The sequence below is a fragment of the Nomascus leucogenys genome, chromosome 21 (assembly GCF_006542625.1).
Source record: "Nomascus leucogenys isolate Asia chromosome 21, Asia_NLE_v1, whole genome shotgun sequence".
Taxonomy (NCBI): Eukaryota; Metazoa; Chordata; class Mammalia; order Primates; family Hylobatidae; genus Nomascus; species Nomascus leucogenys.
In genome coordinates this window covers 19,678,966-20,255,681 of record NC_044401.1, presented here as the reverse complement: position 1 = coordinate 20,255,681, position 576,716 = coordinate 19,678,966, and the positions used below count along the sequence as shown (strand labels likewise).

The 576,716-nt window shown below is 38.4% G+C and overlaps 3 protein-coding genes, 2 non-coding genes and 3 pseudogenes across 15 annotated transcripts; 5 read left to right on the top strand and 3 right to left on the bottom strand.

Moving 5' to 3' along the window:
• Positions 1-185,581: 185,581 nt before the first annotated feature.
• On the top strand, positions 185,582-186,122 carry LOC100586030 (annotated as a pseudogene).
• Positions 186,123-222,893: 36,771 nt separating this feature from the next.
• Positions 222,894-222,997, top strand: LOC115832209. Its single transcript, XR_004027644.1, has one exon. It is a non-coding gene; the product is annotated as a small nucleolar RNA U13 (small nucleolar RNA).
• Positions 222,998-243,596: 20,599 nt separating this feature from the next.
• On the bottom strand, positions 243,597-347,654 carry IMPG2 (interphotoreceptor matrix proteoglycan 2). Its single transcript, XM_030801988.1, has 19 exons — positions 347,359-347,654; positions 346,655-346,903; positions 330,935-331,101; positions 317,793-317,824; positions 302,944-302,993; positions 301,943-302,025; positions 299,849-300,010; positions 295,779-295,837; positions 293,752-293,772; positions 283,473-283,717; positions 279,745-279,830; positions 271,811-272,114; positions 269,531-270,795; positions 268,681-268,900; positions 258,749-258,959; positions 251,961-252,149; positions 250,394-250,604; positions 249,798-249,877; positions 243,597-247,987 (listed from the first exon to the last, which is right to left on the bottom strand). Exons 1-19 carry the CDS (start codon positions 347,441-347,443, stop codon positions 247,975-247,977), a joined length of 3,732 nt encoding a protein of 1,243 aa, XP_030657848.1. The 5' UTR covers positions 347,444-347,654; the 3' UTR covers positions 243,597-247,974.
• Positions 347,655-351,306: 3,652 nt separating this feature from the next.
• On the bottom strand, positions 351,307-533,752 carry SENP7 (SUMO specific peptidase 7). 10 transcript variants are annotated; one of them, XM_012501064.2, is made up of 24 exons: positions 533,567-533,679; positions 521,353-521,402; positions 514,160-514,258; positions 477,515-477,612; positions 447,849-448,046; positions 428,653-428,847; positions 400,550-400,668; positions 396,369-396,550; positions 394,982-395,321; positions 393,401-393,558; positions 389,999-390,145; positions 379,904-379,937; positions 376,167-376,346; positions 372,013-372,281; positions 369,968-370,101; positions 368,415-368,531; positions 365,830-365,952; positions 360,758-360,850; positions 359,967-360,091; positions 358,294-358,346; positions 356,590-356,633; positions 356,422-356,490; positions 355,622-355,772; positions 351,307-353,182 (listed from the first exon to the last, which is right to left on the bottom strand). In XM_012501064.2, exons 1-24 carry the CDS (start codon positions 533,604-533,606, stop codon positions 353,045-353,047), a joined length of 3,156 nt encoding a protein of 1,051 aa, XP_012356518.2. In that variant the 5' UTR covers positions 533,607-533,679; the 3' UTR covers positions 351,307-353,044. The 10 variants fall into 10 exon arrangements, with proteins under 10 accessions (XP_012356518.2, XP_030657413.1, XP_030657412.1 ...); XM_003261745.4 differs by having other exon boundaries at positions 351,375-353,182; positions 514,163-514,258; positions 533,567-533,752; XM_030801553.1 differs by lacking the exon at positions 428,653-428,847.
• Positions 444,250-445,114, top strand: LOC100593877 (annotated as a pseudogene).
• LOC100594220 lies at positions 475,558-476,704 on the bottom strand (annotated as a pseudogene). Its single transcript, XR_001114374.2, has one exon. The product of XR_001114374.2 is annotated as a transcription factor BTF3 pseudogene (transcript).
• On the top strand, positions 522,432-522,534 carry LOC115832213. Its single transcript, XR_004027647.1, has one exon. It is a non-coding gene; the product is annotated as a small nucleolar RNA U13 (small nucleolar RNA).
• Positions 533,753-542,412: 8,660 nt separating the features above from the next.
• LOC100586367 (putative protein FAM172B) lies at positions 542,413-543,498 on the top strand. Its single transcript, XM_003261883.2, has one exon. It carries the CDS (start codon positions 542,413-542,415, stop codon positions 543,496-543,498), a length of 1,086 nt encoding a protein of 361 aa, XP_003261931.1.
• Positions 543,499-576,716: the final 33,218 nt, after the last annotated feature.

Sequence of the window (576,716 nt, the reverse complement as noted above, 5' to 3'; positions counted from 1 at the left end):
GAATGATGGTTTCCAGCTTCATCCATGTTCCTGCAAAGGACATGAATTCATCATTTTTTATGGCTGCATAGTATTCCATGGTATATATGTGCCACATTTTCTTACTCCAGTCTATTGTTGATGGACATTTGGGGTGGTTCCAAGTCTTTGCTATTGTGAATGGTGCCACAATAAACATACGTGTGCATGTGTCTTTATAGTAGCATAATTTATAATCCTTGGGGTATATACCCAGTAATGGGATTGCTGGGTCAAATGGTAATTCTAGTTCTAGATCCTTGAGGAATCACCACACTGTCTTCCACAATGGTTGAAATAATTTACACTCCCACTAGCAGTGTAAAAGCATTCCTATTTCTCCACATCCTCTCCAGTATCTGTTGTTTCCTAACTTTTAATGATTGCCATTGTAACTGGCATGAGATGGTATCTCATTGTGGTTTTGATTTGCATTTCTCTGATGACCAGTGATGATGAGCATTTTTTCATGTGTCTGTTGGCTGCATAGAAGTCTTCTTTTGAGAAGTGGCTGTTCATATCGTTTGCCCACTTTTTGATGGGGTTGTTTTTTTCTTATAAATTTGTTTGAGTTCTTTGTAGATTCTGGATATTAGTCCTTTGTCAGATGGGTAGATTGCAAAAATTTTCTCCCATTCCGTAGGTGGCCTGTTCACTCTGATGGCAGTTTCTTTTGCTGTGCAGAAGCTCTTTAATTTAATTAGATCACATTTGTCTATTTGGCTTTTGTTGCCATTGCTTTTGGTGTTTTAGTCATGAAGTCCTTGCCAATGCCTATGTCCTGAATGGTATTGCCTAGGTTTTCTTCTAGGGTTTTTATGGTTTTAGATCTAACATTTAAGTCTTTAACCTATCTTGAATTAATTTCTGTATAAGGTGTAAGGAAGGGAGCCAGTTTCAGCTTTCTACATATGCCTAGCCAGTTTTCCCAGCACCATTTATTAAACAGGGAATCCTTTCCCTGTTGCTTGTTTTTGTCAGGTTTGTCAAAGATCAGATGGTCGTAGATGTGTGGTGTTATTTCTGAGCCCTCTGTTCTGTTCCATTGGTCTATATATCTGTTTTGGTACCAGTACCATGCTGTTTTGGTTACTGTAGCCTTGTAGTATAGTTTGAAGTTAGGCAGTGTGATGCCTCCAGCTTTGTTCTTTTTGCTTAGGATTGTCTTGGCAAAGCAGGCTCTTTTTTGTTTCCATACGAACTTTAAAGTAGTTTTTTCCAGTTCTGTGAAGAAAGTCATTGGTGGCTTGATGGCGGTGGCACTGAATCTATAAATTACTTTGGGCAGTATGGCCATTTTCACGATATTGATTCTTCCTATCCATGAGCATAGAATATTCTTCCATTTGTTTGTGTCTTCTTTTATTTTGTTGAGCAGTGGTTTGTAGTTCTCCTTGAAGAGGTCCTTCACATCCCTTGTAAGTTGGATTCCTAAGTATTTTATCCTCTTTGTAGTAATTGTGAATGGGAGTTCACTCATGATTTGACTCTCTGTTTGTCTGTTAATGGTGTATAGGAATGCTTGTGATTTTTGCACATTGATTTTGTATCCTGAGACTGCTGAAGTTGCTTCTCAGCTTAAGGAGATTTTGGGCTGAGACGATGGGGTTTTCTAAATATACAATCATGCGATCTGCAAACAGGGACAATTTGACTTCTTTATTTCCTAATTGAATACCATTTATTTCTTTCTCTTGCCTGATTGCCCTGGCCAGAACTTCCAACACTGTGTTGAATAGGAGTGGTGAGAGAGGGCATCCTTGTCTTGTGCCAGTTTTCAAAGGGAATCCTTCCAGTTTTTGCCCATTCAGTATGATATTGGCTGTGGGTTTGTCATAAATGCCTCTTATTATTTTGAGATATGTTCCATCAATCCCTAATTTATTGAGAGTTTTTAGCATAAAGGGTTTTGAATTTTTTCAAAGGCTGTTTCTGCATCTATTGAGATAATCATGTGGTTTTTGTCTTTGGTTCTGTTTATGTTAAGGATTATGTTTATTGATTTGCATATCAGCCTTGCATCCCAGGAATGAAGCCGACTTGATCATAGTGGATAAGCTTTTTGATGTGCTGCAGGATTTGATTTGCTAGTATTTTACTGAGGACTTTCGCATTGATGTTCATCAGAGATATTGGTCTAAAATTCTCTTTTTTTGGTGGTGTCTCTGCCAGGCTTTGGTAGCAGGATGATGCTGGCCTCATAAAATGAGTTAGGGAGGATTCCCTCTTTTTCTATTGATTGGAATATTTACAGAAGGAATGGTACCAGCTCCTCTTTGTACCTCTGGTAGAATTTGGCTGTGAATCCTTCTGGTCCTGGACTTTTTTTTGGTTGGTAAGCTATTAATTATTGCCTCAATTTCAGAGCCTGTTATTGGTCTATTCAGAGATTCAACTTCTTCCTGGTTTAGTCTTGGGAGGCTGGATGTGTCCAGGAATTTATCCATTTCTTCTAGATTTTCTAGTTTATTTGTGTAGAGGTGTTTATAGTATTCCCTGATGGTAGTTTGTATTTCTGTGGGATCAGTGGTGATATCCCCTTTATCATTTTTTATTGTGTCTATTTCATTCTTCTCTCTTTTCTTCATCAGTCTTGCTAGCAGTCTATCAGTTTTGTTGATGTTTACAAAAAACCAGCTCCTGGATTCATTGATTTTTTGAAGGGTTTTTCGTGTCTCTATCTCTTTCAGTTCTGCTCTGATCTTAGTTATTTCTTGCCTTCTGCTAGCTTTTGAATGTGTTTCCTCTTGCTTCTCTAGTTCTTTTAATTGTGATGTTAGAGTGTCGATTTTAGATCTTTCCTGCTTTCTCTTGTGGGCATTTAGTGCTATAAATGTCCCTCTACACACTGCTTTAAATGTGTCCCAGAGATTCTGGTACATTGTGTCTTTGTTCTCATTGGTTTCAAAGAATATCTTTATTTCTGCCTTCATTTCGTTATTTACCCAGTAGTCATTCAGGAGCATGTTATTCAGTTTACATGTAGTTATGCAGTTTTGAGTGAGTTTCTCAATCCTGAATTCTAATTTGATTGCACTGTGGTCTGAGAGACAGTTTGTTGTGATTTCTGTTCTTTTACATTTGCTGAGGAGTGCTTTACTACCAATTATGTGGTCAATTTTAGAATAAGTGTGATGCGGTGCTGATTAGAATGTATATTCTATTGATTTGGAGTGGAGAGTTCTGTAGATTTCTATTAGGTCTGCTTGGTGCAGAGCTGAGTTCAAGTCCTGGATATCCTTGTTAACCTTCTGTCTCGTTGATCTGTCTAATATTGACAGTGGGGTATTAAAGTCTCCCATTATTATTGTGTGGAAGTCTAAGTCTCTTTGTAGGTCTCTAAGGACTTGCCTTATGAATCTGGGTGCTCCTGTATTGGGTGCATATGTATTTAGGATAGTTAGCTCTTCTTGTTGAATTGATCCCTTTGCCATTATGTAATGGCCTTCTTTGTCTCTTCTGATCCTCGTTGGTTTACGGTCTGTTTTATCAGAGACTAGGATTGCAACCCCTGCTTTTCTTTTTTTTTTTTTTTTTTTGCTTTCCATTTGCTTGGTAGATCTTTCTCCATTCCTTTATTTTGAGCCTATGTGCATCTTTGCACATGAGATGGGTCTCCTGAATACAGCACACTGATGGGTCTTGACTCTTTATCCAATTTGCCAGTCTGTATCTTTTAATTGGAGTACTTAGCCCATTTACATTTAAGGTTAATAATGTTATGTGTGAATTTGATTCTGTAATTATGAATTTCGCGGTTATTTTGCCCATTAATTAATGTAGTTTCTTCATAGCATTGATGGTCTTTACCATTTGGCATGTTTTTTGCAGGGGCTGATACTGGTTGTTCCTTTCCACATTTAGTGCTTCCTTCAGGAGCTCTTGTAAGGCAGGCCTGGTGGTGACGAAATCTCTCAGCATTTGCTTGTCTGTAAATGATTTTATTTCTCCTTCACTTATGAAGCTTAGTTTGGCTGGATATGAAATTCTGGGTTGAAAATTCTTTTCTTTAAGAATGTTGAACATTGCCCCCCACTCTCTTCTGGCCTGTAGGGTTTCTGCCGAGAGATCCACTGTTAGTCTGATGGGCTTCCCTTTGTGTGTAATTTGACCTTTCTCTCTGGCTGCGCTTAACATTTTTCCCTTCATTTCAACCTTGGTGAATCTGACAATTATGTGTCTAGGGGTTGCTCTTCTCAAAGAGTATCTTTGTGGTGTTCTCTGTATTTCCTGAATTTGAATGTTGGCCTGCCTTGCTAGGTTGGGGCAGTTCTCCTGGATAATATCCTGAAGAGTGTTTTCCAACTTGGTTCCATTCTCCCCATCACTTTCAGGTACACCAATCAAACGTAGGTTTGGTCTTTGCACATAGTCCCATATTTCTTGGAGGCTTTGTTCATTTCTTTTTACTCTTGTTTTCTCTAACCTTGTTTTCTCGCTTTATTTCATTAATTTGATCTTCAATCACTGATACCCTTTCTTCCACTTGATCAAATCAGCTATTGAAGCTTGTGCATGTGTCATGAAGTTCTCATGCCATAGTTTTCAGATCCAACAGGTCATTTAAGGTTATCCCTACACTGTTTATTCTAGTTAGTCATTCGTCTAATCTTTTTTCAAGGTTTTTAGCTATAGGGGTACAGGTATTAGGTAAATACAGCCATTTCAAATGGGAGAAATTAGCCAAAACAAAGGGGCTACAGGGCCCATACAAGTCCAAAATCCAGCAGGGCAGTCAAATCTTAAAGCTCCAAAATGATCTCCTTTGACTCCATGTCTCACATCTGGGTCACACTGAAGCAAGAGATGGGTTCCCATGGTCATGGGCAGCTCTACCTCTGTGACTTTGCAGGGTATAACCTTCCCAGCTGCTTTTATGGGCTGGTGTTGAGGGTCTGCAGCTTTTCCAGATGCAAAGTGCCAGCTGTCAGTGTACCTACAATTCTGGGGTCTGGAGGACAGTGGCCTTCTTCTCACAGCTCCACTAGGCAGTGCCCCAGTAGGGACTCTGTGTGGTCTCTTCCTCACTGCCCTAGTGGAGTTTCTCCATGAGGGCCTGTCCCTGCAGCAAACTTATTTCTGGACATACAGGCATTTCCATACATCCTCTGAAATTTAGGTAAGGGTTCCCAAACCCCATTTCTTGATTTCTGTGTACTCGCAAGATCAACACCATATGGAAGCTGCCAAGACTTGGGGATTGCACTCTCTGAAGCCATGGCCCCAGCTCTACATTGGCCCATTTCTGCCATGGCAGGAGTGGCTGGGATGCAAGGCACTGAGTCCCTAGGCTGCTCACAGCATGGAGACCCTGGGCCCAGTCACATTTTTTACTCCTAGGCCTCTGGGCCAGTGACAGGAGGGGCTGCCATGAAGACCTCTGACATGGCCCGGAGATATTTTCCCCATTGTCCTGGGTAATAACATTGGACTCCTCATTATTTATGCAAATTTCTGCAGCTAACTTGAATTTCTCCTGAGAAAATTGGTTTTTCTTTTCTATTGCATGGTCAGTATGCAAATTTTCCAAACTTTTATGCTCTGCTTTCCTTATAAAAGTGAATTATTTTAATAGCACCTAAGTCACCTCTTGAATGCTTTGCTGCTTAGAAATTTCTTCCACCAGATACCCTAAATCATCTCTCTCAAGTTCAAAGTTCCACAAATCTCTAGGGCTGGGGCAAAATGCCACTAGTCTTTTTGCTAAAACATAACAAGAGCCACCTTTGCTCCAGTTCCAAACAATTTCCTCATTTTCATCTGAGACCATCTCAGCCTGGACTTTATGGTCCATATCACTATCGGCATTTTTGTCAAAGCCATTCAACAAGTCTCTAGAAAGTTCCAAACTTTCCCACATTTTCCTGTCTTCTTCTGAGCCCTCCAAACTGTTCCAACCTCTGCCTGTTACCCAGTTACAAAGTCACTTCCACGTTTTTGGACATTTTTTCAGCAATGCCCCACTTACTGGTACCAATTTACTGTATTAGTCCATTTTCACACTGCTGATAAAGACATACCAAGACTGGGCAACGAGAGAGAGTGCTTGTGCAGGGAAATTCCCATTTTTAAAACCATCAGATCTTGCAGGACTTACTCACTATCACAAGAACAGCACAGGAAAGACTTACCCCCATGATTCAACTAGCTCTCACCAGGTCCCTCCCACAACACGTGGGAATTCAAGATAGTATTTGGGTGGGGTACAAAGCCAAACCGTATCAGAGGTCAAATATGTTGACATAAAGTTTTCATTTTTTAAAATTATTCCTTTAATATCTACAGATTGCAGTGATGTCACCTCTCTCATTCCTGATACTGATTAGTGTCTCTTTTCTCCTGTATAATGTCCAACACTATATAAACACCATATATTCATTATCTCACTTAATCCTCAAAGAATCTAATGAGAGAGTGACTACTATATTTTTAACAGATAAAACACTGATGTTCAATAAACATAAGTAACTTCACTCAAGGTCAAACAGCTAAATCTGAATGTGATTTCAGGGTCCTGGCTCCTAATGGTTTATTACATACAAGTTGACTTGTTGCTATATAAGTAACCAAAATGTAACTGAGCCTCCTTGGCTAGCCGTGCCCTCACCTAGTGTCTTCTATTGAATTCTCCCCTCCCTGCCCTCAATTCTAAGCACAAAAGCATTGATGACATGGTCTGTATTGAAGGTTTCATATTGAGACAAGGGAGGAGCTAGTCACACAGCAACACATCCAAAATATCCACTTTTGAAAGAAGATCTAAACTCCATTTCCTCACAACAGCTTTCAAGTATGTCTTTTCTCTCTTTCTTTCTAAAGCTTTTCCTCATTGTTTTTCCCAGAAGAGCTGGTTGTTCTCTCTTCAACATTTGCAAAACCCACTCCAAGAAAAAAAAATTAGAAATGATTCATTATTCTTCTAGCATTCCCTTGGTAGTGCTCAATTTTTAAATTGTTTCCCAAAGCATACATTTCACATTCCCTGATCCTCATTAACAATCCTGTGAAAGTTTTCAGATGGAAATGGGGAAGGCATGACTCAGACAATTTAAGAGACTTGCCCAAGGACAGAGTTAGTCAATGGTACAGCTCAAAACTTTAGTGTGTATCATCTCCTAAAAACTTAAAGCACAAAATTTCTTCCCTCATTCACTATCTTAGATGTGAAATTAAATTTTAGAGAATTCTTTTGGCTTACATATAAAATGCAAAGATTTCTTAGAAGGGTAACATTGTGAGCTAGCATATGACCAGTTATTATACCTTAAAGTTCATGAAGATATTCAGGACAGACTGGAGGACGGAGCAAGAGAGGAATGGGAAGATGATGAAATGGTATATAGGACGTTGAAACCTGGATTATCCTCAGGACATGAGTGAAATCCAGGCCTGGGCTTATCCTGTAGTATATTAGAATCCACAGACAGCCTTACTTTCCCATGTTCTTCTCTTTTAGAATCCATCCATTCATCTAACGATTTATTCCTTATGACTTATTTTGAGTTTCTTATTCTTTCTCTACCCTCAACCCTGAGAACCACAAGAACTTATTGGAAAAAAGAAATCACCTAAACATCCCTGAATTATCTCTAATTCAAGACCACCTGTAGATCAGAACTAACCTTCTGAGGTCCATCAGCTTGTTATGGTCCTATTCTTCATGGTGAAATTAGTTTCCCTGAGACCTCATTACCAAGCAGGATCTTATGACTAGTAGAAGAAGGGATTAGAATCCTCCAGAGAATTTTTTCTCAAGTGTTGCCTCAGGCAAATGATGAGAAAATCTTTTTCCCCATTTCTCCATGCTAAAGTGAAAGAAAACAGCCTTCCTTGAAATTATGTGATTCACCAGAAACATCTGACATTAATTCCAGGAACAAGGCTTGAGATATGAAAATGTGTAGAAAGCAACAGGGAGGGTCTCACAGAGAATCCATGGCATAAGATGTGGAAACTCCTTGTTAAATGTATCATCAGCTCTCACTTCCTGAACTGAAAACTGGTGGTCTTTGACTTATGAAATGTCTTGTTCTCAGCACCAGTGTACAGAGAGGGCATTAAATCAGGTCAAAGAATGCCAACCACATAATATGATGCTGACAGGGCTCTGAATTCTCTTCAGAAGACTGGCATTTTGCATTTCAAATGGCCTAGCCCGTCTTCCAAAACAGGATGCACTGCATCACCCAAACCCCTTAAGCCAGTCTGGTCACCAGCCTGACGCTTGAGGCACCATAAGCTAGACTCTCATCATCTAGAGTCATCCAGTCCTGCCACCCAGCTTGTCATTCCTAGGCAGCTAAAAAGCATAATTCTCACTAGCAATTAATTGTGTAGACTTGTCTAGTTCATTAATTTGACCAACATCTATGGAAAGCCCAAAGCTTGCTAGAGACTCTAAAGCATTGAGGCTCAAGAGAAAAGACCATTCCTTGCCCTAGATGAAGGCCTTTAGGACATGAAGAAGAGCAATCCAATGGTTGCTAAATAGTGTGCTTAGTATTATGTATTGGGGGAATCCACCTCCAATATTTCAATGTAGGTTCTATTTTCCCTAAGTGTTGGCCAGTCTGAGAAATAAAGAGAAAGAGTACAAAGAGAGGAATTTTACAGCTGGGCCGCTGGGGGTGACATCACTTATCGGTAGGTCCGTGATGCCCACCTGAGCTGCAAAAGCAGCAGGTTTTTATTAAGGGTTTCAAAAGGGGAGGGAGTGTATGAACAGGGAGTAGGTCACAAAGATCACATGCTAAGGGCAAAAAGGAAAACAAAGATCATATGCTTCTGAGGCCAATAAAGATCACAAGGCAAAGGGCAAAGCAAAGATCACAAGGCAAAGGGCAAAATCAGAAACTCTTGATAAGGGTCTATGTTCAGCTGTGCACATATTGTCTTGATAAACATCTTAAACAACAGTAAACAGAGTTTGAGAGCAGAGAACTGGTCTGACCTCAAATTTACCAGGGAGCAGTTTTTTCCCCACCCTAATAAGCCTGAGGGTACTGCAGGAGACCAGGGCATATTTCAGTCTTTATCTCAACCGCAAAAGACAGACACTCCCAGAGCAGCCCTTTATAGACCTCTCCCCAGGAAAGCAGTTCCTTTCCCAGGGTTTTGATTATTAATATTCCTTGCTAGGAAAAGAATTTAGTGATATCTTCCCTACTTGCACGTCCGTTTATAGGCTCCCTGCAAGAAGAAAAATATGGCTGTATTCTGCCCGACCCCATAGGCAGTCAGACCTTATGGTTCTCTTCCCTTGTTCCCTGAAAATCACTGTTATTCTGTTTTTTTTTTCAAGGTGCGCTGATTTCATATTGTTCAAACACACATGTTTTACAATGAATTTGTACAGTTAATGCAATGCTCACAGTGGACCTGAGGTGACGTACATCCTCAGCTTACAAAGTTAACAGGATTAAGAGATTAAAGTAAGACAGGCATAAGAAATTATAAGAGTATTATTAGGGAAGTGATAAATGTCCATGAAATCTTCACAATTTATGTTCCTCTGCCACGGCTCCAGCCGGTCCCTCCGTTCGGGGTCCCTGACTTGCCACAACAATTATCGATAGTGGTGAACAGGAGAACATATGAAAACCCTAGAAGGTCTCTAGCCCTACTTAATCCAGTGGGGAGGAGGAGAGGGTGTAAGAAAATCTTCCTGAAGATACCAGTTTTTGGTAACTCTTTAAATGGCAAGGAGAGTTACATAATGAAAGGGCAAGGAAGGTATTGGCCTCTAACAAAATAAGAACGATGTCCATTTGATTAATCAATAAATGGAAAGTAAAATGAATTGATGTAAAATGAAAAACACAATGATGAAAGAATATAGTTTAACTCTATTTAGAAGTGAAAATTGAGTGTGATAATTTCCTATGGTTGCCATAAAAATTATCACAAACTTAATGGCTTAATACAATACAAATTTAATATCTTACAGTTCTGTAGTTCAGAAGTTTGACATGAATCTCACAGGAATAAAATCAAGGTATTGGCTGGGCTGCATCCCTTCCTAGAGGCTCTAAAAGATAAGCTGTTTCCTTACCTTTTTTCAACTTCTAGAGCCCATATTCTGGCCTTGACTCCTTCCCTCCACCTCCAAAGTCAACAACATAGTCTCTCTCTGAAACTGCTTCCATCTTCACATCTCTGTCTCTGACTTTTCTGTAGCTCTGTCTTCCATTTTTGAGAAACATTGTGATTACATTGGGCCCACCTGGATAACCAAGATTATCTCTCAATTTTATGGTCAGTTGATTTGCAAGCTGAATTCCAACAGCAGCCCTAATTCTTTTTTGCCATGTTACCTAACATTCAAGTTTGGGAAAATTAGGATGTGAAAATTTTTGTAAATTTCCCTGAAGAAGCAATGTGTCTCCACAATCACAATGACAAGATTGTTCAGAGAACCTAAGGAGTATGTGAATGTTAAATAGAAATATTTGGCTGGGGCCGGGCGTGGTGGCTCATGCCTGTAATCTCAGCACTTTGGGAGGCTGAGGCAGGCAGATTACGAGGTCAGGAGATTGAGACCATCCTGGCTAACATGGTGAAACCCTGTCTCTACTAAAAATACAAAAAAAAAAAAAAAATAGCCAAGTGTGGTGGCAGGCGCCTGTAGTTCCAGCTACTTGGGAGGCTGAGGCAGGAGGATGGCGTGAACCTGGGAGGCAGAGCTTGCCGTGAGCCGAGATTGTGCCACTGCACTCTAGCCTGGGCGACAGAGCGAGACTCCATCTCAAAAAAAAAAAAAAAAAAAAAAAAAAAAAGAAATATTTGGCTGGGAAGAGTGGCTCACGCCTGTAATCCTAGCACTTTGAGAGGACAAAGTGGATGGATCATTTGAGGTCAGGAGTTAGAGACCAGCCTGGCCAACATGGTGAAACCCCGTCTCTACTAAAAATACAAAAATTACCTGGGCATAGTGGCAGTCTCCTGTAGTCCCAGCTACTGAGGTTGAGGCAGGAGAATAGCTTGAACCTGGGAGGTGGAGGTTGCAGTGAGCCGAGATTGTGCCTTTGCACCCCAGCCCGGTGACAGAGCGAGACTCTTCTGTCTCAAAAAAAAAAAAAAAAGAAAGAAGAAAGAAAGAAAAAGAAATATTTTAGTCAGGGGGTTAAAGAGGTTAAAAAGACACCGCAGTAAAGATAAATGCGGAGTTTTTGTTGGAGCATTTTCAGACGTACTGCTTGTTGATTCTACCTGAGAAAATAGCACATGGGCATTATGAATGGATGGAATGTGTTAATACATCACTACTGGATTAGGCTTTTTACAATTTAAAAAAATGTGGGTACATGGTAGATGTATATATTTATGGGATTACATCAAGTTAAAAAGCTTCTGTACACCAAAGGATACATTCTTATCATTTGAATGTATGATTTCTCCCATGTCCTTGTCACTGGATTTCACCTACACCAATGAAACCAATTCATCCATACTAAGAAATAGTTCTTAATGTTTCTCTACCAATAACTGCCAGAGCCTTTAAAATATTCATACCCTTTGGCTCAATAACTCACATTAAAAAATATATGCCAAGGTCATGATTCAAAATTTAAAGATCATCTAAACATCTTTTAGGAAAAGTGAAAAAGTTTGTGACAGCATACAGCAGCATAAAACATTTAAAAAGGAGGCTGATGATATAAATTGGAGCACAATCTAATAACTAAATATAACCTGGTCACTAAAAACCACATAAAATTGGCTACCTGAGAAATCCTAAAATGCTAACAGAAAAAAGACACAATTTATGAAACATTAAACACTGTATGAACATAGTCATATTGAAAATGTGTATAAATTTTAAAGGCTGGAAGATATAAACCAAAACCCATTGTCTCTGTGTGGTAGAACTATGGAGATCATATTTCTTCTTTCTAGTTTTCCATAGAAATATTTATAAGCAAGTCCTTCTTGTGCAATGGAAAATTGTTCTAGAAATAATATTTTTCTTATTCATAACTGTCTCAATATATAGCTGGTAGCAATAAGTGGATCCAGGAGGGTTTAGATATGAACCCAGTAGGTAATCAGGTCCCCAACTCTTCTCACCCAAGTGAGTTATTCACAACATCTTAAGCAAGCCATATGACAACAGACAGTGGAAGCTCACACAACACAAAATAAAAGCAAAGCACCAACAAGTAATTGTGTCCACATCAATCACACAGGCTGAGGCATAATTGATATGTTGTCCCAGGTTTAGGTGAGACAGACCTGCTTCAGACACGACACTGAGGGGCAGTGTCTAAGTAGGCTGCATTCAGAACAGACAGGTTGATGGCGGCACTTCTAGGAACGCCCAGCATCCGGTCCATTGCAGACACTCAATAATTATCCACTGAACGGGAAGCTACCATCCTTTCCCCCTTTCTTATGTTGCAGCACCCACAATACGTCTGCAGGGAAATAGGACTAAGTGGTCACCAACTTGTAGCTATCATGTAGAAAAGCAGCAGAGAGAGGGAGGAAACACTATCATCTGTATAGGCACTTAATGGAGTGAGTGTGTGTGTGCGTGTGTGTGTGTGTGTGTGTAGCCCCCCTCACTCTTGGACCTTGTTTCCAATTGTCTGAACTCTACCACCTCCGATCAATAAAAATATCCTAAACCCCATAACCCTAGTCCGCTGTTTCCTTCCCCTAATCAAGCCCTTCTTTCTGTTCCACTTATTAGCACTTACACTTGTTATTTTTTTCCAGTTTATCTCTTCACTGTAGGTCTCTGTTATCCAATTTTGCATATTTGCTTTGCATAATAGAAATGTGTGTATTTAATAATAACTAATTCTAAGTAAAGTTATTATTAGTTTTTAATATTAACTAATTCTGTAAGTAACTAATTCTGAATTTTGGAGTAATAAAGATGAATTTTCCTTAGATTGTTTTTGTTCTCTCCCACTTCATGCACTGAAGGAAGGATGAGATATAAAAGTGTATTATGTTTAGTGTGGAATCAGCCTGGTAATGACCATAAAAGGTATAATTAGGATCAGAGCAGAACACCTCACAGTGAAAAGCTCTGGCCTCCATCGCCTCAATCTACTGAAAAACACTGGCATTTAGTTTAAGGCCTTGTTTAAATATGAATTTACTTGGAAAGGAGTTTTTAGCTATTTTTAGTCAGTGTGAGTGGATTACAAATACTTTCTTCATAATCATTTTCAGAGGAGGGAAACAAAGATAAAGACATCTTGCAAGCCTGCGGGAGGACAGAAAATGGCACAGGAAACAGGAGCAAGAGGCAGCAAAGGGACACATAATTGACTGCACCATTGTGCTTGTAACTGGTCTTAGACATATTCATGCCACAGACATCTGCCAATTCAAGACGTGCATTTTAACGTGGCCTCTCAGCTTGGCGCACAGGAAATTACAATCCGGCTGAAAAAAAAAAAGAGCATTCCAGAATATATAGCACATGAACTAAAGTGTCTAGAGAAAATGTATTTTCCTTTTCTGTCCCCAAAGTGTGAAACCTGAGGCATCTTTAACTAAGAATGATTGTGGAGCACATGATTCTTTGCTCATAAAAAATCTTGGAAGAAACTACTGCTATACTTTTGGCTCCGAGTTGCAGATGAAGCAGGAAATGTTAAAATATTAAAATATTCTGGACTCCTACACAAAGGCTCTCAGTCTAAAATGGAATAAGAAACTCTTTTGGAAAAGATAGGGGATTAACAGGTGTGGGTTTTAAGTGTGTGCATTCTCCTTAGCTGACTCCTGAAAGTGTCCCCAAGGCTCTGTCTTTGGGAGATGGAAAGAGACGAAGCCTTAGGCAGGCTGATGCACAGATACAAAGATACTTAGGTTTGTCAGGAGCAAAAAAGAAACCATGAGTCACACAGAAAAGAAGGATTAAATACATACAAGAGTTTTTTGCTTTTCCTGGAATTCTTACTAGGAAAAAAAGCAACTTATTTTTTCCTTAGTGCAACAAATACCATTTTTCAGTATAGAGATGAACAGCATGTTTACATGTGCAAAATTAAGTAATTTTCCAATTTATACCCCTCCTTCTCTTTCATTAAGGTCAAACAAAATGCCTTCTAACAGATGAATTGCTACTCTTTAAAACAAAAAAAAATCTAGAGAATGAAAGTGTATAAACCTGAATGTTATAATGTTTCTGTGCCTTTAGAGGCAAGAGTACACTTCTATTAAGTTATAGCAGTTCTATACTACTAAAAAAATATGGCAGCTTAAAAGAGAAAGCTCTTACCTTGGTTTTCCTTAAATTTACCAAATTTATTGAATTGTATCCAAAGCATTACACTATCAGAAAAATAGGTGACAGATGGTGGGGAAAAGAAATTTTTAAGAAGTATCACAATTCTTATCTGTCTTCTAGTTTACAGTACTTATTGTTTTTAGTGAAAGATAACAGCAGTGTGCTTTAGTGCTTTAGCAAAATGTGCAATGCATACCTAAAGGAGGCTATTTCTGTTGCTTTATCGGATTATCAAAATATGGGCAATGAGGTTGGTGGGCATGATGTGAAGAGCCTGCCATAAAGAATTGAACTACAGTATCCTTTATCCAAAATGATTGGGACCAGAGGTGTTTCAGATTTTTTGAGTTCTACAATATTTGTGTTATACCAACTGAGCATTTCAAATTCAAAAATCCTAAATTCAAAATGCTCCAATAAGGATTTCTTTTCAGCATCTTGCTGGCACTCAAAATGTTGCAGATTTTGGAGCATTTTTAACTCTAGATTTGGGGATTTGGGATGTTCAATCTGTATTACACTTGAAAGTAAGGCCAGTGTTAAATCCTCAAGCTCATCTCCCACTTTGCTAAAGTGGGAACCACACATTCCAGAATCCTTCAGTTTTGAGTTTCCCCCACTTAGGGTTTTCATGGATTTAAGTGATCAACAAAATAATGTTTCTGGTGGTGGATGATGGCTGGAGTGACCACCTCTCCTGTATAAACACCTTAAGCACCACTGTGTTCAGATTTGGACTCTGGCCAATAAGAGAGAAATTTACCTAGACTAGCTAGCAAAGAAGTACAGTTGGAATCAATAAGGAGTTGATTAAGGAAGTAGAGTTTGAATCAATTGTCAGCCTAAAGGAGGAGAAAAAGATGCTTACTAAAAATCATCATTAGATAATTTGCCACAAGGAAAAGTTCTATTTGACACAATGACTAGGTGAGTGATTTTCACATTCCTTCCTCAGTACTGACAAGAAATATATCACACACAAATTATATCAATTGTACTTGGTATTTTCATGTCTGAATTCCTTCCCCCATTTTCCCCTTGTGGGCAGAAACACTCTCATCTCATCTTTGTATCCCCGCTGCATACCATGGTCCCTAGAGAGCAGAAGAGACCTTTGACAAATATTACTGGATATCATAATCATGAGAATTACTGAAATTAAGGGTAAAATGTAACAAAGGAAGATTTGATGATGAGAATTTGCACACATTCCCAAGACTGTCCAAGGAAGAGAACACTTGTTCAATGCAACTATTCCAGGTCTTTGAAAGGAACTCTCAAATACATAATATATTGTAGAGGTAAAAAAGAAAGAAAAGCACTGTATAATAATTACAGCCTGGAAAATGTCATGAACTTTCTTGGGAGCCAAGTTAGTCAGAGTTGTCTAAGCAGAGGTGACATAACAAGTTGTGTGTGATATTGCAAATGTATTACATGAACATTGGACCATTAGTTTCTTCCCAATTCAAAAGTCAATAGTTGGCCTATTCATTTGGCTATGTACAATTACTTGTTGATCATATCCCATAATGACAGTTAGCATCCTTGCTCACATCTATATTCGCTGTTAAGAAGGGTCCTTGGTAGTTTTATTTTCTAAGGCGATTCTCCCAGCAAGAAGGAAACAAGGGCTCTAAGATAAGTGAGTTTGATTTTAACGTCAGGTACATCTTCTATAATTTGTAAATTGACTATATGGCACTAATCAATCTTCTGTAGATTTGGTCAGCATTATATAAATTTTACAAGGATTTAATAATAACCAGCAACCAGAACAGCATTATTCAAAATGTGCTAGTCAAAATGCTGGTAGCTGGGTCCTCTTACTGGTACCCTTGCCTCTAGTCTTGTTCTATCTAACGCATTTTTTTTCTCTGATACAAGAGTGATCATCCTAAACATAAACCTAAAACTACCACCACCCTCCGCTCCATAAGACCCTTTAATGTCATCTAATTGCCTTCAAAAGAAAGTCTAAATGGCCCTAAGTTGTCTCTCCCTTAACTACCTCTTCATCTCAACCCCAGATACTCCCTTCCCTTGCCCTATATTCAGACATTGACAGATTTACAGTCCCCAATTGTGACATGTGCTCTTCTTCCCTATCTCTGGAGATCAGCAATTCTCCACAGGAAGCAATTTTGCCCCCCAAAGGACATTTGGTAATGTCTAGAGGCATTTTTTGGTGATCACAATTCAGAAGATGCTACTAGCATCTAGTAGTAAAGCCCAAGATGCTGCTAAACATCTACAATGCATAGGATTGTACACCTGTCACATCAAAGAATTAACCAGCCCAAATATCAATAGTGCTGTGGTTGACAAGTTCTGTTTTAAATAAATGAATGATAGCAAACTATGTGCAGCAACTCTTAAGGGAAATCCCTTTAAACAGTTCCCCTAAGACAGAGTTGGCAAACTGTGACCTAGGGGCTAAATCGGGCTCACTGCCTGTTTTTGTAAATAAAATGGTGCTGGAACATGGCTATGCCCATTTGCTTATGTATTGCCATTTTATCTATGGCTGCTTTTGCAGCAGAGATAAGCAGTTGCGAAAGAGACCGTCTGTCCCACAAAACCTAAAATATTTTCTATCTGGCTGTTTACAGAAAAAAGTTACCAACCCTGCTGTAAAATACCCCTACTATTGCCCTGATCCTAAGATTTCAGAAAATGTATACAGTTATGACTTGTATATGAGAATGAAAATAATTTTTCCCAACTGCCACACTATTTCTGTTTTGGAACAGTAAACATAGATATAGAATAACTTAAAAGTTGTTTTCTGGGTGTCCACATAGTCTTCTGGGAAAAGCATTTCGTGGAAACAAATACTGAGCTTTGCTGGCAAGATGTCATCAAACAGAGTTCAGGGCTTGGCAGTAGCAGATGTGGGGAGGGGTAAGAAAAACTTGGCAATCAGATCTTACTCTTTTCCTCTCTAGAAGTCTCTCCACTCAACATGTTCTGAACACAGCCTGGCATACCCTTTGAAGCAAGTAGACTGTGTCATGTCTCACCTTCAAGCACTTGCTAAAATTTGCGTCAAGAGATGGTAAGAGACAGTGAGGCAAATGGCTGTTAGGAGGAAAATAGCTAATGTCTCAAGAACTTGCTTTGTTGTTGAATCATTCATCTAACATTAGTAGATTGCTAATAAAATGAGAGGCATACAGAGGTTGCAATAGATAGGTGACCCTGGAAATATCAGCTAGGGTTTCCCCACATGGTTATTGTTGGCAAATGCAGACATATTTCAGATGCATGAAATATCAATTCAGTATATAAGTTCTTTTTTATATAATAACCCTCAATTTATTGTGTTTATGGTGAAGGAAATGGGTTCCTTATTACCACATGTGTATGCACTCCTATGCACATACATACCACACTGTGCTTCTTACCTACTGACATATTCATAGTTTGGGTGGCATCCCAGGAACTACAGGAGAGGGAGAGGAATTTCTGTGACTGCCCACATAGGACATATTTTCCCTGGGGATGGAACAGAGGAGAGTACTGCTCCTATAATTGGGACATCTACCTATCAGGCAAATCAAAATAGGGATCTTCTCAGATACTTGAAAAAAATCATGTGCTCAAGCAGCCAGAGAACTAAGGATTGTAAAATAAAACAGAGGTTGTCCTGAGAGCAAACGCCAATATCAGAAATGTGATCTGCAAGGGTACTGCAAAGACTGCAAAACCACCAAACAATGCCTTTGTGCAATTTATTTATTTATTTATTGAGACGGAGTCCTGCTCTGTCACCCTGGCTGGAGAGCAGTGGCACGATCTCGACTCACTGAAACCTCCGCCTCCCAGGTTCAAGCGATTCTTCTGCCTCAGCCTCCCGAGTAGCTGGGACTACAGGTGCAAACCACCACACCCGGCTAATTTTTGCATTTTTAGTAGAGAGGGTGTTTCACCATACTGGCCAGGCTGGTCTCGAACTGCTGACCTTGTGATCCGCCCACTTTGGCCTCCCAAAGTGCTGGGATTGCAGCAGATTATTTTTAAAAAGTGTTTTCTTTGACAGGAGTAGCTCTGAAAACAGGACATGAAGCCTTGGACCAGCAACAAGGCTGGGAAATCAAACCTGAGAGTCCTGCAGTAGGCCAGGGATTCCAAAGGGAGCTTTTCCTAGGAAAACAAATACAACTTAAATAAAACCATATCAAATAATAATAGAAAGCCTAAATATGGAAATTCGATCAGTAGTTTAAAATCTTCTCCAGAAAAAAAAATCTTAAAGATGAATTTTTTAAAGGCTAACATATGTAATTATTTAATTATATATGTTTAAAATCCTGTACAATAAAATACCAGTAACCAAGTCAGAAAAGATCTGTATAAAAAATTACAAAATATGTGAAGTCTTTAATAGTCAAATTAATGTGCAGAATCTATAGACAACTCCTAAAATCAATTGAGTGAAAAAAGAAAGTTATGAACAAGAAATTTATATGAGATGAAATATAAATGGCCATTTTGTATAAAAAGATGTATATTTACCTTCTCTAATAGAAAAATGTAAATTAATATTAAATATTATTTTGGGTCTATCTGTACTAGTTTTCTTTTTTAAAAAATTTCAATAGATTTAGGGGCACATGTGGTTTTGGGTTATATGGATGAATTGTATGGTGGTGAAGTCTAGGATTTTAGTTCACCCATCACCCAAATAGTGTACATTGTACCCAAGAGATAGTTTTGCATCCCTCACTCCCTCCATTCACTCCCTTTCTGGGTCTCCAATGTCCATTTTACCACTCTGAATGCCTTTATATACCCATAGCTTAGGTACTACTTACAAGTGAGAACATGCAGTATTTGGGTTTTGATTCCTGAGTTAATTCACTTAGAATAATGGCTTCCAGTTCCATCCGAATTGCTGCAAAAGACATTGTTTCATTCTTTTTCATCGCTAAGTAGTATTCCATGATATGTACGTGTATATATACCACATTTTCTTTATCCACTCATTGATTGTTAAACACTTAGTTTGATTCCATATCTTTTGCAATTGTGAGTTGTGTCATGATAAACATATGCATGCAGGTGTCTTTTTGATATAATGACTTATTTTCCTTTGGGTAGATACCCAGTAGGATTGCTGGATGAAATAGTGGATTGGCTTTTAGTTCTTTAAGAAATCTCCATACTGCTTTCCTACTAATTTACATTCTCACCAGCAGTGTATAAGCATTCCCTTTTCATCCACAAAAACATCTATTGTTTTTTGACTTTTTAGTAATGGCCATTCTGGCTGGGTTAAGGTGGTTATCTCATTGTGGTTTTAATTTGCATTTCCCTGATTATTAACACTGAGCATTTTTTCTTATGTTTGTTGGCCATCTGTATATCTTCTTTTGAGAAATGTCTACTCATGTCCTTTGTCCACTTTTTAATAGGATTATTTGTTTTTTTCTTGATTTGTTTGAGTTCTGTGTAGATTTTGGATATTAGTCCTTTGCTGGATGCATAGTTTGCAAATATTTCCTACCTATTCTTTGAGTTTTCTATTTCCTTTGATGATTATTTCTTTTGCTGCACAAAGCTTTTTAGTTTAATTAGGTCCCATTTATTTATTTTTGGTTTTGTTGCATTTGCTTTTGAGGTCTTAGCCATAAATTATTTGCCTCCCTCTTGTCCAGAAAAGATTTTCCTAGGTCTTCTTCTAGAGTTTTTATGTTGTCAAGTTTTAGATTTAAGTCCACCTTTAGTTAATTTTTGTATATGGTGAGAGATAGGGATCTAGTTTCATTCTTCTGCATGTGGCTATCCAATTTTCCTGGCACCATTTATTGAACAGCATGTCTTTTCCCTAGTTTATGTTTTTGTATGCTTTGTCAAAGATTAGCTGGATATAAGTATTTGGCTTTATTTCTAGGTTCTCTATTCTGTTCATGTATTCTATGTATCTACTTTTATGCCAGTATCATGCTGTTTTTATTACTATAGTCTTGTAGTATAATTTGAAGTCATGTGATGCCTTAGATTTACTCATTTTGCTTAGAATTGTTTTGGCTATTCAGGCTTTTCTTTAGTTCCATATCAAATTTAGAATTAATTTTTCTAATTCTGTGAAAAATGATGTTAGTATTTTGATAAAAATTGCATCGAATCTGTAGATTGCTTTGGCCAGTATGGTTATCATGATATCAATTCTTTCAGTCAGCGAGCATAGGATGTATTTCCATTTGTCTGTGTCATCTGTAATTTCTTTCAGCACCGTTTTATAGTTCTCCTTGTAGAGATCTTTCACCTCCTTGGTTCAGCATATTACTATGGTTTTTTGTTTGTGTGTGTGTGTGTGCGTATGTGTGTGTGTGTGTAGCTATTATAAAAGGGATTGAGCTCGATTTGATTCTCAGCTTGGTCATTGTTGGTGTATCACAGATCCACTGATTTGTGTACATTGTTTTTGTAACCTGAAACTTTATTGGATTTATTTATCATATCTAGAAATCACTTGAAGGAGTCTTTAGGGTTTTCCAGGTATAAGATTATACTATCAGCAAAGAGATAGTTTGACTTCCTCTTTCCCAACTTGGGTGCTGTTTCGTCTGATGCTCTGGCTAGAACTTCCAGTAGTATCTTGAGTAAAAGTGGTGAAAGTAGGCATTTTTGTCTTGTTCCAGTTCTATGGGGGAATGCTTTCAACTTTTCCGTATTCAATATGACCTTAGCTGTGGGTTTGTCATACATGACTTTTATTATTTTGAGGAATGTTTCTTCTATGCCTACTTTGTTCAGGGTTTTATCATACAGGAATGCTGGATTTTACTGAATGCTTTTTCTGTGTCTATTGAGGTGATCCTATGGCTTTTGTTTTAAATTCTGTTTATGGGATGAATCACATTTATTGACTTGCATTCAACCATCTCTGCATCCCTGGGATGCAACCTACTGATCATGGTAAAATTTTTTGGTTGAGCATTTGGATTCAGTTTGCTGGTATCCTGTCAAAGATTTTTCATCTATATTCATCAGGGGTATTGGTTCGTAGTTTTCTTTTTGTGTTATGTTATTTCCTGGCTTTGGTATCAGGGTGATACTGGCTTTGTAGAATGAGTAAAGGAGGATTACCTCCTTCTTTACCTCCTTCTTTTGGAATAGTTACTGAAAACTTGGTACAAATTCTTTGTCTGGTAGAATTTGGCTGTGAATGTAGCTGGCCCTGAGTTTTTTGTTGTTGTTGTTGTTGGCAGTTTTTAAATTACTGATTTAGTCTCACTGCTTGTCATTATTCTGTTCAGGATTTCTATTTTTCCCTGAATCAAGCTAGGATGTTGTATGTTTCTAGGATTTAGACATTTCCTCTAGGTTTTCTAGCATGTGTGCAAAAAGGTGTTCATAGTAGTCTCAAATAATCTTGTATATTTCTGTGGCATCAGTTGTAATGTTTCCATTTTTATTTTTAATTGAGTTTAAATATTCTCTTTTTTTACTCTTTAGCATTTTTTTAATTTTCATTTTTATTATACTTTAAGTTTTAGGGAACATGTGCACAACGTATAGGTTTGTTACATATGTATACATGTGCCATGGTTAATCTAGCTAGTGGTCTATCAACTTTGTTTTTTTTTATTATTATTATTATTATTGATAGGGTCTTGCTCTGTTGCCCAGGCTGAACTGCAGTGGCTTAATCATAGTTTGCTGCAGCCTCAACCTCCTGGGCTTAAGCGATTCTCCCACCTCAGCCTCCCAAGTAGCTGGGACTATAGATGCACACCACCATGCCAGGCTAATTTTTGTATTTTTTTGTAGAGATGAGGTTTCACCATGTTTCTCAGGCTGGTTTTGAAGTCCTGAGCTCAAGCAATCCTCTGACTCTCAGTGAAATGCACTGAGGACTTCTCAGGGAGAAGGGAGAGAGCCACCACAGCTCTCCTTTTAGGCCAGCAGGAAAGCAATCTACCTCCCAGTTACACCCCTTACCCAGTCTTCCAGCTATTCAGACCAGACAGGCACCTCCTTTCATCTACATGGATTCTGATGTTCCATGTACAGAGGGATTGTGACTCTACCTCTCATTCCAGCCTGAACTTGGAGGGCATGTCTATGGGGATGCAGTCACCCTGAAGTGTTCCACAAATGCTGCCTACGGAGGCACCCACACCAAGCTCCTATGGGAGAAGCTGCAGCTGTGTCTGCAGTGGTTGACAAGAGAGAAAAGAAGTCACCTTCTCTAACACCCTTCACAAGCACCAGGGGTTCCTGACTGTTGAGGTAGAACTGCAGACTTTCCCCATTTAGCCTAGCACTGCACCTGTGCCTCTGCTGAAAGAAACTTCTCACAAGTCGAAATTTCAGGGACTCAGTGCCTGCATTCTGGTTTCTTTTGTCCCATGGGGTGGTTCTTTAATGTGTTGCACCTCCTCTTCTTCTAGGAATAGCAGTCCCTGAGAACCAGACTCCTGTGAATCCTGCTGCTCCTCTGGGTCTAGGCACCCAGTGGGGCTACTATACTTCAAGCTGGTGCCAACGAATGTCTGCAAGGGATCCAGTGATGTGACCTGTCCTATTGTTTCCCAGAAGCAGGCACCAGCACCAGCTCTGATGGAAATGGGAGGAGAGTAATATAGACTGAGATTTCCTTTGTTATAAATAGCCTTAGTGTGTTGGCTTTCTCAAATGCCAGCTGTGGTAGTAATGTACTGGGTACATGGACAGACCCAAGATTTCCTAGTTCCTATGTCTCAGGGTGATAGAGGCAATGGTAATAGCTGAAGTTATGCAAAAGTTTTCTCCTTTCTGAGTGCTGTGTTTTTGTGCCTGCAGGTGTTATAATGGGCTGTGCTGATTGGCCTCCAGCCAGGAGGTGGCACTTGCAAAAGGGCACAATCTGCGGTGGTAGCAGTGGAATTTGTGCTTGCCTTATATTACCCAGGGGAAGGTGCTCTGGTGTCTCAGGCAATGGACAGGGCCATGGAGCTTCAAAATGTCCCTGTCCATTGTGTTAAGATACCAGGGCAGGTGGAGGGACAAAGCCAGGTGGGTGCTGGATCATGCAAGCCTGCATTCTGATTCCCCACATGTAGGTTCAAGCAGCAGCCTCAATGGGATCAGAGGGCAGTTCCCTGGCCTCTGGGGTAATGTTTCAGGGAGAAGCACAATTGCCTCTGCTGCACAAGAGAATCCACACAGGGAGCAACCAGTAGTAACACCCCATTCAGCTCCCATAAACTTGGTAAGGCAGGTCTCACACCCACAGTGTTCTGCTAGCAGCAGCTAGCTGCATTCTAGGCACCCTGCACTTAGAACTCAAAACTGCCCCAGGCCATAAGCCTTCCTGAGACAAAAAAGCCTAGGCTTCAGGTCACACCCCTCCTGGTGGTCCACTCATGAAGCAGGGTATCCACCTCTTGTGCTCATGGTTATAGCACACTTCTTGTGGTTCTAGCCAAGAGGGTTTGTCCCCACTCGAGATTATATTGCAGATCTTCGTTGGGAGCTTCTTTCTACCTGTGACCACCACCTGAGTTAACTGACAGACTTCCATGAGGTCCCGTGTGAGGTAGGATCAGGAATGGCTTTCCTTCATGCCTGCTGGAGCCTGGGAGTGCATGCAAAGCATGCTCCAATGCCACTCCTTCTCATATACTCCCCACTGCTCACTAAATTAGCTCCAGCACTGGGTAGGATTAAGGGCCTCCTGTGTGGCCTGGATTGCCTGGCTCCCCTGTAGGAGAGCGTGTCATAGCAGCTGTCTGTCCTCCTTTCATGGTGTGCAAACTCACAATTTTCCATCTGGTTCACAGTATAGGCTGCTGCCTTCCACTTCTTTCAAAGGGTTGGTGGTTTCTTTCAGTTTTTCTGTTAAGTTCTTGTGTTGCTTATTGGAAAAAAGTTCACAATGTGACTGTCTATACACTATTTTGTCTTTCCAAGTAGGAGAGGTATGCTAACATTGCCTCCAACATGCCATCTTGGAAAAAGAATTAAAGATGAATTCTATGAAATATCCAAAGAATAGATAATCCCAAACTCTTCTAGAGAAGGGAAACAAGGAACATTTCCCAGTGCCTTCTATGAGACAAACATAGCATTGATGCCCAAACCAGAAAAAAAGAGTTGAAAAAAGAAAACCATAGGCAAATTTCACTCAAAAACACAGATACAAAAATCCTAAAAATAATATTAGCAAGCCAAACCCAGCAGTTAAAAACCATATGTAACATTATAACTGAATTGAGTTTATCCCAGGAATTCAAGGGGGGTTTGATAGTCTATAAATATATTTTATAATATTAACAAATTAATAGAGAAAAACCATATGATCTCAACTTCACAGAAAAAAATACTTGAAAATATTCAATACCAATTCAAAATGTGAGATTTTGTTTGTTTTTAAGCATTTCTTACAATGGAGCAGAATCCTGAGGCAGACAGACCAAAACAAAATTTGAAATGTTACAATGTTAGGGAACGCAAGGAGCTATTCAATAAATGGTGCTGAGAAAACGGATTCTCTCTATGAAAAATAAATGACACTGGATCTCTTACTTCATACTGTATTAGTCTGTTCTCATGCTGCTAATAAAGACATATCCGAGACTGGGTAATTTATAAAGGAAAGAGGTTTAATGAACTCACAGTTCCACATGGCTGGCGAGGCCTCACAATCGTGGCAGAAGGCAAAGAAAGAACAAAGGCATGTCTTACATGGCGGTAGGCAAGAGGACTTGTGCAGGGAACTCCCCTTTATAAAACCATCAGATCTCAAGAGACTTGTTCATTATCACGAGAACAGCATGGGAAAAAACTCCACCCCCATGTTTCAGTTACCTCCTACTGCTTTGGGTACTTCCCATGACACCTAGGGATTATTACCATTCAGGGTGAGATTTGGGTAAGGACACAGAGCCAAACCATATCATATACCATACATAAATGTCAATCCCAGATGGATTAAGGACATTATTGTAGATGGCAAAACTTTAAGACTTTTGAAAGAAAACGTGGAAGACTACCTTTATAACCTCAGTATAGAAGAGGTTCTATGTAATAATAATGTTGAATATTATCATACAACGTAACCTAGAAATTCCACATCCCCCCACAAAGGCATACATAAGAATGTTCATGGTAGTTAATCTCATAATTTATTTTATTATTTTAACTTTTATTTTAAGTTCAAGGGTACATGTGCAGGTTTGTTACATAGGTAAATTTGTATCATGGGTTTGTTGTACAGATTATTTCATCACCCAGGTAACTAATAGGTATTAGTAATGAATAGGTAACTAACATAACTAATGGACATTAGTAACTAATAAGTAACTAAAATAACTAATGGGTACTAGTTACTTTTCCTGATCCTCTCCCTCTTCCCACCCTCCACACTCCAGTAGGCCCCAGTTTCTGTTGTTCCCCAGTATGTGTCCATGTGTTCTCATCATTTAACTCCCACTTATAAGTGAGAACATGTGGAACATAAGTGAGAACATTTGATTTTCTGTTCCTGCATTAGTTTGCTAAGCATAATGGCCCCCAGTTCCATCCATGTCCCTGCAAAGGACATGAGATCTCATTCTTTTTTTATGGCTGCATAGTATTCCATGGTGTATATGTACCACATTTTCTTTATCCAGTCTATTATTGATGGCCATTTAGGTTGATTCCATGCCTTTGCTATTGTAAATAGTGCTGCAATGAGTATACACATGCAAAGTCTTTATAATAGAACTATTTATATTCCTTTGGGTATGTACCCAGTAATGGGATTGCTGGGTCAAATTGTATTTCTGTCTTTAGTCTTTGAGGAATCACCTCACTGTCTTCCACAATGGTTGAACTAATTTACACTCCCACCAGCAGCATATCAGTATTTTTTGCTCCACAACCTCACCAACATCTGTTATTTTTTGACTTTTAGTAATAGCCATACTGACTGATGTGAGATGGTATCTCATTGTGGGTTTGATTTGCATTTCTCTAATTGTCAATAATATTAAGCTTTTTTCATATGATTATTGGTCACATGTATGCCTTCTTTTAAAAAGTGTCTGTTCATGTCCTTTGCCCACTTTTTAATGGGATTGTTTGGTTTTTTTCTTATAAATTTGTTTAAGTTCTTTATAGATGCTGGATATGAGATCTTTGTCGAAAGCATAGTTTGCAAAATGTTTTTCCCATTCTGTAGGTTGTCTGTTTATTCTGTCTATATTTATTTTGCTGTGCAGAAGCTCTTTAGCTCAATTAGATCCCATTTGTCAATTTTTGCTTTTATTGCAATTGCTTTTGGCATCTTCATCATAAAATATGTGCCCATGCCTATGTCCTGAATGATATTGCCTAGGTTGTCTTCCAGGGTTTTTACAGTTTGGGGTTTTCTTGTGTTTTTTTTTTTAATTTTTTATTTTACTTTAAATTCTGTGATACAAGTGCAGAATGTGTAGGTTTGTTATGTAGGTATATGTGTCCATGGTGCTTTGCTGTACCTATCAACCCATCATCTAGGTTTTAAGCTCTGCATGCATTAGCTATTCATCCTAATGCTCTCCCTCCCCTCACTCCCACCCCCTGACTGGCCCTGGTGTGTGTTGTTCCCCTCCCTGTGTCCACGTGTTCTCATTGTTCAACTCCCACTTGTGACTGAGAACATGTGGTGTTTTGTTTTCTGTTCCTGTGTTAGTTTGCTGAGGATGATGGCTTCCAGCTTCATCCATGTCCCTGCAAAGGACATGATCTCATTCCTTTTCATAGCTGCATATCATTCCATGGTGTATATGTACCACATTTTCTTTATGCAGTCTATCATTGATGGGCAATTGTGTTGGTCCCATGTATTTGCTATTGTAAATAGAGCTGCAGTAAACATATGTGTGCATGTGACTTTATAGTAGAATGATTTATATTCCTCTAGGTACATACCCAGTAGTGGGATTGCTGGGTCAAATGGTGTTTCTAGTTCTAGATCCTTGAGGAATCACCACACTGTCTTCCACAATGGTTGAACTAATTTATATTCCCACTAACAGTGTAAAAGCGTTCCTAGTTCTCCACAGCCTCGCCAGCATCTATTATTTCTTGACTTTTTAATAATCACCATTCTGACTGGCATGAGATGGTGTCTCATTGTGGTTTTATTTACATTTTTCTAATGATATTGAGCTTTTTTTCATATGTTTTTGGCCACATAAATATCTACAACCATCTGATCTTTGACCAACCTGGCGAAAACAAGCAATAGGGAAAGGATTCCCTATTTAATAAATGGTACTGGGAAAACTGGCTAGCCATATGCAGAAAGCTGAAACTGAACCCCTTCCTTACACCTTGTATAAAAATTAACTCAAGATGTAAAACCATAAAATCCCTAAAAGAAAACCTAGGCAACACCATTCAGGACATAGGCATGGGCAAAGACTTCATAATGAAAATGCCAAAAGCAATTGCAACAAAAGCCAAAATTGACAAATGGGATCTAATTAAACTAAAGAGCTTCTGCACAGGAAAAGAAACTATCATCAGAGTGAACAGGCAACCTACAGAATGAGAGAAAAGTTTTGCAATCTACCTATCTAACAAAGGTCTAATATCCAGAATCTACAAGGAACTTAAACAAATTTTCAAGAAAAAAAACAAATGGCCCCATTGACAAGTAGGCAAAGGATATGAACAGACACTTCGCAATAGTTTTGGGTTTTACATTTAAGTCTTTAATCCATCTTGAGTTAATTTTTGTATATAGTGTAAGAAAGAGGTTCAGTTTTAATCTTCTGCATATGGCTTGAGCTCATAATTTTACAAAATGGGAACAACCCAAATATTCAACAGGAAATAGAAACATTTTTCTATAGTCTCACAAAGCAATATTATACTACAGTGAATACAAGTGAACTATAACTAAATGTAATAACACAGAAGAATTGCTAAATTGACAACAGCAGATTGATAAAGTCTATAGCATATCAGAAAAGTTCAAACAATAAAGTTCAACAAAATATTTTTTTAGGACTACATACATATGAAAACTGCCCAGAAAGAAAAAGAAAAATAGGATCTAAGACCTGAAACTATGAAACTACTAGAAGAAAACATTGGAGAAATACTCTAGGACATTAACCTGGGCAAAACAATTTTTGAGTAAGACCTCAAAAGCACAGGCAACAAAAGAAAAAATAGATAAATGAGATTACATCAAGCTAAAAACTTTCTGCACAGCAAAGGAAACAATCATCAAATTGAATAGATAACTCACAGAATAAGAAAAAATATATGCAAACTGTCCACCTGACAAGAGATTAATAGCCAGAATACATAAGGAACTCAAACAACTCAATAGCAAAAAAAAAAAAAAATCTGATTTTAAAATGGGCAAAAGATCTGAATAGACATTTTTCAAAAAAAGACATTCAGGCCAGGTGCAGTGGCTTATACCTGTAATCCCAGCACTTTGGGTAGCCGAGGTGGGTGGCTTGCTTGAGCTCAGGAGTTCGAGATCAGTCTGGGCAACACAGCAAAAACCTGTCTCTGCAAAAAAAAATAAAACTTAGCTGGGTATGCTGGTGCATGTCTGCTATAGTCCCAGCCACTTGGGAGGCTGGGGTGGGAAGATCTCTTGAAGCTAGGAGATTGAGGCTACAGTGAGCCATGATTGTGCCACTGCACTCCAGCCTGAGTGACAGAGCCAGACGCTTTTTCAAAAAAAAAAAAAAAAGAAAGAAAGAAAAAGAATACACACAAATGGCCAACAGGTATATGAAAAAATGCTCAACATCTCTAAACATAAGCAAAATGCAAATCAAAGCCACAATGAAATATCATCTCACTGCAGTTAAGATGGCTTCCATAAAAAGGACAGGGAATAATGGATGCTGGCAAGGATGTGGAGAAAGGGGAAGCCTCATTCACTGCTGGTGGGAATGTAAATTAGTGCAGCCACTATGGAAAACTGGAAGTTCCTCAAAAAACTAAATAGAACTACCACATCAACAAACAATCTCACTACTGGGTATACAACCAAAAGAAAGGAAATCAATATGTGGAAGAAGTATCTGTACTCCCTTGTTTACTGCAGCACTTATTCATAATAGAAAAAAATATATAGAATCAAACTTAGTGCCCATCAGTGGACGAATGGATAAAGAAAATATGCTATACACACACAGTGGATTATCCACCCATAAAACAGGATGAAACCCTGTAATTCTTAGCAACTTAGACGGGACTAGAGGTCATTATGTTAAGCAAAATAAGCCAGTCACAGAAAGACAAAAATCACATGTTCTCACTCAACAGTGGGAGTTAAAAAAAATGAATCTCATGAAGATAGAGAGTAGATTGGTAGTTGTCAAGGTCTGGGAAGGGAAAGGAAGGGAAGGGAGGGGGGATGAAGAGAGATTGAATAATGGGTACAAATACATTTAGATAGAGGAAATAAGACCTAGTGTTCGGTGGGGTGACTATAGTTAACAACAATCTATTGTATATTTCAAAATAGCTAGAATAAAATAATGTGAATGTCCCCAGCATAAAGAAAAAATAACTATTTAAGGTGGTAGATATCCCAATTACTCTGATTTTATCATTACACTTTATATGAAATATGAATGTATGAAAATATCACAGGTACCTGCTAAATAGGTACATCTATTATATATCTATAAATAATTCAAAAATAACTTAAAAAAAAGAAGGACGGGATCCATAAACAAACTTCAAGATAATAATTACCACTTATGGCCGGGCGCGGTGGCTCAAGCCTGTAATCCCAGCACTTTGGGAGGCTGAGGCGGGTGGATCACGAGGTCAGGAGATTGAGACCATCCTGGCTAACACGGTGAAACCCCGTCTCTACTAAAAAATACAAAAAAATTAGCCAGGCGTGTTGGTGGGCGCCTGTGGTCCCAGCTACTCGGGAGGCTGAGGCAGGAGAATGGTGTGAACCCAGGAGGTGGAGGTTGCGGTGAGCCGAGATCGTGCCACCGCACTCCAGCCTGGGGGACAGAGAAAGACTCCGTCTCAAAAAAAAAAAAAAAAAAAAAAAAAAAAATTACCACTTCTTGCAGATGAGGGGGTGAACAGAGACAAAACACACATGCAGATGCAACAATATTGCTAATATTCTAGCCTTAAATTTGACATCAGATTCACGAATGTTCATTATTCTTTTGCTTCAGAATTTATATGAGGGGTCTTCAAAATTAGGAAAATGCATATTATGAAAAAAGTGTGCATGGATTTCAATTTTTTTTGCACCAAATTAAACTCATAACTAACTCGTTATAACATGTCTGAACAGGATCTACTTTGAGGCAATAAGAAGGATAAGACAAGAGTTTGAAAAGAGAAACATGAATTCTGCTTGTTCTTGAAGCAAGAACAAATACCAAATTTACAGTGAAATGGGGTGAAAGAATAGTCAAATCACTGAACCTTTATGAAAAGTTTATGAAGACAATGCCCCAAAGAAATCAGCAGCTTACAAATAGGCAATTGATTCTTAAGAGGGACAAGATAATGTTAAAGATGAAGCTTAGACTTGGGAGCCAAGATGGCCGAATAGGAACAGCTCCGGTCTATACCTCCCACCGTGAGCGACACAGAAGTCGGGTGATTTCTGCGTTTCCATTTGAGGTACCTGGTTTATCTCACTAGGGAGTGCCAAACAGTGGGTGCAGGACAGTCGGTGAGGCGCACTGTGCACGAGCCGAAGCAGGGCGAGGCATTGCCTCACTCGGGAAGTGCAAGGGATCAGGGAGTTCCCTTTCCTAGTCAAAGAAAGGGGTAACAGACGGCACCTGGAATATCGGGTTAGTCCCACCCTAATACTGCACTTTTCCAACGGGCCTGGAAAACGGCACACCAGGAGATTGTGTCCCGCACCTGGCTCGGAGGGTCCTATGCCCACGGAGTCTCACTGATTGCTAGCACAGCAGTCTGAGATCAAGCTGCAAGGCAGCAGCGAGGCTGGGGGAGGGGCGCCCGCCATTGCCCAGGCTTGCTTAGATAAACAGAGCAGCCAGGAAGCTCGAACTGGGTGGAGCCCACCACAGCTCAAGGAGGCCTGTCTGCCTCTGTAGGCTCCACCTCTGGGGGCAGGGCACAGACAAACAAAAAGTCAGCAGGAACCTCTGCAGACTTAAATGTCCCTGTCTGACAGCTTTGAAGAGAGTAGTGGTTCTCCCAGCACGCAGCTGGAGATCTGAGAACAGGCAGACTGCCTCGTGAAGTGGGTCCCTCACCCCCGAGCAGCCTAACTGGGAGGCACCCCCCAGTAGGGACAGACTGACACCTCATTCGGCCAGGTACTCCTCTGAGACAAAACTTCCAGAGGAACTATCAGACAGCTGAATTTGTGGTCTCACGAAAATTCCGCTGTTCTGCAGCCACCGCTGCTGACACCCAGCCAAACACAGTCTGGAGTGGACCTCTAGCAAACTCCAACAGACCTGCAGCTGAGGGTCCTGTCTGGTAGAAGGAAAACTAACAAACAGAAAGGACATCCACACCAAAACTCATCTGTACATCACCATCATCAAAGACCAAAAGTAGATAAAACCACAAAGATGGGGAAAAAACAGAGCAGAAAAACTGGAAACTCTAAACAGCAGAGCACCTCTCCTCCTCCAAAGGAACGCAGTTCCTCACCAGCAATGGAACAAAGCTGGACGGAGAATAACTTTGACGAGTTGAGAAAAGAAGGCTTCAGATGATCAAACTACTCTGAGCTACGGGAGGAAATTCAAAACAATAGCAAAGAAGTTAAAAACTTTGAAAAAAAATCAGATGAATGGATAACTAGAATAACCAATGAAGACAAGGGCTTAAAGGAGCTGATGGAGCTGAAAGCCAAGTTTTGAGAACCACGCGAAGATTGCAGAAGCCTCGGTAGCCAATGCGATCAACTGGAAGAAAGGGTATCAGTGATGGAAGATGAAATGAATGAAATGAAGCAAGAAGGGAAGTTTAGAGAAAAAGGAATAAAAAGAAACGAACAAAGCCTCCAGGAAATATGGGACTATGTGAAAAGACCAAACCTATGTCTGATTGGTGTACCTGAAAGTGACGGGGAGAATGAAACCAAGTTGGAAAACACTCTGCAAGATAATATCCAGGAGAACTTCCCCAATCTAGCAAGGCAGGCCAACATTCAGATTCAGGAAATACAGAGAACGCCACAAAGATACTCCTCGAGAAGAGCAACTCCAAGACACATAATTGTCAGATTCACCAAAGTTGAAATGAAGGAAAAAATGTTAAGGGCAGCCAGAGAGAAAGGTCGGGTTACCCACAAAGGGAAGCCCATCAGACTAACAGCTGATCTCTCGGCAGAAACTCTACAAGCCAGAAGAGAGTGGGGGCCAAGATTCAACATTCTTAAAGAAAAGAATTTTCAACCCAGAATTTCATATCCAGCCAAACTAAGCTTCACAAGTGAAGGAGAAATAAAATACTTTACAGACAAGCAAATGCTGAGTGATTTTGTCACCACCAGGCCTGCCCTAAAAGAGCTCCTGAAGGAAGCACTAAACATGGAAAGGAACAACCGGTACCAACCCCTGCAAAAACATGCCAAATTGTAAAGACCTTCCAGGCTTGGAAGAAACTGCATCAACTAACGAGCAAAATAACCAACTAACATCATAATGACAGGATCATATTCACGCATAACAATACTAACTTTAAATGTAAATGGGCTAAATGCTCCAATTAAAAGACACAGACTGGCAAATTGGATAAGGATTCAAGACCCATCAGTGTGCTATATTCAGGAAACCCATCTCACTTGCAGAGACACACATAGGCTCAAAATAAAGGGATGGAGGAAGATCTATCAAGCAAATGGAAAACAAAAAAAGGCAGGGGTTGCAAACCTAGTCTCTGATAAAATAGACTTTAAACCAACAAAGATCAAAAGAGACAAAGAAGGCCATTACATAATGGTAAAGGGATCAATTCAACAAGAAGAGCTAACTATCCTAAATATATATGCACCCAACACAGGAGCACCCAGATTCATAAAGCAAGTCCTGAGTGACCTACAAAGGGACTTAAACTCCCACACAATAATAATGGGAGATTTTAACACCCCACTGTCAACATTAGACAGATCAACGAGACAGAAAGTTAACAAGGATATCCAGGAATTGAACTCAGCTCTACATAAAGTGGACCTAATAGACATCTACAGAACTCTCCACCCCAAATCAACAGAATATACATTTTTTTCAGCACCACACCCCACCTATTCCAAAATTGACCACATAGTTGGAAGTAAAGCTCTCCTCAGCAAATGTAAAAGAACAGAAACTATAACAAACTGTCTCTCAGACCACAGTGCAATCAAACTAGAACTCAGGATTAAGAAACTTACTCAAAACCGCTCAACTACATGGAAACTGAACAACCTGCTCCTGAATGACTACTGAGTACATAACAAAATGAAGGCAGAAATAAAGATGTTCTTTGAAACCAACAAGAACAAAGACACAACATACCAGAATCTCTGGGACACATTCAAAGCAGTGTGTAGAGGGAAATTTATAGCACTAAATGCCCACAAGAGAAAGCAGGAAGGATCCAAAATTGACATCCTAGCATCACAATTAAAAGAACTAGAAAAGCAAGAGCAAACACATTCAAAAGCTAGCAGAAGGCTAGAAATAACTAAAATCAGAGCAGAACTGAAGGAAATAGAGACACAAAAAACCCTTCAAAAAATTAATGAATCCAGGAGCTGGTTTTTTGAATAGATCAACAAAATTGATAGACCACTAGCAAGACTAATAAAGAAGAAAAGAGAGAAGAATCAAATAGATGCAATAAAAAATGAAAAAGGGGATATCACCACCGATCCCACAGAAACACAATCTACCATCAGAGAATACTACAAACACCTCTACACAAAAAAACTAGAAAATCTAGAAGAAATGGATAAATTCCTCGACAAATACACCCTCCCAAGACTAAACCAGGAAGAAGTTGAATCTCTGAATAGACCAATAACAGGCTCTGAAATTGTGCCAATAATCAATAGCTTACCAACCAAGAAGAGTCCAGGACCTGATGGATTCACAGCCAAATTCTACTGGAGGTACAAGGAGGAACTGGTACCATTCCTTCTGAAACTATTCCAAGTGATAGAAAAAGAGGGAATCCTCCCTAACTCATTTTATGAGGCCAGCATCGTCCTGATACCAAAGCCTGGAAGAGACACAACAAAAAAAGGGAATTTTAGACCAATATCCTTGATGAACATTGATGCAAAAATCCTCAATAAAATACTGGCAAACCGAATCCAGAAGCACATCAAAAAGCTTATCCACCATGATCAAGTGAGCTTCATCCCTGGGATGCAAGCCTTGTTCAACATATGCAAATCAATAAATGTAATCCAGCATATAAACAGAACCAAAGAGAAAAACCACATGATTATCTCAATAGATGCAGAAAAGGCCTTTGACAAAATTCAACAACCCTTCATGCTAAAAACTCTCAATAAATTAGATATTGATGGGACATACCTCAAAATAATAAGAGCTATCTATGACAAACCCACAACCAATATCATACTGAATGGGCAAAAACTGGAAGCATTCCCTCTGAAAACTGGCACAAGACAGGGATGCCCTCTCTCACCACTCCTATTCAACATAGTGCTGGAAGTTCTGGCCAGGGCAATCAGACAGGAGAAGGAAATAAAGGGTATTCAATTAGGAAAAGAGGAAGTCAAATTGTCCCTGTTTGCAGAAGACATGATTGTATATCTAAAAAACCCCATTGTCTCAGCCCAAAATCTCCTTAAGCTGATTAGAAACTTCAGCAAAGTCTCAGGATACAAAATCAATGTACAAAAATCACAAGCATTCTTGTACACCAATCACAGACAAAGAGAGAGCCAAATCATGAGTGAACTCCCATTCACTTCAAAGAGAATAAAATACCTAGGAATCCAACTTACAAGGGATGTGAAGGACCTCTTCAAGGAGAACTACAAACCACTGCTCAATGAAATAAAAGAGGATACAAACAAATGGAAGAACATCCATGCTCATGTGTTGGAAGAATCCATATCGTGAAAATGGCCATACTGCCCAAGGTAATTTATAGATTCAATGCCATCCCCATCAAGCTACCAATGACTTTCTTCACAGAATTGGAAAAAACTACTTTAACGTTCATATGGAACCAAAAAAGAGCCTGCATCGCCAAGTCAATCCTAAGCCAAAAGAACAAAGCTGGAGGCATCATGCTACCTGACTTTGAACTATACTACAAGGCTACAGTAACCAAAACAGCATGGTACTGGTACCACAACAGAGACATAGATCAATGGAACAGAACAGAGCCCTGAGAAATAATGCCACATATCTACAACTATCTGATCTTTGAAAAACCTGACAAAAACAAGAAATGGGGAAAGGATTCCCTATTTAATAAATGGTGCTGGGAAAACTGGCTAGCCATATGTAGAAAGCCGAAACTGGATCCCTTCCTTACACCTTATACAAAAACTAATTCAAGATGGATTAAAGACTTAAATGTTAGACCTAAAACCATAAAAACCCTAGAAGAAAACCTAGGCAATACCATTCAGGACATAGGCATGGGCAAGGACTTCATGTCGAAAACACCAAAAGCAATGGCAACAAAAGGCAAAATTGACAAATGGGATCTAATTAAACTAAAGAGCTTCTGCACAGCAAGAGAAACTACCATCAGAGTGAACAGGCAACCTACAAAATGGGAGAAAATTTTCGCAACCTACTCATCTGACAAAGGGCTAATATCCAGAATCTACAATGAACTCAAACAAATTTACAAGAAAAAAACAAACAACCCCATCAAAAAGTGGGCAAAGGACATGAACAGACACTTCTCAAAAGAAGACATTTATGCAGCCAAAAAACACATGAAGAAATGCTCATCATCACTGGCCATCAGAGAAATGCAAATCAAAACCACAGTGAGATACCATCTCACACCAGTTAGAATGGCCATCATTAAAAAGTCAGGAAACAACAGGTGCTGGAGAGGATGTGGAGAAATAGGAACACTTTTACACTGTTGGTGGGACTGTAAACTAGTTCAACCATTGTGGAAGTCAGTGGCGATTCCTCAGGGATCTAGAACTAGAAATACCATTTGACCCAGCCATCCCATTACTGGGTATATACCCAAAGGACTATAAATCATGCTGCTATAAAGACACATGCACACGTATGTTTATTGCGGCACTATTCACAATAGCAAAGACTTGGAACCAACCCAAATGTCCAACAACGATAGGCTGAATTAAGAAAATGTGGCACATATACACCATGGAATACTATGCAGCCATAAAAAATGATGAGTTCATGTCCTTTGTAGGGACATGGATGAAACTGGAAAACATCATTCTCAGTAAACTATCACAAGGACAAAAAACCAAACACCGCATGTTCTCACTCATAGGTGGGAATTGAACAGTGAGAACTTATGGACAGAGGAAGGGGAACATCACACTCTGGGGACTGTTGTGGGGTGGGGGGAGGGGGGAGGGACAGCATTAGGAGATATACCTAATGCTAAATGACGAGTTAATGGGTGCAGCACACCAACATGGCACATGGATACATACGTAACAAACCTCCACATTGTGCACATGTACCCTAAAACCTAAAGTATAATAATAAAAAAAAAGAAAAAAAATAAAGATGAAGCTTACACTAGAAGACCATCCACATCCATTTTGAAGGACAAAAGTTAATCTTGTTTGTGCCCTAATTGAAGACTATTGACAATTAACAGCAGACACAATAGTTAATAATGTAAACATATCCATTTGTTCAGCTTACACAATTCCAGCTAAAAAATTAAAGTTGAGCCAACATTACACTTGATGGGTACCAAAAGCTCATCTGTGCACCCAGATGAGCTACAGACAAGAGGAGAGCTTTCCACAGAAATTTTGAGTAAGATCAAGGTCCTGAATCGTTTCTTTGAAGAATTGTAATAGCAGATGAAACATGGCTTTACTAGTATGATCCTGAAGACAATACACAATCAAAGTGATGGCTACCAAGATGTGGACATGGTCCAGGTCAAACCAACAGTAGACTGGTCAAGAACAAAGTCATGGCAAAAGTGTTTGGGGATGATCAAGGCATACTGCTTGTTGACTTTCTGAAGGACAAGAAGAATTGTAATAGGAGATGAAACATTTCTTTCATTATGAGAGCATTTTGAGAAAGTTAGCCAAAGCTTTAGCGGAAAATTTCCCAGAAAAGTTTTACCAAAGAGTTCTTCTCTACCATGCCAATGCTCCTGCTCATTCTTCTCATCCAATAAGGATAATTTTGTGGAAGTTTTGATGGGAAATTATTAGGCATCCACTTTATAGCTCTGATTTGGTTCCTTCTGACTTCTTTCTGTTTCCTAATCTTAAAAAATCTTTAAAAGGCACCCATTTTTCTTCCATTAATAATGTAAAAAAAGACTGCATTGTCTTGGTTTAATTCCCAGGAACTTAAACTCTTTAGGGATGGACTAAGTGGCTAGTATGATTGTTTACAAAATTGTCTTGACCTTGATGGAGCTTATGTGAGAAATAAAGCTTATATTTTTTATTTTTACCTTTTCATTTCATTTTCCACAAACTTTTTCAATATCTCCTCCTATATATGTTAAATATTTTTCTATGTAAAAAATGTTATATAATAAACATCTTAATGTAAAAATTATTGAGGTAGAGAAAGCTCAGAAAAAGAAGTCAGAAAAGCTAAGCCTAACAGAAAAAACCTGTGTTGACTCAAGGTTAATCAATTAAAGATGAGATTCATTCCTCCAATAATAGCAAGCAGCCTTACCTAAAGTAATTAGCAAATACTTTCTCTGAAGACTGAGGGCTGATGAGGTCAGATTGCTTCCTTGGACATTTACGAAAATCACTAATGTGACAGAAACAAATTGAGACCTTGTTATTAAACTGAATGAAAATGAGAAAAAGATGAGCTATGAAGAGCTAACATTTTAAAAAATCTCCCACAGTCAAAATAGGAGTTAATGTGAATTTAGAGTGCTACCTTGAGCCAATATGCCTGCCCTGACAGAAATGCAGATTCAATTCCTTGTAAGGAGGGTCTCCAGGTTGGGGAAAGGTGTGTCACCAAGTCACCTCAGCACGAGTGTCTTAAATCTCTTCTTCACTCAGATTCCCTGTTCATCAATAATTATTCTGATTGTAATTTGATTTTCCTTTTCCAAGTCATTTTTCCTACCCTGTTTCGTCCAGGGAGTAACAGAACTCTGAGACAAGTATGATCTTTTCATTTATAAATATGTATCTATGTGTGTGTGTGTGTTTAAATCATACACACAGTAGCAAAAGACAGTTCTGTGTGAGTCTGGCAGCATGAGGCAGCTGTCTCTAGACACCAACGCTTCCAGCCCAGCACACTATACAAAGACCATTGCTGAAACGCATTCCACATAATGATAAAACGATCTGTAGACAATTCCTGGCAATGCCTTTCAGAACTTGCCTGCAACTGAGTACAGATAAAGAAGTAAATCTGGACATAAAAATACATATTTGATCAAAAGGAAAAGATCCCAAGCAACTACCATCTGCACATGCATCTCTCTCTCATTGATATTGAGGATGATTTAGAATTAATATGCAGTCTAGGGAATCTCTCCTCTCTGCTTTCCCATGGAAATAGATACTTCCCATGGAAACAGAGCTACTCCCTCTTTGGGGGAGAGGGAGTGGCTTCAGCTATTAGCTTCTCTCTAAATCTCATCAAGTTCTACACCTTGCCATTGCTACCTTTCTCTCAACAATCATTCTGCTTGCACAGGATCAATTTCACCTTAGGACAGAATCACCAAATCTGAGTAATTATTGAACATTGTGGTCACTAATAGTTGATCCTAGAACACAGAGAGTTTTAAAAGTACATCAGAGGAAGCTATTTTATAATGCAACAGAAGCGCCACTTACTTACTTGGATAATTGAGGAGATAACTTTCATAATGCCCTAAAGATTGATATCCATGTTTTGTTTCACCCCCAATTAAATGTATGTAACTATTTGTAAAGGGAGGAGAGAAAGTGAGAACAAAAGCAAGATCAAATGGGCAAACAGACGTCAAAGAAAATATGTACTTCAGCCAAAATTTGGGATTATAGTATCCCTCATCTAGGTGAGAGGTTTTGTTACTACTGAGAGAACATGGTAAAGCTCTCCTTTTCCACTGAAGGATCCCAAAGGCCTAGTATGATGAGCTGGGAGACTGGCTTTAGCTGGTAGCACCTGCTCATACTCAGAATTTTCTAGTCTTTTTTTTTTTAATTTTGCATCTGACAAAGGTCCAATATCTATCATCTATAAAGAACTAAATCAACAAACAAAAAACAAATAACCCCATTAAAAAGTTGGAAAGGGACATGAACAGATAGTTTTCAAAAGAAGACATACAAGGGACCAACAAGCATAGAAAAATGCTCAGCATCACTAATCATTAGAGAAATGTACACGGAAACCACAGTGAGACACCATCTCACACCAGTCAGTATGGCTATGTTACAAAGTCACAAAATAACAGATGCTGGTGAGGTTGCAGAGAAAAGGGAATGTTTATACACTGCTGGTAGGAATGCAAATTAGTTTGGCCATTGTGATAAGCAGTTTGGTGATTTCTCAAAGAACTCAAAGCAAAATTAACATTCAACCCAGCAATCTCATTATTGAGTATATGACCAAAGAAATAAAAATCATTCTACCAAAAGGACACATGTACATGTATGTGCATCACAACACTATTCACAATAGCAAAGACATGGAATCAATCTAAATGCTCATCAATGGTGGACTGGAAAAAAAATGTGTTGCATACACACCATGGAATACTACACAGCCATAAAAAATAATGATATTGGCCAGGCGTGGTGGCTCACACCTATAATCCCGGAACTTTGGGAAGCTGAGGCAGGTGGATCACCTGAGGTCAGGAGATCGAGACCAGCCTGACAAACATGGAGAAACCCTGTCTCTACTAAAAATACAAAATTAGCCGGGTGTGGTGGTGCATGCCTGTAATCCCAGCTACTCAGGAGGCTGAGAGAGGAGAATCACTTGAACCTGGGAGATGGAGGCTGCAGTGAGCTGAGATCATGCCATTGCACTCCAGCCTGGGCAACAAGAGTGAAACTCTGTCTCAAAAAAAAAAAAAAAAAAAAAAAAGACATCAAGTCCTTTGAAGCAACATGGATGAAGCTGGAGGCCAGTATCCTAAGTGAATTAATGCAGGAACAGAGCCCTCACTTATAACTAGGAGCTCAACACTGAGTACACACAGACACAAAAAAAGGAACAACAGACACTGGGACCTACTTGAGGGTGGAGGGAGAAAGGAGGGTGAGGATCAAAAATCTACCTATCAGGTACTATGCTTACTACCTGGGTGGCAAAATAATCTGTCCACCACACCCCTGTGACATGCAATTTACCTATATAACAAACCTGCACATGTACCCCTGAACATAAAAGTTAAAAATCTAAGTGATTTTTTTTCTATTTGGCCTATAATACATCCATCAGAAAACAGAATTACACTGATTTTTCCCTCTACATGTGTGTAACAAAATCTTTTAGGAATGTAAAAATCCAATGTCTCCCCACCGCCAATATTTTAGGATAAAATAGAAGCATTGAGATAATGTGTCATACTTAACTGTAGTTTTGTGAATTTCAGAGCAGAAAGTAGGAGCTAAGTCAATTAGCACAATAGACAAATGTGAAGAAGAGAAAGAATAAAGTATAGCTAGATGTAACAGAGAAGAAAATCACTGAAATTTAATGTTAGGTTTTTTTTGCAACACATTGTGCTCTTCCCACAGATACTGTCAGATCAAGGAGAAAAATAACAGAGTCACATCACTTCCTAAAAAAATAGTCCAATGTCTTTAATAATCAGAGATTCAGCATTCAGCTTCTAAGGAAGGATTGACTCTTCCTGATTCCTTGGGGATTAGTCTTCATAACCACAGACAGAAGAACTCATAGCAATGAACCAGGAAGAAATTTTTAAAATATTTTATTCTAGAACACACAAAAAGTGCAGCAGTGATCTCATACTCATGGAATTCACTGGTCTTGCCACATTCCACACCATCCTGAAGCCGCTGGCTTGATAGGATGGTGGAATGGCCTTTTGAACACTCAGTTATAATGCCAGTTAGATGGCAATACCTTGCAAGGCTTGTACAAGGCCCTCCAGAAGGCTGTATATGCTCTGAATCAGCATCCAATATATGGTACTCTTTCTCTCAGAGCCAGAAGTCACAAGTCCAGGTATCAAGGGGTGGAGATGGGAGAGGCACCGTTTCCTATTTACTCATAGTAACTCACAAACAAAATGTATGCTTCCTGTTCATTAGACTTTATGCTCTGTTGGCTTAGACGTCTTAGTCCCAGAGGTAAGAATACTTCCACCAGGAGATACAACAATACTTCCATTAAACTAGAAGTTAAGATTGCCACTTTGGGCTCCTCATGCCTCTGAGTCAACAGCCAAGAAGGGAGCTATCATGTTGGCTGGGGTGACTGATCCTGACTACCAAGGGTAAATAGGACTACTACTCCGCAATAGAGGTAAGGAAGAGAAGTCTGAAATACAGAAGATCCCTTAGGGCATCTTTTAGTATTACCATGCCCTGTGATTAAGGTCAAGGAGAAACTACAACTACCCAATCCAGGCAGGATTACAAATGACCCAGACTGGTCAGGAATTAAGGTTTGGGTCACCCCACAGGTAAAGAGCCACAATGAGCTGAGGTCCTTGCTGAAGGCAAAGAAAATACAGAATGGGTAGTAGCAGAAGGTAGTTATAAATATCAGTTACAACTACATGACCAGTTACAGAAACGAGAATTGTAATTTCATGAGTATTTCCTCCTCATCTTGTTATGAATATATTTGGGTGTACATAGACATATATTAAGCAAATATATTTCATTTCTGATCTTATTTCCTTATCATATAACATGATATGTATTAACTTTATATCAGTATTTAACTATTGTTAATTTTATATCATAGTATTCAAGTGTAACTTGTAGGATATATGTGTATATATATATGTAATTTTATATATACATACATATACATATATAATTTTACATCATAGTATTCAAGCGTAACTTGTAGGATATAAGTGTGTGTGTGTGTGTGTGTGTGTGTCTGTGTATGTAACTTGTACATAGTATTCAAGTGTAACCTGTAGGATATCAGAAGAGAAAATGTCACTGAAAGACTTTACCTTCTCTTCTGAGGAAAGGATTAGTATTCCTTGTGTACGCAGGATCCTCCTATCATGGTAGGTGGAATTACGGCCTGGTTTTTGTCTTTATTTGAAGGTTAGGAATGGTTTAAGGGGATTCATATGGGTGCCAAGCTTACAAGGAGTAAATTGTGATGTTAATTTTATGTGTCAACTTGACTGAGCTAAGGAATATGCAGATTGCTGGCAAAACATTATTTCCCAGTGTGTCTGTGAGGCTGTTTCTGGGAGAGATCAGCATTTGAATAGACAAACTGAGTAAAGAAGATTGCACTCACTAAGGTGGGTGGAGGTAATCCAATATGTAAATGGAACATAAATATGGAAGAAGGGTGAATTTGCTTTTTTTCTTTGTCGGAACTGAGACATCCAAGTTCCTCTGCCTTTGGACATATATAATCCTGGTTCTCAGGCCTTCAGACTCAGACTGGGACTTATACCACCAGCTCCCTTTTTTCTCAGGCCTTTGGACTTGGAAGGAATTATACTACCAGCTTTCCTGGTTCTGCGCCTTGCATATGACAGACTGTGGGGCTTCTCAGCCTCTATAATCACATAGGCCAATTCCTATAATGAATTTCCCCATATATATCTATATTATTGTGGGGATTCTCGGCCCCCATAATCACATAAGGCAATTCCTATAACAAATTTCCTCTTCCATATATCTGTCTGTCTGTCTATCTATCTATCTATCTATCTATCTATCTGTCTATCCTATTGGTTTTATTTCTCTGAGGAACCCTGACTAATATCCCAGGGTAAGAAATCTACAGAGATGTGAAAAACTATTCCCTATTAAAAAAAAAAGCATCAGCTACTAACCAGCTGGTACAGAATTGAGTGGATCCCTAAATCTTAGTAAGGTCTAAGTGCAATGAACTTGCCGAGAGAGAGAGTGAAGCTAAAAGCATGACTACAGTTTGTGTGAGCAGTAACTATTTTTGGCTTGTGGTGTGATGATGCTGTAGTAATCAGAGAAAATCTTGTTCACAAGCTTCCACCTGGATTTTTAAAACATTTCAGCGGAAACAACCAAGTGTCAGTCTTTCAGCAGCTGACTGCTTGCATCACCTTTCTTTCTTTCTCCAGCAGTCTACTTTGGATCTTTCACTACCCCTTAGCAGCTCCTCCAGCATTGTGAAAAACATAGATGAAATTCAAATTAAGCCATTTTGCCTTCAACTGCCAGTTTGATAAGGCAAGAAAATGGACATATTGCAAACTTATTTTTATGGTAGTTATCCGTAGAAGAATTGTAATTATCCCCACATTCATGGTAGTAACATCTGCTCATTACACCACTGTCCTTTTCCAACCATTATACTTGCAATTCATCACTTCCTGAATGTGAAAGTAATAATCTCTCCCCAGAGGAAACCAAGGATTATTATTGCCATTCTTTGTTGAGACCAAGAAACGCAGCCAAACTCTAGTTTTTGCCTAAGGGTAAATCTTATGGGATTCATGAATATGAATTAAAAGTAGTGTGTGGTAAAGACTACAGTGATCTCTAGTCTGAGAGTAAAAGATGATTTGTTCCAAGTCAGTGACTACCTGTGACTCATATTCCCTTTAGCATTGCACAGCAAAAAAAACCACACTGGATTGGGAGTTAGAGGCCCAGGTTCTAACCCTGTCTCTACTACTCCTCTTGCCTCTTGCAGAAGTCATATAATCTCTCCAGACCTTATGTCTCTTTCTAAATTTTAATTTATACTCTAGCTAAGGTCTCTCCTAGCTGTGACCTTCTTTGAGTCCTTCCCTCTAGCAGCTCTATGCTTTCACTAACCAAATCTTGGAAAAGTGCAAGATGCAACTTTGAAGGCTTAATTAAAGGCGATTGCAACCTCTGCCAAGTTGGGAATCACCTACAGCTGTTAGTCTAGCCTTGCGCCTCTAGGGAGACAGTCAGTCAGAAAAATTTCTTAATAAATAGGGCTAGCCCTTGGCTAAGCAGTCAGATAGGTGGAATTTGTGTCTTACACTCCTCCCAATTTCTATTTCAGAGTACCCTTCATGCCAGCCAATTTTCTTATATCCCACAGAACCAGCCTTTAGCAGTCAACTAAACCATAGGATGTAGGTGGCTAATAAGCCTAAGGTAGGATTTCTTCTTAAAACTATGTTGGAACAGAAGATTCTTAGAGAATGAAAAAGACCCAACAGTGTTCCCAGCATGTGCCTCTCTTTTAGTCTTCCCTTCCACCCTTCCAGTTGCTGAGGCCCAATTCTTAAGTGCTATCCTGGGTTCCTCTTTCTATCATGCCCATCACGTAGTCCACCAGTAAATCCGATCAGCTCCATTATTGAAGTAGATCCAAAATCCAACTATTCTTCATCATACCCATTATTATTATTCTAATCAAAGCCTTTGCATTTGAGGGGTAGTATATACAGGGAAAAAAGGATAAGCAAAGAGAATCAGGCTTGGTTTAATGCAGAAGTCAGCAGACACTAGAAAGAATTCATTTTCTGAGAAAGAATGCCATATATATCTATATATATTTTAACAACTTAGCAGCCAGTACTGAGGGGAACATGCTTCTCATCCAGCTTTGGCAACAGCCTCCTAATCAGTCTGCTTCTGCCGGTGCCCCTGGGAAGGCTATTTTCATCCCAGCAGGCTGTTCTACAATGGCTGCCAAAGTAAGCCAGTTAACAGGCAAATAAGATTATGGTCGAAACTCCCCCATAGCTTCCCATCTCTCTTGGATTCAAGCCAGAATCTCATCCATTGTATACTTATCCCTGTGTACTGGCCCCCCTGACATCTCTGACCTCACCTCCTCCACTCACCTTACTGCTCCTACTCCCCTGCACCAGCTCCCTCCTCATTCCTCAGATACACCAGGCATGCAGCTTAGGACCTTCATGCTTGCTGTCCTTGCTGCCTTCTCTGCTTGGAAACTCAGCCCTCAGGGACCTGCAAGGCTTGCTTTCTTGTGACATTCAGTCCACTATCTCTTCCAGAGACTTTTGCAAACCACATTATATAAGAGTGTACCACACACACACACACACACACTTGCACACAAACACACCTCCCCCATCCCCTTATTGTTTTTTGTCGTTTCACTTTTCACCACCTGATGTCATATATATTTGCTTATTACAGGTTGAATGTCCCTTATCTGAAAATCCAAAATGCTGCAAAATGTCAAACTTTTCGAGTACCAGTATGATGCTCAAATAAAATACTCATTGGAGCATTTCAGATTTTGGATTTTCAGATTAGGGATGCTGAATCAGTAAGTATGATGCAAATATCCCCAAATCACAAAAATCTGAAACTTGAAACACTTCTGGTCCCATGCATTTGAGATAAGCGATAATCAACCTACATCTCTTATTCTCCTGTCCTCCTTCCCTCCACCAGAGCAGAGCTGCCTCTTGTTTGTTGTTGGACTTTTGCTGCTGGGACAGTGCCTGATATGCCATAAACACTCAGATACTTATGACAATGAATAGACTGAGGGATGGATGAACCATTCTCTAATCCAAGGAAATACACGTTGGTCCTTCTTCCAGCTTCTCCTCAGAACACATCTACTGTTATATTCTAGAAAGATCATAACCAAATGGCATCCAGCCCTGGCAGGACAGGCTTTGCTTCAATCCCTCCTTGCAATGAGGTAGTATATTGCTAGCAATTACCTACATATGACATTTCCTCTTTTTTTCTTGCTCTACTATTGGTTTTGTCTAGATGCATCAAGGTATACTTAACTGACATGTACTATGGTCATACAATCTTACATTCAATCTAAGTCTATTAAAATAATTTCTAAGAAAACGCTCTAAGAAGAGGAGTTTTTAGTGTGTCAAAACTCTAATTTCAATTGTCTGGGGCCCTGAGCCCCAGTTCAAAACAACAGACTAGTTTATATTTACTGATAGAAAAGTGAAAAGAACGAGAATTCATTAAGTCTCCACCAGCAACAAGCACTGTGCTCAGAGCTTGTTAAATGCTATCTCAGCAAATCTATGGTATCTCTATAAATCATCCCATGATTTCAATCATATAAATGAAGAAAATGATGCCTGGGGTGACTTTAAAAACTTAGCCAAAATTATAGAATCGAGAATCTGACACCTATCTGAATCCAAAATTCATTCTCCTTCTACACCAAAGACATAACATTCACACCATTCAGGGGAAAAATCAGTCCTTTTTCCTTCTCATGCACAAGCCCATGACTAATATTATTTGGCTAAGGATTTTCTTAGGGGTCAGAAGAGTTCTAAAGAGGTATTCTCAAGCATGAAATCCACAGCCTCTGAAACTGAACTTACCTAGCACGCACAGGGATTTGATCGGTTTTCATGGGAAATTACTTCCAGCTTAGGAAAACTCAAGCACAGAATGAAGACGTATCTACATATTAATGTCCACATAAGTTTAAAAACCACTGAAAACAATTATCCCAGACTCGTTTTCTGAAATGCTAATAAGAACTGGTTTCCAAATATTAAGTAGTACCTGGTAGCTTCTGGGAGTACAAACTGAACCTTCCTCCTTCTCTGCAGCCATTTCAGAAGCCCAGCCTTTTATTCAGGTGCCACTTGAGGTGCACTGGGCAGGTGCTGGGGACACAGCAGGGAGCAGCAAGCACTGTGCTACTCCTTTCCTACTTATGGTCTGATGTAGCAAGCAGACAATTATGTGAATCTTTAATTACTTTTTTGTTAAATGCTATCAACAAGTGCAGAGTTGTGCTATTACAGAACCTATAATCCCTGCTAAAGTGGTCACGATAGCCCTTCTTGAGAAAGTAATGTTTGAGCTGAGAGCTAATGCATGAAGAGACATGTCTTAGGTGGAGGGATTGGGAAGTGGTGGCTGAGAGTCAGTTTTTTCAGGCAGAGAGAGCAGCTTGTAGCAAAGCCCTGAAGTGGGAAGGAGACGGATACATCTGAAGAGCTAAAGGGAGGCCATGTGGCTGGAAGCTGAATTTGAGAAGAGTGAGAAGAGGAGAAGACTGCAGTGAGATGAAGCTTCCCAGATGGAAAGAGCTTGAGAGGGATTCTGGGATGGACTCCAAGAGCTGTAAGAAGTAAGGAAATGTTTTAGGCAAGGGTGCCTCATTCAGATTTGCATTTTGAAGGGTTCACCATAGACGTAGTATGGACAGTGGCTTCATGCAATGGAAGTTAATTAAACATAGGTGGAGGAGGTGGAGCTGATAAATACAAAGAAGACAGCGAGAATGCGAAGGCCAGAAAAAAATAAGAGTAGCAATGAATTTGTATAAAAGTCAACGCATTTGGGATATGTCTACAGGATAGAATCAACAGAACCTAGTGATACATTGGATATAAAAGATAAGGGAGGGGGGTGTCAAAAATGACTCCTAGATTTCCAGCAGGTTGGCTGGATGGTCACACTGTGTCCTGGGGAGGGAAACACAGCAGGAGTACATTTGAGGAAGGGGCATGGAAAGCATGAATTCATATTATACTTTGACTCTGAGTTGCCCATGAGACATCCAGTGGGATGTTGAGTGAGCAGTTGGGTATTTGAGATCACTCCGAGGAGCTATCATCTGGACTTGGGACTTAAATGTGGAAATGGATGCAATCACTTGGGAAAGGAACATAAAGTATTAAGAGGATGGAGTCATGACAAACTAAAATACTTAAAGGTCAGGTAGAAAAGGAATGAATTAACAAAGAGACATGGTGGAATTTCATCACATGCTGCCTTGGTATTATAGCTCCCCTTGAAAATGCCAGTGAACTTGTTTAGGTGAACCCATTAAAGTAAGGCATACCCAGGAAATCAGAATAAACAGTGTTTTCAACACTTTTTCTAATAGCAGAGAGAGCCAAGACAGGTCTTTGTGAATCAGCCAAAACAAAAATTGTTTATGTACCCAGCCATAATTACATAAGGCATTGAGTTTGCCCTGATCCTTATCCCTTCCAAAAACACATTTTTATTTTTTACTATTTCCATTCCAATTTTGACAATTTATTCCTATTCTTTTTCTGTACTACTTCTGTTCTACTAGAAGTGTGGTTAATTGGTATCATTTGTTTGGCAAAGTAATTCTCTATTGTACAGTCATCCGTTGTTATCCAAGGGGGATTGGTTCCAGGACCCCACACAGATACCAAGATCTGCAAATGCACAAGTCCTTTATATAAAATGGTTTAATATTTGCATATAAACTACACACATTCCCCCGATACTTTAAGTAATCTCTAGATTACTTATAATACCAAACATACTGCTTACACATCACTTCATGTGTGGATTTGACATAGTATTCAGTGCATGGGAAGTTCAAGCTTTGCTTTTTGGAACTTTGTGAACTTTCTTTCCCCAGTATTTCAATCCATAGTTGGTTGAATCCGTAGATGCAGAACCCACAGATATGGAGGGAAGATTCCAGTTTATTTTAAATAAAACATTATTCTTTCTTCTTCCTTTCCTAGAAAGAACTCTTATTCTGAATTTAGTGTTTATACACCTGCATTTCTTAATACATTTACCAAATATTTTCAAACCTATAAAGTTTTGCATGATTTTAATTTTATAAATGGCATCAAATTGTATTATTCTGCAACTTGTTTTTCTGGCTGAACACTATGTTTTTTATGTATACCCATGTTGATACTGGCAACTCTAGTTGATTCATTTTAACTGCTGTATAGTATTCCAGGGGATGACTTTGCCACCATTTTTTCTCTTTTCTTGTTGAGCATTCAGGTTGTTTCATTCTTTTTGCTATTGCACACAGCTATAATTATTTTCATACATTTCTTCTATGTACATTTGCTATGGTTTCTTTGAAGTATGAACCAGAATTGTCAATTTGCTGGCCAAAGAGTATACACATATTTGACTTTACTAGTTATTATCAAGCTACCCTCCAAAGAGTCACCAGAAATGTTTGAATTCTCACAGAGTAGATGTACTGGGATGAGATGAGCACAGGATACCAAGGGCACCACAGAGGATACCAAACAGACTGAGGAGGGAGAAGGACCATAGAAGGAGAGTACATCTGAGCTAGGATTTGAAAAATGAGTGGGAACACACCAGAGAGAAAAAGCATCCATGGTTTTAAACAAAAGCAAAAGAGAACATGGCAAGTTCAACGAATGGAGGGTATTTTGAAATGTTAAGAAACAGATATAAGGGGAGAGTGGAAAAAATTCTACAATACTCAAAGAAATGGAAAGACTAGCTGTAGATTATAAAAGACCTTGGCTGGGCACAGTGGCTCATGCCTGTAATCCCAGCACTTTGGGAGGCCGAGGTGGATGGATCACCTGAAGTCAGGAGTTCAAGACTAGCCTGGCCAACATGGTGAAACCCTGTCTCTACTAAAAATAAAAAAAAATAGCCGGGCGTGATGTCACGTGCCTGTAATCCCAGCTACTTGGAAGGCTGAGGCAGGAGAATCACTTGAACCCAGGAGGCAGAGGTTACAGTGAGCCAAGATTGTGCCATTGCACTCCAGCCTGGGCAACAAGAGCGAATTTCCATTTCAAAAAAAAAAAAAAAAAAAAAAAAAAGGCCTTGTGCCATGTGCAGGAGCTTGGACTTGATCCTTCAGGTGATGGGAAGTGCTCGGACAACATTTATTTTGCAGGAAAGTGGTAGTATTAGGATTTTTCCCTCAGTAAGATTCCCCCTGGGTCTTATATGGATAGTGATTAGGAGTAGGCAAGAACAAAAGCAAGACTGTCAATTAGATTTTTGCAGGTTGATGATCCAGGCTGCAAAGAATGGTCCTTTAACCTAACAGTAGTGGGGATAGTGAGGGGGAAATGAAGGACATTAAAAAAGTGTTCAACAGAATGTGAGGGATAAATCAAAGGTGAATCTCGTGGTGCCAAGCAAATAGGGAATTAAGGAGGAAGAGATTTGGGGAGTGTAATTTGAGGACGGGGAGAAAAGATGACAATTTCAGTTTTATGTTTATTGAGTTTAAGGCTCACATGGAACAGCCAAGCAGAGAATGAGGGCTTGGAATTCAGGTGAGAGATCTGGGCTTGAGATACACATTTAAGAATTATCAACTTACAGATAGAAAGTAAAGTCATGGCAATGGATTGGAGTGTTTAGAAAGAGTGTATGGAGGATTGTAAGATCAGAAAGGATGGGCAGAACCTTAGGAAGCACCAAAACAGAAAATAAATAAGGTGATAGAGGCTTAAAAAGAGACAGAGAGACTGGCGGGAAAAATATGGAAAAAGTCCAGGAGAATGTGGTGCTACCCAAGGAGCCAAAAGTTTTAAATGAAAAAGAGTCTCCAGTGACAAACGGTCCAGAGATCACTAACAAAATATCACCAAAAAGCGTTCGTTGGACTTAGACACAATGTGATCACTGGTGATCTTGGAAAGGGCAAGTACTTCTGAAGTCACCAGCATATGAACTATCTCTAATTCAACAAGATATGGATATTTATAGAGTATTTGTACCACCACCACACACAAAAAATGGTTGTTTCCTTTAACTAAAGCAAGTCAATTTATCTTCTTAGGCTCCAATTTGTTCAGCTGAATGAGGAGTAGGTCACATTAAGTGAGAAATAGGGCAGTCCCAGAGCTCAGAAGTGATCATGTTATCTCCCCAGATATATTTTTATTTTCTTCATTTAATTTTCATTTCTAGGATTTCTGTTTGTTTTTTAGGGTATCTGTCTCTCTCAGATCATGAATTGATTTCTTGATTTATTCACACTGTTCATCTGTGTTCTCTTGTATCTCACTGAGTTTCTTTAATATTATTATTTTGATTTTTTCAGTCGTTTCATATATTTTCTTTCTGGTGGAATCTGTTGCTAGGGAATTATTGTGTTCCTTTGGAGATGTCATGTTTTCTTGCCTTTTCATTATTCTCTTTTGTACTTCTGTTGCTATCTGTGCAGCTGGTGTAACAGTTGCTTTTTCTAATTTTATGGATTGACTTTATAAGAAAACACTTTTTCCTATAGATGTATCTATAGTGTTGGTTGGGTGAGGTGCTTTGGCTTTCATTCTGGGTGAGTGTAATAGTGTAGTCTCCATATAATTTCTTTGTAATCAGCACAGTGGAGTTCCTCATTGGCTTAGGTTGTTAGTGAAGGCTGTGGTGAGGCTTTGCTGGGAAAACGACACCAAGTGGGCCAGTCCTTGGATACCAGTGGTAATAGTGGCGGGCCAGGCATGCCAGTCCTTGGGCCCCCGGGTGGCATAAATGGGCACTGGTGGTAATGAAAGCCAATCTTTGGCCTCCAGGTGGCTTGCTCAGGTACCAGCAGTGGCAATAATTGGCTAGGCAGGTGGGCAGGTCTCCAGGTTTCTGAGTGGCATGCATAATGTCAGTGGTGGCTGTAGCCATGGCATGCCAGCCCTCAGGCCCCTGTGTGGCACATATGGGTGTTGGAGGTGGTCGTAGCAAGCTGGATGGGCCTTTCCCCAAGCCAAAGGGAGATTTTTAAGAACAAGAATCATTTGTACTTATCCATTCAATATTTATGTCATCTCTACCAAAATTTTTTGATTGTACATTATTTTTCTTAAAGTTCAAGCTATTCTCTTAATTTTTTTATCTCAAGACAAAATAATTATTAAACAATTTTTTGAGCTGAGCAAATCTAGCCCCTTTTTTCTTTATAGTGTTTTGGCAAGATCTAAAATTAAAAATTCTTTCGGTAGTCTTTTCAATATTTTAAAAATATTTTTGTTGATTTTTAAATATTTAAACAACTAAATTGAGTTTAAGTAAGCAGATCATTACTGGGTACAGCCGCTATACTATATATTCCTTAGGATGTACCACAAAAAGGCATTTATCTCAATGACACCATCCCCACAAGGGAAATGAAATAAAATGCTTGCTGCCAATATGAACATGTAAAGGTCAGGTTTCCTTTACTATGATAAAGGTCAAACAAGTGGGCCCAATTGAGTTAGGCATTAAAGAGCACATGTGGATCAAATCTGAACTCCCTCAAAGTTTGTGCTTAATTGAATTCAAATACCTGAAACTGCTTTTGAAAAAAAAAAAATACACTTGTTGTCTTTCAAGAAAGACACCTTTAAGATAGGACATGAGACTTCTTGAATATGTCAGTGCTCTTTCAAAAGAGCCCTAAAATTCTAAGTAAAATTTGTTGAGTTAAGCAAGGTTGGACCAACTCTACTCTTATGCTCTATTGGGAGGAAATTTATTTTTTTAGTGTTGACAGTGCAAGCCAACTTCAGACCTCATGGATATGTTTGTGGCTTTCCTTGTAATAAAGTGAAAGTAAAGGAAGGAGCTATGCATAACTGATCAGAGAGGAAAAGATGGTACATTTGAGAAGAAAAGAGAGACATAAATTTACTGAATTTTTACTGTGGATCAAACATGGTTCAACGGCTTCACATGAAGTCTCTTTTAACTCCTAAAAAACTCTATTTAAGTATCACTATTACACAATGAAACTAGCTCAGAGAAGTAACTTGCCCAAGATTGCATAACCTGTAAGAGGTGAAACCAGGGTTGTAATCCAGGTCTACCTGGTTCAGAGCCCAACTTATTCTTCTGTTCTGGGAGTAAGGGGGCAAGGAGGCCACGTCACAGAAGAATGTCATAAGGACACCTGACTGTTGCATACCCATGTTCATAGCAGCATATTCACAAGAATGAAAAGAAGGAAGCAACTCAAGAATCCATTGACGGATGAACGGATAACAAAATGGGGTATATACATAAAATGGAATATTATTTAGCCTTTAAAAGGGAGAAAATCCTGACACTTGCTACAATATGAATGAAGCTTGAGGACATTATGCAAGGTGAAATAAGTCAGTCACAAAAACACAAATATTGTATAAGTCCACTTATATGAGATACCTTAAGTAGTCAAAATCATAAAAAGAAAGTAAAATGGTCCTTACCAGGGACTAGGGGGAGGGGCAAATGGGGAGCTGTTTAATGAATATAAAGTTTCAGGGTCTGGCGTGGTGGTGGCTCACGCCTGTAATCCCAGCACTTCAGGAAGCTGAGGCAGGTGGATCACCCGAGGTCAGGAGTTCAAGAGCAGCCTGGGCAACATGGTGAAACTCCGTCTCTACTAAATATGCAAAAATAGCTGGGCATGGTGGTGGGCACCTGTAATCCCAGCTACTCAGCAGGCTGAGGCAAGAGAATCGCTAGAACCCAGGAGGTGGAGGTTGCAGTGAGCCAAGATTGCACCATTGCACTCCAGCCTGGGTGACACAGCAAGACACTGTCTCAAAAAAAAAAAAAAAAAGAATGTAGAGTTTCAGTTTTGCAAGATGAAAAGACTTCTGGAGATCGGTTATACACAGGAATGTGAATATACTTAACACTACTGAATTGTACATTTAAAAATCATTAAGACAGTAATTTTATATTATGTATATTTTACAACAATAAAAAAAAAAAAAAACCTGTATGAGTTGAATTGTTTCCTTCACCTTTACCAATTACTTCACTTTCTTTTCTACTCAGTGTTATCCGCCAAGGTGGGTGGATCACCTGAAGTCAAAAGTTTGAGACCAGCCTGGCCAATATGGTGAAACCCTGTCTCTACTAAAAATATAAAAATTAGCCGGTCATGGTGGCACGTGCCTGTAATCCCAGCTACTCAGGAGGCTGAGGCAGGAGAATTGCTTGAACCTGGGAGGTGGCAGAGATTGCAGTGAGCCGAGATCATGCCACTGCAGTCCAGCCTGGGAGTTCCTTTGCAAGGCAGGAATTGAGATCAATGAAATGAAGCTTCCACACAGACATACAACCTGTTCAAAGGAAAAAAAAATCCTAAAAACAAGAATATCCCTCCACTACACTAAACAGCCATTTATTTAAAGGACACAAATTCTTTAATAGAATTTACGTAGTCCATTGGAGATGGGTTCCTACATGATTTGTTTGTAGCTGATTTTTTAGCCAGGCATCTCAGGTTGAAAGAGAGGTCACTATATTTAACAAACTTCAAAGCACTCAATGTGTATCAGGAACAATTCTAAGCACTTCACAGATGTAAACTTAATTAGTCCTCACAACTCTATGAAGTGGTATGATTATTATCTTCATTTCATAAGTGAGTGAATTAGGGCATTGAGAGGTTAAGTAACTTGCCCAAGGTCAAACAACTAATAAATGGCAGAATCAAGATATTAACAAAAGCAGTCTGGCTCCAGAGTTTATGCTATGTAACTGGTCACTTGGATTTTTTTGTGGGCCTTCAAATACTATATACAAATATATTAAAAAGTAGGGATACAAGAAATTTTTTTGAAGTTTAAATTTCATTGTTTTCTTTCAAACTTGCTGGCGTTGCTAAGTAACTTTGTATTTAGGCTCATATGGAGATAAGATTAAAGTCTAAATGTGATGCTCAAGCCAGCTAGCTCTGCTGCCCTCCCCACAACCCTCCTGCCAATAGATTCTGCTTCTATCTACCCCAGGTCTACCCTAAGTTCTACTTCAAACCTAAGCTCCTTATTGCCCTTTGACTCCTGACTGGGCTTCCCTGGAAAGTGTCCATACCATTTTCCTGACCTAATTTCTCCCACTCGGAACACAGCTGTTGAATTTAGTTTCCACCGATTGCCCTGATCCATCTGCGGGTCTCTCCATTCACAGTTTCAGTTGTCTGCTCATCCCCCTTTGTTTTGAAGCTCACCCACATCATGCCTCCCTTCCAGAGCCTCTTGTCTCCTATTTTGTTCTCCGAGGTTTTGTTCAGAGCCCAACTTATTCTCCTATTCTGGGAGCAAGGCACGTGTTTCCTGACCCATTGTCTTTTTTCTGGCCAACCTTCCATTTCTCTGGCACCAACACCTTAAGGTTCTCAACCCACATGGCATCATGGCAAGGGGCATTTTCCTTCACGCTCTGCTGTCAATGTCTTTATCTCCTTGTCCTGAAACTCACCCAGCTGCTTCAAAAAGATAGGCCAGCTCTGTAATTTTCTTTATGATTTTGAATTTTAAAAATCTATCTGGGGTGGGGCGTGGTGGCTCACGCCTGTAATCCCAGCACTTTGGGAGGCCAAGGTGGGCAGATCACCTGAGGTCAAGCGTTTGAGACCAGCCTGGCCAATATGGCGAAACCCCGTCTCTACTAAAAATACAAAAATTAGCCAGGCATGGCGGCATGTGCCTGTAATCCCAGCTACTCAGGAGGCTGAGGCAGGAGAATTGCTTGAACCTGGAGGCAGCAGAGATTGCAGTGAGCCGAGATCATGCCACTGCATCCCAGCCTGGGCAACAGAGTGAGACTCTGTCCAAAAAAAAAAAAAAAAAAAAATCTATTTGGGGCAGAAGGTAAGAGAGTGTATGATCAAGAAAACAACTGATCATAGTGACCATTTTGTCAGCTGTGCCCATTAACCATGCATTGTTTGAGCTAAACAATGCAAGTCACATTTGATCCTGTAGGATTTAAAGCAGGGGTGGGTGAACTTTTCTGTAAAAGGCCAGGTAGTAAGTATTTTAGGCTTTGTGGGCTATACAGTCTCTGTGCCAGCTACTAAACTCTGCCTTTGCTGGGTGAAAGCAGCCATAGATGGGAAAAAAAAAAAAAATGGGTGTGGCTTTTTCCAATAAAATTTTATTTACAGAAACAGACACTGGGCTAAACTTAGCCCATAGACCATAATTTGCCAGCCCCTCAGTCAAAGCATTAAAACCCTTTGTGGTGTTTTTGAGCTTTAACATGGGTTTCCATGAAATTAGAGCCCCTCTTAATTGTTTCTTAGACCATACTTCATTAACTCTTCACTTCAGTAAAAATAAAATTAAAGTAAAATAAGAAACAGGATCCCTCACATAATTTGGCATATTCTCTTAAGCATAAGAATACATCTAAGACATGACAACCACTCGCTTCCAAAAACTGATAAACATTTGCTAGCACATACAGTGCTTCAATCAGGTACTTTTTTACTTCCACAAAGCACACCCTTTTACAAAGTGTTCATGAAGGATCTCCAGTCCATGTCTTGCCAAATACAGTTTTGAGACAGCAAAACAAACGTTGTGCAGGCATGCCAATAATTGAGTATGCGAGAAGCACATAGGGCTGAGGCCTCGAGGAACAGTGGTTTGCCAATACCTGCCGTAGTGAAAATTTTCACAATTTGGAGCATTCTTGGCTATTCTACATTGTCCCCACAAGGCTCTGAGGTGCTCATTCATTAACTCATTTTTTTCATTTGTTTAACAAATGTTTTGGAGGACTGTCTTTGGGCCAGCTATGTGGGTAGGCACTTGGAATCCAATGGCAAGGCAAAGACAGAAAGACAAAATAACTAACTAAATGAATGAATAAATAAATAAAACACAAAAATCAGAAAGGCATACAGAGAGAAGGGAGAGAAAAGAAAAGGACCAGTTTCTGACTTTGAAGAGCTGATAGTCTAGTGTATGGTAGCCAACAGAGCTTCCCATAATGGTGGAAATGTTCTTTATTCTCTGCTGCCCAATATGATAGCCACTAGTCACATGTGGCTCTTGAATACTTGAAATGTGTCTGGTGTGACTAGGCAACAGAACTTTCTATTCTATTTAATTTTAATTAACTTAAAGTTAAATAGCTACATATAGCTAGTAGCTACTATATTAGACAGTACAGGTCTAGAGGGAGAAATACTTGAATCAAATAAATGTAACATTTTACCTGTGTTATGTGCTAAGAAGGATATTAAGTACCAAGTGCTCTGAGAACTAATAAGAAGATTTGACCAATTAAGTAAGTTCAAGAAACACTTCCCTAAGGAAGTGGCAAAGGAGAAGAAATCAGAAAGAAGAGTAAGGTTCAGTCAGATGGAGTGAGGTGTCACATAAGGCAATCCAGGTGTTAACTAAGGGAAAATAATATTATGTAATATTAGTGTGGCTGAAGCAGAGGGCATTAGGGGAGTAAGAGCCAGATCTTACATGGCATCACAGGCCATGTAAGGGATTTTGGTATTTAGCCTAAGGACACGGTTTAAAGCTAGTAAGAATGGAAAGTTTGGGTGTCTGAGGTTACTGCATTTGCATTTTGAAGTGCTCTCCTTGGTTGTAGTGTATGGAACACACTGAAGGATGGCCACCAGAGAAAGCAGGCAGAGACCGGTAAATTATCTATTGCAGTGGTCCAAACGGCCAGTGATTGCATATGGCTTGAATTCAGACAGATGTATGGGATATGTAGAAAACAAAATTGACAAACCCTGGAAGAAAACTGGATGTGAGAAATAAGGAAAGAAAATCCAGCTTCAAGGATAAAAGTCCAGCTTGCACATCCTCATGGATAGAGGTGTTGTTAACTAATCAGAAAATACAGGGGGAAGAGCAGGTTTGGGGGTGATTATGTTAGTTGTGTCTTCAACATGTTGAGTTTGAGGTTCTCAGAGACATCCAAATGGTCTGTTGAATAGGCAGAAGAGTAAAAAAGAAGTATGAGTTGAATAGACATTGGAGAAATTTCTAGAATAGAAATTTGTTGAAAATTCATTAGTGAATATTTTATTAGTACTTCTTTCACTATGATAATGTAAGGTATTCTTGGGAGCTGCTATAAATGTTTGTTAAAGCACTCAGGGTAGTATGTACAAATAGAATACATCTAAGGCAATGCAGTAATTACAATAGTATTTTAAATGGGAGGAGATCAGAAACTATTCAGAGATGGAAAATACTGTTGAGGTTAATTTGTAAAATTTTCATAAGACTAAAATTTCCTAAAGAGATGGGAAACAAAGCATGATAAATTTACATACAGCGATGCTCAATGCAATTAGAAAGGAACAGGAGAGATGGAAAGGATTCAATTCAAGATGAGGTCTCAGAGAACTCAACTGAGTTGTTCCCTAGAAGAGAACAATGTAGCTCACGTATAACAGAAAGCAACAAATGTACAGGGAATTGGGACAAGAGTAAGTGACGTAGATCATTAACAGTGGTAGATGCTAATTTTAAAATTAATTTGTTTGGTTTCTGCTTATGAATGATGTTATAGATGCCACAATACAATTGAAAATACAAACTAGAAAGTCACTCATGTTTTTCATTCTATTCCCGTACACTGCTTTCATCTTAGAAACATGTAACTTCAAACTAGTGAAAAGAAAAGCCTCATTAGTTTTAAATAATCTGTTATCAGCTAGCCATATGCATGACTTGTTTATTTGTCTTCCCATCACTCCATTAACTGGGGGTCAAATTCTTCCATTTAAAAGTCCACCTACATCACTTCCCGGTCTTTTGGCTAAGATCAGGTGTAAATGTCCTCCCACTGAACTATAGATTAATGGAGCAGTAAAAATATAGAACATGGGTATGATTACACCAGTCAATAATTTTATAACTTGCTCTGAAAAATTACAAAACTAAAAACACAAATCTCCATTTGTCCCCCAAATAGTAAGCAACTATGTTGTCTGTAGTTGAAATTCTTGGAAATGTGTTCAGACATAAAAGGACCTGAGTCTAAATCAAATCAGAATTTAAACAAACAAGCATTCAAGTACTTCAAACCAAGACATTGTGCTTGTTCCTGCTACTTCCACTCATCCATTCCAATTCCCATCCCTTCCTACCTGGGGGCAGCCACTAAGAGGAATTTGGCATGTCCCTTCTGGTCCAAGCTTTTATACTTTTGCTATATTTGTGAATATAAAAACAACATATAGAATTGCTTTAGGCTTAGTTTATGTAATTGCTATTCTATAATATGAATCATTTTGAAGCTTGCTTTTCTTCTTCCACCTTTGATTTGAAGATTTCTCTATACTGATGTGTACTGCTTTGGTCTGTTTTAACTGCTGTTATGTTCCAACGTAGGAATAAACCACATCTTATCAATTTCACTATTGATTAACATCATATTATTTCCAGGTTTCACTATTTCAAACATATAGCAATGAAGATATTTTACATATCTTCCTGTGTATAGGAGCAAGAGGTTCCAGATCTACATCAACTTAGATCTGGATCAAGTGGGTCTTAAACCATGACTTTATTAGACTTTAGCAAATGTCTCAACAAGTGATGAGAACCCTTGATACTCTTAGCAATGGTGGTAAGATCTTTTTTATACACATACTTGAAAATACTTTCCAACTTTTTGACGTTTGTCAACCAAATGGGGGTGAAATGGTATCTCATTTTAATTTTTTCCCGGTTACTAGGTAAATATCCTTTTATTGTTTATTGTTTATTTTGTTTACCTCTTCTTTGAACTGCTGGCTTATATCTTTTATTTAATTTTCTAGTCATCTGTCATTTTCCCAGAGTTCTTTTTTTTTTTTTTTTTTTGCTTTACATGAGTTATCTCATTTAATCTTCACAACAATATTGGGTTCTACAGATGAAAAAAGCTAAGGCTTAGAATACTTATCAAACAGTAGTAAATATTGGAGCCTGGATTGAACCCAGGCAGTCTGGCTACCCCACTATGCTGTATTTTAATATCTTATCATGTGGGGTATTACTTCTTTTTTTTTATTATTATACTTTAGGTTTTAGGGTACATGTGCACAATGTGCAGGTTTGTTACATATGTATCCATGTGCCATGTTGATTTCCTGCACCCATTAACTTGTCATTTAGCATTAGGTATATCTCCTAATGCTGTCCCTCCCCCATCCCCGACCCCACAACAGTCCCCGGAGTGTGATGTTCCCCTTCCTGTGTCCATGAGTTCTCATTGTTCAATTCTCACCTATGAGTGAGAACAAGCGGTGTTTGGTTTTTTGTCCTTGCGATAGTTTACTGAGAATGATGTTTTCCAGTTTCATCCATGTCCCTACAAAGGACATGAACTCATCATTTTTTATGGCTGCATAGTATTCCATGGTGTATATGTGCCACATTTTCTTAATCCAGTCTATCATTGTTGGACATTTGGGTTGGTTCCAAGTCTTTGCTATAGATGCAATAAACATACGTGTGCATGTGTCTTTATAGCAGCATGATTTATAGTCCTTTGGGTATATACCCAGTAATAGGATGGCTGGGTCAAATGGTATTTCTAGTTCTAGAACCCTGAGGAATCGCCACACTGACTTCCACAATGGTTGAACTAGTTTACAGTCCCACCAACAGTGTAAAACTGTTCCTATTTCTCCACATCCTCTCCAGCACCTGTTGTTTCCTGACTTTTTAATGATGGCCATTCTAACTGGTGTGAGATGGTATCTCACTGTGGTTTTGATTTGCATTTCTCTGATGGCCAGTGATGATGAGCATTTTTTCATGTGTTTTTTGGCTGCATAAATGTCTTCTTTTGAGAAGTGTCTGTTCATGTCCTTTGCCCACTTTCTCATGGGGTTGTTTGTTTTTTTCTTGTAAATTTGTTTGAGTTCATTGTAGATTCTGGATATTAGCCCTTTGTCAGATGAGTAGGTTGCAAAAACTTTCTCCCATTCTGTAGGTTGCCTGTTCACTCTGATGGTAGTTTCTTTTGCTGTGCAGAAGCTCTTTAGTTTAATTAGATCCCATTTGTCAATTTTGGCTTTTGTTGCCATTGCTTTTGGTGTTTTAGACACGAAGTCCTTGCCCATGCCTATGTCCTGAATGGTATTGCCTAGGTTTTCTTGTAGGATTTTAATGGCTTTAGGTCTAACATTTAAGTCTTTAATCCATCTTGAATTAATTTTTGTATAAGGTGTAAAGAAGGGATCCAGTTTCAGCTTTCTACATATGGCTAGCCAGTTTTCCCAGCATCATTTATTAAATAGGGAATCCTTTCCCCATTTCTTGTTTTTGTCAGGTTTGTCAAAGATCCGATAGTTATAGATATACGGCATCATTTCTGAGGGCTCTGTTCTGTTCCATTGATCTATGTCTCTGTTGTGGTACCAGTACCATGCTGTTTTGGTTACTGTAGCCTTGTTGTATAGTTCAAAGTCAGGTAGCGTGATGCCTCCAGCTTTGTTCTTTTGGCTTAGGATTGACTTGGTGATGCGGGCTCTTTTTTGGTTCCATATGAACTTTAAAGTAGTTTTTTCCGATTCTGTGAAGAAAGTCATTGGTAGCTTGATGGGGATGGCATTGAATCTATAAATTACCTTGGGCAGTATGGCCATTTTCACAATATTGATTCTTCCAACCCATGAGCATGGAATGTTCTTCCATTTGTTTGTATCCTCTTTTATTTCATTGAGCAGTGGTTTGTAGTTCTCCTTGAAGAGGTCCTTCACATCCCTTGTAAGTTGGATTCCTAGGTATTTTATTCTCTTTGAAGCAATTGTGAATGGGAGTTCACTCATGATTTGCCTCTCTGTCTGTGATTGGTGTACAAAAATGCTTGTGATTTTTGTACATTGATTTTGTATCCTGAGACTTTTTTGAAGTTGCTAATCAGCTTAAGGAGATTTTGGGCTGAGACAATGGGGTTTTCTAGATATACAATCATGTCATCTGCAAACAGGGACAATTTGACTTCCTCTTTTCCTAATTGAATACCCTTTATTTCTTTCTCCTGTCTGATTGCCCTGGCCAGAACTTCCAGCACTATGTTGAATAGGAGTGGTGAGAGAGGGCATCCCTGTCTTGTGCCAGTTTTCAAAGGGAATGCTTCCAGTTTTTGCCCATTCAGTATGATATTGGCTGTGGGTTTGTCATAGATAGCTGTTATTATTTCGAGATACATCCCATCAATACTTAATTTATTGAGAGTTTTTAGCATGAAGGGTTGTTGAATTTTGTCAAAGGCCTTTTCTGCATCTATTGAGATAATCATGTGGTTTTTGTCTTTGGTTCTGTTTATATGCTGGATTACATTTATTGATTTGTGTATGTTGAACCAGCCTTGCATCCCAGGGATGAAGCCCACTTGATCATGGTGGATAAGCTTTTTGATGTGCTGCTAGATTTGGTTTGCCAGTATTTTATTGAGGATTTTTGCATCAATGTTCATCAAGGATATTGGTCTGAAATTCTCCTTTTTGGTTATGTCTCTGCCAGGCTTTGGTATCAGGACGATGCTGGCTTCATAAAATGTGTTAGGGAGGATTCCCTCTTTTTCTATTGATTGGAATAGTTTCAGAAGGAATGGTACCAGTTCCTCCTTGTACCTCTGGTAGAATTCGGCTGTGAATCCATCAGGTCCTAGACTCTTCTTGGTTGGTAAGCTATTGATTATTGCCACAATTTCAGAGCCTGTTATTGGTCTATTCAGAGATTCAACTTCTTCCTGGTTTAGTCTTGGGAGGGTGTATTTGTTGAGGAATTTATCCATTTCTTCTAGATTTTCTAGTTTATTTGCATAGAGGTGTTTGTAGTATTCTCTGATGGTAGATTGTATTTCTGTGGGATCAGTGGTGATATCCCCTTTTTCATTTTTTATTGCATCTATTTGATTCTTCTCTCTTTTCTTCTTTATTAGTCTTGCTAGCGGTCTATCAATTTTGTTGATCTTTTCAAAAAACCAGCTCCTGGATTCATTAATTTTTTGAAGGGTTTTTTGTGTCTCTATTTCCTTCAGTTCTGCTCTGATTTTAGTTATTTCTTGCCTTCTGCTAGCTTTTGAATGTGTTTGCTCTTGCTTTTCTAGTTCTTTTAATTGTGATGTTAGGGTGTCAATTTTGGATCTTTCCTGCTTTCTCTTGTGGGCATTTAGTGCTATAAATTTCCCTCTACACACTGCTTTGAATGTGTCCCAGAGATTCTGGTATGTTGTGTCTTTGTTCTCACTGGTTTCAAAGAACATCTTTATTTCTGCCTTCATTTCATTATGTACCCAGTAGTCATTCAGGAGCAGGTTGTTCAGTTTCCATGTAGTTGAGGGGTTTTGAGTGAGTTTGTTAATCCTGAGTTCTAGTTTGATTGCACTGTGGTCTGAGAGACAGTTTGTTATAATTTCTGTTCTTTTACATTTGCTGAGGAGAGCCTTACTTCCAACTATGTGGTCAACTTTGGAATAGGTGTGGTGTGGTGCTGAAAAAAATGTATATTCTGTTGATTTGGGGTGGAGAGTTCTGTAGATGTCTATTAGGTCCACTTTGTGCAGAGCTGAGTTCAATTCCTGGATATCCTTGTTAACTTTCTGTCTCGTTGATCTGTCTAATGTTGACAGTGGGGTGTTAAAATCTCCCATTATTATTGTGTGGGAGTTTAAGTCCCTTTGTAGGTCACTCAGGACTTGCTTTATGAATCTGGGTGCTCCTGTGTTGGGTGCATATATATTTAGGATAGTTAGCTCTTCTTGTTGAATTGATCCCTTTACCATTATGTAATGGCCTTCTTTGTCTCTTTTGATCTTTGTTGCTTTAAAGTCTATTTTATCAGAGACTAGGTTTGCAACCCCTGCCTTTTTTGTTTTCCATTTGCTTGATAGATCTTCCTCCATCCCTTTATTTTGAGTCTATGTGTGTCTCTGCACGTGAGATGGGTTTCCTGAATACAGGACACTGATGGGTCTTGACTCCTTATCCAGTTTGCCAGTCTGTGTCTTTTAATTGGAGCATTTAGCCCATTTACATTTAAAGTCAGTATTGTTATGCATGAATCTGATCCTGTCATTATGATGTTAGTTGGTTATTTTGCTCGTTAGTTGATGCAGTTTCTTCCTCGCCTGGATGGTCTTTACAATTTGGCATGTTTTTGCAGGGGTTGGTACCGGTTGTTCCTTTCCATGTTTAGTGCTTCCTTCAGGAGTTCTTGTAGGGCAGGCCTGGTGGTGACAAAATCACTCAGCATTTGCTTGTCTGTAAAGTATTTTATTTCTCCTTCACTTATGAAGCTTAGTTTGGCTGGATATGAAATTCTGGGTTGAAAATTCTTTTCTTTAAGAATGTTGAATATCGGCCCCCACTCTCTTCTGGCTTGTAGAGTTTCTCCTGAGAGATCAGCTGTTAGTCTGATGGGCTTCCCTGTGTGGGTAATCCGACCTTTCTCTCTGGCTGCCCTTAACATTTTTTCCTTCATTTCAACTTTGCTGAATCTGACAATTATGTGTCTTGGAGTTGCTCTTCTCGAGCAGTATCTTTGTGGCGTTCTCTGTATTTCCTGAATCTGAATGTTGGCCTGCCTTGCTAGATTGGGGAAGTTCTCCTGGATAATATCTTGCAGAGTGTTTTCCAACTTGGTTCCATTATCCCTGTCATTTTCAGGTACACCAATCAGACGTAGGTTTGGTCTTTTCACATAGTCCCAAATTTCTTGGAGGCTTTGTTCGTTTCTTTTTATTCTTTTTTCTCTAAACTTCCCTTCTCTCTTCATTTCATTCATTTCATCTTCCATCAGCGATACCCTTTCTTCCAGTTGATCACATCTGCTACCGAGGCTTCTGCAATCTTCACGTAGTTCTCGATACTTGGCTTTAAGCTCCATCAGCTCCTTTAAGCCCTTCTCTCCATTGGTTGTTCTAGTTATCCATTCGTCTAATTTTTTTTCAAAGTTTTTAACTTCTTTGCTATTGTTTTGAATTTCCTCCCGTAGCTCGGAGTAGTTTGATCATCTGAAGCCTTCTTCTCTCAACTCGTCAAAGTCATTCTCCGTCCAGCTTTGTTCCGTTGCTGGTGAGGAACTGCATTCCTTTGGAGGAGGAGAGGTGCTCTACTTTTTAGAGTTTCCAGTTTTTCTGCTCTGTTTTTTCCCCATCTTTGTGGTTTTATCTACTTTTGGTCTTTGATGATGGTGATGTACAGATGGGTTTTTGGTGTGGATGTCCTTTCTGTTTGTTAGTTTTTCTTCTACCAGACAGGACCCTCAGCTGCAGGTCTGTTGGATTTTGCTAGAGGTCCACTCCAGACCCTGTTTGGCTAGGTGTCAGCAGCGGTGGCTGCAGAAGAGTGGATTTTCATGAGACCACAAATTCAGCTGTCTGATAGTTCCTTTGGAAGTTTTGTCTCAGAGGAGTACCCGGCCGAGTGAGGTGTGAGTCTGTCCCTACTGGGGGGTGCCTCCCAGTTAGGCTGCTCGGGGTTCAGGGACCCACTTTAGGAGGCAGTCTGTCCGTTCTCAGATCTCCAGCTGCGTGCTGGGAGAACCACTACTCTCTTCAAAGCTATCAGTCAGACAGGGACATTGAAGTCTGCAGGGGTTCCTGCTGAGTTTTTGTTTGTCTGTGCTCTGCCCCCAGAGGTGGAACCTACTTAGGCAGGCAGGCCTCCTTGAGCTGTGGTGGGCTCCACCCAGTTCGAGCTTTCTGGCTGCTTTATTTACCTAAGCAAGCCTGGGCAATGGCGGGCGCCTCTCCCCCAGCCTCGCTGCTGCCTTGCAGTTTGATCTCAGACTGCTGTGCCAGCAATCAGCGAGACTCCGTGGGCATAGGACCCTCTGAGCCAGGTGCGGGACACAATCTCCTGGTGTGCCGTTTTCCAGGCCCATTGGAAAAGCACAGTATTAGGGTGGGACTGACCCGATTTTCCAGGTGCCTTCTGTTACCCCTTTCTTTGACTAGGAAAGGGAACTCCCTGACCCCTTGCGCTTCCCCAGTGAGGCAATGCCTCGCCCTGCTTCAGCTGGCACACGTGCGCTGCACTGACTGTCCTGCACCCACTGTTTGGCACTCCCTAGAGAGATGAACCCGGTACCTCAAACAGAAATGCAGAAATCACCCGTCTTCTGTGTTGCTCAGGCTGGGAGCTGTAGACCAGAGCTGTTCCTATTCGGCCATCTTGGCTCCACCCTCCATATTATCTTTTTTGTCTTCTTTCCCCTCTTCCTCGTTTTTTATTTTTCCATTTTTCCAATATCTATATTCCAAATATTTGTTCTAGTCTTCTTCACAGATCATATCAATTCTAGGATGGTCCTGGGAGTCACGTAGGCTTGGGCAAGGCAAAGTTAGTTTACTGAAATTTGTACTTCTGAACTACTAACACTGGAAGACTACAAATCAGTCCTATTAGCTTACCTAAAAGCACATCACTCCAGAGTTCTTTATATACTTACTATGTATGTCTGAACATAAGGTGGCCTCAAATGTAAGGCTTTCTCCCAGTGTTCTGAATGAGGAGATACAAAATGTTTTGTATAACTCGAATATAAAAATAAACAAAATAATCAAATATCTGTGATTACACTTGATATTACTGTCATTTTCAGATGCACTTTTAAAATCATGTATTACATAATAAATTATTTTATGACTATTGCTTTCCCCTTCACTCATATTTCCTTAAATACTTTTATTCAAACTTTTAACGGGCATATCCAACATCACAGTATCATCATTGAGCCACTTTTTGCATCATTTCCTTTTTTTTTTTAGAGCAGACCACCTTCATTTCTGTTCAGATAAATGTTGAATCTGGGCTTGATACAGTCACAAACATTGTTCCAAGCTGCCAAATACCATTTGCAATTCATGAGCGTCACAGTAGGATCATGTAATATATTGCTTTTTCTGCGTTATCTTTCATTTGCCCCCTGAGATCCACTTTCCTTCCCTCTTCCCCCTGCTTTCTTCCATGGAAAGCTGACCTCTAGGGACCTTATCACCAGATCCCTTAGGTCTAGCTTCCTTCTAGGGTCAGTCAGTGGGAGGCCCTAGCAGGAGATGAGGGGAGGTAGGAGAGTGAAGTTGGCATATTTATTTCTCTCATTCCCACTCTCAGAGGTCACCTCCAACTGGTTGCATCCCTAGGCAGAAGGTCATTGCATCTCACGACTCTCTCTCTCCTAATTCAAGTGTGCCATCAATTTGCCATTGGGGAATGATTGGGTTCAAGCAATTCTCCTGCCTCAGCCTCCCAAGTAGCTGGGACTACAGGCATGTGCCACCACGCCTGGCTAATATTTTGTATGTTTAGTAGAGACGGGGTTTCACCATGTTAGCCAGGATGGTCTTGTTCTTCTGACCTCATGATCCGCCTGCTTCAGCCTCCCGAAGTGCTGGGATTATAGGTGTGAGCCACCACATCCAACCATCACATTGTCTTTATCCACTCATTGATGGGCATTTGGGCTTCTTTCATGTTTTTGCAGTTGCAAATCATGCTGCCATAAACATGTGTGTGCAAGTATCTTTTTGTTTAATGACTTGCAAGTATCTCTTTTGTATAATGACTTGTTTTGCTCAGGGCAGATACCTAGTAGTGGGATTGCTGAATCAAACTGTAGATCTACTTTTAGTTCTTCAAGAAATCTCCACATCATTTTCCATAGTGGATGTACTAGTTTATATTCCCACCAACAGTGTAAAAGTGTTCCCTTTTCATCACATCCCCATCAACATCTATTATTTTTTTATTTTTTTTATTATGGTCATTCTTGCAGGAGTTAGGTGCTATCGTATTGTGGTTTTGATTTTCATTTCCCAGATCATTAATGATATTCAGCATTTTCTCATATGCTTGTTGGCCATTTGTATATCTTCTTTTTAGAATTAACTATTCATGTCCTTAGCCCACTTTTTGATGGGATTTTATTTTATTTTATTTTTTACTGATTTGTTTGAGTTTCTTATCGATCCTGGATATTAGTCCTTTGTTGGATGTATAGATTGTAAAGATTTTCTCCTACTCTGTAGGTTTTCTGTTTACTGTGCTGATTGTTTCTTTTGCTGTGCAGAAGCTTTTTAGTTTAATTAAGTTCCATCTATTTACCTTTGTTTTTGTTGCATTTGCTTTTAGATTCTTGTTCATAAATGCTTTGCCTAAGCCAATGTCTAGAGGGTTTTTCTGATGTTATCTTCTAGAATTTTTATTGTTTCAGGTCTTAGATTTAAGTCTTTGATCCATCTTGAGTTGATTTTTGTATAAGGTGAGAGATGAAGATCCAGTTATATTCTTCTACATGTGGCTAGCTAATTATCCCAGCACCATTTGTTGAATAGGATGTGCTTTCCCCACTTTGTTTACTTTGTTGAAGATCAATTGGCTATAAGTATTTTGCTTTATTTCTGGGTTCTCCATTCTGTTCCATTGGTCTATGTGCCATTTTTATATCAGTACCATGCTGTTCTGGTGACTATGGCCTTATAGTATAGTTTGAAGTTAGGTAATGTGATGCCTCCAGATTTGTCCTTTTCACTTAGTCTTGCTTTGGCTATGTGGGCTCTTTTTTGGTTCCATATGAATCTTTGGATTGTTTTTTCTAGTTCTGTGAAGAATGATCGTGGTATTTTGATGGTAATTGCATTGAATTTGTAGATTGCTTTTGGCAGTATGGCCATTTTCACAGTATTGATTCTACCCATCCATAAGCATAGGATGTGTTTCCATTTGTTTGTGTTGTCTATGATTTCTTTAAGCAGTGTTTTGTAGTTTTCCTTGTAGAGGTCTTTCACTTCCTTGGTTAGGTATATACATAAGTTATTTTGTTTTATTTGCAGCTATTGTACAAGGGGGTGAATCTTGATTTGATTCTCAGCTTGGTTGCTGTTGGTGTGTAGCAGAGCTACTGATTTCTGTACATTAATTTTGTATCTTGAAACTTGGAATTCATTTACCAGTTCTAGGAGCTTTTGGATGAGTCTTTGGGTTTTTTAGGTATATGATTATATTATTGGCAAACAGCGACAGTTTGACTTCCTTTTTACCAATTTGGATGTCCTTTATTTCTTTCTCTTGTCTCATTTTTCTAGCTAGGACTTCTAATACTCTGTTAAATAGAAGTGGTAAAAGTAGGGATCCTTGTCTTGTTCCAGTTCTCAAGGGGAATTCTTTCAACATTTCCCCATTCAGTATTATGTTGGCTGTGGGTTTGTCATAGGTGGCTTTTATTACGTCAGGGTATGTTCCTTCTATGCCAATTTTGCTGAGGGTTTTAATCACAAAACCATGCTGAATTTTGTCAAATGCTTTTTCTGCATCTATTGAGTGGATCATGTGATTTTTGTTTTTAATTGTTTATGTGGTGTATCACATTTATTGACTTGCATATGTTAAACCATCCCTGTGTCTCTGGTATGAAACCCACTTGATCATGGTGGATTATCTTTTTGGTATGCTGTTGGATTTGGTTAGTTAGTAGTTTGTTGAGGATATTTGCATCTATGTTCATCAGGGATATTCATCTGTAGTGTTTTTTTTGTTGTTGTTATGTCCTTTCCTGGTTTTGGTATTAGGGTGATACTGGCTTCATAGAATGATTTAGGGAGAATTCCCTCTCTCTCTGTCTTGTGGAATAGTGTCAATAGGATTGGTACTAGTTCTTCTTTGAATGTCTGATAGAATTCAGCCATGAATCCATCTGGTCCTGGACATTTTTTTGTGGGAAATTTTTTTGTTAGCATTTCAATCATGCTGTTGTTATTGGTCCATTCAGAGTTTCTATTTCTTCCTAGTTAAATCTAGGAGGGTTGTATGTTTCCAGGAATTTATCCATCTTCTCTAGGTTTTCTAGTTTATGTGTGTAAAGGTGTTCATAGCAGACTTGAATAATCTTTTGTATTTCTATGGTATCAGTTGTAGTATCTCCTGTTTTGTTTTTAATTGAGCTTATTTGGATCTTGTCCCTTTTCTTGGTTTATCTCACTAATGGTCTACCAATTTTATTTGCCTTTTCAAAGAACTGGCTTTTTGTTTCATTTACCTTTTGTATTGCTTTTGTTTCAATTTCATTTAACTCTGCTCTGGTCTTTGTTATTTCTTTTCTTCTGCTGGGTTTGAGTTTGGTTTGTTCTTGTTTTTCTAGCTCCTTGATGTGTGACCTTAGATTGTCTATTTGTGCTCTTTCAAACTTTTTAATGTAGGCCTTTAAAGGCTATGAACTTTCCTCTTAGCACCACTTTTGCTGTATCCCAGAGGTTTTGATAGGTTGTGTCGCTATTATCATTCAGTTCAAAGAATTTTTTAATTCCCATCCTGATTTCATTGGTGACCTAATGCTCATTCAGGAGCAGATTATTTAATTTCCATGTATTTGCATGGTTTTGAGGGTTCCTTTTGGAGTTGATTTCCAATTTCACTCCACTGTGGTCTGAGAGAGTACTTGATATAATTTTGATTTTTTTTAAATTTTTTGAGACTTGTTTTTTGGCCCATTATATGGTCTATCTTGGAGAATGTTCCATGGGCTGATGAATACAATGTATATTCTGCAGTTGTTGGGTAGAATATTCTGTAAATATCTGTTAAGTCCATTTGTTTTAGGGTATAGTTTAAGTCCATTGTTTCTTTGTTGACTTTGTCTTGATGACCTGTCTAGTCCTGCCAGTAGAGTATTAAAGTCCCCCATTATTATTATGTTATCATCTATCTCATTTCTTAGGCCTAATAGTAATTGTTTCATAAATTTGAGAGCTCCAGTGCATATATTAGGTGCATATATTTTCAGAATTGTGATATTTTCCTGCTGGACTAGTCCTTTTATCATTATATAATGTCCCTCTTTGTCTTTTTTAACTGCTATTGCTTTAAAGTTTGTTTCGTCTAGTATAAGAATAGCTACTCCTTCTCACGTTTGATAACCATTTGCATGGAATATAATTTCCACTCCTTTACTTTAAGTTTATGTGAGTCCTTATGTGTTAGCTGAGTCTCCTGAAGACAGTACACACTTGGTTGGTGATTTCTTATCCATTCTGCCATTCTGCTTCTTTTCAGTGGTGCATTTAGGCGATTTACATTTAACGTTAATATTGAGATGTGAGGTACTATTCTGTTCATCGTGCTATTTGTTTCCTGAATATCTTTAGTGTGTGTGTGTTTGTTTTATAGGTCCTGTGTGATTTATGCTTTAAGGAGTTTCTATTTTGGTGTATTTTAAACATTCCTTTGAAAATTTAGAACTCCTTTTAGCAATTCTTGTAGGATTGGCTTTGTAGTAGTGAATTTTCTCAGCATTTGTTTGTCTGAAAAAGACTATATCTTTCCTTCATTTATGAAGCTTGGTTTTGCTGGATACAAAATTCTTGGCTGATAATTGTTTTGCTTAAGGAGGCTAAAGATAGGACCATAATCCCTTCTAGTTTGCAGGGTTTCTGCAGAGAAATCTGCTGGTAATTTGATAGGTTTTCCTTTATAGGTTACCTGATGCTTTTTCTCACTGCTCTTAAGATTCTTTCCTTTGTCTTGACTTTAGATAACCTGATGACTTATGCCTACGTGATGATCTTTTCGCGATTAATTTCCCAGGTGCTCTTTCAGCTTCTTGTATCTGGATGTCTAGATCACTAGCAAGGCCGGGAAAGTTTCCTTGGTTATTCCCTGAGACATGTTTTCCAGACTTTTACATTTCTATTTCTTCTCGGAAACAACTTTTCTTAGGTTTGGTTGTTCAATACAAGGCCAAACTTCTTAGAGACTTTGTTCATTTTGTTTTGATTCTTTTTTCTTTGTCTTTGTTGGATTGGGTTAATTTGAAAGCCTTGCCTTTGAGCTCTGAGGTTTCTTCTTCTACTTGTTTGATTTTATTGCTGAGATTTTCCAGTGTATTTTGCTTTTCTATAAGTGTGTTCTTCATTTCCAGAAGTTGTAATTGTTTTTTATTTATGGTATCTATTTCTCTGCAGATTTTTCTGTCCATATTGTGTGACATTTTAAAAATTTCTTTAAGTTGGTATTCACCTTTCTCTGGTGCCTCCTTGAGTAACTTAATTAACAACCTCCTAAATATTTTTTCTGGCAATTCAGGGATTTCTTCTTGTTTTGGATCCATTGCTGGTGTGACCTTTTGGGGGTGTTAAAGAACCTTGTTTTGTCATATTACCAGAGTTGCTTTTCTGGTTTCTTCTCATTTAGGTAGACTATGTCAGAGGGAAGATCTGGGACTCAAGGGCTGCTGTTCAGATTCTTTTGGTCCATGGGGTGCTTCCTTGATGTGGTTCTCTCCCCCTTCCCTTAGGGATGGGGCTTCGTGAGAGCCAAACTCTAGTGATTGTTATTTCTCTTCTGGATCTAGCCACCCAGTGGAGCTACCTGGCTCTGGGCTGGTACTGGGGAGTGTCTACAAAGAGTCCTATGATGTGATCCATGTTCAGGTCTCTCAGCCATGGATATCAGCACCTGCCCCAGGGGAGGTAGCAGGGGAGTGAAGTGGACTCTGTGATGGTCCTTGGTTGTATTTTTGTTTAGTGCACTGTTTTTGTGTTGGTTGGCCTCCAGGCAGGAGGTGGCGCTTTTAAGAGCGCATCTGCTGTGGTAGTATAGGGAGGCTACAAGCTTGCCCTCGGTCACCTGGGTAAGTATTTGGGTTTCTCAGGTGGTGAGTGGGGCCATAGAGCTCTCAAAAGATTATGTCCTTTGTCTTTGTCTACCAGGGTAGGTAGAGAAAGACCATCAGTTTGGGGCAGGATTAAGCATGTCTGAGCTCAGACTCTTCTTAAGTGCAGCTTCCTGTGGCTGCTGTTGGGGATGGGGCTGTGGTTTCCAGGCCAATGGAGTTACGTTCCCAGGAGGATTATGGCTGCCTCTGCTGTGTCATGCAGGTCACCAGGAAAGTGGGGGAAAGCCAGCAATTACAGGCCTTACCCAGCTCCCACATAGCCAAAAGACCAGTTACAGCCTGACCATGTCCCCCATAACATCTCTATTTCCAGGCAACAGGTGAGCAGGGCTGAGAACTTGCTCCAGACTACAAGCCTTCAGACTGAGAAAGCAAGCAGTGCTTTTAGGTTTCATTCCACCCTTCATGGCACAGTTTCTGTGCTCATATCTGCACTCCTGATTCACCCCCTTTCCTGGGTTCTGTCCAGGAAACTTTGCATTCAGTTGAATTTGAATTTGTTACAAAGTTCACCTGGAAGTTTCCTTCTCTCTGTGGTCTTTCCTCAATTCCACTGACAGCCCTCCCCAAGGACCCTTGAGAGACAAAGTCAGAAATGGCTTCCTTGGAGACTGAGAGGGCCCACAGGGCTCTTCCCTCTGCTTCCTCTGCCCCTCTATTTCACTTGGCTCTTTAAATTTGTCTCAGCTCCAGGTAAGGTCAAATCTTTATCCCATGATCTGGACCTTCAAATTCTCCAGTGAGGATGTATTTTGGGGGTTAGATGATCTCACTTCTACATTTTTACACTTTGGGTACCCACAGTTTTTCGGCTGTCTCACAGAACCTGCAGCAGCAATCTACTTCCTTCAAAGGGTCTATGGATTCTCTTTGCTTTTATGGTATATTCCTGGTTCTTAGAGGAAAACATTACTATATGAGTCTCCACACACTGCTCTGTCCATCCGAGTGGGAGCTGCAAGTTAGTCCTGCCTCCTATCTGCCATTTTTTTCAAGACCATCTTTTGCCCCATTTTTAATCAGGTATTTTGTTTTTTGCTATTGGACTGTTTGACTTCCTTATGTATTTTAGATAATGGAATACCTATTGAATATATGGTTTGAAAATATTTGCCATCATTCTTTTAAAATTGTTTTAAATTATTTATTTTTATTTAATTATTTACTTACTTATTTTGTTTTAGAGACGGGGTCTCACTCTGTTGTTTAAGCTGGAGTGCAGTAGCTGAAGCTCCTGGGCCCAAGCAATCCTCCTCCTCAGCTTCCCCAGTAGCTAGAACTACAGACATGTGCCATCACCCTCAGCTAATCAAAAAAATTTTTTTTGAGATGGGGTCTCATTATATTGCCCAGGCTGGTTTCAAACTTGTCCTCAAGCAATTATCCCACCTTGGCCTCCCGAAGTGCTGGGATTACAGGCATGAGCCACTGCACTTAGCTTATTTGCTGCCATTCTGTAGGTTGCCTTTTCATTTTCTTGACTGTTTCAATTGCTGTGCAAAAACTTTTTAAAAATTCACCCTTTTGTGTAATTCTTTTTTGCAGAGATGTTGATACCTGAGTTAATGAATGATTCTCCCCTTCCCATTAGTTTTCTAATGGCTATTACTAGATCAGATCCAAACATTTCACTAGAGCCATGAAACCTCCCTCAACACATTGGGTGATCTATCTACTGATTTTTTTTTTCTTTTTCTTTAGAAACATCCCACCGGGGTCCTTGTGTTCCTTTACTCCAAAACTAGACTGTTTGCTCTTTAGGTAGAGCTGTCACTCTGAAGTTCTCCTTTGTTATCATCCTGTGAATTGTTAACTGCAGAGTAAATTCTCCTTCTAGCTCTCATGTCAAGCCCCAGTCTTCTAGACCATTTAGATTAGGTGCACCCTTTGGCCATTTAGCTTAGCTTTGTTCATCTCTTTCACTTTAGGGTGTTTTTCTTCAATTTTGTTAACTGAGAATTTCCTTCTAATGTTTAAACTTTTTATTTAAGACTTCCTTTGGTTTTAATTTTTACCAAATATTCTATGGTTAGGAGCTGGGGGAGGCACTTTTCCTTATCACCTCAGTTTGTCAGATGTCAACCATCTCTAAAAGATGGCATTTGGAAAGATATCATTGATTCATTTATTGATTCACTCAGCAAATTATGTGAGTGCCAGGTGTGTTAATATTTTTTGTTCCCAGAAATGCAAAGATTTTTCTCTTGGTTTAAAATAACCAGTAGGCACATATATAAACATATTAAAAATAAATTATGTCACATTTCCTTCAGATTTACAACAGAAAGAAAAAAAAAAGAAGAACAAAATTATTTCAATAGTCAAACTCTGATCCTGATCCTTCCTATAAACTGTTTTTGGAAAGAACACTCTAATTCCCTTGGAATTGTTCACATTTCCCATAATTTGATGCAACAGCTTTTCTCTTCAGGGTGATTCTCTCCAGCTGTAATGAATGCAGACTCTAAATTTGACTGCTTAGTGGAAATTGCAGTAAACAGATTGTATTTCATTTTATTATTTTTAATCTGATTACATGAAAAAAATATTATTACTACTTTTTATATATCTATATCCTAAAAATTCCACACTTTAAAAGTGTCCAGAGATTCCACTTAATCGGAGTTCAAAGTATTTTAGGAATATTATTTCCTTTTAAGCTTGGTAATTTTTTTAACTGTGTATAATAAATTAAAATTTTTTATTAGCTGCCTTGAATGAAAACACATTAAAAAGGTTAAACACAGTCGTAAAACTATCTTCTTAGGACTTATATAAATCTATAGTAGGATCTCAAGTTATATTGGATAGCAACAAAGTAGAAATTTAAATCAAGGAGTAAAACCAGGCTTAGTACCCCAGTCCTTCGCAATCTCCAGACATCAACAACTACATATTTCATTAACATATCTATAAGAATTTGGTCAGTTTATTGTATCACGTATTAATACCAAAAGTCATGGAGGGTCCACCCCAACATCAACTCTGTTGTCATATAGAAAAGGTAATAGACTAGCTAATAACGTAAAATCTATTCTGTGTTGCAGTGTGTCTCTGTTAAATGAAAAGATGACATATTGAAGTTAGATTGATTAAGATACCTTCAACTGAGTTCTCCCCACTTATAGTCTGGGGCAGCCTCTGCTATTTAAATGATTGAAGAAAATTGATATCAGTGACTATATTAAGTGTCCAAAAGTTTGTGTGGAAAAATTCTGATCACGTTAAGCTCCATGGGTTGGACTTATTTGTCATAATATATGGCATGTTCTAGGCTTATAATAGAAGCATTAAAGTTAAGAATAATGAAGTCAAGGGGGATAAAAGCAACCAGCAATTGAGGCTTTAACAAGATTTGAAATCTAAAATCCTGTTTCAAAATTTAGGGCTATTAATCTATTAACTCTACTTAGTTCATCCAACTTTAATATCAGCTTCTTATAATTTTTCTCACATTTAGTGTACATTTAAGAAATTTGTTCTGAAGAACAGATGGAAGTAATCATGGCTAAAACTCCCACCCCTTCTTCTCTTCTGCTGGCCCAATTTTTCCAAGGGCACATCTGGGCCTGGGATGGGTCCTTTTTATAGTTTTCTCAAGAGCATGTGATTAAAACATTTCATGTGTTTAATTAAAGACTTTTGTGTGCACTATGTGCAGTGAGGACCTCACGTCTTTCCAAGATCGCATATCTGAACTGTGACACTGTGAGCCATTAATATCTCAATCTGAAATCAAGTTCACTAAATCTGAATGAATGGGTGGTTAGAGAAAAGGAGGAAGAGGACGAAATGAATCGCTATAAATTAAGAATGTATTATAGAACATGAGCATTGGCAGATCTATTCATGTCTATATACAAGCCTCTCCCCCTACAACGGTCATCTTTTAGAATTGAATGAGCCTGAGAAAGCATCTAGTCCAAACTCCTCACCTGACAGATGAAACCAGAACACAAAAAGATGATGTGATACACCCTGGATTATACAGCTTGACATCAACTGACCCAGGACTAGAACACAAGGCTCCTAATTTGCTTCTAGGGTTCTTCTCATTGGAGCCTTAAAACACAGGACTGAAATTTTAAAGCCTAGTTCTAGGAAAGCAAATAAAACAGGGAACTAAAATAGGGATCTGATGTGGAAGCCCTCACACCCTGAATGACTGGGATGGATGATTTGTATTGCAAAAATTAGCCTTAGGAATCTCCTATAAGACTTTTCCTGTTTTTCATTGCTATACCCTAGTTTCCACTTGGCCCTATCACCCACAACTCATCAAATTGGAAATATTATAAAACCTTGATTAACGCATGAAATGCATGGATTTTCCAAAGGAATCTGATCCCTGAAATGGAATGAAAGTTACTCATATTTAAATCCAATAAAATAAGAGTAAAAATAAAAGTAATAATAACAGCTAATATTTAGGAACATTTTCTTTGTACCAAGAATACACTGATTGTATTATGTTTCATAGTTTGTTCTTACAATAGCTATGTGAGCAGAGTGCTACTATCATACCAACTTTACCACCAAGAAAGATTGAAATGATCTTTCCGTTATTGGGTAGCTTGAAAGTGGGGTAACCAGTATTGAAGCCCAGGACTGCCTGATATAAAAAAATCTGCTCTTCCCTCATCCCACACTTGGCAGTCATTCCTCTACAATACAAGAACAACTTTTAAGACATTCTCCTTCCAAAACTCTCATTGAATATAACCCTTCATAATCCAAGGTAGCTGGGGCTTATAAAAACACACATACGGAGGCATGTTCTTCTGATGTGAAGCCTTTAAAAGAGGTGAAATAACGGAATAGGCAAGGAAATCGGTGCCTTTGGTTTTGTTACTGTCCAAGTACTACCCTTGTCAAAGAACTGCAGTTGTTCTCAAATGATTCAGGGAAAAAAACACCCTTCTGAGTCAGTAAATTCGGCTGAAAGACAAGAGAAAATCAAGCAGAGTCATTCTAAACCAATGATTCATTGACCTTGGAAATCTGGCTAGTAGATGTCTAATAAAAACAATCCCTTTCAGTTTAAGAGATGAGATATTTACTCCATAACCTAATGAAAAGTACAGAGAACTTAGAGAAATTAAATGTTTTTTTCTAACACAAAACCTGGACAGATTTATTCTTTTTCAAGGACAAGTAAAACAATATTAAGTAACATAAAGAAAGGAAGTACTGCCTTAGGGATACAGGGTATGCACAAAAAATGATTAACCATAGGAAACTGAAGATATTTTTAGAAATTATCTACTTTGCATTTTTAATAAATTAAAACAGCCTTTTCTGAAACATAAGAAATGAGTTTAAGATAAACTAGAATAAAGGGTAAGATTAGAATTAAAAAGGAATTGATCAGTACAAGGAAAGAATGCATTAAGTTAAGGGACAAATTTTGTTCTCTCGTCATTACCAATTTTCTTGCCACAAACAATTACAAAAGCTAAATAAAAGATAAAGAAAAATGTTTGAATGCAACAGTGAAGGGATCAAAGAGAAACCGAGGCTATCAGAAGTTGAAGGGCAATTATCCCATAAAGAAGAGAGACAGACTAATATGAACACATTTTTATAACTGTCTTTCCTCAGAGGTGTTGGTGATGTAGACCACCATTTCTAAGCAGAAAGTGGTAAGCTGGCACTGAGAGCAGCCTCCCCAGGCTGGGCAGACACAGACCAAAGAAGCCAGAATGTAACAGGGAAAAGGGAATGCAGAAAGGATAGCTCAAAATACTACAGCAATTTGCCCTTCAGGCATTTGCCAACTGCTAAGTTTTACTCATACAGATTGAGACTTGAAAAAGCAAGGAAAAAGCCCCAGCTCAGATGCCAAAGAGTGAAGCCAAGATTTCAGCAGTTTATAAGTCCATCAGAGAGACAGAAGTTTGAATTCACAACCCAATAAGGTGGAGGGACCTTAGTAAAAAACTCCAGGCTCTCAGTTGAGACATAAAAGAGAAAATACGTATGTACCTGAAAGCATCAGGTCATGCCAAAGTTTCTCCAATATGCATAAATTGCCTATATATATATATAATATATATATATATTTCTATGTAGTTAAAATATCAATGGTTAAAATCAAATATACAAAAGATTAAGCAAAATAAAATTCAGATTCCTATATGCCAAAACTTATGAGTTATAGCTTTATAAAGCTGCTATTAGTAAAAATATTGACTTTTAAGAATAAGAATGAATAAATTAAGCATTAAATTATAAAATTACAACTAGATTAAAAGCAGAAATTTATAGAGACAAAGAGAAAGAGAGAGAAAGCAGTGAAATACAAAAAAAAAGTAGAATGGATGTGTAATTGATAAACAACTAAAGAATTAGTTCTTCTGAAAAATCCTATAAAAAGTTGTCTAGAATATAAACAACAGGATTTTTAAATTGAATTACTGATTCTAAAGTTCATTTGGGAAAGAAAGCCAGTTATAAAAATAAAAAAATATTGAACAACAGAGTAAAAAATGATACTGACCCAGCCAAATATGATAAATCATAAATGTATTTCTCATAATCTCTATGTTCTGTTCAGTGTCTTTGTTCTTAGGTGGCATAATAATACTACATCATATTATGAGGTTTTGCCATGTTGCCCAGGCTGGTCTGGAACTCCTGGCCTCAAGTGATCCACATGCCTTGGCCTCTCAAAATGCTGAGATTACAAGCGTGAGCCACCATATCCAGCCAGCTCATTTTCTTAAGAGGAAGTTTAGTTGATAGAGAATTAGGGATTTGATCTGAAAAGAAGTAAAGGTAATTTATACATATTGGAGAAATTTTGGCATGACCTGATGCTTTCAGGTATTTATAACCCAGATCTCTTTATAAGTATTTCTTTATTCATTCCACTCTATTTGAGGGCCTATCATATGCCCAACACTTTATACAGCCTTGGGAATACACAGTTGAGAATAGCACAGGGATACTCCCTGCATTCAGAGAGCTTACAGTTTGAGGGTAGGACAGACATTAAATAAAGGACACAATCTGTAGGTGAATTTAAGGAAAGAACCAAGGTGGGATTAAACACTATGCTGCTTCTTACTGACTTGTGACTATCTTTCATCATGATATTAACAGCATTAAAAAACACCTAGGAAAAGTCAACAAATTATAATACATTTCAGTCTGTCAAGCAGTTTTATTTAAGGCAGCTTTAAAAAATCCCGATGTCTAGGACACAACCAAGACCAGATAAGTCAGACTTTGGGGTGGGACCCAGGCATCAATATTATTAAAGCTTTCCAGGTGATTCCAATGTGCAGCCAAGGTTGAGAATCACTGATTTCAGGGGAAGTTTACATGTTTTTAATTTCTTTTGTATAAACATATAAACTTATTTTTCATTATATCTAATAACTAAAGGCCTTCTAATTCATATGCCCACTTAGTCACAGAAAATATTTATGCCTCATCACCAAGCATAAAATTTCTGGGTGGGGACATAACCTGAGCTAAGTAGCTGGAATATAGAACTGGCTATTTATAATAGTAATCTCAAAAAAAAAGAGGCAAGTTGTTTATTTAATACTTATTTTGGCTATTACTTTATGCTTAAAAGTCCAATATAATTACATGTGATGCTAAACAAGAGTCATGTGTATCTGAGTATTGCATCTTTGAGGGTAACTGCCACGCTTCCCTATAGTTACAGGCTAATGTTCCTACCTAAAGCAAAATATTAAACTGATCCTCTACAATTCTTCTCATGTTGCAGGGTTTATCTAACATGTCTATGGACAGAGACAAGCATTGGGATTCAAAGAACGACTCCAAACACCATAAACAGAATATTAAAAATCTTATTGTTACCAAATAGGCAAAAGAAAAATAACATAAGCAAAGACTAGAGGTTTTCCAAAGTTTTCCTCAGTTATTTTATTCTTTGATTATAAGGCCATCTCAGGCTGTAATGTTTGGAATTTGGCCTGTTGGCCTCCAAAACCAAGGGCAAGCCATCTGGCTCCAAGCACAATGAGCTCCAATTATGGCACCATAGAATTTTTTTCTCTTTCTTTTTCCTTTGTGGATAAAACTAAGTTTTGCCATTTTGTTCTCAAGTTTCTAAGTTTTATTTTTGCTTTAGGACTCTCCCCACAGCAGCAATTCTTGCAATTACACGTTTATGTTCTGAACTCACAAGTAAATCCTATAAAAATACTCCCTTATCCCATGTTAATTACTCAAAAATCAAACCAAAGGAACAAGTCCATAGTAACAAAGGGTTTTCTGCAAAGCGGAAGATACATGAAGGAATTCCTTACAGCTCCATCCTACTTTATAATCAGGGTGTGATTTTACAGCATTTAGAAAGAAATAAACAAAGGATACATTATTCTTTGAAACTTTATTTTGTCTCCTTATTTCCAAGAGTCAAATAACTACAGAACCACAAAAATTGACTCAACAAATCCTACAGCAACTCCTCTTTGTCAGGTCCCATGTTAGAACCAGAGTTTACAACACAGTATGAGAGAAGCGAGAACCTGCCATCATGGACTGTAAAGCCATAAAGTAAATAACAGAAATATAAATGACTTCATGTGTAAAGAGAAGTCATTAAGCAACCTTATTGCTCCAAATTCCATTGCTTTTTACCCTGCTCCCCAGCTCCTAAATTATCACACAAGACCACGTTCTCCATCTCTCCCTCCTCCCCCCCTTCTGCTCTGTAGTTTAAAGCTCAACTTAATTTCTAATTCTTTAAACTCCATCCTGTTATCTTCTTTAGGGGCTGAATGGGCTGAATGGGAGTAGGGTGTGTGATTTCCTTGTGTATTGGTGAGGTGCAAAGAATGGAAAGAAACTCTATCTGATTTAAGCAGGAAAAAAATGACATGAAAGGATATTGGAATTTCACATTCCTTGGGAAGTTAAACAAGCAGGAACAAAGGAAAGCTCTGCAGCCATGACCACAGCCAGAGATGCAGCACAGAGCCTCCAGGTGAGGACACGCTGCCCGTACCCTGACACCTGCACCCCCATCGGACCCACCACCAGAGGGCACTCCTGCTGCTGCCCTCCAGGAACTCCTCCCTATTTATGCCTCGGCAGCTTCTCTAACTCCAGATTAAAAAATTCAGGCACTACATTAGATAGACCTCATTCCATAGGAGCTACAAAAGCAATTTCTGAGAATTTTCTATTTCTATGGTGGTAAGGAATCTTCTGTGTCTACAGGGGGTGGACTCTGCTTCCCACCAAGACTTACGGCAGGGAATTTCCAAAATAGAGAAAAGGAGGTAAAATGCTGGAGAGTTTTGCTTTTGCTTTTTTTTTTTAATGACAAGCAGTCACTCTTCCACAAATTTCTCAGGTAATTGTTCAGAAAATGTCTTGTGGGCATATTCTCCTTTCCTGATTCCCCTCTAAGGGAATTGGATTTTTATGGTTATCCCTAAGTAAATAGCCCGTCTAATTTCACAGAGAAGTCTAAACTTCCTGTTATCCAAATGCCACTCTCTGGGAGTGCTCTACCTCACCCAAGGCTGAAAGGACAGAATATTTTTCTGGGTGATTTTCCCCACACAACCCTATCCACTACAAAATGGCCTCCACTTCACACTCAACTTCCTGCATTATTTTAAAATCTAGCTCAGGGTAAAAGTACACTGGGTTTCATTACTGCATGAGATACCATCATCTTCCTCTTTCCTTCCTTTGTTGACCTAGAGCCATGTCTAGTGTACTTTGAATTTTCTTTCTTTCATCAGGCCTCTGACCATTTTCCCTTCCATAAGTACGATTTCTAAGTAGTCATGATGTTACGTGCACATAGATTCCTCAAATAAGGAGAAGCCATCTAACACAAAGTCTAACTTTATAAAGTAAGCAGCAATGACCTTGGTTAATTCTAGAAAATAGTTGATGTCTGAGTTCTTCCAAGGTCTCCCAAGCCACCTGCTTTCCTCCCACATCTGATACTCCTCACCCCCAATCCCTTTTGCTTAATATCCTCCAGAAATAATCTGGAACTCAATAATACTAACATGTGAGTGATTGACACTAAAAGAAATCTGTCCTTGACAACTCAAGTGCTTTAGGGCTTTTCTGAAAAATATTTTCCCTCCAACAGTGAAGATTCAAAACTAACCAAAGATGTCTGCATTTCCTTTTTCTATGTGTCCACAAATTGCTTTATTTCTAATAAAAGGTCCAAGATAAGAATCAAACACCAACGACAGATATTTTGGATAAAATCTGTAATTCTATTATTGGTTGCTGAAATTTTGATTGGCTTTTTCCTTCAGCCATGATTTTATTACAAATTTTCCCCAAAGAGTTACCAGCCCCTACAATTAAGAGTTACATACCAAGTTTACTTTAACAAAAAATCCTGGAACAAAAGTCACTGTGATTTCTGGATAATTTTATCAGTTAGGTGTATGATGCCCAATAACCTGATCCCCTCACTCGATACAATAGCCTAATTAACAGTACAAGCTCATCCGGGCACGGTAACTCATGCGTGTAATCCCGGCACTTTGGGAGGCCAGAGTAGGAGGATCGCTTGATCTCAGGAGTTTGAGAACAGCCTGAGTAAAATGGTGAGACCCCATCTCTACAAAAAAACTAATAATAATTAGCTGGGTGTGGTGGTGCACACTTGTAGCCCCAGCTACATGGGAGGCTGAGACAGGAGGATTGCTTGAGCCCAGGCGATTGTAGCTGCAGTGAGCTATGATCATATATCACCGCACTCTAGTCTGAGCAACAGAGCAAGACTTGGCCTCAAAAAATAAAATAAAATAAAAATGAAAAAGTACAAGTTCATATTCATGTTAGGACTTATTCTGATAACGAAATGCACTATCCTATCAAGAGGAACCCCACTGGTCTCATTAACATTATTTAGACAAAAATCTAAAGCCATTTATAAGCCTCATCTACTAATCTATCAAAGTGAGGCCACTATGTTAGAAAAACACAACCGAATTATTTATCTAACATTTCCTGGTATTTTACTTAATGAGTAAACTGTATGTTGATCTAATAAGAACAGGGAATGGAATGGGGTGTATCATTTCTTGACTCAGACATTTTTTACAGCTAGTAGGAAACTAGATGTCATTTACTCCGGAGGTCTCAACCTGGCAGCCTGTTCTGCAATTGTGTTTTCTTTGTTTGGCAGTGTTTTGATTTAATCCCTTGCTAATATTAAACAGTATACTTCATGCAAAAATGTCCAGACTTTCACTTCTTTTTAAAAATTAGAATATCTGGCCCCATTTCTCATATTTATATAAGGTAAGCATCTTCTTATATGTAAAAGTCATCAGCTAATCCACTTTACTCATTTAAATTATCTGCATGACTTTTAATTTTGAGGAGTGTTGACAGAATCTCCACCATTACTCCTCTATCCTGCATTCTAAACAAATAAACATTCTAAACAAGGTGTTAAAAAACCAACCAAACAACCAACCACTATGAAAAGGAATCATTGTTCTTGTTTTAATTAGGACTCAACACCAATTTGATTAAAAAAAAAAACTTCCACTCAGTATTGCTTCTCAATGTCACTAGGACATAACTACTTTCATCCTAAAGCTCAGGACAATCATCCCATTTAATTTAATATTGTGAGATTAGAGAAAAAGAACAGGGCAGGGTAGGAGACAGAATTAATGATAAAATTGGATAAAACTCAGATTTTTATTTGAAAGGCAAAAAAATAATCTTTACAGTGGCATATGCTTATTTTCATGGTGTATCAAACAAAAGCAATAATTAGTTTTCTGAAAAGAACAACACAGATTGCTGGAAATTAACTCTGTGTGTTTACCCTAATTAAGTTGGTGGTTAAAATTGCATATGTTAGTTGCTTTATTGTTAGAAAGCTCAAACTAGAGAAAATGTAATTAAGTTGTTTGGCATTTTAAATAGGAAATGTATTAATTTTTCCACTTAGACTGATAAAGTAATTTTGATTCTTAATAACCTGGTCTGATATGTCAAATTCAAATGACCAAGGGATTGCCAGAAAGCAGCCTGTTAGAGCTCAAATAATCTAAGGAAAATAATCCCTTAGAATGTTTATCTAATAGCAAGTAACTTGTATGAAAGTTTATAAAACCTTAAATAACCTTCTTTTTAGAAATTTCTAAATTCTTCTCCCAAATTATTATTTGTTTTAGCTTCACAGCTAAAACAAATAATATATATACTATAATATAAATTCACATATATACATACTTAAGAGTACCACTCCAAAAATAAAGAATTAAGGAGCAATATTTTTCTCTCAAAATAAAAAAGTCTGCAATAAAGTTGGGTTGTTAGGCTTAAACTGAACATTGCATCGTAAACCTCTATGACAGCAGACCCTGGTACATAATTTGTTGTACTTAATAACCAAAAAATATATGCACATGTGAATAAATGAATCTCCATGAAGAAAGTAAAAGCACATTAAGAGCTCATTGATGGATCTTACTGGAGCTGTGATGTAATGTCTATATTATACCTTATAACTACATTGTCAAGAGGTCTTAAAACTATTAATCATAAAAGACAAAATTATCAATTATTGATATGTTAATAACAGCATCAACTTTTGTTTTGCATTCCTGGTTAATTATGAGCATTATTATTATTACTGTAGCATCTCTTTGTATCTACTATGGATCTTGTAATGTGCTATTATGAAAAGCAGAATAATGTCCAGCCCCCAAGATGTACACATTCTAATGTGAAACCTGTGAATATATCACCTTACATGGCAAAAGGGACTTTGCAATATGCCTAAGTCAAGGATCTTTAGATGGTAGGATTACCTGGATTATCCGGGTATCTTAGTCCATTTGTGCTGCTATATACCTGACACTAGGTAATATATAAGAACAGAAGTTTATACCTTACAGTTCTGCAGGCTCGCAAGTTCAGTATCAGTTCACTGTCTGGTGAGGGCTGCTCTCTGCTTCCAAGATGACACTTTGCTGCTGTGTCCAGAGGGGATAAATGCTGTGTGTTCATGTGGTGGAAGGGATGGAAGGGCCAAAAGAGTCTGGCTGATTCCATCCACCCCTTTTATAAGAAATGAATGTCATCTGTGAGGGCAGAACCTTCATGTCCTAATCCTAATGGCCCCCATCTCTTACTATGATTGCATTGGAGAGTAAGTTTCAACATGCATTTTGGAGGAGGCAAACATTCAAACCATAGCACTGGATGAGCCCAATATAATCACAAATGTTCTTATAAGTAAAAGGCAGAGGGTCAGAGTCAGAAAAGACAACGTGACAACAGAAGCAGAGTTCAGAGTGATATGGCCCTGAGCCAAGGAATGCAGGCAACCACAAGAAACTGGAAAGGGCAAGGAAATGAAGTCTCCCCTAGAGCCTCCAGAAGGAACACAGCCCTGAAGACCTATTTTGGACTCTGATTTCCAGAAATAAAAAATAATACATTTGTGTTGTTTTAAGCTAACCAATTTTGTGATAACTTGTTATAGCAGCAATAGGAAACTAATACAGTTATGTACTGAGATATATTTAAAAATTGATTGGACATGAAAAATGTTAAGAGATAAATGGGGCATACCTAGCAAAGCTAAAATGAAGATGCTAGTCAAAGACATGAACAGACACAATATAAGCAACATGCTATGGGAAAATATACAAGGTCTTCTGGAGAATCCATGAGCAACTGGGAAGAAAGGTCTTCTTGCTTCCTGCCAGCTCATCCTCATCTTACTCAAGGAAAGTAAAACAATTTGTTGTTTATGAAAGATCCACAGTTTTCTTTTTGTCTTTTCATCTTTCTCTTACATAAATCCCTCTTTTTAAATAGGTTAAATCAATCTACTATTGGTTCCCTTATAAATAGAGTGCTAATAATAATTATATGTTATTGAGTTATATTTCAAAAGTCTTTGATAAGTTCCAAGCAGATTTAAAATAAAAACTACCTTTTGAAATGTTGTGAAGAAAAGCCTACAAAAGGCTTGGTTAAAATGACATTCATCTGAGAAAAATTAGAATAAGCAATAAGCAAAATAAGTCAATGTATCGCTGTCTCAGTTCTTGGTTCAAAACTGAAAGCAATCTTGGTGAAATGGAACAGAAAAGCAATCATATTAATGATATAAAATGCTAACCATTGAATAGATTAATGGATATTTGATAAGCACTAAATATACATACACAATAGTTAAAAGATTCCTCAAAGAATTATTAATGAATTATGTTCTATCAACGAAATGTATAATTCTTTATTCTCTAAGGGCATTCAGTTTATGGATCTAACAATTTTTGAAGATCAATCTAAGGATATTTGTGTTGTCATGGAAATTCATAATAGCATCATCACCCAAGCCAGCCTCTTCAATGTTGGTATCTTAATTCTACTCCAGTTTTTATAGAAGTATATGACTTAAAGCTATAAAAATGAATGAAATCATGTCTTTTGCAGCCACATGGATGAAACTAGAAGCCATTAAGTGAAATAACTCAGAAACAGAAAGTCAAATACCACATGTTCTCACTTATAAGTGGAAGCTAAAAAATATGTATGCATGGACATAGAGAGTTGGAAGGGTGGGAGGGTGGGAGCTGGGTGAAGGATGAGAAATTACTTAATGGATAAAATGTACACTACTCAGGTGATGGCTATATTAAAAGCCCAGACTACACAATATATCTATGTAACAAAATTGTACTTGTACCATCTAAATCTATAAAAATTTTACAAAGAAAAAGAAAAAATCCCCCACAATTTTCTCACATCCCGTTTTTGTCCCAGCAAATTCAGTTTTCCTTCTTTTCTACTTTCCAACAGAAACTGAGGAAAAGACTAAGTTGCCCAAATCACACAACTAGTTAATAGCAAAAGCAAGTCTTCTGACTTTAATCTAGAACTCTTTGTGTATTATCACCATAGCCCAAAACTGTGCAAGACAGAACACTGTGAAAAACACCACACATTATCAAACTATATCCCCAGTAAGAATTCAGGTCCTTGGGGGTCCAGGATAAAGAGCTTCTCAGATCAGTCCTGTCCAGCTAGTCTGTATTTACCACCATGACTGACTCATTATACATTGGAGAAGGAGGTGAGACATATCTCTATTTCCATAAATAAGAAATATGGATTTTCCTTGTAAAGTTATACATATGTAAAATATAGACATTTGTCAATACCTTTTTGGTTTCATACATGCATATAAGTAATCCATTGCCGAAATCAGTACAGATGAGGATCTGATCTCTATATAAGAAAGCCAAGGGACAATTTTTAAATGAAAATCACCCACAATTCAAACCAGCAATCTGTGCAGTTGGTGTATTTACAGGGCCACTCTCCTCACTTCCTACAAAAAAAAGTTCAAGAACTTATTTCCAGATTGCTTATTTTAAGTTAGCTGAATTTAAACAAAGGTTAATCAGTCTCAATTGTTTAAAACCGGGCTGCAGAGTTTGTTTTCCCTTCAATGAAAATGCCTGATGGCTGTTGATGCGAGAATACAGAAATGTCACCAGGTTTTCCCTTTGCTTCTGAGAAGAAACAAGACACTTGAGAAAATTTTTGGCTAATTAATTTATAGAAAATTATTTAAGCCTAAGATTGTAAATATGAAGAATCCTTCCAATATGCCATTGGTTTTCTCAAATTATTTTATAGCCATGGAACGCCACGTAAAAAGCTGCTAAGCTAGAACACTGTGAAACGCTGCCAAGAAGAGGTATAACAGCTTCAAGCACTCAACCTCTGTGTTGTGACCCACGGGAAGTAGATAAGGCCATTCAGAGTCAATAGTGTGAGCCTGCTTGGAGGTTAATAGTCTACAGGTTAAGTAGAGGGTTCATGAGAGGTTTTACTTTAATGTTTAATATCAACCCAGTACATTGTCTTCAATTCAGTTATAGCATACCTATATCACCCTGAAACTTAGAACACTCTGCTATACTATTGGAGTGTTTTCCTGTTTCTATAATGTAAATATAGACACTAGATTTGAATTAACTTGCTGCTTCAACTTCCTAGTTTAAGTCTACTAATTTGAGATTTTTTTTTTTTTTGAGACAGAGTCTCGCTCCGCCCCCGGGTTCACGCCATTCTCCTGCCTCAGCCTCCGGAGTAGCTGGGACTACAGGCGCCCGCCACCACGCTCGGCCAATTTTTTTTGTAGTTTTTTTACTAGAGATGGGGTTTCACCATGTTAGCCAGGATGGTCTCGATCTCCTGACCTCGTGATCCGCCCGCCTCGGCCTCCCAAAGTGCTGGGATTACAGGTGTGAGCCACCGCGCCTGGCCTAATATGAGATTCTATAGTGCAGTCCACACACACATTTTTTTATATCTCACAAGAACAAACATAACAAACCTTTGAGATATGAATGTATAGATTTTGATTAGCTGTGATGTTTAATATATTGCAAATAATTAAGAAGAAATTTAACATTTTTTCTTATGGTCACAGAAGGCTATAAGAAGGACCATGTGTCTACATTTATATTAGCATACTCTCAGAACGTGCACAGATGCTTCAAGATAGCCATGTCTCTCTTCTCACAGGAAACATTCTCCACTCTAACATTTTGGCCACTGCCCTGTGTCTGGGCAAGGCACCATGCTAAGGAGTAAAGATGGAATAAGGAAGATAGGAGGTCTATTCTTCTGGCGCCCATTTAGGCTAGACAGTGAAATCAACAGTATGATATAATGTAACTAATGGAATATGTAGTATACAAAGGAATTGATCCCAGAAGGAAGGTGTGAAAAGGGGTAAAGGAGACACCAGTGGTAGTTGGGTGGGGGTTGTTTACAAACTTTTGTATGAGGCTGTAGATCAAGATGTGTAACTTCCCTTACAAGACTATCTATTTAAAGAACATAAGCCAAAGTAACTAAGAGTGTAACCATAGTTGGGGGAAGGCACAAAGGAAGATAAAGATGCTGTCATTTCAGCATACACAAATACACACCATATTTTCTCATTTTTCTAGAAAAAAATCTTAAGTCATAGAAACATAATTGTGTCTTCAGAATCATCTACTTATATTGTGAATCAGTAGCCACATTCTTTCTATTTCAATGGCATGAAAAATAAGTTATTGGGAAAATAAGTTATATAAGTTATACTACCATTTGCCCAAGAAATATGGGTCTCTTCTACCCCAACCCCACCAACAACTTTAGACACACTACCCATGTGCCTTAACTGTACTCATGGCCAGGCTAAGAATGTAAGTCCCTGGACTTTGCTAGCCTAACAACCAAGCAACTTTTGGATCGAGGGGAGAAAAGGACACAGGATGGTAAGAACTTCTTTCCAAGGATGTAAATCAAGGAGCTGAGGTTAGAAACGAGATGAGCTTCAGGCGGTACTTCCTGTCTCCTAACTAGTACTTAATCTAGTGGGGAATTCACGTGTTTTAGGATACCTTGTTCTTTGAGAATAATGGATACTAGCACTAAAGCTCCCTTTCTCACTCATTCTTCCAATAGAAAATTAATCTTTTATATTTAAAGATTCTTTAATATGTCATGACAATGAGCAAGTTTTCTTTTCGTATTTTACTAGAAGTTATTTTTAAGTGATGCTTACCATCATCATTATTGAAGTTCTTTTCCACAATTTATTCATAATCCTGTGCTGATAAAATGCTGTGTGGTAGAAATGTTCTGGCTTGGAGGGCAGACAGCAAAGTACAGAAATTGAAAGAGACTGGTGTAGGATTTTTTTAGAGGTTCAGTAACGCAAAGGATCAATCAAGGTAGGATACATTTTATGGGGGAAAATGATGCTGTATTTAGTTGAGGATATGAAGCGTGAACTTGAATAGGAAACTACTGAGGCAAAGTCCAGTAGTGAGAAGAGAAATATCCACGGAATTAACTAGTAGTTAGGGAACAGAAGTGAGGCCATGTTATTTTCCTGTGTGTTTAACGTTCATTCTGTAAGGTTACAGTAAGGGCTAAGATACACCACATTTCATACGCACACACATAGAGCCTGGCACAAAGTAGATGCTCAATAAATATTAGTTGAACCTGAGTCTGATGAGCAGAAAGCAGTAGAAAAGTCATAATGGGAAGATGAGAGTACAGTTGTTATTTAAGTACTAGCTGCATTGAAGAGTTCCAGATAAATGGAAAAATCTAAGGGGCAACTAGAATAAATTAACTTTGTTTTTATGGCACACACACACTAAAAACCTTTTTGTATGTATTCTCATTTTAAAACACTCTGGTTTTCCAAGGTATTTATGTCTGAATTTCCCTGTTAATAGTATTGACCAAATAGAGCAAAACTTTTTTAAAAACAAAAGGCAAATTGAACAAAATATTTTAAAAGTAAAAGCCAATATAATGTAGCAACATAATCCCATAACCAACATATGGAAATCAGTCTTACCAGTGCTAAAATCTGAATCAAGAGACCTTTAGACAAAATTGTCTCTATCATTAATTAGCTGTGTTACCTTAAATATACTACTTAAGCAAGACCCCAGGTTTAACATATATAGAGCTAGTGCATGCTATTTCTAGTTATATTTTGAGATTACTTTTAAAAAATGGTTCAGTATAATAGGCTTACAAATGTTTATTTGTTCCGTCATGGTTTATATTTACGGGAAGCAACATGGCTCAGAAGAAATAGTGCAAAATTCTGAACTGGAATAGACTTTAGCCCTCTTAGCCTCAGAATAAACAGTCTCCTTGAGTCTAATCACTTTTGCATATGAACTTGCATATTAACTTTGTCAGTACCTATTTTACAAGATTGTCATAAAATTTAAAATAAGTGTACTTAAAAATACATCACACCAGGAACTCATTCATTGCTGGCACGAATATAAACTGGTACAGCCACTTTGGAAGACAGTTTGGCGCTTTCTTTACAAAACTCGACCAACTCTTACCATACAATCCAGCAATCACACTCCTTGGTATTTACCCAAATAAACTGAAAACGTATGCCCATACAAAAACCTGCATATCAATGTTTATAGCAACTTCATTCACAATTTCCAAAATTTACAAGCAACCAAGATGGCCTTCAGTAGGTAAGTGGATAAACAAACTGTGGTATATCTAAACAACGCAATATTATTCAGCACTAGAAAGAAATAGCTATCATGCCACTAAAAAAAAATACAGCAACCTTAAATGCCTATTACTAAGTAAAAGAAATCAAGTTGAAAAGGCTGCATACTATATGACTTCAACTCCATGACATTCTGAAAAAGGCAAATCTATGGAGACAGTAAAAAGATCAGTGGTTGCCAGAAGTCGTGGGGAGGAAGAGAGGAATAGCTTAAGGAGATTTTGGGCTGAGACAATGGGGTTTTCAAGATAATAAGGCAACAGAACATTCTGTATGATACTACAATGGCAGACATATGTCATTATACATTTGTCAAAGCCTGTAGTATATACAACACCAAGAATGAACCCTAATATAAACTATGGACTTCGGATGATAATGATGTGTCCATGTAGGTTCATCGACTGTCACAAATGTGCCACTCTGGTGCAAGATGTTGATAGTGGACAGGCTGTGTGGGGGTGGGGGCAGGGGGGGAATCTCTGTACTCTGTACCTTCTGCTCAATTTTGCTGTGAAGCTAAAACTTCTCTTTAAAAAATAAATCTATTTTTTTTAGGAAAATCACACAAAAGAGTCTTTAAGCATTCTAGCTCAAGCTCTTTTCAGAGGTGAACATAAAAACTTACAAAAATTGCATCCAACAAAATAATTATGTGATTGCAAAAGGATATGTTTCTAGCTGCTTCAATTCACTTACAATCAGTGAGAGATGGAGAGGAAAAGAAAAACTGGATTCGTACAACTAAGAACTAAAATGTTTTTATTTTAACATTAACCAAGTCTTTGTAATTATCAGATGAGTCATCTAATAAAAAAAATTACATGGCATTTAGAGAAGGAAGAGACAGAATAAGAAGCTTTATCCTTGATTAAGCTCTTTATTTTGTCAAATAACCACAAACATCCTTTAAATAATCATGACAAGATCCACCCCACTCTAGCAGCTGCTCTTGGAACTGTGCAGCTGTGCTACAATCTGGGTTATTGGAAATTCTCAAAACTGTGATCTTATAGCCTATGAAAAGTAAACCAAAGAGTTGGAGAAATTCCACTGATTTCCAGCATGAGCAAAAAGTACCTTGTATTTGCACATGGTGAATCATGTATATATTTTTCAGAAAAAAAAATATCTCCAGTATTGTTTTGAAATTATAAAAGGTCTCAGCTATGAGTCTGCAGAACTTTCCGGTGTCATTAAGGAAGGAGGTTACAGGCCAGCATATTTTCAAATAGCTACACAGGTGTAGCTGCATGGTCTTATAAAGAAGACAAGTGTGAATATGGAATCCTACACACCACACAGTCATATCTTTCTTTTTTTATTATTATTATACTTTAGGTTTTAGGGTACATGTGCACAATGTGCAGGTTTGTTACATATGTATCCATGTGCCATGTTGTTTTGCTGCACCCATTAACTCGTCATTTAGCATTAGGTATATCTCCTAATGCTGTCCCTCCCCCCTTCCCCCACCCCACAACAGTCCCTGGAGTGTGATGTTCCCCTTCCTGTGTCCATGAGTTCTCGTTGTTCAATTCCCACCTATGAGTGATAACATGCAGTGTTTGGTTTTTTGCCCTTGTGATAGTTTACTGAGAATGATATTTTCCAGTATCATCCATGTCCCTACAAAGGACATGAACTCATCATTTTTTATGGCTGCATAGTATTCCATGGTGTATATGTACCATATTTTCTTAATCTAGTCTATCATTGTTGGACATTTGGGTTGGTTCCAAGTCTTTGCTATTGTGAATAGTGCCTCAATAAACATATGTGTGCATGTGTCTTTATAGCAGCATGATTTATAGTCCTTTGGGTATATACCCAGTAATGGGATGGCTGGGTCAAATGGTATTTCTAGTTCTAGATCCCTGAGGAATTGCCACACTGACTTCCACAATGGTTGAACTAGTTTACAGTCCCACCAACAGTGTAAAATTGTTCCTATTTCTCCACATCCTCTCCAGCACCTGTTGTTTCCTGACGTTTTAATGATGGCCATTCTAACTGGTGTGAGATGGTATCTCATTGTGGTTTTGATTTGCATTTCTCTGATGGCCAGTGATGATGAGCATTTTTTCATGTGTCTTTTTCCTGCATAAATGTCTTCTTTTGAGAAGTGTCTGTTCATGTCCTTCGCCCACTTTTTGATGGGGTTGTTTGTTTTTTTCTTGTAAATTTGTTTGAGTTCATTGTAGATTCTGGATATTAGCCCTTTGTCAGATGAGTAGGTTGCAAAAATTTTCTCCCATTTTGTAGGTTGCCTGTTCACTCTGATGGTAATTTCTTTTGCTGTGCAGAAGCTCTTTAGTTTAATTAGATCCCATTTGTCAATTTTGGCTTTTGTTGCCATTGCTTTTGGTGTTTTAGACATGAAGTCCTTGCCCATGCCTATGTCCTGAATGGTATTGCCTAGGTTTTCTTGTAGGCTTTTAATGGTTTTAGGTCTAACATTTAAGTCCTTAATCCATCTTGAATTAATTTTTGTATAAGGTGTAAGGAAGGGATCCAGTTTCAGCTTTCTACATATGGCTAGCCAGTTTTCCCAGTACCATTTATTAAATAGGGAATCCTTTCCCCATTTCTTGTTTTTGTCAGGTTTGTCAAAGATCAGATAGTTGTAGATATGTGGCATCATTTCTGAGGACTCTGTTCTGTTCCATTGATCTATGTCTCTGTTGTGGTACCAGTACCATGCTGTTTTGGTTACTGTAGCCTTGTAGTATAGTTCAAAGTCAGGTAGCATGATGCCTCCAGCTTTGTTTTTTTGGCTTAGGATTGACTTGGTGATGCGGGCTCTTTTTTGGTTCCATATGAACTTTAAAGTAGTTTTTTCCAATTCTGTGAAGAAAGTCATTGGTAGCTTGATGGGGATGGCATTGAATCTATAAATTACCTTGGGCAGTATGGCCATTTTCACAATATTGATTCTTCCAACCCATGAGCATGGAATGTTCTTCCATTTGTTTGTATCCTCTTTTATTTCATTGAGCAGTGGTTTGTAGTTCTCCTTGAAGAGGTCCTTCACATCCCTTGTAAGTTGGATTCCTAGGTATTTTATTCTCTTTGAAGCAATTGTGAATGGGAGTTCACTCATGATTTGGCTGTTTGTCTGTGATTGGTGTACAAGAATGCTTGTGATTTTTGTACATTGATTTTGTATCCTGAGACTTTGCTGAAGTTGCTAATCAGCTTAAGGAGATTTTGGGCTGAGACAATGGGGTTTTCAAGATATACAATCATGTCATCTGCAAACAGGGACAATTTGACTTCCTCTTTTCCTAATTGAATACCCTTTATTTCCTTCTCCTGCCTGATTGCTCTGGCCAGAACTTCCAGCACTGTGTTGAATAGGAGTGGTGAGAGAGGGCATCCGTGTCTTGTGCCAGTTTTCAAAGGGAATGCTTCCAGTTTTTGCCCATTCAGTATGATATTGGCTGTGGGTTTGTCATAGATAGCTCTTATTATTTTGAGATATGTCCCATCGATACCTAATTTATTGAGAGTTTTTAGCATGAAGGTTGTTGAATTTTGTCAAAGGCCTTTTCTGCATCTATTGAGATAATCATGTGGTTTTTGTCTTTGGTTCTGTTTATATGCTGGATTACATTTATTGATTTGTGTATGTTGACCTAGCCTTGCATCCCAGGGATGAAGCCCACTTGATCATGGTGTATCAGCTTTTTCATGTGCTGCTGGATCTGGTTTGCCAGTATTTTATTGAGGATTTTTGCATCAATGTTCATCAAGGATATTGGTCTGAAATTCTCTTTTTTGGTTATATCTCTGCCAGGCTTTGGTATCAGGACGATGCTGGCTTCATAAAATGTGTTAGGGAGGCTTCCCTCTTTTTCTATCACTTGGAATAGTTTCAGAGGGAATGGTACCAGTTCCTCCTTGTACCTCTGGTAGAGTTCGGCTGTGAATCCATCAGGTCCTGGACTCTTTTTGGTTGGTAAGCTACTGATTATTGCCACTGGTCTATTCAGAGATTCAACTTCTTCCTGGTTTAGTCTTGGGAGAGTGTATTTGTCAAGGAATTTATCCATTTCTTCTAGATTTTCTAGTTTATTTGCACAGAGGTGTTTGTAGTATTCTCTGATGGTAGATTGTATTTCTGTGGGATAGGTGGTGATATCCCCTTTTTCATTTTTTATTGCATCTATTTGATTCTTCTCTCTTTTCTTCTTTATTAGTCTTGCTAGCGGTCTATCAATTTTGTTGATCTTTTCAAAAAACCAGCTCCTGGATTCATTAATTTTTTGAAGTGTTTTTTGTGTCTCTATTTCCTTCAGTTCTTCTCTGATGTTAGTTATTTCTAGCCTTCTGCTAGCTTTTGAATGTGTTTGCTCTTGCTTTTCTAGTTCTTTTAATTGTGATGTTAGGGTGTCAATTTTGGATCTTTCCTGCTTTCTCTTGTGGGCATTTAGTGCTATAAATTTCCCTCTACACACTGCTTTGAATGTGTCCCAGAGATTCTGGTATGTTGTGTCTTTGTTCTCGTTGGTTTCAAAAAACATCTTTATTTCTGCCCTCATTTCATTATGTACCCAATAGTCATTCAGGAGCAGGTTTTTCAGTTTCCATGTAGTTGAGCGGTTTTGAGTGAGTTTCTTAATCCTGAGTTCTAGTTTGATTGCACTGTGGTCTGAGAGACAGTTTGTTGTAATTTCTCTTCTTTTACATTTGCTGAGGAGATCTTTACTTCCAACTATGTGGTCAACTTTGGAATAGGTGTGGTGTAGTGCTGAAAAGAATGTATATTCTGTTGATTTGGGGTGGAGAGTTCTGTAGATGTCTATTAGGTCCGCTTGGTGCAGAGCTGAGTTCAATTCCTGGATATCCTTGTTAACTTTCTGTCTCGTTGATCTGTCTAATGTTGACAGTGGGGTGTTAAAATCTCCCATGATTATTGTGTGGGAGTTTAAGTCCCTTTGTAGGTCACTCAGGACTTGCTTTATGAATCTGGGTGCTCCTGTGTTGGGTGCATATATATTTAGGATAGTTAACTCTTCTTGTTGAATTGATCCCTTTACCATTATGTAATGGCCTTTTTTGTCTCTTTTGATCTTTGTTGGTTTAAAGTCTATTTTATCAGAGACTAGGATTGCAACCCCTGCCTTTTTTTGTTTTCCATTTGCTTGATAGATCTTCCTCCATCCCTTTATTTTGAGTCTATGTGTGCCTCTGCATGTGAGATGGGTTTCCTGAATACAGCACACTGATGGGTCTTGCCTCCTTATCCAGTTTGCCAGTCTGTGTCTTTTAATTGGAGCATTTAGCCCATTTACATTTAAAGTTAATATTGTTATGTGTGAATTTGATCCTGTCATTATGATGTTAGCTGGTTATTTTGCTCGTTAGTTGATGCAGTTCCTTCCTAGCTTCGATGGTCTTTACAATTTGGCAGGTTTTTGCAGGGGCTGGTACCGGTTGTTCCTGACACCCCACTGTCAACATTAGACAGATCAACGAGACAGAAAGTTAACAAGGATATCCAGGAATTGAACTCAGCTCCGCACCAAGCAGACCTAATAGACATCTACAGAACTCTCCACCCCAAATCAACAGAATATACATTTTTTTCAGCACCACACCACACCTATTCCAAAATTGACCACATAGTTGGAAGTAAAGGTTTCCTCAGCAAATGTAAAAGAAGAGAAATTACAACAAACTGTCTCTCAGACCACAGTGCAATCAAACTAGAACTCAGGATTAAGAAACTCACTCAAAACCGCTCAACTACATGGCAACTGAACAACCTGCTCCTGAATGACTATTGGGTACATAATGAAATGAAGGCAGAAATAAAGATGTTCTTTGAAACCAACAAGAACAAAGACACAACATACCAGAATCTCTGGGACACATTCAGGAGCTTCCTTCAGGAGCTCTTTTAGGGCAGGCCTGGTGGTGACAAAATGACTCAGCGTTTGCTTGTCTGTAAAGTATTTTATTTCTCCTTCACTTATGAAGCTTAGTTTGGCTGGATATGAAATTCTGGGTTGAAAATTCTTTTCTTTAAGAATGTTGAGTATCGGCCTCCACTCTCTTCTGGCTTGTAGATTTTCTGCTGAGAGATCAGCTGTTAGTCTGATGGGCTTCCCTTTGTGGGTAACCCAACCTTTCTCTCTGGCTGCCCTTAACATTTTTTCCTTCATTTCAACTTTGCTGAATCTGACAATTATGTGTCTTGGAGTTGCTCTTCTCGAGGAGTATCTTTGTGGCATTCTCTGTATTTCCTGAATCTGAATGTTGGCCTGCCTTGCTAGATTGGGGAAGTTCTCCTGGATAATATCTTGCAGAGTGTTTTCCAACTTGGTTCCATTCTCCCCGTCATTTTCAGGTACACCAATCAGACGTAGGTTTGGTCTTTTCACATAGTCCCAAATTTCTTGGAGGCTTTGTTTATTTCTTTTTATTCTTTTTTCTCTAAACTTCCCTTCTCACTTCATTTCATTCATTTCATCTTCCATCAGCAATACCCTTTCTTCCAGTTGATCGCATCTGCTACCGAGGCTTCTGCAATCTTCGCGTAGTTCTCGATACTTGGCTTTCAGCTCCATCAGCTCCTTTAAGCCCTTCTCTCCATTGGTTATTCTAGTTATTCATTCGTCTAATTTTTTTTCAAAGTTTTTAACTTCTTTGCTATTGTTTTGAGTTTCCTCCCGTAGCTCAGAGTAGTTTGATCGTCTGAAGCCTTCTTCTCTCAACTCATCAAAGTCATCCTCCATCCAGCTTTGTTCCATTGCTGGTGAGGAACTGCGTTCCTTTGGAGGAGGAGAGGTGCTCTGCTTTTTAGAGTTTCCAGTTTTTCTGCTCTGTTTTTTCCCCATCTTTGTGGTTTTATCTAGTTTTGGTCTTTGATGATGGTGATGTACAGATGGGTTTTTGGTGTGGATGTCCTTTCTGTTTGTTAGTTTTCCTTCTACCAGACAGGACCCTCAGCTGCAGGTCTGTTGGAGTTTACTAGACATCCACTCCCGACTCTGTTTGGCTGGGTGTCAGCAGCGGTGGCTGCAGAACAGTGGATTTTTGTGAGACCACAAATTCAGCTGTCTGATAGTTCCTCTGGAAGTTTTGTCTCAGAGGAGTACCTGGCTGAGTGAGGTGTCAGTCTGTCCCTACTGGGGGTGCCTCCCAGTTAGGCTGCTCGGGGATGAGGGACCCACTTTAGGAGGCAGTCTGTCCGTTCTCAGATCTCCAGCTGCGTGCTGGGAGAACCACTACTCTCTTCAATGCTGTCAGTCAGACAGGGACTTTTAAGTCTGCAGAGATTCCTGCTGAATTTTTGTTTGTCTGTGCCCTGCCCCCAGAGGTGGAGCCTACAGAGGCAGGCAGGCCTCCTTGAGCTGTGGTGGGCTCCACCCAGTTCGAGCTTCCTGGCTGCTTTGTTTACCTAAGCAAGCCTGGGCAATAGTGGGCACCCCTCCCCCAGCCTCGCTGCTGCCTTGCAGTTTGATCTCAGACTGCTGTGCTAGCAATCAGGGAGGCTCCGTGGGCATAGGACCCTCCGAGCCAGGTGCGGGGCACAATCTCCTAGTGTGCCGTTTTCCAGGCCCGTTGGAAAAGCGCAGTATTAGGGTGGGACTGACCGGATTTTCCAGGTGCCAACTGTTACCCCTTTCTTTGACTAGGAAAGGGAACTCCCTGACCCCTTGCGCTTCCCGAGTGAGGCAATGCCTCACCCTGCTTCTGCTCATGCACAGTGCGCTTCACCAACTGTCCTGAACCCACTGTTTGGCACTCCCTAGTGAGATGAAACCAGTACCTCAAACGGAAATGCAGAAATCACCCGTCTTCTGTGTCACTCAGGCTGGGAGCTGTAGACCGGAGCTGTTCCTATTCGCCATCTTTGCTCCACCCCCCCACATAGTCATATCTTTCAAGTCCCAGACCTTAGCCAAGAGCAGGTACAACCACTCTGTGGCCATTAGCATGTAACCAGATTACCCTCCAATCAGACAAGTCACTCCAGCACAGGTCAGAAAATATGAAGGGGCAGAAATACAAATGTTCAAAACTCAGCCTCAAAAGGAGATGTGAAAAATTGCTAAACACTTACATTTTAAAAAACAGATGTCTTGTCTCTAATCGTTTGAAGCCAATCAAGTCTCTACGGTGCATCTACTCAAGTAAAGAACAATGAGGCACCGATGACATTTTTGGATAACCGTCATATGAGTCCCCTCTAATTTCCTTTCCCTCCTCAAGAACCAAAATAGGTATATATTATCTTTTTTAAAAAACAAAAAGCAATCACTAGGACCTGTTTTATGAAAGCTTGTCCAAGAAAATTGAGTAACTTTCTTAGTATCACTGTTTATTTCCCAGCTAGGACTAGAGAGGTAATGGGACTAGTTGAAGGTACAGTTCCCTGTTGTATGATAGATATACTCAGGACCAGGGGATGGCTGTTTAAAGTAAAAGTTGGTCAATATGGACTATTATAAATTGGTTAGTACTTTAGACATTTTAAGGAAAACATATAAATATACATCTATTCACCAATCTTCAGATATAGGGCAAATTATCACAATATCACATTCAAATTTCCAATTAGTTTCAGAGCAGGAACAAACAAAAGTCCCTTGTCAAGCATGTCAAGTGCACTTTCTAGACTGGTACTATCCCTCCTTCTAATCTCAATTGTCTCATTCACATCTACTTAGACAGCAAGCCCAGTGCCCTGTCCTTACCAACACTCCCCAAGCCTTCACCTTAGTTTTCATAGAAATAACTCATTCAAACATTTGATTGACTTATATAGTGTCTAATTATATTATATAATTATAATAAACATATATTAGATTTACAATAAAAAATAGCTGAAGTAAGCAGATTTTTGAAATAAATAATTTAACTAGTGGTAGCAGAAGCACGTGGATGTGCTAGAAAGTAGCCTACAGTTGTATGAACTACAGGTTTAGTGTGCTGTATTAGAAACAGGCTTTAAGAGGGAAAGGAAAACTTCAGTAAATCCAGAAAGTTGATAATTGAAGATCAGCTAGGAGTGTTTCTTTCAAACTAGTTGAGGGACTGGATTGTGCCCATGAGAGAAATAGGCCTAATGAATTCCTTTCCCAAACATAGTTGCAAAACTACATCACCTGGGTATTTCCAAAATCATCCTATTTCAGTGAGTGTGTCTGTGTGTGTGTGTGTGTGTGTGTGTGTGTGTGTGTGGTGGAAGTGCTCAGAGATGTTTTTAAGCCTTTTAAATTTTTTATAATTTAAAAAATGTATGTGAATATATTTTATGTCATCTAGAAAGCCACCTCAAAACTGAATCCTGCCTCCCCGAGTATTACTATTATATCACACAATTTAACTTTGTACGTGTTGGTAAGCATGACTGCTATTAGGTCAGTACCATCTAATACCAAACTAATTGTTCTGCACTGTATTTGTATGAATTTATGTTTATCAGTAATAATGACAATTTCCCTTTGTCAATATAATCTGTAGTTGAAAGGCCTGTCTTTCATTTTAAAAAAAATATACTTCAGTTTAAGATATTAACATTGAACCCAATTTGATATAACAGCAACACGGTATAGTGGAGAAATGTACTGTTACAAACAAATAATAAATGGTATTAATGTATACTTAATGCATAAATGTACTCACACCAAATGAAGGAGAAATCACAACAGTTTATAAGAGTTTAATAGTTCAAATTGTCTACCTAGAGATGAAGAGAATAAAGAAATCTGAGCTTCAATCATGTAATTTTCAAATGGGATGCTCAAATCACATCCATTATTTAGATTGACAGTTTGAGAGCAGAATCAGTGTTTAAAGTATTACTATTTTTCAACACCTGCAAAAATAAAAAACTTCAGATATTTATCCTCTATCATAATTATATTAGATACTACTTTAATTTAGAATTCAACAACAATACAATGACAATCTTATCCTGAATAGACATGGAACTTTTGAAGTTAAAGTGATAGCCCATTGAGAAGGCATTCTAGGATTGTTTATCGACAGAGTTTCAGTTAAGGATGAAGTCTAATTATGGCAAGCTGGCAAACAAAGCCTCAAAATTATTAATGATATGCACAGCATACTTATATAAGCAGGCATTCTCTACATTTGTAGAATTGAAGTTCAAATACAGGACCAAATCAAATATGTTACATATAACAAAATATAATTTAATTTCAACAAAATGTGCATGTTAAATTAGTTCATTTGAATTGTATTGGATTTGAAAATATTATTTGATTACTTGTAAATTTGCTTTTCTTTTATAGTTGTTTAACGGCTACATCAGATGTGGTAGTGCATGCCTGTAGTCCCTATGTGGGAGGCTGAGGCAGGAGGATTGCTCAAGGTCAGGAGTTTGAGGATGCAGTGAGCTATAACCACTCCACTGAACTCCAGCATGGGTGACAGAGCCAGACCCTGTCTCTAACAACAACAACAAAAAGGTTACTTTTAAAATATTTAAACTGTTGCTAATTAAAATAAGAAGTAAGAAGGAAAATGATTAAGAAGAGAAGCTGGACACAGTGGCTCATGCCTAGAATCCCAGCACACTTTGGGAGGCCAAAGCAGGAGGATTGCTTGAGGGCAGGAGTTCAAGGCCAGCCTGGGCTACATAGCAGGACCCCCATTCATATGGTTTGGCTATGTCCTGACCCAAATCTCAACCTGAATCGTATCTCCCAGAATTCCCACGTGTTATAGGAGGGACCCAGGGGGGCGTAATTGAATCATGGGGGCAGGTCTTTCCCATGCTATCTCGTGATAGTGAATAAGTCTCACGAGATCTGATGGGTTTATCAGGGGTTTCTGCTTTTGCTTCTTCCTCATTTTTCTCTTGCCGCTGCCATATAAGAAGTGCCTTTTGCCTCCGTCATGATTCTGAGACCTCCTCAGCCATATGGAACTGTAAGTCCAATTAAACCTCTTTTCCTTTCCAGTTTCAGGTATGTCTTTATCAGCAGCATGAAAACAGACTAATACACCCATCTTTACACACACACACACGCACATGCACACACACACACACGCAAAATTAGCTGTGTGGTGGCACATGCCTGTAGTCACAGCTACTTGGGAGGCTGGGGCAGGAGGATCTTCTGAGCCCAGTAGTTTGAGGCTGCCATGTGTTATCAACACTCTACTGCACTTAAGCCTGGATGACAGTGAGACCTCCATCTCAAAAATATTAAAAATTTAACAAATTTAAAAAGAGCTACAGATGCAAGAAGTTGATAAATATACATGAATATAAAATATCTAAGTAACAGTAAAATAAAATAGTTTTGCAGCTCCCATGTCTTTGGGTGGCTCCACCAGTCACTGAGCAGGTTTTTATTGGCACCACACAGTGTTCCAGTCTCACTTGTGCCTTCTTCTCCCAGGACTCTAATCAGGCACTTCTCCAAAGAAGGAACTGGGAAAGTAAGATCTGTTCACCAAGTATATCATTGCTGCTGTGGTGCCACTGCTTATATGCTCTTCCAAGAGATAGAACTGATAAATATATTTTTAATAGATCATAAATTCATATTGATCAGTTCATACTGATATCTCCAATTCAAGTTCATTAACACAAGATTCTCCCTCACTTTCCTCATTCCATCTTCATTTTTCCTTTTTCCTGTAGCAAGGACCCTCATTCCTAAAGTCAGTATTTGTACACATATACTCTATCATACCATACATACAAAACAGTTTCAGAATTAACTGAATTAACAGTTAGTTCAATACTACAACTAACCTCAATACATAAAAGTAAAGTTCAAGATTTCTGTCCTGCCTGTATCTGCACCCGTATCTTCCTAGACAATTCAGGCCCAAAGCCATTCAAGGAGGCAGAGGCATCCGTATGTGATAGGGGGAGCCAGAGTGGCCCAGTGTGGGGAATGGAAGCTCACCCAGGGTCCCTGAAACCCCTTCAGGTAATCTACAAGGTTAAACTATTTTCAGAATAACACTAAGTGCCTTTTGCGCTTACATCATCTCATGAGTATACTGTGGAGTTTACCAAAAACTTCAGGACATCATAACTGTATGAGGCTGGGTTTTCTCCCACCAAAGTAGTATAATGGGATACTTGAATATAATCTAGCTGCCTTCTAATAAGCTAGACATCTGAGGTTTATAGAAACATAAAACAATGCCACACTTCTCACTAAATTATTTGTTTTGGGAAATAATTACTTTCCATAAAGATATTTCATTTATGTTAACATGTAATGGGTTTATTACTACTTTTGATGAGTTAGTTACTTTCTTCACAGAACTGGAAAAAACTACTTTAAAGTTCATATGGAACCAAAAAAGAGCCCATATTGCCAAGTCAATCCTAAGCCAAAAGAACAAAGCCAGAGGCATCATGCTACTTGACTTCCAACTATACTACAAGGCTACAGTAACCAAAACAGCATGGTACTGGTTCCAAAACAGAAATATAGATCAATGGAACAGAACAGAGCCCTCAGAAATAATGCCGCATATCTACAACCATCTGATTTTTGACAAACCTGACAAAAACAAGAAATGGGATAAGGATTCCCTATTTAATAAATGGTGCTAGGAAAACTGGCTAGCCATATGTAGAAAGCTGAAACTGGATCCCTTCCTTACACCTTATACAAAAATTAATTCAAGATGGATTAAAGACTTACATGTTAGACCTAAAACCATAAAACCCTAGAAGAAAACCTAGGCAATACCATTCAGGACATAAGCATGGGCAAGGACTTCATGTCGAAAACACCAAAAGCAATGGCAACAAAAGCCAAAATTGACAAATGGGATCTAATTAAACTAAAGAGCTTCCACACAGCAAAAGAAACTACCATCAGAGTGAACAGGCAACCTACAGAATGGGAGAAAATTTTTGCAACCTACTCATCTGACAAAGGGCTAATATCCAGAATCTACAACGAACTCAAACAAATTTACAAGAAAAAAACAAACAATCCCATCAAAAACTGGGTGAAGGATATGAACAGACACTTCTCAAAAAAAGACATTTATGCAGGAAAAAGACACATGAAAAAATGCTCTTCATCACTGGCCATCAGAGAAATGCAAATCAAAACCACAATGAGATACCATCTCACACCAGTTAGAATGGCAATCATTAAAAAGTCAGGAAACAACAGGTGCTGGAGAGGATGTGGAGAAATAGGAACACTTTGACACTGTTGGTGGGACTGTAAACTAGTTCAACCATTGTAGAAGTCAGTGTAGTGATTCCTCAGGGATCTAGAACTAGAAATACCATTTGACCCAGCCATCCCATTACTGGGTATATACCCAAAGGATTACAAAACATGCTGCTATAAAGACACATGCACATGTATGTTTATTGAGGCACTCTTCACAATAGCAAAGACCTGGAACCAACCCAAATGTCCAACAATGATAGACTGGATTAAGAAAATGTGGCACATATACACCATGAAATACTATGCAGCCATAAAAAATGATGAGTTCATGTCCTTTGTAGGGACACAGATGAAGCTGGAAACCATCATTCTCAGCAAACTATCGCAAGGACAAAAAACCAAACATCGCATGTTCTCACTCATAGGTTGGAACTTAACAATGAGAACACATGGACACAGGAAGGGGAACATCACACACCGGGGCCTGTTGTGGGGTGGGGGGAGGGGGGAGGGATAGCATTAGGAGATATACCTAATGTAAATGACGAGTTAATGGGTGCAGCAAACCAACATGGCACATGTATACATATGTAACTAACCTGCACGTTGTGCACATGTACCCTAAAACTTAAAGTATAATAAAAAACACACGTACTCACACAAAAATAAGAATGAATGTTTTGTCTACTGACCCAACCAATGAGTACAGAAATATTGAATAAGAAATAAAACTTTAAAAAATGAAAAAAATTTAATATTTTTAAAATTTACAAGATTTTTTCTTGTTTAAATATGATTATAATGATTATTTTACACATTTAATGGGTATAAGTGCCATTTTGTTACATGGATATATTGCATAGTGGTGAACACTGGGCTTTCAGCACAACCATCACCCAAATAATTTACATTGTATCCATTAAGTAATTTCTCATCTTCTAGACATCTCCAATGTCTATGATTCCACTATGTCCCTGTGCACACATTGGATAACTATATGCAGGAGAAGGAAACTGGACCCCCATCTCTCACCATATACAAAAATTAACTCAACATGGATGAAAGACTTAAAGGTAAGACCTGAAACTACACAAATACCAGAAGAAAATCTAGGAAAAAAACTCTTCTGGACATTGGCCTGGGCAAATAATTCATGACTAAAACCTCAAAAGCAAATGCAACAAAAACAAAAATAGGCAAAAGAAATTTAATCAAACTAAAAAGCTTCTGCACAACAAAAGAAGTAAACAACAGAATGGACAGCCAACCAGCAGAATGAGAGTTTTATTTTCTAATATGGTAAATATCAATAGATCTAACCCACGTAAATTAAATTTAAATAAAATTAGTAATCAACTCACATAAATTAAAGTTATTTGGAGTCCTCCATAATTTTTTTTTTTCTTTGAGATGGAGTCTTCCTTTGCCGCCCAGACTGGAGGGCAGTGGTGCAATCTCTGCTCACTGCAACCTCCACCTCCCAGGGCCAAGCGATTCTCCTGCCTCAGCCTCCTGAGTAGCTGAGATTACAGGGGCCCACCAACACACCTGCCTAGTTTTTGTATTTTTAGTAGAGACAGGGTTTCACCATGTTAGCCAGGCTGGTCTCAAACTCCAGACCTCAAGTGATCTACCTGCCTTGGCCTCCCAAAGTGCTGGGATTACAGGCGTGAGCCAATGAGCCTGGCCAGGAGTCCTCCATAATTTTTAAGAGTGTAAACAGTCTTGGAAGCTGGGGAAGTGAATTGAGAACTACTTCTTTAATGCAATGACAAAGAAATAAGGGTGAGGGAGAACTGTAACAGATAAGAGACTTACATAATAACCAAACATAATGAACGTGTGTCTTTTGGATCCTAATTTTAAGAAATCAACTATAAAAAGTCATTTTTGAGATATCAGGAAAATGTAATTATGTACCAAGTACTATTAGATAACATTAAGGGATTTTAATCTTGCTAGATATGATAAAGTCACAGTGATTATAGGAGAAAACACCTGTCCTTATCTATTGTATATGACTTCTGAAATAGTTACAGGTGAAATGAAATGACAAAATTTTCTTTAAAACACTTCAGAAGCAGAAAAGTATATGAAACAAAGTTGGCAACTTCTGACAACATAAAATCTGAGTGATGGATATATGAATTAATGATAATATCTCTACATTTGTGTATCATTGAAATTTTCCAAAATAAACTTTACAAAGAGAAACAACAAAAACTTAAATGATGCTCAGATTTCCAAGGGAACATATTATATAGAGCTTCAAATTTAATTTTTAATTGATAAATGTCAATTTCTACTTTCTCCTAACTGCCATGTTTAATTAAAAGGACATCAATAGGCTAAGCACAGCTAGAAAATAATGAGAATTTCAATAGATGGTCATGTATTGCTTCCTCTACTTGACTTCAAAAATTTCCCCAGATTACAAATACCCATGACTGTATGGAAAATCCCAGGAAATTCTGAAGTTACAAAATAAATTTAGTACTGGAATGGAGAGTGTGTAAACCAATTAGGGAGATCCTCTGTAATGAAAATAATTTAGAGCAAACTGGAAGTAAGCCCTTTTATTCTTAACCAAGTAAGATCAGTAACATGTTTTCTTGACAAAAAACAGAAGCTTGCTCATATATTAGAGTCTCCTGACAACAAGTGAATTAATTATCTTATCTTCTGGAAAGCAGGACTCTGTGAGGGAGGGAGGGAGGGAGGGAGGGAGAGAGAGAATGAGAGAATAGGGTTCCTGCCCTGTATTCTAGTTACAGATCTAAGAGACAAGAAGACTTGACTGTACAAAGTGCCTAAATGTGTGAGACAGGATAAAAGTTTCACCATGTGCCTGCACAATCTTCTTGAAAAACTGGAATTCAACTTTGAAGTATGGGTTCAATTCAAAAGAGCAGAAATGAAGAGCATTCCAGGTGAGGCACTGTTGGGAAAAGGGCTTGTGGGAAAAGGGCTGTGGGATGCCTACATAAACTGGCCACAAAAATATGGGACAATAAGTTATAAAAAGCCACAAAAGGCCTCTGATGAGGAAAGCCTCCTAATTGCCATCATGTTCCCATCCTCAGAGTGAAACCCACTTTCTTATCTGTAAACACTGTGTTCAAAAAAAAAACAACACTCCTTTAAAACATTAAAATGTGAACAAACATGCAGACTCCTAGTTAAGCCTGCTCCCACTAAGTTAAAAATATACTGTTTAAGCACAAAAAAATTCATTTAAACCGCTATTGCTACAAATTATGCCTATAACACATTGCCTCCTTTTCACTGTTTCACCCTGAACATCTGCTTCTTAAATCTAAGTAATTACGTGTCCAGAATTGGTGGGTTCTTGGTCTCACTGACTTCAAGAATGAAGCCGTGGACCCTCACAGTGAGTGTTACAGCTCTTAAGGTGGCGCATCTGGAGTTTGTTCCTTCTGATGTTCGGATGTGTTCGGAGTTTCTTCCTTCCGGTGGGTTCGTGGTCTGGCTGGCTCAGGAGTGAAGCTGCAGACCTTCACAGTGAGTGTTACAGCTCTTAAGGCAGCGCCTCTGGAGTTGTTCGTTTCTCCCTGTGGGCTCGTGGTCTCGCTGGCTCAGGAGTGAAGCTGCAGTAGCAAGATTTATTGCAAAGAGCAAAAGAACAAAGCTTCCACAGTGTGGAAGGGGACCCGAGCGGGTTTCCACTGCTGGCTGGGGCAGCCTGCTTTTATTCTCTTATCAGGCCCCACCCACGTCCTGCAGATTGGTAGAGCCCAGTGGTCTGTTTTGACAGGGCGCTGATTGGTGCGTTTACTATCCCTGAGCTAGACATAAAGGTTCTCCACGTCCCCATCAGATTAGTTAGATACAGAGTATGGACACAAAGGTTCTCCAAGGCCCCACCAGAGCAGCTAGATACAGAGTGTTGATTGGTGCATTCACAGACCCTGAGCTAGACACAGGGTGCTGATTGGTGGATTTACAGTCCATGAGCTAGACATAAAGGTTCTCCAAGGCCCCACCAGAGCAGCTAGATACAGAGTGTCAATTGGTGCATTCACAAACCTGGAGCTAGACACTGGGTGCTGATTGGTGTTTTTACAATCCCTGAGCTAGATACAGAATGCCGATTGGTGTATTTACAATCCCTGAGCTAGACATAAAGGTTCTCCAAGGCCCCACCAGAGCAGCTAGATACAGAGTGTCAATTGGTGCATTCACATACTCTGAGCTAGACACAGGGTGCTGATTGGTGCATTTACAATCCCTGAGCTAGACATAAAGTTTCTCCACATCTCCACCAGACTCAGGAGCCCAGCTGGCTTCACCCAGTGGATCCTGCACCGGGGCTGCAGGTGGAGCTGCCTGCCAGTCCCGCGCCATGTGCTCGCACTCCTCAGCCCTTGGGCGGTCAATGAGACTGGGCGCCGTGGAGCAGGGGGTGGCGCTCCTCAGGGAGGCTCCGGCCACACAGGAGCCCATGGCGGTGGAGGAAGGCTCAGGCATGGCAGGCTGCAGTCCCGAGGCCTGCCCCGCGGGAAGGCAGCTAAGGTCCGGTGAGAAATCGAGCGCAGTGCCGGTGGGCTGGCACTGCTGGGGGACCCAATACACCCTCCGCAGCCGCTGGCCTGGGTGCTAAGTCCCTCATTGCCCAGGACCAGCAGGGCCAGCCGGCTGCTCCGAGTGCGGGCCCGCCAAGCCCGGGCCCGCCAAGCCCACGCCCACCCGGATCTCCAGCTGGCCCGCAACCGCCACACGCAGCCCTGGTTTTCGCTCGCGCCTCTCCCTCCACACCTCCCTGCAAGCTGAGGGAGCCAGCTCCCGCCTTGGCCAGCCCAGAAAGGGGCTCCCACAGTGCAGCAGTGGGCTGAAGGGCTCCTCAAGTACTGCCAAAGTGGGAGCCCAGGCAAAGGAGGCGCCGAGAGCGAGCGAGGGCTGTGAGGACTGCCAGTGCGCTGTCACCTCTCAATTATACTCAATAAATAGTATAAAAACCAAAGCTCTAGGCCTTTTACAGCTTCCATATTTTACACTGGCCCCCTGGCTCCCCACCTTTACTCCTAACCTGTCTCTTCTCAATCCTTTGTTGCCACCAAACCTTAAATATCCTACAGGGAGTATTAAGGCTGGTCCCCAACAAGGTACATAACAAGAATAAAATCAGAATAAAAGTAGAAAATTCAAGGTATGTTTAAGAAAAATGAGTAGGTCAGCGTTGCTAAAGCAGAGAGATTGGTGAAGGAATACTAAGGAATAAGTGGGAAAAGGGGTCAAGTCCAATTGTGGAAAATCTTGAATGCTAACGTGAGTACCAAGAGAACCATCCTGAGCACAGGAGAGGCAGTAGCACTGCAGGAGATTTATTTGATAGTGCACACAAATTTATTCAGATATGACAGGAAGATATTACAGGCAGGATCTAATGGTGTATGGTAAAAAAAAAAAATGTGGCTGGCATAGTGGAAGGCAGACAAGAAAGGAAGAAACACAAACAAGACACACAGAGCGGAAAACAATCAAAATGACTTGATAAGCTCCTGAAAGGTCTTAGATTTAAGACCTTTATTAAAAATCTTAAATGTAGTGAGCTGCTGCATGCATTTGCGTCCATTTTCTCCTATATACATGGAAGCAAAGGTCTGAAGTATAAAAAGAATAAACCCATAATAATAAAAAAGTGGGAGAAAATTAAGTTTCATCAATGAATAAGGTATTTCAAAAAACTTGCTAACCATATGATGAGCTGGCAGATAAAACAGGTGGAGAGAGGCCCCATAGCTGTCACTGAGTTGTGGAGGACATGGTCATTAATTTGTCCAATAAAATTAAAGAGAGACTCTGAGCTGAGGTCAACAGATAAAGTGGAGGGCATGAGTGTGCAATGGGGCTAAAAACTGGGAGATCTATATAAGTCTTCATATGAGACTTCTGCACCAGTCAGCGCTCTCCACCCACAACTCACAGCATAGGCATTTACCACCCAGCCAAAATAATGGATGCATCTTTTCCAGATAAGTTGAAATAAATATTTGCTGAAAGCCGAGGATATTTTCATAGACATTTATATTTATTTCTAGTACAATTTAGGGGTTGGGGTCTATTCTGTCCTTTAGCAGTCTTTTCACCTCCTCTCGTAATGTAAAGCAAGCCAGTCGATGAAAACTACTCATCCACATAAACTCGTGGTTAATAATTTCCATTTAGGGAAGACATTGAACTGAAAAATAAAGCTATTTATAAAATAATAAATATATGAGCAATAAATAGGATAATTGGTATGTGCCAATTATCCTATTCTTTAATCATGAATGTAAATAAGCAACCAAGGACTGCCAGACATGCAAAGAGAGTCAACATTATTGAAGTAAAAGACAAACCCTCTGACACAAAAAGCAAAACCAAAACCAAAAAATAACAAAAGTCCTTGGTAGAAACAAATAGTCCAAGATATAGAACAGAACTTTTAAAAGACAAAAGAAAAATTTGAAGTTTACTTAGAAGTTGAATCTATAACACTGGAACACAAGATAAAAAAAAAAGAAAAGAAAATTAAAGAGAGCTTTTAATATTTTTAAATAGTCAAAATAAAATAAAAATTTAGTAGAACGACTAGAAAATAAAGTTTTAGTAACATCTCAGAATAAGAAGACAGAGACATGGATTACATTAAAAATAAAAGACATGGGGAACCAATCCAAGGGATTCAATTAACAGGAACTTCAGAAAAGGTAAAAAAAAAAATGGTAAAGAAAAAATTATCAAAGGGGATAATTTCAGAGATTAAGGACAAATCTTCAGAGTTAAAGGGTCTGCTAAGTATACATTAAAAATATGTCTTGAAAATATAAAAATTATACTTAGATGCACCATTGTAAGATTTTTAGATTAAGAATGAAGAGAAAATCCTAAATAAAAACAAAATAAAAATCAAACAGGCACGAGACTTCTCATCAGCAATGGTACATACTAAAACACCATGGTAAATTAAGCACATTAATGGCCCAAACAAAATAATGATCTCCGTGTACCTACCCTTGCCTTGTAACTGTAGTTTTCTCTTATCTGACTCTGAGTTCAGCCATGTGACTTGCTTAGGCCAATGGGATGTTAGCAATAGACATTAGAGAAGGTGCTTATGTACTTCCACTCTTTCTCTTTTATCCTTTCCACTATCATGGGAACATACCCAGGCTAGCCTGCTGGGAGAATAAGAGAATTACATGAGAGACAGCTGAGTCATTTCAGGTGATCTCATCCTACACCATCCTATAACTAGCCAATTCCCAAACATATCATAATCTCATAAATGATCAGCAGAGTTGTATAGCTACTCTCAGTTGACCAAAGATTCATGAGTAGTCCAACTGAAACCAAAGGAACCATACAGACTTGGGAGCAATGGTTGGGTTTTTTGAAGCTACCACATTTAAGGTACTTTGTTGTACATCATTTTGTGGAAACAGGTAACAGAAATACAAACGATCAGTGCTGTCAAAATTTTGAGGGAGTTTTAAATCTAAAACTCAATACCCAGGCCAACTATCAATTAAGAGTGAGGCAAGAACAAGATATTTTACAAATGTAAGAACATGTATCCATTCTCTTCTCATGTACCATTTTTTTTTCAAAAAAATTACTTGAGAATGTTTTCCAGAAAAATAAGGGACAAAGCAACATAGAATGAGGCACTGCATCTAGAAAACAGTGAATCCAATCCAGAGTGTTCCAGGATAAAATCTGTGCAATAGGCCCAAGGAGAATGTCAAATGATTAAGGGGCACAGGCTCTGAGAAGGAGATGTCTGGGGAAAAAAAAAGACTCACTAAAAGAGTAATATGACTGAGGGATTAGAAAATAGTGAAAATGTGTCACAAAAATAGGATAGGAGGGCCATCAGTGAAAATGGCAAGTGAGGACATCTAAAATGACTAATCTCCCTAAAAGCAGTGAGAGTACTGGCAAAACTTATTAGAATCAAGTTTTTCAGAACTCTGGAAATTAATAAAAGGCTTGCTGCAATGTAGGAAACATGTATTCAAGAAAAGCAGTTATATCTCAGTAATAGTAAGTTTTATGGCGTCTTAAGTTGCCCTATTTCTATCTCCCACTCTTTAGCTCTGTAATAGCTTTGAAAACAACCCCACAATCATAGTACAAAACAGCAGCCTGGAAGCCACTGGATGGGATCATGCATTCCCAGAGGATTGTCACTATTTGACCCATCTGGGATTCCCTGGAAGACCTTTCTCACAAAGATGCCTTTGTTTAACCTGACTTGGAAGTTATCCAATGTAACAATTGGATATCCACATGCAAATAAATAAAGCTGGACATCTATCTCATATAATATTCAAAAATTCACTTAAAATGAATTAAAGACCTAAAAGTAATAGTTAAAACTATAAAACTCTTAAGAATGTAAATATAATTTCTGTGACCTTGCATTAGACAATAGTTTCACCGATATTATACCAAAAATGCAAGCAACAAAAGAAAAAGTAGAAAAATTGGACTTCATCAACATCTAAAATTTTGTGCTTCAAAAGACATTATGAAGATGGTGAAGAGATAATCCACGGATCAGCAAATAAATCATATCTGATAAAGTTCTAGTATATGGAATATATAAAGAACTCTTAACAACTAATCGATAAGAAGACAACCCATTTTTTAAAAATGGGCAAAAAATCTGAATAGACATTTCTCCAAAGAAGATATACAAATAGCCAACAAGCACATGAAAAGATGTTCACTGTCATTAATCATTGGAGAAATACAAATTAAAACCACAAGGACACACATGAACACAGACTGTGGAATAACAGACATTAGGAAGGTGGGAGGGAGGTGAGGGATGAGAAATTACTTAATAGTTACAATGTACACTATTCAGTTGATGGTTACACAAAAAACTCATACTTCAGCACTACACAATATATCCATGTAACAAAACTGCACTTGTACCCCTTAAATATATACAAATTTTTAAAAATAAATAAGAAAACAATGAGGTACAAATTCACACTCACTAACATGGCTATAAATTTAAAAAGAGATAATAAGTGTTGGCAAGGATACAGAGAATGGAACCCTCATTGCCCTTGGGAATGTAAAGTGATACAGCCACTTTAGCAAATAGTCTGACAGTTTCTCAAAAGGTTAAGCATCAAATTACTGTATGATCCAGCAATTCCATTTTTAGGTATATACTCAAAGGAAATGAAAAGGTATGTTCACACCAAAACTTGTGCATGAATGTTCATAGTGGCAAAATTGTTAATAGCCATCAACAGAAGTAATCTAAATTTCTATCAACTGATGATAAACAAAATGTGGTATATCTACATAATTGAATATTATTTAGTCACAAAAAGAAATGAGGGCAGGCGCGGTGTCTCATACCTGTAATCCCAGCACTTTGGGAGGCCGAGGCAGGTGGACCACCTGAGGTCAGAAGTTAGAGACCAGCCTGGCTCCTGGCTAACATGGCGAAACCCCATCTCTACTAAAAATACAAAAATTAGCCGGGTGCGGTGGTGGGTGCCTGTAATCTCAGCTACTTGAGAGGCTGAGGCATGAGAATTGCTTGAACCCAGGAGGTGGAGGTTGCAATGAGCCAAGATCACACCACTACCCTTGAGCCTGGATGACAGAGCGAGACACTGTCCCAAAAAAAAAAAAAAAAAGAAATACTGATTTGTGCTACAATATCGATGAACATGCTGCAGCATAGATGAGAAAATTAGGCTAAGTCAAAGAATTTAGATGCAAAAGGGCATATAGTTTATGATTCCATTTATATTAAGTGTCAAAAAATAGTCAAATCCAAAGTAGACTGATAGTTGCCAGGGCCTGGGTCCAGGGAGGAATGGGACATGACTGCTAAAGGGGTTTCTTTTTTAGGTGATGAAAATATTCTGGAATTAGTGGTAATGGTTGCACAACTTTGTGAAAATACTAAAAGCCTCTGAGTTGGACACTTTAAAGGTTTAAATTGTGTGATATGTAAATTATATCTCAATATTTTTTGGAGACAGGGTCTCTCTCACTCTTTTGCTCAGGCTGGAATGCAGTGGTGCCATCACAGCTCACTGCAGCCTCAACCTCCTCGGCTCAGGCAATCCTCTCATCTCAGCCTTCCAAGGGGCATGCCACCACACCTGGCTAATTAATTTTTTTTGTAGCGATGAGGTCTCACTATTTTGCCCAGACTGGTCTTGAACTCAATCAATCTTCCTGCCTTGGCCTCCCAAAGTGCTGGGGTTACAGGCATGAGCAACCACACCTGGCCCATAGCTCAATTTTAAAAAGTAATAATGAAGGATAAGAATCACAAAGTTTCCTCCCCACAAAACGTCACATTCTAAATATTGACTGAAGTAGAAAGTGATGTTAGGCAATTGGTACAATATAAGAAAAGACACCTGGAAACAGAGAACAAGTTCCTTCAGCACCTGGGGACGTCAACATTGAATCTGGGGGGAAAGAAATGTAATAGGAACACACATGATACATATAATAATGTTATAGTAATGTGGGCAAATTTTTTTGGTTTTCAACCTATAGAGATGATCGAATGCAGCAAACTTGTAAAGTGGTTGCAGACAGAAGGTAACTGTGGCCTATAATAAGGGTAGAGGAGAGAGCGGAGGCACTGATGTTCTTATTTTACAAAGAGAGATCAAGAAATAATATCAGGAGCTGAAGAACAAGAAATAGATGCTCACAGAGATTAAAGTAAGGAAAGAAAAAAATAAAATAATTAAAATCACAAATACAATATCAAAACTTCAGAAGAAGACCTGAGTAAAGAATCTAAAGGCTCATCTTTTATATTGGGGCATAAATAGAGATGGTCTGAAGTTGATAGTTCAATAATTAAATAAAGGTATAAGCACGTTGCCTACAGTTTTTGAAGTAACCACTAGGACAATAAAAACTAAACATATTTCCTGTGAGAGCGGAAGTACAGATGGGCAAGGGGGAAGAAGAAAACTGTTGCTTTTTAGAAGCTCTTCTCTACTCATTTGATGCCATGTATCTGTATTTGTCTATTCAAAAGTAGTTCATTAGGAGTTTTACGACTTATTCGATGGGTGACAAATGATAAAGAAATGAAGGCTGACCTTATCTGACCCCAGGTAACTAGAAAAGTGATCTCAAAAAACAGAAAAATTGAAAAGAGGAGAAACCGGCAACTTGTTTGGGGGAAGAAGATAAAGACACTGAAAGATGTAATCAGAAGAATATAACAGGTGAGAAAATAAGTGTCCAGAAAAATTCTAGGGTAAAATAGAAACTCTTACATTTACATGAATGTAAGAATTGGACTGACACCAACAAAAGTTGAATAGGAAAACAAAAAAGGAAGAAAGAATTTTAGAGGAATTCCAGACAGTGAAGCTTAGAGCACCCCTGGTGAAGGCACAGAAGGAAGAAAGAGAAAGAAACAGCGTAGTGTATATGGTCAAGGAATGAGAAAGTTGACCAAAATATGTCCAAAATTATAAACTCTGACCCTATCAATTATAATTAAAGAGGTAGAAAATACAAAAAGAGGAAAGTAGCATCGAATGCCCTACACTCCAGGGTGGCTAAATTCCCTGTGGCATTCACAGACAATCCTTAAAATAGACTCATGGAAGTTTAAAGTTGATCCACAATTTTCTCATTTATAACTGGCTGTCTCATAACACAATTGAAAAAAATTACTGCTTGTTATACTTTTAACTGTGTAATGCATGTAAAAAAATGTTCTGCCAACTCTAGTCTAAATCCTTCTCATCTATTGTGACCTGTTCCAAAAACATATCATTCGGGGAAGAAAAATACACGCAATCACAAAGAGCTTGAAGTCATTATTTCCTCAAACTCAGTGATGTAATCTTTGAGAATTATATCAAACAATATTACCAGATGAGGACAATATAGAAACATATATGTTTTGCTTATTTTTATAAGAAACTTCATGCAGCATTCACCTTGGGTCTCCAGGAAAAAGGCATATGCAATCATGAGTGTCATGGAGCTGATATTAAAAGAGTGCTTATTATAAGAAAGATCTAAAGTTACAATCTAAAGTTTGAAGGAAATGTGCATTTGCAAATGAAACCAATGGGCCTTCTGCATAAATTACAAACATGCATCATTGCTTCTCACTGACAATATCAGAACTTCTATGGCTGCCTCATCAATCTAAGCTACACCAGTTTAAAACTCTGCCATGCACATCCCGTTCTGCTGTTGTCTCCTCTTTTCTCTCTATAACAGCCACATGTATTTAGAGATTCCTCCAGCAGTCACCATTTTCTTATTTCCAACTCGCTCCCCAACCCTCCCAATTTGCTTCTGTTTCATCACTTCATTAAGGTGGTTCTGGCTAATATGAATGAGGACCGTGATGTTTCTAAAATGGATGTATATTTTTCAATGCTCTTCCTATCTCTTGTCATAGGCTGCATTCAATACCTTGAACCAGTCCCTTGTTTTTGAAACACTTTCCCCCTGCTTTTCAAGATACAGCACTCTTAATGTCTCACTCGTAAGAACATTCTCATTTCAACGATCCATCTATAAGCCCAACACTGTAAAGCCTTATACGCACCCAAATGTACAAGTATCTTTTAACACTTATCCTTCGATGACTGAGGCATCTCAAAATTGATCTCATGATATCTTCTTCTGAATCTGATTTTCTTCATGTTTCCTATTTCTATGAATAGAACTACAATCTATCAAGGTATGCAAGCAAAAAAAAACTTGAAATTATATTTGATTCCTCTTCCATCATCAATTTCATCATTGAAATTTTGCTATCTAAATGTCTCTTGAATCCATACAACACTTGGTCCCCACAATTACCCATTGGTCAGGCTGCCATAAACTCTTTTTTTTTTTTTGAAACGGAGTCTCACTCTGTCACCCATGCTGGAGTGCAATGGTGTGGTCTCGGCTCACTGCAACCTCCACCTCCTGGGTTCAAGCGATTCTCCTGCCTCAGCCTCCCGAGTAGAGGAGACTACTGGTGCCCGCCACCACACCTGGCTAATTTTTATATTTTTTAGTAGAGATGGGGTTTCACCATGTTGGCCAGGCTGGTTTTGATCTCCTGACCTCAGGTGATCCACCCGCCTCAGTCTCCCAAACTGCTGGGATTACAGGCATGAGCCACCATGCTGGCAAAGTCAGGCTGCCATGATCTCTTACCTGAACTACTGCACTAGCTTCCCAACAGATCTTTCTACATTCACCTTGGACTCTTCAATCTAGTCTCCCCATTGCAGCTAGAGTTGTCTTTTACAAAGCATACATTTCTTCTTGCACACAAGCCTAGTTCTTTTGAGCCCCTGCTTAAACTCCTTCAGTGTCTTCCCATTGTTCTTAGACTACAGATCAAAATTCTTAACATGGTCTAACAGGCCCTGCACAGTCTGGTCCCTGTCTACTTCTCAGGCTCATTTCACAGAACCCTCCTCTCATTCTCCGAACTCTGACACACTGACATTCTAGTTCTTCAAATGGGCAAGCTCTCCACCACCAGAGTGGCTTTGCACAGGCTTTTTCCTCCTCAGTCCTGTTCACCTAGTTGCCCACTGATTCTTCAGCTTTTGCTCAGCCACTATCCTTAGAGGGAAGTCTTTCCTGGTTTCCTAGGCTAAATTAGGTTTCTTTGTTATCTGCCTCTATAGACTGTTTCTTTCTTTCAGAGGACTTATACTCAGTTGGTTCACATTCTATCACAGTCAATGATGTGGTTATTTTATAAACGCCCTTCTTGCACGTTAGTCTGAAGCTTCATGAGTCAGTAGCCACATCTTTTATTTTGCTTGCTGTCCTATCTCCAGCTCCTAGAAAAGTTCCTAGCATATAGGGTAATCAATACATATTTGATGAATAAATGCATGCATGAATAAAGGGCAAATTTGGTTTAAAAATAGTATATGGCTTATAGACCATCCCTCATGCCAATTCAGACCTGATTTTCTCCAATTTTTAGCTTAAAGTGTGTTGTTTATTCTTATTCTTATACATGTACAACCATAAAGATTGCTCAAAGTACTGAAATGCTATAGTGCCTATGAAGATATCAATTTCAGACCCACAGAATTTTTCATACCAAATAAGTATTTTAGATAATGCCAAATAGACTCTATAGCTAGATTCTATAGCTAGACTAAAGGTCTGTTCAGATAACACTCAATAACATCTGAATCAACTGATCTTTATTCTGGCTCTGCCTCATAGAATTCAGGAAAGTTCTTGTGTCAGGTGGAGGAGGGGAAGGGAATGGAGAAAGCTACAAATAAAGAGGAGTCTGTTGAGACTTGACTATACGTTAGTCTAGCAATCAAATCTTGTATAATTCCAAAAGAGATGACCTATCTGTGGCCCAAATGCAGAGCCAGCAACATAATCTATGGGGCGCCTAGAACTTAAAGTATAATAAACATATATATCTATAAAATAAAAAATAAATAAATAAAATTTGCCAGAAAACGAAAAAAAAAAAAAAAAGAAAATCCAAGGCCCTTCATTAAAAAGCAGAAGACTACCTTCTGCAGTCTCTTGATTGATCTGTCATGGTGGTTTTATTTTTATCGTTGTTATCTTGCTATTTAATGTTACATTCCCTTGGACACTAAACACTCATGCAATGAGTGCAGACAACAAGTACCTTGGTCCCTGCCCCTGTGACTTGTGATATACAAGTATCCAAAACTGACCTTCCCCATGCCTGGTCCCATACAGGGTATGGAGGGCCACAGCAATCAATGAATGGGGCAGAGGAGCAGGTGGCTGAGAACCCAATCTGAGGAGTCAGGAGGGAGCGGGAGGCAGGACTACTTGCAGCCAAGGCTGTAGGTTCCCAGTGCATGTTCTACTGTCCCATCAGACATTAGTTATAAAGTGCAAATTCAATAACCTAGCATTAAGAATTTCAAAATGATGCCAGCAGAGCATTAAACCCTAAGTGCAGGGTCCCTTTCTGAATGTAGACCCTATGCAACTGCACATGTCACACACTCGTGAAGCTGGCCTTGTGCAGATAAAATGGTTTCTAGTGAACCACAGTGAAGAAGGTATAACATATTCTTACACACTCAGACATCTCTATCTGAAACTATGTACTCAGAGGTGCTTCCTGTCATGGGAAAGGTAGATTTGTGCACTCTTTGGAAACTGTTGATTTCTACTGAGTAGCCGAACTGTACTAAGTTCATTATGTATCACTCAGATAAGTGCATCTTGTGTAATATTTCCAAGTGTTGTCAGTGCCTGGTGTTTTCTTAAATCCAGTAGACAAGGCCCATTTATTTAAGTATTAATCTAGAGCATATGCTCTCTTAGGACAGGAATAATCATCTTCCTCTCTCTACTATAATCAACAGTACCTTGCATCAGTTGATGCTCAATAAATGCTTCTTGAGTTGAAATAATAAACTCCATACTCCTCTTCTAATTATGCTATTCCTAATATAAAAGTCAATTTAAAAAATGCATGGTGGAATCTTTAAAATATCAGCCTATTTGGTGTATATATGTATGTGTACACACACACAGACACACACACATACAGAGTCTTAATTCCACACATTTCTTCTCAAGAGGTCAAGGTGGCTATCAGGACCAAGCCTACAAATAACGAGATTGAAATTTCCACAGAGTTATCACTTTAACCAAAAGGAAGTCCTAGTTAAAATGCAAAAACAAAAACAATATTTACAAAGAATATTTTAAAACTTGGAGAAGAGCTTATGGTATAATTAAATAAAAAACCAAGAGGAAATAATATAATATTGCCAGTCTTCAAACTAAGAACATGTACTTATATCCACGAAGTAAAAAGATTGGAAGGAAACATTATCTGACATTATTAGTATTTATCTCTTGGTGTATAAGATTATGAAAGCTTGTAGTTTTTATTTTTTATTTTTTTATTATTATTATACTTTAAGTTTTAGGGTACTTGTGCACAATGTGCAGGTTTGTTACATATGTATCCATGTGCCACGTTGGTGTGCTGCACCCATTAACTCATCATTTAGCATTAGGTATATCTCCTAATGCTGCCCCTCCCCCCTTCCCCTCACCCCACAACAGTCCCCAGAGTGTGATGTTCCCCTTCCTGTGTCCATGTGTTCTCATTGTTCAATTCCCACCTATGAGTGAGAACATGCAGTGTTTGGTTTTCTGTCCTTGTGATAGTTTACTGAAAATGATGGTTTCCAGTTTCATCCATGTCCCTACAAAGGACACGAACTCATCATTTTTTATGGCTGCATAGTATTCCATGGTGTATATGTGCCACATTTTCTTAATCCAGTCTATCGTTGTTGGACATTTGGGTTGGTTCCAAGTCTTTGCTATTGTGAATAGTGCCGCAATAAACATACGTGTGCATGTGTCTTTATAGCAGCATGATTTATAGTCCTTTGGGTATATACCCAGTAATGGGATGGCTGGGTCAAATGGTATTTCTAGTTCTAGATCCCTGAGGAATCGCCACACTGACTTCCACAATGGTTGAACTAGTTTACAGTCCCACCAACAGCGTAAAAGTGTTCCTGTTTCTCCACATCCTCTCCGGCACCTGTTGTTTCCTGACTTTTTAATAATCACCATTCTAACTGGTGTGAGATGGTATCTCATTGTGGTTTTGATTTGCATTTCTCTGATGGCCAGTGATGATGAGCATTTTTTCATGTGTTTTTTGGCTGCATAAATGTCTTCTTTTGAGAAGTGTCTGTTCATGTCCTTCGCCCACCTTTTGATGGGGTTGTTTGTTTTTTTCTTGTAAATTTGTTTGAGTTCATTGTAGATTCTGGATATTAGCCCTTTGTCAGATGAGTAGGTTTCAAAAATTTTCTCCCATTTTGTAGTTTTTAAATTTATTTTGTGTACATATTAAAATTTTTCTTCTATACTGAGCATATGCTGCTTTTATATTCATAAGTTTTTTTTAAAAGCAAACATTTGAAAAGAATAACTTTTAGTCATTTAAAATGGCAGTTAAAATTATTTTTTATTAATAAAGTCTTTTGGCATGAATATTATGGCATCCCAATATATATTTTTTAAGTGAGGAACAGCTTCCTTAGGCCATTTAAATCTTCATCACTAGGCAGAGAATATTTCATTGCTTAAAGGAGCTTTTGAAATGCCACTCAGAAAGTCAATGAGTTAAATCCAAACCCCATCCGATTGTTGTGAAAGAGGCATATAAATGGCCTTTCATCTCACTTCTCTGATTCATATATTATTCAAGATATTGGTGTGTTAGTTAAGTAATTCTTGATTATGCTGCAGTAACAAATAAATCTTGAAGTCTTGGTGGCTTAACTACAAGGGTTTATTTTTCACTCAGGTCAACCTAACCCAAACCAGGTGGCCAAGTACTGACTCAGGATCCAGGCTTCCCAACTTTGCAACTCCATCATCTTATACTTCTTCACTTCCAGTTACACAGATAGAAGAGAGAAAGATATGGTAGAGGCACATACACAAATGTGCATGTGTGTATACATGTGTGTGTATGTATATAGTGATGGCGTGTGTGTGTGTACATATATATATATATATATTTAGCCAGACCCAGTCATTGGCCCCAACCTAACCTCAGTACTGCAGTGGTGACTGAAAAATGTAGAGAAGCACAAAAGAATATTTGGTTTTTACTGCTTCTGACTGTCACAAGATTTTAAATTTTCAAATAAAATTAAAGAAGGACATGGGAATTATAATGCGGCAAAAGTTAAACTAGGACATAAGATCCTATATTAGCAGAAACTATTTTTTTCTTCAAAAGATTGATGAAAACATATGAGAGGATATGACAAGATAGATCATTGATATTAAGAGGTGTTGAAGATGAGATTAAATAGAGCTGAAAGCATGAAACGATACCCTGAGATGTCAGACAACTCTGCTCACCACACTCAGATTTCCTGAGGTTCTATATTGAGACAGGCAAGCAGGGCTTTTAAAATGTCCCAGCAGAAGTAGAAAGCTGCCACAACTTATTCATTTCTCAAAGTGTGATTTATGTTGCTTACAATAAACTTCAAAGAGGTACGTGCTGATGGTTTCTAACTGCCATATAAACACCACTTCATATAAACATCAGCCTGGAACTCCACCAACTCGTATAGACCTGATGGATGTTCACCAGGGCAAACTAGCAAAGGACTATTTTTAAGCCTCCACAACTGAGGATAACTTTGTTAATTTTTCTACTTATTTAGTAGAGTGCCCATTTAACGTTTGTCCTTCAGGCAGGAATGTATGCTCTTCATGGTTTTACATGTCAGTTTAGATTTCTCAAAAAAGAGGTCTATAAATTTAGGGGAAAGAATGTTTACCAGTCACGTACACTATGCCTAGGATTATACTCTTGTATTCATTGGTCCCTTAAGTAAATGTTGGTGATTTACAAATATAGTAACTGAAGTCAATGGAAGATACATTTGAAATATAATTCTAATTACATATGTACATGAGATAATTTAACAAATGTGACCTCATTCCTGTCATATGGATTAAGTTCATTAATGCCAAAATGAGAGATAAATTATTTCTATACCACGTTTTCCTATAAATGGCCAAGAAAGGTTTAAGGTAAACTAGTGCTTAGGCAAGCTATATTTTTCAGAAATTTATAAAGGATAATTCTTGCTCCTTCAATTTAACAATAAGAAAGGAGAAGAAAAGAAAGAAAAGGAGAAAGGAAAAGAAAGGAGAAGAAAGGAAAGGAGAACATCTATTTGAATTATTTAGAGAACATCCTGTACTCTCTTTAGATCATATGTATTCAGTTTTGTTTCATTGGTGTTCTTGTTTTGTTTCTTATTATTTCTGATTTTGTAATAAATGGAGGGTAAAATACAAAATTTCTACTGGTTGCTAAATAGACAGCTGTGAGATCTATAGTTTTATACATTAAAGGATGGAATCTCTGAGTAAACAATTTTGACTGGCTCTTACTATCTTGCAAGCTCCTTCTTCATTAAACCGAATAAATCATCAGTTTAATTCATCGGGAAATCTCCAGGAGAGGTTCACAAGTATAAAAAGTTTTGGGGCCGGGCGCGGTGGCTCACTCCTGTTATCTAAGCACCTTGGGAGGCTGAGGCGCGTGGGTCATTTGAGGCCAGGAGTATAAGACCAGCCTGGCCAAAATGGTGAAACCTCATCTCTACTAAAAATACTAAAATTAGCTGGGCATGGTGATGCACGCCTATAATCCCAGCTACTTGGGAGGCTGAGGCAGGAGAATTGCTTGAACCTAGTAGGCGAAGGTTGCAGTAAGCTGAGATTGCGCCACTGCAGTCCAGCCTGGGTGACAGAGCAAGACTTTGTCTCAAAAAACAAAATAAAATAAAAATAAAAAGCTTTTTGACCCAAGTACGGTCAAAGAAATAAGCCACCTGAACATATCCTTCAGTAACTTTATCTTAGTTCAGAGTGAGTCTTAAATTATCATACAAATGAAAGAGTTGATTCATCATTTCAATTTCCTTATCTTGGATGCATTACTGAAACAACAATTAAATTTAACTTTCAGTCATAAGGAATTAAACAGGCATGACTTGGTATGAGCCTGTTCCATTTTCCCCCTAGAATAAGTCAATATGGTTTATAACTGAAAACAATCTCAAGGGACTTTTGACTCTGTCATTTTCCCAAAACAAATGGTTCTGCTGCTATTGCTTCCAGAACAACATAACATGCCACTCAGAGTCTTTATGCTGCTAAGCCACTCATATGCGTGTGTCAGAATTAATCTGACATCCTAAAAGCAGAGGGGGCTTGGGCCAGTTGCATTGATGTGGGCTATATTTTAAGCATCTGTTTACTAGTCTGTCTCCTACATTAAACTATGAGCAACATCAGAGCGTCTCTCATAATCATCATTGCATTTTTTTCAGCATAAATCTCAACTGTGACAAATTTTCAATTCATTTTTTAAAAATGTGTTCATAGAATACCAAATTTTAGTGAAATCAATATAGTCAGTAGCAGTGGAATAGATACTAAGTGTGTAATTAAGTTATGTGTAGACTCTCTTCTTTCCAAATGCCAGTAACCCAGTAAAAGGACCTACCTTTTGTATTCTTGGCCTTAACTAATGTTGAAATTAGAAAAAGAAAAAAAAAAGGAGAGATTATCTCAAATAAACCACTGCCATGAATTCTTGTTACCTGAAGAAAGCTAAATGGAGATATTACTTCTTTTCTAAGGTCTATGAAAATGTATTTAAATTATTTTCCTTAAAAAGAAGTAGAACGGCTAATATATACTCCAAGAATGCATTCAAAACTAAAATTCCAATTCACATTTTCAATCTCAATCTAAATTTATATTTTTGCAAGTCCGTCCTCTTCCTCTATTCTCTCTTATTCTCTTTCCTCTCACCAATTTTCCTAGATAGAAGAGGATTTCTGTTTTGAAGTTTACTATTGAAGAAACTAAGTTCAGTAAGTGAGGGTATTTAAAAAAAGAAATGAAAGGAAGAAAAAATCCTGACACAATACAGGTGAGTTTTTAAAATTTTTGCATAGCAATGGAAATAATCAAAAAATGAAAAGGCAGCCTACACAATGGGAGCAAATATTTACAAAGCACATATTCAATAGGGTGCTAGTATTCAAAATACATAAGGAATGCAAACAACTCTAAAGCAAAAAAGCAAATAACCTGATTTTAAAATAGGAAAAGTATCTGTATAGACATTTTTCCAAACAAGACATACCAACTGACAACAGGTATGTGAAAAAGGTGCCCAACGTCACTAATCATCAGGAAAATGCAAATCAAAACTGCAATGAGCTATCTCACACCTGTTAGGATGGCTATTACCAAAATGTTAAGTGATAACAAATGTTGGCAAGAGTGTGAAGAAAAGGAAACCCTGATATACTGTTGGTGGGATTGTAAATTAGTACAGCTATTATGGAAAACAGTATTGAGTTTCTCAAACACTAAAAATAGAACTACTATGTGATGAAGTAATCCCACTTCTGAGTATATATGTAATCGAAATTTCAAAGAGGTATATGCACTCCCATGTTAATTGCAGCATTACTCACAATAGCTAAGATGTGGGAGCAACCTAGGTGTCTATCACTGAATAAATGAATAAAGCAAATGTGTTGTATATATATAATGGAATATTATTCAGTCTTAAAAAAGAATGAAATCCTGCCATTTGTGACCACATGGATGAACCTAGAGGACACTATGTTAAGTGAAATATGCCAGACATAGAAAGACAAATACTGTATGATCTCACTTACATGTGTAATTGAAAAAAGTTAAACTCATAGTAGAAGCAGAGAGTAGAATGGTGCTTGCCAGGGTCTGGAGGGGGAAGGCAGAATGGGGAGGTGTTGGCCAAAGGGTGCAAAGTTTTTGTTAGGATAAATAAATTCTAGAGATCTAATGAACAGCATGTTGACTATAGTTAATAATACTGTATTTTATACTTGAAATTCACTGAGTAAATCTTGAATGTTCTCACCAAACCACCAAAAAAAAGATAACTATGTGAGGCAATGAATATGTTAATTAGCTTGATTGTGGTAATCATTTTACAATGTACATGTATATCAAAACAACACGCTGTACATCTTAAATATATTCAATTTATATTTGTCAATCATACCTCACTAAAGCTAGGGGAAGATAATACACCTTTAAACAATTTTTATAAAAGGAAAATAATTGTCCATAAGATATTTTACTGAAAATAGGGAAACTATTAAGAAGCTGTTGAAGTAATCTAAGAATGGAGTAAGGCTAGTCTAGACTTGACTCTGGACCAGTGGTTATTAAACTCCATTACCCATAAGAATCACCTGGATAACTTACTAAAACACAGATAAGAAAAGATTTTAATCCGGAAGGTCTGCAATAAGACCAAGCACTTGCATTTCTAACAGGCTCCTAAGTAGCACTGATGCTGTTGATCCACCGACCATGCTCTGAGTAGCACTGCTGTAGACTACTGAGGTAAAAGCAACAAAACCAAAACGCATTTTTACTAAGAATCAAAATGACCTAACAAACCTAGGTATAAGGAAAAAGATACTAAAATTTCTAGCATGATGTTTGTGGTGTTGACCTGCATGGAAATTGGAGGAAAAAAATAAACTAGTTAAGAGAGTAAGAGAGGTTTGTTTTTATAAATGCTGGATTTGAGATGACATCCGGATATTGATGTGTACATGACTTGCAGGGAGCAGGAAATGAATGGCTGTCATGGACATATAGTTAGACTTCAGATTTCAAGGTAAAGATTTACAAGTTTCATGAACACAGTAGTCAAACTTCGAGAGGGGACTCTGAGTTATGAGAAGAAATAAAAAAGCCACTCACAGAACCTCAAAGAACTGTCATGTCATGGGGTAGGAGAATGAAAGATATCAAAAGAAATTATTATGATAGAAGAGAAGCTAGTAGGTGAGTGAGTGTTGCAGTTAAAGAAGAGAACATTTCATGTATTATTAATAAGTTGTCTGTGCTGAATACTTTAAACAGATTAAGGAGAATGAAAACCAAAGAAAGATCCAGGGTCAGTAACTCACTGTAGTCACTAACAAACTTTCTGACAACCTCAGTAGTCACTGGCAAACTTTGGAGAGCATTGTACCAGTAGCATGGAGCAGAAGCCAAACTGGAAATGGTTAAGAACAAAATGGGAAAAGAAAAAGTGAGGCAGTTCATGTGAATAAAATAGGAGAATCACATTAAACTTAAATTTTGTTTACAGAACTAAGACTCAAGAACATCTATGATATTTACGCCTTCCATTTTCATTTTCTTTTTATATTTCCAAAGAGTCCTGCATGGGTTACAAGAGGCTGAAAAATGGTTCCCCCCAAAATGTCCATAGTCCAGCCCCTGGAACCTCTCAATATTACCTTTCCAAATGTGATGAAGTATCTTGAGATGGGGAGTGAATTCTGAAATATGCAGATATGTCCTAAATGCAACCATAGGTATTTTTATGAGGGAGGCAGAGGGAGATTTCACACACTCAGAATGAAAAATAAATGTGAACTGAAGCGAGATGCTATACTGCTTCCTTTGAAGATGAAGGAAGGGGCCACACACCAAGGAATGGTGCTCTAGAAGCTGTAAAAGACAAGAAAACAGATTCCCTTCTAGGTCCTCTAGAGGGAGCATGACCCTGCCAATCCTGGCAGTTTCAAGTGAAACAATATCAGAAGTCTCAGCCTCAAGAACGACAGGAGAATAAATTTGTGTTGCTTTCAGCTACCAGGGTTGTGGTAACTTGTCATAGCACCACAAGAAACTAACACATAGGTCAATATTCAATTGTACCTTCATAATAAATTAAATTTAATGTATTGAGTCATCTACTGTTAGACAAAATAACACTCTAAGTGATTATGAGATACTTCTTACTTCTCAGTTGAGGATCACAATATATTGTTACTTTCCTCATATCCAACTTGGTAAGAAATATTTCTGCTGTGTTATAAGACTTTGTAGGGCATCCCTATTTAAAGAATATGAAAAATGGTGGAGCCAAGATGGCCAAATAGGAACAGCTCCAGTCTACAGCTTCCAGCATGAGCAACGCAGAAGACGGGTGATTTCTGCATTTCCAACTGAGGTACCAGGTTCATCTCACTGGGGAGTGCCGGACAATTGGTGCAGGACAGTGGGTACAGCACACCGTGCGTGAGCCAAAGCAGGGCGAGGCATAGCCTCACCCAGGAAGCTCAAGGGGTCAGGGAATTCCCTTTCCTAGTTAAAGAGAGGGGTGACAGACGGCACCTGGAAAATCGGGTCACTCCCAGCCTAATACTGCACTTTTCCAACAGGCTTAACAAACGGCACACCAGGAGATTATATCCCGCACCTGGCTTAGAGGGTCCTACGCCCACAGAGCCTCACTCATTGCTAGCACAGCAGTCTGAGATCAAGCTGCAAGGTGGCAGTGAGGCTGGGGGAGGGGCGCCCGCCATTGCCCAGGCTTGAGTAGGTAAACAAAGCAGCTGGGAAGCTCGAACTGGGTGGAGCCCACCACAGCTCAAGGAGGCCTGCCTGCCTCTGTAGACTCCACCTCTGGGGGGCAGGGCACAGACAAACAAAAGACAGCAATAACCTCTGCAGACTTAAATGTCCCCGTCTGACAGCTTTGAAGAGAGTAGTGGTTCTCCCAGCACACAGCTTGAGATCTGAGAATGGACAGATTGCCTCCTCAAGTGGGTTCCTGACCCTCAAGTAGCCTAACCGGGAGGCACCCCCCAGTAGGGGCAGGCTGACACCTCACACGGCTGGGTACTACTCTGAGACAAAACTTCCAGAGGAACAATCAGGCAGCAGCATTTGCGGTTCACTGATATCCACTGTTCTGCAGCCACCGCTGCTGATACCCAGGCAAACAGGGTCTGGAGTAGACCTCCAGTAAACTCCAACAGACCTGAAGCTGAGGGTCCTGACTGTTAGAAGGAAAACTAACAAACAGAAAGGACATCCACACCAAAAACCCATCTGTACGTCACCATCATCAAAGACCAAAGGTAGATAAAACCACAAAGATGGGGAAAAAACAGAGCAGAAAAACCAGAAACTCTAAAAATCAGAGCACCTCTCCTCCTCCAAAGGAACGCAGCTCCTCACCAGCAATGGAACAAAGCTGGATGGAGAATGACTTTGATGAGTTGAGAGAAGATTTCAGAAGATCAAACTACTCTGAGCTAAAGGAGGAAGTTCGAACCAATGGCAAAGAAGTTAAAAACTTTGAAATTAGATGAATGGATAACTGGAATAACCAATGCAGAGGACTCCTTAAAGGACCTGATAGAGCTGAAAATCATACCACGAGAACTACGTGACAAATGCACAAGCCTCAGTAACCAATGCGATCAACTGGAAGAAAGGGTATCAGTGATGGAAGATGAAATGAATAAAATGAAGCATGAAGAGAAGTTTAGAGAAAAGAGAATAAAAAGAAATGAACAAAGCCTCCAAGAAATATGGGACTGTGTGAAAAGACCAAATCTAGATCTGATTGGTGTACCTGAAAGTGACGGGGAGAATGGAACCAAGTTGGAAAACACTCTGCAGGATATTATCCAGGAGAACTTCCCCAATCTAGCAAGGCAGGCCAACATTCAGATTCAGGAAATACAGAGAATGCCACAAAAATACTCCTCGAGAAGAGCAACTCCAAGACACATAATTGTCAGATTCACCAAAGTTGAAATGAAGGAAAAAATGTTAAGGGCAGCCAGAGAGAAAGGTCGGGTTACCCACAAAGGGAAGCTCATCAGACTAACAGCTGATCTCTAGGCAGAAACTCAACAAGCCAGAAGAGAGTGGGGGCCGATATTCAACATTCTTAAAGAAAAGAATTTTCAACCCAGAATTTCATATCCAGCCAAACTAAGCTTCATAAGTGAAGGAGAAATAAAATACTTTACAGACAAGCAAGTGCTGAGAGATTTTGTCACCATCAGGCCTGCCCTAAAAGAGCTCCTGAAGGAAGCACTAAACATGGAAAGGAATAACCAGTACCAACCACTGCAAAAACATGCCAAATTGTAAAGACCATCAAGGCTAGGAAGAAACTGCATCAACTAATGGACAAAATAACCAGCTAACATCATAATGACAGGATCAAATTCACACATAACAATACTAACCTTAAATATAAATGGGCTAAATGCTCCAATTAAAAGGCACAGACTGGCAAATTGGATAAAGAGACAAGACCCATCAGTGTGCTGTATTCAGGAAACCCATCTCACGTGCAGAGACACACATAGACTCAAAATAACAGGATGGAGGAAGATCTACCAAGCAAATGGAAAACAAAAAAAAGGCAGGGGTTGCAATCCTAGTCTCTAAACCAACAAAGATCAAAAGAGACAAAGAGGGCCATTACATAATGGTAAAGGGATCAATTCAACAAGAAGAACTAACTATCCTAAATATATATGCACCCAATACAGGGGCACCCAGATTCATAAAGCAAGTCCTGAGTGACCTACAAAGAGACTTAGACTCCCACACAATAATAATGGGAGACTTTAACACCCCACTGTCAACATTAGACAGATAAACCAGATAGAAAGTTAACAAGGATATCCAGGAATTGAACACAGCTGTGCACCAAGTGGACCTAATAGACATCTACAGAACTCTCCACCCCAAATCAACAGAATATACATTCTTTTCAGCACCACACCACACCTATTCCAAAATCGACCACATAGTTGGAAGTAAAGCACTCCTCAGCAAGTGTAAAAGAACAGAAATTATAACAAACTGTCTCTCAGACCACAGTGCAATCAAACTAGAACTCAGGATTAACAAACTCACTCAAAACCGCTCAACTACATGGAAACTGAACAACCTGCTCCTGAATGACTATTGGGTACATAATGAAATGAAGGCAGAAATAAACATGTTCTTTGAAACCAACGAGAACAAAGACACAACATACCAGAATCTCTGGCACACATTCAAAGCAGTGTGTAGAGGGAAATTTATAGCACTCAATGCCCACAAGAGAAAGCAGGAAAGATCTAAAATTGACACCCTAACATCACAATTAAAAGAACTAGAGAAGCAAGAACAAACACATTCAAAAGCTAGCAGAAGGCAGGAAATAAGATCAGAGCAGAACTGAAGGAAATAGAGACTCAAAAAACCCTTCAAAAAAGTAAGGAATCCAGGAGCTGGTTTTTTGAAAAGATCAACAAAATTGACAGACCGCTAGCAAGACTAATAAAGAAGAAAAGAGAGAAGAATCAAATAGACGCAATCAAAAATGGTAAAGGGGATATCACCATCAATCCCACAGAAATACAAATTACCATTAGAGAATACTGCAAACACCTCTACGCAAATAAACTAGAAAATCTAGAAGAAATGGATAAATTCCTCGACAAATACACCCTCCCAAGACTAAACCAGGAAGGAGTTGAATCTCTGAATAGACCAATAACAGGCTCTGAACTTGAGGCAATAATTAATAGCTTACCAACCAAAAAAAGTCCAGGACCAGATGGATTCACAGCCGAATTCTACCAGAGGTACAAGGAGGAGCTGGTACCATTCCTTCTGAAATTATTCCAATCAATAGAAAAAGAGGGAATCCTCCCTAATTCATTTTATGAGGCCAGCATCATCCTGATACCAAAGCCTGGCAGAGACACAACAAAAAAAAGAGAATTTTAGACCAATATCCTTGATGAACATTGATGCAAAAATCCTCAATAAAATACTGGCAAACCAAATTCAGCAACACATCAAAAAGCTTACCCACCATGATCAAGTGGGCTTCGTCCCTGGGATGCAAAGCTGGTTCAACATATGCAAATCAATAAATGTAATCCAGCATATAAACAGAACCAAAGACAAAAACCACATGATTATCTCAATAGATGCAGAAAAGGCCTTTGACAAAATTCAACAACCTTCATGCTAAAAACTCTCAATAAATTAGGTATTGATGGGACATATCTCAAAATAATAAGAGCTATCTGTGACAAACCCACAGCCAATATCATACTGAATGGACAAAAACTGGAAGCATTCCCTCTGAAAACTGGCATAAGACAGGGATGCCCTCTCTCACCACTCCTATTCAACATAGTGCTGGAAGTTCTGGCCAGGGCAACCAGGCAGGAGAAGGAAATAAAGTGCATTCAATTAGGAAAAGAGGAAGTCAAATTGTCCTGTTTGCAGATGACATGATTGTATATCTAGAAAACCCCATTGTCTCAGCCCAAAATCTCCTTAAGCTGATAAGCAACTTCAACAAAGTCTCAGGATACAAAATCAATGTACAAAAATCACAAGCATTCTTATACACCAAGAACAGACAGACAGAGAGCCAAGTCATGAGTGAACTCCCATTTACAATTGCTTCAAAGAGAATAAAATACCTAGGAATCCAATTACAAATCCCTTACAAGGGATGCGAAGGACCTCTTCAAGGAGAACTACATACCTCTGCTCAATGAAATAAAAGAGGATACAAACAAATGGAAGAACATTCCATGCTCATCTGTAGGAAGAATCAATATCGTGAAAATGGCCATACTGCCCAAGGTAATTTATAGATTCAATGCCATCCCCATCAAGCTACCAATGACTTTCTTCACAGAATTGGAAAAAACTACTTTAAGGTTCATATGGAACCAGAAAAAGAGCCCGCATCACCAAGTCAATCCTAAGCCAAAAGAACAAAGCTGGAGGCATCACGCTACCTAACTTCAAACTATACTACAAGGCTACAGTAACCAAAACAGCATGGTACTGGTACCACAACAGAGATATAGACCAATGGAACAGAACAGAGCCCTCAGAAATAATGCCGCATATCTACAACCATCTGATCTTTGACAAACCTGACAGAAACAAGCAATGGGGAAAGGATTCCCTATTTAATAAATGATGCTGGGAAAACTGGCTAGCCATATGTAGAAAGCTGAAACTGGATCCCTTCCTTACACTTTATACAAAAATCAATTCAAGATGGATTAAAGACTTACATGTTAGACCTGAAACCATAAAAACCCTAGAAGAAAACCTAGGCAATACCATTCAGGACATAGGCATGGGCAAGGACTTCATGTCTAAAACACCAAAAGCAATGGCAACAAAAGCCAAAATTGACAAATGGGATCTAATTAAACTAAAGAGCTTCTGCACAGCAAAAGAAACCACCATCAGAGTGAACAGGCAACCTACAGAATGGGAGAAAATTTTTGCAACCTACTCATCTGACAAAGGGCTAATATCCAGAATCTACAATGAACTCAAACAAATTTACAAGAAAAAACAAAGGACACCATCAGAAAGTGGGCAAAGGATATGAACAGACACTTCTCAAAAGAAGACATTTATGTAGCCAAAAGGCACATGAAAAAATGTTCATCATCACTGGCCATCAGAGAAATGCAAATCAAAACCACAATGAGATACCATCTCACACCAGTTAGAATGGCCATCATTAAAAAGTCAGGAAACAACAGGTGCTGGAGAGGATGTGGAGAAATAGGAACACTTTTACACTGTTGGTGGGACTGTAAACTGGTTCAACCATTGTGGAAGTCAGTGTGGCAATTCCTCAAGGATCCAGAACTAGAAACACCATTTGACCCAGCCATCCCATTACTGGGTATATACCCAAAGGACTATAAATCATGCTGCTATAAAGACACATGCACATGTATGTTTATTGTGGCACTATTCACAATAGCAAAGACTTGGAACCAAGCCAAATGTCCAACAATGATAGATTGGATTAAGAAACTGTGGCACATATACACCATGGAATACTATGCAGCCATAAAAAATGATGAGTTCATGTCCTTTGTAGGGACATGGATGAAGCTGGAAACCATCATTCTCAGCAAACTATTGCAAGGACAGAAAACCAAACACCACATGTTCTCACTCATAGGTGGGAATTGAACAATGAGAACACATGGACACAGGAAGGGGAACGTCACACACTGGGGACTGTTGTGGGGTGAGGGGAAGGGGGGGAGGGATAGCATTAGGAGATATACCTAATGCTAAATGACGAGTTAATGGGTGCAGCACACCAACATGGCACATGGATACATATGTAACAAACCTGCACATTGTGCACAAGTACCCTAAAACTTAAAGTATAATAATAAAATATATATATAATTTATAAGCTATAAAAAAATAATATGAAAAATTAGGTAGAAGGTAGAAGGTACAGATTTTATCCCCTAAAATTTTACCGTTTTAAAATATAGTTTGGCCAAGTCGGTTGTCCAGCTGACAACTAAGTGACAAATGTGCCAGAAAGTATAGTCATCAGCATTTTGTAAGACAGATACAAAGATTAAAATCCCAATGTTTTAGTAATTATAAAAGTCCAATAACAAATCCTAACAGGAAAAAAATGGAATAGCATGGAAATTCCAGAAAAATCAATATTATGTGGGAAGTGACAGCCTTGTCAACAAAGATAATTTGTATTCAATTGTATTACTTTTTAAAAAATGATTTACATCAAGTCAACAATGAAAAAAACTCAATTTAAAAATGGGCAACAGAATTGAATAGACATTTCTCTAAAGGTATACTAATGGCTAATAAGTGCATGAACAGATGCTCAACCTACTAATCATTAGACAAATGCAAATCAAACCACAATGAAGTAATACCACTTCAGGCCCTTTAGGATAGCTAATATAAAAAAAAAATCTGCCAAATGGAAAGTAAGTGTTTGTGAAAATGTGGAGAAATTGGAACTCTCATGTATTGTTGATGAGGATGTAAAATGGTGTAGCAACTATAGAAAACAGTTTGATGGTTACCCAAAAAATTAAACATAGAATTAATATATAATCCAGCAATTGCCTTCAGGATACAGAAATACATCATTTTATTGCATTTTGCAGATACTGAATTTTTTACAAATTGGAAGTTTGTGACAGCTGTGTATTGAGCAGGTCTGTTGGTGCCATTTTCCAACAGCATGTGTTCACTTTGTGTCTTTGTGTCATAATTTGGTAATTCCTGCAATATTTCAAACTTTTATTATTATTATTACATCTGTTATGGTAATCTGCAACCATCTTTGATGTTACCACTGTAATTGTCTTGAGTCTCCACAAAGTGCACCCATATAAGATGGCAAATTTAATCAATAAATGTTGTGTGTGTTTGTGTGTGTGTGTCCTGATAATTCCATTGATGACCATTCCCCCATGTCTCTCCTACTCTCTGGCCTTCCAGTTCCCTGAGATGCAAAACTATTGAAATTAGGCCAATTAATAACCCTACAATGGTCTCTAAGTGTTCAAGTGAAAGGAAGAGTCACATGTCTCTCATTTGAAATAAAAAATTAGAAATGATTAAGCTTAGTGAGGAAGGCATGTCAAAAGTCACAACAGGCCAAAAGCTAGGCCTCTTGTGCCAAAGAGTTGGCCAACTTGCGAATGCAAAGGAAAAGTTCCTGAAGGAAATTCAAAGTGCTATTCCATCCCGTTGTGCACATGTACCCTAAAACTTAAAAGTATAAAAAAAAGAAATAAGTACTCTTAAAGCTAGCACTGTTTTGATCCCCATCACTGAAGTTTGCAACATTTACCTTATTTGTTCAATATAGTGCATTGTAACAGAACATGTTAGAAAAGCTAGATTACTGCCACAGATGAAAACTGGGTGGTTTTCTTTTGTTTGTTAAAAACCTTATTACCTTGACAGTTTGAGATTCTGGAGACATCACCTTTCTATGTACTTATTATTATTATTTTAAACAATCAACAGTTGTTAAAATAAACAGTTAAAATAAGTTATTATTTTAAACAATCAAAATGCTTTAATCAGAACTTGTATGAAGAGTGGATTTGATGCACAATGTAAGAGGAAGCTTTGGAGCCTGATGTGAGGGACTCGAGGGGACTTTTTTGAGTCTTTGAGATGATGTCTCTGCCCATGCCCAGCCTGAAGAAGGGAACTTGTAAGAATCACCATTAATATGCATTCCTACCCTACTTACATATGGCTCTGTCAATACCAGTGGTTGAGTCTGATTGTCTTAACCAACTGTTTTAAGCTTGTCTTAGAGCTCACCCCAATTAAAATTTGTACTCTTCAAGAGCATTGACACAGATCTGGACCTTCTATTTCCATTTTGTCTCTGTTGTTTTGTTACAAAGTAACAATTTCTACATACTGTGGCTCCTACAGGTAGGCTTTATTTGTATCTATGTACACACACACACACACAAAGTATTTTTATAAATAATACCAATTTATAATCATCTGGAGATTAATTTGATAATACTTTATGACTGAAATTCTCTTACCTATTACCCAGCAATTCTGCTCCTAAGGGAATCATGCATGTATACAAGAAAACATAAAAGGATATTTAATGCAACATTGTTTGTAATAGCAAAAAATTATAAACAATGTAACATAAAAGGATATTTAATGCAACATTGTAATAGCAAAAAATTGTAAACAATGTAATTGTTCATCAGCAGGTAAATAAATGTAGTATAGATTATATATGCGATATAAATAGGATTCTATACAACAGTTAATATGAATAAATTGGATTTGAAAAATAAATACGATAAATCCAAAAATATAGTATTGACTACAAAAAAACAGAAAAAAAAAAAAATAAAAGTGCTACTCCAGAGAACACATATATGATTAAAAAAATAAAACAATCTTACTGATGATACAGAGAAAGTTTTTGTGGTCTAGATAGAAGATAAAAGAAGCCACAACATTTCCTTAAGCCAAAGCTGAATCCAGAGCAAGACCCTAACTCTTCAATTCTATGAAGGCAGAGAGGTAAGGAAGCTGCAACAGAAAAGATGGAACATAGCAGAGGTTGGTTCATGAGGTTTGAGGAAAGAAGCTTTCTCCATAACATAAAAGTGCAAGGTGAAGCAGCAAGTGCTGATATAGAAGTTGCTTTTTATATTTGAGCAAAGAAAGTGCTTTCTTGAGATAGAATCTACTCCTGATGAAGATGCTATGAACATTGTTGAAATGACAACAAAGGATTTAAAATATTACATAAACTTAGTGGGTAAAGCAGCAATTTTGAGAGGATTGACTCCAATTTTGAAAGAAGCTCTACTGTGGGTAAAATGCTATCAAAGGGATGGTGAAAACGTTCTGTTGATGGATAATGGTAATAGTTGCACAACAATATTAATGTATTCAATGCCACTAAACTATACACTTAAGTTATAATGGTAAGTTTTATGCCATGTTTTACCACAGTAAAAAATTGACTTGTGGTAATGTTAGATTTTGATCTGAACCACTAAACATCCCTAATGTTGTCCTGTCAAGGGGAATCTCAGACACCATGAAGCATATGACAAGAAGGCTCCACAAATATGAGCACTTCCCCATTTTACTGGCAAACAAGTGATGGGTCTTACTTGACCAGAATTCTCCCTTCTTCCAGATAGTCTTACAGCTGTTTTAGGGGCAATGTCTAGACCTCATCTATAAGGATACCAGGGAAGAGCCAAGGTTCCCTAGTGCCTGTTAACATGATGTTTCTCTTCCTGGTCAGGCCATATATTCCTTCTCTGGTAGGAAGGCACAGTATCTGTGAAGGTTATTCTGTATAATACTTTAGGATGCCTTAATTACTAGTTATAAATATGTTCTCTTGTATATTATGACTTGTTTGTCAGTCTGTACTTGCTCATGCCTTATTGCATGTCATGTAAAGAAATTTTCATCTATCATCTACTTACTTGCTGTAAGGGGCACTCCTATTTGTTCATTCATTGATTTATTCTGCAGATTCCTTCCATTTTCATGCTCACTCTGTGACTGAGGGCCTAAGTGAGCCGCATGGTACATCAGCTTGGAAACAGATAAGAGGCAACCAGAATTCAGCTGTCAGCACTGTTGTTATTTACCCCAGTGACTATGCCTGTATTTCTCATACTAGAGTTCTTCCTAGTGAGCGTCATTTTGCCTATCTCCAACAGTGAAAGCACTTGGCAAGTGCCTGTCTTCTCTGAGTAAAATGGAGACAATTATTCTTCCTGGGGTTTTGACAATTAAATGAGAGAAAACATGGCATACAGTTAAAATACAAAGACATTCAATAAATGTTCTATGAATATATATGAGAGATATGTATCAGACACTTTTTGTGTGCAAATTTTAATCCCTTAGTAACCCTATATGAAACATTTATCCTAGTTTTACTGATAAAGAATCTGAGGCTTAGAGAGGTTAAATGAAATATCCCAAGTTACACAGACTAATTTTACTCCAAGTCTGTGTAATTCCATGTTCCCAGTATCACATCAGCCTTTAACAAAGAGCTAATGAACTGAGAAAGATAACACTGTTGGAAATATCTGAGGTGTATTAAGACCAACAGTCTTTTAATACTATTCAAATAGGATAGCAAATTGATTTGCCTTCTACAAAGGTTATCTCAGTAATACCTAGCAAGAGATTTGGAATTTTGTGCATTCTCTTGACCTAAAATTCCATGAACTGATTCCAATTAATAGAAACTAACTTTCAATTAATAGAAACTACTTCATAAGTAAGTAATGAAAGGACTTAGGCACAAAAATCTTCACTATAGTTGTCAGTAATTGTGAAAAATTACAAAGCATCTAAGCATACTTAAGTAGGAAATCAGTTAAATTACAAAATCTAATAGAATGTTATGCCATTGTAAGTCTTATAGATGTATTTTTGACACACACACATACATAAAAACATCATGTACAGGGTAGGTTATGCACATACAGAAAATCACCTAGAAACATATATTCCGAAAGGTGAACAACTATCTCTAAGTCACATGAGATTATGGGTCATCATTCTCTCTTATCTGTATTTCTGATTTTTCTAAAATAAATATATACTACTTATCTACTAAAAGCATGATTTAAGATATTTTTACTAAAAGAATGAATAATAAGATATTGATTAAAGAAAAAATTGGGGAAATTGTCATTATAAAGAAATAACTGATACATCAGAAATATTTAAGGGATGTTTCTATGATTAATAAAACTCTAAAGAGAAATTATGAAAGGAAATTAACAGGGAAATACCACATTCTTTTGATTCAAGAGAAAGTACAGAGCTCCAAATGGGATAAATGGCAAGGAGCTTCCCTGATTTCTATTTGACCTCATGTATAATGCAAGAGTACATCATAACAAAGCCCTAAGCAGCAGACTAGTATAATGTAAATGAGCATTTCCAAATATATCCTATGGATAATACAAGTCCCACCAGATGAATATTAGTAATATCAGTCTATGGTCAAATAAGCTTGTAAAGTGCTTGGTTTTAAAAAAGCTAAACCAATTTCTTTACTGCAGGATTTCTCAAACCCTTTGATATGCTTCATGCACTATGAGTCACCAAAAACAGATATAAGATGCATGCAACATTCACTAAATAAATGGAATTACATCATTATTGTGGCTTGTCTTTCAGAAATAATATTCCAGAAGACACTTTGAAAACCTGGATTTAAGGAATACAGGGAGGGAGCCAACATAACGGAGTAGAATACTCACTAAAGGCAAGTGAAATTGAATATATGAAGTTTACATAGAGGGATTTTGAAAAATATCGGCAAAAACTAATAGAAGAAATGAGGAGGCTGGGGCTGGTAAATATAAAGAGAAGACAGATTCAGGGTAGGCTAAAACTGTCAGATTTTGATAAATAAGATTACACTGAGTCAATTCAGATCTTCAAAGCCTGAGCCCTTAATTATCACTGACTGACTACTTTCTTCTCTCTAGGCTATCCTTACTTAAATATCTAATACAAACTAATATCCTTCTGTATAACAAAATATTAAAATAGGAACCCTCTCCCTGTTTTGGCTGAGACCTCAGAGAGATAGGTACCTACTATTGCCACATTCTCAAGCAGCATGCTAGACTGTGCAGGGCTTCTAAAAAAGCAGCAAAGAGCCAAGTTTGTAACACTTTCCAGCCTTTTAGAAAAGATAAGGAAGCTGTATTAGACTGTTCTCGCATTGCTACTACCTGAGACTGAGTAATTTATAAAAATTTTTTTTAAAAAAGGTTTAATCGGCTCACAGTTCTGCAGGCTGTACAGGCTTCTACCTCTTAGGAGGCCTCAGGAAACTTACAATCATGGTGGAAGGCAAAGGGGAAGCCATCTTCACATGGCAGACAGGAGAGAGAGAGAAGCGGGAGGTGCTACACACTTTTAAACAACCAGATCTTGTAAGAGCTCCATCACGAGACAGCCTTAGGTGCTAAACCATTAGAAACTACCCCCATGATCCAATTCCCTCCAACCAGGACTCACCTCTAATACTGGGGATCACAATTCAACATGAGATTTGAGTGGGGACATAGCTAAGCCATATCAGAAGTCAAATGGTGAGAAAACTCCTTTAGAGAGAATTGTTGGTGGGTTATGAGCCTTGGGAAGCAGGTCCTTCTACTTTCCTCAAACCTTGTGAGACAGTCTTTAGAAAGACCACTTGGAGGGCTTAATATGTATCCTTGGGTTTGCAGATACAGAGTGTAATTTCCCAATAAGTTTCAGACACCAGGCTGAAAGTAAGAGGCATTGTGTGGAGCCCCTACTTTGAAGACAGAGCAAGCATGATAGCCATATTTGGGACAGCATATGTCTTGGTCAGCTCAGGCTGCTATAACAAAATAGCATAACCCAAGTGGCTTAAACAACAGACATTTATTTCTCACAGTTCTGTAGCTGAGAGATCCAAGATCAAGACACTGATTGGTCAGGTTCTGGTAAGGGCCCTTTTCCTCATTTGTAAGCAGCTGTCTTCTTACAGTGTCCTCACATGGCAGAGAGAGGAAGGGGAATCAAGTTCTCTGGTGTCTCTTTTATAAGGACACTAATCCCATCATGGGGGTCCCCCTCTCATGACTTCATCTAAACCTAATCACTTCTCAAAGGCCTTGCCTCCTAATACCATTACCTTGTGGGTAAGGATTTCAACATGAATTTAGTGGGAACACATTGAGTCCATAACAGTCTGTAATTCCAGAGTTGCTTGGGACAAGGGATGTGTTAATACTTCTCCTGGACTAGGGATGGTCAGGGGTCAGAATCTGCCTGCCTGGGGGACTGCCTGGAGGTGTGGGAAACCCAGTGCATAAAAGCTAACATTGTACTGCCAGAGGTCTGAAGACTGAAGGAGTTTTGAGTACCAGCTAAAGAAAAGAGTTATTGAACTACAGATAAGGGGCGGCTATAGTTTGGTGGGGAAGAGGTCTCTGAAGACCAACAAAGCCTCCCACGAGGCTCAGCTTTAAATATACACTAAGGGTAGAAGAAGCCAAGTCTTTATAAATTGGGGTCAGTCATGCAAAACCTTTCCTGGTTATTACCCATTTCTCCTTTCCCTATGGTTCAAACCTGGGATATGGTTCAGAAGCCTAGGACAGAAAGTGAGAAGGGAAGAGGAGCTGGCATGGAAAAGAGACAGAGAAAAAGAAACCTAACCTGAACACACTCCTCTGACAGAAGATAGAAACTGAAGTAGAAGAGAAGTTTTAACTTAGTTTTGACTATTTCATGATTCTCAATGTTTTATTCACTGAAACTAGACTCTTTGAATAGGGGAAGAAGACTTAATATCTGAGCATTTAGATTTTAACCAAAGGCAAAGAAAAAACTTTTTTCATAGAAAAAATTTGAATGAGAGATGGTGATGAATAAAATTATTTCCAAGTATGCCTTAAATGTTTTGCTCCTTCAACACAAAAGTTAAACTTATAATCCTTGAGGAGTAACTAGAAATTAATTTTTATTCCTCACTGTTTTTAAAGACCAACTGCCTCTGTTTCCTTACTACCCACTTAGTCCTTGCATCCTTGAGACTCTTTATCTATAGAAATTGCCAGTACAAGTTACTGTTGAGTTCCATCAAATAAGTTTTTTTAAGAAAGAATCCCATTATAATGTAAACTATTTTAGAAAAATCAAATCCAGACTCATGCTAGAGAACAATACATCATGTCATAGTTGGTTTTATCCCCAAAACACAAGAAGAGTTTCCTATTAGGGTATTATTAAAACAATTCATCACATCAGTCAAAGGAGGAAAAAATGATGTGATTATTATAAAATTCATAAAATAATTACTGATTTTAACAAATCCTAGAAAATGAATAAGACTAATGGCTTCTTGTGATAAGGACCCTCTTAGATTGAACATTCGACAGAACTGTGCATGTGAACCTGGCCAGATGTTTTGCTACTTGACTATACCACCCACCTATGATGAGGGATTTGTGTCTAGGTTACACAACCATAGACGCTGTGATAAAAAGCTGGCAATCCAATACCCTAATTGCTTCCAAGACAACTAAGTAAACACAGTGTCATCTCATGGTATAGTTGGAGAAGGGCAATGATTCTCTAACCTAGCTGCACATTAAAATCACCTGGCCGACTTTTAAAACATACTGACACAGGAAGTACAGGACTCACCTCAGAGATTCAGATTCAATTCACCTAAAGTGAGGCCAAGGCCTTTTTGTTTTTAAGTTTCCCAGGTATATAGTACAACTGACCCTTGAACAGGGCAGGGATTAGGGGCACTGACTCATACAGTTGAAAATCCACATATGACTTTTGACTCTCCACATAAACTTAACTAATAGTCTACTGTTAACTGGAAGCCTTACCAATAACATAACTCAGTTAGCACACATTTGGTATGTTATATGTATTATATACTGTAGTCTTGCAATAAAGCAATCTGGAGAAAAGAAAATGATATGAAGAAAATCACAAGGAAGAGAAAATATATTTACTGTTAAGCATAAGTGGATCATCATAAAGATCTTCATCCTTGTCATCATCACACCGAGTAGGGAAGGAGGAAGAGGAGGGGTTGGTCTTGCTGTTTCAGGGATGGCAGAAGTGGAAGAAAATCCGCATATAAGTAGACCCAGGCAGTTCAAACCTGTGTTGTTCAAAGGTCAACTGTATTTCATCATAAAACAAAGGGGATGAGATTTATTCCTTGGCAGCTGCAAATCTGTGGTGTGGGAAGGCTTTTGAAAACTAATGGTAATTTTCCCTCCTCATCAAACATACACAATCTTCTAAATTGAACAGTCCTACTCAATAATTCAGAAAGTAAAGAAACACCTTCCTTCAGGACAGATCTGGTTTCTGGTCATGTACTTACTTCAAAAGCTATGTTTTTAGTCCCTCTGAACTTTATTTTTTATTTTATTTTATTTTTGAGACAGAGTTTCACTCTTGTCCCCCAGGCTGGAGTGCAATGGCATGACCTCAGCTCAGTACAAGTTTCGCCTCGCAGGTTCAAGCGATTATCCTGCCTCAGCCTCCCGAGTAGTTGGGATTACAGGCACACACCACCGTACCCAGCTAATTTTTGTAACTTTAGTGGAGATGGGGTTTCACCATGTTGGCCAGGCTGGTCTCAAACTCCTGACCTCAAGTTATCTGCCCACCTTGACCTCCCAAAATGCTAGGATTACAGGCATGAGCCCACCACGCCCAGTCCCTCTGCACTTTAAAATCCTCTTACACTTCAACATCTTCACCTTCCTATGACTTCGTAGCTAACCTTTATAATTTTAAAATTATTACTCTCTTCAACAAAAGAAGGCAAAGGCAATGAATAATTAGTTAGAGAAACTTCAAATTTGTATTTTTGAAGGCAGGAATAGAGGACTTACAAGATTAGACAAGGCACATGGCATACATTCATGTTGGCATAACAAGAGCTCTTGAATTGTTTTTCCAAGTCAATGTGTTTGCCAGGTAAAAGAAAAAAGAGAAAAAAAAAACTGCCAGGGAAGCAGGAATATTTCAGCATGAACTCCTAGCTGTTTCATACATAAGCACAAAAACATCTTCACACTGAGTACATAAACTCTACTAAAGCACTCTCTTTGAAGAGAAAAACATCCTTCAACCTTGATGCTATTTCTCTAATGACTTAGGAATGTGGTTTCTAATCACCACTGAAAGCCGCACAATAAATGCCCTGGGCTGGGTTTACATCCTACAATGTTTTGTTCGATTTCTTAATTTTTGCAAAATTCTTTGACCTTTTACTATGTTTATTCTACTTAAACTAGATGGTTTGAACTAGTTTCTTATGAGCCAGGAATGTCCCTTTGTATCTTTATCCCATAGCAACTGGTACCAATTAGCACTCAATAATAACTCAACAACAGTTGCTTAAAATCTTCTTCTTCTTCACCCTAAAGCAAGATCTCACATGAATACAAACCTAAATAAACAGTCCTTGGGTAAAGGGCATCTCCTCAAACTCTATTTGTTGGAAGACTCTGTCCTGTTAAGATACGCAGTTATAGGAGAAAATGGAGGGGCAACAAGTGGTAGACAAGGTGGCTTATTCATTTTGGGAGCATAAGAAGAAAGCTCCCTTGCTTTCTCCATTCTCCAGCAATCTCCATTGCCATAAGTGGCTTCAAATGGCACCAGAAACAGCCAACACCACCAAGGGAGGAGACCAAATCCCAGAAGGAGAATAGGCTGAGTGACTGTGGCTGTCATATTTATTTGTGGCTAGATGAGCCTCCTTTGGAGGAAACCCAGAAATATTAGGAGAAAAGATCCCTTTGAAAGGTATAGAAAGTCTTACACAGGCAACTGGAGGCAAAAACAGGAACTCTGACTTGCTACTGTCACTGTGACCCTGTTGGTACCCTCAGGCAGGTGAAATATGGTCATGTTGAGTTGTAACCAAAAGGGAATGCCAAAGATGTACCAGCATGCTTTCTCCTGATGCTCTTAAGCCCAAAGTCTGCCATTTCTACCCCTCCCAGCTTCCCCAAATCCCATCTCCAACTGCGCAAACCATACATGGGGAAGCATGAGGTTTGCAGAGCCAAGACTCAAACCTTAGTTTGTGTGATGTATTCAAACCCATATACTTGCTGCCACACCATGCTGACACAGGTCAAGTGTGCATGAAACTGAAACATAAAGCAGACTGTATCTTTTGTAGGATTTACTACTATTAAAAATCAAGTATTCACAAATGGAAATTCAACAAAAGGAAGGCTGTATATTCTTTTAATGTCATACTGAAATGTCATCTGATGGGTCCACCCAAGAATTATTTAATATTGTGGGAGATGTACCTTTGTTCGAGTTGCTATATAATGTTGATTCTGTGAGGATATGTAAAAACTTGTAGATTTTTGTCCAGTAGAGATGTAAATAGATTTCTGTTCAGTAGAAAAAATAACCCCAAAAGTACAATGTTAGTGCCCTTTAGAACTTTGGCCAGTTATGTCTCTAACTTAGCCAACTCATTGTAACATGCCATTCCCAACAAACTATATCATGCAAAAGCCCTTTGAATTCATTTATCATCTGCTGTCTCCATCATTGAGTTAAATAAATTTTTTACAGGATCTCACTAAGTATTTATATGTCATGTTAAAATTGTTGAAAATTATACTTTGACACTAAAACACATTGCAAAGATTTGAAATAGGAAGTAGGAGGCAAGACCAAGGTAAGGTAAGGTTTCATGGATGAAAAGTCACTGATTGGGACCTGCAGGGTTGGAAAAGATTTCACCAGTAGCTGTGGGAAGAAAAGTCATTGCTGGCACGACTTCAAACACATGTTTACGTGGAAAGTTGACAAAGAGATTCTAGCCTGGATAATTTAAAAACACTTACTTTATCATTGTTGGACATCTGGGTTGGTTCCAAGTCTTTGCTATTGTGAATAGTGCCTCAATAAACATATGTGTGCATGTGTCTTTATAGCAGCATGATTTATAGTCCTTTGGGTATATACCCAGTAATGGGATGGCTGGGTCAAATGGTATTTCTAGTTCTAGATCCCTGAGGAATCGCCACACTGACTTCCACAATGGTTGAACTAGTTTACAGTCCCACCAACAGTGTAAAAGTGTTCCTATTTCTCCACATCCTCTCCAGCACCTGATGTTTCCTGACTTTTTAATGATGGCCATTCTAACTGGTGTAAGATGGTATCTCATTGTGGTTTTGATTTGCATTTCTCTGATGGCCAGTGATGATGAGCATTTTTGCATGTGTGTTTTGGCTGCATAAATGTCTTCTTTTGAGAAGTATCTGTTCATGTCCTTCATTCTCAGTAAACTATCGCAAGGACAAAAAACCAAACACCGCATATTCTCACTCATAGGTGGGAATTGAACAATGAGAACACATGGACACAGGAAGGGGAACATCACACTCCGGGGACTGTTGTGGGGTGGGGGGAGTGGGGAGAGATAACATTAGGAGATACACCTAATGCTAAATGACGAGTTAATGGGTGCAGCACACCAACACGGCACATGGATACATATGTAACAAACCTGCACATTGTGCACATGTACCCTAAAACTTAAAGTACAATAATAATAAAAAAAAATATTAAACACTGTTCTAACTCAGAAAAAAAAAACACTTATTTTAGATCCATTTCATGTAACCTTCTAGATAAAATGTCATTGAATGGGATTCACCCCTACATGAAAATAATACATTATGATTAAATAGAACTTATTCCGGGAGGCAAGGGAGGTTCAATATCTGAAAATCTATCAACATAATAAACTATATCAAGAAATTACAGGAGAAATACCATGTGATATCAATAAATGCAGAAAAAAGACTAAAAATTAAACCACCATTTCTAATAGAGACACTAAATAGATGAAAACTACTTAAATATAATAAAAATTATTTCTCAAGAATCAACAGCAGATACCATTATAAATAATTTTTAAACAAAGCCATTGTCATTAATGTCAAGAACTAGACAGATGATTGCTACCATCATTATTGATTTACCATTGATAGCAAATGCCACACAAGTTTTAGAAAAATTAAGTATCACGTAAAAGTCATTGGAGAAAAACAAGGTTAATCACTTTACTGACAGGAATATATTTTAAAAAAACAAGAAAGAATTAATATGAATGTGTGAAGTGAATAGGTACAGGATAATTTTTTAATCAATAAATTGTCCTGGTTTAGCAATAACTGAGAAATGGAAACAGGAAAGAATTTCTGTTTTTAATGACAAGAATAACAAGAAAAGTGCCTAGGAGTTCATTTAATGAGAATTCTATATGAAGAAAGATCTATATAAAGAAAAGTTGAAATCCTATTGAAATACAAAAAATAGGACAGGAAGAAATTGAAAGATGCATACTATATTCTTGGTTAGGAATATTATAAAAGTACAGATTCTTCCAAAATTAATACATAAATCTAATGTAATTTAAATTAAAAAACCTAACAGAGATGGTTATATTGTACTAAAGTTTTTATAGAATCTTAATTCCCTTGGGTCCTATCTTGTGTTTTAATATTTTCACAGCCTTTATTATCTTCTAGAGCTATATAGGGGTGCGTGTGTGTGTGTGCGTGTGTGCGTGTGCGCATGCATGTGTATCACATTTCCACCAAGGGGAAGGTATGCTGTGGTCTCAAGTTTTCAGTTATCTTCCTACCTCTTCTGTGTGGTAGAAGACCCCAGTGCAACAGAAAACTCTCTTCTGCACTAAAGGAGGCTGAGGAGGGATATTGCTCTGGTTTGATGATGGAGGGAGGTGGGAGACAGAGAGGGAGGGATGAAGAGGGAAAACAATAGTTTCAACTCTATGCTGGAGCTCGCTTATTTTTACTGAAATATCTGAAGGCAATTTTACTCCTTAACATGACGACTCTCTGTCTTCTACATGATAAATTTACGTTCGCATTAATATAACTTAAATCTCATTTCTTACAAACAAGTAACCTTAGCCTAAAATAGCATGTGCCTGTCTTGGGAGCTTCCTTACGTTGTACACAGTTTTCCTCCCTCAGCTGATGATGAACAACACCTTGCTCAAGTGTCCTTTTTCTAATTCCTACTTCTCTCCCCTTGGTCCACAACTGGTTTGCAGTGTGATAGAGGTGTGGCAGCACCTCAGTTCAGGTACCCTCAATAAAATCAACTAAGGAGAAAAATGAATCTTTATAGGTCAAGTTGCCTCCAAAGATGCTTAGAAAGACTAAAGCACTGGAAAGTCTGACACTGACTTCGTGCCCCACTCCAGGTCATTTTGCCCATAATTCTTAGAGACTCCTTTTGCCTCTCAATGACAACATGTGTTTTTATTGCTTAGTAAAAATAATGTTATGTAAGCACTATTTTCTCTCATCAACACATTATTCAAAAAAGGATCGAAAATATTAATGTCTCATTCAAAGATTTCACTATATTGAAACTGCAATTTACAGTTTTACAGAGGATAACAATTAGTTTATTACAAGTCTGTCATTGCAACTTCTCAAAACCACAAATACTATACTCTCCTAGGCACCATTTTCTTTAAATTGTAGGGTTGGAGAGGGAGGCTTGCTGTTTTTTACATAAAAGAACTCTAATAGCTACAAGGACCCCTGTTGAAAATTAGCCTTTGTAAAATCAGCCATCTGTAGAGACAGAAAGTACACAGACAGCTTAATTTGCCTAATCGACAACTTTAAACCTTCATTCCCAAACCCATAACACATTCCAACTCATTAAAAGTGGTATTGCTTGTGTTTGTTATCTGTGAATAGTGCCAGCTGATGCTACAAAAGATAGCAATCTGAGCAAAGCATCCTTTTTGGGAATAAAACAACAGCTGCTGTCCAGGCAACAGTATTATTTATTATGTTCAATTACTAAAGCAAAAGAAAATATAAAGTGTTTGAAATGGGCCAGCTAATAAACACCCACTATTTACTGCTTAATCACCACCAGGAAATATTTTACATCATAAACAGCTGATAAAGAGAACATTTTTATTATTCTCACTAAACACAGAGGTGTTTCTCAGTCAACAGATACTCAATTCATACTTTAAATCCCACTCCTCCTTCAACAAGAATCATTCATGAGCACCTCCTATGTGCCAGGCACTAATCCTTTCTGAGATATCCATATGTTCAACATTTAGTGAGTTCTAAATTCTCATATTCCAAAACATATGATCGTTTTACATGAAATCTAATTTCTTATGATGTTAATCAGTAGATATATTCTTTAAATCAATGGTCACATTTTAAATCTAATCCCATTAGGTGAATTCATTTTAAACAAATATGAATTAGCTCCTACACCATGGACAACACAGATTTCCCTCTGGAAAAACTATCTCCTGAAGTCTTTCATTAAAACTAACCTCAAATAAAGCTCAAGGCAAGAAGAAACCCCCCAAATCATTTTGCCACTCCAAAACCCACTTTGAAGCCCCAACAAGCGAAATGGAGTTTGCATAGTTAATTATATTCTATTAAACATGCCAATAGCTTTATCAAAATATATGTGTTTGCCAGGTTAGGAAGGCAGGTCGCTTACCTGTTTCCTGATTTTGACTTGCTCTGACAGCAAGGTTATTGGAAAGGTCAGGACACAGCAATGACTCAGTGCTGGAAGTACGCGGGTTTGGAATGGTTTCCTGCCTCTACATGAAGCATCACAGAAAGCCACTAAAATTGTTCAACTTCGGGAAATGGCTGGGGTAAGATGAGCTCAGCTGGCAAAACAGTAAAACTCACTTTACCCCACAACAGCACGGTCAAGCCAGCCTCCACTTCTGAGCTGTTTCACTAATTTCCTTAAAATCTTCTGAGACCTTATTTCATCTGTTTGAAGACAAACCTGATTTAAGTAAAGTTCAAAATCCTTTGGAGGCACAGGTGTTCAAACTAGAAAACATAAGAATCACCTGGAGTGCCTCATCCCAGTCCTTCTGAATCAGTATCTTTGTGGGGTTGCAGGTGGGGAGTGCACTTGTTTATATACTTGCCTAGGTATTTCTGAAAGAGTTAATACTGTTGTAAAAACAATGATCTAAAATGCAAACATGTACTCCCTAATGAACAGGTATAAGAAATGACTGCTTCATTCTTTACACTAAAATAAATCAGATAGGTGTTTAAAGTCTCTTGGAAGAAAAAGCTACCAAAAGAAAAAGAGTTCAGGTCTCTGGCTGACAGCTAGATCACTTTTCACTTTAACCCAGACCAACTAATACCAGCATTTCTTCAAATATGATGCCATCGACTCTACTCAGTTAAATCCTAGAAAGAAGAAGAGTGAGAGAAAATGTCACAACCCTAAAACTGATTTCCACCATTTCGAGCTCTTGGTACAGAAAAAGCTTGGACTAAGAGCATGATTCGGAAGACGAGAGTAAAGGAGTTAGTGCTCCTCATAAGCAGAGAACTGAAGTCCTCAAAATCAGACTCAGAGCTCCAGAATGGGTGGGACAAAAGCAGGATGTGTCAGAGGCCATCTTTGTCCTTCATATCTCAGACCTCAGCTTGGTGCTACGCTTTGATTGGGAGAAAGTTCTACACCAGGAGGTCACACCAACACACTCCTTTCATAAACCAAGGGGATATGAGCTCATCCTGTAGCCCACCTTCACCTTTCCCACCTCCGCCTCCCCTTAGATTTTGGAAAGGTGTGGTGTAAGCCAATGCCATTTTGCTGGAGCATGATTAACTGGAAATATATTGAAGTAAACATAAGCATTAACTTCACTTTTAAGAATTGTGGTGGTTAATTTTATGTGTCAACTTTAGTGGGACCTGGAGTGCCAAGAATAAACCTAGTTTCTGGGTATGTCTGTGAGGGTGTTTCCAGGTGAGATTAGTATTTTAGTGAACTCAGTAAAGGAGATTCCCCTCCCCAGTGTGAGTGGGCATCATCCAATTCATTGACAGCCTAAGTAGAACAAACAGGCAGAGGAAGGGGGAATTTGCTCTTCTTGCCTGAATGCTTGAGCTGGGGCATCAGTCTTCTGCTCTTGACTGAGAGTTACACTATTAGTGCTCTGGTTCTCAGAACTATTCCACCAGCTTTCCTGGGTCCCCAGCTTATAGACAGAAAATTGTAGGACTTCTCAGCCTCTATATTTGCTATATCCGATACTTCTGAGATCTAGCTAAGACTTCCTATGAAGAGATCAGAAACTCAAAATATTGACTACAAGTGGGACTAAACTAAAGTCAAAATACCCATGAAAAGGCTAAGCCTTGGCTTGAGCTCATCTGACTGCCAATGGACAATGACAAGTCTGTCACCTCAACATGCTGGTCTCCTGGTCAATTAGAGTCAAGGCAGCAGAGTGGGAGACATCCAGGAAGGACAGCAGGAGGTACAGTAAGTGGAAGAGTCAGAAAACATCCTTGGATGCAGGTGATCCACAGGATTCAATGTAAGCAAATAGCACCTAGGCAAAACTGCCCAGTAACTGCCAGAAATTATGGTGATACTTTTGGATCCCCACATTTGAAGAACAAAGGGTGTAAGTGGAAAATCCCTACTGAAAGCTAACTTATGTATTTATCTAACTTATTTATATATACTTACGTATGTATCTTATAAATGAGGCCCTACCACTCACACAAGATCAACAAATGAGTCTATATATGGCAAGCGGCCTTGTCAGTTTCAGAGTGTAATTAGTATGAAGGCTAATTAATTTTGTTTTATCATATTTATATTGATTAGTATAAATCAGTAATGAGTGCCTGTCCCATATTTCAGATATTCCCAGGAGTGATAAAAGAGAAATTACGTCGCCAAAAGTGGAGTTATACATTAGATCTAAACATCACTATGGCTTGAGCTTCCTTCCACTCACTCCAAACCTCAGTGCCTGACGGCCTAGACTCTTTATAACTTGACCCTACTTTAAATGCCCAGTTATTGCCTAGCCTCAGCCTCTGTGCCAGGCATGAAAGCCTCTCTGTTTTGTGCAAGTCACCATGCCCGCTGCCTCCTCACCTTTACTCATGCCATTCCTTTAACTTATCATTCTTGTCCCTCTGCCTCTCCTGGTGCACTTGAATGAGTTAAGTCTGTTTGGATTGCAAGCAACAGAAACCCAACCCAAATGTCTTAAGTAAAAATGAGAATGCATTGGCTTACATAACTAAAATGTAAAGAGTAACACTGGTTTCAGGCACAGCTGGATTCAGCAGCTCAAATGATGTCACCAGGTTCAGTTCCTCTGCATCTCAGCTCTTCCCTACACTGAGTTGACTCCATTTTCAGTCATGCTGCTCCTTGTGGAGGAAAATGACTGCAGTTGAAAAGAGAGGACCCTTCATGACAACTCAAAAAGTTCTTGATTGAGTCTTATTAGCTCCGATTGACCTGAATTGGGTCACGTGTTCATTTCTGAACTAACGGTGGCCAGAGGAAGGAATACATTGGTGACTTACCATTTGGTCACATGATACCCATGGAGACAAGAGTAGAGTCAGGGTCATCTGAAACACATGGGCTGAAAGTGGCAAAGTGACAGTTCCCCAGAGCAAAATCAGAATATTGTTATCGTAAGAAGGGAGAGTGAGAGTTGGGGGCAATACAACAAAGACCCTCTCTACACCTATACATCTTTTGGGGCCTGGCCATGTTTCTTCTCTTCAGAAGAGTTCCAATTCAATTTTTTTGTGCTTACTGTGAATATTAAACTATTAGCTCATGTTATAGAACTTTATTCACTAACTTACCTATGTGTGCCTATTTTATTTCTCCAACTACACTGAAAGCTCCTTCTGGGCAAAGACCACGGCGTTTCTCTTTTTGTATCCTCCTTTCATTGGCATTCGATAAATAATTAACTTTGTACCAGGCACCGTATCCTGAGAATTTCATAGGTGTGGTTTCAGCTTCTTAAAATCCCATAATCCAAAACCAGTCACAGTGAAGAAATATGGATATCAAATGAAAAAGGCATTAACCTGAAACAAGAAAACATAGATTTTTAAGGTGCTATTACTTACTACTACCTGCACCTACTTCCCCAAGAAGGTTTTCATTTCATGTGTCTTGGAATAACATACCATAAAACTACCAAGATGATGGTACAAGATCAATGCTGTGTCCAAGGGAGAGATTACAGTCATGAGTTCTTGGTTTCTGTTTTTGGTTGGGCCAGTAAAGCCCCCTCCTCGTCCCTCTTTTCCACATATCACTAGAGACAGAAGCTAAAAACCATGGCTTCAGGCTGCTAAAATCCTAAAACAAAACAAAACAGAACAACCAAAATAAACTAAGTTGTGTTGGACAAGCTTGGTATAGATGTAGAAAGTGGCCCCAAATTCCCTGCAAGGAAAGGGACTTTGCCATATGACTATGGGAAAATTAGTTAGACATATGGTAAGCAGTGTTAGCCCTGCTGTAAACCTTGAATGTAAATTCTACATTATGCTATGATTGCATGGATAGTGATATAGTTTGACTGTGTCCCCATAAAATCTCAACTTGAATTGTATCTCCCAGAATTTCCACGTGTGGTGGGAGGGATCTAAGGGGAGTAATTGAATCACAGGGGCTGATCTTTCCCATGCTATTCTTGTGATAGTGAATAAGTCTCATGAGATCTGATGGGTTTATCAGGGGTTTCTGCTTTTGCTTCTTCCTCATTTTTCTCTTGCCACCGCCATGTAAGAAGTGCCTTTTGCCTCCTGCCGTGATTCTAAGGCCTCCTCAGCCATGTGGAACTGTAAGTCCAATTAAACCTCTTTTTCTTCCCAGTTTCAGGTATATTTTTATCAGCAGCATGAAAACGAACTAATACAGATAGTTTTAACAGCACTACTTCTTCTCCACAGCCACCACCAACAAACACACAATAACAACAACCACAAAAATCCAGAGGATTCTCTTTCTTTCTTTGTGAGCTCTACTCTGCCTCACTTCCATCTTTAAAAAGAAGCAGAGGATCTGACTCCAGGCCAGTGTGATCCAGGGAGTCAGGTTGACAGGTTAATACATTCAAACTCTCTGCCCCTCTCCTTAGACATTCTAACCTCGTTCCGTGTCCCCATTGGGAATCGATTTGCCTACACGTCGGGGATTAGACTGTATTGGGAACATCATGGTCGAAAGTGAAACTGAGCCCTGGCTTCCTGTGCAAGCATTCAAGAAACCAGTTTCTTGAAACTAGTACGATTCTAGTCCCAGCATATTTTCAGTTCCTGGTATTTCCATTAGGTAGAAAAAAATAGAATCTTGAAGCCAGGTCTCTCTTTTTTCCCCTCTTTTAACAACTAAACTGCTTTATACTAGCTTTTCCAATTGTACATTTTATGAAGCAACAGGAACGAACTGTTAAATTTGTGGGAGATCACAAAAAAAAATCCCAGGGACCCAATAGCCTGAGTTGTTCAGGTAGAGGATGTGGGTCCCAGATCCTAATGCACCTTCTTAATCTCCTTGGAATCTTTAAAATGCTATTTAAATGTACTATGCTGCTTTCTAAGTGTTAACCATGACAAATATAGGCTCAAATTGCAGGCTGAGAAATGAGAGATTTGGAGATTTAAAAATAATAAAATCATCTCGTATGTATTCTTTTTTTTATTATACTTTAAGTTTTAGGGTACATGTGCACAATGTGCAGGTTTGTTACATATGTATCCATGTGCCGTGTTGGTGTGCTGCACCCATTAACTCGTCATTTAGCATTAGGTATATCTCCTAATGCTGTCCCTCCCCCCTCCCCCCACCCACAACAGTCCCCGGAGTGTGGTATTCCCCTTCCTGTGTCCATGTGTTCTCATTGTTCAGTCATATGTATTCTTTTTAAATAATTCAGCAAATATTTACTGAGTTCCTGCTGTATGATAGGCATCGTGCTAACAGCTGAGAGTACAACAAGGAACCAGTCTGACAGACGAGTTTCCCAATTAGTAAAGATTTTCTCCAGAGAGCGTTATAAACAGAGTGTGCTCCTCCACTCTCACTGTGACCTTGAGCTGGGTAAGCTCACTAATCCAGTTCCCTGCGAGCGCTATGATTCTGAAGCGCCCACCCACCCGCATAACCACATCCATCCACTCAAGACGCCGCTATGGCTATAGATCAGCCCCACTGACAAAGTTTCCCTTCTGAGTTTCCACAGGTGACATCTTCAGTTTCAAATCAAACAAGGTCATCCGGTAGCCCATTTCTTAGGGGGGATTAATTTGTCAGACTGCAATTTCCTTAAGGACTTGCCTCACTGTTCAGATAATACCTGGTAAGCATGTCACTGTCTTCAGAGGAAGAGTGCAATATAAACACCAAACTTCTGGTGTGGTTGTTTCCTCGTTGTCTATATTCTCACTCTTTGAGTTCCCTTTATTAGAGTTTTTTTGCTTGCAGGATCCTGCATTCTTCCTGTTGGTATTTAATCTGTATGCAGGGCTGGGCAGGGAGAGAAGGGTAGAAGTAGTGGCACATTTTGCCATGAGACAGGAGCCCAAATGCTCTGAGCTTCAGGATTTCTTCCAGTTCTATGATTTGAACAAGAGCAGACTGAATACAGGAAATTACATATAGCTAAAGCATTCTTTCTTCACATCTGTTATGCCCTTGGGGGGCCCAATAGGATGCCAGTGGGGTTCTGGCGTCCAAGCTGATGGTACACAAAGTGACAACACCTAAGGTGAGTTTAAATTCTACCCAGAGAAATGGATCAAAACCAGGAAAGTGTCACAAAAAGACAAATACTGTATGATTCCACTCATGTGAGGTACTTAGAGTAGCAAATTCATAAAGACACAAAGTAGAATGGTTGTTGTCAGGGCCTGTGGGGAGGCAGCAACATTTAATGGGTACACAGTTTCAGTTTTGCAAGATGCAAAGGGTGCTGGAAATTGGTCTCACAACAATGAGAATGTGCTTAACACTGTTGAGCTGTACACTTAAAAATGATTCACATGAAAAATTTTATGTATATTTTACTACAATTTTAAGAAACAGAAAGGCCAAGTATGCTGGTAGATTAAAGCTGCTTTAGTGATGTATGTTTATTGCAGCACTATCTATAACAGCAAAGACAAGGAATCGACCCAGGTGTCCATCAACAATGGATTGGATAAAGAAAATTTGGTACAGATACACCATGGAATACTACGCAGCCATAAAGAAGTATGTTCTATTGGGTACACCTGGGCACAAAGATGGGAACAATAAACCCTGGGAATTTTATTTATTTTATTTTAAGTTCTGGAATACATTTGCAGGACATGCAGGTTTGTTACGTAAGTGGGAATTTTAAAAGCAGAGAGGGAAGGGGTGGGGGCAAGGGCTGAAAAACTACCCACCCGGTACTATGTTCACTACATGGGTGGCAGGATCATTAGAAGCCCAAAGCTCAGCATCACAAAACATACCCATGTAACAAATCTGCGCATGTACCCCCTGAATCTAAAATAAAAAAAATTAATGCTTTAGTGAGGAAAAAAATGCAACGCAAAAGCCCCAAAGCAGTCAGGAGCAGGGTACTCATTGGATGGGAGCAAGGGCTGCAGAGAAGAGACAGTGCCCAGGACTGTTTTTCAAAATCAAGGTTTTATGTTCAAAATCTGGTGTTATTGGGAGCTGACCATGCAATACCATCTGGTTGTCCTGGTTTGGAGTCACCAGTCACAGTGGGCGTATTAGACATTATTGAACGCCTCCAGTCTGCATTAGAGAGAAGAGGCATGTACCTCAGAGACACGTGGTGTCAAATTTTAGGTCCAACTTCAGAACAGAGCAAAACTTTTCAAATTATGTTTAACATGTTATTCCTTTGGACCTCACCAAATTGATCAGGAGCTTCAGAAAGTAAAGCATTTCTTCTTTGGTTAATGGCCTCCAGGAAGCAGAAAGAGAAGGAAAGGATTAAAATGACATGGCAAAAAGAAGAGTCAAAGAAAAATATTGAGTGTTACATTGTTCCATAAAATTTTTACTATTTATTTAGAAATTCTTTGTGATGTTTGCAATTTTGCTTCTCAAAAATAATCTGGTCACTCCAAATTTAGACCAATAAAGATTTTCGGGCTGGAAACCACTATACCACCCTCTTCAGAGTGCCATAAATGTGCCTCCTGGACTTCAAGCTCAACCTTTGCAAAACTGAAGATAGACCACACATACTTTTCCTCCTGAGTTCTCTTTCCCGGTAACGGCACCAGCATCCTCGCAGCCACCCTTGAACTTGAACTATTGGAGTCATAAAACTTCTCCTCAATCCACACCAGTTTGGTTGCCTAAGCCCTTCAACCGTGCCTTAAGGATACTTGCCACATCCATCTCCTCCTCTCCACTGCCTCTGCCTCTGATCTAATTCAGCTCTTAATATCAGTCTTTTGCTTGGTATGCTGCTAGAGCTTCCTAAAGGGTCCCAGCTTTCACTCGCCTGGTTTCCACTCCAACTTTTTAATAGCCATGGGGGTTGCAAGCTTATACCCCCTCCTTAAATACCTTCAGTGGCTTTGTTTGGATGATGAAAGTCCAAACTCCTTAGTCTCAATTTTATGCTCCCACGCAATCTTTTTCAAAACTTCTCTCTTAGCCCCATCTTCTGCTATATCCCTTTAGGTACCTGTGCTTTGCCATATCCAACTACTCACCATTCCCCAAACATGCTAGGAAATTTTACCCATCTGTGCTTTGATTATGCTCTTCCCTCAACCAGGATGTTTTTATCTTCCCCATCTTTTTCACTCACTGAAATTCTACCCATCTTTTACAGTGTATCACAAACACTATCTCCTCCATGAAACTTCTACGATTTCTCATTGTAATGAATCATTTCTTGTTCACACTCAACTGTTATTAAATGCCTAATATTATATTTTGGGTACCAAGTCACAGGTCCTGTTTCAGAAAGCTAACAGTGAGCCATAAAGAAAACATACTATAGTCTTTCTGTTATTCTTGCCTACATTTGTTGTTTACATTTTTATCTCACCAGCAAGATGTTAAATTTCTTTGTTAGAAGACATGTCTCATTAACTTCCTTTAAACCACTATTGATGTAGTAACAGTGTTTTGAATTTAATAGGTACTCAATAAAAATAAATGAATGGAATAATTCATCTTTACATCCTAATTTACTATGTCATTACATTCTAGCCTTTTAAAGCAACAAAAGATATGGTTTCACCTTTGTGTTTCATTCTTACCAAGGAATTCAAAGTTACTCATTTTGATATTTTCTAAGGCCAGTGGCTAGTTATTATATATAATAAGTAGTAGCTTTTTATATATAATAGTAGTAGCTTATTATATATAATAAGTAGTAGCTTTTCTCTTTCCCAGCAACATCTAGTCAGAAGTGAGGGGGAAAAAAATCTAATTCACATTAGCTACAAAATTGTAAAATATTTGAGAATAAATTTACCAAGAAGCATACAGCACCAATATAAAAACATAACTACAACACTTTATTGAAGGGCATAAAACTAGTTCTGAATAAATAGAAAGATATACCATGTCTCTGGAAAGAATTAAAATATTAAAAATATAACTTTTCAAAATTAATACATAAATTTAAATCTACTCCACTTGGCAAAAAAAAAAGTTCAGTGGATTTGCCAAGTTGTATAAAATCAAGCTATATATGCATCTCAAAAATGTTACATACATTCCTAAAAGTAATACTTATTTTTTAAACACCAGTGCCACTAGCCTTATGTACCAGAATATTATATGCAATCATATGATATCGACATTTTCTAGGCATTTCCAAGAATGTTTTTAAGAAATTACATTCCTCCATAATGCTCTCTAGAGAGGCTGAATGTGCAGAAATTAGCAGAAAAATCTGCAGTTAATAATATATTCCAAATTCTTTTTTTTTTTAAGATAGGTAACTCTACAGCTTTAAAGGACAATGCTGGAAAGAATTCCACAAGATCCATCAAAGAATCCTCTGCTATTTGTGAGTGTTTGCCTTAACCAATGTTTAAAAGATTGTAGGAGGAAAGATGCAGGAGTGTCTTTGGTGGGTATCACAGATTATTATTCAGAAATATTCACACTCGCTATCTCAGACTTGGCCATGTGAATTGTTTTTGCCAAGAGAACATTAGCCGATGTGACATGGCCAAAAGCTTGCAAATTACTTGCATAACTAGCCTTGCTCCCTTTCACTTCTGCCGTTTCTATGAGAAGAGCATCCATGGGTGAGCCTAAGGGTCCAGGAAAAAGAAAGACACTTGGGAAACAACTGCTCCAGCAAGACCACCCCAACTGGGCACAACCTAAAAAAAAACCCATAGATATGTGAGCTAAATAAATGCTTACTGCAGTATGCCTCTTAGATTGGGGGCCTGTTTGCAATGCAACAATATAATACAGTAAGCTCCCTCCCCCATGTCACTGTAATCTGGCAAACAATATCTTCATCCTCACTTTCAGGCTTAGTCCCACACCTAATATCTTGTGCTAGATATCTCATATTTGCTCCTTCAAATCCATGCTCCAGCTTTCTCCAGCCTGCTTTCTTCTCAGGGACACTGACCTGGATGAACTGTGTTGGCAGACTTCCTTTCCTCAGGTTTCCAGTAGGGCTCAGCCAATGGGAAGCCAGGAAAAAAAAAGAGAGAGAGGGAGAGAGATTGCTAAGAGGGTGAAGAATGAGGTCTGGCATTTATTCCCTTGACTTCCTGCCTGTGATATCACCTTCGACTTGCTGTGTCTCTTGACCAAGCATCATTTCTCTCAAGGCGACTCCTCTGATTGCTTCTGCATTCTGGTAACAGCTCCCTCTCTTTTCTATCTGGGCCTAGAGTGGTAATGGTTCTACTGCCACTGATCCCAGGTTACTGCACCAATTCCTGGGGTCCCCTATTCCCCAGAACATTCACTTTTGCAGATGGTCCCCTTGCAAATAGATCTTTCTGGAAATGTCCTGATTTGTGTGTGTCACCTCTTTCCTGCTGGGATCCTGACTGATACATGTCCCCTCTGGATCTCGCACACCTTCTGCCTAGCATCACTTTTCTGATGACAGCTTACCTATTTTATTCTTCCTCTCATTTAGACTTCGACCTTATCAATCCACCCTGTCTGATTTAACATCTCTTATGTTGGACATGGTGAAAGAGTCAGTCATTGGGTATTTAATTATTTACTAAGTGTTACTAGGCAATAGAGATACAGCAGACTCTGCCTTCAAGGACTTCATCATATAGTCAGAGAAACAGACAAATCAAATTAAAATACAATGTGGCAAGAACAATAATAGGGATATGCACAAAATGCTATGGAGGCCATAGAAAAAAGGTTATGTAACACAGGACATCCATAAAAAGTAGGAGCTATGTCAGTAATGATGACAGAGATAAGGTTATAATGGGTGGGAACTGCAGAGACAATTAACAGTCAGGGAAATGCAGGGCTGTGTATTTCTAGGTGTGTACATTTGACCAGATACAATTATTTGTTTTACACATTGGAATTCCATAAATTATTTCTTTTTTATTGATACATAATATTTGTACATATTTATGGGATACATGTGCTATCTCGACACATGCATACAATACCTAATGATCAAATCAGGGCATTTAGGATATTCATCACCTCAAACACTGATGTCTTTGTGTTGGGAACATTTCAAATCTTCTCTTCTAGTTATTTTGAAATGTACAATGTATTGTTGTTAACTGTAGTCACCCTACTGTTCCATTAAACACTAAAACTTATTCTTTCTATCTAACTGTATTTGTACCCATTAACCAACCTCTCTTCATTCTCCATCTCCCCACATACCCGTCCCAGCCTCTAGTAACTATCATTTTACTCTACCTCCATGAGATCAGCATTCGGCTTCCACACTTGTCTTTCTGTGTCTGGCTTATTTCAGTTAACATAAAGATCTCCGGTTCCCTTCGTGTTTTTGTAAATGACACGATTTTATTCTTTTTAATGGCTGAATAGTATTCCATTGGGTGTATGTATATGTATGTGTATATGTGTGTATGTATCACATTTTCTTTATCCACTAATCCACTTACGAACATGTAAGCTAATTCCATATCTTGGCTATTGTGAATAGTCCTGTAATAAACATGAGGGTGCAGATATCCCTTAGACATATCAATTTCCTTTCCTTTCCTTTGAATATTTATTCAGTGGTACCGCTGGGTCATATTATAGCTCTATTTTTAGCTTTCTGAGAAACCTGATACCGTTTTCCATACGACTGTATTAATTTACACTCCCACCAACAGTGTATAAGAGTTCTCTTTTCTCTGCATCCTTACCAGCATGTATTTTTTGTCTTTTTGATAATAGCCATTCCTACTGGAGTAAGATAATATCTCATTGTGGTTTTAATTTCTATTTTCCTGATTATTAGGATTTTGAACATTTTTTCATATACTTGTTGGCCATTTGTATATATTCTTTTGAGAAATATCTATACAGATAATCTTGCATATTTTTTAATGGGATTTTTTTTTTTTTTGCTGTTGAGTTCCTTGTATATTCTAGATATTAGTCCCTTCTCAAGTACGTAGTTTGCAATATTTTCTGCCACTTAACAGGTTGTCTTTTCTCTCTGTTGATTGTTTCCTTTGCTATGCAGAAGCTTTTTAGTTTAATATAATCCAATGTGTTTGTTGACTTTTAGTTTTTGTGGCCTGTGCTTTAGAGGTCTCAGCCGTAAAATCTTTGCCTAGGCCAATGTCCTGGAGCATTTTCTCTCTGTTTCCTTCTAGGAGTTTTATAGTTTTGGATCTTACATTTAAGTTTTTAATCCAAATAAATCATTTCTTTTGAACAAAGATTCAAAGACTTTGAATCCTGAAAGCCTATAAATCAAACAATAATTGAAAAGAATTTGGAAAACTGGAACCGCTAAAATCTATAAACAAGAGGTAATAAAATCAGAAGAACTACACAATGGAACAGGAAATGATGAATATTTGTGTTGCTTGGAAATAATAGCATTAACTAAACTAGCTGTGAAACTAAAGAGTAGCTTTCAGCAACCACATACACCAGAAGGTAGAGGTAAAGGCAAAAGAAGCTCTGTTTTTTTGTTTTTTTTTTTAAATCAAGAATACATGTGACTTGATAAAATATATGCTCTGATTACACTGGACAAGATTTACTACAAAAATGTTTTCTTTGCCTAACTGAGTTTTAAAGACTGGATTGTGCATAGAAGCATAATTAACACATATTTTTTAAAACAACTATTCAAAAAATCAATAAGTGGTTACTGCTCCTGTAATTTTGAAATGACCAGGGAGACAGTATATAGAAGCAGTGGATGGTTTGAGGAAAAGATTCAAACATGTCTCTGGCCTAGGGAGAAGCAGTCCTCAGCAGAGAGGCAGAGAGTGTGTAGAAATTGACAGGACTCAGTAATTGCCAACTGTCATTATCTAAGCACCTATTCTTTTGTGCTTTCTGCTATAGAATTGTGCTTATTCATATTTAGAGTCGACATTTATTAAGTCTTCTTATGGCCCAGGAATTATGCTATAAATTTTATTAATACAAGTAATATAAAACTGATTACTAGTAAACAAAATTATTAATTTTAAAAGATAATTATTGAATACTTGTTATGTGCCAGGTATTGTGCCAAGTGTTTTATGTACTTATTTCCCACTTGTAATTAACTATCTGGGTTTTATATTCATCCACTCAATAAGTGTTTTACTCTTTCTTCCATATACATTTATATTATGTGAACTGTTTAAAAGAACATTATGAGTTTTGTCAATGAACAAAAAATACATAGACCCACACTAGTAAGAGACATTGAAGTCCCTGTCCTCAACCTGGAGATAGAACCATGAGCAAAATAGGCAAGAGGACTGTCCTCATGAAGCTCTAATAAGGAAGACAGACAATTACAAGTAAGCAAGTAAATACCTAATATATTGGATGGTGATAAGTCAGGAAGTGAAGATAAATGAAGGAGAGTAAGGAAGGCAGATAAAGATATGGAAGTGGGTGGGGGAAGGTGGCTGGAAGGTACCTTATACAAGGTAACAACGTATGGGAACTGCAGGGCTTATAGGAACTCATAGAACTTATAGGAAAGGTCTATATTTATGAAAAAGAGACGTTTTAGCAGAGACCTGAAACAGGTAAGGACAGAATTTTTCCAAGCAATGGTAACAGAGATAGATGCCATCATTAGACCTATTTTACAAGTGAGGAATCAGGACTGATAGAGAGGGGCACAGACAGCAATATTCATCAGATATTCCGTTTGTTCCTCTACATTTCCCTGTCCCCTTTCAGTTACAAAGCATAACGACAAATTAACTGGAAATGGTTACAGTACAATATGTTAAGTTTGAGTAATTTGTGTTTTATTTTCAGAATCCTATGCCTTTTATTACAAAATTAACAATGTTTTGTAAACCACTCAAGCAATATAAAAGCATGCTAAGAGAAAGTAAAATTCTCCCTTAAGCCAACTTTCCAAAGGTTACCATAATTAATAAGCATGTGTCCTTCCAAATACTTTGTTATAACAGCGTATTATTATATAAAAATAAGTATGTCCATTTCATAATATTTCTTAAAATTAGCTGAATATCAGTGGAGTGGCAGTTGAAGCGAGATGGACATTCTGGGGTAGGAGATGTAGCAGTGCTGGTTTTGATACTGAGCGTCAGCACCTGTGATCCCTCTAACAGAGATTCAGAGTTTATAGAGCTTGGCCCTGGTGATGGTGGAACAATCTTCTCACTGAGCCTCTTTCTGGGACATAATTTTTGGGCACTGTTCTTTGCTGCTTAGCCTCCAAGCCTGGTTCTCCAATCCTCCTTGCAATTCTGGACAATGCCCAATTTCATTTGTAAATTGAAATGTTAAATTGGAAGTAGAGACTGAAAAGCACCAGAATCCAATTCTCAAAATATTCCTAAATGAGGAGCCAAACCAAACTGCAGAAATTTCCAAGCAGGTGGCTGAGAACCAACATGCTGTTTACACTTTAAAGAAATTGTTTTTCTGCTTGAATTAACCAGAGTTCATTTCTACTCACTGCAACTAAGCTACCTGACAGGCACAATGACCTTAATTAACCCCTGGCCAGAGTTGATTGGTCAAAAGTTGGAAACCTCAACCCACCTTGATTCTCTTATTATCCAGTTCTGCATTATGACATTTAGTGGCCTAAAATGGTAATTTGTTATCTCCCAGTGTTCAGTGGATGGCTGGACTCAACTAGGAAGTGTCACTTGGGATCTCTCATGTACTTGCAGTCAGATATCAATTGGGCCTGCAGTCATCTGAAGGCTCAGCTAAGCTGGATGTTTAAGATGATTCACTTATATGCCTGGCAGCTGTTGCTCACTGCCCACTGGGATCTTGGTTCAGGCTATTAACAAGTGCACGCTACGTGGCATCTCCACATGGTTTGAGCTTCTTGCAACATACTGAGAAGTTCCGATAGAGAGCATCTAATAACTAGAATTCCAAGAACCCCAGGTGGGAAGCTGCAAGGCTTCAAAATTTACACAACATCACACCCTACTCAAGACAGAGCCACAGAAACAGCTTAGATTTGGGAAAGGGACCTGTAGTATAAGGGCATGTGGCCGGCAGAAAAATAGTCCTCCAAAAATGTCCATGTTCTAAGCCACAGAATGTTACCTTATATGGCACAAGGGGCTTTGCAGATGTGATTAAGTGTGTAAACCTTGAGACGGAGAGATTTTCCCTATGCCCAATTTAATCATATGTGTACTTAAAAGTGGAGAAACCTTTCTCAGCTCAACAGAAACAGAGAGAAGGCAACATGAAGACTCAGCCTGTCATTGCTAGCTTGAAGATGGAGGAAGGGATCTCCAAACCAAGAATGCAGGCAGCCTTGAGAAACTAGCAAGTGCAAGTAAATAGATTCTCCCCTAGAGCTTCCAGAAAGGAATGCAGCCCTGCTGGCATATTGATGTTGGCCAAGTGCTACGTGTGCTGGACTTAGGACCTACAGAACAGTAAGATAATTCATGTTAACCCACAAAATCTATAGCAATTTGTGGTAGCAGTGATAGGAAACTAATTTACTAGAAGGCATGGCTCTTTGGGATATTATCTTTGAACACCAGGTACCACATCTGACCTATAAGAGCCCTTTCTTAGAAGTTCAAAATTACAGGTAAAAAATCAACCTCTTAGGTGAAAAAGATTTAAATCCACAAAAATGTTGATGGCAGTCTGTTTTCTACCCTGTGCTCTGTAATCGAAATGCTGTATAACACAACTTTGAAATGAATTAATGATAGCAACGCTAATTGAAAATGAAAACTCTCAGACACTTAACCTGTTATTTTATGTCCATTGTACAAAAGAGGCTTTATCAATTTACTTGAACAATCAACCTATTTCTTCCAACAATTAGACCATTTAAATCTAGAGATAGTCATTTGCTTTAATAAGTAAGTTCCTTAGGTAAGAAAGAAATATATACATATGCTTTGGTAGATATAAAATAAGTGTTCGAATGTAACTAACTTTAAGCAGGAACTAGACAGTGTGAAGTGGGATATCTGGATAGGGGAGTTTAAGAGACTAAGAAATTAGGCATCTGAGTTACCCACCTGACCCAAAGGCAACCAGGCTATAGCAACACACAAGATAACAAGTTGAGGAAAGAAGAAATATTCAGGAGTTTTTTTTTTTTTTTTTTTTTTTTTTTTTTTTTTTTTTTTTTTTTTTTTTAATTTTTTTTTTTTTTTTTATTATACTTTAGGGTTTTAGGGTACATGTGCACAATGTGCAGGTTTGTTACATATGTATCCATGTGCCATGTTGATTTCCTGCACCCATTAACTCGTTATTTAGCATTAGGTGTATCTCCTAATGCTGTCCCTCCCCCCACCCCCACCCCTCAACAGTCCCCGGAGTGTGATGTTCCCCTTCCTGTGTCCATGAGTTCTCATTGTTCAATTCCCACCTATGAGGGAGAACATGCGGTGTTTGGTTTTTTGTCCTTGCGATAGTTTACTGAGAATGATGTTTTCCAGTTTCATCCATGTCCCTACAAAGGACACGAACTCATCATTTTTTATGGCTGCATAGTATTCCATGGTGTATATGTGCCACATTTTCTTAATCCAGTCTATCGTTGTTGGACATTTGGGTTGGTTCCAACTCTTTGCTATTGTGAATAGTGCCGCAATAAACATACGTGTGCATGTGTCTTTATAGCAGCATGATTTATAGTCCTTTGGGTATATACCCAGTAATGGGATGGCTGGGTCAAATGGGATTTCTAGTTCGAGATCCCTGCGGAATCGCCACACTGACTTCCACAATGGTTGAACTAGTTTACAGTCCCACCAACAGTGTAAAAGTGTTCCTATTTCTCCACATCCTCTCCAGCACCTGTTGTTTCCTGATTTTTTAATGATGGCCATTCTAACTGGTGTGAGATGGTATCTCACTGTGGTTTTGATTTGCATTTCTCTGATGGCCAGTGATGATGAGCATTTCTTCATGTGTTTTCTGGCTGCATAAATGTCTTCTTTTGAGAAGTGTCTGTTCATGTCCTCTGCCCACTTTTTGATGGGGTTGTTTGTTTTTTTCTTGTAAATTTGTTTGAGTTCATTATAGATTCTGGATATTAGCCCTTTGTCAGATGAGTAGGTTGCAAAAATTTTCTCCCATTTTGTAGGTTGCCTGTTCATTCTGATGATAGTTTCTTTTGCTGTGCAGAAGCTCTTTAGTTTAATGAGATCCCATTTGTCGATTTTGGCTTTTGTTGCCATTGCTTTTGGTGTTTTAGACATGAAGTCCTTGCCCACGCCTATGTCCTGAATGGTATTGCCTAGGTTTTCTTGTAGGATTTTAATGGTTTTAGGTCTAACATATAAGTCTTTAATCCATCTTGAATTAATTTTTGTATAAGGTGTAAGGAAGGGATCCAGTTTCAGCTTTCTACATATGGCTAGCCAGTTTTCCCAGCACCATTTATTAAATAGGGAATCCTTTCCCCATTTCTTGTTTTTGTCAGGTTTGTCAAAGATCAGATAGTTGTAGCTATGCGGCATCATTTCTGAGGGCTCTGTTCTGTTCCATTGATCTATGTCTCTGTTGTGGTACCAGTACCATGCTGTTTTGGTTACTGTAGCCTTGTAGTTCAGGAGTTTTTTACACAAGTTTTTCTATAAGTCTGGTTATAGGATAGTAAGATAAAAAATCAGCTGAATTCTCAATATTTAGTTTTTTTTAGTGGTTCTGTTATTCAAACAAACAAAAAATGAAATATAAATTTAAAGAGTGTGGGATTGTCCTGTCTCCAATCACTACTTTACTCTTCTCCTTCCTACTCAACAGCACTTAACTTCCCCAGAAAATGCATAATGAGATGCTCAAGATTATGTTAGTGGAAAACTGCTTTTTAAACTTATTTGGAATAAACAATGTTTACCATGAAGATTTTAAAAACTAAGCAAGAGTCTTCCTTTGATACTAACAAAATATTGGTGAACAAAGGAAAAGCTGTGTTTTAAATGAAACTGGATCTCTTCCTTCCACCTTATACAAAAATTAATTCAAGATGGATTAAAGACTTACATGTTAGACCTAAAACCACAAAAACCCTAGAAGAAAACATAGGCAATACCATTCAGGACATAGGCATGGGCAAGGACTTCATGTCTAAAACACCAAAAGCAATGGCAACAAAAGCCAAAATTGACAAATGGGATCTAATTAAACTAAAGAGCTTCTGCACAGCAAAAGAAACCACCATCAGAGTGAACAGGCAACCTACAGAATGGGAGAAAATTTTTGCAACCTACTCATCTGACAAAGGGCGATATCCAGAATCTACAATGAACTCAAACAAATTTACAAGAAAAAAACAAACAACCCCATCAAAAAGTGGGCGAAGGATATGAACAGACACTTCTCAAAAGAAGACATTTATGCAGCCAAAAAACACATGAAAAAATGCTCATCATCACTGGCCATCAGAGAAATGCAAATCAAAACCACAATGAGATACCATCTCACACCAGTTAGAATGGCCATCATTAAAAAATCAGGAAACAACAGGTGCTGGAGAGGATGTGGAGAAATAGGAACACTTTTACACTGTTGGTGGGACTGTAAACTAGTTTAACCATTGTGGAAGTCAGTGTGGCAATTCCTCAGGGATCTAGAGCTAGAAATACCATTTGACCCAGCCATCCCATTACTGGGTATATACTGGGTATATACTCAAAGGATTATAAATCATGCTGCTATAAAGACACATGCACACGTATGTTTACTGCGGCACTATTCACAATAGCAAAGAGTTGGAACCAACCCAAATGTCCAACAATGATAGACTGGATTAAGAAAATGTGGCACATATACACCATGGAATACTATGCAGCCATAAAAAATGATGAGTTCATGTCCTTTGTAGGGACATGGATGAAGCTGGAAACCATCATTCTCAGCAAACTATCGCAAGGATAAAAAAACAAACACCGCATGTTCTCACTCATAGGTGGGAATTGAACAATGAGAATACATGGACACAGGAAGGGGAACATCACACACCGGGGACTGTTGTGGGGTTGGGGGGAGGGGGAGGGATAGCATTAGGAGATATATCTAATGCTAAATGACGAATTAATGGGTGCAGCACACCAACATGGCACATGTATACATATGTAACAAACCTGCACGTTGTGCACATGTACCCTAAAACTTAAAGTATAATAATAATAATAATAAAATGTGCACATCTCTATCCTTCTCATTTAGACAGGGGACAGATACTTAAAAGCCAGGAAAATGTCAGAAAGTTACTTTATTAAAATAAGCTCAATTAGTGATTAAATTAGTGAAGCTCCTGAGTGATCCAAGAAGATGAAGGAGTTCAAACTTCGTAAACTCACTTGTAGTACTGTTTATTATCGTTATTACACAGCTGAACTTAACTTGTTTTAGTTTCAAAAGAAAAGCAAATACATCCCAAGAATCCCTTTATTGATTTTATGCTCTTCTAGCTTTATTTTTCTAATAATGTTTTAAAGATTTGTTTTCTACTTTAGTCCTTTAAGAAATATTATATAGAGAGATGAAAAAATATATCATCAGACCGTTTGAAAAAATAATCCCTTTTCTATGACCAACCACTGCCCCATAAAAGGGTGTTGGTTCCTGTTTCTTTCTATTTCAGTTAAATGCATAAGATAATCTCGCTCATCAGAACTGAAAGTCTCAGAGGCGAGAAACGTTGACTCCTCTCCTTTCTTTCCCCTCCCACTCCCAGGAACAGTCAATCGCTCATGTTCAGTCCACCCCTCCAAGCCTTCTTTTCCATTCCCATTGTACTCCAGATTTCAGGTCCTTGTTACCTCTCGCCTGAACTATCATAAAAGCCTCCCAGCTAGTCTCTGCCTCTGGTCTTTACCTTCTACAATCCATTCCTTCACACAAAGTTAGATTCCTAAAATCCAACCTTGAGGGCAGAGTTTAAAATTCCTAAAACCCATACTTGATCACTTCCTACAATGTTGACCACAGAACAAACCACAAATTCTTCATAATAATACAAGCCCCCATAATTTGGGCTCAGTGTCTCCTATCTCATCCCTCATATTACTCTCCCACTCTCCATTCTCCCTCTCACCTTTAGCCTCATCCCTAACAATACCTGAACATACACTGCAATTTTTTACCTTTAATTCTCTACATAGAATACCTTTCTTCTTTACCTCAGTGTTTTCAAATTCTGTCTTCTCTATGAAGCTTTGACACTCACCCAAGTTGAAATAACGTCTCCCACATCTATGTACTGAGCTACTTCATTTGTATGTTGGCTACTAACATAGAGCTTTGCTTATATTAAACTTTGATCAGTAAACTTTGGTGGAATTGAACTCAAAAGGGCCAAGCTAGAGAAGAAAATGCAGTTGGGACAAGGGAAGGGATAGTCTACTAAAATGAAAGGGATAGTCTACTAAAATAAAAGGTTAGCATTGCAATTTGACAAATTCTAAGTTTATTTATGCCACAAAGAGTTTACCCAATAGCTACTGATTAGACCAAAGAAAACTAATCTCAAACAAAAAGATTAGTGACAAAATCAATTCTATTCTTTCACAATTTTTATTTCAAAATATTCATTCTATTATCCTGGAACTTTTCCAAGCAAAAACTGAAGGACTGGCTGAAACTGAGTCATGGTGGCCACATGTGTTATCTTTAGCACACACTCCATGGTAGTATGACCAGTATCTTCCACATACATGCTATTAGCCACAGAGAACCTACCTGTGACGCAGTTGCAGTGGCAGGGGTGTGGTTTGAAGGAGCTGGGGCCACTGTGTAATGATATTGTCAGTTTCTTAACATCTCCAAAAATATCATGCAGGAAATTGATTCTATTTATTAATACCCCTCTGCCAACACCCACCGTGAACCACCCCAATATGCTAACAGACAATACCCATACCAGCCAGAAATAAGAAATATCGTGGTTTCTGCCCATGAATGAGCTATGTCACTATGACATAGTGATGAAGAGAACAGGTTTTGGATTTAGATCCTGACCATACCTCTTACTAGCTTGGGAAAATTATGTAAACGATCTGTGTCTCAGTTTCCTCACCTTTTAAATGAATATAATAATAGTCCCTACCTTTGTTTCCCCCAGTATTGTAAATAACTTATGTATATTACCTAATTTACATATGTAAAATATGATTATTACTAGCAAGAGTAAGCACTCAATAAATATTAGTTTTCATTGTTATTATTTTATTTACTGGAGAAACGTAAAAGAGGATATAACTAAAATCAACAATATAAAGGAGAAAATGGTATAATTCATATTTTTATTGGTAACATCTGCACATAGAATTATGAAGACCCCAAAAAATAAAATAAAATCAAGATCTGTACTCATCCGATTCATCTGGCAAAAGTTCCAAATGTCTTTATTTATGAAAGTTAATGTATGTCTTTTCATCTCACCCACAAGGAGAGCTCTTAAATTTAATTGATTATTTTTACACTTTTCTCCATCAAACTCTAGGTGGGTTAATATTAGCACCAGATGTTGGCCTGGCACATTCTCCTCCTTCCACCAACAGTCTTTTAGGGAAAAGTGAAGAGGTTAGAGGAGGAAGATAGGGGTTCACACTCAGTGGTAAATATGGGCAAACGATGAACACCCAGAACCAGGCAAAAACCCCAAACTGTCACTTAACCATCACTTTCTAAATAATTATGCATTGATTTTAGTAAACAATAAAATGAAGATGTATTTGAAATTATATGTTTCCAGCAGCACATCATAAGAAATGGTGATTTAAATTTGGTATAGTTGAATTTCTACTGCTCTTGAGGCTGTATCTCTATGTCCAAATGGTAAAATAATCAACAGATTCCATAAAATAGTATTATAAAAAGTCATTTGATTTCTAGCAAAAAAAAAAAAAAAATCTTGGCTTTCACAGTGGTATTTGGAAGGCTATTTTAGAATAAATTTTATTAGCCTGAAAAAGACAGTAAATGAGCATCCCAGCTGTTATTCCATGAAATAGAGCAATGAGATTGTCTTTCTTGGGGTTTTTCCCTGCTTCATTATGTATATTTAACTAACAAGTAGTTAAATACTAATTTAGTCATTCTCAAATTTTAACTTTTAAACTACATTAACTTTAAAGAGTCAGACTAGAGGAGAAGGTGGCAGTGTTTCTAAAGGGACAAGATATACTAATATGTTTTATTGATTGTCTTTGCATGTTTGACTTCCAGAACTATTTTTCCATTTCTGGAATTCGTAATAAAAATGTGTCTATCTTCTTAGAAAGCCATTTTTTAAATTATTTATTTTTTTAAATTGACACATAATTATACATATTTATGGAGTGCAGGGCGATGTTTGGATACGTGTACACATTGTGCAATAATCAAATGAGAGTAATATATCCATTACCATATATTTATCATTTCTTTGTAGAAATGATAAATGAAAACATTCCAAATCTCCTCTTCTAGCTATTTTGAAATGTACAATATTGTTAACTATAGTTCCCCTATTCTGCAACAAACACCAGAACTTATTCCTCCTGTTTAACTATAACTTCGTACCTGTTGAGTACTCTCTCTCCATCTCCCTCCAACCACCCACGAAAATGCCCATTGATGTTCTACGTGTCTCATAGTCACGTAATGGTCTCTGCAGTGAAATGAACAATGAAGTAAACTTGTTTGGGACCATGAAATAATTCCGTGTCTTGGTATTATCCATGTGCCAAAAATTAGAGATAACTAAACACTTATCAGAAAAAAAAACACTTGAAAACCGATAGCCCCATTTTTTATGCATTTTCAGAGCTATATAACCTCTATCTCAGAAAGCCATAGGAATATGAAGAGTCAAGGAAGTTATGCTTATAATTTCATTATTACTCAAGTGGATATGAGTTACATTTCCTCCTTGTAAGTATGACGTCATAAGTATGGAGGTGTGTATCAGGATATAGATTTTTCTCCATGCCTCCTCTGCTGGAAAAGGCAGTTTCTTTTCCATGCAGTCTTTTGATCTCCACTTGGCTGCATAATAATGGGCCTTGGGCCTGGAACACCTTCTTACCCAGATATAAAGAGTCCTCACAGCTCAAGCTGGGCTATATCTGTCCTCTGCAGGGAAGAGACAGGGTCCTTCGTTCTGCAGCACTAGAGGAGCGCATGTGGCCAACGGCCCTGTGTTGGCTGCCAGGAGGGTCCTGTGGGACATGGGGGACAGATGCCCACTACTGAAGCTGATCTTGCTCTCTTTATATGAGTAAAGTATGGTTCCATCTAGTACTTGGCTGCATTGTGTTTTTGTGTTTTTCTTGGTGACTCTGACACCAAGGTGCAGTGGGCAAAAGTGTTAGACTTCTACTTCTGGTGACGGACAACACATGTCACTTGCTTATAAAATCCTCATAGTTGGGACTTTCTCTTACTCTCTATGCTGTGTTTCGCTGTGTTAGAAGGAGCTCAATTCCAGCATCTTTGAACATGATCCACAAGAATTTGTTTAAAACCGGTGAGAAGCGAAAGCCCATTAGCTTCCTGACTTTCTAATGCCTAATGATATGAAGCTGAGCAATTTATTTATGCTTCTCTGGGTGCTTTAATTTTTTTCAGAAGGAAGATATTAAGAAAGATTGTGAGAGCTAATACAAGCTTGATACTCTACTTGGGAATGTTTATGAACCATCCTCTATAAATACAAACATTATATCATAAAAGACATTACTTGCTGTGTTGCATAGAATAATAAAATGTCTTGAAATCAGTAACATTTATTATCTGTAAATATTTTCCTAAAAGTAAGGTGCTCAGCCACAACTGTAATGGTGGCCGTATGATTTTGTTATTCTGAATTTTGTCAGTGAACACTTCAAAACATTCTGGGATCAGAATTTCATCACAAATGACCTCATATCCTCTCTTCTATTTCTAGGAATGGGACACATGTGTGTGGATGTGTTAGGGGCCAAGGGGCCATGATGCAGTACTGTCAGCACATGAGACAGTCTGTGAGTTCATAATTTTACTAAAATGTGATTAACCTTTAGAAAAAGATGGGGAAGAGAACGTAGTATTCAGTTTTACCACTGACCTTCTTGTTAAACAGCAAAACACCTCTGCATTAGAACTTTAAGTTCCCTCATGAGCTCATAAACTCCTTCTAAGATGTGGCAATTGTTCTGTGAAGCATATTATGAAACTTTCCAGGGCAAAGTAGCAAAGATATTTCAATAAGTCAACATCCTTAGACATTTCTAGTTGGAAAAATAATTGAAAAAGTCAAGCCCCGCATTGCCAGATTTTATACATGGACTTAAATCTTTGTGCCAATGTCAGAGCTATTTATTGAAGCTGTGGAATGAAACAATGAAACATATTCCATATTAGAGATGCAACGAATCATCTATGTGTACCTAATGATAAAAATTCTAAATATGATGAAATGCAAATTCCAATCCAAAATATAAAAGAGGTATATTTTAAACTACCTTGTCTGATGTATGTTTTAATGTATGATCATTTCATGCAGCAATTCTCAGTAAAACATGGTATTGAGTAGTAATAGATTAGACAAATAATAAAATACATATTTACTATCCCGAATGAATTTGCTAAGATTTTTAAAAATTTTACTCAAATTGTATTTGTACCAAATTCCAAAACACTTCTAGAATAAGTGCCATGTTTTGGTGGGGAAAAAAATCTTTCAGGGAAAAAAAGTCTTCCAGCTTGTAATAAATCTTTTGTGAATCAATAAATGAAGGAATAAAACCTAAAAATGAAACCTAAAAATATCTGAAACTTAAAAATAAAAAATTGAATTTTTATATTTGTTCAACTAGTTTAAAAAGCAGATGTTATAATAACTTATTAATATGTCTCATAACTTTCCTTAGTCTCCCTCCAGAAGCTGTGGAAGAGCTGAAACCAGGGAAGGCAGGGCACATGCAGAAGCAAGAGGCAGTGGAGAACCACATCCAGAAAGCCACAGTGTGGAGTCTGAGAAAGTTTCCAAAACCAAGGACAGGAAACAGATACTGTGTTCCAATCTAGAATAATTCTAGATCTCCGGAATTGCTAGAGAGTTCAGTGATGAGCAGTCCTGATTCACTGTACCTGGAGGATTTTGGTTGGCAACCCAAATGAAGGGATAATGATGAGTTAGAAATTTTTGTAGTAACCCCCAAGGTATTACTGTTTCCACTATTCAAACAGTAGCACATCATTCTAGAAGGGACCTTAGAATTCCTACAGGTAGTTCAACTGTTAATTTAACAAGTAAATGCACTAAAACTCAGAGAGTCTGGTCAAAAGAAAGCTAAGACTAGAGCCCTGTCTCAGGACCCTGTTCACTGCCCTTTCCATAATGACAACTGTGATTTCATGTCCATTTACACAGCAAGAAATGAACTGTGGCTTCCACACATTACCAGTTATACATTGATATGGTTTGGCTGTGTCCCCGCCCAAATCTCATCCTGAATTTTAGCTCCCATAATTCCCACATGTCATGGGAGGGACCAAGTGGCAGGTAATTGAATCATGGGGGTGGGTCTTTCCTGTGCTCTTCTCATGATAGTGAATAAGTCTCACAAGATCCGACAGTTTTATAAACAGGAGTTCCCCTACACAAGCTCTCTTTGCCTGTTGCCATGCAAGATGTGACTTTGTTCCTCCTTCGCTTTCCACCATGATTGTGAGGCCTCCCCAGCCATGTGGAACGGTGAGTCCATTAAACCTCTTTCCGTTATAAATTACCCAGTCTCAGATATGTCTTTATTAGCAGTGTGAGAATAGACTAATACATATATCTCTTCTTGTCTGTCCACAACCTGTTCAGGTTCTCTGATGCCCATAAGTCTTTCTTTGTACTGTAGAGTCAACATTTCCAAATGACCAAAGGTATTGTCATCCACATCTCCTTTTACCATCGCCTGCACTGTAATGCATCTTTTCCTTATAAAGGGAGGCACAGCAGCACAGTAAGCTGAATGGAGAACTCTAACTGCGTTAAATACCACCAAGCACTGGCCAGGCCACCAGCCAGCCACATACCATCCCTTCCAGGACCTGCGATTTTCTGTCTACCCTCTGATCACATTCATAGCGGTCCTTCACCTTACCCAGTCATGGTTCTGTTGCAGAAACAAATAAGCTACCCTTTTTAAAGAAGCTCCTATAAGAGCTTTGAGAACATATAAATGTTACTTGGTAGTATAACCACTTTAGATAATTTACCACCAAAGCATACTCTACCCTGAAAAATGTTTCATGACATTAGCAAAATGTACACCTAAAATGAATGAACCTTAAGATAAAGTTCTTTTTAGGCATATTTAAAAATTCTTACTCTAACATGCCCCAGGCCACTAATGCCAAGTTCAGTATAATACTTAGAAGTTTTTCCAGATGAATCCATGCTTAAAGTCATTACAGATAATTTGAAAATTAAATGGAAATGTAATTTAATCTCATATTTGTGTTTCTCTCTCTCCCTCCCCATTCCTCTCTGACTCCTCTCTGGCACCTCTTCCTCTTGCTTCTGTGGACCGGATAACCTCAAGATTATAAAACTATTTAGTGGTTATAAACACTCAATAAAAGCAGCTTTTTTAATGAAGAACTTTACCCTTAACCAGATAACTACAGTTGGCTTAATAGCAAATTAAGTTGAGTTGCAAAGAATTATATATATATATATGTTAGGCACATTAAAAATTTTTTTTACAACCACTTTGGGTATTGTTTTAAAAAGTCATTTATTACATAAATTTTCAAAAGGATAGGTAACCAAAAAAAAAAAACAAAAAATCACTCATAATCCCGAGATTTAGATATACATCTCAATACTTTGAAGACCTTCCTCTGCTGTTTTCATGTAGATATCATACACATTGTTTAAAAGCATACTTTTAAAATTTTAACATATCATATATGTTTTTTTGTCATTAAATATTTGTATTAGTTGGGGTTCTCCAGAGAGACAGAGCTCTTGAATTGTACCTCCCATAATTCTCACACATCATGGGAGGGACCCAGTGGGAGGTAACTGAATCATGGGGGCAGACCTTTCCTGTGCTCTTCTCGTGATAGTGAATAAGTCCCATGAGATCTGATGGTTTTATAAAGGGGAGTTCCCCTACACAAGCTCTCTTTGTCTGACGCCATGTAAGATGTGTAGATACAGACAGATGTAGTAAGATATATAGATATAGACAGATGATATGAATACACACACACACACGAGAAGAGATTAGGGAAATTGGCTCATATGATTATGGAGGCTGGGAAGTCTCATGACAAGCCATCTGCCAGCTGGAGACCCTGAGATGCTTGTAGCATGGCTCAGTCCGAGTCCCAAAGCCTCAGACTAGAAAAGTCAAATGTCTGAGAACCCAGGGGGCTGTTAGTGTAAGAACCTCAGTTCCAAGGTCAGAGGGGCCAGAGTTCTGATGTCCTTATTGGCAGGAGCTCCAAGAGAGAGAAAGGGGGAATTCACCTTTCCTCTGCCTTTTTGGTCTATCTGATCCCCCAGTAAATTGAATGGTGCCTGCCCACATTAAGGATGGATCTTTCCCACTCAGTCCACCAATTCACATGCCCATCTCCTCTGGAAACAGCATCACAGGCACACCCAGAAGTAATGCTTCAGTTCTTCAGATATTCCTTAATCCAATTAGGTTGACACCTAAAGTAAACCCCCAAACATTCTTCCATAGCCTTTTTGATACTTACATGATTCCTCATTACATAGATAATATTATCTTAAATCTAACATGTTTTACTATAAGAAACAACACTGCATTGAATATCCTTGTATCTTTGTCACTGTATCTTTCCACATACTTTTCATTATTTCCTTCGGAAAAAATAGTGGAAGAATGATGGTTCTGCAAACTCTGAATGCTTCTCATATATATTGCCAAGTTACAATCCGGAAAGGTGTACCAATTTATAATCTACCCCAGACTTCATAAATGATCCATAGCTCTGAAAACCCACTCTAAGTTTACAAATGATAAAGAAAAAATTATGGAAACATTTAGAAGGCCCTTATAAGTACTATTTCAATTAAAATATACTGAATATAATTTATGAACCTAAACTTTTTTATAAGATCATAAGATTTATTTTTATAAAACTGACTACTTATGTAAGGTCCCAGAAAGACAGACCTAAGAGCTTTAGTAGGTTTTCTATGTTTAAAAAATAAATAAGTTAAGCAAAGCACATATTGCCTTCAGCTTTTCAAATTGAACATGTTTAGAGATTGCTATAGCTCACAGTATATCCCAGAATCAACATGAATGTTATTGTGCATGCATGTGTGTGTGTGTGTGTGTGTGTGTGTTTGTGTGTGTGCTTATGTAGCAGGGCGTTAGATTGTCATATTCATTCCCCTTTGATTATATCCCTTGCCAGTTGGCTAAGCTTAAGAAATTCTGAACACAAGTGTTGCCAGAATTCTACCCCCACAACCTGGCTGACAGCTTTATCAACAACCCTGGAGGGAGAATAGTCTCCAGCTTGTCCTCCCATCTCTGTAGTGCCAACTGCAGCCTGAATGTTTGGGCTTCAATGGTAAACAGAAGCAGACAAGCCCCAAAGATCTAAAGTGAGCAGATATTTGTTTTACTAGCAACAAAAACAAATAAGTAAATACATAAAAAGCAAGCTGTGACATTCAGAATGTGCACGCCCTTTTAATGCACTGAAGATTTAAGCAATTAGCAATTTAAATTCAGCAATGATACTTAATGAATATTGTATTCAAAATATCAGTAATCACATTGGAAAATAAAATCACTTTCATTAAACAAATATGACCTTTCAACTGTCTAGAAGGTAAATCATAACACAAAGAATAAGACAATTAACAGAGCAATGGCTCAGGTAACATATGTCAAATCCCTCTTTACCTGCATGGATAATCAAAGCCAATTTGGACTAACACTAGAGAAAGGCCCTGTAAAGAAAACTGATGCAAATTTATCATTATTCTTTAACTGTTCTTGTTCGATGAAGTCATACTAGTAGTTCCAAATTGTCCCACAAGTTTCTCTGTTAATCACCTATCAATTACCCAAAAACATTGGCTGGAGGTGACAAGAAGGGAATTACATCAGCTAAGTCCTCCAAGGAGGTAGCTTAGCAGTGCAGTCTTGACAGTTTCACTCCGGGGACAGGTCTGCTCCAGAGTCGAGGCTGGTCCAGAAAGATGGAACTAGCTGCTCAGAGGGGCAAGCTAGAAAGTAGTAAAATATTATTTACCTTTTGGTTATTTAATAATGAGACACTTAAAAATAGATACCCATCAGGGTAGCAATGGTTTTTTAATGGAAAATAGAAAGTGTTGGCAAGGAGGTGGAGAAATTGTAATTCTTGCATATTGCTAGTAGGAATGTAAAATGACACAGCCACTGAAACATTATGGTGGCTCCTGAGAAAGTTAAACATAGAATTACCACATGATTCAGCAATTCTACTTCTGAATATATTCACCCAACTACTGAAAACAAGGACCCAGATATTTATACACCAAAGTTCACAGCAACATTATTCACAGTAGCCAAAAACCTGGAAACAACCCAAATGTCTATCAACAGATGAATGGATAAACAAAATGTGGTATGTATACACAACGGAATATTAATGAGCCTTTAAATGAAGTGGCATCATAATACATGCTACAACATGAACGAACCTTGAAAACAGTATGCTAAGTGAAATAAGCCAAACATAAAAAGACAAATAAATTGTATGATTCCACTATGTGAGGTACCTAGGATAGGCAAATTCATGAAGACAGAAAGTAGATTGGTGGTTACCTGTGGCTAGGGGGAAGAGAGATGGGGAGTTACCGTTTAATGAGTACAGTGCTTCTGTCTGGAATAGTGAAAACCTTTAACAGATGGATAGTGGTAATGAGTCCACAGGAATGCCAAGTAAGCTTAATGCCACTGATTTTTCCACTTTAAATGGCTAAATGGTAAATTTTGTGTCATGTATATTTTACCACAATAAAACAATAGAAAAAAATTATCCATTGAACACTTAAAGAACCTGATTAAAATTTCTGTCTTTTATTCTTCTCTATAAATTGTATGTGGACAATTTTTTACCAACAACAAAAAAGCTAAAAATAGAAATAAGTAGATCTTAGACAAACACATGTACTTGGAACCATTTTGTTTGTTTTATTTGTTCTATTTTATTATTGCCTGATCTGACACAAAGGATCAGACTCACACAAATCAAGATCATAGCCAGTGTCAAGCTTTCATCATGATGTAAAAGAGTCAGGTAATCCAGTAAAAGATGCAGGTTCCAGAAAAGCAGAGAGAAGTTGGGGACATTGAGAGCAGTTCCCCAGCTCCTTTTGGTTCATGAAAGACATCAACTCTCTGGCCCAGAGTGAAAGATGAGGTCCACAATGGAGGTTTTGTGGTGTTATCTCCTACCATAAGGGAGCATTTTATGAAACATCTCTGTGTTATACCCCAGCTTTCATGTCATTTTCAAGGATATACTGCTAGGAGCATTCTACAGAAAAGACCCTTCTGCTAGCATATTTCATCAGTATATTTCCCTGGAGTCCAGAATCACATTGTCTAGGCATCTGCCTTCTTTCCCCCATTCCACTTGGAGTATCCCCCAGATAGTCAGGGGAAACTGAGTCACAGTTCAACTGCATTTTTTTCCCCTTGTTATAGACTAAAAGTTTATGTCCTCCCAAAATTCATATATTGAAGCCCTACCCCCAATATGATGAATTTGGAGGTGAAGTCTTGGGAAGTAATTAGGTTTAAATGTAGTCATGAGGGTGAGGCTCTCATGATGAGACTGGTGTCCTTATAAGAATAGGGAGAGAGACCACAGTGAGCTCTGTCTCCACCATGTGAGGATACAGCAAGAAGGTGGCAACCTGAAAGCTAGTAAGAGGCCTTCACCAGACACTGAATCTGCTGGCACCTTGATAGTGGAATTCCTAGCCTCCAGAACTGTGAGAAATAAACTTTTCTGGTTTAAGTCACTCAGTCCACGGCATTTCGTTATAGCAGCCCAAGCTGACTGCTCAATGACTAATCACTTGGATTGAATAAGTAAACAAAATATGTATGTATGTACTTGTCTTTAGAAATAATCATTTAATATAGAAACCTGGGATATTTCCATGGGAGCTTTCTACTCCTCAAAGTTCAATGTCTAGACCTCCATACCAGGAACTCTCCTCAAACAAATGCATCAAAATCACCTGGTAAAGGTAAGGAGGAAAAGGCAAAGCTTCCTTTGGATGGGTCCCCAAGTGCTTGTACAGCTCAACACGGTGTCAGATTTAAGGAGCTATAATCAATGAAAACCTAATGTAGAAGGAAAATTGCTTTCACAAATTAGACTTCAGGCCAAACGGAAATTGAGGGATGGATGCATCATTGCCTCAGAAGGGCTCTCCAAGGTCCACCCGGCTTATTCCATCTTTTGTATTCTCTGTTGGTGACCTTCCACAGCAAAGTTCTCATTCTCCACCTCTTTTTTTTTTTTTTTTTTTTTTTTTTTTGACTACAGGATTTAGACAGTTCTTTGTGTCCCAGGTCAACCTTGCCTTTGACAAAAACATAAATCGCTCTTTGCTCCCAAATCCTTGATTTGGCCTCAGTCAATTCCACCCCAGGCCCAGCTCTCAGGACCTGAGGCTGGATCAGGACAGGTTTCCCACAGATCCAGGAGGAAAAGCTGTGAGGAGAAAGCCCAAAATACTAGGATTAGTGGCAGCAGCAGGAGCCACCCCAACCTGATCACCACACAGAAGACTTGGTCCTTTCACCATCGCTCACCCAGAGGACAGGGTTTCTCTCTGCCTTGTACCTCCTACCCAAGTGACTCTTTTGTTAACCTTGGCAAAAGAGCAGTAACAGGGAGAGGCATAGGCCCTAGTATCTTTAAACTCTCCTCAAAGTGCCCCAATGGGGGTGGTGAGTCTGAACTCCACTATCACTAGCTAGAATTCTTAGCTTAATGGTGGTGCCAGGAAGTCACAGGAATGGAACCAAAGCTGATGCCTCAGTTGTCAGCATATAGTGTCTCTAATTAATCCCACCTGGCTTCATATGATTATCTAAGCAGAAATGCTTCTGGCATTATTTAAACCATAGAATTCTGCTGGTAGCTACAGAACGTTTTCTTCAAAGCATGCGGCAATGCAAGCAGACAGAATAATTTGCTTCTTATAGATGTGCACACTGGACAAGAGACATCTTCTGAGTGAAATACCACCAGAAACATAATCAATAAGCATTTAAAAAACCCTTGTAAGTGGTACCAAATGCAATTTTAAAAACTTTAGAAATTATGGCGGTTTAAATATGAATGGCATTTTACAGCTTACAAAGAATTTCCACCCATCTTCCCACTGGAAAAGAAAATAGGAAGTTACTGTCATGCAACTCCAATATAAAAATAGCATAAGAAAACATAAGCCTGATTATATAGGCTTCACAGAAATTCATAATGCTAGATAATTAATTCATGGGAAGAAAATGATTTGCTTTAAGCCACAGACTGTTTTCAAGAGCTTCTATGTTATGATGACAGCCGTTCTTCATAATCTTTACATTTCAGGCTCTGAAGAAAGCAAAATAAGATTTTCATCTCATTTATATGCATCAGAGAAGTGCAAGGAAACATTCCAATGAAACTCACTGCGGCAAATAATCTATTTAATTGCAGCAATGTATTTGATGTGGTCTTTAGACACAAGGCAAACCCCCAAAGCTGGAAATGGTAACTGATGTTTTCGCTAAAGTTTGCCAGTGGCTGGTGACCATCACTTGCCTAATCCTGAGTGGCTGTCTCTTAGTGGTGGTTTCGTGTGTGTGTGTGTGTGTGTGTGTGTGTGTGTGTATCCTGCCAGAATTCTCTGGGTGGTCTGTGGAATATCTAGAATTTATGGTTGGCCTTTCCCATGGACAGTTAGGCAAACACTCCAAATGCTATTTCTGGCTGCTTGGCTGAGGCGTGGTACCTGGTTTAGTCTCTCTAAAATCAAATCAAACGCCAAGGATGCCGTTAGATCCTGGTTACTATTAGCATAACTCCTTCATGAGTAAGAGAAGAAATTGCCAACACATATAACATATCCTTTAGACCCACAACAAAAAAGGAATCATCTTTTGCCACTCCAAAAAAACAAGAGGAAAGGAGAAATGTAGATTCTATCCTTGTAAGCCCACAGATATCTTCTTTTTACTGCTGAGAGTGTCATACCCTGTTCATTCTAGTATATGTTAAATCACTTTGCACTATAGTTCTCTAAATTTTGAATATCAATAAGAATTTCAAGGCAAAAAAATCTACCATTGAAAAGGAAATCTTTCCCCATTGTAAAATGGTGATTCAAATTTGATACTAAGACATCATCTCTTCAAGTTAAAAAATGTAATGCACTTAGAAGAGTAATACATAAAGTATTTGACATTATTTACACTTAGTACAAATGAAAGTTCTGAAAATTGATTTAATTTGGGAAGAAGAAAGACTCAAAATACTAACTCTCCCCAATAAATAATAAGAGAATAAATGAGAAGATAAACAATTAGCTTAGATCAAGCTTCAACATCAATTTTTTATTCACCTCTGTGAAGAGCATGATGTGCAGTCTCAACTTGTTTGGTGGTGCAGTTCATCTGGTTTCAGGGATTTCTACAGGTTTTTTTTTGTTTTTTGTTTTTTGTTTTTTTTTAGATGGAGTTTCACTCTTATCACCCAGGCTAGAGTGCAATGGCACAATCGCAGCTTACTGCAACCTTCACCTCCCAGGTACAAGCAATTCTCTTGCCTCAGCTTCCCGAGTAGCTGGGATTACAGGTGTGCACCACCACACCCGGCTAATTTTTGTATTTTGAGTAGAGATGGGGTTTCACCATGTTGGCCAGATTAGTCTCCAACTTCTGACGTCAAGTGATCCGCCCACCTAGGCCTCCCAAAGTGCTGTGATTACAGGCGTGAGCCACCGTGCCCAGCCAGATTTCTACTGTTCTTAATTGCATCTTTTAAACAATGGATTCATTCATTCATTCGTTCAACATTTATTGAAGATCCACATCCATCTACTACGTGCCAAGCACTGTTACAGATTCTGGGGATACAACAGCAAACAAAATAAAAAAAGTGTCTGGTTTTATGGAGCTTTTGGTGCACTATAGTCTTAATATGATTAAATCAAATACTAGAGATATACTGATATTCGAATGTATGAAGCCATCACCCTGCATGCACTTATAACTCAATGCAAACACTTAGTACACAACTGTGAATCTCACTTTGATCACCAACTCTCCTTTCCTAGGAATTGAGGCAAGATGACAACATCTCCAGTGACAACATCAAAGACTTGAGTCAACTCCTGTGTGTGTTTTGGGCAAGCTTACTCTGTTTTGGACTGCATTGTCATATCATCAATCTCCATTCCCCTCCTCTGGAGAGCTATTCTTCTTCACAGAGGAGCTACAACAGGCCAATAGCAGGGTCCTCCCCCGAACCAATTCTGATCTGCACAGTGTCCTCAAAGCCTTCCTCTCCTATCCCATTTCATCATATGACTTTGTCTTGCATGTTCTTAAACATCCCTAACAATGCGGAACTACCTTCTTGAGTCCATAATCTGATTGCTGAGTGAAAAATAATCCCTATCCTTTTTGTCAGTGTTACTATTAACTCCTCAGGCCACCTCCCTTTTATTCGGAGATAGAAACTAGTCTCTGCAACATTATAAAATTATTCTTCTAGCCTAAATATGGCTTCCTCAACTCATCTCCTAAAAAGCTTTCTAAAACAAATACTACCCTGGAGGTTCTGATTCAACAGGTTTCAGGCAGGACTCATACGGCTTTATCTTTTTTTTTTTTTTTAAACCACGGGTCATTCAGATGTTCATCTAAGTTTGAGAGCATTGCCCAGAGAGTTAATCAGTCAAAATATACCTAACATACCTTACATAGTGACCTCAATTTCCCCCCACATGCACCTCCTGCTTACTTCCTCAGTTTCCCTCCAGATATGTCTTCTCTTTCCCATATTTCAACCTATACATTTGTACTTGTGATCACACTTGGTTGCATCATTCAGTATCTCTCCATCGCCATCTCTTTTATATTCCTAGGTGATCTTAGACTAGGCACTGCTTCCATTTGGCTCTTTTCACACTTTATTTCTAATCTATTGAGATTAGATTCTTGCCAACATTATCTAGACTAGGCTTGATTTTTAGGCCATTTAAAATAAGCACTGAGGCAAAAAAAAAAATCTAGAAATCAAAGTATTATTCTACTTCCCCTATAACTTCCATTCAAAACAATTATAGAGAACACTCTAGGTTGGGCCTGGCCTGCGTCTGACTGGGGCATGGGCACCAATGGACCATCTTGACTTCCTGGGAAAAGGCAGCGAAAGAGGAAGAAGTTGTAAGAGAGGGTACCCAGCTATGGAGGGTTAGAAAGTCCCCATCTCCTGCCATTAATCTCAAACCAGTACAGACTAGATAAAGCAGCGGGGCAGCAGGAGGGAAGAAAGGGTGATAGCAGCAGGAGGGAAGGAAGATGGTGGGACAGCTACCAGTGTGTATGGTGGATTGTGGCACTGAGTATACAAAACTGGGACATGTTGCAAATACAGAAAAATAGTTTATTATCCCTTGATGTGTTGCTTTCAAGAATTCAGCAAAAGTGGGCAATTAAGCTCAAAGGAGGGTGATAAAGAAAGCCAATGTCATAGACTTCTTCATTGGGGATGATGTAACAGGAAAAAGTGACATATACCATGAAGTGGTGAACCCACCATGGTTTAGTTGAAGACTGTTGACAGAAAGGTTTGGAGAAAGTAATCTTTAAAGCAGAACATGAAGGTCGTTATTTTCTTTGGCTAAAATTCCACTGAATGCTCCAGAAAACAGAATATGCTGCTGAAATAGTGTTTGAGTTCTTCAATATTCCACGCTTATACATAGCCATACAGGCAGTTCTTGCATTAGCAGCACTGTGAGCATCAAAACAAATAAGAAAACAGACATTGACTGGTATGGGAAGAGATAGTAAAGATGGTGACACTCCTGTCCCACCTCCAACTGAAGGATATGGGGTTGGCAACTGCCATAAGCACATTCCAATCATAGGGCAAGCATCACATATTTCATTCAGCAACTGTTCAGAGGCTGAGAAGTAGAAATTCCTTCAGAGCAATCCCTGGAAACAGCTACTGCAGTAAAGGAGTGCTACAGTTATGTCTGCCCAGATTTAGTAAAAGAATTTAAAAAGTATGACACAGATGGGCCAAGTGGATTAAACAGTATACTGGAATCAGGGCAATCTCAAAGAAAGAATTTTCCATTGACGTTAGTTATGAGAGATCTTTGTGACTTGAAATCTTTTTTCACCCAGAATTTGCTAATCATGACTTCACACAACTACCTAAGAGGTAGCAGATGAAGCAAGTCTGAATGATCAGAATAATAATACTCTGGCTGGGCATGGTGGCTCACGCCTGTAATCCTGGCACTTTGGGAGGTCAAGGCGAGTGGATCACTTGAGGCCAGGAGTGTAAGAATAGCCTGGCCAACATGGTGAAACCCTGCCTCTACTAAAAATACAAAAATTAGACAGGCATGGTGATGCACACCTGTAATTCCAGCTACTCGGGTGACTGAGGCACGAGAATTTCTTGAACCAGGGAGGTGGAGGTTACAGTGAGCTGAGGTGGCGTCACTGCATTCCAGCCTGGGTGACAGAGCGAGACCGTTTAAAAAAAAAAAAAAAGAATTATCAGAGCTGAGCTGATATCAGAGTTTTCTCTGCAAGAATATTAACCTCACTGAACTGGATATGCAGGGACTTTGAATGTCGTTTTTATATTTTGAAGGAAAAAAGTGACCAAGATAAATTTTTTTAAGTAGCCTCACACACACACAACAATGTGAATGTATTTAATATCACTGAAGTATATGCTTAAAATAGTTAAAATAATCACCTTTATGCAATGTATTTGCTTTTTAACAATTTAAAAGATAAATAAATGCATTCTTAAGTAGCCCTATGACACTTAGCATTACTCATTCATGAGACAAGGAATCCTTGTAATTATGAATTTCTACCATCCTCCCCACAAAAACAATTTGGTTTTAGTTACAAGTGCTTTTAGAACTAAGAAGTTAATATCTTAGATAAAGTCTACTCATATTCTTTCTCTTGTTAAAAAAAAAAAAAGTAAAGGCAAGACGGTTGGACCAGTTATACTTCATGTGCTAAAAAAGCAGTATTCACAACATTTTGGTATTGCCACACTATTTAGCCTCCTCATATTGAGATTTTCTCCTAGTTCACATGTCTAAGCAGGTATCTCAGACCCAGTGTGTGGGGGGCAGTCAGAGAGGCTGGTGCTGTGTGTGCAAACAATTGTCTACTTCTGGGGAAGAAGATGTTGACCTCTCTTATTAACGCTCCTATGGCAGGAATGACTGACAATGCCAGGGCTCAAATCTCTATTAGCTGATTTGAGGTGGTTTTAATGGACTTGTTTCCTCTCTGCTCTTTAAGGGAAAACACCAAGTTGGCAACATTTGTGGGCCAATATTTTTATAATAATTCAGAAAGGATCATTAGTATTGTTCCATTGTTGCAATAACATGAAATGTATTTGAGAAAGATGCATACAGATTTTGGTAGGACTTTCATGAAAACATTAGTTCCCAAAAGTAATTTGTTATTTCTATTTTTTCCCAAGAAAGAGGCTGAAACATTGAATAACTTTAAATGTCTAGGGCCCTCATGGTAAGTCTCACTTCTAACAGATTTAGAGACATATCTTATGCAATCTGCATACTCTCCATTCTCCAGTTGCTTTTGAAAAGAATTGAAGTGCTCCTGAGTGATGCTCTTTAGTGAGAGGGTTTTGATTATCTCATTGGGTCTCACCTTCTTACCTGTTCCTCTGACTCCATCAAGCAAACCATAGTGTATATGGTCAACAGTCTATGCCCAGAAATTCTGGGAGCAATAGGAAGACCTACAATGACTATGAGCCTTTCATCCACTTTAAAGCAAAACTTCATCACTGTCATTTTTTCATGTGTTTTGTTTGTAATACTGAAAAGAATAAGGAGGCCAGTAGCTGTTTCCATCAAAAAGCAAGCACTGGCAAAGTATATGCTGTGCACCCAGCATTGTGCTAAAGGGATATAAGCTTAAAACACGGCCAATATTCTCAAGAAGATTGCAACACAGTTGAAAGGGCAGGAAATGCACACAGAAACTTTTAGGGGAAGAAGTGGGCATCAGAAAAAATAAGGCGTGTTGTCTCCTGACTTAGTGCATTGTGTGGTCTCACACCTATGTCTCAGCCAAATTTGTTTGCTCCTGGTGTTGGCCACGTGAACTCCAGGTTCTCCTTGATTCTAACTCTTAGCTAATTAAAGAGAAATATTTTGTCCCTGTTGCTTTCAAAGCATCATGCTCCTCTACTGGATGCTCCCAAAACCTGAGAGGTCATGTACTCCATCTCCACCTACATTATGCTGGGATGCAACAAAGGATGATTTTTGCTAGTACAGAAATAGTTCTGTACAGATTTCACCTTGGCTGTGGCTGAAGGCCATAGGAGGAACCCAGGAGGTTTAAGTTAGAGGCAAATCTAAGCAAGACACCCCATGATGTATGCAAATCACCACTTACTACTAACGATGACCTATGGTTCTTAGTAATCATGGTATTTCCCCTGCCAGGTGAGAATGACCTGTAGTCCTTAGTCCATGTTCATGCACCTTGACTCTTCTGGCCTTCAGACTGATTTCTCCTCAATCCTCAATGCAAATTACCTCACAGGAGCTCATTTCATTATCCTTCCCCAAAAAAATGTCCATTGTTTAATGATAGCTGAGCAGTTTATATTGGAATCCCCACTATGACATAAAAATTCAGGAACTGACACAAGCAGACCTCTCCATCCATTCAACCTTATCCACTTTTACTATCTATAGTGGGTTGATAGTGTCCTGCCAAAAGATATGTCCAAGTCCTAACCCCTGGAACCTGTGAATGTGATCTTATTTGTAAACAGGGTCTTTATAGATGTCATTAAATCAAGTATCTCTTGGGCAGACCATCCTGGATTCAGGATGGGCCTTAAATTCAATGATTAGTGTCCTTAAAAGAGAAATGAAAGAAGGATTAAAAACACAGAGACCCAAGGGAGAAGGCCATGTGAAGACAGGGGCAGAGACGGGAAGGATGCATCTACAAGCCAGGGAACACCAAAGAGTGCAGACAGCCACCTGAAGATGGACAGGCACAGAGCACAGTTTCTCCCTCAGAGTCTCCAGAAGGAACCAGCCCTGCCACCACCTTCATTCCAGGACTTCTAGCCTCTGGAACTGTGAGAGAACACATTTATAGTAATTGGTTACAGCAGCCTTAGGAAACAAATACACTAGCTAACACTCACTTCATTGTCCCTGAAATATAACATCCTCTTTCCCACCCCTATACCTTTGCTTACCAATTCCCCAACCCAGAATGCGATATCTTTCACCTTTTCTCTCATGCCTCTTAACCTTCAGGCCTCTCTCAAATCCTACTTATTCCAAGCAATTTTCCCCAACTGATCCTAACCACTTACATTCTTAACTGTTTACCTTGATATATATCATACACTGTTTTCCCTTACTACGTAAGGTTCTGTGTTTCCTTAAAGACATGGAAAGTTCCATGAGTACAGATCCTGATGTTGTGCCTATATAACGTTAAACTGGTAAGTGCTTGATGAAGATATATTTAATTATTGTACATCATTTGGTAACCCAAGAAAATGGGCTTCACAGGCTGGTAAATAACAGATGCAGCACCACTGATAGTAACAATTAAATCTCAGGGATCTTACGCAGACTCACTCCACAGAGAATCCTCTGGGATACATCTACTATTACAATGGGATGAAGAAGGTCCCATGTCATTCCCCTGAAGTGCTGCTCAAGGCTGAAACTCCACCGCAAAAGCTGTTACTGTCACCCTGTCATTGTTTTTGTGAAATTAAAGGGGACCCACAGGAGGTTCTCACAGCAAGACCATATAAATAGTGTTACAGTAATTAGTGATACTGAAGATCATTGATGTATTTTGGTCACAGAGGTCTGAGGCTGCTGAGGCCAGATTGTAATTAAAAAAAATTAATAGTAAAATAAAATGAATGAAAATGACTCAAGAGAAATGTTCAAATATTTCTTTGTGATCCAAGCATGAATAAAACATTTTCTCAGAGTGAAATGGCCTTAAGTCGGTATTTTCAAATTATCTTTCCTTTTATTCTTTCTTTCATTCCAGCCAGCAGCTTTAGAAAAACACTCTTATTTTCATACTTTCTTGGCTACACATTTTCAGGACTCTCAAGTAGAAAATAATTACCCAACTCCCTGTGAAAGGTAGATGACCTGAGATCTTCAAGGCCAAAGCTGATCTAGAGTGAAGTTATCAACCAGCTGTCAGAGACGCCATTAGGACATAATACGCGGTGGACACTTCTCCTTCTGGCCTCTCTGGTTAATAGAATATGAGTTGTGAGGTGACAAACTGGGTGGGATTGGGAGGATACTGTAGAAGACACCTTATTGAGACTTCCAAATCATCATGGAAGTTTCCCTCTCTGAGTTGGTCTCAGGCCAGGTCATTGCCTGCCTCCCATGGTGGAGTGGAATCCATGTGGTCAATAGAATTGTTTAAGCTTTCCCAAGCCAACAAGTCACTGCCTTCCCTAACATCTCAGGATCCCAAGGAGAATGGACACTAGGTCCTGGTGAGGGTAACTAATGATACCCTTTCACTCTTTCACTTATCACCAAGCCTAGCTAGGCAGATATTTCATACCCGGGCTCCACGTGTCCTACAGACATGTGGACTTTGCACTCCATTAGCCCACTCCCACTGGCCACCCACCACATGCCATACCCCTAGAGCTAGAGAGCTGCCACAGTGACCTCACCTGTTCCCCAGGACAGCAGTTCTTCTTCAAAGTGCAGATTTTCCTTCTCCTCTTCATACTTGGTCAGGATGAGTTCCTAGAGAAAAATTAAACCTCAAGAGACATATTCTTTCCCTTCTTCTCCCTCATTCTCTCTCTCTCTCTCTCTCTCTCTCACACACACACACACACAAACATACACATACACACACGTGCATCTGGAGAGCCAAATTTGGCTTATTATTTCCTTTTCTGTAATGTACATGTATTCAGTAGGTTACCAAGTATCAAAAACCTTAAAAAGCTTTCCTAATATACTGGGGAGGAAAACAAAACCAAGTGTCGGTCTGTTTGTGTGTAGATGTTTGTGATATTCAAGGCCCTGTTGCTGACCCTGTGGGTTGGCACAGCACTCACACATACAGAGAAGGCGGGATAGTGACTGGCATAAGTGCCGCCTGCCACCACCTTTCTGGGTCTTCCAGGCTTTGTGGCAAGCCATCTCTCAGAGACCTACAGTCTTCTTCTGAAATCTGGTCTGTATTATCAACACTCTGGGTCTGCAAATAGTTCTGTACATTCCAGAAAAAACAGTTCTCAATCTGGGCTAGACATTAGACTCACCTGGAAAAATGTATTAAATAGCTGATACCTGGGCCTCGCCCCAAAGATTCTGGTTTAATTAGCCAGGAGTTGTTCCCCTGGATCAGGGGATTAAAAGTTTCCCAGGTGGCTATAATGTATGGCGTAGATTAAGTGGGCCTGGGAACAGGGGTGGTAGGAAGTGGGTCAGAGTTCAAATGGCACAGCCTTGATGTAAATTCATACTTGCAAATAGATTTGAGAGGAAAATTAGATGCTAATTCCTCTCACAATGAGTATCGTAACTCTGCTTCTGCTCCCTATTACAACTATTTCCCTTTCAACTACAGCTTAAAACAAATACTAAAAATTTTATCGTAAACAGTATTGTTAGTTAAGCAAAGATTTCACACCAAGGCTCCACATGTCCCACAGAAAGGACTCTACAATTTATGAGCCCACTCCCACTGGCCACCCACCCCACCACCTGCCATAATCACTGCAGCTAGAAAACTGCTACAGTGACCTCACCCATTCACCAAAACAGCAGTGCTTCTGTCTACTGTCCATTCTCCTTCCATTTACTGTCTCTGTAGGAAGATGTAAATGTTGGCATTGCATTACAGAGTGAGGAGAAAAAAATTTTACCATCCTAAGTGAACTCGGAATGTGTTCATCACATCACCTTACCCTGCATTCACTCATTTTCCTTCAAACCCAAAGCAGGAAAAAGAGGTCTACCTTTCCTGTCTTGTGCAGCCGGAGGCTATTTTAATTAGAAGAAAGTATAGATAATTAACTGGAAGGCCTTATTCTATCATAAAAAAAGAAGCAAATTATTTCTCCAAAAAATACTAGTAAATATCACCCTTATGTGACATATTGTCATAACCCTGTTCAAATGAGGACAAGGCCAGTTTATCAGATTTTCCTCTGACTCATAAAATTCTCCACTCCTCCAGAGCCTACAATTCAATTACAGAGAGAAACTATAAACTACCCTACCCTGTAGAGTGCAGGAGAAAAAATTAGCCATCATCTTTATTTATGAGTATTCTAAACAAAGAAGCTGGCAAACGTGGATACAGTCGATGTCTCCCAGGCCACACCAACCAGGGGGTAAAAATAGGGTCACCATGTGTTTTAAGCAGGATTTTCTGGCTTTGTTCTCCAGCTACTCTGCCAAAACTTTAGTCCCCTCTTAGAAAACTCTTAAAGAATTCTGGGAGAGGGGTACTAGAACTGATGCTTGTGTTTGCCAGGGGTTTCTGTGCTTTTCATCTGTCCTGCTCAAGCTCCCGGAGGAGACAGTGCCTGTCTCAGAGGAATCCAAAGTTGTGAGCTACACCAGCACCACCTGCTAAAGATGACAGCGCAGCTGCCCGTGTTAAGAGTGCCACGGCCACACTCCAAAGGCACAGTCTTCACTCCTGGATCAGCTGCTGTTACAGAGCTGATAATGCCTTCAGCGATCTGGAGAGGCTCTCGAAGAATGGCTGTTCCTCATCTGACTGTTTCTTGGAGTCCCCTTGCCCTGAGACTTAGGCAGCTCCATGGAGTATGGGCCAGAGAACAATATGGTTGAAAGGCATCTGCTCTATTTAAAAGCATTTCTCTCCTCTGGATGTGGTCCATTCTTCCAGAATCAAGCATGTTTGCCTTCATTTTCACTTATGAAATTTTTTTACTGGAGACTCTTCAAGTTCACCAACTCCTCTGGCCCCACTCCTAGTCTTCTGGCTGTATTCATTCATTCAAGGACTATGCTAGACACTGAATGAGGGTACCACAATGACCTAGAAAGACAGTCTCCTCCTCATAGACCAAGGTCAATGAGCAAGTTCCCAAGTGGGTAGCTCAGTATGCTGTGTGCACGCAGAGGACAAACGCTTCCTCCTGATACGAGTGTAGTCAAGGAAAGGATCTCACAAGAAAGAAATGACCTTGGAACTTAAACTTGTTGAAGAATCAAAAGCTAAAGAAACAAGAGAGAGACACTGGGAGTTAAGGGAAGAGAGATAATTCCAGACATAAATAACATGCACAAAGCCCCAGAGGTCAGGTAGAGCATATCAAATGCCACAGATAACCCCAGAATACTCACTTTCATCAGATGTTTTAACTTTCTGCACCAACAACTTGTAACCACAAAGGGGGAAAAAATGACTGATTGAGCTTGATCTCCTCAGTCTGTCTTTGAGAAGATGTTAATTCAGTGGGGACAGGCCCTGAAGGCAAAATCAGATGAAAATAGAATTGCCAGATAAAATATAGAATGCCCAGTTAAAATTGAATTTTAGATAAATAGTGATAATTGTATAGTATAAATATGTCTCAGATATGGCATGGGATATACTTACACTAAAAAGTATTTGCTTTTTATCTGGAATTCTAATTTAACTGGGCATATTGTATTTTTATTTGCTAAATCTGGCAGCCCAAGATCATGAATATGACCACAAACTTGGTCACTTCTCACTGGAAAATCAATTGGAAAAAGAAGAGATAAGATTACAAGAGCAGACATCAATGGTAAAAACATAAAAATGCAACTCAAAAAAAAAAGGACTACAACAGGCCAGCCAACTTTCTTGTCTGAATTCTAAATAACTAAAACCCATGGAGAATGCTCTACAATAGAAAGTAGTGGGTTCATTGCCAGGAGCACTTCATAAGAGCAGGATTACAGAGGAAGGACTCCTAAGACTGAGTCCCCAAGTCACTAGTAACCATCTGCTTGGTTAATGAACCTGATACCAACAGAAAAAAATCCCTGAATTCATCAAACAACAGGGACAGCTACTCCTGAACTTGTGGTCACATAAAACCAAGGTGTTGACTACATCAGGTTCTTAAGAATTCTGTAGGGTGGAAGGATGTCTAAATGCATGCGTATTTGTCTTCTGCATCTCATTGTAATATAGCCCCGGGCCCTTGTCACATGGGCCAGTCTCAATATGTGGGCCTCAGAAGGAAGTGGATGAGAATCAGCACATCCACTAGAAAGAGGAAAATTCATGGCAGCAAGAAACAAACCAACAAAACAGATCAGCGTGGGGAGGGGAAAGATTTGCTCCTTTCTTAGTCTTGATCTGAACAACAGTAGTATTTGATAAGAAAATTAAATGGAAAGGAGGGTAGTCATAAATAAAAACATCATAGATAAAGTTATGCGACTTTGGTGCGTTTAATGTCTCCATATGGCAGCCTTTAGGTATATGTGTGTGTCTGTCTGCTGTGTGTGTGTATGTGTGTTTGTGTGTGTGTCTGTGTGTGTGAGAGAGAGAGAGAGACAGAGAGAGACAGAGAGAAAGAACGAGAAGGAGAGAATGCTTAAGAGATGACTATGATGGACACAAGAAAAAAGATAAAAAAATAATATTTTTATTCTGTTTCAAACTTCCATAAAATTGGTGAGCTTAAGTGGAAATGAACTAAGACTGAGGACAGATGAGAACAAAACCGATAACTTTCACATGACTGTAGTGAACACCAGATGTTGAAAGAAAGTTTTACCAAACCAAACATCTGCTTTCTACTCTAAGAGACAAGAGTGATATAAAAAAATACCAGAGAAAAAAGGACACAAAACCAAGAAGAATTTGAGAAGACAAAGTGAAAACACTCAGCTCCAGATTTCAAATCAGGAGGCACTGTCAGGAACCATCGTTCATTCATTCTTCACACCCATGTCCTCTGTCTTAGATTCCTGTGTTTCCACAAGGACCCATTGGTCTCAGTTCTTTACATTCAATTCCAATCTGAAATTATGGTTTCAAACCATTCAAAACTGAAATGCCTAGAAATTCCCTGTGAGTTCATTCAGGCTGCTGTAATAAGACATCTTAGACTGGGCAACTAATAGACAACAGAAATTTATTGCTCACAGTTCTGAAGGCTGGGAAATCCAAGATCAAGGTGCCAGCAGACTCAGTGTCTGGTGAGAGCTTATTCCTTATAGATAGTACCTTATTCTCTGCCCTCACATAGCTGGAGGTGCAAACAAGTTCCCTCACCTCTTTTATAAGGGCACTAATCCCATTAGTGAAGGGGAAAGCCCTCATGAACTAATCACCTCCCAAAGGCCCCACCTCTTAATACTACCACATTGGGGATTAGGTATCAATACATGAAATTTGGGGGAACATAAACATTCAGGCTACAGCACCCCCTTCCATTCCTTATCCCCTTAAATCCACCCTCCCTGCAATAAACCTAAGTGTACTCATTCCTGATTACAAGATGGAGACTGGCCTTTCTTTCCGGAAGGAAGTAGAGCAGCATTGGGCCATGCAAGTCAATCTTCCCACCTAGTTCTTTACATCATGCTAACAGAAAAAATAGGTTTTGCTCATGAGGCGCATACGAAGTCTATATACATTTCATAGACTTTAATATAGATTACTTTTTTACAATTAAAAAGTAGGAGTTTTCTGAAGACATTAAAAATGTAATGCAGAAAAAAGAAAGTTAAGCTTTGCCTGTATAAAATAATATACAATAGAGATGAGCTATATTAAAAATTATCTCAGATGGATGCTACAATGGAATAGCTTAATAATCCAAAGCTGCTGTGCTTTCAGATCAAATCATCTGTTGCAAAGTGAACATGACCTTTAAAACAGGTAGTTATTTTCTATGCATTTTTAAAGAAATAGTTTTATCTTCCACCACAAGATAAGGACCCCCCCTCTCACGACTCCTACTCAACACACTATTGGAAGTTCTGGCCAGGGCAATCAGGCAAGAGAAAGAAATAAAGGATAGTCAAATAGGAAGAGAAGAAGTCAAATTGTCTCTGTTTGCAGATGACATAATTGTATATTTAGAAAACCCCATTGTCTCAGCCCAAAATCTCCCTAAGCTGATAAGCAACTTCAGCAAAGTCTCAGGATATAAAATCAATGTGCAAAATACACAAGCATTATTATACACCAATAACAGACAAACAGAGAGCCAAATCATGAGTGAACTCCCATTTATAATTGCTACAAAGAGAATAAAATACCTAGGAATACAACTTACAAGGGATGTGAAGGACTTCTTCAAGGAGAACTACAAACCACTGCTCAAGGAAATAAGAGAGGACACAAACAAATGGAAAAAGATTCCATGCTCATAGATAGGAAGAATCAGTATCATGAAAATGGCCATACTGCCAAAGTAATTTATAGATTCAATGCTATCCCCATCAAGCTACCATTGACTTTCTTTACAGAATTAGAAAAACTACTTTAAAGTTCATATGGAACAAAAAAGAGCCCGTATAGCCAAGAGAATCCTAAGCAAAAAGAACAATACTGGAGGCATCACATTACCTGACTTTGAAATATACCACAAGACTACAGTAACCAAAACAGCATGGTTCTGGTAGCAAAACACATATATAGACGAATGCAACAGAACAGAGGTCTCAGAAATAACACCACACATCTACAACCAACTGATCTTTGACAAACCTGACAAAAACAAGAAATGGGGAAAGGATTCCCTATTTAATAAATGGTGTTGGGAAAACTGGCTAGCCATATGCAGAAAACTGAAACTGGGCCCCTTCCTTACACCTTGTACAAAAATTAACTCAAGATGGATTAAAGACTTAAATGTAAGACCTAAAACCAGAAAAACCCTAGAAGAAAACCTAGGCAATACTATACAGGACATAGGCATGGGCAAGGACTTCATAACTAAAACACCAAAAGCAATGGCAATAAAAGCCAAAATGACAAATGAGATCTAATTAAACTAAAGAGCTTCTGCACAGCAAAAGAAACTATCATTGGAGTGAACAGGCAACCTACAGAATGGGAGAAAATTTTTGCAATCTATCCATCTGACAAAGGGCTAATATCCAGAATCTACAAAGAACTCAAACAAATTTACATGAAAAAAACCAACAACCCCATCAAAAAGTGGATGAAGGACATGACCAGACATTTCTCAGAAGAAGACATTTACGTAGCCAACAAGTATATGAAAAAAAGCCTATCATCACTGGTCATTAGAGAAATGCAAATCAAAACCACAATGAGATACCATCTCACTCCAGTTAGAATGGCAATCATTGAAAAGTCAGCAAACAACAGATGCTGGAGAGGATGAGGAGAAATAGGAACACTTTTACACCATTGGTGGGAGTGTAAATTAGTTCAACCATTGTGGAAGATAGTGTGGCGATTCTTCAAGGATCTAGAACCAGAAATACCATTTGACCCAGCAATCCCATTACTGGGTATATATTCAAATGATTATACATCATTCTACTATAAAGACACATGTACACATATGTTTATTGCAGCATTGTTCACAATAGCAAAGACTTGGAACCAACCCAAATGCCTATCAACGATAGACTCGATAAAGAAAATGTAGCACATATACACCATGGAATACTAAGCAGCCATAAAAAAGAATGAGTTCATGTCCTATGCAGGGACATAGATGAAGTTGGAAACCATCATTCTCAGCAAACTAACACAGGAACAGAAAACCAAACACCACATGTTCTCACTCATAAGTGGGAGTTGAACAACGAAAATACATGGATGCACAGAGGGGAACATCACACACCAGGGCCTGTCAGGGGGTGGGGGCTAGGGGAGGGATAGCATTAGGAGAAATATCTAATGTAGATGACGGGTTGATGCGTGCAGCAAACCACCATGGCATGTATATACCTATGTAACAAATCTGCACATGCTGCACATATATCCAAGAACTTGAAAGCATTAAAAAAAAAAATAATAAAGAAAGAAATAGTTTTATCTTAAAAACCGTGTCAAAAATTTGGGAAGCCAAAAGCACAAGGAAAATTTACATCACCCATAATCCTACCACTGAGAAGTAACCACTGTTAATTAAGAAATTGGTATTTAGCCTCTTAGTCTTTGTTCTACATTAACATGCCGTTATTATAAAAATGAAATCGGTCTGTGTTTATTGTTTGGTAACAACTTTACCAATAAACAATATATAGGCAACATTGTCACATAATTAAACATTCTTCCAAAACACATAGGCAATTTATAAGCACTGCAAAATATTTCATTGTTCCTCCTAAGTGGAAACACACTAAATTTAAGGACAGGTGAGAATAATAAATTGGTTTCATTTTATGAATGTACCTTAATTTATTTAACCAAATTCTCCCTCCACCACTTTTCTCTCTCTCCCCCAGCCCTGCTATAAGCAAGAATAAATGTAACATCCTTGTAATAAATTTTTTGCGTGTCTGTTTGCAAGTTATTATCTTGAGATAAATTCCTACATGTGCAATTACTGGGTCAAAGAGAATCCATTATGCTTTTTAAACCAAATTATTTTTTATTTTCTCCTGAAATTTTCTAGAATCAAACAACAGCTCCAACACTGTCAGTGAGGTATGAAATTTACAGGTATGTCTCTTGTAGTTTACAATACCTAATTTCATTCTACCATGTAGCTGATGTCAAGCACGTGTGTTTAATTTTTTTAAAAACAGAGTCATTGCAACTCTCTTATGTTGACAGCTCCAGTCATTTACAGTTTATAAAAATTATATCACAAATTTAAACCAAGTCATGGAAGCAATTTACATAATAAAACCAAGAGGGAGCTAATTTCTGTTCAGAGCTGTGTAGAGAGCTCCTCATTCTTAAATCGAAGTCAATGAACTGCAGATACACACAACAACATGGATGAATCTCACAGGCGCTATGTTGAGTGGAAGAAACCAGACACTAATATGCACATATTTATGATTCCATTTATGTAAAGTTCAAGAATAAACAGAACTCATGAGAGTGACAGAAGTCAAAACATCGGTAACCTCTTGGGGTCAGGGAAGATGATATTGACCGGGAAGCAGCCCAAAGGAGTCCTCTGGGGTCCTGGAGATAATTTATCTGTGGATCTAAATGAGAGTTACATAGTATAGTAAAAACTATTAAAATGTACACATAATAATTGAACAATACACTTAAAATACGTATATTTTCACTTCATGTATGTTACTATTTATGTTATACCTCTATTTTTGCAAAACCAAAAACAACCTAAGGTATGAATGTTGTGTATAGTAGTTTCCTAGGGCTGCCATATCCAAGTACCACAAAGTGGGTGTAAACATAAATTTATCCAGAGAATAGAAGTCCAGAATTAAGGTGTCAGCAGGGCCATGCTGCCTCCTGAAACCTGCAGGGGAATTCTTCCTGGCCTCGCTATACCTTCAGGTGGTCTGCCAACAGCCTTTGGCAATCTTGGCTTGTAGGTGTATCATCCCGACCCGCCATCCTCACATGGCCATATTCCTTTTTTTTTTCTTGAATTATAAGTATTTTTAACTTTTAAGTTCAGGGGTACATGTGCAGGTTTGTTACACAGGTAAACTTGGGTCATGGGGGTTTGTTGTAGAGATTATTTCATCACCTAGGTATTGAGCCTAGTACCCATTAGTTATTTTTCCTGATCTTCTCCCTCCTTCCCTCCTCTTCCCTCCAATAGGCCCCAGTGTGTGTTGTTCCCCTCTATGTGTCATGTAGCCATATTCTTAAAAGGACACCAGTCATACTGGATTAGGGACCTACCCTATTCCCCTCTGACTTCATCTAATTACATCTGCAATAACCCCTATTTCCAAATGAGGTCACATCCTGAGTACTAGGGGTTAGGCTTTCAACATCCACTTTGGGGTGATACAATTCAATCCATACTAGTTTGCAATCTTCTTTTGAAATTTTCTCTTAAAAGTATGAGTTCTGCAAAAGGAACCAAAAGCAAGAAAATAGTGTCTAGAAGGGTTTATATTACAGTCAGCAGTGCAGGGGCCCTGTTTGCAAGGAGCTTCAGTAGGATTGCAGATTTGTTCTTAGTTTCCAGAACATGTATCAAGAGGAGGGAAAGACACTTGGGAAAAATTACACAAGGAGAATCATAAGCTATCAAGAGATTGCTCACTTAAGTAGCGATGCAGCGTAGTACTTCTGAGATATTAAGATATATTATGCTCATTGTTCTCCCAGTATCCAGTGACTTGGCTGCATTGGGGGAAGCTTTTGGCAGGGCAGAAAACAGAAGTAGAGAATGAGCCTTCCTGGATTTTGTGTTCCAGAGTCGGGAGATTAAGTGTGGATACACAATGTCTTGGGCAAAAATTTGAAGGGAGAATCCTACCTTTGTCCATTAGGTGTGACAAGGATTCTTTCAGCCTTGGGATGGAAGCAAAAAGCAAGGGAGACTGATTTCTGATTCCCAGCATAGCCTCTTGGGGGGTTCAAATGCCAGAGAAAGAATAACTGCAGCAGAAGGGACTGTGGCAGCCTCATAGATATTTCTATGTCCCAAATGTGGCACTGCATCAGCAGATAGAGCTGCAGGGCTCATAAGCCATGTGGACAGCCAAGAGTCACCTACAGAGACCTACCAAAAATCCGAGGACCACACAGGCCCCTTACAAGATATAGAACAAAAATGAAAAAGTGATTCATTAAATTGATAACTAAATCTCAAACAGTTTGTCCCCATTTATAAGGCATTTCAAATAAATAAATGCACAAATAAGAAACATAAATCCCTTGTCAGATAAGACATTCCAATTTTTGGTTCAGACATTATGGTCACATATAAAAAACCTGGCAAAAGGGAAAAATGGTTCTAAGAGCACCAAGAGGGATTGAAACTAAAATCAAATTAGAGCTGGAACCTAGAACCAGAGATTTAGCTTATATCGACTTCTCAGTGCAGATCTAAAGAAGAAGAAACAGAAAGTATTAAATATTTGTTGTGCTGTCCAGGATACGAGAGCATGAAAGAAACACAGACCAACAATGTCTGGTCAAGTCTCGCCCGTGACAATCAATACCGAGGAAGAAAGCAACAGATGGGACGCAAAGAGAGATGCTGTGGAAGGAATTCCAGCGAGTAGCAGGGCATGCCTGTTGCTTCTCTTAAACCCATCTTCCAACATTACCTTAGCTGCGAGTGGTTCCCAGCTTTATAAAATCTACTAACAGACTACTAATGAAACCACTTTTACTTTTAGAAGAACATCGATGGAGAACAGGCGTATTTATACATAGTTACAGCAACTGATGCTGTGTCTTTAGCAGATAGGGCTGGCCTGTGTTCATTTGGTTTGTTCCTTGTTAAGTAGTTCTACCTGCCCATTTCAGCACCATTGAATATTTCAGCCTCACATCTGACTTTTTTGATGACCATGACTTCTGAACCAAAATTTGGAAAGTCTGACCTGACAAAAAAAATTTTTTTCTGACTTGTGTGTATATTTATATAATATTCATCATCTCATAACTGAAGATGAATTATGTCATATTTAGTTAGAGATTTACTCATTCAATTGAAAAGTATAAAATCAGATAAAATTGGGTCTAGGCTAGAAAATCCAGGACACGTGGTCATCATACGCGGAAAATTGGGATTTGTAGAGGAGGCACCAGCAGTCATCTGGAACCTGTCCCTTGCTTCTGGCAGCACAAGAATTTGCTTCAGGAAAATGGATCATCCTGTGAATACAGGGTCCAGCTTAGCATCATGTGCCAAGGAAGACCTAACTGTCATCAGATGATGAAATGAGAAGGATTCCACAGGCTGGAGCAAGATATTTACTGGGATCCAATTTCCTTCCACTACATTCCTACAGTTCCTGGTCGGCTGTCAGCAGTTGCCTGTATGCCCCTTTCTGTCCTAAGCACACTGTGCTGTCCCACGGATGTCTGAGATTTCTTTCCAACAGACCTAACTGTGAGACAGCCTTTCCTGCATGTTTGCTGATTCTGTTAGTTACGTCCTGTACCATGCATCTCAAATTAAATCATCAGCAGATAAACATTTTGGCCAGAGCAAGATAGTGAATGCTTCCATTTCTAAATAGTAGGATATCAACAGCAGAATATAAAATTTATTTCCATTCATTGATGACTCTCCACCATGTACCTATGCATTTGTTAAAATAAAAAGTATATAAGCTGATTTCTTGATTGAGGATAAAAAGTATGACCCTCATAACTTTTAGTTGATGATAAATTATGAAAAAAATGGAAATTTATTTCAATCATTTTTCATTCTCCTACACAGGAGATCTGGTAACATCTAATAAAACATGCTCTTTTATGGATGAAACACTTGAGTCAGAAGCTTCTGGATAGATGACCACATAGAGGTTCTAGAGGGTAGCGTGCCCAGGGAGGGCATGCAAGCTCCTTGCCCCTACCCCCATACCTCACCCTATACATTTCTTCATCTGTATCCTTTGCAATATCCTTTATAATAAACCAATCAATGTAAGTGTTTCACTGAGTTATTGTTGTTGTGGCTTTTCTTACTTCCATAGTTCGGCGGGCAGGAGTGTTGCAGCTCTTTCACTCTAGCCGCCCATAGTTCAGTGAGCAGGAGGCTTACAGCTCTTTCATTCCCACAGTTCGGTGGGTTCCAAGTTCTTGTCTCACCAGGCTGGCTGTTCCCTCAGGAATAACCTCCTGAGTGTTTGGACTATATATAACCGTCTTCAATTTTTCAACAGTGAGCTGTGGTTCCTGCATCAACTCAAACATGCTCTTGCTCTTCCACTCTGCAGCATTTAAAACCACAGATACTGTCCCTAAATTACTTGCTCTCATTAATCCAGTCGGCTACAAATCCCTCTTTGGGTTTGACTAACTTTCTGGAGTAGCTCACAAGGATAGCCACAGGAGACAGACAAATCCAAACCCCTCAAGTTTTACCCAACTTGAAGCCAGTCAGTCACTTGCAACTGGTGTGGGGTGGTGTGGGGACAGCCTTGAGGACTGAGCCCTCAACCTGTGGGATCCTACACTATCTCCAGGTAGTGCTGGAATTGAATGAGAGGATACCAGCCAGGGCTCACTGCTTGGTGTGTTGGAGACAACCCACACACATTTGGTCACAGAAGTCTTCTTCTGTGTTGATGATTATTGTGGTGGTGTGAAAGCAAGAAAAAAAGCGTGATTTGAGAAGAGAGTTTTTCCCTGAAACAACTGGTGTCAGTGAAGCTCAATTTCCTAGAACAACCCTCACTCATAGAAACGTGGTTTGGGAAGAGAAAGAATGAAAGGGTGGGGAATGAGGAATCCTTGATTCCTGGGCAGCCACGTGGTCATCCATGGTATGAAGCCACCCCTATGTTGAGATCAGTTACCTAAGGTAAAAGTTACCAGTGGAATTTAGAGATGGATCCAACTCCCCAGGAGCTGGTTCACTGGATCCATAAAGAAATGCAAACTAACATGAAAAAAGCAAAACATTCAATCCCTTGGTTATTGTTATCTGTAATAGCTAAAATGAAATTTAAAAAGAACTCTGGGGTCTGACCTTAATATTAGACCAAGCTTAGATTTCAGACAGCCTGAGCTCAGGCCACCAGCCTCAAAGCCACCCCCTAAGGGCAAAACTGTGTGGGGACAATAGAAAATATCTCCAAGACCTGTGGCTACCAAGAAGGTAGTCGACGTGGGGGAAAGGCAAAGCCAAGTAACTATTGAAACCAAAGGGTATAGTGTGAAGGAAGTGTTCCATTTTGTATATCGGTATCATCAGTTGCCCGAGGAACTTTTACTAAGTTGGATTATGAGAGCAACTAATTGAGGGACAGTATCTTTGGTTTTAAATGCTGCAGAGTGGAAGAGCATGTTTGAGTTGATGCAGGACCCACAGCTCACTATTGAACAATTGAAGACAGGTATATAGGGTCCAGATACACAGGAGGTTATTCCTGAGGGAACAGCCAGCCTGGAGACCTGGATAAAAGCCACTATACAGTCTGTTTACCCTGAGAAGGGGGAACTGTCCAACTGCCCCTTTAAATGCCAAGTGGAGCCCTCTAGATGAGGCAGCTGATGTGCTTTCTATACAAGCCATGCGGGACTAACTGCATAATGAAAGAGATATTCACGCACTGGATATGCCCATTACCCAGGTCATGGTAAATGCTGTAGTTAAGAGGGCCCCTTCTATAACGGCACCCAAAAAGACTCTTGCAGAATCAAACAAGAGTTCCAAAAGCCTGATCAAATTTGTTGTCTCAGCTTCCTCTCATGGGTCTTACAGATGCTAATAAAAATACTAGGTTATTTAATAACAGAATGGTGAACAGGAGAGGGGAGAGTCAAAAGACTCAGGACAGAAATTTTTAAACAGTTATTAAAAAATAAGATGAGGCCAGACATGGTGGCTTATGGCTGTAAAGCCAGCACTTTGGGCTTTGGGAGGCTGAAGCAGGAGGATTGCTTGAGCCCAGGAGTTTGAGGCCAACCTCTGCAACATAGTAAGACCTCTTCTTTACCAAAAAAAAAAGTTTTAATTAATTTTAAAAATTAGCTGGGCATGTTGGCATGTGCCTGTAGTGCCAGCTACTTGGGAGACTGAAAGGGGAGGATCACTTGGGCCCAAGAGGTTGAGTCTGCAGTTGAGCCGTGATTGCACCACTATACTCCAGGCTGATCAATAGAGTGAGACTCTGTCCAAAAAAAGAAAAAAAGGCTGGACACAGTGGCACACACCTGTAATCCCATCACATTGGGAGGTCTAAGAGGAGGATCACTTGAGCTCAGGAGTTTGAGACCCGCCTGGGTAACACAGTGAGACCTTGTCTCTACAAAAAACCCACAAATGAGCCAGGTGTGGTGGCACATGCCTGTAGTCCCAGCTCCTCAGGAAGCCAAGGCAGGGAAAGGATGACTTGAGCTTGGGAGATAGAGGCTGTGGTGAGTCATGATTGCACCACTGCACTCCAGCCTGGATAACAGAGAAAGACCCTGTCTCAAAAAAATAAAAAGTAAAAATAAATGAGATGAAAAAATACACTGTTGATGGGATGAAACTAAGAGGAAAGAGGAGAGTCATGGGACTTGTCCTAACAGGATAAAAATCTTCAGATGGTTATTTTAAAATGGAATTAATAAAATAAAAATTGATGGGGTTAAAAAAAAGTCTTAATATAAGATTAGTGAAAATCGAGTGGACCAAAGGGAGCCTCTGCTGGTCCCTCAGTATTAACGGACCCCAAACCATTTGCCACATTTCTCACAGTTGGAGGTATTTTAAAAGCCCAAAGGTAAAGATTACTCAAAAAAAAACCCACCTGGAATTGCCTGGGGAGATGAGTAGACTGGTTAATCAAGGTATTGACAGAGAGGCCAGAGTCCCTTAGTCAGACCCCTGGCTGAGACCCAAAGCCTCTTTTTTACGCAAGACAGGGTAAAATGGTGTGGGGGTGAAGAAGAGAAGTTCCTGGAACTAGACCATGAAAACGTAAAAGTTGATAGAATTATACAAGTTGGTGTATTTGAACACACTTTATGTGAAATGGTTGCATCTCTCTTACCTGATTATATCATGGAAATGAACACTGTATCTGATTGGAAAATGTTTTCCCTACATAGTACCATAAAACAGAAAGCACATAAGTCTGCCCTTCAAGCAATATAAATTGGACTTGCCGAATGGGAACCAATAAGATTTCCCAAGCCCACACAGTGCAGAGCAGAAACTAGAGTGCTATTAGGGGCAACTTCTCCATTTCATAGCCCTTTATGGAGTATTTTCTAGAGTATATAGCAAAGGCCTATGAGTGCCTCCCAGCAGCAACCACTGAGACTTTGGACTAGAGAATTTCCACTTGAGGGACATTTACTACCTTGCTAACGGGGTGGTAACTGAATCTACCCCATGGCTGAAGGACATAAAATGATTTTGATACCTGAAATATCAATGCTATGTCATTGATACTGAGATGTCAGAGAAATTCTCTAAGGGGAATAGCAGTGCCCAGAAGTATTCCAGATACAACGAAAATGGTTTAAACATGATTTTTCTGTTCACTGGATGGATAAGGAAATGCAAGTAAGAAAAAAGTAAAGTATTCAAACCGTTCGTTATTGAATGCAATAACCAAGAGGAGAAATGCAAGGACATACTCACAGCAGGGAGCCTCTTTACCCCTAGGGCTGACTCTGGAACTGTGTAAGGTGCTGCTGGAATCTATCAACACTTGGACAGTACCCTACGAACATCTCTCAACTGACCAACAAGGAGCTGCCTGGTTTACAGACAGCAGTTCCAAGTGAATGCACAACATCCTGTTGGGAAGACTGCTACTTTGATCAAAGAATGTAAAAATGAGATCCTGTCATTTGCAATACCATGGATGGAACTGGAGGTCATTATGTTAAGTGAAATAAGCCAGGCACAGAAAGACAAACATCACATGTTTTCACTTATTTGTGGGATCTAAAAATCAAGACAATTAAACCCATGGAGACAGAGAGTAGAAGAATGGCTACCAGAGGCTGGGAAGGGCAGTTGAGGGGTTGTGGAAGGAGAGGATAGTTTTGGGTCGGAAAAAATAGTTAGAGTGAATTAATAAGGCCTAGTACTTGATAGCATAACAGGGCCTAGTACTTGATAGTATAATAAGGCCTAGTACTTGATAGCATAACAATAATTAGATTGCTTGTAATAGAAAGGAAAAACACTTGAAGGGATGAATACCCTATTTCCCATGATGTGATTATTATTCATTGCATGCCTGTATCAAAACATCTCATGTACCCCATAAATATATATGCCTATGAACCCACAAAATTATAATTTACAAGTTATTAAAAAATTGGCCAGACATGATGGCTCACACCTGTAATCCCAGCATTTTGGGAGGCCAAGGCAGAAGGATCACTTGAGCCTGGGAGTTTGAGATCACCCTAGGCAACATAGCAAGACCTCATCTCTACAAAAAGATTTTTAAAAATTAAAAAGAAAATTGTTGGCTGGGCACAGTGGCTCATGCCTGTAATCCCAGCACTTTGGGAGGTCGAGGCAGGTGGGTCACGAGGTCAGGAGTTTGAGACCAGCCTGGCCAACATAGTGAAACCCCATCTCTACTAAAAATACAAAAATTAGCCAGGTGTGGCGGCCCATACCTGTAGTCCCAGCTACTCAGGAGACTGAGGCAGGAGAATCACTTGAACCCGGGAGGCAGAAGTTGCAGTGAGCTGAGACAGTAGTACCACTGCACTCCAGCCTGGGTAACAGAGCAAGACTCCATCTCAGAAAGGAAGGAAGAAAGGAAGGAAGGAAGGAAGGAAGGAAGGAAGGAAGGAAGGAAGGAAGGAAGGAAATTTTTTAATCATAAAAAATTTTTTTAAAAAAAGAAGGTAAAAACAGATCAGTTCGGTGGATGGAATTGCATGCTATTTTTATAACAGTAATGAAAAAATGGAACAGTGGTGAAAGTCCCTGTGTTTAGGTTTTTACTGACTCACAGGCAGTGACAAATGATGTGACTACACACTCAGGCAGAAGGAAACCCGGATGATTAAAGGGATGCCCAAATGAAGCATGGCCCTATGGAAATTTGTGGGTGCATTAGAGTAGAACAAGTCAATGCCCATCAGAAGAACTCCCTTCCAGGTTACGAAGGTGACTGGAATCAACAAACAGATATTCCCATGTGCTCCCACGGGCCACCTTGGTCCATGAAATGAGTGGATTTGGGGTTACTGCAGCAGTGTGGAGATGAGCTGCATTAAAACATTGGCCGGCCATAGTGGCTCATGCCTGTAATCTCAGCACTTTGGGAGGCCAAGGCAGAAGGACCACTTGAGCTCAGGAGTTTGAGACAAACCTGGGCAACAGGGTGTAACCCCGCTTCTACTAAAAAATACAAAAATTAGCCAGCAGTGGTAGTGTGTGCCTGTAGTACCAACTACTTGAGAGGCTGAGGTGGGAGGATCACCTGAGCCTGGGAGGTCGAGGCTGCAGTGAGCTAAAATCCTGCCATTATACTTCAGCCTGGGCAATTAGAGTGAGACCGTGTCTCAAAAAAAAAAAAAAAAAAAAAAAAAAAAAAAAAAAAGACATTCCTTTCACACTCTCTCAGGCCTGCCAGTAAGAACTGTTCTGTTTCTCTGCAAGAGAGACAGAGACTGCCAATGGCTATGGGGCATATTCACTGGTAGGAAGGCCCTCAACACAGCTGGCACATGAGACTGATGCTGGTTTTCTCTGGGGGCTACAAATGGATCTTGACAGGATTAGACACTGACTTGGGAGTAGGCTTTGCTTACCCAGTAGAAGATGAAAATGCTTAGAGTGCCATAAAAAAACCACAACAGAAGATAATGCATGGATTTGGATGGCTAACCATCATTTCTTCAGATCAAGGAACACACTGTACAGCCCATAGTGTCCAACAATGGGCAGAGAGATATCTCCTTAGAGTAATCGTTTGATGGAGAAGTAGAACAGGCATAAGACATTGGTTGTCTAAAACAGAAGGAGCTAAAAGCAGGAAGGGCTGGCCTACATGCCTTCAAGAGTGTGTGCTCACACTCAGTATGAGTGGGACTAGAGTGTCCCTGCCAGATTTTTTCAGTTTTTCTGGTTGACCTGGGGAAGAGGGAGTGAGAGATGCTGTATGACTATGCAATTCTTGCCAAGGGAGGAGTACACTGGTATATGGACTATATGTTTTTCTTTTCTTCCCCATATCACCTCGAAAAAAATTTTTTTTTCTCTCTCCTACCTAATGCAGTGGTCCTAGGACCAAGGGCTGCAACTACAAGTGCTGGAAGCAGGGATGATTTCTAAGCAAGAAATGTTCACTGTGTTTTTAAACTGTGTCAGAATTCCTAAGGGGCCTGATGGGGGTGGATTGTGCCTTCACCCCATCTGGCAAAATTGGGGTTAAGAATAAATGCAGCTATATTGCCTGGTGGTAAAAATGGCACATTAGTTTGGAACCTATGTAATCCTTCTCAACATGAATGCGGGTGAACTAAGGGAGAGGCACTCGCTAGACTAGTATTGCCGCAAGCAATCTAGATCAGCACAGTGGCCAAACCTAATGTCCTTTCCAAAAGTGTCAAAGTTTGGGTCAAAATAAAATAGCTGAGGGTAAAGAAATGAATAAACAGTCATAAATGGAGGGAAATCCAATATTACATTAACAACTCTAAAGAGTCTCAGAGCAAGAGATGACATTGCCTTGTAGCTCAGTTATTCCAGATGCCTGAAAGGGAGAAGCTATGTATTTGCCAATACCACTCTTGCTTTTGGAACATGACAAGAATAAAAGGAAGCCTGAAAATCTAAGTGGCCTCAGCCTGGGAGGGACATTCATACAATATGATGGACTGGACCACTTATTAATGATTGTGTATCTTTGTTTTGCTATGAGGGATTCATGGTTGAAAAACAGGGAGTGGCCTCTGGTGTCATAATACATATTGGTATTTGCCCATGGTTCCTGGCCTTGTTAGAGTTTTTTGTTATAATGTTGGATGTGTTAGGCCTCAGGGGCCGGCCTCTGGCCTTCTCCTGCCCTCTTTTCACTTGCCTCAAGGCAGGACTCTACCCATTGTTTCTGATTGTGAGGTTTTGTTTGTCTGTTTCTCTCTTTTTTTTTGGTCATCCAGGCCGGGGTGTAGTGGCACTATCTCAGCTCACTGCAACCTCTGCCTCCCAGGTTCAAGCGATTCTCCTGCCTCAGCCTCCTGAGTAGCTGGGATTACAGGTGCCCGCTACCATGCCCGACTAATTTTTGTATTTTTTGTGGAGACAGGGTTTTGCTGTCTTGGCCAGGGTGATCTCAAACTCCTGACCTCAGGTGATCCGCCCACCTTGGCCTCCCAAAGTGCTGGAATTACTGGCATGAGCCACCATGCCCAGACCTGACTGTGAGTATTAAGACCCTCCCCAGAGAGGAGAGAAGGAGAATTATTCTAGGAATTCTCTAGGGAGAAGAAATGCTGATGTCATGAAGCTTCCATAAAATCCCAGGAGGACTGGATTCTAAGAGCTTCCAGATAGACAAACACATAGAAGTTCTTGGAAGGTGCCACGCCCAGGGAAAGCATGGAAGCTCCTCGCCCCTTCTCTCATACCTCACTCTACACATCTCTTCATCTGTATCCTTTATAATAAACCATTACACATAAGTGTTGAGAAAAAAGAAAAGAACTTGAGTCACAAAGAGCTTAAGGCAATGCTTCTCAAACTTGAATGTGCATCAGAACCACTTAGGATTCCACAGAAATACAAAAGATCCTCAGAGACTGGTATGAACACCTCTATGGGCACAAACTAGAAACCCTTGAGGAAATGAAAAATTCCTGGAAACACAACCTCCCAAGACTGAACCAGGAAGATACCGAAACCCTGACCAGACCAGTAATAAGTTACAAAATTAAGTCCGTAATAAAAAAGTTACCAACCCAAAAAGCCCTAGTCAAGGCAGATTCGTAGCTGAATTCTACAAGTTGTACAAAGAAGAGCTGGTACCAGTCTTACTGAAACTATTCCAAAAAATTGAGGAGGTAGCCCTCCCTAACTCATTCTATGAGATCATTATCATCTTGATACCAAAATTATTAATCATGTGGAATCTCATCACTTGACTTAAATTTTAATATTTGGTGAGAAAATGGACACAAAGCACTTGTGCTGCTTATTGAAATACTATGTTGTCTTGAGGAAAAGCACTTGTGGGATTGAGTTGTGAGTTGAAGTAGTTGCTTTGTTTCATGGAACACTATATTCATTTTCTATTGTGACTGTAACAAACTGCCACCAAGTTGGTGGCTTAAAACAAAACAAATTTATTATCTTACACTTCTGGAGGTAAGAAATCCAACATGGGTCTCACTGGGCTAAAATCAAGGTGTCAGCAGGACTGTGTTCCTTCTGGAGACTCGGGGGGGAATCAATTTTCCTGCATGTTTTATCTTCTAAAGGCCGCCTACATTCCTTAGTTCATGGCCCCTTCCTTTATCTTCGAAGCCAGACTCATAGCGTCTTTAAATCTCCTACTGTTCTCTTTCACTCATAAGGACCCTGTTGACTGCAGTGGGCTAAACCAGGTAATTCAGGATAATCTTCCTATCTTAAGATCTTTAACCAAATTACATCTGCAATGCCCCTTTTGCCATGTAAGCTAACATATTAACAGGTTCTAGATTAAAACAGTCATTATTCTGCTTACCACTATCACCACTTTCACATGAAAGAATGAATAACAGACAAACAGTGGTTATTCAGTCCTGGGTATTTGGCATTTTCTCAAAATAAACAAAGTAAACCTGTAACTTTTAGGAAAACCACTTTTTTTTTTTTTTTTGAGACAGGGTCTCACTCTGTCACCCAGGCTGGAGTGCAGTGGTGTGATCTCAGCTCACTGCAACCTCCACCTCCTGGGCTCAAACGATCCTCCAACCTCAGCCTCCCAAATAGCTGGGACTACATGCATGTGCCATCCTGCCTGGCTAACTTTTTTTTTTTCAGAGATAGGGTTTCTTCATGTTGCCCAGGCTTGTCTCGAACTCCTGGACTCAACAGATCTGCTTGCCTCAGCCTCCCAAAGTGCTGGGATTACAGGCATGAGACTCCCCGCCTGGTCAGGAAAACCACTTATAGTATTTGCTACCAAAGATAAAACTCAAATTTTCAAACTAAAATTAGAATATTGGAAAACTTGTGTCCACCACAGTGAACTTGACAGCCTCCCAATGCTAAGACTTCTAATGAGATTAGTAGTGTGATTTCTTTTAGACATTAAATAATGAAATGTGTCCACATTTGGAGGATCTGAGTAGCTAAGTAAACCAGTATTTTTCAAATGACCACTGCACGATGTTACAAAATCATGCATGGGTAAGAGATTACTCAGCATGGAAGATGGACCAATGGGTTAAAATGTAATAGAGTATGAAAAGTTCATGATATGGTTTTAGACTCCACGTTGCAATCAACCTTTAAGAAACTACCACTTGTTAGCCGGGTGCGGTGGCTCACGCCTATAATCCCAGCACTTTGGGAGGCCGAGGCGGGCGGATCACGAGGTCAGGAGATCAAGACCATCCTGGCTAACACGGTGAAACCCCACCTCTACTAAAAATACAAAAAAAAAAAATTAGCTGGGCGCGGTAGCGGGCGCCTGTAGTCCCAGCTACTCGGGAGGCTGAGGCAGGAGAATGGCGTGAACCCGGGAGGCGGAGCTTGCAGTGAGCCAAGATAGCGCCACTGCAGTTGGGCCTGGGCGACAGAGCAAGACTACGTCTCAAAAAAAAAAAAAGAAACTACCACTTGTTAAATTTTGATGTAGTATTTCAAAAGACTACTCGCAATTATCTGAAAAGGCTATAGAAATACAATTCCTTTTCCAACTGTCTATCTGTGTCAGGCCAGATTTAGTTTGGATACCTTAATTTTTAAAATCATAACAAATTGAATGCAGAATAAAGTAAGAATCCAGCTATCATTTTGTAAGTCAAACATTAAAGATATTTTCAAAAATGAAAAACAATGCCACTCTTCTCTCTCACTTTGAGGAAATCTAGTTATTTTTTATTTAAAAAACTAATTATGTTAACACATAATGGGTTTATTATTATTTTAAAGGAGTAAATAAAGTTTTTTAATTTCTCAGTTTTAATTTCTAATATGGTAAATATTGATAGCTATAACTCACATAAACAATAGCTCTTCAAAGCCTTCAATAATTTTTAAGACTGTGAAGCTGACCGGAGACCAAGTGCCACTAGTCTACCCTTTGGCCACCAGAGCAGGGAACAGAACTGAAGAGGTAACAAGGAAGAGCTCAGCCACAGTAACCCTAATAACAGTGTCAAGTGACCCTGAAAAATGCAATCCAAATAATCTTTTCAACACCCTCTTCCCAGGGAGAGGAGGTCCCAGCACTAAGGCAGCTGTGATGAGGTTTAGAGGAGGTAAAGAGGTACAGTCAGGACCCATCAAACCCTGGGAGAGCCCATCACATGCCCCATGAGAGCACCAGCACTTTTGACACTTACCACACAGAGGGCATCAGTTAGCTGTACAGGGTTAGCTAAAAAAAGCAAGGACAACCAATAAAGTGCAACATTTGTCTCTTTTCCTCTCTCTTATCAAGGCTCAAACCAAATGAGAAGCTAGAGACTTAGAAGAAGAGAGAGAATTCCAGAGGAAGATCACATACTCCCGCAGTGAGGGGGGCACAAGACTGAAAGAGAAGACCAAGACCTACCCCTCCCACATCAAGTCCCTCTAGCTACAAATCTGGTCGGTAATGAAAACGACTGAAACTGAACTCATGGACACAGGAAGGGGAACATCACACTCTGGGGCCTGTTGTGGGGTGGAGGGAGGGGGCAGGGATAGCATCAGGAGATATACCTAATGCTAAATGACAAGTTAATGGGTGCAGCACACCAACATGGCACATGGATACATATGTAACAAACCTGCACATTGTGCACATGTACCCTAAAACCCTAAAGTATAATAATAATAAAATTTAAAAAAAAATTGGAACTTTAAATTCAATAGATCCTCACTAACCAAAGGATCTGGAAAGCTACCGAATCTATCCAAGATATCATAAGGGAATCTGCTTTAAGTGGATGGAAAGTTAAGGAACAGTCCCCGAGACCACCCTCATTTCTGGCACCAATTGTGAGTTCAAGTGTTCCCAAGACCACCCTCAGATTTGGCAACTTGCTAGGACTCACAGAACCCACTGAAATCTGTCACACACATGATTATGGTTTATTACAGTGACAAGATATAGATTAAAATCAGCCAAGAGAAGAGAGGCACGGGACAGAGTCCAGGAAAGTTCCACTCATGCAGCTTCCAGCTGTCCTCTCCCAGTACAGTCGCAGACAGCATTAACTTGCCCAGCAACAAAATGGGATGATGCACACTGAGTACTGCCAGCCATGGAAGCTTGCCCCAGCCTCGGTGTCCAGAGTCTTTGTTGAGGCTGTAATGTATCCATGATAACTGCTCACATAACCGGTAACACATGACCAAAAGCCCCCACCTTAATCACACTGTTAGACTATTCAGTGTGGCCCAAAGCCCCCAGGTAAACAAAGACATTTTTAGCAGCAGGACATTTCAGGGACTCAGAGAATTCCTCCCAGGAATCAGTGCAAAGGCCAGATCTCTCTTTAGGTTAGTTTTATTACATTATTATTATTATTATTACTATTGAGATTGAATCTCACTCTGTCACGTAGGCTGAAGTGGCAGTGACAGCTCATAACTCGCTGTAACCTCAAACTCCTGAACTCAAGCAATCCTCAGCCTTAGCTTCCAGAAAGTCAAATTCTTTGCTACATAGTGGAGAAGGGAGATCCAACTTAATGAAGCTAGTGGTAATGATTGGCAAAAAGTAAAACAACTTCATGTTTGTGCTTCGTCCACTGACCACAACACACAGTCTTTACCCTTCTTCCTTGTAACCTAACTTCCCTCCCTTGAGCTTCGGTCGGCACTGGCCTGAGTGCCTGTGCATTAGTATAGCCTGTGCCTTGGTATAACCTACACATACACCTCCCATCTGAGAATGGAAAACACCAACTAGTCTAGGCAGAATCAGGCAGGAGTTTATGCAAAACCGCATATGATAAAATTCCAACATGACACCCACTCATTTTGATTAACAAACTCTTCTTAAAATACATCAGGAAAGTTAAGATTTTGGTATATGTCATTCAAGCTTCTGTCATTAGTTTTTTTTTTTTTTATACTTTAAGTTTTAGGGTACATGTGCACAATGTGCGAGTTAGTTACATATATATACATGTGCCATGTTGGTGTGCTGCATCCATTAACTCGTCATTTAACATTAGGTGTATCTCCTAATGCTATCCCTCCCCCCTCCCCCCATAAAAAATTATGAGTTCATGTCCTTTGTGGGGACATGGATGAAGCTAGAAACCATCATTCTCAGCAAACTATCACAAGGACAAAAAACCAAACACCGCATGTTCTCACTCATAGGTGGGAATTGAACAATGAGAACTCATGGACACACGAAGGGGAACATCACACACAGGAAGGGGAACATCACACACACGGGAAGGGGAACATCACACACACTGTCATTAGTTTTATCTTACTGCTTTTCATCCTGAAAGCTGGATTAAAACAGTTGTTTGTAAGAAATAGAAACTAAAATATCATGAATCACAAAAGGTTTCTCCAAGCAGGTGAGTCTTTGATGCCACTTCTGTTGCTGGCTTTTCTTACATGTATATAATAGTGTCCAAAGCTCCTGGAATTTCTCAAAAGCTACCCAGGAAAAAAAATCTCAAGTGATAATCATTTAGTAGTGTCTGCCTGGATCAACAAATTGAGGAAGATTCTGAAGCCTTACCTGCGCTCTACTTGAAAACGTGTGGTAATGCATTAGTAAGGTCAGTCATGGCCACAGGAGAGGATGATAGAATTAGTACCTTCTAGTTCTCATTCTGATCTAATATTTAACGTCAGGCCCTGACACTGCTCTTGGGGAAGCTGGGCCACTTGCAAACCCTTAAGTTAAAATCTGTGGTTCTTCATCCTTGCCCACTCACTGGCCAATCCAGCCTTCCCATCTGTTTCTCTCCTGGTGATGTTTTACTCCTAGTGACCCAAAGACTATACCCCATCCAGCAAGAACCACTGGCTCTGAGGTCAAGGGTAACAATTGCTCCCTCACAGTTGTGCTTTGGGCCAGTTCCTCAGCATGTTCTGAAAACCCTGACCCAGAAAGAAGAGGGCAGAAGTAGGACTTAATTTCTCCAGAGCAGTGCTGTGCAAGCATCTCCACCCCCAGGTGACCCAGGAGCATCCATTTTTACCTTCAAGGTTCTGAGCATATTGCTACCAGCAGCATCATTTGTGTGTTTACTATGTGCTAAACAGTGAGCTAAGTACCTTTAATGCTCACATCAACTCTATAAGTTACATATTATCATCAGCTCCACTTTATAGAAAAAGAAACTGAGGGATAAAAGGATTTAAAAATTTGCCCAAAGTCAAGTGAAGTTTTTTGTGGTTCACCTGAGTCCAGAGATTGTACTTTAAATATTACATTATACTGCTCACATCTTGCAAAAAAAAAATAGCCATGCACAGTTGTGTTCTGTGTTTAAAAATAATTCAGATTACATATTCTATTCTACAATAAATCTGGGTGTGTTTTAATATAAAACTTATATTACATCTCATACAGTGTAGTAAAGTTGATCCTCCCACAAGAGATGACATGTTTATCCTGAGGCTTGATGTTCCCCTTGGGGCACAAGTACGCTGTGAGAGAAACAGCACCAAGGCACTGGATTTCGTTCTACCTCATGATAAAATCTGTAAACCCAGCAAGTTTATGTTGTCATCCATACATCCTTGCTACATGTGAGACTATGAACAATGGGCTGGGAGCTCAAAGAGAAAGAATGGCCAGAATACTCGAGACAAAAAGAAAAAGAGGAATATTTTAGTTTGAATAATAAATGTGCAAGCTGAAAACATTTGAAAATTACCCCACTTCTTACTTTTATAGAGAAAACAGAGGACATAATCATCATTCACTATAAGGAGCTCATTAAATATGGTCCTATATAAATGATCATGAAGGTACTTAACTTTTTGAAAAGCTATAGGCTCCACTTTTTCCACAGCCCAAGACCCCGGGGCCTTTGTCCTGTCATTATTCCTAACATCAGTGACACATGTTTTACGTCTAAGTACTTAGAGGTAAAAGTTTTACTTTGTCTCAGATCCTCATAGGCATAAATTTGTAGGCTTAATAGCAACAATGCATTGTGTTACATATAATAACAAGCATGAAATAACATATAGCATATGTCAGCAATATATTCTATACTGAGGCCAAATTCCATAAAGGTCAATTCTCTGGGGATAGGACTGTACCGTATCTGCCACGTGATGTAACACTGAATACCTCCAGTTGTGTGTCATCTCCTGAGGAATGTGATATTAATCTTCACTATTTGATGAGTACCCTTCTGAAATGTGTATAATTTTTTTAACTTTTATTTTAGGTTCAGGGGTGCATGGGCAGGTTTGTTCCATAGGTAAACTTGTGTCAAGTGGTGTTGTTATACAGATTATTTCATCACCCAGGTATTAAGCCTAGTACCCATTAGTTATTTTTCCTGATCCTCTCATCCTTTCACCCCCCACCCTCCGAAAGGGCCCATGGTGTTTTGTTCTCCTCTGTGTGTCCATGTGTTCTTATTATTTAGCTCCCATTTATAAGTGAGAACATATGGTATAAAACCACATTTTATTTATCCAGTTATCATGGATGGGCATTTAGGCTGATTCCATGTATTTACTATGATGAATGGTACCGCAATTAACATACTGGTGTATGTGTCTTTATAATAGAATAATTTATATTCCTTTGGGTATATATCCAGTGATGAGATTGCTGGGTCAAATGGTATTTCTGTCTTCAGGTCTTTGAGGAATTGCCACACCGTCTTCCACAATGGTTGGACTAATTTATACTCTCACCAACAGTATCTAAGCATTCCTTTTTCTCAACAATCTCACCAGCATCTGTTATCTTTTGACGTTTTAATAATAGCCATCTGACCGGTGTGAGATGGTATCTCATTGAGGTTTTGATTTGCATTTCTTTAATGATCAGTGATGTTGAGTTTTTTTTACATGATTATTTGCCGCATGTATGTCTTCTTTTGAAGTGTCTGCTCATGTCCTTTGCCTACTTTTTATGGTGTTTTTTTTCTTATAAATTTGTCTAAGTTCCTTATAGATGCTTTGTCAGATGCTGTATTAGTCTATTCTCACACTGCTATAAAGAACTACCAGAGACCGGGTAATTTATAAAGAAAAGAGGTTTAATTGACTCACAGTTCTGCAGGCTGTACAGGAAGCATGGCTGGGGAGGCCTCAGGAAACTCACAATCATGGCAGAAGGTGAAGAGGAAGGCAACACGTCTTACATGGTCGGAGCAGAAGAAAGAGAGTGAAGGGGGAGATAGTCCATCAAACAACCAGATCTCGTGAGAACTCTATCACAGGACGGCACTAAGGGGATGCTGCTAACCCATCAGAAACCACTCCCATGATCCAATCCCCTCCCACCAGGCCCCACCTCCAACACTGGGGATTGCAATTCCACATAAACTATAAAAACGCCAAGAGTAATTTAAAACTGTAAAAAAGCAAGAGTAATTTTAAAAATCCTCATAGAATTTTCCATCTGGAAAGGATCTTGGATACTACCAAGTTCAAACTACACCCTGAGCCCCCAATCCCCATTTACAGATGAGACCACCTAGAGCTCAAAACATTAAAGAACTTGCCCAAGGACACATTACTACCAACTCACAGGACCAGGACTGGTACTATAGTTGTTAAAGTCCTCCCAGTCCGAGATCCTTTCTGCTTTCCTATATTTTCCATAATTTAAGTACTGATACAGCGTCGAGCCGGGGTTAGCAAACTTTTCCTGTAAAGGACAAGAGAATGCATAATTTAAGTTTTTCAGGCCATATGGTTGCATATGGTCTCAACTACTTAATTCTGCCACTGTAGCATGAGAGCAGCCATAGGCAAAACATAAGCAAATGGGTGTGGTTGTGTTGAAATAAAACTTAATTTGTAAAAACAGGTGGCAAACTAGATTTGGCCTGTGGGCAGCAGTTTGATGATGCCTGGTCTAGAGAAAAAGAACTGTACTTTCTCAGACTTCTGATTCACTTCCTTCCTGTATTACTCAGGATATGGCATGAGCGAGCGTGGAAGAACAAGGTACATTTTGACCCATCCCCAAAGCTCCTAGAAAAGTTAGAAAACCCTTCCCAACCAATGTCGTAAATCATTAAAATCACATATACGCACATCCCAGAGAGAGAAAGGGTGAAAGGGTAGGGAGACAGGCTAACGAGTGAACATTCTGGTAGTTAATCAGCTGCCTCTTTTACTTACTAGCTATTTACTTAATGAGATCAAATCAAGTGGCCAAGCTTCCTTGTTTATTTGTATCTAGGGGACTCATTAACTACCTATAAATCTCTGCTGCTCTCTGGTGGTAGAAGACATTCGAGAGAAGATGAATACTGTAGAATTTAGCAACTGAGTTCCCAAAAATTTTTGGACACTAAAGAACTAAATGAGTGAGATAGAGTATTTTCAAACTTACTAAACAAAATCATAATTGAATCCCTGAAATATTTCTATGAATGATTTTCCTTCATCATAAATCCTCATTTTTGTTTTTTTTTTCCTATCGGGCCCAAGCATCAGTTTTTCTGACAACTGAAGCTTCCATTATTTTTCTTTCTCTAAAGCAGGAGCATCATAACTAATAATCATGGCTCAGAAGAAGCTTTAATTATTCCAGAACTTTTGGATAAGACACAAAAAGGTAGCAGAGAGTCAAAGGAGATTAAGCGTCTATGTGGCAGCTGACAGCAAAGGGGCTTTTAATGCAAATGACAATTTCAACTCGTGCATGTAGCTGAACGTCAGCAGATTTTACTTCTCCTCAGTGCTGTTTTTTTTTTTCTAGTGCCTTAATCACACCAGAGAAGGTGAGAACCCCATCTTCAGTTTTCTTGTCACTCAAAACTACGCTTCAGGGATGGGTTGACATTCTACACCAGGAGACTAGTCAGACCACTATTTTCATATCAATCAGTGTATGGCTCCTGGTGACTCAAGCCAAACTTGGGTGGAGAGATTCCAAAAACCAGAGATAAGGAAGAGTAGGAACAAATGAGCTTGAATCTTTTATGGGCGCAGGGGCTGTGCCTATCTTACCCGCTGTGGTTAATACATTCCAGCTCCTGGAACAGAGACTAATACATTGTAGGGACTAATATGCTTTTACTAAGTGAATGAGGAAATAATTGAATGAATCATTAGTGTTTACGAGAGTGGTTTATAGGCTATATAGCACCCTATAAGTAATCATTGCATTCATACTAGAAGTAGCAAAGAAGTGAATTACAAATCAAGAGATAATGGCAGGAAATAGCACATCTAATACGGAAAGAAGTTCTTTCCAAACCCACAATTTCATGTCTCCTTTCTCAGTATCACAGCATCTCAAAACTTAGGGATTAGAAAGGATTTTAACACTTTGGTTGTCCAAACTTCCACTGACGCTCTTTATTCAGAGTTCCACAATATTCCCACCAAATGGTAGTCACCCACCCTCTGCTCAAACACTTCTGGAGACAGGAACTCAATGTCTGCAAAGGCACTTTGTATTTTGGATGGGGAAGAGAAGTTGAAGCAGTAGGGAAGTGTAGGGAAAGGAGATTCCAGAGTTGTGCTGTTCATTAGGTTATCACTATCCACCTGTGACTATTGAGCACTTGATATGTGGCTAGTCCAAACTGAGATGTGTTGTGATTTTTGAAAACTTAATACAAAAAAGGATATAGGATATCATTAATTTCTTATAATGACTACATCGTGAAATCATAATATCTTGTATCCACTAAGATAAATATATTATTAAAATTAATTGCACTTTTTTCTGTTTACCTTTTTAATGCAGTTACTAGAACATTTAAAAGTATGTATATGGCTCACATATTTCTACTGGATGGCATGGGTCAAGAGAACACATTTTGTCTTTCTTTCAATTCAGCAAAACAAACAAAATGTCTTTAGGAGACACTAATATGGAAACTCTGGTCTGCTTTGAGTATGAAAATCAAAATCCCTGCTCAATAATTTGAATCCTGTCTCCTCTTTTATGGTGCTTGTGTCTGTGTCTGTTCTTGGCTGTGAAATGCATAAAATATTTTCTCCTTTTCCTTATCTCTACAGAGAGTCATAGACTCATCATGAGCCTCTCATAATGACAGTCTCTTGTTGTCCTGGAAACAGTGTACAAGGAGAGCTGCCTCAGCTCAGTGAAAGGAAGGATTTTCTAACAGAGCTCTCCAGAGTGAGAATGATCAGCTTGACTCAACCCCAGTAGGTGAACTCTACATTTTATAATATCTGAAGTATCATCACAGCTAAAAATAGGAAAGGAAGAAAATGTTCTCAGAAACTCCCTGATAACAAAACAATAAATCTTAACCAATCATTATAAAAGTGTACTATTAGTTTACCATTTGCCATAGCTTACATATATAAATCACAAGGAATAATTATTGAGTTGAAAGTGCCTATGATATTTAAGATAGGTGTAATCCTTAAGTAATACAGTGATAATTCTATTCTTAAAAATCCATTTGAGTATCATTTGACATTGTACCCACAATTTAAAAGTTTGAGTCTTTTTAACCGGTTTGTTGAACAGGCTTGAGACAGTAGGTAAAACATAAAATAATTTCACTTTACTTATTTTACTCCATGTCATGAATGTATGAATGTGTGCATGCCCTGTGAGTATCTCCCACTAGCTTCAGAGAGAAAGCACCCTCCCTTACACATATCCCCCACCACACACACAAACACACACACACACACACACACACACACACACACACACACACACACACAGAGGCTAATGGCTCAACTCTAAGGATTTCCCCTCCTCCAGTATTCAGACTAAAGAGATTTGGGTTGGGGTGAGAAGAGTCTGTATTGATTTGGGCAGAGTCAGATTTGTCCCCTCTTCACAAGCCCTAGAGGGTTATCTTCTCCAAAGCTGTGTTTTCACAAGCCCTAGAGGGTTATCTGCTTCAAAGCACAACAGAATTTGGCAACTGAAGTGTCCAAACTGTCAGTTATGAAAAATGGTTTTAGGCAATACTTGAGTTGCCATGTGACCCTAACACAGCAAATAACATAGGAAATGTAAAAAATGCATTTTCTGACATTTACAGCTATTAAACTTTAAGTTTAGTAACAAAGTGATTACAGGTGATTGCGACCGTCTTTAGAGGCTTTTAAGATCAGAAAAAAAGTCTTACCTATTTGAGCAGAATATTCCTTTTGACAGCAATAAAACTAAAGAAATTCTCTAAGCTCCTTCTGACTAAAATTTATGTTGCTAAGTTATTTCATGCAGACTTTCAAAGAGTGAAAATTTTGTTATCTTTAAGAATCTTTTCTTAAGGGTATTTCTTTCTATATTAGGGTGCAGAATTTGATTGGACTGCTGAGATAAGCACTGTTCTATCAGTTTTAGGTCCAGGCACTCCAGGATACCTAGTCTGATTTCCTAAAGAAAGAGCAAACAATTCATTCTTTTATATGAGTGGGGAAACACAGCAGTGAGGTTTCTCTGCCAGTCACATGACCAAGTTCTCTGACCACCTGTAATCACAGTAGAAGTAGAGACTTCTCCTCATTCTGTTCTGTTAGAATTTGGCCCAACATAATTGAATAATTTTTAAAAGTTTGATATAATGTAGCTCATTGGTTCTCAAACTTAGCAAGCATCAGAATTACATGGAAGACATATTAAAACACACAGTGTTTGACCCCATCCCCCTAGCTTCTGATGCAGCAGGTCTGGGGGACATCTGAGATGTGCACTTCGGGAATGGACCCAGACAGTGCTGATACTGCTGGTCCAGGGACCCAGTTGGAGAACGACGGGTCTAGATACAGATAATTATAACGAAGAAGTGCAGAGAGAAACCTGAGCAAGAGCTGTTCTTTGAGAATTCTGATTGAGGACTCCTTTCCAAAAACAGATTTAAACAACTTATTGAGGTCATTCTGCAAACTATTAAACCTAAGCATAAAAATATGGCCCAGAAAGATGGGTTGTCCATGCCTGATTAAATGAATAACTTGCTAATGTGGAGCATAACACTTGATTTAAAATATAGCCATTCTGCATGGTGATAATTTCCAGCAGGGAAAGCCCTAGAAGAACAAACCATATTCCTCAAATTTCAATCGGTGTAAAAAACAATTCTCAATCCTTTTGTAGTTTATAAGCATAATGGTTGGGTTTTTACATGCATGTGTGAAATGTGCTTCCCTCAAACCTTGTTACAATGTCCACACATTACCCACCTGACATGAAAATAATAAAGTAAAATAATTATCCTTTCATCACTCAGTGGCTCTTTTTGTTTCTGTAATATATATTTTATGCTTAAGTATACTTAGCTTCAAGTATCTTCATTTTTTCTTTTTAATAGCTTAATCAGTACCAATGCTTCAAGTAACTTTACAAGAATAATTTTGCAATACTATCAAATACCTAGGATTTATATTTAAAATCTGGTTCACCTTGAAAATCTAATGATCTTCTAAATTATCTAAGTTTTTGCAGTGGTAGTTAGGATAGGACTTATAACTTTTGTAAGACTGAATATTCAAGTTTTTAAATCTTAACTACTGCTAAAATATTTACACAGGCCCCGAATGAATATTAATATGACTAATATCACCAAAGGAATCTCTAATTAAGGCTTAAGCAATCTTTCTAAAATGGTATTAGGAACATGCCTTTCGGAATAAGGTGAATTGAGCATGTTCCCAAAAATCCTGCAAATAATGTATAAATTTAGTTAAGGCCAAAAAAATTAGCGGGGAAAATAGATCTATGAGCTTTCTTGACAGCAAATTGAAAGTCAAGAATGTGATGTGGCTGCCACTAAAAATGAATACTTTACAGGTAAAGAGATGCCACACCCATTTTATTCAGTGGTAGACAGACCACTTCTGAAATGCTGTATTGATTCTGCAGACATCTAAGAGACTCATCAACAAATAGGGGAGGCTTCAGAGATGGCTAGGATGGTAAAGGGTCTGAAAAACATGTCTTTTGGGGCATATTTGAAAGAACTTAGAGTGAATGACTAGAGAAGAGTTGGATGTCACAGGTAAGGGCGACACAGATACACGAATGATCTCTGGAAATATTTGAAGAGCTGTCAAAAAAGAGAGAAATTTAACTTCCTCTTTTTCTCAGCAAATGGCAGAATAGAAACACATGAGCGTATCAGGAACGTTAAGAACACAGCTTTGAAGTCAGACTGTGGAATTAAGACTTGGTTCCAGCCATTGTTGGATACGTAAACTTGGCAAACTAGTTGTTCATTAGAAAAAAAGCAATATTAGAAGTACCCATCCTTAGGTAAGGACTAAATGAGATGATAGATATGGCAGGCTCAGAACAATGCCTGACGAGTGTTCAGATAACTGTTTGCATCAGTTAATTTAATAGAGATGCCTGAAAATGCATTGAGCCACTTCTAGAAGGAAATTTAGCAAAGACTAAATGACCATCAGCCAGGGATGCTATGGTAAGTATCCCTGCATTGGGTAGAAGAACTAGGTAACCTGTAAAAACCCTCTCAACTCAAAAATTCTTCACTGTTGTTAACTAGTGCTTCACTCTCCCTCCCCTGTGCTCACAGCACTTTGTTCAACCAGTATTGCAGAATTTATCACACTTTCTCATCAGTAGTTATGAACATGTCCGTCTCCCACCTAGTTGGTGAGTTCCTCAAGGTCAGACTATGCTTCATCCATCTTTGTTCCCTATGCATCTTGCCCAGTGCCTGGCATACAGCAAGCATTCAATAAACACTTGTTGAAGAAAGAAGATGTTCAGGGCTCAGGGCTAATGTGGACTCCTGGCTGCTTCTCTATCTGTGTGACAATTCCTCCAGGAAAGGGCCCAGCTAATATTCAATCCAGGAAGCTTTCGAATTCTTGTGGTTATGCTAGAAATATGACTTGGCGGGCATGACTTTTCTAGGTGAATAAGCATTCTAATTGCACAGCGTTGAGTACATTGTGAATTTATGACGTTTGGACCGATTCCTGATGCCCAACATGTGAAGTCTCCTCCTGGCCACAGGCTGTGGCTCTTTCGGTTGATGCACATACTCTCCGCCGTCCTGTTCTCCAGCTGATGAAGTGGTTCAGTCCACACTCATGGAGATCCTTATGGACATCTTCCTTTTTCTGTACTAGAAATTCCTAAAAGTGGTAAGAGGCTTAAAATTGCACTCCAGCTATAGTATTCAAAATTAAAAAGACACCTGGTCATCTATCAGGAAACTGCTTGCATGATTACTAACTCTGATTCTTGTAGTGCCTAACTTCTTCTCTGGATAAAACTGAGGCAACTTTCAGATCCCCAGACTTATTGATCCTTAATGCTTGCTTAAGTACTTACCAAAATATTATTGTTCCTTCAGCCACTCAATAAATACATGATGAGTAACTAAGAAGTATCCTAATGGCATGACGGCTTCCAAACTTGCCTAAATTATAACCATGGAGGAGCTTATGTACTCAGAGAAAGTGGTTTAACTGTCATTCAGTGGAGGAAAAATGTTTTAACACTTTAGACATTGAATTAAACCTGTTCTTAAAGAACCAAAACTCGCCAGACTACCTAAAAACTCAGGATGGGAGATGAATAGAAGCAGCAAATGAACTGCCTGCCCTGGTAACCCACAGTGTTTTGCCATGTGATTCTAAACAAACTGACAGTGGGTCTGTTCCAACACCACGTGCTCCCCTGTTCTGGAATGTAGTGAAGGGAAAGTCTGAAAGGAAAGCCAATCTTGGCAAAACCTCTTTTGTTCTCTCACATATTCCAAAGATGTGAGGCTCAGGGAACACTCAAGTCCCCAGTCCTGGGCGTGACTAAACCTGACTTTTACAAAATTCACAACAATTTCCCTTCTGCTTCCAACAGTGCGTGCAGCACTGAGAACACAGAACCTACCCAAACTGCAAAAACAAGAAAGCACATATTTTCCATCAGGACCAGCTTCTTCAGTAATAATCGGTTATTTCCTTCTGATATTCTTAAAGCCCATTCTCTTTCTATTAGCATGTATGAGGTTTTTGGTAGGAAAAAAAATATTTTCCTATGCAGCATTCATCCATATAACTTTTTAATTCTTTCTGTCATTTGTTTTCATTTTTTATGTGATTTACATCCTAACTAGTATATTGTCTACCCCCACAGGAGTTCAGATATCTATATACAGTCCATTACCTTTGGCCAGTGAGGATCAAAAGGACTTTTATATACTTTTCTGATAATTAGCAGAAGAATGGGTGAGGAAATGTAAGACATAATGGTAACCAACCTAGTACCTAGCAATTCTTGTTACTATTTATTACTTATTATTGTGATGTATGCAGTGAATTGTTTGTAGATTTAATGGTTTTGTACCCCTGTTCTTCAGTGCAGTGAATTTAGGTTTGGGTTAGTTCACAATAATTTTTGCAAAACTAAGACTTTCTTAGAAAATATTGTTAAGGGATTATCTTGTATCCAGAGTTCATCAGTCACGGCCACTTGGCTAAACAATTTTGACATTTGTAATGACCCGAGAAAAAGCTCGAACAAACTTTACACCTCACAGAAATTAAAGGGGAAGGACCTAACATAAATGTTACCCAAAAAGCAGGTAAAGTGCTTTTCTCAGCAGGGTGATCAGAACACAGGAACTGCAGGATACCTGAAGATCAGTTAAGAAACACCATCCTTGTTCCAACTGAACAAAGTCATACCAGTGTTCTGCTTACATATGCAAGGAAAGGAAACTGAAAGGAAAGATGACTCTCTGAAAGATGACTTTCAGAGAGGTATGCTCTTTACAGTCACCGAAATGATGTCAAGAATTTTCACAGCCAGCCGTTCATCTGACAGATAGTGACCTTGAATGTGGAGAAACAGACTGGGCCCAGCATGACATGGAATTTGTAACAGTACTCATAAATGTCCATGAGTAAAATAGAAGTCACTCCAACCGTGGTAAACCCACACTAATAAAGATAACTTTCACAATATTTTTTCACAAAACCCTGTATATCCAAAATGTTAAGATCCCCAGCCATGCTGCAAGATGATAAAGATCTTCCTGTTTACATGGCCAAAACTGGGTGTGCGATTATATCATATGGCTCGTCTGAATGGAAGAGCCTCCTTATAAAGGGTGTTTCCACAACTCCCTTGAGAAGGATCAGTTTCATGATAGTAGAATTAGTGCCACTGTGTAGATACTGGTGAGATAATCCAGCTACAGAAACTAATAACAAATTCCCCATGGTATTCTACAAGAAACTCCAAATATACAAAAGAAGGAAATGGTGTCAACCCATGAGAATCAAACTTTTTCTTCAATCCATTTAATTTTTTTAAAAAAGGAACAAAAAAAGACATTGAAGCAAAGCCTGAACATCAACTGTATACTCAGAGGATCCCGCTGGTTATAATATCAACAAATAATGATGGTAAACAAGACTGAGGGAACGAGGTGTGCTCTGGCAATGTGGCCCTTAGGTGGTAGACATTCTCAATGCACTAAATCTAGGTTGTTCTTCTTGGAATCTGTAAAACCTCATCATGCCCAAGTACATCAACAGATGCAGGACACTATATTGAACAAAAATGTTTCTAATTCTGTGAACAGCTTTCCCAGTTAAGGAATGCTTCACTTGCAAATTCTTATTGTCCCTTAAATAAATTTCATTGCTTTATAGAGAGCTTGCTTTCTAGGATTCCAGATCTGCCCATGATGTAATGAATAGTAATTATAACACAGCATTTGTAGTTTAAGATATAATTTTTCATAAATATTAATCTCATTCAATATCTTTGAGGTTGGACTTACTATTATTTTTTTAATATAGAGATGGAGTCTTACTCCATCACCAGGCTAAAGTGCAGTGGCATGACCATAACTAACTGCAATCTCAAAAGTCTGGGCTCAAGCAATCCTTCTGCCTTAGCCTCCCCAGTAGCTAGAACTACCTGCATGCACCACCACACCTGGATAATTTCTTTAAAAATTTTTTTGTAGAGACAGGGTCCCATGATATTGCCCAGGCTTGTCTTGAACTCATGGCCTGAAGCAATCCTTCTGCCTTGGCCTCCTAAGGTGTTGAGATTATAGCATGAGCCACACTTCTGGCCAGGACTTATTATTATTCCCAATTAAAAGATTAGGACATTGAGGCTCAGAGGGGTAAATTTTCTTTCCCAATATGACACAGTCTATGAAGAAACCCAGATTTGAATTCCTATCTTCCCAGAATTTTTTTTTGCCTTTTTTCTATACCGTATTGTCTCTGACCAATGATGAGATGGATCAAAAGGTTTAAAAAGGAACAAGTTAGAAGCAGCCATACAATGTTTCTAAACACAGGTGAAAGCAAAAGATATATAAAACCATAGCTATGCGACTTGTATTTTCCATTCACAAAAGGCAGCTACTGCTGAGTCTTCATCACCTACAGGAAAGGCAATCCTTGACAGGTCTTTGTCTAAAGACAGTCTCCAAAATGTCAAGTAATGTTTACTTCAATTTGAGCTAGCACATTAGTGTAAATATAAATTTCTGTTTCTTACCACTGACATTTCATCTAATTATTTTGGAACTGAGCTTAGCCATAAAATACCAGCTGTCACAGAGCAACCTGTGTTTACTACTCATGTATTATGTCCCATAGAAGAAAGATTCGCACTCAGATTAACAGAGAAACTTTGGGGGTTACCATGAAAGGCAAGAATTTCCAAAATAATTCTAATATCAAGCCTTGACAGTTTGTTCTATCATCAAGCTATTGTTAGATCTTTTTTCCAAATATAAGCCTTTTTAGTATCTTTGGTTACTTTGGTTACTACGTAGGTTGCCCCTAGAGTTTAACTCAGTGCCCATGACTTCCTGCTTATAGGTAGAATTGCTTGCTGTTGCTACTAACTGCTGCCATAAGTGCAGCCTTTTGCGAAGATTTTTATAAGAAATACTATCCAACTCATCTCTGCAAGCTGATCAAATCATTGGTTGACTTTTTCATATCTTAAGCTGGGTGTGGATGGAGGAGTCTGGATGAAAAACTGATGGAGAAACTTAAGTTTTTACAAATAGTGAGGATTAACTATCTATCCATAGAGGGTACCTTCCCTCCAAGTCCCCAAAGTCCACTGTATCATTCTTATGCCCTTGTGTCCTCATATCCTTGCTCCCACGTATCAGTGAGAACGTACAATGTTTGGTTTTCCATTCCTGAGTAACTTCACTTAGAATAACAGTCTGCAATCTCATCCAGGTTGCTACAAATGCCATTAATTCATCCCTTTTTATGGCTGATAATCTCCTTACTTTTTATATGAGGAACTCAAAATTCAGAGAAGTAACTTGACCAAGATTACTTAGTTATTTTGGGGTTGATTTATGGCTCCACAACTGAAAGTTAAGTCCTAACCACCCTCTTTCCTCAAATAGTGCTTTTTCCACTCTGCCTCACAGCTCTTGCCATTTGTAGTACGAATGCCAGATAGTTTCATGTTAATAGGAGTCCATATTTGTCACCATGAAACCTGGACCCCATTTGAAAGGAAGGCATTTATGATCAGGAAATTTATCTGGACTGTCACTATTGTATCTCTCCATTACCAAGCAAAGAGCCATTATTAATGAATGGTACAGAAGATTAAGGACATCCTAGTCTGGATGGTGAAAACACCCTGGCCAACTAAGTTATTCGAGATGTCCCTCTATGTTTAGCAACAGGAAGTAGTTCTGTTGACATAAGGCAGTTTTTCAAAAGTTGTCTTAATATCTTTCCAGATCTAAGAATGTTTAACACAAATCAGAATACATTATCCTGTTTTGTTTTTGCTTTTGTTTTTCTACATCAACTCTTTACTTATTTTTAACACAGATCTGGAACTGTGGAATCTAACTGAGGTAGCATTATGTCATTAAAATAAAGTTTCTGAGTCTTGTGTTGTCCATCCCATTCTTTAAATTATACCAAACTGCTCATGCAGCATTCAGCCAGCAGCCCATAAAAGCAGGTCACAGGCAATCCTACTCTGTAAACCTGGAATCCCCTTGTTTTGTCCCTAATCTTGCTCTTGCTCCACTCTATCCTAGTTTGGTCCAATTTCCAATCCCTCTCTTATCATTTACATTCTGTGACTCACTTGGTCTTTACCAATTAACTTTTGTTGCTCTATCAAACTGTCTTTACTGCTCTTTAAAGTATCAGCTCCTCCTGGCTCCAAGTGCTTCAACTCACCTTCTCTCTTGCCATTCCTTTGGACCCCAAAATTGCATAGACAAGAATTTAGAAATGTGTCATATGAGGTCAAAGCTGCAGACAGGTCAGTGTGTGGCAATGCCATGTTTACAAGCTATGAAGTCACTATTCCCTCCCAGGGAAACTTGGCTACCATTGCTATTTGATGATGCTTTTCTCTTAGACCAACTAAGAACTCATGTGTCTGAAAAAGTGAAGAAAGATATCATTGTTTTCTGAACTTTACAACTGTTGAAGGTGATGGAAATACTTGATGCCTCTTTTATATTCATCTGATGACCTAGGAACAGCTTTGAAAATGGATTCCAACATGCTTATTGAAAGAATGCTCATGCTAGTTAATTTCCCTGCCAAAGGGTTCAAAATTAGTAGTTTTGTTCCTCTTAAGTTTATGCAATGATATGCTATGGTGATTTAAGGTAAAATATCTAGAGTAATGTTTACAGCAAAAGAAGACTTGTTTATCCTTATCTTGTCTTCTAAAACCCAGGTCAACATTTTGAACATTAAGACACACTAATCTGTTCACTTTTAGTCGTTTATTTTTTCTTTGACATTTATTGTTAAAGAATAAATTAGTGCATAAAGAAATATATGGTCAGGGTCCTAAGAAAGCATGAATCTACTATGGGCAAGGCATGGATCTGGAGGAGTGTGTGTGCACATACACATGTATGTGCATATGGATACATATATGCGTGTTTCAGTAGCAGAAACTGATTTGCATTGATCCGTTCTCTGAAATTCCCAATACCTCTGGTGTCAACAGCATGAATTTGCAAACTGGTGAGTTCACAATTAGGAGCAAATTCTGTTACCAAAGAACAGAGCAAGTTAAGTAGCCCATATTTAAATAAAGGGAAATGAAATTTGTGATCTTTGTCTTAGTAACATTACGCTATTAGCTAATTAGGCTTGAATATAAATGGCTCCTGAAACTTAGAAGAAAACTTTATATTCTTCAAGACTAAGCTGTTAGCCCACCATTCAACTTTCTGCCCACCCTCAAGTTTACCACCTAGCATTCTAATACCAATAAAACAAAAGAAAAACTCAGGAGAGACCCACGGAGAAGAAAAAAAACATTTCTAAAACTGGATATATAACACTTTCTGCCACAAAGTGAGAATGAATCTAAGCTTCCTTGTTTCTTTTTTTTTTTAAATTTTTTATTTCCATAGGTTATTGGAGAACAGGTGGTGTTTGGTTACATGAGTAAGTTCTTTAGTGGTGATTTGTGAGATTTTGGTGCACCCGTCACCCAAGCAGTGTACACTTCACTCAATTGGTAGTCTTTTATCCCTTGCCCCCTTCCCACCCTTTCCCCCTGAGTCCTCAATGTTCATTTTGTCATTCTTATGCCTTTTAAGCTTCTCTGTTTCTAATTAAAAACTCCTTAATGTTCCTGGTGCCGGGTGTGTAATAGGCTATACCATTACTAGGTTTGTGTAAGTACACCATAGGATGTTCACACAATGACAAAATTGCCTAAGAATGTACTTCACAGAATTTATACCTGACGTTAAGCGAACACATGGCTGTACTTAATTTTATTCTCTGAATCATTTCATGTATTTGTGTCCTGACTTCCCAACTAGATAATGAAAGTTATTCATCTTTCCATATAGATATTAAGGTAAAATATCCAGAGTAATGTTTACAGCAAAAGACCTGTTTATCCTAATCTTGTTTTCTAAAGCCCAGGTCAACATTTTGAACATTAAGACACACTAATCTTCTATTCACTTTTAGACATTTATTTTTTCTTTGACATTTATTGTTGAAGAATAAATCACTGAATAAAGAAATATATGGTCAGGGTAATTATTTAAATAATAATTACCAGCTTCTCATTTTGTGTAGTATTGACAAATCTTTATTCAATAGGGACTTTTATCACATAAAGCAAATATTTTTTGTAAGCACTAAAGTATAGTCATACACTGAAACAATCCCCCAAAATTTGTAGCTAAGAATAAAAAGAATATATTTAAAAATTAAAGTAAAAATTCATTGTTACAGTGACATTATATTCCAGTACACTTGTGGCTGGGTACAGTGGCTCACACCTGTAATCCCAACACTTTGGGAGGCCAAGGTGGGTGGATCACCTGAGGTCAAGAGTTCAAGACCTGGCCAATATGGTGAAACTCCAGTCTCTACAAAAAATACAAAAATTAGCCGAGCATGGTGGCACGTGCCTGTAATCCCAGCTACTTGCAGTGGGTGGGGGGACTGAGGTAGGCTTGAGCCCAGGAGATCGAGGCTGCAGTGAGCCATGATCACACCACTGCACTCTAGAATGAGCAAAAGAGTGAGACCCTGCCTAAAAAACAAAACAAAACGTAAAACAACCTCACTTGCACTAACTCATCTTTGATTTTAAAAATAATAAAGGAGACCCTGGCCAGATTAATTTGAGCAAAGAGGTGAGTGGAAAGTCAGGCCTGGGCACACTCTCTTGCTGGCTGCTGAGAGCCCCTCCATCCCAGACAAGCAGGAGGCCTGGTCTGGCTAATGCCCATGCAATCAGTCTGAGACCCAGCTTAGCTGACAGTATGAACAGATTGGCCAAATGGAAAGAAGGCTGTTGTCAAGCGAATGTCAAGAAAGTATAATTAAAGAAAAAAAAAACACTTGAAACCTCAACGAAATCAATCTACTTCCAAAATCTTTCTTAAGGAAACATTCAGAAATGCAGAAAATATGATACTATTCCTTATAGTGCTCATTCTGACAATTTAAAAATTTGAAATAATCTGAAACAGATCACTATATGTAAATGGCTAGAGTAAGTTTTGGTAGGGCCATCTCAGAACTCTCAAAGAACATGCCAAGGGGGGCCAAACCAGTCACCTAGACTAGTGAAGTTGGCTAGTGGATGTGAAATCTCCTGATTTTAAAATACTGACAACTAATTCAAACATTTTTAATATTTTAAAGTCCAAAGAAAATATGTCTACAGGCCATACTTGGCCTCCATATCATCAGCTTGCTACATCTGATCTATGTAGTGAAATGTTTTTGAAAATTATTAAATAATTTTAATGAAAATGCTCTTTGTATAATATCTGGAGAAAATGAGTATTATTCTAATTACTTAAAATACATATGGGTAGAAAAAAAGACTAGCAGGAAAGACATCAAAACAATAATAGCTATGTGTAGAGAGAGACTATTGATGATTTGTTTTCTTCACACTTTTATGTAATTTCAAAATTAGTTTCAAATGAGGATTTATTATTTTATAATAACTTTTTAAAACCATCATAAAGAATGAAAGATACATTTGCTCAGCCTTTCATCAGGGTTCAGCATTAATGCTGCATTACTGATTGGGTGATGTCCTTAAGAAGGGACAACTCAGTAAGGATAATGTCTATTCATTTTTCCAATCAGTCATGCTAAATTTTGTGTGGAAATGACTGTGAGGCCCCACAGCTGTGAATTGCTGGAAGACAAATTTAACATCTTTAACAGATTGAGAGCACTGCTGAAGGCAGTTGTAAAAATAATGCCATGAAACATTGCATATAAAGTACTTAACCCATAGACACACTCAATAAATGATAATTTAAAAAAAAAGTATTCAGAATTAGTAGGAAGTAGTGGTGCCTCGTTCTCAAATGAGAACTAAAAATGAGGGAACACATTACTTTTTTAGTCCAAAAATAGGCATTTAAGAGTGAAACCGGAAATAAACTTGTAAAATGGATAATTGACAACAAAAATACAATTCCTATAAACATAAAATCAATCAATCTTACTAAAAAGAGAGTAGCAACAACATTAAATGGCAGTTTGCTCTTTATGCTGATATGGTTTGGCTCCATGTCCTCACCCAAATATCAGCTGTAATTGTAATCCCCACATGTTGGGGGAGAGACCTGGTGGTAGGTGACTGAATCATGAGCTTCCCCCCTGCTTTTCTGTTGATAGTGAGTGAGTTCTCATGAGTTCTGATTATTTGAAACTGTGTGGCACTTCCTCCTTTGCTCTCTCTCTTGCTCCACCATGGTAAGATGTGTTTGCTTCCCATTTGCCTTCTGCCATGATTGTAAGTTTTCTGAGGCCTCCCATTCATGCTTCATGGTAAGCCTGTGGAACTCCGAATCAATTAAACCTCTTTTCTTCATAAATCACCCTGTCTCAGGTAGTTCTTTATAGAAGTGTGAGAATGGACTAAACAAAAAATTTAGTCCCCACAGGAGAGTGGGGCACTGATATAAAAATATCTGAAAATATGGAAATGACTTTGGAACTGGGTAACAGGCAGAAATTGGGACAGTTTAAAAGGCTCAGAAGAAGACAGGAAAATGTGGGACAGTTTGGAACTTCCTAGAGAATTGTTGAATATGTGTGATTAAAATGCTAATAGTGATATGGACAGTGAAGTCCAGACTGAGGAGGTCTCAGAGATGAGGAACTTATTGGGAGCTGGAGCAAAGATTACTCTTGCTATGGTTTAGCAAAGAGACTGGCGGCATAGTGTCCCTTCTCTAGGGATCTGTGAAATTTCGAATTGGAAAGAGATGATTTAGGGTATCTGATGGAAAAAATTTCTAAGCCCCAAAGTGTTCAAGATGTGACCTGGATTCTCCTAAGAGCATATAATCATATGTGTTCACAAAAAGGTGGTCTGAGTTTGGAACTTACGTTTAAAAGGGAAGCAGAGCATAAAAGTTTGGAAAATTTACAGCCTGACCACGCAGTAAAAAAGAAAAAACTATTTTCTAGGGAGAAATTCAAGTTGGCTGCAGAAATCTGCATAAGTAGTGAGGAGCTGAATGTTTCTTTTGTTCTTTCTTCCTTTCTTTCTTCCTTTCGTTCTTTCTCTCTTTCTTCCTCTTTCTTTTTCTTCTTCGTATTTTTGTTTTTTTAGAAGATGAATGTTAATAGCCAAGACAATGGGGAAAATGTCTCCAGGACATTTCGAGATCTTCATGGCAACACCTCCCATCACAGGCCCAGAGGCCTAGGAAGGAAAAATGGTTTCCTGGGCTGGGCACAGGGCCCCACTGCTCTGTGCAGCCTCAGGACATGGCACCCTGTGTCCCAGCCACTCCAGCTCCAGCCATGGTTAAAAGGGGCCAAGGTACAGCTCAGCTTGGGATGTGGCTTCAGAGGATGCAAGCCTCAAAACTTGGTGGCTTCCACGTGGTGTTGGGCCTGTGGGTGCACAGAAGGCAAGAATCGAGGTTTGGGAACCTCCACCTAGATTTCAGAGGGTGTATGGAAATGCCTAGATGTCCAGGCAGAAGTCTGCTACAGGGAGGAGCCCTCATGGAGAATCTCTGCCAGGGCAGTTTAGAAGGGAAATGTGGGATTGAAGCTCCGACACAAAGTCCCCACTGCGGCACTTCCTAGTGGAGCTGTGAGAAGACGGCCATTGTCCTCCAGACCCCAGAATGGTAGATCCACCAACAGTGTGCACCATCTTCCTGGAAAAGCCACAGGCACTCAATGCCGGCCTGTGAAACCAGCCGTGGGGCCTATACCCTGCAAAGCCACAGGGTCGGAGCTGCCCAAGCCCTTGGGAGCCCATCTCTTGCATCAGCATGCCTTGGATGTGAGACATGGAGTCAAAGGTGATGATTTAGGAGCTTTAAGATTTAATGACTCCACCGCAGGGTTTCAGACTTGCATGGGACCTGTAGCCCCTTTGTTTTGGCCAAATTCTTCCTTTGAGAATGGAAGCGTTTACCCAATGCCCATACCCCCATTGTGTCACAGAAGTAACTACTTGTTTTTTTAACTTTACAAGCTCATAGGCACAAGAGACTTGCCTTGTCTCAGATGAGACTTTGGACTTGGACTTTTGAGTTAATGCTGGAATGAGTTAGTACTTTGGGGGACTATTGGGAAGGCACGGTTGGTTTTGAAATGTAAGAAGGATATGAGATTTGGGAGGGCCCAGGAGTGGAATAATATGGTTTGGCTCTATGCCCTGACCCAAATCTCATGTCAAATCGTAAACCCCACATGTCAGGCAAGGGGCCTGGTAGGAGGTGATTGGATCATGGGGGCTGATTTCCCCCTTGCTGTTCTCATGATGGTGAGTTCTCACAATATCTGATAGTTTAAAAGTATGTGGCAGTCTCTCACTCACTCTATCTCTCTCTCCTGCTCTGCCATGGTAAGACATGCTTACATCAACTTTGCCTTCTGCCATGATTGTAAGTTTCCCCAGGCTTCCCAGCCACTCATCTGTACAGCCTGTGGAACTCTGAGTCAATTAAGTCTCTTTTCTTTATAAATTACCCAGTCTCAGGTAGTCCTTTGTAGCAGCATGAAAATGGACTAATACATATGCCATCAAGTAGACATTAAGCTGTGTTTACTTTTTAATACTATGCCTAGAGGTTATTACTATAAGGCAGAATTATGTGCATATACTGAAAGTTTTCCATTGCATTTCAGAGACTGCATTTGGTATGGTTTTATGTAGACTAATTTACAAAAAAGAAGAATCCTTAGACCAAGTCTATGTATATAGCCTAATATAAATTTCAGAATTAAAAACCAGCTGAGTAACTAAGTGGCCAGCACAGCAGGGCTTCCCCTGGGAAACTATGCATCCCTGGGTCATTTTCACACTACCATTCCTTGCCTTCTCCCAGCTCCCACTAGGCCCTTCCAATTGCCTGCTTCTAATGCAGAGCCTAGGCAGCAGCAGGACAGAAGTTGTTGCCTCTCAGCAGCCATTTAAACGTGGGAGCAGGAACAGGAAACTTCCTCATGATGAAAGCCAGCCTCTACAGAGTGCCTTTTGTTCACCGATTTTTTATCCCTTTACCTGCCATGGACTCTCCCATACCAGGCCCCAATTTAGACTTCAGTACTCCTGTGTTGGAATCCTGCATTCAGCAGCAGCTTCTGGCACCCACTGACTTGACTTGAGAAATATTCACTTTTGGCTTGCCTGCTTTGATACTGACCTTAGCCCACCCTGACTTTGAAACCATTATCTACAGCTCAGTTACTAGCATTTCTGAACCCTCTCCCCACCTTCTTCTGCACCACAAACCTACCTGTGCCTCAGATTCTCACCAGCATTGTTGACTGGAAACCACACCCTGGTCCCTCCAGGTTCTCCTTGACCATGCCCCTAACACCTGATTTCTTACAAGTCAGCAATAAAATGTGAATCTAAATGTAACTCATTAAGGAAAGCTTAGTTCAAATAATGGTTTTTAAAGTATATGTTTATCATAACCTATTTCCCCTCTTCTCTTTCTGATTCCTATTTAGCCAATATTTGTGATTCATTGTAGCCTTTATTTTTACACTCTGCACTGTTCTAGAACTGTCTGGAGAAAAGGTGTTTGGCAACTTAGAAGAGCATGCTCTCTTATGTAATCAGCCCCAGAAAGTAATGAGTTGAAATACTAATCGTGAAGTAATCAGGTGACTTTTAATGAAGCAAATTCACGCATATCTACTTTTATGTTTTGATTAGCCAAATATGAAAATTATTTTGCATTCTCCTAACTCAGATTAAATAACACTGAGAAGAAATTGACCTCCCTGTCAAGAAGATATAAAATTTTACCATGGGTAAATGAGGGGTGATTGTTGTCACATTTTTCAATAATTTCAGAGTCACATAGGATACCCAAGCAAGTAGCAGACCAAAGATAGGCATATAAAAAAGAATAACAATATCATCATAAAAATTTATCCCTTTGGAAATGTAAATTTGATAATATTCACAAAACGAACAACTGCTTTTATTTACCTACTCTTCTTAACAAGAGTGTCTAGCTTCTGGACAAGGAGGAAAGAAGTGGTATTGTTTATCTGCCACTTTCTACTGGCCGCTTTAACAACAGATTGTACTTTCAGCCTCTGTTTGTAGCCACTCAGTCCAACGGGCATTGGGCTCTCATCCACTCAGCACTGTGTTGCACAACCTCAGACACAGCCTTTTGTGAAGTTATGACTTTGAAACTCAGACACTGAGCTCACATAGTAACCATGAGTACACACTGGTCACCATGGCCAGAAGAGAAGAGGATGCCAGAGCTGGAAGCCACGAGCAACTCAAAGCATGCAAAGGAACAAGACGTCACTTTAAGGGGAAAGGCAAGATAGAGACACTGCATGTGCCCATCAACATAACTCACTTCCCTGCTCAGTAGCAGCTGGAACAGGAGTTAAGTTTCTAGGCCTGAGTGGGCTTGTGAGTTCTAAACCATCACAGCTTAGGTTTTAACAAGTAGATTAATACTAGAAAATTGAGTCTTACCTGACCACTTCTCTTGGCTAGAATTACCATATTTTCCAGTCTTCTAGATAACAGAAGGAAACTTGAAGTGGAAACATTTTCAAGATTTTTCACTTCCTCTTTCTGCTCCTGAGGCACAGCTTTATAATCTGGAAAGGAGTACTATTATCTCCTCCTTAAATCAGTATAAAAATTGAGAGGTTAAAAACATTGTTTTGGTTCACATCATTTGGCAATAAAAGATGATCTCAACAGTGAATATTTAGGTAATAATTTAACCCAACACTATTCTCTAAATAAAACAGTACTGGGGACAAAATTTTCTGAGACACTTCTATGGAAACATTAGGGCAACTGAATTGCAAGTTAACATGTTTGTCTCTGCAGGTTGCCATGTAACTTTCTCCTCTGTATCCAGAGAGTTCTGAAACAGATAGCAAGGACTTTCACTCAGCGCACTGCTGAGACATCTCAAGAGAGGGTCACTGTGAGGTACTGATGTAAACATGTCCACAGAGAACAGCACAGTATGTCACAGGCCAGGAACAAGAAGAAATGATTCAATGCCATCAGTCAGTGTGGCTCCTGCCTGGACAGCACAGAAATACTGGCAAAGATAGTGATTTATAGCATGCTCATTAACATTATCAGATTCCTACTCTCTCCAGCATGGTTTAATAAAACTGAGAGGAATCATTTGATTTTATAGATCTTTCCAAGCTATCACTTTTATATTTTCAAGTCAAAATTAAGACTGTCCTCAAAATAGAATGTCTAAACCTGTTCATTAATGGAAAGTCCATTTAAGCTTGAAGCTTTGCCATTCCAAGTTGAATTTTGACTTTGAAACATCACTGGCAAATCTGAAAGTAAAATAAGAAAAACTGAAGCAATGGAAAAATCTCCCCTGGCCCACAGTGTTGAATGGAAGGTATTTCTAATCCTCAACATGTGTTTTAGAGCTTTCTTTTATGAAGAAGAAAGATCATCCACTACTGTGTCATGGATATCATTTCATAAGGAAAATAAATTTCTGTAGAAATAAAATTACCTTTACTTTTACATTTTTAAAAGAAACAGGCAACGTTTTAAAAAGGCAATTTCAACCTAACAGTCTCCTTATCTTCATACTTTGAAGAATATCATCTGCTCTGGAAATAGGCCACTAAATACTTTTTACTGGTAAAAACTGCAACATGAATTATTGATTATTTGCCAGAAATAAAATTGTCACTAAATGACAGAAGGAGATGTAGGTGCTCATTTTATTTGTGGCATCCCAAACTCAAATAGTATTTCAAAAAGAAAATGTAAAAAGTAATTTTTTAAATTTAGATCATTAACCTTCCCTCATTTCTAGTAAATATGGTACTGAGATAGCAGAAAGCATAAATTCCTTGAGGAAAAAATTATTTCTCAAAAGTTTCCTATATGATAACTTTAAAAGTAGAAAAGTGTTGTCCACGGCAAAAGAAAAAAGGCAGGGTAGGAGACATTCCAACCAATTATCACTATAAAGCAAGTAGAAAGTTAAATCAGGCTTGGTGCAATGGCTCACACCTGTAATCCCAACACTTTGGAAAGCCAAGGCAGGCAGACCTCTTGAGCTCAGGAGTCTCTCAAGAACAGCCTGGGCAAAATGGTAAAACTCCATCTCTACAAAAAAATACAAAGATTAGCCAGGAGTGGTGCCAGGCACCTCTCGTCTCAGCTACTTGGGAGGCTGAGGTGGGAGGATCACCTGTGCCTCAGAGGTCAATGCTGCAGTGAGCCCTGATCATGCCACCACACTCCAGCCTGGGTGACAAGGTGAGATTCTGTCTCAAAAAATAATAATAATGACCAATATCTGTTTTCAAATCACTATAATATAGTTTTTCCTCAAATTTTGAAGAATTTCTAATCTATTTTATTTTTCTGTACCTTCCAAGAAAGAGCAATTTAAAATCTGAATCAAAAATGGGTTTTCTTCATTCATTATAGAAAATAGTTAACAATTGTTATTACACAAAACTTTTTATAAAAAAATTTTTACATCAGGCAGCCCTGCTGATCCAGAATATGTCCAGAGTGACTCCCTTACATAAACCTTTGATGGTTTCATAGTAGCAGTGATAGTGACAGGAGGCAGTCAAATGCCTAGGCAGACAGGGGTGGGTCCCTGGTGAAATCCCACCTTCAAGCCAAAGGCTGTTTAAAGCCTAGCTACAAGTCCTGGGTAAATCCACAGACCAGATTGAGAAGCTGTCTTCCTGGGTGGCATGCTTTCCTCTGACTGATCCCCACCCTTCGCCTATTTTACACATACCTACCCTTTCCTAATTGGTTTTCTGCATTGTTGTGCCCACCTTTGAATGGTGTCTTTGCTTTAAACTTTTTTTCATAGTCGCAAACCAATCAGCATGCAGTCCCCATTCTGAGTCCATGAAAAGCCCCAGAACCAGCCACACAGAGAGAAACCACCCAGCTGTGGGGTTGGGGAACCACCCCTACATCCCATCTCTGCTGAGAGCTGTTCTGTTGCTCCATAAAATTATTCTAGCTATCCTCACCCTTCAAAACATCAGTGTATTCTCATTCTTCTTGGACATGAGACAAGAGCTCGGTAACCACCAAACATTGGGTACAAGCTATAACGCAGGTGGGTCAAGTAGGCAGTGTGCCTCCAGTGGCAAGCCTGGTGTTCAGTGAGGCCTGAGTGGTGGGGGGCATCACTGGCCACGGAGTTCCCCAGTTGGCAAAGTGGCCGAGAAGAATCCTGTGTCAGCACCAATATAAGTCTTGTTGAGTATTTGCCAAGTATCTAACACTGAGCAAAACTAATACCTGTTCTCTAGGAGTGTAGAAACACATAGATGCTTCCAAATACCTACATCACATTAGGGGCAGTACGTCCTGGACAAACCTGGCATGAAGGCTTCTCTCTTAAGGGCCTTTCCTTTGGAGCACCAGGATACCTGCCACTATGTGAGGATAGAGTTACAGAAATAGGAAGTCGGGTAATTTTCCCCTTGGGGCAAACCCTGGGAAACTGAGGGGAAATACCAAAATCAGTCGCTGCTATGTTCAGGACAAACATGATCAATTTTGAAGGCACATTATCACTAACTTTCAAAAGAGGTAATTACAGAAACTTGAATAAAACTGAAAGATGTAACCAACTACTCATCTCTCAGGTTATTTTTTTAAGAAAGGGAAGAACTGAGTCACATCTTCACCCATGTCTTGCTTTCTGATGCCTTTTTTCTGCCCTACATGATAAAGAAATAGACAAAGCATCAAGTCACTTTTTAGGAACATTTTTTAAGATTAAACCAATGCCTTTATATGCCTCATACTCCAAACTCTACAAGCAGAAAATAAGTTGATTATTGTTCCCATCTAGCCCCACAAGCTCCTGTTTTTACCCCTCTCTGAGCCACAGCACCTAAATTTTTCCTACTATCCTACCACCACTCCCCAAACCATTCTACCTCTTCATCCTGCCTTCTTCATTGAGTCTATGGTTAGGAAACTCAGAAAGGTTACTACATGTGGACATACAATGTATGGAATGTAGCAGTCCATACATTCTATGAATTACCAGATGAGAATAAGGTAGATATAAATGTATCAATTTCATCTTGTGAAATATTTAGTGCTATTTTTAAATCTCTGTAAGCCATCTCTTTAAAAGTGATTTTTAAACCATTCAGGGTCCACCTAATTTGTTCCTGGTATACAAGGTAACCATTTGCTTGCTGGTGATAAAACAGATACCTCCCATTATTTCAAGCTAACTGAATTACTCATTATTGTAAACCAACTCTACATCAAGTACTCTTTGGTTTTGTAAATAACAAATGAATAAGGCATGGCCCTAACATAAAAAAAACTCAGTTTAGTGGGAAGTTAATGACATGAATAAAAAATTATAATACAGCTTTAGTGAATAACAGAATGGAAGCATATACATGTACAGAAAAAGGCATGAACGAATAATTTTTTGAGGCTCATTGAAAGGCTCACCTGATGAAAATATGCATACTCTTCCCCAAACCTGCCATGGTGTGTGCAATATTGACAGTGAGAGTTATTAATCTGAGATAATGAGCTGTTTCCCAAAAGTCCACACACAATGTTGGTGTTACTTGGAAAAGACTGATTTCTGAACACCTATTATTATATTAGCATCAATTCATTTGTTCGTACAAACAGGGGGTGCGGGGGGACAAGATGTGCGAGTTTTAGTGAGAAGATAATTTAAAGGTTAGCTCATGAAGCACAGCCCATAAGGACTAGTTCACATGGGACATAAATTCAGAGGAACTAGAAAGTGGACCAGCATTGTGAGAGCATGAGCTAAAAGTGACTAGGGCTTGTCCAGACCAGACTTCTTAAAAGCAGGGTTATTACTCACTGTTTCTCCAAAAACCAGGTCACTTATTAATCAATCAACAGATATTTATTAGGCATATTTCCCCTACTTTTTGTTTTTATAATATAGTCTTTGGAGTCAAATCAAGACCACACTCCTATTTTCCTTTTTTTTCTTTTTTTATATAATACTTTAAGTTCTAGGGTACATGTGCACAATGTGCAGGTTTGTTACATATGTATACATCTGCCATGTTGGTGTGGTGCACCCATTAACCCGTCATTTGCGTCAGATATATCTCCTAATGCTATCCCTCCCCCCTCCCCCTACCCCACGACAGGTCCCGGTGTGTGATGTTCCCCATCCTGTGTCCAAGTGTTCTCATTGTAAGACCACCCTCCTATTTTCTAAGACTGATTTACGATTTCTTCATGTCCTGTTGTCAGCAAGACATGCAAAGGTAGGAAGGAAAAAAACTGAAAACTGAGGTTTCTGATGCCAATGCACTGGGGAATCACCTGCTTAGATAACTGGTAGCTGATTTTCCTCCTGCCCCTCCCGTGCAAGATTGCTTTAGATTGTTGCTACCATGTTTATGTCTTCTCTTTTCTCTTTAGACAGGTCACCCATTTCTCCTCTCCTTATAGACAGCTGGTGCTAGCTATGCCATCAAATCTTTCTTTAATCAGCTTCATCAGTTTTCTTTCCATTCCTACCTTAAGCAGATAATGGGAAAAAAAAAAGAGAGTTTCTAAGAGTTTAAAAGAGTAAAGTTTAAGAATGGCCAAATAATGACCCATCATCATTAAATACAACAAAATTTGAGGCAACACTTAGGCTCCAAATTCATCTCCAGTTCTCCTATCTTCACTTCGCAGAGATAAATCAAAGAAAGATTTTCATTTTCACACAATGCTCACATAGCATGTGTCTTTAAATGGTCATTACAATTCAACTGTTGCTAAGATCTACAATTTTCCTTCTAATTGACACAAACAAATGTAGACAGGTTCTTGAAAGTGATGTTTATTACTAATGAAAATAGTACAGTTGCATACATAGGAAAAGATCCTTATTTATTCATAAACACTTTAAAATGTTTATTTCTAATTATCCAATAATAAGACTAGAACATTTCAATAAAATAGTACAGTTAACTTGAATTTATTTGATTCAAACTCTGGATAAAATGTCATTATAAACAAGGTGAAAAAGAAAAGTCCTTCATTATCCATACTCCATATTAAACATATATTATGGTATGTACACTATTGCTTAAGTATCATCACATAGTCCTGATATATGAAAAATTATACCTATATTCTCTGATACCACAATTATTTTTTCTATATATAATCTTAATCTTTAAAGAAGTAATTAAATATGAGAATAAAAACACCAGGATGAGGAATCATTTAACCTAGGCTGTAGCTATAACTGTGTGGGCTGAAAGCAGTGTTTTTAACCAGTCTTACTATCCTGAGGGGAGTGGTTTAACCTGTCTCTTATTAACTCATAGCAGTAGTGTAAGGTTTTACAAAATGCATGATTCAAGGAAATTTCCAGGCAATTCTTTACATCATGGTACCCTCCCATATTCCCACCTTCCGCCAGGATATCCTTTGTGGAATACAATGCAATGGATTTGAGAATTGTGACCGTCACATCATTTTTCTGCATTTATTACACAATTGGGAGAATAAGCTAGGATCTTGACTCACTGCAGCTGGATTGTAAATGAGGAAGGCTGGCCCCACCCATTCCTACTGGGAATTGTTAGAAACATTTTAGAAAAAAATAAAACAAAACAACCCGTTTGGGTTTGCGTTTTTGTTTTTTTTGCTAAAACATCTCAATTTAATAGTTATTCTACTTCATTAGCTCTTTCATTATGGAATAGATATGATGTTGTCTTCTCTTCCTTTGCAAAATGAAAATTCAATTCAGAGACAGAAAGATGTCAAAGTACCCACTGCTGAAAACAGAAATAACATAAAGCTACCAAAAAAATCATGAAATGGAAGTCAAACTTATAAAACAGGCATACGAATGAATAATTAGTTCAGGTATCATACTTCAGCCAACCTACTTTTACAGCCTACAAAGAATATTTGTGCAGTTTCCAGCTTTTTGTTAGAGGTAATATTAAGTCAGAGTTGTTCAACCACATTACAATTTAGTGTGGCAAAAAAAAAAAGAAAAGAATAAAAAAGAGAAAGTGGGGAGGAGCCAACCCATGGTGACAGATAATGCAGAAGAAAAAACAGAAGGTGAGAATAAAATCAGGTAAAGCCTGCACTTGTTTTATTATATAAATTAAATGGTGCCAGCTGCGGTGGCTCATGCCTGTAATCCCAGCACTTTGGGAGGCCAAGACAGGTGGATCACCTGGCCAGGTGGTGGATCACCAGGCTGGCCAGCATGGTGATGGTGAAACCCCATCTCTACTAAAAATATAAAAATTAGCTGGGCATGGTGGTGGCTGTCTGTAACCCCAGCTACTCAGGAAGCTGAAGCTTGAGAATCGCTTGAACCCAGGAGGCAGAGGTTGCCGGGAGCTGAGATCGCCCCATTGCACTCCAGCCTGGGTGACAGAGCGAGACTCCATCTCAAATAATAATAATGATAAAAATGGGACTTCAGGCCACATAAACGTGAACAAACACCCTTAAACCATTGCAATGGTGAAAATGGAGCCCTATTTATCAAATAAATTCTGCTTTATCCATAACCCATAAAAAAGGATAGTGTATGTAATTCAATTATAAAGGCTACATCTGTAAAACACCACAGTATCTTACAACCTTTTATAATAACATTTTTAAAATCATTATTTACCATGTACTTTTATTGCTAACTGCATTTTATTATTTTCACATAAGGTTATAGTCTTATTGAATATTATATTCCTAGGTTAAGAAGAACGTTCTAATACTCAGAAAATTTCATTCCTCAATTGTGCAGTGTAAATGAGAGTTCAGCCTAAGACTTTTAAATGATGACATGCCATTAAATCACCTTCGAGGAGGGTCTTTTAAAAAGAAGCTCTTTAGGGGTAGTTTTTTCCATCAAACTAATAGCTCCTTTAGTGCTTTGCTTTGTACATGAGTGGATCTTTGCTGGGCAAACTGTGTTCTTCAGCCTTTCATCAGTGGTTCAGCTACAGCAAAGGTAGGACAAAAGTTGTATTCCTCAACTGAGGGCCTCCTGTTCTTTCTCTGATAGTTGAGGGGTTCCTTTACTCTTCCATTTCATTGGTGTGAAGCAGACATTCATGAAGAGCTAAGGTTTTTTGCTTTTGCATGAAAAGGTCATGCAAAAGGAAATCAGAGATGGTGACGTGTGTCAGAATTCCCAAATTCCCACTTCACTGCTTAGTTTGTGGAAAATAACAACCCTCCTTTGGTTCAGTTTGTGCTTCTCCTAAGTGTTCCGCTTGGTGACCTGCCCTAGAGGGATTTGTGTCCATCTGGAATTCTTCCAGCAAGCACATATTCAAAGAGTTGCATTCTAAGGTTAATTTGTGATAAAATACATTTTCATCTAACACATAGTATAGCAAAACAGTTTACAATCTTAAACAGAAAACTTTGAAAGTTTTATAAATAAAACTAAGCATTTAGTAGTGACAAATATCATTAACATTTAAAATGTCTTAAAGGTAATTATCAATTACTTTTCAAATGGGCCCAGTGGAAAGTGTCTAATTATCCAATATTAAGACTAGAACATTTCAATAAAATAGTGGAAAGTGTACCTATACTGAACTGTGAGAGGATCCATTATGTCAGTAGGGAATGAAAGGAAATACTAGGATATGGGAGCCACCATGGCGCGGGCACGCATGCGCGTGTGTGCGCGCACACACACACACACATACACACACACAACCTGTTATCCATACATACGTTGCAAAATACCTGGCCATCTTCAAGGCTTTCACTAGCTTTACTGTGGCATGCATCGAGCCCAGGTATTTAGTTTCCAGTATCCTCATAATGCGCAGAATTGGCAGTCATCAAGTTGAGAAAAAAAAGCGAACCAAGTATTTTATCTTATGGTCAGTTTATACTGGTTATTTATATCTGGTCATAAATAAATCAAAATGTTCAGAATTGTTTTTGGCAAACATGAAGACATCTAGCATAAAGTATCTGCATTAATAATAACCTATTGCATATGCAATTTAATATCATGATGATGATTCTTTGGCCTCCTCCTCTCCCCCTCCAAAGCAACCCCTTCAAAAAAAACACCAGGGGGAAAGAGGAAAATTTCCATTTTCTGTCAAAATTTATATAAGGTATGGACTTCCTATCTGTTCAGTTTTTAAAATATTTTAATTGTAATAAAAGCTTTGCCCTGTTTTGTATAAGCAGGAGTTAATTTAGACAGGAAGTATTACACAAAGGAGAAGCAATGAAAATGAGATAATCTATATTATGTGAGGTAGTTAAGTGCTGTTTTCCAAATTAGTACACCAGGAACTAGAGGAGAGACAGGATTTGTCCAAGACATCTTTAGATTTCAGAAGCAATCAGGGAACCTCAGTCCAGCAATCAAGAAACAAAATACATTCTCAGCACTGGGGTCTTGACCCGACACTCACTCCCTCCCTGCCCATGTGATTAAATTTGTCTTTAGATTAATGGGAATCTTCTAAACTTTATATATATATATATATATACATACACACATACATATGCATTCTTCCTGAAAACTACAAAAAAAGGATATTAACATAGTTAACATAACAATAATGTGGTCTTGATTAATATGCTCAGGAAATGCAAAACACTGATAGAAGCATAAAAATACAACCCTAATTCTATCCTACAGCAAAAAAAATTTGCTTTTTCTTTAGCAGTTTGATCAAAAAGAAAGAATTTTATTTAGATGAATGCCTGATTATAAACTATCCATTAAGACTATTTCAAAGGTTTTCCCTTCTACCCAACCATAACAAATATGCTCCAAAATATTCCCTTACTAAGCCAGACTTCTCCATGTAAGAGTCTCACCTTATTTTCCTACTGAGAAACCCGAGGCACAGTTCTTAGGAGACACCCCCAATGATTCAGAAGCAGACAGCAACTGCAGCCCTAACTCCTAGGTCCAGCTTTTTCTTGTAGAATACTTTCCACAGTTTATGTAGTTTTCAATTTATTTAAACACAGTTTTCAGTCTTTATAGAAATAAAAATAGTAACATCTCTTACTACGTTCTGAAAACTTAAGCTGAAAAAAAACAGTGTGCCCTATATTTAATTTTTTCATAGAAAACTCTTCTTCCAACAGTGTTTAAAATCCAGGTTACTTATGTGACATAAGTAACAAGTAATCTCCATCTTCTCCAGGCTTCTAATCAGTTTCAGAACAGGAGTTTTGGTTAAAGCTCTTCCCTGCCATGAAAACACAAACAGCAATTCAGTAAAAAAAGCAAGAATGTAATAAAATGCAATTATTGTCATACATCACTAAGCTATACTCCTAAAATCATGAATACTTTCTATTTTTTTATTTGAAGGAAAGTTATTCTGTTCTGTGCTAAAAAAAATTTTAATCCACTCTACAAAGACCATGTGATGCTTTAATCCTGAATCAAATCCATTAACATTTTTTGGGCTACCTGATAGATGAAAGCTCTGAAACTAAGTGAAAACTGGAGATGCTGTTTGGCTTATGTGCCTGACATCTTTCTGATGTCTTATTCCTTCTGTGAACCTCCTAAAGTTACAGAGCCTGTGTGGACTTTCTTTTGTCTCACAGGGTCTTCTAGTTCAAATCTTCTTTGTTTCATAGACTCTTTCTGTGTATTTTAATGTTAGACAGTGCACCAGAAGAAACAGAAACATGCAGTCAATCTGCCTATTCCTATAAGGCTCTCCTGAATCCTTCCTTTGGATGTCTTAGCCTAGAAAAGATGCATTTTTAATTCAGTGAACACATTCAGGCAGGTAGCTTTGAGCGGCTTTTAAAGGGTCGAAACATTCATGTTCTTTCTATTGGATACTGCTGAAGTGGAGCCGTGGGTCATCTGCTGGCTGAAGATGCAGAGATGAATGGATTCTCTGGTTTAAAAGGCAGACACCTGGTGATATTGCTCTGGTGCATTCAGCAAAACTGGCAGCACCTCCTAGGAGCCAAGTCAGATGTTCAGAGATTTTTAGAGTTATCTCTACCATGCACACGGAATTAGAAAAGCATCTTTCTCAGTTTCCTCAGTTATCAGTTTGTCCCTTCTCTTACAGAGGAACCACGAGCAAAGGAGCCACCTATCAGAGAAAAAGAATTTTGAGTAAAAGGGCAGGGGTTCCACTCAGGGCCATGGGTGTTATTGTGACCCTTCATTAATTTCTTGTATAAGCATGCATGAATTGCTCTGATTTTTCTCTTCTAAAAGCCAAGCCAGAAGATACCTATCTGGCTCTCCATGAACAAACACTTCCACGAAGGCAACACTAGGACCAAATATCAATACCAAACTGTAATCCTACCCAATATACTCAGCTAACGCCCATTATGGCCTCTTTTCAAGATAGTTTATTTTGTAACCTATGTCTAGTTATGGATCGTGGGAACAAAGAAAAAAATTACAGACATTTGCCCAAAATGCATCCTGAGAAAAGCAAATGCGAAAATTAAGATAAACTTGATAGAGGCAAGAGATACAGTTTAATGAGGTTTGTAATTCAAAGCATACTGAAAAGTATCTACCATGATAGAATTGAAAGAATATGTTGAAATATGTGAGGACTTATGGCTACTCAAATGTTCTTCAAAGGAACTATCTATGAAAAATATTTTATGGCATCAGATCAATCAGATCACTAGTGAGATCTATGATAACAAGAGAGAAAATATGAAAAGACTATGTGTAGTCCAGGTGTCTCTAGTCCAAAACAGACAGTATCTTAGTTTTAAATCTTCTCTGCCACTGGCTATCACTGTTATCTTAAGTAAGTCCCTTCATGTCTCCAAGATTTCCTTTTCTCAAATAAGAAACACTCAATTTACAAAGCCCTTATAAGGAAGAAATGAGATAATCTGCCTGGACATGCATAAACTTTGAAGAACTCAACAAATGTTGGTTATCACTGAGACTCCTGTCACATGGATAGGAAATTATGTGCTCACTCAGGTGTGAGACATTACTCTAGAGCAAACTGTTAAGTCTGTAGGTTGGGATGGGGGGCTGTTTCAAAAGCTTACACTTGTTGCTCTCTCACAAAAGCTGCAAACTCAGGATCATTGGCATACAGTTCCAAAACTCTCATTCTCTCTTGAATTTCCTTAAACAAAAAAGAAACAATAGGCCACACATTGCATTAGAAAAATCTCAACAGCCTTTTAAAAGGGGTTCTAATTTTCATAAGGAATTGTTACATTCTGGGCTATTCAGGAGTGTGCTATAAGAAAGAAGTGCAGGAGTATGCACTTTCAGAAAATGGAAGGATCTACATACACTACTCTGGATATTACATGTCCTACTCTAAATCAGACATATTTCTGACGAAGAAAGGGAGGAAGGAGAGAGTACCAGTTAATAATAAAAAAAAAAAAAAAAGCGCCATTGGGTGGGAAATAAGGTACCGCTTAGAATTTAATACTCTGTGCATATCATACTGACTAGGAGATACGAGGTAAAAACCAATTACTAAATATTTTTTACACTTTCTTAAAGTCTATGTGCATGCACGCATATACTCATACTCACCCCCACCTGCCACCGCCCTCCCCCCCCAACACACACACCAGCAGTAGCTGCAACAGCAACAGTACAGCAACATAAACGCAAAGTTTCCCACCTCTCTGGAAAGCTCACTGCTCTCATACATCTGTCTGATTTCTTCTCTGCTCAGCCCACCAATCATGTCTCTGCTAGCAGAGCTGTAGAAGGGATGCTGAGGATAGGGTCCCTCATACTTCTCACATCCAGCCCTGTGACTTTCATACACAGGGTTGTACTTCACGGCATTCTCAATAGATGAGAGGCTGTCAGGCTGCCTGCTGGAGCCACTAAAAGAAAGATATGATTGATTCAGGCTCTTGTTTGGATGCTCAACTATGTGGAAGACTATTTACCTGGGACAAGATTTCTGTTGAAGAAAAATAGGTGCACTTTACACAAATGGTGGGACATAACTGTGAAAAACATCTAGATCAACCTCAAAAATTATTTGTCAGGTGTTATCATTATGATTTCCTCACATCCATGGCAAGTGACCTGTGGACTTGTTCCATGTCTCATTCATCTTATTTGCCATAGCACCTGGCATTCATAAATGTTGGAAACTATGTCTGCCAGTAGATGGTGCTTCATAAACTGTAGCTTCATCATTCCCAGAGTTATACACATTGAAAATCAGTGTGTAGTCACGCAGCAAATCTGACTGAAATACAAATATTAGGGTCTAGGGGAAGCAGAGCCTCAATTAAATTCAACTCAGGTCTACACATATTTACCGAGCATTGATTATGTGCATAGGACTGTTCTACACACTGCTGACACAAATAATCTTTTATCTCTGCCCTGGATGAGGTTACAGTCTAATGAAAAGTCAGACACAATAAGAAGTACAATAACAATGATGGAGGTATGTCCCAGGTGCTCCAGGACTTAGCCAAGTTGATGGTGAGGGAAGGTAAACTAGACCTCAAGTAGTACCTCTTACAGACTTCAGACGCACAGAAGCAAAGTACAACATGTGATTATGATCCTTGAATCCTTAGTCTAGCAAATGGACCAGGTTTTATTTCCCCATCAATGAAGCAACACTTAACTAAACAGAGAATGAGAATTCATTTATTGACAGACCCTTATCTAGATTTAAAATCTGGCTTATTACCACTAGTATGAGCCAAAGAGGAGCAAGTTGTAACAGATCTGGTCCTCCCTGAAGGGAAATTCACCTCTTCTATCTCATCTCCAACATTGCTTCTCCAAATTCTTTCTGGCCATGAAATAGGCATTCTGGCCACACTCAACCATGCCTTTCCTTCAATGAGCCTTGAAGTTCACGCATGCCTCCCTGACTTTGCTCATGATCATTCAACCAGCTAGAAAGCATCCCAGCCCAAAAGTAGCAAATGTCTACTCTTTCTCTCACAGCCATCATTAAAACTTTTAAGCCTCTTTCCCCAGGCAAAACGTATTTATACCTCATCTAGGCTCCTTAGCATCTTATTCTTAGTGCTACTTCTGTTTTTCTTCACTTTGACACCCCTTTGAGGACAAGGACCATGTGTTTATTCAAATTCATAGCTCTCTTCCACCCACCCAGCTCCTTGTCCAATATTTGGCACCTGGTAAGTACTAAATAAATGTGTAAATGGAACATTGTATTCCATTACAGAGCTCTTTTCCTTATTTACCTGAAGGGCCTCTCTCTTTGGCTCCTGTCATGGTGTGCTTGAAGAGTCCTGATGAAGAAGTAGATGATAGCAGAAAAGATGACAAGAAGTCCAACCACGGAGGCAATAGTGATGCCTATGATCACCGGCTCAGACACAAATTCCTCACAGTGCTTGCCTCGGTACCACCAGTTCTCACCCACCCGGCACCTGCAACCAACAGTCACCAAGTCCGATATCTGAATCACTCTGCTCACACTGACAATTAACAGCAGAACCTTCTGAGGGACTAGAGAAAAGTAGAGAAATAAATGCTGACCAGGTGAAGCTTCATAAAGAGTTGAATAGACATGTTAAAAGATCATACAATTTAAGGCGGTGCATAAAGCCCAGCACAGACCTAGTAGGTCCTCAACGACTGTTTGAAAAAAAACTGAATAAAAAGCTAAATAGGTTTAAGGAAATTATTCTACTTAACATCCTTACTTATAGATAACCAAAAAACAAGGCTAGGAAGGAAAGTGACTGGCATTAGGCCATACAATTAGTCTGCTACAGAACTGGGCCTAGAACCCAGGCCTCCAGACTCCCCATGTCCTTCCAGTACATTAAAGATATCCTTCAAACCCTAAGGCCACAGGGAAAGGAAATCACTGCTTTTCTTTTTTTATTATTATTATTATTATTATTATTATTATTATTATACTTTAAGTTTTAGGGTACATGTGCACAATGTGCAGGTTTGTTACATATGTATCCATGTGCCATGTTGGTGTGCTGCACCCATTAACTCGTCATTTAGCATTAGGTATACCTCCTAATGCTGTCCCTCCCCCCTCCCACTACCCCACAACAGTCCCCAGAGTGTGATGTTCCCCTTCCTGTGTCCATGTGTTCTCATTGTTCAATTCCCACCTATGAGTGAGAACATGCGGTGTTTGGTTTTTTTGTCCTTGCGATAGTTTACTGAGAATGATGGTTTCCAGTTTCATCCATGTCCCTACAGAGGACATGAACTCATCATTTTTTATGGCTGCATAGTATTCCATGGTGTATATGTGCCACATTTTCTTAATCCAGTTTATCGTTGTTGGACATTTGGGTTGGTTCCAAGTCTTTGCTATTGTGAATAGTGCCGCAATAAACATACGTGTGCATGTGTCTTTATAGCAGCATGATTTATAGTCCTTTGGGTATATACCCAGTAATGGGATGGCTGGGTCAAATGGTATTTCTAGTTCTAGATCCCTGAGGAATTGCCACACTGACTTCCACAATGGTTGAACTAGTTTACAGTCCCACCAACAGTGTAAAAGTATTCCTGTTTCTCCACATCCTCTCCAGCACCTGTTGTTTCCTGACTTTTTAATGATGGCCATTCTAACTAGTGTGAGATGGTATCTCATTGTGGTTTTGATTTGCATTTCTCTGATGGCAAGTGATGATGAGCACTTTTGCATGTGTTTTTTGGCTGCATAAATATATTCTTTTGAGAAGTGTCTGTTCATGTCCTTTGCCCACTTTTTGATGGGGTTGTTTGTTTTTTTCTTGTAAATTTGTTTGAGTTCATTGTAGATTCTGGATATTAGCCCTTTGTCAGATGAGTAGGTTGCGAAAATTTTCTCCCATTCTGTAGGTTGCCCGTTCACTCTGATGGTAGTTTCTTTCACTGTGCAGAAGCTCTTTAGTTTAATTAGATCCCATTTGTCAATTTTGGCTTTTGTTGCCATTGCTTTTGGTGTTTTAGACATGAAGTCCTTGCCCGTGCCTGTGTCCTGAATGGTATTGCCTAGGTTTTCTTCTAGGGTTTTTATGGTTTTAGGTCCAACCTGTAAGTCTTTAATCCATCTTGAATTAATTTTTGTATAAGGTGTAAGGAAGGGATCTAGTTTCAGCTTTCTACATATGGCTAGCCAGTTTTCCCAGCACCATTTATTAAATAGGGAATCCTTATCTCATTGCTTGTTTTTGTCAGGTTTGTCAAAGATCAGATAGTTGTAGATATGTGGCATGATTTCTGAGGGCTCTGTTCTGTTCCATTGATCTATGTCTCTGTTGTGGTACCAGTACCATGCTGTTTTGGTTACTGTAGCCTTGTAGTAGAGTTTGAAGTCAGGTAGCATGATGCTTCCAGCTTTGTTCTTTTGGCTTGGGATTGACTTGGCAATGCAGGCTCTTTTTTGGTTCCATATGAACTTTAAAGTAGTTTTTTCCAATTCTGTGAAGAAAGTCATTGGTAGCTTGATGGGGATGGCATTGAATCTATAAATTACCTTGGGTAGTATGGCCATTTTCACAATATTGATTCTTCCAACCCATGAGCATGGAATGTTCTTCCATTTGTTTGTATCCTCTTTTATTTCATTGAGCAGTGGTTTGTAGTTCTCCTTGAAGAGGTCCTTCACATCCCTTGTAAGTTGGATTCCTAGGTATTTTATTCTCTTTGAAGCAATTGTGAATGGGAGTTCACTCATGATTTGGCTCTCTGTTTATCTGTTATTGGTGTACAAGAATGCTTGTGATTTTTGTACATTGATTTTGTATCCTGAGACTTTGCTGAAGTTGCTTATCAGGTTAAGGAGATTTTGGGCTGAGACAATGGGGTTTTCTAGATATACAATCATGTTATCTGCAAACAGGGACAATTTGACTTCCTCTTTTCCTAATTGAATACCCTTTATTTCCTTCTCCTGCCTGATTGCCTTGGCCAGAACTTCCAACACTATGTTGAATAGGAGTGGTGAGAGAGGGCATCCCTGTCTTGTGCCAGTTTTCAAAGGGAATGCTTCCAGTTTTTGCCCATTCAGTATGATATTGCTGTGGGTTTGTCATAGATAGCTCTTATTATTTTGAGATACGTCCCATCAATATCTAATTTATTGAGAGTTTTTAGCATGAAGGGTTGTTGAATTTTGTCAAAGGCCTTTTCTGCATCTATTGAGATAATCACGTGGTTTTTGTCTTTGGTTCTGTTTACATGCTGGATTACATTTATTGATTTGCATATGTTGAACCAGCCTTGCATCCCATGGATGAAACCCACTTGATCATGGTGGATAAGCTTTTTGATGTGCTGCTGGATTTGGTTTGCCAGTATTTTATTGAGGATTTTTGCAACAATGTTCATCAAGGATATTGGTCTGAGATTCTCTTTTTTGGTTGTGTCTCTGCCCGGCTTTGGTATCAGGATGATGCTGGCCTCATAAAATGTGTTAGGGAGGATTCCCTCTTTTTCTATTGATTGGAATAGTTTCAGAAGGAATGGTACCAGTTCCTCCTTGTACCTCTGGTAGAATTCGGCTGTGAATCCATAAGGTCCTGGACTCTTTTTGGTTGGTAAGCTATTGATTATTGCCACAATTTCAGAGCCTGTTATTGGTCTATTCAGAGATTCAACTTCTTCCTGGTTTAGTCTTGGGAGGGTGTATTTGTCGAGAAATTTATCCATTTCTTCTAGATTTTCTAGTTTATTTGCGTAGAGGTGTTTGTAGTATTCTCTGATGGTAGATTGTATTTCTGTGGGATCGGTGGTAATATCCTCTTTATCATTTTTTATTGCGTCTATTTGATTCTTCTCTCTTTTCTTCTTTATTAGTCTTGCTGGCGGTCTATCAATTTTGTTGATCTTTTAAAAAAACCAGCTCCTGGATTCATTAATTTTTTGAAGGGTTTTTTGTGTCTCTATTTCCTTCAGTTCTGCTCTGATTTTAGTTATTTCTTGCCTTCTGCTAGCTTTTGAATGTGTTTGCTCTTGCTTTTCTAGTTCTTTTAATTGTGATGTTAGGGTGTCAATTGTGGATCTTTCCTGCTTTCTCTTGTGGGCATTTAGTGCTATAAATTTCTCTCCACACACTGCTTTGAGTGTGTCCCAGAGATTCTGGTATGTTGTGTCTTTGTTCTCGTTGGTTTCAAAGAACATCTTTATTTCTGCCTTCACTTCGTTATGTACCCAGTAGTCATTCAGGAGCAGGTTGTTCAGTTTTCATGTAGTTGAGCGGTTTTGAGTAAGTTTCTTAATCCTGAGTTCTAGTTTGATTGCACTGTGGTCTGAGAGACAGTTTGTTATAATTTCTGTTCTTTTACATTTGCTGAGGAGAGCTTTACTTCCAACTATGTGGTCAATTTTGGAATCGCTGTGGTGTGGTGCTGAAAAGAATGTATATTCTGTTGATTTGGGGTGGAGAGTTCTGTAGATGTCTATTAGGTCTGCTTGTTGCAGAACTGAGTTCAATTCCTGGGTATCCTTGTTAACTTTCTGTCTTGTTGATCTGTCTAATGTTGACAGTGGGGTGCTAAAATCTCCCATTATTATTGTGTGGTAGTCTAAGTCTCTTTGTAGGTCACTCAGGACTTGCTTTATGAATCTGGGTGCTCCTGTATTGGGTGCATATATATTTAGGATAGTTAGCTCTTCTTGTTGAATTGATCCCTTTACCGTTATGTAATGGCCTTCTTTGTCTCTTTTGATCTTTGTTGGTTTAAAGTCTATTTTATGAGAGACTAGGATTGCAACCCCTGCCTTTTTTTGTTTTCCATTTGCTTGGTAGATCTTCCTCCATCCCTTTATTTTGAGTCTATGCGTGTCTCTGCACTTGAGATGGGTTTCCTGAATACAGCACACTGATGGGTCTTGACTCCTTATCCAATTTGCCAGTCTGTGTCTTTTATTTGCAGCATTTAGCCCATTTACATTTAAACTTAATATTGTTATGTGTGAATCTGATCCTGTCATTATGATGTTAGCTGGTTATTTTGTCCATTAGTTGATGCAGTTTCTTCCTAGCCTCAATGGTCTTTACAATTTGGCTTGTTTTTGCAGTGGCTGGTACCGGTTGTTCCCTTCCATGTTTAGAGCTTCCTTCAGGAGCTCTTTTAGGGCAGGCCTGGTGGTGACAAAATCTCTCAGCATTTGCTTGTCTGTAAAGGATTTTATTTCTCTTTCACTTATGAAGCTTAGTTTGGCTGGATATGAAATTCTGGGTTGAAAATTCTTTTCTTTAAGAATGTTGAATCTCGGCCCCCACTCTCTTCTGGCTTGTAGAGTTTCTGCTGAAAGATCAGCTGTTAGTCTGATGGGCTTCCCTTTGTGGGTAACCCAACCTTTCTCTCTGGCTGCCCTTAACATTTTTTCCTTCATTTCAACTTTGTTGAATCCGACAATTATATGTCTTGGGGTTGCTCTTCTCGAGGAGTATCTTTGTGGCGTTCTCTGTATTTCCTGAATCTGAATGTTGGCCTGCCTTGCTAGATTGGGGAAGTTCTCCTGGATAATATCTTGCAGAGTGTTTTCCAACTTGGTTCCATTCTCCCCGTCACTTTCAGGTACACCAATCAGACATAGGTTTGGTCTTCTCACATAGTCCCATATTTCTTGGAGGCTTTGTTCATTTCTTTTTATTCTTTTTTCTCTAAACTTCCCTTCTCGCTTCATTTCATTCATTTCATCTTCCATCACTGATACCCTTTCTTCCAGTTGATCGCATCGGCTACTGAGGCTCCTGTATTCTTCACGTAGTTCTCGAAACTTGGCTTTCAGCTCCATCAGCTCCTTTAAGCACTTTCCTGCATTGGTCATTTTAGTTATACATTCGTCTAATATTTTTCAAAGTTTTTAACTTCTTTGCCATTGGTTTGAATTTCCTCCGAGCTACAGGAGGAAATCATTGCTTTTCTACGTAATATTAATTTCTCTGGACATGAAGAGACTGTTTTTCTCCTTATAAACTTCATGCTTCTTCATATAGAAGAGTCTGGATTATTTCTACTTATTTCCTGTTTCTGGCATCTATGCCAACATTTGCCCATTTTGACCTTGCAAACTGTCCTCTACTTTGTGTTTCTCCTCCTTATTCTCAGCATCCTCTCCTCTTCAATCACGCAGCTTTGGTTGTGTGTGGTTGGAAAGTTGATTTGTTTGACTTTGTTTAGGGGGAGTGGGCAGATGACAGTTGGGCTAACTGAATCTGCTCATCTTCTCATTGGTTCTACCTTTAGAAAATGGATCTCAGATGTACTTAAAGAAAAATATTTTTGTCACCACTTTGAAAACTTTAAATACTTTTTTTTCTTTATCTTTGAATGAATACTAAGTAGGAATAAGAGGGGCCCAAAACCTTTAAAAATATAATTCAGGTATAACAATAAAACTCATTTTCACTTTCAGATATAGAGGAGCGTGATCTTATGCCTAAACCTCATTTGAACGCCAGTTTCCTTATCATCACCATTAAAAACCATAATACAAAGATCTCCATCTGCTCAGTAGGACTTTTTTTTTTCTTTTTTGAGATGGAGTTTCAATCTTGTTGCCCAGGCTGGAGTGCAGTGGCACGATCTCAGCTCACTGCAACCTCTGCGTCCCGGGTTCAAGCAATTCTCCTGCCTCAGCCTCCCAAGTAGCTGGGATTACAGGTACCTGCCACCACATCCAGCTAATTTTTGTATTTTTAGTAGAGATGGGGTTTCACCATGTTGGCCAGGATGGTCTCGATCTCCTGACCTCAGGTGATCCAACCACCTCGGCCTCCCAAAGTGCTGGGATTACAGGCATGAGCCACCACACCCAGCCAGTAGGACATATTTAGATAGTTTTTTTTACAGCTCCCTAACAGCATAAATTACTGAATTGAAATTCAGGCCTGTTAAACGACTCATCCTCACATGACAGTTAGATGGCTCCCATCTATTGCCTAGATATAACTTCTATAATGCATACTATAGTAAGTATCCTAAAATTATAGATGCAGGCCCCTTTTCTTTAGAGGAAATATTTATAGCCTCTGAAGCCAAAATCTGTAACTACAACATACCTACAAATAGCCCCGTGCCCAGGCATAATGTCACACTTTCCATCATTCAAGCAGAAGTCAGGCTGTAGGTCACAGAGACTCTGACAGGGCCGTTCTTCCACACTCAGGTATCCAGGGAAGCATCTGCACTTTGCTTCTCCACTCCAGGGGTTGACCAGACACTCCGAAAATTCATTACAGGCCTGAAACTTGCAAGGGTTGGCTTCATCACCTAAAACATTAAACAAAGAATAATGCAAGAAAAGGCAAAACACAGAAATTGGGGTATACAAAGCTCCTCATTAAAGTTCTCCCCCAAAGTATATGGGATAACCCCCTTCCAGAACCATTAAAGTACACCATCGCCACCAATACCACACATAAAAATTCTCACTCATCCTAGATTGATAAGCTTTTGTCAAATTTTTGTGCAACCCAGAGCCAAATCATAAAACCCTATGACCTATCTAAGCCTTAACATGTTTTATCTAGGGAGCATGTAGAAGCTTTATAAATCCATGTCATGTAATTGTAGATCTAAGTTAAACACAATAGTAACTGTAGATCTAAATTAAACCCAGTTTTCATGGACCATTTATTTCCACCAACCCCAACCTGCTGCAGTTGACCTCCACTCTACATACACTGCTACATGCCTTGCACAACACTGAGAACATGAATGGGGAGAGAGAGCTCAGAAGAGAACTGGTAGAAGCCTCAGGGATGGGTATAGCCCAGTAAGAGCAGCCTAGGAACAGTCAAGATTTGTGAAAATCAATGTTAGGAAAATAAGTCAGCCCTGCACCTCCTGAGGCCATTTCCAACAAAATACTTTTGCTTTCATAACTTAATTTTTCATTGATATGGTGAGGGAAAATGACTATTTTTAAAAACTAATTAGGATAGTAATCAGTCAAAAAAGATATAAGACATTGACCATGAATGGGCCTTCTATCCTGCCACAGTTCCCACATGTTCTTCACTGGTCAATGGTAATCTGTGAATGGTAAGTGGGCAAATGGTGACACAGACATTGAAAACAGAGGAAATAGGTGGAAATGATCCATAGGCTCATCTGTATTAAAAAGTATAAAGTTTAGCTAGAAGGCTATAGGGAATAAAAAGAAATAGCATAGTCTCTCTCGGTTTCCAAAAAAAAAAGGAAGGATCTACATACACAATGTTTTGAAAAGCAATGATTTCCTTGCTGCTCTGGAAATTGAACACAATTTTGCACAAGTCTGCCCTTAGAGTTTGGAGGACCACTGAAGTTGATCTCCTCTGGCCGCATGTGGTAACAGGGGGAATGTACTGAGTTGAATTGTGTCCCCAGAAGTTCATGTCCAACCAGAACCTCAGAATATGATCTTATTTGGAAATACAGTATTTGTAGATGTAATCAAGTTAAGAAGAGGCCATACTAGATTAGAATGAGCCCTAATGCAATGATCAGTGTTCTTATAAGAAGAGGGAAATTTGGACACAGACAGAAACACACAGGAAACAAGCTATCTGTAGACAAAGGCAGAGATTAGAGTGATACACCTATAAGCTAAGGGATGCCAAGGATTGCTGGTAAACATCAGAAACCTGGAAAAGGTAAGGAAAGAGTCTTTCCTAGATCTTTCAGAGGGAACAGGGCCTGGCCAACATTTTGATTTTGGACTTCTAGCCTCAAGCACTGTGGGAGAATAAATTCCTGTTATTTCAAGGCACCTAGTTTGTGGTACTTTGTTACAGCAGCCCTAGGAAACTAATACAGGGGACCACTGCCAAAATGCTCACATAACAGGAAAAACATACAAATGTGTTGACAGGTGGGAAATTTCTACAAGGGAACTGCACGGCCAGATTTCACTGTATATTTCCTAAGTCTTCACATCTTTATCCTGGTATTCGTTTTGTGACTTTGTAATCAGAAAATAATCTGATCCTTACCCAGTGGTGAGGGATAGGAGTGTCTATAGGGGTGAGGAAGATGCTACTGCATAGCTCTCCTTTGTTAATGGAAGTTCAAGAGCTTCTGAGACACTGCATGTGAAAGTAAGTTGGGCAAGAGTCAAGTCAATCTTGTCTCTAGCCAATCTTGAAATAAAGTACTTTGATCTGAAGGCCTTTAACTAAAAATATAAGATTGAATATCCCTTATCTAAAATTCTTGGGAGGAGAAGTAGTTTGGATTTCAAATTTTTCAGATTTTGGAATATTTGCCTTACATAATGAGATATCTTGGGGACGGAACACACGTCTACACAAAAAACTCATTTATGTTTCATATACACCTTATACACATAGACTGAAGGTAATTTTATACAGCATTTTAAATAATTTTGTGCGTAAGACAAAGTTTGTATATATTGAACCACCAGAAAGCAAAGAGGTCACTATTTCAGCCACTCATGTGGACAATCAGTGGTTGTTCGGCATCATCATCATGCTGTGCATGGAAAAACTGTATCACTCTGAAGGGAAGCGTGAGAGTCTTTTTTCCTCTGGGCCCTCTGAATAAACTGTTGTGCATCTGCGTTTTGACTGCAACCCATCACATGAGGCCAAGTGAAGAAATTTACCCTTGTAGCATCATGTCAATGCTCAAAAAGTTTCAGACTGGAGCATTTCAGATTTCAGATCTTCATATTAGGAATGCTTAACCACTATACATGTAGTAAAATGATTCTATTTAAAATTTTTGAAACTTTGTAACCATTCTGCAGGTATATGTGCCTGAGGTGAGAAAAATTGAGTCTATATTTTCTATACATTAGGAAAAATATATAGCCATAGGAAAAAGATAAAATATAGCCTTTCTGCTTCCAGGCCAAGGAGAAAGACAAAGCCTAATATTTTAATCATGTAAATAAAAGACTGTAGTTTCAAAGTCTCTTTCCACTCCTTTGTGCTGGTTAAGAAAGGGTGCCCAGGTAGCTGACTGTATGTTTGGAAAAGTGCCTTAGTGATTCTATTGGGGAAACAAACGTAGAGTTGGAGGTAAATTTAGGATGGGAGACAGGGATCTAAATTGTGGAATTAATTACAATCTGGTTTTCTAGGAGCAGCTTAAAAGAAGGATAGATGGGTCCAGAAAAATGAGAGTAGAGGAAAGATGTGAAGATGGTCTGGAAAGACAGCTTTATGGCCTGAGCAACATCATAGCTGGCTGGGTCCTGGGAAAAAAGTTGGCCAGTAAGAGATGCCCTTGAGAGGGTGGCAGAGGAATTTTAGGATGGTTATGCCTAACTAATATTTTTAAGCCATCTGCCGTGCTGAGATAGAGCCTTCTCCATTACCTTCATACCATCAGCAAATGCCTGATAGAATCAACTGCCGTATGTTAGAGGTGCTTTGAGCAGACCAAAAACAGGACTGTGATTTGCATTAGGTTAACACCACAAGAATCAAGACTCATGTGAGATTGAAAATTCAGCAGAGAAAACTCAGAACTCAGGAGGATTAAGAGATATTTAAGTTGCCTAAGAATGCCCAGAAATACTGAGGAGTTGGGGGAACATAGATGCAAATTTTATACTGCACAGGGGTGGGGCTAATGACAGCTAATTTAAATATTAAAAGTAAAGGTGAGCTTATAAACCTTGATGACATTGCATGCAGCTGACATGTGAGTTACGTACAAAACTGATGGTGGCTGCCAAGATGGCCAAATAGGAACAGCTCCAGTTTGCAGCTCCCAGTGAGATCAATGCAGAAGGTGGGTGATTTCTGCATTTCCAACTGAGGTACCTGGCTCATCTCACTGGGACTGGTTAGACAGTGGGTGCAGCCCACAGAGGGTGAGCCAAAGCAGGGTGGTGTGTCACCTCAACGGGAAGTGCAAGGGGTTGGGGAACTCCCTCCCCTAGCCAAGGGAAGCCATGAAGGACTGTGCCATGAGGAACAGTGCATTCAGCCCAGATACCATGCTTTTCCTACTGTCTTCACAACTCATAGACCAGGAAATTCCCTTGGGTGCCTATACCACCAGGGCCCTGGGTTTCAAGCACAAAACTGGGCAGCCATTTGCACAGACACCAAGCTAGCTGGTGTTGTTTTTTTGTTTGTTTTTTGTTTTTTTTTTGTTTGTTTGTTTTCATACCCCATTGGCACCTGGAATGCCAGCAAGACAGAACCGTTTACTTCCCTGGAAAGGAGGCTGAAGCCAGGGAGCCAAGTGGTCTAGCTCAGCGAATCCCACTCCCACGCAGTCCAGCAAGCTAAGACCCACTGGTTTGAAATTCTTGCTGCCAGCACAGCAGCCTGAAGTCAACCTGGGGCACTCGAGCTTGGTGCAGAGAGGGGCATCCACAATTACTGAGGCTTGAGTAGGTGGTTTTCCCCTCACAGTGTAAATAAAGCCACCCAGAAGTTCAAACTGGGCAGAGCCCACCACAGCTCAGCAAAGCCTCTGTAGCCAGATTGCCTCTATAGATTCCTCCTTTATGGGCAGGGCATCTGTGAAAGAATGGCAGCAGCCCCAGTCAGGGGCTTAGAGATAAAACTCCCCTCTCCCTGGAACAGAGCACCTGGGGGAAGGGGCAGCTGTAGGTGCAGTTTCAGCAGACCTAAACGTTCCTGCCTGCTGGCTCTGAAGAGAGCAGCTGACCTCCCAGCACAGCACTCGAGCTCTGCTAAGGGACGATTGCCTCCTCAAGTGGGTCCCTGACCCCTGTGTCTCCTGACTGGGAGACACCTCCCAGCAGGAATTGACAGACACCTCTCACAGGAGAGCTCTGGCTGGCATCTGGTGGGTGCCCCTCTGGGACAAAGCTTCCAGAGGAAGGAACACGCAGCAATCTTTGCTGTTCTGCAGCCTCCGTTGGTGATACCCAGGCAAACAGAGTCTGGAGTGGACCTCTAGCAAGCTCCAGCAGACCTGCAGCAGAGGAGCCTGACTGTTAGAAGGAAAACTAACAAACAGAAAGGAATAGCATCAACATCAACAAAAAGGATGTCCAGACACAGAAACTCCATGCAAAGGTCACCAACATCAAAGACCAAAGGTAAATAAATCCATGAAGATGAGGAAAAACCAGCATGAAAAGGCTTAAAATTCCAAAAACCAGAATGCCTCTTCTCCCACAAAGGATCACAACTCTTTGCCAGCAAGGGAATAAAACTGGATGGAGAATGAGTTTGATGAAGTGGCAGAAGTAGGCTTCAGAAAGTGGGTAATAATAAACTCCTGCGAGCTAAAGGAGCATGTTCTAACCCAATGCAAGGAAGCTAAGAACCTTGAAAAAAGGTTAGACGAATTGCTAACTAGAATAACCAGTGTAGAGAAGAACATAAATGACCTGATGGAGCTGAAAAACACAGCACGAGAACATTGTGAAGCATATACAAGTATCAATAGCAGAATCAATCAAGCAGAAGAAAGGATATGAGATTGCAGATCAACTTAATGAAATAAAGCATGAAGACAAGGTTAGAGAAAAAGCAATGAAAAGGAACAAACAAAGCTTCCAAGCAATATGGGACTATGTGAAAAGACCAAACCTACATTTGACTGGTGTACCTGAAAGTAACGGGGAGAATGGAACCAAGTTGGAAAACACTCTTCAGGATATTATCCAGGAGAACTTCCCCAACCTAGCAAGACAGGCCAACATTAAATCAGGAAATACAGAGAATACCACAAAGATACTCCCCGAGAAGAGTAATCCCAAGACACATAACTGTCAGATTCACCAAGGTTGAAACGAAAGAAAAAACGTTAAGGGCAGCCAGAGAGAAAGGTTGGGTTACCCACAAAGGGAAACCCATCAGACTACCAGCGGATCTCTCTGCAGAAATCCTACAAGCCAGAAGAGAGCAGGGGCCAATATTCAACATTGTTAAAGAAAAGAATTTTCAACCCAGAATTTCATATCCAGCCAAACTAAGCTTCATAAGTGAAGGAGAAATGAAATCGTTTACAGACAAGCAAATGCTGAGAGATTTTATCATCATTAGGCCTGCCTTACAAGAGGTCCTGAAGGAAGCACTAAATATGGAAAGGAAAAACAAGTACCAGCCATGGCAAAAAAATACCAAATTATAAAGAACATCAACACTCTGAAGAAACTGCATCTACTAATGGGCAAAATAACCAGCTAGCATCATACTGACAGGATCAAATTCATACATAACAATATTCACCTTAAATGTAAACAGGCTAAATGCCCCAATTAAAAGACACAGACTGGCAAAATGGATAAAGAGACAAGACCCATCAGTGTGCTGTATTCAGGAGACCCACCTCATGTGCAAAGATACACATAGGCTCAAAATAAAGGGATGGAGGAATATTTACCAAGCAAACACCAAACACCAAAAGCAATGGCAACAAAAGCCAAAATTGACAAATGGGATATAAAATGAAACTAAAGAGCTTCTGCACAGCAAAAGAAACTATCAGAGTGAACAGCCAACCTACAGAATGGGAAAACATTTTTGCAATCTATCCATCTGACAAAGGGCTAATATCCAGAATCTACAAGGAACTTAAACAAATTTACAAGAAAAACACAAATAACCCCATCAAAAAGTGGGGCAAAGGATATGAACAGACACTTCTCAAAAGAAAACATTTATGCAGCCAACAAACATGAAAAAATCTCATCATCAATGGTCATTAGAGAAATGCAAATCAAAACCACAATAAGATACCATCTCAAGCCAGTTAGAATGGTGATCATTAAAAAGTCAGGAAACAACAGATGCTGGAGAGGATGTGGAGAAATAGGAACACTTTTACACTGTTGGTGGGAGTGTAAATTAGTTCAACCATTGTGGAAGACAGTGTGGGAATTCCTCAAGGATCTAGAACTAGAAGTACCTCCCATTGCCAGATATATACCCAAAGAATTATAAATCATTCTATTATAAAGACATATGCACATGTATGTTTATTGCGGCACTATACACAATAGCAAAGACTTGGAATAAATCCAAATGCCCATCAATGTTAGACTGGATAAAGAAAATGTGGCACATATACACCATGGAATACTATGCAGCCACAAAAAAAGGATGAGTTCATGTCCTTTGCAGGGACATGGATGAAACTGGAAACCATCATTCTCAGTAAACTAACACAGGAATAGAAAACCAAACATCGCATGTTCTCACTCATAAGTGGGAGTTGAACAATGAGAACATATGGACACAGGGAGGGGAACATCACACATGGGGGCCTGTCAGGGGTGGGGTGTTAGGGGAGGGATAGCTTCAGGAGATATACCTAACGTAGATGACAGGTTGATGGGTGCAGCAAACCACCATGGCACATGTATTGTATACCTATGTAACAGATCTGCACGTTCTACACATGTACCCCAGAACTTAAAGTATAATAGTAAAAAAAAAACTGAAGTAAATGTATTTATTGTAATTCTCTTTATTTTTATTTTTTATTTTTTTTAGAGACAGGTTCTCACTATGTTGCCCAGGCTAGAGTGTAGTTGTGTGATCATAGCTCATTGTAATCTCAACCTCCTAGACTCCAGCAATCTTCCCACCTCAGCCTCCTAAGTAGCTGGAACTACAGGCACATGCCACAGTGCCCAGCTGATTTTTAAGTTTTTTTGTAGAGATGGAGACTCAGTATGTTGCTTAGGCTGGTCTCAAACTCATGGTCTCAAGCAATCCTTCTGCCTCAGCCTCCTAAAGTATTGGAATTACGAGTGTAAGCCATGGCACTAGGCCTGTAAATCTGTTTAAAAATAAGCAGATTGACTTTTGCAAAAGTTTTATAAATCATAACTGTTTACATTTGTATAGTTAGTCAAATGTTTTATATATACTACTTGTTTAATGCTTAGAATAGTCTCATAAAATACAGAGGCCAGGCAATATTACCCCCATTTAATATACGAGGAACTAAGGGTCAGGGATAAAATAGCCCATCTAGGGTCACACAAATATTAAATGGTAAAACAGAAGCAAGAAATCATTCCTTACAAATTATAATTAATTGTCTCTTCCACTATACCACATGACAAAGAATGTGCAGATGGCCTTAGAGAACTCAAGTGGCAAGAGATTTGGATATGAAGAATTAGGGAAACCATTTTCTTCACTTTCAATGAGTAATGATTCTTAAAGATTTCAAAAGAAAGTTCACTTTTTCCCTAAAGAATAGGGCTGACTTTCAAACCAGTTTGAGATTAAAAGGCACTGGAGAAATACAAAGCCAGGCATTCCTTCTCACTCCTCAAAACCTCTGTCCTCTGGTATGTAGAAGGGAAGGAAGAACAAAATTTCACACTTCAACAGTGTTCTCTGCATCCAAGGCTTCCAAATAAAAGCAATGATTCATTTCATTCACTCACAGTACTTTTGAGTACCTTCTGTATTCAAGACACTATGCTAAGTTCTGACTAAAAAGTAGTTAATAAAACAAACACATTCTCAGTCCTTGTAAAAAGCTCATCTGGAAAAAAATAGCCATTAAGCAACTATGCACATAAATTAACATTATTACAATGATGATAACTCTCTAGGGGAAAAGAACATTGTACTATTAATATAAAAACTGACAGGAAAGACTCAGTCTAGACTACAGGTGAGTCAATGAAAAGTCCTGAGGAAGTGACATTTGAACTGAGGCACATGGGTGAGCAGGAGTCAGTAAGAAGGCAAAAGTGGACAGTGTGTGCAAAGGCTTTAAGGCAAGAAGAAGGTTTTGTATCTGAGTTACAAAAAACAAGCTGGTTTGACTAGAACATGTTGAGCATAGGTTAGTTACGTTGGATATCGGGGAAGAAGATGGGGACCAGGCCTTGTGGCTACTGAACCAGAAAGCCATTCAAGAGTACCATGGCTGCTATATGGAGGATGGATAGGAGGAGGAGCATGAGAGGATGTGGGGAAACTGGTCCAAAGGAGAGATCATGGTGATTTGGATGGAGTCGTAGCAATGGAGATAGAGAAAAGAGCGTGGATTTGAGATATACTTAGAATTCAGAATCAATGTAAGTTTGGTGAGTGACTAAAAGCTCCAGGTGTTAGGAATTGAGGTATCAAGGATAACTTCTCTGGCCAGGTGCAGTGGCTCACACCTATAATCCCAGCACTTTGGGAGGCCGAGGTGGGTGGATCACCTGAGGTCAGGAGTTCAAGACCAGCCTAGCCAACATGGAAAAACTCCGTCTCTACTAAAAACACAAAAAATTAGCCAGGCGTGGTCGCAGATGCCTGTAATCCAAGCTACTCGGGAGGCTGAGGCAGGAGAATTGCTTGAGCACAGGAGGCAGAGGCTGTAGTGAGCTGAGGTCACACCATTGCACTCCAGCCTGGGCAACAAGAGCGAAACACCATCTCAAAAAAAAAAAAATTCTCAGGTTTCCAGCTTAAGTAGCTGAGTAGATAAAGCTTACATTTATGGTGAGAGATAGAGAAGCTGAGAGAAAGAGTAGATTTAGCTGGAGAGTGGTGAAATATGGAAAAGAAGAGCTCACTCATAGCTATCTTAAATTTGACATACACAGAATACATCCAAGTGGAGACTATCAAGTAAGTAGATAGATATTGATTCTGGAGGGTATGAGAGATGTTTGGTCTGCATATAAAAAATGTGGAGAGTTACTGACATTTATATAAGGCTTACGACAATGGAAATGGATGCAAAAACTTAAAGGGAAGATGGCCCAAACCTTGCAGGTGACAACATGAAGGCATAGCAAGAATAGATTCTGTAGGTAAATAAAAACAAAAGCCAGATGCAGTAGGTAGAGAAAGGAATGGAGGTGAAATAGTAAAGTAACATGTGTGGACGATGTTTTGAAAAGGGAATGATATTGATGTTCTTGGGAGAAATATTTTACTTATATATAACTTACCAAGATGTGGAAGATTTGTCTGACATAGTACTCTTTTTTCCTACAAGTATTGGATTCACCTTAATGCAATGAGGAAAAAACACACAAGAATAATCACTGGATTCTACTAAGAAACCACCATGCTAGGCAATATCATACCTGATTCCACATCAAGAGAGTATTTATCAATAGCCAAGTTCATGGTATTGTAGGCAGTGGTACAAAAGTCTTCCAGAATCATGTACACCGCATTGTTGACGTTAGGAGGGACAGAATTGGCAAACTTCATTCGGCTGTTCACCACAATGCTGCCATTTCTGAAGTTGAGGATTTCTAAGTTCTGGAACCCCGTGAGATTTGACTGGAGATAGGGAACCAGCTAAAATACACAAAAAGTGGTAAGTTTATTGACAGCGTGTCACATTTTGTTCAATATATACCCAAACAAAACAAAACGAAAACACAGGTAAGACCCTGCCTCACTTTTCCTAATTGTATTTTATCTACATTTAAACTGTTAATTAACAAAAGTACAAATTAGGAATGATTTGACAATATAAACTAGAAATGCTATGAGATTTTCATAGTGACATTTAGGAACCCCATGGAATTCATACATAGTTTTAGACACTCAGAGAGTTTGTTCTGTTTCACTAAAGGATGAATATAGGTACCCATAAAGCAACATAGGTACCCATAAAACATTAGCTTCACAATAAAATGTGAAGAGAAATGTCAAACTTACTGTATGTAGTCCCATAATTCATGGAAAACAATCTTCCTCATAAATTATCACATCACTCTCATGCCACTTTTGTGTTTTCCATTTCTTGTATGTCTTACTGTCTTCTTACCAACCCTAGGCCATGATACTATTTGTGAATGATAGGAAGTGAATGTTCACAGCAGATCACACTTTCCCTGGCTCAGACCTTACGTGCTAGAGGGGAGGAGGAGTGGGTCGTATATGATTATTCACTAGTGCCCATGTTTCACTTTTTATGCTTACCAATTCTAAGAATCTTTGCTCCAGGGCTTTATACTCCAAAGAGTTTTTATTAAACAGATCTTCTGAAAACATCATGTTAGTCACTCGGAGGCTGAAGAAAACCACCAAAGCTCCTGAAGTCTGGGTATAACTCAAGTCATCTCCTCCTTCTGTGGGCCAAGCCACACTAACCATCTCTGTGGAGTGAACACTTGTAGACATTTCCACATAACTACCAACCTTGCCATTTTGCTCTTGGACTTGCTCAGGCTGATAGTAATCTGTGCCTATCCGGTCCAGTTCTAATGAAATATCCTGTACACCCATAATTACTTCATCCTCTAGCAGGGTGGAGATTGCGGTTGGAGGCAATTTGGTAGACTGTGTCACAGAAGCTTTCAACCAGAGTCTGTCAGTACTCTGTGGTGTACTTGCCAATGTGTCTCTGGACAATTTCTCTAGGGAAGAAGTTCTTGTCCAAACTCTCTCTGATTCTGGCAATATAGTCCACAAAGTTTGCGTATCTGGCTTTACCATTGAAACCTCACTCTCAAACCATTCATAGTTGGATGACTCGGTAATTTGTTCCACATCCTCCCTTAGGATGGCATCTGCTTGATCTGATTTATCAGTAGAGGCAGAGATTGCTACAGATGTCAGTACAAGAGGTGCTTTGGTAACTGAGTAATCATCAACACCAGGTACTTCTGATATGTGCTTGGGGAGGGTTAGAGATGCAGATTCAGTTGCAGTGTCTGTGAAGATGGGCACAGCAGGCCCACTAAGAGGCTCTTCCTCTGGAAAGTGAGTGGATCTATCATCATGTTCATATTTTGAGTGCTTACTAATTTGGTTTGTGGAATCCATTTTGTCAACTAAAACTAGTTTCTCATCTTCAATCTCAGCTGGCAAAAGTGAATCGTCATCTTCAAGCCATGGCTTGGACAGTGGTTCAGTGCTCTTCTCTGATGAAGTCTCACTCCGTGGCCAAGTAATCAGATCTACCTTTTGCCCAGATCCTGAACCTAAACCACTGTCAAATATTGACTCTTTTTCCATGGATGCATCTGGCAGGAAAGGGCTCACTTTTAATTGGTCTTTGACTTTGGAGGTCAAGGAGTCCAAGCCAAAAGGTATAGAAGAGGTCAGATATGGTGAAGATGTTAAGGACACATCAGAGTCTTCCATGGATGGTATTGTTTCTTTTGGCACAGGTTGAGTGAATGAACTTGAAGGCAATGAATCAACAGAAAGAAAATCTTCCGACTCTTCAACATTGGCTAATCCTAAAAATAAAGTTTTCCATTAATTAATCTACAGAGTTGCCAAAATGTATTCCTAGTTCTCCTAATAAGACTAGTTGCCTGTTTTTTCCCTGTGAAGTTAACAGGGACAATTGTTGACTTTTGCTTTTCTATATCTAGCAAACAAGAAGAAGATCTGATACCATGTTTGTAATATGGGACAGTCACTCATGAATATTATCTCCTTCTGGAGGATAACAAGACCTTGACTATTGAAATAATCTTCAAACACTTGTGTTTTTTTTTTAATTCCATGAAAATAAAGAACTGCTGGTAGTAATTTTGACAACAAATACGAAATCCAGCAGTAATTTAGGAGGAAAATTCCCTGAACATTGTTTTTCTCTTTGAATTCACGTTTTCCCTGTTATGTTTATTGTCCACCATCCTTCAGATTCACTCAATGTTCACAATCCTGAACTCATTATTTATATATTTGTTCATCTTCCTCATTTCACATGTAAACTCCATTCCTAAGTCACATTTATTTTTCCTTTCTTCCACAACATCTAGATCATCTATTTCATTTTCACTTCTTTATCTCTGCTGTGGCTCCATGATTTCACTTCTTCCCTTCACAATACTACTACAAGCAAAAATCTTTAGACTTGGCCCCCACAACTAATTGTATTATAACCTAGTTGAATAATCTTCTTTGATGCTATTTGTTTATTACTCCAATATTTAAGTAAAGTGGTTCTTTAATAGTAGTAGCAGTAACTTAACTAAACTATATACCCTTCAATATGACCTTCAAAATATCTGTTAATTGACCCCCACCCCAGCTCCCCAAGTTTATTTCTTATTATTTACCTATTTGGACTCTCCATTCCAACAAATTAAATTTGATTGTTTCCTCTCACACACAATTCTACCAAGACATTTTCCCCCTAATTAATGCTACCATGTTTTCTTCATAGCCATAGTCTCTTCCTCTCTTTAAAACCCCTGTCATCAGACATAACAAGCAGTATGAAAAGCGATTAAAGTTTCTCACCATCTTCTACCAAGTGAGTTCCAGAAGTCCTTTCCTCAGAAGCCACAGGCAAGCCAGTCTGAAGCACTGCCGGGGTGACAGAATGAAGAGTCAAGCTGCTAACCTCTAAAACCTCTGGGGAAGAGCTGAGGCCCATCTTCGAGGGAAAGGCTAATTTGTGTGTAGACACTAAATCACCCAAAGGACTTTCTGACCAGAGTTCCCTGCCAGTGGCTGAGGGAGGACCAGAGCTGAAATCAAGTGGTGGAATACTGCTGGTGATGGATTCATCTGCTGAGGGCCATGCAGCTTGAAAGGTATTATCCTGGGGGGAAAAAAAGGCTAAATCATATCATAGATAAAAGAAACATATAAAAAGTGATTTTAAATACCACCTATCTGTCTATATTCCCAGATTTTCTAGGGACAAGGAGGCGGTGTATTAATAATATTGGGAGTAGGAGGAGACGTGGGCTCCAGAATCAAACAGATTTATAGTCAAATTCCAATATCTAGAGAAAAAGTGTATCACCTCTCACCTGAAAAGCAAGGACAGATGAGGTAACATATTTAAAAGCCCTCAAACAAAGTGAATTTGTGAGAGAAATTTTTTTTTGCTTTAGATGGTTCATTTTCCTCTGTGTTTTTAGCTTAAATGACTTTAAATACATAGAAGTTACTGTTATCTGTAACTTGTTGGCAAAGATCTAAGTACATTGCCCACAGCAGGAAAGAACAACTGGCAACTTTATTCATCATTCTGAAAAGATAATTAGTTAATGAAGGCCCTCTAGTTTGGTCAGAAATGTCACCACATCAAAATGTAGTCTGGTTACCTCAAATCAATAGCCACTCCTGTGAAATGGTATCACACTTATGAAACATTAACAATTTCCTCTTTCTAGTGATGTTTTACTAATGTACTACTAATCTTATCTTAAAATGTAGCTTCAGAAATGGAGAAGAATACAGAAACACAATCCTTGAACATGTTAATTATTTAATTTTATGAAGAACTGTCTATGTAAATGTACAATGATCAGCCAGGCACAGTGGCTCAGGTCTATAATCCCAGCACTTTGGGAAGCTGAGCCAGGAGGATCACTTGAGGCCAGGAGTCCAGTCTGGGCTATATAGCAAGACCCCATCTCAACAACAAAAAATTAGCCAGGTATGGTGGCACACACCTGGAGTTCTAGCTACTTGGGAGACTGAGGGAGGAGGATCACTTGATCCTGGGAGTTCAAGACTACCATGAGCTATGATCACCCCACTGCACTCCAGCCTGGGCTATAGAGCAAGACGTTGTCTCTTAAAAAAGAAAAAAAAAAGTTTAACAATAATGCTAAGAGGTAAAATGGCCATGGTATTTGGCAGAAGTTTATATAGTTCAATCTATTCCGGATTCTGAATAACAAAGATAGATAAGTACAATCCACAGGGAAAAAACTCATAAAATATTTCCTGGGTGTATGAAAACTGAAAAAGGAAAAGAGAAAAGAACAATCCTTTTCAGTCCTAAGAAGGTATTTGAGGCCGGGCGCAGTGGCTCACGCCTGTAATCCCAACACTTTGGGAGGCCGAGGCAGGCGGATAACCTGAGGTTGGGAATTCGAGGCCAGCCTGACCAACATGGAGAAACCCTGTCTCTGCTAAAAATACAAAATTAGCTGGGTGTGGTGGCACATGCCTGTAATCCCAGCTACTCGGGAGGCTGAGGCAGGAGAATCACTTGAACCCAGGAGGCGGAGGTTGTGGTGAGCCAAGATTGTGCCATTGCACTCCAGCCTGGGCAACAAGAGCAAAACTCCATCTCAAAAAAAAAAAACAAAAGTAGGTATTTGAATCACATGGAAGCTTTTGAAAAACACAAATTCCCAGGCCTGACACTCAGAAATGTTAACTTAATTGGTCTGGGAGGGGAACCTAGACATGGGTACTTGTAAAAGTTCCCTAGTAGAGGAAATGGCTGGATCATGTTCTGGACATAATATTCCAGCCTGTGTTTCTAATATACTTCTTCAATTGCTGAATGATTTTATTTCTTATCAACTGGAACCTTTAAGAAATTTCCATATTTATAACTCTATCAAAAGACTAGAATTCATGTTATAGCTCTGAACAAAATGAAAACTACAAATAAGAAATGCTGAATCTAACCTCCTCCCCCTCCTCCAGGAGACTTCTATCAGCAATATTAAATTTGCACTGACAGTCTCTAGTCTAATATGCTTTTTGAACAAAAGCACACAATTTTAGGGTGGCTAACTAGAGTTTAGTCTATGGCCATGAAATAAAACAGAACATACTGGCCCATGAAGAGAGCTAACCCAAAACAAGGTGATATGGTTTGACTGCGTCCCCACCCAAATCTCATCTTGAATTTCCACGTGTTGTGGGACAGACCTGGTGGGAGGTAATTGAATCATGGGAGCGAGTCTTTCCCATGCTGTTCTCGTGATAGTGAATAAGTCTCACAAGATACGATGGTTTTATAAAGGGGAGTTTCCCTGCACAAGTGCTCGTCTCTTGTATAACACCATGTGACTCATGCCTTTCACCTTGTGCCATAATTGTGAGGCCTCCTGAGCCACATGGAACTGTAAGTCCATTAAACCTCTTTCTTTTGTAAATTGCCCAGTCTCAGGTATGTCTTTATCAGCAATGTGAAAACAGACTAATACACAAGGCCTAATTAGTCTTTTATGCTTTGTCTTCACAGTGCCCCTTGTCTCTCTGTCAAAGATCTGTGTGAAAAGGCTTTGAACTACACAATCTCCCAATCACAGAGGGGGGACCATGAGGCAAGAAACCACCAGGCATGTCCTACTTTGTCCCTTCCCCTAGTGACAAATGCACAGGAAAGATGGTAATAACAGAAGGTCATTGGCTCTACAGAGGGTTACCCACAGTTTCATCTACGATCTTTAAAAGTACTCTGTCAAACAATCTTATTTTCTTTTGTGGAACTCAGTTACAACATCACTTCCTGCCTTGTCCATGTTGTTTTCATTGGTTCCTATTTTAAGTGTGTCACCATGCTGATTATTCTGTATTTGTCACCACCACTTCAGATCCTTCTCTTCCTGCCCTCTGCACTAGGAGGCTGAACCCTGTGATCTGCACCACCCCTGCTCCCTTGCATTTGTTTTCCGTTTGAGTTTGGCCAAGGGGAAGCAGAAGCAGATCAAACGACAGGAGGAAGGAGAGGTCAGGGTATTTCTTCCCTGCTTCCTCCAAGCCTCAATACTATGTGTCTAGCATAGCAGTGCTCCTCCCTCCACAATTACAGCTCCAGCTGTCAGTGGGCTCTGGTAACAGCATTTCTTCCCCTTCCTCTGTAATCCAATGGATGGTAGTGGCAATTGCTTCCCACTGTTGTTAGTCTCTGCATACCTCAACATTCTTTTTTTGCTCCCTTAACCCTATCCACATCTCCATTGGTAGATTCTTCTAGATGATTCTGTTACTGTTGAGACCCTGGATGAGTGATATTATGCAAATGTGCCATCATTTTATAATACAATGCATTTAAAAATCCATTAAAGTTTAAGTCATTTCTGTCAAAAAGTGATTAGACAATCCAAAATGAAATATAAATGCCCAGCAAATAAGGAATGAGAATCACTTAAAACAACAACATGAACCAAAAATGATATCATTCTGGCTAAATGTAAATTTAGCCAGAAAATAAAAATCTGGAAAGGAAAAAGAAGAGTGATAAAAAGTATATGATGCAATGTTAACAAACATTTTTGGCAATGTAGCTTTGGTTAAAAAAAAAGAAATAGAAGCAAGATATATCTTGGAATTAGACGGGAGTCTAATAACCAAATCTCCTGAATCTGTTGACGTGAAATGTATGACAGAAAAAGCAAGACATCTGTAAAGAAAGAGGAAGCCAGAGGCCACCATCAAATGACTAGATACAAAACAGAAAGAGAAAGATCTGAGGACACAAAATTCCCTCTTGGGGAATCCCCTAACAGAAGTGAACCTGAGGATAATAAGACATGTTTCATGATTCAGGTCAAAAAAAAAAAAAAAAAAAGATCTAACTGGAGAGATGACTTCTGGCATTTTTCTAGTAAACTTTAGGAGCATGCAAGTCTGGGAAACAGAGTAAGACTCTGTCTGTACAAAAAACATAAAATAAAAAAAAATAGCTGGGTGCCTTGGTGCACTCCTATAGTGCATTCCTATAGTACTCTGGAGGCTGAGGCAGGAGGATCACTTGAACCCAAGGAGTTTGAGGCTTCAGTGAGCTCTGATCACACCACTGCACTCCTGCCCAGGTGACAGAGCAAGACACTGTCTCAAAAAACACCATGCAGTTACCAGGAGTAGAGTTAACCTTACATAACTCTATTCAGTAGAGGTGGCTTGCAATTGCTGACCCATGTGCAGAGTGCTCCTACATAACTTAGCACCAAATAGACATAAAGCTGGTTCATATTTCTGCCTAGAGGGTCTAAGTTATTCTGAGTCCTCAAGAAAAGAGGAGGTAGAGCAAGAGTTCATTTGCAGAGAAATGGAAGACAACAAATTAAAGTCCAGAAAGTGAAAGGCAAAAAGTTAAGTAAAAACATCAGCTCTTGTCTTGCCAAAGGCTCATGTGCTTTATGAGGCCATCCTTTGGCTTGTAAAAATCTTATGTTGGGAAGAGGGGCTGAGCATGCACATGTATGTGAACATAACAAAATTATCACATTTTACACTTAGAACAACTCAAGAACACATGTAGTATAACCATGCCTGTTAAAGATAGAGAACTGAGGATCATAGAAGTGAAATGCTCAAGGACACACACAAAAAAGAGAAAAAAACAGACTGGAATCAGCCAAGTCTCTAGATTTCTCAGTGTCGGTGCTTTTCCCACTAACAGCTATTCATCCAGAGGTCTCTACAAGCATATATTCCCAAGTGGTAAAAGGATTTTCAGAGAAGAAACTAGAGCAAACAGACTTGGCAGTCCACGCTCTCATTTGGGTTGGCATATTCCACAGGTTTATAAGACCCAGGTCAACACAGATGGCGGGAGTGTGGGAGGCCATCTCCTAATATTCAAATATCTGCTCTATGGAATATGGAGCCTGTTTACATAGAAAAAAAGTTTCTAGCCTTCCCCTTTATTTTTCTAGGATTGAAAACTACATACGTAGTTAGCGGAAAGAAGGCCATTTGCTCAATACCGAGTTCTGTTCTTCAATAAAGTAGTTACACTGATGATGATCATACCATAAGAGGGAATTAACTTCTTTCCTTTTAATTATCTAAAACTACTTCCAGAGATGTGTTAAAGCTACTCATATATTCTTGCAAATTCCAAATGTGCCTTAAAAAAATTCATGAGATAGCTTAAGCCCTTCAAGCCATGCTTAAGAAATTAAGTTTTATCAGACAGAGCGTATAACCTGGCACACATTAGAAAAGCAGCTGAATCCTCAACGAAAAAGAAATCCTCAAGCAGTAATATACCATTTCAGTGTATCTGTAAACAAAATGCCTTTTCACTTCATTCAAATTAAAAGTAAAACAATACATAAAATCTTTTAAAAAGTCAAGTCACTAACAGGCAACATAAAATGTGAAAGTAAACAACTTGACTTTTCAAATAAAGAAGAAAGACCATCCCTTCCAAACAAATATTCCCTAAAAAATGGCATGGCAATGAAGCTTTCCTATACATTTTGAAAGGTTAACACATACATGCCGGGAATAGCCCTTCATTAATTTTTCTATCCATAGATGTTCCCATAGTAACAAATGTAACTTGTGCATTCTTTTAGTTCAAAGTAGTATATTGACAACTTTATTATATTGGCCAGTTTCATTTCTGCTACCGCCAATTGAAAAGTTTGGTAGTCCTAAAGAAAGCACACTGTACAAGTGATTTTCCAAGTCAGGGTGCCAGAAAAGTGTCAAATTCAATTTCCCAATATTCCTAGCTCTAAAATAACTTTTTTTTTAACTCTTTGAATAAAGCCTTTATTACTAATAATAAAAACAATAAAATGATTAGTAATACAATTATGTCAGCTCTGTATATAAAATAATTTTTAAAAATAAAATCTGTGGGCAAAAACCCACCTCACTTCTATGGTAGAGTAAAATCTTGCTAACAATTGGCAAGGGCATGAAGAAAGGGAGGGAAGGAATAAATTAAAAAGAAAGTAATAACTAGACATTTCTAATTAATCATTCCTTGTTTTCATGTCTTATCATCTCCCATTAACATTCTGATATCTCCTTAAATTGTTAATGAATGCCCTACAGTAATCACTATTCAAAAAAGTAAGGAGTTGGCATCAATGCAAATGAAAGCACTGCAACATAAATGAACAAGTGAGCCCTATTGGTGCTTGCCATCACTAAGGGGCAGCCACAGCCAAGCTCCAGCCACTTTCTGCCACAAGGGAATACGAACTTAAGAGTAGCAGATCCTCCTGGCGTTCAAAAGAAGCCAGAAATCTACATTTTTATGTAAAAATCTCCTCGTTTTAAAATATTGACTTATTTTTTAAAATTTGGTCCCAAGCTGCATGTCTATAGTTGGATCCAGCTAGTCTCCAGTTTGCAGCCTCTGGCTTATATAGAAATTCTCATCTTTACAGTATGATTCTAAAATATCATCACAAAGCTCCTCCTGTGGTTAGAGAATGTGATTAAAAGCAGAGAGTAGTGGTGCTCTCATCACTCCCTGCCACTGGACCCCGGATGGACCTCTAGGACAATATCTGCATCACCTTGTTTAGAAATCTGTCTGCTACCACCAGACCAGAAATTTTTGTAGGCAGAGCCACACCTTATTTGTCTTAGTTTCACAAGCACTTGGCACATGGAAAGCACAAAACAAACATATTTGAATGAATGAATAAGTGAACGAATAAATACACACCAAATGAATGTACTCTCTGTAAATCTCTTCTAACCTATTTTGTCTAATATGTAACTCAGTGAAAAGATTGTTTTTAGTAATTCTACATTGTAATATTGAGTTGCTCTATAACCCAGTAGAAGAAATGGCTGCAGAGATTAATGGTTACGTGAATTAAGGGCAGGCTTTCTGAATTTCCATCACTCCATTAAAGTCGAGAAACAAGTAATTCAAATAGCTGATATGAGACAGAAAATAAATTTTAAGAAGGAAGAAAAGCAAGGAATGTAGATGAGAAGGGAGTCTCTCTACTGTTTCTATGTGATAACAAAAGATTCCTGTATTCATTGTAGACAGGTAATTCTGTAGTGGTTTGTGGTTGTAGATGTTGTCATTGTTGCTTAAACTATGCTGTTTCTTTTCTACTGTATAACTCCCTACAAGTGAAGTGTCAAGTGGAGGTTTAGAGGGGGAAGAGGAATTCCTGATGCAGCTGGGTGGCAAGAACAAAAAGGAAAGTTCATCCCATGCTGTTTCTATGCAAGCAGGAATGTTTTCAGTCCAGGTTACAAGGAGGCCTGATTTAGAATCCGTGTCGTCTGTCAGCTAGCGGATATTCTTCTTTCTCTCCATTCACTACACACACCATTCTATGTGCTTTGGAGTTTAATCATTTTTTCACTATAATCCTTGAAACAAAAAATCTACGCTCTATACCTAGTACATCAATTTATCATCTTGGCTATAAAATCTATTTCCGGGTAACTCTCAGAGAACAACTCAGTGGGCACTTAATAGCTTAATTATCACCGAACAAGCAGGAACCATAAATAAGGTTTCTACCCTGTGTGGAGTTTGGCAAGGCAGACTTTATTTAACCACTGCAGAAGGCTTAAATTTTCTGAACCAACACTTGGTACCTATGAGCTGACAGCTATGAGTAATGGTCTAGGGATGATGCAAGAGAATAATTGAAATGAGAACAGCTTGGGAAATTTATAATGCCAAAGTAAGCAGGTGAGGGAAGAAAGAAGAGAAGCTTGAGGGCCTGGTTCTAGCATAAAACATAAAAACATACCAGAATAGATGATGGCGTTGCCTGAAGACTTGAACTTTGGGTGTTCCAAACTAGATCTTCAGTTTGGTGACGCAAAACTCCTCTCACTGAGGAAAGAACAATATTAAAGAACATTTTTAGATGAGGCCTTATTGTACCTGAGGTGCAGGGACAACTGAAAACCAAGTTCTTTCTCTTCATAGTTTAGATTTTGGCAGAACATATGGGACACACTTACTTAGAAAATGTTTGTTACTTTATTCAGATATTTTATTTATATTAGCACAATCTGCCTGAATTATAAGAATCTAACATAAAATAAAGATTCTTCCCATTACTACATTTAGGACAATCCTCTATTACTTCCTTTCCTTTCTCAAGTCAGTTTTTATTCTGTTCAAAATTCCTATGAAGCGCTTATTTTTAAATTAATTTTTTAAGTAAAAAAGTTGTACTGAAATTTTAATTCCTTTGGTTTATGCTAAGAATGGTAGAAAAGTATGCAAAAATAATTGCCTTTTGGGAAGAAAGTATCTTTGAAAACTGAGCTAAGACATCAAAAATCTTTATCGCTGTAATGATATTAAAGAGCAACATAGAGAGTAGATTATATAATTTAATTCAACAAAAATTTAATGAATCCTTGCTAGTTACCACAGACTTTGCCAAAGTTGAGGCTATAAACATTAATAAAGCCAAGTTTCTCTTCTGGAAGCATTGCATATATCAGAGAAATAAACACAAATTATAAAACAACGTGAGGGGCATATATACAATGTATGGTAACATAGACAAGGAAGGAGCTGATTTTGCCCACAGGGTAGAGGGAATCAATAAAAGCTAAAAACATGGGATTGCCAGGAGAGTGATCTGGTGTATGCAACCAAAAATAAATAGAAGTAGAGTCTCTTTACCCATCTGTTCCCACTGGCCTCACATAGAGGAATCAAGCAAAAGTCAAAAACCCTATTTGGCTTAAGTATTTTCCAAAACTTTTAAAAACTGTATATACAATTATCTTGTTTTCTATGAAAAATAAGCTCCACAAGATCAAGGAGTGATACAGTTTGGCTCTATGTCCCCACCCAAATCTCATGTTGAATTGCGATCCCAAGTGTTGGAAGTGGGGCCTGGTGGGAGGTTATTGGATCATGGGGGGCGGACTTCCTCCTTCCTGTTCTCATGATAGTAAGTGAGTCCTCATGAGATCTAGTTGTTTAAAAGTGTGTGGTACTTCCTCTTTCTCTCTGTCTGTCTCTCTCTCTCTCTCTCTCTCTCTCTCTCTCTCTCTCAGTCTCTTCCCTTGCCTCCCTCCTGCTCCACCATGGTAAGACGTGCTTGCTTCCCCTTCACCTCTTCACCTTCTGCCATGATTTTAAGTTTCCTGAGGCCTTCCAGCCATGCTTCCTGTACAGCCTGTGGAACTGTAAGTCAATTAAACCTCTTTTCTTCATAAATTACCCAGCCTCGGGTTATTTATAGCAGTGTGAGAATGGACTTAATACAAGGAGGATCATATCTTTGGAGATAATGATCAAGTTACATAGAAAGCTGCTGCCATTCAGAACTCTGAAGTTGTCCTGACAATAGAAATAAATTTTAGGGACAAAATTCTGAGTAATTGAAATGTACGTCTAATGAAAGCCCAAGGCACTTGAATTGGTTGGTACTAGATATTGTAAAGCTTTTGTTGAACTTGCTTACAAATTCTAAGAAAGTTGTTTACCTCTTTTTAGGACACCTTTATGAAAGTAGCTCCACCCACAGGCTCCACATAAAAGGAAGATCCTGCAATACTGTTTGTGGATGTAGTTTCCTAAGCAAACTGTTTATTGTAGACCTTAATCTTCATGCCATTGTCCTACCACTCCAGTTACTGACCTTGGTGTTTGCACCTTCTGCTGAATGTAGGTTCTTAACTCCCTTAGGTCATGATCTCCTAACGATATCTCCTCTCTGTCTGATCCCAATATCCTGATTCCTAGAATCTTCTGCCCATATGCCGTCTCCATGGTTAGCCTCGGCTAATCTCTATTAGCATTGCCAGAGGGACTTCAGCAGTTTCAGATTATAACAAGCTTCTTATCTGTTCACTATTTTATCTAGCCCTAGTATTCCAACAGAGATTCAACAATGACAAAGGAGTATATGAGGAAGTGAGCCCAGGATATCTGCTCCAAAATATAAAGGCACCCTAAGTTTAAGAATGGATGGTTCTATATCACTCTCATCCACTGAAGAGAGTGTTTATCCATCTTAAAGTCCTTTGTAATTCATATAAAGCCCAGACCACTTTGTGACCCTGTCTCAGCAGAGTATCACACTAAAAAAAAAAAAAAAACAGCAGCCAAAATAGTTGAAAGCAATGTAAAGTTTTAGTCTGGCATCTCGAAAGAAAGAAAGAAAGAAAAGAAAGAAAAAACAAAAAACAAAATCTTATTTGGGAAATAAGAGATTAAATCACACACAGTAAAATCTTAATAAAATTTGTTTTTCTCTCCCTTTCCTTTTCTCACTTTCTCTGTCTCTCTCACACACACACAACACATGCACACATGTGCACACACACATACACACATAACTGCCTGGAAAGACAAGACTTTTCTTTGTCTCTCTCTACAAATTCTCCTTCCAAGCCCCAACTCAAAAAAATCTTGATTCCTATGTTCTTCCCTACCTTGCCTTTTAAATCTACTATTCTCTTTCATTATTAATTTTCTGATCTTCCTGTGTAAATCCAACAAGCCTCTCTGGCTTCTCCATTTTTATTTATTTGTTACACACACACACACACACACACACACACACACACACACACACACGGCTAGGTAGTAGCCACCTGAAAGGACAGGACAGAGGCTCTTTTCTCTTTAAAATGTGTGGGAGCTAGAGAGGCTGTAAAAATGCATCATTAGTATTGCCTTACATGTAGATTTTCCTCCTCGGCAGCTGGTACTTCTCCCATGCTGTCACTTCCGTAATGTACATTCCACTGAACATTTTAAAAGCTAAGTTGCCAATGAGTAAAGAAATCATGGAGAATAGAAGCAAATGCAAAGTAGCAAGTGAGTTAGTAGGATACCGTGGCCCTGATGAGTTAAGATGCTGCATACTAGTAGCCAGAATCTTAGCAAGTTTTAAGTCCCAGGTTGACTGGGCACCCTGTAGCCTCCAAATCCAGGTCTAACACCCTCTTCTTCATGATCTGTCATATCCACCTGTTCATTATGGATCATAACAGGATCTCCACAGCGATCTGAATTTAAAGTCAGTATTGGATTATCTGGGATTCTGCATGGCAACCATTATCACTTCTTCTTTGACCTAGATCTCCCATTACCTCTGTTGAGCTCTTCCTTTTTCTCTACACTCTGATTTTTAAGCCTTTACTAGCTGACTTACCTCAGAGAGTTCATGTCTCGGTTGTCTGGGAAGCATTATAGCCTGTTTCAATGCATACTTCCAAGTACCACTTTCCTTTTTCTTATACTTTGCTCCTATTTCTCTAAACTACTTCTAACTGCCACTTTCCACACTCTGTGGCCTTTTGTCTACAAATATTCCAGAAAGCCCCTGATTAATCTATCCAAAATAGCTGCATGGCTAAAGCTCCATTCATATCAGGTTAGCTCCAGTCTCATAAAGTCTAGAGAATGGTCAGAACCTTATATATTTCAGGAAATTAGTTTACACCAGAGCATACTGGAAAAGAAACTATATAAGGACTTCATGATGGATATCAAACTCACCATTGATAAGCTGCAGGGAATCAGGATCTGGATTCAAGGAAGAGTTCCCCAGCAAAAAATTCTGCTGCAATGTCTCAGCAATATAATCTCTGAAGTTACTGATTGTGTAAACAACGGTGGGTTTATCTTCCAGTTCCACAAGGCCATGGTTTTCCACCTTGTTGGAGTGAAGGCTAATGAGGTCCCAGGTGGTATTGCTGATGGCCTCACCATTGAAGGTAACTGCATAGTAAACATCTACGCCACTATGGATGGAAAGAGAGAACAGATTAGGTTCAGCTAAGGAAGCACAAAGAAAGGAGCATTGAACCCATGAAGAACAAACATTGGACCTAGAGGGGGAGTCTCAAAGAGCATGGATTCCATCACTTTTCTCCAAAAACCCTGGACAACCTTTTGCCATCCTCTCCTCCTTCCCAGAGAAGGAAGGGTCATAGCTCTAAGAACAGGGAAAGTAATTCTAAGGAGGCCACAGAGGCAACCCTGCAGAATGATCTGAGCATCTTCTTCCCCTATGTTCTCACTTCTCCTTTCCTCTTTCAAAGGCAAGTCCTCCCTCTTCACTGTCAGCCTACTTCCTTCTTTTCCTGTTAGCATTTTCCCCCTAATTTTTAAAAACGGTCTTTCTAATTCCTCCTCGCAATGCAAAATCCTCTCACATCACTTCATTATTGTTGTTAGATGAATTATGTATGAAACATAGTTATTTATTGTGGTAGGAAAATTATGAAAAACTTGGTACTAAAGCAAATTGATGATTATTTTCCTTTAAAATGTTGTGCTGGAGTATGACAGTTCTTTCAGGAGACACTTTGGTTGATAACCTGGACAATTTACAGTTCTATAAAGTTTAAGACTAAATTGTAAAAAACTATTATTAAGTAATTTTTTTCTCGGCCTGGTAGGAAAAATATCTCTAAAGTTATATTTTTACCACCCTCCAGGGCGTTAACCAATTTTGTATGTAACTTAGTAATCTGTTCCCAATTAACTATATGAATTTCTCTTTTTCAGCTACTCTAGAAACAAGCTCTCTCTCTCTCTCTCTCTCTTTTTAAAGCTAACTCCCTCATTAATGAATTACGTAAAACCTCAACAAGTACTAACAAACAGCACTTGTCTGGGAATTAGGCTTTTTCTCCATCAACCTTTCCACAAGCAAAAAAGAGGAGACTTCTTGGAACACAGGGCAGAAAGACAGAAAATAAATAAGTATGAGTTGATGTGTGGACATTTTCTTAACTAGTCTTTTGGAGAAATAACATCAGAATATAACATTTTAAACCAAATAAAAATACTCCTCTAGACTCCAACTCAGATTTCTCTAACTAAAAGCTAACAGTTTGTAAGTGCTGATAATGTGATAGGTATTTTACATGCTTTATCTCATTTAATTTTCATAATAATCTGATGAAAGATATTTTAGCTTCAGAATATTGTTGAGGACACAAGCCCTTAGAGCAGTTAAAAGACTTCCTTTAGATTTCATAAGATGTACTATGTGGCAGAGTCATAATTTCAACACAGATCTGTCCAACTCCAGCCCCTACATTCTGAACTAGTATGCTACCCTCTCAGTAGCTTCTATTAAACTATTACCCAAAAAAGTAATTATGAGGACAGCTCAATACCAGTCATCACTCTGGCTTCCAGCCAGTCTCTGCAGCACATCCATCATAGGCAGTAAGTACCCATCAAGTCACACTAAGATCCTTCCAGAGGAAAGGAGAATACTATCTTCCAAGAGACAAACCACTCAAGACAGACGTGCAGTAAAAGTAATTCACCACTTTCAGACATTCCACAGCAGAAAACTATTCTCAAAACAAAGCATAAAAATAAATTAATGAAAAATTGAATGAAATTTAAAATAATGTGCTTCTTCCTCTGAACTGATATATTCTCATCTATTTCTTTATTTTAGCCTTCGTTGTTTTGTACAAAGATTTCGTTCACGGTGATGGTGTCTCAGTCTCTCCTTGAGTTTCTATCCCCAGTGCTCAGCTTGGTACCTAGCACAGAGAGGTACCCAGTGCCTACTGGGTGAGCAGAAATATATACTTGTCTGAAGGTAGAAAGAAAACCACAGCACAATCAAGGTATTTACATATCTAAAGGAAAGTATCAACATAGTAAGGATGATATCATAGAGTCTAGGAAAAAAGAAATTAGTCAGCTAATTTATGTTACTAGTTAAGTGGAAAGCTTCTGACCAGTATATCGGGAGTTCCTTGTGAAACAGATCCCTAGATTGGAGATGGCTACAATAAGCTATCATGGCTAGATGATACTGGCTGCTGGGATCATATAACTTCCTCTTTTTGATTTCAAGCTTGTAAAAGAAACTTTTGATTAAAACTCCCTACAGATTTTCTTATGAGGAAAGAATGCATGAGCCAGTCAATGCTATAATAATTGATTGGTCTGTTGGCACATATATTTCTCATTTTTAAATAGATCAATGGGCATCCTAGAGAATTCATTGTCTTTTATGGTTTGGTAAGCATGAATGGTCTCAAGAGACTTCTCCTTCCTGGGAGCACTGGTCTGGACCTGGCCTGGCCTACATGGCACAGATCACACACCCTGGACTGCAGGGAAAGCCATAAAGGTGACACTCCCACCTGCCATACAGGGAAGCAGCCAGGCCTCTTTGATGTTCCTGTCTTACTCTGAGTGACTTCAATACTGTTTTACTCCCAGATATAAAAGGATACCTCTTCTAATGCAGTGGTTCAGGGCCCTTAAAAGTAGTAACTGAGCACTTTGACACCCTGTTGCTGTAAGTAGTAAAAACATCTGCTTGTCTTTAGAACTTCCCTCAATCCTCTAAGCAATTAAAATATTTCAATTTTGCACATCTGAGTATGTTGATTCATAGGTAATTCCCAATATTATTTATAAAGAAATCAATTCAGTAAAATATGCTAAAATATCGAATGATGGTTCCAAGATAGAATAAAACAATAAGAGGGTCACCTACTGATCAGAACTCACCACACCATATTCCCCCTTGCTCTTTATGAGCTTTCAGTCATTCTGATACATTGGCAGACCATAGGCACCTGCTCTGGTTCTGGATCTTTGCATATACATTTCCTTCTCTCTGCAATTCCTCCCAGCCCTTATATCTTCCACATACACATGTACACACACATACAGATACCTTCTTCACCTGGCTATTTCTATTTTACTTCAGCTTAGCTGTCATCTCCCAGGGAAACTTTTTAACATGAAGACGTGGTTGGTGCTCATGTTCTATCTCCCCACCCTATATAGGCACAATTACCTTTTGGCTCTATGTCCCCAGCATCTAGCACAATTCCTGGCTCATAGCAGTTCAATACATACTTGTGAAAATAATGAAGAAACAAATGGTCAATTTTGTTCCCTAATACAGGCAGATAAGACAATTGAATTTATGCCACTTAAACAACAGTACATGATATGCCTGACTTAATCTGAAGCATCTTCAGACTCTAAATATAACAGAGCAATTTTTAACCCTAAAGAACATTCATATTAGCTTCATATATTTGTATCTTCTGGTTAATCATTTTAGAGACATTGTTTCCTGGCCACAGCCCAGCTCTGTGAGGATGTGCATGCTCTTCCAAGTCTTAGCATGATGGACCATATCTACCTCTCCAGAAAGGTGAGTTTCTTTTTGGAATTTTTGCACAACCTATTAAACTTACTTCTAGTGTAAACATGACTCTAAGATAAAAAACTATAAGAAAAAAAGAAAAAGAAGGAGGAGGAAAGGCTATGTCAGTTAGCACTTCAGTTAGTTCTTAGGCTATGCAGAAAATCAGACAAGGAGAGTCAAGCATTTACTGGGAGCCTACCATGTGCCTTGCATGACTTTTAAATATGATATGGAAAAGATCAAGAGAAATGTTCCTGGATCAAGAAAGCTATGCAAATCAGGCAGTCTGGAATAGATTACTGGTGTTACTCTTTATTGGCAAAATATTTGCCTCCCAATGTTTCCACTGGACATCTAAATATAATACTTCTATTATAATCTACCTTGTCTAGTACAGATAAGTTCATTAAAGAAGATAAAATGCCTCAGAGAGATGTTATAATTTGTTACCATGTTTTTGTCCTGGAAAGGGAACTCAAATAAGTGCTTGAGATACCAGAAAACCATCTATTTTGAGGGCCAAGAACATCACTGTGACTCAGAATAGACTGAGTTCTGGCATAGTAATGGGGTACAAATATATCTCAGGATGAGGTACAGAATAAAAGAAAACCAAGAGGCCAAGGAAATACATGAGAAGCAGAATACACATTGGTAGATAAAATAGTATGTGATTGAAGAAAGCTGTGCTGGCTCTCCATACTCAGCAACTCCAAGTTAACTAACCACAACTGGATCATCATCTTTCATCTTCTGAACTGGACTCATGCAGCTGTTACACAGAGGAGAGTTTCTGTGTCTGATAGCTATTCACAAAGACATCAATCACGTGGAGGTAAAGTTTACCCTTTCATATTCTCTCTCCTCAGATGCCCTGATTGGCTGTTTGATGCATATATTTTTTGAAAATTAAAAATAGTGCTATCACATTTCATCAAGATCAACCAAAATAAGGATATTTTGGAGAAACTCAGACATCTCTTCTTTTATAGCTTCTTCTAGGAAGAAGATACATGCTGAAAAAGCCTGAAGCTAAATATGTAAATCGGGTACACCAGATGGATATGTTGTTGATTCACTTCAAATGCATATTACTAAATTAACAAAATGAGTACATATTTCCAAAGACATCAATCATGTAGAGGTGAAGTTTACTCTTTCTTATTCTCTCCCCTCAGATGCCCTGACTGGTTGTTTGATGCATATATATTTTAAAAATTAAAAATAGTGCTATCACATTTCATCAAGATCAACTAAAATAAGGATATTTTGGAAACTCAGACATCTCTTCTTTTATAGCTTCTTTTAGGAAGAAGATACATACTGAAAAAGCCTGAAGCTAAATATATAAATTGGGTATACCAGATAGATATGTTGTTTATTCACTTCAAATGCATATTACTAAATTAAAATAATGAGTACATTTTAAAAGAGGTACACAGCAAATAAAAAAAAAATTCATGTGCATATAAATGCTTATGAAGAGAGAGAGAAAGAGAGAGAAACGGTATGTTATATATCTTATAGACTATTTCTGTGCTATACATTCATTTATTCACGCTCAGAATATAAGTACACCCAAAAGTTACAAATAAATTTTATCAGCTGGTTAATTCCTGACAATGCTGAATAATTTTGAAAACTGTACCTAGGTTAGCAATTCTGGGTGACATCAGTAATATGGCTGACTAGAAACACCTAGCACTCATCCCCATACTACAAGAAAGGATCAAAGCAACCACAAAAATAAACAATGAGAGAAGAAATAAGGAACGAAGAATATACAAAACAACTAGAAAAAAACAACAAAATGGCAGATGTTCTCTACTGTGAATTATAACCTCGAAGTTAAAATGGGTTAAATTCTCCATTTAAAATATATAGACTGGCTGAAAGGAAAACCAAAAAAAGACAAATTATATGCTGCCTACAAGAAACTTACATGACCTATAAAGACATATAAAGATCTAGAGTGAAGGGATAGAAACATATGTCCCACACAAACAGAAACCAAAAGCAAGTGGGAGTAACCATGCTCAGACAAAACAGACTTCAAGTCCAAAGTTGAAAAAAGAGACAAAGAAGGACATTATATAATAATAAAGGAATCCATTCGGCAAGAAAATATAACAATTATAAATATACCTGCACCCAAAATGGATCACCAAGACATATAAAGCAACTATTATTAGATCTAAATGGAGAGATAGACCCCAATACAATAACAGTTGAGGACTTCATTATCTCCCTAGAAAAAATCATCTAGAAAGAAAAATCAACAAAGGAACACCAGATGTAAACTGCACCACAGACCAAGTGGCCCTCACAGACATTTACAGAACATTTCACTGAACAGATGCACAGCTGCAGAATACACACTGTTTTCATCAGCACATGGAATGTTTTCCCTGACTAACCATATGTTAGGACACAGAACAAGTCTCAAAAAAAATTTCTTATCAAAATTATATCAAGTATCTTATCTGACCACAATGGAATTATACTAGAAATCAAAACAAGAGACAAATTTAAAGCTATACAAATAAAGGAAAGTTAAACAATATGCTCCTAAATGATCAATGGGTGAAGAAATTTAAAATAAAAACAAAATATTCCTTGTAACAAATGAAAATAGAAACACAACATACCAAAACCTGTGGGACACAGCAAAAGCAGTAGTAAGAGGGAAGTTTATAGCAATAAATGTCTACATCAAACAACTAAAAAGATTTCAAATAAACAACTTAACAATGCATCTCAAAGAACTAGAAAAGCAAAAACAAACCAAACCAAAAAATTAGTAGCAGGAAAGAAATAATAAAGATCAGAGCAGAAATAAAAGACATGGAGACCAAAATAAATATACAAAAGATTAACAAAACAAACAGTTGATTTTTTGAAAAGATAAAAATCAACAAACCATTAGCTAGACTAATGGTCTATAGCATTCTACCATTACTCAAAGCAATCTACAGATTCAAAAAAAAAAAAAAGAGAGGACCCAAATAAATAAAATCAGAAATGAAAAAGGAGACATCACATCAAATACCACAGAAATGGAAAGGATAATTAGAGACTACTATGAATAACCATATGCCAATAAATTTGAAAACCTACTGGAAATAAATTCCTGAACACATATAACCTACCATAATTGAATCAAAAAGAAACTGAGCAAACCAACAACAAGTAACAAGATTAAATCAGTAACAAAAAGTCTACTGAAAAAGAAAAGTCCAGGACTGGATGGCTTCACCACTGAATTCTACTGAACCTTTAAAGAAGAATGAATACCAATTCTTCTGAAATTATTCCAAAAAATTAAAGCAGAAAAATTTTATTATTCCAAAACAAGACACGTACCTGACAAAAATTGAAAATTACAGGGCAAAATCTCTGATGAACACAGATATAAAAATCCTCAACAAAATATTAGCAAATCAAATCCAATAGCCCCTCAAAAAGATAATACACCATGACCAAGCAGGATTTATCCCAGGAATGCAAGGATTGTTCAACATATGCAAATCAATATGGATGATACATCACATCAGCAGAATGAAGTATAAAAACCCTATGATCATCATAATGATGCAGAAAAACTATTTAATAAAATTCAACATGTCTTCATGATTAAAACCCTCAAAAAATTAGGTAGAGGAAAAGCACCTCAATACAATAACGTCCACATATGAAAATGCCACAGCTAACATCATACTGCATGGGAAAAAGTTGGAAGCATTTCCTCCAAGAACTGGAACAAGGCAAGAATGCCCACTTTTACCACTCCTGTTCAACATAGTACCAGAAGTCCTAGCCAGAGCAATCAAGCAAAAGAAATAAATAAAAGGCATACAAATTGGAAAAGAGGAAGTCAAATTATCCCTGCTTGCTGATCATGTGATCTTACACTGAGAAAAACCCAAAGCCTCCATTAAAAAAATCTCCTAGATTTGATGAATGAATTTAGTAAGGTTGCAGGATACAAAATCAACTTACAAAAATCCAGTGGCATTCCTATACACAAGTAACAATCTAGCTGAGAAAAAAAAAAGGCAATCCCATTTACAATAGCTACAAGAAAAATAAAATACGTAAAAATAAATTTAACCAAGCAGGTGAAAGACCTCTGCAAGAAAAACTACAAAACACTGATGAAAGAAATTGAAAGGTATACAAAAATATGCAAAAACATCCCATTCTCCTGGATCAGAAGAATTACAATGGTTACAATGACCATACTACCCAAAGCAATCTACAGATTTGAAGCAATCCTAATCAAAATACCAATGACATTCTTCACAGAAATAGAAAAAAAGTCTTAAAATTTGTATGGAACCACAAAAGACCCCAGATAGCCAAAGCAATCCTGAGAAAAAATAACAAAGCTGATGATATGTATCATACTACTAGACATCAAATATAGTACAAAGCTGTAGTCATCAAAACAGCCTGGTACTAGCAATAAAAACAGGCACACGGATCAATGGAACAGAATAGAGAATCCAGAAATCAATCCATATCTACAACCAATTGATTTTTGGCAAAAGTGTCAAGAACATATACTGCAGGAAGGACACTCTCTTCAATGAATGGTGCTGGGAAAACTGTATATCTATATGCAGAAGAATGAAACTAGAACTTTCAGCTCTCACTCTATACAAAAAATCCACTCAAAACGGACCAAAGACCTAAATGTCAGACTTAAAAACACTATTAAATACTAGAAGAAAACACTGGGGAAACACTTCAGGACATTGGTCTTGAAAAAGATTTTATGAATAAGACCTCAGAGGCATAGGCAACAAAAGCAAAAATAAACAAATGGAATTATATTAAACTAAAAAGCTTCTGCACAGCAAAGGAAACAATCAACAGAGTGAAAAGGTAATCTGCAGTATGAGAGAAAATATTTGCAAACTATTTATCTGACATGGGATCAATATCCAGAATATAGAAGAAACTCAAATATCTCCACAGCAAAATAACAAACAATCCAATTTAAAAATGTGCAAATGATCTGAATAGACATTTCTCAAAAGAAAACATAGAAATGGCCAAAAAATATATTTTAAAATGCTCAACATTTTCATCAACAGGGATATGCAAATCAAAACCAAAACGAAGTATCATTTCATGCCAGTTAGGATAGCTATTATTAAAAAGACAAAAAATAGCAAATGCTAGTGGGTTCCAGAGAAAAGGGGACTCTTACATACTTCTGGTGGGAATGTAAACTTCTATAGCCACTATGGAAAACAATATGGAGGTTCCTCAGAAAACTACAAATGGAACTACCATATGATCCAGCAATGCCACTACTGGGCATTTATCCAAAGGAAAGGAAATTAGTATATCAAAGAGATATCCACACACCCATGTTTATTTATTTCAGCACTACTCACAACAGCCAAGATATGGGGTCAACCTGGGTGTCCAACAACAGATGAATGAATTAAGAAAATGTGGTATATATATGCAACCAAGTAGTTTAACTTCCAAATGCGTTTTAAAACATTTTTTCTTTTTTCCTTTCTTCCCAGTCTCAAGTTGTAACCTTGAAACAAACTGTAGGAGCCTTTTCCCCCTTAGTTTTAAAATATAGCCCTGAAACATACTTTGAAACTTAACTCCCTCCTACCATCTCCCATCATGTACTCCTTTACCCCATGCACATTTATTAAACCGCATGCTTATATCTAATTATATGCTTACTTAGAAGTTCCAGGGGCTAATCTTGAGACAGACCAAGCATGGAGACCCAGCTGCAAAATTCCAGAGATTATCTCAAGACAGTCAACAACCCAGCCATTGTTGAGATGATGCCAGCTGTACTCCTGTGAACCATGGCTTGAGATAAGCCACTGGAACAAGACATGCAGACCTTGTACCCAGCATCCCTCCTGCATGCCTCCCATTCCAAGTTTCCTTTTTTAATCCCCTCTTCCCAGCCTGAAGTTTGAATCATTTCTGGAGGTTAAGCTGGCCGCTTCCCCCACTGCTAGCTTTGGAAATAAAGTAACTTTCCTTTCACTGCACATTGTCCTTGTTACTGGCTTTGCAAGCAGTGAGCAGCCAAGCCTCCACTCAGTTACACATACACAGTGGAATACTATTCGGCCATAAAAAAGGAAATCCTGTGATTCACAGCAACACGCATGGACTGGAGGACATTATGTTAAGTGAAATAAGCCAGGAACATAAAATTAAACAGCCTGTGAGCTAAATCCAGCCTACTACCCAAGAGTTACTGAATTTTACATTTTTTAATAGTTGAAAAAATAAAAAAAGAACAATATTTTGTGACATGTGAAAATTATATAAAATTCAGTGTCCATAAAGTGAAACATAGCAAAGCTCATTAGATTACAATATATTGTCTATGTCTACTTTTACCTGATAGTGGCAGAATTGAGTAGTTGCAACAGAGACTATATGGCCTAAAAAGTTTAAATTATTGGCTACCTGACTCTTAATAGAAAAGTTTGACAAACCCTGATCTGAAAACGTCAGACAGTGATATTGGAAGTGATATAAGACTGGAGTTATGCTCCCCTGGACCTACGGTCTGCCATATTTACTAAACTATCTCCCAATTCAATGGACATTAGAGAAAGTGCCAAAAAGTACCTGTCGTTTTCCTTGGGGGACCTGAAAACAAAAATTGAAAATATTAAACAGAGTTTGAGACAGTTATTATTGTCACATCATTCACCAAAGTGCAAGTTCTTTATGTAATTCCTCTGAATTTCTTTGAAATGCTTCCTTAAATAAAAATGCTTGCACAGTATCAAATACTGACAAATTCCTATAGATTAAAGGAAGTGAGCAAAGGTGAAAAAAGCATTTTATTTTAAAGCCATGGTCTTTACTTTCTTCTAAATTTTTAAAATACTTTAAAATAATTCACATATGGTTATTTCTTCATAAAGAAACTTTTTTCAGTAAATCAGCAGAGTTCTCCAGTTGTTGGCTTTAACAAAATTGGGAACCTCCTTTTTTGGGATACAACATGTTATGCAGTATTAAAATCAGATGGTACACTGTAAAGTAGTAAGGGTATAGGTAAATGTCAGGACTGACTAATCCACAGGATACTGCACAACCTTTAATATTTATTATTTTATGTAGCAGATGCTTAAATAGAACTTTCCATGTGTCAGGAACGGTGCTAAGCATTTTACAAAAATTGATCTAATCTTCATTCAGATTTATTAGTATCCTCATAATATAGGTATAGAAACCACAGAACAAAGAAGATAAATAAGTTGCTGATGGTATTTCAAAAGCATTTTTTAATAAAGCAAGATTAAGGTAAATTGTCTTTTTTATACAAATGAGAAGTTAAATCCTGGAAATACACCCAAAAGCATCCAGCCAGAAGTGCAACGGCAGGATCTGAAGCCAGACAAGTTGGCTCCAAAGACTGTGTTGCCCTTCATGTGCTGCCAAATAAGGGAGGTCTTCAAAGGCCTCACATTCTCAGATTCTCATCTGAGCATACAACCGGAGGCAGCATCCTGTTTGAAAACTGCTGAAGTTGAATGGGGGCAACTGGTCATGATATGAGACTAGGTAAGTAGGACAGCTTCAAATATTTGGCCTCTTTCCACTAAGCCTGCATCACTAACTAGCGAAACAACACTGGGAAAATTATTTAAATTCCCTGTGCTCTGGTTTCCTTATTGGAAAATATGAGCATAGTAACTATCTCATAGCATTGATGTTGGAATTAAATAGCGTGTGTTAAATAGAATTAAATAGTGTTTACATATATATATATATAAAGCCTGGCACACTGTAAACGCTATATAAGTGCTTGCTGTTATTTCTGGTAGACTCAGAAGTTTTGTCAAGAACAAGCCAGAGTTGAGATGGACAACATCTAAACTTGGGCTAGAGCATCACCTAAATCATGGCATTGAGTCTAGCATGAAGGTTCAGAGCAAGAAAAGCTATAAAGTCAGCTGCTCTGTTTCAAAATTCCTCCTCCACCCCAGTTTACAAACTCTTGACTTTGGGCTAATACTTCATCCCTTTAAACCTGTTTCCTCCTCTTAAAAATGAGTATTAATAATATCTATCCTGAGAGGGCTGAAGATTAAGTGAGCTCAGCAATGTGGCATACCCCAATACAAAGTATTCACTCAGTAAATGTTCACAAGTGTTACACTGTGAGTCTTAAGCAGGGAATAAATGTCTTTAAAAGAGGTGTCTGGTTTACTCAGAACTGTTATGTTTAAAACAAGGACTAATGCATCCCTTCCAGAGTGGCCTCATACCAAGATGTCAAAATCACCACACTGACAAGTTTTAGGAAAACACTGGGGCCACATCTCGTCTGCCTTCAGGCTCCTATCAGTGCCAAATAAGACCTACGTAACTTGTCAGCAGCAAGCTGGGGACATGAATTCCTGAATTCTTAACCTAGCCAATTTTAGACCTACTATATCTCTTTGAGTTATTTTTTGGTCTTTTTCTAACTCAATTTTCTCACCTGAAAAACTAACATCAAGAATACTAATTTACCAGAAATAGCATTGAGTTACAGCATTCAAATCATTTATTATTAGAATATATATGATAAATATAATGGACATTCCATTCAGAATAAAGAATGCTACTGAAAATGTGCATATTTAGATAAGTCTATTTACCTAAATTCAAGTACACGAATTTCCTTGTAGCCTGGTAACCCAGTAAATGCATTTTCAACCTGTTAAAAGTACAAATAAAAATGATAACTATGTAAAAATATGGAAAAATATATAGAAAACAATGCTTTTAAGAGCAGAATAAAAAGTACACTGTTCACAACTATTAGAAGCTTATACACTTACCTAGGCATACCCAGGTCAGAAAGTGAAAGAAAAAATTTACCTAAACACTGGCACATTTTTCTTTTTCATTTTGTCTTTTAAGGTTTTAATGTGCTTTAATATTAATTTTTTCCAAATTATAAAAAGCATACTCCTTGTTGGCAAAGCACTGTTTTTCCCTTATGTGACGAAATGTGAAAAAAAAAATTGTTTCAAAAGAAGCTGTAATAGCATTTTATTTTATTTTATTCTTTTTTTTTTTTTTTTTTTTGAGACGGAGTTTCACTCTGCCACCCAGGCTGGAGTGCAGTGGTGCGATCTTGGCTCACTGCAAACTCCACTTCCAGGTTCAAGCAATTGTCCTGCCTCAGCCTCCCGAGCAGCCGGAATTAGGAATTATAGGTGTGCGCCACCATGCCCGGCTAATTTTGTATTTTTACTAGAGACGGGGTTTCACCATGTTGGCCAGGCTGGTCTCAAATTCCTGACCTCAGGTGATCCACCTGCCTCAGCCTTCCGAAGTGCTAGGATTACAGGCCTGTAATGGCATTTTTAAATGTTATTGTTTGGATTTGAAATCTGGCCACAGCACACACACTGAAAAACAGTCTAGTGTTTGTTTTCTGTAAGTGTGAAACTGGCTGCTGGCATCTTTTTCCTGTTCCTACAATGAAAGAGAACCACAAACACACTCAACACCCAGACGAGAGGCCTTGTGGTCAGGTAACTCCACTGGTCAAAAGACCAATTCATGAGCATCACATCTGCAGGAGCCAGTTTCATTACTGAGTCTTTAAAATCTAGCCATGTAACTCCAAATGAGCTTACTGACCGGAGGTGTAAAATGGTATGCTAGATTGGACTAAAGATGTAAAAATAATCAGGTTGAGGGGGGTGGATCACGAGGTCAGGAGATGGAGACCATCCTGGCTAACACGGTGAAACCCCGTCTCTACTAAAAATACAAAAAATTAGCCGGGCGTGTTGGTGGGTGCCTGTAGTCCCAGCTACGCGGGAGGCTGAGGCAGGAGAATGGCGTGAACCCGGAAGGTGGAGGTTGCAGTGAGCCAAGATCACGCCACTGCACTCCAGCCTGGGCGACATGCTCCGTCTCAGAAAAAATAATAATAATCAAGTTAGGCACAAATGCATATTTTAACAAAAATAACCATTTAATCTGTAACATTTCAGAAGGTGACAACCTCACCAGATGGGTCATGATGGGGCCAACATCAGAACAAAGGAAATAAATTAATGGACCTTGGCAACATCTCTGGGCATCTGCTTTTAACCAAGTCCTCATATGAGGAGAGTGGGATTTTTAAAAAATCTTGGTTCACTGAAGATCTTTATGCCTTAAGAATAAAGATCCAAAGCCAAAGAATGAAACTCTTTGGCTATAGTAATGTGCCCTGTTTTACTCTCTGAAAGGAAATAAAAAACTGTTAAAATTCTTGTAGAGCGGTGGGGAGGGGTAGAAGACACAGGACTAGAAATCAGAAGGCTGAGGGTTAGTCTCAGCTCTGTTTCTGCTGGCAGAGTGTCCATGCACAGGCATTCTTTTTTCAGAACTAATACTTCCCTGCCCACCTACCATATTGATTTTAAGATTAAAAGAAATGTACCTAAAAGCACTCCATTAACTGAAAAATGCTGTACAACTGTATGTTATCATTACTACTAAACCCATCTTAGCGTAGGCTTTGCAATCTCTGGAGTCTAAACATGTATAGGTATCTAGTTGCATGAAGTCATTCGACTTCAACATTGATATTAATGGTCAGTAAAATTTATTGAGGACTGCAATATGTGTGGTGCTTTGCTTTACTTCAAATCTCTGTGACAATCCCAAGAGATAATATATTATTCCTGTTTTATGGATGAGAAAATGGAGATTATAAGATATTAACTAACTTGGCCAAGGTCACACATTTGGTAAGTGACTGAATCAGAATGTATTCAATCCCAGATCTCTCTAACACCAAAACCCATATTCTTCCCATTGAATTACACTGCCCCTGCCTCATGATAAATGTGCTTTACAATTGGGACCAAGACTGGGAAAACTAAGGTTCATTGTAACTTCTACCTTGAATTAAAAGGAAGGGGACTCTGTAGAAGAAGGAGTACTTTGAAAGGCAGTAGGAGACCTGATTTTCATTTCTGTTCCTAGAGAGACTGAATGACAATGAACAAGTTATTTGGCCTCCTGAGCCTCATCTGTAAAATAGAGATGCTTGTCTACGTGACTGCTGTGAGCAAACAAATAGAAAGTCGCCTGTGAGCACAAGGCACTATGTGAGGATCACACCGACACTGGCACTGCCCTCAGGCACCAACACTCCCAGGCCCATCACACTGACCTTCCCCTCTCTGATGTTGTACTTCGTGTTATCCCAAGCCTATCATGCCCCCACTTCTTATCCTTTTACACACACACACACCACACACACACACACACACACACACACACAGATTAATAGCTCCTAAACCTCATCCCCTCCAAGCAGGCTTTCTTCTCCCTGTGTGTCTTCCAGTGATACCCAGAGAAGCTGAGCAAAAAATTCGTGTGATGGTGTCCTAAAGGGAGGGAGCTGGAGGATCCCCTTCGGTTTGAGACATGATCCCCTGCCTCTGCTGTTTCATGCAAAGTGACTATTGGTAGATATTTCATTCCAGGTAAGGGGACAGGGAGTACAGAGATAGGCCAGAGAAGGAGGTGTTCCATGGTAGGCCCAGAACCTTCAACACCCTCTAATCACCTCAATAGCTACCTACCTCATCAAGTCCTTGATGAAGATATTTTTCAGAGTGTTTATTGGACTTCTTTAAATCTGCAGTCATTCCATGCAATTGTTTACCTAAACACTAAGCTGTATTAAAAGTTCCTTAATCAAAGGACAGAGAAAACCAGACAGCCAGCCCAAGACACTCTTTGATGCCAGGTGGCCACTGGCCTGGCTGACATTTCTTCCACATACCATACAGCCTTGCAACTTGGCCACACCACTAGGAAAATGAATTGTCTGGCCTCCCCTTCCCACGTCTCATGGCTACAATAGTGCTTTGGCTGAGAGATGCACATTTTTATTTCTCATCTGGACACAGTATCGGGGAAGAAAATTAATCTAAGGTAATGGAATTGATAAACTTGGCTAAAGAGAACTACGTCAAGAAGGAATGAGAAAAAATAAACAGGAAGGAATGATGTGCCCTGTCATCTGACAGACAGGGGTAGATAAGCATTCAATGTCTTACTGCACAAAAGCAAAGGCAAACTAGATGGGGACTATGGGTCATTTTTGACTGAAAAAATCTTGAGTTTAAGTCCTATATAGAATTTTCCCAGAAAGTGAAGTTATAGGATGGTCTAATCCACAGTTCTTTAAAGAAATCCCTTCTTAAAAATACCTCCAACCAAGGATAGGAGAAACATTTATTTTTCACTGGATGCCCTTTTATGCTTCTAAATTTTGTACCAGTTATTACCTATGTGTTAACTATTCAAAAATTTTCAATTAAAAATACCAAAGATGAAATTAAAAGACATTAAAGTAATGGTCCCTTAAGAAAAACAATACAGTGTGTGTAGTTTCTTACAGAAGCTTATTTCTCCAAATATTTTCAAGTCAAAACCATGCCACAGAACACATTCTTCCTTGGCTGTGCAGCAAAAGTTGGAAATTGCATTTATTTTTTAGCAGATGGCAAGATTTTTCTTTCTGTGAAAGAATTCATCTGTCCTATGACTTTTCACAGAGTTTTCTGAAGAAATGGCTAAGTAACCACTCCAGGAACCAAGTAGACAAACAACTTGAAACCTAAACCTATCTTGAAACAGTGTTGTGAATATGAGAAACTAACATAGCAGGCATACTGTCTCGTTTGTTTTTGTTTTAATCACCCACCTCTGAAATAAATTCTTCTTCAAGGTGCTGGTGGTGAAAGCTGGAGGAATCCTGTAGTTCTTCCCTGTACTGCTGCCCCAAAAGGTGGATACTGAATTCTGCAATCTGTTCAGCTGCTGGTTTTGTGGCTTCTTCTATCACATTCTCAATTTCATTGCTAATCTGGATTTTTAGAGAAAGAACAATAAATGTCAAGGCTTATTCATTCAATCAACAAACATTTATTGATTGTTTCAGTGTGTCAGAACTGTGCTAAAGGCAGCTTCTGAAGATAACCTTATTATTTCGTATTTGACTTTGGAACAAATTGGGTAGACTTTAAGACATAGGCTAATAGCCAGGAGCAGTGGCTCACATCTGTAATCTCAGCACTTTGGGAGGCCGAGGTGGACAGATCACTTGAGGTCAGGAGTTCAAGACCAGCCTGGCCAACTGAAACCCCATCTCTACTAAAAATACAAAGTTAGCTGGGCATGGTAGTATGCGCCTGTAATCCCAGCTACTCAGGAGGCTGAGGCAGGAGAATCACTTGAACCTGGGGGACGGAAGTTTTAGTGAGCCGAGATCCACTGCACTCCAGCCTGGGTGACAGAGCAAGACTCCATTTCAAAAAAATAATAAATAAATTAAACAAAGTTAATAAAATAGTAAACATATGGGTAAATCTTAAACAAATTTTAGCTGTATAAGTAGAATATAATACAGTCTAATTAGTAGAATAAAAAAAGAGAGAACAAAAATACTGAAAAGTTGCATACAGGTCAGCAAAATGATCATTTGAATTACAATGTTCTAATGTTCCTATGTTGCTCAGGATAACAATAAAGATGTTGAAAAACTTAAAATTTGTTAGGTTGAATACACATTATAATTTATAGGATAAATCCCAACAGAACCGAAATATGGTTTATAATTTCTAGAAGAGTAGATGGGAAAATGCATTAGGAAAATGGCTGCACAATAAAACTACCTTGGGCTTCATTTTGAACCAGAGCTACAGCAATCTAATTTTTGTTAGGTATCTCTATATTGTTTTGTTTTCCTACTGGTTCTATAAATTGGCTTAAATCCTCTGTTTTGGATATTAACGTTCCAATTGATTGCATACAATTCCTTAATTTCTATTAAAGTGAATTCTATCTCATTCTATAAATGTTTCCAGATCTAAATCATAGCTATTCTGACTCAAGTTCAGAGCTGCAGTATCACTTTTTATTCATTTATTCACAGATATTTATCAAATGCCAATATTTGCTAGCACCATCTACTTGGAACACGGTTGTACTTAGGATAAAAGTATTGATTCAGGTATCCACTCTAGGGATTACCACCAGCCTTGTTCAGTGACAGGGAGGGTGATGAGGCAGAGTGGAGCGACTTAACCTGATTTCATGTAAGTTAAAATGTCCACGTTGGGAAGTGAAGGTGCAAGATAACTAAATTGCATCTTCCTAGTGGATACGTTTTGTCAGAGTTTGCTCTATATTAAAAAAAAAAAAAAAAAAAAAACAGGATTTGTGAATCTTGTAATTTTTTAAATGCAGTATTTAAATATATAACAAAATGTTTCTATATTCCTGGGCAATGTGTAATTTTTTTGTTAATCTGTATATATCTTTTGTGATAAAGACTCAGCTATAGGATTTAGTGTTGTTTAGTGGACAGGTTTCTATTAATAATGGTACATTCACAATGCATGGTACTTTTTGACTTTTAAACTACATAAAATGTATATTCTTGCCCAATAAAGAAGGCTAAGATCTGGTCTATTAAGGGTTAGAAGAACATAGGCAAAACCACCATAGTAAATCATGTCACAGAGGCCACAAGAGGCAGTGGGCTTACCTCAATGACAGTCCATTTCATTTATAATTCGAAGCCCTCTCTCACCAAAAACTCACCAATAAGAGCAGATTTACTCAGTTCTCCAAGGAATCTCAAAATTGTTTTTAATGTACTGGTTTTAGAATGCATGTCATTTTTCTAACAGGACACTACGTGAAGTACTGTGTAGTCCAGCAATGGGAGATAAACTCTCTCTTAATCTCTGTGTCCCATGTTAGAAACTAAGTAACAAAACAGAGCATCACTCACACTCTCCTCTGGCCTTTCCAAGCTGCTCTCTGAGGCACCTTCATAGGCGTCCACCCCTGGATGTGGAACACTGAGAGTAGTGTCTAAGAAGAAAAGCAAAAACATATGCATGAATTCAGTCCCTGATTAAGTCAGAATTCATATCACGAAAAAAGGAACTGACTTCAAAAACCATTCCCATAAATAGTTTGTTTTATTGTCCTGGAAATTCAGTGCATTCTAACCTCAAGACATATTTGTATGGAGTCTTCTCAGAGCAAGAAATAATTGTGGTAAGTTCAACAAGCATATATTGAGCACCTACTATATGCCAGACTCTGCACAAGACACTAGGAACACAAAGACAACATTCCTATACTTAAGGAGAGATCTAGTAAAGGGAACACATACTAAAAGAAGTAACTCCTCTACCAGAGAGGAGAAATGGGTAAAGGTTGGAAATTGGTTGTGAATTGACAAGTGTTAAAACTGGACCTTATCATGTTATTCTATTTTTGTAGATGTTTGAAATTTCTAACACAGAGTAGTTTGTGGGGTTTTTTAATTAAAAATAAAGAAATGAATTACCAATTTACAAGAAATATACTGGGCAAAGGAACATGTTAAACTATACCACAGAATGCAACAAGAGAATCCTTACTCTGGGAAACTCTCACAGGACGAATGACAAATGGTGGCGTTAGAATGGTTCTACGTTTTCACATTAGTGGTGGCTACAGAGTGTTTGCCTTAAAATAATTCATTAGCTCATACATTTGTTTTAAGTGGTGTTCTGACTTGTATTATATACTTAACGCTTAAGGATTTTTAGGTACCCACAACATAATGCCATAAAATAAATTTTTAAAAATTACTTTTTCTTGAGACTCTTGAAAAACATATTAAAAGAGAGAAATCTGATATTTTTAAAAAGTCAGCTGCAAAAAATGTTCATGTTTATGAGACTGTCTCAAACCATAAATAATTTTAAAAGAAAAGTGAATAAAGACACAAAAGTATACCTCCCAATGTTGAAGTATCACCAACAGGAACTGGAGAAGACAGTTCAGGACTAGAAGAAAAATGTTTGCAGTTAATAAAATGACAGACACATGAGAGTTTATTTTGGGATTTTGGGGGTTGTTTTCCAAAAAGGAAAACACTAGATCACCAATTAAGGGCTCCCAAGCAAAAGTACCAAAAAGCAAAGTTTTTAAAATTAACACTTCATAATTCATTTATTTTATATTTATTGATGCCTACTCAACTAGAATCACCCTACCTAGAATTCTTCCCTAGTTATCTTCTCATCATCCTGTTTTCTCTCTTCTCAGTTCTTATCACTATGTGAAATTTTATTTATCTTCTTATTTATCTCTGTCTCTAATGCCTTAGTCCTCTAGCACAATATTGCCCAAAATGGTAGCCACTGGACATGCGTAGCAATTTAAATTAATTAAAATTAAACCAAGTTAAAAACTTAGTTCCTCATTTACACCTGCCACATTTCAAGTGCTTAATAGCTGCATGTGGTTAATGGCCATCATACTGGACAAGATGGTAAAGAACATTTCCATCACCACAGATGTTCTATTGAACAGGAATGTATTAAGAATCTAAACCGCATGAGATTGGAGACTTTGACTAATATATTCCTGCTGTATTATCCAGTGTCTAAAACAGTACCTGCCATTTAGTAGGCATTAAAAATATATTTTGGGGATAAATGAATACTATGTGCCAGGCAATGTAGAAGGTATCTGGCATATAATTGTGAGCAAAACACCCATTGTATATGAAGGTTACGGTCTTATAGAAATTATACACACTAAATCAATAATTACAGATGAGACAAGTAGTATAGACAAGAAAGTAGTGGCTGCTAGAAGGAACATAAAACCACACACCTGATCTCATTTGAGAGATCATTGAAATCGTAAAACCTATTTATATAAAAAAAGTCAGGCTTAGAGAAATTATTTGCTGTAGGCCCCATTGCTAACAGGTATCAGGTCTCCTAGCTGTTGTTTTACCATGCCACTCTGCAACTGCAAACAAAGATAAGAAGAGATCAGAAGATCATCTAAGAAAGCCTCTCCTCCTAAAGGAAAGAAAATAGGTTTCCACAAGTCCATATTTTCACATATCCCAAAGGTATAAAAGTTAAATTACAGTAATTTGGGAACTTTTTAGAATTTTCAAGTTTGTACACATGTCCTAAGAGGAAAAGGGCTATTCCCTTAACCTTTTCCAAAGATATTGGATCAGTGGTGATTGTCTGTTTTCAACTCATAGCAATTAAAAACTCTCTTCAAGTCGGGCGCGGTGGCTCATGCCTGTAATCCTAGCTCTTTGGGAGGTCCAGGCAGGTTGATCACTTGAGGCCAGCAGTTCGAGACCAGCCTGGGCAACATGGTGAAACCCCGTCTCTACTAAAAATACAAAAACTAGTCAGGCCTGGTGGCACATGCCTGTAATCCCAGCTACTCAGGAGGCTGAGGTATGAGAATCACTTGAACCCAGGAGGCAGAGGTTGCAGTAAGCCAAGATTGTGCCACTGCACTCCAGCCTGGGTGACAGAGGAAGACTCTGCCTCTAAATAAATAAATAAATAAAAACTCTCTTCAATGCTACTAAGTCAACTTCCTAAAGTAATTTGATCAACAGTCAAAAATATCTCCCTCATAGACGTGCCCAGGTCTGTGATGTGCCCAGTAAGTCACATCTTCAGAGCCACACACCTTTAGATCACCCTACTGCTCTAAATTAGATTACAGAGGTACTCAAAGCCTCGAGATAAACATGGCACACATTTTGGGGCATCAGTTTTACTAGAAGCTTAAACAGGTTAGGAGTTAAATAAGAACTGATGTATAATTTAAAATGTTTTAATATTATAACAAACATAGCTATATTATGGAATAGAATATAAAGTTTAAATGAATATGAAGATAAAATATGATAATTCAAAGACATTTTATGATTGGAGCTGGTATGGGAGGGTCAATTAGGGGCATGTTTTCTAAATGCCCAGGCTTTGGTAGAAAATTTGAGAAACGTAAGTTAAAAAAAAAAAAAAAAAAAAACTTCACCATAAAGATCCTTCTGGTTTTAAAAATTCTATCTAAAAAAGTAAGATGTTAAACTATTACACAAAACTCATCAGTATTGTTTATTTAGAGCACATTTGCATAAAATCGCTTACTAATCTAGAAGAACCTAAAGGGATATGACATCTGGACAAGTTATTTTGATGAGCAAAGGACAGCATGAGTGATGAGGAAGCATTAAGAGGCTTCTTGGGTTACAGAAGATGGAGCTGAAAAAAATGGGATTCAGATGCATTCAGAAGAAACATTAACATAATCAGGCCTGAATAGGGTCCATCAATTGTCCACATGACAGTACCCCTTCTCAGTACCTTCATTTCATAGATGAAAGAAATAAGGTCCAAACAGGTAAAGCAACTTTCCCAGGCTCACACAAAAATTCCTAACTGTATCCAGTTCTCTTTGAATAATAATAGCAAGAATAATTACAACTAAATTTACTGAGCCCTCATCATGTGTCATACACTGCTAAGTGCTTTATTTAGGTTAACTAACTTAATTCTGGCAACCACCTTAAGAAGGAGATCCTATGATCCCATTTAGACTGATGAGGAAACTAATGCTAGAAGAGGTTAAGAATTTGCTCAGGGTCACACAGCTAAGCCAATGGAGGAGCTGTGATGTAAAATAGGCCCACTGGATGCCAGAAACCTCATTCTTACTCACCTCAAATCACTGCTTCACAACATGGCCCTTATGTGATTCCTACTCTTTAGAAGGGTTTCACTTGGCCTTCATGATGTTGGCCTATAAAAACTAAATGACCTAAAAATCAGTGTATAAGTTCCCAGAAGGAGGAAGGGGAACCTGGTTAGAGTTGCTCTATGGAGAGCAACCAGATATAAGGGTCACAATAAGGCAAAGGTATGAAAGCACAACACAGCAACTAGAATAGGATGTTGGGATGAGGTAGCAGAGAAACCGGACTTCACCTGGGGTGAGTTAAATTGTCTCCGACATCAAATCAAATTTAAGCTAATTCTCTAACTGAGCAAGCATTCAGAATGGAGAAGTTTACTTCAGTTGAACTAGATTTCACCTTGCCGAATTCAAAATAACATTATTTTAATAGTGATAAGTAGGAAACTCTCAGTAATTTAAATCATTTGCCTACAGTCCAACTCTTAATCCCTCAACCACCCACTCTCCTTTCAAGAGACAGTAAAGAAACCTTAACAAGAATCCTTTCACATGTTTTCATTAAGTATTCCTCCTGCAGAGATCCTTTAGAATGTCACTCACAACAGCACTAGAACACAGAGGTGTATTGAGTTTGGAAAGAGAAATACTACTTCATTTCTAAGTCAAACCACAAAGTTGAAGCTGTTCAGCTAAGATCTTTAGCTTAATACTAATAACATACAACCCCTTACTATCTCCTTTCCTCAGTTCATCCAGCACATTATTCATTTTTCACCATGACTACCTAATCATGTCAATGGAATTCAGGTGGGATCGTGTAAAAAGATGCTCACAGCTATATAGAACATACATTTAAAGACATTGTAAAACAAGCCAAGCTCAGGTTCATATGCAGATTCCTACTCCCCTTGATATCTTCTATACTTTGCTTTGCTCTCAAATATGTTACTATAATCACATGTGACAGCAAAAGAACTCAAAGAAAGGAGTTAAGAAACCTGAGTGCTAGTCCTAGATGTATCATTAACTTTGTGTATGATTTAGGGAAATACCTTAGTGGCTCTGGGCCTCGAGAACTTAACCTTTAAAACAAGAACACCTCCATGTCTGCCTATTTCAAGAAGGTGTTGACAAAAATTAAATAAAATATTATATGCAGAAGCATCAGAAAAAGTATGAAATACTAAACAAATATAAAACGGGTTAATGGGACAATGACATATGTCATCCCAAACAGAATAGAACATTTGCTGAAAATATATATATCTATATATATAGATAGATAGATAGATATATCTAGATAGATAGATAGATAGATAGATAGATCAATCGATCTATATATATATATAGGCCAGGCGCAGTGGCTCATGCCTGTAATCCCAGCACTTTGGGAGGCTAGCTGGGCATGGTGGCACACGCCTGTAATCCCAGCTACTCGGGAGGCTGAGGCAGAAGAATCACTTGAACCTAGGAGGTGGAGGTTGCAGTGGGCTGAGATTGGGTCACTGCACTCCAGGCTGAGTGACAGAGCGAGACTCTGTTGCAAAAAAAAAAAAAAAATTATATATATATATATATATATATATATATATATATTTGGCTTTGTGATCCATGATGGGTATTCTCAACTACAATTCTCAACTTCAAATGTAAATTAATTGAGACACACACACATAATCCCAAAGAGCAGTCCTTACACTGAGAATATCACCAGAGACCTGATAATAGACTCGGGTGATTAGGCAGAAATTCTGTTATTAATTTAACAAATATTTAGTAAGCACATATCCTAGGATGAACCTTGCACTCGTTATTGGGGATGTAACCGTAAAACCAGATGGCAGGAGTTTAAGGAGTGATTGGAGCTAAGTGGACATTCTTTCAAGATGTCTGGCTATAATGGAGATAAATGCGGGCTGTTTTAAAAATAGGTAACATGAGAGGGACTTCAGCATGTTTAAATACTAATGGGAAAGAGTTAGTAAAGAAGGAAGTTGGAGACTCAGGAGAAAGAGAGAAATAATGACAGGCAGAAGTTTCTAAGAGGAAAGACAGAATGTAAGGTCCTGAATACAGGCAGAAAATGTTCTTTTTAAGAGTTGGCAACTGATAGCAGGAGATGTTTAAAATAGGATATAGCAGAGTATTTGGTGCAAGACATACATTAGCAGATGTATTAGAGTTTGCATAGAGGTCTGCAATTTAAATTACAGAGAATTGTGATTGGCAGAATACTAGCCTCCCAAAGAGGTCCATATCTTAATCCCCAGAGAGGGGAATTAAGGTTGCAAGTAGAATTAAGCTTGCTAATCGGCAGATCTTAAAATAGGCAGAGTATCCTGGGTTATCCAGTAGGCTTCATGTAATCACAGGGACCCTTTCATGTGGAAGAGAGAGACAGAAGCAAGTCAGAGTGATGGAATGTGAGAGAGACTCCACCGGCCATTGCTGGCTTTGAAGATGGAAGTGGGCCATGAGCCAAGAAATGTGGGTGGTCTGTAGAAGCTAGAAAAGGCAAGAAAACAGATTCTCCCCTACAGCTTCTAAAAACGAACACAGCCCTGCTGATACTTTGAGACCCAAAGGAAGCCTCTGAACTACAGAACTATAAGATAATCCATGTTGTTTTAAGCTGCCAAGGTCAAGACTAATTAGTTAAAGCAGCAGTAGAAAACTAATACAAGAATCTCCTTACACAGAGAATACAAAAATAATCTCAAAAAAATTTATAAAAATAAATTTGAATAGTGGAAACAGGAGTTAATGGAGTAGTGACACATGTCATTCCAAAGAGAATAAAATATTTGCTGAAAAAAATATGTATTTGGCTTTGTGGTCCATGGAAATCGTGGGCAAATAAGGGTTTTAATGGATGACTGTAATATTCAACTGGAGAAAGGTAGGCTGAGTAAATTCTTAGGCCACTCCAATGGTATCAATCCCAGTGTGAGCTAGCCCCATGTCACCCCCTTCAGCATCTCCCACAGTCGGCAGTCTCCACCCCACTTCAACCTCATCTGCCCTAGTTTCAGGCAGAATACAAATTTTTACATTTTCAAAATTCACTTGTATTTTAGTTCATATGTATTGTTATTTCTTTATATGCCTTATTTTCTAAGAATAGTGAATATCTTGTATCCTCTATTATACCTAGTACAGGCAGTGACTTATCAATAGAGATACATGATACATACAGTTAGTTCTGCTATGCTATTTATTTGTAAATTTGTTTCAACATGATTAATATATTAAGAAACAGTTGAGCATAATGCAGATTTCTTCTTTACCTGTACCCAATTTCATTATGAGAAACGCTAGATGAATAAACAAAACCACCAAGATGAAGAGAGGCCACATAGCAATACACCAAGCACTCTCATGCCCAACACTTCAGACATCTTCCAGCTACTTCAGTTCACCCATGAGTTATGAACCACACCTACCCTCATATGGTGTTGCAACTTTCCGTCCTTCTTCACATAACTCTCCTTCCATCACTTTACAATAATTTATAAGCTACAATCTTTCCAGTATCCAATTTTACGAACAAATGTCAGAAATCCATCAAGGTTAAGTGACATATTTATTATGGTATTTGTGTATTTCTCAACCACATGGGACATGTAAACTGTGCCACCATTTTTATTAGGTTACTTTTTGTTTGTTTGTTTTTGAGATGGAGTCTCACTCTGTCGTTGCCCAGGCTGGAGTACAGTGGCACAATCTTGGCTCGCTGCAACCTCCACCTCTCAAGTTCAAGCTATTCTCCTGCCTTAGCCTCCCGAGCAGTCAGCATTACAGGTGCACGCCACCATGCCTGGCTAAGTTTTTTTGTATTTTTGTAGAGACGGATTTCACCATGTTGGCCGGGCTGGTCTTGAACTCCTGATCTCAAGTAATCTGCCTGCCTCAGCCTGCCAAAGTGCTGGGGTTACAGGCGTGAGCCACCACACCAGCCACTAGGTTCCTTTTTTTAAAAAATGTATTGTTGACAAAGTTTTTGGGTATTGTGCCCCTAACTTTATTATTCCCATTGCCCCTGTAGTTTTTATCGCATGATTTTCAACAATTTTTAGCAAATAATATATCACGTTATAGTAGAACTAACTATACGATGAAGGTGTTTTATTTTCATAGAAACTTTTTGAATAAACCCTATAAGTTTGTTTGTTCTAAGACTCTTTCCAACATGGTACATATATGCAGAATATACAGTAGATTGCCAGAAGCCATAGAGTAGACTTGGCTCCATTTCTAAAGCTTCCATTTTGTGTGATATTTGAGGAAATAAATCAATTTATATAAAATTTATATATACTGATATACTACATAGCAAAATACAAAAGAGTGCATGAAGTCTTAAGAAAAGAAAAGGATGTTTGGATTTGCAAAAACAAAACAAAAAGACTCTGAGCTATACTGCCCATATTTTCTGCCATTGAGGACTTTGGGAGAAAAGTTTGATAAACACTGTTCTAAGCAAATGTTAAAATCCCCTTAGCTGACAAATACATACACTAATAAGAAAAATAAAAAATAACTCTGGCTGCTGTGTTGAAAATGTACTGTAGTTGGGAAAGGGTTAGATATGTTAAGAAGCTATTATAAAAATAAAAGATGCTGGTGGCTCATACCAGGTTGGTGGCAGTGAAGATGGTGAAAAGTGATCAGATTTGAGATATATTTTGAATCTACAGGCAACAGAAATTCTTGATGGATTGGATGTGAGGTGTGGGAGAAATGGAAATATAAAGCATGATCACAAAGTTTTGGTCTGCATGACAGACATGATAAAGTTGTCACCAATAGAAATGCAGAGTTAATTGGGTTGGGGACATGGGAGAACCAGGAGTTCAGTTGTGGATGTGTTGAGTTTGAAATGTCTACTTGACATTCACATAGAGATGTCATCATAAATATGAGTTGTCTTCCATCTTCTCAGTTTATAGATAAATAACATTGCATCAGATTGTTTGAGTCATTTATCCAAAATCAAAGTAGCCAGGTAGAGGCAAAAAGAAAAGGCCTCTTGATGCCCAGTCCAGTGCTATTCTTAGTAAGCCTTCCCAGAGAGTAGAGAACTTTCCAGTAAAAGAGACTCATTGTTTTAATGAATCCAATGAATCAATATTTTTATGGGTAAACAAATTCTAATATTCAATTCAAGAAACTAAATCAAGATCTATTTATCAATATGAACAAAAAAAAACAAAATCATTTGAATGGCAAAAGGAGAATGCATAAATATCCTTAGTAGGCATTAAACAAACAAATTCATGTATATTTAGGACAGACTCAAAATCTGCGCCTAACAGTTTCTAAAAGAAGTGATATTCCTTGTCCTAGCTGTGCACACAGGATTCCAAGGCACTTCCAATGCCATCTGCTTACTGTAGTTACCATCATCTCCTGCAGCACAAGTTTGAGAGGGCCAGAGTCAGAGTAGGCTTAATATTTGTCTCTATGTCTGAGATATTTCATAACTTAACCTTTTTTTAACGAAACAAAACTGTAAAAAAACATAGAACCATTACTGAATTCTTGCTTTCTAATAAACCACAACCATCAAATTAGTTAACTTTCCTTTTGCTGACATTGCTAGAATGTCCCAGAGACTGTTAACTAATTTGATAGTTCCATTTTTCTGTCACTTAATGACTGGAATTGTAAACAAGTCTCATTAAGTTTTGTGAATGTCAGAGAATTTCATAGAGAATTTTTCATCCTGTAAAAATTTCATAGGGTAATTGTGACAATTAAATGTAAAAAAATCTTGTTAAAATGTAAAGCTCTATATGCCTATAAATGCAGATGTGTAAGGGATGATGGTAGGGTTGGGGATATGTCATCTCATAAGAGGTCAGGGAGTATCACCACTATCCGTCTACTGGTCCATCTTTGCCCCAAGAGTACTGCCAGTGTGCACCAAAAGGATAACCCTGCACTAGGCCACATCCCTGACAGAAGGACACACAGGGATCAGTACATTCTGCCCCTACTCTCACTGAATGTGCTACAGACACAGAAAGACATAGACTTCCTGCTTTTCTAGAAATCCTATTCTTGATCATTTGATGCTTTCCTAAAGCCTGAGAAACAGATACTTTTATATAAAGTGAAACAACCAAGATTTAGCACAAGTTGTTGATAAGACAAACACTAAAATTTCAATTTCTCTCCTGTCTACAGCTCTGTCTCTCTCATATACTGCCTCATTGCATGGACTCACAGCCAGGCCACAAGGTACGTATTCAATATGCTGACAACTGATGGTTTGAGAAACATTATCATGGAGAAGTCTGTCTAATATAAAGTAGTTACTTTCTAAATCTTTATTCATTTGAAGTTAGCTCCTTTGAATTTCAGCAGATACAATTTTAAAACTGGTACAAATATCTATACAAAAGTTCATTATATCATTTTTAATTTTAAATTTTTATAAATTTTGATAGATTTAGGGGGTACAAGGGCCATTTTGTAACATGGATACATGGTGTAGTGATGAAGTCTGGGCTTTTAGTATGTAAATTATAGAAACCACTTAAATACTTTTTTTCATTCTTCATGTTTGTCTTTCTCATTCACACACATATATGCACAACAAAGAAAACCGATTTTTTAATCTCTGAATGATGTAAAATATTCTAATAATTTAAATACATATTCATTATAGCATAGGGGTTGAACACTGGCTTTGTGACCTTGGACAAGTCCCTTAAACTCTCTATACCTTAATTTCCTTCTCTTTAAGAGAAGTATAATATTAATACCTACCTCATTATATTGTTTATAGAGGATTAAGTAAATTAATACAAGTAATAAAGTACCTAGAACAATGTCTGGCCTATAACTAATACATTAGTATTAGCTAATATTTTTAATTTTAATTAAAATAACTAATTAGGTGATTATTGAGTATGGTTATTCTAAAACATTTAAAAGGGCAAACATCATTATCCATTCTTGTGAGTAAGAAGCTTTTCACAATATTCCAAGTAACTGCTGATATGTTAGTATTTTTAGTTGTTAGGCCCAGATTTAGAGTGAAATGGCATGCTTCAATATCCAATCCAGAAAAATAAATTATGGTCTACCTCTTATAGTGGTCTACCATGAAGTCTACCAGCCTAATTCTATGACAAGATAATGAAGAAAAAGTCTCATCTCTCTTCCCCTTGGCATCTTTATGATGTTTTAACATTCAAGTGCATATCAGTACTTTGAATGCTTGGAAATTATACTGCCTCAACATCTGTAGATATATGTACTCACATTACATGTGCATTGCATTACCAGTCTAGCTTCTGATGGCATGTGCTGCATTATAGGCTAGTTCTTATGATGAAAAACTTTTTCTTCACATGGGCAGAATCATTCTATCTTTCTTTGTAAAAATTCCTCTTGGGAGTTGGGATGGTGAAGGAGAGAATGAAGGTGTTTGTTTCCAGCTGATGCACAGAAAGACGGGACAGTTTGAATCAGCAGGCAGGAGAACCCAAGGAAATGAATGAGATGATCAATTTGGGGCAGCTCCAGAGAAAACCCATTCTGCTTTAACCAATTAACAGACTTTCATTCATTTCCCCTCCTTCTCTAATCACCGCCTAGTAGTTGTGAATGAGGTGCACTGTGATCAGGTATTTATTAGCTGATACATCATGCAAGAAATAAATCTGTTAGCAGGAAAAAAGCACAGATCTACATTTTTCCTCTTTGAATGATGAAATCCAGTAAGGTCTGAAGTTAGGTTTTCAGGAATATTGTGTTGCTGTCAGGGTATAGTAACACAGAATCTATTGGAACAAAATGTACTTAGCTTGTAATCATGATTAATTAATATGGAAACATAGCCTTTGCAAAATTTACATTGTGGCAACCTTGGCCACACCCAAAGCTGAATCAATCAAAAAAGTCTCATGCTCATGGATTGGAAGAATCAATATCATTAAAATGGCCATACGGCCCAAGGCAATTTACAGATTCAATGCTATTCCTATCAAACTAGCAATATCATTCTTCACAGAATTAGAAAAAGCTACTTTAAAATTCATGTGGAACCAAAAAAGAGCCTGAATAGCCAAAGTAATCCTAAGCAAAAAGAACAAAGCCAGAGGCATCACACTATCCAACTTCCAACCATACTATAAAGCTACAGTAACCAAAACAGAATGGTACTGGTACAAAAACAGTAAATAGACCAATGGAACAGGATAGAAAACTCAGAAATAAAGCTTCACATCTACAACCATCTGATCTTCAACAAGACTGACAAAAATGAACAAGGAGGAAAGGACTCCCCATTCAATAAATGCTGCTGGGATAACTGGGTAGCCATATGTAGAATAAAAATACTGGAAGCCTACCTTTTATCATATACCAAAATTAACTAAAAATTGATTAAATATTTAAATGTAAGACCTCAAACTATAAAAATTCTAGAAGAAAACTTAGAAAATATCTTTTTCAACATTGGCCTTGGCAAATAATTTATGGCCAAGCCCCCAAAAGCAATTGCAACAAAAACAAAAATTGACAAGTGGGACTTCATTAAGCTAAAGAGCTTTTACACAGAAAAATAAACTATCAACATACTAAACAGACAACCTACAGAATGGGAGAAAATATTCACAAGCTAGGCATCTGACAAATGTCTAACATCCAGAATCTATAGGGAATTTAAACAATTCAACAAGCAAAAAGCAAATAACCCCATTAAAAAGTAGGCAAAGGAACAGACACTTCTCAAAAGAAAACATACATGAGGTCAATATATGAAAAAATGCTCAGCATCAGTAACACTCAGGGAAATGCAAATCAAAACTACAATGAAATACCATCTCACACCCATCAGAATGGCTACTAAAAAGTCAGAAAATAACAGACGTTGATGAGGTTGCAGAGAAAAAGAAATGCTTATGTACTATTAGTAGGAATGTAAATTAGTTCAGCCACTGTGAAAGCAGTTTGGAGATTTATCAAAGAACTTAAAACAGAGCTACCATTCAAACCAGCAATCCCATATCATTATATCAAAAAGCCACATGCACTCATATGTTCATCATTAGCTATTCATAATAGCAAAAACATGGAATCAATTGAGGTGCCCATCAATGGTGGATTGGATAAAGAAAGTATGGTACATATACACCATGGAATACTATGCAGCGAGGAAAAAGAATGAACTCATGTCCTTTGCAGCAACTTGGATGGAATTGGAGGCCATAATCCTAAGTGAATTAATGTAGGAAGAGAAAGCCAAATACTGCATGTTTTCAATTGTAAGTGAGAGGTAAACATTGAGCATATATGGATATAAACATAGGGAAAATAGACACTGTGGACTACTAGAGGGTGGGTGGGTGTGGGTTGAAAAACTACATATTGGGTACTATGCACTACCTGGGTCCAAGATACCCATGTAACAATCCTACACATGTATCCTTTATATCTAAAATAAAAGCTAAATTTTTTAAGTCATCCTTTTGAATTGATTTCTCTTCCCTCTCTCTATGTATGGGTGTGTGTGCACATATGCTACACTACGAACACAAGTATGTTTTGATATTGGTCTGATTGGTTAAACAAAGTCAACCAAAGCAATGTAAACTGTACATATTAAGATTATCCTACATACATGCTTGGTGCTAGTTAATGTGGAGCTTACAACAAATCCTAAAACACAGTTCATTTCCTCAAGAATGTTACCTATTAGGGTTACAAAAATGAGTAAGATACTTTTTTTATTCATTCGTCAGGATCCTACAGAAGCCTGTTAAAGGCTACATGGTAGGTTTTTCAAGAGTCAGGCTTTAGGTATTTTGTGCAATTACTGATTTTATTCATATTTTGGATTCCTGTAAGAGTATTACTAACTTAGGTTTTTGGTTGTTGTTATTGTAATAATTAAGTGAAGTGACATATTTTACACAGTAAAAGGCAGTATTAATACAGGTTAAAAATCAGATGCTTAAGAATCAAATAAGCTGGATTACCTTGAGTTATTTAAATTCTAATACTGTTTCTTCATCTATCAAATAAAGATAGTAAAAGTACATAATTTAGAGGGCTAAACTCAGAGGATTAAATAAATTAATACATGTAAAATATCTAATATACTGTAAGCAATCGATAAATGTTAAAATGCTATTACATGTTTGATAATGTTAGTCAGGCAACAAATATGGAAACATAATGGCTCAAGAGTACTCTAAAAAACTATGGCTGAACCATAGAGTTTGAGAAGGAAACTGAGACAGATGAGGCTGGGCACAGGCCTAACTGTGAAGAGCCTTGCGGGTCATGTTAATTTTGATCTTAAAAGCAATGAGGAAATATTAAATTGCCTTACAGAGGAGAGGCACATGATCAAATTTATTCTTTTGAAGATTTCTGGCCAGGGTGGAGAGGAGGGCTCAGAGGGAAGTAGAGAGACCTCTTGGCAAGCCTTTGTACCAGGAAATAAGTGTTGATTATATGAATTAGTATAGGGACTGTGGGGTCAGAGAGAAATGGATGGAATCAAGAGATAATTAGAAAATAGGAGAAGGAAGGGAGAAAACAAGAGAAAAGAATATGGGCAACTAGAAGGATGATAATGCCATTCATTCACTGATGAGAGGAACATAGAAAGAAACAGATTTGTGAAGAAATGATTGATATAGCTTCGGGCACAATGAACTTAAAGAGAGCTTAGAGAAGTTAATCGAGCCAATAGACTGTGAAAGTTGGATGAGGTGACCTCTAAGGTTCCTTCTAGTTCTATCATTACAACTATAGATTTACAGATCCACTGTCTGTTGCAATGGCAATCACAAGGAATCTCTCTGAGCTCTGCCTCTCTGTGGTGAAGAAACCACACCCGGCCAGGCATAGTGGCTCATGCCTGCAATCAATCCCAACACTTTGGGAGGCTGAGGTGGGCCAATTGCTTGAGCCCAGGAGATCAAAACTAGCCTGGGCAACATAGCAAAACCCTATTTCTACAAAAAAATACAAAAAAGTTAGCTGGGCATGATGGTGTGTGCCTGCAGTCCCAACTACTTGGGAGGCAGAAGTGGAGGATCACTTAAGCCTAGGAGCGTGAGGCTGCAGTGAGCTGTGATCATGCCACTGCACTCCAGCCTGGGTGACAGAGCAAAACCCTGTTTCTAAATAAATAAATGTAAAAAATAAAACAGAGTAAACCACACCCAAGAGACCACATGGCCCCATATTTAAGTAAATGTTCAATCCCACACCCTGGTATAGACTCAGTGCCATTGGCTGTTTGAATAAGACCACACAGAGTCCCACTTCTTTCCTATTCACTTGTGTTTGATTTGAAACCTGGATATACCCCACTAACACCCACATATATATTCCATTTATGGTTTTGCCCTGACTCTGATGCCCAGGTTGGATCTCTGAACACTGACTCACCTACTTGGTTTTTTCAATCTGTCCTTCCCTCTAATTTGAGGCAAAATTCTGGACTATGACCCGGATTGCATGCTCTAGTGGTACCTTCCTATATAACTACCCACATGCTGTTATAATTTAGATGTTCTGAGGATGAATAGAATTGGAAAGCTTTAGCCCCTATAGGCTCAAAATCCCTTACCTTCTGTGATCTTCTTTGTACTAATACTTCCCAGAAACCAGAAACCTTAGCTCTAAGCCCACAGTGAACACAGTCAAGAATCACAATAGGTTATGCTATTCCTATGTTTCAAGAACATAATCATCAATAGTCAATAAATTGATCCATAGCACCATCCATCATTTAATAAACTATCCTCCACTGTGGTGTACCATTTCAGAACAATTTCATCATTAGCCTTTAAACCTCAACAACAATAGTTCACTCCATATAAACCATAAATCTGTTTTCTTATCTAAGAGAGGAGCAAGTTTGCCTCATAATAAGGTCAGACAGCAAATGCGCACAGTGGCTGTGGTCATGGTCTGGAAAGAAAGGTGGCCTGGGAATGAGGAAAAACATGTGGGACTTATCCACAGCCCTGGTCATTGCAAACTGGTAAGAAAATAGAAAGGCACCATTAAATTTGGGGTGAGTCTTGAATTAGGCTATGACACATCTGTGTTGCCAAACATGAATTTTGGGAAAAAGAGATACTCACCTGCTTACAGTTTCCTTTGCATAAGTCAGTTTCTAAGGAAAACAAAGACATAAAAATGACTGAGTTAACAACAGTTATTAAGGAGTAAATAAAACTTATTTCATAGAGACCACTACTGCCCTACCATGGTAGAATCTATGTTACTATTCTCTATGGTTAGACAAGTGATTAAAACAGGTAATAATGATACCAAGTTTGTTTTGTGACTATAGCAACACCCTGACATTCAGTCTCTGCTTATATGCACAGAAGTTCCTATGTTCTTTCTTAATGGGCTCAAATAACAGGCTTGATCTGCCAATCATTTTATAAAGGTATAAAAGTTACAGATTTGCAGAGTTTTACATAAACCTGCCATGGACTTAGAATCAAATAATTTTTTATCTAATGTATTTATAATAATTCTCATCCTAGGACAATGTAAACATGTGGATAAAATAATTGATAAGTTTGTTTCTACAGAATTCAGACAAAAAAGACATATCATATCAATAATTGGATTATTCCCCAGGGGCATTCTAAAGCAAACTGCCTGCAAGTTTCCCCTAAATTAGGATTGTTATTTTGAGATCAATATGATAGAAGGAATAGTGACTTGGAATCAGGAGACCTAGTTTCAAGTTCCAGTTTCCCCTCCTTAGCTATATAGAAAAATCCCAAAATCTCTCTAGTGCCAGGCCTCAATTTCCTCATCAGTAAAACAAAGAGACTGTTACTCTAAATACCTCTCATTGCATTTAGAAATGACTCACTGCTCTTCTTGCTCTACAGACTCTCCCAGAATAATCTCAGCCACTCTCATGGTTTCAATTACAGGCATACCTCTGATATATTACAGGTTTGGCTCCAGACCAAATAAAAGCTCAATAAAGCAAATATCCCAATAAAGCAAGTCACATATTTTTTGGTTTCCTAGTATATATAAAAGTTATGCTTACATTATACTATAGTCTATTAAAAGTACAATAGCATCACATCTAAAAAAGGTATATACCTTAATTTTAAAATACTTTATTGCTAAAAAAATGCTAACAATCCTCTGAGCCTTCAGCAAGTCATCATCTTTCTGCTTCTGGAGGGTCTTGCCTCCAAGTTGATGGCTGCTGACTAATCAGAATGATGGCTGCTGATGATTGAGGTAACTGTGGCAATTTCATAAAAATAAGACAACAATGAATTTGGCCCCATCGATTGATTTTTTCTTTAATAAAAGATTTCCGTGTGATATATAATGTTGTTGATAACATTTTATCTAAAAGTTCTCTTAAAACTGGAGTCAATCCTCTCAAATCCTGTCACTTCTTTATCAACTGAGTTTATCTAATAGTCTAAATCCTTTACTGTCATTTCAATAGTGTTCACAGCATGTTTACCAGAAGTAGATTCCATCTGAAGGAACAACTTTCTTTGCTCATTCATAAGAAGAAATTTCTCATTCATTCAAGTATTATTATGAGATTGTAGCAATTTAATCTCATCTTCAGGCTGTACTTCTAAGTCTAGTTCTCCTGCTATTTCCACCACATCTGCAGTTACTTCCTCTACTGAAGTCTTGAACCCCTCCAAGTCCTCCATCAGAGTTGGAATCAACGTCTTCCAAATCCCTATTAATGTTGGTATTTTGACCTCACCTATTGAGTCATGAATGTTGTGAGTGCCATCTAGGTGGTAAATCCTTTCCAGAAGATTTTCAGTTCACTTTGCCTATATCCATCAAAGAAATCACTATCTATGGCAGCTTATGAAAAGTATTTCTAAAATCACAACACTTAAAAGTTGAAATTACTCCTTACTCCATGGGCTTCAGAATAAATATTGTATTGGCAGGCATGAAAACAACATTAATCTGCTTGTACATCCCCATCAGAGCTCTTGGGTGGCTATGTGCATTGCCCATAAACAGTGATACTTGAAAAAAAATTTCTGAGCAGTAGGTTTCAAAAGTGGGCTTAAAAGATTCAGTAAACCATACTGTAAACAGATGTGGTGCCGTCAGACTTTTTTGTCCCATTTATAGAGCATAAGTAGAGTAGATTTTGCATATTTCTTAAGGGCCCTAGGATTTTGGGCATAGTAAATAAGCATTGCCTTCTAATTTAAGTCACTAGCTGCATTATCCCAAAACAAGAAATTCAGTCTGTCCTTCATTGAAGCCAGGCATTGACTTCTCTCTAGCTATGGAAGTTCTAGATGGCATCTTTGTCTAATAGAAGGCTGCTTCATCTACATTAAAAATCTGTTGTTCCATGTAGCCACCTACATAAATTATCTTAGCTAGATCTTCTAGACAACTTGCTACAGCTTCTGCATCAGCACTTGCTTATGTTATAAAGATAGCTTCTTTTCTTAACTACATAAACCAACCTCTGCTATCTTCCAACTATTCTTCTGAAGCTTGCTCGCCTCTCTCAGCCTTCATGGAATTGAAGAGTGAGGCCTTGCTCTGGATCTGGCTTTGGTTAAGGGAATGTTATGGCTGGTTTGATCTTCCACTCTGACCACTAAAACTTTCTCCATATCAGCAAGAAGGCTGTTTTGCTTACTTATCACTCATATACTCACTGAATAGCACTTTTAATATTTATTTACTTATTTATTTATTTATTTACTTTTACTTTAAGTTCCAGGATACAAGTGTAGAATGTGTAGGTTTGTTACGTAGGTATACATGTGCCACGGTAGTTTGCTGCACCTATCAACCCATCATCTAGGTTTCAAGCCCCACATGCATTAGCTATTTGTCCTAATGCTCTCCCTTCCCTTGGCCCCCACCCCCCAACTAGCCCTGGTTTATGTTGTTCCCCTTCCTTTGTTCATGTGTTCTCACTGTTCAATTCCCACTTATCAATGAGAACATGCAGTGTTTGGTTTTCTGTTCCTGTGTTAGTTTGCTGAGGATGATGGTTTCCAGCTTCATCCATGTCTCTGCAAAGGACATGATCTCATTCCTTTTTATGGCTGCGTAGTATTCCATGGTGTATATGTACCACATTTTCTTTATCCAGTCTCTCATTGATGGGCATTTGGATTGGTTCCATATCTTTGCTATTGTAAATAGCGCTGCAATAAACATACATGTGCATGTGTCTTTATAGCAGAATGATTTATATTCATTTGGGTATATACCCAATAATGGGATTGCTGGGTCAAATGGTATTTCTGGATCTAGACCCTTGAGGAATCACCACACTGTGTTCCACAATAGTTGAACTAATTTTCATTCCCACCAGCAGTGTAAAAGCATTCCTATTTCTCAACAGCCTCACCAGAATCAATTATTTCTTGACTTCTTAATAATCACCATTCTGACTGGTGTGAGATGGTATGTCGTTTTGGTTTTGATTTGCTTTTCTCAAATGACCAGTATTGATGAGCTTTTTTTCATATGTTTGTTGGCTGCATAAATGTCTTCTTTTCAGAAATGGTGGTATATCCTATGCCCACTTTTTGATGGGGTTTTTTTTCTTGTCAATTTAAGTTCCTTGTAGATTCTAGATATTAGACCTTTGTCAGATGGGTAGATTGCAAAATTTTCTCCCATTCTGTAGGTTGCCTGTACACTCTGATGAGAGTTTCTTTTGCTGTGTGGAAGTTTTTTAGTTGAATTAGATCCCATTTGTCAATTTTGGCTTCTGTTGCTATTGCTTTTAGCATTTTCGTCATGAAGTCTTTGCCCATGCCTACATCCTGAATGGTATTGCCTAGGTTTTCTTCTAGGGTTTTTATGATTTTGGGTTTTACATTTAAGTCTTTAATCTATCTTGAGTTAATTTTTGTATAAGGTGTAAGGAAGGGGTCCAATTTTAGTTTTCTGCATATAGCTAACCAGTTTTCCCAGCATCATTTATTAAATAGGGAATTCTTTCCCCAGCTTGTTTTTGTCAGGTTTGTCAAAGATCAGATGGTTGTAGATGTGTGGTGTTATCTCTGAGGTCTCTGTTCTGTTCTATTGGTCTATATGTCTGTTTTGGCACCAGTACCATGCTGTTTTGGTTACTGTAGCCTTGTAGTCTAGTTTGAAGTCAGGTAGCATGATGCTTCCAGCTTTGTTGTTTTTGCTTAAGATTGTCTTAGCTATACGGGCCCTTTTTAAGTAGTTTTTTCTAATTCTGTGAAGAATGTCAATGGTAGTTTGGTGGGAATAGCACTGAGTCTATAAATTACTTTGGGCAGTATGGCCATTTTCATGATATTGTGTATTCCTATTCATGAGGATGGAATGTTTTTTCATTTGTTTGTGTCCTCTCTTATTTCCTTGAGCAGTGAGTGGTTTGTAGTTCTCCTTGAAGAGGTTCTTTGCATACCTTGTTAGCCCTATTCCTAGGTATTTTATTCTTTTTGTAGCAGTTGCGAATGGGAGTTCATTCATGATTTGGCTCTCCGCTTGTCTATAATTGGTGTATAGGAATGCTTGGGTATTTTGCACATTGATTTTGTATCCTGAGACTTTGCTGAAGTTGCTTATCAGCTTAAGGAGTTTTGGGGCTGAGACAATGGGATTTTCTAAATATAGAACCATGTTGTCTGCAATCAGAGTCAATTTGACTTCCTCTCTTCCTACTTGAATACCATTTATTTCTTTCTCTTGCCTGATTGCCCTGGCCAGAAATTCCAATACTATGTTGAATAGGAATAGTGAAAGAAGGCATCCTTGTCTTGTGCCAGTTTTCAAAGGGAATGTTTCCAGCTTTTGCCCATTCAGTATGATATTGGGTGTGGGCTTTTGTCATAAATAGCTCTTATTATTTTGAGATATGTTCCATCAATACCTAGTTTGTTGAGAGTTTTTAGCATGAAGCGTTGTTGAATTTTGTCAAAGGCCTTTTCTGCTTCTATTAAGATGATCATGTGGTTTTTGTCATTGGTTCTGTTTATGTGATGGATTACGTTTATTGATTTGCCTATGTTAAAGCAGTGTTGAATCCCAGGGATGAAGCCAACTTGATCCTGCTAGATAAGCTTTTTGATGTACTGCTGGATTGGGTTTGCCAGTATTTTATTGAGGATTTTTGCATAAATGTTCATCAGGGATATTGGCCTGAAGTTTTATTTTTTTGTTGTGTCTCTTCCAGGTTTTGGTAGCAGGATGATGCTGGCCTCATATAATGGGTTAGGGAGGAGTCCTTCCTTTTCAATTGTTTGCAATAGTTTCAGAAGGAATGGTACCAGCTCCTCTTTGTATCTCTGGTAGAATTTGGCTGTGAATCCATCTGGTCCCAGGTCTTTTTTTTTGGTTGGTAGACTATTAATTACTGCCTCAATTTCAGAACCTGTTATTGGTCTATTCAGGATTCTGAATCCATTCAGGACTTCTTCCTGATTTAGTCTTGGGAGAGTGTATGTGTCCAGGAATTTATCCATGTCTTCTAGATTTTTTTTTTTTTTTTTTTTTTTTGCATAGAGGTGTTTATAGTATTCTCTGATGGCAGTTTTTTGTTGTTGTTGTTTTTCTTTTTTTTTTTTTTTGAGACGGAGTCTCGCTCTGTGGCCAGGCTGGAGTGCAGTGGCGTGATCTCGGCTCACTGCAAGCTCTGCCTCCCAGGTTCACGCCATTCTCCTGCCTCAGCCTCCCAAGGAGCTGGGACTACAGGTGCCCGCCACCACGCCCGGCTAATTTTTTGTATTTTAGTAGAGACAGGGTTTCACCGTGTTAGCCAGGATGGTCTCGATCTCCTGACCTCATGATCCACCCACCTTGGCCTCCCAAAGTGCTGGGATTACAGGCATGAGCCACCGCACCCGGCTGGCAGTTTTTAATTCTGTAGGATCAGTGGTGATGTCCCCTTTATCATTATTTATTGTGTCTATTTGAGTCTTCTCTCTTTTCTTCTTTATTAGGATAGCTAGCAGTCAATCTATTTTGTTAATTTTTTCAGAAAACCTGCTCCTGGATTCATTGATTTTTTTTTTTTTTTGGAGGATTTTTCGTGTCCCTGTCTCCTTGAATTCTGCTCTGATCTTAGTTGTTTCTTGTGTTCTGCTAGCTTTTGATTAGTTTCCACTTGCCTCTCTGGCTCTTTAATTGTGATGTTAGCATGTCGATTTTAGATATTTCCTGCTTTCTCTTGTGGGCATTTAGTGCTATAAATTTCCCTCTTAACGCTGCTTTAGCTGTGTCCCAGAGATTCTGGTACGTTGTGTCTTTGTTCTCATTGGTTTCAAATAACTTCTTGATTTCTGCCTAAATTTCATTATTTACCCAGGAGTCATTCAGGAGCAGGTTGTTCAATTTCCATGTAACTGTGTGGTTTTGAGTGAGTTTCTTAATCTTGAGTTCTAACAGGATTGCACTGTGGTCCGTGAGACTATTTGTTATGATTTCAGTTCTTTCACATTTGTTGAGGAGTGTTTTACTTCCAGTTACATGGTCAATTTTAGAATAAGTGCCATGTGGCACTGAGAAGAATGTGTATTCTGTTGATTTGAGGTTGGAGAGTTCTGCAGATGACTATTAGGTCCACTTGATCCCAAGCTGAGTTCAAGTCCTGAATATCCTTGTTAATTTTCTGTCTTCTTGATCTGTCTAATGTGACAGTGGAGTGTTAGCGTCTCCCACTATTATTGTGTGGGAATCTAAGTCTCTTTGTAGGCATCTAAGAACTTGTTTTATGAATCTGGGTGCTCCTGTATTGGGTGCATATATATTTAGGATAGTTAGCTCTTCTTTTTGAATTGGTCCCTTTACTATTATGTAATGCCCTTCTTTGTCTTTTTTTATCTTTGTTGGTTTAAAGTCTGTTTTGTCAGGGACTAGGATTGCAACCCCTGCTTTTTTTCTTTCTTTCCATTTGCTTGGTAAATTTTCCATCCCTTTATTTTGAGCCTGTGTGTGTCTTTGCATGTCAGATGGGTCTCCTGAATACAGGACACCAGTGAGTCTTGACTCTTTATCTGATTTGCCTGTCTGTGTCTTTTAATTAGGGCATTTAGCCCATTTAAGGTTAATATTGTTATGTGTGAATTTGATTATGTCATCATGATGCTAGTTGGTTATTTTTGCACACTAGTTGATGCAGTTTCTTCATAGTGTCATTGGTCTTTATATTTTGGTGTGTTTCTGCAGTGGCTGGTACCAGTTTTTCCTTTCCATATTCAGTGCTTCCTTCAGGAGCTCTTGCAAGGCAGGCCTGATGGTGATGAAATCTCTCAGCATTTGCCTGTCTGGAAAGGATTTTATTTCTCCTTCACTTATGAAGCTTAGTTTGGCTGAACGTGAAATTCTGGGTTGAAGATTCTTTTATTTAAGAATATTGAATATTGGCCCCCACTCTCTTCTGGCTTGTAGGGTTTCTGCTGAGAGGTCCACTGTTAGTCTGATGTGACACCCCTCTGTTGGCAACCCTGCCTTTCTCTTTGGCTGCCTCTAACATTTTTTTCTTCATTTCAACCTTAGAGAATCTGACGATTATGTGTCTTGGGGTTGATCTTCTCATGCAGTATCTTAGAGTGTTCTCTGTATTTCCTGAATTTGCATGTTGGCCTGTCTTGCTAGGTTGGGGAAGTTCTCCTGGATAATATCCTGAAGTATGTTTTGCAACTTGGTTCCTTTCTCCCTGTCTTTTTCAAGTACTCCACTCATAGGTTCGGTTTTTTTTACATAGTTCCATATTTTTCAGAGGTTCTGTTTGTTCCTTTTCATTCTTTTTTTCTAATCTTGTCTGCATGCCTTATTTCAGCAAAATAGTCTTCAAACTCTAACATCCACTTGGTCGATTCAGCTACTGATTCTTGTGTATTTTTCATGAAGTTCTCATGCTGTGTTTTTGAGCTCCACCAGGTCATTTACATACCTCTCTCAACTTGTTATTCTAGTTAGCAGCTCCTGTAACCTTTTATCAAGGTTCTTAGCTTGTTTGCATTGGGTTAGAACATGTTCCTTTAGCTCAGCAGTGTTTGTTATTACCCACCTTCTGAAGCCTGCTTCTGTCAATTCATCCATCTTATTCTCCATCCAGTTCTGCACCCTTGCTGAAGAGGCACTGCAATCATTTGGAGGAGAAGAGGCACTCTGGCCTTTTGGGTTTTCAGCCTTTTTTTGTCGATTCTTTCTCATCTTTGTAAGTATGTCTAGTATCAATCTTTGAGGCTGCTGACCCTTGGATTGGGTTTTTGTAGGGAATTTTTTGTTGTTGATGCTGTTGTTGTTTTCTGTTTGCTTGTTTTTCTTGCAATGGTCAGGTCCCTCTTCTGTAGGGCTGCTGCAGTTTGCTAGGGGTTCACTTCAGGCCCTACTCATCGGGTTCACTCCCATGCCTGGAGATGTCACTTGATGACGCTGGAGAACAGCAAAGATGGGTGCCTGCTCCTTCCTCTGTGACCTCTGACCTCAAGGGGCACCAACCTGATGCCAGTAGAAATGCTACTGTATAGGGTGTCTGACAACCCCTGTTGGAGGGTCTCACCCAGTTGGGTGGCATAGGGAACAGGACCCACTTAACAAAGCACTTTGTTCCTTGGTGGAGGGGGTGTGCTTCACTGTGGGGAAACCCACTCATCTGGGCTACCCAGATTCCTCAGAACTACCAGGAGGGAAGACTAAATCTGCCGGTCTGCGGATACTGTGGCCACCCCTCCCCCTAGAGGCTCAGGTCCAGGAAGATTAGAGTCTGTCCCTAAGCCCCTGGATGGAGTTGTTGGAGTTCCTGCAGGGAGGCCCCGCCCAGTGAGCAGGGACGTGTCAAGGTCCGGCCTGAAGAGGCGCTCTGTCCGCAGTCTGCCACAGCCAGTGTGTTGGGCTGTGGGGTATACCTCTTGGGACCAAGCCGCCCAGCCTCCCTGGCTCCAGCAGCGGAAAGACATGGCCTGGAATAGAGATGGCTGCCATCCTTCCCCCGCCCTGGGACCTTAGTGTTTTAGGCAGCTATCAGTCCCAGTGTCGGCTCTAGCCCCTCCTGCAAGGAGCTCAAAGGGCTTAGACAGCGGGCAGCCACAGCAGTGGTGCTGGTTGCCCCTCCCACGGGGAGCTCCACAGGCTTAAGCAGATTCTAGCTTAGTGGCTGTTGAAAATCTGCTTGGTTCTGTGGTTGGGACCCTAGGCCCCGGTGGTGTGGGCTCACAAGTGAGATCTTCTGATCCGTGGGTTGCACAGTTCCATGGAAAAAGCACGTTTTCCCAGGCTGGGTAGCAGGCTCACTCACTGCCTGCCTTGGCTGGGGGCTGCAGCACCACACTGCTCTTCCTTCCTCTCTGTGGGTCACGTCAGCCGCCTAGTCAGTTCTGATGACAAAACCTGGATACCTTGGCTGCCAGTGCAGGATTCACATGCTGTTATGGTTCTTTTAGATGGGAGCCACAGATTACTGCTGCTTCTAGTTGGCCATCTTGGCCCCGCCCCCCACTTTTAATTTCTTCAAGAACTTTTCCTTTGCGTTCACAACTTAGCCAACTGTTTGGTGCAACAGACCTAGCTTAAGGCCTGTCTCATCCTTTGACATACTTTCCTTACTATGCTTAATCACTTCTAGCTTTTAATTTAAAGTGACAGACATGCTATTCTTCTTTTCACCGGAGCACTTAGAAGCCATTGTCGGGTTATTAACTGGCCTAATCTCAATATTGCTGTATCGGCCAGGCGCGGTGGCTCACGCTTGTAATCCCAGCACTTTGGGAGGCCGAGGCGGGCGGATCATGAGGTCAGGAGATCGAGACCATCTTGACTAACACGGTGAAACCCTGTCTCTACTAAAAAATACAAAAAAATTAGCTGGGCGTGGGGGCGTGCGCCTGTAGTCCCACCTCCTCAGGAGGCTGAGGCAGGAGAATGTCGTGAACCCGGAAGGTGGAGATCGCAGTGAGCCGAGATCTCGCCACCGCACTCCAGCCTGGGCGACAGAGCGAGACTCCGTCTCAAAAATATATATATATATATTGCTGTATCTCAGGGAGTAGGGAGGCCTGAGAAGACAGCCTGAGGCCTGAGAGACCAAGGAAAAGTCAGTCGGTGGAGCAGTTGAAACACAAACAGCACTTATCAATTAAGCTTGTCGTCTTACATGGATATTGTTCATGGCACTCCAAAACAATTACAATAGTGATTGTAATTGTAATAATCAAAGATCACTGATCACAGATCACATAAGAGATAAAGAAAATAATTTTTTAAAGTTTCAAATATTTTGAGAATTACCAAAATGTGAGACAGACACAAAGTGAGCACATGCTGTTGGAAAAATGGTACTAACAGACTTGCTTGACACAGGGTTGTCATAAACCTTTGATTTGTAAAAAAATGCAGTATCTGTGAAGCACAATAAAACGAGGTATGCCCGCACTAAGTCCAAAATGGTGATTCCTATAGCAACATTGGCATCCCAGACCCCTATCCTTGGCTTCATACCTAAATATCAAGCAATTCACATTTCACACAGGTGGTTCAAATGAACACATCAAAAGTGAAGTCATTCTCCCTGCCACATCTACAAAGCTGCTTCTTTGCCCTCGTTATTGGTCTTAGTTACCCAAGCTAGAAACTGGAAGGCTTCCTGGGCCATTCCTTCACCCTGTCTCGACCCATCAGAGTCCTACTAATTTTGTTCCTATTTACATCTCTCAAGTTTCCTTTGTCTATCTCATGGTCTGGTTGGTATCTTTATCCTCTTTGGCCTGGAGTACTGATGCAACACCCTACCTTGTCTCTCTGCTCCAGTTTTATCTCCTATAATCCATCCTATGCTATATAGAAACCATAACGACCTTTTTAAAGTTCAAAACTGCCAAATCAGCTCCTGCAACTTACCCACCTACAACCCTTCAATGGTTTCCTATGATCTACAGAGTTAAATCCAAGCTTGTTCAGTTATCCATTGTTTTAGTCTGATCTCCTGTCATTCCTAGTCTACCTCTTTGGTATATTGGCCCAGGTCATTCCCTACAAATACTTGGCTCATGCTGTCCTTTCTGCCTAGAATGTTTATCCTCAACTCTTCATCACTTAACTAACTTGTACTTATCATTTACGACTCTATCCAGGCAACAGATCATTCCCTTCATCTGCTTTTTCTATTAAATAATTATTGGAAGTATATTTTCTATGCCTTCAAATATAAATTTACTAAAAATTCCACTTGTGAGAGATACATTCCAAGGTAACATCAGAAGATTCTGTTCTTCTGGTAATACTAACCCGTCATATATATGTGCTACACTAATGGCTGATCCTATATTGTGGACGTAATTAAGATAGGCAATGCAATTAGCAATATAAGTATGTATACATGTGTGTATGTCTATGTATTTTCCATTAAATAGCTATCCCATGTTAGCCACTGCAACTTGTAAAATTGGTAATGATTGAGAAAGGAGGCCCAATGGTGTGAAGGAAAAAACATCAATTTTGGAAAAGAGAACTGGGTTTGGATTTAAGCTCCATCATATCTGGTTTTATGTTATAGAATAAATATTTTAATAATTCTATGTCCTTATCTGTAAAATGGAGACATTACAGATCCTTTCTGGAGGGACATATGTCCTTTCTGGAGGGACATAGGAATGATTCTCAGTCAAAGGCCTTCTGTATGTATGTCCAGTTTAAACTTTTCATTTCTGAAAAGAATTTATATTTCCCATTCCTTTCTCTTACAAAGAGAATTGATTCATCTCTTCATGAGCTGGAGTGTCTCTCCCATATAAGGTTGTTGTTATAACATGTAATAATTTATTAATGAGTTTGATACATGACATGGCACATGGTAGATACTGAATAAATAGTAGCTATTAACATAGTTATTAATACTGAGCAGTTAAAAATGTGACAGGCAAAAAACACATGCCATACCTTTGATTAAAATGTGAGGTGCCATGATTAAAAGTTGCATTCATTTTAAAACACACAAAACCCTGCACAGCTTCAAAACATTTATACCCCTGCAAAATTTGTCTTTGGTCCACCCATGTTTATCAAACCATCCTTCTCTCCCCAATGTCCCCCATTTAATAAGATCATTCCTCTCTTGGACTAAATGTTAAAAGAATATAATATAATTATTCTACTATAAATAAAATTTAAAAACAGAATAGGATAATACATTTTATTACCTTTACAATATACTAATCTGATTTGATTATACACAAAATAGCTCAGTGTTATTCAGTCAATAATTATTTCTTCAGTCTCTGTAAGGTATGTAATACTTAGAACCAGTACTTAAAATAATCTCCATAAAGTTTATAAATTGTACCAAGTAAAAAAATACAATGTGGTTATTGCTTATATACTCATTTAAACAAACATCTATTGCATATTTACTACCTTATGGGGATGGAAAAATGAACAAACAATGACATAATCCTTGCCTTTTGACTCACAGTCTAGAAGAGGAATTAGTCACATATACAAGTAATCATCATAAAATATAAAAAGTACAGTATTAAAAATGAATAAAGAATTGTGGGAGCTCAAGGAATAATGGTAGCTAAATCTTCTAGGCTGAGGGTTGGTTCCTTGCAAGGGAAGTTACATATGAGGACATAGAGGAACTGAATAGATGGACAGGGAGATATACGGAATAACAAACAGCATGAACAATTTGCCACGTATGTCTGGACAATTTCATTTTCTTGTCATGAATACATATGTGCTACACGAAAAGGGAAAAGTGGCAGGTAATTTGTCTTTATGCATGTTTATTTATCCTTTGCTAAGAGTAAAACAATGTCTAAACAAGGAAAACAAGTGAGCACACTCATTATTAGAATCATTCCTATGCCTCACTAAACATTTATTCAAATGAACTATGTCCTCTATCTTAATTAGAGTTATTGCTATTCACTCTGAGTTGATAACATGTAAAACTTTGGCAAAAACGTTTGACTCTCACAGATTTATATTCTTAACCTAAACCTTTGCTGAATATTATTTCCAAATATTTACATCTATAAACAAGGCTGAGGCTCTTGTCTGAGTTAATAATGTCTTCTTTTCTTTTTGTGGACAGAATAACATGAAAATATTAATAATGTATATTATAGAGACCAGAGCTAGGAATAAAAGACTAAGCCACACCCTAGGGCAGCTTACTGGGATAGCCCAATTCAACAAAAGAATAATATAGGCATTTGCCACTTGCTTTTGCTTCCTTTAGGCCTTAGCTGTGTAAATGCTCCTACAATAGTCCAGGAATTCCTTCCTTTGTTGTGACACTTACCTTCATGATTAAGCTTCTATGTTCCACAGATTCACTAAAATTTGTGCCCATTTCAAATATACTTGTGACTCCATCCTCACACAAATTCATCCAGTAATGATATTCCTCACGCCCAGGAAGTCGATCCCAAAAAGTCCTGAAGGCTTCCCAGACAGCTTCCTGACACACTAGAAAATAGAGAGGTGTTTTTTTACAAAAAGCTAACATACTCTGGGGTTCTCTTTTTTTTTTTTTTTTTTTTTTTTGAGACGGAGTCTCGCTCTGTCGCCCAGGCGGGAGTGCAGTGGCGCAATCTCAGCTCACTGCAAGCTCCGCCTCCCGGGTTCACTCCACTCTCCTGCCTCAGCCTCCTGAGTAGCTGGGACTACAGGCACCCGCCACCACGCCCGGCTAATTTTTTGTATTTTTAGTAGAGACGGGGTTTCACCATGGTCTCGATCTCCTGACCTCGTGATCCACCCGCCTCGGCCTCCCAAAGTGCTGGGATTACAAGCGTGAGCCACCGCGCCCGGCCAGGGTTCTTAAAATGATCACAGACTGATTCATACAGATTCCTTGAGACACTCAAGGGTCCTTTCTGGAGGGACATAGGAATGATTCTCAGTCAAAGGCCTTCTGTATGTATGTCCAGTTTAAACTTTTCATTTCTGAAGAGAATTTATATTTCCCATTCCTTTCTCACAAAGAGAATTGATTCATCTCTTCATGAGCTGGAGTGTCTCTCCCATCTCTTAAAAAAAAATCCATGTTTATACTTTACAAAAGTGGAGCTGATACTGAGTATACTGTATTTAATCCAATGTTTTCCTAATGGACACTGTGATTTTCAGTTTCCTTAATGCTCGCAGATGTTTTCCTAAAGTCATAACTTCAAAAACCAGCTTCTTTGCTTTTCAGGATCACTGGGGAAGGAGACACTGACATTTATAAATGGCCTGGAGCTTTTTGGCTAAATGCAGTGACATAACTGCATTGTATCTACTTGCTCAAAAAGTCATCACATATTTCTGATAAAAAAAAAAAAACAGGAGTATTCAAACTTTTCCTCAAAGCTTACAGGAAGCAGAAAGTACTACCTAAAATCAAGTAGAAGATATCCACCTGAAATTATCACTCTCAAACTACATTTCATATCTGAGAACAGAAAATAATAATTAGTCTTTTTTATACATAAAAACTTATGTCCACACAAAAACCTGCACACAAGTATTTAAAGTCGCTTTATTCATAATTGCCAGAACTTGGGGGTGATGAAGATCTCCTTCAATAGGTGAAAGGATGAACAAACTGTGATATATCTAAAATATTATTCAATGATAAACAGAAATGAACTTCCAAGCCATAAAAGACATGGATAAAACTTTAATGCACATTGCTAAGTAGAGGAAGCCAATCTGAAATGACTGCATACTGGTGATTCCAATATCATTCTGGAAAAGGCAACACTATGGAGACAGTAAAAAGATCAGTGGTTTCCAGGGGTTGAGGGAGACAGGGATGAATAGAAGGAGCATAGCAGATTTTTAGGGCAGTAAGAGTACTCCATATGATACTATAATGGAGGATACATGTCATTATACATTTGTCAAAACCCATAGAATGTACAACACAAAGAGTGAACCCTAATGTTAACTATGAACTTCAGTTAATAATAATGTGTTAATATTGGCACATAAATTGTAACACATATGCCACAATATTATAAAATGTTAATAACAGGGAAAAGCGGTGGGGGAGTTGAGGGAATATATGGTAACTCTCTAAACACACTGCTCAATTTTTCTGTAAACCTAAAACTGCTCTAAGAAATATAGCCTATTAATTTAAGAAAAAAAAATATATATATGCACACATACGTACATACACATGAACTTTAAAATGATATTCAGGAGAAATATATTGCTGTATTAAAATAAAAACTAATCAATTTATTTGTTAAGTTGTTCCAAAGCAACAGATCTGAAAGACGGCTAAATAGTATCTCTGTGCATTTTGTGTAGTACTGAATGTACTGCTGTTCTGAAACCATTTCAGAGTTGCAGGACACTGTACGTAACAGATAGATCAGGATGGAAAGGAAGAGGAAGAGAGTGGTAAGAGAGAAAGTTAGATTTCACAGAGATAAAAAAACTATTTTTCATAGCAAGAAGATTGAATACACATCAGGCAGTATATTGAGGTGGAGCCTCTGGACTCACACAGTCAGAAGATCTAAGTTCCTGCTCTAGCTTTCCAGTATACTAGTTTGATAACCATGGGTAACTTACCTAGCTATTCAAAGCTTCAATTCACTCATCTCTCTTTTTAACAGGATAATTACTGCCGTATTATCTTATCTGTGAAAGTATTTTACAAATTGCAAAGTGCTACATGAATATCATATGTTATTATCATGTTCAGTTCTGATTGTCCAATAGTTATTTGGTGGAAGAAGATAGTCTAAGCCGAAAAAATTCTTAAGCTTTAACAGATTATGAAATGTATGAGTATTGAAAGTTTCTCTATCAATTGAGTTTTAGGGCTAAACTGAACCTTTCATTACAAACTTAATTTGTCTTTTAGTGAACTAACTGTATCCTTATTATTGTTATTCAGAACTTCTGACCATCCAGCATACAGAAAAGTCTAGCGGGCACTGACTGAGGCAGAGCTGAACTACTTGTAGATCATTGTTTTTCATTTCTTCTTCTTAAAACTTTGAAATGAAAATTAAAGTAATTTCCAAAAGACAATGCAAAGGTGAAAAGTCTGAGTCAGTAAAAACTAACAAAAAGTGAATGTCTATAATGTCTGGTTATGAAATGAAGTGATTCAGAGAAAGTATAAAACAATGTTTGAAAAAATAACTATCTACCCATAGGGAAAGAAAAAATAAATCCCAATGCTTTCTTCATACTATACACAAAAAATGATTTGAAATATTAGGGCTAATACTATGAAGTTTCTAAAATAAAACATAGAAGAATATCTACATCACTTGAGGATAGACAAAGATTTTATAGACAGTACACAGAAAGCAACAACTATGAAAGACAAAACAATAAATTAGAATTCATCAAAACTAAAAAGTGTCTGATTATCAAAAGACACTGTCAATAAAAATGAGTAGGCAAACCACATATCTGGCAGAAAATATTCAAAATACATACATCTGACAAAGAATTGGTATTTAGGACACTGAAATAATTCCTACAACTCCCTAACAAAAAAGCAAACAACCTAATTTTTACAATAGGTAAAAGGCTGGAATATATACTTCACAAAGGAAGAGATACAAATAGCCAATGAGTATGTGAAAAACTGTTCACCATCATTCATTTTTAAAAGAAATCCCAATTAAAGTATCCACACACAAACCAAGAATGACTGAAATTTTTACACGGACAACACCAAAATTTGGCAAAAATGCAGAGCAACCAAAAGCCTCATTTTTGGTAGGAATGTATAATAGTATAACCACTTTGAAAATAAATGTTAATTGTTTCTTATATAGCAAAATATACACCAATCCTATTGTATTAGTCCATTCTCATGCTGCTATGAAGAAATGCCCAAGACTGGGTAATTTATAAAGGAAAGAGATTTAATTGACTCACAGTTCCACATGGGTGGGGAGGCCTCAGGAAACTTACAATCATGGTGGGAGGGAAGCAAACACATCCTTCTTCACATGGCAACAGGAGAAAGAAGTGTTGAGTGAAGTGGGGGAAAGCCCCTTATAAAGCTATCAGATCTTGTGAGAACTTGATCACTATCATGAGAACAGCATGGGGGAACCACTCCCATAATCTAATCATCTCCCACAAGGTCCTGCCTCCAACACATAAGGATTACAATTTGGATTAAAATTCAAGATGAGATTTTGGGTGGGGATACAAGCAAACTGTATCATTCTGCCCTAGCCCCTCCCAAATCTCATGTCCTCACATTTCAAAACACAACCATGCCTTTCCAACAGTCTCCCAAAGTCTTAACTCATTCTAGCTTAACCAAAAGCCCAAGTCCAAAGTCTCATCTGAGACAAGGCAAGTCCCTTCCACCTATGAACCTGTAAAATCAAAAGCAAGTTAGTTCCTAGATACAATGAGGGTACAGACTTTGGGTAAATACACCTGTTGCAAATGGGAGAAATTGGCCAAAATTAAGTGAAATCTTAAAGCTCCAAAATGATCTCTTTTGATTCCATGTCTCACATCCACGTCACACTGATGTAAGAGGTGGGCTCCCACAGTCTTGGGCAGCTCCACCCCTGTGGCTTTGCAGGGTACAGCCCCCCCTCCCAGCTGCCTTCACTGTGTGGCGTTGAGTGTCTCTGGCTTTTTCAGGTGCATGGTGCAAGCTGTTGGTTGATCTACCATTCTAGGGTCTGGAGGACAGTGACTCTCTTCTCATAGCTCCACTAGTCAGTGCCCCAGTGGGAACTCTGTGTGGGGGCCCCGACCCCACATTTCCCTTCCACACTGCCCTAGCAGATGTTCCCATGAGGGCTCCACCCCTGCAAAAAACTTCTGCCTGGACATCCAGACATTTCCCTACGTCCGCTGAAATTTAGGTGAAGGTTCTCATACCTCAATTCTTGACTTCTGTGCACCTGCAGGCCCAACACCACATGTAAGCCACCAAGGCCTGGGGCTTGCACCCTCTGAAGCAATGGCTTGAGCATTATGTTGGCCCCTTTTAGCCATGGCTGGCATGCAGGGCACCAACTCCAGAAACTGCATAAAGCAGCAAGGCCCTTGGCCTGGCTATTTTTTCCTTCTAGGCCTCTGGGCCTGTTATGAGAGGGGCTGCTGTAAAGACCTCTGACATGCCCTGAAGACATTTTCCCTATTGTCTTGGTGATTAACATTTCGCTTATCACTACTTATACAAATTTCTGCAACCAGCTTGAATTTCTTCTCAGAAAATGAGTTTTCTTTTCTATCACATTGTCAGGCTGCAAATTTTCTAAACTTTTATGCTGTGCTTCCCTTTTAAACATAACTTTCAATTCCAAACCATATCCTTGTGAATATATAAATATGAACGCTTTTAACAGCAGCCAAGTCACCTCTTGAATGCTTTGCAGCTTAGAAATTTCTTCTGCCAGATACCCTAAATCATCTCTCTCAAGTTCAAAATTCCACAGATCTCTAGGGCAGGGAGAAAATGCCACCAGTCTCTTTGCTAAGACATAGTGAGTCACCGTTATTCCAGTTCCCACAAGATCCTCATCTCCATCTGAGACCTCCTCAGCCTGGACTTCATTGTCCATACCACTATCAGCATTTTGGTCAAAACCATTCAACAAGTATCTAGGAAGTTCTGAACTTTTCCACATCTTCCTGTCTTCTTCAGTGCCCTCCAAACCATTCCAACCTCTGCCTGTTACCCAGTTCCAAAGTTGCTTCCACATTTTTGGGTATCTTTACAGCAATGCCCTACTACTTGTTAACAATTTGCTGTATTAGTCCATTCTCATGCTGCTATGGAGAAATATCCAAGACTGAAGAATTTATAAAGGAAAGAGATTTAAATTATTCACAGTTCTGCATGGCTGGGGAGGCCTCAGGAAACTTACAATCATGGTGGAAGGGGGAGCAAACACATCCTTCTTCACATGGCATCAGGAGAGAGAAGTGCTCTCTCTCAAGTTCAAAATTCCACAAAATCCCACTTAAACAGGGGAAAGCCCCTTATTAAGCCACAGATCTCATGAGAACTTGCTCACCATCGTGAGAACAGCATGGGGGAACCACCCCCATGATCTAATCTCCCCCCATGAGGTCCCACCCCCAACACATGGGGATTACAACTCAAGATGAGATTTTGGGTGGGGACACAGCCAAACCATATCACCTATGACCCAGCAATTTCCTCCTAGGTATTCCTTTAAGACATCTGTAAGCGTATATCCACAGAAAGACTTATGTTCAATGCCAGAGCATCTTTATTCATAATAACTTAAAAATGAAAACAACCCAAGTATCCATCAATAGAAAAATAAACAAATGGCCATATAATGGAATCAAAAGGAAATTACTAATTCATGCAACAACATGGATGAATCTCAAAGGGCTGAGTGAAAGAAGCATTTTACAAAAGAGCACATACTATTCTATTTATATAAAGTCCTAGGAAAGTGAAAATAATCTATGAGTTTAAAAAATGGTTCAAAGAGTGGTCACATACTAGAATAGGAAGTATCTGGGAAGGAGTATAAGAGAACTTTCTGGGGTGATAATATCCTAAAACTTAAGAGAGGTTGGGGTTAATGTGTATTAGTCAAAAGTCACCAAGTGGTACATGTAAGATTTATGCATTTTACTCTGTAAATTTCACCTTTAAGAAAGTAAACAAATATTGAGCTCTAGTTAATTATACTCATACTGAAATATCTAGAGGGAATTGTATTGATGTCTTCAACTTGTGAAATACATCTAAAAAATTAGATGGTTAAGCCAGGCATGGTGGCTCACAACTGTAATCCCAGCACTTTGGGATGCCAAAGTAGGCAGATCACTTGAGCCCAGGAGTTCAAGATCAGCCTGGGCAATGATATCTCGTCCCTACAAAAATTACAAAAATATTAGCTGGGCATGGTGGCACATGCCTATAGTTCCAGCTACTCAGGAGGCTGAGGTGGGAGGATCATCTGAACCCAGGGAGATCGAGTATGCAGTGAGGTGTAATCACACCACTGCACTTCAGCCTGGGTGACAAAGTGAGACCCTGTCTCAAAAAAAAAAAAAAAAAAAAAAAAAAAGATGGTTAGAGAGACAGACACATAATAAAGCAAATATAATAAAATGTTAACTGTAGAACTAAGCTGTGAGAATATGAGTGTTTACGACATCATTCTTTCACTTTTCTATCTGTTTAAAATGTTTTCAGAAAATCTTAGAAAAACATTATTGTGTGCCAAAGAAATGTAGTTGGAAGGAATATGGGAGAGCATCCAGAAGTGATATAAATCACCAGGCTTCATAGGAGACCTCCCCTTGACCTCACTCCTAGCTTCACAGAATAGCATAAGCTGTCTCCTATAAATTATGCTTTGGGCAATGTTTCCCCACCTCCTATAAAAAGCTCTCTCAGTAGTTCAATGCTTCGTCTAAAATACTCCATAGAAATTCATTCTTTTAAATTACATTTAACCCTTTTATACCTTGTAGTCTATTAAAATTCAATTGCCAGAGTCCCATTTCCAGCATGAAGAGCGAGGAGCTACACAGATCCACTCCCCAGAGAAACGGGCAAAAATCATTTCGAAAACAATCATTTAAAAGCTCTGGAAATGGTCCTAGGGGCATATGACAAACGAAGAAACATTTGCTTAGGAAAATCTACTACAACTAGGTTAAAAAAAAAAAAAAAGTGAAAATCAGTGGTTCTAACCAGGGCAATTAGGCAAGAAAAGGAAATAAAAGGCAGCCAAATTGGAAAAGAAGTAAAACTATATCTGTCTACAGATGACATGAGCTTGTATCTAGGAAAGCCTAACCTAAGGAATCCACTTTAAAACTATTTGAACTAATAAACAAGTTCAGCAGGGTTGCAGGATATAAAACTGATATACAAAAATCAGTTGTATGCCTGTATGATAGCAATGAACAATCCAAAAATGAACATAAGAAAACAAGTTTGTATGCAAAAGCATCAAAAAGATTAAAATCCTTAGGAATAAACGTAAGTCTCCCAAAATGCAAAACATACTCTGAGAACCAAAAAATTATTTTAAAAAATAAAGACCTAAATAAATTGAAAAACTTCCCATACTTACAGACTGGAATATTTAACACTGTTGAGATGGCATTATCTCCAAACTGATTTACACATTCAATGCAATTTTATCAGAATACATGCTGACTTCTTTGTAGAAACTGATAACCTTACTATAAAATTTATGTGGAATTGCAAGGGACCTAGAATAGCCAAAGTAATTTTTAAAAACAACAAAGATGGTGAACTCATGCCTAATTTCAAAATATACTACAAAGCAAAGACTACAGAACTGGCACATGAATAGACATATAAATCAATGGAATACAATTGAGAGTCCAGAAATCATGTGTCATGGTCAAGTGATTTTCAGCAAGAGTGCTAATATCACTCAGTGGAAAAGAAGAGCCTTTTCAACAAATGGTGCTGGGAGAACCGGATAGCCACATGCAAAATAATAAATTTAGATCCTTACATCATATACAAAAAAAAATCAACTCGAAATAGATGAAAAACTTAAATGTACACACCAAAACTATAAAACTCTTAGAAAGAAATACAGGAATAAATCTTTATGACCTCAGGTTCAGCAATGGATTCTTAGTTATGACACCAAAGGCTCAAAAAAATAGATAAATTGGACTTTGTCAAAATAAAAAACTTTTGTGCATGAAAGATACCATCAAGAAAGTGAAAAACAACCCACAGAATGGGATAAAATATTTTCAAATCATTTATCTGATAAGGGATTTATAGCCAGAATAAATAAATTACAGCTCAATAATAAAAAGACAACGTAATTTAAAAATGGGCAAAGTTCTGAACAGACATTTTTCAAAGGAAGATATACAAATGTAAATAAGCATATGAAAAGTTGAATGTTATTAATCATTAGGGAAATGTAAATCAAAATCACAATGAGCCATCATTTCAAACCTATAAGAATGGTTATACTTTTAAAAAAAAAAAAAAAGGATAACAGTGCTGGCAAAGATGTGACTAAATCAGAACCCCTATACACTGGTGGTGGGATATAACACAGTACAGTCACTTTGGAAATTAGTCTGACATTTCCTCATGTAATTATAGAGTTACTGTATGACCCAGAAATTCTACTCCTAGATAAATACCTAAGAGAAATGCAAACAACCCAAATGCCCATTGACTGATAAAATGTGATCTATCCATACACTAAAATATTATTGGACCATAAAAAGGAATAAAGTACTGATACATGTACAACATGGATGAACTTTGAAAATAATATGCAAAGTGAAAGAAGCCAGTCACAAAAGACCATATATTATATGATCTTATTGTATGATATATCCAGAATACACCATTCTGTAAAGACAGAAAGTAGATTAGCGTTTACTTAGGCCTGGGAAGAGGGGGAAGGGAGATAAAAGGATAAAAGGATGATAGCTAAAGGGTCACATGTTTCTTTTTGAGGTGATAAAAATGTTCTTAAACTGACTGTGGTGATTTGGTATATCTGTGAATATACTAAAAAGCCACTTAATTTTGTAGTATGAATGGGTAAACTGTATAATATATGAATTACATCCCAATAAAAACTGTAAAAAAATGCAATTCCCTCTGGAAAGGGAATGCATCCTTAATCCAATGGCTTTTCAATTAGGAGCTATCTGACAAGAAGGTTCAACGAACTAACTTGGAATAACAGGATTCAGAATGGTCACAAGTTCTGAAGCATTTGCACAGAAAGGAGAAACCTAGATAGGACGCTGTAGGCAGAAGAGAGAAGAGCAAAATCAGCATGACCTCCAGGCAAAGAGGTACTAAGGAAGGTAAAATTCCATCGCTGATAAATACTGCATACTTCACTACTTGGCCTGTAACTAAACAGTTCAGAATTCCCATCCTTGTCAAATAAGGATATTATAGCCTTTAGTAACTTCTGAAGAAAGCTTTCTATTTTGAGAAGATAACTAATGTACAAATGGCCTCTCTTCTGGCAGAAATAACCTGCCCTGGAAACTAGTGGTGGAACGGAAAATGTTATAATATTCTGAAGAAAATGCCAGCATTTAACCTGTCTTTAATCCTTCTACTAGATCTCCAGCTGTGTCTTATCTAAAACTTAGGAATCCAGAAATCCAGCATGGAATTATCTTTTTTTAGTGTAATATATTTTCCTTTCAGAATTGTGGAGCCCAAAGCATATGGAATAGTCTATTTTGGTGCAGTAAGGCAAGAAAAAGAAATATAAGGTATAGAAATTGCTAAGTAATATATTTGTAGATGAAATAATTATCTATGTAGAAAGCCCTAAGGAACATACCCAAAAAAACTACTAGAACTGGTAAGTGAGTTCAGAAAAGTTGCAGGATAAAAGGCCAATATACAAAAATCAGTTGTATTTCAATATACTAGCAAGGAATAATCAGAAATTACATTTTTTAAAATATCACTAACAATAGCATGAAAATATGTGAAATCCTTATAAATAAATCTGATAACAGATATGCAAGATCCATACACTAAACAAAACATTGGTTATATGTTCCTTCCATTCAATCAATAACATTGTCATTTATTTGGGATCTACAGTGGCCCTAGAACTCTTAGCCAAATTCACTAAAACCTTTAAATATATTTTATATTATTATCATTCCCATTTCAAGGGTGAAGAAACTAAGATTTTAACAAATTGAATAATATTCCTAAAAACAAAGAGCCAATAAACTTGTATCTCAGACTCAGATTTGCATAGCCCTGTGGCTCAAATATTGCATGTGACATACGTACACTAAAAAGATTATTTGTTGTCTATTTGAAATTGAAATTTAACTGGGTGTCCTGCATTTTTATTTGCTAAATCTGGTAACTATATGTATCAGTCAAGTATGGGCTGTGGATGGCTTCACTCCTTAGGACTCTAAACTTGCATAGTAGGTTTTAAACAAATGAAACTATACCCAGCGTTTGGGTCCTGAGACCTTCCATAGGCTGTTTCCCACTCTGATTCACTGGAAAATGCCAACTCATTCTTCAAAATCCAGGTTAACTAACTTCTATCACCCTAGGCATGGACGGCCATTCCCACTTGTGTCCTTCCCACATATACACTTTGTACATACCTTTACTATTGCACACTCTACAGTGTTTTAATTATTGTGGTTAATACTATACCTGGTAGAATCAGTATAAATAAGATTTCACGTGTAAATTAACAAATGAATAAATGAATGAATAAAAATCAGAAAACATCCCTGAAAGAAACTGAAGATGACCTAAATAAATGGAGGGATATATCATGTTCATAGATCAGAAGACTCAATATAGGTTGAACATCCTTAATCCAAAAATCCAAAATGCTCCAAAATATGAAACTTTCTGAGTGCCAGCATGACACCACAAGTAGCAAATTCCACACCTGACCTCTTTTGATGGGTGACAGTCAAAATGCAGGCACACTAGACAAGAGTACCCAAGGGAAAAAAGACTATCCCAGCTCCCTTCAGCTGTGTTATATCTTTTTTGCCCACGTCCAGATTACTCCACCAGGCCATAAAATGGCATCCATGGAGCCCAGACACACGAACAACAGTAATAAATAAAGTATGTTGTACAATAACCTTTAATCAAAACACAGAATTGTAGAGAGAAACTAGAAGCCTGCCATTGTTTGTTGTTACTGTTGTTTAACAGCTGAGGCAGGTATTCTGGTGATGCCACTGTTCTGCTTAGTACCCTGAACACATTCTTCTTCACTGTATTAACAGTATAGCATATTTTTTACTGTGAAGTACTGATATGTAAATAAGTGTAAGAAAATGATTGCTTTTTGGTAGCATGTAAATTCAGAGTCAGGAACGATGATGATGCCAAACAACTACAGACTGTCCACGTGGGTGCCTGAAATAGTGACACCTTTGCTTTCTGATGGTTAAATGTACAAAAACTTACTTCGTGCACAAAATTATCAAAAATATGGTATAAAATTACTTCAGATAAGTGTATAAGGTGTATATGAAACATAACTGAATTCTGTGTATAGATTTCAGTCTCATTCTCAAGATATCTCATGTCTATGCAAATATTTACAAATCCAAGAAAATCTGAAACTCACAACACTTCTGGTCCCAAGCATTTTGGATGAGAAATAGTCAACCTGTATTGTTAAGATGGCAGTTCTCCCCAAATTGATCTATAGAATGAAACACAATCCCAATCAAAATTTCAGCAGCACTTTCGTAAAAATTGGTAAGCTGATTCTTTCATATGGAATATAAAAGGCTGCATAACCAAACAAATTTGAAAAAAAAACAGAAGTTGGAGGACTTGCACTACCTGATTCAAGACCTATAATAAAGCTTACAGTAAATAAGACACTATGGTATTGGCATAAAAATAGACAAATAAGTGGAACAGAATGAAGAGGGCAGAAATAGATCCACCATATATAAACATTGATTTTCAACAAAGGTGCAAAGACAAGAAAGGATAATCTTTTTTTAACAAATGGTATTGGAACAATTAGCTATGCATATAAAAATATTAACTTTGATCCATATGTCATAATCAAAAATTAAAGAAGATTACAGTTTTAAATCTAGAACCTAAATACCGTAAAAATTCTACAGGAAAAGACTGAGAAAGAAAAAACTTTGTGATCGTGGGTTAAGCAAACTAAGATCAAAAACTAAAAGGATAGTCCCCCAAAAAGCCTGATAAATTTGACTTTATCAAATGTTAAAACTTCTGCTCCCTAAAATACATCATGAAGAAAATAGAAAAGACAAGCTACAGATTGCAAGAAAAATGTATGCAAAGTATATGTTTGACAAAGAACTTACATTTAGAACACATTAAGAACTATTACAACTCAATAATAGAAAAGCAACCCATTTTTTAATGGGCAAAATATTCAAGTAGACTCCTCACTAAAAAAAGATATATAAATGACAGATAATTATGTAAAAAAATGTGCTCAAAATTGTTAGTCATAATTGGTTAGGAAAATGCAAATTAAAACCACAATAAGATATACATCCACTGGAATGGCTAAAGTTAAAAAAGACCAACTATACCAAGTGTTGAGAGGATGTGAAGAAAATGGAATCCTACTACACTGTTGGTGATACAGTCATATTGGAAAACTTGACAATTTACTGGAAAGTTAAACATATACCTATCATGTGACCCAGACGTTCCACTATTATTACTCAATAGAAATGAAAATATGTTCACAGAAAAACTTGTACTCAAATAACCATAATTTCTTTCCCTGTAATCAGTAATAACTAAAAACAACCCAAATATCCCATAAGGTGGTATATCCGTAATATAGAATACTACCCAACAATAAAAGCTAACAAACTATTGATACACAAAAAAATGCATAAATTTCAAAATAATTACACTGAGTAAAAGAAACCAGACCAAAAAAAGAGTATATACCAAAGAGTATATTCCATTTATATATAAAAGTATAGAAAATGCAAACTAATACATAGTGATAGAAAGCAAATTCATGGTTGCCTCAGTATTGGGGTAAGGAGAGGTAGTGAGGGAGGTGGGCATTATAAATGGTCATGAAGAAATGTTTAAGAGTGATTGATAGGTTTATTATATTAACTATAATGATGGTTTCAAGGGTAAATTTGTCAAAACTAATGAAATGGTATACTTTAAATATATGCAGGCTATATTTCATTAAAATATACCTCAATAAAGCTATATTTTAAAAAGTCCAACAACGAATTTTTTTTTAAAAAAAGAGGGGCATCCTAGTATGCTGTTTAATTTTACAAAACATTAGGTTAAATATAGTTGTGTCTTGCTTAGAAACAATTTTCAAATTTGTTACAACAACTAGCAATTGATACCAAATTCTCTATGAAGGAAAAATTGAGCAAACCATTAGACTGAATTAGCTTGGTAGAAAGAGCTAAGATCCTTAGTTGGATATTGAATAACTCCCTCCCTCTAAATTGCAAACATTTGGTGTTAAGGGCATAATACAAATTATCTCTTCAAAATCAAGCAAGACCTATGTTGAAATACTCATTTCTCTCAATTTTTAAAAACATAACAAATGAAATATTTATTCTTTACCATGACAGTAACAGCTATCTCAGCTATAATCTTGATGTGGTGTGCCAACCATTTTAGCTGTATAAGATCCCTTTTCAAGGATCCTACTTATACCATCTGTATTTTAAAATCAATTATTCTAGGAATGCTTTATGTTCATTTTTGTCAGCTTCTTTTTCAACAGTATCTCTTGAATTTATAAAAACAAGAGCAAAGCAATCAAAAGGTATGACCAAATCCCTTACATGATTGGTTATTTCCTCTTCACTATTTAATCAGTTCCCAAAATACCAAGATATTCTTATTTTAAAATAATATAAAGTACAGTGAGACCCCATCTCTACTAAAAATACAAAAAAAAAAAAAAAAAAAAAAAAAACTAGCCGGGCGTGGTGGCATGTGCCTGTAATCCCAGCTACTTGGGAGGCTAAGGCAGGAGAATCACTTGAACCCAGGAGGTGGAGGGTGCAGTGAGCCAAGATCATGCCACTGCACTCCAGCCTGGGCGACAGAATGAGAGTATGTCCCAAAAAATAGTAATAATAAATAATAATAATAATATAAAGTAAAAATCCAGGTGGTAGAAATCGAATCTTGATAAATTATTAACTGTCATTCTCATTCACCTTCAGTTCCTTTATTCTCTCCCCACTGTCTTTGGAATTTTCCATTTCTGGCATATGGCCTATACTCAAAATGCCAGGTCTGTGGATCTCCATTTAAAAAGTAAAAGGAAAGCTTATTGCATAGTAATGTTTGATAGCTCCCAAATACAATCAAGAAATAGAAATACACTCATAACAAAGAGCTGCCAATATAATACACTGTACTACTTTAACAAAAATATCAAATAAATATGTGTAATAGCTGGTATTATATTAAATTTTTATTGTGTTTTTAAAACTTTGATGAGAAGGGAAGAAGGGAAGGACAGGAAGAGGAAAATAAAGAAGATAAAGTAGCAGCTCAGACAGAAGGTTCATATAATCCAGTGCCTGGAAAATTCGAGCTCAATAAACATTTGTTGAATTAATTAATGAATAAATGCATGAATTTAAAAGCCTCATTTTACAATCACTTCATCAACTATCTTCACCTTGTTTACTAACATCACATCCATATTGCGGCTTTCTATTGGTTCTTGAGCAGTAAAAAGCAAAGTTTGGGAATCCTTCAAATGTCTAAGGGACATACTAAGGTCAGTTAAGCAATGTTAGTAAATATATGAGAAACAGAATTGACTTACATAAAAAGTATGAGATCAAGAATACTGTTTAATTAAAGACAAAATAAAATGTAAGAGTTTGAGAAATGCCATCATTTTAGATGTGAAAATTTTATGTGTACCAACTAGAGAGCAACCTGCGTGAATCTGCAGAATATCTAAACTATAAAATATAAACATTATATTTGTATATATAATAACTATTAATAAATAGGCAAGCAGGTGAGTATACTTTGGTAAAGCTATTTTGTGGGTATACTTAGGCATTTACTGTAATGAAGAAGTAAAAATTAAAATTAATGTAGCCCAAAACATAAACTGGTATTGTGCTTAAAAAGATTTAAGACATTTCCTCCCTGAATATGTTAATGAAATTAATGAAAGACATCTTATTGTGACTGCCCTCATGTGAAAAAAGTTTCTCACATTAACGCACCAAAAGCTACAAACTCAAATCATGAAAGTGTTCTTCCTTTGGTTAAGTGCATGTCATTATTAAATGATACTATTGCCTTAACTGGAGGGCACTGGAAAAAAAAAAAAAACCTCCTCTCTTAATGTAAACTGTTCTTTGAAGTTACATTAACACTATATTCTTAGCAGTAGAAAGGTTAGTTTTGGCTCAGTCCCGTCTAAATTATCATAAATTTTGATTTACAATGTTACCTAACAAATGATTAAACTATGTTTGAATTTCATTATGGAGCTGAAGGATTTGGATGTTTGCTTACCTCGGACTTTAAAATACTTCACATGATTTGCCACAGCCTCTGCAACACTTTCATCTGGGCAGATTTTTACTCCATTAGGAAACAGAATAGATCTCCGCCTTCTGAGTAACCACTGTCTTTCAGTTTCTCTGCGGTCCAGAGGCTGTTTCTTTTTGGTAGCTAGAGAAAGGTCTGTTGATTCTTCAGGCAGGAGAAAAGAAACTGCACTCTTGGGTTCTTGGATCTCCTCTAAAGATAAGTAGGTTTGTGCTACAGAGTGAAAGTATAGTCAAGTCTTCGATAATGAAGATACAGTTCAAAAAGTAACAACTAAAGAAAAACTGACACTTGTGCTACATTAAGATATAGAAGCCAGTGCCCAAATCATAGGCAGGCATGCATATCTAAGGAAAAGAGGAGTGAGGCAGTCCATCTTTTTCCATTTAACTCCCACTCCTTTCATTCAAGATTGTTATCAAAATCAAGTAAATGCACATTCAATTTCAACACAATAAATAAAAGTATGGTTTAAGCCAGAAATTACTAATGAGGGAAAACCAAAATTATTGGAGATATTTTAAAATGGTTTAAATGAAGCAATATCAAAGATTAATAAAGTAGCATGTGGTTCCATTTGTTACAGCAATCACATCAAATAATGCTATTTTTGAAGAGCATATACTACAGATATGGAAAGATGAAAACAAATGTAGATTTTTAAATACCTGTTAATGATGGAAAGTCTCCTTCTATCAGGATAAATATCAAAATACCCAGAGAAATCTTCCCAAAAAGAGGAAACATAATCATTTGGGCCAAAACCAAAGGAATGAGGACAGAACCCTTGAGTGTCCAAATCCTTGAAACTTCCAATAACGAAGAGTTATAGGAAAGACCTAACGTTTAAAAGTCTATGTTTGAGAATGAACAACCACTTCAAAACCATTATAAATTTGCATAAAGAAAAATGGTTGTCCTTTCAAAGTAGCTCTCACTTCTTTTCTGAAATAACCAGCATGCTATAAAAGCTGGTGAGATAAGCTAATTAGAACAGATGGAGAGAGACAATTTCTTTATTCTAATCTACCTAAGCTCTTTACTAACACTCTCCTTGCCTTTAACAAGCAGTCCACTAAGAATAATGTGTTTCACATATAATTCACTGATTTTTCCAACTTTTCTGAATCCGTTAGTTGAACCTGATAGATTCACGTTTTCTGGGTTTTCCTAGGGACTAAGATGTATAAGCATAAAATGTCCAGACTGACTATATCTACCTATTTCAATAATACAGAGCTACATACAAAACAAATTTAGTTTTTGTAATGAAACTATTCTCTTGCAAATTTCCTTCCTTGATAGAAAAATCATTTATTTTGTCTCCTTCCTCACCTATAAAATGGAATAGAAATAGTAAAGTCATGGTAGAGCTAATGTGAGGATTAAATTAACTAACTAACTAATTCAATCTTCACATTGCTTAGAATAGTGCCTGGAACATATTAAGCACTTAATATAAATGATAGCTGTGCAATAACTTTGTTGTTTAATTTGCCATTAAATGTGAGGCCCAGAGTGTTTATCTATATGAGGAACTCTTAACCAAGAAAAGATTTTTTCTGCAGATGAAATTCTCTATATTAGAATAGTTTTTTAAATCAAATAAACCTAGTAGAAAGCAATTCATCAGAATCCCTGTGGAAGCTAGGATTTACTATCAAATAGCAATGAAATTATATTTTATTTCATGTTATCTCTGGGAAAATTATCTGAAAAAAAGTGTATTGTAAAGATCTAAACCACATTTCTCTTGAGAATCCTTGACTAATTGTGTTAGCTAAATCACCCTCAATGTTATTTTATGCTTTAGGAAAAGCTCAAGTATATTTTTTCAATACAGCCTCAAATAAACCACATTTTCAGCCTTTATAAAAGGTAATAAACCTAAATGACCATTAAATACATTTGCATACTTGCATTTGCAAAATACTGGTAAGTTTATAAGAAACTTATATGCCAAATTTATTGTATGAGTAAGAGAAAAAAGCCAAAAATTTTATTAGCTGAGTCAAAGTTTAATCTTAAGAAAAGCTTCATATTGACAATTCAGAACAAGGGACAACTCTTAGGTAACAGATATTAGTTGGAAATTATTCTTTTTGATGGCCTTGACCAAAAAGCTAAAAAAACTTCTGAGAATCATAGTAATCTAGAAAGATTCCTGTTTTTAGATTGAGAAAACCTGGACTCAAATCCTGGTTTTATCACTTAATATTTGATTTTGGTAAATAACCTAAGCTCTTTGAGCCAGTTTACTCACCAAAGAAATTACATGTGATAATCTCTACCTGTATCACAGGGTCGGTGTTAAGAATTAAGAGACATGAAAGTTCTCTGTAAACTACTGCATTTGTATTACTAGTAAACTTTGTAAACAGTAATTGTTTTGTATTACAAGTGTTCACAGAATCCAAAGGTGTTTCAAGCTTTGAAATTCTATTTTGTTCAAGCTCCAAAATAAATTTTCCATTAACTTATATTTCAAATAGAGAATTCACATAAAAAATTCTTAAACATTATATTACGTTCTATAAAATATAGTTGGTATAATTTCAGAAACCTGTACTTTAAAAAAAGAAATATAAGAAATTAGATGGGTTCATCTGTTTCTAAATATGGTCATCATTTTACAAATTCAATTTAACTTGACATTTATTTGTAACTTTTAACTGCATCATTCTTAGAATAGCTGTATCTATGATACAAGCCAGTGATGCCCGCTATAAGTTTGTGTCATAGGAATCCAAAAGCAAGAGTAACTCCAACTAGAAAAAAGCAAGGGGGTCGGGGGGAAACAGGGGGTGGGTATTTCAGCTGTGCCTTGAATGGCCTACTTGGCATTTCAGTATTTTAGTGGGCAGAAGTAAGGATTGTTAGTGGGAAGAACTAACAGTTAGGAGAAATCCCTGGTCGTGATCAGTAAGGTGGAAATGTATACTGTTTATAAAGAAAATAGGAAGATATTTGCTAGACCAGGCAGGATAGGAGCATACAGCAAATAGGTTGGGAATGAAGGCTGAAAAGTTGAGACTGATTATGGAATATCTTCAAAGTTTTAGCAAGAATTTTGGATTTTTACCTACAGATGAAACATTATCTCTCTAATGTTTAATTACTCAAAAAAATATATTCTTTGAGTTTTTATTTAAGGAGATTCTTTTTAGGTAATATTTTAAAATCTCATAGGATGGTCCTTGAACCTTTTTATGCTTCAAGAAATGTCCCAGAATCACAAGCATATGAGAAACTAAACATAAAACTCTGTGCTTTAGAGACAACAAATACAGATTCCTTCATCTAAACTTAATTACAAATCAGTCAAGGATCATTTATTGACTAACAAAATTTTCTGAGTGTTTACTATATGCTACTAAGATACTCAATGCCGGAAATGGAAAAATGCTTCCAGTCTTTGAGGAGCTTACAGTCTAACGAGAAAAACGTGTATACAAATAATATAAAACAGTAATTAGAGAAGTATATACAAATTGCTATAGGGGAGCAGGAGGGGGAATGAACTATTGTTTGAGTAGGTGTAGGGGTGGTAACATTTACGTTCAATTTTGAAAAAATAAAGTTCACAAGAAGTGGTGAAAAGGTATGGAGGTACAATGTCACAACCCCCACTCCACACAACTATCTATAGTCTTGGGTTCAAAGTGATATTCACACTCATGGGACAACAGTCCAAAATGTGGCTCCAGACCTACTTTGTAGAAAAATATGGCACAGAAAACAGTGTTATAATAATAATTTCAAGTAAAGTACATCTTCATCTGTAGTCTTTATAGGAGCCCTGATTTTTCCAGCCCCCAAGAAGGATGCACTAAGTTGTAACAGAAGAGACCACCTGGGTGGGAGCAGGCCACAGAAGCAGACAGAAGCCTCATGAACACACAGAACTGTGCCTCTTAACAACGCATGGGCAAAGTTTCCAAATTTCCACAAAGGACAAGCTTAGTTACAAGAGACTGCAGAGGGAAGTATCTAAATGCATGAACAAATAATTTTATACAACTGCAAAAGTAGAGGACAATGGAAAGATGAGAATAGGACATAGGCTGGAACAAGATTAAGGATGGGTTCTATATGCCAAGTCTAAACCTATTTTTCCTCTTGGCATAAAAGAAGTTGATTTCAAAAGATATTAAACTTTTTTAAACTCCTAATTAGGTGATTGGATATGATTTAAATAACTTCTTTTTTTAACATCCCAAGAGCTGTGAAATTAAAATAATATTATCTTCTCTAGGAAGGCCTGCTTTGTTCACTAACAACCCTCTCTCTACCTCTCTACCTCCTCACTAACATACACACACACACACATACACACACACACACACACACACACACACACCCTTCTAGGCTGAGCTCCCTCCTGCATTCCCAAAGAAACTCTATGGTTGTTCTTACCAGAAAATATTTAAAATGTCCACATGTCCATAAATGACTCAGGAACAAATATCATTCATTTTTTGTGCCTAGCAAAATGCCTGCTAGTAGTAGATGCTAAAATAATTTCCCTGAACTGAAATTACACTCAAATAAACTATATGCTTATTAAAATATGAAGAAAAATTAATATAAGCATCAATTTCATAATATACACAGAGCAGCATACAACTGGAAATTTATTTCTAACAGTAGCTCAAGTTTCTTAAGGAAAAAAATTACACCTCAATTTAATGAATTGGAAATATGTTTAATATAAAACACTGATATCCTCAAAACATTACTTGCATATTAATTTAGGAAAATGAATTTTAAACAATCCTCAAAACATGATAAAGGACAGTGATATCTTTGAAAAACATACAAACAAAAATGTCAAGAAATCACAAGATGTCTTATAGACTTGCTTTCCCAAAATTAGATGTACAAAACAATAGTCGCCTTTAAAAGTACCCCCTAACACACACAAATTGGGAATGAAATATGTAATTATAACCATCTTTATATGAAATATCCAAACAACAAATATCTTTAATAATATAAAGATAGTGACAAAATCAACAAAAGCTAAGAACAGTGAGGCTTAACTGACCTCTATTCATATGATTTTGAAATAAAATGTTCAGACTTTCTAGCTTTATCTTAATTTGCCTTTGCTTCACTGCTTTATGTAGTTATAATGTAAATCTAAGAGATGCTTAAAACAGATTAAAATAATATTGTTAAAAAACATTTTTCTTATGTGAGAAAATACAATATAATCATATCTCCCTCAAAATACTCCTGATAAGATTAGAAAGTTCTGAAGTGTTTAATCATATATAATGCCACCATTATCACATGAATTCAGAACTGTTACCTGAATATTTAATAAAAAATTAAGTTCCATGAGGATCATAGGTCTCTAAAAGCTACAATTTAAAAATATAAAAGCAACGAGAGCAATCTGGCTTTGCAGATGAATACTGGGTAAACTGAGCTATAAAATTATATATTTAATTCTAACCATTAATAAATAGGACTGAGGACTTTCTTTGTTAAAGTTATGAGGACACCAATTTTATCTTCTATATTACAGAAACTACAGATAAATTCCGTGATAATGTAAGAGTGAATATTTATATAGCAGTACCTCAAGTTGAGCTACATGTATAATTTTTAAAAAACTATTTTGCACAGGTAAAATTTTTTGTTTCAAATTTTACCCTGAACAAATGAACTAAATTATAAGATACATATGACATCAAAAGAAATGAAAAAAAAATAGAGCAGAGTAATCGCATTTAGCAATTGAGAATAATAAGCTGCACTTTAAAAGAGCAAATTTTTATCATCTTCCTAACATTATGAATGTCTTTTTGTTACATACAGAAGGGATGCCGTAAATGGCATTTTCTGAAGCCTTGATACTAAATTCTTTTTTAAAAAAATACACAGTATTCATACTGCATGCTTGAGCTGCAAAGAATAGAATTACAATATGATGTGACCTGTCAGCAAATTTGCCAAGCACTGGGGCTGGCACCAGGGAGGCTTTAACTCCCCTCAGCACCCAGTCATGTGGAAGTACAGATCACGTAAGTTTTATTATCTACAAAACATTCCCATATTACATATGCTATTGCATAATCCAATCATATTTACTCAGAAAAATATGAAATATTTATAAAATTTTAATTTACATCTAATAAGTTTATCTATATCACCCCCATTCCCACTCCATCTATGAGATCCCAACAATTCTAATAATGTATCCTATGTGTTTTAAATAATGTTCCAATGACTTATTATAAAACTACTGCAAGTTATTTTCTTCTCTGTGAGCTGGCTAACACAAATGCTGGTAAGAGGCTTTCCAGTAATCTTAGAGAACATCTGTGTCATGTTTGTACAGATTAACTAGCTACTGCTGCCCTTCTGTTGCTGTAAATGAAGTTTCAAGATGAGCTCTCGAATATCTTCCCGTTTGGTCTTTATTACATGACGAGGAAACCACTTCTCCAAATGAATTGGAAGTTCAAAGTTAACAATAGGATCCTAATGAGAGAAAAAAAGAGTGCAATCACTTTAGCAGCATAATTTCAAATTTGTTTTAATTTCATTTTTATAAGAAATGACAAATTGCTGACTTTTTTAAAATAACAATTATATTAAGACACAATTCACATAGTACAATTCACCAATAGCATACAATTAAGCATTTTTAGTATGTTCACAGCACAACCACTTCCACGATCAATCTTAGAACATTTTTATCAAATTGTTAACTTCTAAATATCAAAATTAAATACTCTGTTCTGCTACAATGTATGTTTAAGTGAATTAGCACAGACAGAATTGGTAAATAAAGAATGATTCAGAAATGAAGTTGGTTTTATCAGAACTTTTCCCAACATGTTAAGATTTTGAACTATTAAAGAGAAAGCCTTAGTAGCAAATGAAAAATCTCAGATTAAAAATGGAAAATCCTGCAAAGTGCCTTCTTCCAGTGTAAGAAATAGCTGACTTATGGCTTCAAGAATCACTACCATTTCAATGACGTTAAGCTTAACCAGGAAATTGCAAATTGCAACCACGGGACGTTCCCTCTATGTTTAAAAAAAAAAAAAAAAAGATTTCTGAAAAGGGCTATCCTTAGCACATGTTTATAAACTTGATAAAATTATTAGAAGCCAGAGGTAAAAAGGACTTATATCTTGAAGAAGGAATTAAGAGCCCGGGGTGTAAGGCTGAAAGGATGGACTGATTGTGAGTCCAGGAGCAAATGCTAGTGGAGATTTACTGTGCTAATATTTTTATTAGAAGTAATATTATTTTTATTAGGACTTACTTACAAAGTCCCATAGGTTTTGAGCGGTCTGCCTTAAGCCCATGTTTTAAACCTAAGCTATCTTATATTAGTGCATCAAATTTACAAAACACGAGGCTTAGATTTTTGAAGGTTTTCCCAGGAATCTTACATGGTGCTTCATCCTGTATTAGATGTATATTCTATTGACTGGGCTATATAAAGTAGAATTATGTAACAAACAAACTCGGAATATGTTATGTAATAAGGCAATTTGAATATTCAAAACACAAAATCAAATCCATTTGGAAAGGGTATGAGAGGGCCAGAACCTGACACCCTATGATGAAGTTCCAGTGTGGAATAAAAAAGGGAGAAAAGAAACAAACCTAATAGATATTTAATGATTTCCAAAATGTGTACTGTATTTTAATATATATTATCCTTCCTCTCTCATATTAAAGACATCAAAAAGTTGTAGCTGCATACTATAACTCTCATGCTTTCAAAGTACCGTTAAGCATTCTCCAAGCCGACTTCTGGTCAAAAACATCCTGCTACTAGATCCATCTTCGTAAATAATAGTGGTAATGACTAAAGTAATGAGATGACAGTTCAAAAAGCAAAGAGTGCTTCCTTGCTATTTAAAATTTCATCTTTAATACTGCTACAGTTCCTACAAAGTCTCAGTGAACTAGAAAATAACACCTATGTTTGTCATTGTACTTCCCCAGCTATAGTTTTCTGAGCTTCTTGAATAAACGGATCTTTTTATTTTAGAAAATTTTATTTAAAATACTGTCTCTGCCCTATTCTCTTTCTCTCCAATCTTGCTGGGACTCCAGTAACATGTAAATTATACCTTTCAAACAGTAAATTATACTGTTTCATATTTGTCTCTTAAGCTCTGTTCTCTTCTTCACATTCTTTTTTCTCTCTGGGCTATAGCTGGAGTTCACTAATCCTATCTTCTACTGCATCTAGTCCTCTATTAAACTCGTCCAATAAGTTCTTAATTTCAGATATGTCATTATACATCTTCAGCTCCGGAACGTCTATTTGATTTTTTTTTTTGTATACTCCATGTCTTCATCCATTTTATCTTTGGCTTTATCTTCTCTAACCTATTAATTAAATCATTTTAAAGTTCTTATCTGCTAATTACAGTATCTGGATCACCTGTGGTTCTATTTCTTTCTCTTAAAAAAAAAATCTTGATTACCTGTAACATGTGCCTGCCTCTTTGCTTGCCCAGTGATATAGTTTTGCTGTGCCCCCACCCAAATCTCATCTTGTGGTTCCTATAATCCCCACTGTGGTGGGAGGGACTTGGTAGGAGGTAACTGAATCATGGGGGCAGTTTCCCCCATGCTATTCTCCTGATAGTAACTTCTCATGAGATCTGATGGTTTTATAAGGGGCTTCCCCCTTCGCTCAGCTCTCATTCTTCTCCTTGCTGCTACCATGCAAAAAAGGACATGTTTGCTTCCCCTTCCACCATGATCATAAGTTTCCTGAGACCTCCCCAGCCATGCTGAACTGTGAGTCAATTAAACCTCTTTCCTTTATAAATTACCCAGTCTTGGGTATGTCTTTATTAGCAGCATGAGAATGGACTATTACACCCAGTAACTTGTGACCGTATGGTGGTAACTGTGAATTAAAAACTTATTTATAGCTTCACATACCTTGAAGAAGCTTTCCACATATTGCAATAAATATACTCCACAATCACTGCTATTATCCTGTTTAGGAACTTTAGGGCATAGATCCACCATGTTTGCTTTGCTGAATTGACGATGAGTTTTTAGTTTAACTTCCCACTCTACCTCTAAATACCTGAAATAATGAACAAATAGAGTGACTAAAGTAGAAATCTCTTTATCAGTATGCAACATTTTCAGAAAGGCGGAAAAACATTTGTTGCCAGATGTGCTGTCTCAAGCCAAATTTCCAGACTGAATTTTACCAGTACAACCTACATTTTATGAGGCTCACAAGTACTACTTTAAAGAAAATATGTAATGTGATTTTCAAACTAAAAGCTAGACTTTTTTCAACAACTCAACTTTCATAACTCAACAAAGTAAACTAAGAAATCATTTTAAAAGTTTCATCATTAGTTTTTTCCAAGTACTACAGTAAATTACAAAATTACACATACATATATACACGTAATTATACAAATGTGAAAGAGTTCTTATTTTTTTCTAAAGTGGTACTTTTGATAATCAATGCAATGCTTCTTTGTAAAACTATACTTTCTGTTCAATTATGAATACAAATTCTGAATTTACCTTTAATATAATCCTTTAGAAATATTAATACTTGACTATTAACAGAAGATATTTATTATTAAATTTATAGGCTTGTTGAAATAGATAATAAAATATAATTCCTGATATAGTCTTTTCAATAATTCTGAAGGTAACTTCAAAATTATTGAGGTTTTAGATAACAGACTGAATGGCAAAATTGTCATACTTACTCTCGTAAATTCTGAACTGTGTTTTGTACAGAAGCAGCTTTCAAGGAATCTAGTATAAGAATACATGGCCTATGAAAAGCAAAGGACAAAATCAAGATTTACATACTTGTATACAAAGTATATCTAAATACCTCAAAAAACTGTATTATTATTACAGCATGTACCTACCTTTTACACATTTTCTTTGGTACTGACATATTCGACTCGGTACTCTGAAATAACAAAAATTTTTATGACTGCAATTAAAGCTATTTTGAATAACTTACTATTCAGTTACTCCTTTAAAGTGTTTCAAACTTTGAAAATTAAAATTTCAAGTAATAGTTATCTTCATCATCAAAAGTGAGCTAACTTCATTTTCCACAAATTTATTATACTGCTAAAACAGTAGGCTATATACTTTTACATGTGGTCTCAAGTAGTTAAGGAGTTTTAACTTGTCCTAAAAAGCAATCTGGAACTTTAATTACTTTCATTCCAAGTTATTATCTTAAGCGAAGATAAACAAGTTAATTTAATGTGTCTTTACATACATTCTCCAATTTATGATGTCAGCAGAGACACACTTCTTCCCTTTGAAGCATAAGATGCAGAACCTTAATCTATATTAAGGGAAAAGGGATGGGGAATTTTGTTTTGTTGATGTTGTTCGTTTTCTTCATAAGTTTGAGAAACCACAGATCAAACTTAAGCACATTTATTTAATACAGACCTTCTCAGTTCCTTCATTATTCTAACATACACAATGGATCTCTAAGACAGAAAGAGTATACAAAGTTTGCCCAACTTAATTGACCTTGGAATCCTGCTTATCATGAACTGCGTCTTAGAATGAATATTCAAAGAAACTCAATTTGAGAAATCTGGCCCTAGAGGCAAGAAGGAATGCTCCTATTTTGCCGCTGTGAGAACAGGAAAAGAAGCCTTCCTCCGTAAGTAGTGACAGTTCGTATCAGTGACAGTAAAGACATAGGCCTGTGCCAGGGAGTCTGCTGCTATTTGTACATACACACACACACACAAAAAATCATTAAGTGGCAATCTTAATCAATTTAGAACACTGAATCTAGGCTACGCAGATCTGTTTGGAGCTCCAAATAAAGAAGAGTTAATGATAACTATTTTAGCCTAAGGAGTTACATAGATTCACTTTGAGTCTACCTTGAATGATTTTTACCAATAATTTTCTGGCCGGGCTCAGTGGCTCATGCCTCTAATCTCAGCACTTTGGGAGGCCCAGGTAGGCAGATCACCTGAGGTCAGGAGTTCAAGACAAGTCTGGCCAACATGGCAAAACCCCATCTCTACTAAAAAAAAGAAATACAAAAATTAGCCAGGTATGGTGGTGGGCACCTGTAATCCCAGCTACTTGAGCGGCTGAGGCAGGAGAACCGCTTGAATCCAGGAGGGGGAGGTTGCAGTGAGCCGAGATTGCACCATTGCACTCCAGCCTGGGTGACAGCAAGACCCCATCACAAAAAAAAAAAAAAAAAAAAAAAAAAGGAAGAAAGAAAGAAAATAAAGTAGAATATATAATGTGCTTAAGATGATTAATTACCTAAGTTCAAAAAGTTACTGACATAATAAAGAATAAAAGTAAATCTGATCCTTAGAAATTAGAAAAGTAGTTAATCAAGATGAACATCAGATAAACTACTAAATAACCTAGAAAGTTAAAGCAAGCTAAACAGATATAAGAATAATAACTTATCTTGTTCTCTTCCCCAGCCCCACAAAAACTGTCAAAGAATCACAAAGCAGCACAATCTAATGACGGGCCAGCATAGCCCACCTAGCTATGCTCTATTTTATAGATAACATTACTATATTCATGAGTTTTCCTTCCTTCCCATCTGTAAAGAACACACTTACTTGGGAATCCTCTGCATTCAAAGATAGTGTTGAAGTAGTACGTAGATCATTATCTAGTTAGAAATAATTAAGCAATTATGAGTGTTTATTTTATGTTTTTATACCGGTAACTTAGAAAAGCTTAAAATTGTAATTTTTATGCAGTTACTGGATGCACGGTAAAAATACTGGAGATTTAATTTTTTTCATGATTAATGTTATGAATAAAATTCAATCAACAGATAAAACTGACAATGGTTGGCTGTTATCAAATAATAGGTAAACCCCAGAGCCATGATCTGAAATACCAGTTAGCTTGGCAATTCTCTATAAAAAGATAATCTTCAAAAATAGCTCATTAATCAAAATGTCTGCTATTTAATGCAGAAGGCAGTTAATCTGCCTAATAATGGTGCTTCTAACTATGACCATACAGTTTTGTGTAAGTACACATTTGAGGCTTAAGAGGTTTCAGGATAATTAAACATAATCAGTTGCTTCATCAGTTTTTCTTTTTCCCCACATTTTGGCCAGTATTAATGCTAACGGCTATTTTTAAATCAGCTTACTGCTTAGGCTACAGCTATAAAACACTTAATTTTGTTACTTTTTTCTCAAAGAAAGTAGGCTTATTTACTTTAGATTTTGGCTTGTAAGAAAACTCGTGGAAGAATTATAAGAGATCCTATATTACCTAGCCAAATTAATACAGTCTACAAGAAATTAGATTAAGTAAAAATGGGGGATTTCAAGCATTGCCTGGAAATCAATGGCATGAATTCCTAGTCATGTTAGCAAACCTAGTGTATTTTTTAAAATGTTATAATACTATTAATTAGCTAGATTTTGTCATTCCACAATGTATATGTATTTCAAAATATCATGTTGTAGCCAGGTATGGTGGCTCATGTCTGTAATCCCAATACTTTAGGAGCCTGAGATGTGAGGACTGCTTGAGGCCAGGAGTTCCAGACCCACCTGGGCAACATAGTGAGATCCTATCTTTACAAAAAAAAATTAAAAAATAAACCAGGTAAGGTGGTGCACCCCTGTAGTCCTGACTAATCAGGAGGGTAAGGCAGGAGGATTACTTGAGCCCAGGAGTTCGAGGTTGCAGTGAGCTATAATTGAGCCACTGCACTACACCAAGACAACGTCTCTTAAAAAAAAAAAGTATGTTGTACATAGTAAATACATGCAATTTTATCTGTCAATTTTTTTAAGTAAAAACAAGCAAAAAATGTCACTGGAAATAATAATAATAATACATGGAATAAACATAAAATTTAGGGTAATGGCTACTTCTGGATTAAAGAAAGAAATGGGCATGGTCACAAAGGAGATTATTATTATATCAGAAAAGTTTTAATTTCTTAATCCAGGTGAAACAGGTATTGATGTTGGTCATATTAGTTATACTTTTTTGTATGTTTGAAATATTTCATAAGATCGATAAGTAGTAATTTTTAAGTGCCATAATAAAACTTGATATAACAGTACAACTTCAGAATTATATTTTGTCTATACATGAGTCTATCATTAAAAATTTCAGATTTTTTATTCATCCTGCTAAAGTAGGTAAGTAGGTTTAATGATAGTAAGTAACTATACTACCATTAACTTCATTTTCTTCCCTGTAACCATTAAATTATTGTCATCATTATTAAAAACACCATCTACGTTATGGACGTCACCTATTGTTTTGTTGTCACTTTGGGACTGCTGAGCCTGGGACTGCTGGGATACAGTTTGTGGAAAATCTTCATACACAGCTTCTTCTAACCATGGAAAACAAATGACTGCGAGATACCAGTGAGACCTGTTGAAAAAGAACTACAATCTTAATACCATGCAAAGTCTAAACAACATATAATATATTCTAGAGATACATCTGAGAAAGTGAGAATAATATTTCATATTAATTTTGAAGACATCCACTGTAATATCTCATTATAATATAGAGCATACATATCAACACAAATTAAATATGCAGAGTTACCAAGGCATAAGTAACACTATTTAGGGTAACAGCTGAGTAGTTCAAATTTATTTACTTTCATACAATCAGTGTTTCCTATTAAGGATCTGCCTTAATAAATAGACTCTCGGCATTATTTTTTTTTGTACTGGTGCTTGAAGAGTTTTTCTTAAGTATCTGAAGATTCACTCAAAAATATTTTTATTTTTTTATTTAGAAAATTTTTTCTTAAATCCAAACGAAAAAACATTCAATGTCTCAGTCATTATAGTCTTGTGGTCATTTGTCACTTTATTTTTTTTCACTACTTTTACAACATAACCATTGTCAAACCAAAATCCAAGATAAGGAATTCATTGCCTTAGCTACTTTTATAAAAAAAAAAAAATTAAAATAATACCTGAGATGTATGTGGCCATAATTTTTACTGATTATGAATCTAAAAACACTACAAAATTTTTTTCTGAGTTCTTTCCAATATGTTCTTAAATAATCTGAAATACTTACGACTCATTTACAGGTACAAAGATGTAATCTTTATTAAAAATGTTTATGTGACGAGTCCATGTTCTTACTCTTTTATGTCTTCTCTGTGCCATTCTGAGAATATGAAAGATAGATTTGACATATAAAAATTTTTTCATTTAAGATAGGGACTTCAGGAGCCATTTTTATATACTGAAATATCTTAAATTTAGTTTATTTAACCATCTTCTTTAAGATATATAATATTTAACACATTATAAATATACCCGCTTATAGTAACCCCTGGTTATTCTTAAATTTAATAACTATAAACAATAATGAAATGGACAGAATAAAGGCAGCAATTTATTAAATGCTTTTTAGATTCCAAAACTGGCTGTGCAACTTAGTATAAACACAGTTAAATCTACTTATTTTGCTTAGCTCCATCTGGGCATGATATAAAACACTGTCATTAAACCTTAACAGAATTCTCCAACTGTTATACCTGTCATTAGGGAGGTTTTAAAACTCAATGGGCTGAGTGTGGTGGCTCATGCCTGTGATTCCAGCTACTTGGGATGCTAAGGTAGGAGGATCACTTGAGATCAGGAGTTCAATGCTAGCCTGGGCAACATAGCGAGACTCCTGTCACTAAAAATATAAAGAAAATTGGCCAGGGTGGTGACACACTCCAATAGTCAGTCCCAGCTACTTGGGGGATTGCTTAAGCTCAGGAGTTTGAGGCTGTGATCACGTCACTGCACTCTGGCCTCAGTAACAAGGGAAGACCCTATCTCTAAAAAATAATCAGTTAATTTAATTTAATTAAAAATCTGAATGGAGGAGGAGAAATGAGGCTTTTATTCTCAGATTCTTCAAAATAAAATTCATCTTCCTTCCTTTCATACACAAGGAAACTACAGAATGATGTTAAATATACCTACCACTCATCCATCTTTCCTTTTATTTCTTCAACAAATATTTATTAGGTTCCTAAAAATAAATAATGAAAGTCACCTACACTGCCCTAGAAGTACTCATAATCTAATACGGGCAGAAAAAACTATAACAAATAACTAAAATGTGTCATAAGAGGTACAAAGGAATTATGGTAATGCAGCAGTCCCCAACCTTTTTGGCACCAGGGACTGGTTTTGAGGAAGACAATTTTTCCAGGGACAAGGTTGGGGGGATGGTTTCAAGATGAAACTGTTCCACCTCAGACCATCAGGCATTAGTTAGATTCTCATAAGGAGCACGCAACCTAGATCCCTTGCACGCACTGTTCACAACAGGGTTCGTGCTCCTATGAGTATCTAATGCTGCCACTGATCTGATAGGAGGCAGAGCTCAGGCGGTAATGCTCACTCACCTGCTGCTCACCTCCTGCTGAGTGGCCTGGTTCCTAACAGCCACAGACTGGTACCAGTCTGAAGCCCAGGGGTTGGGGACCCCCTTATTAAACCATCTGAGACAGCCACCTTGAACAGGGTTGGCTTGCATACACACAAATACTAGTTTCTTTTCTTTCCTAATCAGGGGAGTTAAAAAAGAAGGATATAAAACCAAGTTTGACTGTCAAAAGAAAGGTTTTAGGAAGGAAGAAAATGACATTTAACAGGGGGATAAAGGTGGTATGTGACTTCTGGCTCAGTCCCTTGGATGGAACTCTTATTGCAGGGAAAAAAAAGGCAAACCATTACATTCTTATATAATTTTTATCAAGTCATATAGGAAACTGAAATCACTGTCCCATCTTGTTCATCTGAATAATATCTAACCAAAACCCTGTGGGTAAACATTAGGAGTAACATAGGATCCAGAATGAGCTAAAAGATTTGACAGCAATTAGACATTATGTGGAAGATTAACCACACAAAAAAATCAAAGTCACATGTTTATTGAATTTTCTCATTTCAAAAGGACCCAACCATTATAATGAGTATAAACAATTACTTTCAACTAGTGCATAGTCTGTTAATTTGTTTTCTATTTGAAAATCTTAAAGATAGACATCTGGTTTTATATTGGCATTTGGTCGATTTCCTGATTATGCTAACCTTATTTGATTGAGAATATATTAGACATAGAATGAGGCAAGGAGGATAGGAGAATATGAGGGCCAAACATAATCTCCTATTCTCAGTTTCTAACTGTGTAGAAAATTTTCAACTAAATGTCTAACAGTTTTCTCAGTAATCAATAATAGGCACTGTTATCATCTCATATTTTGAGTTCCTAGTATGTTCCAAGCACCGAGCAAGGCACTGGGGATAGAGTGGAAAATAAGACAGATAAAGTCCCTAATTTCATGTAGCTTCAAATGAGAAACAGAAAATGAAGAAGCAAACAAACTAATAAAATGATTAGAGATCATGCTGTGAAACAAATTTTTTTAAATGCCAGGATAAGTTGTTTCAGGCAGAAAATAGGAAAGAGGTCAGCATATTTGAAAATGGAAAGGAGGTAGGTTGAACTTAAGTATGGTAAATGAGAGGAAACAATGTTATGAGATGAGTTTAAGGAGATGGAAAGAAGCCAGATCTTGCAGGATCTCATAAAGCATGATAAGGAATCTGTAGCTTCTTAACACTAATAGTTTGAGCCTTTTGGTGTGGATTTATTGGCCATTAAAATTCATATCTCTTGCTGCTCTGATGACTTTTAAAAACTGATTTGTAGGGATTCTTTGTGTAAACACTAATGCTTGGTCTGATATATCAAATTGTGTGAATGCTTAACAGATCAAGCATTAGTATTCACACATTCATGTGCATGTGTGCGTGTATGTGTGTGTGTGTGTGTGTGTGTGTGTGTGTGTGTGTGTGTGTGTGTGTATCTTAGGCATCTTACCCTAGAGGATGCCACTCACATAACTTTATTTTTATTATGTATATAATAATCAGGTACACAATATCTGTTTTTTGAAAAAACTTAGTAATACAGCAGAATCTATCTACTTTCATTTCCTTAGTTTGAAAGTGAGTGTACAAAATTCACAATCTCTACTTTGAATAATCTTGAAATAAAACATGAGATTAAGTGCATGGTACCAATCATTAAATTCTGTATATATAAAACAGAACAGGAGGGCATCAGAAATGTTATCTAATTTATTTAATAAATCTCCCCCTTCCATATATCCCTCTCCTAGCCCTGATTATCAGAAATATTTTCAAATTGCAGTTTTCTCCTTAATTGATCCTCACAGGTCTTGTCCATCAGGATAAATTCCAAACCTGTAAAGACACTCAAAATGGAGTTGATCATACATCCCAGTTTGTCTAGGAAAGCCCTGGTATACGCACTCGTTGTCTAGTGTACCCACTAACACAGCCTCCTATTATTCTCACAAGCATCCCAATTTAGACCATTAATTACATAATCACAACACTATGAACAACAGAAAGAGTTGAACTTTGAAACTGGAAAGCTATATCCAACTTTGAAAAACTTATATAACTTCTTTAAGCTTCAATTAATAAAGACAATGACAATAATACTGTAGAATCAAATAACCTTATGTTCACTGTCTTAGTTCCTAGCAGGCACTCAATAAATATTAATTAGTTTCCCTATTCGTACCCTCTTTCTCCAACAATATATCAAATTCAAGCAGTTTATCCATTAATCCTCTTCTAACTCTTGTTTATTATTCCTGTTATTTTAACGAGAGGAAACAAACTCTCATAGCCATTTTTTTTAAAGCAATCTAGTACAATAAAAACTTTGGAGGCCGGGCGCGTTGGCTCACGCTTGTAATCCCAGCACTTTGGGAGGCTAAGGCAGGTGGATCACGAGGTCAGGAGATCGAGACCACGGTGAAACCCCGTCTCTACTAAAAATACAAAAAAAAAAAAAATTAGCCGGGCATGGTGGCGGGCGCCTGTAGTTCCAGCTACTCGGAGAGGCTGAGGCAAGAGAATGGCGTGAACCTGGGAGGCGGAGCTTGCAGTGAGCCGAGATTGCACCACCGCACTCCAGCTTGGGTGACAGAGCGAGACTCCGTCTCAAGAAAAAAAAAAAACAAAAAAACTTTGGACTAGAAGTTAAAAGGTAAAGATTCAAGTACCAACCAGTTCTGCCATTCACTAGCTGTTCATCTTAAGTAAAATTTATTAATCTTCATTAGACTGCTTCCTCATATGAAAAATTGGGATACAGTTTATATGCCCTATCAAAAGGTACTGTCATGATAGGAAAAACTGAAATAATGTCAATAAATGGAGTTGTAAATTGTAAGGCAGTAGAGAAATGTTTACGTTAACTTTTAAAATAACAATAACTCAGTTTTATCATGAGTCTACTCAGATTATCATACAAAAAAATACTTGGGCAAAAATCAGCTAAATTGCGCAAACAAATATGGTATTTCATATAATGTAGCATAGGCTTAATTAAATAGTCTGTCATTGGGGATCCAACCAGGAAAACAAAAACAACCCTATATAACAGATAGAATTTAATGCAGGAAATTGGTTATAGCATTGACAAAAAAAGAAAACAAAAACGGGGACAGTGAGACAGCCAAAGATTAGCAGAGGAGGAAACTGCTATACCGGGCAAAGAGAGGAAGCAGTTACCTCCAGATGGAAGCTGGAGTTATAGCAGGTCTGTCCTGTGAGAGGTGGACTCACAAAGGAAATACAGCCACTGTCAGAATAATTTCCCAATGCAAAGACAGTAGGCAAGAAATAACCTAGCTTCTTTCTTCCTTGCCCTCCAACTTCCAGGATTTCCCCCAGGGACATGCAATTGGAAATGCAGACTGCAAGTGTCAGCCTCCCTGTCATGGGCAGCAAAACAGTGGAAGGATGAGAAATGGCTCTCATGGCAAACAGACCCAGGACCTGCACAAATGGTAGTACTGCCTACTTGAGGAAATACTATAAAGAAGCTACTGTACTAGGAGCATCAAAAATAGTATATTTTCATGAGGAGATATACCTAATGCTAAATGACGAGTTAATGGGTGCAGCACACCAACATGGCACATGTATACATATGTAACAAACCTGCACATTGTGCACATGTACCCTAAAACTTAAAGTATGATAAAAAAAATAGTATATTTTCTCTTAAAACTTAAGTACATTAGAGGATTAACTTACGAAAGATTTGGATTATCTTCTGTTAAATTATTTTCCTTTCTTGTCAAGCATTTATAGAAAAAGCTACTAAAAATGTGACTTCGTTCAACAAGTTCATCTGATGCCTTCTCCAATATAAGATACCTGTAAAGTAGTAACCCCACAAAAGTAAATTATTTTTAGATTTTACTTGGTCTTCCCCCAATTGTCTTATGTGTTCTGGAAATCTTTATTTTTTATCTATTTTGATTCAAAGCAATCCTGCAGTTTCCTCTGATTTCGGCTTTCAGTTTGGTTAGTTACCTAGCCTTCCAACATGTAAAGCAGAAATTACCCACTTAATTCATTCATTTACTTAACAACTATTTATCAAATTCCTAACATGTGGCCGGGCACGGTGGCTCATGCCTGTAATCCAAGCACTTTGGGAGGCCGAGGTGGGCAGATCACGAGGTCAAGAGATCAAGATCGTTCTGACCGACATGGTGAAACCCCGTCTCTACTAAAACAAAAATTAGCTGGGTGTGGTGGTGTGCACCCATGGTCCCAGCTACTCAGAGGGCTGAGGCAGGAGAATCACTTGAACCCGGGAGGCAGAGGTTGCAGTGAGCTGAGATCATATCACTGCACTCTAGCCGGGGTGACAGAGCAAGAATCTGTCTCAAAAATTAAAAAAAAATTTTTTTAAACTTTAAAAAATTCCTAACATGTGCCAAACACCATGTTTACACTAGAGACACAAAACAAGAGGGGAAAAATAAAGTACCTGCCCCTGTACAGCCTATAATCCAGAGGAGTGAGGGTAGAAAATATTAATCAAATAATCATATACTCAAATATAAAAGTGAAATTGTGACACTGCTAAATAATCTAGAAAAATGTTAATAACTGTGTGATATGATTCATCTCTAAATTCTTGGTCCATTTCTGTAATAAAACAATCCTTCCATATAAGCTTATAATTCAATCACTTAGTAATTAACCCCTTCATAATTAGAAAATTCTGCTATTCTTTATAGTTTATGTAGTCTTGAAAATGTGTGATTGTTTTTTAAAGATGGAGTAGCTAGAGTTTGCAGATCAGAATACTGGAAAGGAAAGAGCTATACAGAGAACTCCAGACAGCTGCAGAGAGTCCTCTTCAAGTATTTAGGAGAGTATTAAACACTGAATGTATGTGAGGAAAGTACCCAGGGACAGGGAAAGAACTACCCAAAAAGATCAGAGAGAATGATACCAAGTGTTCACAGAGACCAAGAATGATGCCTTTTCCTATCAGCCAAACTGGAAACTTCGTAATTCCTGAGACATTGGGTAGAGTACTCAAAAAGGTCTTTCCTCAGTAGTAAGATTAAGTTATTGGCCTCATCTAACAAATCTTAAAGGCATCAAACATTTTCCAAATAATTTTACTGTGTCCCAAAACAAAATTCAAGCATATTTATAAATACAAAAATATCCAGCACCCAATCAAAAAATTACCAGACATGCAAAAGCGCAAAGAAATGACTCAATGATGAGAAAAATCAGTCAATTGAACCCAGAACTGACAGAGATGTTAGAATTAGCAGAAAAGAATATTAAAACAATTATAACTGTATTCCATATGTTCAAAAAGAAACATGGAAGATATAAAAGAGACCCACATTTAATTCCTAGAGATTAAATCTACAATGTCTGTAAATATAATGTGAGATTTTGACCTGAGTTACTGGGATAAAGATTACTAGTATTATTAGTAAAACAATACAGCTTAGGTAAGATTATAATAAATTTGGTTTGGGAGAGATGTGTAAAATAATTAGGAGATATCTCCATCAACTGTTGGGAATCTAGGTCTAGAGATACAGTACAAAATGATGGCTAGAAGCAAATTTCCTTTGCATAAAGTTTTAAATGTTTTCATACCAATTCCTGCAGCTCCGGCTATACAAAAAGTTGGGGGAGAAATTAAGTGATATGGATTCTTAAAATGATAGTTAACTCTTAGGGAGGCCGAGGAGGGCACATCACTTGAGGTCAGGAGTTCAAGACCAGCCTGGCCAACATGAAACGCCATCTCTACTAAAAGTACAAAAATTAGCCGGGCATGGTGGCGGGTGCCTGTAATCCCAGCTACTCAGGAGGCTGAGGCAGGAAAATAGCTTGAACCCGGGAGGCGGAGGTTGCAGTAAGCCGAGATTGTGCCACTGCACTCCAGCCTGGGTGACAAGAGCGAGACTTCATCTCAAACAAACAAACAAAAAAAAGATACAACAGGTATCTAAATAGAGCTGCTGTTTCTTAGTTCCCAAAATGATTTGTAATTTGTAAGTAACTTCTTTCACCACCATAATACAATAGTTAAAGAAATTTATATCAAAAACAAAAGCTAAAAAAGCAAAAAAGCAGCAACTCTTCTTAACTATATAGCATCCACAGTAAGTAAAGCAATGAAACTGAATTAGTCAATTCTAGAAAACCTTGGTAAGCAAACATTTTCCAAATCTGAAATCTTGGCAGGCTACTTTTAACAGGATTTAAAATAATTCAGAGATAAAAACATTTATTTTAAGTTTCTCAGTAAAATCTGTAAAACATATAGGATCATTTATCATTGTACTTACTTAAGGTAAAAATCAATGATTACATCATTAAGAAACTCTCCTTCTTCTAAACACTCCAGATCTTCATTAGTTACTCCTAATCCCCCCTTAGTAGGTGGTGGAGGATATACAATCAACCTTAAAAGTAAAAATAAAGTTAAAATATATTGATATTGAAAATCCTATTATCTAAGAGATTTCTTATATGAAACAGTAACTGGGCAGTGGTATTCTGTAACTCAAATCTGTAGGGTAAAAAACATTTGACCAGGCATAAACAATGATATTTTCCTTCCTTTATCCTCACAAGCCACTAATGGTACTCCGATTGAGTATTATCTTTTCTTTTCCAACACTTCCCATGTGGGCTAGTCTCAATAGGCTACTATCTGAGATAGTCTCTAATCAATAGGTTTTATCTCACAATCAGTTATACCATTGAAGATGTTTCTCTTCTTCATAATTTTTAACTTTCAATAAACTGATGTAATAAAATATAGCTTTTCCTTTCTCCGCTTTCTAAGTTCGAATCCTCAAGACTAGTTCCCTTCCTTTCAGAAAAGCTAGCAGTCAAAAATTGTGCTCTGCTCCTGGTGGCTAATCTATACCAGCAGCTGGACAAAAAAGAAATAACATGGGAGTTTAGGAGGCAAGTCTCCCCATAAAAAGTGCCTGCCACGTAAAACTTAAGAGACCACAAAGGAAACAAATAATTTAATCACAACCAGAAAGTAGTAGAGAAGAGATGACAACTAATTAGTCATCCTTCTGCTGGTATTCTCTCTTAAAGCTTAGAAATAAGACCGGTTGTGAATTCCGGGCTATAATCTTGGAATAGGTAGAGCAGTACTCAATGAAAAATGTAGTCAGTAATGAAGGTGTAATATGTACTTCTTGCACCAGAAAGGTTCAGGATGGTAAGAGTCATCCACAGTGATTTAATCTTAGTACCATGGCACCTAAATCAAAAAAGAAAACTGTAAATTTAAAGTGCTAATATGATAGTTTCTACCTTATTGGCTATTTTCCTATCCTAGTCTTTCTTTCAAGTGTCTTTTTTCAAAACAAAGAAATAGAATCACATGGAGGTATAGAAATCACCATTAAATGCACAGACTCCATATTCTTCCTTAGCACCATGAGAAGACATGGATGAAATATGAACAAAGAAGCAATTTCTGAAAGAGAACTTGTAACAAACTCCAAAGTACCTTAAATTGAAGCATATTTCAGTAAGCAATTTCATTTTCCCTATCATACATTCAGATAAGGAATGTAGAATTTTTTAAATCATACATTGCTATTCAAATATTTTTAATACTTTAATCTTACCAAATATGACACTTTGTCTGCCATTTATGTCTTACTGACATAAAAGTAAAATGGCACCTATTGTTTTCTTAATCAATTTTTTAACTTCCTCACAATTTCTTTAAAAAAAAACCTATTTCCATTACTATCAGCATGAAAGTAAAACTTAAAACATTTCAAAAGTTAAACTACTGAAAAGCAGCAACATGAATAAAAACTACTAATATGCCCATCTCCTACAAACATGCTATGACAGTACATACTTCTGAACAGGTCCAGTGTGCCTGACTTCTCGCCATTCTTCATCTGGATTAGATGTAATAGAAAGGGAGTAGCAACCACTACTTTGCTTCTGCAGGAAGGTGTAAGTAGGCTTGGCCGCATCTGTGTTTGAGGGCTGACAGAAAGTGGCAAGCAAAAGGGTCTCAAACATCATAACTTTCAAAAGAACAAAGTCAAAACGTAGACTTGTAAGAGAAAATGTGACTTTAAAAATCCCTATGAATTATATCTATACTTTTAAATTTTCTATAGATATAACCAAACCAAAATAATACCTGTGATGAAAAGATATTGTATAAACAATGGTCAAAGATTAACTTGAAGTACTATTTACAGATATGGACTACAGAATTAAGAATATAACAATTTTGCAGTTCAAAATAATCAAAAAATGTAATAAATAGGAGAAAATAAAATTTAAAATTTAGAGGCTACATTTATAATAATGTAATTCCGCTAAATGGAAAATATATAAATTTATATATACAATATAATTAGGATGCAAAATATTGACATTATACATAAAGAAAGATAGAGATGAAGTCTTGTACTTTATCTAACACTAATGTGGCTTCTATAGGCCTTTTGAATAAAAGATTAGCCTCTGGCCAAACCCGTGTATGTGCATGCATGTGCACAGGTGTATATATGAGTATGCCATAGCTTCTTAATAAATTATTTTCTTTCTAGAACTATTTGGCAGAGATATAAAGCTACATGTATATTACCAACCTCCTATAAAAATAAACATAGCATTTTAAAACTTACTATTGTTTTCAAGATAATTTTAGACTTACAGAAGAGTTGAAAGAAATCAACCTTGCCCAAATTCCCCTAATCTTGTCATACACAACCATAATACAATGACCAAAACTAAAAAATTAACACTGGCATAATAGTATTAACTAAGCTACAGACTTCATTTTGATTTCACTTTTCCATTAATATCCTTTTTCTGTTACAGGATCCTACAATTCCTTAGTCTTTCCTTGTTTTTCATGACCTTAGTACTTTTTTTTTTCAGACAGTCTCGCTCTGTAGCCAGGCTGGAGTGCAGTGGCACAATCTCGCTCACTGCAACCTCCACCTCCCGGGTTCAAGCGATTCTCCTGCCTCAGCCGCCCGAGTGGCTGGGATTACAGGCGTGCGCCACCACACCCAGCTAATTATTGTATTTTTAGTAGAGACAGGGTTTCACCATGTTGGCCAGGATGGTCTCCATCTCTTGACCTCTCGTGATCCACCTGCCTCGGCCTCCCAAAGTGCTGGGATTACAGGTGTAAGCCACTGCGTCCGGCCGACCTTGATACTTCTAAAGAGTACTGGCCAATTATTTTGTAACAGGATTTGTCTCATTTTTCTCATAATTATATTGAGATTACATATTACTGGAAAGAATACCACAGAAGTGATGTGGTACTTCTCAGTGCATGATATGAAGGGGCGTGTTATGTCAATATGTCTTATTACTGGTGATGTTCATTTTGATAACTTGGTTAAAGTGATGTCTACAAGGTTTCTCCACTGCAAAGTTACCACTTTTCTTTTTGTAAATAATACATATTTTATGCTAGAGACTTTGAGATTATGCACATATTTTGTTTCTACTTAAATTTTTACTCATTAAATTTAGCATCTGTCGGTGGACTTTGACTGCAATAATCATAAACATAGTGTCCTACTTGTGGTTTTATATTTCTCTTATTCCTTTTCATTTATTAATTGGATTTTTTCTAAGATATAATTGTCCCTTATCCACCGTGTATTACTTATTCATTCATTTACTCAGTTATCTATTTATATAAATATAGACTCATAAATATTTATTTTTTATTTGGTTATAATCCCATGCTGTCATTATTGATTTTGTTTAACAAATTGTTCCAGCATTGGCAACAGGAGTTCTTTTGGGTTGGTTCCTGTGCCCTTTTCACAAAATGTAGCATTTGAAAGCAGCCTAATATCAATGAATAAATGTTTTCTGAACCTCCCCCTTCTCTGCCGATTATATTAATGATATGCTAACCTGAGATACTGATTTCAGCTTCATTTCTTCAGCAACAGCAACACCAGCAGGGAAAGAACAAGTTGAAGCACAGTAATAATGAATAAAAGAACTTTCTTTTGAAGAGAGGTTCTGAAACAAAGGAAATGCCTGAACCCAAGACAACGGATAAGAAAGCTCTAATTCTCCACTGATTATACTTATTTCCATCATAATATCTTTCAGCTTCAATTCTTCTCTTTGTGAAACAGGATTGTGTAGTTCAAGGAAAATGAATTCACTAGATTTTGCTACAAAAGGAAAAAATAATTTGTATCAATAGTATTATTTTTCAAGAGGATTATAATAAAGTAATTTAATTATTAATAATAGTAAGGTTGGAATATAACCCCAAGTATTTTGTATTTTAGGTAATAACCAAGGCAAATTAATATCCCAAAAGTAAGCCATTAGTAATCCAGAACCAAAACTCACAATTGGTGGACTCCTGTTCTACTGCACTAAAATGTCACAATAGTACTGATTGCTATATCTGCAGTAATAGTAAACATTTGTTAATGGATGTATGAATGAATAATTAATAATTATTTTTCTCTAGCCTGCTTTATGAATCAACTCTATCAACTAGAAACGTATTCCAATTAAACACCTCCTACATTTTCTCCTCAGTCATTACAATGGTGATCTCAAGACATTCTCTTCCCAGATAATACTTATAAATGGCTGTTCCTATTTTCCCCACCTTCTCTGCTATTTAATCATGAATTTTCCTACTAGAAGTAATTAGGACAAGAAAATAACAAATTTGAAAGTTATAAAATTTAGTTCACTACTTAACATCTTTACTGTGCAGGAGAGTAGGAAAAAGGTAGAGGGATTAAACAGGTAAGAAAGAACCTTACTAAATTTGATTGATGTAGTTCTAAACCCAACTCCTTTAGGAGTTGGAGACTAAACAAAGCTGAAAAATATCTCAAGATGTATATTATGTAGATAAGTGTTATAGGTGCATATGGGAAAGTATTCAACTGAATCTTAAAGGAATAATATGTAAGTAAACTGAATTTCACTTTTTAGAAACTAAAGACTGAAGGCAAAGACTTCTATATTTTATTTAACTTTGCTGCTAATTCTGTCAGAGTTCATTATGACCAAGGGCAAGAAACTCATAAGAAAGGTAGTTGGCCAGGCATGATGGCTCACACTTATAATACTACAATTTTGGGAGGCCAAGGCAGGAGGACAGCTTGAAGCCAGGTGTTTGAGACCAGCCTGAGGAACATATTGAGAGCCCATCTCTAGAAAAAAAGAAAGCAAAAAAAAAAAAGGAGAAGAAAGAAAGAATTTGGGCTTATTTCTGGGTTCTCTATTCTATTTCATTGGTCTATTTGCCTATTTTTATACCAGTACCATACTGTTTTGGTGACTATGGCCTTACAGTATAGTTTGAAATCAGGTAATGTGATGCCTCCAGATTTGTTCTTTTTGCTTAGTCTTGCTTTGGCTATGCGAGCTCTTTTTTGGTTCTATATGAATTTTAGGATTGTTTTTTCTAGTTCTGTGAAGTATGATGGTGGTATTTTGATGGGAATTGCACTGAATTTGTAGATTGCTTTTGGCAGTATGGTCATTTTCACAGTATTGATTCTACCCATCCATGAGCATGAGATGTGTTTCCATTTGTTTGTGTTGTCTATGATTTCTTTCAGCAGTGTTTTGTAGTTTTCCTTGTAGAGGTTAGCTATATTCCTCCTTGGCTAGCTATATTGCTAAGTATTTTATTTTTATTTTTTGCAGCTGTTGTAAAAGGGGTTGAGTTCTTGATTCTCAATTTGGTCACTGTTGGTGTATAGCAGAGCTACTGATTTGTGTACATTAATTTTGTATCCTGAAACAGTGACAGTTTGACTTCCCCTTTACAGATTTGGATTCTCCAACAAAGCAAACACAAACAAAGTGGGGAAAGGACACCTTATTCAACAAATGGTGCTGGGTAATTGGCAAGCCACATGTAGGAGAATGAAACTGGAGCCTCATCTCTCACTTTATACAAAAATCAACTCAAAATGGATCAAAGACTTAAATCTATGACATGGAACTATAAAAATTCTAGAAGATAACATTGGAAAAACCCTTCTAGACATTGGTTTAGGCAAAGATTTCATGACCAAGAACCCAAAGCGAATGCAACCAAAACAACAATAAATAGGTGGGACTTAATTAAACTAAAGAGTTTTTGCATGGCAAAAAGAACAGTCAGCAGAGTAAACAGACAACCCACAGAGTGGGAAAAAAAATGTTCACAATCTATGCATCCAACAAAGGACTAATATTCAGAATCTACAAGGAACTCAAACATTAATTAGCAAGAAAAAAACAAACCCATCAAAAAGTGGGCTAAGGACATGAATAGACAATTCTCAAAAGAATATACACAAATGACCAATAAACATGAAAAAATGCTCAACATCACTAATGATCAGAGAAATGCAAATCAAAACCACAATGCGATACCACCTTACTCCCACAAGAATGGTCATTATCAAAGAATGAAAAAATAATAGAAGTTGGTGTGGATACAGTGAAAAGGGAACACTTCTACACTGCTGGTGGGAATGTAAACTAGTACACCCACTATGGAAGAGTGTGAAGATTCCTTAAAGAACTAAAAGCAGAACTACCATTTGATCCAGCAATCCCACTACTGGGTATCTACCCAGAGGAAAGGAAGTCAATATACAAAAAAGATACTTGCACACACATTTATAGCAGCACAATTCACAATTGCAAAAATGTGGAACCAGCCCAAATGCCCATCAATCAATGAGTGGATAAAGAAACTGTGGTACATATATACGATGGAATACTACTCAGCCATAAAAAGGAATGAATTAATGGCATTCACAGCAACCTGGATAGGATTGGAGACTATTATTCTAAGTGAAGTAATTCAGGAATGGAAAACCAATCAGCCCGTGTTCTCAGTCATAAGTGGGAGCTAAGCTATGAGGATGCAAAGGCATAAAAATGATACAATAGACTTTGGGGGCTCAGGAGGAAAGGGTAGGAAGGGGGTGAGGGACAAAAGACTACAAATTGAGTTCAGTGTATACTGCTCAGGTTATGGGTGCACCAATATCTCACAAATTACCACTAAAGAACTTATGTAATCAAATACCACTGGTTTCCCAAAAACCTATGGAAATAAAGAAAAACTTTAATAAAAGATTTCAATCTATTTAAAAAAAGAAGGAGGAGGAGGAGGGAGGAGGGAAGGAGGAGGAGGAAGGAGGGAGGGAGGGGTAGGAAAGAGGAGGAAGGAGGAGGAAGAAGACGGAAGAAGAAGGAAGAAAGAAGAAAGAAGGACAGAAATTGCCAGGTATGGTGCTGCACCCCTGTAGTCCTGGCTACTTGGGAGGCTGAGGTGGGAGGATCACATGAGCCCAGGAGTTTGAGGTTGTGGGGAGCTATGAACGTGCCACTACACTGTAGCCCAGGCAACAGAGTAAGACTCTGTCTCAAACAAAAAGAAAGAAAGGAAGGAAAGTAGCCAAACATGACAAATGACTAAAAGATAAGGCATTCTTTTTTTAAGAACTTACAATTTTCAAGGTAAACATTCAAGATTTTGTAAGCTATTCTTTTTATTTTAGATGAGAATTTCAATTGGTTGAATACAACTATAAGGAGAAATTATGTGAATTAAATAATCTATCCTAAAATTAAGAAACAAAATTAGGGCCAGGCGCGGTGGCTCACGCCTCTAATCCCAGCACTTTGGGAGGCCGAGGCGGGCGGCTCACGAGGTCAGGAGATCGAGACCATCCCGGCTAACACGATGAAACCCCGTCTCTACTAAAAACACAAAAAATTAGCCGGGCGTGGTGGCGGGCACCTGTAGTCCCAGCTACTCAGGAGGCTGAGACAGAAGAACGGCATGAAACAGGGAGGCAGAGCTTGCGGTGAGCAGAGATAGCGCCACTGCACTCCAGCCTGGGTGACAGAGCAAGACTCCATCTCAAAAACAAAAAAAAAGAAACAAAATTATTTTAACCAAATAAAATAAAGTTAATTTCAATTCACTGAAATAACATTCTATTAAATTATTTTAGAAAAAAACTATTTATAGGACGATTTCAAGTTATCCTGAAATTTAGAAATCATTTTATACTCACATTGCTGGCTTAATACAGAGTGTTCTAATTGGGTCTGAATCTCTTGAAGATAATCTGAAGAGACCCAGAAGAAAAGAATAGCATGACTCCTTTTACTGTGATTATCATCCTTACTTTTCCACAACCCAAACCGCTTTAAATGTGTGGTATCCACTAGCAATGAAATCTCATTCAGGGACACTGAAACAAATAAAAGATAACAATTTAAAAAATTAATCCATTTAAGAATACACCACTTAAACATTATATAACACTTGTTAATACACTACATTTTTTAAAAAAAAAGAATTATATAGAATTTTTTCAAGAATATATGTCCAGTGCACTTCGCTAACCTTAGCTAAAATGCCCCAAGCAGTATTATTACAGTAAAAAAAATCACATTACAATTAGGAAGGGCTAAATAATTATTAAATGACAATTAAATCGAGATTTAATCTCTCACATTATATGATTTCAGTTATAACCAGAGAGGGAAAATTTGAGATTAAATATTCATAGCATAAAAACTCTGTCTGGAGAGAATTCTCTCCAAGAATTCTGATAATCGTTAGCAAAAAGGAAAAAAAAGTCTATCAATGCAGAAAACTAAGCACAGTATAACTCAGAAAATTATATATTTCCACCTTTTCTATATTGGTCAATACTATATAAACTAAGATCACAAATGCTAACACAGGCCAATTCCTGCCCATCTTTCTTCTCCTAAGGCATTTGCACTCCGCTATACAGACGAGCCAGTATCAAAAGAGTCTCAAGAAAATTAGGAGGTTCTGAATGGTCTAAGGAGACATTTCTTTTAAAATTCCTCCAGGTTTTATTTCTCAAAACTTCCAGATGATCATTCTAAATTATTAGTCTTTCTCCCTCTTAGGGAGCTAAAGGAATCTCCTCTGAGGACTTTTACTCTTTAATTCAAAGAAACATTAAAAAAAAAAACTGATTTAAAGAAGTCCTGAAGGTCACCTAGTTCAACTGCAAGACAGCAAGCAACTGAACTGGAATACAAATATCAGTCAAGCGTATTGGGCATCTATTTGAAACACACCTCTCAGTATTCTTCCCAGCATTATTTCCTAGAACTTTGCTACTCAAATTGTAGTCTAAGCTGAGCTTGTGACATTAGTATCAGCATCATCTGGAAAACTGTTAGAAATGCAGAGTATCAGGCCCCACCTTACATCTACTGAACCAGTAGATCTCAGTTTAACAGCCCACTCCAACCCCGTGATTCATATGAACATTAAAATATGAAAATCTTCCCATGATGAGTATTTACCAGTCATCTTAATGTTCCCAAGCCAGTCATTCTATTCTTCACACTGTAACTCTTCCATTCTGAAAACTGTCAGTAAAAACTGGCAGCAAAGCTTAAATCAAAACCAGAATGAGAGCCCTCAGAATACTACTCACCATTTCTTTCTCATGAAGCTCACAGCCCCACAGGTACATTTGATCCTATTTCCGTGAAATCTACACAACTATTACTAATGTAATTGTTCTTGGTGTTTAGAATGAAAGCTAAATTTTCTTTAGGAAGACAACTTTAAAACATTATCTTTTTCCTGTGTCCATGTGTTCTCATTGTTCAATTCCCACCTATGAGTGAGAACATGCGGTGTTTGGTTTTTTGTCCTTGTGATAGTTTGCTGAGAATGATGGTTTCCGGGGAGGGATAGCATTAGGAGATATACCTAATGCTAAATGACGAGTTAATGGGTGCAGCATACCAACATGGCACATGTATACATATGTAACAGACCTGCACGTTGTGCACATGTACCCTAAAACTTAAAGTATAATAATAATAATAATAAAGATTATCTTTTTAAAAAAAGGGAATTTGACACCATCATGAGAAAAATTTATACCTCATTACCAAGTCTGCCCCCAATATATGGTATATTCTGTTACAGGTGTATAGCAGATATTAAAAGTGGGAGTTGCCTACCCACTTATCCATTTCTTCTTCTTCCTCAGTAACAGAACCCTAATTTTATTGAGGGAAGCAAGATACACAGTTTTGAAAACTCAATTTCCTAGCTTCCTTTACAAATAGGTGTGTGGGCTTGACTAGCTAGCTAATAAAATGTAAGCAGAAAAGGTTATGTCGCATGGACATCCAAGAAGGCTCCTTAAAAGGGCAAGAGATTGGTAGCATGTGCTCTGTTTACGGTTTCCCTTTCCTACTGCTTTCTGTCTAAAATACCAACACGATGATAGAGTATGAGCTACAATAATGGCCATGAGACAAACTTGAGGATGCAAGTCATATGTCAGGAATGACAGAATAGAAAAATGCAACTCATGTGTCAGGGTCATGTGCCCCCCGATGACCAAGGAAACATCACATCAGTTCAGATTACTTCTGAATTTCTTCTATGTGAAAGAAAAATAAAACATTTTCTTTATGCCATTGTTACTAACAGCCAAACATAATTAATACCTAATATAAATATGGATAAATCAATTTTCCCCAGCTGCATAGAAAAAGAGGAAACATTTAGACCCTCAGGTTCCCACCTACAAAAACCTTTTATACGCATGCTTTGTTTTAAAAAGATTTATGGGAACTTGGACAGGATTTGAGGAAGAAGACTAATATTTTCTTCTTTCATTATAAAATTATAAACCTATTATCACCGAAGAGAGTATTTTTCCACAATCTGTAATAAAATTTGTCTTTTAAAAATTATATGCAATAGAAAAGTTATAAAATAAGAAAGCAATATTATAAATATTAACTACGAAAATCTAAAATATCATTTTTGATGTTTGTATCACAAGAATTTGAGAGGTAGCTCTGTTACCCAGGTCTTTAACTATGAACTGTAGTGCTATCTTTTCTGAAATTATCATCCCCTTTTAAAATCACATGACTTTTTTTGTTTCTTCTACAGAAGAAATATTATATTATTCCTTAATAATTTATTAATATTTCCTATTTAGGACTACCAATATACTTAGTCTGTGCCCTTTATATTCTTAATAATTAAGATACAGTAAGCAATCAGATTATTAGAACAATTATCATAACATAGTTTTGGATTCTGTACATAAAGTATCTGTGGAATCCAACTAAATCCAACAAATCCAACTAAAGCTACTTTGATAGCATCTCCAATCTTGGAACAGAAGCCTCCTCTTCTTTAATTCCTATCTATGCCATTTGTGTGTTTTTCTTCCTTGTTCTTTTTATAATTCATTATATAAAAAGATTATTCTCTATTAGTTTATTGGTTTTCTTAGTGTCATAATTTATTCTGAAAGGTTTTCAGTTGGGAAGAGAATGAGAAAATTGTGTGAGTCTCTATAAGTTACAAGTACGTTTTCCAGTCTACTTTCCCTTACTCAGATATGCAATTGTATAAAATTCTCTTACCCTCTATGCAAAAACATTTTACATGTTTGTGTGTAATATTAAACATTTTCCTTATGCTTTTCTTATAGTTACTATTGTTATCCATTTTTATATATACCAAAATATTGTTGCTATCTTATCAAAACTGTATTTCTGTTAATCCCAAGAAATCACCGTGAATCCTTTAATGCTGTTTGATTTATAGTCATTAAAACAATAGCATACGATTTTCAGAACAAGTCTATTATAAAACATTTTTACTCCATTTGGAATTGCTAAAAAATATTAAGGTGAAACATTATTAAACTCAGTTTCACTTAAATTTATACTAAAAACTATAATAAAAAGACAAGGTCATAAGAGAATAATAACTTACCTTGAAATGGGATCTTAATATATTTTTTTGTGATCTGAAGAAAAAATTAAAAAACAAACAATGAGTTATCACTCAAAATGTGTTACTATTCAAATTATTTTTTTTCAAATCACAAGTACATATTCAAAGTCTACATTATAAGTGCTCAAGCCTTTTTATCAATAAACCAATAAAATATTTCACTACAAAGACTTAGTTTTATGGAAATTTTAAGAACCCCATGTAAGTAATTTAATTCTCAATATGCTCATTTACAAAAACCAGTAAGAGTAATAAATATATTTTTCAAAAATATTTTCTGAAAATGTAAAGACTAAGACAAAGCCCAGAAGAAACTGCCAAGAGACCTCTAAGTAGCAGTGACTCTGGTAAATATAAATATTCCATAAAACAGAGTTTGATTTTTGGCTTTGCTGACTGAGCAACTGACGATGATTCCCTTGGTGATGAACTCACACTAACCAAACTCACAAGAAACTGCTAAACAAACCAAAATGCCAACATATTATTTTATAATGAGAAATTAAAATTGTCAGAAGGCTTGTGTCCAATCTGATGTGAGTATTCTGTTTCTGTACAAAAACTACCAATTATAATTTTAAAATTTGCTTTTACCACATAAAAGCAGAACTAGAAAATTCAGTTGTTTAATGTGAAATGGCTACAAAAGTCATAGATTCAACTTCATTCACAGCAGTGATGCACCTGTCAAAATGGTAATATAAATTAAGTCCCTAAGCCAGAACACCCTCTTCCCTGGATGACTTTTAGGTGGGTACCACCGTCTTCATTCCTAGCATTCGTCTTTGTTTCATGTTATAAATTCCCTTCTAACTGAGGTTCTTGCTCTTTCTGCTCCTTCTGTCCCAGGACACTTTTCTCTAGGTACCTTTTGTATATATCTGACTTCCTTAAGAGCTGCTTTTATAATAGGGTTGTGGAGCACCTAGCTAAATCTTACATGTACTATCTAAAGCAGGCTTCTGCTTTGAAGTTTGTTTTTCCATTAATATCAAATGAATTTGTACCTATTTATTTATTATTTGGTTAAGTTTTGTTGTTGTTGTTCAATACATTTTGTTGATCAAATCGGGTATGGTCTGTGAGCACAAAACGAAATCAAAGTATTCTTGGTATGTGAGCTCCATATAAGTATCAAACAATGTTCAGTGAAACCACAGGTTTATTTTGACTCCATTTATTTTCCAATTTAAAAATTATTTCATCTTGTACTTTCACAAATATAAAACCCTATATTCCATAGAGTAAGTCAGCCACTAAAACCAAATGTGAGGCAATAGATCACAATTAGCTAAAAGCTGAGCTTGGAGTTAAAATCCTGCCTCTACTGTCACTACCACTTACACAAGTAGTAAGTAGGTAAACTTAGGTAACTTATTGAACTTCTTCCAGCTTTAGTAAAACCCTTAATCAAGGAAGTTGTTACCATTAGACACTAGCATCTGATCAAGAATGTTACATAATTTAATCAAATATCTAATTATTGTTACTTTCACATAACTGCCACCATATTTAATGTATATTGTCCCTTTCCAAACTCTTTCTGGCATGTTTCACAGGGTCTTTAATCCTATAAAATATATCTTGGCAAACGTAAATCATTAGTACTAAAAAATAAACAGAAGCGGTGTTTGCCTTCCAGAATCTGCACAGCCATAACTTCCAAAGTATAAAGTAGAAGTAGTGCATCTGTATGACCCCACCCACTACTTACTACACTATTCTCTCACTTTCCCCCATCAAATGCTCGGGAGCTATCAAACTTTTCTACTTGGCAAGGATCTGATATTCATTTATACCTCTGAATAATGACTAAGCCAATAGGTTACCTCTCCAGAGTTAAAACCCTACTCCCAGCAGACTTAACCCCTAGATTTAAAAATAAGAAAAATTTTGTGGCAGTAAGGTAAACCTAGTTCTCTGAAATCATACCAACTTTGTTTAAACTTAAGAATAAAGCTAATAATAAGAGCTATTTTGTAATTTCTTACAATAGCTAATAGTTATCTGAATATAGTATTACTTAATTTCTCGTACTATCAACAAAGACTTTTAAGACAACGTTTACATTCACTGCAGCATTTGCTACACTAAAAAAATAAGTGTCTAACTATAGGAACATGGCTCTAATTTACATAATAATTTCCAGCCGTAAGTATTTTTCTAATTCAGCTAAATTGTAACTACTGTGAGAGTGAGGACAGTATCTCCAGTGTCTACAATAACGCTTAACACATAGTAGGTAGTCACTGAATGTATGGAGAATAAATGAATTTAATTCTCTAATATCTTTACCCACTAAAAAAGAAAAAAAAGTTCTTTAATTTCTGTTACAGTGCATCCTGGACTGTCTGAAAAAGAATACACATAAAAACCTCAAAAACCTGAAATTTTTACCCTTTTCCCTTTTTTAGGTTATTCATTATACTTAAAATTTTTTTTAATTGCTTATGTTCTCTCCATCATAACTGTCCTAATTTTTGTAGAATTCTTCTCAGCCTTTGTTCACATGCATATATTTACTTTGATTTGCTAAATCACTTTCCTATAATTAAACATTCAAGTTTTTAATCTAATTATAAGAAATCTTCCAGCAAATATAAATAAAATTTGTTACCTTTTATTTTAGGTTCAGGGGTACATGTACAGGTCTGTTATACATGTAAACCTGTGTCACAGGGGTTTGTTGTACAGATTGTTTTGAAACCCAGGTATTAAGCCTAGTACTCAATAGTTATTTTTTCTGCTCTTCTCCCTCCTCCCACCTTCAAGTAGGCTCTAGAGTCTGTTACTCCCTTCTTTGTGTCCACGAGTTTTCATCATTTAGCTCCCACTTATAACTAAGAATATGCAGTATTTGGTTGTCTGTTCCTATGTTAGTTTGCTAAGGATAATAGCCTCCAGCTCTATCCACATTCCCACAAAAGACATGATCTTATTCTTTTTTTCGCTGCATAGTACTCCATGGCATATATGCACTACATGTTCTTTATCCAATCTGTCATTGTTGGGAACTTAGGTTGATTCCATGTGTTTCCTATTATGAATAGTGCTGCAATTCACATGCATATGTCTTTATGGTAGAATAACTTATATTTTTCTGGGTATAATACCAGTAATGGGATTGCTGGGTTGAATGGTAATTCTGTTTTTAGCTCTTTGAGGAATCGCCACATTACTTTCCACAATGATTGAACTAATTTGCACCCCCAACAACAGCGTGTCCCTTTCTTCTGCAACCTCGCCAGCATCTGTTATTGACCTTTTAACAACAGCCATTCTGACTGGTATGAGATGGTATCTCACTGTGGTTTTGATTTGGATTTCTTTAACGAACAGTGATATTGAGCTTTTTTTCCATATGCTTCTTGGCCACATGTATGTCTTTGGAAAAGTGTCTGCTCATGTCCCTTGTCCACTTTTTCATAGGGTTGTTTTTTTCCTGTAAATTTAAGTTCCTTATAGATGCTAGATATTAGACCTTTGTCAGATGCCTACTTTGCAAATATTTCCTCCCATTCTGTAGGCTGTCTGTTTACTCTGTTGACAGTTTCTTTTGCTGTGCAGAAGTTCTTTAGTTTAACTAGATCCATTTGTTAATTTTTGTTTTTTTGTGTGATTTTGACATCCTCGTCATGAAATATTTGCCTGTGCCTACATTCAGAATAATATTGCCTAGGTTGTTTTCCAGGGTTTTTATAGTTTTGGGTTTTACATTAAGTCTCTAAATCCATCTTGAGTTGATTTTTGTGTATGGTATAAGGAAGGGGTCCAGCTTCAGTCTTCTGCATATGGCTAGCCAGTTATCTTAGCACTATTTATTGAATAGTCAGTGCTTTCCCCATTGCTTGCTTTTGTCTGCTTTGTCAAAGATCAGATGGTCACAGGTGTGAAGCCTTATTTCTAGGCTCTATATTCTATTCCATTGACCTATGTGTCTGTTTTTGTACCAGTGCCATACTGTTTTGGTTACTATAGCCCTATAGCACAGTTTGAAGTTGGGTAACATGATGCCTCCAGCTTTGTTCCTTTTGCTTAGGATTGCCTTGGCAATCAGGCCTCTATTTTTTGGTTCCATATGAATTTTAAAATAGTTTTTCATATTTCTGTGAAGAATATCATTGATAATTTGATAGGAATAGCACTGAATCTATAAACTGCTTTGCACAAGATGGCCATTTTAATTCTATTGATTCTTCCTATCCATGAACATGGAATGTTTTTCCATTTGTTTGTGTCATCTGATTTCTTGGAGCAGTGTTTTGCAGTTTTCATTGTTGAGATCTTTCACCTCCCTGGTTAGCTGTATTCATAGGTATTTTATTCATTTTGTGGCAATTGTGAATGGGATTGCATTCCTGATTTGGCTCTTGGCTTTGTTGCTGTTGGTGTGTAGGAGTGCTAGTGATTTTTTTTAATGTACTGCATTTTATTACATAAAAGTACAATTAGTAAAATAATATACTAATTTATTTGAATATACTTTTAACTATAATAAATCATTCCTTCCTCTCACTATAATGTTGAAAGTATTACTCTGAACACCTACCTTACACATTACTTAATATAAGTTAACTACAAAGAGCCTCTCCACTTACATTTTCATCATGCATCTTACATTTTAATTTCCTTATTCTTTTATAGAAAAGGTCATAAATAATGCCCAACTAATAAAAAAGAATCTCTAATATCTCTGATGCAGCAACAATTGATCACATGCTTTCACATGTGAATAAAATAGGAATAAAATAACAGCATACAGTAATTTGAAAGCTGTATTACATCATTATTCACTTTTCAAAAAAAATTTTTCAAGGAAACAAGTATATTTTCAATGTAATTACAATGCTTCAAAAAATCTACTCCCTTTAAAGTTATATACAAATAATTTAACAACTTCAGTTGTAGATTAGTTTTTATACTCAACACTCTGGTTTCATGTAATGTCTGAAGTGTCAGTACCTTATTCTACTGTAAATTCTTTGATATTTACATAGAATCAATTTTGAATTAAATATTTTTCATATTTACTGCATCTGCAAAAATATATTTTCGTATAAACTCTGGTGTTTTCTAAGCAGTAATTTTTGAAAAAAGTGTTTTCAAATTCATTATATTTGCAGGACTCTTTTCCAATATAAATTCCCTGATGCTGAAAAAAGCTTGAGCAACTGCTTCAGGGTTTTCCTCTAGTACAAAATGTGTGCAATAAGATCTGTGATACAAGTAAAGATACTACAACCCCCTTTATATTTGTAATGGTTGTCTTCAGAATAAATACTCTTCACTTTAAAGGCTTATATTTTCTGAAAGAATTTTTAACAGTAATTGCACTTTTAATGCTTTTATTAACTATGAACCTTCTTTTTTTTTTTTGAGACAGAGTTTTGCTCTGTTGCCCAGGCTGGAGTGCAATGGCGCGATCTTGGCTCACTGCAACCTTCGCCTCCTGGGTTCAAGCGATTCTCCTGCCTCAGCCTCCCAAGTAGGTGGGACGACAGGCATTCCCCACCATGCCCAGTCAATTTTTGCATTCTCAGTAGAGACAAGGTTTCACCATGTTGGTCAGGCTGGTCTCGAACTCCTGACCTCAGGTGATCCACCCACCTCGGCCTCCCAAAGTGCTGGGATTATAGGCGTGAGCCACCGCGAGGAGTGGCATCGCCTGGACACTGCACAGTAGAATTTATATAGGGATGTGATGTTAGAGAACTACAGAAACCTGTTCTTCCTTGGTATTGTTGTCTCTAAGCCAGACCTGATCACCAGTCTGGAGCAAGGGAAAAAACCTTTGACTATGAAGAGCCGTAAGATGATTGCCAAACCCCCAGTTGTATGTTCTCATTTTGCCCAAGATCTTTGGCCAGAGCAGAGCATAAAAGATTCTTTCCAAAAAGTGATACTGAGAAGACATGAAAAATGTGGACATGATAATTTACAGTTTAAAAAAGGCTGTAAAAGTGTGGATGAGTATAAGGTGCACAAAATCGGTTATAATGGACTTAACCAATATTTGACAACTATCCAGAGAAGAATATTTCAATGTGATAAATATGTGAAAGTCTTTCACAAATTTTCGAAGTCAAACAGACATAAGACATACTGGAAAAAAAACTTTTAAATGTAAATGTGGCAAAGCTTTTAACCAGTCCTCAACCCTTACTACACATAAGAAAATTCATACCGGAGAGAAACACTACAGATGTTAAGAATCTGGCAAAGCCTTTAAGCGGCCCTCTAACCTTACTACACATAAGATAATTCATACTGGAGAGAAACCCTACAGATGTAGAGAATGTGGTAAAGCTTTTAACCACCCCTCAACCCTTTTTTTCACCTAAGAAAATTCATATTGGAGAGAAACCATACAAGTGTGAAAAATGTGGCAAAGCCTTCATTTCATCCTCAACCCTTACTAAACGTGAGATAATTCATAAAAACCCTACAAATGTGAAGAATGTGGCAAAATTTTAACTGTTCCTCAAACCCTACTAAACATAAGATAATTCGTACTGGAGACAGAACCTACAAATGTGATCAATGTGGCAAAACCTTCACCTGGTTTAGTCAAGCCTCGCTAAACATAAGAGATCTCATACTGGAGAGAAACCTTACAAATGTGAAGAATGTGGCAAAGCTTTTAACTGGTCCTCAGCCCTTAACAAACATGAAAGAATTCATATTGGACAGGAACCCTACAGAGTCAATGCGGCAAATCTTTTAAATGTTCCTCAACCCTTAATAAGCATAAGATAATTTATACTGGAGAGAAACCCTATAAATGTGATGAATGTGGGAAAACCTTTAAACAGCCCTCAACTCTTAGTAAATATGAGAATTTATATGGAACATAAACCCTACAAATAAAAAGAATGTGACAAAGCTTTTTAAGGAAGTTCTCAACCCTTATTACACATAATTCATACTGGACAGAAACTCTACAAGTGTAAAGAACGTGGCAAAGCTTACAAGTTCTCAATTCTTTTTTTTTTTTTTTTTTTTTTTTTTTTTGAGACAATTTTGCTCTTATCACCCAGGTTGGAGGGCAATGGCGTGATTTCAGCTCACTGCAACCTCCAACTCCTGGGTTCAAGCCATTCTCCTGCCTCGGCCTCCCGAGTAGCTGGGATTGCAGGTGCCCACCACCATGCCTGGCTAATTTTTGTATTTTTAGTAGAGAAGGGGTTTCACCTTGTTGGCCGTGCTAGTCTCAAACTCCTGACCTCAGATGATCCACTTGCCTCAGTCTCCTAAAGTGCTGGGATTACAGGCATGCGCCACCACGCCTAGCCATAAGTTCTCAATTCTTAAGAGACATGGCGATAATTCGTGCTGAAGAGGAACTCTACAAACCTGAAAGATTTGACAGTGCTTTTACCAACACCTCCAACTTTGCAATACATTAAAAAAAAAAGTTATACTAGTGTGAAACCCTAGAAATGTATAAAATGTGACAAAGCCTTTATATGGTTGCCACATTTGATTGTAGGTAAGATAATTCATGCTGGCAAAACTCCTACAAGTGTGAAGAATGTGGCAAAACTTTTAACCTGTGCTTACACCTTATTTCACAGGAAAGCTATTACCCTTGAGAAAAATTGTCCAAATATAAAGAATATGGAAAAGCCATTAATGCTAGTGATTTTTGTACACTAATTTTGTGTCCTAAAACTTTGCGGAAGTTGTTTATCAGCTGAAGGAGCTTTTGGGCTGAGACCCTATATCTAGAAAATTTATATATAATATATATAAATATATATATAAAATCCAGACATAGAATCATGTCATCTGCAAACAGGGATAGTTTGACTTCCTCTCCTCCAATTTGAATGTACTTTATTTCTTTCTCTTGCCTGATGGCCCTGGCCAGGACTTCTGACAATTAATTTTTAGGACCACTTTACAGTGCTTACTGAATATTTGCAGTCCCCTACTATTTGTAATAGTAAAATATTGGGACAATTTGAAATGACCAACAAGTAAAAATTTTTAAAGACAACCCAAATATCCCAAAATAAGTAGAGGAATTAAATTAATGAAATTATGGTAAGTTACAAAATAGTACATATTATGTAATATCCCTTTGTTTTAATGTATCTATATATGTATGAAGAATATGCAACGATATATACTATACAGTGAGTGGCAGCTGTCTCTAAATAGGCAAGATTATATGTGTTTGTAATATTGTTCCTTTACTAATTTGTTTGTGGTTTTTTGCTTGCTCTTGGTTTTTGAGCATAACATGCCCACCTGTGTAATAATATAATTAATATATTAATTAATAGAAATTCCATTGTTTAATATTTATATTGGATTTTCCTCCCCCCAGCTAATCATTACTCTCATATATTTAGGTTATCCAACTTTTTGCCATTACAAAGAACTCAACAGAAATAACTGGGTAAACCTGAATTTAAAATAATAAAGTAAAATAGGGGAGAAAATCCTGAAAAATGAATAAAATTCCTTAAAGAAAAAGAATTGTAAAATCACCCTAGACATGCCAAAATCAGTTAAAACCAGTGGCCAAAAAAATATTAATTTTAAATCAATTCATTCTTGAGCTTTCAAAGCAATGTTGACTACATCACAAATTACTATTATTTGCAGTTCCCAGAATTTGGGATTAGGTCTTTGTCTGCATGGGTACCAAGTAAACAACAGGTACTTCATGTCTTATTCATGTGCTGTCTTCTCTGTGAAGCCTTTCCTGATTCCTCCAGACATTGAGAGATATCCATTGCCATATGCACCCTTCTTGTACATACTTCTATTTTACATTTGACCATAATGTAAATATTTATGTGTCTGTCTCTTCCATTAGATTAAAAGCTCCCTGAAAGCAGAAACCATATCTTAGCATTTTCATATTCTCTGCCTTATCCCTAACACAGTGAAATATTAATGAAACTGCTATAAAAAATGCCTCAGTTACTAAATCTGACACAGTCACTTCAACAAACATTTATGTGCCTACTTAGAGTGGAAACATTTATGGAAGGTATAAAAGGAACTAAAACCGTGGCTCTTCACCATAAGCAGCTTAAAAGGTTAATGGAGAAGTTTATACAAGAATATAAGTAATTATAAAACACACAGAATAAATCTTAGAAGTACAAATGAAGTGTTATAAGTGTACAGCAAAGGGAGAAGTTAATTCTGTCTGAAAAGGAGGGATCATGGAAAGTTTCCTAGAAGAGTCAGTATATCAGAGAAGCTTTAAAAGATGATTAGGATTTTAAAAGGTCGAAATGGTAAGAAAATATAGAGAACTGGCTGGGCGCAGTGGCTCACACCTGTAATCCCAGCACTTTGGGAGGCTGAGGCAGGTGGATCACTTGAGGCCAAGAGTTCAAGACCGGCTTGGCCAACATGGTAAAGCTCCATCTCTACCAAAAAATACAAAAATTAGCCAGGTGTGGTGCCATGCACCTGTAGTCCCAGCTACTCGGGAGGCTGAGGCACAGGAATCGCTTGAATACAGAAGGCAGAGGTTGCAGTGAGCCAAGATCAGTGGAGTGCACCACTGCACTCCAGCCTGGGTAAAAGAGTGAGACTCTGTCCACCATCCCCCAAAAAAAAACAGACAGAGAGAGAACCGAGCAGAATACAGTCTCACTTTCACATACGCAGGTGAGGAGGAGTATTTTTTTTTTAATTAGAAAAACAGAGTAGGATTAGTTCCTGGATATTCTTAATTTAGAAATTTGGAGAAGTCAGTTTACAACCGTTTAAACTGGCAAAATCAGATTTCTTCTTTATGCTCCAAACTATACCTTGAAAAAAATTTTACTATCAAATAACTTCTAGAACCCAAAGATTATCAATACGTGTGATTTTTTTTTTCACACATGATTTTCATTAGAGTAGTCAGATTAGGCAGGATTTTAGGAGGGGAGAATTAAAGACACATTTCAAATTAGGTATAATGACTTTCAACATATCCAAAGCGTCCCATATAAAATAAATCTTAATTCTATTCTTATTTGTGCTAAGAAAAAAAAAAGGAAAAAAATTAAAATGCCTTGTCCAAGATCCAAACTAAAAGAAAATTAAAGAAAATATACTTACTGTAACACAACCTTTAGAAGCTCCTTTTATTTTACCAATATAAACAGAAGTAAATATAAAATCCAGTTGTAGATCCATCTCATTACTAGGCATAATACTGGAAATGTTTTCCATGACAGGATTATATGGGCATAATTCAGATGACATCTAACAAGGAATAAATCATAAAATGCATATAACTCTTAACTATTATATAAATGCTGAAAATGACTTTCACCATCAAATTCTTCTTTAAATTACTATTAGTGAATTTTTAAAGAATTTTATACTGTTCTTACTGTAAAGAAAGTTATCTAGATTTTTTTTCTGAAAAATAATATGACTTACCTTTGAGAAAATTACACTAAATAGCTGAATCCAAAATTAATTCCACAGCCTAAGCTCCAGAAATATATACTCCTCTGTATCAAAGCCATGGTTTCACATTCAGTACTCTCTAATAGGTTTTATTCATTTTTAACTTGACAGAACTAAGTTTTAAACATATATTGTACTTTTGTTTAAAATGAATTTTTAAATATATTATCTCTTTTAATCCCCACAACCACCCTATAGGCAGGTTTTTCAGTTTTCCATTTCATAAATAAAGTTAACAGATGCTTAGACTGGTTAAGCGACTTGCCTAAAACCATGCGATTAGTAAGAAGCAGAACAAAGATTCAAACACAGGTTTCTCTCTCCAGGTCCAGTGTCACTTCAACCACATAAAATTGTTTCCATTAACCAAAATAATGTTCTTGCTACTGCACTTTAAATATTTTTTATTTTAGATCCAGGGGGTATATGTGCAGATTTGTTACAAGGATAATATTGCGTGATGCCGAGGGTTGGGCTTCTATTGAACCTGTCATCCAGATAATACCCAACAGGAAGTTTTATGGCCCTGGCTCTCCTCATCCCTCCCCCTACTTTTGGAGCCTCCAATGTCTATTGTTCCCATCTTTATGCCTGTGTGCTATTGCACTTTTAAAATGCCATGAAGGAATGTAAGTACCTAAGAACCATATGTTATATCAAATTTATATGCTTTATTGTATACTCTGTTTGAAGACAACCAACCAGAAATGGCTTATACTTGCCTAAAACCTCAAAAATCATCACTTCCACTCAAGTGACTATATAACTTTGCTTTTAAATTATAATAGAAAACCAGGCAATATCAGCAGCAACTCTTTCCCACTGTTTCTTCTGAAATTTACACTACTTTCAGATGACTTTTTCAACTTTTTCAAATGTGCCTAACCTCTGCACATTATCCGTAACATCACACATGACCAGATTACTACTAAAGCAGTTATTATGCATATGTACTCACTCCCCTCTTACCTCTAGCAAATGTGACTAATCCTTATCTAAAACATATATCATACTCATTATTTTAAACCCAGCTCATAACGCCATTTACCTGCTTAATTGAATTTGTCATTCTCATGTTTTATTGCTTAGTATACTATTAATATCTTCTTATTCCCTAAGTAAAAAAGGGAATCAATCAATCAAATCAAATCAGGTAGCTCCAATATCAGTCAGACAAATAACTGTGGGCTTTTTTAGTGATAAAATGAGAAGTTGGTATAGAAATAATTTCTCATTGGGCTTCACATTTTGTAAAAACTAGCTGGCTCCTAAAAATGACCAATCCATATTTCTCATAATGCATTTAAAACTGGAGGCCAGGCATGGTGGCTCACGCCTGTAATCCTAGCACTTTGGGAGGCCGAGGCGAGTGGATCACGAGGTCAGGAGTTCCAGACCAGCCTGACCAACATGGTGAAACCCCGTCTCTACTAAAAATACAAAAACTAGCCGGGCATGGTGGCACGTGCCTGCAATCCCAGCTACTGAGGGAGGCTGAGGCAGGAGAATCGCTTGAACTTGTGAGGCAGAGGTTGCAGTGAACCGAGATTGTGCCACTGTATGCTAGCCTGGGCCTCAGATTAAGACTCTGTCTCAAAAAAATAAAATAAAATAAAACTGGAACAAGAGAGAGCATAGAGATGTGACATTCTGACTTATATGTCTTTGTAGATCTCCACAGTATTGGCTGCTTGGTTGTGATAATGAATGTAGTGGATTCCACAAGATATGTTATTTTCTTATAATATGATCATTTCATACTACATTGTCAATTGATACCCTGCCAAGGCCTAATTTTTCTACAAGTTTAAATTCATTATCAACAATGATACTTTTAATTATATATACAACTAAACCATCAAGTAGGATATTGACCCAATCTGGCGAAAATGGTTACATTTTTGCAAAAATTCAGAACAAAGCTGCTGAGGTGATTTCTACGTGGAATACCAAATACAATAGAAAATACCCATCAAACAATAATCAGACCAAACTGTTTTCATAGATCAGGCCAACTCTTCATCATACTCTGCAAAATAACAGCCTCTGACATTATTCAAAAACAAAACAAGATAAGTTTACCATAATTCTGCACTGGTGGTCAATGATCTTTTCTTACAAATAGAATAATCACAGACTAATAATAAGAAAGAGTACCAGCTGGGAGTGGTAGCCCACGCATGTGATCCTAGCACTTTGGGAGGTGGAGGTAGGAGGACTGCTTGAGCCCAGTAGTTAGAGACCAGCCTGGACAACAAAGAGAGACCCTCATCTCTAAAAATAATATATATTTTAAAAACATTAGCCAGGCGTGCTGGCACAAGCCTACGGTCCCAGCTACCTGAGAGGCTGAATGAGAGGGATGCTTGAGCCCAAGAGGTTGAGGCTGCACTGAGCCATAATCATGTCACTGCACTCCAGCCTGGGTGACAGGGCAAGACCCTGTCTCAAAAAAAAAGAAAGAAAGAAAGAATAACTGAAAATAAATGATTTGAACCTTATTTTAGACCTACTCTCTTCAAAGGACTGAATTAATCGACTGATATTAAACTAACACACTTCCATTTATTATTTTCTGTAAGAATGAAGAGGCAGAGGACTTACCAAACTTGATAGGTTTCTGACCTACATCTCCAAAGCCATGTTCTTTCCTCTATATCATACTGCCTTCATAGTATGTGAGGAAAAGGAGTAATTCTAAGTAACCATAATACTCCAAGACCAGACATATAAATACTAGAAAATGTGTTTAATTCTACAAAATGTTAGTGAAATGTCCAATGAAAGCCATAAGAAAAATATTCAAGTAATAGAATATGCATACTGAAAAAATATAAATCACCAGAGAAAAATGGTATAATCTTTTCATTTCAAAATAAAGACAACTACATATTTCACTCAAACTACCATAAAAGTTGTCTGAAAATTCAAACTAAGAAAATTTGTAATTTTCATTACAATATTCAGCTTGATAAAACAAATAACAGTCATTAACCAATAGTGTATATTTCATTGTTAATCTGTGAGAAGACAGAAATAAATTACCTGTACAGATTCACATGTAATCAATGGTAGTTCTGACAATGCTGATTCAGAAGTACTCTCATTTTCATTAGTTGTCTCACGGTCTTGCTTAGATTGTAACTTAAGAATTTCTGAACTTTTATGTTCAACAGGTCCTTCTTCATCACTGGAAACAACAACTAAAAAGGAAAAGAAAAATGCATTTTTTATTATTATTTTTTTTTTTTGAGACACAATCTCCCCATCTCGGCTCACTGCAACCTCCACCTCCCGGGCTCAGGCAATTCTCCTGCCTCAGCCTCCCGAGTAGCTGGAATTACAGGCATACGCCACCATGCCCAGCTAATTTTTGTACTTTTAGTACAGACAGGGTTTCACCATGTTTGCCACGCTGGTCTCAAACTCCTGACCTCAGGTGATCCTCCCGCCTTGGCCTCCCAAAGTGCTGGGATTATAGGTGTGGGTCACTGCAACCAGCCAAAAAATGTATTTTAAATGTGTAACGATCACATATCAAAAAAAGAACTTTTGGCTGGGAGTAGTGGCTCACTCCTGTAATCCCAGCACTTTGGGAGGCTGAGGTGGGTAGATTCCCTGAGGTCAGGAGTTCAAGATCAGCCAGGCCAACATGGTGAAACCCTGTCTCTAGTAAAAATACAAAAATTAGCCGGGCATGGTGGTGCATGCCTGTAATCCCAGCTACTCGGAAGGCTGATGAAGAAGAATTACTTGAGCCCAGGAGAGGGAGGTTGCAGTTAGCCAAGATCGCACCACTACACTCTAGCCTGGCCGACAGAGCAAGACTCTGTCTCAAAAAAAAAAAAAAAAAAAAAAAGAACTTTCTAATTAATGCAATTTATTTTTAATAATCCTGTTAAACTTAATCATCTAAATTTATTCAATTTAGAAACAGGCCTATCATTTGTTATCTGATTTATAGTAGTTACAGACAATGACTCCATATCAGTGCAATTATTCAGCAGTTACCTGCACCCTTACCTCCTAAAGAATAAAGATGTTTAAAAATGGATAAAGCCATGAGGAGGCCTTAGGAACAAATTCTAGTTCTAACAGTGTATTGTGCCATCACTCTAAATTGTACTTTAAGTCCTGTTACATGAATTGCTTCAAGGAATGGGAAATTAATAACTAGGGGAAGATGTGGGAGACTATTCACTGGAGATCCTTTAACACCTTTGGAATTTCTTAGTACCATGTGACGGCATCAACTACTCAGAAGCTGATTAAATCAAAATTAATAATAATACTTAGGTAGCACTTAAACTCTGCATACTTCATCAACCAAATGACAGTAATGATGGTCCTTAAATAATCTATTTTAAAACTATTGAGATTACAGTGTACTAATCTAAGAAAAAATTACTTCTGTTTTCAAGTCCTCCATTAGTTTACCTAAATCGATATTTTAAAACTCATGAAGGAGACCCCACATCCCAAGCCTTTTTTTCCTAAAGTTAATATATTCCACAGTGATGTCATAAACAGCTTATGGCCTTAGCCAAATTTGTTCAAGAAGAAGAAAAAAACAACTAAGTAAAGCAGAGGAAATTAAGTTATCTTTATAATCCTCCTGTCACTTACTTGGTTCAGCTGAGATCAGTGATTGGTTCCCTTCATTATGTCCTCTTAGAATAGGCTTTTCTACCGTATTCAACTCGTTCTCATCTTTCTCAACCAGGGAAGAAATCCCCACAGTATCAATGGATTTAGAGTTCTCAACAGTTTCAGTGGCTGAACTGGCAGAGGCACTTTTGGTGGCATTACTCAAAGTCAACTCCTGACTGTTAAGTGAGGATAGTTTAGTAAAATCACTTTTTGTAGGTTTAGTTGTAATTTCTTCAGGCAGTTTTGGATCCTGATGATAGTTTTCACTTGACTTTTCTAACTCAGTGGATATTGTTGAGTCATCTTCTTGTTTTTTCTAAACGTAAACACATAGAAAAAAATAGCATTTTTCAAATTTGGCTTGCTTAAACCATTTTTAAATTCCTAAAAAAAAAGGAAAAACATTATATCACTTCTATAACTACATGGATAGAAAACTAAACAATTATACTACATTATACTTGCCAATGTCTCCCAAATTTAAAGATACAGGGTTTGGTCTGTCCAATCTGCTGCCTGATAATTTTTTAAAGGGTGAAATTGGGAGATTTCCATCATTACAAATGCTTTGTCAGACGGTCTCCCATGATCTAAGTCAACTTTAGAATGAGAAGATGTATTTACGTATTTTTATTTTGCAAAAGTAATAATGCCAATGTGACTACTTTGGTAAAGAGATTTAAAAATTAACAATATAACAACATTAAAAATTATGAAAATCAACCACTGCCTTCAATATCTCATTTACTTTATAAATCTAAATCATGTTTATAATTACAACCCAAAAACATTACAAGGTCCTGAAATGATTTATGGATCAAAGAAATTGAAAAGCTGTCTTACTGTTTTATTGCTACTTATATACTAAGTCTTTGAAAATACAAAATGTATGTATTTAATATGATAATTCTTTACTTAGAATAAATTCCCTAAACTGTAGATAAACAGAAGCTTAAAGAATTTGGTAAGTAAATTGCTACTGATAAAATAAATCTAATAATAACTTTACAGAGCAAGCAAAAAAAAATGACTAGACAGTATGAATAGTATTTGGCTGAAATAAAGAAAAAGAAAAGTCTGAAGGATGTACAACTACCTACTAAGGAAAGAGTGATACAAGAAAAGGAGCAATTTTAACTTTTTTAATCATTCATAGTATTTGAAATGTGTTCCAATAACTCTGTATCACCAAGAAAAGTTACATTTAAAATTGTTTTTTAATAATAAAGCTAACAGTGAACCAAAAACTAAAGAAATCTGATAAGAAAAGCTGAAAGCTAGAGGAACATTATTTGGCCACAGTCAACTCATTTTTATCATAGCATGAAATTATTTCCTATAATATCTAAATACCTCTACTTACTGTCTGTTCTGTTGACTTATCCAAAGAAGTACAATATTGAGAATCAGGTAAATTATTTCTAAGCCTTCTCTTTGTCTTCCTGGAAATCAGAGTGAGTTCCACTTTTGAATCAGAATATTTAACATCCTTGTTTCTGCTTTCCTGTTCGAGATGATCACAACCTCTACTTCCACTGTTAAGGTCTTAAAAAACAAATGAAGCATAAATATGGACAAAAAAGTATTGAAGGAACCTCTTTTAGAAGAGCTCAAAGTAACATTGTCAAAATTGCTATACTACTTCCAAAGCTCATTGAAACAGAAATGTACTGTTAAATTCTCATACTGACACTGGATGAAGGTAAAGGCATGCCCTATTTTAATTGGTATATACAAAGTAAATGTTCATTACACAATAGTTGTGAGGTGAGAAAAACACATAAAGAAAAAATATCCTTTTTCATAGTAGCCAAAGCAAAGCCACCAAACTGTTTTTCCATTTGCTATAAATGCATTTGGCTGTACTATCAAAAAAAAGGGGATTAAGAAAATGTGGCACGTATACACCATGGAATACTATGCAGTCATAAAAAAGAATGAGTTCATGTCCTTTGTAGGGACCTGGATGAAGCTGGAAACCATCATTCTCAGCAAACTATCGCAAGGACAAAAAACCAAACACCGCATGTTCTCACTCTTGGGTGGGAATTGAACAATGAGAACAGTTGGACACAGGACGGGGAACATTACACACTGGGGGCCTGTCATGGGGTGGAGGGGTGGGGGTGGGGGTGGGGGGAGGGGTGAGGGATAGCATTAGGAGATATACCTAATGTAAAGGATGAGTTAATGGGTGCAGCACACCAACATGGCACATGTACACATATGTAACAAACCTGCACGTTGTGCACATGTACCCTAGAACTTAAAGTATAATAATAATAATAAAGGGGGGTCTTATTAAAATCTAGAAAATTCATGTCTTTAAGTTTGATAATTCAATGTGACTTTATAAACTAGTCTTTTAAAATGTAATTTACATAAATACATATTTTTAGTGGAAAGGGACTATAATTTGAAAGAGTGTTGATCACTGCTCTTTAAAAGGAGCCAAAATACCTTTGCTCTGTAGTTGGCTATAATATGTGATCATTCACAAGGTTACCAATTTACTTGCCCGTTTATTTCTTCTTTTCAATAATCAAGACCCCGTCATTTTAAGTCTCCAATAAATTCATCATTCTAGAGAAGTACTTCCTTTTTTAAGTCAACAAGACATCATTTTGAAACTCATGCCAATCATTACTAAAAATATTTAATATTTCTGTCATCAAATATATGTACTGTACAAAAATACCTTCCAAAAGTTTCCACCTAACTGACTAAAAGTTATCCTGAATTATTTTGCTTTCTGAATCTATGTCATACAAGTACCAACTCAAAGTTTATACACAGCAAGTCACAAGGCAGTTGCCTTTAATTCACAATTTTCAATTCATCTGACTGGCCTGACTTTTCTGTTCATGGAACGTTCTTCAACACCACACATCTTCTCTTCAAACTATTCTTGCTTTTACTGTAGCTTCAACAATTCCTAATAACTAATATTCATGATAATTTGTCTTTGACATTACTTAAAGGAAGGCACTGGAACAGGATTGAGGGTAAAAATTCCAAGATAGTCAATCGCCTTTCAATTTCCAGAGAAAATACCTTATTCCCTAAGGAAAATAAAACTCCCCCCAAATCATCAACACAATATTTAGGATAGCACATTAAATTTTATATGTAATATTGTAAACTATAAAAGTGGTCTAACACAATTTCCACACACAATGTATCAAACTATAATTTCTAAACATAAATACTATACTACAGTAAAATGACTCATGAAAGGAAAGGGGCTTGAGAAAAACTTGATTATACAGGAGTTTTCTTTTAAACAATTTATTATTTGCACATCAGTCAAGCCTGCCTCATGAAAAAAGGAATAACTTTATTATATAGAATGAAATATTGTAAAAATAGGAATTCACCTGCATAATATATAATTTAACCTGCAAATATTACTAGCATATAAAACTAAAGAGATGACAAAATCCTGTAAACAAAAGAATAGTAAGTATTTCCAAGGTATTATGTTGGTGAAATCAAATTCCACAAGGCAAACTGAATGTGCTATGGAAAAAAAATGGTACACCTAAGGTTTCATGCGGAATTTCCATTAATTTACAGGTTTTTTAAAAATACTGGTATCAGATGTGGGAGAATAAACACTGCTTTAATAAAGATCCAATAGCTAATTGTATTAGAAACACTTTCCCTACCAGTAGTGGTACCTTCAGGGATACTGAAAAACTAAAAAATGTTTCTTTTGTCATGTACTCTTCCCTGATGCATGTCTAAAATGCCACTGTGATCTTGAGGTAATACTCCTGGGTACAAATCTGAAAGTATTTTATTCAAGTCAATGTGAGGACTGTTATTCCTCACATTCTACGGCTTTCCTGGGTAGAGTAGGAATCTTTGTCTTGATAGTATCTGAACTGAGCCCACTTGTACAAATACTTACATTTTTACTTGGTAATCAATACAGTCATCCCTCAGTATCTCAGGGGATTGGTCCCAGGGACCCAGGATGCCAAAATCCATGGATCCATAAGCCCCTAAAGGTATAGTATTTGCATATAACCTATATATATTCTCCTGTATAGTTTAAATAATCTCTAGATTACTTATAATACCCAATACAACATAAATGTTATGTAGTTGTTATACATATTTTTTATGATTGTATTATTTTTATTGAAGTTTTTTTCAAATATTTCCCATCTTTGGTAGGTTGAATCTGCAGATGCAGAACACAAAAATACAGAGAGATGATTGTAATTACTTCTAAGAAAAGTACAGTTTATAAGAAAATAAATGTTTTTCATTATACACTGACAGTGACTAATTGGAAGTTTGTCTGTACAAAGTCACAGCACATTCTCCAAAGACTGCCTTTATAAGAGTTTCAGCTGGTTTCTTGTACAAATAAAAGTTATTACTCTAGTTTCATTTTAAATTTTTTTCTATTAAAAAGGCTACTAAAAAGAATCTTTAAATAGCTGTGCTCCAAATGAAGTGTAATGAATTTTTGCACAGTGTCGTCAAAAGATTTTTTTGTATTGTGAATAACTTACGAAATCACTCAAAAATAAAATAGTGGCCAAGCGCTGTGGCTCATGCCTATAATCCCAGCATTTTGGGAGGCCGAGGCAGGCAGATCACTGGAGCCCAGGAGTTTGAGACCAGCCTGGGCAACATGGCAAGACCTTGTCTCTGCAAAATACAAAAAATTAGCCACACGTGGTGGTGCATGACTATAGTCTCAACTACTCGGGAGGCTAATGTGGGAGGATCACTTGAGCCCAGGAGGTAGAGGCTGAAGTGGGCTGTGATCATGTGTGATCATGCCACTGTACTCCAGCCTGGGTAACAGAGTGAGGCCCTGTCTTAAAAAGAAAAAGAAAAAGAGAAAAGCAAGAAAGCAAGCAAGCAAGCAAAAGACTTCAACAAACATTTGAAGCTATCAGTAATCCAACAGATCCCTAAAGGTGTTAGTTTCACAAATAAATAATGTAGTAAAATTGTTTTTCTTCAAGTATCAGTAAAATATTTTTAATTCTTGAAACAGAGACAAAAAAGAAAAAGAAGTCAAATCATAAATCCCATATGCAAGGAGGCCTACAAAAAATTTTCACAAGTCTAGGAAGTATTTACCTTCAAATTTGCTAATAGTGGCTTGTTTGGCATCCTCCTGAAGTTGAGAGAAATTCTAATGAATACAGAATGTATTTCATAGTAGGCAAATAGAGAGTGATAAGTTAATAATAAAAACCCAGTTAGCAGTAACATTAATATCCATGGAAACAACACTTAGAAACAGCTAAATTAACATAACTTCATAGCTATATCCAAGTCTCCCCAAAGAAGAAAAAAATATATTAAAATTTAACTTTTGGGATTAATAAATAAATCCAGAAATGAGTACTACACTACATAAAGAGTAGGTTTAGCAATTTTCTTTGTGTTGCCAAATAATCTCCCTTTACTTTCACACATCCTTTCAAAGTAAAATAAAATAATTTATTTATAACAAAAATTGTTAATACAATAAGAAAAAATTCAAATTCCAACAGTTTTCTAAGGTTCACAAACCTTTAGGCTGAGTATCAGACATTAAAAGAGAAATGTCATCATCCTTTCTTCGTTTTTCTTTATTGTGCACAGCCTGCTTTGTAGAATTGTCATCTACTATCTTACTTCGTTGTGAGCCCCTGAAAAAGACAATTGTATTATACTCAATTCTAATAAAGCCTAAATGAATTTAGAAGCCAACTAGCATGTATTTAAAAATCCAACAGATTACAAATACAGTCCCACATGGCAGACTATAAGATCTGGGTAGTAAAAAAATATTGAACTCAGATTTAAGAAATAAGTTATCCTCCCTTTTCTACCTTTAAATTCCCCATGTGTGTTTTTGGGGAAACAAAATGAGATATCAACATTGGAGGATTGTGTACATGCAAAATGAGCAAAAGAGTAATACTATACAAGTATTAAATAAGTTAGGCTTAAAAAGTAAAATTCCAAGGACACAAGTACCTCAATAATCAAACCTATGTATAGTCAAACAATTATAAGCCAAAGCTGAATGTTAATATATTTCAAGCATGGTTCATATATCCAAAAGTATGGTAACAAATTTTCAATAGTATGTGGTAATAAATTTTACCTACAGAGAAAATAATTTAAAGTCTAAGGTACTGGTAAAATAAGAAATTTTGGAATGATAGTCACAACATTATTACTAATAAAAATTTAGAAATATAAAACATATTAGAATGTATAAGTGCATACATATGAAACAAAATATAAAAACTTAGACTGGAAGGATTCAAGCCTATTTGGATAGCAGATAACTCTAAAGAGGGAGAGTATTAGAATCAGGGAATATAAAATAAATAAGTTTTCAACTTTCTATAATACTTCTTTAAAAACAAATTTAAATCTGAAAAAAATAGGAATTATATTGGTTAAATCTGAGTGATATATATTGGCATATTATTCTCTATACTTATGTGCATATTTGAAGCATTTCATAATTTTAAAATACATAAATTATTTACAACTAAGGCAACTAGTATAAGTCAGAAACAAGGACTATAAAGACTAATAACACATAATGCTTCCTTGTTTTGAGAGAATTATTTGGAAGGCTAAAAATAACTTTAAATTAAAAAAAGCTACAGTATCCAAACATCACCAGTGTAGTGTCATAGTTAAAGAAAGGGTTATTGCTGCTATTACATTGCTCATTTTCATATTTACTTTGGTAAAATTTTCTTTATTTTCAGATTGGATATTAAAAGGCCAAAATAATCAAAATCGTAAGGGTGAGCCAATTTCACTTGCAAAGAGGTTCTGACTGAGTCAAATCATTCCACTCCTCAACCCTCAAGAATCATTCTTGAAGAATAAGGGCATCTAAGCAAATTTATACCATAGAGTTTTGTTTACTGAAAATGAAAACCAAAAGAGAAGTCAAAAAAAATTTGTTCTCCCTGAAAGAATTATCACTACAGGCACTATAAACAAAAATAGAATGTGACCTAAAAGATGATCTAAAAAGATGCTTAGGTACTTATGTTTCCCCTGATATAAGAAGCAAACAGCGTAATAGTCCTTGTTTTTCTAGCACAATGAACACTGAAAAACAAAATAAGATTTCACACGTAAAGCACATTAAAAGTTATATGGTTGTAGAAAAAAGACTTTATAATAGAGGATTTTCCTGACCAAATGCTAAGCATTAAGTAGTTGGCATGAAACCAAAAATAAAAATGAGTAAGTATTTTCAAAAGGTAAGGTCATATGATTCAAATGCACACACAGTGAAGCCAAACACATCTGTAATATAATCTCAATCCAAATAACAGTTTTTTTGCAGAATATGACAATCTGGTTCTAAACTGTACATGGTGGAAAGTCGTGTTTAAAGATAAGGACAGCAATGTTCAAACACTGTTAGCTTCCATCCTCTTATAAGAAAAGAAAATGAATGGACTGGAAACACCCAAGTTCCTGAACAATAAATATAAATATTTACATTATTCAAGTTAATAAATGTAATAAAAGCTCAAAATAAATATTTTCCAATGCAACAAAATTCTAAGAATTTTTTTAAATAGCCAAGCAAATATATTTTTAAATTATAAAAATGTATTAAGTGTGGTACTAGAATAAAGAGACATATCGACCATAGAAATAGAAAACAGAACCCAGAAACAAACTTTCAAATATATGCTCAAAAGATTTTTGACAAGGATGCTGAAACCATTCAATAGAGAAGGGGCAGTCTTGCCAATAAAGGGTGCTGTGAACATAGGATAGTCATATGCAAAAGGAAGAATTTGGACAGTTATCTAACACCATCTACAAAAATTAACTCAAAGTGGATCAAACACCTAAATATAAGGCAGAAAACTATAGAATTCTTAGAAGAATGCATAGGGGAAATCTTTATGACATTAGATTTGGCAGTGATTTCTTTGATATAACAACAAAAACACAGTCAACAACAAAGATAAATTGGAGTTCATTAAAATTAAAACTTATGGCTGGGCATGGTAGTTGACGCCTGTAATCTCAGCTACTTGAGAGGCTGAGGACTGAGGATTGCTTGAGGCCAGGAGTTCAAGAACAGCCTGGGGAACATAATGAAACCCCGCCCACACACACACACACGAAAAATTTAATAATTAGCTAGTAATGATGGTATGCCCCTGTAGTCTTAGCTACTCAGGAAGCTGAGGGGAGAATCACTTGATCCCAGGAGTTCAAAGTGGCAGCTACAATTGTGCCACTGCACTCCAGCCTGGGCAATAGAATTAGGCTCTGTCTCAAAAAAAAAAAAAAAATCAAAAATTTTTGTTTATCAAAGGACACTAGTGAAAAGACAACCCACAGAATGGGAGAAAATATCTGCAAACCACATATATATTAAATGATTAATACTGATAACATATAAAGACCTCCTACAGGTCAACAACAAAATAAATAACAATCAAAAAATGGGCAAAGTATTTGAAGAGATGTTTCTCCAAAGACATACAAATGGCCAATTAGCATGAAAAGATGTTCAACATCACTAATCACTAAGGAAATGCAAGCCCAAACAACAACATACCATTTCACACAGATTAGGATAGAGTAATTTAAAAAAAAATTTTTTTTCATTAAAAAAATATTAACAAACATTGGCAAAAATGTAGAAAAATTGGAACCTCTGTACATTGTTGGTGGGAATGTTCAACAGTGCAGCCACTGTGGAACGGTTTGGTGGTTCCTCAAAAAGCTAAATAGAGAACTACCATATAAGAAGCTAAACACAGGCCGAGCGCAGTGGCTCACGCCTGTAATCCCAACACTTTGGGAGGCTGAGGCGGGCAGATCACCTGAGGTCGAGAGTTCGAGACCAGCCTTTCCAACACGGAGAAACCCCGTCTCTACTACTAATAAAAAAATTAGCCGGGCGTGGTGGCGCACGCCTATAATCCCAGCTACTCAGAGGCTGAGGCATGAGAATCACTCGAACCTGGGAGGCAGAGATTGCGGTGAGCCAAGATCATGCCATTGCACTCCAGCCTGGGCAACAAGAGCGAAATTCCATCTCAAAAAAAAAAAACAAAAAAAAAGAAGCTAAACACATAATCACAAAGTTATCAAGAAATCCCACTCCTAGGTATATACCCAAAGGAATTGAAAGCAGGGACATGAACAGATTCTTGTACTCCACTGTTCACTGTAGCACACTATTCACAATAGCCAAAAGGTGAAAACAACCTTAGGATCCATCAACAGATGAAAAGAAAAACAAAATGTGGTATATTCATACAATAAAATATTATTGGGCCATAAAAAGGAATGAACTTGTGATATGTGCTACATGAATGAACTTTGAACACATTACGCTAAGTAAACTCAGCCAAACACAAAAGGACAAATATTGTGTGATTCCACTTAAAGAGGTAACTAAAATAGACAAATTCACAGAGACAGAAAGTAGATTAGAGGCTACTAGGGGATTAGGAGAGGGGAGAATGGGGAATTATTATTTAATGGTAAAACAGTTTCTGCTTGAGTTGAAAAAGTTGTGATAATGGTTGCACAGCAATATGGAGGAACTTTGAGGACATTATGCTAAGAAAAAATAAACCACTAACTAAAAGACAAATACTGATATTCCATTCATATGATGACATATTTAGAATAGTCAAATTCATACAGGCAGAAAGTAGAATGGTGATTGCCAGGGACTGGAAGAAGGGAAAAATGGGGAGTTAGAGTTTAATAGATATGGAGTTTCAGTTTAGGAAGATGGAAAAAGTCCTGGAAAAGAATGGTAGTGATGGCTGGACAAATACGTGACTGTACTTAATGGCAGTTAACTGTACACTTAAAAATGGTTAAAATGGCAATTTTTAGGTTACTGATATTCTATTACAATCTTTAAAATACAAAAAAGGTATAAAATGTACAATAAATGAGGAGAATAGGAGAACTGGTTCTACTAATTTCATAATAAAACATAATACAGAGTAACATCAACAAGTAAAGTATAGTACTACAGACTAGTATATAAGAAATGGCTGGCAAAAGAAAAAAACAGAAGAATTTGAAACAAAGCTGGGAAACAAAGCTTTCAAATTCAGTTGTAGTGGACTAACTGGGTAACAACAGAGAAAAAAAGAATTCAGAACTACATCCAATACTCTAAGGTAAAATGAACTATCATATGCTAATGATTAAAAGTTGTAAGATTTTTTTTAAACAACCATCAGAAGAAAAACACTATATTTATTAGCCTTGTGGAAGAAGAATTTCTTGAGAATGGAAGTAAAGAAATTATAGAGAAAAATATGATCGGATTCAACCACACACGGTAAACTTTTAATAAATGATAAACTAAGAACATCAAAATAAAAGAGAAATTAAACCCAAAACTGCATCAAACGAAGTGCAATACACAGGAGTTCCAGTTCCCAGTCCAACATGAAAGGAGCTTGGAAGTTATCTATCCTAACGGGTAAAAGTGAAAAATCAACAACACGTCTTCCTGGACATGACAGAAAAGTGAAGTCACAGGATGAATGGCTGCCCCCAAAATGGGAGAAAGACAGCCAGGTGAATACAGAGAATCACAACTTACTAAAGCAAAAACCCACAAGCAGAAACAGTCCCAGTAACTACTACTGGAGTATGAAGACCTAAACTGCAATTGATAAATTGCTGAGGGTTCAGTGTACATAAGTCTAAGAGTTAAAAATCCCAGAGGACTTAGTCATAAAGGGGGTCGCACACTTTTGTGAGTTTTATCTCCAGGAGTTCAACCAGGTTCTCACAGTGAATATCAGAAAAATCCCCTCATGATTCAGCAGACGAAGGTAAACATTTTCAAATATGCCAGAGCATTCTGTTCTTAACAAGGCCTGCCCTCAAGAAAAACTATTTCAACAGAGCCTAAACTATGAGTTATTTTTCAGAGCCTAGTCCACCAGGGGAAATAAAAAATACCCAACTCTAGCTCTGTCTAGCATTCTGTGTGAGGGAAAGCAAGGAAAATATACAATTCCAAGACCATCTAGCTTTCCATGTGGGAGAAGGGAAATACCTAACTTCATTATATTCCAGGTATGCTGTTGCACCAAAGTGTTCAGAAGAGAATGAGAAGCACTTGTAAAGTTAACAGGCCAAGGACAAAGGCTCATTAACCCATTTATGCCTGAGGTTGCAATTTTTTGAATTTTTGCAATCAGAGCTTGGTGATAACCTTTAGCAGTAGGATATAAATAACTTCCACATGCGTAGCGTTCCAGTAATGGAACACTAAGCATAAATGGGTTAAAAGACTGAAACCTAACAGGACTGCAGAATGCTTTTCTTCCTCTCACATCTTACCACCACATTCCTAAAGGTCTATTTACAGTAGTTGCTTTTATCTAGTACATCATGTCCAACTATCCAAAAAAAGCAAAAAACAAAAAGAAAATTAAAAGCCACACTAAAAGAAAAAAAAACACAGTTTGACAACAAGTATCAGAACCAGAACCAGACATGTCAGAGATGTTGAATTATCAGACTAGGAATTTAAAACAAATATGATCAACAGATAAAGTATACAGCATATAAGCACTTATGGGCAATGTTGGCAGAGAGAAAGTGTAAGAAAGAATGAAAAAAAATACTAAAGATCAAAACACTGTAACAGAAATGAACAATGCCTTGGATGGGCTCACCAGTAGACAGGATATGGAAAAGGAAAGAATCTCTGAACTTGAGTATATAGAAATAGAAAATTCCAACACAGGAAAGCAAAGAGAAAAAAAGACTAAAAAAAAACGTAACCAAATATTGAAGAAATGTGGGACAACTACAATAGGTGTAACACAGGCATAATAGGAATATCATAAGAAGAAGAAAGAGGTAAAGAAACAGAGGAAAAATGCAAAGCAATAATGCATGAGAATTTCCCCAAATTAATGTCAGACACCAAATCACAGACTGGCAAGTTCAGAGAACACCAAAGAGAATAAATGCCCAAAAAATAACACCTAGGCATATCATATTCAACTGCAAAAAAATCAAAGATTTAAAAACAGTTCATAAAATCCAGAAAAAAATAAGCCCTTAACTATAGAAAAACAAAGACAAGAATTGTATCTCATTTCTCAGAAACCATGCAAGTACGAACACTGTGGAGTGAAATCTTTTAAGTGTTCAGAGAAAAAAAACCTACCAACCTAGAAAAATAAATAAATAAATAAAGTAAAAAGTGGCAGGATTAATATTCTTTGATTTCAAAACTTTCTGTAAAGCTATGGTAATCAAAACAGTGTGTTACTGGTATAAAAACAGACACATACACCAACAGAACAGAATAGAGATCCCAGAAATAAACCCTCAAATACATGGTCAAATGATTTTCAACAAGGATACCAAGACCATTCAATGAGGAAAGGGCAGCCTTTTCAACAAATGATTCTGGAAAAACTGAATAGCCACATGCAAAACAATGAATCTGTACCCTTACCTAACACCATATACAATAATTAATACAAAATGGATCAGAGACCTAAGCATAAGGCATAAAGCTATTTTGAAAATTCTTGGAAGAAAACATAGGGGAAAATCTTCACATTAGATTTGTTAACTATTTCTGGATATGACAACAAAAGCACAGTCAACTAAAGAAACAGATTAAGTAGACTTCATCAGAGTAAAAAGGCAACCCACAGAATGAGATGAAATATTTGCAAATCCCATATCTATTAAGGGATCAATATCCAGAATATATAAAGAAATCCTACAACTTACAAAAAAATCCAATTCAAAAGCAGGCAAAGTACTTGAATAAACATTTCTCTAAAGAAGACATATAAATGGCCAACAACATGAAAGGATGTTCAATATCACTATTCATTAGGAAAATGAAAATCAAAACCACAATGACATACCACCTCACATGCATTAGGATGGTTATTATCAAAAGACCAAAAGCAAGTATTGGCGAGATATGGAGTAACTGGAACCCTTGTGCACTGCTGGTGGCAATGTAACATGGTGCAGCCACTATGAATAATAGCATGATGTTTCCTCAAAAAGTTAAAAATAGATTGCCATATGATCCAGCACTTCCACTTCTGGATATATACCCAAAAGAACTTAAAGGAGAGACACAAACACACACTGAACACCCATGTTCATAATGGCATTATACACAATAGCCAAAAGGTAGAAGCAACTCCACTATCTATCAACAGATGAATAGAACAAAATTTAGTTGATACATAAAATGGAATATAGTCAGCCTTAAAAAGGAAGAACATTCTGACACATGCTGCAACATAGATGAACTTTTAAGACACTATGCTAAGCGAGATAAGTCAGTTAGCAAAGGACAAATACTGTGATTCCACTTATTTAAGGTACTTAGGGTCATGAAATCATAGAAACAGAAAGCAGAATGGTGGCTGTCAGGGCTTAGGGGGAGAGAGGAATGAGGAGTTCCTGTTTCACAGATACAGAGTTTCAGTTTGGTAAAAATGAAAAAAGTTCTGAAAATGAATGGTGGTAATGGTTGTACAATAATGTGAATGTACTTAAAATAGATTAAAGTCTCTATTATTCAAAATGAGAACACAGATACTAATTAACTTTGGACTTTGATAGGTCAATCAAGTATATTACAATTTATAGAAAACTATTTAAAAAGAGTGTAAATCTTCTAAAACATAAAGCAAACCCCCTCCCCACACACACACACACACACACAAAATAACTAATTTTTAAAATACAAGAATGGGCTGGGCACAGTGGTGCACACCTATAGTGTGCTACTTCGAAGGCTGACTTGAGGCCAGGAGTTCAAGGCTGTAGTGCACTATAATCATGCCTGTAAATAGCCACTGCACTCCAGCCTGGGCAACATAGCAAGACCCATCTCTAAAAAAAAAATGCAAGAAAAGAAAAAAGATCAAGCAGACCAAACAAAAAGCATAAAGAAAAATGGTAGTATAAAATATAAACAGACTATGCCTTACAGTTAAAAATAAATGAGATTGAATGTAAAAAGAGAAGTATCCAGATACATACTATTTACTGGCAACACATATAAAATGAAAATGTCCTAAGGAGCACTGTTTATGACAGAAAAGAAATTGGATACAATCCAAACTCCATCAATAAAAAGTAGGTAAATCTATTTTTAATATTAACACAATAAATACATAAGTAAAACTGGATGATCTCTAGCTCTATGCATCAACATGAATGAATCTCACAAAAAAATGCATGCTATGTAAGAATACATATTGTTCAGTAACCTGAATGATTTTTCCAAAGTTCACAATTATATAAAACTTAAAATTCAGAAAAGTGGTTAATTCTAAGGCGAATGCATGGGAATGGGACAGAATGGGCAAAGTGGGGAACACAGAAGGCTTCAGTGATACTGGTAATAGTCTATTTTTTAATAGAAGGTGAACATTTGGGTGTTTACTTTAACATTATGTTTTTTAACTTAAATGCATCTGATATGTATTAGACCTGTGTTATAGTTCTACCTCTGCTACTTAATCTCTTTGAACCTCAAAAAGTTTCCACATTTATAAAATAGAAATATTAATTGCTCTCCTATCTATATCATAGGCCTAAAGATTAATATCAAAATAGGATAGTGTGAAATGAATAAAAATAACACCATTTTTCATGATTCTAATCATTTAATCCAGAAAAATATTTAGACAAAAGCATATCAAAATATTATCAATGCTTATTATTGAGGAATGGATTATAGGTAATATCAATTTCATACTTTTCTATATATTTTTTAATATAAATATGCATTATTGTTCAAATTAGGAAAAAGTTTAAATGTTTACATAAATTACATATAGATAATAATGAAATATTATTTTGAAAAGAGTGATAACCATATAATGCAAATGTTCAAGAGTTAACAGTGCAAATGAGTATCATTATTAGTAATTTTATTCAAAACTGACTAATGTTTCTAGCATAATGGAGTTGAACTTAGGATATATGTACTATTTGTATCAGTGTTTTTCAAATTGCTAGTCAGAACAAAATTTATGACATAAAACATATAGAAGAGAAATTTTAAGTTAACAGGGGAAAATTATCTCAAAATAGAGTATCTTCTTTAGTGGTTATGTGGATTATTGTCATTACCAAATTACCAAAGGAAAGCTTAAAAAGAAAATCAACTGACATGAATATAGGAAACTATGACAGAGCTGGAATACATTAATAAAAATGAAACCTCCTCCACTTCCATTTAAAAGCTTTGGGCTCCCTCTGTTGGAAGTCTATATTACAGTCTTGCAACTTAAAATAGCAATTTGATCCCTTTCACTCAAGGCTAATTACCAATCTCTGCTGAGTGGCTAGCTACAATAAAACCTTTATTACTTTTGTAAAACATAATTTTATGAAATATTTTTCTTCTTTTTTTTTTATTTTTAGGTACAGGGTCTCACTCTGTCACCCATGCGCTGGAGTGCAGTGGCTTGATCATCGCTCATTGTAACCTCTAACTCCTGGGCTCAAGCGACCTTCCAGCTTCAGCTTCCTTAGTAGATAGGACTACAGGCACACAGTACTGTGCCTAATTCTTTTTTTAAAAGTTTTTTTGTAGAGACAGGGTCTTGCTATGCTTCCCAGGCTGATCTTGAACTCCTGACCTCAAGCCATCCTCCTATCTTGGCCTCCCAAAGCACTGAGATTACAGGTATGAGTCACCACACCCAAGCCTATTTTCTAATACAATTCGGTACATATTATTAGGAAATTAAATTAGACTTCTTTACATTAGCAGTTTTAAAATATTTCTAAAAATCCCAATGGGAAGTAAAATTTAAAAATACTAAAAAATTCTGCTCAGTCTGACCTAAAAGGGAGTTCTTAATAAATATTTACAACGGAAGGGCAAAAAAAGAATCAGAACTTCAATTAGGAAAGTAATCTACAGACTTGTTCAGGAACTGATAGCTCATCTAAAGCAGTACAAATGAGAACAGTAGCTGGCTGACTTATCTCCATATTTGCGGTTAAAGAGGTCTTCCCAAGGATAAGCCAAAACACAGGAGTTAAACACTAACATATTTTGCAAAATAAACTAAAAGTCTTCTATATCAAAGAAGATACTATAAAGAAATTGTAGTATAGCAAACTTGAAAAACAATTTACAACACATATTACAAAGAGTCAATACCTTTAATGAGAGTTTTTAAAATGAATAAGAGATGAGCACCCTAATAAGGACAAATACTAACAGAAACTCATATAAGAAATTTTTAAAAACATATTCACTAAAAATGATTTAGTTTGGATAATCGTCCCTGACCAAATCTCATGGGGAATTATATCCCCAATGCTGGAGGTGAGGCCTGGTGAGAGGTGTTTAGGTCATGGGAGCAGATCCTTCAAGGCTTGGTGCTGTCTTCATGATAGTGAGTGAGTTCTTGCTACATCTGGTTAAGAGTGTGTAGCAGCCTCCCCCCTCTTTCTCTTGCTCCTGCTTTCACCATGTGATGTGCCTGCTCCCCCTTTGCTTTCCACTGATGGCAGCAGCAGCAGCCCATCTGGAGCAGCTGCTGCAAAGAGGCCGGCTGCAGTGGGGGAGGCACAGCCGGGACTGCAAATTCCACAGAGCTGGTGGGAGCTGGGAACAGACAGAAGCCCCACCCCCCTTCCAAGTTGGAGGGACAGGAGCCCTGCCTTCCCCAGCACTGCTGCAGCCACACAGCCACAGCTGCAAACCTGGGCATTCTTGTACTCTAAGGAGCCCGGGAAGGCCCCCATGCCCCCACAGGCTCAGAAGTGTCTGCTTCCACTGCCCAGCCTCTCCACTTTCAGTGCCCACTACAATTCTGGAGCAAAGTTGAGGCCAAGGCCAGGCGCTGTCACAACCTGGCCAGGTATACACATGCTCGGGTACATGCCAGCCTCCTGCCACCTCAGCCCCCTCTGGACTTTGGGGGCCAAAAAGCACAGAAGGGAAGAGGATGCTGAGCGCAGCTCAGTGTGGGCCTGCAGGAACCCCTCAGCATGAAATGGCTGGGCACTGGGGACAGGAGGTTGATGGCAGTGGGAGGCAGACCAGCTCCTGGGCAGAAAGGGGAGTGTCCCCAGTGAAGCCCCTCCTTCAGGCCTGGGACAGCCTGAAGCCTAGGGCCCAGGCTCCCAGTTCCGTGGACCAGAGTGACAACTTATGGTGCTTTCTCCAGGCTGACCCATGGCTGCCTATGGACCAATAAGCATGCACTTCCTACCCTCCGAAGCCCATAAAAACACCTGGACTCAGCTAGACTCGGGCAGATATCAGGACTACTTGCCTGCAGAGAGGAGCTACCCACTGTGGGTCCCCCCTCAGCTGAGAGCTGTACACTCGACAGGATGGCCTGCCTGCAAATAGGAGCTATCCACTTCGGGTCTCCTGAGAGCTGTACTGTCACTCAATAAAGCACAACTTTACCTTACTCACCCTCCAGTTGTCCACGTACCTAATTCTTCCTGGACACAGGACAAGAATTCACGACCTGCCGAGTGGCAGGACTGGAAAAACTATAATACAAACAGGGCTAAAAAGGGTGCTACACACTCTTGCCATGCTGGGGGCGACTAGAAGAAGAGAAGACAGAAGGAGAGAAGAGCTGTGGCCCTTAAGGGAGCCCAGACCTAAGAGTTCCCCTAGCCAGGGCTGTGACACCCTCTTTGGGGCTCTGCAGTTCCTGGTGTCTCCAAGCTTCTGGGCACCACCTCAATCCCCGGTGCCAGCAGTGGAAGCCACTTGCAGTAGGACTAGTCCAACTACAGTCTTGTGGGAAGCCAGTACCCATGCCAGCACCTGGAGATGCCCGTCCCACCACAGCCGACATGCCTGGCTGTGCACAGCAGCCAGACCCAGCACTCACTCGCTCACACACCCCTCGCCACTCTGCACCTGGCTCGCCCTTGGCAGGTATGGAATCCGGGCCAGTAGTGGGAGCCAAGCACAGCCTGCGAGGCCAAGTGGGCAGAACAAGCCCAGCAGACTCAAGCAAAACTCAGGCAAAGATGTCACAAGGATCCTGTGACATCACCACGATTGTAAGCTTCCTGAGGTCTCCCCAGAAGCAGTGCTGCTATGCTTCCTGTACAGTCTGTAGAACTGTGAGTCTATTAAACCTCATTTCTTATATATTACCCAGTATTGGGTATTTCACTAATAGCAGTGCAAGAATGGCCTAATACAAAAAAATAAAAGACGAATTTTGAAATGACAACAATTTAATGAAAACAATTATATATTTTTGCCTATAGCTTATCAAAAAAAGTTTAATCATAACACCTAATTCTTGTTAGAGTATAACAGATTCAAACTGAAAGGATTTACTAAAATAAATATATGGAGATGTGTTGTGTGTGTGTGTGCATGTGTGTATATATATCTATGTATTATACATATACATGTGCCACTTACTGAAGCATTGACATATAGACAAAAAAAAAATACCTTGAATGTCTTCTCATGAGGAATTACACATAAGTAAATGAAGTGAACACTCCCCACAACCTTAAAGCCCACCCTCAGACCCCATCCAAGGACAAGGATGACCACCACAGCAGATTTTGGCAAAAGGCAGGGGCTAAATCTGCCACATTTAGGAGATTAAACAGTGCTCAGTCCAGCTTCAAAGCCTACACCAAGGCCCCACACAGGCAGAGTCTAACGTCAACTATGCATTTTTACTTAGCAACAGGTGGTCCTATCCATCTGATGGGCAACTCCACCTAAACTTAGGGCCTCTCCTGCAACTCCGTCCAACTGCTGAACTCAAACAGCAGTATCACACAGCCAGAGAATACATCTTGTGACTCTCTCCATCTAAGACAATTGCACTACTATCCAGAGCTCAAATGAATTGCAGAGCACCTCCAGTGGTCTCAGTCGATAGCAAAGCCCAGTCAGCTGACCTACCCAAACTCAGAGCAAAGGCAGCAGCCCAGTCATCTAGAGAACCCAACAGCAAACTCTGTCTACCAAGGATCATTACCAGCTAACACATCTAGAATTATAGGCCAGACTAAATGGTGAAGGTCCATCTCTGCCAAAACTGTAAAAACTAAAAAAGGTAGCTACCCTCAAATGAGCAGACAACAAGACAAGGACACAAGGATCAGAAAAATCAGGATATCATGACACCTCCAAAATAAAATGAGCAAAGCCACTAACAACAGGACCTTGAAGAAAGATCTGTGAAAGGACAGACAGGAAATACAGAATAATCCTCTTAAAGAATTTCAGTGAACTACAAGAACACATCGATAAAAAAAATTAACGAGGGGGCTTCAAGAGGCTGACTAGAGGTATCTGGCACTTGCCTCCTCCACAATTAAGAACCAAAACAGCTGTTAGATAACCACCTATCAAATACAGCTTCTAAAAAATAACACTATAATTCAGCAGAGAACTGACAGGGAATCTCTGAGGCACAGAAAAAGGGAAATGAAGCATTTGCCTGGCTAAGATGCACTCAGAGCCAGGACAGACTCCTTGCTGTGAGGAAAAGGTAAGCAAGAAACCCCCAGAAGTCCATGTTCCACTGAAGACTCTTGTAATCCTAGGTAAAGGAGAGCCCCTTGGCCCTGGCGGGACCTGAGACTAATATGGGGGCTGCCTGGAGTCCACATAACTGCACTGTTCAGTAGGGAGAGATCATGCTGGATCCCACACATCCCCTGAGACTCAAGCAGCTGCAACACAGCACCATTTTGAGAGCCTAGTTACCAACAGACAACATCATGCCCTGAGGCCCAACAGCCCCTCTATTTCCACATCCCTGAAGGTCTGCTGACATTCCCCAAATCCACCTAGAAGGCTGCAGCATTGCAAGATTGGCTGGAACCAGCAGTGTGGCCAGATCCCCAGCACTCTAGTCCAGACAGTATCCTGCATGCCAGAAAACAAGTAGTGCAATGCTCCAGGAAGGCTGCCCCCAGGACAAAGGGAGTCAAAGCATGTTCTCCCAGAGCCTGAGAGGTGCCTGCCTAGGCACTAACAGCAACCTAGCTCCCTCCAGGGGCAGAGCTGCTACAACATCTGCACACATTTTCAGAGGGTCTGGGGACCAGCCTTCCCAGCTGACATCCCAGGCCCCTAGAATAAGTGTCTCCTACCTGCTGCAGGCACTAGCACATGCCATACAGGGGCCTAAAAATGGGCAAGCCCTGCCAACACCACCAATGTTGGCACCCAAGTACATCATCTGGGAGCCTTGGAATCAATGGACCCTAACAACTGCTGCTGCTGGCACCCATGTGCACCATACAGGGGACTGAGTACATGCCTTCCCTGCCCACCATCACCAGGGCCTGAGTGCATGGTTGAGGGACCTGGGAAGCAACCAGCCCTACCCAATGCAGCCGGTGCCCACATGCACAATCAGAGAGCATAAGACTAGGTCAGCCCTGCTCACTGCCACTGTTAACACATGAATGTGCTGTCCAGGGATAAAAAAAAAATCAACCCACCACACCAACTACCACCAGTACCAGCACATACCATTGAGAGGCCTGACAATAGGCCTACCCCATACACCAACATCACAGCCAGCATGAGCCATTCTGGGGCCTGGAAACAGGCCCACCCCACCGACCAATACCACTGCTGGCACCCAAGTGCACTGTCAACATGTCTAAGGATTAACCCAACCCACCCATTATGGCCAGAGCCTTGCACACACCACTAAGGAGCCTGACTAGAGACCTGCCCCCTCACAACTTCTGCTGGCGGCACCCACACACATCATTCAGGGACCTGGGGCCTTCCCTGCCCACCACTGCTGGTGCCTACACAGCCATCATTACCACCACTGCCAGCACCACAGTGCGCCATCCAGAGGCCTGGGAAATGACACACCCAGGCTGCCACAGCCACTGCCTGTGCACTCCATCAGGAAGCATAAGGACAGGCACTTCCTGCCAGCCACCGCTTAAGTCATTACCCCCATGATTCTTCTGGGAGCCTGAAAATCAACCTGCCCCATCTGTAACTTTCTTCACACACCATCAGGGGGGCTAGAGGACAAGTCCATCTTACCCACTGCCATCACTGCCAATGAGCACATGTATTGTCAGGGGGACTAGGGATCGATTAGGGAGCACACCACCGATGGCTTCTGGGGGACTGAGTACAAGCCTACCTGACATGCACTGTCTGGGAACCTAGGCATAGGCCCACCAGCCTGCTGGCAGTTCCTGCATATGCCTCCTGGAAGTTCAGGGACTGGCTAGCCCAGCCACCACAGGCACCCACTTGTGCAGTGCTTAAGGAATAAGGATTGACCAGTCACAGCTACTACCATCACCAATGCCACTCACACATCACAAAAGTCTATGAACCACCGCTGCCACAATGACACCTGAGCAAGCCCACCTGAAGGCCCGAGAACTGGCCCACCAGGATATGCCACCACCAGCACAACTGTTAGAAGCCTGGGGGTCCAAGGACCAGCATATCCAGCCTTCCACCACCACCACAGGTATCTAAGGGCCAGCTTGTTTGGAGTCTCCATCTCAGCAGAGCCTCACCACAGCCTCCACTAACAACAAAAACCTAAGCCACTGAGGAACACAGACACCACTGACGTTAATTACAGCCAAAAAAATTATACACAGACTGCACCATAATGCCCATCCAGACTGAATCAAAGCCATAGCATCTTACTCAAGCAACACTATATATACACATCTACAAGAAAAAGTTTCCCTACAAAAGCTAATACATAAAATTGGAAGAAATAACTGTTCAACCAGATGTGCAGATATCAATGTAAGAACATAAGAAACATGAAAAAGGAAACATCACATGTACAAAGGAATATAATAATTCTCCAATAACATATTTCAGTGAAAAGGAAATCCATAAAATATCTGAAAAAGAATTCAAAATAATGATTTTTTTAAACTGAGGGAGATATAAGAGAACACAAATATACAATACGAAGAAATTAGGAAAACAATTCAGGATCTGAAGGGGAAATTCAGGAAATAAATAGATATCAAGGAAAAAAAACTAAACAGAAATCCTGGAACTTAAGAATTCAATTAATGAAACAAAAAATACAATCAAAAGCTTCAACAATAGACTAGACCAAGAAGAACTTCTGAACTTGAAGACAGATCTTCTGAAAAAACACACACATAAAAAAAGAAAAAAAGAATTAAAAAATGAAGAAAGCCTACATGACATATAAGACACCATAAAATGACCAAATATTCCATTTTCAATGTCCCAGAAGGCAAAGAGAAAAACTGAAGGGATAGAAAACATATTTCAAGAAATAATAGCTGAAAACTTCCCAAGTTGAGCAAAAGATTTATTTTTATTATTTTATTTTTAATTTTTACCTTTTTAGAGGTGGGGTCTCCCTCAGCCACCCAAGCTAGAGTAGAGTGGTGCAATTCTAGCTCACTGCAGCCTTGAACTCTGGGGCTCAAGCAATCCTCCCACCTCAGCCTTCAAATCTAGCAAGAGATTTAGACATACAGATACAGGAAATACAGAGATCCTCAAATAGATACAATACAAAAAGGTCTTCTCCACAGCACATCATGGTCAAACTACCAAGTCATAGAAAACAAGAAAATTCTAAGAACAGCAAAAGAAACATGTCTAGACACTTATAAGAGAATCTCCATCAATCAAAGAGCAGATTTCTCCACAGAAAACATGCAGGCTGGAAGAGAATGAGATGACATATTTGAAGTACTAAAAGAAAAAAAAAAACTGCCAGCCAAAGATACCATACCTAGCAAAGTTATCCTTCATAAATGAGTAAGAGTTTTTCCCAGATAAGCAAAAGCTAAGGGAACTCTTCACCACTAGACAGGCCCTACTTACGTTAAATGCTTAAGAGAATCCTACACCCAGAAGCAAAATGGCACTATCTAAAATAATGAACATACCCAAAAGTACAAAACTAACTGTTGAACAGATATACAAATGAAAATGACAAAGGAGTTGAACACTGTCACTACAGAAAACCACCAAACTGAAGTGATAAATGATAAAAGTGGAAGAAAGAAAAAAAGGATATATAAAACACCCAGAAAACAATTTACAAAATGCAGGAGTTAAGTCCTCATCTATTAATAATAGCCTGAATGTAAAAGGATTAAATTCCCAACTTGAAATATATGAGCCAGGCACAGTGACTCATGCTTGTAATCCCAGCACTTTGGGAGGCTGAGGTGGGTGGATCACCTGAGGTCAGGAGTTAGAGACCAGCCTGACCAATATGGTGAAACCCCATCTCTACTAAAAATACAAAAATTAGCCAGGCATGGTGGTGGGCATCTGTAGTCCCAGCTACTTGGGAGTCTGAGACAGGAGAACTGCTTGAACCTGGGAGGTGGAGGTTGCAGTGAGTCAAGATTATGCCACTGCATCCAGCCTGGGCAACAGAGCGAGACTCTGTCTCAAAAAAAAAAAAAAAACCCAGAAAGATATGAAGTGGCTGAATCCATTTTTTTAAAATGACCTAACTGTATGCTCCCTACTCACGTCACCTATGAAGACATACATTGACAGGAAAAAAAAAAAAAAAACATTCCACACAAGTGGAAACCAAAAGCATGCAAGAGTAGCTATACATACATCAAACTTTAAGTCTGCTTTCGGTTTCCATTTGCAGATTTTAAGTCATGCTTTTGGTTTCCATTTGTAGACTTTAAGTCAAAAACTGTAAAAAGAGACAAAGAACAACATTATATAATGATAAAGGGATAAGCTAAGAGGACATAATTCCAAATATACACGCACTTAATATTAGAGAACATAGAAATATAAAGCAAATATTATTAGATCTAAAAGAAGAGACAGACTCCAATACAAAAATAATGGAGATTTCAACACCCTATTCTCAGTAGTGGACAGATCATCAAGACAGAAACTGAACAAAAAAGTATCAGACTTAATCTACACTATTGATCAAATGGGCCTAACAGACATTTACAAAACATTTAATCCAAGGCTGCAGAATACACATTCTTCTCATCAGCATATGGAACATTCTCCTAGACCATATGTTAAGACACAAAACAAATCTCAATAACTTTTTAAAAATCAAAATCATATCAACTATCTTCTCAGACTGCAATGGAATAAAACTAGAAATCAGTAACAAAGGAACTTTAGAAACTGTACATGGAACTTAAACAACATGCTCCTGAAGAACCACTGGATCAAGGGAAAAAAAATAAAAAAGAAATTTAAAAAGTATTAAAACAAATGAAAACAGAAATACAGCATACCATAACATATGGGATCCAGCAAAAGCAGTGCTAAGAGGGAAATTTATAGCAGTAAACACCTAAATCAAAAAGTAGAAAGATTTCAAATAAACAACCAAATGATGCATCTAAAAAAAACTAGAAAAGCAATAACTAAACCCAAAATTAGTAGAAACAAAAAGATAATAAAGTCATAGACTAAATGAAATATAGTAAGAAAAATTAAAAGGATCAAAATAAGGAAAAATTGTTTTTTAAAGACAAACAAAAATCACTGGCCATACCGATGAAGATTAAAAAAAAAAAAGGACACTGAAATAAATACAATCAGAAACAAAAAAAGGAGGCATTAAAACTGATACCACAGAAATACAAAGAATAATTAGAGGATATTATGAACAAGTATATGCCCGCAAATTGGAAAATCTCAAGAGACATACAACCTGCAAGATTGAACCAGGAAGAAAGAGAAAACCTGAACATACCAGTAACAAGCAACAAGATCAAAGCAGTAATAAAAGGTCTATCAACAAAGAAAAGCCCAGGTCTGGACAGTTTTATTGCTGAATTATATCAATCTTATAGAGAGGAACTAACACCAATTCTTCTCAAACCATTCCAAACAACTTAAGAGGAGGAAATTTTATCTAACTCATTCTACAAGGCCAGCACTACTCTGATAATAAAACTACACAAGGACATGAAAAAAAAGTTCAGGCCAATATGAGCAACACAGATGCAAAAATCCTCAACAGAACACTAGCAAACAGAATCCAACCACACATCAAAAAAGATAATGCACCATGATCATGTGAGATTTATCTCAGGGATGCAAGGATGGTTCAACACACACAAATCAATAATTGTGACAACTCATATTAGAATGAAGGGCAAAAACCATGTGATCACCTCAACAGATGCAGAAAAAGCATTTGATAATATTCAATATCCCCTCATGATAAAAACTCTCAAAATAATAGGCAAAGAAGTAACACATTGCAACATGATTAAGGCCCTATATGACAAATCCACAGCCAAATTATACTGATTGAATAAAACCTGGAAGCCTTTCCTCAAAGAACTGGAACAAGACAAGGATGCCCACCTTCACCACTCTTATTCGGCACAGTCCTAGAAGTCCTATCCAGAGCAATTAGGTAAGAGAAAGAAATAAAGGGCATCCAAATTAGAAAAGAGGCAGTCAAATTATCCCTCTTTCCAGATGACATGACCATACATATAGAAATACCTAAATACTCCATCCAAAAATTCTTATAACTAATAAATTCATTAAAATTGCAGGACACTGAATCAACACAGAAAAATCAGTTTGCATATACCAACAATGAACTAGCTGGAAAAAAAATAAAGTAATTCCACTTAGAACAGCTACAGAATAAAATACCTAAGAATAAATTTAACCATAGAGTTGAAAGATCTCTCAATTGGAAACTACAAAACACTAATGAAAGAAATTAAAGAGGACATAAACAAATGGAAAGATATCCCAAGCTCATGGATTAGAACTAATAGTGTTAAAATGACCATATTTCCCAAAGCAATCTGCAAATAAAATGTAATCCCAATCAAAATGCCAATGCCAATGATATTCTTCCTAGAAAGAGAAAAACCAATCCAAAATTTCATATGGAACCACAAAAGACACCAAATAACCAAAGCAATACTGAGCAAAAAGAACAATGCTGGAGGCATCACACTATCTGACTTCAAAATATATTACAAAGCTATAGTAACCAAAACAGCATGACATTGGTATAAAAACAGCTGGGTGTGGTGGTACACACCTGTAGTCCCAGCTATTCAGGAGGCTGAGGAGGGAAGATTGCTTGAAGTCAGGAGTTCAAGGGTACAGTGAACTATGATCATGGACTGCACTACAGTCTGGATGACAAAGCAAGACCCCATCTCTTTAAAAAACAAATACATAGACCAATGGAACAGAATAGAAAACCTAGAAATAAATCCCCATATTTAGAGTCAATTGACTTTCAACAAAGCCACCAAGAACATATACTGCAAAAGGACACCCTCTTCAATAAATGTTGCTGGGAAAACTAGATATCCATATGCAGAAGAATGAAACTATACCCCTATTTCTCACCATATACAAAAATCTACTCAAAATGGCTTAAAAATTTAACCATAAGACCTGAAAATGTAAAACTTCCAAAAGAAAACAGGGGAATAACTATATGACATTGGTCTGAGCAATGATTTTTTAGATTTCACCCAAAAAGCACAGGTAACAAAAGCAAAAAACAGACAAAAGGGATTACATCAAAATTAAAAGCTTTTGTACAACCAATGAAATCATTTTCAGAGTGGAGAGACAACCTATAGACTGGGAGATAGTCACAAATCATACATCTCACTAGGGATACATACATACCTAAAATATGTAAGGAAACTCAAACAACTCTATAAAAAGAAAATAAATAATCCAATTTTAAAAATGGGTAACAGAATGAATAGACATTTATCAAAAGAAGATAATGGGTGCAGCACACCAACATGGCACATGGATACATATGTAACAAACCTGCACATTGTGCACATGTACCCTAAAACTTAAAGTATAATAATAATAATTTTAAAAAAAGAAAAAAAAGAAGATATACAAATGTCCAATAGACATATGAAAAAATGCTCAACTTCACTAATTAGGGAAATATAAATGCCTTAGTCTGTTTCGTGTTGCTGTAACTGAATACCTGAGACCAGGTAATACAATATAATGAACAGAAATTTATTTAGCTCACAGCTAATCAAGCTGAAAAGTTTGAGACTGGGTGGCTACATCTGGCAGCTTCTAGTGAGGGCTTCCTGCTCTACATAGCATGGTAGAAAAGTGTAAGAGGAAGCAGGAGTGTGCAAAAAGACTAAACAGGACAAACAGGTTTATAACAACTCATTCTCATGAGTACATGTGATATTTGGTACATGCACAGAATGTGTAATGATAAAGTCAAATTATCTGGGGTATCCATCACCTCAAGTATTTATCATTTCCATGTGTTGGGAACATTTCAATTCCTCTCTTCTAGCTATTTAAAAATATACAATGCACTACAGTCACCCTACTCTGCTACTGGATATTAAAACGTATTATTTCTATCTAACTATATAGTAGCCATTAACCAAATTCTCTCCATTGCCCCCCACCACACATATACTTCCCAGCCTCTAGTGTTTATAATTCTACACTCTGCCTCTATGAGATCAACTTATTTAAGCTCTCACATATGAGAGAGAACATCCAATATTTATCTAGAAAGAAGTGCCTGTCTTATTTCATGTAATGACCTCTAGTTCCACCCATGTTGCTGCACATGACAGGATTTCATTTTTTTTATGGCTGAATGGTATTCCATTATGTATACAGACACTGTATTTTCATTATCCACTGATGGGACACTTAGGTTGATTCTGTATCTTTGCTATGGTGAATAGTACTGCAAAAAATCATGGTAGGTGCATGTATCTCTTTGGTATGTTGACTTCCTTTCCTTTAGATAAATACCAGTAGCAGGACTACTGGATTGTACAGTGGTTCTATTTTTATGTTTCTTTTTAAAATTTTTTTGTTTTTTTTGTTTCTTTTTTTTTATCTATTTTAGTTTTCTGAGAAATCTCCATACTGCTTTCCATAATAGTTACACCAATTTACATTCCCACCAACAGTGTATGAGAGTTCCCTTTTCTCCACATCCTTGCCAACATCTGCTATTCTTTGTCTTTCTAACGGCCATTCTAGCTGAGGTAAGATGATATCTCATTGTAGTTTTGATTTGCTTTTCCCTTATACTTAGCAATGCTGAGCACTGTTCACATACCTGTTTGCCATTTGTATGTCTTCTTTTGAGAAATGTCTTTTTATGTCACTTGCACACTTTTTAGTGGGATTATTTGTTTATTTTTACTGTTGAGTTGTTTGGATTCCTCATATATTCTGGGTATCAGTCCCTTCTTGGATGAATAGTTTACAAACATTTTCTCCCATTCTGGAAGTTGTCTCTTCACTCTGTTGACGAGTTGGCTCCTTAGCTGTGCAGAAGCCATTCGGCTTAATATAGTCTCATTTATGTATTTTTTGTTGTTGCCTGTGCTTTTGAGGTCTTAGTCAAAAAATCTTTGCCTAGACCAATGTCCAGAAGCATGTCCCCTATGTTTTCTTCCAGTGGTTTTATAGTTTCAAGTCTTACGTTTAAAGTATTTAATCTATCTTGGGTTGATTTTTTATATGTGGTGAGAGATAGGGGTCTAGTTTCACTCTTCTGCATATTTTCCCAGGATCGCTGTTGAAGAGGGTGTCCTTTCCCCAGTGTATGTTCTTGGCACCTTTTGTTGAAAATCAGTTGGCTGTAAATACATGGATTTATTTATAGGTTCTCTGTTCTGTTCCACTGGCCTATGGATCTGTTTTTATACCATGCTGTTTTGGTTACTATAGCCTTGTAATGTATTTTGAAGTCAGGTAGTGTAATGCCTCCAGTTTTATTCTTTTCACTCAGGACTGCTTTGGCTATTTGGGCTCTTTTTTAATTCCATATGATCTTAGGGTTAAGATTAACAAATTCATCTTAAGGGAAGAAAGAACTAACGCTTGGTTTAAGGAGTTCAGTATTTGTTAAATTAAATGGGGAGGCTAACAAAGCCATAACAATTGCTTTGGCAGCAATGGTGATGACAATAGTGGACTCAGGAACACATGTTGGCACCCTCTCTGTAGAAGACTTCAGTAACATCAACTATAGCAATATCCTTTAATAGTACTTTCGATATCAGCACCAATAAGAGAGACACAAAAATAATAACTAACTTTTAATAATCACCTACTAACTTCCTGGCATTATACTTGGGACTTTACATGGATCATCTCCTTAAATCTGCACACTAACCCAATAAGGTGTGTATTATTATCCCTGCTTTAAAGACAGGGTAAGAAACTTGCCCAAGGTAAGTCAGTGTATTAGCAGTATAGCTAATATCTTAATCCAGATGTCTGGCTCCAAAGTTCATGCTTATTCCAAATACACGAATCAAATAAAATTGTCACTAAGAGAATGATTTTCAAGGTCCACATCAAAACCACCTGGAAATTCCACATCTATTTAGAAAGGATTTAAAGGAGAGCTAGTGTTCCCACTGAATAGTTTTTGGGGAATGACTGGAAATATTATACCTATTAATATTATTAAACCTTAGCCCCAGAATGGCATAAAGGCAGAAGTGTACAGATTACAATTTGATTGTTTCATACAATCTTTAAAAGTGCAATTTTTCATAACAACATAAATGTGCACTGACATCATCTGAGTTCCATGGCAATGGCACATCATAAGTTTTTTCTTTTAATCTTTTTCCTTTTTTTTGCTCATCATTTGACTTAAAGCTCAATCATCACAACTTTTTCTCCAACAGAAAGTACCTTCAATAATATTTTCATTTATTTTATTTATAATATTTTATGGGCACAAAGAATTCTCAGAAGTGAGATTGAAAGGAAAAGAAACTGGATCCCTTCCTTACACCTTATACAAAAATTAATTCAAGATGGATTAAAGACTTAAATGTTAGACCTAAAACCATTAAAATCCTACAAGAAAACCTAGGCAATACCATTCAGGACATAGGCGTGGGCAAGGACTTCATGTCTAAAACACCAAAAGCAATGGCAACAAAAGCCAAAATTGACAAATGGGATCTAATTAAACTAAAGAGCTTCTGCACAGCAAAAGAAACTACCATCAGAGTGAACAGGCAACCTACAGAATGGGAGAAAATTTTTGCAACCTACTCATCTGACAAAGGGCTAATATCCAGAATCTACAATGAACTCAAACAAATTTACAAGAAAAAAACAAACAACCCCATTAAAAAGTGGGCAAAGGACATGAACAGACCCTTCTCAAAAGAAGACATTTATTGTGGCACATATACACCATGGAATACTATGCAGCCATAAAAAATGATGAGTTCGTGTCCTTGTAGGACATGATAAATGGAAAACATCATTCAGTAAACTATCGCAAGACAAAAACCAAACACGCATTTCACTCATAGGTGGAATTGAACAATGAAACTCATGGACAGAAAGGGAACATCAACTCGGGACTGTGTGGGTGGGGGAGGGGAGGACAGCATAGGAATACACTAATGCTAAATGACGAGTTAAGGTGCAGAAATCAACATGGCACATGGATACATATGTAACAAACTGCACATGTGCACATGTACCTAAACCCTAAAGTATAATAAAAAAAAAAAAAAAAAAAAAAAAGGTACAGAAAGAAAAGTAAAAAAAAAAAAAAAAAAAAAAAAAAGACATTTATGCAGCCAAAAAACACATGAAGAAATGCTCATCATCACTGGCCATCAGAGAAATGCAAATCGAAACCACAGTGAGATACCATCTCACACCAGTTAGAATGGCCATCATTAAAAAAATCAGGAAACAACAGGTGCTGGAGAGGATGTGGAGAAATAGGAACACTTTTACACTGTTGGTGGGACTGTAAACTAGTTCAACCATTGTGGAAGTCAGTGTGGCGATTCCTCAGGAATCTAGAACTAGAAATACCATTTGACCCAGCCATCCCATTACTGGTTATATACCCAAAGGACTATAAATCATGCTGCTATAAAGACACATGCACACGTATGTTTACTGCGGCACTATTCACAATAGCAAAGAGTTGGAACCGACCCAAATGTCCAACAACGATAGACTGGATTAAGAAAATGTGGCACATATACACCATGGAATACTATGCAGCCATAAAAAATGATGAGTTCATGTCCTTTGTAGGGACATGGATGAAATTGGAAAATATCATTCTCAGTAAACTATCGCAAGGACAAAAAACCAAACACCGCATGTTCTCACTCATAGGTGGGAATTGAACAATGAGAACTCATGGACACAGGAAGGGGAACATCACACTCCGGGGACTGTTGTGGGGTTGGGGGAGGGGGGAGGGATAGCATTAGGAGATATACCTAATGCTAAATGACGAGTTAATGGGTGCAGGAAATCAACATGGCACATGGATACATATGTAACAAACCTGCACACTGTGCACATGTACCCTAAAACCTAAAGTATAATAAAAAAAAAAAAGAAAAGAAAAAGAACATTTTTGTGAGGTAGATAGGGCATTCAAAATTACTTCTCTTTTTACAACTCAGAAAACTGAAGTTTACATTAAATGACATAAGCATTAACCCAAGTGCAAAAAATTTAGTATACAGTGAGCTAAGTCCTAGGTATAAATGCAAATAAGACACAATACCTCTTCTCCTCAAGGAGCTCATGGTATAGCAGAGGAGGTAGAAATAAACAGCTATACTGCAACGTGGATAGGTACTTTTGTTGTTGTTGTTGTTGTTATTGTTTTTTGTGTGTTTTTTGAGATGAAATTTCACTCGTTGCCCAGGCTGGAGTGCAATGGTGCGGTCTCAGCTCACTGCAACCTCCACCTCCCAGGTTCAAGCAATTCTCTTGCCTCAGCCTCCCGAGTGGCTGGGATTATAGGCCCCTGCCACCGTGCCCGGCTAATTTTGTATGTTTAGTAGAGACAAGGTTTCACCATGTTAGTCAGGCTGATCTCGAACTCCTGACCTCAGATGATCCACCTGCCTCGGCCTCCCAAAGTGCTGGGATTACAGGCGTGAGCCACCATGCCTGGCTGTTGTTTTTGAGACAGGGTCTTGCCCTGTCACGCAGGCTAAGATGCAGTGGCAATCACAGCTCACTGCAATCTTGAACTCCTGGGCTCAAGCAATCCTCCCACCTCAGCCTCCCAAGTAGCTGAGACTACAAGCATGTACCATCACACCTGGCTCATTTTCTTCATTTTTAGCAGAAACAAGATCTCACTATGCTGCCTAGGCTGGTCTTGAACTCCTCGCCTCAAGTGATCCTCGTGCCTCAGCCTCCCAAAGGGCTAGGATTATAGGCATGAGCCACTTGATAGATACATTACTAATTTCCCCAATTACACATTACATTTAGTAACTGAATAATGCCACCGAAATTCTCATTTTGGGGGAAAAACTTAGCAAGAGACCTAATAAAGTAGAAAGTTAAAACTGTCTTTACTAATTCACTAAGTAGAACCTAGATGACAATATTTTCCAAAAGAAGAAAAATTCAAGAATTCATAGAAATTAAAGAGTTTAAAATAATAAAATTTGTTGTAGATATTTAAAAAGGCAACTATAAGTACTATTTAATGTAATTAGGCTTACAATAGAAATACAAACCAGAAGTTAGCTTTGGATAGTTTGGGGGGAAAAAAATTAAGATAATCAACTTTTCATTTATATAAAAAGTATCCTACAGGCTGAACACAGAAAATAAAAAGAGAAGCTTCAGAAGCTTGTAGCAAATGGAAGTTTATAAATCTAATAGAATTTACTAACTGACCATCCCTAGCTTTGTGCCACAGATTTTTTCTTATTTCCAGTTCACACACAATCCTCTCCTAGAGCTTAAAACAAAGGCAACTTCAGATCTGCATTTCTCTTATTGGCACAACAAGCTACATTTGTCAATGGAATTCAGCTTTTCCATTTGTTAATGGAAAATCTCAAACCAATTTTTAAGGAATGTGTTCAGCCATTCATTCAAAAAATATTTACTGAGCACTAAGTACTAGTTAAAATTCTGGGGTCTGAATATAAAAATAACAGACAAGGCCGGGGCAGTGGCTCACACCTGTAATCCCAGCACTTTGGGAGGCCGAAGCATGCAGATCACGAGGTCAGGAGATCGAGACCATCCTGGCTAACACGGTGAAACCCTGTCTCTGCTAAAAATTATAAAAAATTAGCTGGGCGTGGTGGCACGTGCCTGTAGTCCCAGCTACTTGGGAGGCTGAGGTAGGAGAATCACTTGAACCTGGGAGGCAGAGGTTGCAGTGAGCGGAGATCGCGCCACTGCACTCCAGCCTGGGTGACAGAACGAGACTCTGCCTCAAAAAAATTAAAGTAAAATAAAATAACAGACAAGACTGAATGGGTAGATGGACAGATGGACAAATAGAACAGAAAAAAAGAGGGGAATAGACTAATGTCAGAGGAATGGATTTCAATTACACCAGACAAACTGGGATACTGAAATAGGTTACCAGATTTTCATTAAGTATCTGTATCCATTTTTCCAAAATACAAGTATGGTGGCCAGTGGTTCTGAAACACATTATTAACCATGGACTGTTGGTTCCAATAGCCATTCCAGCCACCAGCGGAGAAAAATAATACCAGCTATCAGAGCACATTTACCTCACATTTAGCAATAATGTATCTGTGAAAAAGAACAGGGAAGGATACATAAAAATAAATATAATTATTTTGAGTAAAGTTATCACTAAACATACCTTTCAGATAAATAACAGCTCTTGTGAGGGTTTAGACTTTGATAAGATTCTAGGCTGCCATCAGATGATGAAGAAAGTTGCTCTGATTGCAAGTTGTCTGTATCACTCAAACTTCCCTCAGTTACAGGTGGGGTCCTTATGTATTTTCTTCCTAACTCCGTTCCCAGGACATTCGTCAATATAACTCTGGGTATCCTGTCACACAGAATAACAAACACTGTACTGTACTGAAGTTTTCAGTTAAAAAAAAAATGTATTCCAGGAAGCTGAATTTTCAATCATTGCCATCTTAGCACAAGAAAGCCGTTCGAACTATACTACCCTAGAAATTAACCCATAAATACTCAAAAATTTAGAAAAACACAATCTTTTTCTTTATAGAAGCACTTGTTTCTTATCACTTATAACATAGATTAGCCTGCCACTACAATGTCTTTAATTATACTAATGGATGCCATTGAGGGGCTTAAAATTTTAACAAATTCTTCTCTAAAACTGCTTTCCTTTTCCAGAAATTATTAAAGACACAGCTTACTACAAATCAATTCAAGAAATCTTTGTTCTTCTCATTTAACAGAAATGTCTTTGATAAGTAATTTACATACTTGCAATTGGGAAATGACAAATGATAAATCCAACAAGACACCATTCAGATTGCATCTCTGGTAATGAAAGATTCCATAACTGAAACAGCACATATAATGGTGATAACATATATGCTAATATATAATAGCATCAGGAAAAGAGTCAATACATTTAAATGTTTAGAAAATTAAAGTTTCTGCTTAGATGGTTTTTCTTTTTTGAGACAGGGTCTCACTCTGTTGCCCAGACTGGAGTGCAGTGACACAATCACAGCTCACTGCAGCCTCGACCTCCCGGCTCAAGTAATCCTCCCACCTCAGCCTCTTAAGTAGCTGGGACTATAGGCACAAGCCACCACACCCAGCTAACTTTTTTATTTTCTGTAGTAACTATGTCTCATTATGTTGCCCAGGCTGGTTTCAAGTAGCTGGGACTATAGGCACAAGCCACCACACCCAGCTAACTTTTTTATTTTCTGTAATAACCATGTCTCATTATGTTGCCCAGGCTGGTTTCAAACTCCTGGGCTCAAGCAATCCTCCCACTTCAGCCTCCCAAAATTCTGAGATTACACGTGTGAGCCACTGCATCTAGCCTGGACTGTATTTTTAAGTCTCCAGACCATAAATTGGTGAGTTTTATATCAAATGCACTATATAAGCCTGACATCTTCTTAAACAGAAGATGTACATTTGATACATAAAGAAGTACATTTGGTATAAAATTAGTGCAATCTTTACTTTGCTGGCCAGTCATTATTATGAACATTACTTTGCCACACTACAATAATGCCTTCAATATTGATATTCAGCCCAGAATTCACTGGCCCAAGCCAAATTATTGTGACTTTTTTAAGTTCTTGTTATGTAATTTTAAAGTTTTCCAAATGCCCGGTTGACTGTTATCAATATGCCACTAGCAATACTTTACTTATACTTTGTTTGTAAGAAACAATATATAGAAAGGGCCGGAGTACAAGCATACCTCATTTTATTGTGCTTCACTTTACTGCACTTCACAGATACTGTGTTTTTCACAAATGCAAGGTTTGTGGCAACCTTGAGTAGAACACATCTATCAGCATGATTTTTCCAACAGCACGTGCTCACTTTGTGTCTCTGTGTCACATTTCGGTAATTCTCAAAATATTTCAATCTTTTCATTATTATTATATCTATTATGATGATCTATAATCAGTGATATTTGATGGCACAATTGTAATTGCTTTGAAGCACCACAAACCACGCACGCATAAGACATTGAACTTAATTAACAAACGTTGTGTGTGTTCTGACTACTTCACCTACCAACCATTCCCCTACCTCTCTCTCTCTCTCCTCAGGCCTCCTCCCTATCCCCTGAGACACAGCAATATTGAAATTATGCCAATTAACAGTGCTATCATGGCCTCAATATTCACGTGAAAGGAAGAGTCCCAAGTCTCTCACTTTAAATCAAAAGCTAGAAATGGCCGGGTGTGGTGGCTCACACCTGCAATCCCAGCACTTTGGGAGGTCAAGGTGGGACAATCACTTGAGGCCAGGAGACTGAGGCCAGCCTGGGCAACACGGCAAGACTCCATCTCTACAAAACATAATTAACGAGCCATCCAGCCATGGAAGTACATGCCTGTAGTCTGAGCTACTTCGGAAGCTGAGAGAGGAGCATCACTTGACCCCAGGAATTCAAGGCTGCAGAGAGCTAGGATTGCGCCACCTCTGTTTGCCTGGGAAAGAGAGCAAGTCCTTGTCTCAAAAAAAAAAAAAAACACAACTAAAAATTACTATTAACTTAGTGTGGAAAGCACGTTGAAAGCTGAGACAGGCTGAAAGCAAGACTGCTTGCTGCAAAGAGTCAAGTTGTGAATGCGAAAGAATAGTTCTTGAACAAATTTAAAAGTGCTACTCCTGGCCAGGTGCAGTGGCTCACACCTATAATCCTAGCACTTAGGGAGGCTGAGGCAGGCAGATCGCTTGAGGTCAGGAATTCAAGACCAGCCTGGCCGACATGGTGAAACCCCGTCTCTACTAAAAATACAAAAATTAGCCAGGTGTGGTGGCAGGCACCTGCAATCCCAGCTACTCAGGAGGCTGAGGCAGAAGAATCACTTGAACCCAGGAGGCTGAAGTTGCAGTGAGCCAAGATACTGCCACTGCATTCCAGCCTGGGCAACAGAGCAACACTCCATCTCAAAAAAAAAAAAAAAAAGGAAAAAAAAGTGCTACTCCTATGAATATACAAATAATAAGAAAGCAGAACAGTCTTACTGATGATATGGAGAAAGTTATAGTAGTCTGAACACAAGATCAAATCAGCCACAACATTCCCTTAAGCCAAAGCCTAACTCAGAGCAAGATACTCTCTTCAATTCTATGAAGACTGAGAGAGGTTAGGAAGCTGCAGAAGAAAAGTTGGTTTACAAGCTTTAAGAAAAGAAGTTGTCTCAGCCTGAGCAACATAGTGAGACCCTGTCTCTACAAAAAATAGAAAATGTTAGCTGAGTATGGTGGCATGCACCTGTAGCCTCAGCTACTCGGGAGACTGAAGTGAGAGGATCACTTTAACCTGGGAGATCAAGGCTGTAGTGAGCCATCATGGCGCCAGCTGGGAGGTCAAAGCTGAAATGAGCCATGCTGGGCAACAGAATGAGACCCTGCCTCAAAAAAAAAAAAAAAAAAAAAAACCAATAAAAAATAAAAATAAAAAACTATCTCCATAACATGAAATGCAAGGTGAAGCAACAAGTACTGATGGAGAAGCTGCAGCAAGTTATCCAGAAGATCTAGCTGGGATAACTGATGAAGGTGGCTACACTAAACAACAGATTTTCAGTGTAGATGAAAGATCCTTCTACTGGAATAAAATGACATCTAGGAATTCCATACCTAGAAAGGAAAAGTCAATGCATAAGTTCGAAAGACAGGCTGACTCTCTTGTTAGGGGCTAATGAAGCTGGTGTCTTATCTGTGAAGCCAGTGCTCAATTACCATACAAAAGATCCAGTGGCCCTTAAGAATTATGCTAAATTGGGCCGAGCATGGTGGCTCATGCCTGTAATCCCAGCACTTTGGGTGGCAGAGGTTGGCAGATAACTTGAGGTCAGGAGTTCAAGACCAGCCTAGCTAACACGGTGAAACCCCATCTCTACTAAAAAAAAAAAAAAAAAATTTGCCAGGCATGGTGGTGCACACCTGTAGTCCCAGCTACTTCAGAGGCTGAGGCAGGAGAATCACTTGAACCTGGGAGGCGGAGGTTGCAATGAGATCATGCCACTGCATTCCAGCCTGGGCGACAGAGCAAGACTCTGTCTCAAAAAAAAAGCTAAATCTACTCTGCCTGTACTCTAAAAATGGAAACTACAACGTCTGGATGACTGGATGACAGCACATCTGTTTACAGCATGTATCACTGAATCACTTACCACCACCTTTGAGAACTGCCACTCAGAAAAAAAAATAAATAAAATTCTTTTCAAAATATTACAGCTCGTTGACAATGCACCTAGTCACCCAGGAGCTCTGATGGGGAAGTACAAGAGAATTCGTGTTGTTTTCATGCCTGCTAATAAAACATCCATTCTATAGCCCATGGATCAAGAAGTAATTTCAAGTTTCAAGTCTTACAATTTAAGAAATACATTTCATATAGCTACCACAAACAGTGATTTCCTCTGATGGGTCTGGGAAAAGTAAACTGAAAATCTTCCGGAAAGGATTCATCATTCTAGATGCCTCTGCATAAAACAACAAAGGTAACAAAGTACAGTGAAGTTCACATTTTCACTTAAACAAAAGTGTACGCATATACTTGGAGACAGGGCCGGTTCAGTTCCAGACCCCCGCCATAAAGTGAGTATCACAACAAAACATGTCACAAGAATTTTGTGGCTTCCTAGTGAATATATAATTATGTTTACACTATCCTGTAGTCTATTAAGTGTGCAATGGCACTATGGCTAAAAAAATGCACATCCCCTAATTAAAAATTTTACAACTATTTTTCCCTACATAAACACACTATGTTCTTTTCATTATGTTCCAGACAGCATAACATTTTAGATCCTTGGAGAACTTTAAAATAAATTAGTCCTCTCTTTATTGTAAACATGAAGAACCCAAAGCTCAGAAAAGTTAAATAAGCTGCCCAAGTATAAGTAGCTTTCCTAGTGGAAGAACCTGAGCCTATTATCTTTGGCGGTTTTTCATCTGTCCTATTACATTATACTACATCCTCAATACTAATTTGCCAAAAGATTCCAGATAACTGAGACTGCCAATAGATACTTCAAGAAACTCCTGAAAATATCCATTTATACCATAATCAGAATAAAAAGTGCTGCAACAACTATCTAGAAAACCCAATAGTCTCAACACAAGTCAAGCTCCTTCAGCTGATAAAACAACTTGAACAAGGTTTCAGGATAAAAAAAAAAATCAATATACAAAAATCACTAGCATTCCTATATACCAACAACAGCCAAGTGGAGAGCCAAATCACAAAGGCAATCTCATTCATAACAGCCACAAAAAGAATAATATACCTGTGAATACAGCTAACCAGGGAGGTGAAAGATCTCTATAAGGAGAACTATAAAACATTACTTAAAAAAATCAGAGAAGACACAAACAAATGGAAAAACATCCCAGGCTCATGGATAGAAAGTATCAATATTAAAATGGCCACACATCCCAAAGCAATTTACAGATTCAATGCTATTCCTATCATACTACCAACGACATTCTTCATAGAATTAGAAAAAACTACTTTAAAATTCATATGGAACCAAAAAGAACCCCGTATAACCAAGGCAATCCTAAGCAAAAAGAAAAAAACTGGAAGAATCACCTTACCTCCCTTCAAACCATGTTATAGGGCTATAGTAACCAAAACACCATGGTACTGGTACAAAAATAAACACACAGACTAATGGAAAAGAATAAAGAGCCCAGAAATAAGACTACACACCTACAATTCTGTGATCTTTGACAAACCTGACAAAAACAAGCAATGGACAAAGAGCTCCATATTTAATAAATGATGCTGGGAAAAGAACTAGCCATATGCAAAAAATTGAAATTGAACCCCATTTTCACACCATATATAAAAATTAGCTCAAGATGGATTAAAGACTTAAATGTAAAACCTAAAAGTATAAAAAACCTAGAAGAAAATCTAGGCAATACCATTCAGGACATAGGCAGGCACAGGCAAAGATTTCATGACAAAAATGCCAAAAGCCATTGCAACAAAAGCAAAAATTGACAAATGGGATCTAATTAAACTAAACAGCTTCTGCACAGCAAAAGAAACTATTGTTAGAGTGAACAGACACCCTATAGAATGGGAGAAAGTTTTTGCAATCTATCCATCTAACAAATGTCTAATTTCCAGAGTTTACAAGGAACTTAAACAAATTAACACGAAAAAAAGCAAACAACCCCATTACAAAGTGGGCAAAGGACATGAACAGACACCTTTCCAAAGAAGACACACATGCAGACAATAATATTTTAAAAGCACAACATCACTGATCATTAGAGAAATAAAAATCAAAACCACAATGAGACGCACAGTGAGAAAACAATGTGAAGAGACACAGGGAGAAGACAGCCATCTACAAGCCAAAGAGAGAGGCCTGGCACAGGCCCTTCTCTCACAGCCCTCAAAATACCTTGACTGGATTTCTTGCCTCCAGAACTGGGAACAAAAGGGGATAATGGTAGATGGGAGGCAGACTAGATTGCAGCTCTGACTCGACAGACAGAGCAGCATGTGGAAGCTCGCATCATGAATTTTTGCTCCAGAACAACTGCAGGAATAAATCAGGAAGCCTAAGAGGACCCACACACCTCCTGAAGGAAGCAGAGTGAACCAGCATGACCCAGGACACCCCAAATACTGTGCTGGTATCCATGGCTGAGAGACCCATAGATGGTTCAGGCCACAAGACTCTGTGCAGACAACCGCCAGTACCAGCCCAGAGCCTGGTAGAATAGCTGGATGGCTAGATCCAAAAGAAAGATAACAATCACTACAGCTCTGCTCTCAGGAAGCCATATTCATAGGAAAAGGGAGAGAGTACTATATCAAGGGAACACCCTGTGGGACAAAGGAATCTGAACAACAGCCTTCAGCCCTAGACCTTCCCTCTGACAGAGCCTACTCAAATGACAAGGAACCAGAAAACCAACTCTGGTAATATGGCAAAATAAGGTTCTTTAACACCTCTGAAAAATCATACTAGCTCACCAGCAATGGACCCAAACCAAGAAGAAATCCCTGATTTACCTGAAAAAGAATTCAGGAGGTTAGTTATTAAGCTAATCAGGGAGGCACCAAAGAAAGGTGAAGCCAAATGTAAGGAAGTCTAAAAAATGAAGCCAAATGTAAGGTGTCCAAAAAAGAGGCGAAGGGACAAATTTCAAGGAGATAGATAGCATAAATAAAAAACAATCAAAATTTCAAGAAACTTTGGACACACAGAAATGCAAAATGCTCTGGAAAGTCTCAGCAATAGAATTGAACAAGTGGAAGAAAGAAATTCAGAGCTCGAAAACAAGGTATTCAAATTAACCCAATCCAACAAAGACAAAGAAAAAAGGATAAGAAAATATGAACAAAGCCTCCAAGAAGTCTGGGATTACGTTAAATGACCAAATCTAAGAATAATAGGTGTTCCTCTTTTACACTGTTGGTGGGACTGTAAACTAGTTCAACCATCGTGGAAGACAGTGTGGCGATTCCTCAAGGATCTAGAACTAGAAACACTATTTGACCCAGCAATCCCATTACTGCGTATATACCCAAAGGATTATAAATCATGCTACTATAAAGACATATGCACACGTATGTTTATTGCTGCACTATTCAAAATAGCAAAGACTTGGAACCAAGCCAAATGTCCATCAATGATAGACTGGATTGAAAAAATGTGGCACATTTTTTTATGGCCATGGAATACTATGCAGCCATAAAAAAGGATGAGTTCATGTCCTTTGTAGGGACATAGATGAAGCTGGAAACCATCATTCTCAGCAAACTATTGCAAGGACAAAAAACCAAACACCACATGTTCTCACTCATAGGCGGGAATTGAACAATGAGAACACTTGGACACAGGAAGGGGAACATCACACACCGGGGTCTGTTGTGGAGTGGGGGGAGGGGGGAGGGATAGCATTAGGAGATATACCTAATGTAAATGACGAGTTAATGGGTGCAGCACACCAACATGGCACATGTATACATATGTAACAAAGGTGCACATTGTGCACATGTACCCTAGAACTTAAAGTATTAAAAAAATTAAAAAAAAGAATAATAGGTGTTCCTGAGGAAAAAGAGAAATCTAAAAGTTTGGAAGACATATTTTGGGGAATAATCGAGGAAAGCTTTCCTGGCCTTGCTGGAGACCTAGACATCCAAATACAAGAAACTCAAAGAACACCTGGAAAATTCATCACAAAAAGATCATCACCTAGTCACATTGTCATCAAGTTATCTAAAGTTAATATGAAGGAAAGAATCTTAAGAGCTGTGAGACAAAAGCACCAGGTAACCTATAAAGAAAAACTATCAGATTAACAGCAGATTTCTCAGCAAAAACCCTACAAGCTAGAAGGGACTGGTGCCCTATCTTCACCCTCCTCAAACAAAACAATTATTAGCCAAGAATTTTGTATCCAGTGAAACTAAGCTTCATATACAAAGGAAAGATACAGTCTTTTTCAGACAAACAAATGGGAAGAGAATTTGTCACTACCAAGCACTACAAGAACTGCTAAAAGGAGCTCTAAACCTTAAAACAAATCCTAGAAAGACATTAAAACAGAACCTCTTTAAAACATAAATCTCACAGGACCTATAAAATACAAATACAATCTTAAAAACAAAAACAAAAAATAATGTATACAGGCAACAAATAGCACAATAAATGGAATAGTATCTCACATCTCAATACTAACATTTAATGTAAATGGCCTAAATGCTCCACTTAAAAGACACAGAATTGCAGAATGAATAAGAATTCACCAGCCAACTATCTGCTGCCTTCAAGACACTCACCTACCACTTAAGGACTCGCACAAACTTAAGGTAAAGGGATGGAAAAGACATTTCAGGGAAATGGACAGCAAAGGCAAGCACGAATAGCTATTCTTATATCAGACAAAACAAACTTTAAAGAAACAGCAGTTAGAAAAGACAAAGAGGGGCATTATATAAGGACAAAAGGACTAGTCCAACAGGAAAATATAAACATATATGCACCTAACACTGGAGCTCCCAAAATTTATAAAACAACTACTAATTGACCTAAGAAATGAGATAACAACACAATAATAGTGGGAGACTTCAATATCCCACTCACAGCACTAGACAGGTCATCAAGACAGAAAGTCAACAAAGAAACAGTGGATTTAAACTATACCCTGGAACAAATGGACTTAAGGTTTATATACAGAACATTCCATCCAACAACTGCAGAATATACGTTCTATTCAACAGCACATGGACCTTTCTCCAAGATAGACCATATGATAGGCCACAAAACAAGCCTCAGTAAATCTGAGAAAACTGAAATTATACCAAGCACTCTCTCAGACCACAGTGGAATAAAACTGGAAATCAACTCCAAAAAGAACCTTCAAAACCATGCAAACACATGGAAATTAAATAACCTGCTCCTGGTGATCACTGGGTCAAAAATGAAATCAAGATGGAAATTTAAAAACTTTTAGAACTGAACAACAATAGTGACACAACCTATCAAAACCTCTGGGACACAGCAAAGGCGATGCTAAGAGGAAAGTTCATAGTCTTAAATGCCTACATCAGAAAGTCTGAAAGAGTACAAACAGACAATCTAAGGTCACACCTCAAAGAACTAGAGAAACAAGAACAAATCAAACCCAAACCCAGCAGAACAAAAGAAATAACCAAGATCAGAGCAGAACTAAATGAAATTAAAACCAAAAAAAAAATACAAAAGATAAATGAAACAGAAAGCTGGTTCTTTGAAAAGACAAATAAAACTTATAGACCATTAGCAATATTAACCAAGAAAAGAAGAGAGAAAATCCAAATAAGCTCAATAAGAAACAAAACGGGAGATATTACAACTGACAACACAGAAATACAAAAGATCATTCAAAGATACTATAAACACCTTTATACTCATAAACTAGAAAACCTAGAAGAGAAGAATAAATTCCTGGAAAGATAGAACCCTCCTAGCTTAAATCAGGAAGAATTAGGTACCCTGAACAGACCAATAACAAGCAGCGAGATTGAAACGGTAATTTAAACATTACCAACAACAAAAGAAAGCCCAAGATCAGACGGATTCACAGCAGAATTCTATCAGACATTCAAAGAACTGGTACCAATCCTATTGACACTATTCCACAAGATAGAGAAAGAGGGAACCTTCCCTAAACCATTCCATGAAGACAGTATCACCTTAATACCAAAACCAGGAAAGGACACACAAAAAAAGAAAACTACAGACCAATACCCCCGATGAACACAGATGCAAAAGTCCTTAACAAAATATGAGCTATCTGAATCCAACAACATGTCAAAAAGATAATCCACTATGATCATGTAGGTTTCATATTAGGAATGCAGGGATGGTTTAACATACGCAAGTCAATAAATGTGACACACCACATAAACAGAATTAAAAACAAAAATCCCATGATCACCTCAATAGATGCAGAAAAATATTCAACAAAATCCAGCATCTCTTTATGATTAAAACTCTCAGCAAAATCGGCATACAAGGGATATACCTCAATATAATAAAAGCCATCTATGACAAACCCACAGCCAACATAATACTGAATGGGGAAAAGTTGAAAGCATTCCCTCTGAGAACTGGAACAAGACAAGGATGCCCACTCTCACCACTCCTCTTCAACGTAGTACTGGAAGTCCTGGCCAGAGGAATCACACAAGAGAAAAAATAAAGGGCATCCAAATCGATAAAGAGGATGTCAAACTGTCCCTATTTGCTGACGCTATGATCATTTACCTTGAAAACCCTAAGGACTCCTCCAGAAAACCCTAAGGACTCCTCCTAGAACTGATAAAAGAATTCAGTAAAGCTTCTGGATACAAGATTAATGTACATAAATCAGCAGCTCTTCTATACACCAACAGCGACCAAGCAGAGAATCAAATCAAAAACTCAACCCCTTTTATAACAGCTGCCAAAAAATAAAAATAAAATACTTAGGAATGTATCTAACCAAAGAGTCAAAAGACCTCTACAAGGAAAACTACAAAACACTGATGAAAGAAATCACAGACAACACAAACTGGAAACACATCCCATACTCATGGTTGGGTAGAATCAATATTGTGAAAATGACCATATTGCCAAAAGCAATCTACAAATTCAACGTAATTCCCATCAAAATACCACCATCATTCTTCACAGAATTAGAAAAAACAATTATAAAATTCAAAAGAAACCAAAAAAGTCCCTGCATACCCAAAGCAAGACTAAGCAAAGAGAACAAATCTACAGGCATCACATTACCTGAACTCATACTATAAGGCCATAATCACCAAAACAGCATGGTACTGATATGAAAATAAACACCTAGACCAATGGAAGAGAATAGAGAACCCAGAAATAAACCCAAATACTTACAGCCAAGTGATCTTCAACAAAGCAAACAAAAACAAAGTGAGGAAAGAACACTCTTTTCAACAAATGGTGCTGGGATAATTGGCTAGCCACACGTAGGAGAATGAAACTGGAGCCTCATTTCTCACCTTATACAAAAATCAACTCAAGATGGATTAAGGACTTAAATCTAAGACCTGAATCTATAAAAATTCTAGAAGATGACATTGGAAAAACCCTTCTAGACATTGGCTTAGGCAAGGATTTTATGACCAAGAACCCAAAACAAATACAATAAAAACAAAGATAAATTGCTGGGACTTAATTGAACTAAACAGCTTTTGCATACCAAAAGGAACAGTCAGCAGAGTAAACAGACAATCCACAGAGTGGGAAAAAATCTTCACAATGTATACATCTGACAAAGGACTAATATCCAGAATCTATAATGAATGCAAACAAATCAACAAGAAAAAAACAATCTCATCAAAAAGTGGGCTAAGGATATGAATAGACAATTCTCAAAGAAGATATACAAATGGCCAAAAAACATATGAAGAAGTGCTCAACATCACAAATGATCAGGGAAATGCAAATCAAAACCACAATGCAGTACCACCTTACTCCTGCTAGAATGGCCATAATCAAAAAATCAAAAAATAGTAGATGTTGGCATGGATGTGATGAAAAGGGAACTTTTCTACACTGCTGGTGGGAATGTAAACTAGGACAACCACTGTGGAAAAGTGTGGAGATTCCTTAAAGAACTAAAAGTAGAACTACCATTTGATCCAGCAATCCCACTCCTGGCTATCTACCCAGAGGAAAGGAAGTCATTATAGGCAAAAGCTACTTGCACACATGTGTTTATAGCAGCACAATTCGCAATTGCAAAAACGTGAAACTAACCCAAATGCCCATCCATCAACAAGCGGATAAAGAAACTGTGGTATAGGCCGGGCACAGTGGCTGACGCCTGTAATCCCAGCACTTTGGGACACCAAGGTGGGTGGATCACCTGAGGTCAGGAGTTCGAGACCAGCTTAGCCAACATGGCAAAACTCCATCTCTACTAAAAATACAAAGATTAGCCGGGCATGGTGGCACACACCTGCGATCCCAGCTACTTGGGAGGCTGAGGCACAAGAATATAGGCACTTGAACCTGGAAGGCAGAGGTTGCAGTGAGCAGAGACTGCGCCACTGCACTCTAGCCTGGATGACAGAGTGAGATTCTGTCTCAAAAATAAAATAAAATAAAAAAATAAAATAAATAAAATAAAATAAAGAATTAGATATGGTATCTGTAGCAAAGTCCAATTCCTACTTTACTGATGACAAAAATTAAAGTTCAGAAGGGTGAAAATGCAAAGAGAAGCAGTATGGCACAGGAATTAACAGCAAGGACTTTGAAGTTAGACCAACATAGGTTTGGATTCTTATTTTACCACCTTATAACTATAAATCTTTGGGCAAGTTAATTACCATAATTTCTACCTCTACACATTGATCTTCTCATCTCTAAAATGGGAAGAATAATATCTCCCTCATAAAGTTGTTAAGATTCAATGAGATAATAGATGGAAAGCAGTTAGCATAATTCCTGGCACATAGTAAATACACAATAAATGGAATAACACTTAATTTTCATATTTCTATAATAATTTTCATATTACTGTAGTCTTGCTCAAAGCTATAAACTACCCTTTCAAATAATACTTATAATTTACTATGCTCTGCAATCTTGATAAAAAAATCTTACTAGATGTTTGCAATTTTCAACATACAATTAAAGTATATAATTAAACAGCAATGACTACGGTACACATAGCTCTTCATAGCACACAGCCACGGCCCAAACACCTTTCATCAACTATTGAAAACTTATCCAGTTTGGGTACCCTGAGGAAACAAGGAATTTTGTGTGATAGCCTTAAAGAACACAAATCTATAAACTGAGAACTAAATTAACAATACCTAAGCTGTCTTTTGCAGTACAGGTTTATAAATTAGTACAGTCAAAGATATTCCAGGGCTAGCCAGCATTTCAGAAGTTCTGAATTTCTGCAAGGAATTAAGTATATAAAGGTGTATACTTCATCTTTCATGCTATCTCGATCTGGAAGGAAGAACTAAAAGTTCTCATTTCACACATTTACACAATTTTTCCTAAGTATGTAAACAGTATCAGTACATAGGATATAATTTATTTAATTTTATTTACTAATATTATGAAATCCCACTTCAAAATATCATAAATATACTAAACCAAAGCAGAAACAAATTTTGAAATGCAGTGAGAGGTAGCAGAAAGTATACTGGCCTGAGAAGTAGTACCATTTTCTGACTGTGTTTCTGCATGGTTATTCTCTCTGACTCTTAGTTTTCTCAATTGCAAACTACAAGTTCCTTCCTTAAATAGCAAGGAAACTGTCATATTCAAATAACTTAATAATGCAGGGAAAATTCTGAAGAACTAGAAAGAGCTATTAACATACAACTTCATATATAGAGCAAATTTTTAGAGAAATGAAGTCCTTGCTGAAAGATAACATAATTATATCCACTAATAAATCTATAATGAGCCAAAAAATTACAATACTAATTTAGTTTTCGTTTTGCTGCAATGAATTCCTTTCTAAAATTGTGCTATGTGGCATTTTAAGAGGATTCTCATAACTCTATGCTTGTCCCAGATGATATAATTTAAAGTATACCTTCTAAATCAGCATCTTAAAGGTATGTATAAAAAATTTAATATTTGAGTAACTTTATTAAAGAGATTCACAGATTAGTTTCCAAATTTGTTCTTTTATTAAACTAAATTTTAAGTGAATAATTATCACTCAACTAGATTACTGGCTTTAAAAATCTTAAAATGACAGGAACACTGCAATATCCAAGTAGTTTTACCATCACATATCTGGAATATGTAATTTTTTTTCAACTTCAAACACATATAAATTTAAGACAAAGATAAATAAATATATTTACAGAAATTCCAAGTACCAGCAGCTAACTCTTCTTAATGGAATATGGGTACACTATCTCCTTATTTCTCTAACAATCTCTGGTACAAACTGATGAAAGCAGAAAAAAGATAGTTTATTTTCTCAAAAGCCTTGTATATGTGTCCCACTAGGTTCTTTCTTTCCTATTGACAAAGACTTATAGATGTCTGGAATTTTCTCCCGGGAAAATAGATATGAACCATACATGGAGATAAAACTAACACTAAAATGCAGTTTACATATTTTTAAAAAATAAATGTGCATTCCACATACTGCTAGTTTGATATTTCTAAAACTCTTTTGATATTGCGAAAACCCTTTTCTCCATTACGTACAAGATTGACTTGAACTGTCTTTTCTATTTTTCTTCTCAATTTTATCCTGAAATCAAAAAGCCAAACCGCCCTCACATAAAAGGCAAGATACTTAGTTCACTACTTTAGATTCCAGAAAGCAAATAAAATGTCCAACAAAATACCATTTCTGGAACTGAATGAGTAATTTTGGTTTACTCAATGATTAAACTTTAGGATAAAATTAAAATGCAAAAATAAATGTTTCTCCCTCTTATCTTTCTAAAATTTTAAGTCCTGAGTAGGAATGAAAATAAAACAAAAAGCCTCATATCAAAGTTAAGCAAAGACTGAAGAAAGCGTAAGTCTCCTATTATATATAGCAAGTCTCAGGTAGAAAACATCTATCCAAAGCCATACACAAAAGAGTTCTCCAGTTTCCTTATTTGACGCTTGTAATATCTCTTTTCCTGGTTGTCACCAAAATTACTGAGTATATAATTGGTTCTTACAGGGAAAATATATATTAGACAAAGAGTCTAGAGATGTAACTCTGGTGAGAAGCAATCTCTTTTATCCGGCAAACATTTATTAAGCATTTAATAAGTGTCCAGTACCAGATTAGAAATAAAGAAAAAATAAGAAATAAAATATAGTTCCTATCCTCAGGAAGTTTGCTGCAGGGAGGAAGAGAAACTAAATATCACAACATAGTGTGATAAGTGTTATGATATACTAACAAGCTGTTTAGCAAGACAAAGAAAGGGATCATATATAGATTTGGAGGGTGGAATCAAGGAAGGCTTCCTTAAAAAAGCGGGGGGGAGGACAGTTTCCAAGACAAGAAAACAAACAGGATGTATACAACAGTATATACATTCAGTAAGCTGAAAATAGTTCCCTAAATCTGAAGTACATTGTGAATATGGAGGAACAGACAGACACAAAGCTAGAGATAAGCAAAGGCGAGATCATTAAGGGCCTTGTGTGCCAAACTAAGAAGTTTGAACTTTATCCAGAAGATCATATGGAGCCATTGAAAGATGTTAAACCAGTAAGTGGCAAGTAAGATCTGCCTTTTAGAATAAATATTTTGACAACAATATAAAGAATAAAACAAAAAGAAAAAGACTACGTAAAGGAAACCTAATCAAGTTACTACCATAGTAATAAAGGCACGAAGTTATTAGGGCTTGAACTGATGCACTGGCAATAAAGATGGAGAACAGATCCTTTATAAGACAGATTTAGGGGTTAAAAATAACTATATATGGCCGCACAGCATGGGGCAGCGCGGGGTCACCATGACAGATCTACAGCAGCTGCAGGTGAGGAGGTGGTAGAATCCATGAAGAGTCTGGAGAGAGAGAACATCCGGAAGATGCAGGGTCTCGTGTTCCGGTGCAGCACCAGCTGTTGTGAGGACAGCCAGGCCTCCCTGCAGCAGGTGCACCAGTGCATCAAGTGCTGCCATGTGCCTCTGGCTCAAGCCCAGGCTTTGGTCACCAGTGAGTTGGAGATGTTCCAGGACCACCTGGCCCGATGCACCATGCAATGCAACAACAAAGCCAAAGATTCAATAGCTGCTGGGAGTAAGGAACTTCAGGTGAAGCAGCAGCTGGATGTCCGGTTGTGTGACCAAGTGTGTGGATGACCACATGCACCTCATCCCAACTATGACCAAGAAGATGAATGAAGCTCTCTTAGCCATTGGGAAATAAAAGCCTTTGCCAGTGGCCATCGGGGCTGAGGGCAAGAATATATTTTTTATAAGGAATTTGGGAACTTTAGTCTTTTAACCAAAGTTTATGAATGAAGAAATTAAGGATGGCCCCAAGTGTAATGCATATGTCACTTGCCTCTAGACACTGGTTCTTTTATGTTTCAGTCCTAAAAAATGAAATGGAAAAAAGTGGTGCTAAATTGGGTCAGAGATATTACAGGAGAGTTTTAGATCTTATATTTCCTGTGGCCAGCGCTTGTCCTGGCAGTAAGGATCTCCCCTGTAACAGGCCAGAGCCCTCCAAGGCACCACTCTTCTTACTACACAAGTACCAACAGGCTGGCAGGTTAGAGTTGGTGGAGTTTGAAGAGAGATATTTTCTCTTTGTTGCCAACATCCTGTTTACCAGAAGTGTCACCACACCATTTTCCATAAGCTCTGAAACAAAATCCATGAGGTCACTAACTTAGAAGGGAAAAAAAGTTTTCTGGGTCTTTGTTTTCTTGCTTTTGTGTAATTTATACAAGGGCATACAAGTTGATTTTAAGATGTCGAATTGGGAGGCAGAATAGTTTGGATAAGAACTTTGAAAGGTTCCTTGTGGATCCCCATTTCTGGTCATCAAGATGTGGATGTACATTTCTTAATATTATTACATGCTGTATCTTTCAGCCTGGAGACCGTGCAAAAACATGAGCGGCGACGACACACTAATTATGGGAAGCATAATTACTGGCTGATGGACCCTGAGGCTGTGTGTAGCAAAATGAAAGGACAATCTTGCAGCAACACTTTCCCCTTGGAAGAGAAAGGGGTTTTGATTGTGATATATACTAGTATCTAGGAATGAACAGTAAAAGAGAAGCAGTTGGCTACTTGATTATAAAAGTCATAAAGTACTGGATTTGGAAAAACCTGGTTTTTATAGAACAGATAGAATGAAAGCCTAAACCTAACATTGCATACTTAGCCCCCTGAATTAACAGATCCCAACTGAGACAAACCCCTGGCAACAGGAAATTCAAGAAAGAAAAAGTAAGCAACTTGGGCTAGGATGAGCTGACTCCTTTAAAGCAAAGGAGAGGCAGACCTCATTACCAAATACCATTTTTGCCTGGGGCTTTTGCAACACAGTGTTCCTGCCCCAGCATGGCACCTTATTGTTTTGATAGCAACCTCACTGTATTTTCACCAACTTATTACTTGAAGTGATAATATAGCCTGTCCATTTACTGTTTCCAGGCTATGATATATTTTCCTAGTGCTTTGGTTTTAAAAACAAATAAGGTTTAATTTTCTACCCCCCCAAAAAAAATATATATATATGTATATATGTTAAATGACTGGATATAAGGATAAGGAAAAAAGAGGAGTCAAAGACAATTCCCAAGTTCTAATTTGTAAGTAGTGTCAATCACTCAGACGGGGGGAATACAAAAATAGGCACAAGTTTGAGAAAAGATGAGGTTCTCACTTTACAACAAGTTGAGTTTAGGACACCTGGAGCTGAGGAAAGAGGTCTGGACTAGCTGGTAGTTCACCCACTAACTGAACAAAAAACAACAATTTAAAAACACAGCAAAAAACAAATTAGAATCTTACTGGGACTCTTTACTTCATATTATATTTAAATTTCATGAGCACATAATCTATGTGCTAAAAATTCCTAGTGGTAAAACTATTATTCTGAGAGAATGGACTACCACACTGTTCTGATTGGAAAAAGGATAGATGTGGGATGAGGAGATTGATGAGTTTGTTGTCATTTGAAGAGAGTTTAAAGCTTCCTTTCAAAAGAGTCAAAGATATTAGAAAGCCATTCCTTTAAGTAGCCCTTTTATTTACATCTGTCAGCACAGTAAGAGACTAGTTAACCTGTACTGGGGAGGAAATCTGCTAGAATATAGAATGAGAGCAAGCTGCTTCATAAATTACTGATGCTAAGCTGTCTGACTCTAAGATTTACAGTGTTTTAGAAAAATAATTTATACCAGGTATGAGCTAGTAAGACATTTCTTCATTAAACTTGGCTTTTTATGATTTTGTCTTTTTTAAAGAAGTATTCTCTTTAAAAATTAATGTATAATATCTTCAGATGTTTTGACAAGAATTCTACTTTTATTTTAAAAATAACTGTGTTGAAAGCAGTTTTTATCTGGGTCTTGGCTTAAAGCACTTATATACTATCATTCAGATTACAGACCATATAACCAAAGTACTGTCTCGCTAATTTAGGTTATTCTAACTGAAAATAAAGTACCTTCCCCCCAAAACATTCATTTAATGGCTGAAACTGTAAATGGTAATATATAAAAGATATTATGTTATAGATTCCTAGAGCTAATTCCTAGTTTTCAGCCCCAAACTCCCATATAATTCTTTCAAAAAACACAAAACAAAAATTGGTCTTGTTACTCTACAAAATTAAACTGAACATTTACTATTAAAAAGCTAGAGGCAATATTTTAACATCATCTCCTTTTTTAAAAATTCATTTAAAATACAAGCTCACAAAAGTCAAAAGTGGTTAGGATCTAGATTAGATAACATTTTGAAACGATGTTAAAGATGAAGAAAATATTAATGCATATATATACACATACATTTATATGCATATAATACATATACACACACGTATATATATGTATCTTCATTTTAATCATAAAATAATCCCTAAAAAGATGTGTACATGTATCAAATTAAAATAAGTTAAATGTACTACTGATACTCGTTTTTAAATATAATTCCATGTCAATCTGCTTAATGAAGTACAGAAACATCAGCTAACTTTGTAAATTAAGATAGGCAGCTTTAAGATTTGCTTTATAGTGTGGTATGCCTATATATGCAAATCTTCTTTGAGGTCATTTCAACAATTTTATCGTTAGAAGTACGGGATTCATATTATTTCAAATGTGGTGAGTTGAACAAAATCAATACTGAACAACATACCTTTCAGATAAATTAAGGCTTTGGTGAAGAGGTTCTAATTTTTGACATGTCTCTAGGCTGTCAACAGATGTCGAAGGCAATGAGTCTGATTGCACCTTGTTGGCATCACATAAATTAGCATCGTTTCTAGGTAGGGTCTTTCTGAATTTTCGTCCTAAATCCGTCCATAGGACATTCGTCAACGTAACTTTGAGTTGCCTGTTATACACATAAATAATTAGTATATATGGTACTACACATTGTAGAATACATGAATTCATCACAAACTAATATCTCCAGAAATTCTAAATTTCAGTTCTTCAAGCAACTATAGTAAATACCCTAAGAAAAAAGAAAAAATGCCTAACTATTACCAAAGATACCTTAAAAAGTAAAGTGTGTTTCACGTAAGTTGGGATTTTCTTCAGAATTCTGTCAAGTATACTACAACTATCATTACACATGTACAGCTGCTAGACTTCTGGCAATGCATTCATGTTTATTAACAATGTTAGTTGAAGGACAGTGTTCATTTGCAGATCTCATCACAGATGTAACCGCTGTTTGCGCTAAAAATGTATTTTTTGTTTTGGCATTTGTTGATTCAGAAAACATTATTAAAACTAAGTGTGCACTGCTGTATCACTTACATTCTTAAGGCTATAGAGTCTTAAGATACAGATTTAATTTTACCTTATTTCTAAAATAGGTCAACTTAAAACATTTACCTTACTGTACCTATACCAATTTCAAAAAAAAAAAAAAGACTGACAAATGCAAGCAGTTCCAGCAACAGTTTTGCCCATCATGTTTTACCCATCTTCTCATTCAATACATCCTTATGCTGAATACTTGAATAACTATGTTTAGTTCTGGAATTCCAAAAACTATGGAATATAGTTTCTGCAGTGGTGTGAATAGGCTACCAAGTGCACTTAAAACAACGTCAAGTAAGGAATGGCTGAAAGTACTGGGAAATGTTTAATCAGAAGAGTGTCTATTTTACTACCTATGAAACAGTTTTAGGCACTTTTTGTTTGTTTGCTTAACAAACACAAGAATATTAAGAAACAGCAATATGTTCACATATTTTCAAGATAAAACGGGAACTCTCAAAAAAAATCACTTGTTTGCAGCAGCCACTTGAGTGTATATCCCCAGACCATCTAGCGGGAAGAGGGTACAAGTCCCCAGGGTACTTCCATAGAACACACTGAAAACTCCAAACATGTCCCACACACACAAAAAAAGTTAAGCTATTAGTTTTAAATTATTAAAAAATAAATAAGTGACATCTCTATGGATCAATAATAATTCATTCTACAAGCACTTAACATCTTCCAGCAAAACAACTATGCTAGTATAATCTGGAGTTTCAGCTACAAATAAAATAGTTGAGTTTTTGCCTTCATGGGGTGTACATTACAGAGAATAAACCAATTCATTATTTAATTAGAATTCTAATATGTGCTATGAAGAAGAAATACAGAGGCTGCATTTCTTCTGAGCCAAGTTTCTGAGAATATGACCTTGAAGCTGAAGTCTCAAAGAAGGACAGGCACTATCCAAAGGAAACAAGTAAAAAATGGAGAAAGGTCCAAAAAACAGGACAAAATGCAAATGTATTGAGTAAAGCTTCTTCAAAGAAATTAAAGGACTTACCTGACTCATGTACTTAGAATAAAGAGGTAATGTGTCTAAGAATGGGCAGTTAGGCAGGACTTAGCAAACCATATTAAGGATCTGAGACTTTATGTCAACAACAATGGAAATCCACTAGTCTTAATTAGAAAACAGTGAGATCAGAGCTACATTTTTAAAAGATCATTCTGATGTTTATGAAGAATAAAATGGAAGTGCTAGGAATAATGGGGAATAAAAATTAATTTACGGAGATGACGACTTTATCAGAGGTAGTTTAGTAGAATGGTGGGAGCAGAAACCAGAATACAGTGGGATCAGTAAAGGGAAACGAGCAAAGGGATATAGCAAATCAAAGTAGTTGAGAAACATGGTTGTGAAAGTGGAAAATAAGACAAGACCTGAAAATAGACGTGAGAAGCAGGAAAGGTTTTTAGTCAGTTATTGGTTGATTAGTTAGTTTAAGATAGAGATTTGTGTAAGTTTAAATGCTTATGGGAAGCACGTAAGGGTTGAAGACACAGAAGGCAGGATAATTAACACAGTAAGTTTCCTAAGAAATTGCATAAGTGCTAATATTTATTGAACATGTACTATATACCAGGCACTGTGCTAAGCATTTTACAATGATTTATTTCATTTAATCGTCACAACCACTCCATGAGGGGCTTACAAATTATTCTTCTCATGCAGTTGAGGAGACCAAGATAGACTGATTAATATCTAAGTAAAACGAGTGAGTAGTGAAAATGGGATCCAGAACCATACACTCTCAAATTTCTTGCCAGCATTCTTAACTGCTTCACACTACACTGGTTTATGATAGGAGAAGAGGCATTCCAACCAAGACCTTCTCTTAAAAGTGATAGGAAAGATAAAGGAACATAGGTCTGAAAAAAGTTTTCAAATAATCATTGTAGAGAGGGGGTACACAAGCTTACTAAAGAAACACAGTAAGGCTGTCTTACAGTTAAGAAATCCCTGTGAGATTAACACATGTATAATGCCACAAATATCCTTTTTTCCTACAAACAGATAATTGAGTTCACAGATGCAAAGAGGAAAAGGTGTCTTTACAATGAACAGATCTGGCAGGCATCTTACGCAAATGATCAAACATAGGACTACTAAGAGTGAAACAACCAGAAATTATGTTATCCCCTGATATGTGCAATAAGAAGTACATGACATCAGGTATGAAATATTCCTGCCAAAAATGTAACCTGGACCTAATCATATGGGCAAGCCCAGAAAAATAATAAAAATATAGACTGTGAGGCATTCTACAGAACGACTGGTCTGGACTCCTCAAAACTCAATGTGATGGTTAAAAGGGAAAGGGCACAGCAGGTGGGAACTCTTCTAGATTAAGAGACTAATGGGGTATAATAACCAAATACAATGCATGAATCTGAATTTGATTCTATTAGGTAGGTACAAAAGTAACTGCGGTTTTGGCCAAATAGATATAAAAATAAATAAATAAAAGACATTTTGGGAACACTCGGGAAATTCTGATTGTGGACTTTATAGCAGATGATGATATGAAATTACTGTTAATTTTCTTGATAGTATATTGTAATTGTTATGTAAGAGAATGTCATTGTTCTTAGGAAAAGCAAGCTGAAGTATCTGAAGATAAAATACCATGATGCCTGCAACTGACTCTCAAATGGGTCCCCCAAAAACGTATGTATATGTGTATGTATATATGTATGTATGTGATGCCCATCTATATACATGCATAAAGAGACACCGAGAGACGGCAAATGTGCCAAAATGTTTAAAGACTACCAGTCTATTATTTGTAAGTTTTACAACTGTACAATTTAAAATTCTAAATGACCAAATAAAAATGCAAACAAAACTTTAAGGAAATTTATTTTAAGGATAAAATGTAATTAAGTCTAATGGAAAAACTATATGACTTAGGTATTTGCTAAATTATTGGGGAAATTAGTATCTCAATGGTAATTTTAATAATTTCAAATATGAGACTATTCAATGCTGGAAAAAGCCATTTTTCTATTCACTCAGACCAAATAAGAATTTATGTTGGAAAATAACAAATCATTGGTAATTTTACTGATTATTCTAATAATGAGGCTCTAAATGAGATGGACAATTTGGCTTCTCCAGGAAAATACTTATTTCACATTTGACTTTATTATAATTTGTCTGACTAAAAATATCCAGCAACAGAAGTCAGTAATCTTTTTCCCCCAAACTAGTAAGGTGAAAAAATTCTAAACATCTACAACATTTAAGTGTCATAAGATTTCTCTGTATACCAGAAGAGAAACTTAAAAAGAACAACATTCAAACCAGGCAAAATAAAACCTAAATTTAGTATTTTGGGATATATACTTAGGTAACAATACTATCCAACAAAAATAAAGTAATTACTTTGAAAGTTAGGTGAGTGGTTATCGTTAAAGCAGGCGTCCCCAGCCCCCAGGCTGCCTTGTACCAGTCTGTGGCCTGTTAGGAACTGGGCCACACAGCAGGAGGTGAATGGCGGGCGAGCGAGCATTACCACCTGAGCTCTGCCTCCTGTCAGATCAGCAGCAGCATTGGATTCGCATAGAAGCACAAACCCTGTTGTGAACTTCACATGTGAGGGATCTAACTTGTGCACTCCTTATGAGAATCTAATGCCTGATGATCTGAGGTGGAACAGTTTCATGCCTAAACCATTCCCCACAACACCCACCCACCCCCACTCTCAACCCCATCGTGGAAAAATCGTCTTCCATGAAACCAGTCCCTGGTGCCAAAAAGGTTGGGGACTGCTGCTTTAAAGGGTTATCATTTGCAGGGGTTGAGAACTTCTGGGGCGGTTTTCTGTTTTGTACCTCAGTGGTGGTTAAAATCTACCTTATTAAAAATACATTAAATTTAATGAATAATTCATTGAACTGTTCACCTTTTAGTCATTTTTTGTTAGTTACATTATATTTCACAGTAAAAATGAAAAGTAAAAGGCAGCTAAACAGAGAACTCCACCTAACCCAACAATCTATCTACTTAGGTAGGCTGGTTCCTGTTACTTGCCTAAGCTTTTTAGAACCATCCAATTATCTATTTATAAAATGTCCCTTTGAAAGCTCCAAACCATTATACTAATACTCACTTAATTTTTTATGAGGGGAAATGATCATTGATCCATATACTCAGATTCTTTAAAAAATCACATTCCTAAAAAATAAGAAATATACTGTATCTTTTCTATTTTATACATGAGAAATTTTATAATTGTAGGAAGACCCAGCATAATCACAGCAGAAAAAAAATAACATTTTTTGCCTATGAATAAAAAAAATACACTGGTTTTCCAGAAAACCTCAATTTTTAAAAATTTTTCAACAAAAGTAGTTTATCAATGAATACATAAACATGACTTAATTATATAGCTTGGCCAAATAAATTCAGAAATCAGAAAAAAGAATTCTCCCTCAGACTTGGAGTCCTACATTTTGATTCTGGAAAATAAACTAACAATTGGGATGAAGGCATTGTTTTCATGTCTTTTGTGATAATTTTATTTAGAGTATTTCTTGTCCTTCAAAAAAAAAAAATGGACAAAACATTTGGACACTTCACCAAAAAAATGCACAAATGCCCAACATGCATACAAAAAGACATTCAATATCATTAATCTTATCTTTCTGGTCTTTAAAAGAAGTTTTAAAAAGGAGGAAGGAGCAAAAGAAATTCAACAGATATTCTAGAGAAGATTTTTTAAAGTTCAATAAAGCACATGAAAAAATGTTCAACATCATCAGTCATCAAGGAAATGCAATTAAAACCACAGAGATACTACTACACCTCCATTAGAAAGGGTGATAATAAAGAAGATGACTATATAAGTGTTGGCAGAGGTGTGGAGAAAATGAAACCCTCCTACATGGCTAGTGGTGGGAATGTAATATGGCACAATCACTTATGGCAGCTTGGCAGTTTCTTACAAAGTTAAGAATGCACCTACCATATGACCCAGCAATCCAACTCCTAGGTATTTACCCAAAAGAAATGAAAACAAGCTCCCAACACAATGGCTGACTAGACACAGCCAGGTGGAATAGCTACCACCAAGGGACCAAGATGATGGGTGCACTCCTAATAGATATTCAGAGGGAAGGCACAGAGACTGGATGGAGGGAAGACACAGAAGCTAGGCTGAAGAGGGAGGAAGGTGGGAACCTTGCACAGGCTTACCATGTACCAGGACTCATTCATAGACCCCAGTGACTCTGGGAGGCAATGGGTGAGTTGAACTGGCAAGGAGCAATCCACTCTCCTGAAGGGTCTCTGGAATCCCAGTAGGAGGAGACCCCTCAACCATCACGGACACTTCAGTTGGCAGGGAGAGCTGCTTAGAGAAGTGGTAGGGGAAGCACACCAGCTGATGTGGAGCCCAGAAGGTTTGGTGCGGGAGAGTCTGTAGCAGAGCATGACCAGTGAGGGCCATCCCTCTAGGATTGACTTGCTCCCATAAGACAGGGAACTGTTGGACCTGAACTCTGCAGGGTTGTCTTGCCTATCAAACAAGGCCAGTCTGACCTGACCATCCTTGGTCTGTGGCCACTCCCAGAGCCTGGTGGTGTCTACTTGCGGGCAGCATTTGGTGCCCTGGGGTCCTGTATCACTGGAGGACCTGCCTAACAGACAGAGAGCTCCAGTGGGGTGGCCCCCAAAACCATGCACAAGCCTGCCACTCCCTCCACACACCGCAGCTTCCCGGTGGCCCATGGCAACCCACCCCCAACCCCCGCACATTGCTTTGCTGATGTATATGTGTGCAGGAGGGTTTTGCTTTCCTTGCCCCAGCAGCATGTGACTGTGCATGCACCCTGCCCTGCCACAGTGTGAGTGCAGTCCACCCGGCTCCCCCAACTGACCACCATTGCAGTGCAAACCATGGCGATCACAAAGCCAGCCAGCCTTGCCCCTGGAGGTAACTCACCCTTGCACCAACACTGCCAGGAAGTGAAGCCAGGCACAAAGAACAGCACACCTTCCCCCCACCCTGAGCAACCACCCCTGCCTACAGCGCACAGAGAAAGCACAAAGACCTGCACCCACCAGCACCACCACACCCGTGCCAACACCACCAACAGCACAACCACACACACAGTCACCAGCAGGGACTCCTGCTCCCCCCCAGCCACATTGCCACTGCCACTGTGGTGAACACTCACATGAAGACAGGCACCCTGGCACCCACTAGCACCTTGCCACAGCCAACGGACATGCACTAGGCCACACTGTGTGATACGGTTTGGCTGTGTCCCCACCCAAATCTCATCTTCCCACATGTTGTGCGAGGGACCTAGTGGGAGTTCACTGAATCATAGGGTCAGTTTCCCCATACTGTTCTCATGGAAGTGAATACGTCTCATGAGATCTAATGGTTTTATAAAGGGAAACACCTTTCACTTGGTTTTCATTCCCTCTTGTCCACCACCATGTAAGACGTTCCTTTCACCTTCTGCCATAATTGTGAGTCCCCCCACAGCCACATGGAACTGTGAGTCTATTAAACCTCTTTTTCTTTATAAATTACCCAGTCAGGGGTATGCCTTTATCAGCAGCCTAAGAACACACTAATACATTGCCACTGCTGCTGGCACATGCAAATGAGGATACATCCAGCTGCCACTGCACTACGAAATGTTTTGGCTGACACCACCCATTGGAGAGTAGTGACCAGCAGTCCAGGAGCACCTCAGCCCCCCAACACAGTGGATGCCTAACCTTGAGGTACCAGAGAACAAAGTCGGGGTCTGATACAAGTCTCACAGAGTTAGAGCACACAGTCCAGGAGGAGTTGGGAGCTGAGCGCTGGTACCCTAAAATCTTCCAGAAACAAAGCCAGTTGGCTGACTCCACCTTTTACCACAATCAAACCCTCAAAGTCATCAAATAAGATAAAAGAAAAAGACTCTACCCAAAGGTTAGCAACTTCAAAGACTGAAGGAACATAAGCCCACAAAGATGAGAAAGAACCAGCAAAAGAACACTGACAACTCAAAAAGCCCGAGTGCCTTCTTTCTTCCAAAGAACCGAACCATCTCTCCAGCAAGGGTTCTGAACTAGGCTGAGATGGCTGAAATGACAGAAATAGAATTCAGAATATGAGTAAGAATGAAAATCATTGAGATGCAAGAGTATGTTGAAAACCAATCCAAGGAAGCTAAGAATCCAAGGAAGCTAAGAATCATAATAAAAAAAAAATGCAGGAGCTAACAGACAAAATAGCCAGTACACAAAGAAACCAACCAACCTGATATAGCTAAAAAAAAATACAAGAATTTCATAATGCAATTGCAAGTATTAATAGCAGAATAGACCAAGTGGAGCAAAGAATCTCAGTGCCTGAAGACTGACTTTCTGAAATAAGACAGTCAGACAAAAATAGAGAAAAAAGAATGAAAAGAAACAAATGAAACCTCTGAGAAATAAGGGATTATGTAAAGAGACTAAATCTACAACTCACTAGTGTACCTGAAAGAGATGGAGAGATGGTAACCAACATGGAAAACATATTTCTGAATATCATCCATGAGAACTTCCCCAACATAGTGAGAGAGGCCAACATTCCCCAACCTATCATTCATGAGTTCTGTCACTCATAAGAACTTCTCCAGCCTAGCTAGAGAGGCCTAGCAGAGAACCCGAGTAAGACATTTCACAAGATCATCCCAAAGACACATATTCATCAGATTCTCCAAGGTCAAAATCAAAGAAAAAATGTTACAGGCAGCTAAAAAGGTCAGGTCACCTACAAAGGGATGCCCATCAGACTAACAGCAGACATCTCAGCAGAAACCATAAAAGTCAGAACAGATTGGGGAACAGTATTCAGTGTTCTTAAAGAAAATAAATTCTAACCCAAAATGTGATATGCAGCCAAACTAAGCTTCATAAGTGAAGGAGAAATAAGATTTTTTTTTTTTTTTTGAGATAGAGTCTCACTCTGCTGCCCAGGATGGAGTGCAGTGGCACCATCTTGGCTCACTGCAACCTCTGCCACCCAGGCTCAAGTGATTCTCCTGTCTCAGCCTCCCGAGTAGCTGGGATTACAGGCACCCGCCACCACGCCCAGCTAATTTTTTTTATTTTCAGTAGGGACGGGGGTTTCACCATGTTGGCCAGGCTGATCTTGAACGCCAGACCTCAAGTGATCCTCCCACCGCAGCCTCCCAAAGTACTAGGATTACAGGCGTGAGCCATGGCACCTGGCCTAATAAGATTCTTTTCCCCACCGCAGCCTCCCAAAGTACTAGGATTACAGGCGTGAGCCACGGCACCTGGCCTAATAAGATTCTTTTCAGACAAGCAAATGCTGAGGAAATTGGTTACCACACGACCTGCCTTGGAGGAGCTCCTGAAAGCAGCACTAAATATGGAAAGGAAACAATGTTACCAGCCACTACAAAAACACACTGAAGTACACAGACCAGTGACACTATAAAGCAACTACAGAAACAAGTCTGCATAATAACTAGCTAACATCCCCAACTCATTCTATGAGGACAGCATCATCCTGATACAAAAACTTGGCAGAGACAAAATGAAAAATTTAAGGCCAGTATCCTTTATGAACATCAACGCAAAAGTCCTCAACAAAATACAGGCAAATAAAATCCAGCAGCGTATCAAAAAGCTTATTCACCACAATCAAGCAGGCTTTATACCTGGGATGAAATGAGGGTTCAACATATGCAAATCAGAAATTTGAGGCCAGGTGCAGTGGCTCACACCTGTAGTCCTAGCACTTGGGGAGACCAAGGCAAGAGGATTGCCTGAGCTCAGGAGTTTGAGATCAGCCTGGGCAACAGGGCAAAACCCTGTCTCTACTGAAAATACAAAAAAACTACCCAGGAGTGGTGGTGCACACCTTTAGTCTCAGCTACTCAGGAAGCTAAAGCACGAGAATCACTTAAAGCCAGGAGGTGGCGGTTGCAGTGAGCCCAGATAGCACCACTGAACTCCAGGCTGGGTGACAGAGCAAGACTCTGTCGCCAAAAAAACAAAAAAATTTGATTCATCACATAAACACATAAACAGAGCTAAAGACAAAAACCACGTGATTACCTCAATACATGCAAAATTAAATTTCTGTGGGACCTGGCAAAATGCACCTCTGCTTTCATTCAGGTACAATGCATCAGCACAGAATTTCCTTTTTCTTTTTCTTTTTTTTCTTTTGAAGAAAAGAATATCAAATAAATTTTTTTATTATTATACTTTAAGTTCTGGGGTACATGTGCACAACGTGCAGATTTATTACATAGGTATACATGTGCCATGGTGCTTTGCTGCACTCATCCACTCATCATTTACATTAGGTATTTCTCCTAATGCTATCCCTCCACCAGCCCCCACCCCCAACAGCCCCTGGTGTGTGATATGCCCTGCCCTGTATCCATGTGTTCCCATTGTTCAACTCCCACTTACGAGTGAGAACATGCAGTGTTTTGTTTTCTCTTCTTGTGTTACTTTTGTGAGAATGATGGTTTCCACTTTCATCCATGTCCTGGCAAAAGGACGTGAAATCATCCTTTTTTATGCCTGCATAGTATTCCATGGTGTATATGTGCCACGTTTTCTTTATCCAGTCTATCATTGATGAGCATTTGGGTTCGTTCCAAGACTTTAGTATTGTGAACAGTGCTGCAATAAACATACATGTGCATGTGTCTTTATAGTAGAATGATTTACAATCCTTTGGGTATATACCCAGTAATGGGATTGCTGGGTCAAATGGTATTTCTAGTTCTACATCCTTGAGGAGTCACCACACTGTCTTCCACAATGGTTGATCTAATTTACAGTCCCACCAACAATGTAAAAGTGTTCTTATTTCTCCATATCCTCTCCAGCATCTGCTGTTTCCTGACTTTTTAATGATCACCATTCTAACTGGCATGAAATGGTATCTCATTATGGTTTTAATTTGCATTTCTTTAATGACCAGTGATGATGAGAATTTTTTTCAGAAGTTTGTTGGCTGTATAAATGTCTTCTTTTGAGAAGTGTCTGTTCATACCCTTTGCCCACTTTTTGATGGGGTTCTCTTTTTTTCTTGTAAATTTGTTTAAATTCCTTGTAGATTCTGGATATTAGCCCTTTGTCAGACGGATAGATTGCAAAAATTTTCTCCCATTCCATAGGTTGCCTGTTCACTCAGCTGATAGTTTCTTTTGCTGTGCAGGAGCTCTTTAATTAGATCCCATTTGTCAATTTTGGCTTTTGTTGCCATTGCTTTTGGTGTTTTAGTCATGAAATCTTTGCCCATGCCTATGTCCTGAATGGTATTGCCTAGGTTTTCTTCTAGGGTTTTTATGGTTTTAGGTCTTACAGTTAAGTCTTTAATCCATCTTGAGTTAATTTTTGTATAAGGTCTAAAGAAGGAGTCCAGTTTCAGCTTCCTGCATATGGCTGGCCAGTTTACCCAACACCATTTATTAAATAGGGAATCCCTTCCCCGCTGCTTTTGTCAGGTTTGTCAAAGATCTGATGGTTGTAGATGTGTGGTGTGATTTCTGAGGCCTCTGTTCTGTTCCATTGGTCCATATCTCTGTTTTGGTACCAGCACCATGCTGTTTTGGTTACTGTAGCCTTGTAGTATAGTTTGAAGTCAGATAGCATGATGCCTCCAGCTTTGTTCTTTTTGCTTAGGATTGTCTTGGTTTTGCCGGCTCTTTTTTGGTTCCATATGAAATTTAAAGTAGTTTTTTTCCAATTCTGTGAAGAAAGTAATTGGTAGCTTGATAGGGATAGCATTGAATCTATAAATTACTTTGGGCAGTATGGCCACTTTCACAATATTGATTCTTCCTATCCATGAGCATGGAATGTTTTTCCATTTGTTTGTGTCCTCTTTCATTTCCTGGAGTAGTGGTTTGTAGTTCTTCTTGAAGAGGTCCTTCACATCCCTTGTAAGTTGGATTTCTAGATATTTTATTCTCTTTGTAGCAGTTGTGGATGGGAATTCACTCATGATTTGGCTCTCTGTTTGTCTGTTATTGGTGTATAGGAATGCTTGTGATTTTTGCACATTGATTTTGTATCCTGAGACTTTGCTGAAGTTGCTTATCAGCTTAAGGAGATTTTGGGCTGAGATGATGGGATTTCCTAAATATATAATCATGTCATCTGTAAACAGAGACAATTTGACTTCCTCCCTTCCTATCTGAATACCCTTTATTTCTTTCTCTTGCCTGATTGCCCTGGCCAGAACTTCCAATACTATATTGAATAGGAGTAGTAAGAGAGGGCATCCTTGTCTTGTGCCAGTTTTCAAACGGAATGCTTCCAGTTTTTGCCCATTCAGTATGATATTGGCTGTGGGTTTGTCATAAATAGCTCTTATTATTGAGATACGTTCCATCAATACCTAGTTTATTGAGAGCTTTTAGCATGAAGGGCTGACTTTTGTGAAAGGCCTTTGCTGCCATCTATTGAGATAATCATGTGGTTTTTGTCATTGGTTCTGTTTATGTGATGGATTACGTTTATTGATTTGTGTATGTTGAACCAACCTTGCATTCCAGGGATGAAGCAGACTTGATCATGGTGGATAAGCTTTTTGAAGTGCTGCTGGATTCGGTTGCCCATATTTTATTGAGGATTTTCATACCGATGTTCATCAGAGATATAGGCCTAAAATTTTCTTTTTTTGTTGTGTCTCTGCCAGGTTTTGGTATCAGGATGATGCTGGCCTCATAAAATGAGTTAGGGAGATTTTCCTCTTTTTCTATTGATTGGAATCGTTTCAGAAGGAATGGTACCAGCTCCTCTTTGTATTTCTGATAGAATTTAGCTGTTAATCCATCTGGTCCTAGACTTTTTTTGGTTGGCAGGCTATTAGTTATTGCCTCAATTTCAGAGCCGGTTATTGGTCTATTCAGAGATTCAATTTCTTCCTGGTTTAGTCTTAGGAGGGCATATTTGTCCAGGAATTTATCCATGTCTTCTAGATTTTCTAGTTTATTTGCATAGAGGTGTTTATTCTCTGAGGGTAGTTTGTATTTCTGTGGGATCAATGGTGATATCCCCTTTATGATTTTTTATTGCGTCTATTTGATTCTTCGCTCTTTTCTTATTAGTCTGGCTATTGGTTTATCTATTTTGTTGATCTTTTCAAAAAACCAGCTCCTGGATTCACTGATTTTTTGAAGGGATTTTGTGTCTCTATCTCCTTCAGTTCTGCTCTGATCTATTTCTTGCCTTCTTCTAGCTTTTGAATTTGTTTGCTCTTCCTTCTCTAGTTCTTTTAATTGTGATGTTAGGGTTTCAATTTTAGATCTTTCCTGCTTTCTCTTGTGGGCATTTAGTGCTATAAATTTCCCTCTACACACCGCTTTAAATGTGTCCCAGAGATTCTGGTATGTTGTGTCTTTGTTCTCATTGGTTTCAAAGAACATCTTTATTTCTGCCTTCATTTCTCTATTTACCCAGCAGTCATTCAGGAGCAGGTTGTTCAGTTTCCATGTAGTTGTGTGGTTTGAGTGGGTTTCTTAATCCTGAGTTCTAATTTGATTTAACTGTGGTCTGAGAGATAATTTGTTGTGATTTCTGTTCTTTTACATTTGCTCAGGAGTGTTTAACTTCCAATTATGTGGTCAATTTTGGAATAGGTGTGATGTGGTGCTGAGAAGAATGTATATTCTGTTGATTTGGGGTGGAGAGTTCTGTAGATGTCTAATAGGTCTGCTTGGTCCAGAGCTGAGTTCAAGTCCTGGATATCCTTGTTAACCTTCTGTCTCATTGATCTGTCTAATATTAACAGTAGGGTTTTAAAGTCTCCCACTATTATTGTTTGGGAGTCTAAGTCTCTTTGTAGGTCTCTAAGAACTTGCTTTATGAATCTGGGTGCTCCTGTAGTGGGTGCATATATATTTAGGATAGTTAGCTCTTCTTGTTGCATTGATCCCTTTACCATTATGTAATGCCCTTCTTTGGTTTTTCTGATCTTGGTTGGTTTAAAGTCTGTTTTATCAGAGACTAGGATTGCAACCCCTGCCTCTTTTTTTTTTTTTGCTTTCCATTTGCCTAGTAGATCTTTCTCCATCACTTGAGGTCAAGAGATCGAGACCATCCTGGCCAACATGGTGAAACCCTGTCTCTACTAAAAATAGAAAAATTAGCTAGGTGTGGTGGCATGGGTCTGTAGTCCTAGCTACTCAGGAGGCCAAGCAAAGAGAATTGCTTGAACCCAGGAGGCAGAGGTTGCAGTGTGCCGAGATTGCACCACTGCACTCCAGCCTGGCGGACAGAGCGAGACTCTGTCTCAAAAAAATAAATAAATAAATCATCATCCCTGAAATCTGCCTTAGACTCTACCTTTCCAGTACATGCATTTGTTACTTGACAAGTGGCCAAATACTAAGGAAAGCAGTTTTTGAAAGAAAAGGAGTTATCTTATTCTTTGAAATTAAAAGGGGATTTTGTCTTGCACCTTAGGTACCAGCATGGCCACAGCAGGGTAGAGCACTGAAGAGGCTCTTGGGGTCCCTAATTCCAGGACGTGACCCTATGATGGCACTTTTGGACCTGAGCTGGAGCAGAGGGGAGCTCGCTGCCCTAAAGGTTGAGTCCCAGGCCAGGCACCATTCACAACAAGCCAACTTAAGAGACTTCGGGCCTTAAGGGAAATCGTAGGTAGTCTGGCCGTACTCCTTGTGGCCTGGAGTAGCAATGGCTATGGGGTGAGGCTCTTCTGCTTTTGGGAAAGGGAGGGAAGAGTAGAGAGGATTGCATCTTGTCCTTTGAGTGCCAGCTCAGCCACAATACAATAGAACACCAGGTAGACTTCTAAGGTTTTTGACTCTAGTCCCTGACTCCCAGACAGCACTTCTGGACTCACCAAGGGCTTCGGAGATCTTGCCATCCTGAAGGGAAGGACACGGGCCTGGCTGGCTTTGCCACTTGCTGATCATAGAGCCCTGGACCCTTAAGCAAACATAGGCAGTAGCCAGGGAGTAGTGACAGCAGGCCTTGGGAGAGACCCAGGCTGTGCTGGCTTCAGGTCTGACCCAGCACAGTCACAATGCTGATGGCCACAGGGGTGCTTAAGTCACTTCACCCCCATCTTTAGGTGGCTTGGAATAGAGACTGTATGTTTGAGAGAAAGTAAGGGAAAAGAACAAGAGTCTCTGCCTGGTAATCCAGAGAATTCTCCCAGTTCTTGTACAGACTATCAAGACAGTACGTCTATGAGTCTGTAAGAATCACAGCATTACTGAGTTGGGGCGCACCCTAAAGCTTAGAGCATAACACCCAGCTCCTTTCAAATATCTGAAAAGCCTTCCCAAAAAGGATGGCTACAAATAAGCATAGATAGAGAAGACTACAATAAAAACCTAACTCTTCAATGCCCAGACAATGAAGAACATCTACTAGCATCAACATCACCAAGGAAAATAATCACTGGAAGCTACAAAACTCACTGGTAGTAAGTACACAGAAAAACGAAGAATATCATAACACTGTAACTATGGTGTGTAAACTACTCTTATCCTACGTAGAAAGACTACATGATAAACCAACCAAAAATAATAACTATAAGAACTTTTCAAGAGAGTCAATACAATAAAGATATAAATAGAAGCAACAAAAAAGTTAAAAAGCAGGGAGACAAAGTTAAGGCTTAGAGTTTTTATTAATTTTCATTTGCTTGTTGTTTATGCAAATAGTATTGTTATCAGGTTAACATAAAGAGTAATAAGATAGTATCTGCAAGCCTCATGGTAACCTCAAACCAAAAAACATACAATGGATACACAAAAAATAAAAAGCATTAAACCAAATCATATTATCAGAGAAAATCACCTTCACTAGAGGAAGACAGGAAGGAAAAAAAAAAAAGGAAAAAAAAAAAACAAGAAAGAGAATACCACAAAACAATCAGAAAACAACAAAATGGCAGGAAATGAGTTCTTACTTAGCAATAATAACATTGAATATAAATGGACTAAACTCTCCAACTTAAAAACATCGACTGACTGAATGGATGAAAAACCCATTGATCTGTTGCCTACAAGAAACACACTTCACCTGTAAAGACACACATAAACTAAAAATAAAGGGATAGGAAAATGTACTCCATGCCAATGAAAACCAAAAAAGAACAGGAGTCATTATACTTCTATGAGACAAAACAGATCTCAAGACTAAAATGATAAGAAGAGACAAATGGGTCACTATATAATGATAAAGAGGTCAATTCAGTAAGAGGATATAACAATTTAAAATATATAGGCACCCAACCCTGGAGCACCCAGATATACCAAGGAAATAATATTAGAGCTAAAGTGAGAGATAGACCCCAATAAAATAATACCTGGAGACTTCAGCACCCCACTTTCAGCACTGAACAGATCTTCCAGACAGAAAATCAACAAAGAAATATCAGACTTAATCCACACTATAGACCAAATGGATCTAATACATATTTACAGGCTATTTCATCCAAGAGCTGCAGAATACACATTCTTTTCCTCAGCACATAGATCATTCTTAAGGACAGACCATATGTTAGGTCAATAAACGAGTCTTAAAACTTTCCAAAAAACTGAAATAATATCAAGCATCTTCTCTGACTACAAAGGAAAATTAGAAATCAATAACAAGAGGAATTTTAGATACTATACAAGTATATGGAAATAAAACAATATGTTCCTGAATGGCCAATGGGCCAATGAAGACATTAAGAAAGAAAACTGAAAAATTTCTTGAAACAAATGATATTGGAAACACAATATAGCAAAACCTACAGGATACAGAAAAAGTAATCTTCAGAGGAAAGTTTATAGCTTTAAGTGCATACATCAAAAAAGAGAAAAAACTTCAAGTAAACTATCTAATGATGCGCATCTTAAAAAACTAAAATAGCAAGAGCAAACCAAACCCAAAATTAGAAGAGAATAAAGAGAGAAAAAACAAATGAAATTGAAATTTTAAAAATACAAAAGATTAATGAAACAAAAAGTTGGTTTTTCCAAAAGTTAAAACAAAATTTACCAACCTTTAGCCAACCTAAGGAAAAACAAAAAGAGAAAATACAAACAAATAAAATCAGAAATTAAAAAGGAGGCATTACAACTGATACTACAGGAATTCAGAGGATCATTAGTGGCTACAATGAGCAATTATATGCCAATAAATTGAAAAATCTAGAAGAAATGGACAAATTCCTGGATACATACAATCTAACAAGATTGAACCAGGAAGAAATCCGAAATCTGACCAGACCAATAGCAAGCAATGAGATCAAAACTGTAATTAAAAGTCTCCCAGTAAAGGAAACCCCAGGACCCAGTGGATTCACTGCTAAATTCTACCAAACATTCAAGTAAGAACAAATGCCAATCCTACTCAAACTATTCCGAAAAAGAGAGGAAGAGGGAATACTTCCAAACTCATTCTGCAAGTCCAGTATTACCCTAACACCAAAACCAAACAAAGAAACATCAAAAAAAAGAAAACTACAGGCCAGTATCTCTGATGAACATTCATGTAAAAATCCTCAACAAAATACTAGCAAACCAAATTCAACAATACATTAGAAAGCTCATTTACCATAACCATGTGGGATTTATCCCTATGATGCAAAGATGGTTCAACATACAAAAATCAATCAACATGATTCATCATATCAACAGAATGAAGGATAAAAATCATATGGTCATTTCTGTTGATGCTGAAAAACCATTTGATAAAATTCAACAGTTCTTCATAATTAAAAAAACTGGGAATAAAAGGAACATGCCTCACATAATAAAAGCCATATATGACAGACCCACAGCTAGTATCATACTAAATAGGGAAACACTGAAAACTTTCCCTTAAGATCTAGAACACAACAAGGATGTCTACTGTCACCACTGTTATTTAACATAGTATTGGAAGTCCTAGCTAGAGCAATCAGATAACAGAAAGATATAAAGGACATCCAAATTGGAAAGGAAGAAGTCATATTACTCGTTTGCTGATGACATGATCCAACGTTTGGAAAAACCTACAGACTCCACGAAAAAACTATTAGAACTGATAAACAAATTCAGTAAAGTTGCAGGATACAGTATCAACATAAAAAAATCAGCAGCATTTCTATATGCCAACAGTGAAAAACATGAAAAAAATTAAAAAGTAATCTCGTTTACAATAATAGCCACACATAAAATTACCTAGGAATTAACCAAAGAAGGAAAGATCTCTACAATAAAAACTATAAAACAATTATTAAGAAATATGATGAGAATACCAAAAAATGGAAAATTACTCCATATTCATGGATTGAAAGAATCAATTTGTTAAAATCTCCATACCACCCAAAGCAATCTACAGATTCAATGCGATCCCCATCAAAACACCAGTGACATTCTTCACAGAAATAGAAAAAATAATCCTAAAATTTATATGGAACCACAAAAGACCCAGAATAGGCAAAGCTATCCTGAGCAAAAAGAACAAAACTGGAAGAATCACATTACCTGACTTCATATTATACTACAGAGCTATACTAACCAAAACAGCATGGAAATGGCATAAAAACAAACACATAGACCAGTGGAACAAAATAGAGAACCCAGAAACAAACCCATACACCTACAGTGAACTCATTTTTCATACAGGTGCCAAGAACATACACTGAAGGAAAGACACCTCTTCATTAAGCGATCCTGGGAAAACTGAATATTGATAGGCGAAACAATAAACTAGACCCCTATCTCTCGTCATATACACAAATCAAATTAAAATGGATTACAGACTGAAATCTAAAACCTCAAACTATGAAAATACTACAAGAAAACAAGGGAAAATCTCCAGGACATTGGTCTGGGCTACTATTTCTTCAACAACACCCCACAAGCACAGACAACCAAAGCAAAAGTGGACAAATAAGATCACATCAAGTTAAAAAGCTTCTGTACATGAAAGGATACAATCAACAAAGTGAAGAGACAGCCCACAGAATGTGAGAAAATATTTGCAAACTACCCATCTGACAAGGGATCAATAACCAGAATATATAAGGAATCCAAACAACCCTACAGGAAAAAATCTAATAATGTGATCAAAAAATAGGCAAAAGATTTGAATAGGTATTTTTCCAAAAAAAAAAAGACATACAATTGGCAAGCAGGCATATGAAAATGTGTTCAACATCACTGATCATCAGAGAAATGCAAATCAAAACTACAATGAGATATCATCTCACCCCAGTTAAAATGGCTTATAGCCAAAAAACAGGCAATAACAAATGCTGGCGAGGATGTGGAGAAAAGGGAACACCTACACACTTTAGGCAGGAATGTAAATTAATATAACCACTATGGAAAACAGGTTGGAGGTTCCTTAAAAAACTGAAAATTGAACTACCATATGATCCAGCCATTCCACTGCTGGTTTACACCAGAAACAGGAAATCAGTAGATTTGGAAGTGATCTAAGTGCCCATTAATAGATGAATAAATAAATAAAATGTAGCACATTATATACAATGGAGTATATTCAGCCATAAAAGAAAATGAGATTCAATCATGTGCAACAACATAGATGGGATTAGAGATCATTACGTTAAGTAAAACAAGCCAGGCACGGAAAGACAAACATCACATGTTCTCACTTATTTGTGGGATCTAAAAATCAAAACAATTGAATTCATGGACCTAGAGAGTAGAAGGATGGTTACCAGAGGCTGGGAAGAGAACTAGTGGGCTGGGAGGCAGGTGGGGACAGTTAATGGCTATAATAAAAATAGAAAGAATGAATAAAACCTACTATTGATAGTACAATACAGTAATATAGTCAATATTACTTAATCATATATTTTTAAATACCTTAATGAATGTAATTGGATTGTTTGTAACTCAAAGGATAAATGCTTGAGGGGATGGATACCCCATTCTCCATGACATGCCTATTTCACATTGCATGCTTATATATCAAAACATCTCATGTAGACCATAAATGTATACACCTAATATGTACCCACAAAAAAAATTTTAAATAATTTTAAATTTTTAAAAAAGAATAAAAAATAAAATAGCTAGGCATGGTGGCATGTGCCTGTAGTCCTAGCTACTTGGGAGGCTGAGGTGGGAGGGCTTGAGCCCAGGAGGTTGAGGCTACAGTGAGCTATGTGATCATGCCACTGCACTCCAGCCTGGGCAACACAGCAAGACCCAGTCTCAAAAAAAGAAAAAATATCCTAAAACTCAACAATAAAAAACCAAAAAAAAAAAATTTAAAAATAAGCATAGGGCTCATGTAGCCATTTCTCCAAAGAAGATATATGAATCTCTAATAAATACATAAAAAGATGCTTAGTATCATTTATAAATAGGAAAATGCAATTAAGACTACAATGAAATGCCACCTCATACCATTAGGATGGCTACTACAAATTTAAAAAAAAAACAGAAAGTAACAAGTGTTGATGTGGATGTGAAGAAACTGGAAACTTACGCACTGCTAGCAGGAACATAAAATGAGGTACGGCCATTGCAGAAAATAATACAGCAGTTGTTCAAGAAATTCAAAATATAATTACTATAAGATCAAGCAATTCCACTTCTGGATATACACCCAAAAGAATTAAAAACAGGGAGCTGAGATATTTGTACACCCATGTTAATGATAGCTAAAATATTAAAGTAAACCAAGTGCCCACAGATGAATAAATACAGAAATAAAATGTGGCATATAAATACAATGGAAAATTATTCACCTTTCAAAAGGAAGAAAATCTGGCATATTCTACAACATGAATGAACCTTGAGGACATTAAGCTAAGTGAAATTAGCCAGTCACAAGAAGACAAATACTATATGAGGTACTTTAAAAAGTTAAAATCATCAAAACAAACAGTAAACTGGTGGTGGTAAGGGGAATGGGGTGGAGGGAGAAATGGGAATTTATTTTTTTAATGGGTTTCAGTTTTACAAGATGGAAAATATTGTGGAGATTGATGATGATGATGGCTGCACATTATGAATTTATTTAACAACATTAAACTGTACAATTAAAAATGATTAAGATGGTAAAATTTATGTCAAGTGTATTTTACTATAATAAAAAAACTTTAGAGTCTTAAAAATCATTTAGTACACTTGTCCAAAAGCATAGAAATTTATATTTAAAATAGATATATGTTCTTCTATGTAAATCATACATAAATAAAGTTGGTTTCAACAAATGAGTAAATAGAAAACTTGAATTGTCCTATAAGCGTGTGACCAGATGGCTTCACTGATGAATTCAACTGAACATTTAAAAAAGAATGAGCATCAATTTCCCCAAAAACTCTTCCAGAAAACAATGAAGGAGAGAAAGTTTTCCAACTCATTCTATGATGGTATTAGCCTGATACCAAAACCAGAAAAAGACAGTACAAGAAAAAAAACCATATATGAATCTCTCTCTTGTATACAAACATAGACATCCTCAACAAAACTGAATCAAGAAACATAAACATCCTCAAGAAAACATCTTCAAGAAAACTTAATATAACATATTAAGAATATTATAAATCAGATCAAAGAGATTTATCCCAGGAATGAAAAGTTACTTTAAAATATGAATATGAATTTATCCAATAAATTTGATTAGTAAAATAAAGAATATAAATTACAGTATGAGAATGCAGGAAATTCAAACATGCATACATTATTTTGAAAGCCGCTACCAAATTAAGAATAGGAAGGAAATTCTCCAACATGATAAAGTACATCTATGGAGGCCTGCCCAGCTCACCACCACCATCAGCACCCACACCCGCCATCCAGGTGCCTAAAGACAAGTGAGACCTGCCTACTCCAAACAGCACACAAGCATGTCATCCCAGAACCAAATAGTAACACTTCATTTGCTGCCACCAGTGCTTACCTGTACAGTAAGGGCCTGAGGACAAGCCTATGCCCATGCTGTCCAGAAGCATGAGTATTGGCCAGGCCCACTCATTGCCGCCAGTGCCCAACAGCACCAATAACTTGAAAAACAGCTGCCACCGCCCACCACTATGGCTACAGCCAACACCCATGCACACCACCTGGGGACCCAAGGACAGGTACACCCTGACCCTGCAAACAGTATCCACAGGCACTGTCCCAGGAAGAAAGAACAGGCCCACCCAATCTGCTGCCACCAGGACCTGCCCGTACAATACTGTGCCTAAAGACAGGGCTGCCCTGTCCACTGCCACTACCACAGCCCACACACACCATCAAGGGGCCTAAGTACTAGCCCACCCTACTCACCATTGCCAATGCCCAAGTACACCATCCAGTGACCTGAGAACCCACCCATTGTTTCCTGCCACCTACCTCGGCCACAGCCGGCACCAAACATGCTGACCGGGGACCCAACAACTGACCTGCCTGGACCCTAACCACCACCCTAACCCATGTTACCACCAGGAATCCCAAGAACTGGCACAAATGGCTCATCCCTACCATGACTGATGCTCATACATGCCACCCAGGGGTCCAAAGACTAGCAAGCCTGGTGTACCTGTCCCCAGTAAAGCCTTGCCACAGTCTCCGTTAGAAACCACAGATTCACTTCCTGCTGACGAGTCTGAAAATTTTAAAAATAAACAAATAAATTGCAGTATAAGACAATAAGGACCTTGCAGACACCAATATCACTGATTACGACGCAAAGAAATAACACGGAGATTATACCACTGCATCTACTCAGAATACAACCCTAACAAATATCATAGATACATCTACAGGAAAAGTCTCTACCAGATGAAGTTAATCCGTAAAACTGAAAGAAACAACTGTCACACCAGATGCATGGATATCAACATAAGAACATAAGAAACATGACAAAGCAAGAAAGCATGACACCTCCAAAAAAATACAATAATTCTCCAGTAACGTAACACAGAGAAAAATACATGTATGAAATGCCTGAAAACAAACTCAAAATAATTAACTAAGGCAGCAATCCCCAACTTCTTGGCACCAGGCACCAGTTTCAGGGAAGACAATTTTTCCACAGACCAGGGGATGGCAGGGGAGTATGGATTGTTTCAGGACAAAACTGTTCCATCTTAGATCATCAGGCATGAGATTCTCACAAGGAACATGCAGCCTAGGTCCCTTGCATGCACAGTTCACAATAGGGTTCATGCTCCTGTGACAATCTAATGCTCCCACAAATCTGACAGGAGGCAGAGCTCAGGCAGTAATGTTCACTCACCTGCCACTCACCCCCTGGCTCTGCGGCCTGGTTCCTAACAGGCCACGGACCAGTACCAGTCCATGGCCCCAGGGGTTGGGGATCCCAATCTAAGGAAACTTGAAAAGTTACAAGAGAACACAGAAAAACAATACAAAAAAAATCAGAAAAGAAATTCAGGATATAAATGGGAAATCAACAAAGAGATAGGTCTCATTAAAAAGAACCAAACAAAAATCCTGGAATAGAAGAGTTCAATTAATGAAACAAAAACACAATTAAGAACTTCAACAATAGACAAAGCAGGAGAAAAAAATTCTGAACTTGAAGACATTTCTTTTGAAATAAACCAGTCAGACAAAAAACAATAATTAATAAAGCCAACAGGACACATGTTACATTATAAAAAGACCAAATATTCAGATTTCAGTTGTTTCAGAGGAGAAGAGATGGGCAAAGACATAGAAATCCTATTTAACAAAATAATAGCTAAAATTTCTCCACTCTTATGAGAGATAATACACATCATGATACCCAAAGGACTATAAATCATGCTGCTATAAAGACACATGCACACGTATGTTTATTGCGGCACTATTCACAATAGCAAAGAGTTGGAACCAACCCAAATGTCCAACAACGATAGACTGGATTAAGAAAATGTGGCACATATACACCATGGAATACTATGCAGCCATAAAAAATGATGAGTTCGTGTCCTTTGTAGGGACATGGATGAAACTGGAAAACATCATTCTCAGTAAACTATCGCAAGGACAAAAAACCAAACACCGCATGTTCTCTCTCATAGGTGGGAACTGAACAATGAGAACTCATGGACACAGGAAGGGGAACATCACACTCCGGGGACTGTTGTGGGGTGGAGGAAGGGGGGAGGGACAGCATTAGGAGATACACCTAATGCTAAATGACGAGTTAATGGGTGCAGGAAATCAACATGGCACATGGATACATATGTAACAAACCTGCACATTGTGCACATGTACCCTAAAACCCTAAAGTATAATAAAAAAAAAAAAGTGGAAGCTATAAAAAAAAAGATACAGTAAGTTCAAATTTTACCAAATGGATTCAACCCAAGACACTATACTTCTCCCAGACATTATGCTCAAACTGTCAAAAATCAAAGCCAAAGACAGAAATCTAAAAATAGCAAGAGAAGAGCATCAAGTCACATATAAGGGAATCTCCATCAGACTAACTAAATTTCTCAACAAAAACTTTCTAGGCCAGAAGAGAATGGGATGATATCTTCAAAGCACTGAAATAAAGAACTACCAGCCAAGAATGATATATTCAGCAAAGCTATCCTTCAGAAATGAAGAATAAACAAAGTCTTTCTCAGACAAACAAAAACAGTAATTTATAACTGCTTGACTGATGCTATGAAAAATGCTTAAGGGAGACATATATCTACAAGCAAAAAGACAGTATCTACCATCATGAAAGCACACAAAAGTATAAAACTAACTGGAAGAGCAGACACAAATGAGAGAGAGGAATCAGTCATTATCACTACAGAAAACCACCAAGACATAAGAGTAAACAAAATGTTGAATAGGAGTGGTGAGAGAGGGCATCACTGTCTTGTGCCAGTTTTCAAAGGGAATGCTTCCAGTTTTTGCCCATTCAGTATGATATTGGCTGTGGGTTTGTCATAGATAGCTCTTATTATTTTGAGATACATCCCATCAATACCTAATTTATTGAGAGTTTTTAGCATGAAGGGTTGTTGAATTTTGTCAAAGGCCTTTTCTGCATCTATTGAGATAATCATGTGGTTTTTGTCTTTGGTTCTGTTTATATGCTGGATTACATTTATTGATTTGCGTATGTTGAACCAGCCTTGCATCCCAGGGATGAAGCCCACTTGATTATGGTGGATAAGCTTTTTGATGTGCTGCTGGATTCGGTTTGCCAGTATTTTATTGAGGATTTTTGCATCAATGTTCATCAAGGATATTGGTCTGAAATTCTCTTTTTTGGTTATGTCTCTGCCAGGCTTTGGTATCAGGATGATGCTGGCCTCATAAAATGTGTTAGGGAGGATTCCCTCTTTTTCTACCGATTGGAATAGTTTCAGAAGGAATGGTACCAGTTCCTCCTTGTACCTCTGGTAGAATTCAGCTGTGAATACATCAGGTCCTGGACTCTTTTTGGTTGGTAAGCTATTGATTATTGCCACAATTTCAGAGCCTGTTATTGGTCTATTCAGAGATTCAACTTCTTCCTGGTTTAGTCTTGGGAGGGTGTATTTGTCAAGGAATTTATCCATTTCTTCTAGATTTTCTAGTTTATTTGCATAGAGGTGTTTGTAGTATTCTCTGACGGTAGATTGTATTTCTGTGGGATCAGTGGTGATATCCCCTTTTTCATTTTTTATTGCATCTATTTGATTCTTCTCTCTTTTCTTCATTAGTCTTGCTAGTGGTCTATCAATTTTGATCTTTTCAAAAAACCACCTCCTGGATTCATTAATTTTTTGAAGGGTTTTTTGTGTCTCTATTTCCTTCAGTTCTGCTCTGATTTTAGTTATTTCTAGCCTTCTGCTAGCTTTACCATTTGACCCAGCCATCCCATTACTGGGTATATACCCAAAGGACTATAAATCATGCTGCTATAAAGACACATGCACACGTATGTTTATTGCAGCACTATTCACAATAGCAAAGACTTGGAACCAACCCAAATGTCCAACAACGATAGACTGGATTAAGAAAATGTGGCACATATACACCATGGAATACTATGCAGCCATAAAAAAATGATGAGTTCATGTCCTTTGTAGGGACATGGATGAAACTGGAAACCATCATTCTCAGTAAACTATCGCAAGGACAAAAAAACCAAACACCGCATGTTCTCACTCATAGGTGGGAACTGAACAATGAGAACTCATGGACACAGGAAGGGGAACATCACACTCCGGGGACTGTTGTGGGGTGGGGGGAGGAGGGAGGGACAGCATTAGGAGATATACCTAATGCTAAATGACGAGTTAATGGGTGCAGCACAGCAACATGACACATGGATACATATGTAACGAACCTGCACGTTGTGCACATGTACCCTAAAACTTAAAGTATAATTAAAAAAAAATTTAAGCCTGTTAATACTGAACTAGGTTTCCTAGAGATGCATTAATAACATTCCTCTCCATTATAGTAAGAAGGCCTAAATTTCCTCAACTATGAGATAAGGCCAATGCTACTTACATCTCACAGACTTATGAAAACTAAATAGGACAGTTCAGGCTTAGCCTAATGCTTAACATATAATAAGTACTCAACAGATATTAGCTGCCATAATTATAAATAGAGGGTTTTCAGTTCCAACCTGATATTGCTCATGTACTCTTATGACTGATATGCCAAATAATTAGTGGAGTAGGAAGAACAGCATAACTTGATTTAAAAAAAATTACACTACAAGACAACCAAATCTGTAGGTACAAATTATGTAAGCTCACTGATAATGAAAATGAGATCAAGCAAGGAATAAAGAATCCAATTAAAAGAGAAAAACCAAACTGGTTCTCTTCTAAAAATAATCTGCCCAAGAGAATTTTACAAAATTCTTGTGCTGTGAAGCAAATACATCATAATTTCCCATTCCTGTTGTTTTGAACCAAGTCACTTCTAATTCTGCCTACTAACTTAACTGTCATAATCCAGTTTCATCTAAACAACTCATCATGTTCTGTCCCACCTTAGTTTCCAGATAGTCTAGATATCCTAACCATCCCATTTTACCTACCTTTTAGAAGTAGAACATTCAGAAAAAGGTTAAGAATCAAAAGCTCCAGAACTTTCAGTAGAGAAAAACTAAAGTATAGACAAGATGCCTGCTCCTAGCTTAAGACAACCAGGATTTGGAAATGACTCAGGTCCTTTCTACCATACATCAGAGATACTTTTTAAATTCCACTTTTTAATATTCATACACATCCCCCGGAAATCTTTTATGAACATTTTAATATTGTGAATTTAAACTAATTATGCATTAATATAGATAATTAGTTATATATATATATAAGACATATATGTGTCTTCGGTACAAAATTTTGAAATGATACAAAGCCCTCTAGATTTTAAAAATCTGTCAAAAATCACATTATATTATTCAAAAATTGGCTGAGTAAACTATAAAACTAATTAATTACACTATTGCCTGTTGGCTACATCACTTTTATCAGTTTAAAAAATATATCATTTTCCTTTGTTAGGATCATGTCAACCACATTGTTCTTTTTGTTTATTAAAAAGATGGTGATTTGGGTCATTATTGTATTTTTAATTCTATTTCTACTGCTATTGAATTTTAAAACCTTTTTATCCTCTAACAATATCATTAAGTGTATATTAAATAGATGTTATAATGTTAATGCTGTGACCATGCCTGAAAATCACTAACCCTGGAACAGAAGTCAGATGTCGTAAATTCTATAAGGAAGGCCAAACAATTATCTTTTTATGCTAGGCTGATAATTTAGCAAAAAATAAACTGAAAAAAAAATTAGAGATAATGCCAGAAAACTAAAAGGCAAAATTAAAGTAATAATATGTTGCAAAATTATTGATTGATATCCCAAAGAACCTGTGCCCACCACTTTACAAGCATTCTTATGGAAAAGTGAGATTTAAATAATGTAAATATTTTTTAAATTTTACTTTTATTAGTTTTTTGTAGAGATGGTGTTTTGCCATGTTGCCCAAGCTGTACTTGAACTCCTGCACTCAAGTGATCCACCTGCCTCGGTCTCCAAAAGTGCTGGGACTACAGGTGTGAGCCACCGTGCCCGGCCTGAATGATACAAGTTTTTTGTTTTGTTTTGTTTTGTTTTTACTAGGCAAAGAACTTTATTAACCTTTGTTTCAAAGTTTATTCTCAGGCTTCTTCGGCTTAATTAGCTGCAAAGAATGAATTGTGTATAAGCAAAAACTGAAAAGAGCTGCAGTGTCCAAAGGGCTTGGGCTTAAAAATATTAGAGATCTGGATTTTATCAGATCCATAAACAAAAATTTCTTTAAAAGTAGTCATAATATAAAATAGCAGCTCCCAGTAACTTCAAGTTTTATCTTCAGAAGTTGACTCAATTCAGTTTGCCTCATTCTTGGAAGCCTCATCAAAATTCTCCACAAGATCAGGAACTTCATCATCATCATCCTCCCCAGTAGCAAGTGGTGCTTTTCCATCCACAGATTGTTTGGGCAAAGCTTGAGCCAGTCTGCTTAAACTAGTCAGACTGTCTGCACCAAGCTGGTTTAAGATGCCGGGTAGCATTTCTGTCAGCTGCTTTGTCTCGACATGGCCTGTAATGGTGAAAGTGTTTGCTGCCAGAGACGCCTGAACTTTAGGGTTGTTAAAGTGGATCACTGTTCCTTGGTTTGTAAACATATGCACCTCTTCAATACCAAAGATATTGTTTACCCGTAACTTCTTTAAGGAGAACTGAAGTTTTTTATCATCTGCTGTGGCTGTTCTATGAACCACCTTCTTCCTTCTACGAGTAGTTCCTTTTCCACCAATGAGCACTTGTGCCTGCAGTTTGGCAAGTTTTTCCTGGTTCATGATTGTTTCTTTCATCCTATCAGAGCAGATAAAGGGCCATGCAGAGAACTAGGGTTGGTGCTCAGAGGGTCTCGGGTGGACCAGCTGAGATTAGGCGCACACATGCGGAGATGCAAGATGGCAGCTAAAGGGGAATGATATATGTTGTGAAGCATGCAAAGTCTTCAGGGTATGTCTCCCATAAGATAAAACAACTTTGTATGTGCAAACCTTTCTGAAAATGTGGCTTGGTTTTTATTAATTAAAAATTATCATTCCTTTACTTCTAGCATTCCATCTCTCAAACCAAGTACAATTTTTCATGTAAATCTTTTTGAGAAACCAAGTCTGAAAACTGAGTGTGTGCTTGTTCTAAGGATGAAAGCATCATCACTGCATCAATAGACCTGCCTTATTCACCTTGACAATTTATCCATGGTATGGTAATAATGTCAAGAGGCTCATAAACTGCTATGGAGTCACTAATATGTGTTTATATTTCCGACACACAATTTACTTGAAAAGGGAGAATTAGACTAAGTAGTTTATAGAAGTACTTTGACATAAATTCAAGGACCCCAATGAGTCTTCTAAATTTGTGTGACTTTCCAATAATTATAATTTGCTATTGTCATTTTTTCATTCAATATGTTAAAAAGAAAATTCAATACTCTTTTTAAAATAACTTTCTAATCATTGATTTATGTCCTATTCTGAAATGTTCTAAATTATTTCTAGTAACAACTGTAATTTGAATCCTCCAGATATTTAATTCCCCTATACAAATAATTTGTTAACACTATGACTATAGGAGGACCATAGTTGCTAAACGGAGCATTTTTGGCTGGCCCAAGTACAGAGGTGTTTACAACCAGTTGATTACAAGTTGCAGATGTCTGTTTCTGCTCCACTCCCACTGCTTCATTTGACTAGCCTTTAAAAAATAAAAAAGAAGAAGAAGAAATGGAGCACCCTTTCTCACTGCTGATCGCAAACAATGACTCAATCATCATTATCAGTCTATGTATAACTCTTGCATTATCAGCAAAAGCTTATCAAGATTTCCAAATGCACAAAAACAAGGGAGTTAAGATACTTAAAATCACAGAAAGTTAGAGGCTGAAAGAATCTTAGAGTCCACTGAATTCAAACCTTCTATTTTAAACATGTGGTCATAATTGAGATCCAACAAGCTTAAATGAATCATTTATGGTCAACTTTATAGGATAAGCCCATACTATGTCACACACACACACACATATCTTACTTACCTTTCTGGTGATGACTTGGAAGTAGCAGGACACCCTCGGATATGTTTTTTATTTTTACGGTCTAGAGAGATGACTTTATTCCTTAGGCTTCTTTCCCACTAGGAAAAAAAATGAAATTTTAATAATAAACACATCAATATCACAAGAGGCATTTAAACTGTTCTTTTTTATTTGGAAATTTGTTATAAACGATCAAATACATAGTTCACAGAGAAAAATAATAAGTGCAATTTATGGAATATCTGGCTCTTTTGCTAATGCATAAATGTAAGTCCACCAAAAAATACTAGGAAGACATTTTAAAATACCAAGGTAATTTTAATAAAAAAATCAACACTTTGAGATTCCAAAGCTTAAATAGCTATTAAAATCTGGAATGTACTTAAACGAAGTGACAAAAATTATTACACAGAAGGTTAAATAGGGCCTATGACTCTAAAGTAACTGTACCTATAACAATTGAAAGATATTAAAATTAGTTACCTAGGAACTGCCACATGGAAAATTTTAGGAAAGAGCCGGACACCTTATTGATAGAGTTTAGATTAAATATGACTAGAATAAAAGGTTCAAATTAATTTATTTAATACACAGTGTTAGCCTAGGCAAATAAGTCATTTATATTCTCTATGTCTTAGTTTCTTTATCTGAAAAGGGATATAATAACAGTAGCTACCTCACAAAGATATACAATGATTACATCTGTATTAAGTTTTGGTTTTACTTCCACATCACAGAACAGACATTTGTAATAAATTTACAAGACTGTCTTCATAAAAGAGATATTTGTACAGTCATATTTGTAGTCCATGATTCGCAATAACCAAAAGAGGGAAGAATCCACCAAAAAGAAAATGTTAAGGTTGATCGACTAATTCAGAAAAGTTGCAGGATATAAGATCGAAAGGCCAAAATCAGTTGTATTTCTATTTAATGGCAATGAGAAATCTGAAAGAGAAATTAAGAAAAAAAATTCCACTTATAATAGCATATCAAAAAGAATAAAACACCCAATAATAAATTTAGTCAAGGCAATGTAAGACTTTTCTGCTGAAAATATCAAAACATGCTGTAAGAAATTAAAGAAACCCTAAGTAAATGAAAAGACATCCCCTAATCGAGGACTGAAAGACTTTATTAACTATATCAACTATTTTGGTTAGCAGTTGGGCATTACTCCCCAAAATGACCTCCAGATTCCATTCACTCCCTTCCAAAATTCCAACAGCCTGTTTTGCAGAGATGGACAAACTAATCTGACGATTAATTACAAGAGGCTCAGAAGAACCAAAACAATCTTGAAGAAGGAGGGCAAAATTAGAGGACTCACATTTCAGTTTCAAAATTTACTATGAAGCTATAGTAATCAAAACAATGTTGGCAAAGGGTAAACATACAGATTTATGGGACAGAATTGAAAGTCTAGAAATAAACCCATATATCTAGGACCAATAATTGATTTTCAACAAGGATGCCAAAACCATTCATGGGAGAAAAATAAACTTTCAACAAATAGTTCTAGAACAACTGGACCACCACATGCAAAAGTATGAACTTTGACCCTTGCCTCACACCATATTCAAAAATGAATTCAAATGGAGAGAAAACCTAAATTCAAATGGAGAGAAGAGCTAAAATTATGAAGCTCTTAGAAAAAAACACAGCAGTACATTTTCATGACTTGTATTTGGCAATGACTTCACAGATATGACTAAAAAAACCACAAGTAATAAGAGAAAAATGATAAATTGGACATCAGCAAAATTTGAAACTTTTATTCATCAAAGTACACTACTGGAATAGTGAAAAGGCAACCAACCCACCAAATGGGAGGAAATATTTGCAAATAATATAACTGATAAAAGTATAGTATCCAGGTCAACCACAATGGCTCACACCTGTAATCCCAGCACTCTGGAAGGCCAAGGCAGGAGGATTGCTTGAGGCCAAGAGTTCCAGGTCAGCCTGGGCAACATAGCAAGACCCCATCTCTTAAAAGAAAAAAGGTATAGTATTCAAAATTAAAAAAAAAAACCTCTTACAATTCAGTAAGATAAAGACAAAAATAGTTTTTTAATGGGCAAAGAATGTGAATAGATATTTCTCCAAAAAACTACACAAATGACAAAAAGCACATTAGAAGACACTCAATGTCATTGGTCATTAGGAAATGCAAATCCAAACCAAAGAAGTGAAAGATCTCCACAATGAAAACCATAAAACATTGATGAAAGAAACTGGAGAACGTCAAAATAACGGACAGATACTCCATGGTCATGGTTTGAATAAATATTGTTTATCTCCTTCAAGAAGAAAAAAAGAAAAATGAAAAAAGAATCAGTGTTGTTAAAATGTCCACACAAAATGAAGAAATCTATAGATTCACCAAAATCCCTATAAAAATATCAATAACATTCTTCCCAGAAGAAGGAAAAATACCCCTAAAATTTATATGGAAACACAAATAAATGCAAGTCAAAACCCCAGTTACATATGATTTTGTACACACTAGGATGAAGAATGAAGGAAGAGAGAAGGAAAAGGAAGTAAAAGCGCAAGAAAGAGGGAAAAAAATAAGTGTTGGTGAGTATATAAAGAACCTGGAAACTTCACACATTGCTAGTGGGAATGCAAATGGTACAGCTACTGTAAGAAAAAAAAAAAACAGTATCGCAGTTCCTCGATAACTTAAACATAAAATTACCACCTAACACAGCAATTCCCATCCTAAGTATAAAACAAAAGAATGGAAAACAGGTTTTCAAACAGATACTTGTATGTTCATAGAAGCATTATTCAATAACAGCAAAAAAGGTGAAAACAATACAAACAGATGAACAGATGAACAAATGTGATATATCCATACAATGGAATATTATTAGACCATAAAAAGAACTAAAGTACTACCACACACTATAACATGGATGAACTTTGAAAGCATTTGTGCTAAGTGAAAGAAGCCATAGACACAAAAGATCATATATTGAGTGATTCTGTTTTTGTGAAATATCTAGAACAGGAAAATCCAGGCAACAGAACACAAAGTAGTAATTTCCAGGGGCTGGGAAGTGGGGTGAATAGAGAGATAAAACAAGAAGTGAATGCTTAATGGTTAAAGAGTTTCCATTTGGGGTGATGAAAAAGTTCTGAAACTAGACAGAGAAAGTGGTTGCACAACACTGTGAGTGAACTAAATGCAACTAAATTGAATGCTATAAAATGGCTAATATGGTAAATTTTGTGTTATATGTATTTTGTCACAACAATAGCAAAAAAGCAAATGAATAAATCTCCAGTAAGAAATACAGCATTAAGAAACCACTAAGAATACAGTGGCTCAAGCCTGTAATCCCAGCACTTTGGGAGGCTGAGGCTGGTAGATAACCTCAGGTCATGAGTTCGAGACCAGCCTGACCAACATGGAGAAACCCCGTCTCTACTAAAATACAAAATTAGGCAGGCGTGGTGGCACATGCCTATAATCCCAGCTACTCAAGAAGCTGAGGCAGAAGAATCACTTGAACCCAGGAGGTGGAGGTTGGGGTGAGCCAAGATCGCGCCATTACACTCCAGCCTGGGCAACAAGAGTGAAACTGTCTCAAAAAAAAAAAAAAAAAAAACAGAAAAGAAAAAGAAAGAAAAGAAACACTAAGAATAAAGAGACCAGGTGCAGTGGCTCACATCTGTAATCCCAGCACTTTGGGAGGCCAAGGTGGATGGCTCGCTAGAGGCCAGGAGTTCAAGACCAGCCTGGGCAACACGATAAAACCCCACCTCTACTAAAAATACAAAAATTAGCTGGGCGTGGTGGTGCAGGCCTGTAGTACCAGCTACTGGGGAGGCTGAGGCATGAGAATCGCTGGAACCTAGGAGGCAGAGGTTGCAGTGAGCTGAGATCACACCATTGCACTCCAATCTCAGCAAAAGAGTGAGACTCTGCCTAGAAAAAAAAAAGAAGGAAACCACTAAGAATAAAGGAAAAGACTAATAAACTACATTCATCAAAATCAAATATTTCTGCTCATCAAAAGACATACAATTAAGAAATAAAACAGCCACAGATTGCAAGTATTTGCAATAACCATACTGACAACAGACTCATATCCTTATTATATAAAGAATTCCTACACATCAATAACAAAGACTAAAAACTCAGACTTGAGCCAGGTACAGTGGCTTATGCCTGTAATCCCAACATTTTGGGGGGCTGAGGCAGGAAGACCACTTGAGGTGAGAAGTTTGGGACCAGTCTGATAAACACAGTGAGACCCTATCTCTACAATAAAGGTGGTAGCACGTGTCTGTAGTCCCAGCTACCCAGGAGGCTGAGGCAGGAGGATCACTTGAGCCTAGGAGTTTGAGGCTGCAGTGAGCTATAATCGTACCACTGCACTCAGGCCTCCGTGACACTGCAAAAACCTGTACCATAAATAAAAAAATAAATAAATATATAAAATAAAAACTCGGATTTAAAAAATGAGCAAGAATTCTACTTGAAATAAAATAGAATAAGAATAATCCTCTAAAGATGGCCGAATAGGAACAGTTCCAGTCTATAGCTCCCAGCATGAGCCACGCAGAAGTTGGGTGATTTCTACATTTCCATCTGAGGTACCAGGTTTATCTCACTAGGGAGTGCCAAACAGTGGGTGCAGGAAAGTTGGTGCAGCGCACCATGCACGAGCCGAAGCAGGGTGAGGCACTGCCTCACCCAGGAAGCACAAGGGGTCAGGGAGTTCCCTTTCCTAGTCAAAGAAAGGGGTGACAAACGGCACCTGGAAAATTGGGTCACTCCCACCCTAATACTGCGCTTTTCCAAAGGGCTTGGAAAACGGCACACCAGGAGATTGTGTCCCGCACCTGGCTTGGAAGGACCTATGCCCACGGAGTCTCGCTGGTTGCTAGCACAGCGGTCTGAGATCAAACTGCAAGGCCCCAGTGAGGCTGGGGGAGGGGCGCCCGCCATTGCCCAGGCTTGCTTAGGTAAACAAAGCAGCCAGGAAGCTCGAACTGGGTGGAGCCCACCACACCTCAAGGAGGCCTGCCTGCCTCTGTAGGCTCCACCTCTGGGGGCAGGGCACAGACAAACAAAAAGTCAGCAGTAACCTCTGCAGACTTAAATGTCCCTGTCTAACAGCTCTGAAGAGAGTAGTGGTTCTCCCAGCAAGCAACTGGAGATCTGAGAACAGGCAGACTGCCTCCTAAAGTGGGTCCCTGACCCCCCAGCAGCCTAACTGGGAGGCACCCTCCAGTAGGGACAGACTGACACCTCACTTGGCCGGGTACTCCTCTGAGACAAAACTTCCAAAGGAACGATCGGACAGCTGAATATGCAGTTCACGAAAATCCGCTGTTCTGCAGCCACCGCTGCTGACACCCAGCCAAACAGGGTCTGGAGTGAACCTCTAGCAAACTCCAACAGACCTGCAGCTGAGGGTCCTGTCTGTTAGAAGGAAACCTAATAAACCGAAAGGACACCCACACCAAAAACCCATCCGTACTTCACCATCATCAGAGACCAAAAGTAGAAAAAACTACAAAGATGGGGAGAAAACAGAGCAGAAAAACTGGAAACTCTAAAAAGCAGAGCGCCTCTCCACCTCCAAAGGAATGCAGTTCCTCACCAGCAATGGAACAAAGCTGGATGGAGAATGACTGACAAGTTGAGAGAAGAAGGCTGCAGAGGATCAAACTACTCCGAGCTAAAGGAGGAAATTCAAACCAATGGCAAAGAAGTTTAAAAACTTTGAAAAAAAATTAGATGAAAATATAACTAAAACCAATGCATAGAAGTGCTAGAAGGAGCTGATGGAGCAGAAAGCCAAGTTTCGAGAACTACGTGAAGAATGCAGAAGCCTCAGTAACTGTTGCGATCAACTGGAAGAAAGGGTATCAGTGATGGAAGATGAAATGAATGAAATGAAGCGAGAAGGGAAGTTTAGAGAAAAAATAATAAAAAGAAATGAACAAAGCCTCCAAGAAATATGGGACTGTGTGAAAAGAACAAACCTATGCCTCATTGGTGTACTTGAAAGTGACGGGAAGAATGGAACCAAGTTGGAAAACACTCCACAAGATATTATCCAGGAGAACTCCCCCAATCTAGCAAGGCAGGCCAACATTCAGATTCAGGAAATATTGAGAATGCCACAAATATGCTCCCCAAGAAGAGCAACTCCAAGACACATAATTGTCAGATTCACCAAAGTTGAAACAATGGAAAAAATGTTAAGGGCAGCCAGAGAGAAACGTCCGGTTACCCACACAGGGAAGCCCATCAGACAAACAGCTGATTTCTCGGCAGAAACTCTACAAGCCAGAAGAGAGTGGGGGCCGATATTCAACATTCTTAAAGAAAAGAATTTTCAACCCAGAATTTCATATCCAGCCAAACTAAGCTTCACAAGTGAAGGAGAAATAAAATACTTTACAGACAAGCAAATGCTGAGAGATTTTGTCACCACCAGGCCTGCCCTAAAAGAGCTTCTGAAAGAAGCACTAAACATGGAAAGGAATAACCGGTACCAGCCACTGCAAAAACATGCCAAATTGTAAAGACCATCAAGGCTAGGAAGATACTGCATCAACTAACAAGCAAAATAACCAGCTAACATCATAATGAAAGGATCATATTCACACATAACAATATTAACTTTAAAAGCAAATGGGGTAAATGCTCCAATTAAAAGGCACAGACTGGCAAATTGAATAAGGAGTCAAGACCCATCAGTGTGCTGTATTCAGGAAACCCATCTCATGTGCAGAGACACATATGGACTCAAAATAAAGGGATGGAGGAAGATCTACCAAGCAAATGGAAAACAAAAAAAGGCAGGGTGCAATCCTAGCCTCTGATAAAATAGACTTTAAACCAACAAAGATCAAAAGAGACAAAGAAGGCCATTACATAATGGTAAAGGGATCAATTCAACAAGAAGAGCTAACTATCCTATATATATATGCACCCAATACAGGAGCAGCCAGATTCATAAAGCAAGTCCTGAGTGACCTACAAAGAGACTTAGACTCCCACACAATAATAATGGGAGATTTTAACACCCCACTGTCAACATTAGACAGATCAACGAGACAGAAAGTTAACAAGGATATCCAGGAATTGAACTCAGCTTTGCACCAAGCGGACCTAATAGACATCTACAGAACTCTCCACCCCAAATCAACAGAATATACATTTTTTTTTACCACCACACCACACCTATTCCAAAATTGACCACATAGTTGGAGTAAAGCACTCCTCAGCAAATGTAAAAGAATAGAAATTATAACAAACTGTCTCTCAGACCACAGTGCAATCAAACTAGAACTCAGGATTAAGAAACTCACTCAAAACCACTCAACTACATGGAAACTGAACAACCTGCTCCTGAATGACTACTGGGTACATAATGAAATGAAGGCAGAAATAAAGATGTTCTTTGAAACCAACGAGAACAAAGACACAACATACCAGAATCTCTGGGACACATTCAAAGCAGTGTGTAGAGGGAAATTTATAGCACTAAATGCCCACAAGAGAAAGCAGGAAAGACCCAAAATTGACACCCTAACATCACAGTTAAAAGAACTAGAAAAGAAAGAGCAAACACATTCAAAAACTAGCAGAAGGCAAGAAATAACTAACATCAGAGCAGAACTGAAGGAAACAGAGACACAAAAAAACCCTTCAACAAACTAATGAATCCAGGAGCTGGATTTTTGAAAAGATCAACAAAATTGATAGACCACTAGCAAGACTAATAAAGAAGAAAAGAGAGAAAAATCAAATAGATGCAATAAAAAATGAAAAAGGGGATATCACCACATATCCCACAGAAATACAATCTACCATCAGAGAATACTACAAACACCTCTATGCAAATAAACTAGAAAATCTAGAAGAAATGGATAAATTCCTCGACAAATACACCCTCCCAAGACTAAACCAGGAAGAAGTTGAATCTCTGAATAGACCCAATAACAGGCTCTGAAATTGTGGCAATAATCAATAGCTTACCAACCAAAAAGAGTCCAGGACCTGATGGATTCACAGCTGAGTTCTACCAGAGGTACAAGGAGGAACTGGTACCATTCCTTCTGAAACTATTCCAATCGATAGAAAAAGAGGGAATCCTCCCTAACACATTTTATGAGGCCAGCATCGTCCTGATACCAAAGCCTGGCAGAGACATAACCAAAAAAGAGAATTTCAGACCAATATCCTTGATGAACATTGATGCAAAAATCCTCAATAAAATACTGGCAAACCGAATCCAGCAGCACATCAAAAAGCTTATCCACCATGATCAAGTGGGCTTCATCCCTGGGATGCAAGGCTGGTTCAACATATGCAAATCAATAAATTTAATAAATCAATAAGTTTAATAAATTTTAATAATCAGTAATCCAGCATATAAACAACCAAAGACAAAAACCACATGATTATCTCAATAGATGCAGAAAAGGCCTTTGACAAAATTCAACAACCTTCATGCTAAAAACTCTCAATAAATTAGGTATTGATGGGATGTATCTCAAAATAATAAGAGCTATCTATGACAAACCCACAGCCAATATCATACTGAATGGGCAAAAACTGCAAGCATTCCCTTTGAAAACTGGCACAAGACAGGGATGCCCTCTCTCACCACTCCTATTCAACATAGTGTTGGAAGTTCTGGCCAGGGCAATCAGGCAGGAGAAGGAAATAAAGGGTATTCAATTAGGAAAAGAGGAAGTCAAATTGTCCCTGTTTGCAGATAACATGATTGTATATCTAGAAAACCCCATTGTCTCAGCCCAAAATCTCCTTAAGCTGATAAGCAACTTCAGCGAAGTCTCAGGATACAACATCAATGTACAAAAATCACAAGCATTCTTGTACACCAATCACAGACGAACAGCGAACCAAATCATGAGTGAACTCCCATTCACAATTGCTTCAAAGAGAATAAAATACCTAGGAATCCAACTTACAAGGGATGTGAAGGACCTCTTCAAGGAGAATTACAAACCACTGCTCAATGAAATAAAAGAGGATATAAAAAAATGGAAGAACATTCCATGCTCATGGGTTGGAAGAATCAATATCATGAAAATAGCCATACTGCCCAAGGTAATTTATAGATTCAATGCCATCCCCATCAGGCTACCACTGACTTTCTTCACAGAATTGGAAAAAACTACTTTAAAGTTCATATGGAACCAAAAAAGAGCCCGCATCACCAAGTCAATCCTAAGCCAAAAGAACAAAGCTGAAGGCATCATGCTATCTGACTTCAAACTATACTACAAGGCTACAGTAACCAAAACAGCATGGTACTGGTACCACAACAGAGACATAGATCAATGAACAGAACAGAGCCCTCAGAAATAATGCCGCATATCTACAACTATCTCATCTTTGACAAACCTGACAAAAACAAGAAATGGGGAAAGGATTCCCTATTTAATAAATGGTGCTGGGAAAACTGGCTAGCCATATGTAGAAAGCTGAAACTGGATCCCTTCCTTACACCTTATACAAAAACTAATTCAAGATGGATTAAAGACTTACATGTTAGACCTAAAACCATAAAAACCCTAGAAGAAAACCTAGGCAATACCATTCAGGACATAGGCGTGGGCAAGGACTTCATGTCTAAAACACCAAAAGCAATGGCAACAAAAGCCAAAATTGACAAATGGGATCTAATTAAACTAAAGAGCTTCTGCACAGCAAAAGAAACTACCATCAGAGTGAACAGGCAACCTACAGAATGGGAGAAAATTTTCGCAACCTACTCATCTGACAAAGGGCTAATATCCAGAATCTACAATGAACTCAAACAAATTTACAAGAAAAAAACAAACAACCCCATCAAAAAGTTGGCAAAGGACATGAACAGACACTTCTCAAAAGAAGACATTTATGCAGCCAAAAAACACATGAAGAAATGCTCATCATCACTGGCCATCAGAGAAATGCAAATCAAAACCACGATGAGATACCATCTCACACCAGTTAGAATGGCCATCATTAAAAAGTCAGGAAACAACAGGTGCTGGAGAGGATGTGGAGAAATAGGAACACTTTTACACTGTTGGTGGGACTGTAAACTAGTTCAACCATTGTGGAAATCAGTGTGGCGATTCCTCAGGGATCTAGAACTAGAAATACCATTTGACCGAGCCATCCCATTACTGGGTATATACCCAAAGGACTATAAATCATGCTGCTATAAAGACACATGCACACGTATGTTTATTGCGGCACTATTCACAATAGCAAAGACTTGGAACCAACCCAAATGTCCAACAACGATAGACTGGATTAAGAAAATGTGGCACATATACACCATGGAATACTATGCAGCCATAAAAAATGATGAGTTCATGTCCTTTGTAGGGACATGGATGAAACTGGAAACCATCATTCTCAGTAAACTATCACAAGGACAAAAAACCAAACACTGCATGTTCTCATTCATAGGTGGGAATTGAACAATGAGAACACATGGACAGAGGAAGGGGAACATCACACTCCGAGGACTGTTGTGGGGTCGGGGGAGGGGGGAGGGACAGCATTAGGAGATATACCTAATGCTAAATGAAGAGTTAGTCGGTGCAGCACACCAACATGGCACATGGATACATACACATGTAACAAACCTGTTCTTCCTGATGTTCTTTTTCCCTTCAGTCCCCCTGACAGGCTCCAGTGTGTATTATTCCCCACCAATGTGTTCTCATTGTTCAACTCCCACTTATGAGTGAGGACATGTGGTGTTTGGTTTTCTGTTCCTGCGTTAGTTTGCTGAGGATAACGGCTTCCAGCTCCATCCATGTCCCTGCAAAGGACATGATCTTTTTCCTTTTTATGGGTGCATAGTGTTCCCTGATGTACATGTACCACATATTTTTAATCCAGTCTATCACTGTTGGGCATTTGGGTTGATTCCACGTCTTGGTTATTGTGAATAATGCTGCAGTGAACATACGTGTGCATGTATCTTTATAATAAAATGATTTATATTCCTTTGGGTGTATACCCAGTAATGGGATTGCTGGGTCAAATGGCATTTCTGCTTCTAGATCTTTGAGGAAACACCATACTGTCTTGTCTCTTTTTAAGTGTTTTTTTTTTTAACTTCATGTCTATTTGTCTGATGTAAGTATGGCTACTCCTGCATAGTTTTGGTTTCCATTTACATGGGATATATATATGTATCCATCACATCCCTTCACTTTCACTTCATGTGTGTCTTTATAGGTGAAGTGAAGTTTCTTGTAGGCAGCATTCTGTTGGGTCTTGTGTTTTATCTATGCAGCCAGTCTAAATCTTTTAATTGTGGAGTTTAAACCAGTTATGTTCAGGTTGTTATTGGTAGTGAAGACTTACTCCTCTCATATTCCTCAAAATAGTAAGAACCATGTATGACAAGCCCACACCCAACATCATACTGAATGGGCAAAAGCTGGAAGTATTCCCCTTAAAAACTGCCAGAAGACCAGGATGCCCACTCTCATCACTCCTATTCAAGATAGTATTGGAAGTCCTGGCCAGGACAGTCAGGTAAGAGAAAGAAATAAAGGCATCCAAATAGGAAGAGAAGAAGTCAAACTATTCCTATTTGCAGACAACATGATCCTAGATGTAGAAAACCCCGTATTCTCAGCCCAAAGGCTTCTTAAACTGATAAGCAATTTCAGCAAAGTGTCAGTATACAAAATCAGTGTCCAAAAATCACTAGCACTCCTGTATACCAACAACAATCAAACTGAGAGCCAGATTAGGAATGAACTCATTCAGAACTGCCACCAAAAGAATAAAATACCTAGGAATACATCTAACGAGGGAGGTGAAAGATCTCTTCAAGGAGAACTACAAAACACTGTTCAAAGAAATCAGAGATGACACGAGCACATTCCATGCTCATGGATAGGAACAATCAATATTGTTAAAATGGTCATACTGCCCAAAGCAATTTATAGATTTAATGCTATTCTTATCAAACCACCACTGACATTCTTTACAGAACTAGAGAAAACTATTTTAAAATTCATATGGAACCAAAAAAGAGCCCGAATGGTCAAGGCAATCCTAAGCGAAAAGAACAAAGCTAGAGGCATCATACCACCTGACTTCAAACTATATTATAAGGCTATGGTAACCAAAACAGCATAGTATTGGTATAAAAACAGACCCACAGAGCAATGGAACAGAATAAAGAACTCATAAATAAATTCATGTAGTTAAAGTAAAATGATTTTCAACTCAGGCACCCTAACATACACTGGGGAAGAAACACCCTCTTCAATAAATGGTGCTGAGAAAACAGGATATCCATATGCAGAAAAATAAAACCAGACCCCTATTCCTCACCATATACAAAAATCAACTTAAGATGGATTGACAACTTAAACATAATACCTGAAACTATAAAACTACTAGAAGGAAACACCTCAGGACATCGGTCTAGGCAAAGATTTTATGACTAAGACCTCAAAAGCAAAGCAACAAAAACAAAAATAGACAATGGCTTCTGTACGGCTAAGGAAACAATCAATAGAATGAAGAGACAGTCTAAAGAATAGGAGAAAATATTTGCAAAATACTCATCTGACAAGGGACTAATGTCCAGAATACACAAGGAACTCAAAAACTCAACAAAAACAACGAATCCCATTAAACAGTGGGCAAAGGGCATGAACAGACATTTCTTTTTTTTTTTAATTTTATTATTATTATACTTTAAGTTTTAGGGTACATGTGCACAACGTGCAGGTTTGTTACATATGTATACATGTGCCATATTGGTGTGCTGCACCCATTAACTCGTCATTTAGCATTAGATCTATCTCCTAATGCTATCCCTCCCCCCTCCCCTCTCCCCACAACAGTCCCCGGTGTGTGATGTTCCCCTTTCTGTGTCCATGTGTTCTCACTGTTCAATTCCCACCTATGAGTGAGAACATGCGGTGTTTGGTTTTTTGTCCTTGTGACGGTTTGCTGAGAATGATGGTTTCCAGTTTCATCCATGTCCCTACAAAGACATTTCTTAAAAGAAGACATACAAATGGCCAACAGGTACATGAAAAAATGCTCAACATCACTAACCACTAGGGAAATGTAAATAAAACCACAAAGAGATATCGTCTTATCCCAGTCAGAATAGATATTATCAGAAAGACAAAAAATTAACAGATGCTGGTGAGGATGCAGGAAAAAAGGAACTCACATACACTGTTGGTGGGAATGTAAATTAGTATAGCCATTATGAAAAACAGTATGGAGATACCCCAAAAAAAAAAAAAACTAAAAATAGAACTAACCCATGATACAGTAATCCCACTACTGGGTATTTATCCAAAGGAAAGGAAAACAATATTTCAATAGGATACATACACTCCCATGTTTACTGCAGCACTACTCACAACAGCAATGATATAGAACCAACCAAACTGCCCATCAATGGACAAATGGATAAAGAAAATATGGTGCATTTACACAATTAAACATAATTTGGCCATAAAAAAGAATAAAATTCTGTCATGTACAGCAACATGGATGCAACTGAAGGTCATTATGTTAAGTGAAGTAAGCCAGAAACAGAAAAAAAAATATTCCACGTATTCACTCATATGTGGGTGCTGAAAAAGTTGATCTCATGAAGGTAGAGGGTAGAATTATAGACACTAGAGACTGGGAAGGGTGTAGAGGGGAGAGTTCACAATGGAGAGAGGTTGGTTAATGGCTACAAACATACAGCTAGATAGAAGGAGTAAGTTCTAATATTCAGTAGTAGAATACGGTGACTATAGTTAACAGCAATGTATTGTATATTTCAAAGTAACTAGAAGTAAGAACTTGAAATATTCTCAATATATAGAAATAATAAATGCTTGTGATGATGGATATGCTAAACACCCTGATTTGGTCATTACACATTCTTTATATGTAACAAAATATCACATGTATGCCATAAATATGTACAAACATTTATCACTTTTTAAAAAGATATGCTGATTGGGAAATAAAACTGTCTTTGTTTGCAGATGATGTAACTGTTGATGTGGAAATTCCAAAAGAATGAACAAAAAAACTGAAACCAATAAGCAATTACAGCAAGGTCGCATGATACAAGATTAATATACAAAAGTCAATCACTTTCCTATATACCTGCATAAATAACTGGAATTTGAAATTAAAAACACAGTATCATTTACATTAGCACATAAAAAATGAAATACTTGGCCAGGCGCGGTGGCTCATGTCTATAATCCCAGCACTTTGGGAGGCCACGGCAGGCGGATCATGAGGTCAGGAGATCGAAACCATCCTGGCTAATACGGTGAAACCCTGTCTCTACTAAAAATACAAACAAATCAGCCAGGTGTGGTGGCGGGCACCTGTAGTCCCAGCTACTCGGGAGGCTGAGGCAGGAGAATGGCATGAATCCAGGAGACAGAGCTTGCAGCGAGCTGAGATCGCACCACTGCACTCCAGCCTGGGCAACAGAGCGAGACTCTGTCTCAACAAAAAAAAAGAAAGAAAGAAAGAAAGAAATACTTTGGTATAACTCTAACAAAATATGTACAAGATCTGTATGAGGAAAGCTACAAAACTCTGATGAAAGAAATCAAAGAACCAAATAAACAGAAAAATATTCCATGTTCATAGATAAGAAGACTCAATATTATTCAGATGTCATTTCTTCACAAGTTGATCAACAGATTCAATGCGATGTCAATCAAAATCCCAGCAAGTTACTTTGTGGATATCAACAAACTGACTAGAAAATTTATAGAGAAGCAAATGACTAGGCATAACAAACACAATTTTTAAAGAGAAAAACATAGAGGACTGACACTGCCAAACTTGAAGACTTATTATAAAGCTACACTAATCAAGAGTGTGGTATGGGTGAAAGAATATTTTTTCTTACTTTTTCTTAGACACTATGGTGACCTATCTTTTTAATTTTTTTAATAAACAGATCAAAGAAACAGAACACACAGCCCAAAAATAGACCCACATAAATATAGTCAACTGATCTTTGCCCAAGAGGCAAAAGCAATAGAATGAAAAAAGTTCCTCTCAATCCAAATCAAAACCACAATGAGATACCATCTCACACCAGTCAGAATGGCTATTATTAAAAAGTCAAAACAACAACAACAAATGCTGGCAAGGCTGTAAAGAAAAGGGAATGCTTATCCACTGTTGGTGGGAATTAGTTCTGCCACTGTGGAAAGCAGTTTGGAAATTTCTCAAAGAACTTAAAATAGACCTACCATTTGAACCAGCAATCCCATTACTGAGTATATGTCCAAAAGAAAATAAGTCATTCTGCCAAAAAGACACATGCAGTCAAATGTTTACTGCAGTGCTATTCACAATAGCAAAGACATGGAATCAACGTAGGTGCCCATCAGTGGTGGATTGGATTTAAAAAAAGTGGTACATACACACCATGGAATGCTATGCGGCCATAAAAAAAGAACAAGATCATGTCCTTTGCAGCAACGTAGGATCATCTAAGTTAATTAATGCAGGAACAGAAAACAAAATACTACATATTCTCACTTATGGCCACCCATACCATCTTTATGTCCATGAGCATCCAATGTGGGAGCTAAACATTGGGTAATCATGGACATAAAGATGGCAAAAACAGACATTGGGGACTACTAGTGGAGAATAATGGAGGTGGGAAAAGGGTTGAAAAACTAACTATTGGATACTATGCTCCCTACCTGCGTGACAGCATAATAGTACCCTAAACCTCAGCATCAAGCAGTATACCCATGTAACAAACCTGCATATGTACTAGCTGAGTCTGAAAGTTCAAATTATTAAAAAGAAAAAGGTATTTTCAACAAACTGTGCTAGAGCAACTGGATATCCACATGCAAAAGAATGATCGGGACAAAGACCTCACATCCTTCATAAAAATTAACACAAACTGGGCCGGACATGGTGGCTTGCACCTGTAATCCCAGCAGTTTGGGAGGCCAAGGCTGGCTGATCACTTGAAGTCAGGAGTTTGAGACCAGCCTGGCCAACATGGTGAAACCTCACCACTACTAAAAATACAAAAATTAGCCAGGTCCAGACATGGTGGCAGGTACCTGTAATCCCAGCTACTCAGAAGGCTGCAGCAGGAGACTGCTTGAACCCAGGAGACGGCGGTTGCAGTAAGCCGAAATTACACCACTGCACTCCAGCCTGGGCAACAGAGCAAGACTCTGTCTCAAAAAAAAAAAAAAATTATCTCAAACTGGATCACAAACCTGAATGCAAAATGCAAAACCATAAAACTCCTAGAAGATAACATAGGAGAAAATCTAGATGACTTTGAGTTTATCAATGACTTTTTAAACATGACACCAAAGCCACAATCCATGAAAGAATGAATTGATAAGCTGGGCTTCATTAAAATTAAAAATTTCTGCTCTGGAAAGATAATGTCAAGAGAATGAGAAGGCAAGCCAAAGACTGAGAGAAAATATTTGAAAGTGACATATCTGGTATGGGACTGTTATCTAAATATACGAAGAACTCTTACAACTCAACAGTAAGAAAATGAACAGCTTGAAATCATCATGGTGGACAGGAGGCAGGACCAGATTGCAGCTACATGCAGAGCAGCTTGCAGAAGCTCTTATTGTGGATTTTAGTCCCAGATCGACAGCAACAACAAACCAGCAATCCCAAGAGGGCCCACAGACCCTCTAAAGCAAGTGGACTGCTTCTGCAGGACCCAGGAGACACTCCAAATACTGTGAGTGCCCCAACTGCGGAAGTGGGAAAGGGAGATCTTCCTCTCCCGAACACGTGCCCCCCACTGGAGAAGCTGAAGGTCTGTTTGCAGAAGTTTCCGACCTAACCTGGAGCTGAGCCAATTTAGAGAGCCAGGTGAAATACAGGGGTAGAGGAAGCAGCAAAAAAGCCCTGGGAGCTCGCTGTGTCCCCTAGCAAGCCATTCCTGCCTGGCACCACAGGAATCCATTGGGTGGATGACCAGAGGAGCAAGGGTATAACTCCACAGGGAGAAGGAAATCTCTAGCAGAACTTTCTAACCATTTGAATGGTGTGAGAAGCCCATTCACGCCCTCAGACTAGAAACAGACTCAGGGCTGTTGAGGGGAGCACAGTGGGAGAGACACTGGCCCTTCATTTTACCTGGTAGCTGGGTGAGGTCTGTGACTGTCAGCTTTCCCCCACTGCCCTGACAACCTGCATGACTCAGCAAAGGCAGCCATAATCCTCCTAGGTACCCAACTCCAGTGACCTGGGAATCTCACCCACATCCCCCACAGTAGCCAAAACAAGACCCGCCCAAGTAGAATCTGAGCTCAGACATGCCTAGCCCCACCCCCACCTGATGGTCCTTCCCTATCCACCCTGGTAGCATAAGACAAAGGAAATATAACCTTGGGAGTTCTAGAGCCCCTCCCACCACCAGTGCCTCTCTATCCTACCATAGCTGATGCTTTCTGGAAAGTGTCACCTCCTGGCAGGAGGTCAACCAGCACAAAAATATAACATTAAAACATCAAAGCTAAGAACCCTCACAGAGTCCACTGCACCCCGCCACTACCTCCACTGGAAAAGGCATTGGTATCCACGGCTGAGAGATCCACAGATGACTTACATCACAGGACTCTGTCCAGACAACCCCCAGCACAAGACCAGAGCTGGGAAGACTCGCTGGGTGGCTAGACCCAGAAGAGAGACAACAATCACTGCAGTTCAGCTCACAGGAAGCCACATCCGTAGGAAAAGGGGGAGAGTACTACATCAAGGGAACACCCCATGGGACAAAAGAATCTGAACAACAGCCTTCAGCCCTAGACCTTCCCTCTGACAGAGCCTACCCAAATGAGAAGGAACCAGAAATAACTCTGATAATATGACAAAACAAGGCTCTTCAACATCCCCCCCAAAATCACACTAGTTCACCAGCAATGGATCCAAACCCAGAAGAAATCCATGATTTACCTGAAAAATAATTCAGGAGGATAGTCATAAAGCTAATCAGGGAGGGAACAGAGAAAGGTGAAGCCCAATGCAAGGAAATCCAAAAAATGATACAAGAAGTGAAGGGACAAATATTCAAGGAAATAGATAAAGAAAAAAAAAACAATAAAAAGTTCAGGAAACTTTGGACACACTTTTAGAAATGTGAAATGCTCTGGAAAGTCTCAGCAATAAAATTAAACAAGTAGAAGAAAAATTCAGAACTCGAAGACAAGGTCTTCGAATTAACCCAATCCAACAAAGACAAAAGAACAAGAAAATATGAACAGAGTCTCCAAGAAGTCTGAGATTATGTTAAACAACCAAACATAAGAATAATCAGTGTTGCTGAGGAAGAAGAGAATTCTAAAAGCTTGGAAAACATATTCTGGAATAATCAAGGAAAACTTCCCTGGCCTTGCTAGAGACCTAGACATCCAAATACAAGAAGCACAAAGAACACCTGGAAATTTCATCACAAAAAGATCTTCACCTAGGCACACGGCAATCAGGTTATCAAAAGTTAAGACAAAGGAAAGAATCTTAAGAGCTGTGAGACAGAAGCACCAGGTAACCTATAAGGAAAACCTATCAGATTAACAGTGGATTTATCAGTAAAAACCCTAGAAGCTAGAAGGGAATTGGGGCTATCTTCAGACTCCTCAAACAATTATCAGCCAAGAATTTTGTATCCAATGAAAGTAAGTATCATTTATGAAGGAAAGATACAGTCGTTTTCAGACAAACAAATGCAGACAGAATTTGCCACTACCAAGCTACCACTACAAGAACTGAGAAAAGGAGCTCTAAATCTTGAAACAAATCCTGGAAACACACCAAAACAGAACCTCTTCAAAGCATAAATTACACAGGACATATAAAACAAAAATACAAGTTAAAAAGCAAAAACAAAAAACCAAAGTACACGAGCAACAAAAAGTATGATAAATGCAACGGTACCTCACATTTCAATACTAACATTGAATGTAAATGGCCTAAATGCTCCATTTAAAAGATACAGAACTGCAGAATGGATAAGAACTCACCAACCATCTGCTGCCTTCAGAAAACTCACCTAACACATAAGGAATCACATAAACTTAAGGTAAAGAGGTGGAAAATGGCATTTCATGCAAATGGACAATAAAAGCGAGCAGGGGTAGCTATTCTTGTATCAGACAAAACAAATTTTAAAGCAACAGCAGTTAAAAGAGACAAAGAGGGGCATTATATAATGGTAAAAGGCTTTGTCCAACAGGAAAATATCACAATCCTAAACATATACACACCTAACACTGGCACTCCCAAATTCATAAAACAATTACTAATAGACCTAAGAAATAAAATAGACATCAACATAATAATAGTGGGGGACTATATATAAAACATTTCATCCAGTAACTGCGGAATACACATTCTATTCAACAGTACATGGAACTTTCTCCAAGACAATATGATAGGCCATAAAACGAGCCTCAGTAAATTTAAGAAAACTGAAATTATATCAACACTCTCTCAGACCACAATGGAATAAACCTGGAAATCAACTCCACAAGGAAACTTCAGAACCATGCAAATATATGGAAATTAAATAACCTGCTCCTGAATAAGCAATGGGTCAAAAATGAAATCAAGACAGAAATTAAAAAATTCTTTGAACTGAATGACAATAATGACACAACCTATTAAAACCTATGGGATACAGCAAAGGCAGTGTTAAGAGGAAAGTTCATAGCCATAAGCACCTACATCAAGAAGATTGAAAGTGCACAAACTGACATTCTAAGGTTACACCACAAGGAACTAGAGAAACAAGAATAAACCAAACCCAAACCCAACAGAAGAAACGAAATTACCAAGATCAGAGCACAACTAAAGAAATATAAACAAACCAAAAAAATACAAAAGATAAATGAAACAAAAAGCTGCTTCTTTGAAAAGACAAATAAAATTAATAGACCACAAGCAAGATTAACCAAGAAAAGATGAGAGAAAATCCAAATAACCTAAGGAACAAAACAGGAGATATTACAACTGACACCACTGAAATACAAAAGATCATCCATGGCTACTATGAACACCTTTATGCACATTAACTAGAAAACCTAGAAGAGATAGATAAACTCCCGGAAAAAATACAACCTTCCCAGCTTAAATCCGGAAGAATTAGATACCCTGAACAGACCAATAATGAGCGGCGAGACTGAAATGGTAATTTAAAAATTACCAACAAAAAAATGTCCAGGACCAGATGGATTCACAGCAGAATTCTACTAGACATTCAAAGAAGAATTGGTACTAATCCTATTGACACTATTCCACAAGATAGAGAAAGAGGGAACCCTCCTAAATCATTCCATGAAGACAGTATCACCCTAATACCAAAACCAGGAAAAAACAAAACAAAAAAAGAAAACTACAGACCAATATCCCTAATGAACATAGATGCAAAAATCCTTAACAAAATACTAGCTAACTGAATCCAACAACATATCAAAAAGATAATTTGCCATGATCAAGTGGTTTCATAGCAGGGATGCAGGGATGGTTTAACACACAAGTCGATAAACGTGATACACCACATAAACAGAATTAAAAACAAAAACCCCCAAGATCACCTCAATAGATGCAGAAAAAACATTTGACAAAATCCAGCATCCCTTTATGATTAAAACTCTCAGCAAAATCAGCATACAAGGGATATATCTCAATATAATAAAAGCCATCTATGACAAACCCACAGCCAACATAATACTGAATGAGGAAAAGTTGAAAGCATTTCCTCTGAGAACTGGAACAAGACAAGGATGCCCACTCTCACCACTCTTCTTCAACATAGTACTGGAAGTCCTAGCCAAAGCAATCACACAAGAGAAAGAAATAAAGGGCATCCAAATCGGTAGAGAGGAAGTCAAACTGTCACTTTTTGCTTAAGATATGATCATTTACCTTGAAAACTCTAATGACTCCTCCAGAAAGCTCCTAGAACTGGTAAAATAATTCAGCAAAGCTTTCGGATACAAGATTAATGTACACAAATCAATAGCTCTTCTATAAACCAACAGCAACCAAGCAAAGAATCAAATCAATAACTCAACCCTTTTTACAATAGCTGCAAAAAAATAAAATAAAATACTGAGGAATAAACCTAAACAAGGAGTCAAAAGACCTCTACAAGGAAAACTAAAAAACACTGCTGAAAGAAATCATAGATGACACAAACAAATGGAAACACATCCCATGCTCACAGATGTTAAAATCAATATTGTGAAAATGACCATTCTCCAAATGCAATCCACAAATCCAATGCAATCCCCGTCAAAATACCACCATCATTCTTCACAAAATGAGAAAAAACAATTCTAAAATTTATATGGAACCAAAAAAGAGCCCGCATAACCAAAGCAAGACTAAGCAAAAGGAACAAATCTGTAGGCATCACACTACCTCATTTCAAACTATAAGGCCATAGTCACCAAAACAGCATGGTACTGGTATAAAAATAGGCACATATTGTTCAATTCCCCCCTATGAGTGAGAACATGCAGTGTTTGGTTTTTTTGTCCCTGTGGGGTGGGGGGAGGGGGGAGGGATAGCATTAAGAGATATATCTAATGCTAAATGATGAGTTAATGGGTGCAGCACACCAACATGGCACATGTATACATATTTAACAAACCTGTACATTGTGCACATGCACCCTAAAACTTAAAGTATAATAATAATAACATTAAAAAAAGAAAAAAAATAGGCACATAGACCAATGGGACAGAATAAAGAACCCAGAAATAAACCCAAATACTTACAGCCAACTGATCTTCAACAAAGCAAACAAAAATATAAAATGTGGAAAGGACACCCTTTTCAACAAATGGTGCTGGGATAATTGACTAGCCACATGTAGGAAAATGAAACCGGATTATCATCTCTCACCTTATACAAAAATCAACTCAAGATGGATTAAAGACTTAAACCTAAGACCTGAAACTATAAAAATTCTAGAAGATAACATTGGAAAAACCCTTCTAGACATTGGATTAAGCAAGGATTTCATGAACCAAGAACTGAAAAGCAAATGCAATAAAAACAAAAAAAGATACATATCTGAGACCTAATTAACTAAAGAGCTTTTGCAGGCCAAAGGGAACAGTCAGCAGAGTAAACAGACAACCCACAGAGTAGGAGAAAATCTTCACAATCTATACATCTGACAAAGGACTAATATCCAGAATCTACAACGAACTCAAACAAATAAGTAAGAAAAAAACAAACAATCCCATCAAAAAGTGGGCTAAGGACATGAATTGACAATTCTCAAAAGAAGATATACAAATGGCCAATAAACATATGAAAAATGCTCAACATCACTAATAATCAGGGAAATGCAAATCAAAACCACAATGCGATACCACCTGACTCCTCCAAGAATGGCCATAATCAAAAAATCAAAAAACAGTAGATGTTGGCATGGATGCAGCCAACAGGGAACACTTCTACACTGCTGGTGGGAATGTAAACTAGTACAGCCACTATGGAAACAGTGTGGAGATTGCTTAAAGAACTAAAAGTAGAACTACCATTTGATCCAGCAATCCCACTACTGGGTATCTATCCAGAAGAAGAGAAGTCATTATTCAAAAGAGATACTTGCACATGCAAGTTCATAGCAGCACAGTTCACAATTGCAAAATTGTGGAACCAACCCAAATGTCCATCCATCAACAAGTGGATAAAGAAACTGTGAGCTGCCCTAAAAAAAGAATGAATTAACAGCATTTGCAATTACCTGCATGAGATTGGGGACTATTATTCTAAGTGAAGTAACTCAGGAATGGAAAACCAAATATCATATGTTCTCACTGATATGTGGCAGCTAAGCTATGAGGATGCAAAGACATAAGTATGATACAATAGACTTTGGGGACTTGGGGGAAGAGTGGGAGGGAGGCGAGGGACAAAAGACTACAAATATGGTGTACTGTACACTGCTCAGGTGATGGATGCACCAAAATCTCACAAATCACCACTGAAGAACTTACTTGTGGCACCAAACACCACCTGTACCCCGATAACTTATGGAAAATAAATAATTTAAAAAAAGAAAATGAAAATCTTGATTAAAGAATGGACCAAATATCTTAACAAACATAACACCAAAGATACACAGATGGCAAATAAGCATATGAAAAGATGCTCCACATCACATGCAATCAGAAAAATGAAAATAAAACAACCATGAGATACTACTACATGCCTATTAAAATGGCAAAAATCCAGAATATTAATACCACCAAATGCTGGCCAAGATGAGAAGCAACAGGAACTCTCATTCATTGCTGTAGGGAATGCGCAATGGTACTACCACTTTGGAAGGTAGTTTTGTAGTTTCCTCACAAAACTAAACACATTCCTACCATAAGATCTAACAATCTTGCTCCTTATTACTTATTACCCAAAGAAGCTGAAAAAATGTCCACACAAAACCTTGTACACAGATGTTAACAGTAGCTTTATTCATAGTTGCCAAAACTTGGAAGTGACCAAAATGTCCTAGGTATACGAATGCAGAAATAGACTGTAAGACATCCAGGCAATGGAATGTTATTCAGCACTAAAAAGAAATGAGCTATGAAGCCATGAAAAGACATGGAGAAAACTTAAATGCATATTACTAAGTGAAAGAAGCCAATCTGAAAATGCTATGTACTGTATGATTTCAACTATATGACATTCTAGAAAAGGCAAAACTATGGAGAAAGTAAAAAGGTTGGTAGTTGCCAGGGGTTCGGCGGCGGGGAGGGATGACTGGAGCACAGAACATATGGGGGACAGTGAAAATACTGTATATAATACTATAATGGTAGATATATGTCATTAGACGTTTGTCCAAACTCATAGAATGCACATCACCAAGAGTAAACCCTAATGTAAACTATGGACTTTGGGGATGGTGTCAAGGTAGGTTCGTTAATCATAACAAATGTATCACTCTGGTGGGGAATACTGATAATGTGGGAGGCTATACATGTATGGGGGAAAGGGGCATATGAAAAATCTCTGTACTTTCCTCTCAATTCCGCTGTGAACCTAAAACTGCTCTAAAAAAATCCTTAAAAATAAAATTTAAAACTTTTAAGTTTAAAAAATAAAATAAAATAAAAATACCACTATACATCGGTTAGAATAACTAAAATCCAAAACATTGACAAACCAAATTCTGGCAAGAATTTGGAGCAACGGGAAGTCTCATTAGTTGCTGGTGGGAATACAAAATGATACAACCACTTTGGAAGAAACTTTGGCAGTTTCTGACAAAAACTGAACATATTCTTACAACACAATTCAGCAATTGTCCTCCTTGGTATTTACTCAAATAAGGTGAAAACTTAGGTCTACCCGAAAGCCTGCACACAAACGTTTATAGCAGCTTTATTCATAACTCCTAACAACTTGGAAGCAACAAGTTGTTTTTTCTTTTTTTTCTTTCTATTTTTATTTTTTTATTATTATACTTTAGGTTTTAGGGTACACATGCACACTGTGCAGGTTTGTTACATATGTATCCATGTGCCTTGTTGATTTCCTGCACCCATTAACTCGTCATTTAGCATTAGGTATATCTCCTAATGCTGTCCCTCCCCCCTCCCCCCACCCCACAACAGTCCCCGGAGTGTGATGTTCCCCTTCCTGTGTCCATGAGTTCCCATTGTTCAATTCCCACCTATGAGTGAGAACATGCGGTGTTTGGTTTTTGTCCTTGCGATCATTTACTGAAAATGATGTTTTCCACTTTCATCCATGTCCCTACAAAGGACATGAACTCATCATTTTTTAAGGCTGCACAGTATTCCATGGTGTATATGTGCCACATTTTCTTAATCCAGTCTACCGTTGTTGGACATTTGGGTCGGTTCCAACTCTTTGCTATTGTGAATAGTGCCACAATAAACATACGTGTGCACGTGTCTTTATAGCAGCGTGATATATAGTCCTTTGGGTATATACCCAGTAATGGGATGGCTGGGTCAAATGGTATTTCTAGCTCTAGATCCCTGAGGAATCGCCACACTGACTTCCACAATGGTTGAACTAGTTTACAGTCCCACCAACAGTGTCAAAGTGTTCCTATTTCTCCACATCCTCTCCAGCACCTGTTGTTTCCTGATTTTTTAATGATGGCCATTCTAACTGGTGTGAGATGGTATCTCATTGTGGTTTTGATTTGCATTTCTCTGATGGCCAGTGATGATGAGCATTTCCTCATGTGTTTTTTGGCTGCATAAATGTCTTCTTTTGAGAAGTGTCTGTTCCTGTCCTTTGCCCACTTTTTGATGGGGTTGTTTTTTTCTTGTAAATTTGTTTGAGTTCATTGTAGATTCTGGATATTAGCCCTTTGTCAGATGAGTAGGTTGCAAAAATTTTCTCCCTTTCTGTAGGTTGCCTGTTCACTCTGATGGTAGTTTCTTTTCCTGTGCAGAAGCTCTTTAGTTTAATTAGATCCCATTTGTCAATTTTGGCTTTCGTTGCCATTGCTTTTGGTGTTTTAGACATGAAGTCCTTGCCCACGCCTATGTCCTGAATGGTATTGCCTAGCTTTTCTTCTAGGGTTTTTATGGTTTTAGGTCTAACATGTAAGTCTTTAATCCATCTTGAATTAATTTTTGTATAAGGTGTAAGGAAGGGATCCAGTTTCAGCTTTCTACATATGGCTAGCCAGTTTTCCCAGCACCATTTATTAAATAGGGAATCCTTTCCCCATTTCTTGTTTTTGTCAGGTTTGTCAAAGATCAGATAGTTGTAGATATGCGGCATCATTTCTGAGGGCTCTGTTCTGTTCCATTGATCTATGTCTCTGTTGTGGTACCAGTACCATGCTGTTTTGGTTACTGTAGCCTTGTAGTATAGTTTGAAGTCAGGTAGCGTGATGCCTCCAGCTTTGTTCTTTTGGCTTAGGATTGACTTCATGATATTGATTCTTCCAACCCATGAGCATGGAATGTTCTTCCATTTGTTTGTATTCTCTTTTATTTCATTGAGCAGTGGTTTGTAATTCTCCTTGAAGAGGTCCTTCACATACCTTTTAAGTTGGATTCCTAGGTATTTTATTCTCTTTGAAGCAATTGTGAATGGCAGTTCACTCATGATTTGGCTCTCTGTGATTGGTGTACAGGAATGCTTGTGATTTTTATACATTGATTTTGTATCCTGAGACTTTGCTGAAGTTGCTAATCAGCTTAAGGAGATTTTGGGCTGAGACGATGGGGTTTTCTAGATATACAATCATGTCATCTGCAAACAGGGACAATTTGACTTCCTCTTTTCCTAATTGAATACCCTTTATTTCCTTCTCCTGTCTGATTGCTCTGACCAGAACTTCCAGCACTATGTTGAATAGGAGCGGTGAGAGAGGGCATCCCTGTCTTGTGCCAGTTTTCAGAGGGAATGCTTCCAGTTTTTGCCCATTCAGTATGATATTGGCTGTGGGTTTGTCATAGATAGCTCTTATTATTTTGAGATATGTCCCATCAATACCTAATTTATTGAGAGTTTTTAGCATGAAGGGTTGTTGAATTTTGTCAAAGGCCTTTTCTGCATCTATTGAGATAATCATGTGGTTTTTGTCTTTGGTTCTGTTTATATGCTGGATTACATTTATTGATTTGCGTATGTTAAACCAGCCTTGCATCCCAGGGATGAAGCCCACTTTATTATGGTGGATAACCTTTTTGATGTGCTGCTGGATTCGGTTTGCCAGTATTTTATTGAGGATTTTTGCATCAATGTTCATCAAGGATATTGGTCTGAAATTCTCTTTTTTGGTTATGTCTCTGCCAGGCTTTGGTATCAGGACGATGCTGGCCTCATAAAATGTGTTAGGGAGGATTCCCTCTTTTTCTATCGATGGGAATAGTTTCAGAAGGAATGGTACCAGTTCCTCCTTGTACCTCTGGTAGAATTCAGCTGTGAATCCATCAGGTCCTGGACTCTTTTTGGTTGGTAAGCTATTGATTATTGCCACAACTTCAGAACCTGTTATTGGTCTATTCAGAGATTCAACTTCTTCCTGGTTTAGTCTTGGGAGGGTGTATTTGTTGAGGAATTTATCCATTTCTTCTAGATTTTCTAGTTTATTTGCATAGAGGTGTTTGTAGTATTCTCTGATGGTAGATTGTATTTCTGTGGGATCGGTGGTGATATCCCCTTTTTCATTTTTTATTGCATCTATTTGATTCTTCTCTCTTTTCTTCTTTATTAGTCTTGCTAGCGGTCTATCAATTTTGTTGATCTTTTCAAAAAACCAGCTCCTGGATTCATTAATTTTTTGAAGGGTTTTTTGTGTCTCTATTTCCTTCAGTTCTGCTCTGATTTTAGTTATTTCTAGCCTTCTGCTAGCTTTTGAATGTGTTTGCTCTTGCTTTTCTAGTTCTTTTAATTGTGATGTTAGGGTGTCAATTTTGGATCTTTCCTGCTTTCTCTTGTGGGCATTTAGTGCTATAAATTTCCCTCTACACACTGATTTGAATGTGTCCCAGAGATTCTGGTATGTTGTGTCTTTGTTCTCGTTGGTTTCAAAGAACATCTTTATTTCTGCCTTCATTTCATTATGTACCCAATAGTCATTCAGGAGCAGGTTGTTCAGTTTCCATGTAGTTGAGCAGTTTTGAGTGAGTTTCTTAATCCTGAGTTCTAGTTTTATTGCACTGTGGTCTGAGAGACAGTTTGTTATAATTTCTGTTCTTTTACATTCGCTGAGGAGAGCTTTACTTCCAACTATGTGGTCAATTTTGGAATACGTGTGGTGTGGTGCTGAAAAAAATGTATATTCTGTTGATTTGGGGTGGAGAGTTTTGTAGATGTCTATTAGGTCCACTTTGTGCAGAGCTGAGTTCAATTCCTGTATATCCTTGTTAATTTTCTGTCTCGTTGATCTGTCTAATGTTGACAGTGGGGTGTTAAAATCTCCCATTATTATTGTATGGGAGTTTAAGTCCCTTTGTAGGTCACTCAGGACTTGCTTTATGAATCTGGGTGCTCCTGTGTTGGGTGCATATATATTTAGGATAGTTAGCTCTTCTTGTTGAATTGATCCCTTTACCATTATGTAATGGCCTTCTTTGTCTCTTTTGATCTTTGTTGGTTTAAAGTCTATTTTATCAGAGACTAGGATTGCAACCCCTGCCTTTGTTTTCCATTTGCTTGATAGATCTTCCTCCATCCCTTTATTTTGAGTCTATGTGTGTCTCTGCACGTGAGATGGGTCTCCTGAATACAGCAGACTGATGGGTCCTGACTCCTTATCCAGTTTGCCAGTCTGTGTCTTTTAATTGGAGCATTTAGCCCATTTACATTTAAAGTTAATATTGTTATGTGTGAATCTGATCCTGTCACTATGATGTTAGCTGGTTATTTTGCTCGTTAGTTGATGCAGTTTCTTCCTAGCCTTGATGGTCTTTACAATTTGGCATGTTTTTGCAGGGGCTGGTACCGGTTGTTCCTTTCCATGTTTAGTGCTTCCTTCAGGAGCTCTTTTAGGGCAGGCCTGGTGGTGACAAAATCACTCAGCGTTTGCTTGTCCGTAAAGTATTTTATTTCTCCTTCACTTATGAAGCTTAGTTTGGCTGGATATGAAATTCTGGGTTGAAAATTCTTTTCTTTAAGAATGTTGAATATCGGCCCCCACTCTCTTCTGGCTTGTAGAGTTTCTGCCTAGAGATCAGCTGTTAGTCTGATGGGCTTCCCTTTGTGGGTAACCCGACCTTTCTCTCTGGCTGCCCTTAACATTTTTTCCTTCATTTCAACTTTGGTGAATCTGACAATTATGTGTCTTGGAGTTGCTCTTCTCGAGGAGCATCTTTGTGGTGTTCTCTGTATTTCCTGAATCTGAATGTTGGCCTGCTTTGCTAGATTGGGGAAGTTCTCCTGGATAATATCTTGCAGAGTGTTTTCCAACTTGGTTCCATTCTCCCCATCATTTTCAGGTACACCAATCAGACGTAGGTTTGGTCTTTTCACATAGTCCCAAATTTCTTGGAGGCTTTGTTCATTTCTTTTTATTCTTTTTTCTCTACACTTCCCTTCTCGCTTCATTTCATTCATTTCATCTTCCATCAGCGATACCCTTTCTTCCAGTTGATCGCATCTGCTACTGAGGCTTCTGCAATCTTCGCGTAGTTCTCGAAACTTGGCTTTCAGCTCCATCGGCTCCTTGAAGCCCTTCTCTCCATTGGTTATTCTAGTTATCCATTCTTCTAATTTTTTTCAAAGTTTTTAACTTCTTTGCTATTGTTTTGAATTTCCTCCCGTAGCTCAGAGTAGTTTGATCGTCTGAAGCCTTCTTCTCTCAACTCGTAAGTCATCCTCCATCCAGCTTTGTTCCGTTGCTGGTGAGGAACTGCGTTCCTTTGGAGGAGGAGAGGTGCTCTGTTTTTTAGAGTTTCCAGTTTTTGTGTTCTGTTTTTTCCCCATCTTTGTGGTTTTATCTACTTTTGGTCTTTGATGATGGTGATGTACCGACAGGTTTTTGGTGTGGATGTCCTTTCTGTTTGTTAGTTTTCCTTCTACCAGACAGGACCCTCAGCTGCAGGTCTGTTGGAGTTTACTAGAGGTCCACTCCAGACCCTGTTTGGCTGGGTGTCAGCAGCGGTGGCTGCAGAACAGCGGATTTTCTTGAGACCACAGATTCAGCTGTCTGATAGTTCCTCTGAAAGTTTTGTCTCAGAGGAGTACCTGGCCGAGTGAGGTGTCAGTCTGTCCCTACTGGGGGGGGGTGCCTCCCAGATAGGCTGCTCAGGGGTGAGGGACCCACTTTAGGAGGCAGTCTGTCAGTTCTCAGATCTCCAGCTGCATGCTGGGAGAACCACTACTCTCTTCAAAGCTGTCAGTCAGACAGGGACATTTAAGACTGTGGAGTTTCTTGCTGAGTTTTTGTTTGTCTGTGCCCTGCCCCCAGAGGTGGAGCCTACAGAGGCAGGCAGGCCTCCTTGGGCTGTGGTGGGCTCCACCCAGTTCGAGCTTCCTGGCTGCTTTGTTTACCTAAGCAAGCCTGGGCAATGGCGGGCGCCCCTCCCCCAGCCTCACTGCCGCCTTGCAGCTTGATCTCAGACTGCTGTGCTAGCAATCAGCGAGACTCCGTGGGCATAGGACCCTCCGAGCCAGGTGCGGGACACAATCTCCTGGTGTGCCGTTTTCCAGGCCCGTTGGAAAAGCGCAGTATTAGGATGGGACTGACCCGATATTCCAGGTGCCGTCTGTTTCCCCTTTCTTTGACTAGGAAAGGGAACTCCCTGACCCCTTGCGCTTCCCGAGTGAGGCAATGCCTCGCCCTGCTTCGGCTCGCGCACAGTGCGCTTCACCGACTGTCCTGTACCCACTGTTAGGCACTCCCTAGTGAGATGAAACCGGTACCTCAAGCAGAAATGCAGAAATCATCCGTCTTCTGTGTCGCTGGGGCTGGGAGCTGGAGACCGGAGCTGTTCCTATTCGGCCATCTTGGCTCCACCCCGTGTTGATTTGTTTAAGTTCCTTATAGAATCTGGATATTAGACCTTTGTCAGAGGCATAGTTTGTGAATATTTTCTCCCATTCCTTAGGGATTTTGTGTTTTTGGTTTTTTGTTGTGCAGAAGCTCTTTAATCAAATTAAGTTTCATTTGTCAATTTTGTTTTTGTTGCAATTGCTTTTGGGGAATTAGCCAAAAATTATTTGCCAAGGCTGATAACAAGAAGGGTATTTCCTAAATATTTTTCCTAAGATTTTTATAGTTTGAGGTTTTACATTTAAATCTTTAATCCATCTTGAGTTAATTTTTGTATATGGTAAAAGGTAAGGGTCCAGTTTCATTCTGTTGCATATGGCTAGCCAGCTGTCCCAGCAGCATTTATTGAATAGGGAATCCTTTCCCCATTACTTGTTTTTGTCAGCCTTTCAAAGATCAGATGGTTGTAGGTGTGCAGCATTATTTCTGAGTTTTCTATTCTTCTCCATTGCTCTATGTGTCTGTTTTTATACCTGTACCATGCTATTTTGGTTACTGTGGGCTTATAATATAATTTGAAGTCAGGTACTGTGATGCCTCCAGCTGTATTATTTTTGTTTAGGATTCTTTTAGCTATTTGGGCTCCTTTTTGCTCCATATGAATTTTAGAATGGTTTCTTCTAATTCTCCAAAAAATGACATTGGTAGTATCATAGGAATAGCATTGAATCTGTAGACTGCTTTGGGCCAGTATGGTCATTTTTGTGACGTTGACGCTTCCAATCCATGCGCATGGATTGTTTTTCCACTTATTTGTGTCACCTCTGATTTTTTTTCTGCAGTGTTTTGTGGTTCTTGTAGACTCTTTCACCTTCTTGGTCAACTGTACTCCTAGGTATTTCATTTTCTTTGTGGCTACTGCAAATGTGATTGTGTTCTTGATTTGATTCTCAGCCTGGACATTATCTGGTGTCTAGAAATGCTACTGATTTTTTCTACATTGATTTTGTATCCTGAAAGGTTGCTAAAGTTCTTTATCAGTTCTAGGAACCCTTTGGCAGAGTCTTCAGAGTTTTATAGGTATAGAAACATTTCATCAGTGGAGGGATAATTTATATAAGATTATGTAAAGAGACTAAATCTGTCACTCACTGGCATTCCTGAGAAAGAATGGGACAGAATAAGCAAACTGGAAAATATATTTGAGGATATGGTTCACAAAAATTTCCCTAATCACAATAGAAAGGTTGACATGCAGGCCACGGTGGCTCATGCCTGCAATCCCAGCACTTTGGGAGGCCGAGGCAGGTGGATTGCCTGAGCTCAGAAGTTCGAGACCAGCCTGGGCAACACAGTGAAACCTTCTCTATTAAAACACAAAAAATTAGCCAGGCATGACAGCATGCACCTGTAGTCCCAGCTACTCGGGAGGCTGACGCAGGAGAATTGCTTGAACCTAGGAGGCAGAGGTTGCAGTGAGCCAAGATCGCGCCACTGTACTCCAGCCTGGCGACAGAGAGAGACTCCATCCCCAAGGCACATCGTCATCAAATCACCAAAGTCAACGCAAAAGAAAAAATCTTAAAAGCAGCTAGAGAGAAGGGTCAGGTCACATACAGAAGGAACTCCCATCAGGCTAGCAGCAGACTTCTTGGCAGAAACCTTGCAAACCAGAAGAGACTGGGGGCTTCTTTTAGGCAACATTAAAGAAAAGATATTCCAACTAAGAATTTCATGTCCTACCAGCCTAACACTCATAAGTGAAAGAGAAATGAAATCCTTCTAAGACAAGCAAATACTGAGGGAATTTGCTTCAACTACACCAGCCTTACAAGAAAGAGGTCCTTAAGGGAGTATTAAACATGGAATCAGAAGAATGACACCTACTACCACAAAAATACACTTAAGCACATAGCCCACAGACACTATAAAGCAACCATACAATCAAGTCTATACAACAACCAACAACGTAATGACAGGATCAAAATATCACATATCAATACTAATCCTAATCCTGAGTATAAATGGCTAAACGTCCCTCTTAAAAGACATGGAGTGTCAAGGTGGATAAAAAGACAAGACCCAACCATCTGCTATCTTCAAGATACCCATCTCACATGTAACAACATTCACAGGCTCAAAGTAAAGGGATAGAGACAGATCTACCATGCAAATAGAAAATAAAAAAGAGCAGGAGCCACTATTCTTGTATCAGATAAAATAGACTTTAAACAAATAACAATTAAGAAAGACAAAGATAGGTATTACATAATGATAAATGGTAAAATCCAACAAAAAGACTTAACTATCTAATTATATATGCACCCACTATTGGTACACCCAGATTCATAAAACAAGTTTTGCATGACCTACAAAAAGACCTAGTTAGGCAAACACATCATAATAGTGAAAGACTTCAACACCCCACTGACAGCATTAGACAGATCACTGAGGCAGAAAGCTGACAAAGAGACTCTCACTTAAACTCGGATGTGATTAACTGGACCTAATAGACATCTACAGAACACTCCACCTAACAGCCACAGAAAATGTTTTTAACATCATTAGTCATCACAAAAATGCAAATTAAAACCACGCCCAGGCCGAGCACAGTGGTTCACGCCTGTAATCCCTGCATTCTGGGAGGCCGAGGTGGGCGGATCACCTGAGGTCAGGAGTTCAAGACCAGCCTGACCAACATGGATAAACCCCATCTCTACTAGCCGGATGTGGTGGTGCATGCCTGTAATCCCAGCTACTCGGGAGGCTGAGGCAGGAGAAATCGCTTGAATCCGGGAGGCAGAGGTTGTGGTGAGCCAAGATCGTGCCATTGCACTCCAGCCTGGGCAACAAGGGAGAAACTCCGTCTCAAAAAAAAAAAAAAAAAAAAGAGCCTAAAAGTCAGTCAATAGAGAATTAAATAAACCATGATATATTCACATAATGGAATATTACATAGCAATAAAAAGAAACAAACCAGTGACAGATGCAAAACATGGATAAATGTTAGCAATATTATACTGAATAAAAAGAAGCCAAACACAAAAGAGTACCTATTATGTGATTCCATTTTTATGAAATTTAAGAACAGGCAAAACTATGGAAACAGAAATCAGAAGAATGGTTGCCAGAATCATGGTGGAGGTACAAGCAACAGAAGAGGAAAAGACACAATGGTTGAGTCATATACTTGAGTGACATAAAAAAGAAAAATGAATTAATTAAAAATATATTAAATTCTTTTGATTTTTTTAAAAGATAAAATGAAAACAAGGAAAATTTCTGGAGCATGACAATATGTTACTCTAGTCAGAGCTCATCTAACTTTACACTTAAGATTGCCTCTTTAATGTAACTATATGTCAATAAAAATCACAAACAAATCAATAGATGAGTTAAAATTCTCCTAAAGACTATGGAAAGGGGCATTTATTCCTTTCTCTTCCATTGAAAACCACTAAAAACAACAACAAAGAAGTTGAGTAGTGGAAATGTGGCAAGATACTTGCACAGCCTCAAACACTACACAAAGTATGAGCAAATATTTAGCAAATACGGTGAACTTTAAGCCAAGCACAGAGCACAGTAAGGTTGACATGTGCCAATTCCAATCACAAACAGGATGTCGATTTCCCAAAATTTAAGTATCATTCAACTTTTGCGAATATCAAAAAACAGTATAAACCCATATATATGGAAATATGCTTTTTTTCTAGAAATAAATGAAAAAAACTCATTAATAGTGGTTGCCTTTAGAGAAAAAGGACAGAACGAGATTTTATTTGCTTCATTTTATATATATATATATTTTTTGAGACAGGGTCTCATTGTTTCCCAGGCTGGAGTACAGTGGCACAATCATAGCTTTCTTTAATCTTGAACTCCTGGACTCAAAGGATCCTCCCACCTCAGCCTCCTGAGTAGCTGGAACTACAGGTGCACAAGACCATGCCTAGCTTATTTTTTAATTTTTAGTAGAAACAGGATCTCGCTATATTTCCTAGGCTGGTCTCCAACTCCTGGGCTCAAGAGATCCTCCCACCTCAGCCTCTCAAAGTGCTAGGATAACAGGTGTGAGCCACCACACACAGCCCACCTTGTACCTTTATACACAGCCCAAATTTTCTAACCTTATGCAAATATATTATTTTCTTTTTAAGTAAACAGAAGTCACCTGGTCTCCTTTATTGTTTCCCATTTTATGTACTTTTTGTATCCAATACAAACCAACAAATGTATTATTTAATAACAAAATTTCTAAATGTTCTTTTACACTAATTTTAAGCAAAAAACTAACAATTTTAAGAACAAAATACTGAGGACCAAATCTCCTCCTCTAAGAACACAATTTTAAACAAATGGTTAATAGGAGGGCCCGGGCCGACTGTGTGCCCTCAGGCCTGTAAATCCCAGCCACTTTGTTAGGAGGCCAGGCAGGTGGATCCACCTGGGCAGCAGGTTAGGTTAGGAGTTCGAGACCAGCCTGACCAACATGGAGAAACCCCACCTCTACTAAAAAATACAAAATTAGCCAGGCGTGGTGGCGCATGCCAGTAATCCCAGCTACTGAGGAGGCTGAGGCAGGAGAATCGCTTGATCCCGGAAGGCAGAGGTTGCAGTGAGCCAAGATCACGCCATTGCACTCCAGCCTGGGCAACAAGAGCAAAACGCCATCTCAAAAAAAAAAAAATGGTTAATAGGGCCAAGTGCGGGGGCTCACGCCTATAACCCCAGCGCTTCAGGAGGCTGAGGTGGGAGGATCACCTAAGCAACATAGCAAAACTTTGTCTCTGCAAAAAAATTTTAGAAACTAGCTAAGCATGCTGGTGCATGCCTCTAATCCGAGATACTCAGGAGGCTGAGGTGGGAGGACAGCTTGAGCCCAGGAAGCTGAGGCTGCAATGAGCCGTGAGTGCGCCAGTGCACTCCAGCCTGGGTGACAGAGCAACAACCTGTCTCAAAAAAAAATAAGTAAATAAATAAGGGTTAATTTTTCTTGTAACCAAAAATATACATATTTAACATTACTTAAAACATGTTATCCTAAAATAAATGCTAGTTATGGACTGAATTGTATTCCTCCATAATTCATATGTTGAAGCCCCAACTCCCAGTGTGACTGTATGCAGAGACAGGGCCTTAAAAGGGGTTGAATGAGGTCACGTGGGTGGAGTCCATATCCAATAGGACTAATGTCCTTATAAGAAGAAGAGACACTAGGGATACGTGTGCCCAGAGAAAAAGCCATGTGAAAACACAGAGAGAAGACAGCCATCTGCAATCCAAGTAAAGAAGCCTCAGAAGTCAACCCTGCCAGCACCTTCATCTTGGACTTCCACATTCCAAAGCCAGGCACAATGGCTCATGCCTCTAATCCCAGCACTCTGGCAGACCAAAGTAGGAAGACTGCTTAAGGCCAGAAGTTCAAGACAAGCCTAGGCAACATAGCAAGATCCCACCTCAACAGAAAAAAATTTTAAGTAGCCAGGCATCTGCTTGTATTCCCAGCTACTCAGGAGGCTGGGCAGCAAGATCACTTGAGCCCAGGAGTTCAAGGATTCAATGAGCTATGATTGTGCCACTGCACTCCAGTGTGAGCAACACAGACCCTGACTCTAAAGAACCTAAATGCCCTGGCCGGGCACGGTGGCTCACGCTTGTAATCCCAGCACTTTGGGAGGCCAAGGCAGGCGGATCACGAGGTCAGGAGATCGAGACCACGGTGAAACCCCGTCTCTACTAAAAATACAAAAAAAAAAAAAAAAATTAGCCGGGCGTGGTGGCGGGTGCCTGTAGTCCCAGCTACTCCGAGAGGCTGAGGCAGGAGAATGGCGTGAATCCGGGAGGTGGAGCTTGCAGTGAGCCGAGATTGCGCCACTGCGCTCCAGCCTGGGCGACAGAGCGAGACTCCGTCTCAAAAAAAAAAAAAAAAAAGATTTAAATTTCATGAAGAAATCAATTATGCATAATTATATATACATAGTTTTAAACTGAAGAGCCTAACCTCAAAGTATCATTTCAACATGCCAAAAGTGAACTAAACTCTGCAATTAAATAACACAAGAAAACCAAAAAAGGGACGTATCAGAAAATAAACATTCAGTTTTATTACAATATTTTAAACATACCAAATAAAACTGTATACTTAAAATAAATTAATTTTATTTACCACCTGCAAAGGGAGAGTCCAGCGTTCTGAGCTTCTGAATTTGGACAGTGGTGATTGAACATGGACCTCCTCTGGTTTTGCATTTAACATCTTTCTTATCTGAAAATAGGATGAGAAAATAATTAGTTTAATTAAACTATATACAAGAGCTAATTCAGCTAACAGAACCACTATATTACCCTGCATCAATAATTTGCTAACAGTTTTAAAGAGTTTTAAATTCAGTGCTTAATTTATATGCAATTAAATATAATTTTATTTACAAGAAACCTCTCTTTGACTCTGAAAGTCAAATGAAAGTTAAATGAAGAATCACAAGAGCTTCCTAACTATTCTCTTGTCTGCTGTCTCTTCCCCTTTTAATCTTTCAAATGTCAGCCCCAGAGTTCTCTAATACATAAAACCTAATTATGGCTGCAATACTTAAAATTCAACAATGGTAGCCATTACTTACAGATAAAACTCTTTACAATTGTAAAACTCTTTACCATTTGGGCTCTTTCACATCACATCACATCACATCAAAACTACAACTCAACCACACTGAATGAATCAACCTTCTTCAAACACACCATATTATTTTATATCTCTAAACCTTTGCATATACTCTTCCCACAATCTAGAATGCTCTTCCTTCTCTCCCTAGTGAAGTACTCCAGATTCTTGTCAAAATTACTATTTTATCTACACAACCATCACGCCATACCACGCATTCCTGGAACAGAATCAATGCAACAGATCAATGGAACAGAATAGAGAACTCTGAAATAAGACAACACACCTACAACCATCTGATCTTTGACACACCTGACAAAAACAAGCAATGGGGAAATAATGCTCTATTTAATAAACGGTGCTGTGAGAACTGGCTAGCCATAAGTAAAAAATTGAAACTGGACACCTTCCTTATACCATATACAAAAATTAATTCAAGATGGATTAAAGACTTAAATGTAAAACACAAAACTATAAAAACCCTACAAGAAAATCAAGGCAGTACCATTCAGGACATAGGCACAGGCAAATATCTCATAACAAAAATGCCAAAAGCAATTGTGATAAAAGCAAAAATTGATAAATGGGATCTAATTAAACTAAGGAACTTCTGTACAGCAAAAGAGTGAACAGACAACCTACAGATTGGGAGAAAAATTTTGTAGTCTATCCATCTGACAAAGTCTAATATCAAGAGTCTACAAGGAACATAAATTTATAAGAAAAAACATCCCCATTAAAAAGTGGGCAAACGATATGAACAAACAGTTCATAAAGGAGGACACACATGTGGCCAACATCACTGATCATTAGAGAAATGCAAATCAAAATGACAACGAGACACTATCTCACACCACTCAGAATGGCTATTATTAAAAAGTCAAAAAACAACAGATGCTGGCAATGTTGCAGAGAAAAAGGAACACTTTTACACCACTGCTGGGATTGTAAATTAGTTCAACCATTGTGGAAGACAGTGTGGTGATTCCTCAAAGACCTAGAGGCAAACATACCATTTGACCCAGCAACACCATTACTGGGTATATACCCAAAGGAATATAAATCATTCTATTACAAAGATATATGCATGCACATGTTTGCTGCAACACTATTCACAATAGCAAAGACATGGAATCAACCCAAATCCCCATCAATCATAGACTGAATAAAGAAAATATAAAACATATATACATAAAATACTATGCAGCCATAAAAAGGAACACAATCATGTCTTTTGCAGGGACATGGATGGAGTTGGAAGCCAAAACTAACGCAGAAACAGAAAACCAAACAATGCATGTTCTTACTTTTAAGTGGGAGCTGAATGATGAGAATAGATGGACACAACGGGGGAACAACACACACCGGGGCCTGTCAGACGGGTAGAGGGAGCATCAGGAAGAATAGCTAATGGATGCTGGCCTTAATATCTAGGTGATGGGTTGTTCTTGCAGCAAACCACCATGGTGCACATTTACCTATGCAACGATCCTACACATCCTGCACGTGTACCCCAAACTTAAATAAAAGTCAAAGAAAAAAATGTTCACCACTGTTTCCCTGGTACTTATGCCTCACACAGTGTCCAATACATGTTGAATACCCAATAAATATCTACTGACCAATGCTTTAATCAATTAGATTTCAGAAAATAATGTTCATGATATATAGGTAAGTAGGAAAAAAGATTACAAGACGGTATTTTGTGGTTTTCTATTTTTTAATATTTGTTTCTTATAAAGAGACAAATAAACTGGAAGGATACACACCAAAGTATTAATTCTGGTTGTGTCTGAGTGGTCTTCTTTTTGTTTAATTGAACTTTAGAATATCTCTACAACAATCTAGTGTCATTTTAGAAATATTTCTTAAACATGTATTTATTTATTCAAGACAGGGTCTCGCTCTGTCACCTAGGCTGGCGTGTAGTGACTCAAACATAACTTACTTCTGCTTCTACCTCTTGGGCCCAGGCAATCTTCCTGCATCAGCCTCCTGTGTAGCTGGGACCACAGGCATGCACCATCATATCTGACTTATTTTTTTATTTTTTGCAGACACGGGGTCTTACTTTGTTGCCCAGGCTAGTCCCGAATTCCTGGGCTCCGGGGCTCAAGCAATCCTCCCACCTTGGCCTCCCTAAGTGCTGGGTTTAGAGGCATGAGCTCCCACGCCCAGCCAAACACTTCAAACGCTTTTTTTTTTTTTTTTTTTTTTTTGAGACAGAGTCTCGTTCTGTTTCCCAGGCTGAAGTACAGTGGCACAACCTCAGCTAACTGCAACCTCCGCCCCTGGGTTCAAACAATCCTCCCACCTCAGCCTCCAAAGTAGCTGGGATTACAAAAATGCACCACCATACCCAGCTAATTTTCGTATTTTCAGTAGAAATGGGCTTTTACCATCTTGGCCAGGTTGGTCTTGAAGTCCTGACCTCAAGTGATCCACCCGCCTTGGCCTCCTAAAGTGCTGGGATTATAGGCATGAGCCAACCCGCCAGACCCAGGCCAAACACTTTAAATTCAACATGTATTAGTATCTTCTCCCTATATCCATCAAAGCTCTTATCCTTTTGGTAACTTATTTCCACTAGCAGCCTGGAGGGAAAAGGCAGTAATATAAACTACTAACAATAATGAAATATGCTAATTTTCTAAAAAAGTCTACCTTTTTTAAATGCACTAACACAACTTTATATATAAATTATGGGATTAAGAAATAAGTAAATATATTGTAGATAATGAGAAACAGAAAAAAATAAGGAAAGAAGAAAAGCTAGAATAAGCCTTGTGGTGTTGGACTGGAATCAGAAGTATCAGTATTCATTTTTTTATAGATATATAGATAGAGATAGAGAAATAAATATAGATATGTGTGTTTGTGTGGGAAAATAAATAGACATATGTATGTTGTATGTGTGAACATATATTTTTCTAGTCTTGTCTGTTGAGAAAGCCTAAAAACAATGACATCCCAGTTGCAAATATACCTAGCACACAGACCTGGGTTTCTAAATATCATCCTTCAATTGAAAGAACCAGGGCTCCCTGGGAAAGTGGTTGATTCCAAGCCTGGGGCAGGGAAAACACAACATAAGCATCTTGCAGTGCCAAAAGATATACAGTGTCAGAAAGTAAGTGTTCAAAAAAAAAAAAATGATAGGAGCACATCACAAGGGTACAGCCAACATGAAAGATCTCCCAAGGCTGGAATACTTTGACCAACAAATCTGTAATGACAGTAGTGGATTATAACTCATAGAATAAACTAAATATTCTATGAGTCCATATTGATATAAATAAGTAAGTGAAGCCAAGTATAGTGGCTCACGCCTAGAATCCTCACACTTTGGGAAGCTGAAGCAGGAGGATCTCTAAATAAATAAATAAGTAAGTAAGTGGGGGAAGAGGATCAGCTCTGCCTTACAGAAGAGTTTTTATTTTTTAGAGACAGTGTCTCACTCTGTTATCCAGGCTGGAATGCAGTGGTGCGATCACAGCTGACCACAGCCTCAACCTCCCTGGCTCAAGCAATCTTCCTATGTCGGCCTCCCAAGTAGCTGGGATTCCAGGCATATGCCAACATGCCCAGCTAATTTTTTTTTTTTTAGATACGGGGTCTCACTATGTTGCCCAGGCTGGCCTCAAATTCCTGACCTCAAGTGATCCTCCCACCCCGGCCTCCCAAAGTGCTGGGATTACAGTTGTGAGCCACCACACTGGCCCCTTATAGAAGAATTTACATTCATAAATCTATAATGAATGAACAAAAGAGAAAACCACCAAAATACCACATATACAAATTTGCAGGCAAGATACACTGATAGATGCTAAAATAGTAAACAAAAGTTTGAGAAGAAATAGTATATTTGCATAGATTCAAAGCATCTCCCCTAAGATATTTATTAATTATAAAGAGGAAAAAAGTAACTTTACAATGGAGGAAACAGGCAGATACCATCTTAACCAAACAATCAAGGCTGACATTACCAGTATTAAGATATATCACTATCATGTACCCCCTGATATAATGTACCAAGAAGGTCACCATCACTTCTGTGGTATTCCTCCCAAAAAGTCATAACCTTAATCTAATCTTGAGAAACCTGAAACAAACCCAAAGTGAGAGATATTCTACAAAATAGTGTCCAGTTTTATTCAAAAGTGTCATGGTCATGAAAGAAACAAGACTGAAGAATTGTCATAGACTTAAGAAAACTAGGGAGACCTAACAACTAAATGCAGTGTGGGATCCTGGATTGGATCTGGCAACAGAAAAGGGACATTAGTGAAACTGAAGAAATACAAATGATGTCTGTAGTTTAAAGCAGGTGTCCCCAACCCCCAGGCCAAGGACAACACAGCAGGAGGTGAGCAGCACGGGACCATTAGGGCCTGAGCTCCACCTCCTGTCAGATCAGCAGTGGCATTAGATTCTCATAGGAGCACAAACACTATTGGGAACTGTGCATGCAAGGGATCTAGGTTGCACACTCCTCATGAGAACCCAATGACTGAAAATTTGAGGTAGAACAGTTTCATCCCGAAACCATCCTCCCGACCCTGTCCATGGGAAAACTGTCTTCCACGATACTGGTCCCTGGTGCCAAACAGGTTGGGGACCACTGGTTTAAGGTACTGTATCAGTATAAATTCCTTGTTTTTTAAAATCATACTAAAGTTATATAAGATAATAACATTGGGAGAACCTGAGTGAATTGTACAGGAACTCTGTAAAATTTCTGTAACTTTTTTGTAAGTCTCAACTTCCCCGTAAACAAAAAATTTAAGAAACACTGTAGTACATCTAAAAATCAGAGAAATGGATTAACTCAGTATTAATTTCTAATGGCAGGATTTCAGATTAATTGCATGAATAATGCAATAGTCTAAAGCAGGATATTTCACTTCACTGGATAGAATAAAAACAAAAATAGGGGTAGTTAATACAGAGGTATTTCAAAGTAGATATGATAGTATTCATCCTGGCAACGTAAGATTTTCTTTGCGGGGGAGTGGGGGACAGAGTCTTGCTTTGTCACCCAGACTGGAGTGCAATGGCGCAATCTCGGCTTACTGCAACCTCTGCCTCCCAGGTTCAAGTGATTCTCCTGCCTCAGCCTCCCAAGTAGCTGGGACTACAGGCACCCGCCATCATCCCGGGCTAATTTTTTTTTTCTTTGAGACAGAGTCTCGCTCTGTCACCCAGGCTGGAGTGCAGTGGCATGATTTCAGCTCACTGCAAGCTCCGCCTCCCAGGTTCACATCATTCTTCTGCCTCAGCCTCCCAAGTAGCTGGGACTACAGGCACCCGCCACCACGCCCGGCTAATTTTTGGTATTTTTAGTAGAGATGGGGTTTCACCGTGTTAGCCAGGATGGTCTCGATCTCCTGACCTCGTGATCTGCCCGCCTCAGCCTCCCAAAGTGCTGGGATTACAGGCATGAGCCACTGCGCCCGGCCAATTTTTGTATTTTTGTAGAGACGGGGTTTCACCATGTTAGCCAGGCTGGTCTTGAACTCCTGACCTCAGGTGATCCGCCCACCTCAGCATAAGATTTTTTTTAACCTCCTATTTACCCCACTTAAACTAAATCCAGAGTTTTAAATGGAGAAACCACACCATGCAAATCTTAAGCCAAAAAAGAAAGTGTATCTAAAGCCATACTTTCTATATGGTCTTCTAAGGTACTCTTGATTTCCTCTCATTGTCTTCCTTTATGACTTCTTCTCCTTCTTTGTTAAATGCTGTAACTATGTAACATGATTATACTAAAGTTCTCTGTGCATAACTTAGACTGCTTCAGAGAAAAGGGTTTAATAAATTCTTATAATGTAAATCGGGATATTACTGCATTTAAAGAACAAAATTCTAGAAAAAAAATTATCTCTGTATATCAGGTATGGTGGCTTACACTATAATCCCAACACTTTGGGAGGCCAAGGCAGGAGGATTGCTTGAGGCCAGGAATGTAAGACCAGCCTGGGCAACATAGCAAGACCCCTGTCTCTACAAGAAAAAATTAAAATTAGCTGGTCATGGTGGCACATCCCTGTATTCCCAGCTACATGGGAGGCTGAGGCAGGAGGATCACCAAAGCCCACGAGTTCAAGGCTGCAGTGAGCTGTACTTGAGCCTGGGCAACAGAGCAAGATCCTGTCTCTTAAAAAAAAAAAAAAAGAAAAGAAAAAGATTATCTTTCTTAAAAGGAATTAATTTTTTAAAACACTTCCTATATAGGTAGAAACTTCATTTTGTTTGTTTTGCTACTCTTGGCTTATGTAGAAGAAATAAATGAAAAAAAGAGGCTTAAAAGGACATATTCCCAATAGTAATGTTCAGCACATACCTTGAGTACAACTATTCTGCATCTACAGCATTACTAATGAATAAACATTGGTACTCTAATAGATTAAGTCATCAAAGAAATGCTGTGCTATGTTTTAAATAAAATCTAAAATGAGCTCTGGAAAGTATACCGGTCATCTGGTCCAGAAAGTATACCAGTCAACTATTTAAACAAAGTTGGTAGAAGAGTCTCCTGGTTAACCTTCAGTTAATTAGAATACACCACTCTCCCAAAACACTGACTGAAGTTTTATACTATTTTCTTTAAAATGTTATTAAAAAGACAAACAGCAAAATACTTTCAATATCAGTAATTCCAAAGATAATAGGTTAAAAGCAAAACAAATGCCTACCTCCAATAAATCAGAAGATGACTTTTTCCTTTTTCCTTCTGTGATGATTTCTACAAAAACCAAAGATGTGGTAAAAATTATCGTTTAACATCTAAATGAGATAAACAGTTTGACAAAGGAGATTCTTTCACATTCATCCTTTGTTTTAAATTAACTTGTTAGATTTAGAACTTACACATTTTACAAAACTCAAGGGCTAAACATAAAAGTCAAAAAATAACTACATGTGTCAGAAGAATAGCAGATTCTCACAAAATGTCTCCAGTAAAATATTTATATATATAAATATATATATCATGACAATACAAAAGAAAGAGGAAAACTTGGCTCTAAGAACTAAACAGAAATTCCCTGACCAAAGACCTCACACCTAGTAGTGGAACCATTTGATCAGACAAATTCTTATAATGGGGGAGGTAGAAGCAGGTGACATTCTAGAAGTTAGAAGTTGAGAATATTCTATAAAAACACTTTCAGTTCTACTACATATCTAAGCATGCTGTGCAACTGGGAACAGCTTAACTCTCTTTTACTCACCAACATTTTTCAGACTTGCTGTGGATTTTTCTGAGTTCTAACTTCCAACCAGCAAACATTAATTCAATGTCTATTATGTGCCTGACACTGTGCTAGGCAATGAGTACAGTATAGTGGGCAAATTAGGCAGTACAGTATAGTGAGCAAATTCCAAACTTTCCTGAAACTTATAGTCTACTGGAATATATCACAGATTTTACTAAAAAAATAAATGGCAGAGATTCATCTATATGGTGACCTGCTTGTGGCAAATGCACAACTGCAATTCCATAGGAAAGGGATGATTTTCAAAATGATGCTGAGGCAATCTGATAACCAAATGGGGCAATAACACCCTTGACTACCTCACACCATACACAAAATTAATTTGAAATGAATCATAGATTGAAATGTCAAAGATAAAAACAAAGCATCTACATTTAAGTAGGAGAATATCTTCATGACCTTTGGGTAGGCAAAGATTTTTCAAAGAGGACACAAGTAGTACTAACCACAAATGAAAACGTTAATAAACTGTACTTCATTAAAATTAAGAACTTCTGATCCTACTGTAGCTCATGAGCATGATGACTGGGTGTTCACACGCATCTGTGAGATGCGCCACCTTGAACCTTGTTACCAGGTCAGCGTATTACCCATCTGACATGAAAAAAAAATAAAGAACCACACTAGATTAGCGTGTTTTTTTGTTTTGTTTTGTTTTTGAGACGGAGTTTTGCTCTTATTGCCCAGGCTGGAGTGCAGTGGCGCAATCTCGGCTCACCGCAACCTCCACTTCCCGGGTTCAAGCGATTCTTCTGCCTCAGCCTCCCGAGTAGCTGGGATTATAGGCATGTGCCACCACGCCCGGCTAATTTTGTATTTTTAGTAGAGGCAAGGTTTCTCCATGTTGGTCAGGCTGGTCTCCTGACCTCAGGTGATCCACCCACCTCGGCCTCCCAAAGTGCTGGGATTACAGACATGAGCCACCGAGCCTGGCCTGGATTCACTTTGAAAAAGAAAAAAGAAAAAAAAAGGTCAGGTACAGTGGCTCATGCCTGTAATCCCAACACTTTGGAAGGCCAAGGCATGGGGATCACTTGAGCCCAGGAGTTCGAGACCAGCCTAGGCAACACAGTGGGACCCCATCTCTACAAAAATATTTAAAAAGTAGCTGGACATGGTAGCACATGCCTGTAGTTCCAGCTACTCAGGAGGCTGAGATGGAAGGATCACTCGAGCCTGGGAGGTTACAGCTGCAGTGAGCCATGACTGCAACGCTGCACTCCAGCCTGGGTGACAGAGTGAAACCTTGTCTCAGATTTTAAAAAAAGAACTTCTGTTCATCAAAAATCATCGAGTGAAAAGGCATGTCAAGATTAAAAGAAAAATATTTATAATACATGTATTTGTCAAAGAATTCATGACCAGAATATATAAAGAACTCCTACAAAGCAAAAGCAAGATAATCCTATCTTCAAAATGGACAAAAGTCTGAATAGGCACTTCACAAAAAAAGAATATCCAAATGGCCAATAAACATATAAACAGGTGCTCAATTTCATAATCACTAGGGAAATGCAAAATTAAAATGGCAAGGAAAACCATTAAACAGCCATTTAGAATGGGTAAAAGTAAAAAGACTGACAACACCAAGTATTGGTGAGAGACTAGAACTCATATACTCTTGATAAGAGTGTAAATGAGTACATCTGCTTCACCAGCATCTACTGAAGTTAGACACCTGCCTATGCAATGTCCAACAATTACACTTTTAGATAAATAACCAACAGAAATAAGAATATTCAGGTATTTTTGTTCTTAATATCCAAAAACTGGAAACAACCCCAATATCCATCAAGTATGGATAAACATATTTATATAATGGAAAACTATACAGCAATAAAAGATAATGAATTACTGCTACACACAATATGGATAGATCTCTCAGGCATGCTCAAAGGAAACCAGATGCAGAAGAATATATGATTCTATTTCTCTGAAATTCAAGAAGAGTTTAAATAAACCTATGGTAACACCAGTTAAAACAGTGACGGGAGCCAGGCATGGTGGCACATGCCTGTAATCCCAGCACTTTGGGAGGCTGAGGTGGGTAGATCGCTTGAGCTGAGGAGTTTGAGACCAGCCTGGGCAAAAGGGTGAAACCCCGTCTGCATAAAAAAGTACAAAAATTAGCCGAGTGTGGTGGTGTGCACCTGTACTCCCAGCTACTCAGGAGGCTGAGGTGGGAAGATCACTTGAACCAGGCAGTTGAGGCTGCAGTGAGCCATGATGGCACCACTGCACTCCAGCCTGGGCAACAGAGCAAGACACTGTCTCAAATTTAAAAAAAAAAAAAAAAAGTCACAGAACTATATACTAAAGATATGTGTACTATATGGTACTTAAAATCAGAAATAATAATAACTAATGAAATATAGACTGCCCAGAAATCTATATTGCTGAAATGATTTCTTCTAAGTTCATAATACACAGCATTAGTTTCACTATATGCATTTCCTGAAAAACCATGTAATGTTCTCCTGATCTAAAAAATTATTTTTGGGGCCGGGCGCGGTGGCTCACGCCTGTAATCCCAGCACTTTGGGAGGCCGAGGCGGGTGGATCACGAGGTCAGGAGATCGAGACCACCCTAGCTAACACGGTGAAACCCCGTCTCCACTAAAAATACAAAAAATTAGCCAGGCGAGGTGGCGGGCGCCTGTAGCCCCAGCTACTTGGGAGGCTGAGGCAGGAGAATGGTGTGAACCCCGGGAGGCGGAGCCTGCAGTGAGCTGAGATCACGCCACTGCACTCCAACCTGGGCAACAGCAAGACTCTGTCTCAAAAAAAAAAAAAAAAAAAAAAAAAAATTATTTTTGGGCCAGGCACAGTGGCTTACACCTGTAATCCCAGCACTAATGGGAGGCCGAGGTGGTTGGATCACTTGAGGTCAGGAGTTCGAGACTAGCCTGGTCAACAAGGGGAAACCCATCTCTATTAAAAATACAAAAAAAAAACTAGCTGGGTGTAGTGGCAGGCACCTATAATCCCAGCTACTCAGGAGGCTGAGACAGGAAAATCGCTCAAACCCAGGAGCAGAGGTTGCAGTGAGCCAAGATCACACCATTGCACTCCATCCTAGGCAACAAGGGCGAAACTCCATCTCAAAAAAAAAAAAAAATTATTTTCACCTCTATACTTAAGCTTTTGATAACTTCAAATAATTTCAATAAACTAGTACTCAAGTTGACTACCAAAAATAAAGAATTTTTTAAGTAAGTGATAAGAAAGTATCCTGTAGAAATTCATTTTCCAGTCAATTTTAAATTTAACAAAACACATTATCTATATGTACACAATGGAATACTATTCAGGAATGAAAAATGAATGAACTCACGTCTTTTACACTAACACAGAACTGGAGACCTTCATCTTCAGTGGAACAACTCAGATTAGAAGCTCACACCTATAATCCCAACACTTTGAGAGGCCAAGGCAGGATGACTTCTTGACCCCAGGAGTTTGAGACCAGCCTGCACCACATGGTGAGACCCTGTCTCTAAAAATATTTATTTGAATTAGCTGGGTACAGTGACACCACCTGTGGTCTCAGCTGCTTGGGAGGCTGAGGTGAGAGAATCGCTTGAGCCCAGGAGGTCGAGGCTGCAGTGGGCCGTTTTTGCACCACTGCACTCCAGTCTGGACCACAGAGCGAAACCATTTCAAAAAGAAAAAGAAAAAAGAAAAAAAAAAGAACTCAGAAAGTCAAATACACATATTTTTACTATAAGTAGGGGCTAAATAATGTGTGTACACATGGACATAGAGTGTGGAATAACAGTCATTGAAGACTTAGAAGGCTAAGAGTAGTACAGTGAGGGATGAGAAATTACTTAACGGGTACAATGTACACTATTCAGGTGATGATTACACTAAAAGCCCAGATTTCACCACCATACAATATACCCACATAACAAAGCTGTACTTGTACCCCTTAAATTTACACAAATAAAAAAGTACATGTCATTTTTAAAGGAATATCAGTTCCTTAAATTTTAATTTACAAATTTATATCCCCAAAATATCTCACTGGGTTAAAAGTGCTTCCATCCTGTTTTGTAGTATGTTCCCCTATTTCCTTTCATTAAAGCTACTGTGAATTCCCAAATATGTATGTTTTTTTCTTCTTGGCCAACTTTGTCTAATAAAAAAATTTACAATTTTCTTATAGCTGACTTGCTCCATCTTATACCAGGTTAGCTCTGGAGTGTTTAAATAAGCATATGATGTGCCTCGACTTGAGACTGTATGGTATAGTTATCATACTCAAGAGTACATATTTTAAAGCTAGACAACCTAAATTTGCATCTCAGCTTACTAGGTGTGACTTCTCTGAGTCTCAGCTTCTCATCTGTAAAATGGGGGAGAATATCTGCCTTTTTAATCATTAAGATTAAAGCATGATAGTCTATATTAAGGCATTTAGCATTATGTCTAACATATAGTTAGTGCAAAAGAAATGGTAACTATAACATTTTATAGTCAAGTATCTCCCTTTAAGAGACCGCAGTATATTAGCATTAGCATATAGGAAAATCTCTCCAATTAATCTAATTCTAAATATATGAGTCAAAAAACTAAAGGCATAACTTTTCCCATTCATTCACTTATTTATTCCATAATTTTTTTTTTTTTTTTTTGAGACTGAGTCTTGCTCTGTCACCCAGGCTGGAGTGCAGTGGCACGATCTCGGCTCACTGCAACCTCCGCCTCCCAGGTTCAAGCGATTCTCCTGCTTCAGCCTCCCGAGTACCTGGGACTACAGGCAGGAACCACCATGCCTGGCTAATTTTTTATATGTTTAGTAGAGAGAGGGTTTCACCATATTGGCCAGGCTGGTCTCGAACTCCTAAGCTCAAGTGATCTGCCCACCTTGGCCTCCCAAAGTGCTGGGATTACAGGCATGGGCCACCGCGCCCAGCCTATTTATTTGACATAATAGTAATTATCATTGCCTGGAATTATGCTAAGTGCTTTACACAAATTATTTTCCTTAATCCTTATATCATGAAATCAATAATGTATAATCTCCATCTCATAGATTAAGAAATTAAGATTTGAGGAATCCAAATAACTTGCCCAATGTTACCATAGTGATCCATCACTGGTCATATTCCAGAGATGGTACTCTAAACCAGTACACTCTAGGCATACTGGATGCTATGGGGAAATAAAATTAATGACAGTCCCTGTCACAGTGTTAATAGTATAGCAATAGACATTAGACAACTCAGCAAGCTAGAATATATGATGGAATCTGATAATTATCATATAAGAGGCATAAAAACCCACAGAAGTGCAGAAACAGGCATAAATTTAAGTTTGAGTTAATTAAGGAAATGGTTCTTGGAAAGGCACAACTGAACTGGGCTTGGGCCAGGCATGGTGGCTCATGCCTATAATCCCAGCACTTTGGGAGGCCAAGGTGGGAGGATCGCTTGAGGTGAAGAGTTCAAGACCATCCCAGGTAACACAGTGAGACCCCCATCTCTACAAAAACTAAGTTTTTTTAAAAAATAGCCAGGCGTGATAGTGCAGGCCTGTAGTCCTAGCTACTCCGGAGCCTGAAGTAGGAGGATAGCCTGAGCCCAGGAGTTCAAGGCTGCAGTGAGCTATGATCGTGCCACTGCACTCCAGCCTAGGCAACAGAGCAAGATCCCATCTCAAAAAAAAAAAAAAAAGAACTGGACTTTGAAGAATAAGGTTTAGACAGGCAGAACCCAAGGGTGATTTACCAATACAAGCACACACGAACTAGGATGAAGCAGACCACATCAGCCAGATTCATAAATTACTGAAAACCCAAATGAAAGTTATTCATCAGGAAGGCATTATAACAGAATTCTAGTCTGGATCTTTGGAGCTACTCAATCTTATTCATAACCCATTCTCTGTGTTACCATACCCCCTTAATTTACTTTTCCATCCTCTGCCTTCCATCATCAGGCCTGGGAATCACCACCAAGATGTCAATCCCTATAGCCTATCACCTTCTTATTATCACACCTCATATAATTGAATTCTACCCCCTCATCTACATCTTCTCCATCTCTTCCCTAGTTTACCAAATTCTTTTCCAAAGTCAATACAGTTTCCTTAAATTTTGAATATTTTCCTTGAACTTCTCCTCCACCTTAGGTTAACTAAATCCTAGCTTTTTATTAGATATATTACTTTGTTAAAACTCTCCCACTTATAAAACAGAAGTAGAGATGAACAATCTCCATTGTTTCCTGGGGGAGGAAGACAAAAAAAAAATCTCCTTCCCCACCGCCACCATCTCCCATTAATATTCTAACTTTATTATAATAATTCCTCCTTTAAAATTAACATAAATTGTATACATTCCTGGCTGGGCACAGTGGCTCACACCTGTAATCCCAGCACTTTGGGAGGCCAAGGCAGGTGGATCATGATATCAAGAGATCAAGACCATCCTAGCCAACATGGTGAAACCCTGTCTCTACTAAAAATACAAAAATTAGCTGGGCATGGTGGCACTCACCTGTAGTCCTAGCTACTCAGGAGGCTGATGCAAGAGAATCACTTGAACCCAGGAGGCAGAGGTTGCAGTGAGCTGAGATCACGTCACTGCACTCCAGCCTGGCAACAGAGCGAGACTCCATCTCAAGAAAAAAAAAAAATTGGATATATTCCCTTTCCCATATTTATGACTGCCATCTACTGACCCAAGATCCTCTCCAACATGTCTAGAATACTCTGATTCTTGGTTCATAGTTTATGTATCATCAAAATTCACCATCATTCTGAAGCACTAAAACATCCATTAATCAACTCACTCAAAACAATGGACTCATCTTCATTTAATGGTACAAACTTCTACATATCTCCATTTCAGCAATATGCATTCAAGAATGGCTTTAAGGAGGCTGGGCGCAGTGGCTCACGTCTGTAATCCCAGCACTTTGGGAGGCCGAGGCAGGCAGATCACGAGGTCAGGAGATCAAGACCATCCTGGCTAACAGGGTGAAACCCCATCTCTACTAAAAATACAAAAAACAATTAGCCGGGCATGGTGACAGGCTCCTGTAGTCTCAGTTACTCAGGAGGCTGAAGTAGGAGAATGACAGGAACCCGGGAGGCGGAGTTTGCAGTGAGCCGAGAAAGTGCCACTGCACTCCAGCCTGGGGGACAGAGCGAGACTCCGCCCCCCCCCCCAAAAAAAAGAATGGCTTTAAGGAAAACTGTTCCTTATGGCTTTAAGGAAAACTCTCAAGTTCTCAAATGCAAACCTTTCATTCTATATACTGTCTTCCTCACTGCCACTAAATCCACTCTTTGCCCTTTTATCTTGCTACACCCTTTAAGTAAAATTAAACTCATTTTTCTTCCAAACTCTTGCTCTTGTACTGCTTGGCACTACTAAGTCACAAAGTATTAACAGCTCCAACTACTATAAAACTCACACTTGCTTTAACTAAGACTGCAAGAGTACTTAATATATATTCATCCCTAATTGACCTATCTTGCATTCCCAGTACCATTTAAAAGTCCCTTTCTCAAAAAATTACCTTATTATTTCATTTTAGAAGCCACAACTGCAGCATCTTTAGCTTCTCAAGATTTGTCTATATCTTTATCCATCTTTTCTCCTTTCCCTATATCTCACCAAACTGTTCCTTGATGTCATCCCTCTCTCCCATTTCTTCTGGGACCTCACTCCATTATCTCTTACCTGATATATATTCAATCTTTCCCTCTCCACCCCTTTCCCGCTCCCTACCAACCTGATTTAAGTCTCTCATATTCTTAAAAAAAACAAGCCTTTCTACCTGATTTCCTACTCGAGCTTGTTCTAGAAATCTTTCCTTCCCATCTCATTTTCTCAGGTTACTTTTGCTGCCCCATTTCCTCACTGCCACTCATTCCTCTAGCCTGTTGAAATCTGGCTTTTGTCTACTAGTCTACTAACCACTCTTACCATCAGTAAAAGTGGCCTCCTAATTGCCAAATCCAGTACCCTCATGCTACTTTAACTCTCTGAAAGGCTAACATATTTTTTACTCTCCTCCCTTTCTTCCCGAACCTGTCACAATCCTAATCGGCCTATCTAACTGCTTAGTAATATCTCTTCCTCCCCACTTTGAAATTAGTTGTATGTGATTTAAGACCTTCCTCACTCTATACTATTTTTGTGGGCAATCCCATTCATTCCAATGACTTCAACTAAGATCTCTGCAAATAATGCAGCTTTATAATAACTAATTGTTAAGTTCTCATCTCGAGCTTCAATTATCATTCATTACACTTTCAATGCAAAACAAACATCATCTGGACCTACTGAAAGATTTAAGAAAGTTATATCACCAGGGACACTAGTAGCAGTAAATGAAGTTAAAACTATCAATTTTGTAATTAGAGACCACATTTTGAATTCTGTTTCTTACTAGCTATTACTAATCTTTATCCTGCCCCTAAATCCCAGTTTTCTCATCTGCAAATGAAAAACAATTACCTTATAAAGCTTTTGAAAATATTGAAGTTTGTAAAGTTCTTAGCACAGTGTCTACTGCCTAAGTACTTAAAGAACGCATGCATCCTTAACTGCAAATGAGAGTGACACAGGCCTCCAAGAATGTTGCCTGAAGCAATCAGTTGAAAACTGGTTCAAATTTACTTGACGTTTCCTATTTTGATTCAAAAATCCACTTGAAAATTGCAGTCTATGATTCTAATTTATCTGTGCTGTATTTTTGTTAACACTTTTAATGGTCATTCTCCCTTGCTCCCACACACTTTATCATTCAACTTCAATGAACCTGTCTCTGATGCCAGCCATTTTTTAATGTGTATCACCATCTAACATACTGCTTTATAGTTATCAGTTATATGAGTTACAAATACATGTGTTTAGCTTAAACCAGCTGGAATTGGGTTTCTGCTACTTGCAACTGAAAAAGTTTTGAGCGGTACACTGTGAACATTTTACAGTTCTTCCTTGTTTAGCAGAAAGTTTAGGGCAGCCTAATATAGTCTCACAGATAAAACTTCAAATTTTGTGTTTTATCTTTCTACTGCTACCCACCCTCCTTCTACCTCTTCTTCCTGTTTTATTAATCAAACTCTTCTGTGTACTTAGGAAACTTTGATGACTATAAATGTCACTTCATGGCCAGGCGCGGTGGCTCACACCTGTAATTCCAGCACTTTGGGGGGCCGAGGCAGGTGGATCACCTGAGCTCAGGAGTTCAAGACCAGCCTGGCCAACATTGTGAAACCCCGTCTTTACTAAAAGTACAAAAATTAACTGGGCATGGTGACAGGCACCTGTAATCTCAGCTGCTAGGGAGGCTAAGGCAGGAGAATCGCTTGAACCTGGGAGGCAGAGGTGGTAGATTGCACCACTGCGCTCCAGCCTGGGCAACAGAGCGAGACTCCATCTCAAAAAAAAAAAAAAAAAAAAAAGTCACTTCATTTGGGTTCCAGTTAGCAACAACTTACAAGGAAATGGCAACTGCATGCATACAACCATTACACGGAATCTTTCAACCAGCTGATTTTTTATTTCTGAGAATTTATTCAGGAAATTAAATATACACTATTAAGAAAAGCAGAAGCATACTTAAAAATTAATCAGTGCACATCTTAAAACTAGAGGCATACTGGAGAACAGCTAGGTAACATTAGATTTGGGTATGGATTTTATTATACCTTACTTTTCAGAAAGGACAGCTCCAAAAGAGAGATCACGAGAAAAAGAAAACGCTCTCCAGGGATATAACTAACGTAAATATCAATGTCTTTTAAGGATTAACAGCTTTATTATCAAAATCCACTTCCCACAACTACTTACATCAAGTTACTGTGACAAATAAATAAATCTAAGTGCAATCAGGTAAAGGGGAATGTGACTTGTTTAAGTACAAGGCAAATATCTTACCTTCCCTCCTCAAAAATGTATTAAACCTAGATGAAATGCATTTACTTAAAAAAGACTGTGCATCTCAAACGAAGATATGATTATACCTAAAGTTCTGTGTTGGAAGCACGCAAATGACACCCGCTAAGCATTGTGCGTTTTCCTAATGTGTCCATTTTACTTAGAGGTTTGGTGGGGGGTGGAGACTATTAAAACACTCATCAGTTGGAGGCATACACCTACATGTATGTATAAATATACATGTATATGTCATTTATACATGTACTTTCAAAGGAAAAAACTATTATCTCCAGAATACCCACCAAGAACATCAATAACATTGGTTGCATATGAAAAGGGATTTCAGGTTTTCAACTGTTTCAAGCAGTGTCCCCAGAGATCCATAATCACTCTCCTTTGCAATTAAGGCAGAAAGCAGTTTGAGATGCACTGCCACAGGGCACTCCTAAATAAATTTTGAATTTTTTTTGTTTTTTTTTTTTTATTTTTGATACGGAGTCTCGCTCTGTTGCCCAGGCTGGAGTGCAGTGGTGCAATCTCGGCTAACTGCAAGCTCCGCCTCCTGGGTTCACGCCATTCTGCCTCAGCCTCCCGAGTAGCTGGGACTACAGGCGCCCGCCACCATACCCGGCTAATTTTTTGCATTTTTTAGTAGAGACGGGGTTTCACAATGTTAGCCAGGATGGTCTCGATCTCCTGACTTTGTGATCTGACCGCCTCGGCCTCCCAAAGTGCTGGGATTACAGGCGTGAGCCACCGCGCCCGGCCAATAAATTTGGAATTGTTAACACTGTCTCTGCAGAAATCAACGGTACCATAAGAAACAGAAAAATGAAATGAAATAATTGATTCATTGGGCGTTCGTTTGTGTACTGGACTGTAAGTATATGAGTCCTCGTCCTCTCCTCCTACCATCCATAGGACTTAACACAAGGACTTGAGGACCCCTTAATGGATGAAACGTTTGACAAAAACTTCTCGACTGGGAGGAGCTCTACCTCACGTCTTTATAACTCCACTTTCTTGTTTCCAAGACGTTGTTCACAAAACTGAAGATAGTCACTTAAAACAAAGTAACGTCCAAAACAAAAATATGCTGAAAATAAAAACACAACGAAAGCACGGCTTCAAATCCTTTGTTTGACTTTCCAATCACTTTTGGAAGACGCAGGGGAGGCTGGAAAAGAAAAAGGCTATTAGGCGGGCCTGTTCAGCAGAACGAGACCCGGCGAGGCATTGTATCAAAGAAAAGGAGTCTCCGTTCGCAAGCCCCACCTTTCCTCCCTAGCAGCAGCTACCTGCTGAGGGAAAGAGGAGGGAGAGGGGAAGGGACGCAAAGTCGAGAATCAAAGGAAGAGAGGAAAGTGGGGTCAGGCGCTGAGAAGCCGAAATGAAATTGGAACATTGGTGGAATTACGAGGAAGGCGTGGCAGAGAGTGACAAGCCAACCGGGGAGATCCATGGGCCGATGAGACGCAAGGAGGGTGTTCGCGGGAGGAGGGAAAAAATAAAAGGGGTTTTGAGGTGAAGAGCGCCCGAGGCTTCGATGACAGCTCGGACTGGGTCTTCGACTCGAGGGGCGGGGGCGACCCGGGAGCCTTCCATTGTGCGCGCCCCCTCCTCTCCCCGCCCCTGCCCTCGCGGCTTCGGGCCGCAACCCCAGCTGCCGCCTGCGCCTCCCGTTTGCCCCGGGTAGAAGACAATATGTTCAGCCCTTCTCCGACCCTTTCTCACCGGATGAAGATGGCCGTCGCCCGAGCTTTCTCTTGTCCATCTTCTCCCGCTGCTGAAATTTCAGTTGCAGGCGCTGTCACCTCAGGACCCCTCCGGCTTGGGAGAGGGAGGGGGAGGGGAAAAAAAAAAAAAAGCCAGCAAAGTGCGAAGCGCGCTTGCGCAAGAGCCGTCGCCTGCCCTTCGACCGGAAATCAGCTGCCCCTCCCACCTTCAACCGGAAAGCACTTCCTGGGACTTTTCACTGTGGGCTGCCTCTTCCAGCGTTTTTTTGGTGGCGTTTATTTCATGATCTGAGCCCCTCTGGGGAAGTGAACCACCTGAGTGCTCGATTTTAGCTTTGTTGACTTTGAAGATTAGATTGACAAAAATTAAAAGAGAAAAACAGGAACTCCTCCTGTTCACTGGATCTCGCGAGGTGGCCAAACAACTATGAAAACAACACGTTAGCGTTTGCAGTATTACATTCCTCACAGCCTCTCTTACATATTTGCCCCCAACGCCCTAACTCGAACTCAGAAACCAAAAGATTTTAAGATGGCAAAATTACCTAATAATAGCCTAGCTTTTAGTTTAGCGTTTGCTGTGGAAATATGTCAGCAGACGAGGAAAAATGTCTTAGGATTTATTTTTAAAATTCAAACTTGTGATTTTTAAAGTTCCTTAAAAGAAAAGCTAGAACTTAATTTTTCAATAACTGAAATGCTGATATGACAGAAAGTGGGTGGCTATAAACTGGAATTTGTTCAATTAACATTTACCACGATACTTAAGGGACTAGCCCAGTCCTGAATGAACTCAACGTCTGGTACTATTAGCCTGATTATCCCTAATGGTGCATATCTGAATAATTTTTAAATGAACGTGTAAGCTTTCATGACGATTTAATCACAAGTTTAACAAAATTCAGCACAGTGCTCTAAGCAAGGAAAATGTTTTTGGCATGTTCCAAGCCCGAAGGGACTCTGGAAATAGGGTTTGATTCCCAAGCTGGCCCCTTTATACCCCTAACCCCTATCCCTCCAACCCCCAACTCCCATCCTACGGGAGTCAATAAAGGGATCGGCCCAACTCGTCCACTATAGCAGTCCCCTTCATCGTGAGTCAAGCCTTCTTAATTATAATGTGTTCAGTCCCCAGGTAGAGGTAAGGCCCCAGGTGTTGTGGGGTGTTGGGCTTGGGGAAGTGTTCTACATGGCAGGAATGACTGCAAAGCAGAAATACTTTAAGTCTTGCTGGGATTAAAGTTCACTGTAAGGATTTCATTTTGTTGGTTTATTTGGTTAATTTCTGTTTAACAAAAACATTGCTTTCTGAAAAATAATTGAATTTTCAGTTTCCTCACAAATTAACTTTTTTTTTTTTTTTTTGAGACGGAGTCTCGCTCTGCTGCCCAGGCTGGAGTGCAGTGTCGCCATCGCAGCTTGCTGCAAGCTCCACCTCCTGGGTTCACGCCATTCTCCTGCCTCAGCCTCCCGAGTAGCTGGGACTATAGGCGCCCGCCACCACGCCCGGCTAATTTTTTGTATTTTTTAGTAGAGACAGGGTTTCACCGTGTTAGCCGGGATGGTCTCGATCTCCTGACCTCGTGATACGCCCGCCTCAGCCTCCCAAAGTGCTGGGATTACAGGCATGAGCCACCGCGCCCGGCCCAAATTAACTTTTTTAACTAAAGAACTTAACTGACTCTAAAGTCAAGCTGGGCCGGGCACAGTGGCTCAAGTCTGTAATCCCAGCACTTTGGGAGGCCGAGGCAGAATAGCTTGAGCCCAGACATTTAAGACCATCCTGGGCAACAAAGCAAGACCCCCCTCTCCACAAAAATATACAGGCCAGATGCAGGAGTTTGATACCAGCCTGGGCAATATAGTGAGACCTCCTCTCTACAAAAAAAATTTAAAACTAGCCACGCATGGTGGCGCATGCCTGTAGTCCCAGCTACTCAAGAGGCTAAGGCGGGAAGATCACTTAAGCCCATGGAGTTGAAGTTGCAGTGAGCCTTGATCAGGCCACTGCATTCCAGCCTGGGCGACAGAGCCAGACTGTCTCAAAAAAAAAAATGACCCAGGCATGGTGGAGCACACCTGTAGTTCCTGCTACTGGGGAAGATGAGATTTAAGGATTACTTGAGTCCAGGACTTTGAGGCTGCAGTGAGCTATGATCATTACATGGTACTCCAGCCTGGGTGACACAGAGATACCCTGTCTCAAAAAAAAAAATAAAAAATAAACTTCCCAGACGATTCTGTTGCATACTCCAATTTGGTAAAACCAACACTTAGTGACATCTGCTTTTTTCTTTTTCCTATCTCTAATATTCTTTTTTCTATGTGTCCTTGCCTCTGGTGGATTAAATACAGCTTTTTTGTTTCCTAGGGAGAGGTGAACAGTGGGGAGGAACATTATGTACTTTCATCTTATTTTGAAATTTCTACAGATATAATTTCACAACCACTATTATTTCCTACAATTTACTAAGTGAAATTGTAATACAGGCATTATTATTTTTCTGAAAAACTGCATAATTGCTTTCTGTGTTGGGAAAAGAAAAATGGTACTGCTTTTGTACCAAAACAGTATTCTTTCTTTAAAACATATTTTCTAGAGGTTTTTTTGTTTTGTTTTGCTTTCCTAAATATGAAAATAAATGCAAACTTACTCATTGTAAAAAAAAAAAAAAGTATCATTAGACATTTTTAAATCTTCTGAGTAAAAATATTCTCTATTCTGTGCTTATTAATGGCATGGTATATACAAAAGGACCTTCCTAAATATAAAAAAGGATTATAATTACTGTGTTAGATTATTACTCTGTAACCAGGGGATTTCCTAACTTCTCAGATTATAAAATTACCTTTTATAAAAGCTTACTAATCACCTATGAAAAATGTAAATATTGTTAAATGTAACCACTTTTGATCCTAGAAAGGAAAGGGGTTCCTTAAAAATCCAAATATGCTAATTAAAGTTATTTGCGTCTATGATTCTGGTGTCCCACCCACCCTCTTCTTTAAAGATAATCACACCTGACCTAGAGAAGTCAAATTAAGAGAGATCGAAAGTAGAATGGTGGTTGCTAGTGCCTAGGGTGAGGAGAATGGGGAGTTACTGTTGAATGAGTATAGAGTTACAGTTTTGTACAATGAAAAGCATTCTGTGGATGGATGTCAGTAATGGTTACACAACAATGTGAATGTACGTAATGCCTCTGAACTGCACACTTAAAAATGGTTAGAATGGTAAATTTTGTTATGTATATTTTCACAATTGTTTTTTATTTTAAGAAATAACCACACCTAGAACAAATCATTACAGCTGTGTCACCACCTAATCCAGGATACTGGAAAAGCCTAATTTCAAATTTTCTCTAATTCATATATGCTGTTCTCCTTTTTTAAAATTTTAGTCTACATAAAACGACTGGAGTACTTGACATAGGAAACAAAGTGCCTACCAAATGGCCTCACTAAATTTTTGGTAAATTAATGAAATAAAAAGTCAAATACTATGCATTTTTAAATCTTTGGTAAAAACTAATCTTGGGGTGGGAGGACGGTGAGCATTGTAAAACTACCTATCAGATACTATGCTTGCTACCTGGGTAATGAAATCATTTGTATACCAAACCCCAGTGACACAAAATTTACCCTTGTAACACATTTGCACGTTCCCCCGACCCTAAAATAAAAGTCAAAAAAGGGGAAAAAAAATCTTCTCTCAGGCTCCTGAGCTGCCTCAGCTACTTTGGGCATGCCACTTTACCTTTGAAAGCCTCAACTTCTCCATTTATAAAATAAACATGTTAGCTAAGAATATCAATAAGGTCCCTTCTAGCTCTAACAGTCTTATTCTTGAAGGTAAACTATTGAAGGAAACCAGAATGTCACCTCAAAATATGCCTTTTTTTTTTTTTTTTTTTTTTTTTTTTTTTTTTTTTTTTCTGAGACTGAGTTTTGCTCTTACTGCCCAGGCTGGAGTGCAATAGCACGATCTCAGCTCACTGCAACCTCCGCCTCCCAGATTCAGGTGATTCTCCTGCCTCAGCCTCCTGAGTAGCTGAGATTACAGGCGCCCGCCACTATGCCCGGCTAATTTTTGTATTTTTAGTAGAGACGAGGGTTCACCATGTTGGCCAGGTTGGTCTCGAACCCCTGACCTCGTGATCCACCTGCCTCAGACTACCAAAGTGCTGGGATTACAGGCGTGAGCTACTGCGCCAGACCAAAATATACCTCTTTTATATAAAAATTATTTTTGAGCTGAAGGCAATTAAGAAGCAGAAAATGGAGGGAAAGCTCTCTCTCTCCTCTTTTTTCTGCCTAAAAGGCAGGACATAAATTCTGTCTAGACTCTTACCAGCCCAGAAAGCCCTAGACGAATCTACAAACAAATCTTACTGTATTAGTTTCCTTCTGTAGATTTACATTCCCACAGTTTCTCACCCTTGGAAGCCTGAAACTCTTTCCTTTGTTCTTTCTTCTCTCCACAAATGTATTGTTCTTCGTTGAAGATACATAAGCCAGAGTTGTGAGCCACTGTTTTGAGTTACTCCGCATTTAGGTTTCTCTAAGGTGATGTGCGCTGCATGCATTAATAAACTTCTTTGTTTTTCTGTTGTTACAAGGGTTCATTCCAACTAAGAACTCATGAGGGTTAAGGAAATAATTATTTTTCCTCCCCTACACTATCTTATTCTAATCCATTCTTTGGAAAATTAAGCATAAAAATTGTTTGATTCTCTCCCTCTTTATTTTAATGAATCATGTTGAATTTGCTTGAGAGATGGTTTATCTTGATTTGCAAAAGACAAAGCATATATAAATTGATGGATATTCTCTAAGAATAATTCATAAACCTTTGACATTTATTACATTTAGAATTATAAAAGAAATCTCTATAATTTTTCAAAAGCTTTGCATCTTTCTCTTATGTATTAATATATTGCTAGAGAACTTTTAAAGTGTGCTTTACTTCTTTATGTGCTTGGAAAAAATTGTAAAATTCTAACAATATTTAAGTGCCTACTGTGCACCAGACACTATTCCAAGAACTAGAGATACAGTAGTGAACAAAACAAAGTCCCTGTTTCTACTGTCATGGAACTTACATTCTAATGGAGAGAAGTAGACACTAAGCAAACATACGTCAGTTGGTAATAAGTGCCAAAAAAAAAAAAGGAAGGGAGAGAGTTGCTCTTTCAGATAGACTGCTCAAAGAAAATCACTCTGATGAGATAAAAAGTGGGCAGAAACTTTAAAATAAAAGCCCTATAGATATCTATAATGGGGAGGAATATTCCAGGCTGTGGGCATAGCAAGAGTGAATACCCTTAAAACAGGAGCTTGCTTCACAAATTGACAGCAAAGCAGACCAGGTGCGACTATGGTGAAGTAAACAAGAGAGTGGTAGGCAATGACACCTGAGAAAGAGCTAAGACCCAGATCACGTAACTAGATAAGTAAGCCAGTGAGTGAGTGGTAGGAAATGACACCTGAGAAACAGCTAAGACCCGGATCATATAACTGGATGAGTAAGCCAGTGAGAGAGTGGTAGGAAATGACATCGGAGAGCTAAGGGCCATGTGAGACCTTGTCGGCCATGGTAATAACTTAGTTTTCATTCTGAGTGAGAAGGGAGACCATTGAGAATTTTAGTAAGCCTATGCATCTAGACTGTGAACTTCACAGGTCTCAGTTCACTACAACCCCCTTGGGTAGGGCAGGGTAACTAGAGTGGGCTAGAGTTGGGTATTTCCCTTCCCCCAAGTCAGTTAGGCTCTGATAAAACCCCAGCAGGTTAGCTTCTGATTAAATAGCTTCTCCTGAGGGCAGACCTTGTTAAGAAGAACAAAACGCTCTGGCGTATTTCAAAATGGCTGCTTTTCCCCACCCACTACCAGAGGCGTGGATAGTCGCCCTGAGGACATGTGAGAGCTCCAGGAGCTTAAAAAAAATTGGGGAGCAGGGAAGAGGGAATGGCTAGGTACCTCTGACTTGTCCACACTGATCCTTCAGGTTTACCTATCCTGGTACTTGTTCCATTGGAGGCTTCAGCAGCTAGTTTCTGCTCTGGTAAGTTGTGATTTTCTACATTCACCTGCTTTCAGTCCCTCCAATTTTGGAGGTGGTAGTATGCCCAGTAACCTTACTTATTTTATGGATCTTATGAAGAAGAGCTGTTGATTTTTGGTTTGTCTAGCTTTTTACTTGTTCTTAGGACTGAGTAGCAACTTCCAAGATTTTTACATGCCAGTCTGGAAACAAGAAGTCAACAAACATCACCATTGAAAATTTTGAACAAGGTTGTGACATCCCATTAGATTGTTTCACCACGGCCTCAATGTAAAACATTCTTGGATTTGCTGGGCGCGGTAGCTCATGCCTGTAATCCCAGCACTTTGGGAGGCCGTGGCAGGTGGATCGCCTGAGGTCAGGAGTTCGAGACCAGGCTGGCCAACATGGTGAAACCCTCTCTCTACTAAAAATAGAAAAAATTAGCCACGCTTGGTGGCACATGTCTGTAATCCCAGCTACTTGAGAGGCTGAGGCAGGAGAATAGCTTGAACCTGGGAGGCGGAGGTTGCAGTGAGCCAAGGTCATGCCATTGCACCCCAGCCTGGGGAACAGAGCGAGACTCTGTCTAAAAAAAAAAAATTCTTGGATTTTTGGACCGTGGATTTTTGCCGTGAATTGCATCCATTTTCAAGGCCTTTTTTTTTTTTTTATTATTTTAAGGATAGTTAAGTCTGTCAATTATTTACACTTTAGAAAAAGTAAATTAATTACATAATAACATCTGAGAGAGAGGCTGGGCATGGTGACTCACACCTGTAATCCCAGTGCTTTGGAAAGCCAAGGCAGGAGGATCACTTGAGCCCAGGAGTTTCAAACCAGTCTAGGCAACATAGTGAGATCCCATCTCTAAAAAAAATTTGTATTAATTAGCCAGGCACGGTGGCATGTGCCTGTAGTCCTAGCTACTTGGGAGGCTCAGGGGGTACTTGCTTGGATGTCTTAAATCTCTTTTAATATTTTTTTTTTCCCTAAGATAAGAAGGTCAAGGCTGCAGTGAACTGTTATCACACCACCACACTCCATCCTGGGTGAAAGAGTCAGACCCTGTCTCTCAAAAATAACACCTGAGATCAGCAAAGACTAGAAGCATTTTTAATAGAAAAGGAAGGAATGGAGAGCAGTGTGGATAGTGCTTTGGACAACCAAAAACCTTTATAAAGTACCTGTTGGGTGAGAGGGGTTAGAGAATAAGATTTAGAAAGTGAGAAGGGAGTTAAGAAATCTTAGACCAGCTTATTGAAGTGGGGAAAAAAATTAAAAATTTAAAAAGATTTGGCCAGGTGTGGTGGTTCATGCCTGTAATCCTAACACTTTGGGAGGCCGAGGCAGGTGGATTGCCTGAGCTCAGGAGTTCAAGACCAGTCTGGCAACACGGTGAAAGCCCATCTCTACTAAAATACAAAAAGATTAGCTGGGTGTGGTGGCGCGGGCCTGTAATCCTAGCTACTTGGGAGGCTGAGACAGGAGAATTGCTTGAATCTGGGAGGTGGAGGTTGCAGTGAGCCGAGATCACACCACTGCACTGCAGCTTGGGCGACAGATGAGACTCCATCTCAAAAAAAAAAAAAAAAAAAAATTAAAAGAGACTTAAGACATCCAAGCAAGCACCATTTGAATTTTGCCTTAGGCCTAATAGCAACTCGAGTTGCACTGAAAATCATTTTGAGTGCAACTTATTGGAAGTAGGTTGTAGCTTGCCAGTGTCAGTGTTAAGCAATTAAGAAGGCAGAGTGTTAATATATCTGTTAAGAATGTGCATTTGAGAGTCAGCCTCATACGCTATCATTTCTTTGGTAGTTGTTTGGCTTTAGGGAAAGCCACTTAACCTTTCAAAGCCTTTTTTCCCCCGCTTTAAGCTCTACCTACAGGAACTAAGTTAACTTCTCATCTAGCCTATTTTTTTCCTTCTTAGACATCAGAATAACTGTATCTTTTAGTATTCGCTGAATTGATCATAATCTCCATTGCCTGACTCACATTTCACTCCCGCTTCTATCTTCTGCCGTTCATTTAACAGCAAAAGTTATTAAATAACTTCTGTAGAAATAAATGAAGACCAACCAAATGAGAAAAGCCTATTTATTCTGAACCTGCTGTAGCAAGGGAGTCCACCACTATCACTTGCATTTTGGCTGAGACTCAAGGCAGGCAGAAGAGTAGGAGAGCTGTACAGTGGGGAAAAAAAGTGAAGACTTCACATTTGCCCTGATTGCAAGTTGTCATGGGGAAGCTGTAGGTAAGCTAACTAGAAATGGGGACATCTTGCGTGATTGGCTAGGGGTACATGTTTGGCTCTCTCTGGTTGGTCTCAAGTTGGAAATAGAGACAAAATTAGGAAAGTTGTCAGTTATTAATGAAGTTCTTGCCCTTTGGCACCAATTATTATAGAAGTTACTGGTTAGTTTCCTGAATTTTCACTAGTGATAGAAATCTGGTTTCCTGCCAGTCTTACTTATACCAAACTGACTTCCTGAGTTGTTTATTGTAAATGAGGGGTTGGCTTCCTGGGCAGGTTGCTGCAGGTTGTGTGTCAAAAAAATCCATATTTACATATGGTCTCTCCATTGTCCCTTCATATATTCAGTCTTTCACTGCTTTGAATCATTCACAATTGTTTCGAATTGACGTCTTTACCATAGGTTAGAAGGTTAATGTCTTTCTGACATGCTTAATTTAGCAACATGTGCCATAGGAAGAATTTGGCAAGCTGAAATTTTCATTTTACTTTTGCTAGCACTTATATACTATTACTCTTTTAACTTTCAGTGGTTACCAATGACACAGGAGCTGAGCTTCCAAAAATTTATTGAACAATCTGACTTACTAGGAGAACTTAAATATGACTTCAATGAAAAAGCTGAATTCAGACACACTGAGACACAAAGGCCTTTTGTCTTTAACTATTATGAAAATGTCCTTGAGAAAAATAGCATGCGCTACCAGGCCCTTGGCCATTTGCTTGAACAATACATTTATGAGCTTTTGGAGAAAGTGTGCAAATTAGAAAAAGTATATATCCCACCTGAGGCTGATAAAGAAGAACAAAGAAGCTTCTTTTTCATGAGCGAGAAAGCATTAACAAATCACCATTCTGCTCTTCTTGTCCTTCTTCAAGACCATGGGGTCTTTCGAGCCGGTCAGTGGAGTCAGCAGGCAATAATACATCATGGTCTCCAACATGGAAGTCAGATACCATGTATTCAAATGGCTATGCAGGCACATTATGATGTAATTGTGCTAAACCCCAATGATAATTTTGTGGAACTAAAGATGGAAAAAGAGTGGAAAGGCCTTTTAACACAAAATATTGAGCCTTCTCTAAAAATGGTTCAAGGTGGGAGCTTTTTCTCTCTCCAGAATCCTCCCAAATGCATTCCAAAAAGATGCAGCAACACCCCTGAAGAACACATGGCTTACATATGGGATTACTTCATTTCAAAGACTGAAGACAAGGATATTGCCTTCATTGTACATGGTTATGGAGGCTTGGTTTTTATGGACTTGCTTGTTCGTAGAAGGTGGGAAGTGATGAGCAAAGTATATGCTGTTGCACTTATTGACTCTGAACATCATGTAGGACACCAGCTGGGAAGTGATGTACAATTATTAGCATGGATAAAGCACCACTGCCGTGAATGGGTGACAAGTCCTAAGCCTTTGGATAAACCTACAGCTACTGTTTTCAAAAAGGAATTTCCTATGGTTTCTGCTGGTACAGAAAAGTACAGCTTAGCCCCTTCCTCTAGCCTTCAGTCAATTTTTAAGTACTTTAAAAAAGCTTTAAAAGCCAGAACAACCATTAATTTCTCCCGAATGCCAATAGTGACTAGAAGCTCCACCAAAAGAAAGCAAAGTGCTTAAACTACTTTTGTCATCTAAGTTTTTTTTGTCCTTCTGCAACTTTGCTAATATAGATTCTGGAAGAAAAAAAAACACTTTCAACTCACACACAATATGATGTTCTGGCTTGAGGTTTGATTTGTTAGTTTTTATTATTTTGTTTTTATGAGGCAGGGTCTGACTTTGCTGCCCAGGGTGGTATGGAAATCTGGCCTCAAGCGAACCTCCCACCTCACCCTCCCAAAGTGCTGAGATTATAGGCATTAGCCACTGCACATGGCCATGGCCAGGTTCTGCATATGGCCAGGTTTGTTGTTGTTGTTGTTGTTGTTGTTTTTTTTGGAGGAGGAGGAGTCTCACTCTGTCGCCCAGGCTGGAGTGCAATGGCACGACCTCAGCTCACTGCAACCTCCGCCTCCCAGTTTCAAGCAATTCTCCTGCCTCAGCCTCCCAAGTAGCTGGGACTACAGGCACGTGCCACCACGGCCAGCTAATTTTTGTATTTTTACTAGAGACGGGGTTTCGCCATGTTCACCAGGCTGGTCTAGAACTCCTGACCTCAGGTGATCCACCCACCTCGGCCTCCCAAAGTGCTAGGCTTATAGGCATAAGCCACTGCACCTGGCCATTTTGTTGCTTTTTTGAAAAGTGAACATATTCTCTCTTATAGCCTATTGATGAACTGGGAATTCAGTGTCATCGTTAATATTTTACAGTGTTAAGTGTGAAGATCTTTCTTTTAAAAAGCTATGGTTTGATATAATGACAACAAAATGGCAATTGATAAAAATTAGATATTGAATCAATCTTTGATTTCTATAATATTAATACCATAGTAAAATTACAAGCGAACATAAAAATTAAACATCATAAGCAAACTGCATTCTTTGTATGTTTGTTTTTTGTTAAAATTTGTTGTACTCCCTGTTCACCAGGTCTGAAGAAAAAAAAATTTTTTAATAAATTTCTTGGTCTTGTGCGTGTGTTCACTCATATCTTCAACTAATATCTGAGTGCTTGCTATGTGCCAGTCAAGACTAGGTGTTTGGGACACCATAGCAAACAACCCCAACATTGCCTTTCTCTTTACAGAGTTTACAATGGCCAAGAAATTACAAATGTGAAGAGTGTTAAATAGTAAAGGAGACTGGGCACGGTGTCTCATGCCTGTAATCCCAGCACTTTGGGAGGCTGAGGTGGGCAGATCACCTGAGGTCAGGAGTTTGAGATCAGCCTGGCCAACATGGTGAAACCCCATCTCTACTAAAAATACAAAAATTAGCCAAGCATGGTGGCGAGCGCCTGTAATCCCAGCTACTTGGGAGGCTGAGGCAGGAGAATCACTTGAATCTGGGAGGCAAAAGTTGCAGTGAGCCAAGATCGTGCCACTCCACTTCAACCTGGACAACAAGAGCGAAACTCCATCCTTAAAAAAAAAAAAGGAAAAGGAAAAGGTGCCATGGAATATCTAGCATGAGACCTAACTAGCCTTGGGGTTCAGGGAATATTTCCCAAAGAAAATGATGCTTAGTTTGAAGAATAATAGTAGTTGGCTAGGGGAACAAAGTCACAGGCAAATGAACAGCCTATGTAAAGGTGTTCAGTCAGGAGAAAGAAGGCTAGCTCAGCTACAGCTGAAAGACTGAGAAGGAGTAGTGTGTTCAGAAATAAATTATTTATGACACTTGTTGATATAGTTTGGATTTGGATATTTGTCCCTACCCAAATCTCATGTTGAATTGTAATCCCCCATGCTGAATGTGAGGCCCGGTAGGAGGTGTTTGGGTCATGGGGGCAGATCCCTCATAGCTTGGTGCTGTCTTCACAATACTGAGTTCTAGTGAGATCTGGTCATTTGAAAGTGTGTGGTGCCTCCCCCACCCTCTCTCTCTCTTGCTCCTGCTCTGCCATGTGAGTGGCCTACTCCCCTTCACCTTCCACCATGAATGAAAACTCCTGAGGCCTTCCCAGAAGCCAAGCAGATTCCAGTACCATGTTCCTGTGTAGCCTCCAAAACCATAAGCCAATTAAACCCCTATTCTTTATAAATTACCCAGTCTCAGGTATTTCTTTATAGCATGCAAGAACACCCTAACACAGAAAATTAGTCCCAAGGAGAAAGATGTTGCTAGAAAGATACCTGAAAATGTGGAAGCAGCTTTGGAACTGGGTAATGGGCAGAGGTTGGAATGGTTTGCAGGGCTCAAAAGAAGACAAGAAGATGAGGGAAAGCTTGTAATTTTGTAGAGACCGGTTAAATGGTTGTGACCAAAATGCTGATAGTGATATGGACAGTGAAGACCAGGCTGACGAGGTCTTAGATGGAAATGTGGAACTTAGGGACTGGAGCAAAGTTCACACGTTATGCCTTAGCAAAGAGCTTGGCTCATTGTGCCATTGCCCTAGGTTCTGTGGAAATTTGAACGTGAGAGTGATGATTTAGGTATCTGACAGAAAGAAATTTCTACACAGCAAAGCATTCAAGATGTCACCTGGCTACTTCTAACAGCCTACATTCAAATGTGGGAGCAAAGAAATGACTCAAATTTAAAATTTATATTTAAGCAGGAAGCAGAGAGTGAATGTTTGGAAAATTTGAAACCTGCCCATGTGGTAGAGAAAAGGCTTTTTCTGGAGAGGAATTCAAGTGAGCTGTGGAATAACCACTTGCTAGAGATATTTGCATAACTGAAAGGGAGCTAAATGCTAATATCCAAGGCAGTGGGAAAAGCCCTTGAGGACAGACATTTCAGAGACATTTGAGGCAGCCCATCCCATTATAGGCCCAGAGGCCTGGGAAGGAAGAATGGTTTCATGGCCCAGACCAAGGGCCCCAGTGCCCTGTGCAGCCTCAGACACTGCTTCCCATATCCCAGCTACTCAAGCTTCAGCTAGGACTCAAAGGGGCCCAGGTTCAGCTCAGGCCACAGCTCCAGAGGGTGCAGGCCATAAGTCTTGGGGGCTTCAACATAATGGTAAGCCTGTGGGTGCACAGAGTGCAAGAGTTGAGGCTTGGCAGCCTCTGCCTGGATTTCAGAGGATATATGAAAAAGCCTGAGTGGTTAGGCATGGTGGCTCACACCTGTAATCCTAGCACTTTGGGAGGCCAAAGTAGGTGGATCACTTAAGCCTAGGAGTTCAAGACCTGCCTGGGAAACATGGCAAAACCCCATCTCCACAAAAAATACAAAAATTAGCCAGGTATGATGGCACACGCCTGTAGTCCCACCTAATCAGGAAGCTGAGTTGGGAAGATTGAGCCTGGAATGCCTAGGCCCACAGTGAGCCATGATGGTGCCACTGCACTCCAGCCTGGGCAACAGAGTGAGACCCTGTCTAAAAAAAAAAAAAAAATCCTGAGTGTCTAGACAGAAGCCTGCTGTAGGGGCAGAGCCCTCACAGAGAACTTCTCTTAGTACAGTGCCAAGGGGAAATGTGGGGTTGGAGGCCCAACACAGAGTTTCTACTGGGGCACTGCCTAGTGAGCTGTGAGAAGGAGACCACCATCCTCCAGACCCCAGAGTGGTAGAGCCACTGGCAGCTTGCAACCTGTACCTAGAAAAGCTCCCGGCTGCCAACAACCCATGAGAACAGTTGTAGGGGCTAGATCCTGCAAAGCCACAGGAGTGGAGCTGCCCAAGGCCTTGGGGCCCCACCCCTTATACTAATGTGCTCTGGATGTGGGACATGGAGTCAAAGGAGGTTATTTTTGGAGCTCTAAAATTTAATGACTGCCCTGCTAGGTTTCAAGCTTGTATAGGGCCTGTAGCCCCTTTCTTTTGGCTGATTTCTCCCTTTTGGAATAGGAATGTTTACCCAATGCCTATACCTCCATTGTATCCTGGAAGTAACTAACTTCTTTTTTATTTTATAGGTTCATACATGGAAGGACCTTGCCTTGCCTCAGATGAGACTCTGGACTTTTGAGTTAATGCTGGAATGAGTTAAGATTTTGGGGGACTGTTGGAAAGGCATGATTGTATTTTGCAAAGTGAGGAGGACATGAGATTTGGCCCAGGGGCAGAATGATAAAGTTTGGATATTTGTCCCTGCCCAAATTTCATGTTGAATTGTAATCCCCAATGCTGGAGATGGGACCTGATGGGAGGTGTTTGGGTCATGGGGGCAGATTCCTCATGGCTTGGTGCAGTCTTCATGATAGTGAGTTTTCAAAAAATCTGATCATTTACAAGTGTGTGGTACCTCTCCTTACCTTGCTTGCCCCTGCTCTTACCATGTGAGATGCCTGCCCCCCTCTCACCTTCTTCCATGATTGTAAGCTTCCTGAGGCCTCTCCAGAAGTAGATGCTGATGCTATGCTCCCTGTACAGCCTGCAGAACTGTGAGCCAATTAAACTTATTTTCTTATATATTCCCCACTCTTGGGTATTTCCTTATAGCAATGCAAGAATGGCCTAATATACTTGTTAAAGACAGTAAGGAAGACCTTATACAAGAAGGACTACTGCAGTGAGGAATTTGCAGTAGGAGAGAAAGATCAGGCTCAACTCTGAATACAAGGACTAGTGGGGATTTATAGCCAAGGAGCAAGGTGGGGTCAGTGGATGAAAAATTACTAAAAGAAAATATCAGGGCTATGTGATGGTTAATACTGAGTGTCAACTTGGTTGGATTAAAGGATACAAAGTATTGATCTTGAGTATGTCTGTGAGGGTGTTGCCAAAAGAGATTAACATTTGAGTCAGTGGGCTGGGGAAAACAGATCCACCCTTAATCTGGTGGGCACTATCTAATCAGCTTCCAGCGAATATAAAGCAGGCAGAAAAACATGAAAAAAGAGAGATGGGCCTAGCCTCCCAGCCTACATCTTTCTCCTGTGCTGGGTGCTTCCTGCCCTTGAACATCGGACTCCAGGTTCCTCAGTTTTGGGATTCAGACTGGCTCTCCTTGCTCCCCAGCTCGCAGACAGCCTATTGTGGGACCTTGTGATCATGTAAATTAATGCTTAATAAACTTCCCTATACACACACATACACACACACACACACACCCTATTAGTTCTGTCTCTCTAAGAAAACCCTGACTAATACAGGCTAAGAGGGATTCTTGCTAAGGCAGGCCAGGGTGATAAGACATCATGCCTGGAGGGTGAGGAATTTGATCAGATATCAAAGGTTTTCAGCTATCAAGGGTGGGGATTTTCACTAAAATGACTCAAGAGGATTCTTTTTTTTTTCCTTTTCTTGAGACTGGGTCTCACTCTCACCCATGCTGAAATGCAATGGTACAATTATGGCTCACTGCAGCCTTGACCTTCCAAGCCTCATGTGACTTTCACACCTCAGCTTTTTGAGTGGCTGGGACTACAGGCAAGTGCCACCAAAACTTCACTATTTTTAAAACTTTTTGTAGAGATGAGGTCTTGCTCTGTTGCCCAGGCTGGTCACAAACTCCTGGGCTCAATCAATTCTCCTGCCTTGGCCTCCCACAGTGCTGGGATTACAGGCATGAGCCACTGTGCCCAGCCCTAACAGAATTCTTGCTAAAACTGGACTAAGCAGGCTAACTGAAACCATTAGGTTGGTGCAAAAGTTATTGTGTTTTTTTGCCATTTAAATGGCAAAAAAAAATGAAGTAGCTCAACTCAGTTGTGGTTATAAGATTATATTGCTCTGGGAGTGCTATAGACTAAATATTTGTGTCCCCTTCTCTCCCTACCAACAAAATTTATATGTTGAAACCTAATCTTTAATATGATAGTATCTGGAGGTAGGGTGTGATTAGGGGAGATTATTAGTTCATAAGGCCTCCACTCTCATGAATGGGGTTAGTATTCTTATAAGAGAGGGCCCAGAGAGATGTCTTGCCCCATCTGCCATGTGAAGACACAGTGAAGAGATGGCCATCTGTGAACCAGGAAGTAGACCCAGACATTTGCTGGTGCCTTGACTTGAACTTTCCAGCCTCCAGAACTGTGAGAAATAAATTTCTGGGTTTTGTGTGTGTGTGTGTGTGTGTGTGTGTTGGGGTTTTATTTTTTGATTTTGTTTTTTGAGATGGAGTCTCACTCTATCACCCAGGCTGGAGTGCAGTGGTGCGATCTTGGCTCACTGCAACCTCTGCCACCTGAGTTCAAGCGATTCTCCTGCCCCAGCCTCCCGAGTAGCTGGGATTACAGGTGCCTGCCATTGCACCTGACTAATTTTTGTATTTTTAGTAGAGATGGGGTTTCACCATATTGGCCAGGCTGGTCTTGAACCCCTGACCTCGTGATCCACCCTCCTCAGCCTCCCAAAGTGCTGGGATTACAGGTGTGAGCCACTGTGCCTGGCCAAACATCTGTTGTTTACAAGCCACCTAGTCTGTGGTATTTTTGCTAAAGTAACAATTCTTTGCTTGGCCAAACTTTACTCAGGCTCCTGAACCTTGCTCTAGGCCCACTGTGCACTTTGTTGTAAAATCCAATTTTAGTAAAGAACCCTGCTAAGTCAGTTTAGCAAGAATCCCTCACCCTTAATGCCAGATCACCCTCAATACCTGATCAGGTTTCTCATCCTCTACCACCCACCAGTGATGCCTGATCACCCTGGCCTATCCTCAGCAAAAATCCTGTTAGGTTGGTTTAGCCATAATCCTCCTTATCCTTGATGTTTCCTCTTAGGAAATTTTCATCTATTGACCCCACCCTACTACTTGGCTATAAATTCCTACTTGCCAATATTGTGATGCCATTACTGTGGCCCCTATACCTATTGCATGGTCTTGAATAAAGTCTTCCTTACCATGCTTTAACAGGTATCATTGAAGAATTTTTTCAACAATTTCAGCCCAAATAGACCAAAGCAGAATGTGTTTATCTTGTCACTTCAAAATATTTCATGTTTTGATAAACAGCTCTGTATATTTAGAAACAGTTTTTCTATGCAAAGCGTCATCATTTTTGCTCCAGACAGGAAATGTTTGTGTTGAAAGCACAGCTTATTTTAAGCTTTCTCTCCTAGTCCCTTATTATTCCCTTATTCTGACTTCTGATATTGATCTGTCTTTACAGCTTGAAGTCAATAAAGAACATCTCTGCTTTTTTGGCTGTCAACTGAAAACCAGGGATGTATGCTGACAGAAGACTGATATGGGAGGCCTTTAGGGAAATCCTAAAACCTCTGACATCACCATGTAATGATTTTTTTGCTTTCTTGTGGAAAATAGTTGGAGATAATTGATCAATTGATCGTTGTTCTTAAGCAAGGCACACGAAAATTGGTGTATTACTTTCCAATACTAGACCAAATATAGCTCAACAAAAAAGGAGAACATATTATTGAAGCAGCTGCATTGTCTGGGACATCACCTGAGATTCTTTGTCTCATGGCCATGAAAATCAAGGACATAGACACACAAAGGGTGAGGTTAGAGCAGAAGTTTAATAGGTGAAAGGAAAAGAACAGCTGTCTATCACAGAGAGGGATTCCAAATGGGTTGCTGTGTAAAATGTAAGGGTTTTTATAAATGAGCTAGTGGGGAAGGGGGTATCTTATCTACATAGGGCATGAAAAAACAGTTAGAACCAGGTGTGCCATCTGCATAGAGCAGAGTCTCTGGCAGCCCCCACCCCACTCCTTTATCATGCAGTTGGGCTCTTAGCTTGGGCTACTCCACACTGCTTATCTCCTTCCACCATGCATGTGCTAAAAAGCGGAGGGGGAGTTTCTGTGCCTGGTGGCAGGTACCTCATTGCAACTGCAGGCATCTGCCACCCTGTGCAAGCTTCCAGTTTCCCTATATTAGTGTCCCCCGAAAAGGGAAAGGAATGTGCTCATTAAGGCCCACTGTCTTTACTGGGACCCATTGTATGTATATGAAGTTTGGTGATTACCCAGGAAACTCTCCCTCTATGTCAGAGTTGCTTATCTATTTTTATAGCCCAATCTTCTAGGCTGTTTCTGTTAGAAGTGATTTCTTTGAACTTCATGTTGTTAGAAAGGAAGTAATTTCTGAGCTGCTTTTTGTTAGAAGAAAAGTTTCTGTCGGGGACTCTTTTACCCTAACTACCTAAATAATTTCTATCTCCTCTATCATTATTTTTACAGATTTGCTATGGGACGTCTCATTAACTGGAAATTACACTTATTTGCTTTTCAATGTTTCTTCAAAAGAAATGGTTCTCTAAATTTAGAGTGCATCGGTATAACCTGGAAGTCTTGTTAAGACAAAGATTGCTGGGGCCCACTGCCAGCGTTTCTGATTCAGTAAAATCAGTAGGTGAAAGCCAAAAATTTCCACTTCTAACCAGTTCCTACGTGATGGTGATGCTGCTGGTCCAAGGACCACATTTCATGAACCACTGTTAGAAAGACTAAGAATGCACTGGGCATGGTGGCTCACACCTGTAATCCTAACACTTTGGGAGGCCAAGGTGGGTGGATCACTTGAGGTAAGGAATTAGAGACCAGCCTGGCCAACACGGTGAAACCCTGTCTCTACTAAAAATACAAAAATTAGCTGGAAATCACTTGAACCCAGGAGGCAGAGGTTGCAGTGAGCTGAGATCATGCCACTGCACTCCAGCCTGGGATACAGAGCAAGACTCCATCTTAAAAAAAAAAAGAAAAGAAATGATAAGAATGGCTTCTAAAGGAAAAGAAAAATCTCAGGATGCCCAAACTCATTATGCCAAGGGGAGAGTTAAGCCTGGGAAATGAGTCATGCAACATTGCCATCCTTTTTCCGCAAACGGATAATATTACTTTGAAACCCTGTGTCATACCACATCCCCACAGACAAAAGGCTTCATGCCTCTCCAAAGGGCTGCCCTCACAAATTGTTTACAAGGAAATCTTTGGTGGCTCCTAAATTTTTCAGGACATATATCCTTCTATAAAATAAGCACTTATCAATTGTTACCATAGGTCTGCAACCTGTTTAACTTTTAAAACTAAGATATGTTAAATCTCACATTGACAATGTCAGTTACAAGCTTATCTTCACAGGTCAGAACAAGGACAAGATGAGATCAATCATTCTTCTGCCTACACTGAAACGACTGTATAATTGGCTCTTTATTCCCTTTTCTTTGAATGTTCACATTATCTTATGTAAAATGTAGATTACTGGGTACTAATTGGAGCCTCACAAGAATGTAATCATTTGCCTCACTGCCTACCCTCCCTCACCCCCACCCCACCTCCACATTTTCCTGAATGTTCTCTTCTCCTTAAAGAAAAAATGTAAATACTGAGCTTCTTGAAAACCTCTTTGGAGAGTACAGGCCACAGATGCTTCTTTGACTTGGGTTTTTCCCAGGGGCATCCTCAAACTCTGGCTCAATAAACCTCAACTGATTGAGACTCCTGCCTCAGTCTTTCATTTCAGTTGACAGGCTAGGGAGGTAATGTTAAAGAAAAAAATAATCAATGATACTTAATAAAGCATGGTAAGGAAGACTATTCAGGACCATGCAATAGGGATAGGGACTATAGCAGTATGATTTTATAGTGAGGAAGAAAGTTGGGCTCAACTGTAAACAGCATGGGCAAGTGGGAATTTATAGCCAAGGAATGGAGTGTCAGTGACAGAAAGTTCTCTGGAGGGCAGGGTAAAGGGGATTATGTCTAAACCTAACACAATTCTTGCTGAAAACAGGCCAATGTGATCAAACATCAACTGGGGAATGATGGAAGATGAGGAACTTGATCATATATTTGCCAGGTGAGGTGTCAGAGCCCCAGCATCAGAAACTGGTCGACTCACAGGTTGGTAAGAAGAATTTACTGACAACAGAATAGGTTTGAAAAGGAAAATTATATCAGATGGAAAGAACACTGCAGAAGAGTGCAGTAGGTTGCCTCAGAAAGAGAGGACTGCCACAGTGCAGACACGATGGATTTTTCCTTAGGGATATCTATGGAACTTAAAGTGGGAGCTTAAGGGTAATTTGGACCGTATTAGCCACATAGGTCATGATAGATGTTACATTTGTAGACATTTTGGTGCCTTGATGTCAGTGAGGGCTGTACAACAAGTTTTGACATGCATACATTCCAGAGATGTATAGAAATTCTAGTTACTTACAGTTTTCTTAAGCCTCGTACCAGATGCCTGCTTTAGATAATAGGGAAGTCTAATTATTTCTGAATTCCTCAAATAAGGAGTTTTGTGCTTGATGGTCACCAGGCAATCTTTGCTGTCCTCATTTCCCCCCGATAAATATCTTGGTCAAATCTTTGACCTTTTATATTCCCCCATGCTCATGTCTACCTGCTGCCTGTTAGGGTCTGAAGAAAGGAAAAACAGCACAGTGAAAAGGGACGTCGAGTCTGTCTGGCTACTTTCTGCTGAAAGGGGACATTGAAGGGATAAGTTGTGTTTTTCTCCTTCTTGCTCCCTGTCATTAGGCGATGAAGGGTCACGACAAACTTGTTCACAGGGCAGGCACAGAGGTCACAGAGGAATGAGACTTCATCAAGAGGCCTCGTGTAAATGGAAGTTGCTGTTGCAGGCCAGTATTGGGATTGCATAGTCATCTATAAATAGAATCGTTGTAATCTGGAAGATATAAACTTAATGAGAGCATTAAAAAGGCAGGAACCAAATATTAAAGGAAGATTGAAAAGGAGCAAAGGTCCAAGGAATGGGAGAAGCCAACTTATTTTTGGAAAATTAAAATCAGTAAAGGTTTTGACTCAGTCTTGGTTTCTTCAGAAAAGTGTGTGTGTAGCCATTTGGCTTCTTTGAAAATTCCTTGGACATTAGTTTCTACTTCTCCAGACACATTAATGTAGGTGCAACAGGTTTTCTTGATGACAGCACAGACTCCTCCTTGTTCAGCTACTAGAAGTTAAACCAGAGTTCATTTATTATCAAAAACCATTCCTACTAGTCAGTTTAAGGACTTTTCTAGTGCCGATAGACTTGTGCCAGTTTTCGCTAAGACTATTTCAAGGGAGGCATTAAATTCTCGTGGTTATGATTTCATGGTAAGTAAAACCTAACAAGGGGTGAGAGTTGTGATAGTTCCCACAACTCCAGCCACAATAACTCCTAGGGCACTTTTTCTTCTAGAATGTAGTTCTAGATTGGAAGTTATGTTCAAGACAGTGAATTCAGTGGGAGCCATTGTTCCCAGAGTACAATCACTATAATGAAGAGAATTATCAAGGTGGGATAGGACCAAAGCTTGAAAAAGGTTTAAATAAGTATTAGCAATGCCATAAAGCCATAAGAGTCCAGGAAGGGCAGATAATATAGTTTGAGTCTTCTTGGACTAAGAGGGCCATGGCTGCTAAGGCTCTTAAGCCAGGGGTCCCTGGGATACTAGGTCAAAAGTTCTTGAAAAATATGCTACATGGCACTTAGAGGACCCCAGATCTTGGGATAAGGCTCCCAAAGATATTCCTCTTCATTCATACACATACAAAAAGAAAGGCTTAGTCAGATCTGGTAGGGATAAGGCGGGAGCTCAGATTAAAGTTTGTTTTACAGTGTTTAGAGGGAGCATTCTTTTAGTTTACACTGGAGCCTGTGTCCCCCTAAAAAAAAATGTTTAGAGCATGCTTCATATCAATAGTCCAGCATTGAGGTTGTTCCTCAGTTCCCTGAGAGCTTCCTATAAAGGTTTTGTTAGTACTCCAAAGGAAGGAATTCATCTACTGCAAAACCCGGCCATACCCAAGAAGGACCAAAGCTGTTGTTTATTTACTGGGGTTCTCACATGTAAAATAAGATCTTTATGAACACTAGGAAGGCTCTTTGTAACCGGAGTTAAAATAAGACTCCAAAATTGAATTCTTTGTATGCATATTTGTGCCTTAGAAAGAGATACTTTGTACCCACAATCAACAAGTTCTTTTAGTACTAATACCATATTTTGGTCTGAAATAGCATTGTTAGGACTACAGATTAGTAGGTCATCCACATACTGGAATAGATTGCTATCTGGGAGAAGCTGCAGGGTATACAGGTCTTTAGCTAGGACCTGTCCAAAAGAGTAGAGACTATCTCTGAATTGCTAGGGCAAAAGTGTCTGAGTTAACTTGATAATTTGAGTATCTGGGTCTTGCCATTCAAAACCAAACAAAAATTGGCTATCTGGGTGTACAAATAGGCAGAAAAAGGCATCCTTAGGATCAAGTGGTGGAGGGAGTGTGTCCCAAAAGAGCCCAAGGGTTTAGGATAATAGGATGAATAGGAATAACAGCTTCATTAATAATCATAAGGTCGTGTATTAGTCAATAGGAGCCATCAGGTTTCTATACAGCTAAAATAAGAGTGTTGCCAGATGAATTGCATGGGCATAAGAATCCGTGGGTTAAAAATTTTGTTATTAGGGGCTTTAACCCTTTTTGTGCTTCAGGTTTCAAGGGGTATTGAGGGTTTCTAGGGAACTTATTGGGATTTTTAAGCTGAATAATGATGGGAGCAGCTGATATTGAATGGACAGGAATAGAAGTATTCCAAAACTCAAATGGCATTTGTTTTAAAATGTAAGGTTTTATTTATTTATTTATTTTTGAGACAGGAGTCTTGATCTGTCACTGAGGCTGGTGTGCAGTGGCGCAATCTCAGCTCACTGCAACCTCCGCCTCCCAGGTTCAAGTGATTCTCCTGCCTCAGGCTCCCAAATAGCTGGGAATACAGGGATTGTGCCACCATGCCTGGCAAATTTTTCGTATTTTAGTAGAGACAGGGTTTCACCATGTTGCCCAGGCTGGTCGCCAACTCCTGACCTCAGGTGATCCACCTGTCTTGGCCTCCCAAAATGCTGGGATTACAGGCATAAGCCACCATGCCCAGCCAGAATGTAAGGTTTTATCGACTGCAGGAGCTCGTTTTGTGAAGTGTGAGTTAATACAGCCAGAAGGTGGGGCCTTGTCTATAAATTAGCTTGTAATTATAAATTAGCTTGAGTTAAGTCACAACCTAATAATGGAACAGGACAGCTTGGCAGGATGAAAAAGAAGTGGGTAAAGGAAGAGCCTTCCATTTTTCAAGGGAGTAGTGGCATGAAACAGGTTTGTTGGGGTTTTCCATCAGTACCCATGAGGAAAATGGAGGACTGGCATATTGGGCCATAGTAAACATTTAAAGCTGAATAACTGGCTCCTGTATCTAAGAGGAACATTATCTCCTGTTCAGCCACAATCAGATTTACCCAAGGCTTGTCTGTAGAGATGGAAATGATAGGAACCTGGAAGGCCTCAAGGCCCTATCAGTCATCTAGAGGATGACTTTCAGAGGCTTGATCAGAATCCTGGAAAAGAGTTAGAGGTGCTTGTCTTTGCCTTTGCCCTTGCCCTTGTCCTCATTCTGCAGGACCTCTTTGTCAGATGGTTTGGTGAGGTTGTGGGTGTGATAGCCTAGAAGGAAGAGGTGGCCTCCAATCATGAGAGAGAGAGAGGCACTCACTCTTCCAGTGACCCTCTTGTTTGCAAGGATGATAGGGTCCCATGAATGGCTTGTAACCCAGAGGTTTAGAATGTTCTCTATTCCAGTGTCCTGGATTCCTGCCAAAATGACAGGGCCCCATTCTGTTAGTATTATAGGGATGAGCCTTGCAGTTATCAGCTAATGAAAAATGATATGCCAATGCTGTTGCCATGTAATTAGCTTGGTGGCAGCATTTTTCCTCCTGCAATTGGGCCTTTCTTATTTTTGATGTTGCCTTCCAGCTATTGAAAACTGTAAATGCTGCATTTAATAAAGTAGGAAAGTGGCCAGGTGCAGTGGCTCATGCCTGTAATCTTAGCACTTCGGGAAGCTGAGGCAGGCAGATCACAAGGTCAAAAGATCAAGACCATCCTGGCCAACATGGTGAAACCCTGTCTCTACTAAAAATACAAAAGTTAGCTGGGTGTGGTGGCACCTATAGTCCCAGCTACTCAGGAGGCTGAGGCAGGAGAATCACTTGAACCCAGGCGGAGGTTGCAGTGAGCCGAGATGGCACCACTGCACTCCAGCCTGGCAACAGAGCGAAACTACTTCTCAAAGTAAGTTGGATTCCTAGGTATTTTATTCTCTTTGTAGCAATTGTGAATAGGAGTTCACTCATGATTTGACTCTCTGTTTGTCTATTAATGGTGTATAGGAATGCTTGTGATTTTTGCACATTGATTTTGTATCCTGAGACTTTGCTGAAGTTGCTTCTCAGCTTAAGGAGATTTTGGGCTAAGATGATAGGGTTTTCTAAATATACAATCATGTCATCTGCAAACAGAGACAATTTGACTTCCTCTTTTCCTACTTGAATACCCTTTATTTCTTTATCCTGCCTGATTGCCCTGGCCAAAACTTCTAACACTATGTTGAATAAGAGTGGTGAGAGAGGGCATCCCTGTCTTGTGCTAGTTTTCAAAAGGAATGCTTCCAGTTTTTGCCCATTCAGTATGATATTGGCTGTGGGTTTGTCATAAATAGCTCTTATTACTTTGAGATACATCCCATCAATACCTAATTTATTGAGAGTTTTTAGCATGAAGGGCTGTTGAATTTTGTCAAAGGCCTTTTCTGCATCTATTGAGATAATCATGTGGTTTTTGTCTTTGGTTCTGTTTATATGCTGGATTATGTTTATTGATTTGCATATGTTGAACCAGCCTTGCATCCCAGGGATGAAGCCCACTTGATCATGGTGGATAAAGTTTTTGATGTGTTGCTGGATTCGGTTTGCCAGTATTTTATTGAGGATTTTTGCATGGATGTTCGTCAGGGATATTGGCCTAAAATTCTCTTTTTTTTGTTGTGTCTCCGCCAGGCTTTGGTATCAGGATGATACTGGCCTCATAAAATGACTTAGGGAGGATTCCCTCTTTTTCTATTGATTGGAATAGTTTCAGAAGGAATGGTACCAGCTCCTCTTTGTACCTCTGGTAGATGTCGGCTGTGAATCCATCTGGTCCTGGACTTTTTTTGGTTGGCAGGCCATTAACTATTGCCTCAATTTCAGAGCCTGTTACTGGTCTATTCAGGGATTCAACTTCTTCCTGATTTAGTCTTGGGAGGGTGTATGTGTTGAGGAATCTATCCATTTCTTCTAGGTTTTCTAGTTTATTTGTGTAGAGGTGTTTATAGTATTCTCTGATGGTAGTTTGTATTTCTGTGAGATCAGTGGTGATATCCGCTTTGTGATTTTTCATTGCATCTATTTGATTCTTCTCTCTTTTCTTCTTTATTAATCTTGCTAGCAGTCTATCAATTTTGTTGATCTTTTCAAAAAACCAGCTCCTGGATTCATTGATTTTTTGAAGGGTTTTTTCTGTCTCTATCTCCTTCAGTTCTGCTCTGATCTTAGTTATTCCTTGTCTTCTGCTAGCTTTTGAATGTGTTTGCTCTTGCTCCTCTAGTTCTTTTAATTGTGAAGTTAGGGTGTCAATTTTAGATCTTTCCTGCTTTCTCTTGTGGGCATTTAGTGCTATAAATTTCCCTCTACACACTGCTTTAAATGTGTCCCAGAGATTCTGGTATGTTGTGTCTTTGTTCTCGTTGGTTTCAAAGAACATCTTTATTTCTGCCTTCATTTCATTATGTACCCAGTAGTCATTCAGGAGCAGGTTGTTCAAGTTTCCATGTAGTTGAGCAGTTTTGAGGGAGTTTCTTAATCCTGAGTTCTAGTTTGATTACACTGTGGTCTGAGAGAGACAGTTTATTATAATTTCTGTTCTTTTACATTTGCTGAGGAGTGCTTTACTTCCAACTATGTGGTCAGTTTTGGAATAAGCGTGATGTGGTGCTGAGAAGAATGTATATTCTGTTGATTTGGGATGGACAGTTCTGTAGATATCTATTAGGTCTGCTTGGTGCAGAGCTGAATTCAATTCCTGGATATCCTTGTTAGCTTTCTGTCTCGTTAATCTGTCTAATGCTGACAGTGGGGTGTTAAAGTCTCCCATTATTATTGTGTGGGAGTCTAAGTCTCTTTGTAGGTCTCTAAGGACTTGTTTTATGAATCTGGGTGCTCCTGTATTGAGCGCATATATATTTAGGATAGTTAGCTCTTCTTGTTGAATTGATCCCTTTACCATTATGTAGTGGCCTTCTTTGTCTCTTTTGATCTTTGTTGGTTTAAAGTCTATTTTATCAGAGACTAGGATTGCAACCCCTGCTTTTTTTTGTTTTCCATTTGCTTGGTAGATCTTCCTCCATCCCTTTATTTTGAGCCTATGTTTGTCTGTGCACGTGAGATGGGTTTCCTGAATACAGCACACTGATAGGTCTTGACTCTTTATCCAATTTGCCAGTCTGTGTCTTTTAATTGGAGCATTTAGCCCATTTACCTTTAAGGTTAATATTGTTATGTGTGAATTTGATCCTGTCATTATGATGTTAGCTGGTTATTTTGCCCATTAGTTGATGCAGTTTCTTCATAGCATCGATGGTCTTTACAATTTGTCAGGTTTTTGCAGTGGCTGGCATCAATTGTTCCTTTCCATGTTTAGTGCTTCCTTCAGGAGCTCTTGTAAGGCAGGCCTGGTGGTGACAAAATCTCTCAGCATTTGCTTGTGTGTAAAGTATTTTATTTCTCCTTCACTTATAAAACTTGGTTTGGCTGGATATGAAATTTTGGGTTTAAAATTCTTTTCTTTAAGAATGTTGAATATTGGCCCGCACTCTCTTCTGGCTTGTAGAGTTTCTGCTGAGAGATCAGCTCTTAGTCTGATGGGCTTCCCTTTGTGGGTAACCCGACCTTTCTCTGGCTGCCCTTAACATTTTCTCCTTCATTTCAACTTTGGTGAATCTAACAATTATGTATCTTGGAGTTGCTCTTCTCAAGGAGTATCTTTGTGGTGTTTTCTGTATTTCCTGAATTTGAATGTTGGCCTGCCTTGCTAGGTTGGGGAAGTTCTCCTGGATAATATCCTGCAGAGTGTTTTCCAACTTGGTTCCATTCTCCCTGTCACTTTCAGGTACACCAATCAGACGTAGGTTTGTTCTTTTCACATAGTCCCATATTTCTTGGAGGCTTCATTCATTTCTTTTTTTTTTTTTTTTTTTTTTTTTTTTTTTTGAGACGGAGTCTCGCTCTTTCACCCAGGCTGGAGTGCAGTGGCGCAATCTCGGCTCACCACAAGCTCCGCCTCCTGGGTTCACGCCATTCTCCTGCCTCAGCCTCTCCGAGTAGCTGGGACTACAGGCGCCCGCCACCACGCCCGGCTAATTTTTTTGTATTTTTTTGTATTTTTAGTAGAGACGGGGTTTCACCGTGGTCTCGATCTCCTGACCTCGTGATCCGCCCGCCTCGGCCTCCCAAAGTGCTGGGATTACAAGCGTGAGCCACCGCGCCCAGCCCATTCATTTCTTTTTACTCTTTTTTCTCTAAACTTCTCCTCTCACTTCATTTCATTCATTTGATCTTCAATCACTGATACCCTTTCTTCCAGTTGATCAAATTGGCTACTGAAGCTTGTGCATGCGTCATGTAGTTCTCGTGCCGTGGTTTTCATCTCCATCAGGTCATTTAAGGACTTTTCTACACTGGTTATTCTAGTTAGCCATTCGTCTAATCTGTTTCCAAGGTTTTTAGGTTCTTTGCAATGGGTTCAAACATCCTCCTTTAGCTCGGAGAAGTTTGATCATCTGAAGCCTTCTTCTTCTCAACTCATCAAAGTCATTCTCCATCCAGCTTTGTTCCATGGCTGGCAAGGCGCCGTGTTTCTTTGGAGGAGAAAAGACATTCTGATTTTTAGAATTTTCAGCTTTTCTGCTCTGGTTTCTCCCCATCTTTGTGGTTTTATCTACCTTTGGTCTTTGATGATGGTGACGTACAGATGGGGTTTTTGTGTGGATGTCCTTTCTGTTTGTTAGTTTTCCTTCTAACAGTCAGGACCCTCAGCTGCAGGTCTGTTGGAGTTTGCTGGAGGTCCACTCCAGACCCTGTTTACCTAGGTATCAGCAGTGGAGCCTGCAGAACAGCGAATATTGCAGAACAGCAAATGTTGCTGCCTGATCATTCCTCTGGAAGCTTTGTCTCAGAGGGGCACCCGACCGTGTGAGGTGTCAGTCGGCCCCTACTGGGAGGTGCCTCCCAGTTAGGCTACTCAGCAGTCAGGGACCCACTTGAGGAGGCAGTCTGTCCATTCTCAGATCTCAAACTCTGTGCTGGGAGAACCACTACTCTCTTCAAAGCTGTCAGACAGGGACATTTAAGTCTGCAGAAGTTTCTGCTGCCTTTTGTTCAGCTATGCCCTGCCCCCAGAGGTAGAGTCTACAGAGGCAGGCAGGCCTCCTTGAGCTGTGGTGGGCTCCACCCAGTTCGAGCTTCCTGGCCACTTTGTTTACCTACTCAAGCCTCAGCAATGGTGGGTGCCCCTCCCCCAGCCTCGCTGCTGCCTTGCAGTTCAATCTCAGACTGCTGTGCTAGCAATGAGCAAGGCTCCGCGGGCATGGGACCCTCCGAGCCAGGCATGGGATATAATCTCCTGGTGTGCTGTTTGCTAAGACCATCGGAAAAGCGCAGTATTAGGATGGTTTTCTAGGTGCCGTCTGTTACCCCTTCCCTTGGCTAGGAAAAGGAATTCCCTGACCCCTTACAATTCCCAGATGAGGCGATGCCTCGCCCTGCTTCGGCTCACACTTGGTGGGCTGCACCAACTGTCCTGCACCCACTGTCCGACAAGCCCCGTGAGATGAACCTGGTACCTCAGCTGGAAATGCAGAAATCACCCATCTTCTGCATCGCTCACGCTGGGAGCTGTAGACTGCAGCTGTTCCTATTCGGCCATCTTGGAACCGCAAGCCTACATTCCTAAAATTGGATTTTACAAAGAAGTGCACAGATGGGCTCAGGAGAAGTTTTGGGAAGTTGAGTAAAGTTAGGTCAAGGAAATAATCCTTGTCAGTTATATTGATGAAAAGAGTCAAATAGGCCAAGTGTGGCAGCTCACGCCTGTTATCCCAGTACTTTGGGAGGCCGAAGCAGGAGGACACTTGAGGTCAGGAGTTTGAGATCAGCCTGGCCAACATAGTGAAACCCCATCTCTACTAAAGACACAAAAATTAGCTGGGCGTGGTAGTGCAGGCCTGTAATCCCAGCTACTAGGGAAGCTGAAGTAGGAGAATTGCTTGAACCCAGGAGGTGGAGGTTGCAGTGAGCCAAGATCATGCCACTGCACTCCAGCCTGGGTGACAGAGCAAGACTCCATCTCGGAAGGAAAAAAAAAAAAAGAAAAGAGTCAAATAAATCTCAAATACTTGAAGATATTTATTCTGAGACAAATATAAGTGACTGGCCAGGCATGGTGTCTCATGCCTATAATCTCAGCACTTTAGAAGGCCTAGATGGGAGGATAGCTTAAGTGCAGGAGTTTGAGACCAGCCTGGGCAACATAGTCAGATATCATCTCTAAAAATAAATAAGCAAAATTAGCTTGGCATGGTGGTGCATGCATGTAGTCCTAGCTACTCAGGTGTCTGAGGTGGGAGGATCACTTGAGCCCAAGAAGTTGAAGCTGCAGTGAGCCAAGATCACACCACTGCTCTTCAGCCTGGGTGACAGAGCAAGACCCTGTCTCAAAAACAAACAAACAAATATGAGTGACCGTTGGTCTGTGACACAGCCCTTGGGAGGTCCTGAGAACATGTGCCCTACCACTCGAGCTACAACTTGATTTTATACATTTTAGGGAGACATAGGACATTAATCAATACATGTAGTATGTACATTGGTTTGGTCCAGAAAGCTGGGACAACTGGGAGTGGGGTTTGGGGGTGGGTATCTTCCAGGTCATACATTTTAGAAAATTAAAGATTTTCTGATTGGCAATTGGTTTACAGAGTTATTATCTAAAGACTTGGAATCAATAGAAAGAAATGTCTGGGTTATGATAGGGGGTTATAGAGACCAAGGTTTCATCATGCAGATAAGGCCTCCACGTAGCAGGCTTCAGAGAGAATAGATTATAGATGTTTCTTATCAGACTTGGAGTCTTTTCTATCAGTCTTAAGGTCTCTATGTTTATGTTAATGTTGGTCATGTGTGAGACATGTCTGACACCCACCACCCTCTACTTCCCATCATGGCCTGAACTAGTTTTTTGGATTAATTTTGGAATGCCCTTGGCCAAGAGGAGGGTCCATCAGTCAGTTGGGGGCTTATAATTTTATTTTTGGTTTACAGTAAGAAAGTTGGATCTGGCCAGGCACAGTGGCTCATGCCTGTAATCCCAGCACTTTGGGAGGCTGAGTCAGGTGGATCACCTGAGGTCAGAGTTTGAGACCAGCCTGACCAACATGGAGAAACCCCATCTCTATTGAAAATACAAAATTAGCCAGGCATGGTGGCACATGCCTGTAATCCCACCTACTCAGGAGGCTGAGGCAGGAGAATCACTTGAACTCAGGAGGCAGAGGTTGTGGGGTGAGCCAAGATCGTGCCATTGCACTCCAGCCTGGGCAACAAGAGTGAAACTCCATCTCAAAAAAAAAAAAAAGAAAGAAAAAGAAAGTTGAATCTACCTTACATGAGGTGTGAGTTATGATGGATATCATCAGCCCCATAGTTCCACCCCTGAGAAAAGCAACAAAAGGAGGTTGTTAGCTAAACCAGTTTTGTTCACCCAAAGACTCAAACTGAAACATTTATCTTTTCCTCCTGTAGTAAAGGAAGTGGTGCATTTCATAAGACCAGTCTTCCTGTTGTTTTACAATAATGTGTCAACCTTAAATAAAGAGATTTAGAAAATATGATTATGTATAGAGTTTACTAGAGCTCAAAGATTGAGGATGGCCACCCAGGAGCATACATTCAAGTTGCCCTGAATATACACTTCAATTAGCAGTAGTAACAATGGGTTTTTAAAGCAGAAAAGAAGAGTCAGTTCTTAAATTATTTAGCAAGTATTTACATTAAAATAAACTACTGATTGGCTATACATTTTTCTTTGTATCACAAATTCTAGGAACATGAAGATAATGGCTTAGGTAGCTAGTCAGGCATAAAATGCCTTTTAAACAATTGCCCCAGGCTGGGCGTGGTGGCTCACACCTGTAATCCCAGAACTTTGGGAGGCTGAGGTGGGCGGATCATCTGAGATCAGGAGTTCGAGACCAGCCTGGCCAACATGGTGAAACTCCATCTCTACTAAAAATACAAAAATTATCTGGGCATGGTGGTGTGGGCCTGTGACCCAAGCTACTCAGGAGGCTGAGGCACAACAATTGCTTGAACCCAGGAGGTGAAGGTTGCAGTGAGCAGAGATTGCACAACTGCACTCCAGCCCGGGCAACAGAGTGAGACTCTATCTCAAAAAAAAAAAAAAAAAGTAAAAGACTTAATTTTTTTTTCTGTGGAAATAAGGGAAGACACAGCTCTGACCCCTCCTTTTTCTTTCAGAATTTAATCCTCTGTCCTTTTCAAATGTATGTTACATCTTTATAATGGCTAAATAAACCTCTTCTCAGTCTCACAATTTAGGGCCTGGGAGCCATGTTTCAAAATGCATATTCAAGGGAGATAGCTCTCATAGTTCTGGGAGGATATGAACTGAATTTTGGTGGGCAGGGTGCCTTGGCCCAATCTTCAAAACTATATCCTTATGAAAAGATTTGAGGAGTTTGCTTCTTCTCATTTGGATAAAACCAATTAGCTAACACTGGTGGTCCTCCTAACAATTATGCTAAACTTAAGATGAACTGTATGTGACAAAATATGCTGTCAAGTTTTCTTACTTGAAGCCTATTTTTGTTTATCTTGAAAACATGTATGTAATAGATTGCATCTGCTTGTCAGTATAAAGGTGTGAGATTCCTTGTGTCTTTTCAATCTCTTAATGAGTTGCCTATGATGTCCATCACATTGTGGTTTAATGCTCATTCAATAATAAAACTGTTTTCTATCTCTACTATCATTGTGGAGAGGATTTTGGGGTTGGGAGTTTTTTTTTTTAAGAGAGACAGGGTCTCACTATGTTGCCCAGGCTGGTCTTGAACTCCTGGGCTCTAGTGATCCTCCTGCCTTGGCCTCCCAAAATGCTGGGAAGATTTTGTTTTTAATTGCATTTTCCCAACAATAATATATCATTTCCTAAGTCCTGGAGCAATCAGGTAATAGAAGACACACCACCTTCAGGCAGAGAGAGGAGGAAGCAGCAAAGGTATTACAGAGCAATGAATTTTGCAAAGCATTAAACTACAGTAAGTCCTCATTTAACTTCACAGATAGTGTCAACCTTAAAATAATGAGATTCAGAAAATATGATTAAATATAGTTTATCTGATCTCAAAACTTAAGGATGGCTACCCAGGAGCATAGATTCAAGTTGTCCTAAATGTACACTCTGATTAGCAGCAGTTACAAGTGGCTTTTTAAAGCAAAAGAGAAGAGGCAGTTCATACATTTTTTACCAAGAATTTACATCAAAATAACATAAGCTATTGATTGTCTATACATTGTTCTTTGTATCACAAATTCCAGGAGCATGAAAATAATAAGTGAAGCACCTAGTCATGAGAACAAATGCTTTTAAACAATTACCCCTGGGTGGCCGGGCATGGTGGCTCACACCTGTAATCCCAGCACTTTGGGAGGTCAAGATGGGTGGATCATGAGGTCAGGGGTTCAAGACCAGCCTGACCAACATGGTGAAACCCTGTCTCTACTAAAAGTACAAAAATTACTGGGTGTGGTGGCAGGTGCCTGTAATACCAGCTACTCAGGAGGCTGAGGCAGGAGAATTGCTTGAACCCGGGAGGCGGAGGTTGCAGTGATCCGAGATCACACCACTGCACTCCAGCCTGGGCGACAGAGCAAGACTCCATCTCAAAAACAAACAAAAAACACCCCTGGGCCTGGGTTGGAAAGCAATGGAAATGGGGGTATATGTGACCAAAGTCCCATACTCATGTTTCTCTGGGCTTAAAAATTTTGCAAACTTCACACAGCTGAGACTGCTCTGAGCTATTTTTCTTTCCTCAATAGGTTATTGAAGCTGTTACTTTAAGCTAAATAATACATAATAAAACCAAATTTACCTTAGGCTAATTGATATAAACAAGAGTTAAGTTCCTAAGGCATATTTCCTGTAACGAAAACATTACAAAACTTCTAAATAAAGAGAAAAAACACCCCAATATTAAACACTGAAATAAATGTGAGCTATACATACGTTTTTAAAGGATTAATAAAAACAAGATAATTGTCCAATTTTTGGTGAATCAGTAAGTGATGAAAGTCATAATGGTGTTGGGTTAAATCAAGAAATATACTTTTGCAAAGCAAAAACTGTTAAGTTTTTGGAAAGGGGTTACTGGAAAGGGGTCCCAAACCAGACCCCAAGAGAAGGTTATTGGATGTCATGCAAGAAAGAATTTGAAGCGAATCCAGAAACTGAGAGCAAGTTTATTAGAGAAGTAAAGGAACAAAATAATGGCTACTGCATAGGCAAAGCAGCAGCTTGGAATGCTCAACTGATAATACTTATAGTTATTTCTTTATTATATGCTAAACATGGGGTGGATTATTCATGAGTTTTCCAGGAAAGGACAATTCCCAGAACTGAGGGTTTCTCCCCTTTTTAGACCATATAGGGTAACTTCCCAACATTGCTATGGCATTTGTAGACTGTCATGGTGCTGATGCGAGTGTCTTTTAGCATCCTAATGCATTGTAATTAGCATATAATGAACAGTGAGAATTATCAGAGGTCAATTTGGTCACCATCTTGGTTTTGGTCGGCTTCTTTATAACATGCTGTTTTACCAGCAATGTCTTTGCCACCTGTATCTTGTGCCGACCTCCTGTCTCATCCTGTGACTAAGAATGCCTAACCTCCTGGGAATGCAGTCCAGTAGGTCTCAGCCTTATTTTACCCAGTCCCTACAAAAGATGGAGTTGCAGGCCGGGCGTGGTGGCTCACACCGGTAATCCCAGCACTTTGGGAGGCCGAGGTGGGCGGATCACCTGAGGTCGGGAGTTTGAGACCAGCCTGACCAACATGGAGAAACTCTGTCTCTACTAAAAATACTAAAAAATTAGCCAGGCATGGTGGCCTATGCTTGTAATCACAGCTACTCCAGAGGCTGAGGCAGGAGAATCGCTTGAACCCAGGAGGCGGAGGTTGCCATGAGCCGAGATGGAGCCATTGCACTCCAGCCTGGGCAACAAAAGCAAAACTCTGTCTCAGAAAAAAAAAAAAAAAAAAAAAAAAGATGGAGTTGCTTTGGTTCAAATGTCTCTGACATAAACAGCACTTCCTCCCACCATGCAGTTCAATAACAATAACGAACATGGCAGAGTCATTGAGCGCTTTCATACCACATTGTTTATTGTCATATATTTTGTATGATCATTGTATAATTTACAAATTTTATTTTACAATAATCTGTATTAATTTTTTCATTCATTTTCCAATCTATTTATTCCACCAGTTCAGGGTCAGGGATAGCCAGAGTCTATCCAGCAGCTCAGGGCATAATGCAGAAACCAGACCTGAACAGAACATCATCCTATTGCACAGTGCCCTCACACACACCTGAATTAACTCTGATTGGTACAATGTACACACGCCAATTAACCTAATGTGCACATCTTTGGATTGTGAAAGGAAACTGGAGTACTAAGAGAAAACCCACACCCATATTATTTGAGTACCTGCTGTACAGCACAATTCTTTTGTTAGGCCTCTGATTCTCTTTGTCCAAAGACTTTCATTTCATTAAAGTTTTAAAAAGCAAAAAAGGCCTGGCCTTCAACAACCTTTGCAAAATTATGATAGTAAAAGAAGTCTGACATGGCTGACTCCATCTTTCTTCTAAACTCTAAGCTGTCTGTGCTTATTCCTCAGTGTAGCCTAAGCTAAGCATGGGAGGAATTTATATTTTAACTTGAAAGCAAGGACAATAATAGTTCCTCTCTAAAACTAACCTCCTCCTTGTTCAGAGATTGAAAACCACATTTATAAGATTGATGAAATGCCACAAGATTAGGATTATGGGAGGGGCCTGAATTCTAGTATAGTTTCTATAATCCCTTGTTCCTCAGGAGTCATGTGGCCACAGGATTTATGACTTTCCCAATTGCTCCTATAGATAACATCACGAAGATTGGTCTTTTGAGATTTTTTTCAGACTTTCTGGCAACCAACTGATCCCACCAGGACCCATGACTCTTGACTCAGCTGGTCCTGTGGCCCATCCAGAGGTAGACTTAGCACATGATGACTGTTTCCACACCCCCATGACTTCATTTCCAACCAATCAGCAGCACCCATTCCCTAGCCACCTGGCCACCAAATGGTCCATAAAATGTCTAGCCTGTTAGTTCTCAGAGAACTGATTTGAGAATTCAAGTTCCTCTATGCTGGCCTCACGTCAATTAAACTTTCATTACTGCAATGTGGGGATCTCAGTGAATTGATTTTGTCTGTGCAGCACTCGGGAAGAACTCACCAGGCAATTACGGGCCCAGAAAGAAGAGGCCTTCCTAATTTTGGCAGGCTCTAGGACAGAAATACCTACACCAAAAGCAAAAGAGAACATTCATATGGTACTAAATACAGAGAACAAAACTGACTTTTGAAACAAAAGTAATTATACTTTGACCTTCATTCCTAGATCATCTCTAGTGACCTCTTCTCTTATATGCCTACCACTCACTTTTGTGGTTATATTATAAATCTTGGCATTACCTGATATTGCTCCATCAGGACATTCACAAAAGCAGATACCTGATTCTACCACAACCTCCTATCACTTCAGCTTGCTTACTCAATTACATCTACTAACCTGTTTCTCAACTCCTCTGAAATCTTCAGTCAACTGTTCATTTACTTTCTACAGTCTTTCATCCCACCTTCTATTATTATTTGCCTCTCATTATACAGCTGGGACTTGTAGGGGAGGAAAACTTTCCTCTACCCTCTCAGGTTCTCCAGCTGGGTCTTTGAAATAAACTGACAACATACAAATTAACAGGAGAAAAGGCATACAAATTTATTTGATGTTAAATGTTTTACATGGCACAGGAGTCCTCATAGAAAAAAAGAAAATCCCCCAAAAAACAGCTAGGCTTGGAGAATTTGGACTGAGAAAGATAATTTTTTTTTTCAAGACAGGATCTCACTCTGCCACCCAGGCTGAAGTGCAGTCGTGTGATCATGGCTCACTGCAGTCTCAAACTCCCACTCAAGCAATCCTCCTGCCTCAGCTTCCCAAGTAGCTGGGACTACAGGTGCAAACAACCATGCTCAGCTAGTTTTTTCATAAGAAAGATAAACTTAGAGAGAAGAGACAAGGCAAAGGAAAGGGACTTTGAGCTTCTATGAGTAACAAATTGAGGAAAGGCAAATATATGGGGAAACTGACGATAGATAAGGGCTAGTCAGTAGGTTTGTTTATGTAGACTCTTTCTCAGTGCCATCTCATCTCTGGTGATAAGTTGTTTTCTTCCTGGTATGTAACCATAATAGATTTGTTTCCTGATGCACTCAGCAAGTCAATATACTGAGACACCAGGTTGCAGCAAAGGGTTTTAATCATAGGGCTGCAAACAAGGAGATAAGAAGAAACCTCAAATCCATCTCCCCAAGGGGTTTGGGGTTAGAGATTTTAAGGGTTTTGCAGTGGGCTGAAGTACGGAGACTGTCGATTTGTAGAAAATTATAGAGTGAAGCCATGGAAGAGGGAGATGAATAAACTGTATATCTATATATATATTTTTTAGACAGAGTCTCACTCTGTCTCCCAGGCTGGAGTGCAGTGGCACAATAACAGTTCAATGTAGCCTTGACCTCCTGGGCTCAAAGAAACTGTATTCTCATGTTGATTCAGTTCCTCTGTGGGGGTCTTCAAACATTCAAGTTGTACCACTGGAATTCGGAATCTGCTTAAGCACTTTTTTTTTTTTTTTTTTACACACTGTCTCACTCTGTTGCCCAGGCTGAGTGTAGTGGCACAATCACAGCTCCCTGCAGCCTTGACCTCCTGGGCTCAAGCAATCCTCCCAACTCAGCTTCCTGAATGGCTGGGACTGTTACAGGTAGTTAAATAGGCATGTGTGGGTCAGGACAGGGCTCTTCTTCCCCACCCACTAAGAATGTCAGGTGATGGTTCAACAATTTTCACACTGACTCTCTAAAAATAATTTGGCAGCCAGTGACAGGGAGGGACAATCTCCTGATGACCCACAGCTATTACCATTAAAGTGTTAGGCCAGGCACATTGGCTCACTCCTGTAATCCCAGCACTTTGGGTGGCCAAGGCAGGTGGATCAGTTGAGGTCAGGAGTGCAAGAACAATCTAGCCAACATGACAAAACCCTGCCTCTACTAAAAATACAAAAAAAAATTAGCCAGGCATTGTGGTGCATGCCTGTAATCCCAGCTCCTCAGGAGGCTGAGGCACGAGAATCACTTGAACCTGGAGGCAGAGGTTACAGTGAGTCGAGATGGCACTACCGCACTCCAGCCTGGGTGAAGGAGTGAAACTCTGTCTCAAAAAAAAAAAAAGCCTGGGCACGGTGGCTCATGCCTGTAACTCCAGCACTTTCGGGGGCCAAGGCAGGTGGATCATGTGAGGTTAGGAGTTCAAGACCAACCTGGCCCACATGGTGAAACCCTGTCTTTACCAAAAAATACAAAAAGTATTTGGGCTTAGTGGTACACACTTGTAGTCCCAGCTACTCGGAAGGCTGAGGTGGGAGAATCGCTTGAACCTGGGAGGCAGATGTTGCAGTGAGCCAAGATTGTGCCACTGTATTCCAGCCTGGGTGACAGAGTGACATTCTGTCTTAAAAAGAAAAACAAAAAAAACATTAAAGTGTTAACTGAATGCAGACGCCAGGGAGAAGCAATTTCCTGGGCATGCACATTAAGAGACAAAATGGTGAAGTATGACCTTCCAGGGACACTCCACTGGAAAAGGGAAGAAAGCCTCAGATGGGCATGCGTACAACTGCCTAAACACACTGCATGTATGTGCTCATTTTCCAAGGGTAAAAAGGGCACTGTGCATGCAGACAGCCTATCCTAAAGGAAGAATCATGGGAAAGAAGCAAGCTTATTGATATGGTTTGGCTCTGTGTCCACACCCAAATTTCATCTTGTAGCTCCCATAATTCTCATGTGTTGTGGAAGGACCTGGCGGGAGACAACTGAATCATGAGGATGGGTCTTTCCTGTGCTGTTCTCATGATAGTGATTGGGTCTCATAAAATCTGATGGTTTTAAAAACAGGAGTTTCTCTGCACAAGCTCTCTCTTACCACCACCATGTAAGAAGTGCCTTTCCCCTTCCGCCATGATTGTGAGGCCTCCCCAGCCATGTGGAACTGTAAACCCATTAAACCTCTTTCTTTTGTAAATTGCACAGTATTGGGTATGTCTTTATCAGCAGCATGAAGATGGACTAATATGGTAAATTGGTACCAGTGGAGTGGGGCGTTGCTGAAAAGATACCCAAAAATGTGGAAGTGACTTTGGAACCGGGTAACAGGCGGAGGCTGGAACAGTTTGGAGGGCTCAAAAGAAGACAGGAAAAGGTGGGAAAGTTTGGAACTTCATAGAGACTTGTTGAATGGCTTTGACAAAAATGATGATAATGATATGAACAATAAGGTCCAGGCTGAGGTGGTCTCAGATGGAGATGAGGAGCTTATTAGGAACCGGAGCAAAGGTGACTCTTGTTATGTTTTAGCAAACAGATTGGCAGCATTTTGCCCTTGCCCTAGAGATTTGTGGAACTTTGAACTTGAGAGAGATGATTTAGGGTATCTGGTGGAAGAAATTTCTAAGCAGCAAAGCATTCAAGAGGCTATTTGTGTACTGTTAAAGGCATTCTGTTTCAAAAGGGAAACAAAGCATAAAAGTTCAGAAAATTTGCAGCCTGACAATGCAATAGAAAAGAAAATCCTATTTTCTGAGGAGAAATTCAAGCTGGCTGCAGAAACTTGCATAAGTAACGAGGAGCTGAATGTTAATCACCAAGACAATGGGGAAAATGTCTCCAGGGCATGTCAGAGACCTTTGTGACAGCCCCTCCCATCACAGGCAGAGGCCTAGGAGGAAAAAAGTGATTTTGTGGGCTGGGCCCAGGGTCCACCTGCTGTGCGCAGCTTAGGGACTTAATGCTCTGCATCCCAGCCACTCCAGCCATGGCTGAAAGGGGCAAACATAGAGCTTGGGCCATGGCTTCAAAGGGTGCAAGCCTCAAGCCTTAGCAGCTTCCACGTGGTGTTGAACCTGCGAGTGCACAGAAGTCAAGAATTGAGGTTTGGGAGCTTCTGCCTAGATTTCAAAAGATGTATGGAAACGCCTGGATGCCTAGGCAGAAGTTTGCTGTGGGGCGGGGTCCTCATGGAGAACCTCTGCTAGGGCAGTGCAGAGGAGAAATGTGGGATGGGAGCCCCCAAACAGAGTCCCTACTACTGGGATACTCCCTAGTGGAGCTATGAGAAGAGGGCCACTGTCCTCCAGACCCCAGAATTGTAGATCTGCTGCCAGCTTTGCACCATGCATCTGGGAATGCTGCAGACACTCAATGCCACCCCATGAAGACAGCCAAGAGGGAGGCTCTACCCTGCAAAGCCACAGGGGCGGAGCTGCCCAAGACCATGGGAGCCCACCTCTTGCATCAGCATGACCTGGATGTGAGACATAGAGTCAAAGGAGATGATTTTGGAGCTTTCAGATTTGACTGCCCTGTTGGATTTTGGACTTGCAGGGGCCCTGTAGCCCCTTCGTTTTGGCCAATTTCTCCCATTTGGAATGGCTGTATTTACCCAATGCCAGTACCACTATTGTATCTAGGAACTTGCCTTTGATTTTACAGGCTCATAGGCAGAAGGAACTTGCCTTGTCTTGGATAAGACTTTGGACTGTGGACTTTTGAGTTAATGCTGAGATGAGTTAAGGCTTTGGGGGACTGTTGGGAAGGCATGATTGGTTTTGAAATGTGAAGATAAGAGATTTGGAAAGGGCCAGGAGCAGAATGATATGGTTTGGCTCTGTGACCCCACCCAAATCTCATCTTGTAGCTCCCATAACTCCCACTTGTGGGAGAGACATGGTGGGAGATGATCAAATGATGGGGGTGGGTTTTTCCTAGGCTGTTCTCATGATAGTGAATGGGTCTCATGAGATCTTATGGTTTTAAAAATGGGAGTTTCTCTGCACAAGCTCTCTCTTGCCGCCACTATGTAAGAAGTGCCTTTTGCCTTCTGCCGTGATTGTGAGGCGTCCCCAGCCACATGGAACTGTAAGCCCATTAAACCTCTTTCTTTTGTAAATTGCCCAGTCTCAGGTATGTCTTTATCAGCAGCATGAAAACAGACTAACACACCTATAAAGTCCTAGGATCGAGATTAAACACCACACTTGACCATCAGGTGCCCACTTGGATCTCGTCCAAGTGAATTTTCCTTCTTTCCTGTTCTAAAGCCTTTAAAATAAACTTCCACTCCTGCTCTGAAACTCACCTCTGTCTCTTCTTCTGCCTTATGCCCCTCAGTTGAAATCTTTCTTCTGAGGAGACAAGAACTGAAGTTGCTGCAGACCCATACAAAGTCGCTGCTGCCAGTAACTCAGATACCTTCCATCAGTAACAGGACTATAGGCATGCACCACCATGCCCAGCTAATTTTTTTTAGTTTCTATAGAGACAGAATCTCATTATATTGCCCAGGCTGGTCTCAAACTCCTGGACTCAACTGATCCTCCCGCTTCAGCTTCCTAAAATGCTGGGATTATAGGGGTGAGCCACTAAGCCTGGCCAAGCACTTTTTAAATAAAATTCTTATGATTCTAATATCAGAGCTCCTACCTATCTTAAAAACTTTATGATTTTAACATCAGAAATTCTATTTATAGGAACAATGGGGATGCAAATCTGGTGCTATGTAATTTTTGGTTATGAGGAAGTGAGTCAAAGTGCAGCTTGATTAATGCTTAATTATAATTGTATTTCTGTCCATTATTCTCGCTAACCCTGTGACAACAACTTCATTAAGTGTGTGAGTGGGTGGGAGGAACACTTTCACAAGAGGAAATGTATGTTTTACTCTCAGGCAGATAGGAGAGGGCAGAGAGCTCATGTTATGTCTGCTTTTTATTAATTGTCTTCAGTTCAAAATAATCCTTACACCAGAGAGACATTTTTTGGGATGGTATATTTTGATCTCCTATAGACTCTATAGACCACTCCTGCAGCCACTCTGATGCTGATGATGGGGCTCAGGATACACCAACCCAAAATATGACCATAGGAGACTAGAACACATAACCCTAAAATATGCCTCTTTGACATATTGATTATTCTGATCTAGTTATTCTGGGAAGCTGCAGACACAGAAGCAGCTATGAAAAGTTGTCCTTTTATCTCAATAAAGGAAATCTCCATTGATAAGGATGTCTCCCTCTCTGCACCAAGAAGACACTGATTATTAAATCACTAGATACGCTTTTTGTTTTTTTGACATGGAGTCTCACTCTGTTGCCCAGGCTGGAGTGCAGTGGCATGACCTCTGCCTCCTGGGTTCAAGCAATTCTCCTGCCTCAGTCTCCCTAGTAGCTGGGACTACAGGCATGCACCTCCATGCCTAGCTAATCTTTTTTTTTTTGGTATTTTTAGTGGAAATTGGGCTTTGCCATGTTGGCCAGGCTGGTCTCAAATTCCTGAGCTCAGGTGATCAGCCCACCTCGTCCTCCCAAAGTGCTGGCATTACAGACATGAGCCACCAGTCCAGCCCTAAATCACTAGAGACTCTTAAACAATCAAGACAGAATCAACTGAAATCTGCATAACAAACCTTATCTCTGTTTAAGGTAATTTTGCTGGTCATCTCAACTTAACTGAATCTGTCTCTGTCTCCACATCCTTCTTTGTTGTTGTTGTTGTTGTTTTCAGGAAATGATAATATTCAAGTCTGAAGTTTAAAATCTTTTTTGTTAATTTTTATTTTTTAAGATTTACTCATCTCTCTGGGTTATGTCCCATGCATACAAGAGGCATACAAGTTATTAAACTTGTTTTTCTCTTGTTCAATCTGTCTTTTGTTACAGAGAGTCTCAGCTAAGAACTCATGAAGGGAAGATAGTCATATTTCTTCCCCTACACCAAAATATTTAACAACTTTACACCACTCCCCTTCTGTAAACTGAGTTATACCCAGCCGTCTTAGCCCTTAGCAGCATTAGCAAAATAGGGAGAATGATCACGTAACACAGATTGGTATCACTATAAATTCATGATCCCCAAACTGAACTAGACTATTAACACTGCCTGATATCATGGCTGTCTCACTAGTCAATTCATACTTCTTTCTTCACCATCTTAACCATTTTTTGAGTGTGCAGTTCAGTAGTGTTAAGTATATTTACATTGCTGTGCAACAGATCTCCAGGACTTTTTCATCTTGCATATCTGAAACTCATTAAACAACTTCACCATTCCTGTTAACTGTCACAGGGGGTGGCAGGGACAACTATCTGGGCCGGTGGCTCTGGAGTAAAAGAATTTACCAAAAACGCTTGTAAAGAAAGGCAAATTTATTAAAGAAAGTAGGAAAAGCCAGGCACGGCTCACGCCTGTAATCCCAGCACTTTGGGAGGCCGAGGCAGGCAGATCACCAGGTCAAGAAATTGAGACCATCCTGGCAAACATGGTGAAACCCCGTCTCTACTAAAAATACAAAAATTAGCTGGACATGGTGGCGCACGATTGTAGCCCCAGCTACTCAGGAGGCTGAGGCAGGAGAATCGCTTGAACCCAGGAGGCAGAGGTTGCAGTGAGCTGAGATCGCACCACTGCACTCCAGCCTGGTGACAGAGTGAGACTCCATCTCAAAAAAACAAAAAAGAAAGAGAGAAAGAAAGTAGGAAAATACATTGCAATAAAACAACCGGAAGCCTGCAAAAGAGGAGCCGACTACAAAGAGACAAAGGTTAGCTGGAGATTTTATAACATAGAACTTGGGCTGATTGATAATGCCAATGCACTGGGAGCATAACTTGCTTTCTTTTGTCAGCTGAGATGTTTGATAAATTGAGGCGTTTGTTGGTAAGCAGTAAGTTTGTGAGTTATGTACATTATCTGAGTAGGAGGGCCATATGTATTGGGCAATATGTCCTTGGGCATAAAGAAAAACAGACCTGTAATTCATCTGCTTCCTTTTTTGTTTATATTTCCTGAACCGTGAAGAAAGGCATATTTATAGCTTATTTGTTTTATCTCTTTGCTTTCCTCTGGTCCTGCCAGCCTGCCTCCTTTTCCCTAATTAGGACTCCACAGTAACAATCATTCTACTTTCTGTTTCTATACATGTTATGTTATTCTTTATGACAATAACAAACCTTCACCCAATCT

What these genes read in the sequence shown, in the direction of transcription:
- IMPG2 (XM_030801988.1), bottom strand. Translation starts at nt 347,443, where the DNA reads ATGATTATGTTTCCTCTTTTTGGGAAGATTTCTCTGGGTATTTTGATA. An exon ending in ATAGAAGCTTAATCATGAAG is followed by an intron (nt 317,825 to 330,934) that starts GTAAGTGTCACA and finishes TGTTTTCCTTAG; the next exon opens with AAACTGACTTATGCAAAGGA. An exon ending in TGATACTTCAACATTGGGAG is followed by an intron (nt 302,026 to 302,943) that starts GTATACTTTTGT and finishes TTTTCTTCTTAG; the next exon opens with ACACTACTCTCAGTGTTCCA.
- SENP7 (XM_012501064.2), bottom strand. Translation starts at nt 533,606, where the DNA reads ATGGACAAGAGAAAGCTCGGGCGACGGCCATCTTCATCCG. An exon ending in TCCAAGTCATCACCAGAAAG is followed by an intron (nt 448,047 to 477,514) that starts GTAAGTAAGATA and finishes TGTGTATAACAG; the next exon opens with GCAACTCAAAGTTACGTTGA. An exon ending in TGAATGCAGAGGATTCCCAA is followed by an intron (nt 356,634 to 358,293) that starts GTAAGTGTGTTC and finishes TTGTTATTTCAG; the next exon opens with AGTACCGAGTCGAATATGTC.
- LOC100586367 (XM_003261883.2), top strand. Translation starts at nt 542,413, where the DNA reads ATGACACAGGAGCTGAGCTTCCAAAAATTTATTGAACAATCTGACTTA.